The sequence below is a fragment of the Zeugodacus cucurbitae genome, chromosome 4, assembly GCF_028554725.1.
Source record: "Zeugodacus cucurbitae isolate PBARC_wt_2022May chromosome 4, idZeuCucr1.2, whole genome shotgun sequence".
NCBI lineage: Eukaryota > Metazoa > Arthropoda > Insecta > Diptera > Tephritidae > Zeugodacus > Zeugodacus cucurbitae.
Window position 1 is genome coordinate 61,286,478 of NC_071669.1, and position 576,716 is coordinate 61,863,193.

General features: G+C 35.3%; 35 protein-coding genes and 3 non-coding genes across 57 annotated transcripts; 22 read left to right on the forward strand and 16 right to left on the reverse strand.

Annotated features, from left to right (window-relative positions):
- Nucleotides 1–22,330: 22,330 nt before the first annotated feature.
- LOC105212517 (major royal jelly protein 1) lies at nucleotides 22,331–23,923 on the reverse strand. Its single transcript, XM_011184526.3, has 2 exons — nucleotides 22,845–23,923; nucleotides 22,331–22,774 (listed from the first exon to the last, which is right to left on the reverse strand). Exons 1-2 carry the CDS (start codon nucleotides 23,704–23,706, stop codon nucleotides 22,479–22,481), a joined length of 1,158 nt encoding a protein of 385 aa, XP_011182828.2. The 5' UTR covers nucleotides 23,707–23,923; the 3' UTR covers nucleotides 22,331–22,478.
- Nucleotides 23,924–37,740: 13,817 nt separating this feature from the next.
- LOC105212518 (major royal jelly protein 1) lies at nucleotides 37,741–45,811 on the forward strand. Its single transcript, XM_011184527.3, has 3 exons — nucleotides 37,741–38,466; nucleotides 44,373–44,984; nucleotides 45,059–45,811. Exons 1-3 carry the CDS (start codon nucleotides 37,942–37,944, stop codon nucleotides 45,185–45,187), a joined length of 1,266 nt encoding a protein of 421 aa, XP_011182829.2. The 5' UTR covers nucleotides 37,741–37,941; the 3' UTR covers nucleotides 45,188–45,811.
- Nucleotides 45,391–50,281, reverse strand: LOC105212460 (uncharacterized). Its single transcript, XM_054229820.1, has 5 exons — nucleotides 50,145–50,281; nucleotides 49,201–50,051; nucleotides 46,922–46,928; nucleotides 46,560–46,847; nucleotides 45,391–45,810 (listed from the first exon to the last, which is right to left on the reverse strand). Exons 1-5 carry the CDS (start codon nucleotides 50,172–50,174, stop codon nucleotides 45,391–45,393), a joined length of 1,596 nt encoding a protein of 531 aa, XP_054085795.1. The 5' UTR covers nucleotides 50,175–50,281.
- On the reverse strand, nucleotides 46,385–46,994 carry LOC105212461 (uncharacterized). Its single transcript, XM_011184450.3, has 2 exons — nucleotides 46,922–46,994; nucleotides 46,385–46,847 (listed from the first exon to the last, which is right to left on the reverse strand). The coding sequence occupies exons 1-2, from the start codon at nucleotides 46,949–46,951 to the stop codon at nucleotides 46,434–46,436; spliced, it is 444 nt and encodes a 147-aa protein (XP_011182752.2). The 5' UTR covers nucleotides 46,952–46,994; the 3' UTR covers nucleotides 46,385–46,433.
- Nucleotides 50,282–51,667: 1,386 nt separating the features above from the next.
- Nucleotides 51,668–52,627, reverse strand: LOC105212462 (uncharacterized). Its single transcript, XM_011184452.3, has 2 exons — nucleotides 52,517–52,627; nucleotides 51,668–52,437 (listed from the first exon to the last, which is right to left on the reverse strand). The coding sequence occupies exons 1-2, from the start codon at nucleotides 52,544–52,546 to the stop codon at nucleotides 51,832–51,834; spliced, it is 636 nt and encodes a 211-aa protein (XP_011182754.2). The 5' UTR covers nucleotides 52,547–52,627; the 3' UTR covers nucleotides 51,668–51,831.
- A 296-nt stretch (nucleotides 52,628–52,923) lies between these two features.
- LOC105212463 (uncharacterized) lies at nucleotides 52,924–54,607 on the reverse strand. The gene is made up of 2 exons (XM_011184454.3): nucleotides 54,438–54,607; nucleotides 52,924–53,769 (listed from the first exon to the last, which is right to left on the reverse strand). The coding sequence occupies exons 1-2, from the start codon at nucleotides 54,468–54,470 to the stop codon at nucleotides 52,966–52,968; spliced, it is 837 nt and encodes a 278-aa protein (XP_011182756.2). The 5' UTR covers nucleotides 54,471–54,607; the 3' UTR covers nucleotides 52,924–52,965.
- A 1,035-nt stretch (nucleotides 54,608–55,642) lies between these two features.
- LOC105212464 (peritrophin-48) lies at nucleotides 55,643–57,180 on the reverse strand. The gene is made up of 2 exons (XM_011184455.3): nucleotides 56,917–57,180; nucleotides 55,643–56,545 (listed from the first exon to the last, which is right to left on the reverse strand). Exons 1-2 carry the CDS (start codon nucleotides 56,947–56,949, stop codon nucleotides 55,712–55,714), a joined length of 867 nt encoding a protein of 288 aa, XP_011182757.1. The 5' UTR covers nucleotides 56,950–57,180; the 3' UTR covers nucleotides 55,643–55,711.
- A 1,061-nt stretch (nucleotides 57,181–58,241) lies between these two features.
- Nucleotides 58,242–59,756, forward strand: LOC105212466 (mitochondrial E3 ubiquitin protein ligase 1). The gene is made up of 5 exons (XM_011184457.3): nucleotides 58,242–58,466; nucleotides 58,548–58,717; nucleotides 58,776–59,189; nucleotides 59,262–59,469; nucleotides 59,623–59,756. The coding sequence occupies exons 1-5, from the start codon at nucleotides 58,362–58,364 to the stop codon at nucleotides 59,740–59,742; spliced, it is 1,017 nt and encodes a 338-aa protein (XP_011182759.1). The 5' UTR covers nucleotides 58,242–58,361; the 3' UTR covers nucleotides 59,743–59,756.
- Nucleotides 59,757–59,868: 112 nt separating this feature from the next.
- LOC105212465 (FGGY carbohydrate kinase domain-containing protein) lies at nucleotides 59,869–62,610 on the reverse strand. The gene is made up of 7 exons (XM_011184456.3): nucleotides 62,279–62,610; nucleotides 61,390–61,897; nucleotides 60,942–61,320; nucleotides 60,730–60,880; nucleotides 60,551–60,625; nucleotides 60,257–60,478; nucleotides 59,869–60,197 (listed from the first exon to the last, which is right to left on the reverse strand). The coding sequence occupies exons 1-7, from the start codon at nucleotides 62,459–62,461 to the stop codon at nucleotides 60,057–60,059; spliced, it is 1,659 nt and encodes a 552-aa protein (XP_011182758.1). The 5' UTR covers nucleotides 62,462–62,610; the 3' UTR covers nucleotides 59,869–60,056.
- A 981-nt stretch (nucleotides 62,611–63,591) lies between these two features.
- On the forward strand, nucleotides 63,592–64,297 carry Papst2 (ribonuclease P/MRP protein subunit POP5). The gene is made up of 3 exons (XM_011184458.2): nucleotides 63,592–63,699; nucleotides 63,763–64,000; nucleotides 64,063–64,297. Exons 1-3 carry the CDS (start codon nucleotides 63,680–63,682, stop codon nucleotides 64,240–64,242), a joined length of 438 nt encoding a protein of 145 aa, XP_011182760.1. The 5' UTR covers nucleotides 63,592–63,679; the 3' UTR covers nucleotides 64,243–64,297.
- Nucleotides 64,290–66,073, reverse strand: LOC105212468 (adenosine 3'-phospho 5'-phosphosulfate transporter 2). Its single transcript, XM_011184459.3, has 3 exons — nucleotides 65,143–66,073; nucleotides 64,891–65,072; nucleotides 64,290–64,825 (listed from the first exon to the last, which is right to left on the reverse strand). Exons 1-3 carry the CDS (start codon nucleotides 65,926–65,928, stop codon nucleotides 64,660–64,662), a joined length of 1,134 nt encoding a protein of 377 aa, XP_011182761.1. The 5' UTR covers nucleotides 65,929–66,073; the 3' UTR covers nucleotides 64,290–64,659.
- A 298-nt stretch (nucleotides 66,074–66,371) lies between these two features.
- Nucleotides 66,372–104,078, forward strand: LOC105212471 (protein draper). 9 transcript variants are annotated; one of them, XM_054229976.1, is made up of 13 exons: nucleotides 66,372–66,455; nucleotides 91,415–91,850; nucleotides 91,921–92,084; nucleotides 93,294–93,425; nucleotides 95,511–95,757; nucleotides 95,936–96,975; nucleotides 97,462–97,668; nucleotides 97,733–98,065; nucleotides 98,392–98,559; nucleotides 98,629–98,916; nucleotides 98,984–99,139; nucleotides 99,279–99,350; nucleotides 101,231–104,078. In XM_054229976.1, the coding sequence occupies exons 2-13, from the start codon at nucleotides 91,705–91,707 to the stop codon at nucleotides 101,566–101,568; spliced, it is 3,291 nt and encodes a 1,096-aa protein (XP_054085951.1). In that variant the 5' UTR covers nucleotides 66,372–66,455; nucleotides 91,415–91,704; the 3' UTR covers nucleotides 101,569–104,078. The 9 variants fall into 9 exon arrangements, with proteins under 9 accessions (XP_054085951.1, XP_054085950.1, XP_011182768.2 ...); XM_054229975.1 differs by lacking the exon at nucleotides 66,372–66,455 and adding an exon at nucleotides 66,462–67,035; XM_011184466.3 differs by lacking the exon at nucleotides 66,372–66,455 and adding an exon at nucleotides 66,462–67,035 and having other exon boundaries at nucleotides 99,279–99,311.
- On the reverse strand, nucleotides 87,517–88,755 carry LOC105212469 (uncharacterized). The gene is made up of 2 exons (XM_011184460.3): nucleotides 88,486–88,755; nucleotides 87,517–88,408 (listed from the first exon to the last, which is right to left on the reverse strand). The coding sequence occupies exons 1-2, from the start codon at nucleotides 88,593–88,595 to the stop codon at nucleotides 87,769–87,771; spliced, it is 750 nt and encodes a 249-aa protein (XP_011182762.2). The 5' UTR covers nucleotides 88,596–88,755; the 3' UTR covers nucleotides 87,517–87,768.
- A 2,450-nt stretch (nucleotides 104,079–106,528) lies between the features above and the next one.
- On the reverse strand, nucleotides 106,529–230,674 carry LOC105212472 (uncharacterized). The gene is made up of 3 exons (XM_011184471.3): nucleotides 230,449–230,674; nucleotides 110,823–111,752; nucleotides 106,529–109,371 (listed from the first exon to the last, which is right to left on the reverse strand). Exons 1-3 carry the CDS (start codon nucleotides 230,495–230,497, stop codon nucleotides 106,994–106,996), a joined length of 3,357 nt encoding a protein of 1,118 aa, XP_011182773.3. The 5' UTR covers nucleotides 230,498–230,674; the 3' UTR covers nucleotides 106,529–106,993.
- Nucleotides 159,927–162,729, reverse strand: LOC128921428 (mucin-2-like). Its single transcript, XM_054229120.1, has 2 exons — nucleotides 162,628–162,729; nucleotides 159,927–162,563 (listed from the first exon to the last, which is right to left on the reverse strand). Exons 1-2 carry the CDS (start codon nucleotides 162,628–162,630, stop codon nucleotides 160,209–160,211), a joined length of 2,358 nt encoding a protein of 785 aa, XP_054085095.1. The 5' UTR covers nucleotides 162,631–162,729; the 3' UTR covers nucleotides 159,927–160,208.
- On the forward strand, nucleotides 204,888–207,737 carry LOC105212521 (P protein-like). The gene has a single exon (XM_011184530.3). The coding sequence runs from the start codon at nucleotides 205,028–205,030 to the stop codon at nucleotides 207,215–207,217; it is 2,190 nt and encodes a 729-aa protein (XP_011182832.2). The 5' UTR covers nucleotides 204,888–205,027; the 3' UTR covers nucleotides 207,218–207,737.
- A 10,164-nt stretch (nucleotides 230,675–240,838) lies between the features above and the next one.
- Nucleotides 240,839–243,107, forward strand: LOC105212522 (dynein axonemal intermediate chain 4). Its single transcript, XM_011184531.3, has 4 exons — nucleotides 240,839–240,910; nucleotides 240,999–242,404; nucleotides 242,551–242,763; nucleotides 242,834–243,107. The coding sequence occupies exons 1-4, from the start codon at nucleotides 240,839–240,841 to the stop codon at nucleotides 243,105–243,107; spliced, it is 1,965 nt and encodes a 654-aa protein (XP_011182833.2).
- Nucleotides 243,108–245,055: 1,948 nt separating this feature from the next.
- LOC105212523 (ras-related protein Rab-34) lies at nucleotides 245,056–247,095 on the forward strand. The gene is made up of 6 exons (XM_011184532.3): nucleotides 245,056–245,627; nucleotides 245,698–245,799; nucleotides 245,877–245,941; nucleotides 246,009–246,142; nucleotides 246,292–246,517; nucleotides 246,638–247,095. Exons 1-6 carry the CDS (start codon nucleotides 245,404–245,406, stop codon nucleotides 246,706–246,708), a joined length of 822 nt encoding a protein of 273 aa, XP_011182834.2. The 5' UTR covers nucleotides 245,056–245,403; the 3' UTR covers nucleotides 246,709–247,095.
- Nucleotides 247,096–247,828: 733 nt separating this feature from the next.
- LOC105212473 (60S ribosomal protein L23a) lies at nucleotides 247,829–249,379 on the forward strand. Its single transcript, XM_011184472.3, has 4 exons — nucleotides 247,829–247,979; nucleotides 248,394–248,776; nucleotides 248,840–248,967; nucleotides 249,040–249,379. Exons 1-4 carry the CDS (start codon nucleotides 247,949–247,951, stop codon nucleotides 249,299–249,301), a joined length of 804 nt encoding a protein of 267 aa, XP_011182774.2. The 5' UTR covers nucleotides 247,829–247,948; the 3' UTR covers nucleotides 249,302–249,379.
- A 483-nt stretch (nucleotides 249,380–249,862) lies between these two features.
- On the forward strand, nucleotides 249,863–249,954 carry LOC114804026 (small nucleolar RNA Me28S-Am2634). The gene has a single exon (XR_003752324.2). It is a non-coding gene; the product is annotated as a small nucleolar RNA Me28S-Am2634 (small nucleolar RNA).
- Nucleotides 249,955–250,090: 136 nt separating this feature from the next.
- LOC114804027 (small nucleolar RNA Me28S-Am2634) lies at nucleotides 250,091–250,186 on the forward strand. Its single transcript, XR_003752325.2, has one exon. It is a non-coding gene; the product is annotated as a small nucleolar RNA Me28S-Am2634 (small nucleolar RNA).
- A 1,033-nt stretch (nucleotides 250,187–251,219) lies between these two features.
- Nucleotides 251,220–268,340, forward strand: LOC105212475 (serine/arginine repetitive matrix protein 2). 7 transcript variants are annotated; one of them, XM_029040342.2, is made up of 11 exons: nucleotides 251,220–251,844; nucleotides 252,578–252,679; nucleotides 255,628–255,993; nucleotides 256,408–256,470; nucleotides 259,734–259,878; nucleotides 262,214–262,275; nucleotides 262,346–264,641; nucleotides 266,004–266,236; nucleotides 266,316–266,450; nucleotides 266,560–266,658; nucleotides 267,692–268,340. In XM_029040342.2, the coding sequence occupies exons 1-11, from the start codon at nucleotides 251,603–251,605 to the stop codon at nucleotides 267,837–267,839; spliced, it is 3,891 nt and encodes a 1,296-aa protein (XP_028896175.2). In that variant the 5' UTR covers nucleotides 251,220–251,602; the 3' UTR covers nucleotides 267,840–268,340. The 7 variants fall into 7 exon arrangements, with proteins under 7 accessions (XP_028896175.2, XP_054085351.1, XP_054085346.1 ...); XM_054229376.1 differs by lacking the exon at nucleotides 251,220–251,844 and adding an exon at nucleotides 252,404–252,427; XM_054229371.1 differs by lacking the exons at nucleotides 251,220–251,844; nucleotides 252,578–252,679 and adding an exon at nucleotides 254,608–255,500.
- A 1,265-nt stretch (nucleotides 268,341–269,605) lies between these two features.
- On the forward strand, nucleotides 269,606–271,075 carry LOC105212477 (uncharacterized). The gene has a single exon (XM_011184474.3). The coding sequence runs from the start codon at nucleotides 269,735–269,737 to the stop codon at nucleotides 270,338–270,340; it is 606 nt and encodes a 201-aa protein (XP_011182776.2). The 5' UTR covers nucleotides 269,606–269,734; the 3' UTR covers nucleotides 270,341–271,075.
- Nucleotides 270,867–271,873, reverse strand: LOC114804024 (bladder cancer-associated protein). The gene is made up of 2 exons (XM_029040319.2): nucleotides 271,550–271,873; nucleotides 270,867–271,483 (listed from the first exon to the last, which is right to left on the reverse strand). Exon 2 carries the CDS (start codon nucleotides 271,446–271,448, stop codon nucleotides 271,209–271,211), a length of 240 nt encoding a protein of 79 aa, XP_028896152.1. The 5' UTR covers nucleotides 271,449–271,483; nucleotides 271,550–271,873; the 3' UTR covers nucleotides 270,867–271,208.
- A 598-nt stretch (nucleotides 271,874–272,471) lies between these two features.
- Nucleotides 272,472–275,729, forward strand: LOC105212478 (peroxisomal membrane protein 2). Of its 2 annotated transcripts, none has more exons than XM_011184475.3 (6): nucleotides 272,472–272,630; nucleotides 272,836–272,977; nucleotides 273,079–273,174; nucleotides 273,421–273,583; nucleotides 273,653–273,772; nucleotides 273,837–275,729. In XM_011184475.3, the coding sequence occupies exons 2-6, from the start codon at nucleotides 272,889–272,891 to the stop codon at nucleotides 273,942–273,944; spliced, it is 576 nt and encodes a 191-aa protein (XP_011182777.1). In that variant the 5' UTR covers nucleotides 272,472–272,630; nucleotides 272,836–272,888; the 3' UTR covers nucleotides 273,945–275,729. The 2 variants fall into 2 exon arrangements, with proteins under 2 accessions (XP_011182777.1, XP_028896176.1); XM_029040343.2 differs by lacking the exon at nucleotides 272,472–272,630 and adding an exon at nucleotides 272,655–272,778.
- LOC105212479 (putative mediator of RNA polymerase II transcription subunit 26) lies at nucleotides 275,550–311,356 on the reverse strand. Of its 2 annotated transcripts, XM_011184476.3 has the most exons (7): nucleotides 311,103–311,356; nucleotides 309,387–309,550; nucleotides 297,034–297,060; nucleotides 291,875–292,072; nucleotides 277,149–277,429; nucleotides 275,887–277,073; nucleotides 275,550–275,803 (listed from the first exon to the last, which is right to left on the reverse strand). In XM_011184476.3, the coding sequence occupies exons 2-7, from the start codon at nucleotides 309,480–309,482 to the stop codon at nucleotides 275,781–275,783; spliced, it is 1,812 nt and encodes a 603-aa protein (XP_011182778.1). In that variant the 5' UTR covers nucleotides 309,483–309,550; nucleotides 311,103–311,356; the 3' UTR covers nucleotides 275,550–275,780. The 2 variants fall into 2 exon arrangements, with proteins under 2 accessions (XP_011182778.1, XP_011182780.1); XM_011184478.3 differs by lacking the exon at nucleotides 297,034–297,060.
- Nucleotides 311,357–344,837: 33,481 nt separating this feature from the next.
- LOC105212480 (peroxisomal membrane protein PMP34) lies at nucleotides 344,838–346,762 on the forward strand. The gene is made up of 4 exons (XM_011184479.3): nucleotides 344,838–345,410; nucleotides 345,478–345,538; nucleotides 345,686–345,842; nucleotides 345,903–346,762. Exons 1-4 carry the CDS (start codon nucleotides 345,339–345,341, stop codon nucleotides 346,573–346,575), a joined length of 963 nt encoding a protein of 320 aa, XP_011182781.1. The 5' UTR covers nucleotides 344,838–345,338; the 3' UTR covers nucleotides 346,576–346,762.
- Nucleotides 346,763–346,950: 188 nt separating this feature from the next.
- Nucleotides 346,951–348,231, reverse strand: LOC105212481 (THUMP domain-containing protein 1 homolog). The gene has a single exon (XM_011184481.3). The coding sequence runs from the start codon at nucleotides 347,969–347,971 to the stop codon at nucleotides 347,006–347,008; it is 966 nt and encodes a 321-aa protein (XP_011182783.1). The 5' UTR covers nucleotides 347,972–348,231; the 3' UTR covers nucleotides 346,951–347,005.
- A 145-nt stretch (nucleotides 348,232–348,376) lies between these two features.
- On the forward strand, nucleotides 348,377–355,453 carry LOC105212482 (splicing factor 3B subunit 3). 2 transcript variants are annotated; one of them, XM_029040298.2, is made up of 11 exons: nucleotides 348,377–348,548; nucleotides 348,836–349,076; nucleotides 349,323–349,688; nucleotides 350,128–350,602; nucleotides 350,667–351,001; nucleotides 351,794–352,101; nucleotides 352,280–354,257; nucleotides 354,454–354,512; nucleotides 354,730–354,787; nucleotides 354,979–355,033; nucleotides 355,223–355,453. In XM_029040298.2, the coding sequence occupies exons 2-7, from the start codon at nucleotides 348,851–348,853 to the stop codon at nucleotides 354,251–354,253; spliced, it is 3,684 nt and encodes a 1,227-aa protein (XP_028896131.1). In that variant the 5' UTR covers nucleotides 348,377–348,548; nucleotides 348,836–348,850; the 3' UTR covers nucleotides 354,254–354,257; nucleotides 354,454–354,512; nucleotides 354,730–354,787; nucleotides 354,979–355,033; nucleotides 355,223–355,453. The 2 variants fall into 2 exon arrangements, with proteins under 2 accessions (XP_028896131.1, XP_011182784.1); XM_011184482.3 differs by having other exon boundaries at nucleotides 352,280–354,254; nucleotides 354,451–354,512.
- LOC114804025 (small nucleolar RNA Me28S-Gm3113) lies at nucleotides 354,819–354,898 on the forward strand. Its single transcript, XR_003752323.1, has one exon. It is a non-coding gene; the product is annotated as a small nucleolar RNA Me28S-Gm3113 (small nucleolar RNA).
- A 584-nt stretch (nucleotides 355,454–356,037) lies between the features above and the next one.
- LOC105212483 (uncharacterized) lies at nucleotides 356,038–357,010 on the forward strand. Its single transcript, XM_011184483.3, has 2 exons — nucleotides 356,038–356,197; nucleotides 356,258–357,010. Exons 1-2 carry the CDS (start codon nucleotides 356,174–356,176, stop codon nucleotides 356,873–356,875), a joined length of 642 nt encoding a protein of 213 aa, XP_011182785.1. The 5' UTR covers nucleotides 356,038–356,173; the 3' UTR covers nucleotides 356,876–357,010.
- Nucleotides 356,938–357,818, reverse strand: LOC105212484 (protein DPCD). Its single transcript, XM_011184484.3, has one exon. It carries the CDS (start codon nucleotides 357,677–357,679, stop codon nucleotides 357,023–357,025), a length of 657 nt encoding a protein of 218 aa, XP_011182786.1. The 5' UTR covers nucleotides 357,680–357,818; the 3' UTR covers nucleotides 356,938–357,022.
- Nucleotides 357,819–358,078: 260 nt separating this feature from the next.
- Nucleotides 358,079–360,222, forward strand: LOC105212486 (B-cell receptor-associated protein 31). Of its 2 annotated transcripts, XM_011184485.3 has the most exons (3): nucleotides 358,079–358,237; nucleotides 358,367–358,925; nucleotides 359,596–360,222. In XM_011184485.3, exons 2-3 carry the CDS (start codon nucleotides 358,422–358,424, stop codon nucleotides 359,782–359,784), a joined length of 693 nt encoding a protein of 230 aa, XP_011182787.1. In that variant the 5' UTR covers nucleotides 358,079–358,237; nucleotides 358,367–358,421; the 3' UTR covers nucleotides 359,785–360,222. The 2 variants fall into 2 exon arrangements, with proteins under 2 accessions (XP_011182787.1, XP_028896132.1); XM_029040299.2 differs by lacking the exon at nucleotides 358,079–358,237 and having other exon boundaries at nucleotides 358,314–358,925.
- Nucleotides 359,800–362,258, reverse strand: LOC105212487 (bifunctional peptidase and arginyl-hydroxylase JMJD5). The gene is made up of 3 exons (XM_011184487.3): nucleotides 361,926–362,258; nucleotides 361,720–361,876; nucleotides 359,800–361,659 (listed from the first exon to the last, which is right to left on the reverse strand). The coding sequence occupies exons 1-3, from the start codon at nucleotides 362,193–362,195 to the stop codon at nucleotides 360,884–360,886; spliced, it is 1,203 nt and encodes a 400-aa protein (XP_011182789.2). The 5' UTR covers nucleotides 362,196–362,258; the 3' UTR covers nucleotides 359,800–360,883.
- Nucleotides 362,259–415,903: 53,645 nt separating this feature from the next.
- LOC128921594 (uncharacterized) lies at nucleotides 415,904–416,943 on the forward strand. Its single transcript, XM_054229658.1, has 2 exons — nucleotides 415,904–416,412; nucleotides 416,567–416,943. The coding sequence occupies exons 1-2, from the start codon at nucleotides 416,173–416,175 to the stop codon at nucleotides 416,924–416,926; spliced, it is 600 nt and encodes a 199-aa protein (XP_054085633.1). The 5' UTR covers nucleotides 415,904–416,172; the 3' UTR covers nucleotides 416,927–416,943.
- A 71-nt stretch (nucleotides 416,944–417,014) lies between these two features.
- On the forward strand, nucleotides 417,015–418,099 carry LOC128921661 (uncharacterized). Its single transcript, XM_054229821.1, has 4 exons — nucleotides 417,015–417,126; nucleotides 417,170–417,372; nucleotides 417,430–417,595; nucleotides 417,657–418,099. Exons 1-4 carry the CDS (start codon nucleotides 417,015–417,017, stop codon nucleotides 418,097–418,099), a joined length of 924 nt encoding a protein of 307 aa, XP_054085796.1.
- A 118,291-nt stretch (nucleotides 418,100–536,390) lies between these two features.
- Nucleotides 536,391–537,042, forward strand: LOC114804022 (uncharacterized). Its single transcript, XM_029040312.2, has 3 exons — nucleotides 536,391–536,564; nucleotides 536,670–536,837; nucleotides 536,890–537,042. Exons 1-3 carry the CDS (start codon nucleotides 536,391–536,393, stop codon nucleotides 537,040–537,042), a joined length of 495 nt encoding a protein of 164 aa, XP_028896145.2.
- A 1,819-nt stretch (nucleotides 537,043–538,861) lies between these two features.
- Nucleotides 538,862–541,061, forward strand: LOC105212525 (uncharacterized). 2 transcript variants are annotated; one of them, XM_011184535.3, is made up of 3 exons: nucleotides 538,862–539,532; nucleotides 540,274–540,441; nucleotides 540,496–541,061. In XM_011184535.3, the coding sequence occupies exons 1-3, from the start codon at nucleotides 539,314–539,316 to the stop codon at nucleotides 540,658–540,660; spliced, it is 552 nt and encodes a 183-aa protein (XP_011182837.2). In that variant the 5' UTR covers nucleotides 538,862–539,313; the 3' UTR covers nucleotides 540,661–541,061. The 2 variants fall into 2 exon arrangements, with proteins under 2 accessions (XP_011182837.2, XP_054085370.1); XM_054229395.1 differs by lacking the exon at nucleotides 538,862–539,532 and adding an exon at nucleotides 539,573–540,003.
- The last annotated feature ends 35,655 nt before the right edge of the window (nucleotides 541,062–576,716 follow it).

Here is a 576,716-nt window from a genome sequence, read left to right on the forward strand (position 1 = left end):
CTTCGTTGCTTGTTCTAGAACTAGAAAAGAAAGAGTCTAAGGCTATTCCCTCAATCGAGTTTGAAAAGTGTTTCAACGATTGAAGGAAGCTCTGTCCTAAATGCTTAATATGGATTGGAGATTATTTTAACGGCGACAACATTAATCTGAACGAATGAATAAATTTTAATTTTCAAAAAACGAAAATTTCCGATATATTTTGAACACACCCTCCCATTAATTAAATAATGAATGGAAATAAAAGGCTTTATAAAATTGATATAAAATGCTTTAGTAAATTTTCTCCATGCCTGAATTAATAGCATTAAGATGCAGAAGGGTGTGAGTAACCCTTAGTTTGCTCGGAACCCAATAATTGGAAACGGAATAATAATTGGAAACTCAGAAGCAAGACTACAAAGTCAGCAAAAATCTTAAAGAAAGCATAGATTTGCATTTGCATTTTCTTAATTTGCATGCTCTCGCAACAAAGTTGCCAAAGAGAGTATTATAGTTATGTTCACATAACGGTTGTTTGTAACACCTAAAACTAAAAGAGTTAGATATGGGGTTATATATATATAAATGATTAGCATGACGAGTGGAGTTCCGAATCCGGATGTCTATCCGTCCGTCTGTCCGTGCAAGCGATAACTTGAATAAAAATTGAGATATCTTAATGAAACTTGGTACACATATTCCTAGCACTCTGAGGAGGTTGGTATTGAAAATGCGCGATATCGGACCATTGCCACACCCTATGCCATAACTAAGTCATAAATAAAGCTATAAAAGTAATATTTCATACAAAGGCTCACACTAGGAAGGGGCAAGTCCTGATGTAATTTTTTTTGGAATTTTTATGGGTCAAAAACCCATACTGCAACTACTCGGCCAATATGAAATTCGGTTTGTAATATTTTCCTTGCTTCCCAATGATATATTGTGAAAATAGGCCAAATCGGTTCACAACCACTGCTTCTCCTATATACCAGAACTTTGAAGTCGACCCGAATCGTTTACTCCACAAAATATAAAGTAAGCACAAAGATGAAGATATCGGAACAGAACTTTGCATAAATACTGCATTTATAGTGTGGCAGCCCCTTTCTAAAAATCGGACCAAAGATTTTCAAGGCGCCATATATCGAACATGAGAACCTCAGTGCTTCTTATTATTTTTTTCCGAAAATATAGGTACGTCCTTAGATATTTTGAAGAAATTTGTGGGGAATATTTTTCTTCTAATAATATGTCTCCCTGAAAAAAATGGGTGAAATCGCGTCATAATTTCTCCTAGCTCCCATATAGCTAATATTAGGGTTGCCAACTCTCAATGGATTTTATACCATATATATGTATGTAATTGTGTACTATATTAATAAAATTATAATTGCGAAAGTATAAAATGTTCGGTCACTACCGAACTTAGCTCTTCCTTACTTGTTATACTTCTATTTGTCAATAAATTACATAATTTTCTGAATATTTCAATTTTTAAGATTATAAATATGAGGTTAGATCAGCTAAGAAAGATGTATGAGATTATTGGCATCTAATTATTTCACCCAAATCCGTTCAGATATTCTAACACATCTTATGTCAATCCAAACCAAAGAATTCAGTAATTTCACAATCACTTTGTCCGTCAAATGGACGGTGAATCCATCAAATGAAGCGAAGCATCTCATTCGTGTGAAGCTTCACACATACAATTTTTCCCTCTCATTTCATTGCCAACAACATTATCGAAATCAAGGTAACTAAGTGTAGTTTATACAAATTTATTGCATGACTTTTATATTCCTCAAAATAAATCCATGCCGACAACAATTAAAAGCCACACGGAAGCTATAAAAAGTCGCCAGTCATGGAAGATATAATTCGCGCATATTTCCGCTTTTCAGCAGCTATTAATAAAAAAAAAAGAAATACGGAGTATAGTAGAAAACTATTGTAAGTGTAGGCTTCAGCCTTGCGGCAGCTGGAGAAAAAAGTTGTGAAAAAATGCATTTCAGCTAAAGTTTGCTGTCAACTTCCGCACACAAATGGCAATGAACCTCTTTCTGTCTGTGTGTGGTTATGTGTTTCTGTGTGCAGGGAGCATGACTATTAGCTGTGCGCATTTAAGGTCGCAGCCACCCCTTTCTATCCACTTCCGCCAAAGGTCAACCGGAAAATAGAGTGAAACCAGCAAAGAAAGCCGCAATGAAAGCTCAACGCCGCAAAGTATGCCACATTGTTTGTATTGCCGTTACGCGCTATCATTTTTCTTCGCAAGTTCTGCCACACTTTTTTTCCTGCAAACTCATGAAAGTTTAGCTTAGTGCCGTTAATGCCTGTTAGTTGTCGGTTTTTGCGCTGTTCTCGTGTTCTTGTGTGGGGTTAAGTAGTCAGGCGTGCGTTGTTCGTTGTGGGTTGGCTTGTGGCTGCTGTTACGCAAAATACTATTTACACTCGTTGTCGTGGCATATGTGTTTGTTCCCATCTATGATCTTCAGCGTTTACTGTGTCTCTCTAATTTTCTTCAACTCCTTTTGTTTTTGTTATAAATATACTGTTATATGTAAAGTACATATGTATAAGTATATCCTGTGTAATGAGCTTTTCCGCACCGTGAATATGTGTCTGCTAATTATATCAAAAGACACAGCTGAGTTAGAAAAGTTGGTAGGAGAAGCCATTGGAAATTGTTCAATAAGTTGAACCACATAGCGGTTTCTCTTTCAAAGTATGTTCTTTTTTTCACTGAAATTCTTTAAAATCAGTGTCATATTTCCGAGACACTTCATGAAGATTTTTTCGAAAATTTTTTACATTAAATTATCTAAGAGATTTACCAATATTTTCGGTTAAAATTTACCCTTAGGCGCTGAGTTCAACATGTCCGATATCTGGGGTCTTGAAAAGTTATAGTCCGTTTTCGACAATTTTTTCTCACGTGAAGCCAGAGATGATATGTACTATTTGTGTAAAGTTTTATTCCGCCATCTTCATTGGTTCCTTATGTATACATTATAAAGTAAAGGAATCAGATGGAATTCAAAATTGAGTTATATGGGAAGTTGTCGTGGTTATGAACCGATTTTATCCATTTTTCACATGTGTCATCAGGGTGTCAAGAAAGTATTATATACCGAATTTCATTGAAATCGGTCGAGTAGTTCCTGAGATATGGTTTTTGACCCATAAGTGGGAGATGCCACGCCCATTTTTAATTTTGTAAAAAAATCTGAGTGCAGCTTCCTTCTGCTATTTCTTATGTAAAGTTTAGTGTTTCTGACGTTTCTCGTTAGTGAGTTAACCCACTTTTAGTCATCTTCATCCTAACCTTTGTATGGGAGGTGGGCGTGGTTATTATCCGATTTCTTTCATTTTTGGACTGTAAAAGTAAACGGCTGAAAGACACGACTGCAGAAAGTTTGGTTTATATAGCTTTATTGGTTTGCGAGTTATATATAAAAAACCTATTTGAGGGCGGGGTCACGCCCCACTTTTCCAAAAAAAATTACATCCAAATGTTCCCCTGCCCTAATACGATCTTATGTTTCAAATTTTATTTTCATAACTTTATTTATGGCTTAGTTATGACACTTTATAAGTTTTTGGTTTTCGCCATTTTGTGGGCGTGGCAATGCCCATTTTCGAAAGCAACCTCCTCAGGGTGCCAAGGAATACGTGTTCCAAGTTTCGTTAAGATATCTCAATTTTTACTCAAGTTATCCGTTGCACGGACGGACGGACAGACGGACAGACAGACATTCGAATTTTGACTCGTCTCGTCACCCTGATCATTTTAATATATATAACCCTATATCTAACTCGTTTAGTTTTATGACTTACAAACAACCGTTAGGTTAACAAAACTTTTGTTCTTCTTCTCTTTAGCAACTTTTGTCGCGAGAGTATAAAAACTTCAAAAATCTTAAAGAAAAATCTTCTAAAAAAATAGCTCAAAACTGAACACTTACTTTACTAAAAAATCTCTCTTTCTCACTTTTTTGCTTTCACTTTATATTATTCAAGCTTTAAAATATGTCATTATGTACCCATCTTACCCCACCGGGTTTCCGTTTCACGCCTCAGCTGCAATTGAATTACTTTAGCTTTATTAAATCGTTTATATTTTCAATAGAAAAAATTATCTCTCTCTTATACACACGCACACTCATACACATATATATGCGTGAAATATTCTAGTAAATCCGGCAGAAATACTGCAAGTACATAAGACTAAGCATAAATATGTCAGCAGTAGACGCGACTCTATCGTATGAGCATAAAATTTTAACTAAATAGGCGCGTCGCGTACTCTTATCTCACTTTCCAGCTGAACGCTCGAAATGCTAAGCGAAAAATTCATTTTTTTCCGTTTTTTTTTTTTTTTAATTTTTTGCCGCTTTGTTTTAACATGGATGTGAGTTTTATGCAAATTTCGCCATGCGTGTTTTAAATGTGCATGTAGGTTGCTTCTCCAGCAAACAGAGGTCATTGTTTCGACAATGAACGTACAACGTGTGTGTGTAACTTGAATTTGCTAAAAAAAAATATCAAAAAGTGTTACTGCCCTTGAAATGACTTTGATGGCTGCAATCGCATTAGTACTAAAGTATTTTAGATTCATTTTCAACGACAGAGATTTTCTAGTGAGGATTGAAATTTCAGAGCTAAAAATTTTTAAAGCGACTCTGAGGGTTCCTGTCACTACGAGGACAGTTAAATAACATTTTTCAATGCAATTTTTGTTGAAAAGAAATATATTTTTCTTAAATATTATAAATATATGTACGTGATATGAGTGTTGGAGCCTGAAAGAGTATGTTAGTATTCGGATCTCTTTTTAGACTAAGCTCTTTGTAAAGCTTTTGGAACTTTGTGAGTCTATTGTAGACGTCTTATTTGATTATAGAATCTTAAATTAAAACAATGTGGAACTGTTACATTAAGAATGAATCAATAATATCGATAGTATTCTGGTTCGAGATCTTAAAATTAAAAAATTAATTATAGCCTCCTTTAGGGGCTATACCATTGTGACATTTTCATTTTTTATTTTTTGCTTTTTCGATACCTTCAAAAATAACCTCTAAAAGCGTATCTTGAATAGTTTATGAATGACAGCGTTCTAAAGAGCCACCGCTCGCTATAGTCGAAACTTTAAATTTTTAAACTGAGTATTCTTGAATAGATTTACTATACAATGACCTTCAATCGTTTTGATTTGTTGAAAACTAACATTCTTTTCAGAACTACGCCATTTTGTCATTTTTTAATATTTTTCAAAACTCGTAGGTCATTGTATAGGAAATACCCTCAACTTTAAACACCTTTTTGAATTTTTTTGTTTAAGCTACTCGTTTCAGCGTAAAAAAAAACACTTTTTCTGTGATTTTTTATCTCAAATATCGATTAATGAATTTTATTCAAACTTTCTATACATTATTGAGCATAGTTTTGACTATGTTCTGTAAACTATGTTCCAAGACTAATTAAACAATAACTTTAAGAATATTGCTTAAATCGGATTAAAATTTTGAGGACATATTCTTGAAATGTTAAACAGTAAGATAAAACAAAAAAAAATCGATTTTTCAAAAGTGAAAACCCTTACCCCTCCCTTAAGTTCCTAATTCAGTGAACTCTAGCCAAGACAAGCACCATCGACAGCCATGCATCTAACATCAACAAAACTCTCCTATGCATTTTTTTGCATTTCTCCTAGCACACATCACTCCTTTGCCCCGCATTTCATCATGTTTTCCATCTCCATTAAACTCGATATTCCCTATCAGAGCATATTTAAGATAATTGCAGCGAAATCGCACAGTTGCAGCGGATAACTGCAGCTTCAACAACTGCACTTGCCCCTGCTCACTGCAATTTCAAAAACTTTTCTCCAACAAAACACCCAAAAATACAAAACAAAAACAACAATAGCTGATCAATAACACTCTGCTTCACCAACTTTGCTAGCATTAGAATGGTATTTGATGCGCGGGCGGACAGTATATTACGACGATGTCAAGTTCCCTTGGCAATGCCATCTGTCTTTATTTCCATTATTTGGTGAAAATGTCAACAAACAACAACAACTAGAAGAAAACAATAAATTGTGGTACACTGTTCCTGCGTGTGGCTGCAAATATTTCGCACACACATGTATGTACACCCACGAGCACATACACCTCCTTTCGAAATTCTGCTCTACATCTGCATTACCATTTGAATTCTCCAATTTTGCGTTTTTATTTTCGTTGTTCGATTTCTTTTCGTTTTATATACCCACACACACATTTCCACCTTTTCGAATAGATAGCCACTCTGGCGTAATTAACACACACACACACATATCGGGCATGATGCTTCACTGTTTTGTCGCAATTGCAATCGTTTTCAGCTAACGCTTCAATAGTTTGGAAAATTACACCATATTTGAATTTGAATTCTCTTTTGCATGGTTGAAAATGGTGGGCTGATCACCTTCAATTCTTAAAGTGCTGTTATAGAGTTGTATGATATTCTTTTTTAAATAAAATTATAATGAAATCCTGATGGGTGATTCCAAGAGACTATAGTAATTCAGATATTTAAATATTATTAGCGATTATGGCTTTGTTCCCTAATCCAAAATGAATGGAAGATTTCCGGTTACCTTTTATTGTATATCTCTCCCTCTCTCTCTTTCACTTTAAATCTTTCCCTCTCTCTTTTCATGTCTTTATTTTTCCATTTGTCTCCCTCTCTTTTCTATCTCTTTCTCTCTCTCTAACTTAGTAACTCTCTAGGACTTGTTTCCGTGAATATGGTAAGTTACATGTTTATATGATCCGTGCACTCGTCAAACACAATATTAGCTCTGCATGATGAACTTAATAAAAAAAGAAAAAAATCTATGAGTACAAAAATTAGCGCTCAATTATCTATATCTATATACTTATACTAGCAGACCGCTCTCCATCACGGAGTCTTTTTGATACCCTCACCTGGGAACTATTTCCAAAAAGTTAAGATTCGAGCAATAAATATAGCCTATGTTACTCAGGGTGAACGTAGCTTTCCCATGGCCTCTCCTCTTACATGGGAGAGTATGTCAAAACTTATAACTTTTGAAATATTTGTTTAAACCCGTGCGAAGCTGGAGCGGTCTTGTAGTATATTATAAGACCATAGACCAACTTTATACATAAAATTATTCTGTACGTGCGTAAGTCACTGCCCATATCCTAAACGGCTGGATAGATTTTAATGAAATATTCTGTGTGTTTTCAGGTGGATTTGAGAATAGTTTGTAGTAACCATTTGGTTCAATTTAAAAAAGCATTTAATTAAATTTTAAATTTATAATTCTTTTGATGTTTCATATTCCCCAAAAATAGATGACGCCATTGTAACATTGTTGAATGTCGAGACGGCGCAAATGATGGCTAAGAAATGATGGACAGTAAGGAAGGTTTAACTATGTGTTTGGTGGATTTGGCAGAGGATACTTAATTATGAGCTACAAACCTAGGGCCAAACATAATTCGAACCTGTACTGTCAACAAGCAAGCGGTCAGCTAATAGGAAAAGAGTTGTGTTCCAACAGGATAATGACAGGCCACAGATATTGATAGAAATAGGACCATTTACTTCAATTTGATGCAAAAATAACGAATTTCTTCAGACTAGTGTTTATTTTATTATCGCAAATCAAACTGCGTTTGATAAGGTGAACACAAAAATTCATATTTTAAGCTTTAAAGGAACCCAAATAGGAAAAAAACAAAACATGGATTTAAGTGACATTTGAAAGAAGTAAAAAGAATCGGCTAAAAATCAGTTAAATATGTCCGATGCCGATGCTAAAAATTTTGGGCGATACTAGCCGCTGCCGATGCTAAGCTCAATCAAACGGTCGGACTCTAATATTTATGTATGGCAGGGGCGTATACGTAACTAATTTGAGTAACTATTATTGCTAAGTAAATTAAAATAATTTTCCGCGAAACTGTCAACAATTGAACCATTAGGGCATATGTTATTTTTTCATATTCAGTTTATTCTCACTTCATCAGATTTTCATATATGTATGTCCATATGTCTTATATTAGGTGAGGTGAAATAAAATCATTTAAAAGTGATTTGTTGTGTGAATAGTTAGGAGAGGTATGTTCAAATGTGATGTGAACATCTAGCGTGATTTTAATCACCGAAGCTAGTCTGAAGAAAAATAAGGGGAACACTCTACAACTGATATAAATAGGATTACGGAGGAGAAGCTATTAAGTATTTAACTCACGACAAACACTGAAAGGGTGATGAAAGCAAATTTCTATTGCAATACCAGCTAAATTATCTGAATCAATATTTGTGATTTTCAAGGCTATTTTAATTCTACGAATTTTTATACTCTCGCAACAAATGTTGCTAAAGAGAGTATTATAGTTTTGTTCACATAACGGTTGCTTGTAACACCCAAAACTAAACGAGTTAGATATAGGGTTATATATACCAAAGTGATCAGGGTGAAGAGTGGAGTTCAAATCCGAATGTCTGTCTGTCCGTGCGTCCGTCCGTCCGTCTGTGCAAGCTGTAACTTGAGTAAAAATTAAGATATCTCGATGAAACTTGGCACACTTATTTCTTGGCACCATAGGAAGGTTGCTTTCGAAAATGAGCAAAATCGGACCACTGCCACGCCCACAAAATGGCGAAAACCGAAAACACATCAAGTGCCATAACTAAGCCATAAATAAAGCTATGGAAATAAAATTTGGTATGAAGGATCGCACTATGAAGGGGCATATTTGGATGCAATTTTTTTGGGGAAGTGGGCGTGGCCCCGCCCCCTACTAAGTTTTTTGTTCGTATCTCGCAAACCAATAGAGCTATATAAACCAAACTTTCCGCAGTCGTTTTTTTTTAGCCACTTCCTAATACAGTCCAAAAATTAAAGAAATCGGTTCATAACCACGCCCACCTCCCATACAAAAGTTAGGTTGAAAATTACTAAAAGTGGGTTAACTCACTAACGAAAAACGTCAGAAACACTAAATTCCACATAAGAAATGACAGATGAAAGCTGCACTCAGATTTTTTTACAAAATGGAAAATGGGCGTGGCGTCGCCCACTTATGGGTCAAAAACCATATCTCAGGAACTACTCGACCGATTCCAATGAAACTTCTAATAGTTTCCTTACATCCCAATGATATGTTGTGAAAATAGGCCAAATCGCTTCACAACCACGCCTACTTCCTATGTACCAGAACTTTGAAGACAATCTGAATCGTTTACTTTACAATATATAAAGTAAGTACTAGTGAAGATATCGGTGTAGAACTTTGCACAAATACTATGTTTATAGTGTGGCAGCCCCATTCTAAAAATCGCCAAAATAGACCACAAGTTTTCAAGGAACCATATATCGAACATAAGGACCTCGGTGCTTCTAACCTAATATTATGGTTTCCAACTTTCAATGGACTTTATACAGTATATATGTCGAATATGTGGGTCAAATTGTGTAATATATAATATTAATTAAGTTATATAAATAAATTGCGAGAGTATAAAATGTTCGGTTACACCCGAACTTAGCCCTTCCTTACTTGTTTATAATACTACAATTCTCAGTTGGCAGTTATTACTTCATTAGAGAGAGTTTTTATTCCACTCACTAAAATTTAATTTCTCTTTTCATATGTTGCCTTTGGCCACTGCTGAAATTGATTTTGATTTGATATAGTATAAAATCATTTATAATTACATTAAATGTGAATCAATTACTAAACATTTAAGTGTGATTTAAAATGAATTTGTATTTGAAAAACAAACTTACATAAAACTTTAATCAAAAAGTTTAAACCACTAAAAACATTATACGTTTAAAACTGCAATTTAATTTCATGCATGCAACAGGTCTTCAGCGCTCCAAATTGAATTTTCAGCTTCATTTGCCACAAGTTGCAATCTATATGCACATACATATATGCAAGTGTTCGTATAATAAATTTGAAGTTTTCCATTTAAATTGCCATTTGTGGAGTGGTGAAAAAGTGTAAAATAACCATTTATGCAAATTAACGGTACAGTCCATTGCAGCGAGCGAGCGGACACGTACGCGCACATCCGACACACGCCAGGCATTTGATGACCGCGACACGTGCGCTGCGCTCCACCTCGTGCGCACATATTCTCTGCCCTTGCGGTATTCGTGTGAAATTTGTATAAAATTTAATTCTCTCTTCGTTTAAGTTTTTTTTTTGTTTTTTTTCGCAATTTTCCGACTCGCATTCCACTTGATGTGGCGCGGCTCGGTGCAAGGACTTATTGGCGGGACGACGCTAAAAATAAAATAATCATCGGTACGTGCTGCCGCAAACGTTGTGCAGCCATAAAGGGGTAAAATGTCAGCGCGTTGCATGACGCTCGGCGAGTCAAGTTAGTGAGTGAGTAATCAAGCGTGAGTATGTGAGGAATGCGCGTGGAACAGTAATGTGTGCGTAAACAAAAATGGAGGCGAAGCGCAGCAATTTTGCGGACTTTGTAATTTGCAGACACTCATATTTGTGATGCCTGTCAGATTAAAGTGGGAATTTCGGCGCTCTTCTTTTGATTTTTTCGACTCTAGGTAACCCTTCTAAGCTCGTTGGAGTACTAGCAGACTGACCTGAGGGTAAATTACTTGCGCTCGTACTGGCTAATACTATACGCGCTTCATATTTATTGCCGAACTTTTAACGCTTTGAAAACAAATTCATTGTTTTAACTGTGTGCCTTAACCTCGTGTGCGTGTTGCAAGTTTTGGGATTATTTCCCACTAACTTTAAATTTAGTGTCATTTGGTGGATTTCAATGGCGGTTGAAAAACTTTTGCTCAATTTGTTTTTGTTGTCACACTTTGTTGCAACTATTAGTTTGGTCGTGGTGATTTCACGCATTTTAATTTTTTTTTTTTTTCATTTGAAACCTACGTAGCTTAGAGCATTGCATTCGTGACTACAATGAGGAGAGTATAGTGTGAAAAAGTGAGAATAGGTGTAAAAGATAGCAATAGAAGCATCTAAGAATTATAAAAGATAATCTTTATTCCATTAACTATAACTTAAATTGATACGTTTTAATGAGGGTTCCCTAACGAGGTTGGGATATTGGTCATATGTAATACTACTACTCTCTAGAGCGTCATTAACGAAATCATGAAATCGAGTTTCGAATCCAAATTCAATTTTTTACTTATTTTCGATTTGTCAAATCTTACAAAAGTGATTTTAAAATAACAGTTTTGAGAAATTATTATGAGTTCGCAGAAGATTTATCCAAAGAGGACTATCTCTTTCAAGCGGAAGTGGCTACTATTAAAGCAACGACGGATATATTGCTTCGGAGCGCAACAACCTTTAGGGAGCCCTGAGTTCATTGACCATGCGCTCAGAGTTGGTTAAGGAATGCCTATCCTCACTGTCGGTGGCATCGTTATACTTTTCAATTAGATTAGTCTGGGTTTCTGGCCACTGCGGAATCGCGGGAAATTGTAAGGCTGATGAGCTTGCAAGGTCAGGAACGACGGACCCACTATTAGAAGCATGGTATCATGTAGGAACTCCATTGTGCTACTGCGGTCTGCTATTTGACAGAGGGGCTTCGGCTGAGCTGGGTAAGCGCTGGTCAGTTACCAACACATGCTTAGTCGCAGGATCCTTCTGGCCTAAGTTAAACCGCGGTAGGTCTACTGAACTTTTCGCCCTCAGTAAACCTTACCTCTCCTTAGTCGTATGGGTTCTTACTGGTCATTGCTCTATTGGGATTGGAATCCACGCTTTTTTATTTTGAAGTCTACGTGTGTTTTCCCTTTGGGAACAGCCTTACAACCTAACCTAACCTAACCTAACTATCTCTTTCTCTCTATCTCTCTCTCTATCTTTCTCTCTCTCTCTTTCTCTTTCTCTCTCCGTTTGGAATTACTCGTTATATTTACGACTGGAAGCTTTCCAAAACTGTATTACCCTCAATATATATTTTGAACTATAAGCTTTCTTAAGACTCCTCAGTTTGATACCCATATCGTAATATAATTTTTTATCAAATTATTTATCTAAATATTTTGAATAGGTGGCAGCCCTCCTGAAATCACGGTGCATAAATTTTCCTTTTATTTGCTTATAATAATACGGATACTTTAATGTTTAATATACTTACTATTTTAAAGAATTTTAATATAATTAAAAATTTCAAACCGGTGGCAACCCCAGAAAACAAATTCGTCTTGAACTAGATCCTTTCAAACAATTTAATTTGTCGTCTGTTTTATTAATATTATTATAAACAGTTTTTAAAAAAATATGGCAACCCCGTTAAAATATATTTTGAACTGTCATCCTTCCTAACCTTAAAGGTAATAGAAATTATTGAATATAAAATTCTTTCTATAGAAACTTATTACCACATCTATTAGATTGAATCACTAAACAGTTAATATCCTTCCAAAAAGCCTCACAAAAAGCTACACTCAATTCACTATGGCAACTCTACCAACAAAACAAAAAAACAAATTAAGTTGACAGCATTTGTTTACACGATTTTCAGAATAATACTTTCAATTTTCCATATACACGCTTGTATTAGTGCACGTTAACACTCATTGTCGTTAACAATAACGGCAAATGAACAACATTAACACTGACAGGCATCATCGTCCTTTATGCACGCTCTTAAACCGATTGCGTTGTAGTAAGCGTGTATTTGTCGGCGTCGCGTTGAGAGCCATTTGAAATAAATTTAATCAACACATTCTGAAACTGCGCCCTTTATGACAAGCGGATTGAAAGCACTGCTGCCATTCAACCATTCAGCCGTTCAGCCACTGCTGACAGACCGGAAGTGCTGAAAAATTTTAGTGTTAAGCAGGTCTATGTGCGATTTTGTGTAGTCAGACGGATTGATATAGGAGGCAGTAGTAACACAGTGAGTTAAAATGTGTGGTCTGTTGAAAATTGTAGTGAAAATATAAAATTGAGAATCTTATTTTTTACGGTATCATCTCTATCTCAATGAATGTTGTGGTGGAAGGAATATATCTTTCAAACATCTAATGAATCCTTAAGGCTGCGGGAATTAGCTCTTTAATATGAGTTGGACCTGGACGCATATATCAAGAAGACGAATAAGAATTATTATCCTAGGTCTCAGGAGGTTTTACTTTAATGTGTTCTTAGCTAATCAAAACGGATTCTCTTCCTTTACCATATGGATGGTAATATAAAATAGAAAACTGTGATCTCATGCTGATACTGTGATCTCAATGCGAAAACCCAAGACGAGATCTAGAACCAAACAATTAATGTTTGTAAAACAAAATTTTCCTTACACTCTCTTTCTTTCTCTCAAAACAATTGTATTCACTGGGTTAACCCGCTGTCACGTCTGCTTTTATTGTTGTTTGCTGGTTTCGGTGGGCGTTTAAATCCTTGTATGCCAGTTCGGATAGGAAATGGCACTTCATTGACAATTTTCGTAATGTCAAAATGGCGAATCCGGTAGACGCCCGTTTGTCACAGCAGGCATTCACTTTGTTAATTCACTTTAACTGTTTGCACAAAAACCGCTATGCTTCTGTGCATCTGCGTTTGGATCCATAGGCGTATATGAAACCACAATACTAGTTTCGTATTTCTTTTTGAAACTTTTGTTGTCACGCATTCAATGTCACTGGCGCTTACTGAGCGTGTCATTTACTTACGTTTGACATAAAAGAGGGCTCATGAGGGCGTGTATGAAGGAGGAAGAGCTAGACAATGCGAACTATTTTTGTACAAATGCATAAAGAGAGTAACAGAATACATGCCGCCTACTGAAATAATGAATTGAATTTGTGATTGGAATGGATTGCTGAAGTCGTAAAGTCTAAGTATTTCGGAAAGTAATTCAATCTTAAATGAAAAATGTTGGTTTAGTAACCTGGACGAGTTTTTAGAGAACAATATTTTTGTATACAATGTAAAGTACATCGACTCAGTTACACTAATAGTGTGGAATAAAGGATATAATGTTGAAAAAAATCGAGTAAGGGTAGTAAGGGGGGTACATAATAAATGTATATGTATAACGATTTTTTAAATTTTTGGTGGCGTTTTATAGGCTAAGTATCTACAGTTTCCAGAAAATGAGTTCGAAAAGATCTCAATAGATCTCAGAGAACCAATGAATGTTTCGTGAAAACCTTAAAAACGTCCTGATAACCAGTCAGATCATTGACAAGATCTCCAATTCATGGACTAACATATACATCCGTTTTTACGAAACAAATTGAAAGAGTACAGCTAGGTTCACCAAGCCCTTACAGCACTCAATTTAAGTTCAAAACAAACCCCATCGGCCTTCAAAGGTATGTATGTCTATAAATGAATACTTAACATTTTCATTAATGTTATGAGGTTTATCAATAAAGACCAGCTGGTCATAAATCTGAGAGATTTTTGCAACTCTTTCAATTGTTAAAGAGCAAAACGGCTTCCGAAAGAAATTCACACTAAAAAAAAATATCTTGCTTAAGTCTGCTTAAAGCACACTTTTCTAAATACATATTTACACTTGCATATAACGGTATAATATTATACTTCCCCCAAGTTATAATTTTCCATTCATCTCCCACTTAAAATTCATGGAAAACACATTGCGCCAACTCAAGCGCATTCGCAATTCCTTAATGAACTGCAAAAAGTGTCATTAACAGCACGAGTACGATCATTATAACTGTGATACAGCTGAAGACATTGCAATTGCGGGTTGAGCAGCGCTCAGTGTCAGCGTTTTGACGTGCATTTGTAAAATATTGAGATTAAAATTATCGCGAAGAAATGTGAAATGTTGCGAATGTGCCGCAGGAATAGTAAGGAATCAGCGATGAGCTGAACCGAAGCAACAATTGCAACGCTGTAGCGCAAAAAAAAATAGAAGGATGAAAGCAAAACAGAACCGCGAATGCAATTGCACACTCATCCGACAACAATTGCAACTGCATGCCTCACCGCGTTCTCATTCGCATTGCCATTTAACTTTAATTGCCCTTTTGCGCTCTTATTTCTTTTCATTTCTGGCTGCAGGACAAGCAGCGCTAAATTTATGGTATGACTTATCTCGCTCGATGTGCGGAATTTGCATGGTAAATTGCTTAATAGTTTCAATTTTAAAGTTAGCACCCGGAATTGATTGCCCGAATCCATAGGATGATAAGGTACGAAGTTGATGTAACGTTGTGGAAAATGTAATTTATTGCCAGCAGGTTTTTCATTTTAACAGTAATTATAATGTTATTTTGATATCCGAAACATTGAACCACTCGCAGATGAGCTATGATGAGGCTTATCACTATAGCTCTCTTCGATTTTTTTTCTGCTGAGCTTTGAAGTCATCGGTATAGATATTTCCTTCAGTTACTTATTCCTAAAAATCCAGTATTGATTCACCATCCAACATCTAGTGATTTTTTTCAGACCATGCTGCTACCACTGAACCGTTCTCTGATCTCTCTACAACTTCAGCGTAAGAATGAACTCGAAGAACTAGTAGCTCTCATTGTTTCGTTCGCTCATCAGCATAAACTGGTAGTTCTCAAACAGTTAATGTATTAATTATTTAAATATAAGTACAAAATGTAGAAGATTTCATTGTAAAATAGATTTTCGACCACTACCAAATAAAATGTATAATTTCTTGCGCTAAGGTTCAAAAACATCACATGAGATCTTAAACTTTTCCGTTCTTGTTATTTAATTTATCTAAAAACTTCTATTTTAAACCATAAGCCCCATTCCCATTCCTTCTAAAGCAGTCAAATCTACTCGACCTATTGAATATCGTCAATTTTAAATTTTACACAATTTAATTTTGCCCCACTCGAACTGCAAAAACAGTCGAACTGCATGTCATTCGCCATAGTGCACTTGTGGAATCAGCAATCACGTTGGGTACATTACCCTTCCAATCGATTGCGCCATTGATAATTGGCAATTAAAAATGAACTTGTAGGTTAGCACTATAGTATTTATGTTGACAAGTTGTTGTTTTCACTTTTAATTTGAAATCTAATTAAATGTTTAATTGTCAGGGTAAATTGGAAAATTGGTTTCAATTAACAATGATCGCAATTGAAGTGTTGCAAGCAATTTCATACAAGTAGTACATGTCATGAGTCATAGCGTGTTACGAGCATGAAGAATGGGAATAATATTTATGATTTTACGTTAAGTGTGTTGAAGGTTTATCTTTAAAATTTGATTTAATATTTCAAGGTAATATCTAACGAAGAATTTGATCTGGTATTATGTTTGGCATTCATTTAATGAACCTGTTTAGGGTTATCGAGAACTCTCTTTTATATTGTTTAAAGGTTATAGTATTGATGTAGTATCTTCAAATAAAATCACAAATCAGTGTTTATAAACAGCTGTCAAGTGTGTTTAAGAAACTCTGAGTTTAGTTTAAAATTTTCAAATTTGATAAACTCAGTGTTAAATAAGTGATTTAAAAATCTTAGAGTTTTTTTTTTACATTTTTTCATTTGTATACTGGGTTCGTGTTTGATAAACTTCGTGTTAAATAAGTATGTTTAAGAAATTCTGAGTTTATTTTGATTTTTTTTTTTTCATTTATATACTTTGTTTGATAAACTAGGTGTTAAATAAACTCTGAGTTTAATTGGTAATCTTTTTAGACAATGAATTCTTGTGTGCGATAGTAAACTAGGTTTTTGTATAATGAACTTATTGAATAATATTTATGAATAGTGTTTAATGATAAACACAAAAATTTTCAAGTTTGATAAACTCAGTGTTAAATAAGTGAGTTAAAAATCTCTGAGTTTTTTAAATAAGTGTGTTTAAGAAACTCTGATTTCATTTCGAAATTGGATTTTAATTTGTATACTATTTCCGAGTTTGATAAACTCGGTGTTAAATAAACTCTGAGTTTAATTGAAAATCTTTTCAGGCAATGAATTCTTATATGCGTTGGTAAACTGAGTTTTTGTATAATGAACTCCTTATTTATGAGTAGTATTTAATGCTAAACACCAAATTTGTCATTTAACTCGAGTTTACCAGTCTTTCAAATAGTTTTTGACAATATATTTGCTTACAAATATTTGGATTAAAATTAAAATTCTCAGACACCCAGATCATTTCTTAAAAAAATAGCAATCAAATTTCATCAATAACCATATATTATCTAAAATAATAACAACGAATTAACTTAACCCGCAGGTGTTCGAAATAAGAACATATATGTATATGATGAATGTGTGTATATATTTACACACATTCATCCCATGCACTGATGCACTGGAGGAATATCGAATATTAACCAATGATCCACCAAAAATTCGCATTGCTCCCATAAATCATATTTATTTATCGACTTGCTTTATCTGGTGAGATATTTTATTGGAGTGCCAAAAAATGCAACATATTGTTAACACGTTTTTTATATAAAAAGTACAAAAAACAACAACAAATTCAAGGTGATAAAAAATATTTCGACAAACACTTGGCCAATTTTCGCAACCAACCAACAGTCAAACGCACACCCACACAAAGTCACACAGTCACATGTCTGCGAAACATATGTACGCAGGAGATAAATAATTTTATCTGCGACAAGTGTAACTTAACATACCGAATTTTTATCGCCCGAAATAAAAGTGATATTTTCATTTTTGATACTTTTTTTTTTGTTTTTTTTTTTGTTTTTTTTTTTTTGTTTTTATTGTTGTTGTTTGTCGCTTCAAGTGCTTCGCCGTTTGCGTGGGCCGTGCCATCGAATTGGTTTGTCAAAAAAAAATTGGCAGATGTGCATGTTAATCGATTTATTTTTATATTAACGACACTGTTGCGGTGAATGAGGTTTCGGCGCGGAAACGTTGGTAGAACAAATAAATAGAAATATGAATTACTTATATAGTCACTAAGTTCTTGAGAATTCTTGGCAGCAATCCGAGTCCGTTCCCGTTACGTAGACCCGACTGTCATGATATCGGTCAAAATAACAATAATCTCCAAAGATCGTAGCGAAGTATTAGTATCCGAAGTATTATCTCTCCACAGTCTTCACCAATTTATCTTAAAAGCCTTCTTCGTGTCATTCTCTCATTTAGAAGGTGTTCAGTAACTTCCCAATACCGATTTAACAGATTTTTAGGGTGTCGGCAGAATTTGAAAAATATTCATATACGAGTATTATAGATGGAGCGATTGTAAGATTTTCTCTACGATCTATAGTCTAATATTCCCACCTTTTACATAGAATAGTAGTATTATACTTTGAGGAATGATGGAACATCTACATCTGGAGAAAGCTACCTAATTGAAAAGTATGGGTTCTGAAATTTCTGCCATGAACTCACTGAAAAGATGATATTTCGATTAGAATATGTCCATATGTCACCTCGGACTGTTATAGGAGATATATACTGTACTTTATTACTTATTACGATGATTTCTGGTTAACAATAGGAAACTACTTACTGGAACTGGTCAGTAGTTTGAAGTCAATTATCAATAATATTTTTTGACTTCAAGTTTATACTCTACAGTTGCATAAATCTTCACAGAAGTGCTTTCATTTCAAAAATCCCTTTAAAAACTTGTGCTTTCATGGACAATAATTTTTACTGCTAAATTTACCCACAAAAACCCATAAATTTAACCAAAAATTCAATATTGAACACTAAAATCCCAGACGCCAGATAATCCATCGAAATTCATTGTAGTGATGGGTACAAATATGAAAGCTATTATATGTATGTATGCCCACATGGCTTAAAGTGTTCATGAATAGATGAAAGTGTGATGACCCATAAATCAAAAGTGAATAGCTCAAACATTCATCAACTTATCAAACATATATTTTTGGCCATATGTGGGCAGACACCCACATACATATATACATTTACATACTCACACATATACAATATGGACTACAGAAATGTGTATGTAACTGTATAAACAAATAAGCACTTACCCAAATGGAAGTGGTCTGGCTACTAAATAAATAGAAATAGATAACAGTTTTGACATTTAAATATAAATATTAGAATTTTACGGTTACATAACTATGGAATTGATACTTAGAGTTTGAGTAAACAATTTTAAAGCTTTCTTTTGGCTTAATTCTTCAAGTTAAAAGAATTTCATTTTTTTGTTTGTCAAATGCAAAAAGATATATCGAAGTGACTGGCTGGCAGAAAAGATCTCCTCTTAATTATTGTAAAAGCGGTTCTTAAACTATACAACATGAGTGTTTCCTCAAGTACTTTTAAAGGTCTACTGAATATCAAACAGGTATATTTTGTAGGCTAGAAGAACTGAAAAAAACATGTGAAAGAATTATGAAATATTTCTCCCTCAAAATTTTTAGAAGTCGAACGAGATTTAATCGAATAATACTTGTATTGAGTAAAGAGATATATTAAGTATTACATCTATAAATACTGTTCTTTCAAGAGATAATAAAAAACTAGATATGTCTGATTAAAAATCTCCAACAAGGTAGTAACGGCAACTTTCTGGATGATGATAAAATGTCTAGGAATGTCGCGTTGACATTTACAACCGACTAGAACGTGGTAACCAACCCATAATAGGGTTTGGAAATAGGGTTGACCATTCCAAAGAACTTGTTTTTGATCTTACTTTCAGTTCCTTAAAAGCTGAGAGATTCAACTGTCGAATTATTTCTAGTTTCAAACCCTAAAGAAGAGGCTTGATAGCGTCCAACAAATTATAACCATCGGGTTTCAATACTGTAATTTAGAGAACTAACGACTCTAGAGATTTTTTCTTTTTAAACCACTTTATTGGTGATTACTAAGCAGAGCTTACTGATCTTATGTCAGTATTGAAATTGGTTTAAAAATAAAATATCAGTCGACAAGAATATATCACAGGGTAGTTCTGTGTTGAAAAGATGGAAGCTTTTATTCGACTAAGAACTATAGAGTTCACATAACCTAATAAAATTTGGGCCCATCATCTTCCAAAAGTTCATGTCACATATTTAAGCTCCACCACAAACCTATAAGTTTATTGTGAACCTGAATATGAAAAGATAAATTAATAAAAATATTTTCGAAAAAATAATTCTTTGCAACTTTCGCAATGGATTGGAGACACGCAGATTTTAATTTATTCATGGAAAAAATCTAAAATCAACATTCCAATTAACACAGACAACAAAAAGTTTACCGCAACTTGAGGAAAAAAATTCCCATTGGGTATAAACCACTATATGAAAATGTGTGCAGATATCTTTTATGCAAATGTAAATGTACGCCAACCAAAGTATTCATAAATTTTTCACTTTTTTCGGGCATGAAATTTTATTACTACCCAAAAATGCATACATATATGATATATGAGCATGCAACTAAATGAAAATGTGCATATAATGTATGTACATATTATTAAGCACCGTTATCGTGAATGCAAAAACCTGTTGCTGACATTTTTATGATGACTGAAACACTAACGAATATATATTTTATGCGACACAAATAAATGTTTCATATGCATACAATAAAATATATGATAAATGCATATTTTCTATACAAATCCACATATTAACCTTTACTTTGGATTTTCTTTGAATTAGTCTCGCAAAAAAGCGAATTTTTATTATTATTTTTTTTTTGTATACATGCTCATCTGAACTTTGACCCAATGACTTTTCGCCGCTTTACTCATATTTTAAGCCATTATTGTTATTGGGCTTTGTAGATCGTTGCTCGCTTTCATAAATAAATATTTCCATATCTTTATTGGCACATTTACTTTTTATTGCCATAAAATATATTTGTGTTCACTTTTTGTGCTCTTTTTACACACTTACCTACATATCCCCAGTCAGAGGGCTTAAAGCGATAGAAAGTCATACGTTGAAATACATTTTTTCATTCATAATTTATTGATCCTGTCATATATAATTTCCTTTGTTATACGCAAATTTTCGGGTTCGCATATCGCAAGCGAAGTTTGACATTAGCTGAACAATAGAGAAAAATAAATATCATCGCCACAAATTAAGTTAACAATACGCTTATCATCAAAGTACACAAATACAATAAATGCGTTAAACAAATTTATGAGCAACTCCTGGTCACACGCAACTACATATATACTAATGCACAAATAGTCGAAGGTTCAAGTATGAATATAGATACGGTGTACTCGTATATAAGTATTCAAATATGTTTCGAAAAGTCATTAAATTTTATTACTCGAAATTATGGCAATTTCTTATTATCCGCGAAGAGAATGCAACCCTCTTTTCAGTTTAAAAACTTATTTTCTTTCAGATAATTTCCAAATACACAATACCCGGCTAAGCATTGGTATATGACAATCAGAAGCTATATCTATACCTTCCTCCTTTCTTTATGTTTCTCAATATCTCTTCTGTCTCCGGTCTCTCATCCTTTCTATTTCTCTCTTTCTCTCTCTCTTAGTATGTGACGTTTGAAAGATCCACTGACCACTAGTTTTGGAACCTGGAAATTGTCCGGTGAAAACTAGATCAGCAAATTATAAAAGAACTTCTCAGCACAGTCCATCCAGAGAGAAGTCTATACTTTCCAGATCTAAAGCGAAATAATATATTCACGTTATTTTATATTATATCCGTACTGGTTAGGAGAAGTATGTTGTATTAATATATTTATCAACGATATTTCCGGGAATGAGAAAATTATTTCACAATAGTATTTATTTTCAAACCTTCCGGATTTTTTAGTTACATTATGATTACATTATTATGTTCCTGGTACATTCGATCGAACGACTGTCGAAAATTTTGCTCGAATAGTCAATAAAATGTATCTAAAAAAAAGAATCTTGCATAAGTGGGTCTATTTATTATATGCAATTTATTATAAAGTAAATTTAGGTTCCTTAGCTCTTCCAGCTATTTTCTCAAGGACATAAATTAAACTAAAATTGGAAATATTTTGATTCCTGAACCCTATTGAACCTATGAAATCTACTAAGGCATCAAAAAGTCACATTAAGTTGAATATATTGTTTTCACATTATATAAAAAATAATTTTATTGAGGTAACACTGTACAATATTGTTATCTTTCTTAAATAAAAATAAAAAATAGTTATGATATTAATTTTAATAACGTTAATGAGAAACACATTTCCAGTTCAGTTTTAAATACTTAAAGATTAAAAGCTTAAATACTACGACTACCCAACACCAATATAAAACAAATATAAAGATTAAGCTAATCTATTTTACCGAACAGTCTAAATTTTAATTATTATTAACAAGTGAAACTCTGCATCTGAACACTTCAAACTCATTTCACTTCACTCTTTTCCTTAAGCCGGATATTTCTTAAACGGAGATTTCTTCATAAACTCAAGCTTTTAACATTATCCGACACTACCACTCTCAACCTCATCAACTAATTGCAGTAATTTAAATATAATTTTTAATTTCCTACTCTTTCTGCAGAAAGCTGCCTTACCAACAACCTTGCATAACGGATAATTGCTGTATTGCACCGCAACCCACACGATTCTGCATATAATCCGGGAAATTGCTCTGCAGCACACGCATCGTATTGCGCTTGTAGTCGGGCACAGCATGCGTTGCCAGTTGACAGGTGTCACTACGGTAGACAGGCTTAAAGTTCGTCTCCGTAAATGCAGTGGATGTGTCCCAGCGATAGACCTCTGCGTCGCCTTCATTGCGGAAGAAAATTGCCGAGCCGTTATCAGTGCCGATAATAACCATGCGCGAAGGCTTCTTGCCCAAATCTGTAAATTTAATGTTGAAATAAAGAATTATAAAGGCGATCAGCAAGTCATGCCTTTAACCACAACTTACCCAGTATGCGACCATCGGCCACGCCACTGCGCAAATACTCCGATTGTAGCGAGAAGAGTCGGTTCGTGCTCAAGTAGGTGAAGTACAGCTCCGTTGTGCCACAATGTTTGCGTATTAGCGCAATATAGAGCACATCACGCGCTCTGCAACCAGAAGCTACCGCCTTCGGCAGCACCACACGGAAGCCACGATCGGCTTGTAGATTATAAACGATGATGGCACGATTCGCTGCATCACTGACATAGACGAAGCAGCTGCCGTCAGGTGCATAGTCCACCACGACATATTGTAAACGCGAGTTCGGTGATGTTAGACCCTCCAATGAAATGGATTTCAACACTTTGCCCGTCTTCACTGAGAGCGCCACCACTTTGGCGGTACATTTGCGTTCCGGCGTCTCGAGTGTATTCACAATGCCGGTGTCTAACACCCAGAGCACCTCATTTTGGTCCACCACCAAGTCAACTACTGACTGGAAACCTTTGCAAGTACTATCATCCTGCATATCCCAGCAAGGAAATGGTGAAAAAGTGGCTTGACATGCGCCCGGTTTAAGTGTGGTTTTCACAAGCGTCGCCGGTACACCGTGTTTGTAACGTGGTAATGCCAAAAACACCGTGTCACCCACTATTTGCGCACGAGTCGCAATCACATTCTTCGAGATGTACTTGCCCGAACTGCGGAAAAGCGAACGTGAGGAGCCGGGAAACTCGAACTGTCCACCGGTCCATTGTAGCGAGGTGACGGCAGGCGGTGCGGCAACCGCTTCAGCGCTGCTGTACGCATTGTCGTATTTGACCGCAGCCACGTTGGACCACAAACACTGTGCGAAGACTGTAAGCAGCAGGCAGCGCGTCCACATTTTTTTATTTTTGGTGAATATTTAGCGAGGAATTCACGCAAGTATTAAGTAAGCTTGTTTAATTTAATTTATTGAACTCTTTATGTGTAATTTGTTTGCACTTCGTCGCACTCTTCGCATGTGCCTGCTTATTTGCAACTTCAGCAATAATATTTATTTCATATGAATTTATTGCTATTTTATATGGTTTTACATTTTGCTGGCTTCGCAATTTGCGGGCAACAGACGTGACGCGCGTCAATGCGCATTGCGGATTTCCATTACAATTTCACTGTCAAGGTCGGCCGCCGCCGTTAGCAGTGTCGACACAGCGTGTCTGTCGGCGTTTATTATGTATTTAGTTGCTTGTTGTTATGATGGTTTGTTGTTGTAATTTCACCAGTTGACATATGTCTGTATGTCTGCACGTAAGAGGTTGGCAATATGAAGGTCTTTCTTGCGGCACGAGCTTTTCGCGGCATCGACTTCTGGTACATGTTGCATCGCTTCCACTTCCACTTCCCATATGTACTTAAAGAAATTGTAAGCAATTTCTTCTTGTTTGAAGAAAATTTCCGGATTCTCCAGAAGTTTTCAGAAATTTACCCATTCTCTATATGAGGAAGTACTCGGAAACATCAAAGTTCAAGAGGAGGGAACGGTGTTTCCTGGATATACGTAAATATTTTGAGGGATTTCCAAAATATCCACTTCTTATTTTAGGAAAGTTTTCTAAAATCTCCACTCTTTACTTTTGAAAAGATTCCAAAAACTCTCAACATGTGGAGAGATTTTGAAAATCTCCATTACCCATTTCTCTATAATTTTTTCTAGTTTATTGAAAAGTGAACTCACCTCCTCACCTTTATACAGCAGAAAGCTTTAAGATAAAGGTATTTCCATTTTTCTTCTTTCCTATATAGTAATATGCGATTTTTGTATTTGCAGCTTCGTCATGACTTCTCGTATTTGCTTGTTCGTTGACTCAGCCATGACAAATGCGAAATTCTCACTCTCTTACAATAAAATCCAATTTTGAAGTTCAAAAATCAATTTAATCAAAGGTCGTAACCCCAAACAGCTGGTTCATTAGCTCGCCTTAACACTTTGACAATTGTATTTAAGGTTTAGTGGTTTTCTACGAAATTATTTACGCAATTTCGTTTGAGATTTGTCTAGAAAGCAATCTCTGCAGTTAACAGTACATTTGTATATATTTATTTAAGCAATTAATTTCTCACCATTTTCACCTTGTCCAAAGTGCTCTGGTTTCAATTTCGCCTCAAATCAACGACGGTATTAAAACAATAATGAAAATGCTAGAATTTATGAAGGTTATTGTGGAAATTGATATTCATCGGTAATTGTAGAAGGGGTCAACTGCCGCAAACAGTTATACAAATATTACCCGAATTCGCCGAATAAACGCCATTATACAGGCTCAGACATGCCCTAAGCATAGATAGATATATAGATATATTTACATAGAATAATACTGACTACGCAAAATTGCATAAATTAATGTAGAAAAAATAAATACATCACTTGTTGTTGTTTGTCGACTCTTTGCATTAATTTAATTTTAATGCCACTTTTGCATCAAATGAAATCATGCCCACTTAATGCGAGTGCGCGCAACCTCCGCAAGATGGAGCGCCTTCTGGGAAAAGCGCATGAAGGGGTAGCGGCGCAATTGTATTGGACAGCATAAAATTATTATGGTACCGCGTTACAACGCACAGATTTTATGACCCTTGATGTGGGTGTATAAAAGTTGAGATTTAAATGCCAATAAAAACGCTTTATTTTTAAAACGCCAGAAATTATGCTACATTATTGCGTGATTTTGTTTACTGTAGCAAATGAATGAAAATGCCAATGGAAATGGAAAACCCTGCAGGGAAAATTTGTGAAAAAAATTGGAAATTTTAAAGGGTAATTTTTCCTCAAATCATGGAATTCGACTACATAATTGACAAGAAATATGCAGCTTGTTGAAATGCCCGTTTTTGAAATTGTTTTTTCGAAAGATGCAAATTGGAAAATTAATACAAATAGGGTTGCCATATTCCTACAAAACTACATGTCACTAAATGATGTAATAATTTGTAAAAATTTAACTAAAAATATCAAGGTAGTATTTAGTCAAAGAAAACAATATTTAAAATAGGGTTGCCATCATTAAAGTATTAAATTAAATTAAAAATTACAGTATTTGGCATCCTAATTTGGAACAGACAAATTTATGTGCTTTAACCACAAAAAACAGGTTCCCCAACCGCCGACAAATAGTTATGAGCTCAAATAAAAACGTTATCTAAATTTTATTATCGAAATACGTTTTTTTTTTTAAATACGATTGCCACCATTGAAATTTTTTTCCAAAATTGATTAACATCAAGCATTTTTTCAAATTTAATCAAAGCCTTTAAGTGACTTTGTAGCAAAATGAAAAGGAGAGCCCCTTTTGGAAAAACAATTTACACAGAGTTGTATTTAAAAAAAATATATGTATTATAGAATAATTGGAAAATTACCAGTTAAAAAATTATAAGATCTAAAATATTTAAACAATTTTAGTCGACAATCTCAACCTATTTTTTCCTAAATATTAAAGCATTTCGAGAACCTTTAAGATCGACACATGTTGAGTAGATTTTAATAGTAGTGTTGAAGAAAAAATGAGACAGGGAGCACTTAGAATAAAATTCAACGAGCTCTATAATAGATCTTTGTATCTACTTTAAATCCCTAAACTAGTAAGGAAAGGCTAAGTTCGGGTGCAACCGAACATTTTATACTCTCATTTGCTATATTTTTATTAAGATTTATTAAGATCGGCACAAAGTCCAATAGAAAAACGAAAATCATCATATATGATGTATAGGCTGAGGTAATTCCTGAGCCGATTAAACTTATTTTCATCACCAACATACATTATATCTTAGATTAGATGCTCATTTAATTTGGCTAAGAAATTTCATATATTAGCCGATTTAAATGCTATTAAGCCCATCGTATTTTTGAAAATCCTATAATTAGCTATATGAGAGCTCGGGGAAGTTATGACCCGATTTTAACCATTTCTGGTACAGAGTCACACTATTAGAAAAAAAAGATTTCCTCTGAATTAAATTAAGATATCTGAGAGATTTACCGATATTTTCGGTGAAAAGTTACCATAAGGCACTGGTTTCTTCAAATTCGATATCCGGGGCCTTGAAAAGTTATAGTTCGATTTCGACAATTTTTTTCACAATTGATGCCACATATCATATACAATATTTATGTAAACTTTTATTTCGCTATCTTCATTGGTTCCTAATGTATATCTTATAAAGTGAAGGAATCAGATGGTATTCAAAATTGAGTTATATGGGAAGTTGTCGTGGTTGTGAACCGATTTCGTTCATTTTCCACACGTGTCATCAGAGTGTCAAGAAAATATTATATACCGAATTTCATTGAAATCTGTCGAGTACTTCCTATTTAGGGGCGGGGCCACACTCACTTCCCCAAAGAAATTACAACCAAATATGCCTCCTCCTAGTGCGATCCTTTATTCCAAATTTTACTTTTATAACTTTATTTATGGCTTAGTTATGACACTTTATTTGTTTTTGGTTTTCGCCATTTTGTGGGCGTGGCAGTGGTCCGATTTTGCCCGAAAGTAACCCTCTTACTATCCCAAGGAACATGTATGCCAAGTTTCGCCAAGATATCTAAATTTTTACCCAAGTTATCCGTTGCACGGGCGGACGGACGGACAGACATTTTTGACTCGTCTCGTCACCCTGATCATTTTGTTATATAGTATATAACCCTATATCTAACTCGTTTAGTTTTATAACTTACAAGCAACCGTTTTGTGAACAAAACTATAATACTCTCTTAGCAACTCTTGTTGCGAGAGTATAATAACCAAAATCACTCCTTGAAAGCTTCGCTATAATTATTTCATACTGACTACTTATTTAAAGATTATTCTTGATGCAACTGATTCTCAACTTCCCTACAGGGGTTCTCCCACTCACCGGATTTCCTTACAGGCTAAATATGCTCACAACGCATAAGACTACGACCACATATACATATATTCCATAAGTCCACATTGACGAGTGCTTTAAATATAATCACAAATCGCAAATGCAATGCTGAGCAAAGTAAAAAAGGAAGACAATAGAACAATAGCGCAGGAATGCAAGAAAGTGAAAGGCGAATGCTATAATTATAGGCATTCACATAAATTACGATCTATCTATCTTATTGTTTGCAATATCTTTTCTCCAATATTAGCTGCTTTTTGTAGGTCAATCACAAATGATTGGCACGATTAATGTCGATATTAAAGGCATGGATGATGCTACACTTCAATGAGCGCGCATTTCGCATTTTCCGCACAAGCAACAATAGCAACAATGGCAACAGTGGCAATATTGCTTGTCTCATTTATTATGGCCGCAATGAAAGGGCACTCAATAGCTGCTGCCTGCGCTTGTAAACAAACAAATAATCAGTGCGTTATTTTAATCGTCAAGCATATTGTATTTAACGAGCGATGCCTAAAAAGCATAAATTCACTTACGCTTTGGTATTTTGTATATTTCTATCTTTTTGCTGACCTTTTTTTGCCGTTTATTTAAACAATTCTAGGCGAGTTGGTGATTTTTTTGCCTTACCGACTTTTACCTTTCGATGAGTAATGTCTTAGGTACATATATTAAAAATTACAAGAACAAAGACAACAATAATAAAATCACGAGCTAGCGAAAATTAATATGCTGCGTAGACAATTTCAACGAAGTAATAATTTAATGGCACACTCCATATTTGTTGTTGTTTTTTGCTCATTTTTGTTGTAATGAAATTACACTTAGCAAAAATTTAAATATAATTTTGATATCAGACAGGGTCTCCAGACACCTAAGTAGTACCTATCGAGATGACTTGCTCTGATATTTTGGACCGAAGATTAGACCAATAATTGCCACAATCCCCAGAAAGGGACTTGGCAATGATAATACTCTACAAAAAATGCTCAACTTCCACATTTATTTAGAGTCAGTCTCCAGCGAATCCACTTTCAATAGGTCACTTTAAACTTAAACAATTGCGAGTTCATATTTTTGTAAACTTTTTGTTCATTTTCTTTTGTAATTCTCAACACGTTTATACAATGAATATATAATCCAATAATTATTGGTTTTAGTAGTGCTCAAGGCTCAATGTCCAACTTGGCGTAAATACCAACACTTGCACATAAATTCTGCCATTGTCAACGCCAATAAGCATTTTGCCATGGCTTTTATGCATTTTAAATGAAAATTACTGTAAACAAGTGCAATGATTTCACCGACAATTGCATATCCTGCAATCGAAGATAAACAATATGGAAAGTGCACACTGAGTGCACATAAATTTCTTTGAATCCACACAAGCATTCATGAGTCACTATAAACAATGATGATTTGCTGAATGAATAAACGGCAGCAGGAGAAGCGTTGGAAAGTGGAGAGTGTGTAAAATGTATTGTGGCTATAAAGCTGCTGAGAGCGCGAGAACAACTAGTTCCTTAAGTCATCATTTTATTTAAAGTACAGGAAACTTACTTTTGTTCATAAGAGATAAATAAGTGAATCCAACTTATGTCAACCAACTAGTTATGAACTAGTCTTAAAGTAACTAGTTACATATTAACCTCAAAATAACTAGTTCAGTTTAAGAAAAATTTAAGAAAAAAATAAATACATGAGTTGATAAAAGAAAAAAATATTAAAAATAAAATACTAAAGACTTTATAACAGACTAGTAGCCACTGACTGCGGTTTCCACCACTGGGTTCAAGCACCTTACGGTACATGGCTATTAACTATATATGCTGAAGTCTGTATATTCACGCCCTGAGCGCACTCACAATATGTTTCCGCCGTGCGACTTTCACCACCGGTAAACCGCTGTCGCCCCGCTATCAATAATTCTTAAAGTCAGCAGCTCAAGCAATTGGAACAAGCAACAAGAAGTTGAATTTAAAGTATTTTTTCTGCGAAATTCTCAGCAGAATGCAAATGTCTCAATGCTTAGTTGTATGCATGTCAGCGAATTTGTGTCAAAGGAAATTACAAATTCATTTATAATGCTTTCGTTTTGTTCTTGTATTTGCAATCAAACACCTTTGGTGCAACTTTAAACACCTATTTCCCGTTAGCTTGCTTTGCATGCTTCTTTTACTCGCCATTTGTTTGCATTTTGCATATTTTCGCAACAATTGAAATGTAAACAAATTGCTGAGTTGGCGTGCATTGAAGCAAAAGCGAGCTGAAGGAAGAAATGTATTGTAATGCAACATAGCAGTATAGCTGTGAATATATAGGGTGACTTTTTGGTGAATATATAAATTTCCTTGGAGGATTAGCTGGAATATATTCAAATAATAAAATACAAAAAATCTGCCAAGAAATAATTTGATATGTTGGCCTCTTGTTTCTGTGTCCCATACTAATTATATTCCTAAAAAAAAAAACACCCTATATTTATATGTGTTAAATATTTTTTTTTTTTAATTTTTTTAACGAATAAAAAATTTAATTCTAGTATGAACAAGTAAGGAAAGGCTAAGTTCGGGAGCAACCGAACATTTTATACTCTCGCAATTTATTGATATATTTTTATTAAGATAACACACAATTTTATCCAATTTCAAAATCTTATAATTAGGTATATGAGAGCTAGGGGAAGTTAAGACCCGATTTTAACCATTTCTGGTACAGAGTCACACTATTAGAAGAAAAATATTGCCTCTGAATTCAATTCAGATATCTGAGAGATTTACCAATATTTTCGGTAAAAAATTACCATAAGGCACTGAATTCTTCGTATTCGATATTCGGAGCTCCGAAAATTTATAGTCCGATTTCGACAATTTTTTCACAAGTGCTGCCACAGATCATATACAGTATTTGTGTAAAGTTTTATTTCGCTACCTTCATTGGTTTCTTATGTATATATTATAAAGTGAAGGAATAAGATGGAATTCAAAATTGAGTTATATGGGAAGTTGTCGTGGTTGTGAACCGATTTCATCTATTTTCCACACGTGTCATCAGGGTGTCAAGAAAATATTATATACCGAATTTCATTCGAATCGGTCGAGTAGTTCTTGAGATATGTTTTTGACCCATAAGTGAGCGATGCCACGCCCATTTTCCATTTTGTAAAAAAATCTGAGTGCAGCTTCCTTCTGCAATTTCTTCTGTAAAATTTAGTGTTTCTGACGTTTTTCGTTAATGAGATAACCCACTTTGTAATTTTCAACCTAACCTTTGCATGATTGTTTTTTTCAGAGGAATATATAAAAAATATGTCATCTATCAATAGCACTGTACTCGGCTGGGTATTGGAACAAACTAATTTTTTCCAGGAGATTGAGTCATAAGAAAAAACTGAAGTCGAAGTTGGCCTTCAAAATCGAAATATTTGGATTCGAAGTTCGAAAAATATTCCATTAAGTACAGGATATAGCTAGTAAAAAATCTAAAATATAGATTTTATATAATCTAAATTTTCTTCTTAAGTCCAGAAATTCGAATACAAAAATTTCGATTTTTGAGGTTAACTTCTAAAATCGGAGAAGGCAATTTTTTTAAATACATTCATATGTCTCAATCTCCTGGAAAAAATTAGTTTGGTTCAATATCCCGACAAAAAGCGGTTTTTTCGTATAGTGTAATAATTTTCTCCCATTTATAGGTAGAATGTCAAATCGATTTATTATTGTATAATACAAGTAATAATAAAAAATAAATAAGTAAAAAACGCTGATTTTCTAGTTGTCACCGGAAGCTCAACAATTGTTTATCAATCGCTGTCATTTTGTGTACATTTTTGCATTGAAACATTTTGTGAAATATATTTCTATTAACGCCAGCCTCCTCTAAATGCAAAAATGTATGCAAAATCCATGCGTTTAACATAAGTAAATAATTTTCTGTTTATTTATTTCCGACGAATGAAGACATACATATCTCTCGCTGCTTGCATAAATTGTCGATTTGAAATGGTTGGTGGCAGTCAGTGGGGAAGCTTCAATGCTGCTTTGTTTATATAAATATTTAGATAATATATACATATGTTACATAGATATATTTGAGATTGAGCGTTTGTCGTCATAGAAAAAAATAGATTGGACTAGACTTCAGCATGTTCTGTCCAATTTTTTGAAAATTTGAACAATCAACTTTTCAGGTTCAAGTTGAAATGTTTCCAGAATTATCACCACACTAGTTTACTCTTTCACATATTTCAATTCTAATTTAAATTAATTAAAAATTTATATTTTAATACTTCTTGTTTTGCTTAGTACGACTCTACTTTACGTCACCCTAGTAAATCAGAGTATATTTAAAAGTCGTCCATACTTACTATCCAGCCATTAACCATCAAAATGGAAGAACTCATCCAAACGGCACTAACACAAATCACTTCCGCACACATATAAGTAGATTTAGGCAATACAATTTCAGACTTATTTACATACACACATACATACATATATCTCAAATAAATAAATCGACAACAGAAATGCCTGTGGTCATTTGCTCTCAAATAAAAAGTCTAATAGGAAGCGAATAATAGCTGGATATCGCTGCTGAGTTTTTGCATAAAAAATCACAAAAATATAGTATTATATATATGTATGTATGTATATCGTAATATTGGATATTTTATTTTATGCATATTACTGCTTTTTGTTTCTTATTCTTATTATTCCATCGGTTATTTACCCCATACTCTCCACTTTTCACAAACATGCTTTTCTGATGAGGACTTTATAGCTCATATCTCGTTTTCAATGGATGCTTATTACACACAAACATACATATACTATATGATTCTATGTGAGTATGCCATTTATTTTTTAAATTCATGTTTCATTCATTCTTTATTCATTTCATTCATTTTTTAAATTCGGCAAACAATTGCGCTGACCCTTTCCATTTTTGATAGCCGTAATAATAGCGGTTTGAGTTGGCATCAAAATATGCAGTAATTTTACTCACAATGCGCTAGAAAGGGATCTACTCATACCAGACGAAACAACAATTGATTTCTGATGACATAAAATATACTCATTATTATTTGTCAAATATCCACAGTCTTCATGGACCCTGAAAATATTCAGAAAATAACTGCGTATGCAAAAAACGGTTGGAGAGAGGGGATGAGTTATGTAAAGCGAAGCAAGAAATTTATTTATGTTAAAATACGTAAATTGCCGTCTATTTGATAAAATCATAAATTCTATGTTCAATCTGCGAGTTATAAATTTTGCTAAATATATAAAGCTATACTTCTTTCTGTTTGATTTGTGGAAAATTATTTATTTGGCATTAAATAAACTGCAATTTTTTTACCTAAAAAAGGAGACTTTTTCAGAACTGCGCCATTTTGTTAATTGTTGATATTATCGAAAATCGGTGGTCATTTTTTGGTACCTCCGAAGACAGCACATAACTTCGTTATTTTTCAATATTTTTGTAAAGAAAAAAAATCGTATAATATAGCTGAAAATGTAACTTATTATGTAAATGTAAACTTCGAAACATTCGATCGAGTACTTTCTTCATAGGTTACACTTGTATAGCTCCTTAAAAGCTACTAAAAGAGCTACATGTGCTATAATAAGAATAAACGATTTAAGGCATTGATGTCTTGCTCATATCCTATGAACAGCTTTTATTGAGTCAGGTTTTTTTGTCCCATATCCAAGTACTTGATCCATCTGAAGCTAATATAAAGGTCTCACTCACTGTTAGAAATGATTCGATACCAAATTCAGTTTTTCGATACCTTACTGAAGGTCAACTTGAGTCAGCTCTTGGTATCATGAAATATGTGTTTAAGTTCCAAAGCTGGTCTGATAGAATATGAAGTTCGGATTGCGCTATGATCTTGCGCTTTAAATAATTTTCAGAAATAAATAATTGACAAAATTTGAAACATCCATTAAATCAACTGAAGTAAGGAAATCTTATAAAAATTGCTCGGCAAATCAGAATTCAGCTATATGTAGTATTTCAAAAATATTAATAAAATATTTAAACTTTTTAATTAAGTATTTGATTTTAGTCTATAACTGTGCTGCTATAACTGTTTCTGTATTTCTAACTAATATTACAGTTATAATGCTATACACATACCGTGAATTTCAAATTCGATCATAACCACTTAAATCAAAATCATTTCTTACCAAATCAGGCCAATTGGCTTGAGTGATAAGCATAGTTGAAATCATGTTAAAGTCAATGACATAAACAAAAAAACCCAAAAAAAAAATAAAGCACAAAAACAAAAATACAAAAACAAAAAATGAAAATCATATCAGTTTACGCATAGCAGGTGACTCAATGGATGTCTGGCGTAATTTGATAGCTGCTGGATTGCTTGATTGCTATGTACTGGCTGACAATGCAGAGACAAACAGACAAGAATTTACAAACTAACAAATGTACTTGCATACACACACATATGAATGTTCATACATAAACATACACTCGTTCTCTATATATATGTCTGCACCACACAGCGCGGGTATTTGTTTGGCAACAGTGGGTGTTCCATATATTTTTTGACTTTTTTACCTTTTCCATACGTCGCTTCTCTATGTGATGTTATGTTTTTATTAAATTTGCTTCAACGTGAGTTATTGTCATACATACATACATTCATGTTGCTTAAAGCATAAATAAGGCTGTCGAATTTCCAATCATCAAGCGAAATTTCAGTGCATTTGAGTATTGATGAAAGAAAAATTTAAAATTTTGGAAGTGAAGCCACTCATATCACTTCCCACTTTCGTTGATATGTATTTCTCTTATCTCAAACACAGGCCGCCAACATTCGTTGAAATGAGAACTCAACCCGCGCCTGGCAAATAAATAAAATAAACAAAATGCGAGAATGCGCTTTTCAACCTGTGTGTGTGTGTAAGCGCCTCAATGTATGCTATGATCCAGCTAATGCAGACATTTCCGTACGCATGTGTGTATGTGCGCTTGCATATTGCAATCCCTATATATGACCGGAAGGTAAACAGCATGTCAAACACACAAACACACTCAAATTGCACCTCCGCCATGGCCGGTGTGCTGGGTCAATGGCAGCCATACGACACGTACCGGGGTCATGTGCAACGTTTGGCGTGACTGTGCTGCTGCTGCAGCGTGTGCTAAACGTTGTTTTTGTATTTTATCTGCAACAACACACATATGTACGCTATCCATTGCCGACATGCTCTGCGTGATGCTACGCAATATGTGCGCTGATGTTGATGTAAAGGGGTCTCGTATAGCAGTTGTGATATGTGTTATTTGCGAAAAATAAATCTGTGCTCAACGACATTTTGTACCGTAGTTGGATTTGTGCAAAACGCGTGCAAAATTTTATTCGATTTGTCGTGCACTTAGTTAAGCCCATAAATTATATTTGTCATCAGCAATGGCCACTCGAGTGTACTTAAGTGCATAGAGCGCGAATAAGCGATTGTTTATAACTTTAGAGCATCTATGCGGTGTATGAAGCTTGTTAATTTTAAGTATAATACAGAAATAATATTTAAAGACTCACACGTTTAACCATTGGGGTAACAGTGTTAAGTAACAGAATATGAAAAAGTTAGCTTATGTGAGGCACTATACAAACTATTACTAGTCTTAAGCTATCCGAAAAACTTGCAGAGTTTATGATATCATATCAATATTCTGTAAAAGGAGACCTTATTCAAGATCTTGTTCATTATTAAAGGAAGCCCCGTTCATGTTCTTGTTCTTTATAAAAAGAAACCTTCTGTTCATTATTAGAGGAAACATCGTTCAAGTTCTTGTTCTTTATTAAAGGCAACCTTGTTCAACTTCTTGTCCTTTAAAGGAAACCTCGTTCAAGTTCTTTTTCATTTTTAGAGGAAACCTCTTGTTCATTATGAAAAGAAACCTCGTTCAAGTTCTTGTTCATTATAGAGAAAATTAAGTTCTTGTTCAGTTTTAGATGAAACCTCTTGTTTATTATGAAAAGAAACCTCGTTCAAGTTCTTGTTCACTATTAGATGAAATCTCGTTCTTGTTCTTGTTCATTATGAAAAGAAACCTCGTTCAAGTTCTTGTTCACTATTAGATGAAATCTCGTTCTTGTTCTTGTTCATTATGAAAAGAAACCTCGTTCAAGTTCTTGTTCACTATTAGATGAAATCTCGTTGATGTTCTTGTTCATTATGAAGAGAAACCTCGTTCAAGTTCTTGTTCATTATAGAGAAAATTAAGTTCTTGTTCAGTTTTAGATGAAACCTCTTGTTCATTATGAAAAGAAACCTCGTTCAAGTTCTTGTTCATTATAGAGAAAATTAAGTTCTTGTTCAGTTTTAGATGAAACCTCTTGTTTATTATGAAAAGAAACCTCGTTCAAGTTCTTGTTCACTATTAGATGAAATCTCGTTCTTGTTCTTGTTCATTATGAAAAGAAACCTCGTTCAAGTTCTTGTTCACTATTAGATGAAATCTCGTTCTTGTTCTTGTTCATTATGAAAAGAAACCTCGTTCAAGTTCTTGTTCACTGTTAGATGAAATCTCGTTCTTGTTCTTGTTCATTATGAAAAGAAACCTCGTTCAAGTTCTTGTTCACTATTAGATGAAATCTCGTTGATGTTCTTGTTCATTATGAAAAGAAACCTCGTTCCTGTTCTGTTCATTATGAAAAGAAACCTCGTTCAAGTTCTTGTTCATTATGGAAAGAAACCTCGTTCAAGTTCTTGTTTATTATTAGATGAAACCTCGTTCAAGCTCTTGTTCACTATTAGATGAAACCTCGTTCAAGTTATTTTTCATTTTTTGAGGAAACATCATTCAAGTTTTTGTTTATTATTAAAGGAAACCTCCTTCAAGTTCTAGGTTCACTCAAGTTTGATTCCTAATAGAAACCTATTGGCACCATTTTTTAACTTATAAGTCGAGCATTTCTTTTAATATATCATTTTCAACGATTGATCCCACTAATCTCGGCATATTTTTTTACCATGAAGACAGTATATAACATCGGAAATGTATTCAGTATTCAATAGGAAGAGCTAGGAGATGATATATATAATATTTTATGGCAATCCTAAAATAAGGGAGTGAGTTTTTCAATGATGAACTAATCACGAAATTTATCGTTATTCTTTAAGAAAAGCTGTCGGTTTCAACGATTTGGTTAGAGCTTAGAAAATTCTTTCTCTCTCTCTCTTCAAAATTTATTTAGACTTTATCATATACTACTTTGTATTAACAAAGATCTCTCGATTTCATAGATACATAGATTATGATCTCCTCTGAAAGAAGCTTTAACCGTGGTCAAACTTGAATACAAATTTTCCTGAAGCGTTATACTCAAATTGTTACTGTTCGAATGCTATATGCAACCCTGCTAAGAGACTAAAACAATGAGATTGAAGATTCAAGTTGTTCTGGCGAAAGAGAAAAAAGAGCGGAAGTGAAAAAGAGAAACGTGCAAATGATTTTGATGAGCATAAAACATTTTCCTCTGGAATTGTCATTCGAAACTGTTAGTAGTCCTTAAATTATTTACTTCTGCTTATTTATTACTACATCAATGACAACTCTGCTCATCCTCATAATAATATAAGCTGACCTAACCTCAAAAATTGTATGAATATTATTTTGAAACATTTAGCTTAGTTTGATTACGCTATAAAATTGATAAAACATTCACTTAAAATTAACTACTGTGCAAAACAAAATAAAGTCACATATCAGAGAACTTTAAATCGAACAAAACCCCGTAAAAAAAATAACAACAAATAAAAGAAAGCACAAGAAGAAAATAAATTAAATAAACATTTGTGGAAAATACGTGCAGCCAACGTGCAGAATGCTATCACTTTTTAATATTATTATGATTTTATTTCACTTTTTTATATATTTTTATTATTATTATTTTATTCTTGTTGCACGAACGCGCGCAATAACAAATATACTCTAAGCATGAACACTATAAATGCAGCACTCTAGCTGGCGCTGCTGGCAGTTACACTCAATAAATAAGGCGAAGCTGCAAATACAAGCAAATAGTCTAAGTGAAGTGTTCATAAAAATCGGCGATAAACAAGCATTTAAGCCACGCGAAGTACGAATAAAATCACTGCAACAAGCAAGTGGAACAACAACAACAACAACTTAGAATACATAATACCCTTAGAAGCCAGCACACAAAATGCAACTGCAGCTGCACACCAACGCACAACAACAACAACTGGCGCTTATACTCTTTGCCACCACACTTGCCACCCTACTCCGATTCACACCCACACACGCCGCCACCTACTCGGACGACCATGCTGCTGACGACACCGGCGCCGCTGACCATGACAGCTACGGCTACGGTCACAGCAACAAGTATGTCAGCAAGTGTGACAGCAAAAATCCATTGGCTGCACTCACCTTCCAGCTGAGCGGCAACAACCTGCGCTGGCCTTGCGAGTCGACCAAAAGCATTTACGTCCAATCCGGCCGGTATGTGCCGCGCAATGTGATCGTGACGCGCGCCCAGTTGCGACGTGATGACGCCTTCGTCGCGTTGCCTCGCTACAAACAGGGTGTGCCATTCACATTGGGACGCGTGCAGTTGAAGAAGGGTCAGTGTGTGGCCAAGATTGCGCCATATCCGTGCTGGGCCATACAGGAGGAGGGCAATTGTCAGGCATTGCAGTCTGTGGTCGACATCGCTGTGGATCCCAATGTAAGTGCATGAAGAGCTCACTAAGTTCACTGTGTCCGGTGTATTAACGCCGGCGCTGCGATACACTGGAGTTTAAGCTAAGAGACCCTTTGGGGTAATAAATCTAGTTAGTTATCTTATCTGCCATATTTAGTGAATATTTAATGTATAGCAAATAACTAGCATATGTGTGTATTTGTGTGTGTGGCGCTGGCCACCAATATTAAATTATGTGTTGTCGCCTTGACGTTGCAGACAAGGTCACAGGCCGCAGGGCGTTGCGGTGAGCGGGGTCAGTCCGCATGTCACACACAATGCGGCGATAGCATCTGACATTACAATTGCAAAGTTTTTGTTTTTTTTTTTGTGCGCAGCTTAAAACCATTGCGTAAACCGACGGCCACTAACTAACTAGCGGTGGAAGTCAAAAAAGCAAGAAACGAAAAAAAAAATCTGTGCAAAAGTTGTGCGTGAATTTGTTTAATGCAAAAAGGTCTGATGCGCCTGTCACTGGGATATGCTCTTATCGCTGTCGTGTAACTATTCGTGTATGTTCGTTTGAGTGTATGTGTTTGTATGTCTGCAGCTAGTGGCCGAGAGGCATATGCTCTGCTATCACAGACGAGGCCGCTTTGCATAGAAAAAGTAAAAACTTTCACATTATCACTATTTACATAAATCAACTTATTTTTGTATACAATAGAGATATGTAAAAATGTGTGTAAAAATTTATAAATTATTGAGCGTACGCTTTTTAAGAGTTTCTCACTCAGTATTTGATTTCAACATCGTGATTAGTGGTTTTCATACCTTTTTTAATATTATTCTTTCATTTTTAACTAAATAATTTTAGTTTATGAAAGAAACTTCCACTTAAAATATTTTATTTTCTTTAATAAGTAAAAGATTGCACTATTTTCGTATATCTTCGGCAACATAGCATTAATTTAAAATTTAATTAGACTTCATGAGCTCGTTTATTTTAGCTAAACTAAAATTGTAAAATAATTTCGAAGCGTTTTTGTGAACTTTAGAAAAAAGTAAAAGCTCAGATATTTAATTTAATTTAATTTTATTTTATTTAATTAAATTTAATTTAATTTTATTTTATTTTATTTTATTTTATTTTATTTTATTTTATTTTATTTTATTTTATTTTATTTTATTTTATTTTATTTTATTTTATTTTATTTTATTTTATTTTATTTTAATTTTATTTTGTTTAATTTTATTTATTTTATTTTATTTTATTTTATTTTATTTTATTTTATTTTATTTTATTTTATTTTATTTTATTTTATTTTATTTTATTTTATTTTATTTTATTTTAGTTTATTTTATTTTATTTTATTTCATTTTATTTTATTTTATTTTATTTTATTTTATTTTATTTTATTTTATTTTATTTTATTTTATTCTATTTTGTTTTATTTTATTTTATTTTCTAAATTCTTTCTAATTTTTTTTATTTATTTTGAAACTGTTTCCAAACATGATGATATCTTCAACTTAACGCTTCTTCGAAATAATAAAAGGTTAACGGTAAATACACCGCCATTATTTATATTCTAGTTCATGTCTTTAACTTTTATTTAACAAATACGTGCTTTTTTACAATGAATTTTGTGAAATCAAAACAATTTGGCTGTAACTGACACAGCAAATTTAACGGTAAACAAGCAGCCAGTACCAAGTATCACTAAAATCAATAAGAGCTACGCAGCATACTTTTACACACACACAACCGCAACATATTACTATTTGTTTTTTACTTAGTTACATATTTACTCTGTTTTACTTTGCTTTTTGCTTCTGTTTCCTTAGACATTTTTCTCAGTATAACGCACTTCATATTGAACTTTATTGAATTATTTGCTTCGACATTTTTTTATTCAATTCTCTCTAGTTTAGTCACCCAAATGCACTGCAGATATTACCCATCTACATGTTACAGTTAGGTAAATGACAGTGAAAAGTTGTAACAAATTTTAAAGCTTCGAATTTCATTCACTTCGCCGGTCTGTCACTTTTCAGTGTCACTAAGTAGATTTCACAGTCATTGACAGATTTGGTGAAATCAAAAGCGAAAGTTTATTTTACAGTGAAATATTTGTATTGGATATATTTACATTTACTATACTTTTAGATGCAATTAGCTTGTGCTCTTGTACATTTATAATTTAATGTATTTGAAAGGTCATTTGCTTCTGATATTTAAATATTTGCTTTAAAAGAATATTTCGCACTGTCCATTGGTTGAAGCTGGTACTAGAAATAAAATGGTATACAGTGAAACTTTTCTCACCTCTCCGCCTAAGAGAGGGTCATTTGTTCTAAAAGTTTACCTTGACGCATACATTTTTTTTTTAATTTTTATTTGACCATATCAGTAGAAACATTTTCAGATTTCTTTCCAGTAACCAATCTCCTGAGCTATGTGGAAAGGAAAAATTCTGTGTCGCTCAATTATAAAGAAACATTTGAAAGCACGATCGTTTTCATCGATCTGTGACACAATGAGTAGATCGTGTACCAACTAGAGTTGAACTGACTAAGCACAAAGTTTTCGCATACCCAAATATTCACGAACCATATTACCAACAAGTCATTCCAACAACTTCATTTTGAGTTCATCCAAAATTATTTGGCTGTTTTGTCATTTGCGTCCGTAAATTTTATTGGGTACTTCGCCTTCGGTCCGATATGGTCACTACGTGATTGAGTAAACTACTTAGGAAGGGTTGTTTCGAAGGCAATATTTCCATATAATATAAATTCAATATTCTCCCTTAATATTCGATATTTGTGGCATAAATTAACTAGAGGCACATAAACAATCGTATATGAGGGTCTCGCCAAAAGTATAAATGGCGGCCGTGCTTAAAATTTCCCATCAATTTATTAAGGTGTTAGATATTCTAACTGATATTTACGGTATTACAGATATATTCAAATAATAACAGGAAAAGTCCAATTGTTATTTTTTATTATGTTGATATGCATGCCCCAAAAGTACGAGTATTCATTGCTTACTTTTTCTGTAGCAGCCGCTAAGGTTAGACGTGTTTTATGAGTTCGGCGATTTTCTTTTGGTTAAAGCTCACGCTTTTTTGCCTGTTCCTGAAATTTTGATCAAAAGCGGTACTGTCCGATGTCCCAACCTCCATATTCGGCAGACATGTCTCCGTGTGATTTTTTCCTATTTCCCAAAAACTTTCCAAAAAAAAAAACACCTTAGAGTGGCGTCGTTTTACATGAATATGAGGAAGGAATCGCTAAAGGAGCAAAAGGCGATCCCAAAAATCGAGTTTGACAAGTCGAAAAAAGCGTTGTAATAAGCGCATAATATCGAATTGAGACTATTCTGAAGGCGACAGCATTAATGTAGACGAATGCAAAAAAAAAAAATTTTAACAAAAATTCCCAATATTTTTTGAACACACCTCATAGATTTCATTATTGTTTCAAAACATTAAAACCTTATATGTACATCTTTATTATAAGCTCCAATATATCTTCGTACAAAATCGATTTGCACTCTTATATAATATAATAATAATTATATATCGTATAATGGTCCGATTTTGATAACTATTTGTACCAGCAATTATTGTTGAAAAATATTCTGAAATATTTCCCACTATCCCGCCGAAATAAGCGCAATCCAACGAGTTTCGCGTTTTGTGCTAATTTAAAATAGTTCCAACTACGCTGACAATTACGTAAAATATTCATAATGCTGACAACGAAATTGCCGAGGCAAAAATTTTGAATTCAATTAAAAGTTATTTCGGTGCATAATATTCAATATAATATTTGCATGCATAAACAAGTGAATATGTAAGTATGTCTGTTTGTATGTCAGCTTGCAGCAATATTTCGACACACTGCATAACCGTAAATCAGCGCTTATTGCGTGGGTGTGTGCGTCCGTACATAATTTGCTGCTCGTTAACTGTATGCAGCCATTTGGCCGCAGCAGCGCCACTGACAATGGCAGGCGGAATTAAAACGGACTGACATTCGACCAAATGTCGGTGTGCGGTGTGTGAAATGTAAAAATATTATTTATGAAATGAGTGCGGAAAATTCACACAAATATTATAATATAGCAGAATATGCATGAATGCGAGTAATTGTGGGTTACACAAACATCTCTGTAATATAAATTTGTATTTGTGCGCGTTTAAGGCATTACGGCGAAATTTATAACTTTAAATATTTAAAAAATTATAAGGTAAATATTTTCGCCGATTTTGACTGTGGCGATGTAATCATTTGATTAGAAAGTGAATGGGATATTTTAGGTTGATAGTATTGTAAATAAAAACAAGAAAAAACGTTAACTTCGGCTGTACCGAAGCTAATATACCATTCAAAGGTGCATTTCTTTTAGTAACTTCTTTAGTGTTTAAGCAAATCTAAAGACGTAAGAAAAAGTAAGTAAAAAAAAAGAAAACATTTTACTAATTCTTTTTAGCCGGGTTGTTTGCTAGAAACCTTAAGATTATATAGTTAACCGATCTGAACAATTTCATCGGAGATTATATTATTACCTTAAGCAGTAATCCATGTCAAATTTCGTGAAGATACCACGTCAAATGCGAAAATTTTCCATACAAGCCATTGATTCCGATCGTTCGGTTTGTATGGCAGCTATATGCTATAGTGCACCGATCTGAACAATTTTTTCGGAGATTAAATTATTTCTAAGAACAATAACTCACACCAAATTTCGTGAAGATATGTAGTACAATGCGAAAATTTTCCATACAAGCCATTGATTTCGATCGTTCGGTTTGTATGGCAGCTATGTGTTATAGTGAACCGATCTGAATAATTTTTTCGGAGATTAAATTATTTCCATGAACAATAACTCACACGAAATTTCGTGAAAATATGTAGTAAAATGCGAAAATTTTCCATACAAGCCATTGATTCCGATCTTTCGGTTTGTATGGCAGCTATATGCTATAGTGAACCGATCTGAACAATATTTTCGGAGATTAAATTATTTCTATGAACAATAACTCCCACCAATTTTCGTGAAGATATGCAGTAAAATGCGGAAGTTTTCCATACAAGCCCTTGATTCCGATCGTTCAATTTGTGTGGCAGCTATATGATATAGTGGTCCGATATCGGCAGTTGCGACCAATGAGCAGCTTCTTGAAGAGAAAATAACATCTGCAAAATTTCAGAACGATATCTTAAAAACTGAAGGACTTCTGGGTGTTACAAACTTCGTGACAAACTTAATATACCCTGTTCAGGGTATAAAAATATATTAATCAGTAGGTGTTAGATAAAAGCATCGATTTCAGCAACCATCTACAATGACATATCACATACTGAACTCTGGAAAGAATATTTATATTCATCATCCGAACTCAACCTAATACAACTTTCGGACATAATTTATAGCTGAGTCAGTATTATATACTCTGAGAGGCTGATATTGAAGCATTAGTCAATCGTATTCCAGTCATCTGTAGGGTTCTTAGCATATATAGCCTGCTCTAACCAACCAAATATGTATAACCTCCCTTAACTTTGAAAATGTTCTGTGAAAATCTAAAAGTTTCGTTCAATTATACGCGGTAAGAGGCTCTTGGAAACCCCTAATATTTAATTATATTCTCAAATACGATTAATTTGTATAAAAAATAGAATTTAGACTCAGCTGACCTTCCTAAAACATGAGATATTCTTCAATCTTTTGAAAAGAGTCAAACGTTGATAACTCTCTAATCAAGCGTCAATATTTAAAAAGATTGAACCATTTCAGGACTGAACTCATAAACTCGACGGCAAGGCAACCTTAATGAGATGAGCGATATATAATTCTGTTGAGCTAGATATAAAATTCTTCCGATCTAGCCCAGTTTAGTAATCAATTAATTTTTTCTCTTTTATGTTTATTGCAGGGCCTCCTCTGGGCCTTGGACGTAGGTCTGGTGAACACCTTGGAACAGCCGATACGCCGTTGTGGTCCCAAAATCGTAGCCATCAACACCGCTGACAACAAAGTAGTGAAGAGTATCGACTTGAGTGATCTTGTGACGTCTGAGTCCCGTTTGCAGTTCATAGTGGTGGACTACTCGAAGGATAACAAGCCGTTCGTGTATGTTGCCGATGCGGGTGCACGCAGCATACTCGTCTACGATATTGCATACGGCAAATCGTATCGCATCGTTTTACCCAAGGCCACTGCACCTACCACCGATGTGCTTTATATGGCGCTCACCGCCGCACCGGACGGCACTTCGACACTCTACTTCACATATTTGAGCTCGCCACACCTCTACTCCATACGTGGCCAGTATTTGCGTGTTGGCCAGGGTGCCGGTTCAATTGTGGATGTGGGCGCCAAGCCTTATGGCAAGCAAATGGTGTTGCTCGGCGCCGATGGTGGCACAAATCTGTTCTTCCGTTACAAGGGTGAGAACGATATATACATGTGGAATTCGGAGACTTGCTTTAAGGCAGCCAATTTACAAGATGTGCAACATGGCGGTGATTGTCGACTGTCGACGCAGGTTGGTAGTACTTACAGCAGTTGTTTCTGGCTCGGTGTGTTAAAGTTTACCGTTTCTTCTTCTTAAAACTACAGGTGCTGCCGGGTCACAAACGTTTCATGTGGGCTTTGGAGAGCAACTTTCATGATTTCATCTCGGAGCGAACGGGTTGCAATGGCGCGTCAATTGTGCTGCATCCCGTCGTGCGCGAATGTGAAGACTGAGGGTCGAAATGTAGAAGTAGATTTAAGTGAATTGTTCGAAAATAAATTTCACAGATGTTTTTTTTAATATAAGGTCCGTTTATTTCATCTTATTTTTATTTAATCAATAAACCATTCTTCTAAATGAATAAACCATGTTTAATTAGTTGAAGTTCACGAATTCGCAACAAAAACCGACAGAAGAGAGTACTATGTTCACTAAATCACAAGCAAACTGCGCCACTGAAAATCGATCCTTCAGGGCATTTAAATAGTAATGGTATTAATTTTCCACTAGTGCCACTCACTTCACAGACATAGAATATACGTGTGTCACCGGGCCATGCGCCCTTATCACCGGCAGTTGTGCATCTAAAAGCCGGATTATAGCAAACTACATTGGAGGCGAATGCACACGACTGCAGATTAACCGAATATCGTTTACGTGGACCACATCTATAACGGGTATATGTACCGCTACTATTGCAATCATAGAAGTTTCGACAATCATATGGATCGGGAAAGCGACCGACCGTTTGACATTTGAATTCGGTTGTTGTGCTAGCGGCAAAACCATTTGAGCCATGGTTAGGTCGTAGAAACCACGCCTGTGTCAAAGTGGTTGTGCATGCGGTAAACAGGAGCTGTTAAAAATTATAAATTTATGTGTCCTTAACATTGCTTGATAGTGGATAGAGAGAGTGTCCTACCAAAATCCAAAATTTCGCGAAGTAAATGTTAGCCATCTGAAGCGATTCCAACTGTCGTGCGTACTCAAGCTATTAAAGTCGTCAATTAAAGGGTTGTAGATTACTTATTTTGCTTTTATGACGAATAATATGAAATTAATAATTGTTAGTATTGCCAAATTTATCTCAACACATGTTCAGATTAGGAAGTTCACAAATTGTTGCGATTAAAAAATTAATTAATTTTCAAATTACTCAGTTGGTGCTCAGGTTTACAGGGTTCGTGGAGTCAATTTCACGACGTTTGAACAGTTCGGTTGTCAGTAAAATATTAGGGTTAGTTTAAGTACTTGCAGAACAAAGAGAGTTGAGAGTAGATCCAGACTGCCTTCACACACCTTATCAATAAACAAAATCTTCAGTTTTTTCAACTTATTGGAATTTTCGCGTAAACTCTCTTGCGAGTAGTTATTTTTCTAAATTATTTCATAATGGCAAAATGTCAAAAAAAAAAACTTATTCATCTTTTATGTCTTCAAATATATATATATTATTATTTCATTAACCACAACAAACATTTAATTTGAGTAATATCCTCCTCCTACACATATGCCGTTGTCGCATTTTCCTGGAACACAAGCATATCTATCCGCATCAAAGCAAGTATTTTTAGGACAATGGAGTATTTTCAATAGACCATTTACACATTTGCCATATGAGGCGCAATCCACCAAGTGTATGTCTATTAATTGATGATTTACACAAGTGCCAACGTTGTTGGATGATGGCGAAGGCGATGGCGATGGCGATGGCAATGATGTGTCACGTTGACAACCCAGATATGGTAATAGTGGAAGGCAACGTGAACCAGACGCACATTTTATTATTACTTGTTCGACTAGTCCTTTGCAAACACCCACATTACCATCGGCAGTGCAAAACATAAAAGATTTACCATTACAGGACTGAGCATCAGTAGCAAATACACAGCACTGCGAGTGAAGAAAGTTTATAATAAATTGTATAGCACTTTTGTCAAATTTGGAAATTTTATTTGTATACTCACCAGAAAGCTTAAAACAATATACGACTTCATGTTCGTGGGATCACTAAGTACTTATTGAACGGCTCACTAATAGTTAACTAAAAAGGTTGCGAATTAAATGCATTTATATACTTTATATCTCAAGTTCGCTGGGTTCTGACCTAGATTGGATATTGATTAAACATATTTTACAATTTGTTATTAAGATAAAAAGAGTTCAGTGTGTATTTTATATTTTTATATCCCAGTGCAAACTTTTGTCGGGAATTATTATAAATTTTTCCAACTAACGACAGTTTATAATACTCCCGACTAGAGTAATTTTCGTAAACTTAAAGTATTCTTATATAATGTCACTGCTCCTAAACCGAAATAACTACATGTTCACATAATGGTTGGGTGTAACACCTATAACTAAGTTAGATTAATGTTATAGCTATTAAAATGATCCGGATGTCGATCTGTTCGGAACCTAAGTAATCTTGAGATATATAATATCTTTCTATGGAAGGAGTGCCTCAGCTCAGGAATTACTGCACTCCAGTTTCAATCAAATTTGATCAACACCACGCTTTTTTTTTGATACAACACTCGCTAAGAGAAAATAATTGTGGCCTTACTACAGTTTGACTAGCGTTCATAGAGTAAGGAAGCCTTTTAGACACCAACAAGTAATTCTAATCACAAGGGTTCCAAATGCACAATGCACAAGGATGAGGAAAATTCTGACAAATATTATAATATAGATATAATTAATTCAGACTCAGCTGGCCATTCTAAAACCTTAAGAGTTGTGAACTCTTTATGGATAGAGCCTTTCTCATTCTTAACCTTTTAATTTACCATCCTCAAAACCTCCACCAACACTTTACAACAGCTGGATCACCACGTTGAAACCCATATAACAGTATATTAAATTCTACATATAGATATTCTTCTTTTTCGGTTGATATGTAAGAACAGTTCAAGAACCCTCAGCCCTCTTATATTATATGAAATGATTTTCGTTTGTCTAGTAGAATTTATGCCAAATTTATCGGTCAAATTATATCTGAACTTAATAAAAGTAAACAAATAAGCTGCGAGTGTAAAGAATGTACGGTAGCACCCGAATTTTTATTTTTTTATTTTACTATTCCAAATTTCATAAAAATTATATAAAAACAGTTTTAAAAATGATTTCGTGATGGTAAAGTGTTCAATTATTTTCTGAACCCCAAAAATCGCTTAACATATCTTCATAAATCCTAACAGTGGTAAGGAACACTTTGGACTAAGCAGTGTTTAAAGCGCCATTAGAGACTTAAACTCGCTAAGAGAAAATAATTGTGGCCTTACTACAGTTTGACTAGCGTTCATAGAGTAAGGAAGCCTTTTAGACACCAACAAGTAATTCTAATCACAAGGGTTCCAAATGCACAATGCACAAGGATGAGGAAAATTCTGACAAATATTATAATATAGACATAATTAATTCAGACTCAGCTGGCCATTCTAAAACCTTAAGAGTTGTGAACTCTTTATGGATAGAGCCTTTCTCATTCTTAACCTTTTAATCTACCATCCTCAAAACCTCCACCAACACTTTACAACAGCTGGATCACCACGTTGAAACCTTTGGATAACATTTTTGTTGGTCTCGGGAAGATTTTGCGTTTGCATCGTTTTGCTTCAACTTCTTCAACAGTGAAAATTTGTTTATCTGTAATAAGGATACTTTCGCGGCTTTTCATTTCTTTCAAGCGCATTCCCAGTGGATGACGAGTTGTCCGATGATCTCCATCTCGTATAAGTCTCGACATTGATCTGTTCGAGGATATATTCATTTCTCCCTTAACATTATTTCCTGTTTTCCATGGAGATTTCTGCGAATAGGTTCGCGAATATATGGCTAAATTGGTACGAGCCCTGCGGGAAATACAATTTATCTTTCTATCATCTACTGTAGACAAACATTCTCGAAATATATTTTTTTAAGCTCGACCATAATCCCATTTTTTAGCCCCCCATCAATTGTTATAAGCGAAAGTAAACACTGAAATGATTATTTTAAATAACGAATCTGAAACATATCGGAAATAAGTGAATCTGAAAATATGACATAACTCTGAATATTTTTCTGTTCCATCCGAATGTTAACTGATAGATACACAATATATTATCATTCTAATTCCGTATTTGTGAAAGGTGTAGCATTTATTTTTATTTGTATTTAAATAATAGATTTTCGAAATGTGTATACTATAATAATGGTCTCTTGATTGCAGTCAAAGAATTTGCAATATTTTTCACTAAATCACAAGCAAACGTTGCCACTGAATATCGATCCTTCAGGGCATTTAAATAGTAATGGCATTAATTTGCCACTAGTGCCACTCACTTCACAGACGTAGAATATACGTGGATCAGTGGGCCATGCGCCCTTATCACCGGCAGTTGTGCATTTAAAAGCCGGATTATAGCAAACTACATTGGAGTCTAATGCACACGTTTGCATAACAACCGAATATCGTTCACGAGGACCACATCCTTCCCGGGTATATGTACCGCTACTATTACAATCATAGAAGTATTGGCAATCATATGGATCAGGAAATCGACCGGCCATTTGACATTTGAATTCTGTTGTTGTGCCAACGGCTAATTCAGAAGATGGAGGTGGTCTCGGTGTAGGAATTGCTGGGGTAGATGTAGACGCTGGAGGTGGCCTCGGTGTAGGAATTGTCGGGGAGGATGTAGACATTGGATGTGGCCGGGGTGTAGGAATTGCCGGTGAGGATGTAAGCGGAGGTGATCTGGGTGTAAGAAACTTCAATGAAGGTGGCGTAGTTAGAAGTATCAGAGGATATCTTGGTGTAGGGAATGCTGTTGAGGATGGCGGTGATGTATATGTTGCAGGAGGTTCCGGTTGTGGTTGCGGTTGCGGTTGTGGTTGGGGTTGGGGTTTCGGTTGCGTTGATGTCTTTGGAGGAACTTGCGGTTGCGGTTGATTTGATGACTTCGGAGGAGGTTTCGGTATACGATTTGTTGATGAGGGTGGTTTCGGTGGAGGTTTCGGTGCACGAAATGTTGGTAAGGCTGGTGTCTTTAATAGAGGCGACGATGGAGTGGGTAAGACCGCTGAAGAAGATAACGCTGCAAATACACAGCACTGCGTGTGGAAAGAATTTAGAATGAAGAATTTGTGTACCAAAATTATAAAATTTGAACACTTTTGTTAAATTTAGGAATTGTATATACTCACCAGAAAGCTTAAAACAATATACGTCTTCATGTTCGTGGGATCACTTAGTACTTATTGAACGACTCACTTATGGTTAACTAAAAATTGAGCGAATCAAATGCATTTATATAATTTCTTTCTCAAGGTCGCTGGGTTATGGCTTTCTAATAATTTTGCTTTATACTTTTATCATTCATATAATATATACCTGATAGCTTGGATTTTGATGAAACACTAATTACAATTTGTTATTAAGATAAAAAGAGTTCAGTGTGTATTTTATATTTGTATATCCCAGTGCCAAATTTTGACGGGTATCATTTTCAAGCTTTAGCATTGTGGTGTTAAAAAATGTTATGAATCGAATTTCGTTCAAATTGGTCGAATATTTTCTGAGATATGACATTTGACCAATAAGTAGGCTGGGTCACGCGGTCAGTTTACATGATTCGTATGGCTAAATAAAAAGCAGGCAGCTTTGAAAACGATTTTCTATTAAAATCTAAAAATTCCGACTAAATCCTAACCGATATTGAACTCTCTGAATAACGTTTAATCAATCTAGCTTCAGCTGACCGTCTTTATTGACAGAGCAATTATGTAATAACTACCATCCTCATAACTCTCAATGAATCAGGTTTCAGAGTTGAAATGTTGAAGATCGTTGATGCTGATATTAAAGGGAGAATAAATAGAATTGTCTGATGATTAACTCAACTTCCTTTGAGATGATATCACCACGGATCGGTGTATGAGTTGCAAAGTCACCATCCTCTGAGATGATACCACAAAACGCCACCACAAATGATGCAACTCAACACAATCGGGAACTACCGTTACAGAACATAACGAAGAAACCTAGAAAGAGTGACGCAGTGACGAGCACGAGTCAGTCGATCTTTGAACAGCAAATAGGACTGTGGTTGAAATATCGGTACTCGCGCACCGCCACACCGGACGCCCCTTCGACACTCCACTTAACGTATCATAGCTCGCCACGCCTCTACTCCATACCTGGCCAGTATTTACGTGTTGGACAAGGTACCGGTTCAGTTGTAGGTGTTGACCTTATGTCAAGCAAAATCCAAAATTTTTAGAAGAAAGCATTAATGTATTTTCAATTAAAGGGTTGTAGACTACTTTTTTTTGCTTTTATGACGAATAAAATGAAATTAATAATTGTTAGCATTGCCACATTTATCTCAACACAAGTTCAGATTAAAAATTGCACATTCTGTTCTGATTAACAAATTAATTAATTTTCAATTACTCAGATGGTGCTCGGGTCTACAAGGTCCGTTGTGATATTATTCAGCTGTCAGTGAAATACTAAGCTTAATTTAACTACTTGTAGAACAAAGCGTGTTGAGAGTCTGGATCTAGACTGCCTTCACACATCTTATCAGTAAACAAAATCTTAAGCTTTTCAAGCTTTTCAGCCTTTTGGAATTTTTGCGTAAGCTCTATTGCGAGTAGTTGTTTTTCTAAATTACTATTTCATAAAGATAAAATCCCAAAAAAATTCTCGAAATGAAATACTTAAAACTTATTCGTCTTTAATGGCTTCAAATATAATATTATTTCAATAGCTACAACAAACATTTATTTAAAGTAATATCCTGCTCCAACATATTTGTTCTCATTGTCGCAATTTTCTGGAATACTACATCTGTATCAAATCAATATCCTTTAGGACAAAGTTTCTCTATCATGACGATGGCGATTGAATAGACGAAGGCGATGATGTAGGCGTCGGAGGAGAACTCAGTCTAGTAAGTGCCCGTAAGGATAGTAATTCAGAAGATGGAGGTGGTCTCGGTGTAGGAATTGCTGGGGAGGATTTAGGCGCTGGAGGTGGCCTCGGTGTAGGAATTGCCGGTGTGGATGTAGGCGTTGGATGTGGCCTCGGTGTAGGAATTGCCGGTGAGGATGTAAGCGGAGGTGGTCTGGGTGTAAGAAACTTCAATGAAGGTGGCGATGTTAGAAGTATCAGAGGATATCTCGGTGTAGGGAATGCTGTTGAGGATGGCGGTGATGTATGTGTTGCAGGAGATTCCGGTTGTGGTTGTGGTTGGGGTTGTGGTTTCGGTTGCGTTGATGTCTTAGGAGGAAGTTGCGGTTGTGGTTGTGGTTTCGATGGCGGTTCCGGTTGCGTTGATTTCTTTGGAGGAGGTTTCGGTATACGATTTGTTGATGAGGATGGTTTCGGTGGAGGTTTCGGTGCACGAAATGATGGTAAGGCTGGTGTCTTTAAAAGAGGCGGCGATGGAGTGGGTAAGACCTCTGAAGAAGATAATACTGCAAATGCACAGCACTGTGAGTGGAAAAAAGTTATAACCCAAATTTGAAATATTTATACACTTTTGATAAATCTGAAAATTTTATTTACTCACCAGAAAGCTTAAAACAATATACGACTTCATATTTGTGGAATCACTAAATTCTTATTGAACGACTTAGTAATGGTTAACTATAAATGTGGCGAATCAAATGCATTTATATACTTAATATCCCAAGGTCGTTAGGTTATGGCTTTCTAATAATTTTGCTTTATACCTTTATCATTCATATTATATATACATGTGTACCTGATAGCTTGGATATTGATGAAGCATTAATTACAATTTGTTATTAAGATAAAAAGAGTTCAGTGTGTATTTTATATTTTTATATCCCAGTACAGACTTCTGACGGAAATTCCAACTAACTGCAGTTTATAATATCTATATTCGCAGTAATTTTCGTAAACTTCAAGTACCCTTAAATAACCTATATAAATAATAAGCCCTTGTTTTAGAGTAATCCCATTATTTTATTTATTATTGAAACTTTACAATTTTTTTCACTTTCTGCATGTACCGTAAACACAAGTTAAATACCCAGTACTGAAATGACTACCCGATGGACATTTGTAGTGACGCTTCACACCATTCACCCCCCAACAGTAGTAGTAGCTGGTACAATCGTCTGGATCGGCTGATAAACCAGCCATCGAACATTTGTTGTCGAAAGGTGGCGGCGTAGTGGAGCCCTTTTGGCATTGTTTGGTATCATCATTAAAAACTTCATCATCAGGACAAAGATAAAGCGATGGATAGAGTATACTCCCATCCTTATTTGAAAGTGCGTTACAAATGTAGTAAAATTTCGGACTATTTGGCCACGGATGGATCTCACCAGCATTGGCGCATTGGAATTGCTGAGTCTTGCAGGCATTATCCTGCAAGTTTGAAGTACATTGACCAGTCGCTACATTGAATGCCGTATCTCCGTAACACTCCACTGGCTCCGACTGAAGTGTGTCATCCTTAATGTAGCACAGGTGATATTTTTGGCAATTGTACGGATCTGGGAAAATGCCTTGTGAATTGCAAGGGAAATCACCATCAATTGCGAAAGGATGACATGGTCCCAATGCGTTGCTGCACATACCGAGCAGTGAATTGCAGTATATGCCTCTGCTAGTGTCACATGAGTTAACGGGAATCTTCGTCCAACCGCTGGGATTACGCATGCATGTGGACAACTGTTCACACGACTCACAAATATTTCCGGTAGTATTGCGTCCTTCACAGGTATTTATGTTACGCTGTTGATTCTGTGAGATAGTTAAGTCAAAGACGATCAGCAATAGGAGGCTACCCAACTGCGAATAAAAATATATAGAATTACATAATTAATAATTTGTTTTAGACATATTTAGCACCGGTTCTAAGGACTAAGGTCAAAAAACAAACAAATTGTGTATATAATATTACAATAAGAATTTCAAAATAACAAACTTAAATTTTTTCTCTCAGTATACTCCTCAGATGGACTAAAGGACCTCGAAGGGGACTAAAGTTCGGTTAACTCTCCTCAGAAATGGCTTCATAAAGAGTGACAAGGATTTGAAAAAACTTTAGACTGGTAAGTGCTTATTGCGACGGTTTTCACTCGCACTCTCTATGAAAAGGATTTATGGTCTGACTACAGTTTGCCGGCCTTCATGGCATATAGAGTGCCTTGATTTCCGTGACAAAATCTTCAGGTAATCCTTATCGCCAGAGTTCTCAAACTTCATTTCTCTCATCAGAAATTGTTTTAGCTCTACGTTTCCATTCAACACTGACTTCATTTATTGATAAATGGTATTTTTGGTTTAATAGCCTTGAATCACTTTACAAATTTTGCAGATATATGTAAACTGCCACAAAACTTTCAAAATATTTAGATTACAATTATTCGCAGAATCCATAATAGAAAAATGTTTGTTAAAAATAAACGTCTGTCGAATGATGCTCGGATACAATTTAGGCCACGAATGCATCTTACCACCATTACTGAATATGTAGTAGAAAATGTCATTTTCCCGACCAACCCAAACAAAATTTAAAATTTCGACGATAAAATAAACACTTTTCGAATTTTAATTTCCTTCAAAGCGATCTATCTGCGACGAAGTTTTTTACCAATCTGCAGCAACTTCTAGCAAGCATCCCATCTAAAAGCTTGATGAAATACTTATAGGCCATCTTATTCGTGTTGCTGATAGATATACATATGTACATATGCGTATATGCGACTCACTATGCACTTTGCTTGTTAACATCTGAAATGCTATCAGTGTTGTCCGGAGAAATCTTCGAAAATTGGCGTAAATATGTATATTGCAAAAATGTTTCGGGGTACCTCTAATGAGGGCTCATATACTGTAATTAGGAATTACTCAAGTTTATTTGGCAAAATATATTTTCGCTTTGGTGATGATGACGATGTTGTATACCTTGGAGGTGGTCTCGTTGTAGGAAATACCAAAGATAATGACGATGGAGAAGACGATGACGATTGACGATAATATTGCGTCGGAAGGAGTCTCGATGCAGGAAATCCGGTGAGGATGGCGATGTTGTAGATCTTGGAGGGGGTCTCGATGTAGAAAATACCAGAGGGGATTGCGATGGAGAAGATGATATTGGTGTCGGAAGCGGTTTAGGTGTAGGGAATGCAGGTGAGGATGGCGATGTAGTACATCTTGGAGGGGGTCTCGATGTAGGAAATACTAGGGAGGACGGCGATGGGTCTCGTTATAGGAAATAACAGAGAGGATTTCGACGTGGGAAATACCAAAGAGGATGGCAATGGAGAAGACGGTAGCGATGATATTGGCGTCGGAAGGGGTCTCGTTGTAGGAAATAACAGAGAGGGTCTCGATGTGGGAAATATCGGAGAGAATCGCGAAGGAGAAGACGATGACGATGATGTTGGTTTGGGGGTCGGTGGTGTACTAAGTAAGATCGAAACAACAGATAATCCTACAAATACACAGCACTATGGGTAAAATAGAAGAAATATGTACAATAATATAATAAATATTTACATAATATTGCCAAGGCGATAGACATAGCTTGTTCCAACTAACTTCAATACATAATATCTATACTCCCATAGATCGACAGTTTAGTTTTGAACTTTTACTTACGACTACAACACATAATGAATAATAAGCGCATGCCAACAAAATTGTATACAGTTACCTGTTAAACTCGTTATTTTATTTTATTCTCAAAAAATTTCACATTTGAAAATTAATACAAGTATAAAGACAATCACTTTCTGCATGCACCGATCACACAAGACACGTACTGAGTACTGAAATGAGTACCCAATGGGCATGTGTGGTGACGCTTCACACCATTCACCCCCGAACAGTAGTAGTAGCTGGTGCAATCGTCTGGATCAGCTGATAAACCAGCTACCGCGCATATACTATTGGTAGGCGATGGCGTAGTTAGAGCCTTTGTTGTTGATGATTCGAATTGTGCGCCGCCGCCCTGTTGACATGCATGGCCATTAAAAACTTCACCATCAGGACAACGATAAAGCGATGGATAGAGTATACGATCATTTTGCTGCGAAAGTGCACGACAAATGTAGAAAACATTCGGATTATTTGGCCATGGATGCGCATCACCAACATTGGCGCATTGGAATTGCTGCGTCTTGCAGGCATTATCCTGCAAGTTTGAAGTACATTGACCAGTCGCTGCATTGAATGCCTTATTGCCGAAACACTCCAGTGTCACCGACACAAGTGTAACGCCCGCAAAGTAACACATGTGATATTTCTGGCAATCGTATGGGTCTGGGAAAATGCCTTGTGAAGTGCAAGGGAAATTACCATCCATTGCGAATGGATGACACGGTCCGGTCTTATTGCTGCACACGCCCTCCCGTGAGTTACAGTAGAATCCATTAGAGATGTCACATATTTCAATGGGAATTATCATCCAACCGCTGGAATTCCGCACGCATGTGGACAACAGTTCACACGACTCACAAATATTTCCGGTAGTTTGTCGTCCCTCGCAGGTATTCGCCTCACGCGGTTGAATCTGCGAGATAGTTAAGGCGAACCACGTCGTCAACAGAAGGCTGCCGAACTGTTGGCAAGTTAAAAAATTAAATAAAATTTGCAGTTATAAAGTGTGGCAATTAATGATTTCGGTTATTTTTCATGTAATTCTAATCGTAAGAGTTCACAAATTTTGATTTCAATGATCTGAAAGAGTTTTAGCACTACTTTTTCATTCAACACTGACTTCATTTATTGATAGACGGTAGTTTTGGCTAAATTGTCTCGAATCACTATACAAATTTTCTGATAAACTTTCACAAAATATTTGTATTACAATTATTCGAAGAATCCGCAATAATAAAAATATTTGTAAAAAAATGGATGACGAATGATGCTTAGATACTTTTAAAATAAATTTACACATATAATACAATTTAGGCCACGTATGCATCTTACCACTATAACTGTAGATGTTTTAGAAAATGTCATTTTAAGGATTTTTTTTAAATCGAAGTACTTTTCTTAATTTTAACTATACAGTTAAAACTGTTTTATAGAAATTCTTAACACACACAATATTAATTTTCACAAATTGAGAATTTTGACGATAAAAAACACTTTTCGAACTTCAATTTCAATCAAAACGATCTATCTGCGACGAAGTTTTTTACCAATCTGAAGCAACTTCTTGTGAGTATCCCAACTAAAAGCTTGATAAAATACTTATATGCCATCTTATACGTATTGCTGATAGATATACATATATACACATGCATATGTATAATGACTCATTATGCTATCTGCTTGTTTGCTTTTCAAACGCTATCAGTAAATTGAAAGCAGTTCAAAGCAGAGCTGGCGTGTGAAATCTTAGAAAGTTGGAGTAAATATTGATATTGCCGAAATGCTTCGAGATGGCTCCAATGACGGCTCAGGTACTGTAACGAATAGTTATCAAAGTTTGTTTGTTAAAACATTTCTTCACTTTGCTAAGCAAATACCAGACCATTTAACTGTTTTTTTTAATGGAAATAAGCGAACGTTGTTACATAAGTTAATATTTACACTATATAAATAAGAAATAAGTTGTGTGTATGTATGTTGCTTATTCTCCAAAAATCAATAATCTGTTAACTCATTAGACTCCAGATCTGCCTTGTAGATTACAAAGTACCGAAGGCATTTAACCTTACCTCTTAATATTTCTAACACCAGCTTTATATTAATGTATAAAACAATGCGCAAATCATTTCTATGAGAACAAACGGACGCGAGCAGCTAACTTGTTACTTTCCTTCTGGAGTCATCCCTTTACATTTTCGATTACCTTTAACAGCAAAAGCAGTACGTTGTTTATTTTTTATAGGATGGCGTTGATATGATCCCATTAACATAGAAGTATTTATCAACGGGTTAAATGTAGTAGTTTTTCAGTATTATCATGTAAACTGGATCCAAACGTGCAAAATATCTGGAATAGTGGTTGTCATAAACGGTGGCTGATATCGCTAGTCTTCTTTCACTTACTTTCTTATATTGCTGTTATATATAGGTATAATAGGGATCGTGCAATATTCGCTAATATCAAAATCTATTTATTAAATAATCCATAAAATTAATAACCAACACACACATTTCGCGTAATAAAAATCAAATAAATTAAAACGAAACTCTAAGCAAAAGGAAATAAATGGCGGAAACAGAAACAAACATTTGATTCTTTTGCTTATGAAACTTGGCAGCACTTACGAAGTTGTCATTTATTTTGACAATTTCTACTTCAACTCATTTATCACTTATTGCAACGTTCTTCCACATTCGTATCAGATTTGTCAACTCTCAAGGAAAAATGTAAATATAACCCGAAGCCTCTTAAAAATCAAACAATATCTGCAGTAATTATGGAATTCCTGCACGAATCAATCGCGCTTGGTGTTGATTTATTAATATTAGGACTGTGTGTAAAGGAATATGTTAGCTACAAGAAAAACGTAAACTGTCTCAAGGTTAGTGCAATGAACAACAGCTGATAGCAAGCTTCACATTTCTTCAACACAAGTTATGTACATGTGCTCTATGCTTTCCAGGCTGCGCCACAACTAGCTATTGATGGTGATCTCAAGAAATATGTGGGTGCACAAAAGGATAAAAAGATACCCTATGCGGTGGTGCGCGGCACGGTCACACCAATCGGTGTGCCCATGCGCAGTGTTATGTCGCCATCTGTAACTGGTGTGTTGCAAGTAATCAAACTGAGGTGATTATAAATAATTGAAAAACGATTGCTTGGAATGCAATAAATTTAATAATTTTAGTGAACACCGCGTAACGCGCGGTTTTGCTGGTTTCTGGACCGAGCAACGCAAACTAATACATGTGTCGTCGAATGAAATGCCCTTTGAGTTGCGCAACAACGAGAGTAGCGTCGAAATCATTGATGCGCTCAGCGCTGCCGTACTAGATTTGGATGTTGTGTATGACAATTATGAGCCATCGTCACTTTCGTTTTTCGATCATGTTTTCGGCTTCTTCTCTGGTGTTAGACAAAAAGGTTTGCAGACAACGGAAGAAGTGCTGCGCGATGGTAGTTTCATTACAGCTATCGGTGAATTGGAGTTAGATGGTAAAACATTACGTTTGCAACCATCGCCGGTGGGTCCACTCTTTTTAACTACAGCGACCAAATCGACATTGATTAAGAAATTCGAAGAGGCTAAATCATCCATGCTGTAAGTGTTAATCATTGTATTTTAAGTAAAATAATTTTATTTCTTAATTTTAAATAATTCTTCTTCTTTTAGCGTTAAAATCTTCGTCTGTGGCACAGTCTCAGCTATTTTAATTGGCTACATAGTTCGTAAGCTGTACAATAAAAAGAAGCAAGAACGTGATGAACGAAAAATCAAAGAAACGCTAGAAAAGGAGCGACGTGAGCGGCGCGCACGCACGCGTCCACTTAATCTTACCACCGAACAATTGTGTGTGGTCTGCTCAACGAATCCCAAAGAGGTGAGTGTATGCAAACGAATTTGTTGTGTAACTGTTAACGGTTAAGGGCGGACATTCTAACTATTTTTTTTTTTTTTTTTTTGATTTTTTTATAAAACTATGGACTCCAAAATAATGCGTTTTTATATGAATATTTTTTTATTTTTTTTACAGGTCATAATATTGCCATGTGGACATGTGTGCATCTGTGAAGACTGCTCCGAGAAGATACGTGTTACTTGCCCTGTGTGCCGTGGTAAAATCGCGACAAAGGCAGCAGCTTTTATCGCTTAATATGACAAATCAAGTTGCATACACGTGTATGCACATCACAAAATCTGCATTGCAATTGGTGCAATAAAGTGATTAGTAGTTACATTAAGTGCGGGCACAACGATTGGTTAGTTGCAAAACAAAAACTTAAAACAAAACTTAATTTATTTAATAATTAAACAATTAATGGCTTAGTAACAATTTATAAAAATCTTTGGAAGACATTAAGGTACAGACAAGTGTAAACGTAATGTACCGTTAGATAAATACAATTTCGAAAAAACAACGGTACAATAAATGCATAAAGAATGTACAACAAAATTCTTAAATCGGTTTCAATTTTCCATTATTTGTTGGTATTTGCGCTGATCTTCAAGCATTTGCAAAAATACACGATATTTGCGATTGTGATAGTCCGTAGTGGATGTTTTCGGCTTCAACAGTACACCAGTGCCGCCCATTTCCTTCGATGTGGCCTGTAAAGAAATAAATGTGGTATTAATTGCAATTAAGTTGAAAATAATCTATAGTTCACCTCTAAATTTCCATAAGTGTTTGCCGCACATGCGCCCAACATTGCGGCGCCGACCAATACCATTTCCTGTTCGTTTGGTATCACAGCCGGTAATTGACAGATATCAGCATGAGCTTGCACATACACGTTATTCTTTGCTAGGCCACCACAAAAGAGCATACTACTGTAGGCCACACGTTTGTATTTCTCAACAAGGTTATCAATAATGTGACGGGTGCCATACTTTTGATAAAAACGAAAATAGAGTTCAAGTGCTTTGTTTAATGTTTATCAATAAATCATGTTGTTACTCACAGCTAATGCTTGTACAAAAGCCAAATACAAGAGTGCCAACGATTGCTCGTCAGCGTTCATATTGAGGCCCGATATCTGAATTGTATTAAATACAGGTAATTAATGTAATGTAAGTTATATGAATATTTATGAGCACTTCCAGCACATAATAACATAAATATTATACATTTAATGCTTACCATTCCCTTCAAATTGGGATCAGCGATAGGCGAACGATTGCCATGAAAATCTGGCCAAACATGCAGTTCCTTTGTGAGAAAGCAAATATCATCGTAACCACGTTCCGCACGCATCTTCTCCAATAGATTATTTAAATATGTGTAAATGTGCCTGTGTGTTAAAAAAATTACATAACAAATTTTAACAAAAATTCAATTTCATGTAAACTCACTCATTTTTGCCTAGTTTAGCTTGTATGCTGGCATATTGTGTATGCGATTTTACAATAAAATCCAATAGAATACCAGCAGCGCTCTGACCACCTTCGTTGAGATAGTAATTCGGCAGTATGGCACCGCGGTAAGGACCCCACACACCATGCGCCAAACATGGTTCGCGTGTTAGACTCATGTGACAGGTGGATGTGCCGCATATAAGCGCCAACTTGCCTTGTAGATTTTCCAGCGACGCTTCGAGTTGCTTATCATTCGGCTCCAAAGCGGCACGACAGCCAAACATACCCAATGCGCCGGCGTGTGCGTCAATTAGCGAGGTGCCAACAATTGTGCCTGGTAGTAGTGACAGCTCTTTAGCTGCTTGCGCCGTTAAGCCTGTTATGCATGCATAAATTACCGTTATTTTATTTTCTTAATTTTAAAATTCAGTATTTATTTACATACCTTCACCCACAGCCGAACCCGGCTCACAGATACGCTGTCCAATTATTTCAAAATCATTCCGACATAAATCATCTAAACCGATCTGATTTAAGAAATCGGCACTCCAACGCATATTCATTGCATCGTAATTCCATTTGCAAACGACCGAACAAAGCGAACGCGTATCAACGCCTGTGCTGCGCCATGTTAGGAAATCGGGCAGATCAAAAGCGCGCCACACTTTATCCCATGTACTTTGTAGATTCTTTTTCAACCACAACAATTTCGGTATTTCCATTTCCAATGATACCTGTCCACCGACATACTGCAACAGCTCATGTTTGGTCGCATTAATAAGCGTGGCTTCCGCATGTGCACGATGATCCATCCACAGTATGATATTCTGTTCGCTTTTGCCAGTGCGACTAACTGTGAGGGATTCACCATTTTCACCCAAAACCACCAAGGAGCAGGTGGCATCAAAAGAGATCGCTTTTATGTTTTCCTTCTTGGTGTCTTTTGTGACGTCCTAGCGAAAAATAGAAATGAAAATTTAGTTTTTTTCAACTGTTTCCATATATTAAAGTTTTCTTTGATTAAACTCAAATTGTCTCTTATTAAACTAAACTGAATGCAAAACTACTCTACTGTATTTGTAAACAATTGTTTATGACGTCCTATAATCACTTTGTAATCGGCTTAATCAAAAATTAAAGGTTATGCACGAAGGTCAAACTCATTCCTTATCGGCAAAACAATGTTGTTGATCGATTATCATATGCGCCCTGGATTTCAAAATTTAAATTAGGGATTCTCCAACAAATATCCAACATCGATCTTATCTTTGTTTTTTTTTAACGTTTTTTTTTTACTACGTGCAACAACCACAGAACACTTAATTTAATCTCACCTTCACACAATGACACACTGCACTCCAAATATCCTGCGATGATTGCTCATAGTAATCGCGTTCGGGATTCCATGTTTGTATCGTCTTCACACACTGCTTCAACACCTTTCCCTTCAAATCGACGAGCGCAGCACGGGCACTGCCCGTGCCTACATCAACACCTACAAAGAACGTTTCGGTCATCGCGCGCTAAGTGAACTGATATCGGTAATCTTCCGACAACGCAAAGCACAGCGAACGTTAAAAAACCGGTCTAAGTTTTTTTTAAAAGCAAACTAATCAAGCTATTACTCGCTCACGCTTATGCTACTTAACCGCGCGACTGGCGTTAGCTATCTGAAACTGCTGAGCGCTTCCAGTTTTCGATTGATCTGCTTTACGCTGTTTGTCGTGTGTTCTTTTTTTAAGTATTATCAGCAAAAAATTTGCGTCAAATTAATAAAGCTAAAATACTGATAATGAAGATCGACACACTAGTTTATTAAGTTAATTCTCACAAACTAGCTAAGGTTTTCACTTGAAGAGAATAATTGAAATGTTGTCACAATGTAATTGGTCTCAGTAAGTACTCAATCAGCTCAAAGTTTATTCAAGCGCAGTACAGGTAGCAACTGCTCTACGTAGGAGGGCTATCATTTAAGTGTATACAAGAGCGTAAGTAAATTGAAATTATTAAGCTTATAAGCTGCTCTCCATGCAAGTGATATGGACGTATGTGCAAGTGTCTATTTGTACACTGCATTAACAATCTAAAATACAAGGTCTGAGATTAATTATAATTATTCCGACACTTGTATGTACCTACACTGAACCACAATGTTCTCTGGAATGTGTAAAGCATATTGAGAGGTTTTATTTCAATATGTGAATAATAAAGATATAGCTTACATGCACAAATTACCAATTTCTTCTAGCAAATGGAGAGCTGCTTTCAATGGAGGAATCAATTCTAGATGAAGCTCCGCACATATGTGCATACAAATTGTGATCAAGGCAATTCACTTTTCAAACGTAACGTAAAAGTAAATTGCATGGGATTCTTTGTGTTACCTCCAATTTAGTTTAGCGGGTAGTCTTCGAGACCACTGCAGTGTTTTAACCCATTGTTTTGAGCTCATTGTGCACATTTTAATAACTATAGGAACTAATTTCAAATATTTTAATTTTATTGTTGAACCGTGTTGTATTATATATAGACTACCCAGCAAACACAAATTATTCTACAGTCCAGAAGCTAATATTTTTCAATGTATTAGTAAGTGCGGCATTTTTTAAATTCACATTCCATTTTACGCAAGCTACTTTTATTTTAGCATCTGGCAACCCGCACTACCTAACTACGAACAGCTGTTTTATGTTTATGTTCGAAAATCAACAAAGCAGCGTGATACGCCAACAAAAATGGTGCGAATTAAAAATCGGTAAATAATTAAAGACTAAATAATAAATAAATTACAAACCTTTTAATAATTATAAATTTTCAGTTATATAGTTGTGCGTATAGTGCCTCAAGCAGCTACGAATGTATTGAAAATCGACGATGCCGTGCTGGCTAAATGCGTACTACAGAATGTGAAAAAGTACTACGGTGATTATGGACGTGGTACTATGGAGCATGGTTTTCGTGTAAAATATTGTAATGAACGCACGAAAATTGCCATAATACGTTGTCTACACCGTTCACATCGCACGGTGACGAGCACGCTTCCATTAATAACGATGGTATGTGAAAGAACTAACTTAAAATTGTAGCAATTCAAAACGAATACTTAACTTAATTACAGATCGGTGATGTGCGTGCGAAATTCCATACACTCTACGTCGGTGCTACCATCATACATTGCAACAAATTTATAATAAGGCATCAGCAAAGTTTTCTAAATGAAATGGTGGGTCAAATCGCGTCCGCGAAGGAACGTAAGGACTTCATCAAACGTGTTATGGAATTTGATCTGGAGCAATAGCAATACTGATGGCATTTCATTTTTATCATAGAATAAATAGATTTAAATTTTTAAATTTATTTTTGTTTTTATTTTTACACACTGTAGTCTACATCTATAAGAAAAATGGTACATTCATACATAATTAGGATTTATATCAATTCAATAAACCACCAAAATAAAATAAGGTGATTAGTCGTTGCTAATTCACACATACATATACATATGGCTACATCAATTAAATTCATTATATTATTTTACTTCACAAAATGTGTTAGCATTACTCACTACGCGCTATAGTCAAACTACAACTAAAAAGTGATTGTTGTCAAATCGAGCTACTCTAATTTTGGTATCATAATAGTAACGAACATTTACAAATTTACTAAATTCAAGTACTTTTTGAAGTACAAGATATATATGTAAATTTTCATACGTTTAAACTTCTACTAAGAACTTGCGGCTTGTAGAACGCTCGAAAATACGGAAGGCGTTAAGCGCATACTTGAATTTCTGTTGAAAATCACGCATAGTCATTTTGTTCTTTTTGCTGTAGACATTTAAATATATGCCCAGCACCACAATTAAGCCCGACCACAGATATCTGCAAGTAGAATAACGTTTGTAAGAAAATTGCAATTGTTTGAAATTAAAAATTGTATAACTTACTGCCAAGTAAATGGTTTGCTGAAGAAAACAAACGATAATGCAATCGTGACTGCCTTCCTTGCTGTCGTTACGGTGGCAGCCACTGGCGCACCACTGCTACGCACTAAAGCCAACACAAACTGTATGCCCAGATAACCTGATAAACTGAAGAAGAAGCCATAGCCGAAAGTTTCCAACATGTGCTGCAATAAAAAAGGATTAAATTGTATTTTATAAATATACATATGTAGAGTAAATAACACTGAAACTCACTTCAAGACAAAAGGCGAAACCGCTAAAGAAATTACCGGTCACCATCAGTATAACGAATAGGTAAATAAAACCCAAACCATACGAATAGAGCACAACTTCGCTTGATGGCGCATGATGTTCACGCATAGCCTTCTCCTGTACATTTCCTATAGCGGCATCACAAAGCAGTGCTGCTGATATCATAGCGACACCAGTGAGATCGAAATTCGGTGAGACTTGCGAATCGGCTAGTGTAAACCAAGCCAATCCAATGCACATAGCGAAGGCGGCAGCAAAATCAAGTGGTCCATAACGTTTGCCTTGTATCAAAATGCTGCCCACCAAGACGGGTATCAATTTGCAACACTTAAATATAACCTGTGTGGGATAGTTCAGATAGCCCAGACTAGAATTAGACAGTCCCATGGTGCCGAGTGTTAGCGCGGCAAGCAGAAAATAAGTACGCATTGGTATACGACGCTCTGAAGTTTCAACAGTACCTCCTGGCAGTAGTTTAATTCTGCGTCTAGTCTCTAAATCACGTTCGATTACACCGAAACATATGTAATAGCCGAATTGTACAAGCGTGAGAAACCATCCATACGGTTTAAAGCCTTCCACCGTAAAAATCAGTTCCTGCAGATACCCATATATAAGGTAAAGCACAAAAACGCCTGCACAGCTCAACAGAAATTGCGTGGTCCGGTTATAGTAGGTAAGATCAAAGCAAAGAATTCGCAATTCGGGAGGATTATCAGAATCCGTTGATGATTTGCTGCCGTTACTACTTAGTTTAACGGACGCCATTTCTAATATTAACTATATTTCGTAAGACTTTATCACTGCACTTTACATCACCGGCAAAGTGCTTACTTGGCTTTATTATATGAAAATTGTTTCTAAGCCAAATCTTTGTTTACCTCTCAGCCGCCACATTTACATTCTTTCTAACTTCGAAATTCGAAGTGAAGATGTTCTATTAAGGGTGGTATACACGACGGTATAAGTCGTGTTGTCGACACATAGTTAAAACAAGTTATTTAAAATTAATTTTAGTAAATAAAAAGTGAAAGTTTATTATTTCTTGTGTAAAATAGCATAAATGTTAAACTAAATAATATTTATTTATTTTTATTTGCATGCAAACCATTGTTTGAATTAAACTTTTGATATTTTCCGTAACAAAATTAAATATGGCATCACTTACGAAGTTGGGAAAAGGAAACCAAAAAGTAAAATTGACAGTGATGTCAAATAGGACAATTCAATGTAATTTCAGTTTATTCTTTGGTCGGTTGAGTAAATGTTGTTAAATATTTCGCATTGCTCAAAAGGTAAAAAAATGCAAATAATTTATTTAATTTCAATTTGAGTGCGCGAAGTAACACAACTATACTTGTAATTGTGCGAAAACAACGATAAAATAAATACAAAAGATTGGTAAATTCCGTTGCCCAAATTAATCATTAATTAATTGCGTATTGAGCAGTGATTGTGGCTTCATGTTAATATACATAGTTACTAATAGCTAAAATGTGTTGTGAAAAAATATGTATAGTTATAATACGATTTAATTGAATTGGTTTGTGTTTATTCCTTTTTTCTGGTTGGAATTCTATAAAAGAAATAAAAAACTATTGTAAACCGGTTTAGTGTCTGTTGCATCGTCTTATTTGCTTTTTTAACCGCAGAAGAAATCTGCGTTGATGCTGTAATGTATAAAAATAATGCGAAATTACTAATAGTTCAATAAAAAGATTGGTGAAAAGTGGTTAAAAGTTACAAAGAGAAAGCAGAAAAAAAAGAAGAAAAAGTTTAATACAAATTACAAAAGATATTTTTATATAAACAATTAAAGCAGTGCTAAGTGTATTCAATATTTTGCACAATAATTTCTTGTGCTATGCAGTGACGGTAAGTATCTTGTTTATAACGATAAGTAGTTACTTATCTTTGTTAAAAGCGAAAAAGAATTTGCAATTCTCAGTCTCCTTGCTCAACTACGAACAACAATCAAGTTATTTGTTTCGCAAAAGAGTTATCCAGCGCTCCACCGTTTGCGCTTTAGGTAGTTGCTAGCTCATTCAATTAAAAAAATCGCTTTCGCCATTCCACTTTTTCCATACGTTAACAAAATATTTTCTCCATTTTGCTTCTTCGTTTTATTCTATTTGGATTTCTTTAGTTAGTGTTTTTCTTTGCTTTTATTTGTTAAATTACGTTGTTCATTTGTGTGTCTGTGTGTTTATCTGGTACAAGCGGTTTTATCATGTGTTTGTTGGTCTGTGCTATATCTTTTGCTTTTCGCTTAGAAGCACGACAATAATAAACGTATACACATGCATTTACATTACATATGTATTATCATATATATGAAATTACCACATATGTATATACATGTATATGTGTATGTAATGACCTTAAAATAGGGCAAATTATCAAGGGGACCGAGACGTAATTACAGTGAGTGTGGTACGTGCGGTTATCTATACGTTTTGAATGCATTCTATGTCATGGTGCTGTCAAAATTAAGCCTATAAGGGATCTAAAAAGAATATTGTCTTCAAATAACTGAAAGATTAGTTCTGTGCGCGTTTTTTTTTTTCTTTTTTCGAGTGAAGTGTAAAATGCACATATTTATTTAGTTTTTGTTTGAAATAATTTATTGTTTTTGGTGAATATGTAAAGCAAGACTATGAAAAAAAGCAATTATCCTTCAAAAATTAAAAATGTATGTTATTGATGAATTATCTATAATTTATATGTTCATAATTTTTCAAAATTACCTCATCTTAAAAAAAATTTCCAAATATCATTATTTTTAATATATTTTCATAAACATTCCTAATACTAAACACATGTGAGTTTTTCCTTGTTTTTCTCATGCCAGCAAGAAACCAACACAATAAATTCTACAATAAAGATGCTGTATGCCGTAGCCACAAGTTGGTACGTAAACACGTATGTTGATATGTCGGTGTATTGTACATACAATTAAATAAACAAACACCCCTCCCAAACCGCCCATGCGGCCGCTGCTTTTAATTGATTGTGTCTGCCCGCATAGTTTTTATTTAAAAGAACATTTCCATCAAGCGCTTAGGGAGTGTTCAAATGCTTGCGGCATTGAGGAGAGAAGGACGAGTGTCTATACAAATGTATGTATGTATGTTTATGTGATTTTATAATGCATTGAGAACTGGAAATACTAGTTTATCATTTAAGAGTGGTGCCCGCAGTCGGCAGCTCGTCTGCTACATGACGCTGACTTTCAATCTTGTCTGCAACAATCGTCTGCCACAGTAAGTGACTGCCACTGTGCTCACTTCCTTGAATCAATTCTATGTACTAGATAGATACTTGTGTTTATTTACTAATGATAATGGAAACTGCAGTGTTGTGCACTGAATTAAGTTACATGTTGTATGTGCGGTATATACAGTTGTGAGCAAAAGTTAAGCAAAATTTTGTATAAGTGTTAAAAAAAAGTTATATACGTCCACTTGAATTATTTTATTGAAATTTTTGTATTTCAAAAAAGTGCAATAAAGTGCAGTGAAAATATTAAATTATCATATTATTGCCAGTTCCATTTTCCATGGCATTATAAAACTGACAGTTCTCAGCTACATACAGTCGCTTAGAACATGTGCATTGCCGGCAAAGTGCATTGTGCCTGATTTCTAGTGTTTTAATATGGAAATAGTCTATTTTTGTGCTTCTAAACATTGTAATTGTGTGCATATGATGGCAGAAGACAAAGTTTCTTGCTGACGCTGCGAAATACAATGCAAATTACATGCAATGTCATGCATAAGCTCCACAATGCATTCTTGTCTCTTTCTCATAATACACATAGCCTGTGCTCTACATGAAACTGACACTTTGGAAAATCCTGACATTGAGAAAAATTAATATTCACAATTCTGTTTATAACAGCAGTAGTGCGTCGGCAAGTGTATATTACACATTATAAATGCAATAGTGCTTATGTATAAGTATTTGTGTATTAGTGCATTAGAAATTCTTTAAATGATTAAATTCATTTTTAGAATTGCTGATTTTAATTTTAGTCACACTGCATGCGCTTAAATATAGATTTAGTTAAGTTGCTTCTTATACACACTCGGACTTGTTTGAAATTCGCAATATACATACTTACTTCATATATATAATATGTGTCCACATACGTATGGATTATCATTAGCGCACAAAACACACTCCCGGCACACTTCAAATTGTGATTAGTTCTATTTCAAAAAACGTAATTATTTTATTAACCGCAATCTGCTAAGTTCTGCGGTGGCGGTTGCGATTACACACAATGTTATATAAAATATATATGTATATATATTTGCAATATTTATCACAAGCTTGTTAATCATATTTGTTTTATTTGAGGCGGCTTCATAAAAAAAATATTTTTTTATGAGAAGTTATATATTTTTTTAATTTTTTGTTAAAAATTTGTTGCAATTGTTGTTAATTTTTTTCTGCGATACAACATCGCGTAGAGAATTATACAGTTAAGCTCTTTTATCTCGCACAATTAAATATATAATTGTATACAGTTGAAATTAAATACAGTTGCACTTCCATAACTCGAAGCTCTCCATAACTCGAACTCTTGAATTGACAATAGATGTCAAATTTCATACAAATTATCTGCCGTAACTTGGAAGTCTCTAAAACTCGAGGTTTTTTTGTGGATTATGGTAATTTGAGTTATGGAAGTTCAACTGTATTTCTTTATTTTCAATTCATGTTCCATAATATTTATAAAAAAATATAATTTCGAGTCATGCAAACTTTAAATTCTAATATTTTCATATATCTGTATTTTTACAACTCTGCACAGTACTCTAGTCTGCAATTAGTCGCTGCAGTTCAACATACATTGGAAAATCCAGCAAGCCGCAGATGTTGACATAAATGTCATGCATTTACCGCGGGCGACGCTCAATGTTACATGTGCTTGTCATATGTTTATTTAGATATGTTTTGACATTAGAACTAGCTGGAAAAGATACACAGCAGGCAGGTCTGTTTTGGATGGTCTGTTGGAATTTCATGTGCAAAATTACTTTTTCGTTTTAAATCGCACGATACTTTTTTCATATTGTATATTTGTGAAAAAGTTAAAAAAAAGTAAAATTTAATACTCACCATCCCGTGACAATGGCACATTACTCTTTCGTGACTACTTACGTATATGTACATACATACATATGTACACGTTAATATCCATCTGTTATCGTTCTTTGTTGCACAAATAATTACTTGTGCTGTTGTTGTCATGCTCAGCATTATTTTGAAATCTTTATTTGCATAACAAAAGCTCGTGATTACCAACCCAACTAAAAGCGCAGCGGAGAACTTGAATCAGCACCTTCTCATTTTACTGATGTCCATGCGGTGCATATACTGGGTATTTTATTTGTAGGAGTGTATATATGTCTTTAGGTGTATATGTATATGCATATGAGTGTATATATGTAAATATATATTTATTTGAATATCACTCGTCATATCCACAACAAGTGATAACATTTACTATGTATGTACATTTCAACATGTGCATGTGGTAAACAAGCGGATTAATATGACAATCACACTCACTGTGGCATCTCATTATCTGTTTATCCTGCGGACATTCACATGCAGCTTAAATAAATGAATGAGAGGTGTGTACCAGATTTATGAAAATAAATCTTAAGTTATGAAATTAAATTAAACTCAAAAGTAATAAAATGTATAAAAGGAAAACAACAAACAATAATCATAATGATATTAAATAAAATAATGATATCAAAAATTAAATAATAAAAAAATAATAATATAAAAAAAAATAATAATAAAAACCAAAATTTAAAAATACAATAACTTTTTTTTTGCATTAATTTCAATTATATGAATCATCAATATATTTATAATTTATATGAATCATTAATATGTTTAAAAAATTATAATAAAAAACAAAAAAACAAAAACAATTATATGAATAAATTATATTAAAAAAAAATTATCGTATTTTTTGCTACAAGTGTTTCAGTTGTTTTGTTTATATTCTTTCATATAATTTGACATTTTATGACTAATAATATTTGATAGAAACATGTTGAATTAGCTTTAATACAATTTTTTTTATAGAATTTCAGTGGTTACGGTGTACAATAATACTTTCCAGATTTAACCAAGAGAGGCTGTATCGCCAGAAAATTATTTTTTTCTTATTGTAAAAAAAAAACCCAAATAATTTTAGAAAATGCGGCCAGGTAGACAATATATGGTCGATTGTAAAGTAATCTGTTGATCTCTATAAATTAGGGGGTCCTTTGTTTTATTTTCAAATTTTTTTAAATTATTTATTATTATATTTTATATTACTTTTATGTAATTAAAATAAAAATTATATTTTATTATAATTTTATATTACTTTTAACGCAATATTAGGTGTAAACCTTAGCTAAATTACTCGTTTTGCATTATGCGCCTAATTGTAGGCAAGCATTTTAGTATTTGGGCGCTATAGTGTTTAAAAAAATTGATTTTGAAGTCCTTAACAAGAGTATATGGACAGTGCGCAATGAGAAAAGTATGTTTATCAAATCTTTTTCACTGCCATTTCACACAGAGATTCAATACTTTATCGGTGTTATTAATAAGTTGTAGCATTTCAAGTGTTAAGTTTGAAAAAATCCTTTCCTTCTGCAATCAATCTTGCATCTACTTCTTTATATACTTTTATACATATTTATATTGACATTAAACTTTTTTTATCAGTCATTAAGAACCGTAACCTGACACCGTCGTCGCACTAATGTACTCAGACTCGCCGTTACGTGCATTGTGTATGCATTATTTATTTATTTTTTATTTATTGTGTATATTTGTCTAGATAAAAATATGTGTTTTTTAATCCAGCATTTCATTGGCTGCTTTCTGCAGGCATTTTGTCACTACTCCCGCTGCTGACTGTCTGACTTGTTCATTGTGTTTACAAGAATTCATTACACTTTGTCTGTTTTCTCCTGCAGCACAGTGTGCTGAGATAAGCGAAAGTAGAGTAAATAAATAGGCATGCCTTTGGTATGATATAATCAGTGAGTTAATGTTTACAGATTTATAAAGCAAATATAGTGAGTCCATTCATATATTTTTTAGATGAAAATGCCATAGCTGATCAAATGATTAAATGCATGCTAGTTAAAAAAAGTGAAGAAATTTTATTTAGTTTATAACGAACCAGAACACGTAGAACTGATACGTTAGACGCCGGTTATGAAACACGACTGCAAACGACAAATACTTTCCAATGTCAGGCTGTTCGAGTAGTTCAGATAAGTTGAGTCATAAAATTAAAAAAAAATATATATATTTCAGTTTTAAATACTTTAATATCATGTAGACTAGGTAGGTTTGATACGTCATTAAATCAAATACTCTTCGCATCATATCGATCTAATTATGTTCTCATCTTGAGTTCTGATGTCTCGATCATGCGTTATCCTGAGAACAGTTCTTGAAGTTCGGAATCATTTTCATCTGGAAGAAAGCGAAAAATTTATCAAATTTTTTTAGTGCTGTACAATAATCATAATTAGAACTTTAACGATTGGCAATCGTGTTCGATATTTATTGTTATCGGTCATCTTTTATTGATGACATAACCTTATTTATAATAAAAATTAGCTAATATTAATATTGAAATTTTATAAAAACACAGAAAAAAGAAAAGATGTGCATAAAAATCCTAATAAAACTCAACAAAGACTAGAGTATAGAACGATAAAAATAGAAGCATACAAAAAATCCCACAACCGTTTATAATGGTGGTGAAGCCCCAATATACATACATTTTTCAGCAAAGATTAGATAAACAATTTGTTCGGTATAGTGACGATTATGACACTTTATTAGACACAAAAGAACCATAATACTTGTACTCACATTTTAAATTAAAGCAAGACATAGTTTCAAAAATTTGATTTTAATCAAAGTTTTTTTTGAGAAACATTTAAAAAATCCTGTGAAATTTCAGTGCTTTCTTTTTTTTTTGCGTCTAATATGATATATTGTATGGACTAGACCAGAGAAAAGGAGATTATTTCGGACTTAAATTATGCAATTCGTGTATTTAAAACATCTTAAATCTTTATTTACTATATTTTACCTATGATTTGCCAGTTTCCAATTTCTAAATAGTTTTTTTTTTTCAATAATTTTGAACAAAAATCTGGTTGGCAGTAAAGCGATCCACGAAGAAACAGTGGAATTATTTATAAATATGAAGTGCACATAATCAGGCAGGTTCTGCAACCGAGTGAAAGTGAAAATTAAAAAAAAATGTGAAAATTGAAAAGTAAAATCGAAATTCAGTACACAAAATATCGGATTGAAAGTAAATTTGCTTGAATTTCACTTCAAGAATTTCACTAGGAAGAATTTAAATTTTTAATGGATCCGGATTTCAGAATTTTTTTTTTTTAATTTTACGTATCTAAATTAAGTCTGCTTTAGAAGCCGAAAAAGAGCGTTTTTTTAGCATTTTTTTTTTTGAAATCATCTGAAACAGTCGAACCAAATTTTTTTTAATATTTATAAGTTTCTTTTCTTCTGCTCTAGCTTCGAAAATATATCGAATTGGCCTCTGGAATTTTAAAGACATATTCTTGGATAGTTTTGAAAGAGATTTAAAACAAAACAAAAAATTCCATTTTTTGAAACCTGTAAAGCAGACTACTGCCTTAAGGTAAATAATTTTCATGAATTTAAATTTTTTTTTTTTTTTCAAAATCTCTACAATAGAATTATTTCAATAATAATTTTTATTACCACTAATTTTCAACGCAATATTCTGTTCACAAGCAACACCATGAAATTAATACTTTGATCACGTTTATGAGGCAATATAATGAGTGAAAGAGTGCTGTATAAGCAGTCATACACCCAAATATTCAAATGTATAAGTATATATGTATATGTACATATGTATACAGAATATCGGCTGATTAAATGCACACTCAGCTGGTCAAGAGTACGTGTTGTTATTTACACATTACATATATGCTTATGTATGTATGTGGTTTTATTTATAAATGGACAGACATGCGTTTGTACCGACATTACAACCTTACCAAATATGAATTGCACTACACACACACACACACACAAACACATTTGCAGCGATACACTTACATACATATGTATAAATATATTTATGAATAAGAAAAATTGAATTGCATTTGCAAATTAAAATGAGTGCAAATGTTGCTTTGTTGTTGTACGCATGACTAATATAATTTAGTGGGTTTGTTTGGGAAAATCTTGAATCAATTTGAAATAATAATTTTTATAGAATTTTTGTGGTTAAAATATTGAACCATAATTTCCGGCTTACCCCAAAGAGAGGCTGTGGTACTGGAAAATGTTATAGCTGTTGTTGTTGTTGTTGTAATGGCGGAAAAACATTTTCCAAATATTTTGAACATTTTTACAATTCCCGTTATTTTTTTAACACGCCTCGTATGGCCGATTATATATAGAGCCGGTTGTGTATCGATTGCATATTACCGACACTCGTGGGAACAGTGCTACCATTAAACGATATTACACGATAAGGGTATTACGAGCATGATTTTAGACGAAATGAATTCACATTTCAAATATATAAAACAAAATTTTTGGATAATGTTAGGCTCTCGATGGGTCTAAATTTATATATTTTTATTCATTTGGGCATTAAATGACAGTGTTTTAACACATACACTTATATATACATACATTGTATAGTAGAATGTGAATTTATTTTCTATTTCCTCTTAGACTTTAAATTGTGTTTTGAATACTAATGTCTACACCGATATCTCTATTACTATTCACCATTTAAGTACAATTCGCTATGCATTTATTGCCATAGCTATGAATAAATACGCCGTGGAGAATTGAGAATGAAAATTTCAAGTTTGACGTAAAAGTACATATGTGAGTACTCACCTACATACATATGCACAAATGTGACCATATGAAATCCCTCAATTTGTTATCGTTTATTAAATTTAACCGCAATAAATTTAATCAAAAAGCTTTATTGTTTGAATGAATAAACATATATACACACTCAACATTCGAATTTATTGCAAACCAACTTTTGCTGAAAAAAAACTAAAAAAACATTCCTAGAATATTTGAAATTGATTGTTCACACATACCAGGTACTGAAAATTTTGAAAAAGTTTTGGATATTGTAGAATAATGACTTCAATTTGTGGATAAGTAAAGTACAAAGGTTGAGTCTAACATTTAAAAGATTTGGAAAAAGTCAATTTCAAAAAGAAAATTATTAAGTCGCCTACATTAATGTTGTCGCATTTGAAATAGTCCCAATTCGATATTATGGACTTAGGCCAACATTTCTTACAATCGTCGAAACATGTATCTACATACATATGTATATCTTCTTCTTCTTGGAAATCCTAAGTGTTGCTAGGTCCTTCTCTACCTGGTCTTTCCAACGGAGTTTTCTTGAGTATTCCATCAAATACTTTCAAAGCTGGAGCACCTTCATCCATTCAAACAACATAACCTAGCCAGCGTAGCCGCTGTCTTTTAATTCGCTGAACTATGTCAATATCGACGAATAACTCATACAGCTCATCGTTCCATCGTCTGCGGTTTTCGCCGTTGCCAATGTTTAAGGGACCATAAACCTTGCGCAAAACCTTTCTCTCGAAAATTCCCAGTGCCGTCTTATCGGATGTTAACACCGTCTTCTGCACCATAAAGCAGGACGGGAATGATAAGCGACTTGTAGGGTTTGATTTTGGTTCGCCGAGAAAGGACTGAGGAGAGGATTGCCTACTCAGTCCATAGTAGCACCTGTTGGCAAGAGTGATTCTGCGTTGGATTTCAAGGCTGACATTATTATCGGTGTTGATGCTGGTTCCTAGGTATACGAAATTATCTACAACTTCAAAGTTATGACTGTCAACAGTGACGTGGGAGCCAAGACGCGAAGTCGCTGACTGTTTGTTTGATGATAGGAGTTACTTCGTCTTGTACTCATTGACCACCACACCCATACGCTTCGCTTTCTTCTTCAGTCTGGAAAAAGTAGAACTAAAGGCGTGGTTGTTGGTTCCAATGCTATCGATTTAATTGGCGTACGCCAGCATTTGTACACTTTTATGGAAGATTTACATTTTCGGTTCCAATTGTAAGTTACATGATAGTGAGTCACCTTGTCTGAAACCTCGTTTGGTATCGAACGGCTCGGAGAGGTCCTTCCTCTGATGCATGTATATCAGATCCCATGAAATTTAAAATTTTACAATTCCCGTTATTTTTTGAACACATCGTCAATGTACTTACATACTATATCACAGAGACATGCCAAAACGGGTATCCAATTGAGAAAAACTTTTTAGCATTGTTGCCACCTTTTTATAAATAATACTTCAATTATATTTCTAAAAAAATAGTATTAAATCAAACTAAAAATGTTTATGATCGTACAGGTTAATAATTAACAATTTCACTGGAAATACTTGTCCAGCTATTATTATTTACAATATTGGCTTCAAATTAAAAAAAAATTAAGAAAATAATTTAATATATTTTTAAAACACTTCACAATTTGCTGGCCTGCTCTTAAATTTAAAACATTTTTATTTCATTTTCTCTTTATTGGATGCCGTTTATTCCGAATAAATGCTGGAAATAACTTACAAAGTATATACCAATTATTTTTAGCTATTAATGTCCAATGTATATGACTCAGCATTTTTTTCTATTTCTTTCGAAAGTTGAATGACCATGTAAGTGCAACTAATGTGGAAAGAATGAAAATCTTCTCATTAATTAAAACAAGATTTTTTCCTATTTTCCATAAATACCTATAAAATATGTTAATATACCTATGCGAGGCTTTTAAAAAATATTTTTGAAGTGATTTGGCGTTGGATTAATTGTTCGGCAATACTTATTACTAATACCTCAGCTACTTTTACTACTCGTTATATGACTAATTGCAATAAATCTGCAACATTCATAAGCCTAATATATACTACATATGCACTTATAGCCAACTAGAATGCAATCTCAAACTATTTACTGCTGCATTTTCTTGGAAAAGTTTTGTGTATATAAGAGATGATGGCATGACAAAATTATCTGTTTCACTGCACAAAGATATGCTCTATATATAAATACTTACATATGTACATGTAGATGTACATGCCCACCTATCTGAGCGGACATCCTGGGGTATACGTTATTTATAGTATTTTGCCGGAATCTTTTCCTCACATGCTCTGAGATTTTCTTGCATATGTAAATAAGCTTATGTATGTGTTTACATATATATAATGTGCGCTGATGTGCCAAGCACTATATTATTAACAATCTGTGGTATATTCATTTTGTTTTCATATAGGAACTATTTGCGTTTATATGCCGGTGTATATATGTACATATTTACTAAATGCTGTAATTATGGTATGACTAATCGATGAATCGTATGTGCCAGCTGTTTGCTTGTGTTATAGTTGCTTGTCTCTTCATAAATATTTGTTTAAAATCGCATCTGTGTAGTAAATAATAAATGTTGATAATTGATTTGTGTGCAAATGCTAATTAAACAGTGTAGTAGATTTCATTCATAGAATCTTCTAATACACAGCTTTTTTAAGCCTTTTGAACTTATTTTTTGCTTTTCTATTTTTTTTTTTTTTGATTTTAAAAACTACTTTGTGTTAGTTATTCAATGTATACGTATGTACTATTACTGTGGTGAAATTATGAGTGTCAAAGTTCATCATTGTTCGTATGGGATTAATGAATATTAAGTGTATTATCAGTAGATTATTTCTAAAAATATGTTTACAATTATTATATTATATTTTTTGCATTAAATAACGGTGTTATTTAGCATTTCTGAGTAATTTTATAATTTCAATAACATAGAAATACTCTTCCATATTGGCAAAAAACTTGGACAGTTGATTTTCACAAGCTTCTTTTGAGTTGTATTTTTTACCAGCAAAATCATTCGTCACAGAGAACTAGTGAGTTTGATTTACGTGAGTACCTGCCTGCGAAGGCCTAACCTCACGGTGCTCAAAAACACATCGGATCAATACAATGCGTTGATCAGCGCCCTGAGTTTGTTATGCACCTTCAGTACCAATTGGCGTGTGGTAGAGCCGAGGCCCATCCAAAACCTCTGCCGTGCTTTGGGCCCGGCACACGGTTAACCATGTTACTCCACACCGAGAAACCAAAGGCCATCTGCCTGCATTTATGTTTTGAAACCACAGCCACCACGAAACTCCTCGAAGGGCCAACCCAATGAGCAGGTTAGAAGCGAAGCTCCCTGGGCTTGAACACAACTGCCCTTCTTGATAGGAATAGCCAGTTCCTTAGAAATGCCATATCAAAAAGGTAATATAATTCTAGCTCAAGCCAAGAAATATATAGGACGAATAGATGAGAGACTTTGTACCAGCTATTACAAAGTCTAATCATTCGCCTTATGCATGTTTGGATTTTAGTCGCCTCTTACGACACGCATACCTTACCACGAATTATATGAATTATATGGTAGATCCATTCCATTCCGAAACTCCCAAGCAAGCTCCCAGAGCTTCTAGCGAATCACCTGGATTGGTGCTGCTTCCTTCAGGTCCAACTGTATAGTATATGTCCGAAAGTTTACCCGTAAGAGAACATCATATTGTAGTTGATTTCCTGCCTTGCTGAGCCTCATTCCTGCTTTGGCTACCGTTTGCGCCGGCTCACCGCGATTCGGCCACGACCATTTTCGTTTGATGTTGTCACCCACTTGTCCTCAGCAGTAACCATCCGATTGTTAGTTGGCAGCTCAGTGCATGAGGTTTTTTGGCGTTAACTCGCGTAGAACCCATAAGTTGAGCCTCTTTTTGTACCCAATAATTTTTTATACTCTCGCAACCTGTTGCACAGAGTATAATAGTTTTGTTCACATAACGGTTGTTTGTGTCACCAAGAAATATAAGAGTTAGATATGGGGTTATATATACATAAATGATCAGGATGACGAGTGGATTTGAAATCCGGATGTCTGTCCGTCCGTCTGTCCGTGCAAGCGATAACTTGAGTAAAAATTAAGATATCTTAATGAAACTTGGAACACATGTTCCTTGGCACCCTGAGGAAATGGGCAAAATCGGTCCACTGCCACGCCCACAAAATGGTGGAAACCGAAAACCTATACAGTGTCATAACTAAGCCATAAATAAAGTTATGAAATTTGGAACATAGGATCCCATTAGGGAGGGGCACATTTGGATGTAATTTTTTTGGAAAAGTGGGCGTGACCCCGCCCCCAAATAGGTTTTTTGTATATAACTCGCAAACCAATAAAGCTATATAAACCAAAATTTTTGCAGTCGTTTATTCTATTTTCCTTATACAGTCCAAAAATTAAAGAAATCGGATCATAACCACGCCCACCTCCCATGCAAAGGTTAGGTTGAAAACAACTAAAAGTGCGTTAACTCACTAACGAATAACGTCAGAAACATAAGAAATGGCAGAAGGAAGCTGCACTGAGATTTTTTTTACAAAATGAAAAATGGGCGTGGCGTCGCCCACTTATGGGTCAAAAACCATATCTTAAGAACTACTCAATAGATTTCAATGAAATCGGTATATAACACTTTCTTGACACCCTGATTACACGGGTGGAATATGTGCGAAATCGGTTCACAACTACGTCTACTTCCCATATAACTCAATTTTGAATTCTTTTGATTCGTTCACTTTGTAATACATATATACATTAGGAACAAATGAAGATAGCGGAATAAAACATTACACAAATATTGTATTTGAGCTGTGACATCACATGTGGAAAAATTGTCAAAATCGAACCATGACTTTTCAAGGCCCCTGATATCGAACATGAAGAACTCAGTGCCTAAGGGTAATTTTTCACCGAAAATATAGGTAAATCCCTCCGATATTTTTATGTAATTCATTCCCTCTGAATTTTTTTCTTATAACAGTTTCTCTCTGTACCTGAAATGGTAAAAATCGGATCATAACTTCCCCCAGATCCCATATACCTAATTATAAGTAATATTAAATTTAGGGAGCGTATAGTCTTCGATACATTGTATCTTGGTGGTGAAAACGAGTGGAATTGGTTTAGGAATTACCTCAGTCCCCATATACTATTTATGATGATTTTCGTTATTCTATTGAACTTTATACCGAATATATGGGTCGAATTGTGTTATCTTTATAAAATTACATCAATAAATTGCGAGAGTATAAAATGTTCGGTTACACCCGAACTTAGCCCTTCCTTACTTGTTTTTACTAGTCCTTATATAACAATTTTTTTGTGCGATTATTAAATATATTTGCTTCATCAGTTACGGCCCTTCATACATATCTTTTCATTATGTTGTAATATACTTTCCGCGTTCGTTAACTTTACAAAGCTTCATGTCTTCACTCACTTTTTTATGGTCGATCAGTTCAATAATATATACTTAAGCAACAATACCATGCTAAAATATAAATGGGTTTTCACAAAAACAAATCGTTGTTACGCTCCAACTCATTCGCCAGCCGCAACCACTTTCCAATGAACTCACACATCGCGCAATCACAAAGCAAACCACCGACTGTTAAGATCACACATACATATATACAAGTACTCTTACTATATATGAGTATCCTCTGCAACAACTGATTATTATTTGCAATCGTTTATATAAGGTTGCAATCACTCAACTGTGCGATAACAAATTGCTTGTTAATTGTCAATTTATTTATTAGCGAATAGTCATTAAAGTGATAACCGAAGCCCAGAAGTATTTGTATTTAGTTCATTGAAGTCATTTGTATTATTTATTAACATGCAGAAATGATTTGCTCTACATATGTTTGTATTTACTCATATACGCTTGGAGGTTTGAAAGAAAACTTCATTTATATTATGAATGATCGCTTTTAATTTCCAAGTTAAAGAGGAAATCGCTTGATCAGACATATAAACAGCAGTAAAAATAAACCGGAACATCTACATTTAAACTGTTCTCTGACTCTTTGACATTTGGGTGATTTTTGACGTAGATATGACAGCTGTTTGACAGTTATTTGGCAGCTGTCATCATTGCTTACGTCACAAAGTTATTTTTAGCAATTTTTACTACGAAGAAAGTTGTCTCTTTGAAATTTATTGCCTCGAATGGAATATTAACTAACTCCTCCGACAATAGTAAAGAAAAGTCTGTTCAAAAAGTGTCGTATTAGCATTAGAGAGTTAACGAATACTTTAAATTTCGTACATGAATAAAATGTTGGATTTTGGGACTACATTTTTCTCGTATATCTCTGTTCATATGTATATCTGAATCTCATACATCTGTCAAAGCTTTATCTATAAATAACTTTCATGTCAAACTGACCCAGTGTCATCATCGTCGGGTTAACAGGAGTGCATTTACGCATGTTTACAGTACGTCATTTACACTTCGTCGAAAGTTCAACACGAAATGTCCAAATATTTACTTAATTTCACAGTCGACCTTGACAATGAATTAACAACATTACACTGAGTCCATATTATGCATTTATATTGTCAGTCTATATACCATACATATATTCCTGTTATACAAATCTCACATTAAAACACGCAAATATTTACACGTGCCCCATAATTACGAACAGACCAGATTTGTACTCTATTAAACAAAGTGTATATAGACACAAATATATTATATACGAGTATATTTGCCTGCCTTTGTATTAATACTTTAATTTGTCAGACATTAATAGTTACAGGTCAGCCTTAATAGCAGGTTACCACTCCACTTACTAGCGTTGCACGAATTTGGAATTTTTAATTTCCAAGCGGTTATTTTTTCCATTATATGAAAGTGAATGTTACAGTTTGTTTATTGTTTTTTTTTTTTTGGAACATTCGTGCGGTTAATGAGCATTTAAATACAGATTGTCGTCACTCAAAATACAATTATTAAAATTAAAAAAATGGCGCATAAGGGAATTTATAATATATATATGTCTGCTCTCTTGGAAGTTTTCACTGATCAACTTTAAGAAAGTTCCTTTTGGATTTGCCTCAATTTTGATATCAGCCTCACTATAATTTTAGTAAAATTTAGTTTCTAAATCTGCTTACTAATACACATTTCAAGAGTCTTATCGGAATGAAGATACACTTGTTGCATCATTTCGACCACAGCGCCACCTCTTGTATATTCGAAATTCATTACACTGATTTAATGATAATGATAATATTTTCTGGATTTTCTGAGATTTTTTTTATAAGAGTAATTAATCCGATTGTGAAACTCCGTATTTAGACTGTTACTTTCATGGTTCTGTCTTTATAAATTTAATAAATATGGTTCGAATTAAGAATTTTTTTGAATATTCATTACTGTTAATATTGTTCCAATTTCAAAACAGATGTTGCATTCCACAGTCATTGGTAATTATATTTGAGTATATATACTTTCTATTTATATAGTAATATGTACGTACATACTAGAGTATTATGTATCATTTTTTCATGAGTGTGCAGTCGCTTGGAAAATATTTAAATAATGTGAAAAAAAAATTAAATGTGTTTTGTTTTTTTTTATAAATGTTTTAACAAAAGACATTTTTTTCATTATCAACTTCAAAATAAGCAAATTTTTAAACTCTTTGGCAGGGATGGCCTTAATGATCTCAATCAATATATAATTTATAAAGTCGAGCGAGGTCTTTAAGTTTCGAAAACAGGAAGTCTTCAGAGGGATCCAAATTGCGCCCATAAGCTAGCTGAGTGATGACTTTCTTTCTTTGTGTTTCATTGGAAATCATCTTTATCACAGGCTATTGTCCAAATATTTTTCATATACATAATATAAAGGTAGAGAAGATGAGTGATCCCACAAGAGATGTTGAGATCCTCTACTGTCTCTATCTGTAGTGATAAAATTGTCGATGATTGCCGAATGAAAATTCATTAAACATCTGTCAACTCTGTTCTCAGATATTTTCACTAATTTTGGAACAGTGATTTCATTAAAAGCATAACGTTTCTTGAAAATTTACATATTACAATTTACGGTTGGAAATAAATGACGACCTCATACTATACATAAAACTTCGAACAACTGCTTTACAGAACCAACCATAAAAGTTCTAACCACTACTGACAGATAAATAGGTTATAAAGCGATAATTATTTTTTTGAAAAATTAAGAACGGAGTGGTAAGCATAATTCATAAGTTGATCTAAACATTAGAAGATCATGATCAAAGATCAGCCGTGGCTCTTATTGAGTCATGTATCGACAATCGCCTGTTCGATACCTGAAATAGTAGTTTTTGGTTTTTTCAAAATGAGCCCTACAAAAGGTTATTTAAATGAAACAAAAATGTGATATCATTGAATTTCTTTATTCCTGTGAAACTGTATGGAATTCAATTTCCTTTCCATGGCCACCTCGGGCACGCTTGCAGCAGTCCAGACGCTAAACCCAATTTTCGTGAGATAACATGTTCACCAAACTTGATTTTCAATAAATCGATTGTGACATTCGCAATGAGACTTGTGGGCCGGCGCCCTGTTCCTGTTCGAATCATTTATTGTCCAAGTCCATATCATCCAATTTGGGCCTGACTTTGAATTTCGGTAGTAAATTTTAATAATTTCGACTCGGTGTTAGTTCGCATATCTTTCAATGAAATGGCAAACCGTACTGAAGAGAAATGTCAAAAGTGCGGAAAAGGAATGGCGTCTTTTGCACTCTCTATAAGTCTGATTTTTTATCATTCCTTTTGAAAAACCTTTATTACCATTCAATGTAGATCAATAATGTTTTACAATTGTAAAAAAATGATGTTTAAATATACTCTTAAGAATCTGCAAGTTGCTAAAGTTTTCCATTGAAATTTCAGACTGAAATTTTCATAAATTTTTTTCAATTCAGATTTCTAAATTCGATTTTGTGAAATACCTTTGAGTACAGAGTCCGCCATCATTGCCACATTCTGCAGAGTCAATAAAGTATTGACCCACTTTAGCACCTGTTAATAAAACTACACACTGTAAGCAAACTCATGAAAAGTACGTGATACACAAGCTTTCTAGACTTTTCAATGTGTAATTGCAATTCAGAATAACCACAAATGCACCATTAGCTATCCGATGACAACTTATGGACATCCGAGCGCCTAATGGGATTACGTAACGCAATGTCGGCGTCATACAAAATGACAATCGATACGAAAGTGCAACATTTTTATTGAGTTGAGCAACGGATGGCATTTTATTGAGATTTATACATATGTGCATGAACAGGGTGGGAAAGAGAAGTTTTTTTTATTAACAGGGTGGTAAACAGGTTAATACAAATTCATTAGCATACTCACATATCATTTGTTTACAGTCTACATTCACTTGGCTTATTACTAATTTTTTTTTTATTTATTTTTTGTACCGTTATATTTTGTAACACTATATCAGCTACGCATATAAAGAATTTTTCGCTACCCCGTATGCGCTATTATGTATGACTTTGCTATACACATGTGGAATTCTAAACACAGCATTTTGATATCAGCATTTTTTATGCTCGAATTTCATTTCAATGCCACTTGGGTGAGAATTACATTTCCATTTCTAATTGCAAACAACTTTATAATTTTAATCTTGCAGTTATCAGCCTTTTAGCACTTTATTACGCATAAACATTTATTTTTGATTTTTTCTACAAATGTGAATTTCGCTTTGTTTGCTTTACGTTCGAAGTGTGCGAATAACACCGAAGTCGATAAGCTAAAATTGTTTTATATTTTTATTTTATTATTATTAGTAAACTACCTAAACGCATTTTATTGGCGTGGTTTAATGCGTAATTCGTAAAAAACTGTGTAGAATAATGTTGTAACAAAGCCTTACTTGGCACTTCTGGTTTGATAACAAAGCGTCGAGTCGTACTCAAGCGACAATTTTTTATTTTTTTTTGTGCTTGACTTTGTTACGCTTTCTGCTGTAGCTAATATTTTTAAAATATGACTAACACGCAAATTCTTGCAATATTCTTTCAAATGTTGAAAGAACTTCTTAACTGAGATAAAATAATCGAAACCACTGCGCTTTGTTATTTTTTTCCAGTGAAATCATTGCAATTAATTCTGCATTTTACTTTCTACTCGAGTTTATCTCATGAGTTTACTTACTTGCAGCATATAATGCGCTCACACAAATATTTCTCTTTTATTACACTCAAATCTAGCAGAGAGAAACATATAAAACTGGCTATTAGACACCACTATACTTCTATGAAAAGGAGAAAAACAGTACAGCAGAATTAATGTAATAATTCTTCCACTTCAAGCGAGTCTGCATAAGCAGAACGTAGTAGCTTACTTTATAGATGTTCCAAGATTGTCGCTTATCAGCATTATCACAAGATTATTTTTCGATTAATTTATGGATTTACTAAAATTATTGAATGTTACTTTTACTTAATCTCAAACAGTACTGTAGATTGCTGAGATCCCAGCAACCAGTTCTAAGTCCTTAAGAAAATGCTCGATGAAAAAAACTTAACATGAACGAAGTGCAAATCGCCGAGAGTGAGGCTTCTTTTGAAGTAAATTGCCTTTTCTTAGTACATTTGTTAATGCCATATAAAGTTGGAAATTCGCTATAGTCGTTGGATCGCTTTGATGAAACGATTTTATTGTTGTGGCTTAAGAAATCATATATGAAATGAGCCTAATCATTGAATCCGTTTCGATTGAAAAATTTTATGTCGTAAACATTGAAACCGTATCGAAAATAAAATTTTCCATCGTAGTGAACTCACTTACCGACTTCATAAAATACATTCCGCGACTAATACATAACTAGATGTCGCTAATTTCGTTCATAAAATCATTGAATCCACAAAATCGAAAATTTTGGTCGAAATCTATACGTTGGTGAGTGAGTTGCGGAAATGTAAAATAATGAAACATTTGGAAGTTTTTATGTTAACAAATAGTGCTGACGGACTAATTTATATTTTAAATAGGTATTTTAGAGACAAGAGACAAAAAGAAAATACATAGCGAACGAATTTTCTCTAAGAGTCTCAGGCAAATTAAATACTTTTTTTGAAAGAAATTTCACAATACGTAAACGGTGTAGGCTTTCCAATCCAAGACAAAACAAGATGAAAGAAAATGTGTAAAGGCATCAAGGCATCATTATGGTTTGTTAAAGTATTCTATTTGCAGTTTGAAACTGATTTTAAGTTTGAAATCAAAAAAAAAATAATATACAAAAACGTATAACGCATATCTAAAACAGGGGGTGGTAAGTTCATTCGAGGAAGAGAACAGTTTTAAACTTTTTTTAAAACGAAATAAAAATCACAAACCAATTCATTTATCAAATTTGTGGACAAAGGTCACTTTGTGGTAAAGCAGTTTATCGACGCAATCAATGATTGCATGACAATTTTCGAGCGATAATTCTTATCGTATCGAAATCTAATTCGGATATAATGATTAGTCCCAATATAATTTGAAGAATGCTACCGGATTGACCCTCCTTGCCCTGCAAAAATGCTCTTTTAGGTTAGAACTGTTTGTCGGAACGGTCTTCAGCGCTCGCGACTGAATATGAGAATCTCATTTCCGGTTGACTGCTTACAGTGTACATTAGACAATATATGAAATCTCTAAGATGTATTATGTACACTAGTGTCTTGTATCTCAGCATGGATCGGCAACAAAATTTGATAATAACAGTCTGTATCTTCCCAGATCTTCCATACAGTGAATACAATGATTTTCGTTGATTATTACTTTTAGAATTGATACATATATCGGTTCAGTATTTCCGTTTTAACAAACACTCATGAAAATATGCAAAATTTTTATAACAAAATTTCGAAAAAATTTCGAAGTATTTCACACACCTTTAATACTTCGAAATCATCCAGAATTAGACTGACCATCCTACCTTTTTATGTACTTTTGGTATATTTTTGATTTGATATTGATGTCATTTTTTATTTATATTTATTTTATTCTAAATACCACTCCCTGGATCGGAGCTTAATATCAATAATGACACATATCTAACTATCAAAGACTCAAAACAGTGTCCCACGCCAAGTATTCTTTATCATAACTGTCATAAATATCGCATAGCGGGTTTTGTAAGCACACACTGTACATATGTACATATATTACTTGTTTTATACATATGTATATTTACAATATGATAAGCACCCATACAAGCCGACTTGTGTCAACGATCATTTACACGCCACAGTCACACGCTAATTGAAAACGGAAATACTCGTCACTGAATCAGAGGAAAAATATTAATAATCCGAGGCAAATGGTATAAAATTTATTTGCGGTACTAAATTTATGTAAAATAAATTTAATAATAGTGGAGAAAATGCTAAAAAAATATATAGAAATCTAGCTTAGTTTTGTAGTGTGCGCTTTATAAAAGTGGCACATGGAATTTCGCGCGTCAATAAACAATATCCGTGCTTACAAGTTTACATTGAATAAGTCTCAAAAATATATCTGTTTATCTATATGTATGTGTGGGTGTGTGTGCATTTGTTTGATTCAAGTGACACGAAATCGTCGAAGGAAATTTGCATTACCACAATATTCTCGCAGCGCACAATAGATGGAGAGCAGCAAACCCACTGCAGCCAGCACGAATACGAGCGGTGTGCCGAGCAGTATCATCATGAAGAGCTTCACATCGCCACATTTGGCCAGCGTCATCCACCAGAGCACACGGCGCGCTGTATTACGCATTAGTATACAACTACGCCAGCAACCATAACTGCTGTTGGTGAAGCGTAACAGGGTGAAGAGCAGCAGCCGCAACAGCCACAGCATCCATGCGCAGGCTCTGTACAGTAATTCGATTATACGCTGATAAAGTGAACTCTTGTAGATTCTGCTCGTGAATGCTGTGGCTTGTTGACGTCGCTTGGGACTCAGCACACGATCGCCATAGTAGATGAGCAGTCGTCGCAATTGGCGCTCAATGCCACTACTACTACGATTAACGCTAGTCCGTTGTGGCGGTTGATAAGCTTCCAATTCGCGTCTGTACTCGGTGTCCGAATCGGTCTCCACCAGCTCCAAGCGTCGCTGATGTGGCAGTGGTTTGCTGCCGAACATGCTGAGATCGCCCTCATAGTTGCCATTGTAACAGATGACGCTGCCCGTCGGTGACAGCGCTCTAGTGGTTCTACATAAATAGAAGCGAAAAAAAAATTGTTGAAAAGTGAAATCGGTTCTTTTTTTGTTGTGGTTTGTTCTTATCACCGTCGCGCTGTATTGAAGCAGACTCCGCCACCGCCGTTGCCCATATGTGTTGCGTCGCTTTGTGCCGCTAGCAGTGGCACGTAATTTAAACCTTCATTGTATGTGTGCATCTTCTCAATTTTAGCTGATTTCTCGTAAAGCTAAATAAAGGAATCAGCTTCTTGGTTTTATTCAGAAAAACTTTTTTAGTTTGTTTGTTTTCAAATATCCGAATTATTTTTGTTATGAAATATTGTGTGTGTATTTTTAATTGTAATCTCAAAGCCTTGTTGAATGTTTTTTTTTTTCATTCATCGAATAAACAGAGTTTCCATACATCTTTATTTCTTTATTCTGCTTCAAGTTTATACATTTTTAACATTTAATGCGTAATTTAAATTAAGTCTGAATGTAACATGTTCGTTTCGTCACAGCTCTATTCGGTTTGTGCTTTATGTCAAAAAAAATTGTATGTGATTACAGAAATAATTGTATACATATAGTTGGATATTGGATACTTCAGAATATTGCTTCTCTATGTCGATTTATCAATTCTTTGAAGTATGCGAATTGTTTGTACGATTCGCCACTCTTTGAGCAGTGTCGGGAGGCCACAGAATCGTCCTGTTTCGATGTGATCGGACCAAAGAAAATGTGGATGGGTGGAGTTAAATAGACGTGCAAAGAGGTGATTAGTCTCATGAGAGACATATGTTGTGTATGTCGGGGTCCAGACTCGATAAGTATGAGTTAAATCCACTTCAGTATTCAAAACGGATCACTCTAGTTTCGCGAGTTAACTCGAGTTCGGTGTCTGCAATAGGTCACCACCCAAAAGGACGTCATTCACTGGGAGGGAATCGACGAAGGTGTTAATAGCTCCACTGTGGATGGCGTAATGATGATCTGAAGTCAGTTACGTCCGAAGTCTGGTCGGTATAGTGCTTTATGTCGTCAACATATTTCAGGAAGGTATTCTTTAGGGTCTGGGTAGTGGCCCGTCCTCTGACAAGTGACTGCAATGATGGTTTCTATGAAAGAATAGAAACAGAAATGACTACAGAAATCGCTTGAAGAGCATTTTTTTATGCTACATAACAGGAACATACGGACCTCGCTGTGCGTTCGAACACCTGAACGGAGTCATCAAGAGACAACCGGTGGGCGTTGTACTGACAAGTCTTAAGCTTCCTTATTTGCGTCCTACTGCCTCCAGGCGACCATAGTGGGGCGGTGTAGTTTATGACGCCTCCACACATATTGTTTGGGTATGAAGTCCGTCGCAAACACTACGTATAGTTCCTGAAATAAAGTTTCGTGATCGAAAAAAACTTCAGCACATCGCTTGTTTGGCTTTATTTGCCCAACTTTGATTGCCTGTGGTTCTTTTGTTCTCCCGAAACTCAAATATCTACTAAGAATTGTTAAATTGTTTATAAAAAAGTGGCAATATTAACAAACAAGTAAGAAAGGGCTAAGTTCGGGTGTAAACGAACATTTTATACTTTCGCAATTTATTTATTTAACTTAATTAATATTATATAAATACTCAATTTGACCCACATATTCGTCATATATATTGTATAAAGTCCATTGAAAGTTGGAAACCATAATATTAGACTAGAAGCACCGAGGTTCGATATATGGGGCCTTAAAAACCTATGGTCCGATTTCGGCGATTTTTAGAATGGGGCTACCACACTATAAATATTGTATTTGTGCAAAGTTCTGCACTGATATCTTCACTAGTGCTTACTTTATATATTGTAATGTAAACGATTCAGATCCACTTCAAAGTTCTGGTATATAGGAAGTAGGCGTGGTTGTGAACCGATTTGGTCTATTTTCACAACATATCATTGAGATGTAAGGAAACTATTACAAACCAAGTTTCATTGAAATCGGTCGAGTAGTTCCTGAGATATGGTTTTTGACCCATAAATGGGCGACGCCAAGCCCATTTTCCATTTTGTAAAAAAATCTGCCGTATTGGTTTCCGAGATATGTACAAAAAACCAATTTGAGGGCGGGACCACGCCCACCTCCCCAAAAAATTACATCCAAATGTGCCCCTCCCTAATGGGATCCCATGTTCCACATTTCATTTTCATAACTTTATTTATGGCTTAGTTATGACACTGTATAGGTTTTCGGTTTTCGCCATTTTGTGGGCGTGGCAGTGGACCGATTTTGCCCATTTTCGGAAGCAACCTCCTCAGGGTGCCAAGGTACATGTGTTCCAAGTTTCATTAAGATATTTTAATTTTTACTCAAGTTATCGCTTGCACGGACAGACGGACAGACGGACGGACGGACATCCGGATTTCAAATCTACTCGTCATCCTGATCATTTATGTATATATAACCCCATATCTAACTCTTATATTTCTTGGTGACACAAACAACCGTTATGTGAACAAAACTATTATACTCCGTGCAACAGGTTGCGAGAGTATAAAAATCTTACATAGTTTACGAGATAACATTACTGTGAAATTCAATTCAAAATTCTAGTTGATACGTGCTTGGAGTACGAGCGACGTTAAATTTCGACAAAAATTCATTTAAAGTCTTGAAGCTGTCTGGTACTAACTGCAGGGGATTGAATAGGAAAACAGTTTTTTCCAAATGCAAATTGATATTAAGGCAATAAAATATATTTCAAAAATCCTAGACTGACCTAACAAATGTTTCTAATTTGAAGCGCAAACTAAATCTTCGTCATGCTCTAAAATTAAAATGTTACACGTTTGAACGTCTTTGATTTGTTGACCAAATATTTACATTAAACGGGAAAGTACCAGTTTACAAATTTAGTACTCGCTGTTATCTACAAACACCTTTTTTTTTAATATAATCAAACTTTTTTACGCGCATACATATATGTAAATGCATACAATGGTGAAATAAATTAATTTATATGCATGTTATTTTCACTTTTTTTTTGCAGTTGCATGCTTGGCCTGTGTCTGCGTGCTTGTGTGTGTGCCGGACGACTCATTGAATCATCAACGCGTTTCTAAAGCCAGATAAAAGCCACAACTATGCAGCAAATAATTTAATCATCGAGAGCAATTGCGACTTTATCACTGCACTGCTAATTTAATATACATACATACATACATATGTACGCGTACGCGTATATGGTATACATATAATATTTATTTAGCATCAGTCAGTCTACTTTACGTATTCTCTAACAAAACATTGGCGGCGCATCCGCTAAACACTCAAAGCAAAATGTCAGCAGCAGCAGTAACTTATTGCAAATTATTCACGCAACTCGCCATAGTTTTGTGCATAATCAACGCGGTCTATTCAATTGATTTGCTAGTCAGTCTAACTGATGGGCTGGATGGACCTAATGTCTGTAAGAAACGTGAAAAGTGAGTATACAATTGCATTTAATTTATTATTGATAATTTACTAATATTTATTGTATTTCACTTGTTACAGTTATCCCGTCGAAGTGACAACCACCGAATTGCAGTCATATCAGGAGCGTCAAACAGTTTGGTGTCTAAGTGTGCCACCGCGTTGCTCCTCGTATCAAATAAAACATCGTACTGTTAATAAAACGCGTACGCTTATGAAAACGCGCATTGTGCGCGCCTGTTGTGGTGCGTATGCTAGGCTAAGGGTGCTATAAACTTTATGGAAAATATAAATCAAAATCATAAAATTTCGTTAGCAAATCATAGGTAGCTTTTAACTGGTGGCAAACTTAATATGTAGTTTTTGATTTAGTCTCAATAATATCAGAGTATTGAGGGAGCTATCTACCCGAAAATGGAGAGTAAATTATGAGAAACTCTTCAAAACTTTAACTTAATATTTTGCCCTTAGTTATTATCGGTTATTGACAAATGTGAATTGAATCTAATACAAATTGCTATTCAAATAATTACTTTTCCATAAAATTACACAAAAGGGTAGGAAAAACCTAGTTACAGTTATTACAAATCTGAATATAATAGTTCTTTTGAAGTTTGTATTGACGTAGATCCATTCCGGGGAATTCCTCTAAAATCATGTGACAAAGGACAATTATTTTTATTATAACTATTGCTTTATAATTTAGATCAATTGAATAATTTAATCACTTGCTAATAGATTTGCTGAGTAATTTCAGTTTTACGTTGGGATCACTAGAGTTTTCGAAACTATCGATAGTACATATATTATCGTTGTTTGACAATAGAAAAGTCTACCAATACCATTAAGTTAATAGAGTTTTCTTATTCTCTGTTTTTGAATTTACTAATCATGAAAATGAATTAATATTATTGATCGGTATTATGAAGTAGGTATTAAGGCAGTAGTTTGCTTTAGAAGCCGAAAAAAACGTTTGTTTAGCAATTTTTTTGAAAGGGAAGGAAATGATTGCGGTAAACGGAATTTTAAGACGATAGTGTACTATATTTAAAGCTTAAAAAACAATATTTATTATTAAAAAATATTGAAATTTTTTCAAAGTTGTAAGTATTTTTCTGGAGCGCCTGGAGTCTGCACTTGTAAATCGGTGCCGGTGATGGAGGTCATGCAATGCATCTGAAACAGTCGAACCAAATTTTTTTTAATTTTTATAAGTTTCATTTCTTTATGAACTAAAAAAATACCGAAGAAGTTATAAAATTTCAAATTTTTTCGAAGTTTGAAAAAAAAAATGCACTTTTTTAAGAAAAAATTGACATTAAGTTATACGACAGATTTAAGGGTCCAGTATTTTTCGCTATATAAAATTTATATTTTTATCGAAGATCTAATTTTATTATTTATTTATTATTATTTCCAATATTATTATTTATTAATAATTTTCACACTTCCAGATGGTTACACCGAAAATCCGGATGGCGATGGCTGTATTCCGAAGTGTTCTCAAAACTGCGAACATGGCAAATGCATTGCGCCGGAGAAGTGCAAATGCGAAAAGGGCTGGGGTGGTGATACGTGCGATTTGAGTACGTTAAATTCCTATTTTAATAATATAACTAAATTTATGTATACGTTGCATACGCTGATAAGTACACCAGAGACACTTTTTTAATTTATTTTTTAGTAAAAAAAAAAATTAAAAAATAATAATAATTTTGCAAATAAAAAAATATTAAAAATATAAAAATTATCAACTCAAAGCATTAGCTACCAAATTTTTACGAACAAACATGTTTGATTAAATTTTATTAATAATATTCGGCTATAAACTTTTGAATTGAATTATGACTGATTAAATATTTTGCATATTTTAATAGCTCAGTAAAAAAAAATAATAATGTATATAATTAAATGCGTCTACAGCGATTTCGTGTAGCTTCAGCGTATGTGCATAAACATAGCCGTTGCTGCGTCATTGTTAATTAAGTGCCAATTCTTTGTTTTTTTTAAGACATTCCTGAATAAAAGTTCAGTGACACAACACAATATCTAAAACACATTTGGATGAAGAAATGCTCGCCAAATATTTTCAAAATTAATTTGATGCTAATAAATATATAAATAACTTGCACTAAATTGCCATGACGTAGCAGTGGCGTTAAAAATAAGTTTATTTTAAAAATATTATGTTTTTGTGCATTTGTGTTTTTATTGTTGCTTTTGTAGCTTTGGTTGTTTTTCGCTTTTTTCATGTGTGTTGTTTTTAGTATTTGTTTTTGCTTCGAATGTTCACAGCACGTGCTTTTCGTTTAATATTTTTTTTATTTCTTCTGTATATGTATATTTTTCATAGTGAAATTCGAACAAGTTGTTTGGGCTATTTTACTTCAGATAAAGAAATGATATTTAAAATTTGATTATTTTAATTAATTATAATAATATTTAATAGACACACTTGATTATATACATATTAGTCATCGAGGTAAAACAAAAATGAAGTAATTATGAGAACGGAGAATTTATATTTCTTTACAAATAATTTGAAAATTAGAAATTTTGGCTCCAAGTTATGTACAGTTGCACTTTCCTAACTCGAATCACAATAATCCACAAAAAAACTCTGAGATATAGAAATTTTCATTAAAACATATACTTTTTCATAAAGTTAAAATTTTATCTCGATAATAAATTTTTTAATTTTGTATTATGCCCTGGTCGAAAAGTTCGATTTATGGAACGAAATTTGTATGAAATTTGACTTCTATTGCCAATTCAAGAGTTTGAGTTATGTAGAACTTCGAGTTAAGAAAGTTGGAGTTATGGAAGGAAATTTGTATGAAATTTGACTCCTAAACGCTATTGCCAATTCAAGAGTTCGAGTTATGGAGATCTTCGAGTTATAGAAGTTCGAGTTATGAAGTTCAACTGTATTTTCGAAAAGTAGAAAATTTAAATATCATAATTTTGATTTTTTATTTAATAATCCATTTTTTTTTTACTTAATTAATCAATAATTTGTAATACACGTTTTTAAAAGTCAAAAACTTATAATTAACGTTATCTCAAAAACAACGTGACAAAAAAAAATTACACACATTTTTATACTCAGCGACCAATTTTTATTAGTTATGGTGTGATCCACTTCTTGGAAAATAATAATTTTTATGCCAAACTCTTATGCATAATATACGTGCGCTCATTAAGGAAAAATATCCAAACCTCTTCAACATTGCAAAACATGTTTCTATCATCGCAAACGTGCCAAAAATTGCTTTAAAATATTGTCTTGTTCAAAGCTTTTGCTTATCTGCCCATTTATTTATTTATTTCACTTTTAATTATACTTTTGGCATTTGATACAGTTAAATCAGTTTATCAAAAGCATAGCACACCTCCCACTCACTTAACTCTACTCACAACAGACCCATAGAAACCACTAATGTTATACTCTCCTTATATACAAACCTTTTTCCCCGCTAATACCCCAAGCTACGCGCTAAGTGTGTAAATATAAAAATGTAACTGTGTGGCAACATTAAAAGCAATGAATCCCTGCAATCAAATAGCACCGCGCTTCATGTTGATATTAAAGCCAAAAGCAACGAAAGCAAATAAAGCAAAATGTTTGTTTGTAAGCACATAAATAATCGAACGATAATTCCAATACACAGATTGTCCAGCGGGTTACTGGGGACGTGATTGCAGCAAGCAGTGCGATTGCTTGAATAATGCCACCTGTGACCCGGCCAGCGGGGAATGCGAGTGCGCCAAAGGATATCAGGGTGAGAAGTGTGGCGACACATGTTCGCCGGATCATTACGGTGCCAAGTGTATGGAGGAGTGTCGCTGTGAGAATGGCGGCAGCTGCCATCACATCTCGGGCGAATGCAGTTGTGCGCCCGGTTATACGGGGCCATTGTAAGTTGTAGGGTTTATTAGGCTTACTACTACTCATGCATATGTATGTCCTTTATACATATGTACATACCAACACTATTTTATGGCTAGCTGTTGTCCACGCAACTGGTTTTATATACAACTTTTTGTTTTTCGTTTTTTGTTTTTTGTTTTTGTTGTGTCTTCATACTACGCAAAGATGTGAGAGTTTATGCCCCGACGGCAAACATGGCGTGCAGTGCAAGCAGGATTGTCGCTGTCAGAATGACGGCACATGCGACCCGCGCAGTGGCGCTTGTCTGTGTCCACCCGGCTGGACGGGTGACGTCTGCGCCAACAAATGTCCGGTTGGCTTCTTCGGCGTACAATGCAAGGAGCAATGCGAATGCTTCAAAGGTGGACCATGTCATCATATCACCGGCCAATGTGAATGTCCGCCCGGCTATTTGGGTGAGCTCTGCTACGATGAGTGTCCACTGAACACCTACGGCTTGAACTGTACGGAGAAGTGCAAGTGTCAGAATGATGCCAGCTGCGACAAGGCGACCGGCGCTTGTCAGTGCGCGCCCGGCTGGAAAGGCGATGACTGCAGCGAACGCATCTGCACGTTCGACAAGTACGGCGACGATTGTAATAAGACGTGTGATTGTGATGCGCTCAACACGCACTACTGCCACCCGGAGACGGGCAAGTGTTATTGCCAGAATGGCTGGAGTGGCGCACAGTGTAATCGGCCGTGTCCGTTCCTCAAGTACGGTCCGAATTGTGAATTGAATTGTGAGTGTGCGAATTCGGCGCGTTGTTCGCCGATAAATGGCACGTGTATATGCGCGCCGGGCTATCAAGGTGAGCGCTGTGATGAGCGCTGTCCGGAGGGACGTTATGGACAGGATTGCGCACAGAAATGCGATTGTCAGAATGGCGCGGTTTGCTCACATGAGACTGGTCAATGCAGCTGCACCGCCGGTTGGCGTAACATCAAATGCGATCGGCCGTGCGATCTGAATTACTATGGTGAAAATTGCAAATTCAAGTGTAAATGCTACAATAATGCCGGTTGTAATCCACAAAATGGCACATGCGCATGCGCGCCCGGCTGGATGGGTGAGAAGTGCGATCAGAAGTGTGATCCGTTCACCTTTGGACTCGGCTGTGAGTTGCAATGTGAATGTGACGCGAATAATACGATCGCCTGTGATTCTGCGACCGGGAAGTGTATCTGCAAGCAGGGTTGGGGAGGTAGGTTTATACCGGCAGTGGGTGGGTGGGTTTTCACATACATACACTCATACATTTCTTTCATATTTGTCATAAGTCCATATACGCCCTCATCAGTAGACACTCCTTCATACTACTACAAACGCATCGTAATAAAAATTATATAAAGTGTGGTCATTGGTTAAAAATTTAAGGGGATATTATATCTAATTTGTGATACCATTAAACTAACCTCACTTTCATCATAGCACATTTTCTGTCAAAAGCATGAACATTCCTACACAATTCCTCTCCCATCTACAAATTTACACATAAACATACAACAACCTTAATAAAACAAGAAAATATTTTTATAACTGTTAATTTCAATTATTTCTTCTTTTTTTACCCTAAACTTTGGTTCCATTACGTTGCTGTATTTATTGTTCGTACATTTGCGTTACGTTACGTTACGTTGTTTACGTTAACTTTGTTATTGTAATGCGTATAAAACGCCTGCATAAAAAGGTGTACATTGCGAGACAAATTGCCCAGCTGGCTATTATGGTGAGAATTGTGATCAAGTTTGCAGATGCCTGAACAACTCTTCCTGCGATCCCGATACTGGACATTGTATTTGTGCTGCTGGCTGGACTGGCGTTGACTGTTCGGAGCCGTGTTCGCAAGGCTTCTTCGGCGTTGGCTGCAAGGAACGTTGCCCCGATTCGGCGCAAAGTAAGTGCGAACATTTATTTTTCCGATAATTCATATTTCATAAGCTCTTTTTTTCACTTGCCAGATAATACCAGCTGCGATCACATTACTGGCGAGATTGTCTGTCGTCCCGGCTACATTGGTTTGACCTGCAAGCATCCCTGTCCGAACGGTTACTATGGTCCTGGCTGCAAGAATAAATGTCATTGTGAAAATGGCGGCGAGTGCAATCATATCTCCGGTCAGTGCTTGTGCTTACCGGGTTGGACGGGCGCCAATTGTAACATCTCTTGTCCGGATGAATATTATGGTCCGAATTGTGCGCAACACTGTCGTTGCCAAAATGGTGGCACCTGTCGCAAGAATGATGGTTTCTGTGTTTGTCCAGCCGGCTGGATGGGTACACGTTGTGAAGAAGGTAAGACGTATTAGTAACGGAAAGGATTCTATATCTATATTCAGATATCTCTTCTGATTATCGGAGATAAAAAAAAACACATTCCGAGAAGTCTACAAGGTTGAAAGAGGCTTTGTAGAACGTTATATTATATTAAATTGTGATAAATAGCATTAGAAAACACAATGAACCGATTATCCGTTTTATCCGGATTTTATCCGGGTTAACGGATAATGCATATGGAATGCTAGATATTGCAATATAACATGTTCAACTCAGATTTTTCCCAATTTAAATGAAAATCTTCAATTTCTAACTAACACTTGCTCTTCCATTCCACTCTACAGTCTGTCCCGAAGGTTTCTACGGCAAACACTGCATCACTCAATGCGAATGCCCCTCACAGAACTTCGTCTGCCACATTGCTGTCGGTTGTGTTTGCCGCAAGGGTTACACCGGTGACAATTGTGATAGACTACTGGCAGAGGAACGCATACAAGAGGCGGATACGGGCTGTAAGTATTTCTACTTATATAAATTTTATTTCTGTTAAATACTAATTTACACACATTTCAATTCAATAGCCAATCGTGCAGCCGTCGTTTGGGGTACATTCATATTCCTCATATTGTGCGGCATTATTGTGGCACTCGTCTTCTACTATCGCCGACGCGTCTCCAATTTGAAAACTGAAATACAACATGTGCAGTATATAAGCGATCCCAGTCAGAGTTGGGCAGATCGCCATAATTTCGATAATCCCGTTTATGGTTTTCCAGAGCAACAACAACAACGTTTACTCAACAATATGCGTCCGAACAATTTGGGGCGTAGTGATCTCTACACGGATAACTCAAATGCCAGCACTGGTTGTGAGTCCCATTTGCATACCTTCCTATATTCCTATTTTCATACGTTTTTTCTCTATCCACGTTGCAGCTGCTTCGTATTCTGTCAACTTCACGCATGACATGTTCACCAAGAATTTAAATGCTGATCTCACCAATCCGAATGTTTACAATCCGTATGAAGATCCCTTGAAGGTGGAGCATGTCTACGATGAAATTAAGCAGAAAGAGGGTTACAATAATCCCGGTATGTATATTGTTGTTGTTGTTCGATTTTAAGCACTTATTTAAATGCATTTGTAATTTCATCAATTTTAACACGCAAAAAACGCAAACGCCAATTTAATGCATATGAAACATGCATACATATGTGTACGCTTACATAGTCAAAGTCTATTGCAAGCAACTATTTCCTGAGGGTAAGAAAACGAATTCAAGCCAACAATATGTGATCTGGTGTGCGTATTTACATATCTATTGTCAATTTTTCCGCTACATTTTTTGTATATTTTATAAAAGTTGTTGTTGTACATTAGTAATTTTAATGTTTACTCGTTATCACTTGCTAGTAGTTTGAGTTAACACATTTCAATCGTATAAAGTTGTAAAAATTATATAACACTGTACAAAATTTGGCTGGGTATTGAACCAAACTGTTTTTTTTTCGAGAAATTGAGACACGAGTAAACAAGTGCATTCTCCGATTTTCGAAGTTAACCTCCAAAATCGAATTTAAAATATATATATTATCAGTTAAATGATATATTTACTGAAAATTCTGAAGTAAGGATACAGTCTATATTTTTTTCTTATTTCAATGGTGTATGACACTTTGCGGCCAAGCTTATATAACTATGTATGTTATAAGGGGGTCCAGTATTTTTCGAAAAATATATTCTTTATTTTTTTCGAAGATCTAACTTTAACCCTTGGTGGCATCTGTAATATATACTTGACCGAAAAGTTTTATAATCCATTAAATTAATAGCAAAATGTAGGGTATTCCATTTTTTAGATTTTATAGTAACTTATCCTGCAATTAATAATTTTTTTTTTTTAGAATTATTTTTTTTTTTACTTTCGAAATTAAATATTTCGATTTTTGGAAATCGGAGTATACAATTTTTTTTACACATGGCTCAAGCTACCCAAAAAATTTAGTTTGGTCAAATTCCCAGAAAAAAGTCGATTTTGTCGTATAGTGTAATTGATCATAGAAGTCTAGGCTTCATATTCACTTGACACGGTTTATCGTCTCAAAACTAATGATAACAGCACACAATAACTAAAAGTTCCCGATCAATTTTTGGAAAACTTAGGACATCGAAAGGAATATAAATAATTCAGTATAGATAATATAGCCTTAGATTGAGATTATTGTTGATGAAATATCAGGGGCTAAATTCTGAAACGTTACATATTAGTTGGACGTCAGTTGTACGTTAACTCATGCGGTTGCTTGCCTCCATACTCAGATATATGTTTAGATGTTTTTCGGCTTTCTCCTCCAATTTGTAATTTTCTATTTGATGCTCTCTTCTAGTAACACATATCTTCCGAAAGGCTCATTCACTTTATTAGACGTTTTTTCAAGTTAGAATAGGGATTTTTATCAGATTATATACTTACTGTAAGGAAAAATTGTATATGGCTGACAAAAATTTCTATCCTCAGGCCTAAAAGAGCTTTTGGATCTAGCCTATTGGTTTATAGAAAAAATAAATTTTAAAACAGGTGACCTTGAATAGTTGCCGACTTCTTCTAAATCGTATCCAAGTTATATTCTTGTTCCAAAAAATGATATGAAAATTTTAAACTTAATTTATGTTAGGGTCAAATGTCTTAAAATTAGAGCGACTTCGATTAATAATGTGGCTTAGTAAAGCCCGATTTTGTGCAGTGTTGCCATAGAAAATTATTGAGTTTGATTAAAAAAGATTTACAAATATTTTATAATCAAATATTGCACTGTTTGTTTTTCTTTTTGTGGGTGTGGCATTCGGTTCTTCGATCTTGTATCGAATTTTATAGCAGCGAGTAATGCTAAAATCGCACAAATAAAATTTTATATAGAATTTACACAGCTCACTACTGCCTCTAACTCCCGTGGTTATTATGAATTTAATTAGTTGTATAAAAACACGTCACATCAGCACTTTTTAGCAACAATTACAATGCTTTATATAGCACCGCTTATTCGCTCGTTTATACAATTTCACGCATTGTTCTTTAAATACAAATCAAATAACTGCGTTTTGTTAATTGTTTACTGTTTTCTTCACTTCACTTTTTTGAGAAAATAATAATAAATACTATACGTATAAACTCACTTCCCCAGATGAGTACGATCACTTGGACTACTCGCGACCGAGCACATCGCAAAAGCCGCATTATCATCGCATGAACGACACAACGCTCAATATAAACCGTGACGAAGAGAAGCCGAGCAACTTGAAGGCGATGAATCAACTGTTGGAGAAACCAACCGCCGCCGCTAATGGCAAAGCGGTAACAGCATTCGAGGAGGCGCACGAAGAAGAAGCTGAAGCAGCCTCTACGTCCCTAGCAGCACTTACTAAGCAATTTACCGCAAGTGCTGAAGACACGACAAGTGATAGCATTTGCGATAATGCATCGACTGCCTCGCCCAGTTCCAATACAAGTCAAGCGATATAAATGCGTGCTTTAAGAGCAACATACATATATATATTTTTTAATTGCTTTAATAATTTTGTGTAAATGCGTTCAATTATATTTTCTAAGAAGTTTTGTAGAGATATGCAATTTATGCAGCGTGAAAGCAATATTTGTATATGCAAAAGCTAGAAGTAACTTTTGTTAAATTTTTTTTTAAATTTTTTATTTGTTTAGCGCTTTTGTTGTTATTTTAATAACAAATAGTCTCTTTTGCCAATTTTTAGAGTTCACGCTTAGAATGTGCAAGTTTCGCGCTCTCATATTTATATGCTTTTGTAAGCAGCACCAATCGCTTTCTCAAGCGCAGGTGTGAATTATATAGCATATCATACATATTTATATATATGTATTGTAGATATATTTTTTTTAATTTGCATATAATTTATTCACTTATAAATTTATGTATTTGGAACTGCTCAGCATAATTGTACACCTACACTATATTTGTATATTTCTACGCTCGAATAATTTGTATATTTTTTATAGCTTTTATTTATAATATAAAATCATTAAAAGCAGCGTGCGAAAAATTTAAAATTTATATATTTTTTATTATTATATTTTTTTTTTAATTTTTTTTGTAATTATTTTTTTATATTTTTTTTATAATTTTTTTTTTATTTTTTTATCGTTTCTAATTATTTTATTTTAATTTCATTTTTTTATATTATTATATTTTTCCGATTTGCTCATTCTATATAATGCACTAATTCTTAGTAATTAAATTTATTATTATAATTTTAATTTAGGAAAAACAGACTTATGCATGTTTCAAAGTAAAGGCGTGTTTTAGCTCACTTCGATATATTTTGTGTGTTTGATATTATCTATAGTAAATAGTGATACTGTGTTTTTTTATACAATATAAAGAGATACATATATATTTAGTATATAAATGCCCAAAAAAAATTATGAATTCTACACTAAAATAATTGCAATTAATTTCTTAAAGAAAACGTAAAATCAAGTAATTAGAAAAGTTAAAATTTTGGAAATGAAAAAATTAAAACCAAAATTTTAAGAAAATTAAAAAAAAATAAATTTAAAAAAATTAAAAAAAGTATATTTGTTTGCAAATTAAGAAACAATTTATAATAAAAATAAAACAAATATAGCAGACATTAAAAACGAATTAAAAAATGTATGCAGCAGCTCAAATTGTGTTAATATTGAAAATTACATTCCTAGAACATATATTGCAAAAACTGCAAAAATTATTATTGAAAATAATTCAGAAACTAAAAATAATGAGTACACAATTGGGAAATATATTTGAAATCTTCAAGCACTTAAATATAAAAATCAAAGAAAATTAAAAATTTTGTGACTTAAAAATCTTTAATAAAAAACATAATTTTCAAAAAAAAAAAAACAAAATTCAAAATTAGAATAAATTAAAAAAATTCTGAAATCAGTCAAAATTAAATAAAAAATTATATCAGATTAATTGTGAGTAATTTTCAAAAACTGCCTGCTAAAACAATTCGAAACAATTTGCTCAAGACACGAGACACAATAATTATAAATATTAATATAATATTATATCATATATATAAATGTGTGTTGTTTAATACCGTGTTATCAGTTATATAACGAGTACCTCTTCCCAAAAAATAAAAAAAAAGTATAACAAATTATATAGTGTAAGGTTTACATACAATTTTGGAAAGAAAAATTAAATGCGCATATCCGCCATATGTAAACAATATATACAAGAAAGCATACATATACAAATACATATATACATTAATGAGTGAGAAGCAGCAATAAACAAAACTAGAATTTCAACAATTTTCGAAAAAAAATTTAGACAAAAAAAATTCAAATTTTAATAAAATAAAAAAAAATTGCAAAAAAAAAATATTTCAAAATTTTAATTAACTAAAATCGACAAGAATTGATTAAAAAATAAATAAATTAAAATATAATAAAATTCAAAATTAATTGAAAAGCAACAAAAACGAACAAATCGAATATTAAACAACAATTATTCGGATCAAAACAAATCATAAAACCCATGCAATCAATTAGTAGATTACTAAAAAATGTTGTTAAAATTTCAAAGTTAACGTGTGAAGTAAAAAATATATATATTTTATTAATATTAAAATTTATAGAACCCATACATATATAAAGCATTTCAAAAATATTTTAATATTTGAAAAAAAAAATACGGGCAATAATTTGTAAAAATTTTAAACCCTTTAGTATAAGATTTACAAAGTAAAAATGAAATCATAATTATTATCATGCGCCAAATTTTAAAATAATCATATATTTAGTGTTTTTTAAGTAAGTTATATACTTCTACATATAAAGAATTAAGCTATTTCATAGCAATAAATATAATTTAGAAAAAAAAAACAAAATACATTCGAGTGAGAGCAATAAGAGAATGCAAAGCATATTAAGTAATTTACGATTTGTAAGAAGCAGAAGTTGAAAGTTAAACTTGCAAACAGCACTTTGGTGTGCATTTTAAACAACATTTAGCAGCCATATTGCTGCATTTTCAAATTTAGGGCGTGTGGCTCCCACTATATTTTCGATTTATATAGAAATTTGTGTGCGAAAAAATTGTGTTTACTGCGAATTAATAGTCGTAGATACATATTGTATAGTAGTGCCTATGTTTATTGTAAATTATTAAATAAATAAATATTTTTAAACAAATTCACAATTTGCATAACTTTTTTGTGATTACTACTACGTTGACTATTTTTTTTTGAATTCGAAAAAAATTATATTTTTTTTTGCATTTTTGTAGTTTTGTATAATCGACACTTTTAGCGTTGTATTTTAGTTCGTGGTTCAATTTCGAAAATAATTTACAGAATATTATCTTACATGAAATTGTATCTTATTTGGCCCTAATTAGGTAATTAAGGTCTTTATGATAATACAAATTATCTATAATATAATTCTGATAGAATTTTTTATTACAATGGACCTAATCACTGAATCCCTTTCGATCGAAAAATCGATACTATCGAAAAAATATTACGTTGAAATCATTGAAACCGTATCGAAAATAAAATGTTCGATTTAAGTGAGCTCACTTAGTTGATAAAATACTTTCCGCCGATCATAGATGTCGCTAATTTGAAATCAATGAATCCACAAAATCGAAAATTTTTGTCGAAATCGATCCGTTGGTGAGTAAGTTGCAGAAATTTCAAAGGAATAGAACCTTTGTTAGTATTTATGTAAACAATCGTATTTAATAATTAATAATACAACAGTATTTAACAAAAATAATTTTGCAACTTAAAAAGGAGGTCAAGAAAGTAGAACACATCCTTGTTATATAACAAGGGATGGACGCTCAACGAAGTAGCTTTAAGTACAATCGAGGAGGAGGTCCTCTATATATCAGTCCTGGATTTCAAAGACTTTCCAAGTTTTGAATGCTCACCAATAACTGCAACAGAAAATATTCAGGATGAGATCCCGATAACAAGTAAGAGACTAATAAGATACCAGTTGGTGTAATTTTCCCCAACACTAAGTTTCAGTCTAACTATCACAATCACTTAAGTGTAACGCGATTGTATCGGAATAACGCGGTTGAGAGAATCAATGAAATGAAATTTTTAGATGGAAAAACCTTTTCGTATCGAAATCGATTTCGCTACGTAATGATTTATTTGACTTACTCGGTAACAATAGACGGTTTTTATTTCTTCATCCGTAACAACTTGTAAAGTTAAGTCCTCCATAAGGTCTAAGCTGTTTAATGACTTTCCATCGTCGTATGACAAACCTTTGTCGATCTCTCTCGTCATTGAACATTATATTCTTGACAAAAAATATCCACAGACTTTTCACTTATATAAAAAATCATCTTATGTTGATGTTTTTAGGTAAAAAGACAATGTTTCATTATTTTATTAACAAATTTAAGTCTAATCTTCTTTTATTTTGGGCCATAACATTTAAAATCTCTTCCTCCGTCACGTCTATATCTCTATGGATATTCAAGAGAGCCATTCCGTTCAGCGTGCTTCTCCAGTTTTATTTCTTAAATATGTTTTAAGCCTGCGAAGTGAGGAAAACGAGCGTTCACTTGAAGCGACAGATACAGGGATTGTTGCTCCAATCTTTAAAAAACGATGCACTGTTTTGTAAATTTTTGCATCGCAACAATTCAACGCGTCCAAAAGAGTTTTGGATCTCTTTGTTTGATTTAACCAGTTCCTGAAAATATATTCAAAATTTTAGTTAGAAAATATAATATGAAGAAAAGATTTTTAACCTTTTCCACATTCTAAATTCAGCAACGAAATCATCGGGATCGTCTACATCAGCGGACCACTGCTTTTCTAAAACACGAACAGTCTCCTGCATCTCAAAATTTTATTTGGCAAAATGTTTTCAATTTTGGAAAGCAGCTCTCGATGTTTTAAGTCCATTTTCGACTCACAATTCCCCTTAAATCTAAAAAAATTCAGTTCAGCAGCCACAGAGTTATAAGGCAAACTCATTACTTTGAAGCAAATTAAAAAAATGTCTCTGTCCAGTTTATATTTTTCTGGGTTTTTTAATTGGCCTACATTCCCACAACTTTATAATACTATCCAGATACAATAGGTTTGATTTTAGTTAAACATTTTCATAATTTCAAAAAATTAAATTCTATCAGCAGAAAAGTATCAAAATAGGCCGTTTGTGAACAAAAAAGTATCAAATCACAAAATTTAGAAAAAAAGTATCAAAAAGATACAATTGTATCAAAACGGCAATGCTGTGAGTGACTAATGTATTCATTTATTTTACATATTCATACATCGTCGGCAGAAAGATTGCTTTGAAAATAACAAATTACAATTTTTCAAATGACTATGTAGAATTAAATTCTATTATTTAAAAATTCAATTATTTTGGGGGGGGGGGGGGATTTGGGCGTTCGCACCTGGCCTCATACCGAGACTATTAGAAACATTCACTGGAGTTTTCCTTTTTCTTTGGTGGTCTTCAAGTCCAAATCGTATAATGAAACAATCGTCGTATATTGTTTTTTTAATTGTTATGATGATGGAGTGATAATTTATTTAATTTTTGTAAACAGCTTTCATTGCAATTAATCTTAAGTTCATACACATACATACAAACAACGTTTTCTATACTTAAAGTACATAAGAGTATAACACTTTTTAAGCATAATTAAATGTATTTCATAAACATAGCACACCCAGTGCTACAGACAAATATCTTTTTTCATTTTCAATTTTAATTTTAATTTTATAGATTATTTATAATATATTATATTTAATATGTATGTATGTATGTAGCTGCTACAGACTAAGCGACTGGAATGAGTGTATGTGTGGGTGCAACTTACAACTAGAAGAATCAAGTTTAACTTTTCGTTATTGATTAGTAGTTATGCAAAAAAGTAACGGATCTACAGATAGCCATGACCGGCCACCTCGGCGGGTATGTAACCCTCGCGTCCGTCACGCGTGCGCACATAGAACCATTGTCGGTGATCTTTGGACTCACGACACTCACAGAGTGTCACAATTTCACCTTTGTGCAACACAATGCTCTCGGTGGAGTAGTCGGTGTTGATAGCGACCAGCGTCTGACGCAAGCCATGCTGCTTCCGGCTGGCCATGTGCAGCACGCTGGCGTGTTGTTGTAATTTGGCGTTCTTCACGCTGCCATTTGTGGTGGAGTTCGCCGCAAAGCTGGCGCTGTGCGACATGCTGGTAACGCTGGGCGTGGCATTGGGTGTCACACTTGCCAGCGTTGCATTGTTGGTATTCTTTGGATGAAGGTGTTGGCCGTTATGACCGTTCGTAATGTACGAGCCATTGATGAGCGGCTTGTTGTTGAATTGTTGCAGCTGTTGCTGTTGTTGTTGCATATGCTTCTGCACGTGTAACTTTGACTTATGCTGCTGCTGTTGTTGTTGTTGCAGCGTGACGTATTCATCATTGCCGGCGTTCTGCTGCGCCAACGCTTGCTTTGTGGATCTAAGTTGCGCGTAAGCTTTCTCGACTAGACGCGGCTGCGAGGCTGCACGCAAATAAAGCCGATCCACCTGATGTTCACCGCAAGTGGAGGCGGTTGTGGAAATGATGGGCGTGGCATTGCCATTTGTCGCATCCACATCGGTGCCGACGGCATCACCGCGCTTGCCACGTGGCGTGCGTGCACCATCGGAGCGCGTGCCACCACGCAGACGTATCTCCTTTTCGGAGTCGGTCATATTGCCGCCAGGGCGTGGAAATATATCACCGTTGGACTCCCAGCAGGGCGCTGGTTTGTTGTTTACCGCAGCGCCACTACGCACATTCGGTGGCAGTATGCCGAGCGGCAGACAACACGAGTAGACGACATAGCCCTCCTCGGCATGTGGCGTTTGTACATAAAGCCAGTTTTGATTTTTGAACACCGCATTCACGACCATACCAAGCGGCAGTGGAATTTCAATCTGCTGTTGTCCCGGACGCGTTTGGTACAGTGTGCTGGCGGCAGAGAGCACGACAGGTATATTGCCGGGCGCCGCTAGTGAACACTTCGAGAGAAACTCATCCACATTACTTATCTCGTAGCCGAACTTTGGGCCACGATTACGTTCGCGTCGTTTGCGATGCCGATGACGGCGGTGTTGGCCCTCCGAAGCAGCGATCAAGCTCGGCTCGGAGTAAGTGCCTTTCAGCGACTTTAGTTCCTCCTTTTCAAGCACAATACCATTCGGGGTGAGCACCGCGCCTGCTGCTACCGCTGTGCCACAGCCATTTTTGGCCAACTGACTTGCCTCAGCACCGTCCGCATTGGCTCTGCCATTGCCTTGCAGCGTTGCCATCTTGGCTGCAAGTCGTTTACGTATCTCATTGCGCTTTTTGGCCAACGAAAGCGCTTCGCTGTTGTCATAACTCTTCGGCAAACGTTGTGGGGTACAGACGAAGAGCAGCTCACGTGAGGGTGCACGAGTTTTATCTCTATATTCCAATAAGTTCTGATTGCTGAAGAATTTCTGTGGTGTCAATGCGTTGGCTGGCATATGTGCGGTGGGTGTGGTGGCATAGCCATTGAGTGGATCAGTGCTGCCAGGCAGCTGTTTGAGGCGATAACGTTTCGTTGTCGTTGTTATTGTGGTAGTAGCCGTATTCGTCGTCGAAGTGGTGGTCAACTGTGTTGGTACCACTTCGGTGCGTTGCTTAGTTGCTAGCAAACCGTTTACACAACCGTTATTATTATTTGGTGTCTCTAATGTGCCGTTGCCAAGTTCCTTGCAATTCGTTGTGCTCGGCTCCTCATCGCCATTCAAGGGTGTATGTAGTTCGTTTTGTGGCTCCTGTTGCTGTTGTTGTTGTTGTTGCTGTTCTCTTAATACCCAAGTTAGTGAGATACGCGGCCGGCGTAAACTTAAATTCTGACCCATGTCCCGTTGAGTTGAGTTCGTTGCTAATCTTTGGTACTCGACGTCTCTTCTGTTCTCAGTGTCTTCCACGTTTAATTGTGCACCAACATCTCGGCCATTATAGACACATCGTCGGAGTTCGGGTGTGCTAATAGCATGTTCCACTTGCGGCTGCCAATTGTTGGGTTGTAGATCTCTAAATCGTTCGACCTCTCGATCGCGTGCCACTGGACGGATTTCATCTATTTCCACATAATCTGTGGAGCAGCGACTGTGGGTGCGACGTGGTGGTGTTGCTGTAAAATTGCTCACAGAGCTGTCGTTGCTAGTGTCATTGGGTTCGAGGGTTTGTTCTTGCTGCTGGTTTAGAATTAAGGAGCAAGCGTGTAGCAAATCAGGGCAATACGCATCTGAAAAATAAATAGGAGTTTATCGAGCACAATCGTTATGAATAGTTGGTATAGTGAATTTTATTTAAATAGGGGGATGGGGTCATGTGTACAAGGTCACGTAAGTGAGGGAAATTTCTGACACGAACGAATATTTTGCACATGGCCCAAGCAGCTCACGACTTCCGGTCTTAGACCAAGTATCGTCTGGGTAGCTAACAGACATTCGTTTATATGCGAGCTAAAGTAAGAATGCGAAGCTCGCTTACGCGTTTGTGTATAGGGTTTGGGACCCACCACATAGAAAACTTGTCCCAATCAAAAATCAAACAAAGCTCGGACCCCTATTTTGTTGACGACTCCTGCTAACATTTTTCGACTATAATTGCATAAGTGGTCTTCATGATATTCAAATTCAAACGTTAAATGCTTAGAAAATGATTTAATAAGAACAAGTGCATTATTACACACTCTTTAAAACCTTGTCGACTTACAGATCGAAACTGTTTTAGAGTTCCTAACCTTACTTTGTGTCTCTATAAAACATATTAATGTTATGAGGGGAATTTTCCATTAAATATTGGCTATATACTTGACTTTGATCGTGGTGTTATTTCACAAATGAAGGGGTCTGCAAGTATGAGGCCTTTTAGAGACTTGAAACGATATCTCAAGAAAGACACGGAGTAGAGCAAAACTTGTTTCGTTTCGTAGTAAGAGGTTGTTGGGATATCCAAAAATCAGATCTCAATTTGGGTCAACATTCTTCTTCATGACTGGCGTAGTCAAAGGCTCAACATTAGTTATGGAAATTAAGGGCTTAACCCAATTGAAGTTATATTTAGACCAAACAACATAATAACTTTGGCTTATCAAATCTACTGGTTAAGTCTCTATTTTTGATGTAGGAACAAATCCTATATTCGTTGTATGTTTTATTTAGATATCAAATACACTGAGTCCCTATAAAATACACGGCTCTTAGAACTTCAAAAATGGTATATGAAAATCGTTATCTCTAAGCTTCTGAAGTTGGAAGAAGCTTAGGAATCTACGCATGTCATTTTAAAAATTGTTTAATATACCTTAGCGAAGCTTGTTACGAAAGATTGTATTTGTAACTGAAGTAATCTGGATTAGCTGGATAAATTAGTAAACTAAACTTTAGGGCTTCGTTAGTAGATCGGCAAGTTACAGTCGTGTTGATGGGTAGATGAAGGTTTACATAGTATGTTTAAGAGCAAATAAGAGGAAGTCGATAAATCTGGAAACTCGGGTAATAGGAACTGGCTATTTAAACGCCAATGCCCCAAAACTTCACATACTTGAGGATTGAAGTTCAAAATGAATATCTTTTTCTCTCTGTTCAGCAAAGCTTAAGTGGACCTCTCAGTTTTAGTAAAAAAATATATATAATATTTTCAGGGTTGGGCCAAAACTTCTCTTGCAATTAAATGTAGTGTTGTACATACCCCTTAAGCCACGACCAATACGCTGCTGGCGGCGTTGACGTCGTCGTTCACTACCGATTGGCAAGCGAGCGTAAGCTTCGCTGTCACCGCTGCTACCGCCGCCTCCACCGCCAGAGGCACTGACACCAACAAGCTGATTGTGGTTGTTGAAATTAAAATTGTTGTTGTTATTATTATTGTTTCTATTACTAAGGCTGCAATTGCTGCCGCTGCTCGTGCTGTCTGTGCTTGTCGCGTTAATATTCGATAAACGTTGTTGCTGCAGCAAATGCAAACGTCGACGGCGACGCAAGTGTTGTTGATGTTGTTGCAGCTGCTGTAGCTGTTGATGTCGCTGTTGCTGCTCTCCCACTTGTACGTGTGCTTCAAATGCCGGCGCTGGCTGTTGCTCTTGCTGTTGGCCAACTGTTGGCGCCACATTCTCGCCCAGTTGCACTAATTGCTGCTGCGCTCGCTGCTGCTGCTGCTGATATCCAGCGCTGCACGCGGGAAGTAAAACTTCAACATAATCGGCGACATTACTGCCACATTGAGGGACGTTGAAAGCTTGGCATTGTGCTTGCGCTGCCGGCTCGTATGGCTGCCAGACTTCCGCACTATGGGCTACGTCCGCGCCAACAACACCCGCTGCCACACTGCCAGTGTGCGGTGTGTACGAGGGCGGTGGTGTAGCTGGCAGTGAGTCGTAAACCGGCGGCGGCGTTCGACACAACACACGATTAGCAAACTGATGCCGCCCACTCACGTTGTCCTCACGCGGGCGAATTCGGCGCGTCGTCGAGTTGTCTAAAGGATTTGCCACTCGAAGCGTAACAGCGTCACAACTGGTGGGTGAGGCGGCCGGCGATTGTTGACTCTGCTGTCCTTGCCCTTGCTCGGCGCTCTGACTGTGTGTGCGTGTACGCCGGTGTTGTTGTTGCTGTTGGCGTTCTGCGAATTAAATGAAAAAGAGGGATAAGATAACAATGAGACCTTGTGCTAGCAGTTAGAAATGGCAGTAAATTGCAAATATATTTAGGGTTGCTGCATGAGACGGTATGGGTTATAAGGATTTGTGTAGATTTTGTTTTTAATTCTTCCGCTTTACAAGCAATTCAAAGGCAAATACGCAAATTAGTGCAGCGAAATATTTTAATAACTCTGCAGAACCCTTTTTTCGAGTTTTTTTCCTTTTTTCAAAGCTTTTACTGACATTTAGCTTTACATATGTATATGCGAGGGCAGTTGAATATATCGGTGACTACATTTAAGAGTTCTGTAATGCTTGAAAGCTAAATATATAATAAATAAAGCTCTTTTCCGAAGAAAGAGAACACGAGTTTAGTCAATAAAAATCCGCTCTGAAACTAAGACCATAATATTTTTCGAAACTAATATTTAATTTTAAATTTTTTTTTCAAGATGTTTTCGACTTATCACACTGCCCTTGTATAATCGTTGTGTATATAAATATGTAATTTTTTTGTCAGCTGCGCTTTCGCTTCTAATTGCGAAATTTGAGGCCTCTCTTGATGACATTGAAATCTTTTACTTAAATATACATTTTTATTTGTTCCTCTGCCATTCTTTTGGAGTGTACTTTATGCAATTTTCTGCTGGTAAATTCGCACTTGAATTTACATTTAATACATAAAATTATGATGTGCCCCAAAATTATCTCGATGTGATATTTTAATTTTTAAAAGAATTTTTGAACTAAAATTGTCTTCAAGCCTTGCGAACAACATTTTGATGGTGAAAGTGTTCCCATCCAAAAAATGTTGCAGATACCAGATACAAGTAATAGTGCCAAGTCTGAAGAATATGATGGGTTTGGTAGCACATCCCATTCAAGCTACAAAAGCATTTGGCGATCCTTCAAGCTTGTATGAGGTCTCGTATTATCCTAGTGGAACACTACGCCTTTTCTATTAATCAATTCTGGAATCTTATATTTCACTCAAACGATCACTTTGAAATCCCGCCAAACAGAGAACATAATTTTGTTTTGTGACTATCGGCCTTCAAAGTGGTTTGAGCTGGTACATGCGTTTTAGATTACGATCTCTTGCGCTTTACATTCTAGTAAACAACCCACTTTTCGTCGCCAGTGGCAATGCGCTTCAAAAAACTGTTTTTTTCTTCAATATTTCTTTATTTATTGAATCTGCTCTTTGAAGTCTTACAATAAGTTATTAAATCTAAGTAAAACTGGACAAGCTCCACCAATGCTTGAGTTGTTTTGGGGAAATGTTGATCTTTAGTATGCAGACATATCTCTTCGTTTTAGACGTGATTCAAAAATGGATCACATTTGATAAGTAAATCACAGTGTTTAATGTGAAGAAGCAAATGTCTTTCTGTAAGAGCATGACGCACGCATATGTCAAGCTTCTAATTACGCTCTTAGACGTGCTTGAGAGGAACTTGAGGCTAGAGATAAGACTAGCGAGATCCATGAGACTAATTTCAAAACGGCTGGGATGGACTGACCATGGAAGGCCTCGTTGCTAGCTACTACTTTTGACCATCTTTCTGGCAGCATGCGTATTCCGTGACGAAAGAACTCCTCATCTTTCGAGTCCATCCAAGTATCAATCCAATTTTTGACTTCTTCATAAGAACTGAAGTGCTCGTTATCTAGACCGTGTGCCATCGATTGGAACAAGTTGTAGTCAGATGGAGCAACTTCTGGAGAATACGGCGGGTGGAGTAAAATCTCCCATTTCAGCGTTTCCCAATATTTTTTGACCACCTTTGCGACGTGATGCCGAGCATTGTCATGCTGCAGAATCACTTTATCGTGTCTTTCCTCGGCCGTTTTTCTTTTAGTGCTCGGCTCAAACGCATCAATTGCCTTCGGTATCGATCTCCTGTGATGGTTTCACTTGGCTTTAGCAGCTCATAATATATCATCCCCTGCTGGTCCCATCAAATGCAATGACCTTCGCGCCGTGAATGTTCGGTTTTGCCGTCGTCATGGAAGCATGTGCAGGTTTTCCCCATGACTTTCTTCGCTTAGGATTATCGTAGTGGACCCATTTTTCGTCGCCAGTTACAACGCGAAGTAAAAATCCCTTCCGGTTGTGCCTTTGAAGCAGCTGTTCACATGGTTTCAAGTCGTTAGAAACCTAGTTTCCTTGTTTCTGAATTATACCCAGGGCTTTGAGGCGTTTTGATACGGCTTGCTGTGTCACTCGCAACGATTTGGCCAATTCCTCTTGGGTTTGAAACGCATTTTGGTCGAATAATGCTTCCAATTCAGCATCTTCGAAAATCTTCTTGACAACCATTCGCGACATGTTCTTTCACTTACAACAGCCTCACCGTACGTAGCCGAAAGCATTCGATGAGCCTCAGATGCACTTTTCTTGGAATTAAAAGAGAAAAGCAAAATTTCCCGCAAATGTCGAGAATTCGGCTCAAAAAGTGACATTTTCAGTTGAGAATAAGTTTGGGATGCAAACAGATTTCTACAAATATTTTGTTGAGTTAATGTTGATACAAATGTCCAAGATCGATATGAAACATTTAATCGACCAGTGCTTGACCCTAGAGACATCTATTGGAAAACGGCGGAAGCAAAGTTGTAGACCTAATAACCAAAAACAACAACAACAAGTAATATTGGTGAAATCTTGTCTCTTTTGCAGTGATTTTCATTATTGCTCAGACAATTTGTCACCAAAGCATACAGCAAATCGATACATAAATACTATACAGACATGCAACTGTATGAGCAAGCAACCAAGTAGTGTTGTTGTTATTGTTATCGTAATGTAGTCAATTATGTTGCACACTTGTTGGCTGTCAACTATTTATGTCTCTATTTGCAACATTTATTGCCGTGGTGATTGGTGATTGCCACGCTTTTGATGACGCTTGCTTGTACATACATTTATACTATTTTGTTAGTCACAAGCACACATAGACATACATTTGTATATACACATGTTGCTAAGCAATATTGCTGGCTGCTGGTCTTACGAACAGTTGACATGGTTAGTTACAAGCCGCGCTGATCGTGAAACCAGTCTGCAACATACAAACAGGTGAATTAGGAAATGTGCAAAGCTTAATTAGGTTGCATACATACAACAACAACAACGAGGTACTTTCATTTTTTGCCATAACAACAGCAATTGAAAGCGATTGGACAGTAAAGTGTTTAGTCCAGCGGGGCAACACGCTGACAATTTGCTGTCAAAAAATCACGCGTATATTGCTGCAGTGGAGGCGTTATAATATAATTGTGTTGCTAGTGCTTGTTGTTGCTGTTGTTGTTGTTCCGCATTAGTTCCGCGAAAACCGCTCACAAGTCATCATCTAAATCACGTAAACTCCATTAAAACCACTTGGAGGAGCAGAACGAATTCGCATGATTATCATTAATAGTCGCTGTAGCAGCGACAACAACAACAACAACAATAACAACTGAAAATAATAATAACAAAAAAAAAACGATTTGCGATTTAAAAGCGTCAGCGCACGAGTAACGCAAAATAAAAGCTAAACGAGACAGTGCAATTTCACTAGCGTCAAACAGACAAACCTATATGCCACACATCACATACCATATGTATGAGTGTGTGTGTAGTTGTTGCAGCATGTGCATTCCAATCGCATTAATGTGAAACGCATGCGCGCCAAAAACTACGACGTGCAACCAACAGACAACCGCCAACAACCAACAACAACAACTGGAAACAATACTTAACATCATTGACGGCATTGGCAAATTGTTGTTGTTGTTGTTGTGATGGTCGTCAATATGCCTGGCACGACTGTTGACACGCCCTCAAGGGCACACTTTCATTACCCGCGCCAAGGCGAAATCAACAGCCAGCAACAACAACAACTTAGGATTCTTTTATGAAAAGCAACAACAAAAATGCAACAACAAATAATAATAATATAATAAAAACTAAACAACTGCAATTGCACACATGCAACGAACAACATAAGGCGAAACACGTCAATGAGCTTACAACAACAATAGCAACAAAGCATCAGGGAGGAATAACCATGGCATTAACACGATTCTTGCACGATCCGCGTAAACCATAGTGCACCGATCGCGGTTTACAACAAAAGCAAAAGCAAACGAGTCACCTATCACGTTGGCAGCAAAAATAATTCGATGTATGAGGCTGCTGCGCACAGTGACTTCGAAGGTACTGATATGTGATCAAAATTAGTTTTATAGTATTATATAATTAGTATTATAGTTCAAATCCGAATGTCTGTCTGTCCGTCCGTCCGTCCGTCCGTCCGTCTGTGCAAGCTGTAACTTGAGTAAAAATTAAGATATCTTGATGAAACTTGGCACACTTATTTCTTGGCACCATAGGAAGGCTTTCGAAAATGAGCAAAATCGGACCACTGTCTCGCCCACAAAATGGCGAGGTATGAAGGATCGCACTATGAGGGGCATATTTGGATGTAATTTTTTTGTGGAAGTGGGCGTGGCCCCGCCCCCTACTAAGTTTTTTGTACATATCTCGCAAACCCATAGAGCTATATAAACCAAACTTTCTGCAGTCATTTTTTTTAGCCACTTCCTAATACAGTCCAAAAATGAAAGAAATCGGATCATAGCCACGCCCACCTCTCATACAAAAGTTAGGTTGAAAATTACTAAAAGTGGGTTAACTCATTAACGAAAAACATCAGAAACACAAAATTTCACATAAGAAATGGCAGATGAAAGCTGCACTCAGATTTTTTTACAAAATGGAAAATGGGCGTGGCGTCGCCCACTTATGGGTCAAAAACCATATCTCAGGAACTACTCAACCGATTTCAATGAAACTTGGTTTGTAATAGTTTCCTTACATCCAAATGATATGTTGTGAAAATAGGCCAAATCGCTTCACAACCACGGCTACTTCATATATACCAGAACTTTGAAGACAATCTGAATCGTTAACTTTACAATATATAAAGTAAGTACTAGTGAAGATATCGGTGCAGAACTGTGCACAAATACTATGTTAATAGTGTGGCAGCCCCATTCTAAAAATCACCGAAATCGGTTCATAGGTTTTTAAGGCCCCATATATCGAACACGAGGACCTCGGTGCTTCTAACCTAATATTATGGTTTCCAACTTTCAATGGACTTTATACACTATATATGACGAATATGTGGGTCAAATTGTGTATTATATAATATAAATGAAGTTAAATAAATAAATTGCGAGAGTATAAAATGTTCGGTTACACCCGAACTTAGCCCTTCCTTACTTGTTTAATAATAAATATTGTTTTTTAATCCTTAAATATAGTACACTATCGTCTTAAAGTTCCGTTTACCACAATCATTTCCTTCCCTTTAAAAAAAAAAGTTTTTTTCGGCTTCTAAAGCAGACTACTGCCTTAAGTTCACTGATGATTGTGATCTCTGGTGATCCCTCTTTGTTGAAAATAATAATAATATTCAACCACTGAGTTATAGGTTATGTAGTATGTTATACATAACCCTACCATCAGTTCTGGAATAATTTTCTATATAAGAAATCGAGTAGCACATCTTTCACTCAGTAAACTAATCCTCTGATCCTTTTATCCTTTGAACCTTTGAACACTGATGATGATCTGATCAAATTCTCTGAATAGTCCGAAATGTACTGGTGATCGTTTTGGTAATGAGCAAATGGGTCAGGTGGAAAAATTTCTTGCCTTCATAGCCGTGAAGTTTTAGAGATTTTTTTCTATTTTGAGATCTGTATAGCACCACCCTTCCTGGAAGGTAATACTTTGTATTGGGTAAATAATTGACTTAATGAATAAACAATTAAAATAAATAGCAATTTATAAGCCACCTGTCACATTTGTCCTAACAAATTGTATGGAAGAATGATCGATAACAACATCCTATGAGATCATTGAGGTCATTGGATTATTCGTGAGGTTAGTGGTTATTTACTTGTATGGAATAATGAACTGTATGATTTAGCCTAGAAACGTAATTCACAGGATCATCTTCGAAGTAAATATGGACTGTGTAGCTCTGATATATGTTGATGTCATATTACGAAGCAATAAAATAAAACCAGCGAATATTGGTTATAGAAAAAATATAAATTTAGTTTAGTTCTAAGACGATAATCAAACATTTCATGGAATGAAGGTTATCTGCGTCATTTCAGTGCAGTAGATTGTCCTGGACGGGCATTTTAAACATTTTTAAAGTGAAAAGGCAACTCATAAAATCTGTCAGAGCTTCATAAGCGATTTGCTTTGAGCTAAAAAGAAAGTCTCGCTAAAAATATTCTCTTAAAATTAATTTAAAAATGTTTCAGCCTCTCAGCTGTATTTCTAACACCCCTGGAAGCAAGATAGAAAATATTTACAATAATTAAGATGTCAAGATTTTGCGATAAATATACATCAGATAATTCTTATAGGCACCCGGACAATTGTTTCAATGGCTTTAAAACTTAATACCAATTGGTTATTCGTTTGTAGGTTAATTTAGGTTAATAGGTCATTTGACGAAAGCTCGCTGGAAAATCCGAAAACTCTGGCGATCTTAGCTTAATCATGATAAAATAAAAACAAAACTTCTTTGAAAAAAAAAAACAAAATTTTCCATATTCCAAAAGCATAACAACAAACTATTCCAAAATTAAACACTGTGCAGTCAGCAGTTAGCTTTGTTGGTCTGTTGGCAGCCAGCATATGATGAGTTCCAATGAAACCATTATGCACGGCATTACCCCTTCGACAGCATCGTGCTCCCTGTATAATATTCAATGTCCTGCCAAAGTGGTGAAGTGTTGTGACCAAGTTGCTCAAGCGCATACATATAATCGTATATATATATATGTTTGGGTGTCTGGACCTGCATGCGGGCCCTTTACCTATAGCTTACGAGACATGCCATTGACTGAGCCACACTATGATTAGCCAGCGCATTGGCGTTGATCATGTAAAGGTCGTTAAATTACGACATGATATATGCGAATTTAGCGAAAATCGGTATATCGGCATAGTACAACAACAACAGCAACTATTTTGCTCTCATAGCATTAAACCACGTTTGGAGCGGATTATATACTACATATTCACATTGAGTTGTATGTATATAAAGGAGCATATAGCATGAGCAATTTCATACAAGCATAATTTCAATTTTAATTTTATGAATATTTTTAGCAAGCTTACAACACTACGTCCCCACCATCAACTCCACTCCATCTGATTGTGCCAACGATTGGCGTGCCAATGTCACCAATTGCCGCCGAGCAGCGGGAAAGCCATATTGCGCTGCTGGCATTTATGTTCGGCTTGCAACATTGTAGCATTTCCACTAAAGTATAGTCCACAAGTTATTGCCAATTGGCACACCATGCCGCCAACGAGCCACGAGCGTTGCCACCGCTGCCATCGACGCCACCGTTGCGGCAGAAATAATTGCATCGCGATACGTTGCTTCCGCCGACGTTTCGCGTACTCGCTTGACTGACGTTTGTCCACTGAGATCTTTAATGCACTGCCATGCCAAACTAGTGTATATACTGTATACATCATATATATATTTATATGTTTGTGTGTAGTTGTGCTAGTGATCTCACAGCGCTTTATAGTTTGCGATAACCACCCAATATTTTCAAATATACATATGTATATACCGACAACGATTTTTCGTCACGTTTTTTACAACCCAGTGATGTTTGAATTTTTATTGACCACGAGCCCATTGAAATATTTTGAACCGCTTTGAAGTCGTTGTAAATATGATCGAATTGTAGATAAAAATACTTTTATATTATTTTAGAAAGTACATCAAAAAGTTCGCAGGGGAGAGCTTATATCTTTATACATCTACATATGCAGTGTACTGCGACTATAATGGATGCTTACATCTCTGTTAAAGGTATGGCTGAGTTTTTCTAAATTTTTGTGATTGCATTATATTTACAACAAATTTAGAGATCTACAAGTTTTTAGTTGACTCCGAAGCCTTTCATTCATATACATTTGAAGTAATCCATTGCTTACCCAGGAGAAAACGCTGTTAAAAGGAACAATTCGATATAAGTCGGGTCCGAAATTGAAGATAGTTTTTGGAAAACGTAGTTAGGAATCACCTACTTAATCGAAATCGAGTTCCACATATAAATAACTAGTATAGTAATAGTTCACCTACATAATTTCATAACCATTTTAGAAGAACTTGAAAACTTTGCCGAGAATTTAATGAACGAATTGAATTTATACATCTTACTGACTGTTGAAATGTTTTTCATGTTAAAGATATCTTCATTTGCTCAGCTGAATGCCATTTTTAGCTTCTCCGGCAGATATATATTTTCTTAGAGCCGATTTTATTTATTATATTTATTAATTGAATAGTTGGGTTCGATTTTTAAGATGCTCTCTCTGACGAAAGATCACTCATCTGGGTGCCAAAAACTCTACCGAACATTTTTTTATAGTTGCTTGCCTAGTATATGAATATTACGGTAAGGTTTTTGAAAAGCTATCTGTGATTAAGGCAGTAGTCTGCTTTAGAAGCCGAAAAAACGTTTTTTTTTTAATTTTTTTGAAAGGGAAGGAAATGATTGCGGTAAACGGAATTTTAAGACGATAGTGTACTATATTTAAGGCTTAAAAAACAATATTTATTATTAAAAAATATTGAAATTTTTTCAAATTTGTAAGTATTTTTCTGTAGCGCCTGGATTCTGCACTTGTAAATCGGTGCCGGTGATGGAGGTCGTGCGATACATCTGAAACAGTCGAAACAAACTTTTTTTAACTTTCATGAGTTTCCTTTCTTTATGAACTAAAAAATACCGAAGAAGTTAAAAAATTCCAAATTTTTTCGAAGTTTAAAAAAAAAAAATCACTTTTTTAGGAAAAAAAAATTGACTTTAAATAATACTTTTGTCCAACTTTTTTAGTTCAAATAGAAGATAATTTAATACTGAAGCTAGATCACTTTGGTTTTTTTTCGATCGGACATATATTCATTTTGCTATCGCCGGCACCGTTTTCTAACACTTGTGAAAATGAAACTCGAGAAAACGCTCTTTAAAGTCTGCCTGAGCATTCGCACCTGCTCGACGCTCGGCCACTAAAACTGTTCTAGCTTCGAAAATATGTCGAATTGGCCTCTGGAATTTTAAAGACATATTCTTGGATAGTTTTGGAAGAGATTTAAAACAAAACAAAAAAATCGATTTTTTTAAACCTGTAAAGCCGACTACTAACTTAAGATCAATATCAATCACCTCGGGACAGTTGAAACACTTGTTGGGATGCTAAAAACTCCAAGATATTAACCTCATTTATAGATGAAACGCTTTGAATCGACTACCAATCGGTAGATTCAACTATTATCGATTCCAGCCAATTCGCCCGGATGTTGGAATTCATGTATCCCAGATGTTTCATCCTTAGTCTATCGAAAGCTGAACAGTCATGGAGAAAGTATTGAGATGTTTGTATCTTCTCTTCTTCTGTACGTTGAAATTTTAGCTTCAATTTCTATTGCGCAATACTTGTACGGGTAGTTTGCGAATAAGTTGTTCCCCCGTCCTCTTGTGTTTTATTCTGAATATTACAGTCGCGCAAGAGATGAAGCCTAGACTTCTAGATCGCAAGAGATCTAACTGAACTCTGATCTGTTCCCAGTAAGATAATATTAGGAAAGAAGTGGTCTTTAAACGCTCATTGTTATACGAGTTAATTATTGATGGTCAGATAATCTACTTCGTAATATTCTATACTCTTTGCTGAATACAACAAATAAGGATCAAACATTATTATACTCCAACTTCAATGTGAGTATTTTTCAAATGAATTAACTCTACATAGATTTTCCGCATCTAACTGATTTACCCTAATGTTAACATTCATACTTGCATACATATCTATAGCACATTTCTTATAAGTACGTATGCATGTAACTGATTAACCTGCCACCTGTGCGCGCAATTAGTACCTGGGGTGGCGCTGATGGCGTTGCTAGAGCTCCTATAACAACACCAATGACAGTGCGGACGCAGCCGCCTTATAGTTTATCACCCAAGGCAGGTCGCTGGAAGAATCTGTAGTAGAGGTAACGCCAACCAAACGACGACAATTAAATGCGCAAATTTATGCACAAAATTATTGCAAACAGAAATATACATATGTATAAGCATACAGCAGTATAAGTACATATATACAAAGGAAGATTTTCGTTACCGAAACTTGTGCGGCGCACTGGCAGTCTTTACGGAATCACTTGGTGCCGTAGCAGCACTGCTACACACTGCCCGTGAACGAGTTGTAGTACGAGCGCATAGTAGTTTAAATGAATGGATGTGACTGCGGATGCGGAATGGTCACATAAACTTGTACTTATGCACTACTTAACTAGAACTTTATGGCAAATTAAAGTTTTTGCACGGCTTGGTAAGCCAAGCGTATGAATTTATGTGAACTTTAATGGCTTGCATTAAGATTGTGAATGGTGTTTGTGTTTGTGTGTGTTATATTTTTTTATTATTTTTGGACTACGTAGTCCTTGTGCATATGTCAAGCTGTGGAGTTCGCGCTTTGGTCAAACATTTAATTTCTCGCGTCAACATTTAAATGCGCTGTGACTATATATATACATATATATATATATATATATATATATACATATATATACAGATATATATGTACATATGTTCAACTCCGATGCTCCGTCCACATACGTGGCTGCCCATATTTGCGGTTATAAAATACACCAAATGACATTAATGTGGCCAATTGGACTGGCCGTGTCCGCGGCCATTCATTTAGGCTTAACAACTTTGGTTTTGGCTTAAATGCCTGTGTGTGTGTGCCATTGTCGGCTTTTAATATAAATTATTATATTTTATTACCATACACTCTCTACACTCTCTACGCTTTTATCAGCATACCTACATTCATACACATGTGTGTAAAATATTTTAGTTTATTTTTTGAAATGCCACGAAAAGGCGAAATAAATTTTTAATTTAGTTAAAAGCCGATATGTAAACATTTTTATAATCAAATTTACTTAATGATTTTACGAGCATGAGTTATTCATTCATTAATACATTTATTGCGCAATATTTTATGCAGCTCATTTTATCGCTTACGAGTGGTTTGTTTGAGTACCTGCTCGCACTTACAATATTTACTTTTCCACTATTAGCTAATAAAAAGTTACTTATTCATTGGTTGTAATCGTTGAGGCGTGAATTGGTTTTCACAACTTGCTTTTAGAGCGAGTTATTTATGCTTGAAGCAAGTGCTTTCATTCTAATTTAGTAGACAGGTGATTTGGCAGGGAATATGGATGGGAGAATTTAGGCTAGAAATTTAGTTTTGATAGTCTAACTGGAGTATTAATATTCAACAAATTGAGGTTAGGGATTTTCAGATGGTTCCCATTCTAAAAATAATTTTCAAAATCTATCAAAACACTGGAATTCAAAAATATTACTCGTCTCAACATTTTATCTAGCCAGTGCCTGTCAACTAGGAAGCACACCTCAAAATTAGTTTGGGAATGTTTTCTAACTCTACAACAACAACAATTAGCAGATAAAATATTTTCGTTACCAAGCCGATAGAGAGCAGAGTGGACCGAGTAGATGATCTGTTGTCTCACAGAATTGACATTAATCTGACGAATAGATTCCTAGTTTGTGCAGAGGGCTCCTTGATCTGCTGTGATCAGTATAAAGTGCCACTATTTGTCTTAGTTTGCTTCTTAGGATCGCGATCAATTGTTTAAGGGGTTAGCGGTAGTCAAGATTTTCAAAAAATCAATTTATTTTTTGCATTTTCGTTATGTGTAATATCTTAAAAAGAGACTCTGAAAATTTGAAGTTTATCCGATAATTGCTTCTAGAGTTATTTGACAAATAACAATGAGCGCTCGGGCACTCCAACACGCTAGTGTGAAATTTTAAATGCTTTTTCTCTCAAAACTATGTTTTTTGAACCGCTAACAACTGCAACTCGAAAACCGCTCGGTAGATTTTAATTAAATTTCTACAGCTTTTAGAATGTATAATAAACTCGGGCTTAAACTAATTTTTAATTTTTTTCCAAAATTTCGATTTTTTAAGACCAATTAAGTGTTGATTTTTTCCCGAAAATCTAGAAAAAAAATCCTGTGGCCGCCATTTTGTTAATTTAAAAAAAAATTTGGTTCAAGCCGAGGATTACCTATTTATAAAATTAATTTATTTATCCGATTGATTTCAGATGAATCTCCTAGGACTTATGATTGTCACCGCAAGGACCTTTTTTTGAAACTGGGTCAACACAGACAGCTATAACTTTGGAAATTATTTTTTTTTTTTTTTCAAATGTTCGTGACTTTAAGTCAAAACATTTTACAATAATGCCATATTATTACTTTTGTAAATCAACATGATTTAATAGCAAAAAAATTACTGAAAATTATCATTTTTTCGTGTCTCTGACTACCCCTAAACCCTTACACATTTTCATGGAGGCTAAACCAATAATCAATTTGGACTGGCGAAGTCCCTGCAATTGCAGCCAGTAGCGGTCCCAACTTTGTCGTTCCTCTTTTTGTAGGCGATCAACCTTTTTTGCTAGGTCAGTAGTTCGTTACCTTGTATGCATTTGTACCCAGAGATCCAGTTATATTATTGTTGCTACAAACCTGTTGAGCTTTTCTTTCAAGTCCAGAACAAGTCCCGAATTTATTTCGAATGATAATATTGCCTGTAGAGCCGCTTGACTATCACTGATTATGACGATGCATTTACTGTGGTAGTTCCTGTCTAGTACGACCTCAGCACACTTGCTATAAGGCATAGACCCTTGCTTGAAAGACTCTGAGGAACTATCTCATGGGCACAGATAACCATTTGCTGTCCTTGATCCGTTCGTATACCATTGCTGGGTGCTTCTACTTATGTATTCCTTGAGCGTAAAATCCTCAATCAATTTCCATGGAACATGTATCCCCAGTTTCTTTAGTGTATTTGTTGTTGTTATTTTCCAAGTAAGTAAATTTCTTACAGTCTTCAATTTTTCTTGCTCTTTACTACTCAAATTAAGAATGAAACTATTTTATTTTTGTATTCATTATTAGATTTGTTGTAAACTTCAAAAACTTAAAGCACCCAAACTTACATACATACATATATAGATACATTCATACATAACTCAACCATCCTCCCGACGTAATACTTGACGGTGGTACCGGGGGGAACGGTACAAGACGGTAGGAGGTTTAGTTCGGATTAAAGTTCCACACTGACTTGGGGTTCAGGCTTTCGATGCTTCCTCCTCGTAAAAAAAAAATAAAAAATAAAAAAAAAAAAAAAAAAAAAAAAAACATTCATACATATATACATATGTACACACTTAAGTATTCTGGTTGCAATGTGTGCAACTTTAATTTGTTTTAGCACTTTTATTTGAGTTATAGGCGTTGGCTCGTATAACTTACGTATGTATATTTGTATTGCGAATACCTCCCCAGATTGGTGTTAGGCTCATACCTTCACTGACATTGTTCGTAATTGAGAAAATTTACGAGCCTTAAATTATGTTATACCAGAACGTGGCAAATGTAACCGTAATACCCTCAAGCACCGCAATGATTGTGTAGGTTGTAATTCTTGAAGAAATATATATAAGCTTGGTAGTAGGGTGGTATATATTTTAGACGGAATTTTTTTTGTTTTATTTTTTAATTTATAAATGTTAAAATGTTAGGCTATAGGCAATGTTTCAGTAAGAATGATAATAACATACATTTTTCACCATTTTCCTTAGTACTTTTATGCAAAATTTAAAAAAAAACTTTTTTTTCGCATAAAGCATTGAAGATAGACGTTTTTTTTACATAATTCTTGTATTTTTAAGCTATAATAGGTTGATTATTTTCTGGGTTAAAACTAAAATCGGACCAAAAATACCAACTCTTCAGCCTATACATTAGACCTTTTTGATATTTTTGAAAGAATGTGTAAGCTTTCATAAAATTTGGTTTCATCAAGTTTGAATATTTTGGAACTATTTTTATTTTATTATCGTCTTAGAAAAGGAAAAGTAGTGCGGTCTTATTGTATTGATTGTAATCTGAAATTTTTATGAAATATTAAGGGGTTATATACAGTTAGGATTTTCAAAAAATCGATTTTGCGTTTTCTTAATATGTGACCTGGTCTACGGAAAGGGGGCTTAGGTGTCAAAAAATCAATTTTCACTTTTTAGTTGATTCGGATGGAAGATGAGAGTTGTTTATTTTTAACAGCTGTTTCCCAGAAAACTAGTTTTCGCACGTTAGCTCCCTTTTCGTAGACCAGGACACATATATGTATATTTATATATAACTTTAAACTCGTTTTTCTCGAAACGGTGTTTTCAAAGTCGGTGAGCAAGATTTCTCAGAAACGGCTGAACCGATCGGTCTGAAATTTTTACACAAGCTTCTTAACTATATTTTTTAGTAATTAATCGAAGGATTTGACCATCCGATGAAAATTTCTTATTTTTATAAACAATTAACACCCGAATTTTACCATATTCTTTCGATCAATCCATAGATTATTTATTATATTAATGAAATTTATTTGGTTTTTGCATTTTAGATGATTCAGTTCAGAGATATCGTGCACACCGCAAGAGGCCTTTTTTTTGCGGACCTCTGCAAATATCAATGTACCCGATAATAATATTTGCAATAAAAAATATGTGAATATAGTTTAAGGTTGTCATAATATACCTGCCAAGTTTCAAATCAATAAACCAAATAGTTTGCTTAGAAAAAATTATCTTGAATCTTTTTCGACCTCCAAACTGTATAAATAAATAAAAAATTAAATTAAATAAAAAATATAAAATTCTGATTTTCTTAAGTTTCAGCACACCGTAATGCAGATGTATCTGAGTACATATAAACTTAATATGTACAGCATTACGGTATTATGAACAGCGGAGAAACAATAAAATAATAAAAATATATACCGCACTACATTATATACGCAGTCATTGCCACTTCCGCTTCCTTGGACTTGGTGAACAGTAACACAGGGCTACGCAGCAGGTCTAATTTGCTTTATATACACACACTTCTGTAGATGTATGTATATTATATATAGCATATGACCACTACATGCACTCACTTATTTTTGCATTCGTTGTAGTTGCGAACTTTTTAGTTATGGTCCACCTTTTTTATAGCAGTTAAGGACCATAGGGATTATTTGGTGGACCACTACCTGTTAGTACAAGGTAATGCAATTCAGTTTAACAGCAACAAAAGTTATAAAAGCCCGGTAGTAAAAGTCTGCCAATGAATTTGAGATTTGAGCATAAATGAGTACATACTCATAAATAAATATACTTCTATATAGTATAAGTTTGTGTTAAGTTACCTTAACAGTGCAGTAGTTTTGGGTGAAGCATGAGTAGTGGCACAGGTAGCTTCTTTACAACTTTTCGCTTTATACGGATTAAGTTTACACGCCTTGCGCTTGCAATATCTCTCCAACGCACGCACACTTGCCCCTTGAGCATCATTCATTCATAAATATTTGCATCATCTGTGCGCACTCATACTGTTAACATATGCTATGCTATGTTCTAAAGCTGTTCGTGTGTATGTGTGTGTGTGCGAATTTAGGTTTCCTCTTCATTTTGTTTACTCAAATGCTCTCTATTTTGTAGTTTTATTAGAAATATTATTTTTTGCGCAAATTGAAAACTTTATCTCAGTAAAAGTAGTTATGGCAATTATACTCGCACATGAATTGTATGGTTTCCACAGCAGCATTCAACATTCATACGAATTTTCATTTCTGTCTTTTATTATGGCAATTACTTAGCATTGCAATGAATTCTATCCATTTTAATTCACATTTATGTATGTGTATAATATAAAGCAAATAAAAGTTTATTAAAACCTTAGTTATGAGCTTATAAATTACTTAAATAGTATTGTATGCAATATTTTTGAATTAAATCGAATAACAAATACCAACAATTCTGTGCGTGTTGTTGTTAAATAAAAGTTCATACACACATTGAATTTCAGTAAGGAATTAGCTTATTGTATAGAAAATGAAAAACGATTTTCTTGCCAATTGTTCTCACATATTCTGGGAAAATTTCAACCCAGCGGACGATCTGAAATCTTTAACTCGTCTAAAAAATACCTTTCTGGAGGTGTGCAAAGTAAAATAATACAGTGGATGGAGCAAGACTTGTAGCCTAGTACAACCAAAATAGTATAAATCTATCAAATCAGGCTGTTTTTTCTGAAATTCGGTATAAAATTTACTAAGAATTCGGCATAGTAGAACCCTGTAACCGTTTTCCAGTAATCTCAGAAAACCATGGTCATTATCTTTCCGGCCAATGGGACAGCATTCAGATTAAAGGTAGCAGGTTCATCGATAGTCACAAAGCGATCAAGAAACGCTTCGTATTGTATAAGGGGCTATTATTGCATATTTTGAAAAAAAAGTTTAGACTTTCAAAAATATGACCTTATCTTCGGAGATACAGCCGATTTTGTGACGTGGCGTCCGAGCCGGCCGAGAGGTCTCCTAAACTTTAAACGCGTTTTTCTCGAAACTACTTTTTTTGAAGTGGTTGACATGATATCTCAAGTTCTACTGAACCGAAATTTGGTATATATCTTCTTTATACAATGCTCTCTGCCTTGGATTTCCAAAAATTTTGATTTGAAGTACATATTTTTAAAAAATTCGAAAAGTTCGAAAAAGACGTGCCAAAATTTTTTTTTTTCATGTCGACGCCATTTTGTTATGTAATTTTTTTTTTTTTGAAAATGGTCAACCCAATAACGACATCCTTACTAATGAAGAATCTTCTTGTTTTTTTGTGTTTTAGATCTCTACAAGGGTTGAAATAGCGTCAACCAGGACGCACCATTTTTTTGAAGCACCACTCCACCGGCCCGTATCTCGACGAATTTAGGTTTTTTTCTTGCATTTTTTTTATATTATTAACATGTCAATCAAAAAACATATAAAAAATGGATAGTAACAATGTTTTTCATTTTTTTTTATCTTAGTTTAAAAATGCCTAAAATTCATGCGTCTAGACCAGCAGCCCCTTAAACAGCTGTTATGTGGTCGCACGTTTGAATTTGTTTCGATCTTTCAAGAGTTTAGTGCTAACCAATACGATTTACCAATACGCGATCGTGGACTTTCTTCTCCATATTATTCGCGGTAGCACTTTCAAGGCATCTGGGTGTGGCTTATTAATAGCCAATGTGGTTCACATTGAACTCATTAAACAAAATTGTATCCGTCATTTTTGAAGGAGTAGAGTGAATATATGCGAGTACAGCATCAAAACACTCTTTCATTCGATATTGCGATTTTCAGTCTAAAAACTAAAGTCAAGAATCGGTAAAAATTGCTCTTTTTTTCGATTTTTCTAAAATTGAACCAACCAAAACTACGAGTACGATTCGGCTTGACCTGGCAACCGCCCTCCAAAAATATACTACACGATGGCACATTTATCTTACAATAATAGGGTCATCGGTCGGTGAAATTGGTAACTTAACGAACCACCCTACCAGTATGTATATTTATTTTAATTGGAAGACACTTCATCCATACGTAATTTAAAACTACATTTCATAATTTAATGATCACTTTTTACCTATTCATCTTCACTTAATAAACACTAATTACAGCGCAGTTACCTGAATAATATGATTTAAGCCCCGCTATTTGTAATAAACTTTGCAATTTAACGCACTAAAATAAGGTGCGAACATTAGCAGACCCTCTCGTCTGCTAAAGAATATGACATAAAAACCAATTACAACAAAAAATGCTGCGAAGAACACCCTGCAATAAAGCTCAGCTTCCTTTCAGCGACGCGCTATGCTATTTCTTTCATGAAATAAGCACCGAAATGACTTCATAACAGAAATAAATTATTTTAATATTCAGCCATTGAGATGCGAATCTTATTTTAATTACCCCGCTTTTATTGCGCACGCATACAATTCTATGCACACCCTTTCATTATGAATATTATAGCGAGAGATGTTATGGCTTCTGTATTAAAGGAGAAGTTTTGTATGAGGGTGTGTTAGTTAAGCGGGTAATGGAAGTAATTAAAATTTAATAAAACTGCAATTTAGCGCCAAACTAGAAATAAACATAATTTTTAACATAAACATATATTTATATGAATTACACTTACTCGCGTGTTTGGCATTTAAAATTCCTTCGTTGCGTCTTAAAAAATTTTAATCTACATAATGTGTATTTGTAATTAATTTTCCAGCGAAGTGCTGTTGACAGTTTTAGTGCGTGACTTGAGGGTAAATAAATAATTGTAGACATAAGTAGGTGCATATGGTATATACTAGCTTGTATCTATATGAATACATAATGGCACGTTTAATCTGCCAGCAGAAAATGGTATGTATATCAATTTTAAAATTAAATATGAGTAATATTAAAAGTCTCCAGTTTGAAATATGCACAGCAATATGTATGTATTTATGCATTAAATTGCCTAAAACATAATTTAAATGCCACACATGCTTTGTTTTATTCATATTTGCTCTTTCGTGCTTCAAAAAATTCAACTGTAATAAATGGTTTCATGTGTAACAATTTTTTTGAATGTGTAGGTACCCTGTAGGAAATTTTTTAAAATATTTCATTTTTTTTGGATTTATGAATTTTATGAAGTGATTATTTTTGTATTTAATTTCATTTGCATTTACTCCTGAATATATATGCGTCAGTTGGAGATCCCCTGTCTAACCAGGTCGCTCTCAACTTGGTCTTTCCAACGGAGTGGAGGCCTTCCTCTTCGCCTGCTTCCACGGCGGGTACTCCATCGAACACTTTCAAATCTGAAGCATGACTAACCAGCATAGCTGCTGCCTTTTTATTCACTGAACTATGCCTATGTCGTATAATAACTCAGCTCATCGTTCCATCGTCTGCGGTATTGGCCGTTGGCAATTTTCAGAGAACCATAAATCGTGCGCAAAATGTTTCTCTCGAAAACTCCTAGTATCGTCTCATCGGATGTTGATATCGTCCACGCTTCTGCAACATAGATTTCGGTTCGTCGAGAGAGTACTTTACTTTTCAATTGTCTACTAAGTCCAAAGTAGCACCTATTGGCAAGAGTGATACTGCGTTGGATTTCGAGAGTTTGAAATTGTATACCCTTCAATATTAAGGTACCTATAACAGACTGATTATAGTCGCTGACAGGCTACCCTAGACCAAAAATTGCAACACGAGAGACTATCTGCGAATATAGACTACTGAGTCGTCAGTCGCCAGACGATGACAGGGTACTGACCGCCAACGCAAATACATTGGTGACTAATGCTAGTAAAACTAGTAGCCTTAACAAATTGGGGTGTCAATTATTTTAAAATTCCAAGCAAAATGAAGAGACATACTGAAGACCTTGCGAATTCCACCAGAGAGGAGAAAAATTGTCCTTCAGTAAATAACCCCAGAATCATTTCTTTGGATAATTGTCAAAATATTGAAATAAAAATTAAAATGGAACAACGCCTCGAAGCTTCTAAGTCGAATATGGTTTTATTTCTTATCAAGTTTAGAACTGAGGCCTCTATGTAAAGTATTTCAGTCAACAATCTGTTCCACAGAACTCTCCAAAACGAAACCCTTAATTGTGTAAAAGCTATCACATCTTTCAAATAGTCAGAATTTATCTACAGGGCTTTAAATACAAAACAATCATACATACACACATCTATTTAAAAAATTACATATATGTACTCGTAGGCATGCATGTGGTTGAATTATGACAATGTGCCCTAAGGACCTTTTGTTTCAACACAAGAGAAATAACAAGCATGTTATTGAAATATTACACATTTGAGCTTTAAATCTACACGCTTATGTGCATATATTTGAAATATGCCGGAGTCAAAATTCTGCATAATACAACAATGTTGGCAGAATTTATATGCGAAAAATAACAAACCCAATTGTTTATCGGTTTATTAAAATATTTTGTTAGACTGTTATATATTATTTATATATAAATAAATTCAAAATTAAGAGTTAAGTTACAAGTTACTTTATATTTAATTTTTAATTTTTTTCCACAGGAAAAAAGATCACCAAGTTTGGGCTACGATTTGCAGAGATTTATGCATTGAAGCGATCAATTTTCTAGTGTTCAGATACGTTATTCTCTATATATCCAACTTCTCAACCGATTTACATCATCCAGCTTTGTGAATGAGTCCTTTGTGGAAAATAGAAAAGGAATTGCACAGATAGAACTGCACACGCTCCATACTCGACCCACATGCGCGTACTTTGGGAGGTTTTGAAATTTTGTTCAGCAAGCAGCTGCGAGCGCTCGTTACTCGACTATCTGGCGCGCGATTGCGATGCGAAGATAATGATTTGAAAGACGATTTTCAGTTTCAGATTAAGATTCTCCATCACGGAGTCTTTTTGAAGATTATTTCCTGAAATTTGAGATTCTAGCAATAAGTCCAATGTTATTGGGAGTGAATGTAGCTTTCCAATAGTGAAAGAATTTTTGAAAACGGCACAGTAGTTATTGAGTTTATTCATTACAAACATACATACAACTCTTTCCTCTTTATAATAGTAGTATATATATAAAGTTCTCTGTATTTTGTATATTTATCTAATGACCAGCATTGAACTATCAATATGCGACTCATAATGGGAACTCATTCCAGCTTGTAGTATATTATCCATTCCATGTAGATATACATATAGTTACTATATATGAATATAAGCAATTCTAACCAAAGTGATCAGTATTTAATTTTCCACAACAAAAAACGGAATGCAAACTTCCTCAAAACCAACAACAATAATATTCATACAACTTTTGAGGAGTACATCAATAAATTTTAACAAATTCAAGCGATGACACGCACTATCTACGCTAAGGATATATGAATCGAAGCAGAAGAGGGCTCTTGCATGCTATTGGCAATGTCGTCAACACCGCCGCTTCGTGCCGAAGATGTAGACCAGATAACAAATGTAAGATATCGCCACAGTTCACAGCAATTGAATACAGCTGCTTGCCTGCGAATCCTTGACTTTGAATATATAAGCAAAGCAAAAAAACTTCAAAGCAGGAAGAAATGGGGGAAATATTACAAGGAAGAATATAAATTTAATAAAAGAAAAATGAAGTTCGCCTGGGAGTCTCTAAAACAAACACACACATACACATAAATATGAGGACATACTCGCATTACACATTTCACTTCCGTTAGCTTGCTTGCGTTGTAGCGACGGAAGAAGAAGAAGAAAAAGAAAAAGAAGGAGAGCAGCTAAAGAGCAATTCACATGCTTTATTACTCTCATCGCGCTGCGAGAATGTGTGGATGTGTGTGTGTCAGCATTTTCATTGCCCTCCAGGCAATACTCGTATTCGCTTTGAAGTGATTTTTATTTCATTTTTATATGCCATTTGCATGCCAGAGTAGTGCGAGTAAACGAGAAATGTCGGATAAATATATGATAAGGGAATGCGATGAACCTTTGAGATTTACGTAAACCAATACTTTGAAATGAAAGCTTTAAAAATAAGTTACGAAAATGAAGCTTAAAGTCGAAAGGATTACTTAACATTGAATGTGGTGTAAAAGGAGTGACAGTTAAAATACGTATTTGTCAAAATCGTTAAACGACTGAGTAGTGGTTATTTATGCAAATGTAGGACTTTGGTTGGTCAGCAAAAATATGCTCGTGCATTTTAGAATCTTTATAAAGGGATTTTCAAAAGGAACACTACTAAAGTAGACCATTAGGACACCAAAATTTTTGACATTTCTCTTCAGTAAGATTTGCCATTTCTTCATGGAAAGGTATACGATCCAACAACGAGTCGGAATTATTAAAATTTACTGCCGAAATTCGGAGTCAGTGGCTCCAACTTGAAGAGCGCTTGGTTCTACGTAGCGATGAGGCTCATTTCTGGCTGAATGTTTTCGTAAATAAGCAAAATGTGGGTTATTGATTAGGCAGCAATCCACACGTACTCCATGAGTTACCATGGCATCATGAAAAAATAACGGTTTGGTGCGGTTTATGGGTAGGCAGCGTCATTGGGTCATACTTCTTCCATGATGATCAAGATCGGTGAATGGGGAATCGCTACCCGTCAATGATAACCGAATATTTTTGGACTGAATTGGATGATATGGACTTGGACAATATGTGATTCCAACAGGATAGAGCCATACAGCGAAAGTTTGGTGAACGTGTTATCTCACGAAATGGCCCAGTCTGTTGGGGACCTCGGTCGTGCGATTTCACCCCTTTAGACTATTTCCTGTGGGGCTACATAAAGTCTATGATCTCTGCCAACAAGCCAGCGACGATTGATGAACTTCGTATGAATATCGAACGTGAAATTGCAGCAGTACCGGCCGATTTATGCTTGAAAACCGTCGAAAACTGGGTTCATCGTCTGGACTTCTGCAAGCGTGCCCATGTTATAATATATTCAAAGATAGCAGGAATTTTCTTAGATCTTCTGGATTTAAGTGCTTTATAAAACCCAACTCATTTGGAGGGGCATCTGACCAAGGCACGGATGTTAATTATCTTTGAAATATTGATTACAATATTACGTTTATGGATAATTAAACAATTTTTAATGGCCGATGACGATCTTACCCACTCGTAGTTAAATCGCTATGGATTCACGACATCCAACTTTCAAACTATTCAAAAGGGTTAACTCCAAATAAAAAGTTGGCTTAAGTATTATAAGGGCACGAGTCTTTTAGTATTAATTTCTTAACAATTTCGGTACCTGGATGTAGCTATATTAATCATCACGGTGCCCTGTGGTATTTTACAGACATACGCTGATTAGTGAAAATATATAATTTCTTTGAGACAATTTTAAATAAATAAAATAGTTTAGTAATGCTTATTTAACTCACATTTGATTCTCAAATTCAAGTCTATTTATTATTCAAAGATTTCTCTATACATAAACATATATGTAGGTAAACAGTTAAACATATTTGGCTCTAAATTTATTAATTTGCATTACAAACTTCTTCGCAGTCAATATACATACATATGTATGTACAACTATCTCAGCAAAACCTCCTTAAGCCTTTGCTTAGTAGAAGCATTGTAAAGGATATTGTGTGTCAAAATTGCAACTAAAGAAAATTAAGTATCCACTCAGACATATATAGTACTAGTACGTACAAACTTATATCTTATCAAAAGCTTAATATTATTTAACCCAATCGTTTATAAAAGACCAACTCATATATCACAAGTGTTTAGATACACATCAGTAGAATTCAATTAAGTCTATTTATGAGCTCACAAATTCCGACTTAACCAAAAAGTGCTGCATTAAATTACGAAGTACTTTAAAAGTTGTTACACACACACTTACATACAGATACGTCTGCCCAGAAGTACCGAAAATTCCAAGATTACAAAGGAATTGCTGCCACGCTGCCACTGACCACACACAAGCAGTTTCCAGCAAATCTTATAAAAACATACTTACACACACATACATACATATGTATCTACAAATAGTACTTATAAGCCTTTGAGTATTTGTATAAGAAAGTATTTGCACTTTGTAAACTCAAGCGTCCGTTTGTGTCTACATAGGATAGTAGATAGATAAATTTGTGCATATGTATGTATGTAAGCTTTTAAATAGCCAAAGCACAAAGCGATCAATGTCTGCTTCCTTTGGAATTCAACTCAAGGAACTGTGAACCTATGTAAACTAAATTGTTCAGGCAGGAATATTTTTCTATTTAAATTCGGAATTTCTTTGGGGAATTGCAAAGCGAAAGAATAACAAGCGTTTATCAAGTGGTGTGTTGTGTTTTAACGGGCATATAACAAAAGGATATTATGTATGGAGCATAAATGTTTGCACTTAAAATGTTGTTGTTATTGCGGAAGGTTATTAAGAGCATGCAGCGAGGTCATCTGACAGTAATTTTTAGTGTTTTTCGAAAACGTCGGGTGCGAAGAATAAGGAATTGGAACGATTGTGTTAAATAACGCATGTGAAGAGGTGATTATTGATAGCTTTGGAATCGTACTTAGTCATATATCTCTCACTATCGAATGTATAAAACATAAGACTAGCTAAAAAACCGGTTGTTCTGACAGAGAGAACAAGTTTCTACGTCTACAAATTCCAGCTGCTTTATTTCAATATTGGTTTTCATAGTTAAAGGAAGTCAAGATCAAGATGATCATATTTTTTGTATTTTTTTGTATGTATTTTGATTCCAGGAACTTCTTTAAAAGTTGGTTGCTTTGAAATTAAGTCAGCAAAAATAATTTTAAAAGTAATTTTTGTCTTCAACTAAGAAAGCTCTCGCTCAAGCCTATTAACCTTACAAGTGCATTTTGCATTATTTAAGTCTTTTTATGTATCATCTACACAAAATAAACGCATGAATATTTTTCGATCGGTTAATTGGAACCAGTAAGGAAATGAGAAGTTGCTTTAGAAGAGAATTTAAAGGTTTTCAGTTTTTCCTTGAGACAAATATAATTGTGTCTTGGCAAAATATAGGCTGAAAACCTAGTGGGGAGATTATAAAGTCGTTAGGATATTGATTTCATTGGCAAGCAGCACATAGAAATTTTCTAAACTCAGAATGGTTATTTGGTTTGGTTGAAGTTTAGCGTGGGATTAAGATATAACCTACATATACAAATTGAAATAGATACATATATTTATCGATATTTTCGAAACTGATTCTAGATGTACTTCTGATTATTGAACTTAGTTCGAAAATATATTTATCAATGCTTAAAGCAGTCAAATTTCTTAGAGACCTTATTGTAAATAGATATAAAGGTGGACTTTATCTCTAACCAGATGGATACTTTGGTATGAAATATATGACATATTTACTAAAGAACACCTTGACTGTGTGTTTTCTTATTCAAACATTAGAGCTCTAACTGCCTTCCCTAAATAAAAGCGTCAGCGGCAAATGACTGTAAAAAAATTCTCATATCCATATAATTTGTATGGCGCATACCGAAATAACGCAACAGCACCGCTGAGCGGTTGAAAAATTCGATTTTGACAGAGCGTTCCGAAGTAAAGTTGGCTGCGAAAAATGAAGTTTCTCTGTACAATAAAATTTCACAACAACAATTCAAGTAAAAATCTTGATATTTGAGGTAAAGTTGCTGCTTTCATTTAGGGATGGAGCATCGAGATTAACGCTAAGCGGTAAAAAACGTTCCGCCAACGCTTTTATTTAGGGAAGGCAGTAAGCTGGTGAACCGGGCCCAAAGACGTGGGAAAAATTTAAATTGTGCTCTGTAATACCCGAAGTGTGTTCAGAAAATAACGGGAGTTTTTTTACTATTTATTCATTCTTCCCCTTTAAAATAGTTCCCATTCGACATTTTTCACTTATCCTAGCGTTTCTTCCAATCGATGAAACACTTCTCAAACTCGATTTTTGGGATTGCCCTTTAATTTTTGGAAATAAGAAAAACTCACGCGTAGTCATGTCTGGCGAATATTGAGGCTGGGGCATTGCAACAGTATTATTTTTGACCAAAAATTCACGCAACGATGTATACGTTTTTAACAAACGAAGCTAATAAAAACGCGTCTAACATTAGCGGCTGCTCAAGACAAAGTAAGCAATGAAAACAGTTGAAAATTTTATCGTACATGGTAGAAAATTCTTGGCATCAACAATATCGTAGAATTATAATTAATAAAGGTCTACCAATACATATACACATGTACATACAATTTACCTTAAAATTCAATAATTTTAATGCAAAACAATAAAAGTAATATCCACATAATTTTAGAAAATTTTGTTTAAAGGTTTTTAAGGCTTAAAATGCCTCCACGAATATAATAAACTAGAACGATTTACATATACAGATGTTTATACATATATACGATTTTCTTAAAGACAAACGCCGTTCTATACATTACATATTCTACGATATATGTACATATACACACATCTTTATATGCACTACAGTACGTCTAATTGTATGTGCGTTTGTACTATCTCGATAATAAATTTCAATTGCATAATTGGCATATTGTTATAGCTCGTTGTAATAACCATGAAAATCTTGGTGAAAATCTACTGCACAACGCGCACAAATACACGCATGAGAGTATATATACCAAAGCTATACAACCACAAAAGCTGCAATAATACAAGTCTCATCGACAATTTGTGTAACAGTAGAAGCAACAGCACGCCGTTCTGCACCGCACCTCACACTCCGCCATTTCAGTTAAGTTAAACATCTGCTGGACCTTGACTTTCTTTCATTCTGCGCGGCGTGCGCTGTGCGCGCTGTCTTTGCAGCGCCTAATAACACTTCAGTATTGTACTTAATGCTTCATAAACTTTTATTATGTAAAAAGCTAACAGCAATGAACCAACCGAAAATCAACAACAGTTGTTGCGCCAGGCAAAACGCTTTACCAATGCGCGCACCGCCGACTCCAGCTTCTGTATATATGTACACAGCGCACGGCTGCTCTCAATAGGCAGTCATGGCAGCAGCGGCACGGGCATCTATAGTAACAGCTTCGGTATGAGCATCAGTAGCTGCCGCCGCGGCAAATCACTGACATTGGTTGTTCACAACGCGCTTCCTGCTTGGGTGGCCTATGGGTGGTGGCGGTAATGATGGTGTTTACTGCTCGAACGAACGGTTAGTTACCGTCGCTTGTTTTGCTCCTGCTATTTTGTTACGCTTCAGTCATGGCAACACGAGCGTCAACATCATCAATGCCACGGGCCACGGGCCACGAGCACACACACAAGCACACAGTTATTCCCGTTGTAAATGCAGACAATCTCAACTGCCACTTCGACCATATACATACTTACACACACCAAATCATAAATATATCTAGATATGTACTCGTACATATATAACATTATGGAAGTAATATGTGTATGTGTGTCTGTGATTGCAGGAAAGCGCTTTGAAATGTGTTGCTCACCTGGAATGCCGACAAATCAGAAATTCCAGTTCGCAAATCGCGATTCTTAATTTTGATGTGGTGGGCTTAACATTTTCATGCATATTAACCGCAGCCATTTAGGAAAATCGAAATGCCTCTACTGAGTAGGAAGTGAAAATGCGCAGAAGTTTGTGAAAAAAATGAAAATTAAACACAAAAATATTCTGGAGAATTTCTTATGTAATTTGCTGTAATATACCAATAATAATTTTGGGTGCTTTTAAGAAGGTGAGAGTAGCTTTATTTTATTGTTGTATCTTATGGTTCAAAGGAATATTAACAGACCACCAACAGCTCTACTTTTGATAATATGTATGTATGTATAAAGAGGAGTAATGGAAGACCTGTTTTTGACTACTGTTATGAACATCACCAAAAATATGTCTAATATGCTTTGGCCAACGGCATTCAACTACAATCGATTCGTCTATATCTGCCTTAGAAAAGCTTCTTATAAAATCAGCTGTTCGGAGAAGGTTTGAGTGCAATCGACCATCAATAAAACAATGCTGTAAGACGTTTCAAGCAGTGAATGTTCTTAATTGTAATTCCATTGCTTTACACTACAGTTCATGTGTCAATTTTTAGATGTTCTAACATGGATTGATTAAAACCTGATCAGAATGTTAATTGGATTCATGTAATGTTTTATAAGATTCGTGGATATATCTAAACCATAATACCAGATATTCATTTTAAGTTTGAGAGGATAGTCGGAAGTAATTTCCTTCAACGGTATGGCGGTTCGATGAAGTTAGAAGCTTAGTTTCATTCAAATAACAGGAGGACTGAAGAATTTCAAGGAAATTCACATTTTCTTCTGAAATTTCAATTCTATTATTCGTTGTACTTTATATTCATTAATCGATTTTTCGTTATCATGTTACAAAAACTACATATTTTCTTGAAAATAGGCCCAGTTTCAACGATTACTTTTTAAAATTTGCTAAATTTCTTTCCAGAAGGGGCTTTCTTGAACTCCGATAAACGGAATATTTCTATGAGAGCCATTTTCATAGACAATGGAGAATACTAATGGCCTTTTCGCACCCCCAAATTAATTTAATGCATTAAGATTATAATTGAGAAACCAGTTATTGCCTTTCGCACAGCCGACTACTCGATTAACGATCAGCTGTTACTTATTTTTGTTTTTGTTGTTCATAAGAAGTTGGTAAGTTTCATTAGTTGAATGCTACTTTATCAATACACTCAACCAAATTTGCAGCGTAGACAACAACACGCAGAACTACATTTCAGTTTCATCTCGATTTAGATTCGATTAATAATTAATGTAGATTAATTAATAAGATTTTTATATTGTATGGTACATCGCTTTAATCGAGCAAAGGTCGGTTAATTGAGCAATTAACTCTTGTGCGAAAAGGCTATCAGCGATTCGAAGGAAATTTGTCATCGTTTTCATTGAATTGAGCAATACTACATTAGCTCGACAGCTAGGTCACGTGACCTTCACAGACTTTCATATACCATAATTTTTATTTGAACGGCACAATTCTTTAAAAACTTTAGTCAGTTAGCTCGATTGACTTTACTTGACGGTCATCTGACTTATTTGATTGTTTTCTGATGTATTCACTAGATACAGTTTTTTGACATCCATTGGATTGATCGTCGTTCGCGGGATATAAACTTTCGTTACCCAAAATGTTGTGTTTTGAGGGTTAGGTTTTACTTTCTATCCCTATTTAATAATCAATACGAATTTTCTAGTTTGCCAGGTACCTCACTGACTGTTTAGAATCTCTTGTAAAGAGACTCATTTCTAGCCATTAGATGCATTACCACAGTTATTACTCTCTCTTTCAGTTTCATAAAAACAAACAACTCGATAACTGCAAAAGTAAGAAATTAATTCGTAAGTTACATCGGCGGACACATTAAGATATCTTCTGGCACAAAGACAATTTTCCATTAGAAATAAATAAACTTCTATGAAATGAACGCAAATTGGTTTGCGAAAATTGACACTTTGTGTCCAACAGTTTTCATAGAACATTGCATAAATGTATACATAATATATACAAATAACCATACCTATACCTTCCGTCCACATATTTGTATAAGAACGCAAAGAAAACTGCCGAAAATTTACCACTTTTCCTAGGTAACTTTGCCGCAACTCAAATAACAAACGAAACTTGTTAACAACTATTCGAACTTCTTTTCATTTTCATTTTCATTATAACTATTTTTCGTTATTCTATTTTTTGTTGGTTTTCTCTTGGTTTTTACCTAACTTCTTTTTATGACAATGTTCAGAAGTTTCACGTTGTCATTTTATTACGTAGTTTTGACACAGTTAAGACAAGGCGAGCGGCCATATTACCATGTTCAAGTGTGCGCGTTTGAATGAATACTTGCATTTTATGGCTTTTTTTTGTTGGAATTGTATTACATTTTACGACCGGGAGAAAGAAACTACATACTATGAAAAGAATGTCAACAACGGCAAAAAGGCAAAAACAAAAGTGCAAATATAAATAATAATAAAAGTTTGGAGTTAAATTGTCAGCCTTTGCTGTGCCACTGAAGTGGTGTCAAAGTTCGTGCGCCTTTAAGTATGCCTCAAACATAAATACATATGTATGAATATTTGTATATGAGGACACTGCCGCGTGGATTGCATATGAAATTAGTGTTCAGAGGAAGGGTGAGTGTTAACATAGTATGCATATTTATTCGATTTCTTGGTAGGTTTGTGTTTTTAGCGGCGAAATAACAAGAATTGCTGATAAAGATCTGAAAATTATTAGCATAATTAAGAGCGAACAACGTCACACCTAAAATATGATGTTATTCTCTTGAAAATACAATAAGTTTTATTTAATAATAAAAGATTACCCTCTTTGAAATTATACTAACCGTTTAGTTCTGACTTTCAGCGAATCTTCTCTTAAAATTATTTTAAATAGAAAGCTGAACTAATGGACTTCACTTTACAAATTAAATTCTCATCATTACCAACTGTGGATATCTCAATCAACGCGTATATGGAGTTTTACTCTGCAAGACGAAGCTTACGAGCTTTAAGGGACTTTTCTCATGTGATGGGGTCAACAATTTTTTTACACGTCTTGAATACGGTAGTAAAGTGATTTTTAGAAATTCGAAGTCGATTTAAGCTGTTCGAAGCGATCCAACGTATCTCAATGTGATCTTAATGCGTTCAATGCATTTAAGTTTACAGATTTCGAGCTTTTTTGGTGCCGATAAGCCAATGAGATGGAATCATGGAGGAAGTGCGAGCCCATTTTTTCCAAGCGGGGGGTTCCGAACCTTGTATGTTCTACACAATATTTTTAGCTTCAAATTTTTATTTATATTGTCGAAATATATGTTAATAAATGGTAATAAACCTAAGGGTGTATTTAAAAAAAATCTGAAAGATCACTAAAAACCAGGAGAAATCGCTAAAAGCCGTCACATGGGATGACCCCCTATGATGCTGATAACATAGAATGGAAATATTAAATGAGATACAGCGAAAGGAAAGAGAAAAGTCAGGATTCTTTGCTATTTCGGAAAAAAAATTAGAGGTTATACGAAGACGATGACATATTTTATACGGATTATGGTGCAATGGATCAGCTTTGAGTCATACACCCTCCTTACCCTCCTTATCTTATTGAGTATGGTTACAAGAATGGACGATCCAGTAGTTCAAATTGGATCCCTTTGACTCAACTGGATTTCTTCAAAATATATGTTATTTTTGGGAAAAGCTATATTACAAATGAACTCTATAGGCTTCAACTAGTACTGACATTAGTTGACTCGCATTCGATTATTCGCAAGTAAAGGTGAAACCCGGTAAGTACCTTATACACTACGCTATGCTCAAAGCCTTGGCTTAAAGCGCAACGCTGTCAACTCAAAACAATTCCAATCATTTTACATTTCACAAAAAAAGTTCTTTTCACTTTTTACGATTATTAAAAATACAGTAAATTCGCAGCCATAAAAATAACAGCGCTCAGCTGAAACCTATGACAAGCGAAACAGTGTTGTGGAGAACATATAACAACAGTTACAAGCTATGCGAGTGCGCTTTTATACCGAGCATAACACGCCGAATGTGAGACTCATTGTAGTTTTTTATGCGAGTTTTATTTGTTGACAGTTTTTCAACTTATTGTTTTTTTTTTTTTGTATTTTTACAGCTTCTCTCCCAGCGATTGTTGCGCTCAACTGGCTGCATGGTTGCCACCTGCTACCTGCCCGCTGCCGTTAGGCTTGTTGACCAAAACGAAATCAATTTCATGGGAGATTAAATAAGTTTTGCATTTTTCAATTTTAAGTTTAAAAATTACTTTTTTACCGTTTTATTTTACGACACGCAAATGACTCAAAAGCGCAGTTGTGAAAATAAATACCTTGGCAAAGCGTGTAAATTTTTGAGCGTTAGGATTTTCATATCACTATGATCTCACTTATAAGCTGAGTTAAGGTGTGTGTGTGTGTATGCAAATAAATAATGCTTTGCTACAACCTGTAATGCATAGAGTCTCCGGTACTGTTGCGCATCATCAATCCTGACCGATTCAATCTGCAAAGCGCCTTGAGCCAAATGCGAAAGCTAAGAATTCACACATTATTGGAACCTACTCCGCTTCATGTGTGTATGTGTGTGTGTATATGTTTTGTAGCGATATAGTAGTGTGCTTGTATATAAATATTCATAGATTTTATCCACCCACCCAACGAAGCGATGCAAGGCCTCGCGGTTATGAAATTTGCTGTTATTTTAATATGCGTAGAAAATTGCTCAAAGACCAACATATTTGGATGTGTGTTGTAATACGTATGTACGTATGTATATAGCATAGCATACCAACTTTAACATTTATTCATAGTTTTTGCCCAAGGGAGCATGCGAAATGCAACTATTTTTTCTACACCTTGTGGTTTGCGTTTGTTTATTCTCAGTGTTTCGTCTAAAATATTTTATATTACATATCGATTTATGTCTCCTTTTTGTTTTTGTTATTTTTCCAATTTTTAAATGGAATATTTTTCATAATGGATCAGCTATTTTTCATAAATGATCATGTATGCCATTGACTGTGGTTTCTCTTATATATTTATCTGAATGGTATATGGTATATCTAAAATATTATGCAAACAATTTTAAGTTCTAGATAATTAAATAATATGTTTTAAAGCATTTAAACAATGTTGGGCTGATCTACCGACAATCACTGATTTTCCCACATTTTTGCTTTCGTAATTGAAAATATTATAACTAACTTCAAAAATCTATATAAATAAAATAAAGTTGGTTAAGGTACATTACTTATAATTCAAGAACTTTTGGATCGATTAAAATATCGGAAAAATTCAATAAACTATATATATACTATAAATATATCCCAATGCAGAGAAAATACTTGAATCGAAATGTAAACGGTATAAAGAAGTCAGAATCAGATTGAATCATTCCCACTACTTTATTGTAAAAGAAAGTAAGAAAGTGATATTTTCGGCTGTAACCAAATATTTTGTACTCTATACAATTTATTTATTTAATTTTATTAAGATAACACACAATTCATCCCGTATATTCGACATAAAGTCATAATTCGTCACTAGAATAACGAAAATAAGTCTATATTGCATATGGGAGCTAAGGTAATTCCTGCATTATATTCAAGATTTTACGTTCATTTCATTTTGCTACGTACGCACGTATGTATGTGATTGGCTTGCAACCATTTAGCCGGTTATAGCCGAGTCCACAACAGCGCGTCACGCATCTCTCCTTTTGGCAGTTTGGCGCCAGTTGGAGATCCCAAGTGTAACCAGGTCGTTCTCCACCTTGTCCCTCCAACGGAGTTGAGGCCTTCTCCTTCCTCGGCTTCCTCCGGCGGGTTCTGCATCGAACACTTTCAGAGCTAGAGTGTTTTCGTCCATTCGGACAACATGACCTAGCCAGCGTAGCCGCTGTCTTTTTATTCGCTGAACTATGTCTATGTCGTCGAACAACACATACAGCTCATTGTTCCAGCGTTCCAATGTTCTGAGGACCATAAATCTTACCCAAAATTTTCCTCTTGAAAACTCCTAGTGTCGTCTCATCTGATGTTGACATCGTCCAAGCTTCTGCACCATAAAACAGGAATGATAAGCGACTTGTATAATTTGAATTTGGTTCGTCGCTAATATATCTCACATATTAACCATATATACGGAATAAAGTCCACCGGAAGTGAAAAATTGAAAATCCGTATATGAGGTACATGGGTGCTAGAGGAAGTATTGACCTGTTTTTGTCCATTTTTGACAGAGAGGCACACTATTATAAGGAACACATCTCCATTGAATTACTTTAGAATATCTGGGAGATTTACCGATATATTCGGTAAGAGATTAGCCCAAAACATCGAGTTCCTCATGTTCGATAACGAGAACATTGAAAAGTTATAGTCTAATTTCAGCGATTTTTAGACGGGCGATACCACACTAGAAATGCAGTATTTGTGTATTTGGTTTTAGATCCATAAGTGAGCGACGCCATGCCCATCGTCCTTTTTTTCTGTCACTCTTAGCGCCTTTTCTTTCTCGATACTGTCTCTTTATATTTCAAAATTATGCTGATCAAATCTCACGCACAATTTGAAAACCCGAGTACAGGGCAGAATAAATGTAAATTTTTTTGAGAAAACGCTATTAGCACGGATTCTCTGTAACATCTTTGCCATAAAATTTGGGTTTCTGGTGTTTTTCCAAACTGAATTAAAGCACTTTTAGTAGTTTTCTACATAACCTTTGTATGGGATGTAGGCGTAGTTCTATTCCGATGTCAAGTAGTGTAAGTGTACATAAATTGCGTACTTGAATAGCTAACAGAGCTAGAATCAAGATACTCAGCAAGTTAAAAAAATCGCCACAGTTCTATGATTGATTTGAGACTTAAGAGTTATAACACAGTTTCCTAAGTGTTCATATAAACCGAAGCCATACGAATACGGACACTTTAAGTTCCGAAATAGTGTGGAAAACCCCCACTAGGTATGCAAAAGTATAAAATCTCACACGCGATGCTAATAATCATCTAGTGACTAATCTTAAATACCTTTCTTTACGAGCGTTGCTTTCAACAACTACGAAAAACATACTCCAAATTGGCGTGCCGCATGCAAATCACACCGTTATCTTTATATACTTTTTCACACAACATAATGCGATAAGCGTGTTCAGCGCAGCAAATGGAAAAAATAAGATATGCAAATACTTGTAATTGTTGCACACAATGTATGTAAAAGCGCAAAGGCATTTGGTGCAAACTTTTTTAAACTTTTCAAGCAAAGTTCGGCGGAAAAAAGTTTCCAACTACATAAGTGAAGATTCCATTATGCTGCGGTGTAAACGAAATGTGGCTGACTCGTCGACTAATGAGCGCATTGTTTCAGCAACGTAAGTTAGTTGGTATACAAATGTAACGAGATAAAATATATTGTTAAAATGTGGTTATGGTTACTAAAAATGGCCATAATCATTATGTGCAACATTGAACATTTGAGAGATGTGCATGTCTCTATGCAAATGGAAGTTAGGGTGGTCGATTTTGTAGTTTAATTTCTGCCGTGAATGATGCTATAAGGTGTTATTGTTTTTTATACAGTTCTTCTTCTTCTTCTTCTTGACTGGCGTAGACACCGCTTACGCAGTTATAGCCGAGTCCACAACAGCGCGCCACGCATCTCTCCTTCTGGCAGTTTTGCGCCAATTGGTAATACCATGCTGGCTTCGCTCTCTCTTCCTCTCCACCTGGTCCTTCCATCGGAGTGGAGGTCTCCCTCTTCCTCGGCTTAGGACGGGAATGATGAGGGACTTATAGAATTTGGTTTTTGTTCATCGAGAAAGGACTTTTTCTTTTCAATTGCCTACTCAGTCCATAGTAGCACTTGTTGGCAAGAGTGATTCTGCGTTGGATTTCCAAGCTGACATTGTTATTGCTGTTATTGCTGGTTCCCAGGTAGACGAAATTATCTACAACTTCAAAGTTATGACTGTAAACAGTGACGTGGGAGCTAAGACGCGAATGCGCTGACTGTTTGTTTGAGATATTTCGGTTGGGTTCGCTATCTCCTGGTGTTGTAGTTTCACTGCCATTCAGCAGGCTGGAGAAGTGTTCCCTCCGCAAACTCAGTATACTTTGGTCATCAACAACTAGATCACCTCTGGGGGTCCTACAAGGGGTTATACAGTTACAACGTTCCAATTCCGAAAGCTTTCGGATCCTTATCAGGATCACGTTAATACAGCTTCATTACTTAATTCTAGGTATAGGGAATAAGAAAGATCAAGACCATAAAACTATGATATGAGCTATTGAATACGATGAGGTGCTCATAAGATGGCTAAAATTTCTTGGGAGTCTAACGTGATTATTACTCTATACCACAATCAAGTCTCTAGAATAAGATTTTATAAATCTAAGAAATGTTTTTATGAAATCATGGATCTCTTTCAAAATTCACATTGAATATCCAACCTTTAACAACTGTTTTTTTTTAATACCTGCCACCCTAATGGATACTGAATATATAATTTGGTGCGTCTATATGCAGATATAGGTATGTTTGTCCATCGGCTGCATCGCAATTAACGACTCAAAATTAAATCATAAAAGTTACCGCTAACGGCCGCTGAACTTGAGAGCTGTAATCAAAACTTTATACACCAAAAACTCCGCTTTGTGGGATGAGTTTCAAATATAAAATGGGCAAGATATGCAAAATATTTCAACAGTTCAACGGCAGATGAGCCAGTGATGAGTGAAAGAAACATGATGAGTCGAGTCGAATAAGTTGTAAAGCACACACATGCAAGTGAACTGAAAGTGAGCGCCTACCCGATATCCTTTTCGTAAAAACGCCATCAGCAGAAACTTAGTTAAAAGCTGTGTGATTATTTTCCAAACAAAAAAGGAGCTTAAAAGTGAAATTTTAATTCCAGCGGAATTTCTTATTTCAACGAAGCATACTTCAGTATTCTCTAGCCGCATACGTACAACGTGCATAACGAGGTATTCACCGTCCCACCTATCATCACTATAGCTGCTGCCATTCATCAACCATGGTTCTGGCGCTCACTCTGATCCTGCTGCTGTCACTCGCCAATGCGCCACAAGCGCGTCGTGCGCAAAAGCGTCTCATCATACATGTACCGTTCAGGATTAAGACACACCATCACACACACACCGTGTACGCGCACATACGTAGCGCCGCCAGTGGCAGCAGCGGCCATAAGGCGGGTGGCGCAAAACAACAGACAATCTATAAAATCCTTAGCTTTGCCATGCAAGGCAATGGCTACGGAGGCCCTACAGGACATGGTGGACACAGTGGACATGGGCAGGTCGTGCATAAGAGCGTTCGTGGTGGCGGTCATGATAGTGGTGGTGATGGTGGCTATGAGCATGAAATTGCGCCTGCCGCCCATGAGCACCACAGTCCAAGCGCCGTTATGTACGATGATTTTCATGGTGGCGCTGGTGACCACGGTGAACGCAGTGAACGCGCCGGCAGATGTACGGATGGTCCGCATGGCTATGGCGATATGCTGTTCAATCATTTTTCGCGCAGCAGCGATGAAAGCAATATAAGCGGCGAATTTCCGGAAGTGGAGGAATATGTTGATGAGGACGAGCAGGGCTTTGAATGGGAATGAGTTCGCTATTTTTTGTCATTTGACTTATAACTTTATGCATAGTTTTTGTGGTTTTGTGTGTGTTCTTCTATGTATTTGTAATAAGCTATTTTAATGATGCTTTGGTATTATTCATGGGATTGTAAGAGAAGGAAATCGCTTTTGGAGACTATTAAAAGTGACATTTATACAGAAATATAATAATAAAGAAACTGTAGAAGAATAAGCAACGAAGGTGAAAGCCCTTATGTAGTCAGCTTCAAACACGAAAAGTTCTTCAGCTAGTTTAATGCCTCTTACAAAACCTATGCATTTAAGTCTAGATCTGCCAAAATGTAGGGTTTGAGAAAAACCCATTTACTATAAATGGATTAGAATCGTTTAGTTAGCATACTATGATGAAACATGGATAATGAGAAACCGAGATGAGAAGTTAATTGGATCATTCGCGAGAACTGTTCTATGCAAGATCTTGGGCGGCCGTCCGCATGAGCTAGTAGTACCAAAGAAGATGGAACCCTGAACTGTATGAGATCTTAGGCGACGTGGGTATAAAAATCCAACGAATCCACTGGTTGTGCTTTGTCATATGCATGGAAGACGATGATCCAACGAAAAGTTCCCTCGATTCGAGACCCATGGGTGGACAACGGGAGCAAGCCCACTCATCCAATGGAAAGACTAAGTGCATACTGACCTATCTGCAGTTGAGATGTACTAACGGCGTGACTTCGCAAAGGATAGAGACAAATGGCGAAGTTTTGTGTTCTCGACCCAAATCGAACCACGGTTGTAGTGCCAAAGAAGAAGAAAAAGTTAACATATTATAACTTACATATGGCAGTAATTTCGTTATACGAAATACGTTATACGTGATCAATCGACTGAATGCGAATTATATGTTTCCCTTTTATATATTAAACTCGATTCTTTTATATATTAAACTAGCAGACCGCTCCGGCTTCGGGTTCAAACAAACATTTCAAAAGTTATAAGTCTTTACACATATAAGTTTCCCATACATTTGTAGGTACTCTCTCGTTTCTTGCGTAAGAACTTGATTACGACCTTTAGTCTTTGATGTCCGTTGTCTTTCTGTCTGATTATGCAGGCGTTGGGAAAGCTCAGCGTTCTTCAGCAAACAGCTGCGAGCGCTCGTTACTCGACTCTCTGGCACACGATTGCGATGCGAAGAGAATGACTTGCAAGACGATTTTCATTTTCAGATTAAGATTCTTCATCACGTAGTCTTTTTATACCCTCACCTGAGATGTATTTCCAAAAATTTAGATTCTAGCAATAAGTAGAGCCTATGTTACTCACGGTGAATGTAGCTTTCAAATGGTGAAAGAGTTTTTTGAAATCGGCACAGTAGTTTTTGAGTTTATTCATTACAAACATACATACATACAAATCTTTCCTCTTTATAATAGTAGTATAGATATACGTGTATTATAAAGATTATTTAAGTAAGATTGCGGTCGAATTAGTTTATTAGAAAGTTATAACTTCATTCTTATCAACTTACAGTCCATTCTGAATAAAGAAGTACTTTCACCTCCAACATTCTGGAAGCCCTTAGACACTTGAATTACCATTGTAAATTTCTCAATGTAACTAATTGCACATAATTTAAGATAATAGCGTGCAACTGTCAGCAATAAAAGTAATAACATTTGCATTTTTTTCCAGCAACAAAGTTAAGCAAACAACCTTTATTATCCTTGCGTAAGAGAAACAAGCATAAATTGTGTACTCTACAAACATACATATATATGTACAGTATGTTTGCGCACTTTTTTCGCATTACATAAGCACAATAACCCTTTATGATAGCATACATATGACCGACATAAATCTTGAGCAATCAAACCATTCAAGGCGCACGCGTATGCGGCGCACAGAAGCAGCGTCCGGCAGATTAACAACAAACACAATACTACTAGATATATCACTAGCAGTCCTTTTTTTATTCTTTTATTTGTTGCCTTATTCGAGCGTAAAGCGTTTAAGTTAAGCATGAAGCTGACGCAAGAGTTTGCTCGGAGAGATTGCCCGGTCGCCTTGCCTCTTAGCAGCGTTTGAGTGTGTGTACAGCATGTGGCATTAACGCAACGGAATGGACCTAGCGCGCAGTGAGGCTGATATGAATAATCACCGCGTATAATCATTTATGGCGTAACGAATGTCCATAAACACACACACACAGACATACCATACATACATACACGTGTATATTTATTGTGTGCAGTGGTATTTATGGGCACATTGGTAAACGAGTTTGGTGCGTACGAGTGTGTACGTGTGTGCGTGGAGGCGCACTTTTATGGCGTGAACGCAAATGACTGGGCCAACCTGACCAATTTTTTATTGTCATAAATACGAGTGGTGCAAAAAAAAATCGAAACGCCTTAGTTTGCCTTAGAAAAGTCAAATGCTTTCACTTGCAACACACAAATGCGTCGCATACAATTAGTATGAGGCATGTTGCACTTAAATTTTTATGCTGCAACACTTTGTTGTGCACTCTGCGCCTCCACATCAATTGCAACTACAACTGATATAGCAACAATAACAACAAGTACATCAACAACATTTATGACTTTGCCTTGGAAATGGCGCGTTGCACGTAACTTCTAGCTATTGCACCACTTTTGACCACCTGTTGCATGTGGAAGTACCTCAATCTATATGTGGTTTTTCATCCATTCATTCAATTCTATTATTGGCTTCATCTGTCCACCACTATCCATTCCATTTGCATTTTATCTTGTTCAAAATGACATTATGTCGTGGTAAATTATAATCAATTACTGCTCGCAAGGAGCAAAAGAAGAATATGCTGTATGTAGAAAGAAATAATGTGGAGCTCGCAGTTGTAGATATAGTTGTAGATGTTAGGTTATGTTGAATAGAATAGTTAATGACATTACGCTCGTGTAGAACAGTATTCGTACACAGAAAAGCTAAAATTAGTTCCAAACAGAATCAGCCTTTTAATTTTGAAGATATGGTAACTAACCTACAAAATTTCAAAATTCTGATGAAAATTTTATTGACTGAATTTGCAGGATCGTTTCGCGAATACTTATCGAATAGATTAATTTAATTTTAAATTTAAAGAAGTAAGGTCTGGTCTTGTTAGGAAGCATTGGGCAAACAATACAAATACATATACAAGGTGTGTTCAAAAAATAACGGGACTTTTCGTTTTTTTCAACATCATTTAACTACATTAATGTTGTCGCTTTTAAAAATAGTCCTCCCCCAGTATTATCGACAGACTTATCAAACTTGATTTTTCGGATAGCCTTTAGCTCTTCCATCGATCTATCGTATCTATTATGGATGCTGGGCATATTTACAGTGTTGTTTTTGACCAAGAATCAAAGAACAAGCAACGAATGTGAGCTTTTAACAAATGAAAATCCCGATATTTATAAAATCACGTCTAACGCAATTCTTCAGCACCTTTACGTGCTCTCTGCCAATAAATGTCTTTCTTAAATTCATAACTTTCTCGTCTATCATCAACATTCGTTGAATCGTTTTCGGTAATTCCATCAAGTTTATAATCAAACTTGTAAAAAGTATTGTTTCATGATATGTTATGTTGAGTCAGTTTTCGATCTGGTCCCCACGTCGGAGTTCCACATAGACAGACCCACATGGACAGACGACACACTGATTCTTTGTGATACCATAAAAGCTCGTAACTATCAAACCACACTCAGGTATTGACTATATGCTTTAAGTCTATAACAAATTTGTTCAAGCAGATTTCAAAAAATTCGTCAATTCTTCTAAAGTATTACTTGCAAGAGGTTTTATCCAATGAAGGTTGGAGTTCGAGAGGAAGCTTTCTTTCAGACAACTGGCGTCTGTCACCGTCACCAGTTGTATGCAAAATGGATAATGTCCGATGAAACCCCTGACAACAGTAGCGAGATGAACCTTGATGAGAGCAAGAGGTTCTATTGCCTCTAGAAAAGAAAAACTGTAGAAAAGTATGTTGTGAATATGACCACGAAGCTATATATGAAGGAAGATATTTCAGATTGTATAGCGGTCTGGCTGAAGTGACACAAATGGGAATTTTTTATGAATCAATTGCAGTTTTCAAGCTCGCAACTTTAAGGCAGTAGTCTGCTTTACAGGCTTCAAAAAATCGATTTTTTTGTTTTGTTTTAAATCTCTTCCAAAACTATCCAATGTCTTTAAAATTCCAGAGGCCATTACGACATATTTTGGAAGCTAGAGCAGTTTTAGTGGCCGAGCGGCGAGCAGGTGCGAATGCTCTCCGAAAACTTTAAAGCGCGTTTTCTCGAGTTTTCATTTTCACAAGTGTTTGAAAACGGTGCCGGCGATAGCAAAAATAATATATGTCCGATCGAAAAAAAAACCAAAGTGATCTAGCTTCAGTATTAAATTATCTTCTATTTGAACTAAAAAAGTTGGACAAAAGTATTATTTAAACTACTTGTTTTGCAACTTAAAGTCAATTTTTTTCTTAAAAAAGTGAATTTTTTTTTTTAAACTTCTAAAAACTTTCTTCGGTATTTTTTTAGTTCATAAACAAAAGAAACTTATAAAAAAAAATTAGTTGACAGTTTCGGATGCATCGCACGACCTCCATCACCGGCAGCGGCACGATTTACAAGTGCATACTCCAGGCGGTCCAGAAAAATACTTACAACTTTGAAAAATTTTCAATATTTTTTAATAATAAATATTGTTTTTTTTTAAGATTTAAATATAGTACACTATCGTCTTAAAATTCCGTTTACCGAAATCATTTCTTTCCCTTTCAAAAAAAATTGCTAAAAAACGTTTTTTTTTTTCGGCTTCTAAAGCAGACTACTGCCTTAAGAAGAAGATTTCAAACTTTTACCTAATGTTTATAAAATCTACCATCGCTTAACTATCTCATAAATAGTTACTCAAAAGTTTTCTCTCGCTATGAATAACGCACTACAAAACGATTTATTTCCAATTGTAAGTATAAGTTTCTAAATCCACAATTATTTGCTCGTTTTCCACATACAGCGCTGAGCACACACTTGGAGCCACAGTTTGTGAAACCCCATAGTCACAAAGTAAACGCATATTTTGTAGTTTCTTAACTGGAAGAATTTAACGAGTGCCATTCACGTGCCCTTTCGCCTATTGTACAGCCAATACGCCGCACACCCGCTCGTTGGGCGTGTTGCCGCACCGCCTTCGCTATTGCCCAGCTTAAAGCCCACAATCAGGCGCAAACTTTCACTGCTCAAATATTCCGATTGAAAAAAAACGCATGCGGAAGAAGTTGGCAAAAAATATATAGAAAAGAGGAATAATAAAATCGTTACAAGTAGCTTTGGATCCACGCAGGAGATGAGTGGGAATGAGTAGTTCACGTTGCGCTCAAGTATCTAAACGCTCTCAAGTATCTGCAATGCTGCTTTCAACAAGGAGATATTATTACATCGAAATGCCAACTAAACTTTGCTTGTTACTGTTATTATTATTGTTGTTGTTGCTGTTGCTGTAGCCGCACACATTCCTGGAAAGCGAATAGTCAAAACGACAGGCGCGTGCATATCAAAAGCTTACGAGCCGCGCTCGCCTTAACCAACCTTCGTCAGCGCCACGCCGGGTCACACCGCACCAACGCTAACGTTGCTGTGAGCTATGAGCGCATCAAAGTCATTCAGCTGAAAATCGCATGACAACTCAGCGATTTTGAAGAGGTAAACATGAATGCAATATAACTGCCAAGGCATTTCTCTTTTTTTTTTGCTTTGCTTTTTCGCATTTCGCAGTTACTTCAAGGCGTGCGCGCCAGCTCCAAAGTATGCATGTAACAGCGAAGGGAATGCGGTTGTTGGCAGCGTACATGCTTGCCTAGATTCCTGCGCTATTTGCCAGCTATATATGTATGTAAGTAGATATGTATGTATGCTTAGTTCGCCGCTTGTTACATTGCAACGCGTACCGGGGCCATATTATTAACTCAATGAAGTGTGGCGCGAGCGCAGCGCATGAGGTACTGCTAATTCAATTGATTGAAGCGCGTGCGTGCGTGCGTTTGCGCGCCACCGTAATCCATTGCAATGGGCTTCACCTGAAAATACAGAACCGTCGCCGGCGGGGCTGGCTTACAATTGCTAGCCACGCTAGCGCGGGTAATACACTTGTAAAGAATGTCCGCATGCCCACTTTGGTTGCTAGAATTAGCCAATAGAAAAATTAAGTGTTGCTAGCTAAGCGAGTATCTAGTTGCTTTGAGACCACAACTCTCAATGGTTTCTAAAAATCCTTCTTACAAAAATGGTTCCACAAGTTTCTCCAGGTTCGAAAAAGCCTCAAACTTGCACTCGTTATATCATTATCTGTTTCAACTCTCCACGAACTATTAGATCGCCAGATTTAAAGAAATCGAGACCTTTCTAATTTCGCTATAAACCAGAACGATACCTACTTCTCTTCATCTAAAGGTCACTCAGAGTACAGTATGTAAGGAGATGAACAAAAATAACCTGAGACTTACTTAAAAGGATTTCCTATATATCATACTTCCGATTTTGGTTATATAGAGGTCTACCGATTTACTGCGCAGAGGCTTTTTATACCCTGAACAGGGTATATTAAGTTTGTCACGAAGTTTGTAACACCCAGAAGGAAGCGTCGGAGGCCCTATAAAGTATATATATAAATGATCAGTATGTTGAACTGAGTCGATTTAGCCATGTCCATGTTTTGAAATTTTGCAGATGTTATTTTCTCTTCAAGAAGCTGCTCATTTGTCGGAACTACCGATATCGGACCCCTATATCATATAGCTGCCATACAAACTGAACGATCGGAATCAATGACTTGTATGGAAAACTTTTCTTTTTTTTACTTACTTTTTCTTACGTCTTTAGATTTGCTTATACACATAGTCACTAAAAGAAATGCACCTGTGAAGGATATATTAGCTTCGGTACAGCCGAAGTTAACGTTTTTTCTTGTTTCATATATCTAATAGAAGTTTTTTGGAATCGAACTTTTCAAAATCTAATATCCTCAAATCTCCAAGAGACTTTTGGGAATATTTTAGTGCAACGGAGCACCCAAGTACCATTCAACTCAGTTGCTTCTCAATTCCATAAAATCTAAAAGGACTTTATCAAATGAATTAAGGAAAGTTTATAGAACACAGTTCTTATACTTTGTAATAAGTAAACAGCACTAGTCCCTCTGCAAGTGACACCTCAGTTGTTCGCAACGCCACACACTACTAATACCGCGCTACCACTATACGCATCTCATCTTTGACTACTCACGATTCCAATAATGCCACTTGTTGGTTGATTATTGCTTTTTGTTGTTGCTTATTATAGTACATACATATGTACGTACCACACGCTTGGTCGGCATGTCGATCGCTTGTAACGACAGCGGTATTATGATGTAACTATTGAATAGGCTTAGAAGCTTAATCAAAAGATTAGCTTTTCTACTACATAAACTCATTGCTTTTGTAAGGCAATTTTTATGCGAGACTACGTAGGAAGACCTTCGGGATAGAATACGAGTATTTGTAGATGATGGAATGCCAGCAGAAAACTTATTAACTAGCAATTGTGAAATGCGAAATTATTTGCAGAGAAATCAATTTGTTACACTATTTGTTTCGGAGTGCGGGCTGTGGAAAAGCAATTCCAATAATCTAGGGAAATTAGTAGCTGTACATATATCATATCACGTTATCCAGCTTAGATGCCTATTTGATTTCGATAAGGAATGAGAAATGGTAGTGAAAATCAAATATAAAGTTTGTTTCGCTTTTAAAATTCATATTAACAAACTAACCAGTTCAAGAACCCTAACCAGTTACAAAAGGGAAAATATTCAAAATCTGAGGTTTGTTCAAAAAATAACGGGAATTCTAAAAATTCCATTTGTTAAATTTTTTATTTTTTATTTTGTTGATATATTTACATGCCCCTGAAGTAACATTTGAATATACACAGGCAGGTTCTATAATTCACTTCCGCGTGAAATTCAAGCAAACTCACATTCAATCCGATATTTGGTATATTTGGTGTACTGAATTTCGATTTTACTTTTCAAATTCCACATTTTTTTAATTTTCACTCGGATTGCAGAACCTGACTGATATTTATTGATTAATTTTTCTGTTGCATCCGCTAAGGATGGATTCTTATTTCCTTTTTTAAAAGCTCACACTTTATTCTTTGTTCGTGAATTCTTGACCAAAAACAAAACTCAAACTTTTTTCTGTCTTATAAATACATATTTAAAGAATAATTTTCAAAAAAAAAAGTAAAACTCCTCCATTGCGACGCTATTTACGGTGACCCCTCGGGAAAAAGGTGCTTCCGCGTTGTCAGCATAACTCCTGACAGGATCATCCAAAATGAAAAAACAAAAATAATTGTTTAAGTAAGACCATAATCTCGTGCTTAAACGAAGGAAAGACAAAAAAAGTGAAAATTGGAATTTTGGCAGACATTTTTCCAAAAAAACAAAAATTTCGGTAAAATTTACTTGACATTTTATTTTTTTTTTATTAAATAGTTGTAATTGCAAAAAAAAAAATAAAATAAAATCCTTCTTTCAAGCACGAGTAAATGGTATCTCGAAGACCAGTTCAAAATTTCATCAAGATCGGTTGAGTAGTTTTTGAGAAAACCGACTTTGAAAACACGGTTCCGAGAAAATCGCGCACACTTTCCAAAGGCAGTATCTCCGAAACTATTATTCGGATCGACTTGAAAATTTTGGACAATATTCTTGAGATGTTGTTAAAAATGAATAAGCCAAAAAACAAAAAAAACGATTTTTTGAATTCAAGAAACCCATGTAACCCCTAAGGCTATTCCAAATATCGTTCGAGAAGAGTTTCGAGGAAGAAGCGCTGGCTTAAGTACATGATATAGAATGGGGATTTTTTAAAGACGATTATTGTAAATGAATGAAAAAATATTTTTTTCAAAAAACGAAAATTCCAAAACTCCAAATTTTTAATACCAACCAACAATCCTGGAAGACAACCAATAATCCGATCCCACGACAATAGTGTCAACCTAATTCGAGCGAAGCCGTGTTTTTATTCGTCTAAGGACTCAACAGCATTGTTTAAAATTAATTGGAGAATTTTTTCAGCAACACTTTAATGAAACATAAAGAGAACACTGGAAGATCATCAGCCGCCAATTCCCTATTTGTGAGATTTATATCAGATACAATATTTGAAACACGTATTCTTGGATGTATTGCAAGAATGGAAGAGCCCACAAGAAGGTTTTGGACGCGAAAGCATTCATCGACAGAGCAAGAGGAAGGCCAAGATCAAGATGGAAAGACGAATTAAACAAATATCTGAAGAAACTCAGACTGGAAAACTGGAGAGAGACCGCAGGAGACCGAGTAGCTTGGAGGTATATTGTTCAGCAGGCCAAAGCTAACAGAGAGCCAAATGATGATGATTCTTGGACCAACTAGTAAGCAAACGGATATGTTTTCCAGAACTTTATGTTTTTGAAATTTGGTTATAAATAATTTTGACTATTGCTTGATCTCTGTTATAGTGAAATATATTCGGACTTCTTCTTTGAAAACGAAACTCATGAACTCTTTTCTTTGTACGCTGAGCTCTTTCCCTAATCCAAGAAATCTTGTCATATTTTAAGTAAACCATTATATATAATTTTTGTATGGAAACATAAACGTATTATTTTCACACCTACACAACGACTGCTGCAAAAGGACATATGCTTGTTAAACAAAGAAATAAGCGAAAATTTAATCCTGTCGTTTACGAAAAGGACGCCCTAAAACTAAGCTGAAAATGAAATTTGCGAAAAGCTGAAAATTGGTTTTACACGTGTTGCATGAAGTGGCATAATAAAATATCTGAGCACGAATAAGCACCGCAGCGCACCGAGACTAGCAATGACTAAGTCGTTTTACAACCATTATTGAGTGGCGCTGACTGCGAAAAGACATAAAGTTTTCGTAAAGTAAAGCGATTTTAAGCAGAAAAAGGCAGCAAATAAAAGAGCAACGGTACGGAAGTGCTTAGATATCTTACGCTGTAGCTTCTTTTATTCTCCTTATATTTTCCACTTTCCACTCATGCTACTACCCAGCAATAATTCAATTGCCATTAATTTAAAAGCGACAAAATGCGATGCGAAGTGAAAAGTGAGAGAATGAGAGCGGATGGCAGCCACACTCTGTTTAGCTGCAAGTGTTTGTGGTGATTCAGCAGGCGGACAGTAAGGATGCTTGTGGAAGGATAAGCGAATTGAAAATTAAATGTACACCAATATAATTCGATTGCCTTTGACAAACTGCTAAAAGGACAGTAAACATAGTGGAGCTAATAAACTTTAAAGAAGTTGCAAAGTTCAGCAGAGTTTCAAACTTGCCAAGAAGCAGCCACACACCGACTCAGGCAGGCATACGGATAAGCAGTGCTACGAGAGTGCACTAACTAGCCTCCTCCAAGCATATGTGCGTATTTGTCACATAAGTGGCAAACCAGCAACAAAACGGTAACATAAACTTCCGGCAAAGTCGCACACACACACCACCGACAGCAGCAGCGACCTCAACGAGAGATCATGAATGAAGTGAAGCATGCCATCTGGCAGCCTACACGTAGGAAGGTGAAAGAAATATGGATTCAGTAACCGAGCGTGGCGAGTGCCGTTAAATTTTCACGCAAGGTTAGTTTGCCGCATAACTCTGGCAACAAGCAGTAAATTCAATCGATGTGCCGGAGGTCGTCGTGGCGGGCGTAAGGCCGACAGCTGAAACGCCCAGTGGTTATCCTTGGTGAGCGCGCATTTGGATTGGGCTGGGCGTTTTGTTTTCACTTTACTTTTTGTGTTCTTGCTTTTGTTGTTCCTTTTCTACTATTTATTTGGACTTGTGTAAAGTTTTTGATTTCATGAGAGATTTATAGTGGTCCCATAGAGTACGCGGAAACTTTCACATTCCGAAAACGGAAATAAAATATCCAAGAAAATTCAAAGCGTCACACAAATAAATGCACACACACACACAAACATGCATATTGGTTTGTGGGAAAAGTTTTTCTTACGGCGCTCAAGTTGGAGAACGGCACTTCAAAAGGAAAGAGGTATGCAGGAAAGTAAAGTCTTAGCTCTTGAAGTCATTGAGGAATGTCAGAGCACTGAGACAAATTTTTCATAACCAAGAAATCAACGTAGTTCAATATTAAAGTAAAAATTTCGTTTAACTCTTTAGACTCATGACATTGGAACCTCAAGGTCACTTAGTTACTAACTGTAGAGTAAGTTTTCTAAAGTATGTAGTATGAATATCCGAAATCTGAACGTTTTATAGAACAGAGATCAGAATATTGTATCAAAGTAGTTTGGAATTGAAGCATTAATCTATGAAGTTCCCTTATAAGTCTGGGTTGGTGCTGAGTACGGCGAAGATCTCAGCTTTCTTAGAATGTCTTAAATGATAATATTTCGAGAAAATCGTTAATTAAAAAAAACACTTCGGATTTTAATTTTCGTTTTTATTCTAAAATTTTTCTCAGTGCTTAAAAGTTACAAAGAAACTTTGAACTCAAAACCACGAATATTGGCTGTGATGGTGAGCATGTTATATAATTAATTATGCTGCGGTTATACTCAATTTAATTAAACATTTAATGAGCAAACACCTAATTATTAGGCATAAAAAGATTGTAAATACTTTTCATGAATTTATAAATTGGATTTGGCACCTCCACCTCCAGCATTAGAGATGTCGTAGCTCCCGTCTTTGGCGTGTCCTCTGCCGGTTGCAATGCTGTTGCATTCAACTGTTTGCTGCGATAATAATATTCCACTTCGCCATCATCTATGTCTATAATTGGTTCGATATAGGTTAGGTCCATGGGTGAACTTTCATATGAGATAGGTCCGGATTGTACCCTAACATCTGTTTTTACTGGTTGATGGTAGTAGGAGTGTTGCTCCACTTGATAAGGACGTTCAATATTGTAGGGCCGCTCGTGATAAAATGGCTGCTGCCGATAATTAGATGTAGGGCGTTTTTTTAGTTTTGGTCTTTCGCGATAATACTGTGGCTGCGCGATTCGATAGGGTTCACCACGTTCGACATACGTAATGACCGGTGTAAGCAATGGTTGACCTTGATTGCGATAACGCACAACAGGCGTTAGAAACGGCACACCTTCCGAACGTTCCAAATTATCACTGACTAACGGTGTACTATACCATTGGCGACGCACAAACAAAGAACCATCGTCATCGTCGTCGTTGTCTTGATCGGTTTGCCTCTGTTGGAATTTGGCGTGTTTATGTTGGAGGAGTGCATTCAACACAGCACTTATATTCGTCGCCGTTTCCGTTTGCGTATTTGTTGCAAATTTGGTTTTATTGAAATGATTTGTGGCATTGAAAAGGTTGAACAAAGGAAAGAAATGAAATTTGGTTATATTCGATTGGCTTTGTCGAAAGAAACCGTGACGCGCCGTTGGTGTAACTTCCGGGAGTAGAATTTTGCTTAGCATGTTTGTGAAATTGACTGTGGTTGGGCTCAATAATGTGGTGTAGTTCCAAGTGGTCGGTAGTGAGCTGGGACCAGAACGTGTCTGATTAGTTGCATTGTAGAAGTAGTTGAAAGGATTTAACATATAAGACGGATATATCGGTATGAGATTCGTATACCAAGCCAAGGGCAGCAGTGTCTGCTTTGGTCTGCTGGAACTATGGGAAGGAAGCTTTGTCGATACAGTTGTACTACGATTGTTCAGCTCTGTTGATCTAAATGTTGTTGTTTGAAGCAAATTTATCTCTGTTTCATTATCTTTTTTCCTTTCGGAAACCAAACTTTCGTTTGAATTTGATGCTGGATTTTCAGGTTCTGTTTTATTCTCTACTGTCGTGTTCACAATAGGCACTCGAATTTCGGATGTGTCTAAAATTGTGGAGCTGCGTGTAGAGCTTATTTCCGAAGTTTTGGTCAACTGAATTGATTCAGTAGTTGGTTCGATTGGTGTATAAGCAGTAGTTTCCGTTTTTGAAGATTGTGAAATTGTAATGTCTGTAATTGAATCTACGACTGGAGCAGAAGTAACATTCTGTGAAGGAGATTGTGTTGACTGAGATATTAGGATCTCTTGATCTGAAGTTCCTCCAGCTTCGACGATAGCGATATCTGTATTAACATCTTGATTGCTTATGATATCGATGTCTGATCGATCTATCAAGAATTCTGTTGTCGCAAGCTCATCTGATCTATCAGTTGGGTCCACAGTAGAGCTAAATACATCACCGTTTGGCTTATTTGTACCCAGTGTCTTTACTGCTTCTGTTGTTATTCTCAACATATCTACCATATCACTCGATTGAAAAGCATTTGCTTCGTCGGAATTTAAATTAATAGTATATGGACCCTCGCTAGCAATCTCAGTTGATTTTATATCACTTTCAGTTGTTACATCTGTAGTTATGTATTGTTCATTATCATTTGACAGCTGTTGAGTGAACTCTCTAGTTAAAGTTAGGTTGAAGGCATCATTCAGAGGCGTTAAAGGTTCGATATAATCGACTGAAGCTTTCGAAACGGTTTCTTCGGAAGACATATTTGCAATAGCTGCCTCGATAACTTCCGTGGTAATATCCTTCCACAGATTATTTGCGATGGAATCAGTAGTTGTACTGTCCGCTGTATTATCTTCACCACTAGAATTCGTCACAATATTTTTACTTTCTTCTGTATCCTCTTTAGTTCCATTCAACAAATTGCTGTGAGCTTTCGGCAGCTTCTCTTTAATAACGCCAGAGCTTTCATTTTCGAAAATGAGATCCTTATTTTCAAAATATTTTATAGCTTCTGCTTCAGTATCATTCAATATTATTCCTGCTCCATCTAATTGTGATATTTTATCAGATAAGACTTCGTTGTTAGCCAACATTTTCGTTTCATCTTCCAATAAAAGCTCTTCACTACTACCCGTAGCGAGGTAAACAAGTAGACTTAATGTCAAATATAGTAAAATTTTACGAAACTGAAAACAAGAATCGGGACTTTATGGTTTGCACAAATTATAGTTATATTTCTTGTGTACTCACCATTTTGCTTTCTTAAGCAGAACTAAATAATTTTCTGAAAACACTCGTCTTTTATACTTCAAGGAAGTTTCATGAAATTAAATTCGTTGTATAAGTATAGAGAGTAGACATGAAGAAAATTAACTAGTGATGACCAAAAAAAGTCGACAACTAAGTAATCGATAATTTAAGGTGGTTTTATCGATAACATAATGGATTCTTATAAATGCAACTGGGTTGAGCGAATGACAATACCATTTAATCCAGTAGCTTGACGGCTAAATTGAAAATTAATACTTTGAAATACCAAGTTGCTGCCTCTCAATAATATTTGGATTGCAATTCGAAGTTGTGCTGATTGTGTAATCGATAAATTAAATTATCGACGAATGAAATCATATACCTAAACCCACCTTTTGTCACACTCATAAACCACTTCGGTGGCTTCAAAAGTGGCCCTACCGACCGTTGTTATCACTATTGAGTACCAATAGTGATATTGAGTACCACAAATTTGTAAATCATCGGTAATTTATCACACTACACAGTATTGCCTTAATTGTTTCGTGACATGTGTACTAGATAAATTGCAAATTCCTTGGCTCTTTAAAATATTAATGCAATTAAAGTATAGAATTTGAAACTGACAGTCCTTATCAAATTTAGTAAAGGTCATTGTACATTAACCGCAATTAATTCTCTCATTACGAAGACAAACGAAAACTTCAGCACCAGTTGTATTCCATTATAGTTGTAGTTGTTGTTTTGGAATCTATCGATTTGTGGTGCATAAGACAAATTTGATTTCGGACAAATGGCGAAATGCGTATATTATTCAACATGTCATGTGGCAAGGCGAATGTGCAATAGCTTATCAATAATGAGTGCATGTGCGTTAGATATACATACATATATATACATATTGAAACATATAGTTGTACATACATATGTATGTAATGTATGGTTGATAAATAATTCAATTGCACAAATCCATGTGCTAATACGCATTTAGAATATAGATTTTCTTATATATAATGTACTCTGATATACATATGCTTACATAGGCATGGGTATAAGATGTGAAGCAAGAGTAGTAGTTGGAGGTGCGTACTATCCCTCTACAGTATCTGAGCTCGAACTTAGTTCAACTCCTAATTTATTTTCATGACAATTTTTTTATACTCTCGCAACATGTTGCACATGAGTCACGATGGTCCAAAGCCATATCTCAAAAACTACTTAATCAATTTCAAAGAAATTTGGTTCGTGATATTTCTTTGTCATCCCAATGTTATAGTTTGAAAATGGCCAAAATCGATTTACAACCACGTCTACGGACTATAACCCCGGATTATAGCCCCGGACTATAAATTTTCAAGGCCCAGCTATCGAACACGAGTATGAAGTATGCGGCTATTTTTTTATTAAAAATATCGGTAAATCTCTCGGGTATTCTAAAGTAATTCAAAGAAAATGTGCTCCATCTAAAAGTGTGCGTCTGTCTCAAAAATGGGCAAAATCAGGTTAATGTTATCCATATACCGCCTATACGGATTTTCATACTTCCGGTGGTCTTGTTCGGAATTTAGCCCTTCCTTACTTGTTTCTAATAGCAGTCGTTTCTTGGCTGGTAATTGAGAGCCTCGCCGTGTACTTCTATCTTAAGAAACCGTTCTTATATGCTTCAAATCCTCGACCAAAACATAATAATGGTATGACTCTCTACTTTTCGGATAAAAATCAAAGTACTTAGCATAAATAGTAGAAGAATATTGACAAAACATCTAAAAAAATGAAGAGGTTTGCCTAGACATATAGTGATAATCCAGGCTATTCGAATCAATTATATTATAATATATTTTATCTATTTTACCTCAAACTGAACTATCTATATTTGAACTCTTAAGCTTCTAAAAGAAAAAAGATAAAAACTTATTGACAATGAAATTGTAGCACTGTCTCAACCAACTGATTTTATGAAGTGGCTTTATTAGGAAATCGGTTGACAATGGGCAACAGAACTCTGAAGACCTTTCAATTTATTGTGACAGGCGCGGTAATTTCAAAGTTTTCTTACAAATTCGCTGCTTCTAGAAGTATGAATGTGAAATCAATAATCCTATCCGAGTTGGAGAACAATCAAAGATCACAGATTCCTATTCAAACCAATATGTGGCTAAAGAACTTAAAATGTCTTTTCGTAAGATAACTGTTATTCTTTAATACGTCAATATGTAATTTCGAAGAATTCATATTTTAGAAACTTTAATACTCTCCAGTTATTCAATTGTACCACTTCCCATGGTCATGATTTTATTATTTCACACATTAAATTGCCATTTCACAAATTTTATTATCTCTGTTCACGGTCCCTTGCATAATTTATGCCCATTCATATGAAATAACTGCTGAGATGCAATCGTACAGCATATAAATATACATATATATTTTATATATTCATATATATATATTCGAACGAGATAAGAAATCGTATGAATCCATTCATTTAAAGTCATGGGGAAGAGAGTGAGTGAAACTAAATAACTAATTACATATTCATTAAAAACGAACGAATCGAACGAAAGCGATTGCGATTTCGATTGAGTAAATACTGACAAAACCTACAACAACAACAACAATAATCCAATCGACAACTGCAACTACAATAACAAGTTGGTTGATGGAAGGCGAATTGACACTGCAAATGAAAATGGCAACATATGCACGAGCGCAAGTACAAATGACCGGCTTGGATCAATGAGTAGCAGAGAAAGCTTGAACAGGACCATTTGCCACACACACACATTACACATATGTACATACATACAAATACGGCATATAAATTCGTTAATGTAAAAATCAGCAAAGCTTTTGTGCAAAGTACAAAGTCAATACATTGGTGAGTGAAAGGACCTCCTCCGCACCAGCACAACAGTTCAACTGAGACTGGATGTGGAAGTGGCATGTTATCGTTGATGAGCGGGGTTTGTTGCATGGTTGGCAGACCATTTGTTCTCTTCATTAGTACACATACACTGGTATTATTTACAAACATGCAGTCAAATATAGTGCTTAATCGGCTTTACTGTACATTTGTATATGTGTGTACAAAGTACATTGTTGATGTTAATCGAATGTAGCATATGTGTTTATTGACTACTAAACCTGAATGGAAAATTAATTTTCCTTAAATAAATATAAATTGCATTTTTATGTTTTCATTACTTCATTAGCTGGCGAAATGATGTCGATGAGAGTACATAAAATATTTACGTACATATATACATATGTATATGCTCATACATATATTTGTGTTCGTTAGTACTTTGTAAAATATTATTGCAATACAACAGAAACGTTTATTTAAACATATCATATTATATAAAAAAACTATGGAGAACCGATACGTACATAACCGTCCAATGGCGCCGTTATTCTAATGAAAGCTATCAATAGGGTGTCTCTTCGGATTTAAAAAAAAAATTAGCATTATCGGTTAATGATTTGGCTCTTTTTTTGTAGGAAAAAATCACACAGAGAAATTAAAGTCATATCAAACAGTACTTGTCATACATATATGATACAGAAGAGTTTCTTCTTCAATGGCGATCGTCAAACAATTAATTTACGTTTTCTAACATCGGTTTCTGACGAGCCACAACCATGTGATTTGAAAATGGCAGAGGATAACGTGGTAAAAGTCAACGATCTCGATATATTGTTAGACCGTGAATCGAACGTGTGCAAGATAGCTGAAACAAATCTCAAAATCTTACTTCGGACAACAAGCCCAACAGTTAGACCACTTGACAGTAGTCTTTGAGGCTGATTTAATACAATATTTTATGACAGTCGATGGAAAATTAATCTCCCGGAAACGAAGGAACATTAGAAATAGTGAATTTCACTCTCAAACCTGCCGAAACCGGGGAAGATCAAGTCTGTTTCATCGAAAGGCTTACCCCACCCACAAAATTCTACAGATTTGACCATATTTTGTTCACAATTTTGAAAAGTTCCCTCATCGGCCGGAAATGTAAGTTGAATGAGGAGGTTATCAAGAAAATTTTAATGCGTTACGTGCTTTTAGAACGCTAGCGATTGGGCTTGTCTTCGGATTTAAAAAAAAAATGCTCTTTTTTAGTGGGAAAAAATCGCACAGAGAAATTTAATTCAAATCATACAGTACTTGGATGCCATACAAATATGATGCAGAAGTGTTTCTTCTTCAATGGCGATTGTCAAACAATTATTTAACGTGTTTTAACATCGGTTTCTGACGAGCCACAACCAGAGGATAGAGGCAGAGGATAACGTGGTAAAAGTCAACGATCTCGATCTATTGTTAGACCGTGAATCGAAGTTCTGCGAGGTAGCTGAAACAAATCTCAAAACCTCATTTCAGACAACAAGCCCAACAGTTAGACCACTTGACAGTAGTCTTTAAGGCTGATTTTATGCAATATTTCTCGACCGTCAAGGAAAGATGAATCCACTGGAAACGAAGGAACATTAGAAACAGCGAATTTCACCCTCAAACCTGCTGAAACCGGGAAAGATCAAGTCTGTCTCATCGAACTGTTTACCTAACCCACAAAATTCTTCAGATTTGACCACATTTTGTTCACAAATTTGAAAAGTTCCCCCATCGGCCGGAAATGTAAGTTGAATGAGGAGGTTATCACCGCCACGGTATGCACTCCGCAGATCTTGAGAAATTGTGTTCTTCAGACATTTTGAAGAAGTTGGTGATTTGCTGATGCAGCGATTTGAGCTAAATGAAAACTGTGTTGAGATATAAACTGACATTTTTTCCAAAAAAAAATCGTTTATGGACTGAGTACTTTTCGAACCATCCTAATATTTGTACAATAAATAAAATGCTAAGACACTAAGCTCGTTGAAGAATCTGAAGTAATCTGAGGTATGTATGTCCTTCCAACACTTACTATAAGAAAGCCACGATGCACCTTGCACGACAGTCGTAACTAACATTTTCTAGCAGTAGATGCTATAATATTGCTTCCGCCGTTTTTCAATAGATGTCTCTAGGGTCAAGCACTGGTCGATTAAATCGTTTTATATCGATCTTGGACATTTGTGTCAACATTAACCCAACAAAATATTTGGAGAAACTTATTCTCAACTGTCAAATTTTCACTTTTTGAGCCGAATTCTCGACATTTGCACGAAATACGCATGCTACCAGAAAGATGGTCAAAAGTAGTAGCTAGCGACGGCTAATATTTTGAATAACATTTTTGTAAGCGTTTTTATACAAAAAAAAACCTTAAATTTACAAAAAAAAACGGCGGAAGCTAAGTTGTAGACCTAATACATTTAGTTCCCAATTTCTTTTCTTTAAAGGCAATAGTTGAACTGACGTAACATTAAATTTTGTACTGAAGTTTCATTTCATAGGATTCACAAAATTTTATATATACCGCCCTCTACATGGCAACTTCAGCCAATTGCAGAAACAATGCAGTTATTTAACCCCAAGTTGCTTATCCGCAATGCAACCCTCTGTTCAGTTTTTCATTACATGATAAACTGTATCTCCTTATGCTACGACTTCACTCTTTCTGAATTTCTAACAAGAAAATAGGATTTCTTTGCTGCCAGCAGAAAGCATATGTTCAAGTGAAGGGTGTACAATGCCGAAAGAAAAATGGAAGAAAAAAAAAATTGCAAATTCTATTAGGTCTAAAGAACGAAATTACTTATATCTCGTAGAAAATCCACAAAAGCAAGAGTTTAAAGACATTGAAGCATAGTGTAGGAAAAGTGTTCAGAAATTGAGATAAAACATATGCTTGCAGTAAGAATGAGCGGCATGCGACAAGGCAATGCCGTTGCGTTAATGAAATGCCGCAAATGCTTGTTAGCAGAAAAGTAACGAAAAAAGTGCTGAAATAAGTAGGTACATGTGCTTTTTTTTCTTTATATAACCAAAATTGAATGCCAAATGGCAGCTAAAAGACTGAGAGAATTGATTTTGTCCTTTTTGAATAGGAATTTCTTTCTTCTCTGTTAGTTGAGCGCCAAAGCGACTTTGCAAATGTAGTTATCTGCCAGCTAAAGTGCACAATCAACTCCGTATTCTACTTTTCTTCGTCGCAACTCTTTTTGCTGCGACCTTTACTTTGTCTTTTTCAACTGATTTGATAAGCCTGACAAAGTGGAAAATTGCCTGGCTAGTCAGTCAGTCAGTCATCCAGTCAGCTAGTCAAGCAGTGAGTTAGCTAGCTGCACACATATTGTTGCTATTGTTGCCATTCGTGTTACAATGCCATTTACTTTGGCTCAATTGACTCCAGTCACGGGAGATGCAATGTAAGAGCGTGTGCTGCAGCAGAGATAGTGTTGCAAAAGCGCTAAAAATCGTTAATGTACTGAGGTATATACATATATATGAACATATTTTGACTGCAGCATCTGCTTGTTTTATCTTTATACTTTCTTTCTTTGCGATCAGCTTATGGTCTCTTTCCAAGAGGATTTTCGCTAGAAAATATGAGAAACCAGAAATGTTTAGCCATTTTGACCGATTAGTGACTGTATTAAGAATATAATCATCACGACACGGATCTGAGAAGTTTGAAGAAGTTATAACCCAAATATTTGATCGAACGAATTCCAAAAGAAGCTGTTACTTGAAAAAATCCACAAAATTATTTTGGATTAACGCAAAATGAAGTTGATCGAGTTAGCTGACATTCTAAAGATAGGTAACACTCTAAGGGTGCGTAAGGTTCATATAAATTTGGATATAGAAAAGTTCTGAACGAAGTAGGTACCGTCCGAGCTCACACTAGATCGATACGCCGTATCGAATACCAATAAAACTATATTAAAATAGCATTAATTGCTTCGAATATGATAGATATTCTCCGCATCTGGCAGCCAATGATTTTTTTCTAACCTCAGGCCTCAGTAAATGGTTACTGAAAGTAAATAAAAGGCAACTCCCGAGACTAATTTTGGAACGTTGCGAATTAGAACCAAAGCATTTGAGGCTTCCGCGAAATCTAACCCCATCTTTGTCGAAAAGTATGTTGATCTCTAACTTTTCTAGCATTGAAACAAATATTAGCTTAAAATGGCTATTTCAATCGTTGAATCTACGTGGTTGAAGGTAAAAAATTATCGATAAGCAGCCCATGTAAATAGAAAACGATCCTGGAAATACGAGTGATCGTGTAATACTATATAAATGATGCTAGGAGTGTATTACCTTCAATCAGTTTTAAAAGCATCTCAAGAAGCCGAGATTAGGACAGAGAAAAACGTTTTTGTAAAAACTCTTCGCATCTGAGAAGATCTCAAATATTTAGCAACCATGGAGGTTTAGAACTCACTTCACTTTTTGACGGCAAATGAGGTTCTCTAGAACGATTTGAGCAACACAACAAGAACTCCCTCAATAAAATGCAGTATGCACTAAATTTTTCATACAACTCCAGCGATAACGAGCGAAAAGCACTTACACTATACACTACACAGACAAATAAGTAGGGTCAGTTAAAACAAATGCAAGCAAAAAACTTTCAAAACCCCAAAAAGTTTAAACACTAAATGTTAAAAAGGGTAAATAGAGCGCATTTGCGAACAACCTGGAAAAAAACAACAAAAGCACGAACAGCGCAACAAACTTAGCGGGCAGTTACCTAACCGGGCAAAAGGACGGAGGGGAATACGCCCGCAACAAAACAAGCAAACTGCCCACAACTCACCAAACGAAAGTTTAGCGACTAGCCAAAGCAGCCAGCTAAACTTCGAATTACCAACAGCTGTGGCAGCTGGAAGTTGCAAGTTGCACATACAAGCATACATATGTGGATACAGCCTCATACAGCCCAAGGACAAAATATGAGACACGGCAGACAGGCAGGCGAGCGAGCGAGTTTGGCAAAAAATGAGGAACACAAATATTTTTCGTAAAGCAAAATAGGAAATCTACTGAACAAAGAAGCAGTTGCCAAGCATCGGTCTTTCCCGACACAGACATACTCTTACACATGCCAACGATGAGTAAATATTTCACGAGGCAGCAACATTGTGATAATAATCAGATTTTCAATGTTGCCGCTGTTGCACTTTGTGGCTGTTTTGTTGGCATAAGCGTACAATATGTTGCAAGGCGCGCACTAATGGCAGCTGGTCACACACGCCGCAGAAGCGTTCTGTCCTACGCCGCTTGCAAGCAGGTGTTTTACGCTGGACTTTAACACAAAATTCGGTTTACAGCAAAACGGTCGTTCACATACGCTGAGAGAGTACAACGGATAACTGAAATGTCATAAGTAGCATGACAACAATTGATATTGTTGAAATATTTAATGAATTAATGGGTGATCCATGTAGAGGTACTTATTTCAATAACAGATCACATGTCATGTCATGTTATTTTATCATCATGAATAGATTTACGCCTGAACAACGTTTACAAATTGTATTTCGCGCGCTTCGCTCAACTTATTATCAACATAATCGGCCTACTGACTATACTATTCGCAACACTATCACCCATCTTGAGACCCAACATTCATTGTTGGATAATATTCGACTGAATAGACCAGCTCCTGCACGCAGGGAAGAAAATATAGCAGCCGTAGCTGAGAGTGTACACGAAAACCGTGGGGAGTCGATTCGGCGCCGTTCGCAACAACTCGGACTGATAACTTGGTACATTTTACGTCGAGATCTTAAGCTTGTGCAAGAACTGAAGCCACTCGCTCCGACCTTTTCGAGCCAAATTATATTCAGCGATGAGGCCCATTTCTGGCACAATATGTATCTAAATAAGCAAAATTTTCGCATTTGGGACGAAGAGGTTAAAGCGCTGTCATTTCATCAAGAAAAAAAAGGTTTGGTGTGATTTGTGGGCCGGTGGAAACATCGGTTCATATTTCTTCAAAAATTATGCAGGTGAGAACATAGCGACCATTCAATAGCGACCGTTATCGCGCCATGATAACCGACTATTTGATGATTGAAATTGAAGCTCGTAATCTCGGTGACATTTGTTTTTAACAAGACGGCGCCACTTCCCACACATCGCATCAATTAATGTATTTATTGAGAGAACACATCGGTGAGCAGATAATTTCACGTTTATGGTCGGTCAATTGGTCACCAAGATCGTATGTTATCACACTGCTGGAATAATTGATTGAATTTTCTGTGTTTTTTCTTTAAAACAGTAGGGATCGTCGCATAGTTCAAAAAAAGCACCACAACAGCTCAATAAATGTATCATTTGAACTATAGAACTATAGAGAATAGACAATAGAAGCTTTCAAATGCGAATAATGATACTTAAATGTCCAAAAATATAGCTTTGTGATGTTCATGCAAGTTTTGATGACGCGATGTGAATTGATTTGGTAAACATTATTTGGACTTAACTTATATGTATATAGATGTAAAATTTTTAATTTGTCACATGGTTATATGACATGATGTAATTTAATATTATGTCAAATGGTGGCGATGACATCACTAAAATGCCATGAGTTGCATACTCGTATGATGTAATTGACGGTGCGATGTGATTTTAAGTCACACGATATCAATTACATCACATGATGAAGTGTGATTGAAGTGTGATAAAATTCGAAGAGCATTTTTTGAACTGCCTCAACATTTATAGTATGTGGATAGAACCAATTTTGTAGATAATATTCTGACTTGATGATATGATGTGATTTATTATCACATCAACAGAAGTGATTCGAATCAATAATTAGGTAATGAATAAATTATGTAAATAATGTTTTTAAATCATATGATTTTCATATGAAATTGCTTTTTTAACAAGGATATCCAAGATTTTGTAATATAATGTTCTATGATGATATGATGTGGTGATGTGATCATATGTCATGTGATCAAATTTATAAAAATTTATAAAAATCAATTCAATGCAAGAGTATATGATTTTTATTTTGGTATTTAATATAAATAAGTGTTCTTATATTTATGATGATTTAGTATAGAATTGTATTACATGATATGATATGATGCAATTTTCTACTAAAACGCTTGCAAAGCGGGAAAGAAAACTTGAAATATATTGAATTATGATCCTTCAGACACTCGCGTCCAACGTTTAAGCGCCATTTTAAAGTGCTTACTGCCAAGTTAGACGTAGTTTCACAACGCTATGCTATTGACACAGAATACTTGGCGTCTTTCAGCTGCACTTAAGCTCTGCCAGCGGCATATTGTTATGAAAACTGTCACGCCACTACCACAAATAGCTGAAATAATTTCTATTCTCATAACTTTTTTAAACTTTTTTGTTATTTCTTTATAATTTGCCGTACTTATGTGCTCACAAATACAGATGTACATACCCATGCAAGTAAGTTTGTATTACAGCGAAGGATTATTATTTTTTCAGTTATTGCATTTTTCCCCATATGATTGCGTCAACAAGTCTGCCAGTGCTTATGTGAAGCTTCCGCACCTAGCACGAGTATAAAGTGCTTGAACCCTTTCGTGTGAGTGTGTAACTGTTTTTTGATTTTTTTTTTCTTTTTTCTGCAATTTCAGCTGATGATCCGTGCGAAAGCATGCATTTTTAGTTTCTTTTTCTGTTTATTTTCACTACACGGTTTCGTTAACCTCGCTTCCGCTTCCGTTGCTGCCATGCTTTTGTTGTTGTTTTTGTTATCTGCTAACAGCACGGTTTTATCAACACTAACCGTTTCATATGTGTATGTGTAATGCCCATTTTCGCGCCCCCATTGAAAAGTGTTTGCTTCCTGGCTTCTCGGTGTCTCTCTCTCTCGCCGTTTTTGTTTCGTTTTAATTGCGCTTTCGTTTATTCTAATTTTTTCTCGGTGTGTTACACTGGTGTAGTTTTTCATTTCATTTTTTGGTTGCTTTTGTTTCTGCTTTTTTTTCTTGTTTGTTGGTTTAGTGTTTTCCTCGGTATTTCATCTCACTTATGCCACTGATGGTGTGTGCAACAGCAATCGAAAAGAGTTCCCATGAATGATTTAGAAGTAAACACTATTAACAACACCCACACGACGTCCCTAAAAACCCTAAGGCACCATGCAAATTGCATACAAAGACATAACGGTACATACAACACATATACGAGTACGAATTGGTGTAACCACACGTGCGAAGTACAACACCACGCCATACATACATATGTATATGAATAGTTGCGTGTATGTGTCTATTTGTTCACCTGCATTTGTCTATCCAGTTGAGTCCTGAAACCCTTTCATGTCGCTAACGCACACATTTTTTGTCATATACATATAGTCAGCATTAGCTGCAGGCGATTGCGCATTCATCACACGCAACACATTGACTTAGCGATTTAAATGCGGGAGTATATATATTGCATATGTTCAAGCGAGTATATGGCTGTATATGTATATACATACATATATACATATCGTACTAGATGAATATATATTCGTTTTTAAAAGCAAAATGGAACCGGATAAAGTTCGTTAAGTTCGCTAATTTCTTGCAAGCCGATGTTTTGAGTCCTTTTAAGTCAATTCAAATTGAGTTAAAAACTAATTAAGTTAAAAATTATATAAGTTACGTTATGTTAAGTTAAGTTATGTTAAGTTAAGTAAAGTTAATTTAAGTTAAGTTATGTTAAGTTAAGTAAAGTTAATTTAAGTTAAGTTATGTTATGTTAAATTTTGTTAAGTTAAGTTATGTTATGTTAAGTTAAGTTAAGTTAAGTTAAGTTAAGTAAAGTTAAGTTAAGTTAAGTTATGTTAAGTTATGTTATGTTAAGTTAAGTTATGTTAAGTAAAGTTAAGTATAAGGAAACTATTATTATTAGATATAATACAAAAAATTTAGTTAAAAATTTGTCGATCGTTTTTAATTTATTTTATCTTAAGTTAAGTTGTCTGTCTGAAGGCCTGAACCGAAACGCTTTCGTCCGCATAGACTTTAGACTTTACATATCCTCACAGGAAAAAATCTAGTGATAACGGTCGCCATTGACGGTTACATTATCACCGCCAACATTTTTGTAGAAATATGGACCGATGATTCCACCGACCCACAAACCACACCATGCATGCTGGACGTGGTCTATTTGATCGAATATTATCCACTGTTGGATCTCAAGATGGGTGATGTTGTTGCGAATACTAGTATGCTCTGTATGATTGATTATGTTGATCATAAGTTGAGCGAAGCGAGCGAAACGAAACCCAGCACCGACCATACCAGTACTTTCTCTATGGTCCACCCTGTTTTAATAGCACGCCTTCCCTCTTAATGTCACTTAAAATCAGACTCGAATACCCATTATTAATTGGCTCAATATGATCATTATAGGCTCTGTAAAAACAACACTAAAACTGAAATAATGAATCCGTACATAATTACACTTAATTTATATTGAAAACGTTTAAATAGTGATATATCCATTAATATCCATTAATGGGTATAAAATTGCGTAAACTTTTACAAAAGCTTTAACATAAGTGTAAGTATTTCGCCAATAACGTTTCATTTCGTTTCATATTTCATTAGCAGCTGGTTGACTTAAATATAACAAACAAAATTTGTGGAAACATGTTGGACTACGGCAATAAATTTCTTTTGGTGGTTTTCATATTGCCACTGCTGTATAAGCTCAATAACTGCGAGGTAAAAATAGTCATATTAAAATATTTTCTGATAAAAATATTGTGATTTTGTGCTTGATTTCAGCGTAACTTTGGCATTGGCATATATTATATGAATTACACCGCCGGTCAAACGTCTAACTTCAGTGTATTCAATTATAAATATTACAACGTGAAGAATAAAATAGTGATTTATGTTGATTTTAAAACGCACGAAAATATGCCGAGTTTATCTGCACATGTCAAACTGGATATATTACGCGCCAACAATAACAAAATGAATATACTAAATACAGTACAGGATATATGCAAATTGATAAATGGCGTGCATAATGTTAGATTAATGAAAGTTATAGCGGAGCAAATTATGCGAACAACCAACATGGAGTGCCCCTTTTTAGCAGTGAGTGTATTGGAGATTATTATTATTATTAGATTATGCTAATTATTTTATTTTTTTTGTTTAATTTTTCTTTTACTTTTTTCAACTAGAACAAAAAATATGTTGTCAATAATTACACCTTGGAACCGGAAGTGCTTCCAGCATTCTCCCCACCACTACACTGGGTTATACAAACACAATTTAAATTTGGCAACAAATCTTTGGGATATATGACTCTTCATGGTAATATTTACAAACTTAAAACTTAATAAAGCGAAGATTCAACATTATATATACATATATAACGGAAGTTATCAGTATAAAAAATACATAACTGCTTTTAAGAATGACATATACTTTAATTTCTTCAAATAATTATGTACTTCAAATACACCAATTCAAGCAAATCAAACGTGAGTGTAGCTCTATTCTTTTTTTTAGTTGAAGTGACGTTATGTTAAGTTTAATATACTTAACTCAGTTAATCATGTGATTTGTAATCAATATGCAGCTAACTTCGTTGTTAGAATCTATATTAGTTTTCCTAACAAAGCTCGTTGCTGGAGTGAAAGCGTTTTATGTGACTGTGCAAAGAAATGTCTGGCACTTTAAAAATTTGAAATCGGCGCACAGTAAAATATTTACAATAATAATACATATACTTTCTCATTATAGATTATCCCATAAAAGCAGTTTTCACGGACCATGGTTTTACATATCCGAGACTGAAGTCACTAGAAAGTAAAATGGTGAATTATGTACGACAATATAATTTTTGTTAGAATTAACTAAACCCAAAAACAAACACACTGTACTAACGTCAATTTCACGCCTCATTGACCGTTATTAATATTGGAATAATTAATAGCTTTATTAGTACATAAAAACTAAATATCTGACATATAAGATCTAACAAAATAAATACATTATATTTCCATTAAATTGGAGGTTTCATTTAGCATTGTTACATTGATGATGTGATTTAGCAGATAGGTATAAATGTATATCCATCGCCTTTATCACCGGTCAAAGTATAATATTTTTATTGGGGAATATAAGTAATTATACACTTTCACAATCCATAAACATTGAATGTACAAGTTTCCGCTGAGTTGTAATAGTTTTAAGTTTCGTCTATGGTTCGAGAAACCGAAATATTTCACGATATACAGATACATATGTGTAGATTTAAAGCCTTAAACCAACAGGAGAAATAGCCGAAATTTCATCCAAACCCCTACCAACCAACTAGGGAAGATATTCTCGCTGTCGCTGTGTAGGCAAATTCCTCCCAGTTCGTTAGCAATTTTCGAAGCTTTCGATACGGTCAATAACAAATCGTATTCAAAGACATAGGTGGAGTTACACTCCCGCCTAAAAAATGAAAGTGAAATTTTTGATCAGTCATAACAACGAAGTAATTAAGGGGCTCAACAAGTTGGGGACCAAAGTGAATCTTTGTTATCATAAATAGTGAACGCTGAGCGAGAATTGTCTCATGGAACACAAATAACCACTTTCTTTATGTTCCGAACTGTCGAAATATCATGTCTACCTTAGATTATATTGATAATGATGGTTTTTAATACTCATCATTACATTAACAACAATAAATGCTATATGCCATTAATGTGTATATAAATAAATTTTGTCAACAACAATCAATTCCTTTAAAAATTTGAGCAGAAGCTGGTTGACTTAAATATTACAACCAAGATTTGTGGAAACATGTTCGACTTCGGCAATAAATTTCTTTTGGTGCTCCTCATTTTTCCACTACTATCTGAGCTCAATAATTGCAAGGTAACTAAATTAATTTCATTAAAATATGATCTTATAAAAATATTCTGTTTTTGCTCCTGTTTTCAGCGCAACTTTGGCATTGGTATTTATTACATGAATTACACCGCCGGTCAACAGTACAACTTCAGCGTATTCAATTACAAATATTACAACGTAGACAATAAAATAGTATTTTATGCTAATATTAAATCACACGAAAATATGCCAAGTTTCTCAGCACATGTCAAACTCGCGCTAATAATAACAAAATGAATATACTAAATACATTAATGAAAGTTATAACGGAGCAAATTATGCGAAAAACCAATGCGAAGAAGTGCCCCTTTTTAGCAGTGAGTATGTTGCCGTTAAATTTAATGCTAATTATTTCCTTGTTTTATTCAATTTATTGTTTCGTTTTTTTTTTCAACTAGAATAAAACATATGTGGTCAATAATTACACCTTCGACCCGGAAATGCTTCCAGCATTCACTCCACCACTACACTGGGTTATACAAACACAATTTACATTTGGTAAAAAATCTTTGGGATTTATGATTCTTCAGGGTAGTATTTAAAAAATATTTTAAGTATTAATAAAGCTCAATTTCTGTATAACATAACGAACAAGAAGTTATCACTATAAGACAGTTATTCATGTGAACTACTTTAAGGTGCACACCTAGTGTAATGGCCTAAAAAAAGGTGATTTTTGGGAATTTTATCAATTATTCCAAAATTTTAAGAATATACATATTTATACATGTTTCAAGAACATATAGTGAATTTTTTGAAAAAAAGAAATTAAATATTTTTTAAGTTATAGTCGATCTCCAACGGCGCGAAAAAAAAGGTCCTTCACTGCTGCAGTGATTCCGGCCTTCTCCGTGGATGAAATCTAAAAAAAAAAATTCTCCTTAAACTAGATAATATTGTCTGTACAATGACCTACGAAAAAATCAAAAATTGATAATATGGCGGCTTTTAAAAAAAATAGTCGAATTTTACCCAAAATCTTTTTTGATCAGATCAAAAATCAATAGGTCATTGTACGGAGAACTATATATAGAACATGTAAAAAAAACTCGATAGTGATCGGATCATTTGTTTTTGAGTAATCACTGCAGCAAATTCGGAAAATGATGTTTCGAGAAAAACGCGTTTAAAGATAAAATGATCGTATTCACTGTTACCGAGCGGCTGCTTTTTAAATTGCTATAACTCAAAAACTATTTGAGATATCGATTTGAATTTTTTTTTTTTTTTTTTTTTTCAATATTTCTTTATTTATTGAATCTGCTTTGTTTAAAGCCTAACAATAAGTATTAAAATCTTAAATCTATTTACAACTAAGTAAGCTCAAGAATGTGTTTGAGCTTTTTGGCAGAACGTTGCTCTTTAGTAGGCAGGTAGATCTCTTCTTTTTAAACGAGTTTGATTGGAATGTACCAAGGCGTTTGCCAATGGGTTTGGATGTTCACGAAGTTTAGAAATATATTTCTTTCTGCTGTCCTCTATTTCCTTCTTTACCATAGGAATATCAAGATCCTTATGGATATTTTCATTACGCATGTACCATGGTGAACCCGTTATTGTTCTAAGCATTTTAGATTGGAATCTCTGAATTTTATCAATGTTGGTTGCACAGGTCGTACCCCACAGTTGAATACCATACATCCAAATCGGTTTTATGATTGCATTGTATAACAGGACTTTGTTGTCTAGGCTAAGTTTAGAATTTTTGTTTAGAAGCCAATTTAAATTTGCTGCTCTTAACTTCATGCAAGTTACTTTACTCGCTATATGTTTCCGCCACATAAGCCTTCGATCCAGGTGAATCCCAAGATAAGTTACTTCATTCGCTTGGGGTACTAATACATTGTTTATTTTAATTGTCCGACATGTTTCTGGCCATAGAGAAAATGTAACATGCTTGCATTTTTGCTCATTAATTTTTATACGCCAGTTGGCTAGCCATTCTTCGACACAAGTTAAGTGCTCCTCTAATACTCTTGATGCTCTAATGGGGCATTTGTTTCGGCTTACTATGGCTGTGTCATCCGCAAAAGTGGATGTCAATACGTTGTTAGCTATTGGAAGGTCTGCTGTATATATTATGTACAGAGTGGGGCCTAATACACTGCCCTGAGGTACACCGGCCCTTATTGCTCGTTCTTCTGATATAAAATCTGCTACTTTAACCGTAAATTTCCTATTTCTTAAATAAGACTCCAATGTTTTATGCAATTCGTAAGGTAAAACGTTTTTGATTTTCCATAAAAGGCCTTCATGCCAGACCTTATCGAACGCCTGAGCTACATCGAGAAAAATAGCTGAACAGTACTCTCTGTGCTCGAATGCTTTCCTGATTTCGTTTGTAATTCTATTCACTTGCTCTACTGTATTTGAAATTTTAATATGTTATTTTTAAAGGTGTAATCTACCGAAATATGAACCAAAAAATTATTAAATTATTTTTTTTTTTGAAATTTCACATAAATTTCACTTAATCTCTTTAGCAAACACGAGTGTAATTGAATCTTTAGAGTAAGTTAAAGTAACGGTATGTTATGTTTTGTTTAATATTACTACGAGAGAAATTTAAACAGTAACCATTTTTTAGACTCATCCAAAACCAAATATGCTGTACTAACGGCGTTTCACTTTCAATAATTGTACAGCTCATTGACCGATATAAACATTGGAATAATTAATAGCTTCATTAGTATATACGAGTATGTAACAAATAATATCGAATATATAAAGTCCAGTAAAACAAAATCCATTATATTTCGATTAAATTGAAGGCTTCATTAGTACATCAATACAAATTATCTGATATAAATGATATGCAAAATACATTTAAATAACTTAAATTTACCCGATGCTCAAAATTAGATAAAGGTTAGACCTTTACAATCTATAAAAGCTAAGTGTATACGTTTCAATTGAGCTTTAATGGGTTTATGCTTCGTCTATGGTTCGACAAACCGACGATATTCATGGATTATATCTGCTGGATGCTGGAAAAATAGCTGGCTAAACATACTTCCACTAGTAAACGAATCGAAACGTACCACTATAGGAACGACATAACTGTGGTGACCAAGGAGGAGCTCTCTTACCGTAAATTGCGTGGGCAGATCTAGTGTTACTTGATGAAATTCATGTAACTTCACATCGATATTATCTGTGTTTCGAAAATCACATCTAAATTCCTATCATTAATTGCATCTGCGTGATTATTATGAACGCCACAATGACAACACTAAAACTGAAATTAGTTATTAGAATATAAAACGAGCAACTCTTATATAGTTTTCTAATAAACATGTAATGAGTATAAAATTATTCAAATTTTACAAAAGTTTGAACAAAGAACTTATATATTTGTCGACATTAGTCAATTCATTTTATATTTCACTACAAGCTGGTTTACTTGAATATTGAATCCAAAATTTGCGGAAATATGTTAGACTTCGACAATAAACTGATTTTAGTGCTTTTCATATTGCCACTGCTGTGTGCGCTCCACAATTGTGAAGTAAAAATATTCATATTAAAATATTTTCTTCTAAAAACATTTTGTTTTGCTTGATTTCAGCGTAACTTTGGCATTGGCGTTTACTATATGAACTACACCGCCGGCCAAACGTACAACTTCAGTGTATTCAATTACAAATATTACAATTGGAAGAATAAAATAGTGGTTTATGTTGAATTTAAACTACACGACAATTTGCCGCATGTAAATGGACATGTCAAACTGGATATTTTACGTGCTAATAATAACAAAATAAATCTACTAAATACAGTGCAAGATATATGTAAAATGTTACACGGCATACATAACGGTAGATTATTGAAAGTTATATCGGAGAATATTATTCAAGTATCAAACCTGCCAAAAAAGTGTCCGTTTTTCGCAGTGAGTAGCAAATAGCAGAGCAGCTATACATTGAATGCTTATTATTTTCTTCTTTTCATTTTATTTATTGTTTTTTTTTCAACTAGAACAAAAAATATGTCGTCAATAATTACACCATGTAACCAGAAATGCTTCCAGCATTCACTCCACCACTACATTGGGTTATACAAACACAATTTATATTTGGCAACAAATCTTTGGGATTTATGACTCTTCATGGTAATATTTACAAACTTAAAACTTAATAAAGCGAAGATTCAACATTATATATACATATATAACGGAAGTTATCAGTATAAAAAATACATAACTGCTTTTAAGAATGACATATACTTTAATTAATTTCTTCAAATAATTATGTACTTCAAATACACCAATTCCAGCAAAACCTAACACGAGTGTAACAGAATTTTTTTGAGTAAGTTAAAGTAACGGTATGTTATGTTAAGTTTAATATACTTAGCTCGGTTAAGTCATAATTTCTCCGCAATTAGTTGATATTGAAAATTAAATAGGTTCTCATTCATCTTATCACAAGTAGTTTCTGGTAGTATGGTACAAGGCAATCGAACTATTATACAATAACGATAATTACAAATTCAAGACACTTCCATAAATGGGAACCGATACCCAGTACAATATTTGGAGTAAGTTTCCCGTTTATAGTTCTACCAATAATATATAAATATATTTCCCGTGGAAAACAATATTGCAAACAGTTCATTCACTATATCGAAATAAGTAGCCATTTATTTTTCAATGCTCATGCGGCCAGAAAAGTAAATTCTGAAAAATTGTATAATGATTATATAGTCATAAATAACTAATGAAAAAAAAACTAATAGCTTCATTAGTATTTCAATGCTAATTATTTGATAGATGGGGTATTTCAAATACAGTTGGTTGGTTGGTTGAAAAGGGAGGCGAAGAGAGTCTGACCGCAAGCGGCCGCACTTAGGCCATTATTAGGCCCATTGTGCTCCCCGAAGGTACCCTGGTAAGCGTCACCTGAACAACTCGGTCGATTTCACGAAGTTTTTGAGTTTATTCCAACCCTGCTGCCCAATTTCTCTCAGATTAGAGTAATGGGAGCCTTGGAAGGTATCCCTTCGTAAACGACAGAAGGCCGGGCATTCGCAGAGATAATGCTCTAGTGTTTCATCATCTTCCGCGCACGACCTGCATTCCGCCGATTCTACTATGCCAAGTCTCTGCAGGTGGCCTCTTAGAGGCAGGTGCCCCGTGATGACCCCTGTGATACAGCTTAGTTCTCTTTTGCTTAAAGTAAGAAGTTTTTTGGTCTGTCCAGTGTCAACACTACCCCTAGTAGCTTTGTGGTGCGACTCGTGTTGCACATGTTCCAGGACCTGAGATGTTCCCCTAGCATCCATTGCTTTAGGCAGCGCTTGAGGGAACTGCAAGGTCTGGGGCAGTTTAAGGGAACTGTATTCCCAGCTGCTCCTGAGCGAGCCAACTCATCTGCCTTTTCGTTTCCTTCTATACCTATATGACAGGGTACCCAGATAATGCTAACTGACTTTTCTCCCGCTAGTCTATTAATTGCCTCTTTGCATGATCTGACGCATTGAGACTTTGTATTGGCGCAGCGAATAGCCTTAATCGCGGCTTGACTATCCACAAGAAAGTACAAATACAGTTAATTAACTTATTTTACCCGATAATCAAAATTAGATATTTTTACATCATTACGATCTATGAAAGCTTAAGCGGTTAACGATAGTCATGATTTAAAAAAAAATCCTTTTTTTTTGCTTTCGTTTAGTGTAATATCTTAAAAATATTCTTTGAAAAGTTGATGTTGATCCGATAATTACTTTTCGAGTTATTCGACAAATAACAATGAGCGCTCGGGCACTCCAACGCGCTAGTGTGAAACTTTAAATGTCTTTATCTCAAAACTATGTTTTTTGAACTGGTGACAACTGTAACTCGAAAGCCGCTCAGTAGATTTTAATGAAGTTCATACAGCTTTTAGAATACAGAATTATCCAGCACCGGATCGAGGCCTTTTCTTTTTTTTCAAAATTTCAATTTTTTATGACCAATTAGCTGTCGGTTTTTTCCCGAAAATAGAGAAAAAAAAATTCCTGATGCCACCATTATGTTAATTTTTTAAAACTCCAACAACGAGTCGAAATTATTTAAATTTACTTCAGAAATTCGGAGTGAGGGGTATCAACTTCAAGAGCGCTATTCCAAATCATGGCCGTCATGATCTTACTGTCAGATCAACAATTGAGCAAACAGTGGAAAAATTTGAATTCACAGGTACAGTACAAAATGTTCCCGTGAGACAAAGAAGTGCCCGTAATGTCGATAATATTGCTGCCGCATCAATTCAGGAAGACCCAAAACGTCATTTTCAAGCTTTGCGCATCTCTGTGGCGTCGTTGTGGCGAATTTTGCGAAAAGATTTTGACCTGTAGGCCTTACCAGATCAAATTCACGCAAGAACTGAAGCCGCTTGACCACCATGTTAGTGAATTAGGCTGAGCAACAACTTGAAAATGATCTGGATTTTCATCGAAAAATCATCTTCAACGATGAGGCACATTTCTGGCTGAATGGCTTCGTCAAAAAGCAAAATATTCGTTATTGGTCAGGCAGCAATCCACACATACTGTAGGTTAATTGCATCAGCGTAATTATTATAAATGCTACAATAACAACACTAAAACTAAAATTAGTATAAAATGAGTATAAAATGATCCAAATTTTACAAAAGTTTGAACAAAGAACTTATATATTTGTCGACATTAGTCAATTCATTTTATATTTCACTACAAGCTGGTTTACTTGAATATTGAATCCAAAATTTGCGGAAATATGTTAGACTTCGACAATAAACTGATTTTAGTGCTTTTCATATTGCCACTGCTGTGTGAGCTCCACAATTGTGAAGTAAAAATATTCATATTAAAATATTTTCTTATAAAAACATTTTCTTTTGCTTGATTTCAGCGTAATTTTGGCATTGGCGTTTACTATATGAACTACACCGCCGGCCAAACGTACAACTTCAGTGTATTCAATTACAAATATTACAATTGGAAGAATAAAATAATGGTTGATGTTGAATTTAAACTACACGAGAATGTGCCGCATGCAAATGCACATGTCAAACTGGATATTTTACGTGCTAATAATAACAAAATAAATATACTAAATACAGTGCAAGATATATGTAAAATGTTACATGGCATACATAAAAGTAGATTATTGAAAGTTGTATCGGAGAATATTATTCAAGTATCCAACCTGCCAAAAAAGTGTCCGTTTTTCGCAGTGAGTAGCAAATAGCAGAGCAGCTATACATTTTATGCTTATTTTTTTATATTTTTTTTCATTTAATTTATTGTTTCTTTTGTTAACTAGAATAAAACATACATCGTCAATAACTACACCTTAGAACCAGAAATGCTTCCACCATTCTTTCCACCACTACACTGGGTTATACAAACACAATTTCTATTTGGCAACAAATCTTTGGGATTTATGACTCTTCATGGTAATGTTTATAAACTTAAGAATTGATAATGCTTAAATTCTGTTTAGTATAACGAATTGAATGTTATCACTCCCGGAACTATGTACATAATTGTTAAATTTCTGTAGATTGTGTATCTCTCTTTGTCTTTCGGGGATGCGAAAATAAATGTATCTATTAATACTGAGCCACTTCAACAAGGCTATATATATTCAATGTTATCCACATCCGTTAGGTGAACTAAACATTTTAGTGTGAATGAGTTTTGGACTGCCGTGAGCATGAACTTGCATAATTCGAAAATATTTTCGTCCTGGGGATGTGTGTGCTTTCTAGAGTAACCAAAACAGATTTCGCAGACTTTAAAAATCTTAAGCTTGTCAACTCAAAATAAAGTCTTAACTAAATTTTTTTTATTGGTTTCCAAGAAAGTTATAATTCAGTATTTTCATATCAAATACAACATATTTGCAATATTAAAACCTGTATAGGAATAGGTCTGTGATATTCATATGCTTTAGTTGGGAACGATTTTTGTAATTTTAATTACTTAAAGAATCATACAGTGTGGTCAAACACGTTAAGAAATCAGACAACAAAATGAAATCAGTAATGGAATATATAAACAAACAACAATGCAACAAATAAGTTACTAAGAGTATCATTATATATAGTAACAGTGCAACAACAACATCAGTTCATCGAAACAATGCCACAAGGTTCAATGGTGTCGACCAGTCACCCAGTCATAGCTGCAGCATACTCCTTAGCACATTCACAACTATGAGTTTGTACATACATACATGTGTATATAGAATAATGAGTTACTCCAGCTCTACCGCAGCTACTGTTATATAGCTGTGCAAATGCACGCTCACCTCCTCGCAACGCGCTGAAAATGCTTTATGTTGTTTTACTTTCATACGTTGCTTTACTATCGGCGCTGCTGTCATTACGTGTTTACGCAAAATTAGCGTTAGCATTCAGATAGCACGAGTTAATAACTGGCAGTCGTACAAAAATACACCACATACATATGTATGTATGTACATGCGACTTTATGAAAATCTGATGAGTAATGAAGATATTATTTACTGATGGCAGTGCAGTGGCTACAAAGTATGAATTGCCTGCGTTGCCTGAGTGTCGATGTGGCGGAGTTGTTGTCACTTGGAGAAATTTTAGAAATTTTCAATTTTAAAATTCCCGTTATTTTTTGAACACACCTTGTATATGGAAAGACACCAATTCTACTTGTTGCCAGGTCACAGGGACATCGAGCGTAACGAGGTAGTGGACGAAATTGCCAAGAGAGGCGCAAAACTTTCATCTGAAAGCGTGATCGACATAGATAAACCCATGCACTGTATATGTGATGATATAGACAGGAACTTATTAAGAAAGTCCAAAGTCTACACCAAAGTATTGTGTAAAGCGGTAGACCAGAAATACACAAAGTTTACTGACGCTCAATAGAAGGAAATGTAGGAACATGGTCGGCATACTCACAGGTCACAGTCTGGTGGCGGCGAACGCCTACAAGATGGGGCTGACAGATAGCGAAGAATGCAGGAAATGTCAAGAGCAAGGTACAGGTGAAACAATGGAACAATCTAGGCAATCAAGAATTCAGCACTTGGAGACTTCTCTATACTATAATCTGGAAGAGATATCGTAGGTGAATCCACAAACCCTTTTAAAATTCGCCCGCATCCTTAAGGCAGTAGTCTGCTATAGAATGCGAAAAAAGCGTTTTTTTAGCATTTTTTTTTGAAAGGGAAGGAAATGAATGCGGTAAACGGAATTTTGAGACGATAGTGTACTACATTTAAAGCTTAAAAAATAATATTTATTATTAAAAAATATTGAAATTTTTTCAAAGTTGTAAGTATTTTTCTGGAGCGCCTGGAGTCTGCACTTGTAAATCGGTGCCGGTGATGGAGGTCGTGCGATGCATCTGAAACAGTCGAACCAAATTTTTTTTTTAATTTTTTTAAGTTTCTTTTCTTTATGAACTAAAAAAATACCAAAGAAGTTATAAAATTCAAAATTTTTTCGAAGTTTGAAAAAAATTCTCTTTTTTAAGAAAAAAAATTGACTTTAAGTTGCAAAACAAGTAGTTTAAATAATACTTTTGTCCAACTTTTTTAGTTCAAATAGAAGATAATTTAATACTGAAGCTATATGACTCTGGCTTTTTTCGATCGGACATATATTCTTTTTGCTATCGCCGGCACCGTTTTCTAACACTTGTAAAAATGAAAACTCGAGAAAATGCGCTTTAAAGTCTGCCTGAGCATTCGCACCTGCTCGACGCTCGGCCACTAAAACTGCTCTAGCTTCGAAAATATGTCGAATTGGCCTGTGGAATTTTAAAGACATATTCTTGGATAGTTTTGGAAGAGATTTAAAACAAAACAAAAAAATCAATTTTTTGAAGCCTGTAAAGCAGACACCTGCCTTAAGGATGACTACTTCTCATTGACTACTTGACGGCACTACATCTGGTATCGCAAAGGAACAAAATCGGTCTGTGTGTGGTTCATTGGCCTACCAGATGAACCTAACCTAACCGAAATATAAATATGTTCTTAACTATTAATTAAATATTTTTTATAAATTTTTTTCTATATAATACTAGAATATTTAATAAAAACAAATGTAAGTAGCAATTTCTATTTATTTTAGAATAAATAGTCACAAAAGAAACTAAATAACGAAAATAAACATTTATTTTTATTTTTAATAAATATTTTTTTTAATAAATATTTTCTTTGATATTAATATATAAAAAAAATATTTAAATAATAAAAAAAAATTAAATAATAAATATTTCTGACAGTGTTTTCTAGTATTATTGCTGACTTTCCATTCAACACATAAAACATTTCCATTCAACACACACACACATAAAAGTCACACAAATGCCTGCATATGTTGGCTGTTGACTGTTGGCGTTGGCTTAGAGATGCAACCAATGTTGTTAGTACGAATGACCCATTTTTTATTCGCAAATGTGCAACAGCAATGGCGCCTAAGTGCCCTCACACCCACCTAGCAGCATCCATACAGCTGGGCATAAACAACATATTATGTCGTCTATTTATGCCTGTCTGTTTGTATGTATGTGTGTGTCAGCGGTTTGTGCGCATGTTTGCGGCAATTATTAACACCAACTCCAGGCAAAGTGTGCGTAAATGAGTTGTTCTATTCTACTCCACACACACCCCCTTTTCCCCAACCACTTTACGCCGCGCTGTCACTAAGCAGCATGAATGGCTTGTACATAGACTGGCTGCTGCTGTGTACTCAACGCCTGCGTGTGTGTGTGCGTGGCTTGCTGTAGGCGGTAAAATACCTGTAAAATGCGATAAAGTGTTGGCAGTTAGGCTTATTTGGCAACACAAAATACCATATAAACGCACACCTGCGCGACTTAAGCGAGCATAAAATGCGGCAATTTACCAGCGTATTTTATGACATTTGAACGCATTCGTTTTAATATTGGCTCAGTTATTTTGGTGAATTCATTACGGTTACTTATATGCATGCGATGACAGTGTGTTTGAATATTGATCATAAATTTGTGATATGACGACATGAAATGGTGGATACTTTACATGCGAGAATATCGAAAAATTTAAGTGTAGACAACAAATTTTTAACGGTATATTCTATAAATTTATTATTTTTCAACTGCGAGAATCAAGATGACGCAGCTACTAAATTAAATTAGTATATTATTAAGTGTGTGAATATTGAATATTATTTAATAAAAAATTTCTGAATTAAGGTTGCCATTTAAATTGCAAAAGTTATAATAATTTGAAATAAAAAAGCTGAGATCTCGGTGTTTTGAAAATATATATGAATCTTTTTGATTAACTCCAATTTAATATAAAAATATTTGAATAAGCTTCGATTTTGCAAATAAGGTTGCCACTTTTGTAAAATAAATTTGTTAATAGTAATAATCATATTTTCTCATATATAATAATATATTTTACTGCATGAAAGACAAAAATTATTTAAATAGAAATGTTCATGGTTACCTCCTTACTTCAATATTAATATTTGTTTGAAGATATGTATTAAAATATAGTCGAAAGCGTTTAACTGAATATAACAATAAATAATTATTAATTCAGAAAAATTAAGAAATTTTTGTAATAGAGTTGCCAACTTAAAAAAAATAATTATATCAAATGACCTGCCATATAGTATCCCTTTATGATATATGATTATTATTTTAATATCAAATATTAGAAAATTTGTATTTATAAATTTTACAGAACAGGGTTGCCACTATATTTTCACTTTATTTATTAAATAATTGTAGAACTATTAAGCAATTTAAAACTAACTTTTTATACAATGTAGTTGATATACCGACATTACACTAACTTGTCATCTTTAATGCCAAATTACGGCAATAGAGTTGCCATTTATAACATTAAAAAATTATAACTTATTTAGAAGTCAAATAAATAAAATATGCGAATACTGTAGTACAGAAATAATTTAAAATATAGTTACAACTAAACTGAAGGGACTATACCAGTGTGACACTTTCAAAAAATCGATATTTTTTGCTTATTCGATAGTTTATACTTTCAAAAATGTCCTGCGGTAAGGTCGTATCTTGAATAGTTTCTGAATGCCAGTGTTCTAAAGAGCGACCGCTCACGGGTAGTCGATACTTCATAACTCAACGAGAAATTTACCGACTGACTTGAAATTGAAACCGAGTATTCTTGAATATATTAACTATACAATGATCCTACGATCTTTTCGATTTGTTGAAAATTGTCATTTTGGCATTAAAAAAACGACAATTTTTAGCAAAAAAAAACATTTATTTTAGAACTACACCCGTTTATTAATGTTTGAGATTTCATTGTATAGAAAATAACTTCAACTTTAATAACCTTTTTGAATTTTTTTGTTTCAGCTACTCATTCGGCCGGAATCATGTCAGCAGATGGGAAACTTTTTTTACCTCCGAAGACAGCATTTAACTCCGTAGTTTTTCAATATTTTTGTAAAACAAAATTGTATCATGCTGAAAATATACCTTATTATGTGCAAAAAAACTTCGAAACAATTGATCGAGTACTTTCTTAAAAAAAATTAACGAAAATTGCTTAATTTTTCATGGGTTACACTGGTATAGCTCTTTAAACCAGGATTTTTGATTTAGCAAAAACATTTTGGAATCAACTATTATCTCGATATTAATTTGTTTTTAATTTAACCTAATTCGAACCAAGATATTATATTATAGACTAAAAGGTTCTGGTTTCTGTGCTAAAATAACGGTGCACAAATTCTTCTAGAGATTATTACTATTTCAAAGAAATATCTGCTTGCAATTCAAGAACAAAACTGATGGTGAATACAAAGCACTTCCAAATCCTCATAATCTGTGTTAAACTCTGATTGAATTACAATAACAATATTGTGTCTTTGAAGTATCAAATGTTACTTGACGTAGGCTTTATATTTTTACTGAAGAACTAAGAGCTGGGTCTTCGAAAACCTTATAAAATGAACATTTTCAATTCACTGGGGTGATATTTGTGTGCATTAATTTATACGGATTTCATCAACAAAGATCAAATGAAAGTTCTACGAAAATAACATGTGAATAACAACAACTGCATTTAGCAATAAATATGATGAAACTTCACATCATCCAACACACACACCCACACAATCGCACTTTACAAACCAACAACCACCAACCACCTTAATAAAAGCAACTCCTTATTCGCACCGTGCTTTCTGCTTTACTCACACTCTCACAGCGACACGACCATTTTGCCGATTGTTTGCCGTTACCCGGTTTTCTCATTTTCATTTCGATTGTATTTTGCTTTCATTTATTTTTGATTTTTTTCAATTAAGCAAAAATTAAATATGTATGATTTCCTTTACCCGCAGGGAGCGCACAGAGCAGTGGCAGCGTAGCAGAAAACGTAAAAAAAATACAAAGAAAAGCAAACATTATGCGCCAAACCACTGAAGAATCAAAAATGTAGCAAGGAAAGAAGCGGGTTTAAGAGTGTAACACTCATAGCGAGCACTGAAATATAAATATTTGCTTTAATGTGGGTTTAAAACTCCGCTAAGTCGCGTTTAGAATGTTTGTGGGTAAATCATGGGTATTAAACTAGAGTTTTGATAAAAATTTAATATTTCTCCATATATAAAAATATTATTTACTTAAAGATTTGTTTTGTGAATCTAATGTTCTTGCAATTCTCAAACGTTTAAATATTTTCACAAATTTCCCTATAAATACAATCGTCTCCAATAGCATTGCCAAGCTAATTTAGCTCGTAAAAGGCATCAAGCATCATTGAATTCGCCAAATTACACGCCTACAATTACATTAAAAATTTTTGCTTCTCTCTGTTTTTTGTTCTATTTAATGAGCTCATTTCATTTTTATATTTTTTTTGTTGACGACTTTCTTTGGTTCATGCAGTGAGAAGCCACATTTAATGTAATGAGCGGCAATTTGGTGTCATTAGTTGTTGTCAAGGAGGCGGAGACATATTTGATTTTTATTTCTCCGCACCGCTTGCTTGTAATGAGCGCATGTAAATGAGTATTTAATTAATTGATCAAAGTAATGTGCAAACATTACTTCTTTTTTTGTTAGGGATAGAAAAGCAGGATTTTCTTATTCTGAAAAAATTACAATTTTTTAACGTTAAAAATATGGAAAATTTAACAGTGTTGAAATTGTATGAAATGTTTAATGCAGACGTTTTCGAAAAAAATATAAATTTTTTGAATAAAAAGAATTCACATTTAAGACCATATGAAGTAGTAACTTAATTAACCCATGAAAAATTAGGCGATTTTCGTGATTTTTTTTTAAGAAAGTACTCGATCGAATGCTTCTAAGTTTTTTGCACCTAATAAGGTATATTTTTAGCAATATTTTAAGATTTTTTTACAAAAATATTGAAAAATGACGGTGTTATGGGCTGTCTTGGGAGGTCCAAAAAAAAAAAGTTCTTCAACTGCTGACATGATTACGGTCAAATGAATAGCTGAAACCAAAAAATTAAAAAAAGGTTGTAAAGTTGAAGGTATTTCCTATAGAATGACCAACGATTATTGAAAAATATCAAAAATTAACAAAATGGCGTAGTTCTGAAAAAATGTCGTTTTTGGGTAAAAAATTGAGCGGTCGCTCTTTAGAACGATGTCATTTCACAGGATATTTTTGAAAGTATAAACTATCGTATAAGCAAAAAAAAAGAAATATATTTTTGCAAATGTCACACTGATATAGCCCCTTAGGTCAGCAATAACTTAAATCCAGTTAAACGAGTATATTGAAGTAAAAAAAAGTCTGATTCAATTTCATTCAACAGTGGTGTCATTAAGGTGTCAGATCTTCAAATTTATTTTCGTAGCACGTTTGGTCTTTCGCCTCAAAATATGCCTCACAATTGCAAATTTCTTTCCAGCAAACAATCTCTTGAGAAGAAGAAAATTTTGCAGGTGACATTTTTCATCAACAAATCTATCCGAAGAAAACCGAAAATACTTAAACAACGAATTCTCGAAGCAATAACTCACATATTAATGATCCATTAGAAGTGATTATAAGATTAAGTTACTTATAACTGAGGAATTTTTTTGGAGAGTTCATATCGATAAAAATAAATTGCGACCTTGATGTTGGATTAAGACATAATTTTAGGCGTAGCCGCTTAAGTGTTAATTCATGTAAATTTAAGACCATTATCATTGGTTTTGTCTTTTTATCTAACTAAAAAATCTTATAGAAAATAAGTTAATATTTTTGATGAATAATTTGTAATGATAAATAAAGGTTTTTTATCATTTCAGATTTCTTCTCTATCAATACACCTCTTATAAATCGCAGAAATTTACTTCAAATTGGTTGTTTCATCAAATATAATGTTTCACCGCCTAAAAGTATGCTATACAAATTTACAAAAATTGCTTAATAGACCTAGGAGAGTTTTAATTTTGCTTTTAAAATCAACTGAATGGGAGATCGAAAATCATTTTATGGTTATAACATACTTAAAATTGAAATTTTTATGAGTAAGTAACTGAAATAATCCTTAAAAAAATTTAAAAATACGTCAGTTTTTAAATTTGTATGCGAACCCTGACCTTCAAATACAATTCCGTGGACGTTATACGAAATTTAGCTCGAAATTCTAAGTATGTTCATGTTGATGGAACCATTCACACATCGGCGATTAAAAATTAGACCTGAGTTTAAAGATTATCAAAAGAATATTTTTATACTCTCGCAACAAAAGTTGCTAAAGAGAGTATTATAGTTTTGTTCACATAACGGTTGTTTGTAACACTTAAAACTAAAAGAGATAGATATAGAGTCATATATACCAAAGTGATCAGGGTGACGAGTCGATTTGAAATCCGGATGTCTGTCCGTCCGTCCGTCTGTCCGTCTATCTGTCTTTGCAAGCTGTAACTTGAGTAAAAATTAAGATATCTTGACGAAACTTGGCACAAATATTCCTTGGCATAAGAACATCAAGTTCGAAAATGGGCAGAATCGTACCATTGCCACGCCCACGAAATGGCGAAAACCAAAAACACATAAAGTGTCATAACTAAGCCATAAATGAAGATATAAAAGTAAAATTTGGAATAAAGGATCGGGCATATTTGGATGTAATTTTTTTGGGGAAGTGGGCGTGGCCCCGCCCACAAATCGGTTATTTGTATTTAACTCGCAAACTAATAAAGCTATATAAACCAAACATTCTGCAGTCGGTTCTCTTACATACCCTACCACACACCATGAAAATAGTTAAAATCGGATAATAACCACGCCCACCTCCCATACAAAGGTTAGGTTGAAAATTACTAAAAGTGGGTTATCTAACTAACGAAAAACGTCAGAAACACTAAATTTTGCAGAAGAAATATCAGAAGGGAGCAGTACTCAGATTTTTTTACAAAATGGAAAATGGGCGTGGCACCGCCCACTTATGGCTCAAAAACCATATCTCAGGAAATACTCGACCGACTCGAATGAAATTCGGTATATAATATTTTCTTGACACCCTGATAACACGGACAAAAAACGCGTAAACGGTTCAGAACCACTACTACTTTCCTTATAACTCAATTTTGAAATCCATCTTATTCCTTCACTTTATAATGTAAACATAAGGAACCAATGAAGATAACGGAATAAAACTTTACACAAATACAGTATATGATCTGTGGCATCACTTGTGAAAAAATTGTCGAAAACGGACCATAACTTTTCAAGGCCCCAGATATCGGACATGTTGAACTCAGCGCCTAAGGATAAATTTTAACCGAAAATATGGGTAAATCTCTCAGATATCTCAATTTAATTCAGAGGAAATTGTTTTCTTCTAATAGTGTGTCTCTGTTCCAAAAATTATTAAAATTGGGTCATAACATTTCCATATACCTAATTATAGGTTTTTCAAAAATACGGTGAGCTTTATTCCACATATATGTATTGGTTAAATTTCTTCAATAAATTGCGAGAGTATAAAATGTTCGGTTGCACCCTAACTTAGCCTTTCCTTACTTCTTTCTCTTATTATTGTAATTTTTTATGAAAAATTTACTGCTCCATTTTTTACGAAAAATTTACAATTTTTTTACAAACACTTTGAAGCGTACTTGCAAGTCTTATTTAATGCTATCTTTAGAGCCCATTATGTTTCTTTTCCTAATGTATGAATATCTAGAATCAACGTCGCCCGTTGAGGTCTCTTGTGATTCAGAAGATTGTCCGAATAATAAATTCTAATTTAAAATTCCAAAAGAATTTTTTTTTTTAACAAATCAAATACGTTCTTATTAAAGCCTGAAAGAAAGAAATAAAATTTTTTCGCTTACTTACAGGTTTAAGTGACAAAATTAGGCCTTTATTGTAGGAGACAGACCTAACCGCTTGAAATAACAGCGAAATAACCACCCATGAATTGAAATAATTGATTTATTTTACTTAATTATTCAAATATTTAATACAAAAATTACCTGCTTTTCCTTTAAATCGCCAAATTATTTATTATTTTACAGCTCAAAATAAACAAGTTTAACCTTTCAATGGGATAATCACTCAATGAATTAATTCAATGCGCGCAATCAAATTAAATGACACGAACACACATACATATTCACGTAATTACAATTGTAATACACTTCCTTAACAGCGTAATAACTCACGTTTTATTGTACGATGTATTGCAGACACTTTTACGTTCACGTTCACACTAATTATAATTATCAATTGTATTTCCGTTCACGAAAAACTACGCTCGTCGGCTTGTCGGCGATAAACACCCACACACACACAACGGCAAAAGGCAGTACAATTAAAAACAAACTCGTGTGTAAGAGAAGAAATTGCAACAATTTTTACTTCCGCCACTTGAACGGTGCACCAACACCGTTATGCGCTGCGAGACAAACACTTGATCGTACAGTGGCGCTTCACCAACACAATCACACACACACACTCGGCGTTGCAATGGCGCGCCGTTAGTTAAGACCGAAAAAGATGAAAGTTGTCTCGCAATGACACTTCAAGTCCGAAAACAAATCAACTGAGGATTTTTCATTCACTCACTCACTCAGCACATAGCGCACAGACGTCGTTTGCAAGCAAAGCGCAACGCAGTCAAACCGAACCACCCGCAACACTCGGCGAACGAAGACTGAATGCAACTTTCGCAAATGGTTTCGCGTAAACATTGAAATTTTCGCAACAGAAGGTGAAATGAAAACAAAAGCGCCAAAAAGCAACAACAACAACAGCAGCAGCATCATGAGCAAATCATAATAACCAGAGCGCACAGCAGCCAAAGCCGGCTTGATTTGTTGTTGTCAAGTTGTAGTAAGACACGTAGTATGTATGTACGTATGTATGTTTGTTGGCTAGCAGCTGTAGATGGCAAGTCCACATTGCTGTCGTAGAGGCGCGTCGTTTGAATGGTTTGCAGCAGCAAGCAGCAAGGCAAATTGCCTGTGCTTCGTGCCGATTAAGTTGCGAGCGCGGCGAATAGCTTGCGTCCAAAGGAATAGAAATAGCAAAAGCAAAAGCGTTGATATGCCGCTGCCGGCTGGTTGAATGTCTTCTATAAAGCGCTATGCTGTGCGCAACATGCCGCGCGTGCCACATACAACATTCTACATAGCACATGCAACAAATGCTGCCGCCTCTTAAGTATGGTCAATAAAGCCTTTGTTGGCAAAGGAGACATGCACAGAGAGATACAGAGAGAGAGAGACTAAAAAAAGTACGAGCGCGGTATTGAGAGAGTAAGCGCTGCTTATTTGATTGCGCGTGATTTTGGCTAACAACATTTTGTTGCTTAGAAAAGTCTCGCCGGTATCAGAAGATAGGCCTTTTGTTGCGGCTTATTAGTTAAGTTGCTATACTAGTAAGTTACTTTTGGCGCTGAGCACATGTTGCAGCATAAATGTTGTTAAGCATATGTTGCAAGTAACATGTTGTTAAGCGTATGTTGCAGCGATATTGATGTCGTTTGAAAATTTTTAGAAGAAATTGTGTTTTTTTCTTGAAACATGGTTCTTCAAAAATATATTTTTCAGAACTATACCCAACACTAAGTATTGGAAAATCTTATTTAATATTTAGATATTCATTAAACATTTTTAAACACAGAGTGTGGGACTTCCCTATAATATGTACCTTCAGCGCCTGGATGTATGCAACATTTTTCATATTATAAAAACCCGATGCGCCTAGATGTAGGCAACATTTTTGTTTTATTGTTTCGTAAGTAATAGAATGAAAATTGTTTAAGGTCAGTCATTAAATTTAAATTATTAAATCGTCTACAGATTCTCATTTAAAGAAATATAGACCTTTCCAATTCCTTGACCAATAATTTTCTATGAATCTTGTGAGAATATTTTTTTTATAAATTGTCGACGAATTTCGTTCGATGCTATTATAGAAAAGTTTTATATGACCCGTTTCACAAGTTCACTTCTACAGGATTTACAAGAAAAAATATCTATTAATAAGACCTTATACTGACAAAATTTATATATCGAAAGGTTCTAACATTTTTAGTATATGGTATGTTCAAAAAGTAACGGGAATTGTTAGCAATCCTATTTCCAAACATGAATAGAATTTAAAAGTGCAATCGTTTTACAAATATTCGAGGAATTGTTGAAAGAACTTAAGTCTATCCAAAAATCGAGTTTGAGGAGTGTTTCGACGGTTGGAAAAAGCGCTGGCAGAAGTGCATAATACCGAATGGGGACTATAATGAAGGCGACAACATCAACGTAGACTAATGAATAAATATTTTTTTGAAAAAAAATAAACCAAAATTGCCGTTATTTTTTAACACACTTTGTACGACTTCAAGTTATGTCTCAAATAACCAACCATACTGATAAACCAAAGAATTTAATCTTGGATATATATATGTATACATATGTATATAAGAGAACTGAACAGACGCTCAGATTTTTTTTTTTCAAATACGAAGGCTGCTATATATATTTCTGGCCTAGGCAACACTAAGTGTTGCCAGGTGCAATCTGACATTTCCATTGGAAAGTTTGACATCACTCAGAACGTTTTGTCATTTAATCGTGAATTGTTTTATTTACAGGGAAATACAAAATTCATCTCGGCCAAAAAATGGAATTAACTCATGAACATTTTCGTGCGATCATTTTTCACAACATTCGACGTGGATTATGGCGACAAGAGTGCATCGATGAACTAAAATCTTTGTATGGCTATGAAGCACCATCCTATAGCACTGTGAAAAACTGGTACAACGAATTCAATCGTGGCCGACGCTCGCTCAAAGACGAATTCCGTGAAGGTCGTCCAAAAACAGCCGTTGTGCCAGAAAACATCGATGCCGTACGTGAACTGATATTGCAAGACCGTCATGTAACATACCTTCAGATAGAGGCATGCCTATGCATTTCTCCCACCAGCATACATTCGATATTGCATGAACACCTGGCCGTAAAAAAGGTTTGTTCTCGTTGGATCCCGCACAATTGACAATCGCTCAAAAAAAGGCTCAAAAAAAGTGCTTCGAAAATTGGTTTGAGCGCATGCAATAGAGAATATTTTGAAAAACAATAAAACCATTTTCGTTGATAAATATTCCTATTTTCATTATTAGGCCAGAAATATATATAAGAGCCCTCGTAAAATAAGTCATACGTTTTAAGCAAACTTCAAAGAATTGATAAAAATTTTCAGGAAAACGGACAGTTTTGACAGTAACTGCTCAGAACTTTTGTGCTTTTCTTTAGAATTTGCGTAACACCGAATACTGACTAGACGTGATTAATTTATGGCTAAAATATTAGTAATTTTCGAATTATTTTTGAGATTTTTTTTTTATCTAACGGTAATAATTATTTGAACCTTGAAAATTCTGGTTTAAAAATGTCAGATATTCGTCTTTAAATAGCTTCTAAGCAACGGTTTGAACTTCTTCGAAAAGTTACTCTCTTTTATGTTGCTGAAACATGTTGCGCAACATTTCACATGTTGCTGCGAATTGCGCAAGCGTCAAACTCAAACTCATTCGAACTGTAGTAACATATTACTTACTCCAAAAATTCGAAATTATTTATAAAATGATGGAAAAGAAATTGTGTTTGCGCGAGAAACCCGTACCTTCCGCAAAAACCACCAAAACATGCACATATAGTACAATGTATGTGTGCAACATCTTTATTTTATTTTCGGCAAACAAAACGGAGATGAAAATAAAGTGAAGGAAATTAAGGCCCGCATCAGCGCGAATGCAAACAACAGCGGCAAGCAGGCTGAGTGCCACTAGAAAAAGCGAAGCTACGGTAGCGGCTACAAGTGGCAACACAACACATACACATTTCATGGCATAGCAGAGCGTAGCATACACACTTGCATGTGTTTGTAAGTGCATGCGGGCTTTGCAGATTGCGGTCGGCAATCACAAGGTGGGTGGGTGGTTGGTGGTTGAGTAATATACATGTACATCTGTATGTGTGTGTGTGTGTGTGTTGAAGCGCAAAGACGACGTATACGTCGTTGATGATTTTGTCAATTGTTGAGTATGGCCCAACGCATTTTCTTTGTTAACTGCAATAACAACAACAAAAGCTTATGATTGAGTGCTGAAGTGCATTGAAGAATGGAAGACAAAGAAATGTGGAGTAAAATGACTACTTTCATATGTATGTGTTTGAAATATGGTCATATTGGCTTTGCTAAGAACTGTTTTTATTTGATTCTTTTTTAATCTGAAGGGTTGCATTTTATGGCAAATAATATACTTCAGTATATTCCCTTTCCGTGCTTTGATAGCTTATTGTGTGATTTAGAGATATATTTGCAAGTGTAGGATAACAAAAGTGAGAGAATAAATACAAAAATACAGGGTGGTCATACAATTTAGTTTACAATTAAAAAATGAATTTTTCGATTCAAAAACTATACTGAAGACTAATAATATTATTAATTTATTAGATACAATTCTCTCGGTGTGGCAATTATGTATCTGGTATTATACGAGATGTGTTCAAAAAATAGCGGGAATATTATTTTCAATTGTCGACAAGTCTTAGTTTCAATTTATTTTTAATTGTCAATTGGGCATTAAAAAAATACCTATTTTTACCTAAAAAACGATTTTTTTCAGAACTACGCCAATTTGTCAATTTTTGGAACTTTTCAAAAATCATTGGTCATTATATAGGAAATATATTTAACTTTAGTAACCTTTTTGAATTTTTTTTGTTTCAGCAACTCATTCGGCCGGAATCATGTCAGCAGCTTGGGAACTTTTTTTTTGGTACCTCCGAGGGCAGCATATAACTCCGTTATTTTTTCAATATTTTTTCAAAGAAAAAATTTTGAAAGGTAGCTGAAAATATACCTTATTATGGCAAAAAAAAACTTCGAAACAATCGATGGAGTACTTTCTTTAAAAAAATTCACTAAAATCGCCTAATGTTTCATGGGTTACACTGGTATAGCCGCTTTCGTTTTTTAGCATACCTCTTAAATATACTTCAAGGCATTCCATTACTCTTTTTATTTTCCAGACATTTAACTCAGATTTAACTCAAAAATTATAAAAATCAAAATAAAATTTGTCAGAAAAAGCGCCAATTTAATCACCCTGTATTACATGAATATATACATTAAAGATTGTTAAAGTGTATAGTAAATATATTATTTTACTCCACTTTTCGTCAAATGTTTTACTTTCACCAATACCTCTATTTACCTTTCTAGGCAAGAGGTACTCTTTCATTTCACTAGTAGCTCTTATGAAAACCTACAAATCTGCTTTTGCGATGACAAATAACGTTATAAAAAACATACGAGAAACATAACATACAGTCATGTGAAAAATAATAGGGATACTTGCTTGAAAATAGGTAAAAAATAAATTATAATAAGATTTAAAAAAAATTATCAAAAATGTAACATGCAGTTGTTTGCTGGGATGTCAATGAAGTAAAGAACCGTTATTAAAGAAAAAATGTTGATCATTTTGTGAAGTAAGATCGTTTTTGAGTGTGCGAAATAATAGGGACATGTGTCATGTGTCCCTATTATTTTTCACATGACTGTATATACGAGTATATGCCTATACATAATAACGAAAGTAAAGCTCCAGTTACCGATGCTTGACTTGACCTAGAGAGACTTGAGAACTGTCACATAAAAGATCCGTTTAATGGGCCTTGCATGTATTTGATTACCGAACGCATGACTTGACTTGAAAGTCTGTTGAATTTAGAACTCTAAGTTACGTTGACATTTGAATTGCTCTCCCTCTCTCACTGCTTCTCTTTTCATTCTCATTATGACACTATTCCAGTGTTGCCTGAATGTTTTCGGTTAAAATTAAATATGTTAAAATTCTAATCTTTAATATTTATAAATCTTCAAATAAAGAAAAAATAAGATAATTCAGAGGAAAATACCTTTTTCACAACAATTATTTTTTAATGTGTTTAATAAAAAAATCGTTTATTTTATTTATAACGCAAATACTTGTTTAACTTTAAGTGCAATAAACAAATAAAATCAAATAGGTACGATATGAGGGTAATTTTTACAACAGAAACATAACTATTGCGAATCTCTGCAAGAATTTGTGGTGATCTGCTCAGAAAAAAATATTTTGCGAATTTATTGTAAATGTTCAAATACAATTTGAATAAATTATTTATTCGCCTATCATATATACGCTTGGCTGGCTCCAATTTATTACATATTGTAACAATTCCAAATATCGAAAAACTGAACTACGTGTGCACGTTTCTTTTGTGGTATTCTGCTCAAAGCTATATTCATATATTTATTAAAGAGTTTTCTTTCAAACATAAAATCTTCACGTGTTCACAGATTTCCTAATAGTGAAGATTTTTTTGTATACTAGTTTTAAAATCTTCAATCTTGGTGATATTTTAATTTAAAAAACTTAATTTTAAAGCTAAATATTCACATCTGGCAACTCTACCCAGAAACTATAATAATAACAGCTGAAGTTGAAGTTGTGTGAAGTATAACTGCATCTAAGTTTTCCAAGCCAAATTTTTCGAAGCTGAGTCAAGTCAAGCATCGGTAACTGGAGCTTAAGAGTACTTAAGTACCAGTGATTTTATATGAATGTGATTTACTTTTGTATAAGCTTTCTCCGATTGCTTATAATATGATAAGTAGCGACTTTTAATTTATACCAGTTTTTTTTTACCTACCTCAAGTTCAAAAATGCAAATTTTAACACATTCTCACGAATTTCTCCTAATATTACCTACATTCAGTGTTTTCCATTGTTTTTTATACTAAACACACAGTGTATGTCTCTGCTAAAATACAGTTTGTGAATAAATGCCTACATTTCGGCGCAAAAGAAATGGTAGAGAGGGAGTTAGAGTGAAAATGCTCTATTTTTGAATAAAAACAAACATATACAAAATATTATGAAGTACTAGTATATCCAATTTGACTTTACTAGCAGTGAGATGGATTTAAATATGAATCAAGTGTAGTACTATTACGTAGCTGTTTCCCAGATCACTGCCGAAAAAAAGGATCGCATGAGGGAAGGACCAGCAGCAACTTGAATATTCACTAAACCGTTTGAGTAATGAATTTGAGGTGAATATTCATTACAATTGTATAGGCCTAATTGTTTGTTATAATATTCTGATTCCATAGTCGCAATTGTTTAGCAACTTGGTATCGCATTTTCCTTTCTACGACTTTATTACTAGACTCAATGTTAGGCCCACGGTAATTAATAATCTATAAAGAACTTATGCAAAATATTTATGGAAATGAGATTTGACGAGTTTAGTTGAATGAATAATGACGAGCTATAATGTATATCATCACACAAATTATGAAGTTGCGACGCTGTCTACTGTCACCTCGGTATACATATATCAGCACGATGAAGTATCTGAAGATAGTGACCCAAGTTATAAACCGTCAACTTCGAAAGAACCACACTTATTGACACAAAGTGATTTGATCGAATGCTAGCAGTTTTTTGTTGGAAAATGGAAAAAATGAAATGAAATCATAAGTATTTTTCAATATTAAACAATAATTTATCTAAAATTAGCTGATGTTTGTACTTCTTAACAAAATATAGTTTTGATGTCATATATGAATGCATATCTGTGTTTACATAGCACACGTTTCCACAGATTTAATTTCATTATTACCAAAATATATAAATACACATGTAATACGAATTCATTTATAATCAAGCTCTGCTAATTTTAAGAGGCTTATACACACACCAATACGCTTATGAGTTGATGAATGAATAAATACAAATCAGTATGTATATACAGGTATAATTTATGTTCATGAACTTGTAAATAGAATACTCTACTAACACATCTCATGTGCTCATTTACAGGTTTTCATAAGTCCATAGATGTAAACATTCATATTTTCATAGATATATGCATACAAACATATGCATAAAGGAGTTTATTTTATAAATTTACCCTGGCATTCGAACTTGAAAAGGATTTCCTCCAAACTCCAACAACGAAGCGCATAAATTATACATATATAGTATATGCATTAGTGTTAACTAACTAAGCTATAATGAACTGCTATTTTAATAGGGAGTTAGGAGTATAAACACATAATTTTATGCTTTTCATGAAAGCATATTTGCTATGCGCATGCACTTTTATGTACATTTCTAAAGCAAATAGTCTTTAGAGATTACACATACGTAGGTATAGTAATTAGAAATGTGGGTATTTAGTACACTACTAATGCTAAATGTGGGAATGTTACGTATACGCCACCGACACTTTGAATGCTCAACTTTCTATGCTGGAGGTGCTTTGATTTTTCTGGTACTAGTGATGACTATATATTTATTTAGACATATATTTGTTTAAAATTACATATTCATTTGCATTTCTATAGAAATTGCTTCATACTCGTCGACTCGCTTAAAATCAGTAATTTAGTATTGTATAATAAAGAAATAAATTGTTTGAGATTTAGTAAAATAAACTACTAAATCAAAAAAAGAGATAATAATATCAAATGATAATTAGTAATAAAAATATGGTGCTAAAAAATTATAAAATTTATTCTAATACCAAAGTCAAGGTCAAGTTCATACTCTTCGCTACCAAGGACATAATGGTTCTATGATTTACGGTAATTTTTTGTTAAACAGTCAGAATTATTTTCAATGAAGTCATCGTTCTACATGCCCTTAACCTTAGGAAGGGATTTCTTATTCTTTTATTCACATTGTAACCCAGCTTTTAGTTAGCGCGCTGAAATGTAGGCAATATTTTTCACATATAAACCAGAATTATGATAAAGCATGTGACTAATAGCAAAACTGGTCAAAAACATTGTTCTCTGAGTAATTGTGGTATTTTTTAAATTTTTCACATTTTATTATTATATTAATTTTCAATTTATAAAAAAATGTTTCAAGAAAAAATATAATTTTTATTTATTTAAATACTATAATAGACTGATTATTTTAAAACTGTTAACAACAACTTTTTAAAAAAGTATTTAAAAAAATTAAACTTTTCAAAAAATGATTTAAAAAATTATTTAAAAAAATTAAACCTTTTAAAAACCGATTTAAAAACATTAAAATTTTTAAAAAATTATTTAAACAAATTTATGAAAAAAAATTAAATATAAAAAAAAATTAAAATAAAAAAAAATTAAAAAATTATTTTATCAAATTAAACGTTTTAAAAAATTATTTAAAAATAATATGAAAAAAAATTTAACTTTTTAAAAAATTATTTAAAAATAATTAAACCTTTTAAAACACGATTTAAAAACATTAAAATTTTTAAAAAATTATTTAAACAAATTTATGAAAAACAATTAAATTTAAAAAAGAAATATTTTAAATAAATTAAATAAAAAAAAAATATTTAAAAAAAAAATAAAAAAATTATTTTAACAAATTAAACGTTTTAAAAAATTATTGAAAAATAATATGAAAAAATATTAAACTTTTTAAAAAATTATTTTAAAAAATTAAACTTTTCAAAAAATGATTTAAAAAAATGATGAAAAAAAATTAAACTTTAAAAAATTATTTGATAAAAATTAAACCTTTTAAAACATTATTTACAAAAAATTAAAATTTTAAATAAATTATAAAAAAAAAATTATTTTTAAAAAATGTAAACCTTTAAAAAATTATTTTAAAAAATTATGAAAAAAATTAAACTTTTTAAAAAAATATTTAAAAAAATTAAACTTTTAAACAATTATTTAAAAAAAATACACTTATTAAAAAAATTAAATCTTTTAAAAAATTATTTAAAAAAATTAAAATTAATTAATTTTTTAAAATAATGAAAAAAATATTAAACTTTTTCAAAAATTATTTTAAAAAAATTTTAACTTTTAAAAAATTAAAATTAAAAAATATATATTTTGTATGCACAAGTTTAACAATTTTTCTCGCACCAACAACACTAAATATTAAATATCTCCAAACCTTGAAAAGTATAAAAAATGTCAAAGCTTTCAATTCATTTGCCATTTCAGAAATTCAAACACTTTTCTAAAAATATATCAACATATTTTGTTTTAATATAGAAAAGTCATTACAAGTGTAAGATTTTAGTGAGAACTAATCGAAAGAATGGCCAACAAACGCGAGGAAGATGACAAAAGTGATGAAGATAATTTGGACGATGAAGAATTGCCGGCAGCAAGGAAAAAAAAGATAACAATAAATGCACCCGAAGAAGACGAAGAAGTGTCAGCCTCACCCAAAACTAGACTACAACTGGTTTTTTATTACACAAAACTTGTATTTCTATGTAGCATTTGGCTTATAATAGCAGTGTTACTGCCAACGATGCCCTCTGAAAAGAACGACGGTTGTCTAACAACGATTTTCCCGAAACAAACAAAAACCATAATTATCGATCCGAAGTTTACCACACGCGATTCGCTAGGCATAAGGGTGTACGGTCCCTTTCTTGTTAGTGCGCATGCGACGAGTGTCGATCAAGGTGCAAATAAGCATATGAAAGTTACGCTGGAGAAAGTGCTTTACGCTGCGGATGGCGAGAGTATAACCAATGTCATAGTTGTTGCGAAAATACAACACTTTTTGCTCAGCATCAGCGAGCAAACAGCCCCTACCGCGCCAGTGAAGATGTACGGCTATTTTGGCTTAACGAATTTCTCCGTGGCAGAAACAAAAAACAAAGTGCAACTGCGTTTACGGTTGGAAACGAACATCGATACAGAATTGACGATAAAATATTTTGTGGAACGCGCCTTGGATTCGAACACTTGCATTGTACTCGGTGCCCTGGTATTGGCATTCCTATATGTATCGATAGTTTGGGAGCTGGTGAATCGCACCTTCGTCTCGGTGATAGCGGCCACGTTAGCCATTGCGATACTTGGTTTTATGCGGGCATGGCCCGATCTCACCAAAATCATAACCTGGATGGACACAGAAACATTATTGCTACTCTTTGGCATGATGATATTGGTTGGCGTACTTGCGGAATCGGGCATTTTCGATTATTTCGCCGTGCAAGCATATCGTATGTCGCGCGGTCACATTTGGCCGATGGTGAACACTTTGTGCTTCTTTACCGCCACGCTGTCGGCGTTTGTGGACAGTGTCACCATGATGTTGCTCATAACACCGCTCATTGTGAAGCTGTGCGAAGTGATGCAGGCCGATCCGGTTTTGGTGTTAATGTTCCTGGTCATCTATGCCAACATAGGCGCTGCTTCGACGCCAGTCGGCGATCCGCCGAACATCATCATCACAACGAATTCGTTCATTGCCTCGCATAATGTGCATTTCGGCAACTTCATGCTGCACACTTTGCCGTGCGTGCTGCTAGCATTGGTGCAAACTTACATACAGATACGTTTGACATTTCGGAAATTGGGTGTACCGTATATGGCGGACGCACAGAGCGAAATGCGCATGGGTACGCATGCGTGGGAGCGTGCCGCTGCCGCCATACAGCCCTACAATACGGACACGAGACAGCTGCGAGATGTGCTTATACAGAAAGCGCACCGCGTTAAGCGACACATAAGAAGAATAGGTAGACGCCGAACCACGACGGCCGATTATCATGAGACGCTCGACAATCTGCGTTCCTCCTATGGCATACGCAATAAAATGCTGCTCATCAAGTCGGTTATTGCATTTGCTTTTGTTATGACGCTGTTCTTCTTGCACTCCGTGCATGGCCTACATCAGTTAACGCTCGGTGAGTGCGCACTAATGGGCGCGATATTACTGCTGATCCTTGCCGATGTGAACGATATGGAGGCGATTTTAGGACGTGTCGAATGGTCGACGCTCATATTTTTCGGCTCTTTATTCGTGCTTATGGAGGCGCTCACCGAGATCGGCATCATAGCTGTGCTGGGGAATATGGTAGAGGATTTAGTGCGTTCGGTGGATGAGAAGCAACGCTTGTTTGTCGCCTTACAGCTGTTGCTTTGGGTCTCGGCAATTGCTTCGGCATTCCTCGATAATATACCGGTGACGACAATGATGATACGCATTGTGATATCGTTGTCACAGAATAAGGAACTCCATTTGCCGCTGCATCCATTGGTTTGGGCGCTGGCATTGGGCGCATGCTTTGGCGGCAATGGCACCTTAATTGGCGGCTCTGCCAACGTGGTGACAGCTGGTGTTGCCGAACAACATGGTTACACATTCACTTTTAAACGGTTTTTCATCGTAGGCTTTCCTATCATGATTGGTAATGTGATCATCACATCTATATACCTTTATGTGTGTCACATCGTGTATGAATGGCATGATCCACCTATAAGCTAATTTCATTAATTTTAACTTAAGCATGGTTAAGTTAGCAGCTAATATGTATTTCGTTTTATTTATTAATATTTTAAATACATAAGTTAAACCAAAAATTCACTCAGTTAATAAGTTTTTTTTTTAAATAAAGGCTTAATGTCATCAACACCAAGGCTTATTCATTTTGCATAGTATTAGCCGGTTGAAAGAACAAGTGAAGCATTGTTCTTCTTCGATTGGGTTTTACTTCAGAGAGAAGTTCTCCACCAGATAGTACCGCATTGAACAATTTCAACATTAGTAGTTCTGAATTCTTAAAGATCCTCAATTTTTTTCAGCTTCCTCTAACAAGTCCTTAAAAAGCGTTCTTATCAGATTTTATAACTTCGTTCGTCTAGAAAAATCTTAACTTAGCAAGACTGATCCTTCATTAGATTTCAGAACTGTCAATATTTTCGGTTTATGGCGGTTTTGAGGAAGAAGAAAATATCTAATACTTTAAGGGGTTACATGTGTTTTGTCGGGTAAAAGATGGCATATTTTCAATGTTTTTTTTTTCATATAAAAAATCATTTACTTAATTCAAACTTTTTTCTGTCTTATAGATACATATTTAAAGAATAATTTCTGAAATTTTCAAAAAAAAAGTAAAACTCCTCCATTGTGACATCATTTTCGGTGACCCCTCGGACGTGACCCCTCTGACGAGCGTCCGCGTTGTCAGCATAACTCCTGATAGGATCATCCAAAATGAAAAAACAAAAATAGGTGTTTTAGGTAAGACCATAATCTCGTGCTTGAACGAAGGAAATATAAAAAAGTGAAAATTGGAATTTTGGCAGACATTTTTCCAAAAAAATAAAAATTTCGGTCAAACTTGCTTGACATTTTATTTTTGTTAAATAGTTGTAATGAAAAATAAATAAAATTCTTCGTTCAAGCACCAAATTTTATCAAGATCGGTTGAGTAGTTTTCGAGTAAATTTGACAACCGACTTTGAAAACACGGTTCCGAGAAAAACGCGCACACCTTCCAAAGGCTGTATCTCCGAAACTATTATTCGGATCGACTTGAAAATTTAAGACAATATTCTTGAGATGTTGTAGAAATTAATAAGCCAAAAAAACAAAAAATCGATTTTTTGAATCCACGAAACCCATGTAACCCCTTAAAATAGTGTCTACCGACATTGACGTGTGGAACTTAGTCTTTGAAATTGTAAAATTAATCATTAATTTCGGCCAACTTGGTATTAAAGGTCAATTGTAAACTTCCTGGCTATAAAGCTACACTAAGGTCTTACCAGTTCGTTGAAGACGGGCACTAGTTATTCATACAACATATGTCCTATAATCTTCCGTTGATCTCATGATATTTAGATCAGCTCTTTTGTGGATTTCAATCAGCAGAAATAACTCCTCTTAATCCGAATTAAATTGAAAAAGGTCAGGGCTAACCGAACTTACTTTTCGTCTAAATTTACACCCTGTTTTGACTCATTGGAGCGATATTTGTTATAGTACTTTGAACGGATCACGATCTTTAATCACTTTTCACGAAGAGTGAAGATCATGTATGTTCCAATATGTTTCCAGCTGTTCATACATCGTTCATATATATCCGTGTAACCTCTGGAAGTTTTACTAAAACTAACTTATGTTCATCATCGGAAAAATAGCTTCGCGACAGCTATTTCCCTCTGGAAAATAGGCAATATATCTAGGAGTAGTGGAGTCTTTAAACGTGAGACTAAAATCGTATAGGTCTAAGTATTTACTGAAGTTACGTGGAGTAATATCCGAAGTAGTAAATAATTGGTTAAATGATTTTACAAAACTAAAAAAGATTGATTCGTCATCTAAGAACGATCTTGAAAACATTACTAGAACTGTGACGTCTGCCTATGCTTCTAAGCTATACCAGCGAGCGTCATATGAATTCTAAGACTAATGAAACGCCAGCTTGCCAGTCCAGTAGAAAGATTGTAAGGGACATTAGCAGCTCTCAACGATACTTTGAGTAGGAAGAGGGCTAGATGAGCGATAGATACTTGCAATCCATTCTAAAATTCGCTCTATATTTCTTACAGCTCATCAATGAGCCGATTTCGCGCGCGTGAATATCAAATGCAATTAAGCGCTCACCACATACATGGTATATGTACATATATATCATTATATGTATAAGTATATAAATTGAGGTGGGAATATCTTTGGCCGCATGGCATCAGCATAGCATCGGCAATAATAGTTCGATCGTGAGATGCGTGACTTGCTGCCGTACTGTGTATCATGATTTTGCTCATTGATGGCCCGGTGATGTGCCGTTGATGCAAGGAATTTAATAGGAACGGACGGTGCGATGCGCGCCGCTTTGCGCGGCACAAACCGAAGCAAAACAAATATTGCAGGCTACAGTTCTTTGAATGCTTTCCATTTTCGAAAATTAAATGTTTGCCAACTGCAACAGCCGCAGCAGCAAAATGCAAATTGCAAAATCAACAACAACAGCAACGAAATTTGCAACAGTTTTTGTGCCGCGTGTTTACCGCTTAGTGGGATTTGGTAACGCGGCGCATCTGCATTTCTCGTTTTATTTGATTCCGTTTTCTGTTTTTTTCACTTTTTTTTACTGTTCTCAGCCATCAACTCGCTTTGTGTGGGAACAAATATAGACGGCCGAAAGTTGGCGCGTTATTGAAACAGCAGTAAGGCAACATTTTAAAATTGCTACGCCTTCCTGCCACCCCACCTTCTCACCGTACATATACACATACGCCTTTATAGACGCCGTTAGAGACGCACGCGGCGTGAGCGACTCTTTGCTTGTGACCGCAACGCATTCTCGCAATGCACTTGTTTGTTGCGGTTTTCCGCAACTTCTTCAATGTCGATCTGTTGTGTGGTTTTAAATTTCCCAGACGCATGCGAAATTCCTGCTGACGGTAGTAGGAGGCGTGGCCTGTGAAATAACATGCTTGCGTATTTGCCGAACAAAAAAATAAAAACAGAGTGCGAAATTGAAAAGATGATGCTGATGAAAGAATTCGAAAAAAATACTTAGTGGGAAGGTAAAGCACCGTGCATTTCTTCGAAGCTCAGGCAATCAACAACAATATGTTGGTTGCGGAGACCGGAGCGCGAAACTTTTGCTAAATTTATAAAATTTAAACTTGAAGAAAAAAATATAAATGTATTTAAGAGAGAATAACGAAAAGTAAGACGTGTATAGGGAGATGTCTTAGAAACTATATATTTGATTCATTCCGAACGTTAAGTTAGCACCAAAGTTTAGTCCTGACGAATATTATCGTTCAAAATCAAACCTAAAAAAGGCGTAGACTTCGTATTTCCAAATGTTGAGATTTATAGGTATTTTCACAAGAACATGAATATCGCATTTGAAGACTTGGGATCATATAACCATTCCAGGAATCTGCAGATGTTCATCGGTTATCAAAATGAGGCTAATTTATAACTTTTGGAAAGAGTTTTAAAGTGAAAAACTGTCTCTCAAATTTTATAGGTTTTTATATCTGTAAAATCGCCTAACATCCACGACTTATGTATATAAGCTTGAAGCTTCTGATTCTAGCTTAGCCAAAAATTAAATATATGTATGTATGTAAATATATAGTATTCTGTCTCCGCGGGAGAGCAAAGGGTCACAATAAGATTCCTCCATTTATTATGATTTTGTTTTGAATCCAACTTTATTGGATTTTCCCATGTCCAAATTTCTTCTCCAGGTTAGAGGTCAGGGTCGGCCTTTTCTTCGGCTACCTTATGGATTCCAATCGATAGCGTTCCGGAACAATACATCTGGATCCCGTCTCAGAACATGCCCGAACCAGTCCCATTTTTATTTTGAACCATTAACTGATTCACCAAATAAGTGAAAAGCTGCGTTCTAAACCAATTATATGCCTAGGTGTAGCCTACTTTTTTGACATTGTCTCTATCTTTTCCTCTTCTAAAAATGTAATTCTGCATGAATTTGGACGAGAGTTTAATGCGCTTTTTAAGAGATATTTGAGAACAAATTGCAAATAAAGTTGTTTCAGAGAAGTCATAGTAATAGATAAGCGTGGTTTGGTTTTTGGGACTTTGACATTTAAAATAAATAAAAATAATGTGGCCCCGAAACATAATCAGCATAAAGAAACTCGGCAACCTTCGTTCGATTCTTAAAAGAAACGATTATTAACAATGACGATGCCATCTACTTTGTCAAATAGCATACAGTCGAAAATCTCCAAAAGTTTCGGAGCTTCTGTCTATCAGTAAGTCAAAATGTTACATTCCAGAAACGGTAACAAAAGATCATTTACATCAGACAAGTTCTTTGTTTCAATATTAATTGAATTTAATCTGCAACTGTTGCGTAACATTTATTCTGGCCACATTTAATGGCAGACAATTAGCTGCCATTTGTCGAAACATGTTTACAACAAAAACAAAAAGTTTTGCAAATTATCCACACCTCTTTAAACAGCTGGGAGCGTCTATATATACAAAAGAACATACAACAACAATTAGTAGAACACAACAATAACAACAAACAAATTTTAAAACATTTTTAATTAACGAATGTAAAAGTTTTTGTAAGGTTGAGTGAATTGAGTTGAAATGTTGAATGCGGTCGCAGAACGCGGTTTCCGCGAGCCGTGGAGAAAAGGATAATCGCGGAAGTAATACGACGAGAGGAAGGATATTCCAGTGGAATGGTTAAAGTACGCTGCATTGCAGTTGCCACACTTTGTTGATTTACACGAATTGTTTGTTGTTGTGCTTGAAAATGGTATAACAATAAGTTTAATTTGGCAAAATCGTGATTTTTTTTTTTTAATTTTTAGAGGTAAAATATAAAGGATGAACAAGATAAGAAAGAGCAGATTTATTTAAAATTTAATCGAAACTAAAGTTCCTGTTAAGACCCCAAATTCTCCCAAAGAGTTAATTATTTTATATAAAATACCTGTTTACACAGGGTGGTCCACATAATGAATTATTTTCGGAATGAAGCTAAGCTTTCAAGAATGTGGCGACGGTCCCATAAACTTCTTCCAAATGATTTTCTTTATATTCACATTAGGCACTGTTTTCATACTCTCGCAACAAAGTTGCTACGAGAGTATAATAGTTTTGTTCACATAACGGTTGTTTGTAACACCTAAAACTAGACGAGCTAGATATAGAGTCATATATACCAAAGTGATCAGGGTGACGAGTAGATTTGAAATCCGGATGTCTGTCCGTCCGTCCGTCTGTCCGTCTGTGCAAGCTGTAACATGAGTAAAAATTAAGATATCTTAATGAAACTTGGAACACATGTTCCTTGGAGCAGTGAGAGGATTGAAATGGGCGAAATCGGACCATTATCACGCCCACAAAATGACGAAAACCAAAAACACATAAAGTGTCATAACTAAGCCATAAATAAAGTTATAAAAGTAAAGTTTTTTTGGAGAAGTGAGCGTGACCCCGCCCACAAATCGATTATTTATATATAACTCGTAAACCAATAAAGCTATATAAACCAAACTTTCTGCGGTCGGTTCTCTTACGTACCCCACCACACACCATGAAAATAGTTGAAATCGGATAATAACCACGCCCACCTCCCATACAAATGTTAGGATGAAAATTACTAAATGTGGGTTAACTCACTAACGAAAAGCGGCAGAAGCACTAAATTTCACAGAAATAATAGTAGAAGGAAGCTGCACTTAGATTTTTTTACAAAATGAAAAATGGGCGTGGCATCGCCCACTTATGGGTCAAAAACCATATCTCAGGAACTACTCGACAGATTTCAATGAAATTCGGTATATACTATTTTCTTTACACCCTGATAACACTGATAAAAAATGAGCGGAATCGGTTCACAACCACGACTACTTTCCTTATAACTCAAATTTGAATTCCACCTGATTCCTTCGCTTTATCATGTATACATAAGGAACCAATGAAGATAGTGGAATAAAACTTTTCACAAATAGTACATATCATCTCTGACTTCAATTGTGAAAATATTGTCGAAAACGGACTATAACTTTTTAAGGCCCCAGATATCGATCATGTTGAACTCAGCGCCTAAGGGCAAATTTTAACCGAAAGTTTGGGTAAATCTCTCAGATATCTCAATTTAATTCAGAAGAAATTGTTTTCATCTAATAATGTGTCTCTATTCCAAAAATTATTAAAATCGGGTCATAACATCTCCTAGCTCCCATATACCTAATTATAGGTTTTTCAAAAATACGGTGGGCTTTATTCCGCATATATGTATCGGTTAATATGTGAGATATCTTAGCAAAATTAAGTGAGCGTATCGTCTTGGATATAGTGTACCTTGCTGATGAAAATGAATGAAATCGGTTCAGAAATTACCTCAGCCCTCATATACTATATATGACGATTTTCGCTAGTGACCTTTTATGAATAGTTTCCGTAGTAAGTCTGTGTATATCATAAATTTTGTAAGGACCACCCTATATGACAGGCGTTCGTACCCACGACCAACCAAAAGATAGGCATTCAAACCACTTTTAATGATTTCCTTCATTAAATACAATACAATTTTAATATTCATTCATTCATAACAAGCGACAAATATGGCTTAATATTTATTTAAGCATGTCCCATTAGTCGATTATGCCATGTTCAAGCCTACAGCGCAGCAATCGCACCCACGAGAGTGTTTATATGTATGAATACGCCCACATATTCAAATTGTACACATTCGTAACTGCACATTTCTAGTGTTATTCAATTAAAAGTGCTGCGCATTAGGCACCGAGGTCAGGTTTAACCCTACAACAACAGCCCCCATGTCGATATAGATAACACACATACATACACATATACTCACATGAAAGCTCTATTAACCAATAATGCCATGAATTTGCTCGGAAATAAATTTCCAGTGTCTCCTGCAGGATGTTGCCAACATGAGCCTTTACATTTGTAAATACATATGTCGCACATAAAGTACGCAGGGGAGCCTACAGTGTAAATTCATTGACACAAGACAACCCTTCCAGCACTTAAATGCACCTGCTTTCAGTGTGAAAATAAATAATTTTGCCAGTTTGCTACGTTGGCTCGAAGGACCTTATTTACTGTTTAGTGTCGTAAATTCATGTTACAACAACAACAACAACAAATAGTTGTAACGCACCACGGTAACGACAACACCAGATTATATGACCAGAATTAATTGCATTGCAAGAAAACAGACAATACAACAACAACACTAATAAGTATATATACATATATACTAGCACAGCAACTGCTTGCGTAACAACGCTTTGGCCTGCTCTGTTATGGACAGCACACTTTTACACTAACAACAAGTGTTGGCATCAGGGTTGATGATAATTCAATCAGCGGTGCGGGCAGCACGTGCCAAAGTCGATATTTCGTCTCAAGTTTATGCAAAGGATTTTACCTGATTCGCTTAATTGAAAGTCGATACATTGTACTAAGTAAATGCCAAAGAGGCTTTAAGTGCCAGTCTTGAATATTGATTTTGTCATACCTAAGTTTTTTAACGTCGACTGAGTTAATGTGTCTAAGGAATATCGTGGAATAGAATAAAACATACAGTATTTAGCGAGGACAAACAGTTCAAGAAGGTGTAAGAAGATACTAATGAAGAGTAAGTACATAGCAAGACCAATGGAGAGGAGTAAGAAAAGGTGGAGGGAAAGCTAAATGATAATGTATACCGTTCTTGGACAACTTCGATTCTCTATTTGAAAGTGTTTAAGCGTCTAAAATATGCCTAGAAAAGAATACCAGAAATTCAAACTGTGTTCGAAAAATAACGGAGAATTCATTCATCTACATTAATGTAGTCCCCTGTTGATATTAGGCACTTATGCCAACGGTTCTTCCAATCGTCGAAACATTTCTCAAACTAGATTTTTGAGGTAATTTTTGGTTCTTTCAGCGATTTCGCGTATACTGGTAAAACAGCAGTCCTCTCTTTATTTTTGAAAAAGGGAAATAGCCTCACAAAACCATCCCTGGCGAATATGGAGGCTGGAGCATCATTACAGTATTGTTTTTGGACAAGACGTTACGTTATATTTGAACATATCTGAACAAAAATAGCCCAGGTCCATAATTTTTCTTAGACACACAAATAGGAAAAATTACATTATCGAGTTATACTTTTATGAAGATAAGAAAAAACAAGAGCATTGATACTACAATATAATATCGTCGTCTAACGAGTACAGTTCCCGAAAATTTTGGTAAAAATGCAAGAGTGATATTAACTGATCATCACTGGCATATACCTAAATTTCTCTAAATATTAGAAACATATATATGATCCGAAAACGAAGCACTGGATCTAATTAATTACGAAGAAGGAATACTTTTTTGGTAAAAGAAAATTTTTTTGCGGAATTAAGAAATTTAAAAGCCTAACTCTTACAGAAAGGTTTACACCATTCAGTATATTGACAAGATACTTTTATTGGTCATAAGCTACAGAAATTGAAACATATAGAATTGCTCAATAAAATACAATAATTTTATTTGCCGCAATATTTAATTACTTTTCCCAGCTAAACAAAAAATAAAAAAATACCTATAAACCAAAGCAGCAGCGGATAAGTCACGACTCACTCTTCGGCGCGGCTGAAGTGCAGCATACGGACCGCCCTTCCTTTACCTACGTTCCCTTGAAAACAAACATACATGTATAACAGCGTATATCTATCTACTTTATAGAGTAGGAACAACTTTTTCGTAACTTAGCCATTCAGCTGCGCTTGGTTGAATTTGACATGCCCGCATATTTGCACGCCAACCGATAATTATCGCTCGCGTCGTAAATGCGGTCAGAGGTTGCGCGCAGCAAACTTTTAGCCAGGCCAACACACTGCGGCAACTAAATAAATACAAAAACAAAAGGAAACGCTTTTACTCTTTGGTTTTTCGTTTGTGTTTTTATACACTCGCAACAAAGTTGCTATGAGAGTATAATAGATTAATTCGTATAACAGTTGTTTGTAAGTCCTAAAACTAAACGAGTTAGAGCCCTATTATAGGTTATTAAAAATAAAATCGAAAAATTCGAAACTAAACCTGACCAACACCTTTCATATAAATTAAAACAATATACTCGATTTTTCGAGAATTTTTATGAAACTTTCATTGTGAGAAAGCCTATCGCTTATAGTTTTAAAAACTTTAAATTTAGGCAACTGTCTCCGTACAAGAAACTTGTCAAAAATGCAAAAATATGGAAATTAAAGAAAATCAATCTCAGCGCTTTGAGGCCCATAAGTATTTCAAAAATTAAAGCTTTGGGACTTGTATTATGTGCAAATAATAACTGAGAGATTTTACTATAGATATAGACAATGTTTTATTTTTAATGAACTTGTGTAAAATTTTATGACTCCAAATCCAAATAGAGCTGAACTCAAGTGACTCCTTAAAAGTTTAACAAACCTGCACTCACGTAACCACAACATGACATAATCTCTCTTGTCCTGAAGAAAAATCTATAACCTTACACTTTACCTTAAAATAGAAACCAAGCTTGCCTTATCGTAACCCCACTTACTTCACTCCTAACCTCACATAGCATTTGAAAATTTAAACAAACTGAGTCTCACCTGATCCTTCAAAATTTTAAAAACTTGATCTCATGTGAATCCTAAACTATTCCCCAGCCTGACTCAAGGCTCCCTTCCAAATGTAAACAAATCTGACTTCACTTGAATCCTCAAAATATAAACAAACTGTAGCGACCAAAGTCGTTGAACATTTAACTTCATTAATTAAATATATAATCACGTCCAGGAACCCTTCAACATGTAAACAAACCCGTGCCAAAAATCAATGACCTCAGCCAAATGTTAACAAACCCTGACCAAAGGGCAATGACCTCGACCAAAATGTAAACAAACCTTTGCCTGAGGTCATCGACCTTTGGTCAGGGTTTGTTTACCTTTTGGCCGAGGTCATTGACCTTTGGCCAGGGTTTGTTTACCTTTTGACTGAGGTCATTGACCTCGTTTGTTTACGTTTTGGCTGAGGTCATTGAACTTTGACATGGGTTTGTTTACATTTAGAGATGTCACTGACGTCAAATTGATTTAAATTTTGAGGAGACACTTGTGGTAAAGTTTGTTTTAGTTTTTAAGGGTAACGTGTAGGGCGGGTTTATCACATATCGAAGGGTAATATGAGGTCAGGTTTGTTTAAATTTTGAGAGGCCATGTGAGGTCAATTTTTTTGTTTTTTAACAGTGACTTGAGGATAGGTGTAAAGTCAAGTAAAAGACCACAGGAGTAAAATTTGTTTACGTTTTACAAGAGGTCTGGTGAAGCCAAGTGCAAGAAACTTCCTAAATTTTTGTAAAACCATGAAATTTTTCTCAAAAATTTAATAAAATTAAAACTTCGTTTATATCTATAGTGAATTCTTGCAGCTATAATTTGCATAAAATTCAAATACGGTAGCCTTATTTTTTACATAGTTACTGGCAATAACACGTTTTAATTGAATTTTTTAATTTCCATATTACTGCATTTTTGGCCACTTTCTTGACCAGGAACAGATGCTTAAATTTAAAGTTCTAAAAACTACAAACGATAAGCTTTCCAACACTGGAAATTTCATAAAAATTTTCCGAAAATTTGGTGTATTGTTGTAAGTTGTATGGAAGGTGTCGGTCAAGCTTGGTTTCGAATTTTTCGCGTTTTCTCCAAATATTGATTTCTGGGGAGGTCAAGTTTGTTTTTTTTTTTTTTTGCATATTTTAGGAGATTATGAGATCACGCTAGGGTTTACGTGGAGTGAACTATGGAACATATGAGGCAAAGGTGTTAATCTTTTAGGAGGTCAAGTAAGATCAATGTAGTGGTTGCGTGTGGTCAAGTGTGGGTCAGTTGAAAATATTTGCCATAAAGGCAATCTATCATATGTTTTACACTCTCAATATATACTAAATTGAATGTTTGTGCCTCAATTAAAACATTTATGGAGTAAATTAAAACCTTAGTTGACTTAATTAAAAAGAGGGCAGTTGAAAGCCAGATGTCTATCCGACCGTGCAAGCGAGATATCTTAAAAAAACTTGGTACACATATTCCTTGGCATCATGAGAAGGTTGGTATTGCAAATTGTCGAAATAGGACCGTTGACACGTCTACAAAATGGCGAAAACCGAAAACCTATAAAGAGCCACAACTAAGCCATACAATAATCCAAACCAAGCAAAATTAGGTCGATATTTCCTTAAAAGCCCAATATCCTCATATTCGGATTTTCAAACTTCGGGTGGAATTTAGACCGTATGTATCGGTTAATATGAAAAATATCATAATAAAATTAATTGAACATATATTCTTAGATGTATTGTAGGTTGGTGGTAAAAATAGAACGATATGAACTCGATCCAGGAATTACCCCAGATCCCATATAAGGATTTTCGTTATTCTCCTGGACTATATCCCGAATAAATGTATTAGTAAAATTGTATGTTATTTTAATAAGATTAAATAAATAAATTGCTAAAGTATATAATGTGCGGTTACACCCGAACTTTGCCCGCCCTTTCTTGTTTGCTTTTTTTTTGTTCACGCATTCTTCAACGCATTTGTTGTCTGAAGTTGTGCCTTTGATTTTGCATGGAGTTAAGTTTGTAGAGCTTGTGTTTTCGGTGCCGAGTAGTTGGGATCTCTGTAGTTAATTTGGCGTAACCACCTTATTTTTGCACCAGAAATAGAAATTCTTACCGCCAACACACAAATGGCTGTATGGATGTGCAATAAGAACATATATATATGAAGAATTAATGGACAACATTTGGTGTTGTTGTTTTTAAAATAAGCTGACTGTATATTCGTTCCTTTTCCATTCTTTTCTTTTTGTTGTTGTTGTTTGCCGTATCTCTTTACTCATTTCATTTAAGTTGCGCTTTTGTTTTATTGTCGGCTTGCGCATCTGAAACTGATATGTTGCGAAAGGAAGCGTTTCAAGGCGCTGCCGGCGGGCCGTACGGGCTATGTAAATGAAACACCTGATAGCGAGCAGGTGGACTTTTCGACTTTTCGGTATTGCACATGCGCAGGCGCACAGCGTATTCAAAGGAATGCACTTGGCAGTAATGTGTACGATTTAGAGTTTGTGGTTGAATACGGGTAACGTTTGGCTTTTTTGTTTTTCAAATAAAACACTTTTCGAAATAATTCCCATTGAATAATGCCCATTTGCCTACAATAATGTTATGAAAGAGTTTGTGAGATCTCAGTTTTTGGTTTTTGGATATTCTTCATTCAAAAGTAAATAATTTTCAAAAATATTAAAGTAATTTCAATGGACTTATGTAATATACAGCTCTGGTTCTGTGAATATTAATGCGATTTAAAGAAACATACGAGGTCGGTCGATAAGTACTTAGTCTACAAAGAGAAACAGGCGATTAATTTCTTAGACACTTACCCCAGCAATACATATATAGTACTTCAAGGTATACCTCCATTACGCCAATGACAACCTCATTCGACTCATATTCCTATCCTCCGTCTAACTACTCGAACTACTTGAAAACAAAAAGAAGTGTGACGCCAAATCTGGAGAATACAATGGATGAGGACCGTATTTTCTGCAATTCGATGTCGAATCGGGTTAATTGAACACTGTACCCGCTTTGCCTTTCCCCAAGTAGTTGATTTGGATCACACGTTGAGGCCCCAAGCCTGTCCGCCTGATGAGACAGTATTCTCCTTCTTCGGAGAAGGTTGTCTTTGTGAAATCCATTGGTAGGACTAATCATTGGTCTCTGCTGTGTACCAGAGAATCCATGTTTCGCAGACGATCACGAAATGACACAACAACTTCTTCAGATTACGCTTAAACAACACTCCCTCTTACAAATGGGTCTGTGATATCTAATTGCTATCATAAATCATACGGAAGGACTAAACGTTGTCACTGCGAGTTCTTACGGCCTCTATGGTATGAATTAGGTAAAAAAATGAAATATGTTTGTATCCATCGTTTTCTATAGATCTGACCTCAGTTCTCAAGAGTAAGCCCACTGGAGAAAATTTTATTGACTCTGAAGAAATATTAATCGAAAAGTAAGCCTTTTTTTCAAGCAAAAAGACCATTCGTGCATCAAAATATCTCAGCTTGCAGCAACTGGATATCACATTCCAAACTTAAAAAGGTAAAAATAATAAAAATATGCGGAAAGCCTGGTCAAGCATGTTGTCACATTGGCTTTGCTTACACCCACAGACGCTTACAACGCAGTGTGGGTCAAACACAAGCGCTGAAGGAACAAAGGAACTGCTTTGATATTTTCACATTTTTATATTTTTTTTATATTTTTCACTTGTAGTTGCATCATCTGTGCGAATACCACATTTCAACCGCCCGCTTAACATTTCGACATGCTCGCCTTTGATGGAGATTAAGTAGAGTATAATTACAGTGTAGAAGACCTGAAATTATCTGCTTTACCAGCAATTACAGTAATTGACTTTTAATATTATCATTGAGCGTATATCGACGTGCATGACGTGAGTCGCGCCGTGCGGGAACCATTTGTGCAGCGTTGAGATTATGTTGTTATGACAGGTCATACAAATGGATCAAGCGCGATGATCGATGGATGGAGAGTGACTGGTGTCGAACAGAGTAATGCTATCGATGTACAATCAAAAAGCGATACTTATATACAGACATACAAATTGTTATTGTATATAAATATGTGAGTGTAGCAAAAAGCCCAAACCAGCAGTGAATTGGCACACAGTTCAACCAACGACTTTGTGTGCCCTCCAAAGTTTAGCCAGCACACAATGCTACTATAGGCAGGCAACCCATTTATTTTCTTTTTTTCGCTATTTGGCTTGGGTTTTAAGCCCAAAAAGCGCGCACAAAAAGACACCTATGCAAACATCAGTTCACGCCAACAGAACTGCACTCAATTGAGTCAATTGCGAACGCGCAAATTTCACCCATAACGCACATAAATAAAGTGTTTGGCACATTTCCAGCGACGCGATACAAATAATCCGCACAAATATTGCCCGAAAAATAAAAAAAAATGTAACAAAAACAAAAGTTTATACAACAAATTGGTCATAAATTTCCGTGCAATTTGCCGTTTTCCAAATGTAATTTATGTGGCCAAAAATCATTTGGGACTTTGACGTTTATTGGCGGTTTGATTTTGCAACAGCTTCAAGCTCGAGTTCGCTCTCTCACTTACCGCTTCGACCGTGCTTCCCGCCAACAGGCGATCGCACTTAGTCGCTTGCCTATCCTTTGCATCGATATGAGCTTAGCGCCACAGTTTTTGTCTGTCTGTCTGTCTGTCCGGCACTCGATGCCACACAATCACCGTACAATCATCATTTGTGACGTTTATTTTGACTGTGCATTTATTGGTCGGCCGTCGTGGAATGTTGACGTTCAAATTTGACTTCAGTCACATGATTGGCGGTTTAAAAACGTAATTTTGAAAGTACAATAACTTGAGGTATGAAGTGTTCTCAAATGTTTCCGTCAATTAAAATTGAGTTTGAGTTTTGAGCTTTTTATTTTCACATTTTAGTGTCGAAAAGTTATTACAGTTCGAAAGTCATGACATTCAGAGTTCATTCCACTGTAAACGGTCTTATAGAAGTATCTTTCCTATGAAGCAATAAGAAAATTTTAGCACTAATAAGCTTTTGAATGTTATGTGTTATAAAACTTTTTCCAGCTATATCCAATAGATTTATTTATTTATTTATTTTAACCAAAGCTTTACTTTAGTGAAAGCCTTTTTTTACGAAAACTTTAATGAAAGCTTTATATTAGCGAAAGCTTTATTTTAGCAAAAGCTTTTCGTGAAAGCTTTATTTTAGCAAAAGCTTTACTATGAAAGCTTTTTTTAGAAACTTTCACTCAACTGAATGCTTTATTTTAGCGAAAGCTTAACTGTAGTGAAAACTTTCTTTTAGCGAAAGCTTTACCATAAAAATTTTTTATAAACTTTCATTCAACTTATTATTGTTAGAGGTTTCAGGCAATACGGATCTAATTAAGCAACCTAATCAGAGTAGTCAACATGGCTTCGAAGCAACTAAATTGCACCTTTTTATAAAATAATTCCAAGTAGTCCTATAACCGAATCCGAAACCCCAGGATATATCATTTTTAACAGGCAAATCAAGGAGGTTTAATGCAAGTATGTATATCCATTTTAATAATTATCGACCAATTACAATTGTGCCAAGAAGCGAGTACATGGATCTAAACAATTACATAACAACGCATAGCAGAAATTAATACAAATAAATCCAAGCAATACAAGAGCTCATTTTAAAATCGCCCAATACACGAATGTATATTTTCTTATTACTGATTCCTACAGTCTTCACAGTTATTTACTCGTAATAAGATTGTTTATGCCACTTGCAATTGCTAAGGAATGTGAAATATTTTTCACTCCTTCCGCCTCATCCTCCACAAAGGCATCTGCTCTACTCTGAAAACTGCTGTGCTATGCACCTGGACAGTTGTAGTTCGAGGCTGCGAAGACAAAATGCGATTTACGCACAATTGCCAAGCATTCTTTATGGCACCTCCCCCTCTATCTCTCACACACTCTCGCCTTGCCTGTGTTGTCTTTGGCATCGCAAAGTTGAATTATTATCTGGATAACTGCCGTGTGGGTCACGTTTATCTGCATGTTAAATAAACCATCCTTGACCATCAACATCAAGACAGCACCATCGCCATCATCAGCGACAGCAGCAACAGCAACATCAACATACTCGTATTTTCTCGGCACAACAATTGGCCGACAACAATTTTTAACTCGCCGCATTTATATAATAAACCAATTTTTATCATCGATTGACGGGTCGAACGAGTTCGCAAGCCGCCTACCGCCTTTATTGCTGCATGCAATGGCGTCCGGTGGAGGAGTAAATAACTTTGTTGGCTTGTTGACTGTTGATATTGTTGTTGTTGTGCTCATTATACATTGTAGTAGTTGTTGCCAAGTCGAATGAATGTTAATGTTTATGTTTGAATGTAAATAAGCACCTACTGGGAATGGCTGTTGTGATTGTTGTTATTGTTTGCTGGTCACCGATGAGCTTTATTGACTGCACTGATGGACTGACGGACTTTTGTGCATATGTTAAATTTATTTATGCTTATGTATGCATATGTATGTATGTATGTTTGTAGAGTAAGTGGTGCGCATAGTTTGTCGAATTTTATGAACAATTTGTCGATCCGTAAACTCATAAATAAACGAAATGACTATTATTGTTGTTGTCGCTGATGCCAGTGCTCTTCTGTTATTAGGTGAGCTTATAACACTTGCAAGCTTATGGAAAATGATTTTCGAGAAAGAGAAGAAAACTTTTACACTTATCAAGTTCCATGTATTTTTTTAATAGATTTGGAGACCTAACAACAATAAGAATACATACTTTATTCCATCAAAATCTGAAAATCTTATTATTACTCTTTAATATATTGCAGGGTCTATCTAACAAAATTTGTTGGCCCCGCACCATTTCAAACCAAAATTTGCATAAGTTGATGAATGAACTTCCCATCTAGACGACAATTCAACGAAGACGATGTTGACGAAATTTGTCGAAGTGCTCTATGGTGGAATCCGCAAGGGGCGAAAAGCTGCGGGAGGCGGTTGAAACAGAAATGATATAATTTAAAGTTACAACTGTAATAAAGAAAGATTAAAGATACTAGATCTTTGAAATTAATATATAATCGCAAAGAGTTGTTATCCGACATACGAAGGGTTCTACCGTTTCTAAACCACATCCCATGGACTTTATGAGAAGTTTTTTCAAGATAGAAGCTTCAAGAGCTTTATTAGCTCAAAAACTGAAACCGACACAGCCTATGTCCTAACAATTAATAGTTCTTCTACTCACTACATCAGGTAGCATAGAATCGTTTAAAAACTCGATATTACTAAACTTCAGAGCACCGCAGAATAGTTGCTCCATTATATCTGAAATTAGTATCATTCCATATGTCAATGAAGACTATCACTCACGTGATTAAAATTAAATAATAATAATAAAATTAATAATGACTACCTCGAGCCAAAAAAATATCCTAAAAACTTCAAACCTAACACTTGTTTTCAGTTATAAAATAAATAAATTTCTTCCTTGGCAGAATACCTTTTACTCGAAAACTAAAACCATTTATAAATAGATCATCTGATAAGAAGAAGATTTGTGACCTCCTCTGACCCATAATTGTGATTAATGACATAATAAAGAACAACCTTAGAAATATAGTTTTAGGAGTTTTGGCTGACAGTTAATAAAAACTCAAAAATTTGTTCGAATGATCCTGAGCACGTTATTTCCATAATTATTATATTTCTCCAACGTACGAACTCTTCAATTGAGAATTATTTGACTCTGCTTAATATTTCAACTTAGCGCCGGTTGTAATGCCAATAAATACGAAAAATTAAAAACCCAGATATGCAATGGCGTATATTATAGTAAACTATATTAGAACTTGAGTAGTGGCATACCATTTCGAAATTAACAACGACATAGCTCTTATGCTAAAGAGAATAATAATCTTCCAAATGGTATGTTGTGTCATATGTATATGTATGTATGAGCATATAAATTCAACACATTAATATCTGAATGCCTACTAAAGTGATAATTTAATGTGACACCTCGGTTGCACTAAAAGGTGCACCGATGGATGAGCACAGACATGCTGGAGATTAGAGTCCCGAAAAGATGGTAATTGCGGGATTAAAAGAAGCAATTTTAAGATAGAGATAGAGATAGAGATAGAGATAGAGATAGAGATAGAGATAGAGATGGAGAAAAAGATCGAGACTGGATTGAAATAGATTATAATTCGAAAGGAAGGCGAGATTCGCATTTTTGAGAATAACTTTTCATGTAGACTCTCACAATTATGAAATAATAATAACTAAGAGACTTCATAATCCCGAAATCTCCAAGAATCGATTCTCTACACATGTATAACTCCAATTAACAATATTCCCATCGCTAATATGCATAAATACAAGTTTATTGTGGCCAGCTGGCTATAAATGTCACCAACTATATTACAAGCGTGCGTACAATCGAACACAAGCATACACACTCGACTACATTCTTAAAGTACACATACAGCATATTGTCCTCGACTGATGGTCGGACCTACCTGTTTTCTGTAACACCGGCAAACACTTATGCTTGCTTTGGCCATAATGTTCAAGAAAAATCAAAATCAATTTTTAAATGCTCATAAATATGTCGTAAAAATGTGACAGAACCTATGTTCCATGTTTTACGATTAATATGCGCCAGCAATAATAAACGGATGAAGATGATGCAACAACAACAACGCCAACAACAACAAAAAGAAACATGAAAATAATGCTGCTACTCATGTGCGTGAGCATACTTTTATGTTTATGTTTATGCAAAGTGGCAAGCGGACAAGCGATTAAATTGGTCGAAAGCGTGGTGCACAGTGGGCGTCTTCGCATAAGTGGGCGACTAATTTAACAATTAATGAATTATGGAAGATAATTTTTTTATTTTACAAATAGATTGAGCATTTATTGTCTATTTGCTACTTTGAGATGTAATCAAATTAATGAAGCTTAAAAATGATATGAAAATTGTTTTTTTTTCGAACATAATTGCTTTGCGCAATAGTGTAAATTTAACTATGAATATATTTATGTTGCAATTATGTAAATTTAATAGTTAATTTTGTGTAATTTAATAACTTTTTAGTTATCTTAAATTGATCATAATTTTCAAATTCATATATTCGAAATTATCGGAACTCTTTAAGTTAAAATATGATATTTTCTACTTAGTAAGTAATTCAGTTTGGCTCACAAGAGCGATCTATAAAGCAATTGACGTATTTTTCTGCCAGATTTAAAAAAATTGCAACCTAATTTTGAAAAAAAATCTTAAAAGTCAATATGTATTGTTTTTGAAATTCTGAATGAACTTAGCTGGAAAGTGTCATCGTTGAACAGAGTACAACGAAAAATAATGGATTTAGAATGGATTACCAATATAATTTATCGACATGATTCTTGTGCTCCAACCTTTGATTATATTTTATAGTTATTAATCCCTCGGCAAACCAGAGTTTCAATAAATGTTTACAATTGAATTTAATATTGTTTTACCAAATCATTAAACTCTTCACAAATCTAATCAATGATACTAAAACCTTTCAAACTTTCAAAATGCATATAATGTCCCCGATAGATAATCTACTTTAGTTCTATATTGTGTTCACAATGTGATTCCTTTAACACACATCAAACTACTTATATTGAGATTTCTTTAGATATTTCTAGAAATTTCTTAAAATCTTACGGTTGAGATCCATTGACTTCAACAAAAGAATCTGAAGAAGAATATCCACATATCTAATTTTAAACCACTCTTTTTTGTGAACTGTATTCTAATTTCTGTTATATTTACTGGAAAAACATATTCACCAAATGATTACGAGTAGTTTCCGAGTTCACAGTCCTTGAAAATATCAACCTAAACTTATTGGCAGAGTGTACATAACATCCCTATCATCTCCTGTGTCTCATCAGCAACTCCTCTTCATAAATTGCTAAGCGACATAAAAACCTCTCAAGTAGTCACAAGTCCTCGCAAATTGCAAAGCTTTATTTCTAAATTGGAATCGGTCGAACTGCCATAAGACTCTTAAAGTTTTCCTTCAAATGTCATTCTTCCGATATTTTAGTCAAAAACCAATCCTAAAGGTATCGTTCTTCAGAGAGAGAGGTTAGGCTTCAAATCAGCTATATTTTCAAAAATATTACGAGTGAAATAAAATAAAGATATTCAGTATAAGAGAGTGGGAGAGCGGTGGATACCTCAATAAAGTATTATCAGCCCGCTTTCTACTTCTATTTTAATAAACGCTTGTATTGGGTTTATAATCGGAGTTTGTTCGATTGGTCACTATCTTACGTTTACCGAACGAATTCAGATAGGAAATGGCGGTTGCACCACAAACTATTAAGGGGTTAGGGGTAGTCAGAAACACGAAAAAATTAGAATTTTCATACATTTTTTTTGCTATTAAATCATGTTGTTTTACAAAAGTAATAATATGGCATTATTATACAATGTTTTGACTTAAAGTTACGAAAATTTGAAAAAAAAAATTATTATTTCCAAAGTTATAGCTGTCTGTGTTGACCCAGACAATCGGATAAAAAAAAATAGTTTTATAAATACGTAGATAATCCTGGGCCTGATCGAATTTTTTTTTTTCAAAAATTAAAAAAATGGCGGCCTTAGGAAATTTTTTTCTAGATTTTCGTGAAAAAATCAACGGTTAATTGGTCTTAAAAAATCGAAATTTTAAAAAAAAAAAATCCTTCGATCATGCCTGAGTTTTTTATGTATTCTAAAAGCTGTATGAATTTCATTAAAATCTACTGAGCGGTTATCGAGTTAGAGTTTCACCAGTTCAAAAAACATAGTTTTGAGAAAAGCGCATTTAAAGTTTCACCCGAGCGTTTTGGAGTCATCGAGCGATCTTTGTTATTTGTCGAATAGTTCGAAAAGTTATTATCGGATCAAATTTTCAGAGAATATTTTTTAAGATATTATACTTAACGAAAATACAAAAAAAATTGATTTTTGAAAATCCTGACGGCCCCTAACCCCTTAACACAAAATAATGTTATGAAAATTAATAAACAAAAAATATACAAAAAAGTTAAAAAACAAATTAATTTAACAAAAATAATAGTTGATATTCTAATTTAAATATTAAACATAAATATACTTCCTAATGATGCGACATGTCGTCTAGACGACAAAAAGTGAAATAAATATGTAAATAAGCGACGTGAAACAAAACAAAAAAACAATAAACGAACACTGAGCAAAACAAAACACGAAAAGCACAACAATGCCCACTCGAACAATTTAAGCCGATTATCGGTAATAAAATATCGAAAGAGGGTGACAAAAACACGCGAAGAACCCAAACGAAATAAACGACATGATAATGAAAACAGCAACAACAACAACGACAAACGCTGTAAAGCCAGTCTTAAAATCATTTAGTGAGTGTAATTTGTATTAACGCCGGCTTGTTGGCTGTTGGTCTGCGGCCGCAGCATCAACCTGCCGGCCACCTGACCAAAACAAACACTCACAATAAATTAGGCAGACAAATGCAGCACAAAATTGTGGGCAACAATCAGCACGAATACCTTTAAGCCGCAGCAGCAATGCAAACAGCATCGCCTTAGTTTATAAATGTCATCTGCGGTTTGAATGTTGATACGCGCTCACGTATGCATGCATGCCATAGAATGTGTATGGGTACCCTGTAGGAAATATTAGTATGTGAGGTGGGTAAATAATGTTAATTCTAGGGTTATGTTGAAGGGCTAGGGTTTGTAATTGTATTAATTTTTTTACTAATAATTTATTATGAGAATATACATTGTGACCCACATATTCGGCATATAGCCCAATAGAAAAACAAAAATAATTATATATAATATACGAGGACTGGTTTGTACCGATTTGAACTAGTTTTGCGACCAAGCAACATTATATCCAAGATTTAACGTTCACTTAATTTTGCCAACTAAGCTAAGCTAGGAGAAATTATGACCCGATTTCACCCATTTTTGGCACAGAGATGCATTATTATATTTATCTTAAAAAATATCAGAGAGATTTACCGGTATTTTCGGTAAAAAATTATCGATTGGCACTGAGGTTTTCAAGTTCATTAACTGGAGCCTTTCAGGGCACACCTAGTGTGAAAAAATCGATTTTTTGTGTTTTTCACATTTCAGTAGATTACACCTTTAAAAATAACATATTAAAATTTCAAATCGATATCTCAAATAGATTTTGAGTTATAGCAATTTAAAGAGCAGCCGCTCGGTAACAGTGAAAACGATCATTTTATCTTTAAACGCGTTTTTCTCGAAACAGTTTTTTCCGATTTTGCTGCAGTGATTACTCAAAAACAAATGATCCTATCATTATCGATTTTTTTTTACATGTTCAATATATAGTTCTCCGTACAATGACCTATCGTTTTTGTTCAGATCAAAAAATCGAATTTTGACAGGCCAAAAACGAACAAAATTTTGGGTAAAACTAGACTATTTTTTTTTAAAGCCGCCATATTGTCAATTTTTGATTTTTTTTTTATCGTAGGTCATTATACAGACAATATTATCTAGTTTAACGAGAATTTTTTTTTAGATTTCATCCACGGAGAAGACCGGAATCACTGCAGCAGTGAAGGAGATCGACAATAACTTAAAAAATATTTAATTTTTTTCTTCAAAAATTTCACTGTATATTCTTGAAACATGTATAAATATATTCTTAAAATTTTGAAATAATTGATAAAGTATTTTTTTTAATAAAAATTCATAAAAATCACCTTTTTTTAGGCCATTACACTACGTGTGCCCCTTAAAATTTATAGTCAGAGTCAGCTTCAGTTTTTTTAGATTGTTGGCAAAACTTCTAGAAAACTGTTTCTTAAATATATATTTTGTAGAGAAATAATTCCATAAACTTGCAATATAAATTTAAATATTTTTATGTTCTGCAAAATTTTTTCTCATGAAAAAGTTTGAAGAAAGGTAAAATTTTCCTACAGGGTATTAAAAAAAAATTTTAGTTTGTGCGTTTGTCTACTAAAATATCCATAACAAGCATAGAAATGCAGCATAACTTACGCATATGTCATTTAAACAAGTATTTGATGCATTCCATGCTTTTATCGATTTCGAGAGGGTTACAAATTAAAACGTAAATATTGATAAGGTTTCTGCGATATGAAATCAAGCTGAAATATTTTATAGAAATTAAGTATTTTGCGTATTTATTAATAATAATGCTTATTAATTAATAATTAAATTAATATAATTAATTTGAAATCATGCGCATTTACGGAGAAGATCTTTTGAAAATCGAGTACACAACGAAAGCGAAGAAGAAGCACCAGAGAAAAGAAAACCAAGATCAATTAACACTTTCATGGCAAAAATCATTTGCTTTAAAAATACTTTCGTTTGTTAGTAGAGATAAAAAGTCGTATTATTTGTCACTGATAAGAATTTGAATTTCAGCTCGTCTAAACACATTTAAAAATTGCAAATCACAAATAAACCACTCATGTATGATATATTATAAAATGTAAAGACTCACCATTACTGTTACTAGTTGTTTTACGGCATAATTTCTTGAAGAGCAACATGTTTTTAGTTTCAATATACAAGCTTTGTTGATAATTAGCACCAATTGAGTTGATTAAATTCAGTTAAGAAAAACTAGCACATCTTCAATATTTTGTTTATAAATATTTTTGAAGTGATTAACGTGGAAAATAATATGCACCAGCTTGATAAGATTATTGTAATTTAATATTTATATTTTTCACTGTATTTATTTAAGCTAATTTTTTGCAGCACCACTTAAAAATATAAAATATATTGTAAGTTGGACTTAAAAATATATTTCTAAGTAAATATTAAAAAAAAAATATTCTTTTTGAACTGTAAATTTTTTTTTTTTTAATTATTATTTTATATTTATTTCATTTATTTTTTATTTATATATTGAAAATAATACAACTTTTTCAATATTTTTTTCTGATCAATTTATTTAATTCTTACACCAAAAGTTCCGCTGTTTAATTATTAATTAATTTTTATATAAGGAAAAATTTAATTATTTTGTAATATTTTTTATTTAATTGTCACTTTTTATATATGTATTTTGTGGTATATTATTTTTTTTTATTATTTTCGTTCACTTTTTTTCCTGTATCATTACTGTTTATCATTAAATAATTGTATATTTCTTTAGAGTTTATTTATTTAATTTTATTTTATTTAATTGTCATTTTTAAATTTTTTGTTTTATAATTTTATCATTATTTTTATTACGTTTTTCTTCATAAAAATATACTGTTATTAAATATTTGTATGCTATATTGCTTCAAAATTTGTTTATTTAAATATTATTGATTTAATATTTTTTAAAAATAGTTTTAGAAATTTATAAAAATTTAAAAATTATGTATTTAACATTTTACGAATTATTTTTCTTTTTTAAATATTTTAGTTGTAATTTTTTCTAATAAAAATTTAAATTTATGTTGTTGTCTTTTATAATATTTATATTTTTTATTAATTTATTTTATAATGTTTTGTATAGTTTTTAATTTATTTGAGCACTTTATTAATTATTTTTACATAATTATTACTTCATTTTTGTTTATATTAATAACTCTCATAACACTATTTTTCCTTTTGCTTTGCCTTCGCTTTCTTCAAAACTTCAAAATAAAATTTTGCACAATACTATTTTCAACCACCACTGTGTATGCATAACAGTAAATTTTCACATGCGCCACTAACTCAAACAATATGTTGTTAAAAATTCACTTCCTTACTCACAAGTGGGCAAAACAAAAAAACCAAACACAACTTGATTTACAATTCATAATTATAGTCAGCACCAGCGGTGAATACTCGGTGGGATTTAATAATTTTAACACCGCAGCGTTGCATACGCTTCCGCCAGCTGAGCGCGCACAACGACACAGACGAACTTGTCAACTCAAGCTGATATGCGAACAGCAGCAAGGCAGTCAGCCAGTTAGCCAGTTAGTTAGTTGGTCAAACGCTTCGACAGTCGCTTAATCGGTTAGTCACTCAGCTTTGGTAAGTCACTAGCGTTTGCAGCGCATGCGCTTACTCACGCTTCAATTTATGCTTTCACACGCTGCTCGGACAATATATCGCTTGATAAGCGTTGACGACGTTGCAACGGCCGGCACGTGCCACACGTACGATTGTATAGCAACAACTGTGGCAATAGCAGTGGCGGTGGTGGTGTTGCTGCTGCTGTTGGTTGCTGGTGGCGCAATGACAACACAGCTGGTGCACACAGCGCGCTGGCTCTGGTCAACTGCTGGCCGCTGAGAACTTTACTTTACTTTACAGACGTTGTCAAAAGAAATCGAAGCAACGGCGCTCGCTTAGAATGTGTTCTCTTTTCTGTTTGTTATGGTTTTTATGTTATTTTTTTTAGGAAAGCTATGACTAAAACGAAACTATGAAAATGACACTTTTTACACGCTGCGGTTTTTTAGCTTTGGCTTTAACACTGAGTTTCTTTATTATTGTTTTTGTATAGTTAACTGCTTGTGCCTTATGTCAGCAATCAGTTCTTTGGCTCGATATGCTTCTGTGCCACAAAATTTTTTTTATAAATTATTTATTTTTTTTAATTTTATTTTTTTTAATTCTATTTTTTTTTTAATTTTTTTTTATTATTTTCTTTTTTTGTTATTACTCTTTATTTTCATTCGCTCACACTTCCGTTAAGTACATTTAATTTTCTTTGATTTCGACATTTTTCATAAGTTCTTGCTGCAACAGCGTAAAATCGTCAACGAACAACCGTTGGAGCTGACTTCTGAGCCATACCACGACTAATTAACGAATAAAAGGTAAATTTCAGCAAAAATGCCCCCAACGTTATTGACTTGTATGTAGCATGTACATATGTAAGTACATATATGCGTATGTAAGGCCAAACAATGGAACACAGAATGCGTTACGAGTGAGTACTGTGCAAGTAACTGGGCTAAAATGTACATAAAACTCGAGAAACATACAGACATAAATACATACATATGTACATATGTACATAAGCAACATGCCAATATGAAGTTGTAGAAACGTATGAGGGAAAGCGCAAATACATGTAGTATGTCTGTAGACATATGGTTTATGCTCAGAGAAAACGCTTGGCAGTTGGCGCTTCAGTGATTTTTGAAGCTACAGTTTTAAGACATTTCTACATATATACTAGTATATTTACTTTACTTAGCTACTCTTCCACTTGGTGGCAAGACAGTTGCTATACAAAATGTGGTAGCCCTCTTCGAAAGCACTGTAACGATCTCAGTGCGTATCTGGAACTGAACTTACCGCGCTTTGAGTGCGAATAGTAACAAAAACAAATGCAATAAGCACTCGGAAGTGTCTAAAAATATGATGTTATTTAATTAATATGTTAGGCGAAAATTACATTTCATGTTACAGTATGGATATGGATAAATTAACGCACATAATGCACGCTCAACCATAATGTAATGCACCGTTTCATGATTTTATGTACAGATAAATATCTAACTACATATGGTTTGTATATATGAAAGCTTTCTACATTAACTGCATTTAATACAATGAAACATCCGCATAACACATAGTTGAATACTTACATATACACACATGTAGTGCTATGCACAACAACCCCAACATAAGGTTCATATCTAAGTACTCATTATGTTTCGACATCGCAACTTTACGCTTTGTTGATTCTAATGTTTTCAAATTCATATTATCATCTGAAAACACACAAACATATAGCATGCATATGTTGTACCTTTGTTTTCAAACAGAAAGCGCCCAGTGCGGCATCCGTCTTACATACTAATGACTTTGTATAAAGTTTATACTGACTAAACCATAGTTCAGTTAATAAAACTCTCATTGTTATAGATTAACATCTTTTAAGAATATTATTTATTTCTGGAACTGGAACTGAAAGCTAATTCTTCTAAGGAAATCGACTTCATACCGTTAACCCGACTCCTATGGAACTACCTATGTAACTACATTCGATCTAGCATCCATTTAAATATCTTTCCTCTCTCAGAAAGATAAATCATAATTATGTCAACGGAGTTAGACGATTCAGATTAAATGAGTCAGTTAAGAAAGGTTACAAATCTTTGGGAATACCTTTATCTCAAAAAGTACTAAAATAACCTAAGTGACTCCTTAACCTCAATATCTCACTAAATATTAAACCAATTGCAGCAGTTGTTTTGAAATCGATTTTAAGCTGAACTATTTATCAAATTTCTTCAATTTAATTATTTATTTATTATAAAATTAATTTATTTATAAAATTACGTATATTAATATTGAAATATTTGTAATCACAAAAACGAACGGTGTATTATTTGATTTTCTTCTCCGAATATAGAAAAACATTTGTTCCCTCAAACAATGTATTCCAAATATAGCCCAGGAGCAACATAAAATTGAATTAGCTCCTGGCTAACCATAGAAAGAATTTCCCCAGCTTCTACTATCCTTATCAGGACACATCCGTGAATTATCAGTCGCTATTTTCAGCATAACCCATTTCTAATCAGTTTATTTACCAATTAAACAACAAAAGCCATGATCACTACAGATATTTCCATTTTATGGAAACTTTCACCTCAACTGAAAAAAATCAAATTTGACCTCATCAGAAATCAATATTTGGAGAAAACGCGAAATATTCGAAACCAAGCTTGACCGACACCTTCCATACAAATTACAACAACATACTAAATTTTTGGACAAATTTTATGAAACTTTCGGTATTGGAAAGCTTATCGTTTGTAGTTTTTAGAACTTTAAATTTAAGTATCTGTCCCTGGTCAAGAAACTGGCCAAAATTACAGTAATTAGGAAATTAAAGAAATTTAATTCCAACGTCTTATTGTCCGTAACTATGTAAAAAATGAGGCTACGGTATTTGTATTTTGTGCAAATGATAGCTGAAAGAATCCACTATAGATATAAACGAAGTTTTAATTTTAAAAAATTTTTTAGAAAATTTTCATAGTTTTACGAAATTTTAGGAAGTTCCTAAAATTTTCGATTTTTCATTGCACTTGGCCTCACCAGACCTCTTGTAAAACGTAAGCAAATTTTACTCTCGTGGTCCGTTACTTGACTTTACACCTACCTTCAAGTCACTGTTAAAAAATAAAAAAATGTCCAGACATGACCACTCAAAATGTAACTAAACCTAACCTCATATTACTCTTCGATATATAATAAACCCACCCGTTAACACACGTTACCCTTAAAAACTTAAACAAACTTGACCTCAAATGTCTCCTCAAAATTTAAATCAATTTGACGGCATGTGACATCTCTCAATGTAAACAAACCCCTGTCAAAGATCAATGACCTCACACCAAAATGTAAACAAACCCCCGCCAAAAGTCAATGATCTCAGCCAACATGTGAACAAACCCATACCAAAGGTCAATGACCTCACACCAAAATGTAAACAAACCCATGCGAAAGGTCAATGACCTCTCACCAAAATGTAAACAACCCCCACCAAAGGTCAATGACCTCAGCCAAATGTAAACAAACCATTGGTGGAGTCATTGACCATTGGCCAGGGTTTGTTTACCTTTTGACTGAGGTCATTGACATTTGGTCTGAATTTGTTTACCTTTTATTCGAGGTCATTGACCTTTGGTCAGGGTTTGTTTACCTTTTGACTGAGGTGATTGACCTTTGGTCAGAGATTGTTTACCTTTTATCCGAGATCATTGACCTTTGGTCAGGGTTTGTTTAAATTTTGGCTGAGTTCATTGATTTTTGGCACGGGTTTGCTTACATTTTGAGGTTAGGTAATTTACTTTTGGCAGGGGTTTGGTTACATTTTGAAGGGTCATGTGACATCAGAATTGTTTACATTTTGCAGGGTTCCTGGACGTGATTATAATATATAATAGTAATCCATTTAAAGTTTTATATATTTAATTAATGAAGTTAAATGTTCAACGACTGTGGTCGCTACAGTTTGTTAAATTTTGAGGAGTCAAGTGAAGTCAGATTTGTTTACATTTTGAGCTTTGAGTCACGCTGGGGAATAGTTTAGTATTCACATGTGATCAGGTTTGTTTACATTTTGAGCGATTAAATGAGCTTCAGTTAGTTTAAATTTTCAAATTCCATAAGAGTGAAGTAAGTGGGATCACGATAAGGCAGGCTTGGTTTCTATTTTAAGGTTAAGTGTAAGGTGATACATTTTTCTTCGGGACAAGAGAGATCAGGTTTGGGGTCCCGTGAGCGCAGGTTTGTTAACCTTTTCAGGTTTCACGTAAGTTCAGCTCTATTCAGATTTGGAGTCAAATTTTTACAAAAATTCATTAAAATTAAAACATAGTCTATATCTATAGTAAAATCTCTCAGCTATTATTTGCACATATTACAAGTCCCAAAGCTTTAATTTATGAAATACTTATAGGCCCTAAAGCACTGAGATTGATTTTCTTTAATTTCCTTATTCATACATTTTTGACACATTTCTTGAACGGAGACAATTGCTTAAATTTAAAGTTTTAAAAACTACAAGCGGTAAGCTTTCTCACACTGAAAACTTCATAAAATTTCTCGAAAAATTTAGTAAATTGTTGTAATTTATATGAAAGGTGTTGGTCGGTTTTAGTTTAGAATTTTTCGCATTTTCTGCAAATTTTGATTTCAAGTGAGGTTAGTTATTATTGTTTAAATTTTTCAGAAGGTCAAGTGCGATTAAGTTAAGAGTCACACGAGCTGAATGTGCAGCAAATGTCATATCAAGCTAATTGTTTACATTAAGCAGGAAGTCATGTAAGTTTGCAATTTTGTATTGTCAAGGTAGGAAATATTTCCTCTAAATTTCTTTAAAATATCTGAGATACTTGGGTATATTTTCCGTAAAAAGTTCATTAGAAACACTGAGGTCCTCATCTTCGATATATAGGGCCTTGAAAACTTATGATCCGATTTTATAAGGGCGATGCCACACTATAAATGAAGTTATTGTGCAAAGTTCTGTTGGGATATCTCAACTACTACTTACTTCATATATTGTGCAGTAAACGATTCAGATCGACTTCTGGTATATGGGAAATAGCCTGGTTGTGAACCTATTTGACCTATTTTCATAACATATTGTGGGGTTGCCAGAAAACTACTATGAACCGATTTCTGGTATTTTTCCTAACAGGATTAAAGCATCATAACCTTTGTATGGAAGGTAAGCGTGGTTATCATCCGATTTCCTTTATTTTTAGACGGTATAAGGAAGTTCTGTGAACAAAACTATATACTCTCTTAGCAACTTTGCTGGGAGAGTATAAAAACATTATTTATATTATTTATTTATGTTTAAGTTAATATTATTTTCCATTTGGGTTGCACATTGTTTTGTTAACAATAAAAATTATAATAATCATATAACTATTATTAAATTGCAAGTTCGGTCTGCAAGCTTAACTTATGATACCACAGATTTACATATGTTATATAGTCATTATAGCTCAAAACAAACATAAAAGTAATTTTCTACAAAATTTAACCAACTCAAGACCACCAATTACCAATGCAAGTCATTTATGTCATGGTGTGTATATGTGTGTGTATGTGTGCGTAGTATTTTTCTTCAATAAATAGTAGATATCTAAGTAATTTCACATTCGAGTAAATATTCTTTGTAATGCTATGTACTCATTAAGTCGCGCAAGAAGCCATTACAATCAACAAATTTACCTGTTGCAAATGCTTTATAGCCACAACAACAACAGCGCATACACAATGCGGACATGCTAAGTTGAGCAGCAGACAAATGAACATTTGCACAGTTAAGTTTTTGTGTTGTTTTTGTATTTATTTTTGTATTTTTTATTTCTTAGTTAGTGAGTGGCGTTGTTGTGAAACGCTATCAAATTCTACCACTGTGACTATTTTCTACCAACCGACCAAATTCTGGCGCGGATACGGCACCATTAACACTACAGCTGTCAATGCAGGCCGCCGTCGTCATCAGCCAACAACCGCCAGCATGAACTATATTGCACGGGTATAATCGCTTGATGTATGAGAGAGTGTGTATGTGTGTGACGCGGTGCTATCTGAACCTGAACGCAATTCTTCTTCAACTCGTTTCCTGCTGGCATTCATCAACGCTCACCGCTGATATGGCACTTAATGTGCATACACGCTTCACTGCCAGCGAAGAAAGTAAGGTACGCGGAGCAGAGAGACGAGCAGAGCAATGCATGAGAACATAGAAGGCATTAGTGTTCTAATAATAAAACAAAAGTGTCCATAGCTCACGCTTTGCGCCAACAATGAACAAATTTTAATTTTGAAGCTTATAAATTTCCAAATGACGCACATACAAACATACATACATATAGTAGTATAGTATAGCCATTGAGTGTGTAAAGCATTATGCCATATGCTTTAAATATTCTCGCCTTTTACTGTTCGAGCGAAGCTAAGCAAGCGTATCGAATGCAATAGCTGCAATGTAATGAGTTGCATTGCATAAACAAAACTCGCGAATTATCGAAGCGCAAAGCTTCCTAACAACAGCAACAACAACTATCTACATTTATTAATAATGAAGCGAAATTTGAAGCGGCGGCATGTAATAGAAGTATTAACTACTTACAGCCTAACTCGTTTTTTATCGTTTTGTAACCGAATGTGAACTGGTCCGAAAATAACTAGTTACGGTTTAGTAATAAAAGTAACTAGTTTTGAGGTAAATAATAGAAAAAATCGAAAAATTTAAATATTTTAAAAAAAGAGAGAAGATGAATGAAAAAAATTATATACAGTTGAACTTCTATAGCTCGAACTTCTATGACTCAAACTTTTGAATTGGTAATAAAAGTAAAATTTCATACAAACTAACTTCCCTAACTCGACCCACTTAAGCTTCCGAATATATTTTTGGCTTGAAGTAAAAAAAAATAATAAAAAAACATTAAACTTTCGGAAGCCATTTAAACCTTAACTCGAACATTTCTCTATAGAAATCAATATCAGTCAGATATTGTAGAAGAACTACGCTTCAATGAAGACTTCATTTAGAAAGTGGGAGAAAGGAATATAAGAGGCACATCAAAAATAAACCGACTTATCCAATCACCCTTGTATTTACATATGTATTCACTATATGTTTATGGTATTACATGCATAACAACGCAATAATAAAATCACAGGTGAACTATACTTGCATAAGTTGCATAAATTTAGAAAAAAATTGTTTATGAATGTGAATATTGTTCGCGTGCTGCTTGGAAATGGATTCGTCTGGGGTGTGCAAATTATAATTTTTAATTAAGGCAGATGCACTATAGTGTGCATATACCTTAACGTAATGAATACCACTACGCGAGGCATTAATTAAGGCAGAATTAAAAGTGGAAACTTATTACTGAAATAATTTTAAATAAATATAGAGAGCTCGAAAAGAAAAATTGATAAAATCACGGCGAAATATTTGGAAAATAGTTTTCAAAATATTTTTTACATATTTATAGCGCAAGTTCAGAAACTAAATAATACTTGGAATCAGAATTAAAGAGCTTCAAAACAACCTGGTTTTAATAAAAAGATTCCATATTAACTTCAATTAGATTATTTATCTAATCCAATGTTAATAAAAATATTAGCATTACAGGGTGAACCAAAAGCCAATTTATGTTTTAAAATACCTGCAAGAGTAATCTATGAAGAATAAAAACACAGTTTCATGAGATTTACGAGGTGTGTTCAAAAAATAACGGCAATTTTAAAATTTCCAAATTGTCCAAAAGTCCAAAGTTGTTGAAATTGTTATATTATTCGTTGATATTTTAGGGGAATCTTCACCAATAACGATGCCCGGCCTACATAGTCGCAAGACATGACACCGCGTATTACAAGCATACGAGAAATCGCTGAATGAACCAAAAATCGGGTTTCAAAAGTGTTTCGACGTTTGGAAGAAGTGCTGGTAATCATATATAGTATCGAATGAGGACTATTTTGAAGGCGACAACATTAATGTAGACAAATAAATACAAGTTTTTTTTTCAATAACCGAAAATTCCCGTTATTTTTTGAACACACCTGCTATTTCTAGGGGAAAAATTTTTTTTTGGGTAAGACTTCGCAATAACATGACCTTGATATTTATCTCCTTTATATTTTTTAGACCTAAAAAATTTTGGAACTATCCCAGAGAATCGAACTGTCGAAGTGTGGCAATTTGCCGTAGAGTGGTGGAACCACGATCTTTATTCGAAACCATTGAAATTATTTAATGCGGGAGTCAAAAGTACTACAGATCGCTTTTTTCACTTTGGTCAACACTATATTAAACTCGGGACATTCAGGTACGAATATCGACAATGTACTTCGGAACATATTCAGGCAGATCAAGGCATCGATAGTATTCAGTAGCATACCACTGGCTACTTCTCTACATCTAGGTTATGTATCATTTTTTCTTTTAAAGCAAGACCTTAAAAGTAGTATAATTTACCAAAGGGGCAAAGACCGTCATGATTAATAAATGTAATGAAAGATCAACTGCAACTAAGATCTTCTAAAGATAACCTTAATATTTATTTAATTTTTTTTTAACTTTCAGAAATTAATAATTTTTTTATGGTTTAACAGAAAACCATATTGAATTAAAACTCACTTAGCTTGAAAATGTATCTTTTAGTTCATATGTTAAAGTAAAAATAACGGTGTGCGCTTACCCCAAACCACTGTTGGAAATCACCTTAATGTTGTTATTCCATCGCCCAGCAACCACCAATTGTTGTTATAATATTTTATTGCACTCACTTGTAAGCCAACTTCGTGGTTTCTCAAACGCTGCAAATATAAAAAATAAGAATTAAATAAATAAAAATTAAATATACGAAAAGTTATAACAATAATCCGATATTAAAATGGCCAAAACTACGAGCGCAACAATAAAAATGGATCCAATGCGTGTAACATTGGCGGATATTCAAAGAGGTGTAGGTTTAGTTAATAATAAAAAACGGTTATTAATTGCAAGCATATAAACACGAGTTTTATTTGTAAAATAAATATTTTACTACGCAGATTACATTAAGTAAGCAGCTGGACGACTTCAAAGCCTTTCCGACAACGCTACAATGCGGTCGCTCCTTGATGGGCTCGGCCAAACATCAACCGAAACACATTAAAGTAACACTTATGAAGACTAATGAAATACTGCTCTACGAACAGCGCAGTCTGACCGTCTTGGTCGACACAGAGGAGGGTCAGGTCGTTGCAGCGGACAATGAGCAGTACGAGTATTTAACCTCCGCGCAGGGTAGACGACGGCGCACCATCAGCGCTGAGGCACAAACGACGGCTGTGCTCTCAAAAAGCCGCGATGTGAATACCGAACACATACGCACAGACAATATTGCCTCTTATGTGTCGAACTTCGAGATGTTCGACACGTACAAGGATCTGCAGACTACAACAAAAAGTGTCGCCATCGATGAACATAAGCAAATGGAGATCACCACTTACAAAGTCGAAGGTAAAGATACATTCATTGAAATTAATCAACAACCAAGCTTTCGTTTGGCGCTGATGTTGACCATGCGCACCTTGGCCGGGAATGTTTTCGAACAACAACAAAGGCGTTTTCGTAATATGCGCCTACCAGATCCGCTGGCAGCGGAGGTGCGCTACTGTTATCGCGCAGAGTTACTTTGGCGCTTTCAATTGCCACAGTCACTGGCCGGCGATACGAAGAAGGCTGTTGCTGATCTCAGCTGGTGTCCACGCAATGGCGATATACTCGCTGTGGCATATGGTGTCTATAATTTTCGTGATGACAATGCCAATGCAGATGGTTGTATTTGTATTTGGTCCATAAAAAATCCCGTCAATCCGGAGAGATACTACAAGTATCAAATGCCCGTAATGACTGTAGAGTTCTCACCGCACAATCCACAATTATTGGCCATCGGTTTATCGGATGGCACCATTGAAGTACTGGACATAACGAAACTCCAGTCCGCTGCCATCGCAGTGACGGATCGTCGCACATTGCAGAATTGTGAACCGATTGTGGCTATAAAATGGATCTCACGCTGCGAATTGGTTGGCGCCAGACACACCATCGAACCATTTTTAGCGCTGTCACGTGATGGTTCCGTAACCAAGTATAGCATTATTAAGAGTCCACAATTGCTGGCGAATAAGTTGCTTTCGTTGCATCGCATTGAAGCGCAACCTGAGGGCTTACAAGTGGAACGCAACTATGCGCTGCTGCAGGCCAATCGTCATCCGCAAGGTTTAAATCTCTGTTTGAGCCCTACACAGGAGGATCTGTATTATGTGCTCACAGAGGAGGGCTGTTTATACAAATGCTCCACGCATTATCCACAACAGTATTTGACGGTGCTGCAAGTTCAGGAAGCGGGTGCAAATGCCATGGATTTTTCACCATGGTCGCCGGAGCTCTTTTTAACCTGCGGCAATGATTGGTAAGTGATTAATTTCTGGAAGATTTCGGTTTGATAATCACTAAATAGGTTCCCAGTAGGTATCACCATTCGGCAGGCAATATTAAGCACTCGACTTTAATTCTGTTATGAACAAGTTTCTAATTTCTTTACGTACACATTTGCAGGTCCGTAAATATTTGGCTGGATGGCATTTTCCAACCGATAATCACACTGAAACATCATGAGGGCCCCATACACTGCGCCTACTGGAGTCGCACACATTCTACAATAATTATTTCATTGAGTCGAAATTCGGTGGATATTTGGGATATCAAACAAAGCGTCTTGAAGCCCATGTCATCGACAAGCATAAATGGCGAACATTATACGAGTTGCAGGTGAGCGAATAATCGCACGATCTTATGTGATTTTCACGATTTTAAATTTTCACCTCAACTATTTCCACAGATTATCACTTTGCGGCCGCTCGTTAGCTGTTGGCAATGAAGCTGGTAATGTTTTAATGCTCGCCTTCGAAGACATGCCATTTCCAGCCTACTATCAGTATGATCAATTGGAGAAAGCAATTTACAACCTGATTTCCAATGATATGGCAATGGCGCATAAAGTGAAGAGTCTCGGTTTCTTTGGTTATGCAGAGCATGTGAGATATCAGCCGAAAAAACGTCTTAAAAGGCGGAAGAAAGTACAAAAGGATGTAAAATTAAGTGACGAAAATTAATTTTAACAAATTTATAGGTATGCAAATAAAAAAATATATGGAAATACATAAAAAATAAATTAATGATTACTATTATTAATATTTATATAGGGTTATATATACCAAAGTGATCAGGGTGAAGAGGGGAGTTCAAATCCGAATGTCCGTCCGTCCGTCTTTGCAAGCTGTAACTTGAGTAAAAATTAAGATATCTTAATGAAACTTGACACACTTATTTCTTGGCACCATAGGAAGGTCGGACCACTGTCACGCCCACAAAAACACATAAAGTGCCATAACTAAGCCATAAATAAAGCTATGGAAATAAAATTTTGTATGAAGGATCGCACTATGAAGGGGCATATTTGGATGTAATTTTTTTGGGGAGGTGGACGTGGCCCCGCCCTCAAATTGGTTTTTTGTACATATCTCGGAAACCAATAGAGCTATATAAACCAAACTTTCTGCAGTCGTTTTGTTTAGCCACTTCTTCGTACAGTCCCAAAGAAATCGGATAATAACCACGCCCACCTCCCATACAAAGGTTAGGTTGAAAATTACTAAAAGTGGGTGAACTCACACTAAATTTCTGCCGTTTTTCGTTAGTGAGTTCACCCACTTTTAGTAATTTTCAACCTAACCTTTGTATGGGAAATGGCAGATGGAAGCTGCACTCAGATTTTTTTACAAAATGGAAAATGGGCGTGGCGTCGCCCACTTAAGGGTCAAAAACCATATCTCAGGAACTACTCGACCGATTTCAATGAAACTTGGTTTGTAATAGTTCCTTATATCCCAATGATATGTTGTGAAAATAGGCAAAATCGCTTCACAATCACGCCTACTTCCTATATACCAGAACTTTGAAGACAATCTGAATCGTTTACTTTACAATGTATAAAGTAAGCACTAGTGAAGATATCGATGCAGAACTTTGCACAAATACTACGTTTATAGTGTGGCAGCCCCATTCTAAAAATCACCGAAATCGGACCATAGGTTGTCAAGGCCCCATATAGCGAACATGAGGACCTCGGTACTTCTAACCTAATATTAGGGTTTCCAACTTTCAATGAACTCTATACAATATATATGACGAATATGTAGCTCAAATTGTGTATTATATTGTATAAATAAAGTTAAATAAATAAATTGCGAGAGTATAAAATGTTCGGTTACACCCGAACTTAGCCCTTCCTTACTTGTTTTAACTAAATTTTGTAAAACCATGTTGAAATATATTTTTTAAATTGATCATTAGCTCTTATTTTATGTGATCTTCTGACAGCAGATTGCGTTAGATATATTTTTCTTAATTTTTAACATTTATTCGTTCACAAAAGTTGTTAATTTAAATGTTTTACTTTACGATGCCAGATAAAGACTAAGTTTTTATAGATGAAGATATAAAATATATTATATAAATGCAAATAATTTAATAAAGTTAGCATAACCATATTTTATGTTTAAATACATTTTTTTAAGTCACTAAAATTTTAACCTTTAAAATATTCTCTTTAGTATACATATATATTATTTCAGACTTTTCACTTTATTTTCTTTTCACAAACCATTGCCACCTTTAGTACGCTGTCTTTTAAAGCCTTGATTTTATGTGAACACAAGTATAGTAATTTCACTGACAAATACAAAAAATAAGTTTAACGGTATACTGCTGGTTCTATTAAATTTATGCACGATTATACGATTTTTAGTGATTTTTTTATTCAACAAACTTTCGACACGGCCATTTTGTTAGTTTGATTAAGGCTTTTAGGCCACTCGTTACACACAACACACTAACCTTGTTGTTGGTTTTATATTGTTATCGCTAAGCCTTATCACGCTGCGACGAAACGAAGGTATAAGTATTTCAGTACAATTATTTACACATTTTACAACTTTTAAACCACAATTTCTTTAATTTAAATTCACTTCTAGTTCTATTTCAAATTTTTTGGCACACATTAAGAAGTTAACTGTAGAACGGTGCGCACAACTGTAGCACTTAAACTGTATTAAAAATCAGCTAGATCAGCAACAATTACTTGTATTTACACATAATAAACAATTGCAAATACTCAACTTCATCTAAATCATTTCGATTTGTTTACATCTAACACAGCTGATGCTGTGCGGTTTGGTATTCCATAACGCTCAAGTTCAAACAATTACCTTATTTGCGGTTTACTAACGTTTAATGAGACGCTCATGGCATAGCTGTAGTCTCTCCGAACACACATTCGATTCATAACGTTACTTGTAATTCATAAATTCTAATTGCTGGCAGTTGCAATTGTGCATTAAGTTAAATAAAATGACACAAACGCATTTCGTATTGCCGCTTTTGATGCCCGAAAGACAGTTGGTGCGCACCTTTCCAGCGCCCTACAACGAGGCCGTTTCGCCCTTTGCCGAGGTGAAGGATTTTTCCAAAGCCGTACGCTTCGAATCGCAATGGCAACCGAAGTTGAAGCTGCGACCACGTAAAGTCATACTCATCGGCGATGTGGCAGTGGGCAAGACGACATTGGTTAACAGGTGGGCTGAAATTTAGATTTAGGAATTTTAATAAATTAATACAAAATTTATTTGTTATATTCCCGCACAGATTTTGCTTTGATAAATTTGCGGAGAAATACAAGGCGACTATTGGCGTGGACTTCGAAATTGAGAGCTTCAATGTTTTGGGACAGAGCTTTACGCTGGAAATGTGAGTGATGTGTAATTATTTATTATTCTTTACATTTTTTTAATATTTTATAATTAATTTTGTCTCAATATTTTCAGGTGGGACACTGCCGGTCAGGAGCGTTTCAAATGCATAGCACAAGCTTATTATCGAAATGCAAATGGTAATTACTACACTTAAAACATAATATTTATTTACAAACAAAATTAACGAAAGCTTTATCATTACAGTTATTATTGTCGTTTTTGATATGTCCAAACCGGAAACACTGAATTCAGCAACTAAATGGCTCAAAAGCGCGCTGGCTGTCAACACAATACAAATGCCGCTGACATTTTTGGTTGGTACCCAGTCGGATAGATTGGTAAGAAGACGCTAACAAAGCAATTTTTCGAATTTTTAAAGTATTAAATTACACTTTAACTTTTTTAACGTTTCAAAAAGTCCCGGCATATCTTCTCAATAACTCTTATTAATTATGTCCGCTTTTTAACTTTATTGTAATTTCTGCAGAGCCGAGAAGAATTTGTACGTGTTGAACGTTTGGCCGCAGAAGTTGCGGATGGCATTAAAGCGGAATATTGGTCAGTTTCCGCGCGAACCGGTTATAAAGTAGTCGATTTCTTTCAACGTGTCGCGGCGCTATCCTATGAGACCGCATGCAAAGAAGCGATTATTGAACGTCATTTTATGGAAAAATCCGTTGCGGTGCGTTTACAACGGAAGTCAAAACAATGCGGTTAGTTACATAAATGTGAAAATTATAGAAAGTTTTAATTAACACACTTTATTTCGCACTAAGAAGCGTCACTCTTAGTTTGGACTATTAGTTTAAACAGCTATATATTCCTTTCTGCAGATTTTCGTAACAACAATGTAGGCAACAGTGGAGCGAAGACTAAGGAAAGGAGCTTGTGCTTTTGTTCGTAATTCCTAAATAATTGTAGATATTAATTTAAATAATAAAAATATTTCACGAATTAAATACAGTGGAACTTCTCTAACTCGAATCACCATAATCCACAGAAAAACTTCGAGTTAGAGAGACTTTCGAGTTCCAGAATGTAATTTGTATCAATTTTGACTTCTATTGCCAATTCAATTATGGAGAACTTCGAGTTGGAGCAGTTCGAGTTATGGAAATTCAACTGTATGTTATACTTACTTTTTTAACTGCGTTATATGAAGTTCGCGACAATTCACTGGTAAAAGTATAATCCCGAAACTACACTACTACACATACACAAGCAGCAGCCATTTAAATTTGGCAAGTGAAAATTTTTGCAAACTCATTATTGAAGAAATCACTAGCAAATATTTAATGGCTTCATAAACATTGCACTGATATATGAAAGTGGAAAAAGCTAAATTGTCCTTACTGCTTCACTCATTAACATTACTTAATAGTATTAATAACACTTCTAATTGGAAATAATAGCTATAATGCTGCTTGCATTGGCAGCTTCACTTCTATATAGCTTTGGTATAGCTATAAATGCTCCCTTGATTTATCACTTCACTCATGCACTTAATAGCCAGACATTCACCATTAAAAAACACTAAACAAATTATATTTTACTTTGTTAAATTCACTGATTTTTTAAAGTTCCTCTTCAAAGTGTAACTTCGACAAGCTATTTCCTGGTTTTAGATTTTACAACGACTGCAGAGTTGCATTTTCAAACTTCGAATGTTGTTTGCGAAATGATTTTCTTTCGCTTCACATTAATTTTTGATATTTGTTAAAATTATATAAGAATTTAATAAAAAATATTTAATAAAAATCGTAAAAATTAGAAAAATATTCAAAATTTACTACAAGCATTTTTTTTGGAAGCTAAATTATTGTAATTACCGAACTTCACAGTTCACTATTAACTTAATAAATTATAATATAATATTATTATTTAACTCAAAATTTACTATATAAAAATTGTTATGTACACTTAATAATTAAAATAAAAATTATTTTATAATTAAAATTATGTTTACTTCCGGCACATTCTACTATCGAACCACAGTGTTGCATTTAAGAAAGAACTTCGAACTTTCGGAACGCAACCAAAAAAATGACATTTGCTGACATTCGACATCGAAATTCGAAATTGGGAACTTCCGCCGTTTTGACAAAGACAGAAGATTTTCCTTTCCATTCCTTTTTTTCGTAGTAATGGCACCCAAAAAGCCTGCCGAGAAATCCGGTAAGGAAAATTCTAACTTTTTAATGCAATTTATGCACCAAATGTTGTTAAAAATGTGTCTTAAACAACGGAGTATCGATTACAAATGAATTTAAGTAGATTTTTTCCAAAATTGTGCGTAAATTTGTTGAAAAAATGTTGAGTGTGTTTGGCCACGCGGTCCATGTTGCAGTAACAGCTAAATGTGTTTAATTATAGACTTCCATATAAATTTACAGTGTGTTGATGTATTAAAAGCCATAAAATGTGCAACTCGTGGGATTTCGTGAAAGTAATTTTTAAATAATTGCTCTCCAATTAGAAATTCATTTTTTGTTTATCAACCAAGTGTTTAAGACATAACCTCATTTTTGCATATAACTGATCAGTGTTCTATTTACGATGTCGTTCAATTGAATATTGTTGGTTTTACAGCTAAACCAGGCGACAAGAAGCCTGAGAAGAAGGCTTCGGCCACTTCAGCCGCTTCTGGTTCCAGCGCTAAGCCCGCTGCAGCTAAGAAGGCCGCCCCCGCCAAGAAACCCGCTACCGCAGCTGGTGGTGTGAAGAAACCAGTCGCAAAGAAGCCTGCCGCTGCCAAGAAGGTTGCCACCAAGACCAAGCCCAAGGCTAATGTTGCCAAGAAGGCTGCCGCTGCTGGCAAGAAGCCACAATCTTTGTTGGCTAAATTGTCCGCCAAGGCTCGTGCTGCCGCTAAGGGCAAGAAAGTTGCTGCCAAACCAGGCGCTAAATTGCAAAAGGGTACCGCAAAGGCTAAGGCTGTTGCTTTGTTGAAAGCAAAGAAAGTGCAAACTAAGGTAAAAAAAATTGTTAAAATCATGTGCGAATGATTTACAATTAACATTTGTGATTGTTTACAGATTGTCAAGGGTGCTTTTGGTACACGCACACGCAAGGTACGCACCAGTGTACACTTCCGTCGTCCAAAGACTTTGGTTTTGCCCCGTCGTCCTAAATACCCAAGGAAGTCGGTGCCAACCAGAAATCGGTATGTAAAAAAAATCGCTGCTGAAATGTTGAATCACAAAATTCTAATATGTAAATTTTATTATTTACACAGCATGGATGCTTACAATATCATCAAATACCCATTGACCACTGAAGCCGCCATGAAGAAGATTGAAGACAACAACACATTGGTGTTCTTGACTCACTTGCGTGCGAATAAGAATCACGTACGTGCCGCTGTACGTAAATTGTACGACATTAAGGTAGCCAAGGTCAACATCCTGGTCAGACCAGACGGTCAGAAGAAGGCTTACGTGCGATTGGCTCGTGATTATGATGCGCTAGATATTGCCAACAAGATCGGCATCATATAAACGTTACGCGTTATTCGTTTCTTTTATATATAGAAATTTTCAGAGAAAACAGACATTAAAAAAACGGATAAAAACTAATTTTATCTAAAATAAAAAACAAAAAAAATATTTCCTTCTATTTAACTACATTTTTGAAATGTGACGGACTAAAATTAAAGACATAACTTTGTGACTGGCTATCTTAGCTTTGTTAGTAGGAGGGAAGGTATTTTTCTCTTTCTTTTCAGGTTCAAGTATTCCGTTAAATGCATTTCTACTGGAACGTCAACTATTCTGCTATAATAAGGTGAGTTGTTATTTCGACATTATTTTATAGATTTTTTCTTGACATATGTGATGATTTTTTAGTAGGAATCTCATTGAATAACTTTGTATTATGAAAAAAATATTTTGTAACTGATTACTTTTTAAATCAGTAAATATAATAGTACCAAAAAATATTTACTAAAACATAAAAATCTCTTATTAGTTTCAGCTCATTACGAATTGTAAGTACGGTATATAGTGCATCGGCAGGATCACTCAATTAAAGGTAATAATAATACATATCAAACTATATTATACAATTTTCTTAGTGATGATATATTAGTAGGAATCTCATTGAATTTCGTCATGCGTTATTGTGAAAACAATTTCAAATAACTGATTTTGCATTAGTACTTTAAAGAGTTTTTAATTCTTTCACATATTAAAATTGACATTCCTAATGTTGTCATTACAGTATTACAACAAAAAATGGTTGGAAGTTCCAGAATAAATAAGGTAATTTATAAAGAAAAATAATTATGTTAATATTAATTGTGATGATATTTTTGTAGGAATCTCATTGAATTCCGTTTAACGTTATAGTGAAATCAATTTAATTACTGAAATAACTAGATAGACTAGTTAATCTGCTATTATTTATAATCTTTACTAACGAATTGTTATCTATATTTCAGGTAGTATATCCAAAGGAATTATGCGCATTCTGATGATGAGACCCGTGTATTATTAATTTTTACTGTAAAATATATATTTACTACAAAATGAAAATAAAGAATAAATAAATTAAAAATGTTAATTTTGTATTATTGTGGCATAAACTAGAAGATGTACCGTTACTTCTATTGGTTAGAAATGAAAATGGGATCTTTCCAGTTGCTGTTGGAACAAAAAAATATTCCTAAATTTGAGGATATAACAGTATGTATTTGTCCGAATAACAATCCAGGTCCCATCCGGTTTCGTAAACCCTACTGTCATAGAAGCCAGAATTGTATACTCAGCTATTGTAGCAAGATTTAAATTTAAGCCTGTTTTCTGACGGAAATATATGTAATATTGTACAAATCTATGATTCTACACTGAACTGGGTGCTACAAAAATAACAACAAAAAATCTGAAGATGAATATATAAGCAAAAAAAGAAACAACAAAATGAAATGTAAATGAAGATGAATATAAAAGCAAAAAAAAGAAATGTAAATGCCGTCGATTTCAATCAACAGCGTTGTATTAAATTTATTGAGTAAATTAACTTATCAAAAAGTTTAAATATAATTTATAATAAATAGGTCTTCCTCAATTGATGCGTTAACGGCAGTTATATTCACTAGACGCTCATTTGCTGGATGTATCGCTTCCAAAGTTGAGACCACTGACTCCGAATTTAAGTAGTAAATTTTAATAATTTCGACTCGTTGTTCGCTCGTATATCCAGGGATATATATCTGGTATATCTTTCAATGATAAAATCAGGGATATCATGAAATGACAAACCTTACTGCAGGAAAAAATATGGTGTCGTTTGTTGTCCCTACAGAGAACGTTTAATAAAATAAGTTCCTATGCGCTCTTATTGAAATACCCTTTATTTATATTACACCCTTTTTCTAACGCATTTTCTAACTTAGCAACTTGGCCGCACTGGCCGTCTAATGTCATGGCGGCTATATACATGGCTGTCAAACAGAAAAACTTATTAAACGCGATTATCGCTAAATTTGCAAATCTATTTTTCTGAATTTTTGCAAAGGAAAGTTTAGAAACAACATTTAAAGTTTTATTAATATTAAAATATATGGTGTATATCATTTGTATTGAAAGAGTTATACATAAAGCAAACTTTACGATGCAGTGATTTACCAATTCAATCGATTGTTTCAGCCAACCACACCTCCCGACCGTGCAGCTTCCAAAGGGTAGGGAAGGTTGGAGTTATTTCAGGACAAGCAAAATCAAAGTGTTTTGCTTTAGCGACTTTGTCGCAAATAAATTTATTTGATTGAATTTGGATTCACTGTTTACCAAAACACCGAAATGTACAACGGAATTGGTTTAACAACGCCACGCGGCTCCGGTACTAATGGCCATGTACAACGGAATTGGGCATTTGTGAGACCGGGCAAAAAAGACAATTCAAACTATCGTTCTGAAGAGGATATTAAAAAGCTAGATGCCACTTTAAATCGTCCACCAAACAAGGACATTTTGGATCATGATCGCAAACGTAAAATTGAAGTAAAGTGTATAGAATTTGAGGAAATACTAGAAAAACAAGGGTGAGTTATAAATAAATATACTTGTATTTACGGGTGTATTTTTGAAGTACTGCAGAAAGAAATAACACATCTATGGCTTTAGTTAAAGATTATATATTGCAACTAAATAATTGACTCCTAATATGACGTTGCTTTTAGGTTGAAAATCATGCCAACAGGAATACTTTACATATATTTTGTTCATGCTCTCCACCCAAACTAACCCATTGTGTTGTTACTGTATGGTTTACTTTACCCGCTCTCGGCCTAGAAATATATGCTGTATCACTGACATGTTTCGCTACTGTTCGACTACATTTATTATTTTTAGTCAAATGGGGGTGGCAAGTGAACAATAATGATGGTTTTTCGCCTGTTTCGTACATAATTGTCACGCTTGCTGAGCGAACAAGGTGAAAACCGCTAGTTTGTGCACTCAATCCGCTTAGAAGTGTTAAACCCATAAAAAAGAAATTGGTATTGAGTTGAAAAAAAAGTTTCATAAAAACTGAATAAAACCAATTTCAAGTGTAGCTGAAAAGTGGCATTTCTAAATAAAATTTTTAAATTGCAAACGTTTGCAAAAGCTGACAAAATTGAGCAAGTAGGATAATTGTGGAATTTATCGATCTTTCACCAAGTTCTATTTTTACCTTTTGAGAATTATTTAATTTAAGTAGAGCTTACTTGATGTTATATTTATATTTTAAAATCATTTATTTTCATGCTGTTTTTACAATTTTAATATTCACAGGCGTACACCGGAGGAAATAAAGACCAAAGTTGATTCGTATCGCCAAAAATTAATGGGACTAGGTAAAAGTGATTTACCAAAGGATGAATTTGGAAGAATAGCGTAAGTAAACTCTCTTGTAATATATAAGTAGTGTTTTTCGTAGTATATATTGGTGGAATTTGTCAAGTGTTCATAAGTGGGGAAGTAATTTATACGGATAAAAAAAGCGAAAGTTATCGTATATTATTTTCCTGAAAAATTGCTAATGCATGCTATAACTTGTGCTCAACTTGAGCTCAACATTATTTAACAGACTTGAGTGCGTTATCAGAGAAAATCATAAAGCTCTTACTTCAAGTATTACATAATTCTGAAATGCATTATTCATGGAATTTGTATTACACGTAACTTTCAACCCTTACAGCTTCTGTATTAGTAATTTTAAGATGGAGCAAATTTATAGAGAGATGTGCTCTCAATTTCATAATATTCGTGTATTTATTCAACACCCACCACCACCCTCGTTGGGGGCTGCATTTTCAGGACAAATCATCTATACAGTTTGCATGAAAGTTTAGTTAAATCAAGTCTTCCAACTGCGATACAACTTAAACGACGGACAAAATTTTATAAAATCCTTATAATAATTCATAAAAAATAAATACTAATATTAGATAAATAATCTGTGAATGGCAATTAGTATATCTACAAATGACTTCGCTTAATTTACAAAAGCGCAACCCAAAACAACGATCGGCAAATAATTTTCAAATTTTGTGAAAAATCAATAATCAACACAATCAAATTTGCAGCTCAAACATAAAAACGTTTCCTTAATAAGAAAAAGAAATATTTGTAAAGAATGTGATTTTATTGGCGGCGGTGGCAAGCATACGAAATAAATTGTGAATTTCAAATTAAAAAAATATATAAAACTAATATTATTACAACTACGAACAACTACTACAAATCTTAGTCGCAACCCCCCCAACTACCCTAAACGCACGTAAGGTGGTGTGTCTGCTCAAGCGGTCTAAGCACGTCGTTCAACTTACAACAATGTATGTTTTTGGGAGTATGTGCTGGTGCTGCGTTGTAGGAAATGAATGCGGTTTTTCTTGTGCTAAGTGGATTAGTGGATTAACATGAGTTGAAATGAAGTAAAATGTGGTTTGAAAGTGTGGAGCAAATTAAAATCGAAAACACAAATTTCAAAATGCGCTAAACTTCGTAGTAAGGCAACAAATCACTCAACACTGAGTCTTCCATTTAGTATTTAAGTTAATTAGTTCTAAAATAAGTAGCAACGGAGTTGGAATGTTGAAAGTGAATCTAACGGAAAATATAAGAATATTAAGTTAAATATAACAAATAAATGTTTGAAAAGTGCTTTATAAGTTTTTTGAAATATTTATGTGAATACATTGGAACATTTATAACTTACAACAAAGATATAAAATAATACAAAACAAATGCATAATCGATCGTCTTCCGTAATTGTAATGCAAATGAAAATTATTATATCAATGAGGTTCTTAAAATAAATTTATAGTTATAATAAAATCCCTGACAATAAGTAAGTAGTATGTAAATTCAAAAAAGAAAAAAAAAACAAATACAAATATGAGAATGTGAAAGTATATTTATATATGAAAATCCAATGTCTTCCTGCACGTTTGTATATGCATTATAAAATTAAAAGTAGTTATAAAAAATATTTATATATATTTGAGAGTGTCATATTTATATACATAAATAAAATTATGTCTTCCAACTGATGTGTGTATAGAAAAAGTTATAAACTTATAAAAATTAAAAAAAACTAAATTGAAAATAAATAAATCATTGAATTGAAAACATTTTCCAATTTATATCCCAATGTCCTCCATTAATAATGTTAATTGGCAAATATATTTTAATACAATATTGCTATTAATGTAATAAATGAATTAACAAAAAATAAGAATATTAAAATTAGCGAATGCTTTTACAATATCCAGATATATGAAATAAATAATTATATTAGTTTTAAAACAATATTTAAGTATTTAAAACCATACATAATGCTCTCATCACCCATATACGCAGCGCCGGTGGCAGACGAGCTAACTGCAGATGTTACTTTCACAATGCCAAAACCAACGAAAAAGCGACGAAAGCGGCGAAAGCGTTGCGCCACCACAGTACCCACAATTTCCACTACAACATCCACTATAACAACAAGAGAAACCGATAATACACTCTCCGTGGCCACAGTTTCCAGCAGCACCAGCCCCTGTAAAAGCAAAGCCACACGTCGCCGTGCTACCAATAAAGCGCGACGTTACTTCCAACATGACACACGTGAAATTTGCAAAACGATAACAGAGAGTGAACTCAATTATGCCGCTGTAGCGAAAAAATTTAAACCACTTACAAATGCAACGAATAAGAATCAAACACAAAAACAACTGTGCCAAAAACAAATTGTGCCAAAACAGCAATGGCATAAACAACAGTTGAAAATCGCGAAACGTCAAGAGCAAAAGCCGAAAATGCTCACAAAATATATGCGAAAATCCTCTCCACACTTTTGTACAATCACAACGGCGAATAGAACGCACTCGCATTGTAAATGCGCATGTGCTTTTGCCACCGCCGCCACCAAATATAAACAACAAAGAGGCAACAAATGTGATAACAAACCAAAAGTAATGGAACAACAACAAGCTGCAGTTGTTGATTCAGCAATGATTGTGGAAGAGTTATTGCGAAAATTACTCAATGCACAGCACAACAATGCAAATGGTGTCAACTCCCAATCAACTATGTTGAATTTATTGCAAAATTATGGCTTAACTTCTTCCACAGCGCCACGCATATCACTGCTAGACACGCTGATAGGCGAGCAATTTCAGCAAACGACAAGTCTGTGCCAACAGCAGCTTAGGCATGTCGTTAGGTACATATATGCTGACTTACTTATGAACATAAACACCGATATATATATTATTAATTTATTTAAAATCTTTTTTTATCAAAACACTATTTAACTTTTAATTAATTTCTACTTCTCCTTACTCTTACAGTGTCCGTGAGACGCATCAAATTGCTGAAGCGCAACAGGAGAAAAACGCCAAATTGCGTGAAGCCTTTAACATTTCCGAGTATTTTGTTGAGGGCTCCAGTTTCGATTCGGATCGTAAAGCTAAAGAAGATTTGGCTAAAAGTCTGGCGCTACAAAAGGAATTAGATGCGCAACGCGAGAGCGCTGCCGCAAGTCGCGATAAGGAGAAGGAGCGCGAGGATAAGCGTCGTTATGCCTTAGTGCGTACGCCATCGCGTGAAAAAGATATTGCCGGCAGTGGTGGCAGCAAAGATGATAGTGATAATGAAGCACATGAGCATGCTTCCAAGTCGGAGAAGAAGAAAAAGAAGAAGCGCACGCGTGAGAGGTGAGTTTGCGGGGGTGGAGCAGGTCACTATAAGAAGGCAATTGTTGCTTTAACGCTTTGATGCGCTATCTTAAAATGAATGTGTAGTTTGTTTGACTTGAACTTGAAGTTAGTGATTGTAATAACAGTATATAAACAAGAGCTGTTATATGTTCAATTTCAATTGTTTACTGCTTAACATGAAATGTAAGAGTGATACAAAATTATTTGTTTTAATGTGAAAATTTTAAGAATTCAGTATTTTTTTTCAACATTTTTTATGCTTCAAAAACCACTGAAGTTTAATAATTCGTAACAGTTTATGCTTCTAAAAGCTTTCTTCATGTTCCCATTCAAAGCTTACTCCTTTAATCCATTCAAACTTATTCAGGTTTTCGACACAACTTTCTAAGTTTAACAAAATTTTATTTGCAGTTCTGCCAGCCCCGAGCGCAAAAAGGACAAGAAGAAAAAGTCTAAAAAGCATAAAAAAGAAAGGTGAGCTTGCTTATACACCCCGCAGCAATGTGTATTATCGACTATATATATTTATTTTCGTGAACCTGAGTGTCACAAACACATTCAGTTGCACTCAGTACTTTTGCGTTCTACGAATTTAATATTTTTAATTTTTTTTTTTTATTATTTATTTAGTATTTTTTTATTATTTTTGTGTTTTTCCTTTTCGTTACAAGTAGTCGTTTCCATTTAGTGGTGCATTTAAAACAAATTTTTAGTTTTCACAAAAAGTATTTACTTTATTAAAAAAACAAAAAAATTGTTTCTTATAAGTAACCTAATTTTCTTTGATAAACAAAATGTTAAACAAAATCTTCTTCTTCCTCTCAATTGCTCAACATTTTTTATCTCTCCTTTCTTTATGCATTTTTGAAATATAATATATATATATATAAATTCACAATGGTTAACAAATAACACATACTAAAGGAATTATAACAAAAAAGAAAGAAAAAAGAAAATAAAAGACCACACAAATAAATAATAGAATAATAACACCCTAAATAATGAATTACACCTAAGCTGTATGAATGAACTTAACTGAACGTAACAACTAAAACCATTTAAAAGTGTAGAAAATCAAAAACAAAAACAAAAATACGGCAACTTCAACTTTTTTATATATACTAATATGTACAAGCGAAAAGAAGAGATAAAGCGAAAAATTGCTTAAAAAAATTTGAAAAAAAAACGCGCAAATGTATTGTTTTTGTTTTCTCAAGTGCACAAAACGCAACAACAATTGTCTACATGTGTACTCTATTTTTTTTTTTTTTTTAATTTGAAAACTTAAAGTTTACCGTCAAACACTGACAATACCAGAATATACTAACTAGCATCGTGCATCATCATTTTATCATTTTGAACACAAAATCATCAGCAGCACCGTTAACCATACAAAACTTTAATTATAAAAAAATCAAAAGTGTTTCAAAACAAAAAGTGGACTATATTCACAAATACGTACGTGTTTTGCCGATTCACAATCCACATTAACAAAGAAAAATGAGAGAGAGTAACGGAATATACAAGTACTATATGGTAAACACTTAAGTTCGTTTACAATGTTTCTAATACATAATTCTGCTTTTTGGGCAAAACGCAAATATTTTGTTCTCAATTAATATGAATTTAATTTTCAATCACAACGGCAAAATGTAAACGTGGGTAAGTAAAAAAATAAGTTGTTGATTATCTTTTTTCATTTTTTTTTTTGTCTTTAGTACCTAACTAGTTAGCAATTACAAACAAAAAGCGTAAATTTATAAAAAAAAAATGCAAAACATAATCTAAAAATTGTATTTGATTTTCCAATAACATTATGTGTTAACATTCTCATTTTAAGTTATTATTACTAATAATATTTGAAATACAATGGTCGTTTGCGCGCCGAAGTCAGTTTGCAAAGTTGGTTTATAACTACTTATACATACACACATCAAAAGATAATTTTTATTAAAACAAATCTTAACACCAATATTTTTTCTATTTTATTTAACAACAAACTAAATCAGAGTATCATCTTTATTATAAATATATCATTAACATCATACACACACATATAAATACAAAGAAAACAAGATTTTAATTCATATTGACACACACGCAAATGTTGTACTAACACCAAAATACAAAACTGAATAATCTACATAGTCTACTGAGTTTAAATTAATTATTAACAGTTAACAATTAATAATTAAAATGTTGAAAGCGCTGCGCTCAATATTTTTCATTTTTTCTGTAAAGACAATTGTTCAAGAATTTAAACGAAATTATTTTCTCATTTTTCTTTTCCTTAAGACAAACCAATTACGAAGATTTTATAATAAGGTAAACCATTATCGAGATCATCACTCAAGCGTAAAAACAAAATGAATTTATTAACGATACGAATTGTAATTAAGTGAAATTTGTGTAGAAGAGTGCAAAAGAACACTTTTTTTAATTTTTTTTTAATATTTCAAAATGTGTAAATTATTAAAAGGTAAATTTACTGAAATTTTTTTAACTGTCTGCGGTGTAATGGTTAATACAAAAACCCTCTCAAAACTCTATATAAAAACCAAGATATGGAAAGATTCATACATAACCTCATTTCGTACATAACCTTATATTTACATATAATTATATGAAAATATAATACTTAAGTGTGCTGTACTATGTTATTATAAATATAAAAAAAAATCGGTTATTTGATACGTGTAAGTTCCTACCTGAATTTTCAGCCTTTTGGATTTAGAAAATTTAGGCTATGAGAATTATAGCTGTATAAAGTGCTGAAATTTCTGGTAAGAAGTTATACTTTTTACGATATAAATCGGTATACATTGTGTTGTTGTAAAACAAAAAAGTAAAGTAACAAAAGTTATTCTTGGGATATATTAGGTCTACATCTTTGCTTCCGCCGTTTTCCAATAGATGTCTCTAGGGTGAAGCACTGGTCGATTAAATCGTTTTATAACGATCTTGGACATTTGTGTCAACATTAATCCAAACAAATATTTGTAGAGATCTGTTTGCATCCCAAACTTATTCTCAAAACTGAAAATGTCACTTTTTGAGCCGAATTCTCGACATTTGCACGGAATACGCATGCTGCCAGAAAGATGGTCAAAAGTAGTAGCTAGCGACGGCCAGTATTTTGAATAAGATTTTTGTAACCGTTTTTATACAAAAATAGCCTTAAATTTACAAAAAAAAACGGCGGAAGCAAAGTTGTAGACCTAATATATTAATAGAAATTATATAAATTCTATTATGTTCTATTGAAGGTCGTGACCTCAAACTGTAGAAGAACAAATTCAGAGAATAATCCTCCAATATCAATTTCACCAGAAAAAAGGAAATTTGATACCGCCTCATTAATTCTTCATTGTAGACGTACTTTCATTTTAACGCGACAAGAAACCGGTGCGTCTTGCTTGTCTATTTTACCACTTTCTCATCAGCAATGGATGTTCTGTATATCATATGCAGTTATTTCATATATATATTTTTTTTTACAAAAGTTATACGAAAAAGTTCACAATATACCAATATTCTTTGAAAGAAATTGAAATTAAAGGTTGAAAGAAATGTGTTTTCAACGTACATAATTACCCAAAAAAATGCTTGGTCCCACAAAAAATATAAATATATACTTATTTCAATTCCGAAAATAAAAATAAAAAAATATGATTTTATACATGAAAATTTAATATATTTATTTCAACTAATGTGTACCCCGCAATTCTCCATTGCAGTAAGTCGAAGAAGAAGAAGTCGCGCAAACGTAAAGCCAGCGAATCCGATAGTGGCGATTCCGATCATGGTTCTGACAATGAGAAAGCCAGCAGCGATTCGGAGTACGAGCAGAAGAAACAACGCAAACGCGCCAAAAAGGACAAGGTAAATAGTGAAATTTGAAAACAGATTAGTGAAGAAAAAAAAAACAAAAACCAATATTATAAACATATTTAATCGCCAATCGACACTTTTAAATAGTATTTGCGAAGACAAGAGTGGATAATAATTGTTACTAAACGTATATAAAGTTTCTTTTATAAATAATATTTGAAAATTACATTTATATATGTATATGAATTGTATATTTATATATATATGTATATCTATTTATAATGTATCGCATGCACTTACTGAAATTCTATGTTTCTAATTCACTTGAATTTTTTTAAAAATTTCCATTCTTCCAAACTACAAACAATTAAACGTACGCCATTTTTCTCTTGCTTATTTTTTCCTACGATATATACAATAACTACAAAAACATACATAATTACGTTTTAAAAAAAAATACGAAAAGCTATAATCAAAAAAAATTTACTCTTATTATAATCAAAAATCTAAAATCTAGAAAAAAACAAGTACAAGAAACAAAATCTAAATCTAAAAACTTGCGAATAAAAAAGGTAACCGTTTGTCATTGCTTCATATCCATTTGCTTTATTCATCTGTAATTTTATTTTTTATTTTGAAACTATTTTTGTTGTTGTAGATAAATTTTTAATACAGTATATATATTATTTGAGTCGCACATCCAAACATTTGTAATTAGCACAATCTAAAAATATTTGTAGACTAAATAATGAAATTTCATTTGTAGCGATTTTTTTTTTGTACAGTTTGGAAGGATTTAAGTTAATTTTTGTGTTATGTTTTAAAAATCGATCTAAGTCAGCTTTATGAATGACTCGTTCTTGAGTCTATTAGGTATTGCATCAAAGTGATTTCACTATATTCCTCAATACAAAGGATAGACAGAGATATTTGTTGTAAAATTTTTCAAAAATATTTTTGGGCTTATGTTGAGATATTAAAAGTTCTTCTACGTACGCGTAATTTTGTATATCTTTACGAAATTTTGAATCTTCCCTGATTTGTAGACTACATTTTCGCCGTTTTTGAATACAATGCAACTTCCATAACTCGAAGATCTCCATAACTCGAACTTCTATAACTCGAAGTTCTCCATAACTCGAACTTTTGAAGTGGCAATAGAAGGCAACTTCATACATATTTCCTTCCATAAATCGAACAAACTGCAACACAAAAAAATCCAGAATACATGTTTTAACGTATGAACATAAAACATTTTGCGAATTAAATAAATAAAACTGAAAAATTTTTGAAAAATTATATTTTTTAAAGAAAATTCCATAACTCGAAGTCTCTCTAACTCGAATTTTTTTAGTGGATTATGGAGATTCGAGTTTGAGAAGTTCCACTGTAATTTTAGAAGGTCTTCATCTTCAATACTTTTAACATTGAAGTGTTGCATACATTTTGGCGCACAACTTTTAAACCGAAAAAATCGATATAAAAAAAAGAGTAAAAATAATATTTTTAAACGTTATTTCTGAAGAAATTCGACTTTTATATTATAAATAATCAATAATTAAAATTGGAAAGTAAAAATTATAAATATTTTGAATAATAATTTTTTTTGTAATTTTTTTATTTATTTCTTTTAAATTTTGTTATTTCAGTAGTAAATTTAGTGATTAAGGAATATTTTTATTTTTTTTTTTTGTTTACATAGTAATATAGCTCATCATTAACCCACTTTTATGTTGTGTCCTTTAGTTGTTGTCTAAAAAATTATAAAACCCATGTAAATACGATAAATATAAAATCTGCATTTCCTCCTTTCTAGTTTTGTACATACAAACACACACACTTGAACATAAAGAACTTATTATTATTAAGAAGAGAAAAAAAGAAATTTAAAATTTTTGTTTATTAAAAACCCTTGGCGCTTCATTGAATAGGATAGCTTTCGCAAGGCTCTCTTGTAGTTTTGTAAGTACTTTTATTTAGAACGTTTTGTTGTCCTATTAAAAAAAAAAAAAACAAATAGAACTTAGAAAACTAAATATATTTACAAATAAATGCTAATAAGCCTAAATATAATTACCAAAAAACGAACGGAACAAGCAAGTCCAAATACATGCTTAAATATCCAAATACTAAATTACCAATGCACATCAACGAAAAAAAACAACAAACAAATGTTCTGCGACTTTTCAAAAAAAAAAAATAATAATAATATTTTTAAGAAAGAATTTTGAATAATTTAGTTTTAAGTTTACTAGTTGCATACTAATAAATATATAGCGGCATATTCGTCTCAAAAATAAAAGCTGCGTAACACTAGAGCAAATATTTTGAAACTACTGCAGCAATTAACACAACTAACGGTTATTTTGTATTCTCATTTATGCAGAAAAAACGCGATAAGAAGAAGAAAAAGGAACGCAGCAGTTCAGTGGAGAAGTCGCGCTCAAGGTAAGCACATTTCTAATTTCGATTCAAAAAAATATTTGTTGAAAAATACCTAATTCCCTTGCGCTTACAGATCTCGTGAACGTAACGGCCGTAATGAGCGTAAGCGTTCGGAAGAGAGATCATCAAAGCGCGGCGGTGATCGTAGTACAACGCGACATAGATCAAAATCGATCACAAAAAATACACACGAACGTCATTCAGCCGAAAGAAATGTACGGAATGAGCGAAAACGTTCCGAAGAACGATCAAGAAAGAGAAGCGAGCGGAAATCACCGCGTAATGACTCTAAATCGTCGACCAGAAATCCGTTCCGTAGTCGTTCACGTGAACGTGCCGCAGCTGCACCACAAAAAAACACGCAGCGACGCAATTCGTCAGCGGAAAGTCAAAGCCGGGAGCATTCCAGAGAACCAAAACGACATTGCGATAATGAACGACGCAGTCGACGTGAACGCGAAGGCAATTCGCGTGAGCGACGTAAGGAAGTTTCCGTCGAACGTAATGCACGTTCCAGCAAGCGTGATGTCTCACGTTCGGTGTCACGTGATAGGCGCGATGTACCATCACGCTCACGTAAGGAGAATGCCTCAAGATCGGCATGTACGCGCTCTCGTTCGCGTTCACGTTCAAAATCGCAATCACAACGTCATAACCGTCGGCGCTCTAATTCCTCCACAGCGGCAGATAAATTGCGCAAGCGTACCATAACACCAACGGTGCCACCACCAAAGGGTGCTGCCGCTGCTGCTTCTGTGTCCCCCACACGTTCCGATTCAAGCACACGAAAGAATCCCTTCAATCCATTTAAAATTGATGTGCCGCAATTAGCTGGGCCTGCGTCCGCTAGTGAGGCGCGACCCGTGGCGAATCCATTTAAGAACGCTAGCGAGCCCGTAAAACTATCGAAGATGCCAAGTCGCACCCGCTCACCGTCTGCAACAAGCAGCGGTCCCAACCGTACTGCTGATGGACGGTCACGTTCGAAGAAAGATGCGACACGCAGTAGTCGTGGTCGGTCTCCCATTAAAGAGGAGCGCGCATCTTCGGTGCGTTCTACGCATTCAAGTCGGGATGCTCGTGTAGTTGAAAAAGAAATAGCAATTAAACGAGAACGTTCTCGTGAACGCAAAAGAACACCTGAGCTACGACGTTCACCGCCACGGCGTGACCGTGAAATGAAAAGGGAAAGAGATCATTCACGTGATCAGCGTTCGCGTTCACATAATATGCAGGTAACTAAACGACGCGACCGTTCGCATACTCGTGAAAAATCATCTTTGACACGACGATCTGAATCTCGTGCCGACCACGAGACCGACAGACGTAGACGGTCTTCACGCGAGCGTCGTAGAACGCCCGATTCGCGATCGGTGGAACAACGTCCCCGACGTGATTTGAAAGAAAGAGAGAGATCACGCTCACGTCGTGTATCACGTGAAAAACGAGCTGAACAACGAAGATCTGAGGAACGACGTGAGCGCCCTACACGCACGCCTACTAAGAAAATATCACCACACCGACGTCGTCGTACAAGATCACGTTCCCCTGTAGCAGCGTCAAGAAATCGGAATGCTGCGTCTCCCTCGAACATGAAATCACGTTCATCACGTGAACGGAGTTCAAAAGACGCAACTTCTCCGTCATCGAGAAGGCGAGCAGAAGTCGAAAAGACAAGAGGACGACGCTCCCAATCGCGTAATTCCTCAGAACTCAGCTACTCGCCGGCACGACGTAATCCGGAACGTTATCGGGACATTCTCGAAACAGCAGATAAGCAAAAGGTAAAAGAAAAACCGTTATCAGCAGAACGCGAAACAAAGAAACGCTTTGGCGACACTGAAACAGCATCGCATGACACGCGTAAAACTCGCAAAATTCCCGAGGAGAGAACATCCAATGAGCGGGATGAACGCGATCGTACTGGCCGTGTCAGAGAGCATGGAAACAGTGACAGCAGCCGCGCACGGGCTGCTGAACGTGATCGTGATCTAGAACGCGAACGGGAACGTGAACGTGATGCTCAACGCAACATGGATCGAAATGAGCGGCCGCGTAGCAAAGAAAAACGCAGCAGGGAACGTAAACGCGAACGTGAAACTCGCGACACTTCAAGCACTAAGCGCGGCAAACCCTTGACGGGTCCAGTAGTGCGCTTGCAAGGTCAGAGCGAGGATGAAAACGAAACGGATGAGCGTCCAGAAAAGGTAGCTGCCGCGCTCGATGAATTCCAAGAAACCAAACGTGGACGAGAACTGAAAGACTTGGAAATGCTGGAGCAGCTTAAAACAGGCATAGCCGCTAAAGCAAAGGAGAAATTGAAGACAATTGAGAAATTGGCCATTGGAGGTGGAAACATGAGTAACGAAGTAAGTGAAAAGAATAACAATGAACAGCAACGCTACAAGCGCGGTGGCATGCGAAATTCGTTGAACGAGTTTCTGGCGGCCAACAATGTAGCGGCCGCCGTTGTTGCTGTAGCATCGAACTCTAACAGAAATAACAACAGTAATAGTAATCATACAAATACAACTAGCAACAATAACAGTAGCAATAACAGTACTAACAGTAGCAATAACGTAACACAAGTAACGAAGGAGGCTGAGGGCAGTGGCAATACAACGCCTCCATTGGCGGCGATTTATCCCCAACCATTGGAAGTGCAAATGGCAAATGATAATCAAGTTAAAAACGAAATACCAAATAAAACGATATTAGAAAGTGATAAGGAAAGAGAGACAGTAAAACTACAAACGCAAGAGCAGCAAAAGGACAATACGCCGCAGGCTGATTGCAAGGCCCCCAATGCAGCAAATGGTCATGCGGCAAAGAGTCCAATATTAGCAAATCGCGAAAATACGAATATGGTAAATGTGCGAAATACGAATGCGGCACCCATTGGCCGTCAACAAATGCCATTGCGGCGTGGCGCACGTCGTACTACGCCGCCACCATTGATCTTACATCAGCGTAAATCGCATCACAGGGTAAAAATCAATACACCCAGCGGTGGCGTCGCGCTCATTAGTACGCCTCCCATCACTGGTGGGCCGCCCTCTAATTACACGCATTACGGCGGCGGCGGAGGACCCAACAATCCAGCTAATGCCGCCGCTGCCGGTGTCTATGCACGTCAAATGTCTGGCGGTCGTGTTAATCATCATCACCACCACAATAATCCGCCATTAATAGCCCACGCACCGCACGCGTTCAATCCGTTATTGAGTAAACATTATAACAGCGGCATCAACAGCTTAAATAATAATACAATGCTAATTAGTCGTCGCGAACATCATCATCGCTGTGCGTTGGGTTTAAATGCCAATGTAAATGCTCAACTCACTTCAATTAATTATTCTAATAACAGCTTACTACTAACACCAAATAACAGTCATCACGCACACCACCACGCGCATGCGCACCAACATCCGCACGGTCCCAACACTGCAACGGTGCTGAGCGATCAACTGTTGATCGCCGCCTCGTTGGCCGCCGTGACGGGCAGCAGCGGTGGTGGTGGTGGAGGTAGCGGTGTTGGCGGTGGTCATCATGCACGTGGCCATCACCATGAAATGGTTGGTGTGAACGCGAACCATCATCACGGCTATAATACGGCGGCAGCAGCCGCTGCTGCTGTTTCTAGTTTAAGTTATCATCACCACCATCATCACCACCAACATTCGAATAAACCGAAAATTATAATAAAGCCTTTTAAAATTAACGATTCACAGCCTCTGGTAGCGGCGCTAGCCGACAGTACGCTCGTCGATACGATTGTCTCGAAAGTGTCGACAGCCACCGTGGCCGCAGCTGAGAGTGCCGCACGCCGTAGTCGCAGTCGTTCGAGGCGCAGTCGCAGCCGCAGTCGTAGCCGACCACGACGAGATGGAGGCGGTGGCGGTGGCGGTGAGAGAAGCGGCGGAGGAACCAGCCGTCGGCGTTCCACTAGCCGATCACGTTCATCGTAAGTAGAGAATTGTGCGAATGCCGTATTTAGATATGCGATTACTAATTTTTAATTTGAATTGTGTCCTTTTTGTTAGACATTATTCGTCGTCGAGCAGTCGCAGCCATAGCCGTTCACGCAGTCGTAGCCATCGCAGTTCACGTTCTCGCTCACATTCACACTCTTCGCATTCGAGCTGTTCGACACGTAGCAGTTCACGCAGCTCATCAAGGTATGCGACACATGCAATTAAAGCCTTATTTGTATTTTACCAAAATTATGTTAATTTTAAATTTATTCGTTTGAGCTCAAAAATCATATAAAAATCTATGTGTTTCCAGCTCTGGCAGTTCCGGTTCCTCTCGCACTGGCTCACGTTCACCATCAATTCCCCGAAGGCGTGGATCTCCCAGTTTTCTCGACCGCCGTCGCATAACAAGGTGCTTAACCTCAAAAACACGTCTTTGATTTTACTTTTTATTATAGCTCTTCCTTTTGTCTTGCATATTCATTTATCTTATTATTCTTATAATTGTTATTATCATTATTATTACTTATACATTTTATTTTATTACTATATTTTGTATAAAATTTTGTTTTTATTTTCATTTGTAGCAGAGGACGCGAACCATCGCGCGAACGCCGCAGGCGTTAGGCTTGGCTGCATATACATAAATATATAAATAAACATACATATATTTAAACTATTGAATTATTATTTCACCTAATTTTTCATTATTTTAATTAGTTCAGTTAAATTCGTTTCAATTTCTGTTTAGATATTGATTGCCTGAGTTTGCTGTTGAATATTGAATAATGGAAGCCAGAGAGAACAGTGCATTTGCAAATAATGTCAAAACCGTAGCAATTTCCAATCAAGTTATGAACATTTAAGTTATTCCATCGATATGTTGACTTTTTATTTACATATTTACTTATAATATTTAGTAGTTTTGCACATTAATTTGAATTTGTACGCCATAACTATCGTATCTATATGTACATCTGCATATGCATATTGTTTTGTACTATCACGCAATATTACTTAATGGAATTTAAATTCATTTAGTTTTCTTCGTCTAACTATGCTTTCACAACTATGCTATTCATAAATAAAGATTATGTAATTTCAAATTTTATTGTGTAAATGCAATGTGTTCATTAAAGCGAAACCTTTTCATTTGGCAAACAAATATTTTTCATCCAATAAATGTAAGTTCGTTATTTTATTATTGTTTTTAGCGTTTTATTTGGTAAGTTTTTTCCCCGATATGTTTGTGATTTAATTTTTGTAATTTTATGCTTTTCAATTTAATAAACAGTTATTTTCTTTAGATAATTGAACCTTAAGCCCCTAAATTATTACATTTGATTTTGGTAAGTTTATTTTCATTAAATTTTTTTTTATTATTGTTATTTACTAATTTTAATATTGTTATTTACTAACGCCTTGCTCTCTTAAAATTTCTTCAGTGCACGCAAACGTCCGATTCCGTATCATCGGAAAACACCATCGGATGCCTCCAGCTACTGTTCGAGTTGCTACAGTCGTGACAGTTCACCACATTCGCCCTCACGTTCGCCCACGCGCAGCAGCCGTAGTCCATCGACGGCATTTTGAGGTTTAAAGAAGAAACTTTTTAAAGTTTTACAAAATATTACATAAGAGTGCGACGTTCACGGTGCGCAGCAGAAAACCGAAAACACAATTATGTGTTTTTAGTTGAAAAGAAAACAAGAGAAAAAGTGCAAGGCTCTAAGCATGAGTATTATTTCTAGTCCTATGCAATCATTCTAGTCCTGTTAATTTTTAAGCTTTAGTGCATATAGTACACACGTTAATAGTAATGAAAACGCTACTAGTCAAGTATTTGAATAAAACAAAAACGCTTTGTTATTTTATGCTAAAGATTTTTTTGTTCCATTCATATTACAAGCGCTTACAATAATACTCATTATTATACTAATTCCAATTACTTAAATAAAAATGTATACAAAAATTAAGTTTTAAAAATTGTAAGTTAATTTTAATTTAGCAATAAGTCCATCTAATGTATATGATGTAAGAAAAAATAATAAATATATTATTGAAACATGCATACATATTTGTTGCGAAATGTGATTTGTGAGTTATTATTGTTGCATGAAGTGTGCGAGCAATTTTTATATCTTAGAAGCAATTATCTACATAGTTATTTGTATATTTGAAACAACAACACCTCCAGCCAAATTAGAATTGGAAGATAAGACTGCGGTCTTAATTAGTTTCGCTTGAGATTAAGCAAAGAAGCACAACGATTGGATCTCACCAATAGATTGTTGGACAAAATTAAATGACTTTGAAGAGGTAGTCTAGTCGGAACCAGTGCGATATAATGTGGGGCTTTAAAACCCATGCAAAACAGTAATACGAGATAAAACTATTACTTTGTTTTCAAAGTTCAAAAATCCCAATGTTTGAACCGAGTAAGTGATTAAGAAGCGCAAACCACTCTAAGCAAACAAAAACCAATATTGTAGAAGTATCCAGAGCCAACTGGAATAGTTAATTATCTAAACAACGCATTTGAATTATGTTTTTATTAATTGATATATGTACATTCCAACTATTTTTTTTTAAATTACGACTATAAATAAAGTTTTCAAATTCAACGGCAAACATGAAGAGAACGATATTGATAATCAAATAATATCGATTTTCAATACGATATCGGTCATAATCGAAGTTGAGTAAATTTCTGGATTGATGCTTTCAGTATATCTACTAAAAAGTTTCGAGTTGAAAATAGGGTATTATAAAAAATAAATTATAAAATCCGTTTTCACTGCAAGAAATATCTATGAACAGCAACATGCAGCCGTGTAAAGTATCGAGTGACGAAAATACCAAATAGGAACGACGGACGAAAGAAAGAGATAGATGTCTTCTGCATCCAGAGCACATATTTCCAATGTTAATTATCGATAAATACTCAATTAGAACATACTAGAAATGTGAGGTAAAGGTGTTGGGGGTATATAAACGCGTGCACTGCCACAAGCTGAATTTAAAATGTTGAAAACAACAGTGAAAATATTTAAAATAAGTAAATATGTTGGAAGTAAGTGAAGCACTAGGGATTGAGTGCCAAGTAAATTTTCAGCTATCTAATTTCCAATAAAAGAGTGGTTTGTTTGTTGATAAAATTGTGTAATTTTTTATTTAAGAATATTCGTGTTGTGATTATAAAAATTTTATTTACAGTATTAAACATTATTTTAAGAAACTTATAAACTTTACGCATTTGAATTAAATTTTCATAAATTCAATATGAACAAATGGCAACTATCGAAACGAATGAAAAATCTGGTGGCACACAAAAGCAACTCTGATTTTGACATAAGCAAAGCAAAAACAATTTCATTCGAATAACTGCGTTTAAAAAGCAAATAAATTGAATTCGCGCCAGTTCGATTATTTATTTAATTAGAAACACTTAAATATTTAAAAGAGAACATATAAAGCATTTCTTAAAAATGGCAAATATTTGGCATGATAAGCGCACCTTTGTGGACGAGAACAAATTTGCATCAGCAAAAATGCAGCAGGCGCATCTAAGGGTACATTCTGTAAAAAAGAAGCAAGTTTTTGGCGAACTAAAAAATGTAATTCATAATCAATTCGGAATTACTCCGTTAAAAGGTGGCTTAAAAGAAAACCAGTTGGATACACACAAAGACAATATTGCCAAGAAACGTATATGTGTACAAAATGAAGTTAAGAAAATGTCGTTAGACCCTATTGAACTATTCGATCTTTTTGATTTCCCAAAATCTTGCTGTACAAACAGTTGCAGCAAAAGTGCGGCAGAGATATGGTCAGAATATAATGGTATTGATGAAGTTGCTTTATTGAAGGCAATGGAGAAAGTAAGAAACGGCGGACCCATTAGAGATCTTGATGAAGAGTCGAATAGCGATGCCGAGGATTTTTATGAGTCTGAAGAGGATCTCGACAAATCGCTTGCGAAGTACGATAAACCTTACTTGTATGTGGAAGATTATGGCAATGATGATTTCACCTCGTGCGCTGTAGAACTTCCAAAATTTGATTTTTGTAATGATTTACTTTTACAATGTTAATTTATTAATATATTTGATGACAAATCAATAATTCAGCATATATTTCTAATGTATTTTATTCGTTATATGTATTCATGTAAACTAGTGGTTAAAATAAATTATTTGTAGTTCTGTAAATAAATAAATACCAACATATAGCAAATGTGCGTTAATATATAATATTTGTAGTTTTGGTTTTGATAAGTTACTGATTGTAAAAGATTCAATATAAGGAAGAAAATAAGTTTATGAACTGTTTATAAATTTCCAAATCTAGCTACCTATTATTACGAATAAAATATACAATTTATTTTTAGGTGTTGTAGTGATTAATTTCAAATGTGATTCGTTAATGTTTACTATTACTTTAAGTTCTGTGAAATGTTGTGTTTTTCAATTGTCTTTCATACACCCACATTGAACCAATAGAGATAAGCTAACGTCTTATCAAGCAAATTTATGTTGTATGCTTGTATTAATTCAATACTACTAACATTTGAAGAAAATTTACATAAGAAGTTGTTTTGAAAATATTGAAGCGTAAATATTCGTGGTTTTACGTATGCGCTAGTTTTTATTAGACAAAAAATTGGTATGTAATATAAAGTGTTATCTCGACATAATCCCGCTTATTACGACTGTTATGGTTTTATAGACTTTTTCGTTAAAAGTACGATATTATTGAAATTATTTTAAGAGCGTTAAAACACAGCAACATTTAAAACAGCAAACCAATACAAGTTAACTAATGAAAAATATATATATATATTTTAATAATCATTAACTAAGGGGATACCCAAAGTTGTATATAGCACGATAGCATTTAATAATGCTAAATTTATTATGCATTGAGTATCCATTTAGCGTAGCATGACAGCTTCGTATTTTTCTATCCATTTTCACATTGGTGTCCCTCGCAGTTGCCCCAAAATATACAATTTCCCACACCACTGTAACAGATAAGGAATACGGCTGTCAAAAATATTAAACTACAGATAGTGCACGGTTTTCGCTCTAGAAAGAAGCCGATCAGGTAGAGTACGATGAACATAACATGCGTTTCCATAAGCGCAGGATTTGTTGGCTTAGGTATAAGCAGCACTGGCAGCAGACATTGCAGGCAATACATTTTGAAATTGAAAAGTATCGGTATATTCCAAATATCTGAAAATGTTGATATGAAAAAAGGTATTAGTAATGCAAACAGAGTACTAATATATCTAAATTTACCTGATGTAGATTACCGTATCCAGAGAAAGTACTAATAACAAAGCGAACACCTGACGACCTCCTTGGCCTTCTCTTTCAAGTCCACGAAATCGGCCAACAAATTCAAAAGGCGTTGGATGACTGAATTAGTCTACAACGCACAGCTGGAACTCTGCATAGTTTCGATATTAGAAAACTTTTTGCATAAAGTTTTTTGTATGCTTTAGAAGATTGTATTTCTATTTTTTGACTACGTACAAATTATGCGAGGAACACTTAATTCTGTCAGTAGAATGTGTTAATAAAAAACAATAGCCATATAAATAACTACAAGCCAATGTGTCAGTGTCATTTTGTCAATTTCAATACCTGATATTTTTCTGCACCCAGGGTTGCACTTTGCAACTTTTGTTATAATTCTAAATTATTAAGTAAATCTTTATATTAAATTATCTGTATTTAAATTTTGTTTATAAATTATTTACACATTTTTATATAATTTATTGCACATTTCAGAATTTCCATTATTATTAGGTCTACAACTTTGCTTCCGCCGATTTCCAACAGATGTCTCTAAGGTCAAGCTATATATATAGATTAACAACAATAAAATAAATTATCTATAGATTAACTCTATTTAATCGTTTTATATCGGTCTTGGACAATTGTATCAACATTAACCCAACAAAATATTTGTAGAAACTAATTCTCAACTGTCAAAATGTCACTTTTTGAGCCGAATTCTCGATATTTGTACGGAATACACATGCTGCCAGAAAGCTGCTCAAAAATAGTAGCTAGCGACGGCCAATATTTTGAATAACATTTTTGTAACCGTTTTTATATAAAAAAAAAGCCTTAAATTTTCAAAAAAAAATGGCGGAAGCACAGTTGTAGACCTAATATAATAATAAAAGAATTAATGCGAATAATTTATTTTGAAATGCAACGCTGCAACTTTCTTATTGGACTCAATGTATATTAACTTGACTATAAAGTCAAGTATAAACTTGAATTCCGATAAGACTGTATGGGCTAATAATTGCACCAGTTAATTGTTGTCTAATCGTAGTTTGCTTTTCCATTTCAACTTAAAGTGCAAGTAAGTGCGGTTTTATTTGTAGAAATACGAGCAGAATAGTTAAGATAAGAAAAGCAAAGAAAGTGAAATGCCTTCTATTTATTCGATTCTATCTAACACGGCCTTTGCTCTTTGAACGTTTGGAAGAATCTTTTAAAGAGTTTTCACCGTAACTGGTTATTTACTTAACAAATTAGAACTAATGAAACATTTTTTTTGTTTTCAGATACAATTACAAATATTTAAGCATAATTAAACAAATATTTACGAAAAGTCACAATGTCGCTGTCAAAGCCTATTTATTCGCTGCTCGGCGTCTATTTGGAACAGCTATTCAATCACCCAGTGCGCACTAAATCCATAACCAGGTAATTATAGTTATTTTCATCTTAGCACGTAGCTAAAGTGTTAATATTGTATATAATTTATTAGTTGAATGTTTATTTTAATTAACGGTTATTATTTTTAGCTCTATACTAGCTGCATCGGCGAATTACACATCCCAAAGAATTGCTGGCCAAAAGAAGGTCAATCAAGAAAGTGTCATAGCCTACGGTCTCTTTGGGTAAGTCGCCATTTAAAGCACACGCCTTTTAATACAAACGAAAGTCATACAATTCTGTTTTTTTATCGTTTTGTCTTAAATCTTATCTCTTTATATAATACCTTAAAGTTATCTTGATAATACGTAGAATAACTTCAGCTTGTATACATTTATATATACTTATATATTTTGTTGTGTTTTTTGTTTACCCACAACTACGTACATATGTTTAATATATTTATATAATGCATTATTTGTTGCTTTTAGGCTAATATTTGGTGGCACAGTGCCGCATTACTTCTATCAAACGGTTGAGCGACTCTTCAAACATGACATGAAATTTCGTCGTTTCTTTCAGTTTCTATCGGAACGTCTAGTTTTTGCACCATTCTATCAATTGGTCTCACTATATTTTCTCTCCATATTCGAGGTAATTTACAATAATAATAATAATAATAGATTCATATTAATATTTGCATTATCATTCAATTTCCAACAGATGAATACACATGAGGTAGCTGTAGCTAATCTAAAGAAACTATATTGGCCTCTACTACGCGCCAATTGGCAATACTTATCGATACCAGTGTTCCTTAATATGGCATACGTGCCACCAATGGTATGTATTTTTGTAAACATTTACAGTTAAGCTTAATGACAATAAAATATATTCTTATATTTAGTTACGCACAGTCACAATGAGTATTGTGTCCTTCCTTTGGGTTGTCTACATTGCACGTCGACGACGCCGTCTACAGGATAAACAAGCTGGCGAAAGTAAAGACAAATGATGATTTAAGTTGATCATGTGTACATAACTTAGCTCAATTATGTTTTTGATACATATCTATCTACATTCTGTTTTTTATAAATGGTTATATGGTGTGTCTTTGTATGTGATTTACAAAAATTTATAAATATTTTTAATACTGGGTGAAAATGAATGTAAAAGCGAATTGGAGACAATAAAATAATATTTTTGCATTTATATAGTATAATGAAGAAGTAATGACTTTAAAGTAATAATCCTTCTATTTTATTTAGTCGATCCAAACAGAGTTCGATCGTAAATTACCATCACCTCTTCTTTTCTCGTTTCTGGAAGTTTTATTGAATTTTTACAAATTGCCACGCCCCAGGTTACACATGAAAGTACAAAATAGATTCTCCATCAGTAAGAGAATTTTAACTACACTCGCTTCGTTCGCCCCGTGATCCCCGTGTTCCTGGCGAACTCTGTTCTGACCTGTCAGAATACGACAATCTGGACAATGGCAAAATAACTCTTGATGTCCTCGGGCCCTCTCCAAGTAGTTAATGCTAGGATGGTTCCGCGGAAATGGTATAGTCTCCCCGGAACGCAATGAGGTCTTTCCTCTTAAATTAATCATTTAAATTCTTTCCGTTAATAATGTCTAGAGTAGTCGCGACACTAGTTTGAGCCTGGATCAGCTTAGACCCGTATATAAATATGTATACTGCTACTCATCAAGTCTAGACTCGCCCTAAAGTACTCAACATGAAGAGTTCCCGTTTGACACCATATTCACTGTGAAACCTACTTATCTATCACCGATACCGATACCGTTAAAAAATTCGATACCTGTATATACCGTTAGATGACTTCGAAGACTATTACTTTCTTCTGCTTAAAGATTAGATGATCACTAAAACAAAAACATCTTAATATCAATTATTTATTTTATTTTTAAGGAACACTATAGAGTTGATAAGTCATGGTCGGACAAAAGTGAGGTCAGTCCGGGTTATATATTTCTTTTTGTTGTTGTAACGGTTTCCTAATTTTTTACACCCTTTTCTTTCGCCTACACTCGTTTTCAATTTTCTGTATTTTTCGTTTGAGTATTTGTTTTTGCTTCAAGGCTTCATTCTTTGCTCACTATGAGCTTAACCTTATTTTTTCCAGCAAAAAATTAATAAAAAAAGCTCATTTTAAAAATAGTTACAATTTATTTACAAATTTTCGATTTCATTTCTTAAAATGTTTATCAAATGTCTAATTTTAAAATAATTAAAACAATAAAATAATAAAAGGCTGCTGACATATTACATATTACAGATCGGAAGTAACACAAATGCGGCTTCTTTTATATTTAAACAATACAATACAATACATATGTACATTGAGTTATACGTGTGTATATATATATATATGTATGTGTCAAGTACATGCAGCTGTTGGTGTGCGTACATACATATATCGTTGTACACAACAAATTATACAAATACAAGATCAGATCAGTATATAGTATATATAGATAAAATAGAATCGGAAAATATAAAATATATAGAACCAAAGATGTTAAGATTTTCGTACTTTCTGTAATTAGTCTGTGTGTGTGTGTGTTTATCCCAATATAACCGTTAACCATAGATTATTTTTGTTTTTTTTTTCATATTAAATGGATCAGCTGTTTATGTTGTTGTTGTTGTGCAGAAAAGAAACGAGAATGTAATTAACATTTTTTGGCGTTTAGCTGCTTCCGGTTGCTTGCACAGACGGTGTGACGGACACATATGTATAGAGACTTCAAAGCAAGTGTGGGATTGGCACTTCTAAACCTTTGATCGACGACCGAAAGCAGCAGCAATCACAGGCTGAATATTTAAACGGAACGTGGCTGAACAACTGTGGCGCGAGAAGGAAAGCAAGAATGCAAATTAATATAAATATGAATCTCTAGTGAATTCCAAGCATAAGAAGAAACTTACAGTGCGGCCTCTCCGACTCGACGGAAGAGCCCATCTCGCCCTCGTTATGTGGCTGTAGAATGGGAACTGGAATGCGGACGGGCTGTGCCAGACTGCGACCGAAGTTGGCGCGTCCGTATTGCATCATTTGTGGCTGATCGGGCATGGGTGGGGTCATGGTGTCGCGTGGCTGCTCGGGCAAGGGTTGCAAGATCAGACGCTGTGGTGGAACTTGTTGCATGCGCATCGACTCTTCGGGCGCAATGGCGGGCTGTTGTGGATGCGCCAACTGTGGCAGTTGTTGCTGTTGTCTTTGCTGCTGTTGCTGTTGTTGTTGTTGGCGAATAATATGTTCCTGCTCGCTGGACATTTGTGCATCGGCCGATGAGTCATCAGCTTCCTCACTATCCCGGTTGTTGCTGCTGTTGTTGTTGCTCTCAGCTGACTCAGCCGCTTCTTCGGCAGCAAGACGACGCAACTCATCGGTGATGCGATCCTCAGCCATGCGTTGAATGTTGCGCAAATCCTCGGCGGTTATACCGGCACGTTGCAGTGCAACACCAAGTGGCAAACGTTGGATTTGCAAATGTGGCAATTCCTGTTGTTGCGATGGGATCTGCACGGGCATATCGTCGGCCATGTGAATTTCACGAATCGGTATCTGTTGCACATGAATGCGTACGGTTTGTGGCACATACATATTCTGTTGCGATTGCTGTGAGTCGGGGTGCGGTGCTTGCATCACTTGTGGTGGCATTGGTGGACGCATGGGCAAGTGTTGGAATGGTGGTGGCATCTGACGGATGTACGACTGTTGTGGTGGTGCCTGGGATTCTTGCGACATGGCGGACATCGGTGGCATGGGTGGCATCATGCGTTGTGGCATGTGTGTGAGTGGGAAACGTTGTGGGATCTGACCGAATGGGATGGGTATGCGTTGGTATGGAATGAACATGGGACGATTCGATTCGATCTCCTCATCGTTATCCTCTTCCTCTTCGCGGTTATTGTTGCGCGATGATTCGTTATTTTCTTGATCCTTATTCTCGTTGCCACCCTCACAGTAGATGGAGATGCGTTCGCCGGTGATGCGCGCCTTCTTGGGATCGGTGGTGAGATTGACGCCGAAAGGTAAAGCCACAGTCTTGGAGGGTGAGTCCACGATCTCTTCGGCATGTTTACGTTCAACGACACAGTTCATGCGCGATCTGTTGGACGCAATGAGATACCATTTATGTATATTTTTAGTAATAGATTTTAATGAACGGTATGTTTGTACTCACCTTTTGTTGTTTTGCAACAAAGCAGCAGCCAAATCGCTCAAGTCCAATTCGAGTGGTACTTTACCGGGGTATTTGATCTCCTCGGCGTCATCAACATCGGAGTAGGAGTTGTCACTATCGCTAGAGTCACTGTCATCTGAGGCAGTGGCGGCGACTTGATTGGGTGTGGCATGTTGTTTCTTGATTTCCACCTTCTTCACGGTGACATCCTTGTCCAGATTTTGCAGATCAGCGTCCTCGTTGTTTTCGCGACCCAAAAGTGCTTCGGCGCGTGGAAGTTCCTGAAGATGAGATAAAAATAAAAAATTCATTGAAATATTTTATAAAAATATATAAAAATGAAAAAAAAAATTAAACGATTTTTATTCCAAAAAAGAAAAGTAATTGCAACAAAGGCTACGAACAGCAACAACTTCAACAACCCACCCTTTAAGTGGTGTTGTTACGCCCCAAACACCATTAGTTTTACGTAACACAATTGTATGGCAGATCCACCCACAAACATCTCAAGCATTGCATAAACATGTTACCATAACCTAATCACACTCTTAAACATATGTAAGCGTAAAAAAAATCTGTTACACAACAACATTTCTTTTTTCAGGCTTCAATGATTTTCTTCGCAATTTTATTTCTTGCTTTTCTTCTCGTGCATTTTTCCGCTATGCAATGCGCATATGATAGGCCGCGAGTTTATTGACTTCTGTCGTGAACCATTCACCTAAGCGCGCCACCATTTTTGGCTGAGCTGAGTTCGTATTCGTAGCCGTGTGCGCTTATTACGGTACCTCGGAGTCATAAGAGTGCGGTAAAAGGCTTTCGCAAACACAACAATTTTATTTTTGTTTACATTACTACCGTTACTCAGCTACCAATGCAATTCCCTTCCGTGTATAGCGTGCCCAAATATTGAATTAGTGGCTAATAGTATTTGTGCTTTCTTCTTTCTTTTTTCCGTACTTCATGTTAGGTAATTGCATTATAATTTTTTTTATTTTGAGTGTGTTTTTGTAATGAGGTGGTGAGCAATGTTATAATGAAAAAAATATAAATACTGGTAGCAAAAAATGATTACCTAACCTAAAATATTACATTGAAGTACCAAAAATGCTTGAAGAAAGTGTGTAATTCAATATTTGGGCACGCAACACAAGGAAGGAAATTGTTTTACCTTACGCATGTACTTCCGCTTGCACCTATGAATATTAGGTATTATTAGTTTCCAAGAAAAACTCTGTCTTATAGGGGGTAACGTGGGAATCTAAACTTTATTTTACGACTTTAGTGTGAATAATATGGAATTAAGTGAATAATGTTATAGCAAATGTCATGACTTGAGCAAATTTGATGCCTCATACTCAGTATTTAACACGAAAAAGCTATACTCAGTCCTTCCTACTCTCTCAAGTAAGAATCCGAAGATCTTGCCTTATAAATATAATAAAATTTCAATAAAATTTTTAAATTTGTCTCCAGCGAAATAGAACTCGACTCAAAATAATCTCTTGTCTCTCATTACTCTCAAATACCGTTTAAAATTCAAAGAGCGCGAGAGAGTGATAATTGTTGTTTTTTTCTGAGATCTTCACAATGCTTAAACACTTAGCATCCAAGCTAATCCGTACACTGCAATTTTTTTGAAATTGTTAGTAAATTGTTTTAGCATAACCCTTATCTAATTATCTTTAATTACATACTCATGTTTGTACTAATATTTACTCAAATGACATTGCTAAAAAATGGAAATTACGCTTCGCTAACTATTACATATGCTTAAATTCTCTCTGTGTCATGGTAATATGGACATAAAAATCGCTGACCTAATTATGTGCAGGAAAAAAATATGTTACCTCAAGCAGAAAACTTAAAATGAGAGTATTAGTATATAGAGAGAAGAGGCCTAAGCAAAATATTAGTTTAAAAAAATATAAAAAAATAAAATAGTCTGAAAATAGTACGAAAATATTAGTTTACAACAAAAATTTCCGGAATGATAATTAACAAGGCTGAAAAAGACTATTTTGTAACTAATATAACTGAAATGAAATTAATGATACCGATACTTAGTATGTATACATATATAGAGAATTTTAAAAAGTTCAGACTGAAATTGAAAAAAGTTTGGAACGAAAATTTCTGGTTTGAAAAGGAACTAGTCCGAAAAAGACTACTTTGTAACTAGTCAAGGCAGTAGTTTGCTTTACAGGCTTCAAAAAATCGATTTTTTTGTTTTGTTTTAAATCTCTTCCAAAACTATCCAAGAATATGTCTTTAAAATTTCAGAGGCCAATTCGACATATTTTCGAAGCTAGAGCAGTTTTAATATACATATGTCCGATCGAAAAAAACCAAAGTGATCTAGCTTCAGTGTTAAATTATCTTCTATTTGAACTAAAAAAGTTGGACAAAAGTATTAACTACTATTAAGTAACTACTTGTTGTGCAACTTAAAGTCAAATTTTTTTCTTAAAAAAGTGAATTTTTTTTTTCAAACTTCGAAAAAATTTGGAATTTTATAACTTTATAAAAAAATTGGTTCGACTGTTTCAGATGCATCGCACGACCTCCATCACCGGCACCGATTTACAAGTGCATACTCCAGGCGCTACAGAAAAATACTTACAACTTTGAAAAAATTTCAATATTTTTTAATAATAAATATTGTGTTTTAAGCCTTAAATATAGTACACTATCGTCGTAAAATTCCGTTTACCGCAATCATTTCCTTCCCTTTCAAAAAAAAAATTGCTTAAAATACGCTTTTTTCGGCTTCTAAAGCAGACTACTGCCTTAATCGGAAATGAAAATTATTTTATTCGATGAAAGAAGATGATGAAAAATGTTATTTTCTATTCTATCTCAAATTGATTATCCAAGTCTTTCAATTTATCGAAGTTAATTGTTCGATTCACAACTCTCCAATCACTGATGCATCGAAAGCAGCTACTCTCACATAAAAGTATAAACAATCGAACAGATAATTCTAGTAACAAAAATGCCAGCCACTGCGCAATAAAAAACTTATATCACATATAAAAACTAAAAAAACAAGATAAATTAATTTAATACAGAGAAATGTGTCTTGTGTCATTGACAAAGTTTTGCAATTTGCGAGCATTTATTTATGACCTATTAAAATGTATAGAGGAAGTATTTAAGTTATGCATTATACTCATAAATTAAAGAGTTAATTAAAGCAATGCATAGAAATGAATAGAAGTACAGTGTATATATGTATGTATGTATGACACAACAAAACAAATCATAAAATTCCATATTTTATTAACAACAATAACAATAAATGTTGCTAACAAGCAAAAAAGTTGAAAAGCTATAAACACAAAGTTGTTTATGGCGCAAAGTCATAAAGCAGAAGATGCAACTTATGTAACACATGGAGCGTAAAACAAAATTGTCCAAAAGCAATAATCAGGAAATGTCATAATATGCAACGGTATGCCTATCTACATTAATATGAATATTTATCTCATATGGAATGAAAAGAGAAAGGCATGTTGCATAAGCGCTACGCATTTTATTATAAAATATTTGAGCTTTAATGTCATTGATTAACTCGCTAAAGAGAGGCTAGTAAATATTTATGAAATATTTGAGTAAAAGGGAAGGTAGAGAGCAATGAATGATGTGTTTTAATCGAATTTCAACAAACTATTAGGTCTACAACTTTCGCCGTTTTTTTGTAAATTTAAGTTTTTTTTGTATAAAAACGATTAAAAATGCCGATGAGCCTCAGCCGCACTTTTATAAAAAAATAAAAATAATAAATAATAATAATAAATTCCCCGCAAATGTCGAGAATTCGGCTCAAAAAGTGACATTTTCATCTGAGAATAAGTTTGGGATGCAAACAGATCTCTACATAAATTTTGTTGGGTTAATGTTGACACAAATGTTCAATATCGATATAAAACGATTTAATCGATTTAATCGACCAGTGCTTGACCCAAGAGACATCTATTGGAAAACGGCGGAAGCAAAGTTGTAGAGATAATAAATAAACAAAGAGTGTTTTTATAGTTAGAGAATTTTCTAGAAAAATATCGCTCAAAGCAATAAATTTTTTTTTGACATTTACATGCAGTATACTTTGAAAAATTATCAATCAAAAACACGTATATTTTATATACAAATCAAGTATAAGTCCAAGTAGTAGTGTTGACTCTATTTAATTGACATGGAAGTAGTTGAAAATCAGCACAAAAACTGAGCTTGGCTGTCTCTACTCAGTGCAAACAAAAGACTTAAGCAAAGAACTTCAACAAAACAGAACAGCTAATGGTAACGAAACCAGTTAATCAGCTGTGAGTTTCTAAACAAAAAGAAGAAATAAGATAAAAATAAAAAAACAAGAAAAAAATCAACGAAACTAGTTTAAATAAATATTTAACCCTTGCACTACAAACACAAAATAAGTGTATAAAAAAAGCTATTAAAATTAAACCAAAGCGCTACATTTAGCTTTCGGGCATAAATGACAGCAGAAAAAAAAAACAAAAAAAAATAAAAAATAAAACTAAAAAAATACAAGAAAAAATATATAAAGCAGACTGTAAAATAAAAAAATAGTAAAAAACGATAAAAAATTAAAAAAAAATAATAAAAAAATGAATAAAGCAGACTGTAAAATAAAAAAAAATAATAAAAAACGATACAAAAAATAAAGCAAACTTTAAAATAAAGAAAAAAATAATGAAAAATAAATAGAAAATAAAACTAAAATAACACAAAAATAAAAATTAAAAAAAATAAATAAAGCAGACTGTAAAATAAAGAAAAAAAAACAATAAAAAACCACAAAAAAACAAATAAAGAAGAATAAAAGCACAAATAAAAAAAATTACGTTCGAATAAAAAAAACGAGCGCACTCGATGGTAGATTAACCCTAACCCACTTAACTACTCATTGCAATTAAAAAAAAGAACAACAACAATAAGTTACACAAAATAACGTGATTGTAATTAATGATTAAAACAAAAGCCAACAAAGTGCAGGTTAATGTGCAAGACAATTATAAAAATGACCAAAACAAAAACAAAAATAAAAAAGCAATACAAATGAGACAAGAAAGTTTACTTTAATAAAAAAACAACAACAGCAAACAACTCTGAGCTGATATTGCGATAAGTACAGTCGAATGAGCACTTAGGTTTTTTATAAAGAATCATGTGAGCTTAGAAAAAATCATCGAAATCGATTTGGCATGCAAAACAACAATAGCAACGTTTATTAAGAACAGTTGTTTTCTAAACGTGCGCTCTTCACAGATTGAACAGATAGCTTTAATACACGCACACACGTACAAACCGTAAGTACGTGTGTGTTTTATAAAAGCACAATTATTCTTAATTACAAAAATTACTGAGTGCCATTAAAAGTTGTCGGTAATTATGGCAGTAACTACACGCAGGCCATTTAGAGGCGAATTTGACAAAAAAAATTATAGTTTTTTATTTTCTTTTTTATAAATAAGTTAACAAAAAAATTATTTTTTTTTTTATAAAAAAGTTAACAAAAAAAATTATTTTTTTTTTATAAAAAAGTTAACAAAACTTTTTTTTTAGAAATATTATAAAACTATATTTCAAATACAAAATAATACACAAACAACCATAATTTTCGTAATTTTCGTACAAAAAAATGTAATTGCCAACTTTTTGTTTACATTTATTTGGGGTTAATCACGTAGTATTTGGTTCATTACCCGCAACAACAAAGCGGCGTGTACGCATTAGAGCCGCTGCGGTAATGATATCAGCGCAAAGATCGTGTTGCAGCTAATAGTTGTTACTGTTGTTTTTAGTTTTTTGTTTTTTTTTTGTTTTTGGCGATTAGCTCAGAGATTAACAGTTTAGTAATGCGTGTTTTGCAAGTTGTTTACACGTCTTTGGTTTACATACACACTAGAGCTTGCTGAAATGAAGGTGAACGCTGACCTGCTTGTTGCAAGAGTTCAAGATCACCACAAATTGATACAGAGTGATTAAAACTACGCAGCAAAGAGAAATTAAGTAATAATAGTGATTAAAAACAGCAATAGTAAAAAACAGTTAGTTAGATAGGCAGTTAGACGGTCTACTACTGAGTGACTGCTTTAAAGTTTAAGCCAAAAAAGCTTCATCTGTATTATAATATTTCTTAAGAATTGGAAAAAATATATCCTACACTCTCTTTTCAACCATATCTTCAACCATATCACTAAAATCAGTACTTCTAACTGAAAGCTTTTAAGCTTTTAAGCACAGAGCTCTTTAATATCTTTAATTAGGCACTCCGCGTGCTCAAATTTACTCTAAGAAAGTAAGCAGAGCAGAGCTTTTCTGGCGGTTTTGCTTGCTGCGCTGAAAAAGCTTTTGAGGTTGAAAGCGTTAGCTCTCTTATACCTCCATCAAAACTATCTGCCTCTTCAAACTTACTCTAAGAAAGTAATTATAGCAAGTTTTTCAGGCAATTTGACTTTCAGTGCTTAAAAAGCTTTTTTGGATGAAAGCTTCATAAGGCGGTGAAAGCTTTGTAGAAAAATTAAACTAAAAATTAAATACTTTTACGTCATTACATTGTATAATCTCTGTCTTTATATTAACTGTAATAAGAAAAAAATTAAGAAAGCTTAACTTGGCTTCGTTCATTTACGTAATATCACAACTCCATCTTCAATGTTAGTCATTACAAAAAGCGTCGTTTATGCATAATGCCCAACTCATATAAACAATAATAGTATGCCACCTCATTTAACACCGTTTCAACACAATTTCTTTGCGACCTTTTCTCTACCTTAAAAGCAGCTTCACTAAAAAATATTTTTTTTTTTCACACACTAAATATGCAAATAAACATTTTGTTATGAGCAATGTGATTCATTTTGCAATTCCGGGAAGTCGAAAATGTTTAAGCAACACAAAAGCAATGAAAATTTGTTAATGTGAAAAAAGCCACAAAAGTTAAACAAGTATGTAAATAAGTCAAAAGCTACAAAGCACAAGACATTTTCACTGTTTTTGTGCTTTAAAAGTGCCAGCATCTTCCGAGTTCACTGGGACGCATAAATTATAAACGAAAGACGTGTGTATACTTCAATTTCGACATGTGAACGCTTTTAGTCGAGAGCAAAATTTTCGCTTTAATTAGTATATGACTGTTAATGTGCTCGAACTGCTATATTTCGTTTAAGCTTTATGATTTAAAGTGCAAATATGAATAACATATGCAAAATTATTATTATTTATTTTTTTGTAAATAAAAATTAAAATACAAGGGTATTGCACTAAGTATTGCTAAGGTCATGAGAGTAGTTTGGAATATTCGCTGGTTTATTGACAATTATAATTTCGAATATCTCAATATATTGCTTGGAGAAAATGAGCTTTGAATCAGGAACTGTAATTTAGAAATATTTTTTGCTAATAGAAGACACCATTTGATAAGGCTCTGAATATATTTTTTGTTATAAAATAAATCTAAATAAAATTCTTCAGACTTTCAAAAGAGTCTAATAACGTTTTTAGACAGGAGCTAATTGATCAGTTAACCGGTCTCTGCTCGATTAAAATGCTTATTACGATCGATTTACCATACAAATTAAAAACCTACATTCATTTTTTTTTTTTAATTTTAATCTGATATAACTTTCCTTGTCTGCGATTGGTTGAATTTTGTGATAAAAAAGCTTCGGCAGATGTCGCTGCTAAAATATATTAATCAGCTGATTAAACTTACCAACTACTTATGAAAAGCAAAAACAAAAATGTATAACAGCTGAGCGGTTATCGAGTAGCCGGCAGTACAAAAGGCAAAAAAGGCTTTCTCAATAAAAATTTTATTTGTTCAATTTATTTGGCTGGTTAAAAACGCTATAAAAATCGAATTTTTTGAATAACTTCAAGTTCTCAACAATACAATTTAAGAAAAATGTATGACTCTCAGCACGAAAACTCTATAGCTTTAGCAAAAAAACTTATTGAGCCTTCTCATTTTCGTTTAAAATTAAAAAAAAACATTCAGAATCAACTAAAAGATCTGTATTCGTTCTTACGTGATTTCAGCGCGCATTACGTCAAGTTAAATAATAAAATATTTTTTGTTTTACATGAACAAAAAGCACTGTTTATTGTTATTTGTTTGTACACATTGATTACTGTTTCTACACAGTGCTCAAAATGCTTTAATATACACCAATATATGTAGGTATGTGCTTGAGATTTAATAGAATGTGCTATTCAGTGAAGCATTCAACCTTGAATATTTCTGTTTCAAGGGCAAAGAATTGATGGATAAACATATATGAAATTATTATAATTATTTTGTTGAAGGTAGAAGCAGGAAATTGGGCGTGTATGAAGGAGAGGCAAAAAGGCGAAAATAATTATATATTTTTTAATAATTTTTTTTATTACTATCTTTTAAATTATTTTTAATTATTCTTTTTTAATTTTTGCATACATGTTGATTTGGTTCTAGGAATTTTTTATTTAATGAAAAAATAATTTCATATACCGATTTTAACGAATTACACAAGAAATACATGTTAAATGTTATGTAAAATAAAAAAAAAAAAACAAAAAGAAATATTAAAATAATTAAACATAATTTTATTACATTCAGAATGTACATATATTGCGAAAAAAGAATTTAAAGTGCTTCTTCTCAGCCAGCATTATATCCGCTTGAGCATTGAATATTTTCTTATATCAATTTCAGTTATAAATTTCATATTTTTTTTTGTTAAAAAGAGAGATAATTTACTGAAAAAGAATTCATAAAAATTATTAAAATCCAAATTATCGAAACATCTGACGACTAGATAGATAAAATTAATTGTAAATTAGCCGAAGGGTTTTGTATTTTTATTCAATCAAGGACTGTCAACTCGGTCAACATTTCTCGAATAATTTTTGAGGAATGTCTTTGTCACTCTAGCAAATGTGTTTGCTTGTGAAAAAATTCTACAGCAGTAATTTGTTTACGTGACAGAGTTACTCAAGCAATTCACCAAGAATAAATGTCCATATAATCGGGTTCTTTCCGAAAAAAAATTATCTTAGGGACAGTTCTGCAATAAGCAAGAAAAATCTTCAACACTTATTTTTAAGGGTTATAATTGTGGTTTACGAAGTAACAAAAAGTATGAATATAGTGGCTATAGAAAAAATATATAAAAGCTTCGAGGCAATTCTTCATTGCAAACTTATATATACACTACTGGAAAAAATTAAGGGATAAAAAAAAAATTCCAAATTTTTGGGCAAATTTAACTTCGAAAGAAATGGTCGTACAAGAAATCGATAAAGAAAAAAATTATAGCTCCAAGTGTCTAGTTTTTTGATTAGAACTTTAAAAATGTTTAACCTCTGCGGGTTTTGAGTAATCGTAAGCAACAAAAAAATTTTCCAAATTTTTTTAGTTTTTTTTTTGAGTAATCGTAAGCAACAAAAAAATTTTCCAAATTTTTTTAGTTTTTTTTTTTTTTTGGTCTATGGGCGTGAAAAACGGTTGGCTGGATTTTTTTTACGGTTTTTGTGGACATATTGAACCGTAAAAGGCACACTTAACATTAACTTTCTAACCTTTAACCTTTAACTTTCTGTGCGATCATTGGTTGCTGAGATATCGATAATCAAAGACAAAAGGATCCTTTTCCATTTGAAGACCGATATCTCGGCGAGATGTGGACGTATCGAGGTGTTCAAAAAACCAAATTAAAGCTAAATGAACAAAGTATCCGATCCTTATAGTGGTTAAGCTAAAAAAAAATTGTCCACGCCCGTAAAACAAAAAAAAAAAAAAAAAAGTTCTAATCCAAAAACTAGACGCTTGGAGCTATAATTTTCTTCTTTATCGATTTCTTGTACGACCATTTAAATTTGCCCAAAAATTTGGAATTTTTTTTGATCCCTTAATTTTTTCCAGTAGTGTATATAATTTTTTTAAATTATATATATATCTATTTTTTATTAAAAAGAAGTATTTTGTAATTGATTTGATAAAATCTGAAAAATAGCCAGCTTAAATCAATCATAAAATAACTGCTCAAGCAACAACAAATGCTTTTTAACGCTTTAGAGAATAAAAATCATGCTTTAAAATTTCAGCGCCAGCCAGTATGGCACGCTTCCCATATACTTTACTATAAATTTATATAAAAACATTTGCGTCATCGGTCCCATATAAGTACAAGCAAATATATATAAATAAATATATATATATACATATATATATATTATATTGTTTATGCGTAATACGCGGCTGGCCACACGTATGCCCATATGTGCGAAAAATCTGTATGCTAAACACAAGAGACATGCGAATTTTGCGAAATTACTTTATCATTGTTGTGCATCAAAAAAATGTATAATTATTATGGCAAATGTAGTCTAATGTCCATCAAAAATATATGGCTAAACCGACGCATCACTACAAGTGCTCATTAGTGGCAGGCAGTTAAAAAACGGTCAACAATTGAATTTCATACCCGTACGTGTACGTGATCATTAAATATTCTAGTGATGCGTGAAATTTGCAAGTTGAATTTGAAAATTTGTATAATCAAAAATCAGCCGTAATTATATGCAAATGTTTACAGGTCTGCTTGTGTGCGCTGTGATTACGTGTATGAAGCTACTGTTTTTGATTTATTTTTTTTTTTTAATTTTTCTTTCTACCGATATTGGCAAGGTATACGAAAAGCTTACATAACAACAGCATGGTAGCTAAGCGGAAAAAATATAAAAGTATATTGATGCAAAGAAGTACATATATAAACTTAGTACATATTTATATGTATTTGTAATATAGGTAGCCTTATAAGTGCATATATGTCTGTAAACAAGATTTTCTGCCACGCTTTGTGGAGATTTTAACCTCACACAAGCATAACAGTAGCTTATACACAGACAAATATTGTTGTTGTTGTTGCATATACACATTTCTTTGCAAGCTCAATCAAAAGACTTAAGCGCGCAACTCGCGCCACGAATGCAAGCGAACAGCTGTTTGAGCAACATTTTCTACATTTATATGCTTATGTTGTTGTTGTTGGTTATTGCACACATTTCTACACGCTTTTTTGTTGTAAAAAACATGCAGCTTTATCTTGCATCTGCTATTATTAGCTGTGAGTTGTTTGGTAGCGCCATACAAATGCATTTCAAAAGACATACATACATATATAAGTATGTATGTATGTATGTATGTATGTAGGCATTGTTGCATATACTTAACCACAAGTTGTGGTTCAGTGCAGCTGACTGACTGTCGCAAGCTTAATTTATGCTGATCTCTGGCATTTGTGGTTGTTGCTTTGGCATTTGCGCACGGGCTTGCTTTCATGCATGTAAGCATGTACATATGTAAGTACATAGAAACATACATACTTACATACATATGTACATATATAATATTGATCATTTCTACATTTTCAAAAGCTGTGTCGTCGTTTCTGGCCAGCATATGTCACATAGCACAGCTCAACATAACATAGCACAACATAGCTTACCATCACATCGCATAGTACAGCACAGCTAACATAGCACAGCCGTACCATTATCTACGCAGCACCTAAACATAACTCATTGCAAATTGCAATTGCGTAGTATTACAAGTCGTTTGCTTTTATTTGCGCTCTCTGCCATTTTCGGTGGCGTTTGCATTATTGCAACATTTCACTTTAAATTGCTTTCACTTCAACATGCCACAAGCAATGAATGCTGTATTTATTTTAAGACCGCGCAAAAGCAAAAAAAACTCGCCATGTCTGTCTAATTTTACTCAATTACTAAAATGTGCGGTTCGAACGTGTGGACATGTGGCAATTGCTGCTGTCACAAAGGTGCATCAATGCCGTTAGCTGAGATTTACACAAGCACACACATACATACACGCAAATGCCATTATCGTCATCATCAACTTAATAGGCTGTCATATGTACATATCTGCTCGCCACAACTAACAAACAAGCAAGTAAAAAAGCAACAACAACAATAGATTGTGTGGCTTGCGTGCACGGACATTTACCTGGTTGGTGCTTTGGTGCCCGATACCCGGTGCCTGGTGCCGCTTGCACCATTATTTATACGATATTATGGGAATATTTTTTCTACAGATTGCAATTTATTTCGCTTTCGTTTTCATCGTTTTCATCATTTTCATTATTTTTTACATTTTCCACTTAAAACGCAATGCATTTCATTTGATAGCTTGGCAGCCTGCTGTTTGTGTTTGCAAAATAAATACATATTTACATACAATACATATATACATTCTAGTTTAACTAGGTTTTGTTGTTTTTATTGTGTTTATTATTGCGCAGTAGTTTTGAGTGGGCGCATTTCACAAAGCATTGTAGCTTTGCCGAGGTGAGATGAAGAAATTTCGTTAAGTGTTAATTAAATGAAATTAGTTGATGCCAGTGGTTATTAATTTAATTTAGTGGATATCAAATGAGTTTAAAATTTTAAAAATATTGCTGACAGGGTTAATAAAGTGCTTTTCGAAATGTTTAAAGATTTGAAGCTTCAGGCTTCATACTTTTTGTAGTTATCAATAAAAATTTATTTATAGCCTTATATAACTGTAACTCTTGATATAATTCAGTACAGTATCTCTTCTCAGAGAGAGAGAGAGAGAGCGCAAGAGATATATTCTGTATTTACTCAAAGGGATAAGCTGAATGAAAATGATTTCTTAATAATTTTTAGATTCCACTATAAATAGAATCAGAAGAAGTAAGCTTAATCTAGAATTAGTTTAATATTCTATGTTTTATTACTATCATAGACTCAGAAAAAAATTTTGGAGGTGAGAATGAAACTACAGAGGCTGTGTAAAATTCTACTTTAAGGGGTTACATGGGTTTCGTGGATTCAAAAAATCGATTTTTTGTTTTTTGGCTTATTAATTTCTACAACACCTCAAGAATATTGTCCTAAATTTTCAAGTCGATCCGAATAATAGTTTCGGAGATACAGCTTTTGGAAGGTGTGCGCTCCAAGTCATGTTACTCAAAACTTTAAACGCGTTTTTCTCGGTTGTCAAATTTTTTCGAAAACTACTCAACCGATCTTGATAAAATTTTGCACAGGTGTTCGAGTTACAATTTACTCGTGCTTGAACGAAGGATTTTATTTTTTTTTTTTCAATTAAAACTATTTAAAAAAAATAACATGTCAAGCAAATTTTGACCAAATGTTGGTTATTTTTTTGGAAAAATGTCTGCCAAAATTCCAATTTTCACTTATTTGTCTATCCTTCTTTCAAGCACGAGATTATGGTCTTACCTAAAACAATTATTTTTGTTTTTTTCATTTTCGATGATTCTGTCAGGAGTTATGCTGACAACGCGGACGCAACTTTTTTTCGAGGGGTCAACAGATATGACCTCACAATGGAGGACTGTAATTTTTTTTTTTTTATTTCAGAAATTATTTAATTATGTATCTATAAGACAGAAAAAAGTTTGAATTAAATAAATAATTTGTACATGAAAAAAATATTGAAAATAGGCCATTTTTTATGCGACAAAACCCATGTAACCCCTTAAAGAAGAGGAAAAGTGATTATCTTTTTATTACAGTATGAAAATTGAGTCTGTTTTTAAAAACTCGTACAAATTAGTTTTTTTTTTGCATGAAGAATTGCTTTAAAAAATAATAAAATTCGCAAAAAACGATTGAAAATTCAAATTTATTTTGTATATATTGTTTTATTAAGAAAAACTAAAGAGCAGAGCCTCTTTCAAATATGGAAAATATAATTAAGCAATCTGCTATAGCATTCCATACCATTAAAAAATAGAGACCAAATGTTCCATTGCATGCGGTAAATTGCTTTTACTATAACACATAACAAAAGCGTGAAATTGAAATTTCGCAGTTGGCATGAAGTTAGCTCACAAAGAATTTCTTTTTAATTAGAGTTTACTATTTAACATGTTTTTCAATATTTTTTTATATATTTTTTATATTTTTATTTATTTATAAGTTGACTTTTTGAGGTTTTTTTGTAAAAATGCAGTTAAAATTAACAAATGTTTTAGTAAATTTAATTTCAGCAATTTTATTATTTTTTTCTTTTGTGTAAAAATATTCCATTCTTGTCAAATAGTTTTCTGAGAAACAATTATTCAATTAACTTAATTTTTTATGCACAGCTATGGCTTATGAATATTTAATTGTTAGAAGAGAATAATAAGTGAAACTTTTCACAATTCATCAGCGCAAAATAATTGATTTTAATAGTTGCGCAAATTAAATTAATTTATATAATATGAGCCTAATTGCAAATGCCAGAGACGTGCTGTGGAAAATTTCTAATTAGTAGAACAATTAAATTTGCATAAATAATGAACGATCATTTAAGGAAAGTTTTATATTGTACAGAATACTAAATGGTTTAATAAATTCATTTTAGAATTACTGTTATAATTGCATGAGTATGTAGAATAGATCACGATCTAAGAAATATTATTAATTTTACTGAGTTGTTAAGCATTGCTTTGCAATAGATAATTTTATCTAAAAATTTTATTGATTACTGTTTATATATCTTATATTCGCTTTAAGAGACTACAACGTTTTTTTTTTTAATTTTTCCAAACATATACCGATATTTATATAGAAGTGCAATAAATTTTTTATCGATAACAAATATCGATAGTAAACATTTTATATAAATTTTTTTTAGCAAATTTCAATAATTTAAAAATTCTACTCACTTTGTTCACCTGTTGCAGCGTCTCCAACATCAATTCCTTCTCTAGAACAGAGTCAAGCGCTTGGACTTGATCGCACGAGGCCTTGGCTTGCAGATATGATGAGGCCAAAATGAAGGTGCCCAAAATGAATGAAGACACAATAATTGTGAATGCAGTTATTTTGGCTATTTTCACCGAATTCGATTGGCGTTTGTAAGCCTGTAAAATGAGAAATAGAAAATAGGTGAAATTATAGTACTACAGTGTGACAGAAAAATATATAATTTTTTATCTAAAATAAGGTGAATTTAATAATCAAAGCAAAGGTGAAATTTTTAATGATAGAATATTATGATTTATAAATAAAAAAAGATAGTACGAAGAACATGCAAGCAAAATGAAGAATGCATTGAGAAGATCTCAGAAAAATAGTAGAAGAGCACTTAAAAATGAGAAAGTAGAATCAAATATATTTTGGATTTTGTTGCCATAAAAGTAATTAACTTTCAAATTGCAAAAATAACTATAACGAATATTTAACCCTCACTGGAGTGCCATAGACCCACACTTATGCATATCAAGTGTAGGCCACTCCCATACTTTCGTAAGAAGTGTAATGTTGACACTTATTTCAAGATCAATTTTACACAAAACACATTGAAGTGCAAATTTTTTTTTCATTTAAATATATATGTATTTGTATATATGTGAGCATATGCTTTCTCAATTCATTTGCCGTCACGCTGGCGTCTATATGCAATTTGAAACCGTAACATTGCGACCGGCGTATAAAACAAAAGCAGAGAAAACCAAGTCAAAAGCCATACAAAAGTAGAAGACGTGAAACAAAAGCGATGACAAGCGCGAAATAAGTGCAAAAAAAGTGAGTAAACATAATTAAGTGTAATTATAAAAGCAAAAAAAAAAAATACTATAATAAAAACAACAAAAAACAGCATGTAAACAAAAAACAAAAGATCGTTTCAAATGCAGTCGGTAGGTGCTGCATGTTGAAGGTTTCAAGTTCAAAAGTGAAATTTTTTAGAAAGCTCATGTCGCATTTCTTTTTTCCAACGACATTGAAGGTGTGACTGAGCTCAGCATTGTTTTTTGCTCTGTTTTTGTTTTTATTGTTGTTTCATTGCAATAGTAATAAATAAAGATAATAAATGTAGTGCAGTTGCCATTACTTTAGTCTGAAATTTATAATTATACTTTTATACTATTTGCTATTGTTTTGATTTCATTCGCAATCTGACACAGTAAACTTGTAGTCGAGGTTATGTGAAATGTGAGATTTTTAAGGTGATAGCTTGCTTACAAGTTTTTTCTCTGTTTTTTTTTTTTGCAATTAAAGTGAAGAGATTTATCATGGCATTCTTTGTTTTTATAGTTTTTAGAAATTTACTGCATGATTTTATTGAAATTGGAAATTTTTGTATTTGAGAATTTCAAGAAAGATCACAATTAAAAAACAAAAACAACAACAACAAAATAATAGAAAAATAATCGCCACGTTGAGATAAAAATGTACTACCCATACAATCTTTGGAGTCAATCTCTGCATAAACCACCTAAAAACCAGTTATAAAATTATTTTAAGGGCTTTAGAGAAGGCTCAGTGATAAGTTTATGTTAAATGTCAATCGTAAGGGGCATTTCAGGATATTGGTGAACCTCTCTATCTCTCAGGTTTTAGAAAACAAATATTTACAAAAAATAATATTTTATAAAGAAATCAAGATATGCTACTACTAAAAATTTTGTTGTGCCAGTTGCAAATATTTCACAAAGAATATATATTTTTATCTTATCTGCAGCTGAATTTTGACGATAAACTTAACATCTTATATGAGACAACATACAAATTGCGTCAATGAAAATATGTTGTTCAGCTTATTATTATTTTTTTTTTGAACATACAACAATAAATTCCGCTTTCGGCAAACGCCGCCAGCAGCAAGATTATCTAACAACTTGCAACATTTGAAAACAACAACAACAAAACATTAATGTTACTATCATTTCCAACGCATTTACAATCATTTGTTGCTTTCCGAAAAAAAAATCATGTTCCTCAATAAGACTGTGGTGGCAATCGCTTTTTCGGCACCACTGCGCAATTGCCCAACTGAAAATGTAAACACATTAGCACATTCACATTCACACACGTAATCGGTTGCGTTCGCCATTAGCGGCACCTTTTCTTACACACTGCCTGCAAAGCCAAGCGTTCGATGAGCCGGCTAATGCTTATTTCATAACACCTTCTAGGCAGGCAGCGCCAGTCAATATATGCTGGCTAAAAGCATACATATTTGCACATGAACATATGTATGTATGTATATTTAAACGCACCTTACCGCACAGGCAGCGTCAAACAACAACAAGCCATAAACTATGTTGTCTGTGTTCTACCATTTGCCTCTATCCATCTATGCATCAATTTGGCTTTCTTAAATACATACATACAAATAGTGTATCTAAAAATATGTAATTACGCAACACATTTGTCATAGCATCGCAAAACAGCCAGCTAGAAGTCATTGGAGGCGCATAAAAACATGAATGTCTGTAATTTTATAGCCAATATAAAGTGAATGGCATGCAGCTGTCGCTTGTCTGGCTGTCTGGCTGCGCATCCTCTCAATTGCGCATTTGTGACAACTCACGTGTCGCAGCAGCAGCAGGCGCAGAAGTCAAGCGATTACACAACACTCGTTGATATTGTTGTTGCGTTATTTTGAGACTTTGTCAGACACTCCTCTGTACTACACTTCTACTATGCGTATAAGCGTTAAATTAACATGCCGCACATTAAATTGGCGTTTCGCAAAAATCACTTTATTGCCACTACTGCTACGCTTAAATGGGTGTGGAATGCTAATAATTATCGGAAAATATCTGCAATAATATTTCAACACATTTATCTCGGTATATACATATGTACATATATGCAATCATATACAAAAATGGTTAACTATTTATTTTTAAGAATTTTATTGCAGTTATTGCATAAAATTACGCTTAATGAGCGATAAAAATGGTAAGTGCATTAAAAATGTAAATTAAAGGAATTAAAAAATTATGGGTGAGGAGTGGTTTTGCTACATTAATGTTTCGAATTTATATATTTTTTGAAAAAGAAAATATATTTTTATTAGTTGATAATAAAAAAATAAATGAAAGAAATATATTTAAAATATCCACAAATGCTACACAATTTAAAATTGCAGAAATATAATCAAATCACCAAAAAACGATTTATAAAATATAATTTAAACCTTAAATTTGATAATACAATATTAAAATGATTTTTTTTACATGCAAAAAATATCACCTCAGGCAGAAAAATTAATCAGATTAAATTATTTAAATAAATTTTTACATAGTATTAAGTCTTGAGTGAGATACTGAGAATGCTACTTAAGATTTATTTTCAACCAAGCGCTTGGAAAACTTGTCAATATTTCAAAATATTATACATTCACAAAGTTGTTTTTAAATATCAAATATTAGATTCTGTAATTCACTTCCGAGTGAAATTCAAGCAAATTCACTTTCAATCTGATATTTGGAATAATTTGGTCTACTGAATTTCGATTTTACTTTTCAAATTCCACTTTTTTTTTATTTTTCACATTCAGTCGGATTGCAGAACCTGCCTAATAATAATATTTAAATATTCTAATTTTCCATTGTTTCAACAATACGCTACTGGAGTTTAAACAGATCTTTCTATAAATATTATAATTAGATGAATGTGTTAAGTTTCCGAGGATACTTTAAAGTATTAGTTTGAGAAGCGAACTTAAACTTTGGACCATTTTGGTCAGTACTGTCACTGTCAGTTTGTCAGAAGATATTAAACAAGTCTATAACTAGCTTTAAACACCAATTATTTATTGAAAATCTTATTTTGTTCTACTAACACGAGTTTATTAACTATTTTGGTAAACACAAACAGAAAATTTACTGCAAACGGAAATCCTTAAACACGCCTTAAACACCATTTATTAAAAATTCAAATTCAAGTAGTGGCATAAACTCGAGTTTATTGAATATTTTGGGTTTTACTAATAAACTAGTGACAAACTTGAATATTTCAATATACAAAAAAAAAAAATAAACTCTCTTTGAAACGCACTTTTTGGTGTTTGTGGAGATGCAACTCTATTTTATAATAAAATTTGGCGTCAGTCTCAAAAATAGAGGTTTAATTTTTGTGTGAAAATCAGAGTTAAGTCTTTCGAAAACCATACAAGATAGTTACTCATAAATATGTATAAAACCTTAAACTCGTGTTTGAGCCGTTACAAGAATATATTTTAAGGTAATACTGAATAAAATGACATTGTAAGAAAAGAAGTTGGTACTAAATTATTTAATATGGGTCCTCAAAAGTTGATTTTACTTAAAAATTATATAATATGCGGAGCTAGAATTTTATTGAATTATTAATGTAATAATACTGTCGAGTAAAAATAATTATAACTGCAAAATACAACTCTGTGACTTTAAGCTCCAAAAAAAAATTAAATACAAAAACAGTAAACAACATGAATTATTGCGGCTTGACTTAAAATAAATTTCTTTTCCAAAAAATTAAAAAATAAATAAAATCACTACACCTTTAAGGTGCCGCCGCAACAAGAAATATGTATATTTACATATGCCGAAATTGGTTAGCGGTGAAAAAGTGCGAATTTGCTAAAATAAACATCGGACTAAGCACGACAAACCAAAACGAAAAATGGCGAAAAAGGTGTGTGAACTGCACCTCAATTTCGGAGAAAACCGCCGCAAAAGAGAGTTATGAGTGCAGCGAAAGGTGACAGAGACAGAGAAATTAAAGCAAGAAAATGGCACATTTTTAGTGCGGCGCGTTAAAAATATACAGATATACAGTGCAGTGAAAAATAAGTGCAGCATGAGTAAATACGTATGTACATGGGTGAGTGAGTGCAAATAATTAGTTGTGCTTTTTCTTTTACTTTTCGCTTTGCTGTTATTTGTTGTTGCGAAAGCGCGAATGCAAATTGCGTTGGCACTGCGAACAGCTGTTCGTTCGCTTTTCTGTTTGTTTGTTTGTGCAGCTGATGGCGATGAGTGCTTTATGGGTGCGGTCGGTGCGTAGCGGTGCAAGATACGTTATGATACGAAAGATTTAAGCAACAAACCTGTGGATTAAAGCTAAACAATCCGAGCTGTTGTATGGCGCCGCATTACAAACGTTACAATGCGCAACCGCAATTTTCAATTTACACAATAGTACGTACAATCAAGGGATTAATTTGCAAGTAGTAACCGTTGTTGTTGTTGTTGTCGGTAATAAACAGCCATAAATGCAGTACATATACATTTTTGTATGTATGATTGCATTTTGATTGGGGATTTTTCAATTACAATTGAACGTTGTAGACAATTGACGTTGGTGATTATGTCGGTGGTTGTGATGGTGGTGGTTGAGGTGTTTTGTAATGGTATTGGTTGTTGGTTTTATGGTTTGTTGGTTTATAGGTAGACAAATGCATAATAAAACACACGCACACATAGACACCAAAAACAACACAGGGAAGAGAAAAAACATAAAAAACAAAAATGAATTAACAAAACGCTGAGGAAAAAAAAAACATTAACAGTGGAAAATTTTTACAAAAAATAATTAATTCGGAAAGCCAGACATTAGCTAACAAATTATGGTTCGTAATTAGACAGTTTATGTTGTTGTTGAGCGCTGTTAATAAAAGTGTATATATGTAAGTAGAAGAGCGGTATTAAGAAAGTAGTGGCGGTTAAAGTTGTGTGCAGCGGAAAGTGTGCGGCAAAAGTAAAAGTTCATCGAAATGTTGAATTTGCATATCATGGTGAAATTATAAAATAAACAGCTAATTTGCGTTGTATACAAAGGTCAAGTGAATGCTTAATTAGTGGCATGATAAATCTGAAATGACTTAATTGCTGGCTTATCAAGCGCTATAATTGACAGTCGCTGTTAATTGATGGTTGTGCATGTGTGTTAGGTAAATGTTGAAATATTTGAAAAAAAAAATAAATGAGTTTTTATAAAATATTTTTATTTTTTTTAATAAAAATAATTTTTTTTTATTTTTTTTTTAATAAAATAATTGTTTTTATTTATAACCAATGAAATTAGGACTCAGTTTAGGATGAAAACACAGCGAATGATATGACAGCGAAATATTGTTTGAAAGCGCCGAGAAGAGCACATTTAAACCACTCTAATTTATTTGTACATATTCTAATTATCATACAACATGATTTAGAATATTTTTTTACTTTCATGTTAACTTTTTCATTTACTGCACTATTTTATGAAACATTACTCTAAATAAAACTGGGAGTTACTTCCTTTTATATATAGATACTTATTTACTACGAGCGGCATTATTGCGTGGATTTTGGGTGCCTTTATCATTTAAAAAAATGGAAATTTATTGCTTCAAACACGGCAAAATGTAAAATGTTTTAAGAAAGCACAGTTTTTAATATCAATCTCACTTGTTTTCTCACTTCAATAGGCAATACTACTGTCTACTCGATTTCTGCATTGAAAAAAATTCTGAAAAATTAAATTCGACACATTTTTTCACTCTAAATTTTTGGGATTGAGGGGCTTGGATGAAATATTAGGTCTTCAACTTTGCTTCCGCTGTTTTCCAATAGATGTCTCTAGGGTCAAGCGCTGGTCGATTAAATCGTTTTCTATCGATCTTGGACATTTGTGTCAACATTAACCCAACAAAATATTTGTAGAGATCTGTTTGCATCCCAAACTTATTCTCAATTGAAAATGTCACTTTTTGAGCCGAATTCTCGACATTTTCGAGAAATTTTGCTCTTCTGTTTTAATTCCAAGAAAAGTGCGGCTGAGGCTCATCGACATTTGCAATCGTTTTTATACAAAAAAAAAACGGCGAAAGCAATGTTGTAGACCTAATATAATTCTACAGTGAGGAAATATATCACAGTTTTCCGATATTTTTTATGACTCATTTCCAAAAAATATTGTATTTTCTTTTAATTAAGTATTTCAAACTTTTTAAATTAATTTCGAATTTATTTTTTTATTGCAATTAAAAATAAGGAAAAGAAAAACCCCAAACAGAAGACTACATTTTATACGGTGGAACTTCTCTAACTCGAATCACCATAATCCACAAAAAAATTTCGAGTTAGAGAGACTTCGAGTTATAGAATTTTCATTAAAACATATAAATTTTCAAAAAGCTGTAAAATATAGATTTATACAATGTTTTATTTATTGACATCGCATTAAGTTTTATGTACATACGTTAAAACATGCCCATGCCTTTTTTACATGATTTATGCAAATCATTTGTGTAATATTATATTTTTTGTTTGCCTCCGTACAATATAGCGGCACTCTTTTAAAATTCTGCCTCGATAGTAAAATTTTAAATTTTGTATTATAGCCTGACCAAAAAGTTCGATTTATGGAAGGAAATTTGCATGAAAGTTGCACTCTATTGCCTCTTCAAGTGTTCGAGTTATGGAGATCTTCGAGTTATAGAAGTTCGAGTTATGGAAGTTCCACTGTAATTTAAATACTTCTTTATACTAAATTAGATAAATTTGCAAAAAAACTTCACCTTGATTATAGGTTTTACGCAAGAAAATAACAAATCACACAAACCAGTTCTCAAAAACGTATACGTATGTATACAAATATAAAGTACATATGCATATATACAAGTATTTAGCACACCTTTGCGTGGGAGCTTTCAATGTGAAATGAGTTTATTTCTTTCCATTTCAGCACTGACATTAAAGTTATCGCTTCCGTCTGAAATAAGCATTTTTTTACCGCATAACGATTTCTAGCGTTTAACACGCAAGTGGGCTGATATTAGGGATATGTCAGTGTATATCGACATAGTATGTACTGCATTATTATACATTTTCCTCATTATTGGCATTCGTTTAATGCATGAGCAAAATGGAAAGGAACTACATGCAGTAACTGGGTAAACGCGTGGTACTGCAAATAACGGTGCAAATCGTGCGAGCGCTTTGCTCTGCTATTTGTTGTAATTATTTAGTTAATGCTTGGTGCATTCACTTCACACAGTGTTGCATTCACCATTCAGCATTGCAATGCTAAAAAAGTTATGCTTTGCTTAGCAATGGAATCAGTAAACTGTGTGATTTTAGCAAAAGGTGACGGTTAACAAACAACAATAAACAATTAACTGAAAATATAATATGTTGTTGTGCGGAAAACTAAAACAAATATGCTCGCATGTTGTCTATATGGCAGAACTAATACTCTAAAAAACCTATGTATATATAAAGAAACATAAATACATTACTTTTGTAGAGTGGAAATTGTGTTTAGAATGGAATTAGTTAAATTATTTTTTTTTTTTTACAATTTTATTTTTTTCACAATTCTTGCGCTCAACAATTAAATATGGCACAATTTTTTCAACAAATAACAAATTTTGGTTTTACATGAGGAAAAAGTAGAGTAAACGTGAAAATGGAGTATTAACATTAAGGCAAACAGCGTGACTCTGGTATTAGCATGCGAACAAATACACCATACATATGTATATATGTTTCTTTACATATATGTATATTTAGTTAGCGCTAAATAATACGTTTAGTAAATAGAAATGTCAAATAAAAAATGAAAAAATAGAAATGCCATAGAAAAAGAGACATACATACATTATAATAAATGCTTCATTTAATATGTAAACAGGTATGCAGGTGACAAAAAGTGTGGCCTCAGCTTAACAATTGCCATAAGAAATGTGCTTAAAATTTTATTTTCATAAAAACATAGAGGTATGTATGTATGTATGTGTATAGAATAATTTACACTGAGTCGAAAATTGCTGTCTGCTATTAGAAATCATATATCAATTGACATGACTGTAATTGGTGACGGAGAAATTAAGAAAGATGCATGATTTTTCAATTAGCTGTAGAGAAATTTAACAATTTATTATTTAAATCCAATGAAATTGTATTAATAATAATTGATATGCCAGTTGGAAGTGTTACGAGTTAATAGAAATATGTTTTACTTTTTTTCATTCCCGGTTATTTGTTGACGAAACTTCTCATCTGGTTTATGATAGCTGTCATCGATTGGCTAATAGCCTAGACAGACGGCGTCGTTAATTCGGGTTAACTGCTTTAATCGGGGTTAATTCGAGAGTTATCTCAGTTAACTCGGTTTACTAACTCCCATTTAATCCTCAAAATTTTAGAGAGTTAGTGGGAGTTCGTGTAATTTTCGTTGGCAACATTGTTAAACATGGCCGCTTTTTATCTATTGTGAATGAAAATATGCAATACTGACAGCTGTTTTTCAATTAAATGTAAACAAAAACATACGCATGCTAATTTTTTCTAAAATGGAAGTTTTAATAATAACGTATTTATGTATATTTTTTTTTTAATAATTAGTGATTTTGTACGAGTTGTGCGGCTAACAACCGCAATATTTCCTTTCTATCCAATTTTATTTCACCAAAATGCAAATATTATTGCCAATCAGCTGTTATGGGAGTTTATAACTCGCTTTGCTGCCGTCTGTCACCCACAAAATTGGAACTTTAATCCGTTATAGGGAAGCCAAAAGAACGCACTATCATTTTATTCAAACAGACAGGCAGCACTTATGGTTCAAGCCTGCGCTAAAATGTTCTCTTAATCGTGTGCAATAGTGCTGAACCATTTTCTTAGGTGGAGAAATACTTAAATCTGCACAAAAATATTTTTGTATCCCTTTGTTTCGAGCTGCGTCTATGTTTTAGGTGTTATTTAATAAATTAAAATGTATTTCAAAGTAAAAACAAACATATATATTTTTATTGTAATTTTTGTTTCAAATGTGTCCTTTGAGTCGTTTTTACCATTGTGAATAAAACAAAATTTGGCAGCACCCAGCAAGCGGCGATAGCATTTTTAATGGGGTATCCGCATACTCTCCTGTACCAATTCAACTAGATAACTTTGTTGTTGCTTTCACATGTAAATTTTTTGACAGCGCCCAAAGATAGCGAGCAGAGAAGTGATCAATCGATGACAGCTGATAACAGCTTGGAGTTGTTTTGAGTTTTTTTAGTTAAGTCATTTGAGATTTTTTAAAGGAAGGCATTTGAAAACAATGAGCTCTAGGTTCACATACAAACGTCAATCTTTTATATACAATAGAAACCTTAATAAGTATATTTCGTAGAATTTTTTAAAATAATTATTTTTCTTTAAAATATAATTTATCTTAAGCTGGTAAGTAAGTAGATATCATAAAATTTCTTTGACATTTAGTACTGTTATTTTGAATGTTTTGTTTTTATGACTTGTTGAAGACATTCGTATTCCCTATTTTTGTTCTGATTTCTACCACAAATAATAATTCCGCTAAACTTCCGTATCTCGAACTGCTATAACTAAAAGTTCACCATAACTCGAACTATTGCATTGGCAACAGAAGTACAATCTCATACAAATTACTTTCCGTAACTCGAAAGTTTTTTTGTGAATTATGGTAATTCGAGTTAGATAATTTCAACTGTATTTCGAAATATTGAATCCCGATATTAAAAAATATTTAGCTGTATATTTTAAGGTTATTAAGATTTGTGTTGACTAAGCTCCATTTAACTGATTGACTGACTGATAAATTTAATTGCGTTCAACATGAAAGTATCGAAGCACATTTATTTAAATCAAGCTAAATTAGTTAATTTTATAATATTAATAAAAATTTTGTTTAAAAAATAATATTGGTTCGTTATTCTCACGGAACCCACATGACAAGACTTGCGCAACATATTTACATACAACAATTTATTTCATTTTTCTAAATGAGCTGACAGACTTGGCACTTTGCCGGGTTTAATTAAGCAGGTACATACAAACATATTTCATAAATTCAAATAAATGAATGAACGAGCGTTGAGTACGTGTTCACGCAATGTTTACTTGGGCGCGCACGCCCTCAACCAGCTTGTTGGGTGCTTGTCAAACGCATTGAGATTGCGCATATTTACAAACAATTTATGGAGACACATCCATAAATATATGTATATACATTAGGTACATAGTACGTTTGATTCTAATTTGCATAATTCATGCACATTTGGACAGCCATTCTGTCTGTTGCCTGTATTCGGTGTCGGCGTCGAGCGATTTGCATAGCACTTGTGTCGGCACTTGTGACTCCCAGTAATAAATTATAAACTCACCGATATACAGACAGACATACATATAATTTCTATTTTTATATACTTACGTACTTGCGTACATATGTACTGGGGTTGGTGGAAAAAAAATTGTATGAAAATGTGTTGATCGCGCACCGCTGATCACTTGTATGTTATTGTTGTTCTACTGTTATGTTATTGCACTTGTGCGCCTCTAAAGTGGTACATCAATTTGCATGTCATGTCAGCGTTCATAAACCAAATTGCGCTGAGTGACAGGTTGCCTGCTCATCTATTAATTCGCCTGTCCCGGCTACCTATACAGTAGTTAGTCAGTTGCAGCGTGGTTTTAATTCGCAAATCACGCGTCTCCAAAGCTACGGGTGCCCGGCTATTCTTTGGCATTTAATTTTTTCATTAACGCCTTTTTTGTCGTTTATTTCACTTTTGTTTTGTCTGCAATTTCTTTTTGTGTTTGAAGCTTTAAAATATTTGCACATTCGCTGCGCTGCTGCATGCCGAATGCCCATTAGTTCCGGCTTCGAGTGGTAAACAAACATAAAAGACACTGCTTTGAACAAAAAATGTATATATTTAGCAGGTTTTAGCTCATTGTTTTTACTAACCGGTATATTTTTTGGAGCGTTAATTTTCGGCATTAGATAATATGCAAGATTTTTTAAAGATATGTCTGTGATGAAAGTGTACTTTTGGTCTAAAGATTAAGAATTTAATACATATTTTTTTCAAGTATTTTTAAAGCAAGTTCATTTGATATTTTATATTTTGGAATCTTATATTTATCGCTATCTATGAAAAAAAGCAGCTCTTATAGACATAGAGTTAACTGCGAGGTCAAATCAGATTGGTCTAAGAATAGAGCTAATAATTATCGATCGAGTGAAATTGAAGTTTCTGGATAAAGGTATTACAAGTAACTAATTATCATAAAGTAAATTCTGTAATTTTTTTCTAGTTAGAAAGATATTGAAATATATAGCTGGTACTGTACCAGAATATATAGTTATCGATACACATCGACTATAATGTAGCTTAAGAAAAATATATTGGTCTACAACTATGCTTCCGCCGTTTTCCAATAAATGTCTCTAGGGTCAAACACTGGTCGGTTAAATCGATTTTTTTTTATCGATCTTGGACATTTGTGTCAACATTAATCCAACAAAATTTTGTAGAGATCTGTTTGCATCCCAAACTTATTCTCAACTGAAAATGCTACTTTTTGAGCCGAATTCTCGACATTTGCGGGAAATTTTGCTTTTCTTTTTTAATTTCAAGAAAAGTGCGGCTGAGGCTAATCGATTGCTTTTGGATACGTACGGTGAGTCTGTCCTAAGTGAAAAAAGCCTTACATTTACAAAAAAAGGCGGAAGCAAAGTTGAAGACCTAATTAAGAATTTTTTAATAATCATTAGTACATGATAATTACATTTGTTGATATTTTTGTCCCAAAAATAAGAGTTTCTGAGCCTGTCAAACGACTTAATATAATATAATGAATTATTATATAAAACAACTACTAACCCTTTTTTATGTTAAGAAGAGTTTTGAGATTATTTTACTTTTATTTGTTGTTTTTGCGGGTGTTTTGTATGAGGAAATTAGTTAAAATTGGCTTTTATTGACAATATCTGACCCTTAAAGAGCTTTCAGTGCTTGTGCTAGATAAGATCAATCGATCACTATTAGATCGTGAACAGATCGTATAAAAACGGAATCTGGAAAATTGAGATCCAAAAAATTTACAAATTTTACAAGTTTTTACAGAGTAAATTTCAAAGATTATAATATACATTAAAAAAAAAAATTGTTTACTAAACAATATTCAAAAAGAGTTATCGATACTCACTCTTATATGATTGATTCATGAAATGATAAGTTTGCGGCTTAATCAATTTGTATGAAATACTATTCCAGTACATTCTGTTCCATTAATTAATATGCGATAACTATATAAAAAATGCGGCAACAACACGAAGCAATCAATGAATAGTGGAAAATTCTTGAATTCAAGCCAATTTCGATTGCATTCCATCTGTCAGCTGTTTTCTATTTACGGCACTTACAAATGTGCCGATCAGCGCATTTAAATATCCATAAATCTACAAACATATGCTCATAAATTAAATTTCTTTCTGTGCATACGTTGATTAAGCGTTCGATGAATCGTAAATTAAATGCACTAGACTTGGGTATCCGCTACTGATGACGCACTCTTTTTTACAGTCACAAGTAGGTATGTATGTCTGCATGTAGAACTGTACATATCAACCACATCTATGAAATTGCTACTGCAGCGCACGTTCAACGAAACGACGCTTCACCATTCACTCGTATATGCCGATATTGCGCTTTTTTATCGCTAACACTACATACTATGCATTTTAATTCTAACTTTTGTATGCAACGCTTATGCCGCGCTTGCTGAAAACTGCCAATTTCTGCAATCGCAGTCGGCTTTAAGTTATTGCAATTGCTGTTTGCATGCAATGCATTTTTAGTTTGGTGGTGGAAAGGCTTAAAAGTGGGCTTAAGTGCCGCTTTGCATGCCTAAATGTTGGCCCAAATGGCAATTTACGTGCGGTTTTACGGATTTCGGTTGAACAATAGGCTGTTGTTTTGCTATTACTCACAGTTTTGGAGAGTATTTATCCACTGGTAGGTGTATTTATTTACACTCATTGACTCTTACTCATATTGATGTAGGAGTATTTATTCATACTCTAAAGTATTTTTTTATTTATTAAAATAGTAGTTCAAAGTGCGAAATTCTATGTTTCGGTTGTCCCAAATGGTGCTTTATGTTTCCATTATCTGAAACAATAGCTATTTCAAGGGTCATCAATAAATCTGTTGTTCGAAGCTCAAAGCTTTCTAGCACAAAAGCTCTAAAAGCTCGAAAGCTTTCAGTTCTATTTAAAAAAGCAACCATTTTTATATCAAAAACATAATTACTGTGTTATTGAAAAATTTCAGCGCCGAAGAGCTTCAATAGCAATAGCCTTGTGCCAACAAACAACATACAGATGGGCTATCTGCTTGGCTGAATAGCCCATAACTTTAACCATGGTCACCTTGAACATTCGATTTCCAAATGAATGACATCAGTTCAAATATGGACACAGTCGAGACGAACATTCTCTCTCAAGTATTTGAAGCGCAACAAATGCCATACCAATGCAGTGTCATCTCGATTATAATTTAATAAATGTTGATTATAGGTTTAAATAGTTGACACACACACACACACACACATGCAATTGCAAACAACTTTTAGTGAGTGTACAAGAAGTGGCTTCGATGCGCAACAAGTTTGGTCTAAGCGCATAACAAAAGATTGCACAGCACAACATTTCCGACACTGTTGCAATATGGAAATGAATTAAGACATGACACGACCATGGCATTTTCGAAATAGTCTTCGCCTTCTTTGTATTTAAGAAAAATGTATTTTTTTTTTCAGAGTTTAACGCAAGAAGCGGCATGTAAATCTTGTTACACACTTCTATGATTATTTGCTTACAAATTAACGACTCTTTGAATAGTCCATGCGGCCGCCAACAAGAAGTTTTACGCGCCGCCTATTCTCAATTGCATTGGAGATGATTGCAAAAGACCTTCAATGCTGCAAACGCACACATATACACACATACTTATACAAATATATGTATGTTTGAAGGCAGTGGTTTTTATTGGGCAACAATTTGTCGGTTTAAATGAAGTCATGTACTACCTTGATTATATATTTATCTCTATATACATAAATACTTGTATGAGAGTGTGTGTGTGAATGCCGCGTGCAACCAAAAGCCGCCAAGAAGCACAGTAACCCAGATTTATGTGTGCTGGCAGCCATTTAAAGTTGTTGGTGCGCCGGCGCAACACAGGCAATAAACTGAAGTAGCGACTGCAAGCCAACTTGACTTGGTAGAATTACGAAAACAATGAGAAATAAGTAAGAAACAAGATTTAATTGCAAAAAAGTGCGCTTGCATACACACACGCAAGGGAATAACTATATGTATATTTATACTCTTTAGTGTTGGTAAATAAATGAAGAAATAAACAGTTGAGGCTGCATTTGCAATCAAGAGACGGCAGAAAAATTAAATAAATATATACTACATCATATATATATATCTTATATTTTGTATATTGTATATATGTAGATATATCTATCATGCATTAGAGCGGTTTGTTAGCAACAATAGCAAACTGATTACTTAGTTGTTGCGTTTTTATTGCGTAGCTGCAGAGAATTTATTGTATATTCAGCAGAACTTATAAGCAATTTTATTAAAATAAAAGTACATATGCACCCACTAGGAAATGTTTAGCAATGAAAATGTGTGACCTTTGCTTCTTACATCAATAAAATTTGCTTTGATTAAAAATTATTTGGAAGTGACAGTTTTTGTTGTCTACAACTTTCTAGGGCAAAATAATGGTAAATTATTAATTGCAAAAAATAAAAAAATTGAATTTGAAGTTTAATATTGCTGAAGTTTTGTTATTATTATTTGAATACGAAGTAACCTTAAGCTGAGCACATAGTGAATCAATTAGAAAACTGTATAGATGAATGCGAAAAAATTTAATTTTTCCCACCTCTAGCACTATAAATTTGTTTATAACTAGCAGACCACTCCGGCTTCACACGGGCTTAAACAAACATTTCAAAAGTTAACACACTTGTAGTCCACTTAGTCTTTTGTGTCCGTTGTCTTTCTCTCTGATTATGAAGGCATTGGGAACGCTCAGAGTTCGAGTTCTTCAAGCCGCAGCACAAGTTCCGTTTTTGACTCTCAAGCGCTTACTTGGGAGGTTTTGAAATTTTGTTCAGCCAGCAGTTGCGAGCACTCCTTACTCGACTCTCTGGCACGCGATTGTGATGTAAGACGATTTTCAGTTTCAGATTAAGATTCTCCATGACGGGGTCTTTATGATACTCTCACCTGGGAACTATTTCCAGAAGGTTGAGATTCTAGCAATAAATATTACTCGGGGGTGAGAGTAGCTTTCAAATTGTGAAAGAATTTTTGAATTCGGCACAGTCGTTTTTGATTTTATTCATTACAAACATACATACAAATCTTTCCTCTTTATAATAGTAGTATAGATTATCTCGTGTGGCATTTCTACTCTTTGTCAACAATATAGAGTTTCTCTTCATTTCCCTATATGTTCAACCTAAGCATTATGAAGCGAATATAATATATTAAAACTTAGTAGGAAATGTTGCAAACGAAATTAGAATATTTGAGAGAGTATTTCTAAATCTACTCTATAATTTTGGGCTTATCTAATATTTTAGTTGCTTGGAAACCCTTAAGTTGATAATGAACTATCGATGATTGTGGTTAGAGAGCTACTACGGAGTCTCGAAAACTTTCAAATCAGACTGTCTCGCTTTTCATAGCATCAAGTATAGGCATCAAGTCTTTTGATACCTTTCAAATATGAAGAAGAAATCCATGGAAATTGACATAAGCCTAGGACCTCATGGAATTTTTATAAAACACTGAGAAAGCATTAGAACAAGTCCTTGTCACTTGGGGAAAACCTTCACCCAGCACTTTGAATTTCTTGCAGTGCTAGTTGACTAACTACTTACAGCATACCCAAACTACAGTATTCTTTAATGGTACTGCTAATGGTACCTTGGAAGCTGTGACTGTCACTCTCACCACAACTGCTGTCTGATGAACAGCTCAACTGCTTTAAAATCGGTGCCACTGTAGTAATGACTGACCGTCTAACAGGCTTGATCTCTAAGACTTTATGACAGTCGGTAAGTGCATGGGTGAGTGGGGCACGCGCTCAATTAAAACGTAATTAACTCAACATCAAAGTGAGCAACGATTTAATGGCGTGCAGCTCTCAATATGTGTGTATAATCAACAATGCATTTAAGCGCATAAAAAGTGTAAGCTAAGGACCACAGTTGGCACTGGCACAAGTCTGCACAAACACACAACTCCAGCTGCTAAAGTCAAGCGAGTCAGAGACAATTAAGAAAAACTAGTTGACCGACTTGTTTCCATTATACACGCGCAGGTGCAGTTGAATTGCAGTTCGGTTTTTATTCGATCGCCTGACACAGAAAGTGTTATAGTACAGAAAAAGTGAGCGTTTCTTTATGTCAGTTAGAGAAAATGTGTGACTAAAGAAGTGTTAATATGAATATGCTGCATTTAAGTTGTTTACTCTTGTGCGGTTAGTAAGAATTGCTAAATAGTTGTGTGTATATGTATGTGTGTGTGAGTGTGTTATATTTATGAGTTGTAATAATTAAAAGTCGTATTTACCGGTGGCGCCTCGCTAGCCGTGCTGTAGACTTCGCTGGCCGCATAGTCGGGCTTGATTTGCACAGTCGCCATTGAGTCCGTATCCTTGCCGGTCATCTACGCTACGCAAATATTAATCCACAAGGTAAATGAAAGAGAGCGTGAGTGTTGGTTGTGCTAATTATCTGCGGAGGAGAAATAGAGATAATGATAATTTGGTTTTCATATTTATTTTATTTATTTAAAATATTATAATTTTTATTTTTCCATACTTAATTTTATTTTTTATTTTATTTATGTTTCTTCATAATTATTGAAATATTTATAATATTTATATATATTTATTATATTATATATTTTTATTCAACAAAAAGTTTTAAATTTTAGTGTGTTAAAATTAAAAAAAAAATAAGATTTAAAAATTATTAAATTACTAAAACCGTCTTAAATAATTAAGAACAGTAAAGTATGGTATTTTTGAATTAGCAATGAAATTTAAATTTTTGATTTTTGCATGTTATTAACGTATTTTAACAAATTTCAACCGGTTTCATTAGTGTTTATATTTTTCTTTTTTTTTAATATAATAGTATATCTTAGAACGATTTTTGAACCACATCTGTAGTTGTCATATGGATCACCTCGGAAAAAAATAATATAATAAATAAATATAAATATTATTATATACCAAGAAATAAAAATTTCTTAACAAAAACATGTAAATCTGAGTGTTTAGACCTAGAAAAAAATTATCAATATCCCAAAAATTTTTCAGAGATCACTTGGAATCTGTTCTTCCAATTCACTATATTTTGAATTATATCGCAGAATATATTGTCTTTCTGCACAGTGCTGCTCTAAACTATTTATATTATTCATCTGGGAGCGAGATATAACGGTACTAGTACAGTTTGACGTTAGTAAGAACTTAAAAGCGTAATAATGGGATTAAGGCAGTTTAAGACGTTACGCAAAATTTAACTGCTGTTAGGCAGAAAACCTTTTCTATATCGTCACAATGTGGTTTTGTGATAAAATAATGGTAAAACCAATATGTGTACCACAAAATGTGAAAAAATAAAATAATTTTTTTTTTAAATATTTTAAAACAATACTAGAGCTAAGTTGCTCATAGAGGCGAAAATATTTATTGAGAAACATGTAAACAATAACAAAATAAGCTACAATACCACAAATGAATTTGCCATAAAAATGAGTAATATACATTTTCTATAAAAATTTAAGCAACACTTTTGTTTTTATTTCAAGAAATTTAAATTTTTTTTCAATAGTTTAACCACTAGATTAACTATAAATTGAATAACATTTTTTTTGTAATTTATAACATTTAATATATTATTTAATTTTATTTAATTATTACAAAGTACTTAATTAATTATATTTTATTCAATGCTAAACACTTTTCAAAGGCCGAATATCCTTTGCCGGTAACAATATCCTAGTTGTTTATTAGATAATTAATTAAAAAAACACTATTCATCTCTCATTTAATTTATTTCAAAAATATCAATTTTTATTTTGGCACTTTTTATGAAAAATTAAATTTTTTCAGGTTTCATAAATTAGATTTTCAAACAAAATCCGTGTTTTGAGTGTCCTTTTCATATAAATTTACATTTTTTCCATAAAAAAAAATTCGAAAATATTTTTCTCATTTTAATTTCTTCAAAAAATTAAGCACATTTATTAGAGCCTTAAAGGCCAAAGCACACTTACAGCAATTTCTTGCGCGTACGCTGTTATTGCAGCAGTTTACTTGAGAAAAAGGAGTAAATTCACTTTTCACTTATCACACACACAAAAGCACAATCACAATTATGAAATTGAAATGTGAAAATCTAGTTGTTTAATAGTTTTGTAGAAGGTAACGTCAGTAGTTGGTAAAGCTTTATACGGTTTGAGCCAAAAGCACGTCTTAACAGATCGACTGCCACTCGAGGTCTGAAGTTCGGCAAGCGTTGGCTTTGAGATTTTTCTACCAGATTTGAAATGAGTTTTTTTCCAATTCGCCTTTTTTATTTTTCCATTCTATTTATTTTCTTTTCTGGTTTCGCAGTGTGTTAATTTTTTCAGTCAGTTACACACCAACACAAGCGCAAGCTTAAAAAAGCACACTTTAAAGCGCGTTTCATATGGTACCACGCGGCCGTGTGTGTGTGTGTGTGCGAGTGAGCTTGTATTTGAGCGTAGTAAAAAGCGAAAAACACATATGAAAAAGGTAAATATAAAAACACAAGCAAAAGGAAATAGGCAAAATTTTGTACAATAATAAAAACAAACACATGTTGTAAAACCACTTTTACGAAAATTGTGCACAAAACGTAAAGCAGAAAACGGTGGAAAAATGCACAAAAAGTTGTAATAATTGTTTATATGTAAGCTGATATTTAGATATGTATAAGTATGTATGTGAGGCGTATATTTGTGTGCTGATCGCAGCAATTCACGCATACATTCACACAAATATATTGTAAATGTATTTGTGCCTACAAACATACACACATACACGACACTGTGTCAGTTTAGCTGTACTAAGGTACGAGCGCTCCGCTAGTCACAAAGCCGCTTGGAACCGCTTCAAGCGGCGACTTTTGCATTTTGCCGATCTCATCGAATTGCGGCGGTGTCAGTGTTGTTGCGTTCATATTGCAATGCTTGGCTAACTGGCTGGATTTTGTACACGCACACACACACATACACATACACTTTATTATTATTATTATTATCATTATTATGGTGCTGGATGGCTGGGTTTGCTAGTTTGTTTGGATATCTGCTTGATTGGGCGGCTTAGTAGTTTCGCACACAAACACACACACATATATACTTATAACATACACATATAAATAGCATATTAAGTGTATTTGCGGCGACTGGTGGCGACGCTTTTTGTTGCTCCCCAGCTCATCCGCTTTTGCCATTAATAACGGGTGATTTTTTTGAGGTTAGGATTTTCATGCATTAGTATTTGACATATCACGTGGGATTTCAGACATGGTGTCAAAGAGAAAGATGCTCAGTATGCTTTGACATTTCATCATGAATAGACTTACTAACGAGCAACGCTTGCAAATCATTGAATTTTATTACCAAAATCAGTGTTCGGTTCGAAATGTGAAATCCGCTTTTTTATCGACAAATTTTGTTCAGCGATGAGGCTCATTTCTGGTTGAATGGCTACGTAAATAAGCAAAATTGCCGCATTTGGGGTGAAGAGCAACCAGAAGCCGTTCAAGAACTGCCCATGCATCCCGAAAAATGCACTGTTTGGTGTGGTTTGTACGCTGGTGGAATCATTGGACCGTATTTTTTCAAAGATGCTGTTGGACGCAACGTTACGGTGAATGGCGATCGCTATCGTTCGATGCTAACAAACTTTTTGTTGCCAAAAATGGAAGAACTGAACTTGGTTGACATGTGGTTTCAACAAGATGGCGCTACATGCCACACAGCTCGCGATTCTATGGCCATTTTGAGGGAAAACTTCGGAGAACAATTCATCTCAAGAAATGGACCCGTAAGTTGGCCACCAAGATCATGCGATTTAACGCCTTTAGACTATTTTTTGTGGGGCTACGTCAAGTCTAAAGTCTACAGAAATAAGCCAGCAACTATTCCAGCTTTGGAAGACAACATTTCCGAAGAAATTCGGGCTATTCCGGCCGAAATGCTCGAAAAAGTTGCCCAAAATTGGACTTTCCGAATGGACCACCTAAGACGCAGCCGCGGTCAACATTTAAATGAAATTATCTTCAAAAAGTAAATGTCATGAACCAATCTAACGTTTCAAATAAAGAACCGATGAGATTTTGCAAATTTTATGCGTTTTTTTTTTTTAAAAAGTTATCAAGCTCTTAAAAAATCACCCTTTACTTCATACTTGTGCGAGTATATTAAATTTGCTTTTCTTGTTTTATTTATTTATTTTTATATAGTATATACAATTTTATTTTTTTTTTTTATAATTTGCTGTTATTGTATTGTAATTACGTTTTGTTTTGTCGCGCGTTTTGTGTTTGTAGGCGGCTGTAAAATCTGCAAAAATTCGATACATCGGCTTACAACGACTTATTTCTGATTAAAGTGCTATTAGAGAAATTATTGTTGTTATAGTGGTGTTATTTAACTAAAAAATATATATTTATGAGTTTAGAGACTGCTAAATGTTCTGCAGATTGTCCCATTAATGACAATTAATTAGTGTAAAATATTTGTTGTGCTCTTTTATTATAACTTGGCTTTAGCAGCTCATAATATATCACCCCCAGCTGGTCCCACCAAATGCAGAGCATGACCTTGGCGCCGTGAATGTTCGGTTTTACCGTCAACGTGGAGGCATGTCCCGGCTTTCCCCATGACTTTCTTCGCTTAGGATTATCGTAGTGGACCCATTTTTAGTCGCCAGTTAAAATGCGATGTAAAAATCCCTTTCGGTTGTGCCTTTGAAGCAGCTGTTAACATGCAAAGAAGCGTCGTTCGACATCTCTTGGTTTCAAGTCGTAAGGAACCCAGTTTCCTTGTTTCTGAATCATCCCCATGGCTTTGAGGCGTTTTGATATGGCTTGCTGTGTCACTTGCAACGATTCGGCCAATTCCTCTTGGGTTTGAAACGCATCTTGGTCGAGTAATGCTTCCAATTCAGCATCTTCGAAAATCTTCTCCCTTCCACCGCCATGCCGGTCTTCGACTTCATAATCACCATTCTTAAAACGTTAAAACCATTCGCAACATGTTCTTACACTTACAGGACAGCCTCACCGTACGTATCCGAAAGCATTCGATGAGCCTCAGCCGCACTTTTCTTGCAAATTTCCCGCAAATGTCGAGAATTCGGCTCAAAAAGTTACATTTTCACTTGAGAATAAGTTTGAGATGCAAACAGATCTCCACAAATATTTTGTTGGGTTAATGTTGACACAAATGTCCAAGATCGATATAAAACGATTTAATCGATTTAATCGACCAGTGCTTGACCCTAGAGACATCTATTGGAAAACAGCGAAAGCAACGTTGTAGACCAATATAAATCGCATAAAAAATAATAACAGAAGAAATGCTTGTATTCACACCAATCCTAATAAGTGCACCAGTGTTGGTATTTTCCAGGGTTTCAGAGCAAAAAAATACTTTGATCCAAAAATATATTTTGGTACAAAAATTACAAAAAATATATATATTTTTATACATATATCGGGATGATTGTTTGTGTAATCTATAACCTCTAGATCTACTTAGTACACTGTTTTTAAGTTTGGACACAATAATTATCTTTGAAGGGTGAGATGTTATTGGTTATACCTTACTTTAGAAGCTCGTATCTATGAATCGATCTAATTATTTCAATGGAGAAAATAAGTAAATATTTTCGAACAAACCAAGGAAAAAATAATAATAAACTATTTGATTTTTATCATATAAGAGTTGCAAACTATGAAAAAATTTAAAAAAATATAAAAAATTAAAAAAAATTGTGGAAAAGGAAATTCGTTAATTAATCGTTAGAAAGGAAATTATTCCACAATTTAGAAGCTCTTGGAAGTAAACTGGAAGTGTAAAAATATTAGTATAATAAGTGTCCAACATTTTTGAAGAGGCTTTAATCGAAACATATTTTCTAATGGAATAGTGTTAACACCTATCGAAATAAAAAAATGGCGAGGAGTTAGGTGGGTTTCAGAGGCTAAAAACAAGTATATATATATTTTTTTATTTTTTTATAATTTCCATAAAATAATATATTTCATTTAAACCATTCAGCATATCAAATATACTTAATTAAACAGTATTTTGTAAAATTATCATTTACAAATTCCGAAAACTCAGGCGTTGCAACCTCATCTCCCATGACGTGTTAAAAAAATTTCTTGCCGTGGATATAATAACTCATTTTTGGTTCATCAAAATTCAATAAATCAAAAATATTTCAATGGTAAATGAATAAAACTTATTAATGAACGAAGGAAAAAAGAAAATATTGAAATTTTAATTTTTGATAGAATTTTGGTCAAATTTTCGCCATATATTGGCTCGAAAAAAATAGTTGTAATAAAGTTCCAAAAATCCTTCGTTCATTAACTCTATTATGTTATTTCAAAGATGTGTGCGAAATTTTAACAAAATCGCTTCATAACTTTACGAGAAATCGTGTCCACTTGAAAAAATGAGTTTTGAGATAATCGCGTTTAAAGTTTTCCATTCATACTGACGTGGTCTGATAAGCGGAACTTCCAAAGGATTATTATATATCATAGAATATTACACGGATGGACTTCATATTTTTGGATTTTTTTTTTAACATATTGCCCTATTTAATAAGGCAAACATTTTTTTTTTTTTTCAAATTTTGATACCCATCAAACCCTTTAATTTAAGCATATTTGCTTGTGTTTTCAGAAATTTCCAAATTTTAGTGGTACCGGTGCTGAAGAAATTATCAAGTATTAGTATTATAAGTAAATTAAGCAAATAGCTGTCTCCTTTAAAGAGTGAAAATTTATAAAGCAAAAAAGTACCATAAAATAATAATTTGAGGTACAAAAAATACAATCATTTTTTTCACGCAAAAGAAATAGCATAACACCATAAAAAAGGAAAAATCTCGCGAAAAATAATTATTATTAATTTATAAATATATTTTATGAGCTGAAAGTTTTAATAACTTTTGGTTTTTTTTAATTTTTTTCCCTTAAACATGCATACACATTGGTATTACTATTTAGCAACTATTAAAATGAAAAGTCTTTCTTTTCATTTTGCACACCCATTATGTTATCACACATGTCTTTCGTTTGCTTACACCGGTATTTCCATAATCAATTTGCTGCAGGTGATGAATCGCAATTTTCCGTGTATCTTTTTATAGTCTGTAGCATCTCATTAAATCCTCAGCTTTTTAGAGAGATTTTCCTTTTTTCGGTGTGAATGAAATATAAATTTAAATGCACATACAAACATCAATATATGGACAGGCAAATGTACATTTTGGCAAGTGTATGTTTATCAAAAAAAAAGTGATGAAAAAAGTTTGAAATTGCATATCTGTTATGCTCGTAAACATGAAAGTTGAATGGCTTACAGAAATCGATTATGCATTCAACTGTAAACGCCAGAAGCCAGCCATTTTTTGATGGTAGTCATCAGTACCATTGTATTTACGTCTAATCATCAACTTTTAGTGGCAATGGCCGCTAATAACATTGGGGGAAAACATAAGTTTAAGATAATATACACCTCCAGCAGTATGAATGGAACTTAGTACTTATTTAACCAATGCACCTACAAAATGTAATACTGTCACAGACAAGTTCATATTTATTATTATTGTTTGTATTTATATTTCAATGGTTTAGACGCTTTATTAGTATTATATGTGATATATTATGCGATTTTTTTTGTTTTTTGGCTCTATTGGGAACGTAAAAAGAGTCTAATTTTTTTTATTTCTGATAGGCTAAATATGGAAATAGCAAAAATAAATTGATTTCATACATTAAAGATGTCAAATGCCATGAGACCGAAGCATCTTTGTCTAAAAATATATTTCTATTCAATGGTGTAAGAAGTGGCTAAACAAAATTATAATCGACCAAGAATAATGGATTTATGCAAACCGAATGACAATCGACGCTTTACGAGTCTCCAAATCAGTCTTATCCCACAGAAGTTCTACTCTCACGAAGCATTTTGAATAGTCTGCCGATTAGAATATTGGTCGACAAATTATTGAAATTTGAATTAAGGATTCGTTCGTTGAAATTCGGCAGGATAAAATGGGTTTCAAGGAATGCTGAACCATACTGTATTATCATATATAATTTAGAAGTGAAATACAGTTAAAATTCCATAACTCGAACACTTATAACTCGAAGTTCTCCATAACTTGAACTCTTGAATTGGCAATAGAAGTCAAATTCCATACAAATTACCTTCCATAACACGGTACTCTCTCTAACTCGGAGTTTTTTTGTGAATTATGGTGATTCGAGTTAGGGAAGTTCAATTGTATATTGTATTGTATTGTATTGTATAACAAAAACAATTTTTAATGTCCTATCAATTTACCAAAAAGTATACCTAGTCTAGCGTTATACTCTCTTCCTGGAAATTATTGATTCTAGTATTTGTTAAAAATATATTTTGTTCTTTATTTTTTTTTAAGATCTGTCTTAGACCTCTAGGTATCTATCATATTAGCTTGAACGAAAAAAGTTACCCGATGTTACACCCATGAATTTTGAGAAAAAGTGGAAGTTACCCGCTTTTCCTTTTTCAGTAATTTGCAATACAATAAGCTCAATTTCGAAATTTGAAATCACATATTTAGATTTTTATACCCTGAACAGACAGGGTATATTAAGTTTATCACGAAGTTTGTAACACCCAGAAGGAAGCGTCGGAGGCCCTAAAAAGTATATATAAATGATCAGTATGATTCGATTTAGCCATGTCCGTCTGTCTGTCCGTCCGTCTGTCTGTATATATACGAACTAGTCCTTCGGTTTTTAAGATATTTTAAATTTTGCAGATGTTATTTTCTCTTCAAGAAGCTGCTCATTTGTCGGAACTGCCGATATCGGACCACTATATCACATAGCTGCCATACAAACTGAACGATCGGAATCAAGGGCTTGTATGGAAAACTTCCGCATTTTACTACATATCTTCACGAAATTTGGTGTGAGTTATTGTTCATAGAAATAATTTAATCTCCGAAAAATTGATCAGATCGGTTCACTATAGCATATAGCTGCCATACAAACCGAACGATCGGAATCAATGGCTTGTATGGAAAATTTTCGCATTTGACGTGGTATCTTCACGAAATTTGACATGGATTACTGCTTAAGCTAATAATATAATCTTCGAAGAAATTGTTCAGATCGGTTAACTATATAACCTTAATGTTGCTAGCAAACAACCCGGCTAAAAAGAATTAGTAAAATGTTTTCTTTTCTTTTTACTTACTTTTAATTACGTTTTTTGATTTGCTTAAACACATAGTTACTAAAAGAAATGCACCTGTGAAGGGTATATTAGCTTCGGTACAGCCGAAGTTAACGTTTTTTCTTGTTTAAGCTAACTTCGAAAAATGGTAGTTAATTATAGCTCAATGTCTAGAAAAAAACTGTTTTGATTCAGTACAGACTGGGTTTGAAAAGTATAAGTAATTGATCAGAACTCTAAAATTTCAAAAATTGTTTCTAATACAACTACAGTGGAACTTCTATAAGTCGAAAATCTCCATAACTCGAACTTTTGAATTGGCAATAGCGTTTAAAAATACAATTTCATACAAATTTCCTTCCCTAAATCGAACTTTTCGACCAGGGCATAATACAAAATTTAAAATTTGACTATCGAGGGATATTTTAAAGGAGCCTCTCTATATCTATATAAGGAGGCGAACAAAAACTATGATATTATACTTTTTGATTGCATAAATCATGTATCAAAGGCATACAGACACCAAGAGCCAAACAATAGCAAAGTGCAACCAACAAAATTACAAAATAGATGTTTTATCGTATGAACATAAAACTTTATGCGAAGTAATTAATAAAAACTGTATTTAAATCTATATTTTACAACTTTTTGAAAAATTGTATATTTCAATGAAAATTCTATAACTCGAAGTTTTTCAGTGGATTATGGTGATTGGAGTTAGAGAAGTTTCACTATATATTCATATATTTTGACAATATACTGATCTCTTAAGACCCGTAACATGAAAATCGAAAAATATATATTTTTTTTTCAAATATGTATATTAAATAGAAATTTTTTGGTAAGGAAACTTCGTAGATAATTAATAAATAGAAACAAAAAACTTCATACAAAAACCCCTATAAAACATTAATTATATATATTATATAACAATTTAATGTTACAACTAACATTATATAACGACTAATAGCGCTTAATTAATTAATATCCTCATAAACAGCAATTTCTTTATTAAGTCTTCCTACTATTTCATGCATCTATGCTTTTTAAGCGTTGAAATAAACCTGTAAATTACCAAAATTCACCTAAAAATATTAATAAAGCTATTAATATAAATAAATATAATATGAAAGATGCGCTTGCGCTCACAAATTACCGCTTCGATGAGGTACCTGTTTGAACGTGGCACCGGTAGACAACTACTACAACAGCGACTACATGCGCTGACAAGCAAATGTTGAAAAAATCACAACGCTTACGTGTTGAACATATATGTAGACAGATAATCGGGATGGTTATCGCATGTGAACTCTAACGACATGAACGACAATGAAGTGATGTGCGCCGAGGGTGGAAGTCGCAAGTATTGCGGTAAATAATGTGGATATACTGTATATATATGTGACTTTATATGTTTGTATTTAAACCTGTATATGTGTGTGTCTGCATGAGATTTTGTAGATTTGTATGTCTGTGCTTGCTACGAAACTTGTTAGCGTGTCGCGTATTCAACGCATGTATGGCACGAATGCTGATGATTTCAGACTTGTTAAGAAAATTAACGCAAATACTGATCTTAACTAGTACGAGTGTAAACAAAAATAATAACAAAAGCTTAAAAGCAAAACTAATAGAAATCAAGGCAGTCTTCGACACACACATACACACACACTCGCATAATGCAAAAATCGACGGAAGAGCAGAGGTAAACAAAAATAACTCATGTGTTATATTTCGCACTTAAACACGCATATTTACATATAAACATACACACATACGCCCACACATACTTGTAAGCGCGTCATAAGTGAGGCGAAAACAACGGATGCCATAGAAACTTGCAAGATCGGATTTGAGCTGACAAGCCGTGTTGTGCGCTCTGTGCAGTTGTGTGTATATATTGAAGTGAATGTGTGTGTATTCAAGTAGCTCCCCACTGTTATGGCTAAGGCCGCTGAAGTAGTTTGTTTCCCTCATTTCGTGTTGCAATTATGTAATTATTAACATAATTATTTGCCATACACTAAAAAAAAAACGCTCAAGTGAACAAATCAAATAGCGCACAAATTATAATTTATATACACACACACTACTGTATATACATACATACAGATATATATACATACATACATATATTTATTTACATATATAGTATATGTAAATCTTCCCAGCCATTAAAAGTCGCATTGTCTTGTATTGTTTGCAACAATTTGTCGCAACAAAGTTGTTGTAGCCAATGTTGCCATACGTCACGCAATCGTCTTGTAGAAACCGCTCTTTTGTCTCGCCAAAGCGCCTGTTGCAATGCAATGTGTTTGCGATTTCAATTTTCATGAAAAGCAGAAAATCCGCTTGCAATTGCCAGCCACAAACCGTGCACGGCGGAGCTATCGGCCAGCGCATATCTCTGCGCAGCGCAACACAGTTGGCAACAGCTGTTCGTCAACGGTCGGCCACATAGCTTATAATTTCAGCTTTTCAGCTGGCCTGGAAGTTGCAGGCAAAAGTAGCAAAATTTTTGCACAACTTGCTTATCATTTCCAAATTTCAAATAGCATCTCAGCTGCTGTGGCGGTGGCTTGTAGCAAAATCGTAGCGACTGCATTGTTTGGCTTGCGCTACAATTTGAATACGTATACGCCCCGGTGTCCGTCGTCTACAAAATGCATCGTTGCTTTCATAAATTAATTGCCATTGCTGTTTTCGATGTCGAGTAATAATTCAAATACATATACACGGCATCTGGTTACACAAGTGTTTTTGTTGCTATTTCATTTTTATTATTTTTTTCGTTTTTACGTTCGTTTTGTTTTGTAGCTCTGCATGAATGCTTTGATTGTCTACATTTTATTACCAACTGTTTAATGCATTCATTTAATAGCTCTGTAGCCGTGCATCTTCGTTTTATTACTCATTTATATTGAAAAATTTGCCGATGTGAATTTGTATAAATATTTTGTTAAGCGCATTTCAGTGAAGTTGTAATAAAACGCCATCGCAGAGGCATATGAAAATATATACAGGTTTGTATGAGTACATATATGTGTAGCTTATACATATAATATATGTGTATATGTATTTATATACAATGGCTTCTGTTGTTTGATCGAACAAATTGTCTATTTACACAAATAAATATTACACAGTGTTATATTTTGTAGTATATATTTTTTTTTTTTTCAACCAAAAAATATATTTTCAAGGGGGTCATCCCATGTGGCGGCCTGTTTTTAAGTAGTTTTTTAGAATTTTTTTCAACGACCAGTAAATAGAGAGAACCATAAGTTTATTATCATTTATTAACATATATTTCGACAGTATAAATATGCATTTTAAGCTAAAAATATTGTGTAGAACATGAGTTACAGCGTTCTAAACAACCCCGCCTTCCCCCACGATTCCGGCTGATTGGCTTATCGGAAACGAAAAAAGTTAGTGTCGTTTTAATCCGTAAGCTTAAATGCATGGAACGCACTACGATTAAGTGAATATACCAAAAATAGGACTTTTGATAGACATTTGAAAAAAGAAATTGCGAATTTTGTATTTTTTTGGTTTTTTGTTATAAAAATGAAGATTTTGGAATTTTAAAATAATAATAAGAGTTGTAGATAATTTCGTATAACTAGGAGCCTGCATCAACACCGGTAATAATGTCAGCTTTGAAATCCAACGCAGAATCACTCTTGCCAACAGGTGCTACTATGGACTGAGTAGGCAATTGAAAAGTAAACTCCTCTCTCGACGAACCAAAATCAAACTCTACAAGTCTCTCATCATTCCCGTCCTACTTTATGGTGCAGAAGCGTGGACGGTGCCAACATCCGATGACACGGCACTAGGAGTTTTCGACATTGGCAACGGCGAACACCGCAGAAGATGGAATGATGAGCTGTATGTGTTGTTCGACGACATAGACATAGTCCAGCGAATAAAAAGACAGCGGCTATGCTGGCTGGGTCATGTAGTTCGAATGAACGATAGTGCCCCAGCTCTGAAAATTTTCGATGCAGTACCCGCTGGTGGAAGCCGAGGAAGAGGGAGACCTCCACTCCGATGGAAGGACCAGGTGGAAAAGGACCTGTCTTCACTAGGTGTTACCAATTGGCGAAAAACTGCCAAAAGGAGAGATGCGTGGCGCTCTGTTGAAGAAGAATAGAGCGTTCCATGCGTTTACCTATGCTGAATGTACCTTATAAATTTCGAGTCATTCCAAGCCGTTTTTGAGATACGATGGAGAAAAGTTTGAAAACACGGAAAAAAGCGTTCAAAGTTTCGAGCTGTCAACTGAGCGTTTCGGACAGCTCCGAATTCTAACCGCTGTACTTCGAATTTCTGAAAATCACTTTTCTACCGTATTCTAGACATGTGAAGTAAGCAATTTATGATACAAAATTGTTTTGAACCCATCTCATGGGATGATGATTATATATCAATTATAAATCAAAGGAACATATAAAAATGGATAAAATGTTTTTTGTAAAATAATACAATTGTAACTGTATCACAAATTTGTTTAAGGTTGTAATGACATTATTTCTTTTAGGATGTACATATACGAATAAGCAGAGAAATGAGAATATAGACAAATGAAAAGGGTATTTTTACATTGAAAACTGAGTTCATATTTTTCAAAAAATACTCTGGTGATTAAATCTCAATTTTTGCTGAAGTTATCGCTTACACAGACGGATGGACAGACAGACAGATATCTGGATTTCAACTTCTCTCGCCACCCTGATCACTTTGGTATACATGGTATTTAAAAAAAAAAAAGCAATTTTTAAAATTTCATTGACTTGGAGAGTTCATTTGTCAGCTGTATTCATTGCTTACATTGCCAGTAGCACGGCTAGTGGTGTTTTTATGAGCTTGGCGATCTTCGTTTGTTATTAGCTCATAATTCGTTGCTTGTTCGTGAATTCTTGGCCCAAAATAAAATTGTATTGATGCCCTAACCTCCATATTCGCCAGACATGACTTCGTGTGACCATTTCCTACTTCCAAAATTAAAGACAACCTTAAAGGTCTGTCATTTTACCAGTATTCGCTGAAAGAACTAAAGGGTTTCCCTTAAAATCAAGTCCATAAGAAGCCTACGCAAAAACTCTGTGAGCTTTTCTAAACTTAGCCGTTGCAAAAAATAGATAAATTGTGAACAAAATATAATGTTATGTAATGTACAGTTGTAACCTTAAAAAAATATGACTTCATTGCTATTTCCATATACACTTATGTGGAGTTCCCGCAATATGTGCAAGTGGTTACGGTAATTTACTTAAGTATTACACTTAATTTAACGGGCGCATATTGTGTTTTTCTTTTCCAATTTCGCAGTAAACTCATTGCAGCGTTGCAATTTTTTTTTTATTTAATTTTTTTATACTCATTTGGAATGAGACGAAATGATTGCGTGACAAATTTAGAAAATTTCCGCTCAATTTTCAAATGTAGGTAATACAGTTAGCATTTAGTACACAACTATATGCTTGATGGCACAGACGTTTCTATGTCAATCTCCTAGATTTTGAATTACTTACTAACTACAGGGTGGTGAGTATAAGAATATTTATTTATTTTATCATTCAAATTTTCATTACAACAACTATACATCGCTTAATATTCTTCAACAAATTTTATAGACACTTTATTCTAAAAATCTCTAGAACCAGATTTAACTTAAGATATGACCAAACAGTCTTCTATCCCTTAAATATGAGGTTGCTATAGATTTTGTGTTAACAAAACAAAATTTTGAGATCGAACTATGTAGTAAAGAATTGACTTAATATTATTAAAAGCGTTTTAATTTCTAAATATCGAGTTTCGCAGTATTTCCTAGGGGTCGCAGAGTTTTTATCAAGCCATCAATACAGTCTCTTTGGAGAATTAATGTGGGTGGAGGAAAAAATTTAAGTGCAACAATCAACTTGTGACAGTATTTCTCATTGTCAATAGCTTCAATTGAGGATTTAATAAGTTTTGCTTACGTGCCTAGTAGGAAAAAGCAAGCACCAACAAATGTATCTATTGACTTTTCACTAGACTCTTTATTACATTTGGATATACATATCTCGAATAGATGCTCTAATACACTTCTCTTCAGATAGTCATGACTTCTCTTTGTATTGGCTATACGTATAAAGCCTCGTCTTTTGGGAACATATAGTATTTAGCTGTTATCTGGATGTATCTGGATGATAATCAAATATTACAATGGTCGCAGTTTTAGTTCTCATCAATAATGATGAACTAGGAATTAATATCATCTAAAAAATGAAAAAAAAAATACCAAACAGTCAAATTTTTCCTACAGGGTATCAACAGATATCAACAAAAAGCAAAACTCCCTTAAACCATCAAAAATCATGAAATCTAATGAAAATAATAATATTATTAGTATTATATAAGCTTTGACGGATGCAATGATGACAACTCATTAAATTTGATAGTCAGTCAACTAATTTGGACTGAGTTTTTCTTGATAATTTCGCACGATTGTGCTGCTGTTAAAATTAAAGATGAAGCGGAAGTCAGTAAGCTGGTAAGTATTTCACAAAGACACAAAAGACGGAAGAAGGAAGAAAGAGGGTTTACTGCGGTAGACGGTGTCTTGTCTTTATAGGTCGTTCGACAGCCGATGAAAAACTGGACAAACTACTTGGAGATTTGTATGTATGTATATATTATATAATCTTCACCGCGGGAAATTCCTATAATGTATATTTAAGTAGTCAGTGGTAATTCGCTGTGCCCGTCTATTGCATAATGGTGAGCAGTTTAAAAACGATGATGCACTGGCGCTCATGGTTATCTTTAATTTTTTTATAATCTGAAATCATAAAACGAACTCACACACACCAAACTTGTGGGTGTACAATGACAATTATGCCCAACAATGAAAAAGTTGTTTTCAACAGTTTTAACTCAATGCGGAACTCTTGGTTAACATTACCAAAGCTACTTAGAGTGCGCCTAACGGTGTAAGCGTGTGAAAGTTGCATGGATTTTGGATGTTTGAATGCATTTTGTAGGTGTTTGAAGTATGCAATAAAGGAAAAGTGAAGAAAATTTATGTAAAAATTAATGCATAAATTATTAAAGCACAATTTAATCCACTGTGGTGAAAAAATGTAGCAGTAGATTATATAATATATGTAAATAGAAGTAGCGATTAGCTCTATGAAAGATTTTCAGCTGTCCACCAAAAATGTGTGGTTTGTAGAACTAAAAGTTGCTGACTGATGACTCTCTTAGTCAAATTAGACTGTAAAAATAACAAATATTACAATTGATGGTGGTTCTTTTCTTTTGAAAAGAAAAACACCTTCAATACTTTTTACTCAGATTTTGACTTTTTTTGAAAGTCAAACTATGATATGCAAGTAAAGGGTCTTTCAATAAGAGCGCTACAAAAGTTTGAAATTCTTTATTCCTGAGGATTCGATTTCTTTTTCATGGACCCCACGGGCACGCTTGCAACCCAATTTTCGACGATTTCAAGCATAAATCGACCGGTACTACCGCAATTTTGATATTCGTACGAAGTTCATCAATCGTCGCTGGCTTGTTGGCATAGACCATAGACTTGACTTAGCCCCGCAGGAAACTGATGAATAACACATATTTTGCTTATTGATGAAGTCATTCAATCAGAAATGAGCCTCATCGCTAAAATAGATTTGTCGATGAAAATCTGGATCATTTTCAAGTTGTTGCTCAGCCCAAATCACGAACATACGACCATTCTGGTTGTCAGGCGGCTTCAGTTCATGCGTCAATTTGATCTTGTAAGGATTTAGGCCAAGATCTTTTCGCAAAATTCGCCACAACGACGTCACAGAAATGTCCAACGCTTGAGATTGACGTGTGAGAGGTTGATTTAGGTTTTCCTCAATTAATGCGCTATCGGCAGCAATAATCTCGACACTACTACGGGCACTTTTTTGTCTCACTCCGACTGACTCCGAATTTCGTTAGTACATTTTAATAATTTCGACTCGTTGGAACGTATATCTTTCCAAGATGGAATGGCAAAGCTTACTGTCAAGAAATGTCAAAAGAGCGTTGGAAAATATGACGTCGTTTTCTGTCCCTATCGGTCTACTTTTGTAGCATCCCTACTGAAAAATCCTTTATATTCAAACCGAACAAATCCTTTCGTCAGTCAAATACTTGGGGATTATCTAAAGTCTATACTTCGATCTAGTATATCGTTGATGATAGATGACCTTCACGAAATAGTATACAGGAGCGATCTCGTTGGGTGTCTATAAAACTGCAAAATCCGTTTCTTTGGGCAGATGGCTATTCGCCAAAAAGTCCAACAGACGGGATGAGCACACTCGGCATTGGATACAGGAAATCTTTCGATAGTATTCATTACTTAATTAAAAAAAACTGATTTTTTTTATATTTCTTCACTGAAATATATCAACACTTAATAGAATAATTATGTCACAAATTTTATATGGACCTCGAAATTTTTGACAAAATTACAAAAATATTTTTGGATTTTAATCCTCCAGATGTACATATAGTGTTCTGGAACTCATAAATCTCAATTAGTTCCAAAAATTTCATATAGAAGAGGTCTCTTTTAGATATTACACTTCCTCTAGATTTGTGAACTTCGTCTGTTTGGAATAAGCGATGATGTTATCGAAAAAATAGAGAGCTATAAACGTACCCTAGTTGTTGCATCAGAACAACGTCTTAGGTTTGACATTTCCTTCCAAGAGAAAACCATCCTATGACAGCGATATTCTTCCAAATTTTTAAACAACTTTTTCTTAATGAAGACTTCTACTATATAACATATATATTATCCGGAGAGTAAATTTTTCGATACTTCGCAGTATTTCCCATAAATAATGATCCAACACCATTGATTATTCTGAATTCATCTCTTGACAATCTCAAATGACCTTGCCACACAATATGACGTTGTTCCAATAGCTTTATGCCCAGCTTTATGACCTTGAATTATTTGATAACGCCTTCATCCATGACGGCACAGATATGAAGTGAGTAGTTATGACTGTCAAAATTTATTTAGAAGTCAAGCATCAAAAGCACTGAGTGCATATTTAATTACAACAGCTAATTTGTTGCGTTCTCAGTGACCACAAGACACATCCATCTCGTTGCTTTATGCAGCAATATATTACGTTGTCAATAACTGTCAACACGAAATTAGCGTTGCAAGAAATTTATAATATTTTCTTAAAACTGCGCAAATATTTCAGCATTATAACACGCCTATATGTGTGTAAATAAGTCAACATAAATAAATATTTACTGCATAACCTCGACCAGAAGTCTTAAATTAAATAAATGTTGGCATTAAGTACATATACATATAAGCAGTATACACAAGTGTTTTACACAATATTTACAATATTTAGCAGTGTTTGAGGTGTCAATTTGTTATTGGCATTGAAATAATTTGCATAAGACATTTCAGAATTAGTTATTAAAACTTAAGTGTACGCGCAGATTTTGCACACAACAAATCAACACACTTAATAACTTAGCACGAAAGTGCCGCTGTGTCAATGCCTTTTCGTTCCAGCACAACAACGGCCACTGTTCGACGGACAATAAAGTAAATAATGATTACTTCATTTACATAAACGACGTGCTGACGTGCGAAAAGCTTGGAAGGGCTATATACAGTAAATAGTAGTGTAAAAATAATATTTCACTGCATTCAAATAATAAATTTGCGCAGGCAGCCAAAAGGGCTTTATGCGGCATTCACGTGTCCAATAAAACTTCAACACTTCCAACAATACAGGAATCAATAGGCGCGCTGCAAATAGCTATTGCAATAAATAAAGACGTGCTAAATGCAATGGCAATCAAGTGACGCAAAACGGAGAGTATGGTAGTTATGGAATTCACACGTCACACCACTTCATTGATGAACCTTTAAAAGGCGCACAAATTGTTTATGAGTCGGGATAAACAAAAACAATAACAACAAAAAATCACAATTTTAATGTATTTGCGCACATGAGCCATATTTGAGTTGGCTTAAGTATTTCAAAGAAGTTATAATGGCTCTTTTCATTGCTTATTATGAAAAAGTAAGACAACAAACAAAAGACTCAAGCAACGAACTTGCTTTGGGGTAGGTGAATTGCGCTGGCCCAATGATTTGGCAATTTCATTTTTTATTTACGCATTTCATTTAAGGTGATGTGCTAAAACATTAATAGAAAATGCAAAAAATATATATATACTGTATGTAATATTTTCGTATATAAGTATGTATATATTGGAAAATAAAATATTTTTTTACTATTATTTAAAAAATCTATTTTAGAATATGTATATGAGATCATAAATCACAAAAAGTAATATTTCAATGAAATATTAACGAACTAAGAACATCATCTGAGCTTAGGTAGGTACAGTGGATGTCTGACGACGCATCTATCACTAGCTGAGCTTTAGATGGTACTAAAATGGCACACTGAATAAGATTTTGGCTTTAATATATTAAATACCACATGCCGGGCCGCTACAGAAGTAATTTATACTTAGAAAAGTGAATCGACTCATAAGACTATTTTTAAGACGAGACAAGACAAAATCGATATGTGAATTGATATCAAAAAAATATTGTGAAATCATTCCAAAATTGAGTCCAGAAACCTACTGGATTAAAAGTAAAAATAGTTTCAATTCCATTAAGGCAGTAGTCTGCTTTACAGGCTTCAAAAAATCGATTTTTTTATTTTGTTTTAAATCTCTTCCAAAACTATCCAAGAATACTATGTGTCTTTAAAATTCCAGAGGCCAATTCGACATATTTTCGAAGCTAGAGCAGTTTTAGTCGCCGAGCGTCGAGCAGGTGCGAATGCTCAGGCAGACTTTAAAGCGCGTTTTCTCGAGTTTTCATTTTCACAAGTGTTAGAAAACGGTGCCGGCGATAGCAAAAAGAATATATGTCCGATCGAAACAAACCAAAGTGATCTAGCTTCAGTATTAAATTATCTTCTAATTGAACTAAAAAAGTTGGACAAAAGTATTATTTAAACAACTTGTTTTACAACTTAAAGTACATTTTTTTCTTACAAAAGTGAATTTTTTTTCAAACTTCGAAAAAATTTGGAATTTTATAACTTCTTCGGCATTTTTTTAGTTCATAAAGAAAAGAAACTTATAAAAATTCAAAAAAAATTTGGTTCGACTGTTTCAGATGCATCGCACGACCTCCATCACCGGCACCGATTTACAAATGCAGACTCCAGGCGCTCCAGAAAAATACTTACAACTTTGAAAAAATTTCAATATTTTTTTAATAATAAATATTGTTTTTTAAGCCTTAAATATAGTACACTAACGTCTTAAAATTCCGTTTACCGCAATACTTTCCTTCCCTTTCAAAAAAATTGCTAAAAAACGCTTTTTTTCGGCTTCTTAAGCAGACTACTGCCTTAAAGCATCACTTGAATATGAAAAGCACAAATTGAGCAACCCCTGTAATTTTTTTTAGTTTTCATTATTATTTATTATTATCTTTAAACATCTTTTGCTTCCATTTGTATACTGCTTTCGTTGACGTCTATTATCTTATTGTTCTATCATTATTCCACACGCATACAGTAGCAATCCAGTTTTGTTTTAATAGTTCTTTTTATACATTTGCTAAAGGGGTTTCCCTATACACAGCGAGCACCACTTATATTACAAAACAAAACACAAAAATTACAAAAAGAAAACTGCAAAAAATATAAATAAATAAAAAGAGAGATAGATGATAAGTGACAAAAAATCCGAACAGGTTCTTACTAGACTTTTGCGCAGCAATTTTCAGTTTTTTATGCTTTTAGTTGGAGTGTGATCATCACTTATATTGTTTGTTTTCGGGAAGAAGGAGCTTTGTAGTTATTGAAACGAAATTGAATGGGTTGCAAAATTACTTTTTACAATTTTATTACTGTAGCAGACATCTTCATAAATACTGAACACTGAAATCACATATGAAGCAAATAAGTTAATTAATTATTTTATTAAGAAGAATAATAGCGTTTTTAGACAGCCAAATGAATTGATCAATTAAAATTTTTATTGAGAAACCCTTTTTTGCCTTTTATACCGAGCAGAGGCCGGTTAATTGATCAATTAGCTTCTGTCTAAAAACGCTATAACAGCTGATGAAGCCTAATGGAGGCGGGACCCGGACCCTTCAAGTTAAGTAGATATTATTTAGACCGATATATACGAGATACCTCGTATATGGTGTGTTCCAAAAACAACGGTAATTTTTGATTTTTGAAAAAAATATATATTTCTTCGTTTACATTAATGATGCCGCCTTCGGCTCTTTCAGCGATTTCTCGTATGCTTATAAAATGACGACCCTTTAATGTTCTCTTTATTTTTGGAAATAGAAAGAAGTCACACGGAGTCGTGTCTGGCAAATATGGAGGCTGGGGCACCGTTACAGTATTGTTGTTGACCAAGAATTCAAGAAGTTGCGAACAATCAACGAATCAATTAGCACTGACTAGCCGGTTGCGGTACTCAATCATTGAGCTAGAAATTACATACATTAATGCTCTTGTAAAAACGCCACATAGTATATAGCCATTAAGCTCAAAAAGATATTTTCTTGCTGTAACAACACGGCTACTAATTAGTATCCAAGACGTAATCCCGTTCCTGATATACCGGACGTTCAGTCACCAGAGCATTTAAGAAGCTATGATGAAAGTCTAATCTGCTTGCTATCCTCAGGCACTGCTCACAAGCTTATACATTTATTGTTATAACTATATGCGAAACTGAAATTGCTTAATTCATCCCATTGAACTTTAACACAGCAATAATATCATTCAAAATGCATTTAAGTATCCATACAGATACTCGTACACACATTACCGGTGTATCATCTTAACGAAATAATCACCGTATTTGCGGCAACGGCTCATGTTACTTACGGCCGCGGTTTCAGCATCAACAAAAGACATTTGAAGAGGCAAAAAAGGAAAAAAAAGCCAACAACAACAGAGAGCGTAGACTATGAGCAAAACAAAAGCATCTAACCGGCGATAAGAGCCCACACAGTGAAATAACAAAAGTGTCTTAAAGTGCCCACTTCGGCACGGCGGCGGCGGTGAAAGTTTCGCATGCAAATCGCAAAAAGGAAGACAATAATAAAAGCAAATTGCAATATCTGTTCGCACAGTTTCTACTTCTTTTTTTCTGCGCAATTTCTTTGCTTTTGCTGCAGTTTGTTTTGCGCGTTGCGCGGATGAATGATGATTTTTTAGCCACATACACACTCACAGTTAGATACATATTTGCAAGTGCCGGCACAGCAGCTCATCTTTCCTCATTTTACCTTAGCTGTGCGCACAGTTTGTTGATTTATAAAGACTACAAGTTGCTCGACGGAATGCAATGACATGGCACGATCTCGCAGCACCTGATGCTCTGAACTTTCATGAAATTTCGTGCAATAGAAAAACAAGCAAGCGACAAACAAACGCGCGTACAAAGCGACAAAGCGTGGTCTGGCAAAAACATTTTTATCGCAATCTGTTGTGTTTTCATTTGTTGTTATTTTTATAATATAATTGCAGTTGCTCGGTTTTTATGCGACACCCGACAATGTGATGTGCAACGTGATGCTTTTTAAGTACGCTCTTACTTGAGTTGGGAGATTGCGAGACAGTGTGAATTGTTCGCTTGTTAGTCAGTGCAAGGCACGTTCGAAACAAAAAAAAAGCAAATAATGATGAAGCGAAAATATTTGACGACTTTTAAAATGCACTTTGAAGGTGCATGGAGATGGGTCCATAGAAAATATTCAATGGAAGTACGATTTTTGTATATTTATTGGCTGTCTGTGCTAACTCGCTCAAATTATTTATTAAAAGAGTGTACGGCGGTAGATTTTTATTCGATTCAGAGAGCAAGCATAAGTGTTGAGGGGCTAGATTTTTTCTCGGATTATAAAAATCGACTTTTGATTCGGTGCTAATACAAATAACTTTAGATGATATAAACCAGAATTGTTTTTATACTCTCGCAACAAAAGTTGCTAAGAGAGTATTATAGTTTTGTTCACATAACGGTTGTTTGTAAGTCATAAAACTAAACGAGTTAGGGTTATATATATCAAAATGATCAGGGTGACGAGACGAGTCAAAATCCGAATGTCTGTCCGTCCGTCAGTCTGTCCGTGCAACGGATAACTTGAGTAAAAATTGAGATATCTTGACGAAATTTGGAACACGTATTCCTTGGCACCTTGAGGAGGTTGCTTTCGAAAATGGGCAAAGTCGGACCATTGCCACGCATACAAAAATGACGAAAACCAAAAACCTATAAAGTGTTATAACTAAGCCATAAATAAAGTTAAAAAGTAAAATAAAGGATCGCGCTAGGAAGGGGCATATTCGGATGTAATTTTTTTGGGGAAGTGGGCGTGGCCCCGACCCCAAATCGGTTATTTGTATATATCTCGCAAACCAACGAAGCTATATAAACCAAACTTTCTGCAGTCGGTTCTCCTACGTACCCCACCACACACCATGAAAATAGTTGAAATCGGATAATAACCACGCCCACCTCCCATACAAAGGTTAGGTCAAAAATTACTAAAAGTGGGTTATCTAACTAACGAAAAACGTCAGAAACACTAAAGTTCACAGAAATAATAGCAGAAGGAAGCTTCACTGAGATTTTTTTACAAAATGGAAAACTATATTTTTGGCTCGAGATAAAATAATGGATTTTATCTTACACTTTAACGATTATTTTATGTAAAATATTATAATAATTTTTTATTGTTTCTTAAAAGTTCGGATCACGATTGGGAGTTTATAGTTCAATTATTATCCAGAGTTCCTATAGCTTCCAGGTTCACTATTTAGTATCTTGGTTCGTTGTTGGATTGAAATATGTATAAATATAAATTTCAGAAAGTGGTGAACATAAAAAGTATTCGAAAAAAAAAATAAATTCCGATACTTTTCGAGGATGTCGTTCTAGTAGCATTGATGAGGTGCTTATGTTCTATTTTAGAGATTAAAGGCTCTATCAAGATGATGTTGAAACGCATTTGAGTTCACAAATCAACAATTTTGAAAGAGAGAAAGTAGCTCTTTAGCTTAGTTAAGCCACCATCTCAAGATGATATGATTATATTCATGAGAAACTTTTGGAAGAGAACAATGCTGGAAGAGAGAGATTTTATTTTTCTCTATTGAGAAAAATAAACAGCAAATAGGTAGCTTTAGACTGTGTAGACTCTTATGGAAAAGGTTTAGAATATTAAATTTCGAATGAAAAATGTTGTACAAGAAAAGAAGACAGAAAAAAATGATTTCCCTATTGATTGGAAACTTAAAAGTGTCTACTGGCGTAATACATAACAACTTTTTAATTCACGTGTGGCATGCCACAAAAGAGGAAATTAATATTTAAATATAAGACATGAGCATGTATAATAAATACGCTACCGTTAAACGACATGTATGACTTTAAATTACTTTTTAATATACTTTCAGTATATAACATTACTTTAGAAATTATGTATCTACCACTTTCAACACGCTTTACCTTATTTACTCCTGCAACCAAGCATACATTTCATCAACCAACGCCTCAATTATCCGGAAGCGGAAATATGCATAACTATTATAATTATTAATACATTACTTCCACTTTCCTACACTTTCCACTCTTCGCCGGTTTGCACGCTCAACTACGAGCATAATCAACCTCCATTGTTTATATATTTATCGAGGTAATTAGCGTGTTGGTGCTTTATGGTAAATTTAGCCGTAGCCTGCTGCCGTTATTTGAGCACTTACACATGTTAAGTGTTTGTTGCATTGTTGTTAATGGCTTTCAGATATTTTTGAGTACTTTCTTAAGTGAGTAAATAGTAAGTATGTTGGGTAATTTTGTATTACATAATAAAAAATAACCGAAAAATTTTGAAATTTTAATGTTCAAATATTGTAATTCCGCAATTTCGTAATTCCGTAAAATTTACCGTTAACTCAAATTTTGTTATTTTCTATTTTCTTGTAAACATCGAAAAGATCTCTAAAAAAGCTTTTCTAATAAATGTAATGGTATTTAAAACTATTTTCAAATGGTGATTTTACTCATTTTATTCAGTTTCTATTTTTAAAGTTCAAACTACAATAAAAATAGCGAGATACTACAATCCCGAAATTTCGGGATCCCGAAAAATTTATTGTTAACTAAAATTTTGTTATCTTCGCATAAACATCCAAATGATTCTGAGAAAGCTTTTCAAACAAAATTTTATTGAATTCAAAACATTTTTTGTTTATAATTTAACTAATTTTATTAATTTAAACATTTTCAAGTGACATTTAAAATTTCAACAAACGAAATGCATATACTAAAATCCCGAAATTTCGGGATCCCGAAAAAGAATTACTGTTAACTCAAAGTATATCAACTCCAAGAAACCGTTTCTTATAAATCTAAGTGAATTTGAACCATATTTTTTAATTATAATTTAACTTATTTTATTCTCTTTCAATATTTATAGTTAATACTTCAATATAAAATCGATGTTCTGAATTTCGAAGTCCCAAATTTACTATTAACTAAAATTTTCTTTTCTAATAATTTATTTAAAATAAAATTGCACCAGACCTTTAATTCCGAAAATATTTTGTTTACGTTTAAGAATAGTCCAAAAGTTATGTGCTCTGTCTCTCGGAGAATCGTTTAATTGTATTAAAAAATCTGGTTCTTATATATATTTTTATATATCATATAAAAACTTTTAATAATTTTCATTTGATTTAAAATATAAACATGAAACCCCACAATAGAATTTCAGTAAATTCCGTATTCACGAATACGTAGTTACATGTAACTAAAAAAGAAAACGGTTTTTAGAGCCAGATGCCCGGCAGTGGAATGGAATTAATAATTCTAATAATTAAACATCGAAACTACGATGTGGAATAACCCAAATGTGTCTGCCCGGCAAGCTGCGGCGTTATTTTCGTTTTGTATCTATTTTCATTAGCGTATACATCAATCATTTTAATTAATACAACGGAGATAATAAAACGAATTAAAACTGTTAAATGACTTAGGTAAACAATATAATTGAAAATTGTGCAAACTTGTTTAGCATCTTCAATTAAGCTCTGTCGTAAGCAATCACTTACACTCGTGCCAATAAATGTGCTGATTTTATTTTAATTTTTTTGATTTTTTATAAAAAAAAGTTTACATGTTTAAGTGTTATTTTTGAATGTGTGTTTGTGTATTTTTTATAATTTAAAGTGGCATATAAATTAAATGTTAATAATAAATTAAGTGAATTTAAAGTATTTTATAAATTATTAAATTAATAGTCTTCCAAGAAATATTTGAATAATTTTTCATTAATAGTAGTTTTATTTTATTTCCTTAATAATGATTATTTATTGAGGTTAGGTTATGTATACAACAAATCATTCAAGTGTCAAGTGCCTCCCCTTCATCGTCTCTAACTTCCTTTCCTACGAGATTATTTTTAGATCCAAGAACAGGAAAAAGTCACAAGAGATAAAATTCGATTTTTTGATCGGATCAAAAATCGATAGGAGAATTTTGATCATTGTACGGAGAACTATATAAAGAACATGTAAAAAAAATTCGATAGTGATCGAATTATTTGTTTTTGAGTAATCACTGCAGCAAATTTGGAAAATGCTGTTTCGAGAAAAGCACGTTTAAAGATAAAATGATCGTTTTCACTGTTACCGAGCGGCTGCTATTTAAATTGCTGTAACTCAAAAACTATTTGAGATATCGATTTGAAATTTTAATGTTATTTTTAAACGTGTAATCTACCGAAATATGAAAAAACAAAAATCGATTTTTTGGAAATTTCACACTAGGTGTGCCCCTTAACAATCGTTCAGCATAGTTCATGACACGGAATCATCTTTCGAGTGAGCTTTCGTCGCATTCACTTAGTACCAAAGTCCCAATAACACTCAGAAAGCAAATTTTCTATATCATTCATTCATTTCAAAATCGATCTCAAATATACATAGATCACATCTTATCTGCGTTGAAAATAATTTTCAGCTGAGAGATGACCACAATTTCTAAAAAATATTCCGTATTAAGGATTTTCAAAACCTACATAAGAAGTTTCATTGAGCACATAACGGAACTACGCATATAATATACTCATGTGCAGAGCATTTAAAGTGCAACCTACATAATCTCAACCCTTTAAAATATAATAAAAAAAAACGAAATAAACGTGGAAAAACACTTAACTTCTGTAGAGTATAGAAATTATACACTTGCATGGTGTGACAGACATTTTTCTTTTATTACAAAGAAATTGAAAATAAAGCGGAGATACTAAGAAATACTGACGTGAATAACATTTTGAGTTGTGAATTTTTCATAACCGTTGGTTTTGCATATAAATTCGTGTGAATAACTGTGAGTTTGTATGCACAATGGCATTTCACTCACCTTTATGACAGCTGACAGTTCAAAAAAAGGCAACCAAAAAGCATGGATTGCCAAATATATTAATGCAATTTTTAATTATGTTTATTACGTTGAAATAAGTCATTTTTGGAGGTCTTTTAGCCTACGGTATGCCTGAGAGCTTTTATATGAATGTAATTTGAGGTTACATTGAATTGTCATGACAAGAGAATTGTGACAAAACAAAAATTATAGCACTTGATGAGTTCTCTATTTGGGATGTAGGCTCCTAGGGTATACTTTATATTTGAGATACTCGCTGTAATCAACCCAAAACCGTTCGTAGTCTTTCTAATCATTATATAGAATTAGTTGAGATTTTTTTAATTCTTTATTAGGAGTAGGATGCCTGCGCTTTACGCGAATTTTAAAAGCTTTTGTGGCTTCACTTTCGATACCTCTTCCAGATTCTCATATTGTGAGCCCCCAAGTAGCGATGTCGTTGCCTTGACAATGCAGGGCAGGTGCACAGAAGATGCTTCATTGTTTCTATTGCACCTTGCTCTTGACATTTCCTGCAGTCATCTCGATCTGTAAGTCCCATTTTGTAGGCATGTGCCGCCTGTGAGTATTCCCACCAAACTCCTACAGTCCTTTCTATCGAGTGATAGAATGAGTTTGGTGTACTACTGGGCTACGGTTTTACACATGGCTTTAGCGGTTTTACACCCCGGTATTTCTGTCCAACGTGTTAGGATTTATCTTTTCATGCCCCTGTCCAGATCATCGGACAGACAGTGCATGGGTTTGCCAATGTCGTTCGCATTTCCGGAAGACAGTTTTACACCATTCTTGGCAATTTCGTCCACAATCTCGTTGCCTTCAATGCCTTAATGTCCTGGCACCCAGTAGAAGTGAAGACATGTGTTCCTTGGAACTCTCTCCACTGCCATCCTGGTATCCAAAACACTTTTGGCCGAAATGCAAACCGAGGTTGTTGCCTTGATTGCTGCTTGACTGTCTACGTAGATATTGACTATGGAGTATTGAGGGCTGTATTGAGGACTAGCTCTGTGGCTTACCAATAGCAAACACCTCCGCTTGAGAAATACTGCAGTGGTTCGGAAGTTTAAAAGGTTGCCTTACACCTAACTCCTGACAGTATATTCCAGCACCTACCCCGTCCTCCATTTTCGAGTCATCCGTGTATATATTCAATGTTCATTCCCTTACGCCAGCCGTCTGTTTCCAGGTTTACTCGGAATCTTCTTTCCCAGTTCATGAGTGGGGTCAAGTAGTCGGTACTTGCCAAACCGCCCCTACCCATCGAGCTGTGCCCAAAAGTTCTATACGTAAATTCTCCTCCCGCCAGTAGTCGCCCCGCATATTTTGCCGCATAGGTTTCGGCAAAGAGATCTATCGGCGGCAGGTTAAGTATCCATTCAAGAGCTGCCGTAGGGGTGGTTCTTAGAGCTCCCTATATATTTTATGGTCGTAGAAAAAAAATTCTAAAAAATCACTAAAAAAACAGGTCGTCCTTAAGTCTTATTTGCTAAAATGACGTCATTCTACACAATTTAACATTTTGTATATTCTATATTTATTATTTGTTTTAAATATGTGGATCTCATTTTAATGAAATTGAAAATCTATACCGGTGATCTCTTCATAACTAAGCCACACTTTTTTCTGTGAATCTAATAAGGATTTCTTCCCCCTTCAATATACGTTAAAAATATTTGTATAACTCCTTTACATACATATTTATCGAGCATTTAAAATAATTAAGCGGTAAACAATAAACTCACACACACATACAAACGAACATACACATGTACCCCGCGCTGTAACGTGATGACTCGAGCCATTTTTCTTGTGTTTACGTCATCGAAGAAAGCGAAAGTTGTGCGAACATATGCTACCTTGGCGCACGAGTGCGCACATAAGCGCTGTCAAGTGGTTGGTGTCTACGTCGCGGCTCGGTGTCTGTCTCCAAGTCTCCATTGCAATTACGCTGCGCTCCATGCGCTAACCTCAATGGCGGCATTTATCGTACGCTTACTTAAATCCACACAATAGCGGCGACTGTTCATTTGTTGTATTTGGCTGGCATTATGCCGTTTGGTTTATATGTATATGATTTTTGTGCACTTCAGTGTCATAAAGCCTCTTTGAAATCACGGGTTTTGGAGATCTGGCTGCAGCCGTGGCGTTTGCACCTCAAACGGGTATATGGCGGGTATTGTGACAGAGGTGTATCTCGCCTTTTTTGTTTTATGCATTTGACTCATACTCATGCACATTGGTATGTGTATGTGTGTGTGTGCGCATGTGCAATTCATGTCGTAAGTGTTAACAAAGCGCACAAGAGACATGGCGACCCATTAGGCAGCGGTTAATGTGAAATGTAAAATCAAAAGTAATTAACTTTGGCGAGTTCATCGTACTCAATGCGTTGAATATAATTAGGCTGGCGTTTACGCCCTACGCTCTTAACCCATTAACACTCGCATGTGTGGGCTCCCTACACTTTTCTTTATATGATAGGGTGGTTAATTTTTCTTCAGAACTGAATTACTTTTAAAAATTTTCGGTAAGTTCTTGGGTTATCGCCTTGAATTGGAAGTATTCCACACCTAATTTACTTTCTTGGCCTTGCAACTTTGGTCTTCCAATAACCTTCGGATTAATACTGGTGTGTTGAGTTTTAAAAGTTATTGAATATTATAAATTTATAATTTTTCTGATATATCTGGATTTAAACTTTAAATAGTCTACAAAAATTCCGAAATTTTAATAAATCATACAAAAGTACACTCCAAGTTAAATAAATGTTAAATTGGAAATTTTTTGTTTATTAAAAATCAATAAACATATAATTTTATACATAAAGGTGAAATGAAGGTGAAAGCACACTAAACTAAAATCCGCGCACTCAACATTATTTTTACGTTAAAAAAATTAAAGATTCATAAAAAATATTCTAAATTAAAGGAACTATTTGTGGATATACATATGTATATAGTTTACTTTAAAAAGTCGAAAATCGTTAAATTGGTTATTAAATCAAAATTTCAAATGCTAAACTGGTATTTGCAGCTTTTAGAACTCTCACTTTTTCACAAATTAAACTGTTTTAGTCTGATTCGACAGATCCATACAATTTCTTCCTCTCAATCACACTACTAATTATAATATGAAAGAATTCTACTGGTCTTATGGGCGAAATCGGACCATTGCCACGCCCACAAAATAAATAAGTTTTTGTGAATATCTCGCAAACCAATAAAGCTGCATAAACCAAATTTTCTGTAAATAATTTAAATCAACACGCCCACCTCCCATACAAAGGTTAGGTTGAAAATTACTAACACTCTAACGTAAAATGTCAGAAACACTAAATTTTTCAAAAGAAATGGCAACACTTATAGGTCAAAAACCATATCTCAAAAACTACTCCACCGACTTCAATGAAATTCGGTACATAAAACTTTCTTGATACCCTGATAACAGGGATGGAAAATGGGCGAAAGCAGTTTACAGCCACGACTACTTTGCTTATAACTCAATTACGAATTCCATCTGATTCCTTCACAATATAATGTATACATAAGGAACCGATTAAGATAGCGGAATAAAATTGTATACAAATACTGTATATCATCTATGGCTTCATTTATGGAAATACTGTCGAAATCGGGCTATAACTTTTCAAGGCCCCGGATATCGAACTCAGTGCCTAAGGGAAATTTTTCACCGAAAATATCGCTAAATCTCTCAAATATTTTAATGTAAATCAAAAGAAATTTTTTATTTCTAAGTGTGTCCCTGTTCCAAAAATTATTAAAATCGGGACATAACTTCCCTTAGCTCCCCCCATATACCTAATATGTGAGATATCTTAGCAATATTAAGTGAGCGTATAGTTTTGGATATAGTGTATCTTGGTGGGGAAAATGAGTTAAATCGGTTCAGGAATTTCCGCAGTTTTTATGGCTTATTTTTAAACCAATTGCAGACACATTATGTTTTTTATAAAATACATTCAATACATTTTTTTATTCATTTCGATATTTTACTAAAATCTCATAGTTTAATAAAGTTTGACTTAAATTTTCACAGCTATCATAGTTGGGCAGCAAAAATTATTTATTACTAATTTATACAGCAGCATCACGTACATCTTCAAATTAATATATTGTATATATATTATCGGACCATTATCTGGTCGCAGCGAAGATACGCACCCGCCTCTGTGCAGCAAAGAATGCCCGTCAACAAACACAAGGAAGGTTCGACGTCGAAAAGCTGCAATCGCAACAGACAGCCACGAAATACTCTACTCGACTTGCACTCCTGCTCTCTGAGAGCACTCATCAGCATCTCGGTATAAGGGAACTGTGGAACGGCATCTCAAACTCACTGCGTACCGCTGCAGCCGAAACAATTGGTTTTCGGCAACGACAAAAAACAAGCTGGTACGATGAGGAGTGCCGTCTCGCAGCGGAGAGAAAACAGACTGCCTACCTCGCAACATTGCAAACGACCACAACACGTGCGGGATGGGATAGATACCGAGAGCTGAAGAGGGAAGCGAGACGCATTTGTAGACAAAAAAAGAAAGAGGCCGAAATGCGTGAGTACGAAGAGCTTGAGAAGCTGGCAGACAGAGGGAATGCTCGAAAATTTTATGAAAAAATGAAGCGACTTAACGAAGGTTTCAAGACCGGAGCATCCTCATGTAGAGACCAAGGTGGTAATCTGGTAACCGATGTCCAGGGCATACTGGGATTATGGAGGGAACACTTCTCCGACCTGCTGAATGGCAGTGAGAGTACAACACCAGGAGATGGCGAACCCGATCCCCCAATCGATGACGATGGAACAGATGTTCCATTACCCGACCATGAAGAAATTCGAATAGCAATTACCCGCTTGAAGAACAACAAAGCAGCGGGGGCCGATAGATTACCGGCAGAACTATTCAAATACGGCGGCGAAGAACTGATAAGGTGCATGCATCAGCTTCTTTGCAGAATATGGTCGGAAGAAAGCATGCCTGACGATTGGAATCTCAGTGTGCTCTGCCCAATCCATAAAAAGGGAGATCCCACAATCTGCGCCAATTACCGTGGGATCAGCCTCCTAAATATCGCATACAAGGTTCTATCGAGCGTATTGTGTGAAAGACTAAAGCCCACCGTCAACAAACTGATTGGACCTTATCAGTGTGGCTTTAGACCTGGAAAATCGACAACTGACCAGATATTCACCATGCGCCAAATCTTGGAAAAGACCCGAGAAAAGAGGATCGACACACACCACCTTTTTGTCGATTTTAAAGCTGCTTTCGACAGCACGAAAAGGAGTTGCCTTTACGCCGCGATGTCTGAATTTGGTATCCCCGCAAAACTAATACGGCTGTGTAAATTGACGTTGAGCAACACCAAAAGCTCCGTCATGATTGGGAAGGACCTCTCCGAGCCGTTCGATACCAAACGAGGTTTCAGACAAGGTGACTCACTATCGTGCGACTTCTTTAACCTGATGCTGGAAAAAATTATAAGAGCTGCAGAGCTAAACCGAGAAGGTACAATCTTCTACAAGAGTGTACAGCTCCTGGCGTACGCCGATGATATTGATATCATCGGAAGCAACAACCGCGCCGTTTGTTCTGCTTTTTCCCGCATGGATAAGGAGGCGAAGCGAATGGGTCTGGAGGTGAATGAGGACAAGACGAAATATCTCCTGTCATCAAACAAACAGTCGGCGCATTCGCGTCTTGGCTCCCACGTCACTGTTGACAGTCATAACTTCGAGGTCGTAGATAATTTCGTATACCTGGGAACCAGCATCAACAACACGAACAATGTCAGCCTCGAAATCCAGCGCAGAATAACTCTTGCCAACAGCTGCTACTTTGGACTGAGTAGGCAATTGAACAGTAAAGTCCTCTCTCGACGAACCAAAATCAAGCTCTACAAGTCGCTTATCATTCCCGTCCTGCTTTACGGTGCAGAAGCTTGGACGATGTCAACATCAGATGAGACGACACTAGGAGTTTTCGAGAGGAAAATTTTGCGCAAGATTTATGGTCCTCAGAACATTGGCAACGGCGAATACCGCAGACGATGGAACGATGAGCTGTACGAGTTATACGACGACATTGACATAGTTCAGCGAATAAAAAGACAGCGGCTACGCTGGCTAGGTCATGTTGTCCGAATGGACGAAAACACTCCAGCCCTGAAAGTGTTCGATGCAGTACCCGCCGGAGGAAGCCGAGGAAGGGGAAGGCCTCCACTCCGTTGGAGGGACCAGGTGGAGAGCGACCTGGTTACACTTGGGATCTCCAACTGGCGCCGAACTGCAAAGGAGAGAGACAGGTGGCGCACTATCGTCGATTCGGCTATAACCGGCTAAACGGTTGCAACGCCAATCACATACATACATATATATTTTATTTATTTTTTTATTTACACATTTACTAACACTTTAATTAAGTCTAAGTTTTTCATTTCTGCTAACCCTCTCTCTCACTCTTAATCCATTGTTTATCTCAAAAACTAAAAAAAAAAAAAAAACAAAAAAATTTAATATGATTTTCGTTTTGTTTTGCTTTTGTTTTAGCATTAATTCAATTTGGTTGAATATCCGTTTCGCATAAATTACGATATATTTATTGTTACATGCGCATGGATGAATGGCTGTTTGCATCTTTTTCCCATTTCAATTTGCGATAATACAATATTCGTGTATGTATGTATGTATGCATGTAAGCTTGTAGTCAAATTAGAAATAAAGCATAATAACATTATTACAATAAAGTCCGCAAGATGAGAGCTTAATTAGCATTATTCATGCGACGCCAAGGCGATTGGGAAGCGCTACTTAGAGATGCGAGCTTTAATATGTAATCAACTATATATTTATGTTACATAGCTAACTGTATTGTAGTTGTTGCATTTGATTAGTTTGCATGTTGGCCTCTCGAGAGGACAGTGACTGATGGGTTCGCAAGCACCTTGTTATTTAATATGTTTGTAAATAAAAAAATAAATAATGTGAAATGCAGTTGAGTTGGAAATTATAGCAAAAGTCATAGGTAACTGGCAGCAAAAAAACAACCGTTAACTTGATAGTGATGTCAAAAAATATCACAATGATTTTGTAGATTTTAATATTGGAGCTTAAAATCACTTTTGGGGAGAGATTCCCTATTTTTTCCCTACATTAATATTTATGAGAGTTCCAGTCGTAAAAAGGCTGAACTTGAGTACCGTTCAGTGAGGGAAATGCAAATTCCAGACTCAAACAATGACAACACCCTATACTAGCGTAGATACCGTTTCTACTACAGTCAAATGTACGAGAATGGAACGGAACCGGGTTTTTAGCCAAGGAAGAAGTGTCAACTCGACTACATACTTAAATTTTCTCCAAATATATGAGAGTTAACTCACAGAGAACACCAAATTTTTCGAAAGCCTTAATAACGTCATTCGGCAACATATTGTTGATAGTCCCCCTTGATATCAATGTAGGTCCCTCCCGCAAAGACGCCAACTTACAAGGGCGAAAACGCAGTATAAATCTTTTACAATATTCAAGGGAGATTTCTTCCATGAGAAGTATTGGAAAGAATGTAAGTACGCAGAAGAAAGTTGGAAAAAAATCTGGCTTTGTTTAACATAATCCCCGAAATCGAAGTTCAATATTCAACATAGTTTTACATAGGAATTCTACTAGTTTACAAGATACCACAAAACAATAAATTCATTTTTTTCTCTTCCATGTGGCTACAATATAAATTTATATTTATATAATAATTTTAATATTTTCTTTCATTATTTCGCTAAATTTTATCATTCGTGGTTATACGTTTTTCTTATAACAATTTATAATAAATATATTAAAAAAAAATTTTAACTTTTAAAACTATCAAATATTATCATCCAGTCATTTTACACATTGGACACAAGCCTTTATAGCGATTCCGACGTTAAACTGTTGCAACCCTGTCTACTCTAAACGAACAGCTGTTTTTTAAACGACCGGCGACGCTGAAAACTAATTATTTATTCTTTTGTTGTTATATGAAATGTAAATGTGTAAATCAAAAACAAACATTTCTAATTCCAAAGATACCAACCGGTGATGACTAATAAATAAAGTTTTAATTTGATTCAGAGTGGCAGAATTTGAATTACAAATAAAAACCAACATAAAGTCATTCCAAAGTGGTAATCAAGAATTTTCACCCCTAATCTAAATGTAATCAAAACAATATCACGCGATTAAGCGGCGTACATTGATACTACTACAAGATAAACACGATGCTTGCATTTTTTAAATAGCGCTTGTCGCGAAATATACAATTGCAGCTACGTAATCCATTGTGTTGACCACTGTCACTCTAGCTGGACGTATTTGTACTGTATTCTATTAGATTGTGTTCTACATTCCTCTTCCGGTGTGCATAATAATACGGAATACTTTGAACATATCCCGTCTAAAGTTCAATTAGAGAAAAAAAATTACTTTTGGAACAAAATGGTTGCACAATCAAAGCTGAGTCAAGTCTTTAGTTATGAATCTTGGATACATGCCGTATCTGGAGCAGCGGTAAGTGTGTTGCTAACTTTTTTTATAAAAAAATATATTTATAAAATTATATTTGTTTAATTCTCAGGGTGGTTGCATTGCTATGAGCACTTTCTATCCACTCGACACAGTGCGCTCACGTTTACAACGTAAGTTAAATATGGAAATTAGTTGAACTTTGCACCACTATCCATGCATGTGTATGTTTGACATATATTTGAAATAAGTATGCGGTAGTTACTAGCGAATAAAAAGTGAGCTTTAGAAAGATGTATTTATTTTGTAAAATTTTGCAGTTGAAGATCCAGATAAAAATGGCGAGGCTCGAAGTACCATACAAGTCATTAAAGAAATTATGACTGGCGAAGGCTTTCAGGCATTGTATCGCGGTTTGGGACCGGTACTACAAAGCCTTTGCATTTCAAATTTTGTATATTTTTACACATTCCACAGGTTTGTTTGCTTCTGTTATTTACTGTTCGTCTACGTATAATAATATATTTATCTTTACAGTTTAAAAGCTTTAAGCGCAAATGGCAAGCAACAGTCTGCTTTAAAGGATCTATTCCTCGGTACAATCGCCGGTGTTATTAATGTATTAGCAACCACGCCGTTTTGGGTGGTAAACACGCGTGTGCGAATGCGTAATGTGGCTGGCACTTCAGATGATGTTAATAAGCACTACAACAATTTGATTAGCGGGCTTTTATATGTTGCTAAAACTGAGGGCATACGTGGTCTCTGGTCTGGCACTATACCATCGCTGATGCTCGTCTCTAATCCAGCATTGCAGTTTATGATGTATGAGCTATTAAAACGTAATCTGACGAAGTTTACAGGCACTGAGATATCTAGTTTAGGGTTTTTCACAATTGGTGCACTTGCTAAAGCATTTGCCACCATACTAACATATCCTTTACAACTAGTCCAGACGAAACAACGTCATCGCACAAAAGCAACGCACGAAAACAATTCGACTGCAACAAAGAATGCCTCAAATGACGCGAGCATGATGACAATTATGTTGAATATACTGCAAAATCAAGGTTTTAAGGGACTCTTCCGTGGTTTGGAAGCCAAAATATTACAAACCGTCTTGACTGCAGCGCTTATGTTCATGATTTATGAGAACATTTCATCCACTGTGAGAGCTTTGTTAAACAGGGCGCCTCCAGTGCTTAAATAGGTATAAAGAATATTCACCTGGTGGATATTCATTCAATTTATTTCATAATTATTATTTATTGTTTTTTTTTTTTTTTTTTGGTGTGATCATTACATATACTGAACTGAATGGGCTATAAGTATCAATTTTTGTTTGCATAATATGCAAAAAATTAATTTTATTAAATATAAGGGGTTTGTTGAGTTTTTATTTTTTTTATTTATTAAGAAATGTTTTGTTATGTATGTTTGTTTTCATGTACCAACACACATAAATAAAAAATTGAAAAATTTTGCCATTGAGGGATATATATGTATATCAAGTCACAACGTTACTTTTGTAAATTTGTTATACGCACTTACCTTGTTGGACCACAAAAAATATGTCTTGACAAAATAGTGTTAATTGAACTTTAATGATACATCGCTACAAATCAGTTAGATATGCTATGTCATTCTGCATTTGTCGCCACATCCTTTTCATTTGTATCAGCGTCAACGCTTTGCTCATTTTTGTTGTCAATTGGTTTCTCATCACCCTTTGGCTCTCTCGCCAATTGGGAATCTTTAGCAAGTTCCACGGAACTCACTTCACTTTGTTGCTCAACCTTTACTTCATTTGCGCCCTTATCTTTGTTATTCGCCAACTCCACCAAATTATATTTCTTATATTTTAAATAACCATCCAGGACGGATAAGCAGCATAACCCCTTAATCACCTCTACTACTATGGTTTTTTCAGCTTGTTTAAGATCTACACGATTTTTTATATTCTTGGATTGAACCAGCGCAGCTAGATCATGTATGACATCGTCACGTTTGACATCATTGTTATAGCGCTTGTTGAAAATAATCGCAAATGTGGTGCCTTCTTTCAGAAAATATTTATCAAAAAGTACACCACCGGCGCTAGTAATGTCTGCCAAATTGGCACGGCATACCACTTCAACGGGTACTAGGCGCAGTAAGAAACGTGACTTCTGCTCGCGTGTCTCTGCAACATCGCTAACAATCCGTGTACCCAGTTCCACTGGATCAGCTAAGGTAGTACGAATGAATACGCAATTGGTTGCGCCTGTGTCCACCACTTGAAAACGTTGCTTAACCGTATTTTTATTTTGTTTAGTTGCCTTTGTAGCATCAATTTCCTTTTGTAAGTCATCTGCTATATCACCCACATCTTCCGGTTCTGCTTCTGCGTCCAATGTTATTTCATCTTTATCCTTTGGACCATACAATTCATCGGCGTAGTGGTTAAGTACGTTATAAGCTTCTCGTACACAATCTTTTTCACGGAAGTTACAGGTGGCCAGGAAACCGCGTTGACCCGCTTCCAGGAACTGGCGCTTATTACTTTTGAAGTAATTTTTCTGCTTATAATGTGAAAACTTTTGCTTTTTTGCAGCTGGTCCACTCATTTTAGTTATATATTTTCTTTAAAATTGTATTTGACCAAAATGAGAAGCGAATATTTGTTATTGTTTTGAGAAAAGGCGGCATGTGTTTCAGACGCTGGAGCGGTTAAATGCGCCGCATAGTTGCATTTATGGTAATTTTCGATCAAATTCAATTTAAGAACAAAAATAACTCGTATTCTGTAGATAAAAAAAATTTCTTTATTTAAAATGGAGTTATTAAATGATATGATATTTAATTAGTAAAATAAATTTAAATTTAGTACACTAAAAACTTTTACTTAAAGAAATTTAACAATTTTGTTAAAATACATTAAAATTTCTACAGACTTGACAACTCTACGAATCACAGCCAACTTCACAATCATCCCTTTTCATGTTCCACTTTCTCCGGCTTTTCGCCGACTTCGTTCATTTCAATTTCGTTCGCCGATGGGAGAGGTTCATTTCTTTGAGAAATACTTCGCTTTTGGTGTAAAATGTTTCCGGTGAAGTTTTAACAAAATGGCGGATGTACGCCAATTAAATCTGCTCACATCCAATAGTAAATGAACTAATTTGTTGGATATAAGAACGAAAGGTATTTGTTTATTGCATAAACTAATTGAAAAAATAGTTATTTTAGAAAATTTATAAATTTTTGCACGATGTATCTCCAGAGACACAGAAATGTCTGTGCTATGGTCGCAATTTGAACGTGCTAAAGAAACAAAATTTTGCTACTCATTTGCATCGTTAGGTTACACCGAAATTCATTACTGTAACCATGGTATTCGAGGGTAGGACATTTCAAAGTCGAATTAGTTTAATTTAGGAAATCTTTTAAGGAGGCGAATACTAATCTTGCCTTTTTCTCTCTTGTTTTAGTGAAATTGTTGCAAGATGTATTTATACAATTTGACATTACAAAAGGGTACCGGTGTTACCCACGCCGTTCATGGCAACTTCTCTGGTGGTAAACATCAAGAGGTTATACTTTCCCGTGGCAAATCTCTTGAATTGGTACGTCCAGATTCGAATACGGGCAAAGTACACACCGTCTTATCGGTGGAGGTGTTCGGTTGCATACGTGCGTTAATGTCATTCAGATTGACGGGTGGAACAAAAGGTGAGTGATTGGATATTATATTTAAGAAATATTTTTGGCACGAATCCCTATTGAAATTTCAAATACAATTGAATACTTCAATAAGACTTATATAACCGTCTAAGTGCAATAGAAAATAACTTGGCGTCGCATTTGATATGGTTTTGTGCCATATTGAACTGAAACTCTGAGAAACATATTAAACGCAAAAATTTCAACACCAATATATACTGTTTTTAAAAACAAATAATTTGTATTTTTTTTTAGATTATATTGTCGTTGGTTCAGACTCTGGTCGAATTGTCATACTTGAGTATAATCCAACTAAGAATTCTCTAGATAAAGTACATCAAGAGACTTTTGGAAAATCTGGTTGTCGGCGCATTGTGCCCGGCCAGTATTTTGCCATTGACCCTAAAGGTCGTGCGGTCATGATTGGCGCTGTAGAAAAGCAAAAGTTGGCTTACATACTTAATCGTGACACACAAGCACGTCTTACGATTTCATCGCCTTTGGAAGCACATAAGTCAAATACGCTCACCTATCATATGGTGGGTGTGGATGTTGGTTTCGATAACCCTTTGTTCGCATGTTTGGAGATCGATTACGAAGAGGCCGACAATGATCCAACAGGTTTGTTAAGAAACATTTCATTTATATATTTATAGTCGCACTTTATAGACATGCTGGTTATGTAGATCAAACACTACTCAATTGGCTTGGCAAAGTGCCAGAGAAAATGGCTACTGAACCATTGGTACTTGTATTTAACTATCTGCAAATACTTCACTGATATGTCGCCAACATGTTAACTATCATAATATATAAATGTTGAGATTTTTTTCGCAATTAATAAATCTTGTGCACTTTTTAGACATGCCAGTTAGGTGACTTTACAACCTAATTGGCTTGGCAAAGTGCTATAAAAAACATTAGCCTCTGAACCATTGGTATTTGTAGCAAAATTATCCGCAAATACTTCACTGATTAGATGTTAACAATGAACTTGAATTTAAATATGAACATTTGGTCATAATACAGTCATTCTAAAGTTATTCTCTTAACATTGCAGGTGAAGCAGCACAACGCACACAACAAACACTGACATTCTACGAATTGGATCTTGGTCTTAACCACGTTGTGCGCAAGTACTCGGAACCATTGGAGGAACACGCCAACTTTCTTATATCTGTCCCTGGTGGCAATGATGGTCCTTCCGGTGTACTAATTTGCTCAGAAAATTATCTCACATATAAGAATTTGGGTGATCAGCATGACATACGTTGTCCTATACCACGTCGTCGCAATGATTTGGATGATCCTGACCGTGGCATGATATTCATATGTTCGGCAACACATCGCACCAAGAGCATGTACTTCTTTTTGGTGCAAACCGAACAGGGTGATATCTTTAAAGTCACACTCGAAACCGATGACGATGTTGTATCAGAGATTAAGCTCAAATATTTCGATACTGTACCGCCGGCAATTGCTATGTGCGTATTGAAAACCGGTTTCCTCTTTGTAGCTTGTGAATTTGGCAACCAGTAAGTTTAAAAAAAATAGTAGTTAAAAGAAAATGTTGTATAACTTGTATTATATTATTTTTAGCTATCTATATCAAATTGCGCATCTTGGCGACGATGATGATGAGCCAGAATTCAGCTCAGCTATGCCACTTGAAGAGGGTGAAACATTCTTCTTTGCACCACGTCCACTGAAAAATCTAGTTATGGTAGATGAAATACCTTCATTTGCGCCAATAATTTCATCACAAGTAGCCGATTTGGCCAACGAAGACACCCCGCAATTGTATGTGTTGTGCGGTCGTGGACCACGTTCCACCATGCGTGTGCTGCGTCATGGCTTAGAAGTCAGCGAAATGGCTGTGTCGGAACTGCCAGGCAACCCTAACGCTGTATGGACGGTTAAGAAACGTGTTGACGGTTAGTGTTAATGCATAATTTAAATGTCATTCATTCTATAGTTTAAGAAATGAGAGTCGAAAATGCAAGTTAAATACGTGTACAACTTACGCATTGCTTGCATTTTACCTATATTTGTACAATATTTTTAATGTAAACTGGTGTATTTGATGCTTATGTATACGTAATCCTCCTCATCTCCTCACCCAAAGCTACCAAACATCCATGTTCCTCATATTTAACATTTGTACACATAAGGTTTTAATAGTCCTACATGCAAAAGCACCTAATTAGAAGAACATAAAAATCAAACACCAGTTCTCTTCTATTTCAGGCGGTTAACTCTTGCATTGTGTTGTGCCGGTCGGCGTGACTATCGAGTTACTTGTGCATAAAATTATTATGAAATGATTTAATGATATACACATGACGCTTAATTAACTGTGCGTGTGTACAATTAGTTAAATTGTCTTAAATAACATCACAAATATAGGTAAGGCAACATTTCTTGAAATCGCTGATTTTTTGATCAGTGTAATGTTTAAGCTGTTTTTACATATGATACAGATACTAAACAAAGCGATAAACAAAAAAGTGTGTGTGTGTTTGTGTGTGTTGGCAATGAATATACAATGATGTTACTTTTCCGTGTTTCAACTGATTTTCTTTGATTAAAACTAAGGTTATCTGATTATTCATTGTCAACAGATATATGTATATATATCACATTATTTGAAAAAGATACTATAAATTGAAGACAAAGCAAAGTGTACTAACCCCGCATTTTGCGTATATTTTGATCTTCTCTTGTAGATGAATTCGACGCTTATATAATAGTGTCTTTCGTGAATGCTACGCTGGTTTTAAGTATCGGCGAGACCGTTGAAGAGGTAACGGATAGCGGTTTCTTAGGCACAACGCCTACACTGAGTTGTTCCTCATTGGGCGACGATGCGCTGGTTCAAGTATATCCCGATGGTATACGTCATATACGCTCCGATAAGCGTGTGAACGAGTGGAAAGCGCCTGGCAAGAAATCGATCACAAAATGTGCCGTAAATCAACGTCAAGTGGTCATAACACTCTCGGGAAGAGAGCTAGTTTACTTCGAAATGGATGCGGTAAGCAAATACGTAGAAATATTTAGAAAACTTTCATTATGATGACAAAAACACGTTAAAGAACAATCGTGTTGAGACACTCTTGTGTCCTGCAGTGCTGACCAAATACTAAAAATATGATTAATTTTTAACTAAAAACTATATAAGTCATACTAACGTTAACTTTCTCCATTTACAGACTGGCGAGCTTAATGAATATACCGAGCGTTCTGAAATGCCCAATGAAATTATGTGCATGGCACTGGGTCAAGTACCGGAGGGTGAGCAGCGTTCATGGTTTTTGGCCGTCGGCTTAGCTGATAACACCGTGCGCATAATCTCATTGGATCCAAATAATTGTCTATCGCCATGCTCCATGCAAGCTCTACCATCACCCGCCGAGTCGCTTTGCATTGTGGAAATGGGTCATACGGAGAATACTACGAGTGGTGCAAATGATGAGCCCACTGAACGCAGCGCCAACACTTCTACAAAGGGCACAATTTACTTGAATATTGGTCTAAGCAACGGTGTACTGTTACGTACAGTACTCGATCCAGTGTCGGGTGATTTAGCTGATACACGTACGCGTTATTTGGGCTCACGTCCAGTGAAGCTCTTCCGCATACGCATGCAAGGCTCTGAGGCTGTTCTTGCCATGTCCAGTCGTACTTGGCTTTCGTACTATCATCAGAATCGTTTCCATTTGACACCATTATCGTATGAAACATTGGAGTACGCTTCGGGTTTCTCCAGTGAACAATGTAGCGAAGGTATTGTTGCCATTTCAACGAATACTTTGCGTATTTTGGCTTTGGAAAAGTTGGGCGCAGTATTCAATCAGGTCTCATTTCCACTCGAATACACGCCACGCGCCTTTGCCATACATCCCGACACTGGGCGCATGATTATTGCCGAGACCGATCACAATGCGTACACGGATGAGACGAAGAATGCGCGTAAACAGCAAATGGCGGAAGAAATGCGCATGGCTGCCGGCGATGAGGAACGCGAGTTGGCCAACGAAATGGCGAATGCATTTATCAATGAAATTTTGCCCGAAGAAACATTCTCATCACCGAAAGCCGGTTTGGGTTTGTGGGCATCACAGATACGCGGCTTGGATCCTATACATGGTCATACGTTATTTAAAATACCGCTTGTGCAAAACGAGGCTATCATGGCAATGTGCGTACTCAAGTTCAATATCGCGGCTGACGGACGTTATTATCTGGCAGTTGGTGTGGCCAAAGAATTGCAGTTAAATCCGCGCATAACAAACGGTGGCTGCATTGACATCTACAAAATTGATCCGACCTGTTCGAATATAGAGTTTATGCATCGCACTGAAATCGAGGAAGTACCTGGTGCGTTGGCTGGTTTCCAGGGACGTCTATTGGCTGGTTGTGGTCGTATATTGCGCATTTATGATTTGGGCAAGAAGAAGCTGCTCAGAAAATGCGAGAACAAACACATTCCATATCAGATTGTCAATATACAAGCGATGGGACATCGTGTCTACGTCTCAGATGTGCAAGAATCGGTGTTCTTTATACGCTATAAACGCGCCGAAAATCAGCTTATAATATTCGCTGACGATACACATCCACGTTGGGTAACGGCCACAACACTGCTGGATTATGACACAATTGCCATTGCCGATAAATTCGGCAATATGAGCGTACAGCGGCTGCCACATTCGGTTACCGATGATGTGGACGAAGATCCAACTGGCACTAAATCGTTGTGGGATCGCGGTCTGCTATCTGGCGCTTCGCAAAAGTCGGAGAACATTTCTTCTTTCCATGTGGGCGAAATCATCATGTCATTGCAGAAGGCTACCTTAATACCCGGTGGCTCTGAGGCAATGATCTATGCCACACTCAGCGGTACAGTCGGTGCATTTGTGCCGTTTACTAGTCGTGAAGATTTCGATTTCTTCCAACACTTGGAAATGCATATGCGCAATGAGAATCCACCGCTATGCGGCCGGGATCATCTCAGCTACCGCAGTTCTTACTACACCGTGAAGAATGTGTTAGATGGTGATTTGTGCGAACAATATTTGTCTATTGATCCGGCCAAGCAAAAGAGCATTGCCAGCGATATGTTCCGCACGCCGAATCAGATTTGTAAAAAGCTGGAGGACATACGCACACGTTATGCCTTCTAAGGTGAGTTGTTGTGAAGAATTTAGCTTTACGTTATTTATTTACGTGATGATCATTGTTCAAAAGACACATATGTTAGAAACTGAAATCTTATGATTGCAACAATCCGGACTTACAGCTGATTTTTTTATTTATAAATACTTTTATTTTAAAAGTGTTTTTTCGAGGATACTTATTGCTATCTTCTTTCTATTTACAGTTATTTATGGAGTTTGTACTGGAATGTGGTACTAAAGGATTGCTTAATTATATTATATAGAGGTAAGAATTGCAAAAAAAAAAGCAAATAAATTTAATTTTATAAGTGAATTGTAAGAATTATCTGATGATTAGAGATTTACCTTGGGACACCTATGAAAACTGTGATTAGCGTAAATTTATATAACTGATTTTTTCAAAACTCATACATAATAGAAAAAAAATATTCTAAGCAGTATTTTATTTTTCAGTATTTTAATTTTCCTCTTTCTTTTTTCAGATAAGTGGCGTAATATTAAGATGCATCATTCATACGACATGCAATTGGCGTTTATTAGGTTAGTACGTTAAATATTCATATGAAATATTAAAAATTTAATGATGAGCAACGATTTACCTTGGGACACCTATGAAAACATTTGATTAGTGTAAATTATTAACTGATTTTGTTAATTATTTTTAAAAATCATTGCGTTTTCACATAAAATTGTTGAAAAACTATAAAAACATTTTTATTTTTCTTTTGCAGTTTAATTGGCTCTAATGTATACTACATATAAGGACACTGCTGAGATTGTTCAAAGGTTAGTATTTATTTAATATTACTTTCTTCTTTCTTTCTAAAATTGTTTATGATGATCCAAATATGTTAGACTTATGATTTTAGTTGATTAAAAATTTATTACTGAAATTTAATTTCAATATAATTAATTTGTTTATTGTTTGTGCTTACAAAATTATTAATGAATTTTTCTTCTCGTTTCTCATTGCAGATCTCAGCAGTATTTTGTAAATTCTTATTGAAAAACAACCACTCATGACTGCCCATTTCAAGATGAAAAAATATTAGTATAATACATAATTTAGAGGCTAAGTTCGCTTGCTTATTCTAGTAGAGCATTTATGTTTAGTATGTAAAAGCTTGTGTGTTAGAGTGACTGAACAAACAATTAACTTATTATCTCAATTATAAATAAAATAAAATTAAATTTAAAATGTAGAAATTGTGTTTTAATGAACGTGAAAACGTTGAAGATGGCAACTTGTTATCTTGGGTAACAGCAATCAAACACTTCGCATTTTTGTGGAGAGCTTTGAGAGATACTATTGATCTGAATCTGGTTACGTTATATCGGAAGGGACCGGGAGTTCTTGCTTACCTTTTATTATATTGAAGTAACAGCCGGAAATGCGTAGTTTAGCTCGAGAACTTATTGAAATATCATTTAAAAGGTCGATGTAATTTGCACAAAGCGGAATTTATATGCTGGCGAGGACTAAACTTGGTAACATTTCTCGAAACTATTTGAGGAGTGCTTTCTGCTCATACAACAACAGTTATTACATTCCATTTCCCAAATTTTTATTGAGGGTCTAAAGGGTATATGAACGATTTACAATATAGATACCCTCTGGATAAAGCAAAATTTCGAAGCGATATTTTATTTAAATATGTAATCGCTTTGACATTGGTCATATATATATCAAACACAACAATTTAAAATGTCTGCTTTTCCTCCTAGATAATTATCTCAATCCTACTCCTAATATTCGGAGTAGATTTATCTAGCTATTATACCAGCACTTGTTGAAAATGCAAAGCAACCCTGCCATTAAACAGCTGATTTTATAAACTTTGTGCACTGCGTAAATAAACGCTCTTATCACAACAATTTTGCGTATTAGCCAAAATTTTCTATAACTATAACTAAGGATACAAAATAATGGATTACGCACCTTTAAATTTGGTAAGAATAATACATAAAATTACTAAAAGCCATACATTTAATTTAATATTGTATTTTCAGGCACATTTCCACGAGCGACGCGCTAATCGCTTTCTAAATCGCCATCGCTATGACGACGCCTATAAGGCAATAGAAACCTCTTTGATATATCTACAAGATGCATTTAAAACGGCACTGATGCCAAAATCTGTGGAATTGCTGAATACACAAAAATGGGAATACCAGAGAAAGTTATCACAAATACAAATGCATAAGCAAGAGCATGAAAGTTTGAAGCACAAAGAAATTGTGCCACTATCGGCCACAACAACAAACACACCAGTATTATTGTTTAGAACAGACAGCAATTTGACTGCACAGTCCGTCGCCAAGTCCATTGATCGTACAGTGCGTGAGTTTGACATTAAACTTAACATATCACCAATGAAACGTACCAGCAGCAGAGAAAACAAAGATTTTCGTATTGCGAATACTATTGCTGAGGGACTTGTGAAAGCAAGTGCACCAATTACACAGCCAACGAATGAACGGGATGAAGAGAGACCAGCTTTCTACATAACCGACAGCGATGAGATACCATCGTTAACGCCGCTCGAATTACCTTCTTTCGAATATCATTCCTACAATGCTTCAACTCCTTCATTGACTGATTTAACCGCGAATTTCCATAAAGAATAATAGTGTATATAGATTTCGAATATTTGACGATCTCTTGCGTATGGCAATGCATAGACAACATATGTATTATGTATATCAAACAAATATACAATAAGTATAAGTTTAATTCATTAAAGTATTACAATAAAATCATAACGGTACATATTTTTATTTCGCTAGCAAACCCTGTAGTAAGGCTTCCATGTCGGTTTCTGTTTCGACATCCTTTAATAACAACAACACCTGTGCTTCCATTTCATTCAACAACGGTGGCTTACTGTATGTTATAATCAGTGTGTTGTACTGATGGTGTGTGCTAATATTTGCTTGCGCTGGCAGCAGATTACAACGGTCCAATTCAGGTATTGAGATTACTTTGTAATACTTTTTATTTGTGGTACGCACAACAATAGCACGTTTATCGGGATCTGCTGTAACTTGGTACACATCAATTGGATATGGTAAATTACGTATACGCCATTCTATGTTTTTCTTGGTGACACGTTTGGTAAGCGCTGGCGAGGTGTTACTCTCCAACAGCGTAAAATCATTGTTCATATTAGAGTTGTCTGCATCACCACCACCGCCAAGCGCCTGATTAATTTGGCGTGGCGTTTCACCCAATTCGACGTCCCACTCGGGTTCTCCCATCAGTTGTTTGCATTTGCGCCACGCTCTATGCTGCACTATGCCTGTTTCCAGGCTATACTCCTCAGCCATTTGCTGACCATCTGGGAATTTGTAATGTATTTTGCGGCAACGGCCACTGATCATTGAATGTTTTTCAGCACTACGTAAGTAGTTAAGCCAATTTTCGTATGTCATTTTTTTATTTAATTTAATTAAAGAACTTTTAGAATTATGAGTAGAAAAAATTAATGAACTTGACAATTTATGTGCTATTTGTTATTTTCAAATTGTTTGATCGAAGTAAATAAGTTGCTATCAGCGCACGTTTTGTTTTGAAGCTACTTCTAGTGCTGCCACATTAATAACAAATTTTGAAGATTAAAAATCTATTCGCCTACTTGCTTAACTATAAATGTACATATATAAACTATTCATAAATAAACTAACTATAAATATATAATTATAATTTTATGCTAGCTTATTATGCATAATAAATATTATTTATTTAGTAATAAAAAATGCAATTGTGTGCAACTCTGCTATAAATAAAGAAGTAATACAAATATTTGCCGGTAATTTTTAATTGTCCCGCTCGCACTTATGAAATTGCTATTTTAATTTGTTGTTAAAAGAAGTGCACTAATATAACTGTGGAAAATACACATCATCGCCTGAAACTGACTGAACTTCAATCAAAGCAGCGCAATTAGCAGCAGCGCAGTACTAAATTTTCGCAAAATTTAATCTATAAAAGTAAGAAATTCAAATTACTAGGGTAATAATCTAAAAATAGTACAAAAGACAAGGCACGAAGTATTAAGCATAGAGAAGATATAAAAATATATATTGTTTTGTTTTTAATTTTCGCCGAAATTTTTACAGCTCGCCAAGAAGAAAAGTTGTTCCAGAAACCTAAATTTTTGTGAAAAGCAGCAAAATGAGTCTTGTCTGGACTTTGATTGCCTCATTTCTGTACGCAGAAATTGTGGTTGTACTTCTCCTGGTATTGCCTATAGCCAGTCCTTACAAATGGAATCGTTTCTTCAAATCGAAGTTTTTAGCGATGCTGGCACAGCAGGCGCATTTATACTTCTTCCTCATAATGGGTGTATTAATTTTATTCCTATTGGATGCAATTCGTGAAATGAGAAAGTATTCGACGCACGAAGCTGGCGGTCACGAACATCTGAATGTCGAAATGCAGCATAGCATGCGTCTCTTCCGTGCACAACGTAACTTTTATATTTCGGGTTTTGCAATCTTTCTGGTGTTAGTCATACGTCGTCTGATTACACTGATCTCTGCGCAGGCAAACTTGTTAGCTCAAAGTGAAGCTTCAATGAAACAGGCACAAAGTGCCACAGCAGCTGCACGTACATTGATGGCCGAGAAGAGTACCGAGAAAGCAAAGGAAGCCACTGAGGATACCACACTTAATGAGGTAAGCCACGTATTACCAAATTGTTTGTCGTTCTTTTGGTTGAATTTGTTATTGGTTTTGGCTTGGGCTGTACAAAAATGAGTTCTTGTACCGAAAAGTGTGCAACGAAACAATGTTTTGGATTTTTTTTACTGAGTAATATATATTTTTCACACACATATATACTCAGTTTAGTTTTTAGTTATAACCTGGAACAAGCTTGCACAAATCTTTTTTTTGTTTACTAATCTACGGCTCTAATTAGGAAAATATGTCAACCGCTGCTCTGTATAACTTTAATTTAGACGTTTTTGTCGATAGAATGAAATACTCTGTATGGATGTATAGTAAAAAAAAAAAATAGTTTTCTAACGCTTCCGATGCTTGTATAAAAAATGCCTTGGCTGTTATATTACTATCCACTTCAAGAATATAATTCTTTCGTCTATTCCTTTCGTCGTTTACTCCTACCGGGTAACTTGCACAGATATTAAAATTGCGGAGACGTGTACAAGGACTCAGTGCCAGCCTCAGTTAAAAATAAAATTAAAAAAAAACAAGTTTGCTCGCCTAAACCACATATTACAGTAGATTTAAAGGAACATTATAAATTCTAAGACACGCACACATAGTGTGGAGTTTAGCTTTTAGTAGAACAGAACAAAGATGTTAAAAATTATATCACTTTCAGCTCAATGAAATGCGTAAGAAAGTACAAGAGCTCACCGCCGACTTGAATCGTGAGAAGAAGGATAAGGAGGCTTTAAAATCGCAAGCAGAAAGCTTGAACAAGGAGTACGACAGACTTACCGACGAATATAGCAAATTGCGAAAGAAGATTACAATCAGCGACAATAGCGGCGGTAAGAAGGACGATTAAGCGAAGAAAGTAGTCAGTACTCAATGGAAAAATATACGATTTAATCACTTCAAACATATTTTTGCTACTGAGTTACATATGCAGCTGCAGCTGAAACGGTTTATGGACTGTCGTTTACATCTCAAAGAGACTTGAAGAATTTTAAAATGAAAAGTGATGTGTTTATTTAAATTGAAAGAAATTCTCTGAAATGTTATGGAAAGCGATTTATATTAGTAGTAGTATATATAAATATATGTATGAACGTTAAAAATAACAAATAATTAATATTTATACAGATCAAAATCTTTCTTCTAATTGCTTTGTAGTTCTCTTAAGAATTTATCTTTAGCGTGTTGGTTAATATTTTCTCACATATTTAAACGTATTATTTCTTTTTTTATATACAGAAAACTTGAATTATTAATAAATAGCTGTATGCTTGAATTGACATGCAAATACTCTTATTTATTTATTTAATTATCTTACTTCGCCATGTGTCTGCTGACATTTATGCTACTTCAAAATTTTTTATGTGAATGTCATGGCATGCTCAGCTAGTGCTAGTGTATAATTAACTATGCGAAATAAAAATGTCAATATACACAAACATACCCACAAGACAACTGTTGAATTGGTGATGATGATTCATCCATTAGTACACATCAGCGAATTGTTGTGCGCATTTAAAGCATGCGTGTACATTAAATATTTCGGTAGCGGCTTTAGACAGCTTAACCAGTTTTTAATACCTACATATATGTATTTGTTTGATTAAAAATAGAATTTCATTTAGCATTTACTATCACAAACATTTCGTCATTATTAAACAATTTGTGCTTTCCATATAGTTTGGTTAGTAAAATTGAAATGTTTAACTATAAATTCAACTGATAAGCAAAGTACACGAAAACGCAAATAATAAAATTTGCTATCAAATGCAATCATACTCTTTGTGTACTTTGATAAAGTCAACAATAATTGTTGTTTTGTGCTTAGAACATTGGACACCATTATTTATTGGTTTCAGTCATAAATATTTATTAAGTGTATAATGATACTTAAAGCGATTTACATGCGGGTATTATTTTATTTTCTGCTTAAAGCATACATACTTAATTCATGACCACCAAAAACTGACCGAAAAGCTTTCGCTTTCAGCGCGCACATAATGCCACCATTTTGGTGGTATATAAAGACAATCGCTCGCTTGCAATGTAACATTGTAAAATGTTGCTTTTGCTGCCAACGGAAACCTTTCAAAGTCCAATTGCGCCGCATCCAATTGCGAGGTATTACAAAGCATTTCCGAATCATGTGCATACAGATTTGCCGTGTCCGCTGGTGCAGCCAATATTATGTGCTTTCTACCAAACACCTGACACAATAAATTATGCTCGGGATCATAATGTAACGGCGATATTGTATTCTTAGGACCCAACCATGCTTTTATAGAAACGTGTGTCGAGTTTTCACAATCACTCGCACGTAAAGTGCAATAGTCCGGTATGCGTATATCGGCTTTAAGCGCAGGTATTTGATCGAATAACTCATGTTGTGCTAAGTATTCGATTTCATTGTCGTAGCTTGTGAATTGGCGTTGTAGAAAGTCGCGTATTTTCACTAACTGCTGCGACCATTCCTCGGTGGTGTAATTGGCGCCAATCTCAATGGGTACTGTACGATTACCCGCCAGTTTGTGTATATAATTAAGATCACGCCACTTTTGTAGTGCTGGCCAATGCTTTATTGTGTTGAGTAGCAATGCGGGATGTTCGCTTGTGAAGCATTTTCCGCGAAAATCCTCTATTGAAGGGCAATCCAGCACTGGTATGTCACTTTTAACTTGTTGACGCTTGAGTTCCTCAATAATTGGCAGCTGTGACTGCGCACTGTCTTCAATAGAGCAACAAAATATCATTTAATTGTACTATTTTAGGCAATATTAAAACTTACCTAACGCTTTGTTAATATAACTTGTCAATTGTGTTTGGAACTCATCACTGCCTTCATATAACTCTTGTGTACAACCAATCAGTATAGCCTCATCGAGCACTTCGGAACAGCGTATTAACTGCTGTTTAGCAACACCTTCGCAAAGCAAATAAAATATCTTAAAAGCATAATTTCAGCAAAGCTGCTACTGAAGCTATAACACCTACTTTGAAATAATTGGATAAGGCATAAATCTTGCGCACCTCAAGTGGCACTGCACTGAAGTGTCCAGTGTGTATGCGTTCCCAGCATTTGTCCGCTAAACTGCTGACCAAGTAGTACACTTCTTCGTTGTATTCATATACCTTTGAGTTAGCCTTTTCAACGTTCGCTGTTGCCAAGCGTAGTATGTAATTTGCTTCAGCCTCATTTTCCAATATGTTTTCAATTTCTTTGTATTTTGGTAAATATTTATATATTTCTAAATTATCTGCCATTTGTTATTATTTTTGTTTAAGCGTTCTCCAAAGTTTTCTCTCCAAAATTTTATTTATTTTATAGTGGAGAAACAGCTGATGTCTTTTTAGTGTTGCCGGACCATTTATTTTATAACAAAACTGTTCAATCATACCACACTAAGCAGAATTAATTGATGAAAATAAATTTTTATTAAAATAAAATCTAAATTTTATTAAATGTGATTAACATTTAGTTACTCTAACTAGTTTGCTGTGAGAAATTGAGCATTTATTTAAAATATTGTTTAAAAGCATATTTCATAATTTGAATACTTAATCCAGGAGCCGGGATAACAGACCGGCTCCGTCCCGGTTACGTATATTCTTCTACTGTGGGAACGGGGATAAGCTCACTCTCTTTATAATTGTTAGCCTTTAGACAATATGATTTTGAGGAGTCCGGAAGTTTATTGAATTCCTAAAGTAGAGATAACTGTGCTGGAACTTGGGGAAACGCCAACTTAATATCATACACAGACTTATTATACATCAACCCGTTTCCCGTGAGAGGCGTCTGGTTGTCAAAACCCCAACTATTGCTAGGATGCAGGATTCAAATTGCCTCGTGTAACCACTTCCACCAATTCTCGATATTTTTCACACCCACTGTAACAAGAATTACCGATGCCACGTCGCAGAAGTTTAACGGTACTAACGAGTAAGCGATTTATTAACTGCAATTGTGGATCATTAGATCGGATTATACAAACAATGATTAATCAGCGTAACGATTCGACAACTAGGTGAGTGAGATTTTGTTGCATGCAACGTGATGAGATCTCGTATTAGCCAGCCAGCCGTGCTTTCCAAAGAGACGAGGCCGATCAGGTGTGTCTGAACTGATTGAAGGTAAACTCATCCCTTTTGCTACTCCAGCATTGTAGTACTTACCGTACTATTCTTTCAGCACTGAGCATTCATCAGCCACATTGAATTCCACGCTAGTTGTCTGACGTCTAATGACTCTCGATCCTGCCACACGCCTCAACTAATCAGCACGCAAGTGAAGCGTGCACTGTCTAGTTGCAAGGCACACGTGCAGATATTGCAACAACAACAATAGCCTTGCAACCATTTACAACAGTATACCATGTGGCGTACATGTCCTAGGCTGCTGGAGCCACATGAGAGCTGCTGCATTGTCTCCGGCATGCCAAACATTCAAACCAATCAAACGAGCAACTTAAAATAGAGCAACAACACGCATTCAATATATGTATAGACACTGCGTCGTGCACTCGTACTTCGTGTTCACTTGCGTTGAGTCGGTGGGTCTGTTCCTGCCGTTGGCGGTCGCTGGCGAGCCGCAGATCACGATCGCGTTGGGAAGATAAGCGCAATCAACGCGTTCTGCCACTTGGCACTTTTCGTACGCTTGTGTCGCCTTTGTTGTGGTTTGTTGTTTCTATTTCTCTCGTCTCGTATTTTTGGCTTGGTTTGCTGCTGTCAGAGCTACTTGCAACACGAGGAATGGCTTATTGGCAACAAGCCTGACGTAGCACATGACGCAAATGGCGCGTTAACTGCTGCAAATATGCCGACGACAGTGCGAACGGCGACGAACGCCACAATAATTGTAGCAACATGCAGCCATGTTGCCAGCAGCTGTTGCTGTTACTGCCCATGTGTTGTTGTCTTGTTTACTGCGTGTTGCTGTGCGTGCGCACTTCATTGTCTTCCACGAATGTCAGCAGATCTCCGCGATCGATAAGCGGGTGTGTTTTGCTGTTGGTATTGCTGCAGATTTGTTGGCGGACCCACAGCGCATCGTGGAAAGGGGTGTCAGATTAGTGGGTATACAAAAATTAAAAGAATTTCTTGGAAGAGACTTACTTGGGATACCGCCTTTTCATTTCGTTAGAAAGGATGCCTGGTCTACTTTTCTTCTTCATCTTTTGGAACATCGAACGGAATATATCGAAGGGAGTTGAGACGATTTTAATATTAACGATTCATTATATTGGGTTTAAGAGTTAGCTTAGCTTCCGTATGGAATTGACTGCGGTCATCATTGACTCCGAAGGAATGCCAGTTATAGTAGGTCTTAAGGAAGCTTAATGAATATCTACTATGGATAGATATTTTATGCAAGTCTTCTATCCTTTTTGATGCTGACTGGGATGTAGATTCTCTGATGCAGAAAGGAAGGAAATGTGTGGGACATCTGTAAATTCTTTGAAGCAATATGATTCTTCCAATACTTTCTAGTAAGTATACCCTTTGGACCTCTCGCGTCGTTCTTTCAGAGTAAGGACGAGCTACTATCGCAATCTCTAAAAAGATCCTCTTCATTATACAAGAACACAGTGAGATCTCATATCTTTCACGCAGACTACGATTAAACGCTTTGAATGCCTTTGTACTGAGCAACAGAATGCAGTGAAGCCTAATGCACAGACACACATTTACCCCACAACCCGCCGAGGCAATATTAAAGCGTTGGTGAATGAAACCCGCCAACCAACCGATCGGGTCACATAAACAACGCTTCAAGCATGCAAGCACATCTCGTGCACCGGTGGTGTGGCATTCGTAACTGCGTTGCGGCTAATTTGTGGTAAGGGAGAGCCAAGCTCAAATGCCGCGAATACGCACGAATCACAAAGTACCTACACTCACACGCCTACTTAGCGAGCACCATATGGTGCATGAGGGAGGCGTGCATGATCGTCGCAAGATCGCACAGCTGATATGGTCACGATCGCGAATGACGTGCATGACTGTAACTTTCGACGGAACGCTGATCACTGCGCTCACATCTTCGTGCTGCGCGCCGCTGTGCGATCGGTGCTGCTGATTGCGGGACTGAAGATGCTTATCGCAAGCGTTTGGCTTGCATGATAATGCGTACGCTCGTACTGTGCAGCGCGATCGGTCATTCGATATCGCCACTTGCGTGCAAGAATTCATGCACGCAGCAGCGAATTCAAAGTGTCCAGCTCCCATTGGATCCGCGTGAGCTATTTATCGATTGCAATCAATTGCGTTTACGGCTGCCTGCTGTGGTGAATGTGATGTGATTTGCGCGCGTGTTATCATGTGCACCGATCGTTAAGCATTGCTAAAGCCCAAAAAACGAAACAAACCGCAACGAACGACAACAATCACAAGTCAGTCGCAGTCCAAATGAGTCGCATGTTGCTGTCTGTCGCGTTTTGTCGCGAAATTGGAGCAGCGCGCATGCGAAGTGCTTTCACCTGAGCTGTGTGGTTCTGGCACACAGACAAACAACAACAACAACAAGCGTTCCGCGGTGACTGTCATTAGCCTTGTTGGTCTTTAATGGTTGGCAATTTATGTAGCAACATTTTTTCCGCTGCTGCCTGTTGCGGCGCATCAAGTTGAGTTCACACGCCGCGTTGCTCTCGATTTTTCCGCAAGTTTCTTGGAAAGCGGGTAACACCTTCACAGAATTCTCGGCACAGTTGTCATTCTTGTTGTCTTCATGTTGTGACATTTGCGTGCGGTTCTTCACCGACAACAATCAATTTGCTTTCGCTGACCAGGTGTTAACTTGATATTGACTTTTAACGAGTTTGACGTTTCTTTTACTTTAGTCATAGTCAGTAATCTTAGAGGTTAAGAATTTGATTCTGAATGATATGGATATGTAATCAGGTGTCAAGTTTCAAATGGCTTTCACATAATCTCTATCTTGAAAACATCTAGAACTGTCTCTCGGAGTTCACAAATCTGCTCCATGAATATGGACGAGTTCGTCGAGAGACTATAAAGCAGAAAGACGAGTCTTTAGTATTATTAAAGTATAAAACTACTTAATTTTTAATTTACAAAAAACCGTTACAACCTCTGAGCAGCTTTCCGAATTCGTTGAACTTTGACGACTCCGCGTAGATATGACTCTGTCGCCACTTAAACGCCGCTTTCAAATTAAACTAGTAACTTGCTTGACTTCCAATATCCATTTGCAGCCGGATGCGTCCAATCAGCGATATCATCAACAACAAAAACAACAACGAGTCTATTATTATTATGCCTCCTCATAATTATTATTCACTTCTTTATTATAATTTTTCTTACCGACCGATCAATTGACAATTGTCGTTGATCTTGTCTTGCAACAAATATTTTAACGCGACTGTGCTGGCAAATTACCCAGAGTTAAGCATCTGTATAAATTTATAGGTGCAACAGCACACAATAGTGGGGAGGCCACTGACGCCCTCCAGATCATGTGATATGAGCTACAATGTGTGTTTGTTCCAGCTGCGGCCACGCGAGTTTGACAAGCGACTATCTTCAGCGACTTCACGCTTTCTGCCTATCCAGTTATTAGTTTGCTAAGTGCGATTGAGTTGCTCGCTTTAATCGTCAGTTGCATCCGTGTTGCAAAAACAATGCTCTCTAGTCCCGTGAAGATGCCCGCGATACTCTTGATTTGATTGCTGCGCGATCTCGTTTTTGATGCGTTACGGAAGTTGTCACTGCGAACTCAGATATGCAGTGGCTTTTATTCATTTATCTACTAGTTTGTTCTTCTATTTTCCTTTACTTAAATGGTACCTTCAATTAAACCTATTTGTTATTTCAGATGCGGTTGAACTACAAGTTAAAGAAGCTTTTGGTAAATTGACACTTCGCGTGCATTGCTGCAGTTTTCTGTGGCTGATGAACTTCCGGGAAGCTTGTGGCATGCAACGGAAGCCCATTCAGACATTTCATGACTTCAATACAGGGCAAGACTATTGCTTCTTCTATTTGTTAAATAAATTTTTGTTATTTGTATATAGTCTAAATTTGTATTTAGTCTAAATTCGGCGTCTTGTGAGCTTTTGCAACGATTATAGCTAAATGGAAATATTAGAAAGATATTTTACTATTATGTAGAGTAAGACTTATATTCTGAATAGTTAAGTGAAGATCCTAACTTCAAATAAATGTCGAAATTATCCTACAAAAACACAAAAAAGCTTCATGTAAGAACTTTTTTAGTATAATTCATGGAAAATGCACAAATTGAAGTTTCAAAATTCTGGAAACCATTTTTTAATATTTGAATCTAATTCTCGGAGAATGCAGAAAATCTTATAAAAATATTACAAGTTTTAGACACGTTTTGATAATGAGCTTTCACTCAAAGATTTCTTAATTCGTATTATTTAAGAAAATTTATATACATTGGTACTAAAGTTGATTAAACTATTGCTTATCACAATTAAAGAACTCGACATGTTCTTTTGGAATCAATTATTAACACTTGAGTTCTCGATAAAAAAAAGTTGAGCTTTCACCGAAAGTTTTTTATATTTTATTCACAAACCATTTTTTACAATATTTTATTCTTTACAATAATTTGTCTTTGAATAAAAAAACGCATACTTTATAAGTGCTGACATCAAATAGCAACAACAAGATTTAATATCAAGAATAACGGCATATTACTATGCGCTTTGATGAATGCTTTATCGACATCAGCTGTGCAACACCTGAAGATCATTTGCGCCATTCAGCGGAATATATGTACATCTACATAGCTATAAACACGTCCATATATACAAACGAATGTCTGAATGCCAAATGATATTAACGAATGTATTTACATACATACATACACATGTATAGAGGTTTATAATCGCATGTGTTCAATGGAGAAGAATTTTATTGGCTTCCGACGTTAGCATTTATAAAGACTTATGCATATGTGAATGATACACTGCGCGTCATAAGCTTAGCACTTCCCTTCAATTTCAACAAGAAAACACGTTAACTTCGGCTGTACCGAAGCTAATATACCCTTCACAGGTGCATTTCTTTTAGTAACTATGTGTTTAAGCAAATCTAAAGACGTAAGAAAAAGTAAGTAAAAAAAAAGAAAACATTTTACTAATTCTTTTTAGCCGGGTTGTTTGCTAGAAACATTAAGGTTATAGTTAAGTTATAGTTAAGTTTTCCATACAAGCCCTTGATTCCGATCGTTCAGTTTGTATGACAGCTATATGATAAAGTGGTCCGATATCGGCAGTCCCGACAAATGAGCAGCTTCTTGAAGAGAAAATAACATCTGCAAAATTAACAAACGATGTCTTAAAAACTGAAGGACTAGTTCGTATATATACAGACAGACGCACGGACGGACAGATGGGCTTGGCTAAATCGACTCAGTTCAACGTACTGATCATTTATATATATACTTTATAGGGCCTCCGACGCTTCCTTCTGGGTGTTACAAACTTCGTGACAGGGTATAAATATAATCGTATTAAGAGTGGGCCAAACATTCCGAATTCCTTTCAAACAAATCTCTCCTATATTTAGTATTGGTTCTTCTGAATTATATCAAATTCCGCATGTTCCTGGTACATATTTCCCAAAAATAATCCTTGGCTATTGGCCTTATTAAATAAAAAAACAAGATCCCAATCAACGATTTTGTGTCTCGCAATAAAGTACAATAAAGTACCGCGAGTCTCGAATTAATACTAAATATTTTTATCCAGCCACTTGTTCCAAAACAATAACTTTGGCCTTATTAAATAAAAAAACAAGATCCCAATCAACGATTTTGTGTCTCGCAATAAAGTACAATAAAGTACCGCGAGTCTCGAATTAATACTAAATATTTTTATTCCGCCTCATGGTAAGATAACCGGACCTATTGGACTTTTAGACTTTTAGGCAACAGTGGATCCTTAATTGAGTACTGAGAAATACTAAAGAAATCCTGGTCATTAACCTCGACCAAAAATGTAAGCGATTCGGTGAAAGGTCATTGACCTCGTCAAAAAATGTAAACAAACCCCGTTAAAAGGTCATTGTATGTATGTATGTGATTGGCGTTGCAACCGTTTAGCCGGTTATAGCCGAATCGACGATAGTGCGCCACCTGTCTCTCTCCTTCGCAGTTCGGCGCCAGTTGGAGATCCCAAGTGTAACCAGGTCGCTCTCCACCTGGTCCCTCCAACGGAGTGGAGGCCTTCCCCTTCCTCGGCTTCCTCCGGCGGGTACTGCATCGAACACTTTCAGGGCTGGAGTGTTTTCGTCCATTCGGACAACATGACCTAGCCAGCGTAGCCGCTGTCTTTTTATTCGCTGAACTATGTCAATGTCGTCGTATAACTCGTACAGCTCATCGTTCCATCGTCTGCGGTATTCGCCGTTGCCAATGTTCTGAGGACCATAAATCTTGCGCAAAATTTTCCTCTCGAAAACTCCTAGTGTCGTCTCATCTGATGTTGACATCGTCCAAGCTTCTGCACCGTAAAGCAGGACGGGAATGATAAGCGACTTGTAGAGCTTGATTTTGGTTCGTCGAGAGAGGACTTTACTGTTCAATTGCCTACTCAGTCCAAAGTAGCACCTGTTGGCAAGAGTTATTCTGCGCTGGATTTCGAGGCTGACATTGTTCGTGTTGTTGATGCTGGTTCCCAGGTATACGAAATTATCTACGACCTCGAAGTTATGACTGTCAACAGTGACGTGGGAGCCAAGACGCGAATGCGCCGACTGTTTGTTTGATGACAGGAGATATTTCGTCTTGTCCTCATTCACCTCCAGACCCATTCGCTTCGCCTCCTTATCCATGCGGGAAAAAGCAGAACAAACGGCGCGGTTGTTGCTTCCGATGATATCAATATCATCGGCGTACGCCAGGAGCTGTACACTCTTGTAGAAGATTGTACCTTCTCGGTTTAGCTCTGCAGCTCTTATAATTTTTTCCAGCATCAGGTTAAAGAAGTCGCACGATAGTGAGTCACCTTGTCTGAAACCTCGTTTGGTATCGAACGGCTCGGAGAGGTCCTTCCCAATCATGACGGAGCTTTTGGTGTTGCTCAACGTCAATTTACACAGCCGTATTAGTTTTGCGGGGATACCAAATTCAGACATCGCGGCGTAAAGGCAACTCCTTTTCGTGCTGTCGAAAGCAGCTTTAAAATCGACAAAAAGGTGGTGTGTGTCGATCCTCTTTTCTCGGGTCTTTTCCAAGATTTGGCGCATGGTGAATATCTGGTCAGTTGTCGATTTTCCAGGTCTAAAGCCACACTGATAAGGTCCAATCAGTTTGTTGACGGTGGGCTTTAGTCTTTCACACAATACGCTCGATAGAGCCTTGTATGCGATATTTAGGAGGCTGATCCCACGGTAATTGGCGCAGATTGTGGGATCTCCCTTTTTATGGATTGGGCAGAGCACACTGAGATTCCAATCGTCAGGCATGCTTTCTTCCGACCATATTCTGCAAAGAAGCTGATGCATGCACCTTATCAGTTCTTCGCCGCCGTATTTGAATAGTTCTGCCGATAATCTATCGGCCCCCGCTGCTTTGTTGTTCTTCAAGCGGGTAATTGCTATTCGAATTTCTTCATGGTCGGGTAATGGAACATCTGTTCCATCGTCATCGATTGGGGGATCGGGTTCGCCATCTCCTGGTGTTGTACTCTCACTGCCATTCAGCAGGTCGGAGAAGTGTTCCCTCCATAATCCCAGTATGCCCTGGACATCGGTTACCAGATTACCACCTTGGTCTCTACATGAGGATGCTCCGGTCTTGAAACCTTCGTTAAGTCGCTTCATTTTTTCATAAAATTTTCGAGCATTCCCTCTGTCTGCCAGCTTCTCAAGCTCTTCGTACTCACGCATTTCGGCCTCTTTCTTTTTTTGTCTGCAAATGCGTCTCGCTTCCCTCTTCAGCTCTCGGTATCTATCCCATCCCGCACGTGTTGTGGTCGTTTGCAATGTTGCGAGGTAGGCAGTCTGTTTTCTCTCCGCTGCGAGACGGCACTCCTCATCGTACCAGCTTGTTTTTTGTCGTTGCCGAAAACCAATTGTTTCGGCTGCAGCGGTACGCAGTGAGTTTGAGATGCCGTTCCACAGTTCCCTTATACCGAGATGCTGATGAGTGCTCTCAGAGAGCAGGAGTGCAAGTCGAGTAGAGTATTTCGTGGCTGTCTGTTGCGATTGCAGCTTTTCGACGTCGAACCTTCCTTGTGTTTGTTGACGGGCATTCTTTGCTGCACAGAGGCGGGTGCGTATCTTCGCTGCGACCAGATAATGGTCCGAGTCTATATTTGGTCCTCGGAGCGTACGCACGTCTAAAACACAGGAGACATGTCTTCCGTCTATCACAACGTGATCGATTTGGTTCCGCGTGTTTCGATCAGGAGACAGCCAAGTAGCTTGATGTATTTTCTTATGCTGGAATCTGGTACTACAGACGACCATATTTCGGACCCCAGCGAAGTCGATCAGCCTCAGGCCGAGGTCATTGACCCCGACCAAAATGTAAAGAAACCACGGTCAAAGGTCACTGACCGCAACCAAAAATGATCTTTTATTTTAAAAGGGAACTCATCATTTACTTTCGTGGAATAAAATGTCTTTTCAACCTATCAAGATAGCCTGCCTAAGGGCGCACAGTGTACGAAAGTAAGAATGCCATCCGCCAAAGAATTGTTTGCAACTTTTATAGGAAATTTGTTTCAATTTAATGCTCGAGGTGTCTTCGTTGCACTGCATCGGCAGCGACTGCTCGGTGGCAGCGCGGCAGCGGCGATACGCAAATGTGCACATCAGCTGTTGCATCAGCCTTAGCTTTTCCTGTGGCACGCGGTGCAGCACGCCGCACGCTGCCATACACTTAACACGTGTGTGCAATCTAAAAATATGTTTACTATAGGCGAGTGCATAAATGCATATACTAATATCAAGAAAGTATAATACGTTTGAATCTATAAATGTATGTTTGTCTGTTTGCATATTTCTACGATTGATATGCGGATATATGTGAGTTCTAATAAGAAATTGTTTCTTAATTGAAAACAGCTGAGCGGCAGATGCATGAGATCGCGCGGAACATATGTAGGCAGCTGCAAAACTTAGTGTCTACAAATGTCGGCATACAGTAGCTAGCAGCTTCAATGAACCGTCAATCAATTAAAATTGCAAGTGATCATGATTTCTTGGAAATAATAGAGTACAATTTACATGACCTAAAATTGACAATAAGATCCCAATTTCCTTTTCTATCATAATCTTTAATGGTTAAAGGAGCCTACGTTCCATTGCAAATGATTCCAGGTGTCGGCAAAACTATTATATAACTTCTGTATCTAAAATAAAAAGTCATTCTTAGATAAAATTGCGAATAATGTGGTTCTCATACATTGTTGTCACCAAACCACATTATATCCAAAATAAAACATTCGTAACCTCCAAAATATAAGTAAACCTTACTTTACGTAACCCTCGTATACGTAAAAACCATATGATCTCACATGACCCTCAATATATAAAAACACTTAACCTAACTGGAATCTCATCCCATCCCCTCAAAATTTAAACAAATCATACCTCGAGTGGGCTTTAACATGTAAACAAACTTGATCTCTGGTGACCTCCCCCACGTGACCACAAAAAAAAAACATCCAAACCTAACCTCATTAGATCACTATCAATTAAAACAGCCCGGCCTCACATGACCCTTCAAAATATCAACCCCACCTAACTTCGAAAATTAAAGCAAACTTAACCTTATGAGAAGAACCCCCCCACCATAAAAGACCTGACCTAATATACAAAAATGACCTAACTTAACCCTCAAAATGTTAGATTGTTCAAACAAACTTACCTCACGCGGCCTTCAACGTATAAGCAGACCAAACCACACGTGAGTCCCCATATTGTTAAAAAACTTAACCTCGTGAGATCCCTAACATATAAATAATGACCTCACGTGAATCTTCGAAAAATAATTACCAATGACCTCACGTAAATATAAGCAACTTTCACGTGATTCTCCAAAATGTTAAAAAAAATCTGACCTCGCATGATATTATAAATATGTATATTATCAAACAATATCTAACGTGAACCTCAACACGTAATCAAACTTTACCTCTCGATAACCTCGGCCAAAATGTAAACAAATCCCGCCCAAAGGTCATTGACCTCGGCAAAAATGTAAACAAACCCCTGTCAAAGGTCATTGACCTCGGCAAACATGTAAACAAACCCCTGTCAAAGGTCATCCTCGATCCAAAATGTAAACAAACCCTGGTCACGTGATTTCAGGTTTGTTAGAAAAAATTGAAAATACGTGACGTGAAATTTGTTTACATATAATAGTTGTCATTATTCTAGATGTTTTTTGTCGAATATATCGGTTAATATGAGAGATATTGTCATAAAATGGATTAAAAATATTTTCGAAATTCCAACTATATGAATTTATTAATGGTTTTGTTCTTCTGCTTCTTGACGAGATTTTTTTTATCGAGATCAGAATATCGAATTATGTAATAAGGGTCCCTTATAAGGTAAAAAGTTCAAATTGCAACAAAGAGCAAAGCATAAAGTGTACAATGATGCGCTGCAACAGTAGCAACAATTACAACAATAGAAATGTGTGAAGCGTGAAATTTCTTTCCGGTGACCACCATAGCCCAAAGCGGCGCAGCTGCGTGACTGCCAGGGCGCTTCGCTAATTTAGTTGCCAATGAGCTCGCATGGAGGCCAATAGTCGATGTAAGGCAAAAAACGAGCGTTGCAAAATTGGCGGCGTTTCGGTTGTGATTTTGCATTGCGTCCGGCGGCACACGCGCTCAACATTCCAGCCACTCGATCGGTGGGTGGTTGCTTGCTTTTGCGCTACATTTTCTGCTACTTTCGCGCTTCGCTGAACTTGCCACACATGCAACGGATATAAATCGTAAAACTGGAAATATTTAAATGCTTTTAATTTTGAAAATGAAAATGAGTCCAAGACAACGCGGTAAAATGTTGCAAACATGCAAAATATAGTTAGCTAAAGCGTGTGGCAATGCGCGCATGCGAACAATGCGGCGTTGATATATGAACTCCGTGGCATACAACATATACTCGCTTTGAAGCCATGAATGAATGAATGCCCTCGCTTGCGTTTGCTGTTGAATGTGGCATGAATGAAATTCTTTGTTGTTGCATCAACGGGTGCTGCAGCAACGAGTTTGTTGTAGACAACGACGCAGTTGTGAATGGTTGAAGAATTTTATGACTCGCCGTAGAACACAGACAAAGTGTAGACACGATTGCAATTAAGGTCTATGCAACTGAAATGCAGTGTAGAGCGGTGGCGCATGCGTGGTGAATCTAATTTGTCTTAAAATGCGTGCGTCTAAGAGATAGAAGTATTTTCTGTAAGTAGATTTTTTTTATGGCTAACAGGCTTAGAAGCTGTAATGTACTGTACTGTACAAATGAAATATCAAAAAGTTTTGGAATAAATATGTTTATGGTTGTGTCAGGTATTATAACTAAAATCATAATTTTGAGGAGCTCTAACGATTAGAATCAAAAGCTCTCGAGGAACTTGAGAGCACCTGACGCAATTTGGAAGAGTGTTGGTGTCTAAAATATATCTTTGGGCCCTAAAAGCTTTCAGAGAGCTTTTTACTCCGACCGTCGATTTCGTAAAAACAGGTCTAACAAATACGAGTATAATGTTTTCACAGATCTCTTAGGAAAAAGTGTGGTTTTTCGAAAGATTTTTGATATCAGGAATATAGTATCAAAAGCTCTCGAGGAACGTGAGAGCACTTTAACCAGTATGGAGTTTTATAGAACTCTTGAGGCAATTTGGAAGAATATTGATGTCTAAAATATATCTTTGGCTCCTAAAAGCTTTCTGAGAGCTTTTTTCTCCGGCCGTCGATTTCGTAAAAACAGGTCTTACAAATACGAGTATAATGTTTTCACAGATCTCTTAGGAAAAAGTGTGGTTTTTGTGAAGCTTTTTTATATCATGAATATACGGGAACCTTTGTCATTGACAATAGAGAGCCGACTCTCGACCTTTATTTTAATTGAGGAGACATTTTCTGTTAGTTATATGGGATAGTATATTATTAAGATGTTCTAAGAAACGGCTGGAAGATTTTATAAGAATAATTTCTTGTGAGAAGTTAATTCTTCATTTTTTTTACAATAAAGGGTTCAAATTTTTTCTATGTTCTAGTAGACTAGGTTTCCTTTACAGATTATGAGTGCTTGATTTTTTTTCAGGAGATTGTTGAAACTATTGTTTTCTTCAAAAGCTACGGTTTGAACCTCAGCAAAGTACTCGTAAGAACTTCTCAACTGTAGTCTCTTCAATGTAATACAAATATATACTATAGTTTCAAGCAATTTTTGTTTCGAAATTAAAAAGCAATTGCAAGTACATATTTAAATAAGTAAATAAGAATATTGGACGGAAGTCGTTTAAGTAGCGAGTGTTCAGATTTCGTATTCTCAAATGTTTACATATGAATGTGGCACGCTACATCCCACAACATGGCTAGCCCTTTTCTACATCAACACTATTACACAATTTGTTTAAGAGAGCTGTTGTTGTTGTTGTTTTTTGTTTTTATACTTTTCTTCGACAAACGAAGGCATATCTTTCTTTGGGGTCCGTTGGTTGCCCCAAACCGGACGCACGTGTTCATTTTCATTAAAAGTGCCATGGAACGGCCAGTAAACAAAAACAAAAAGCAAACAACGATAAATGCAAACAACGGTGCACATGAACTTAAGCACACACAGCTACATATATAAGCGCGCGTGTGTGTGTGTGTGCAATAAAACAGTTCATATGAGTTTATATTAAAAAGTAGCAACAATTGCATGAGTTTGGAGCACCGAGTGATTGCAGCGTATCCAATCCCAGCAAAAAAGCACTAAACATGTGTGCATTGTTGTTGTTGCTTTTGCTGGGCAGCTGCGGAAATTGCAGCTGAGCAGATGAACTGCGTGCAGTCAAATATGATTTGTATGTGGTCACGCTGCCCATCCGTCAGTTGGTCGGTGGTCGGCGCTATTTTGTTGTTTTTGATTCACTTTTTTGTTGTTGTTGTTTTGAGTTCAGTAAAAAAAATCGCCAAATGCGGGCGTAAGCGTTTTGTGGCTACTGTGCGCTTGCTGCGATTGCAGCCATGGCACTGGCATTCGCATTGGCGGTCGGACGTCGCGGTCCAACAAGTAGTCAGCGCTTTTAGCTATTATAAACCCCTTATTATTATTATTGTTGTGCTTTATTATTTTAAAATAAAATTAATCAATTTAACAAGTGTTTTATTTATTTATATCAGCGCTTGATTTGCGGTTGAGTTTTATTTGTATTCTCGATTTGTGGTTTATTTTATTATATTCCCAGATATTTAATTTTTATATAATATTTTTTCTGCTCTTATGTGTTATTGAACTATTTATATCAAGGTTTTGCGCTTTATCTTTTAAAGAAATAATATCCCATTTTTAAGGAGAAAGAAATTGTGCTCTTTCTCTCTAAAAATATCGGGTACGTCCGACCCCTTTGCCATTTTTCCAATAAGAATGTTCCTAATTTTTTAAGCACCCTTTCAACACAACAAAGAGGTTTGGAATAACAATATTTGAATGTAAAGTTCGTCGAAAAATGAGTCAAGGTCAAAGTGTAAAAAACCCATTATTTGTTATTATTGTTAATTTTGGTTAAGTTGAGGAACATTTCTCTGTTCTGTTTTCATCTAGACGGTAACTTCATAATACCCCCTCGTAGAAACTCCTCTCCTTATTTGCAAAGAACTCGCACAGCCATTTTTCACAAGACTCTTTTGCGTTCAACTTTACACCACCAAGGGCGTTCGCCATGGACAGGAACAGGTGGTAATCACTTGGCTTCACTATGTCCGAGCTATATGGTGGATGCGATAAAACTTCCCATCCGAGCTCCCGTAGCTTCTGATGAGTCATGAACGAATTGTGTGGTCTGGCGTTGTCGCACAGCCATTTTTCACAAGACTCTTTTGCGTTCAACTTTACACCACCAAGGGCGTTCGCCATGGACAGGAACAGGTGGTAATCACTTGGCTTCACTATGTCCGGGTTATATGGTGGATGCGATAAAACTTCCCATCCGAGCTCCCGTAGCTTCTGACGAGTCATGAACGAAGTGTATGGTCTGGCGTTGTCCTGGTGGAACACTAGACCCTTCCTGTTGGCCTATTCTGGACGATTCTGGTCTTAATATTACTGCAGATGAACTTGAAATGCTGACTGGAATAGTGAAAGAGTGAGTGAAAGTGAGACTTGGTGACTGTTATCCGCAACAAGCTTAATTCCAAGCTGCTATGTACATATGTATATACTGTAAAATATGTGGAAAATGTGAGTCCCCAATTCATTTCGATGGAATTGTCGTCTATTAACCGAATATGAGGAAACTTCGTATAACAGCAAAAAATCATATCAAATCAAGGTTTACTGGCAAGTAATTTCATGCTCAAGAAGTTAATAGATATTGTGCATCAAGTCTTATCCAAAATATCGTTGGATAAAAAATCCTACTTAAGTAAACTTCAACTTAGATTATGGGAATTTTTGAGGCATTATTGTTACAGACATCCATAGAAGATTTCATTAACCCATTCCCTGCGATTGTACTCGCTTGGGTACAGAAAAAAATGTTACAGAAAACCTATTCGAACCCATTGTACTCACTTGGTTAAAAAAAAACATGATTTTTTCCTGTACCCAAGCGAGTACAATGGCAGCGAATGGGTTAAATCTAATCAGTATGATTTTAGACCCGGAAAATCTACTTGGTAGTAATCCTAGTTATCATTAAGTCGCTATGGTTAAGTATTCATTTTCTTCGCGATTCTTATATTCAAAAAACGTTGCTAAGAAGAGAAACTAGAAGATCGAACAAAATTTTGAAAAAGACGCTTGAAATCGTACAATAATAGTAAAATTACTCCTGTTGTCTAGCACTTTATAAGCCTCTCATAATATCTGTAATAAGAGCTGGGTGTCTCTTGGAGATGTATGTATGTACATAGAATCTACTAAGGGCACTTTCGCGTAGTTGGCAGCGTATCATACATTCCCTCGCCACACTTGTGCCACGGTCAATTGTCTAACGTAAAGAGCGTAAAGTAACGAATAGGCAGATATGAATCACGAGATCCTAATCATTTGTATTTAGTGAGCGTTGAGCAGTGCAAAATTCGCATGCGAACGATAGCGTAGAGCTTGTAGAGCTATATAATATAATGCATACTTAGCGCATTGCATATGAATGTACATACATATATGTTTATAGACATTCTCTGTCAGTTCTCTGATGTTCTGCTGCATGGTCAATTGTTCGCATTTTTGTACCCTTTAGTGAATGGCACTGTATGTTCAAGCAGCGCTTTGACCTTGTTTCGCTTTTGTTTCCACTCTAAAAGTTTAATAGCCTCTTAATGCAGTTTGTTATGTGTTTCTCTGCAATTTATACAAAAATTAATATTGTTATGCTTGCATAAATTCGTAACATCGTAAATTTTTACATACATACATACATACATATATATCCAGTAGTAACATCAGTTCATTAGTAACTAATTTGTAACTAGTAGGAACCATGAATCCAACTAGTCGAAAATAACAGACTAAAAGCTGTGTTTTCCGGTCGGTAATATTCTAATACCTGGGAACCAGCATCAACAACACGAGCAATGTCAGCCTCGAAATCCAGCGCAGAATAACTCTTGCCAACAGGTGCTACTTTGGACTGAGTAGGCAATTGAACAGTAAAGTCCTCTCTCGACGAACCAAAATCAAGCTCTATAAGTCGCTTATCATTCCCGTCCTGCTTTATGGTGCAGAAGCTTGGACGATGTCAACATCAGATGAGACGACACTAGAAGTTTTCGAGAGGAAAATTTTGCGCAAGATTTATGGTCCTCAGAACATTGGCAACGGCGAATACCGCAAGCATACTTAGATCCATAATAAAGGATTTTTCAATAAGAGCCCTAAAAAAGTTTTTTTTTTTAAGAACGGTTTGGGATATCAATGAAGTTCCTTATTTCTGTGAAAGTACATTCGCTACCATCACGGGCACGCTTGCAGGAGTCCAGACGCTGAACCCAAAATGCTTTAGATAACACGTTCACCGAACTTGGTTTTCAATAAACCGATTTTGACATTCTCTGTGTGGCTTGTGGCACTGTACTTTTGAAACCACTTATTCTCGAAGTCATCTCATTTAGAACAAAAATATTCGGTTATCATTGAGTGATCCGATAAGACGATTATGACGACTATAAATTGGACGTAGAAGTTGAGGCCACTGACCCCGAATTTCGATAGTAATTTTTAATAATTCTTTGTATATCTTTCAATGATGGCAAATCTTACTGGAAAGAAATGTCAAAAGAGCGGGAAAAATATTGCATCGTTTGCTGTCCCTATCGGTCTACTTGTGTAGCGTTCCTTTTAAAAAAATCGTTTAGTAAGGCATGAGTCTGCAGGAAAGCTTATGGTATATTTTAGGATGCAAGTTTTTGGATTTCTTCGTGAATATGTGTGTTCCAAAAGTCTGGGTTAGGGCAAACTTTCAGTTCCATTTACTCTTTGACTATTTGTGGCCGTTTAAGAGAACATCTTTTGAATGTTATTGCTATTGTAGCGGCAGAAAATATCATCGAAGTTTCCTAGTCTTTGGTCCAATATCAATTCAGGTAAATTTCGGTTAAAGAGAAGGGTGTATACTGAGCGATACTCGACTGTCATATGAGCGGTAAGCTGATGAAGCAGCTCTGAAAGCTTTCGAGTTGGTACTGCTTATTACTATATTATTAGAGTATTGTATGTGAAAAAATCGAGTGTGGAATTCCTTTTTCTAACTATAATATTAATTTAGGTGTGTTCATTTTCCTCATGGAAAATTCTTATATCAAGTGAGTCTTTATAATTCTTCTTTTTTAGTTTATCGGACCCTATATATACATATATTGTACGCGCTAATTCGTTTACTATGAAATTTAGATCGTGGGATAAAACCACATTTGATTAATAACACACTTTCAAACCAATGCGCATACATACACACATCCATCATATAACCTAGAAAACCTAATGAGGGAGTCTGGTGCGAACAACAAAGCACATCACCTCAAACAATGCCAATTGACTATTCTTCTTCTAGGAGAAGAAACGCGCTGCGGCTTAACGTGAATGAAGAAGTGTGTAAATTAACCGAATGATGAACTGTTGAAAAGTGTGAAAGACGACAGAGGACAGAGGCAACTAGAGATGCCAGTGAATAGCAGTTAGCTTTTGAAAAGCAAGACACGCAATGAAAGGAAAATGTTCCCACACACAGCTGTGCGGCAGATGCACGGTCTACCAGTGAGCTTTGAAACGTTGATGGGCCGCATTACGCATGCGCGTCGACGCGTTGCCTTTAAATAACTAGTATGTAGACACTTACTCATAACTTTGGTATGTTGTTGTTGTTATTGTTGTTGGCACATCTGTTTGTCTAAATTTTGTTTTGTTTTTCAATTTTTATTTAATTTCATTTGCTTTGTGGCAATAAGCGATGCGGCTTTTGTGTTGTGAGTGGCCAGCAACAAATAACCTGTTGATCTGTACTGCGGTCGGGCACGTCATTTGCTTTTCACGCATAGATATGTATATTTATGTTTGCGAGTGTGTTTGTGCGCCGGCGTTTGCTTTAAAGGTTTATATTTATTTAGGTTTTTTGTGCTTTTATTTTATTTCTAGAATTCAAAAGCTTCCCAGCAGCTATTGTAAGCCTTGCTTTCGCGGTCATATATCTGTATGTATGTATGTATGTATTTACAACAAAACATTCATATTTTTAGTTGTGGCTTTTGTGTAAACGCCAACGCACAGCTGCGTCCAGCTGAACAATTGAAGCGTTTATGCTTTTGTCTGTTAAATTGGAATGGAATGGGATGCTGACACGCATGTGCGTAGCACCTGAGATTCAAACAATCAGCTATATGTATAAATAAAAAAATACAATAAAAAAAAAAAAAAATTAAATTAATAAAAAACAAGTAAGGAAAGGCTAAGTTCCGAACATTGTATACTCTCGCAATTTTATTGCAATATTTTTATTAAGATAACACACAATTCGACCTACATACATATATATTCGGTATAAAGTCCAATAGAAAAACGAGAATCATCATATATGGTATATATGTAGGCTGAGGTAATTCCTCAGCTGATTAAACTCATTTTCATCACCAACATTCATTATATCTAACATTATATGCTCATTTAATTTGGCTAAGAAATTTCATATATTACCCAATTTATAAGCTATTAAGCCCATCGTATTTTTGAAAATCCTGTAATTAGCTATATAAGAGCTAGAGGAAGTTATGACCTGATTTTAACAATTTCTGATACAGAGACACACTATTAGAAGAAAAATTAAATGAATTAAATTAAGATATCTGAGAGATTTACCGATATTTTCGGTGAAAAGTTACCATAAGGCACTGAGTTCTTCAAATTCTATATCGGGGGCCTTGAAAAGTTATAGTCCGATTTCGACAATTGATGCCACGGATCATATACAGTATTTTTGTAAACTTGTATTTCGCTATCCTCATTGGTTCCTTATGTATATATTATAAAGTGAAGGAATCAGATGGAGTTCGAAATGGAGTTGTGAACCGATTTCATCCATTTTCCACACGTGTCACCAGGCTGTCAAGAAAATATTATGTACCGAATTTCATTGAAATCTGTCTAGTAGTTCCTGAGATATGGTTTTTGACACATAAGTGGGCGATGCCTCGCCCATTTTCCATTTTGTAAAAAAATCTCAGTGAAGCTTCTTTCTGGTATTACTTATGTAAAATTTCGTGCTTCTGACGTATTTCGTTAGTGAGTTAACGCACTTTTAGTAATTTTCAACCTAACCTTTGTATGGGAGGTGGGCGTGGTTATTATCCGATTTCTTTCATTTTTGGACTGTATGAAGAAGTGGCTAAAAAAAACGACTGCAGAAAGTTTGGTTTATATAGCTCTATTGGTTTGCGAGATATGTACAAAAAAACCTATTTGGGGCGCGGCCACGCCCACTTAAAATTTTTTTTCACCCTGGCAACACTAACACGTTACTACAACAACAAATGGCAATGAATTTTTGCCTCAATACGCAGCTGATTACCGCATACATAATACATACGAACATTACTGCTATTACCAACTTCATTGTGAATTTCCTTAGTTGTAGCATTTGTTGTCGTTGTTGTTGTTATTGTTGGGACCAACTGGTCTCCCATACAGGCAATGACCATTTTGGGCAACTGGCGCGCCACCAGCGCCTCATACATATGCGCCAGTCGGCGGCGAATATTTAACAAAGCGCCTCCCCAATATGGCAGACAAAGCAAACAACTGCAATAACAACTACAACAACGGCTCCAACAATAACAACAACACGGCACACCATTAGTACGCATTCTTCAGTTAATTAGTTGCTGCGCGTTTTGTGACAGTGAACACCTGCAAAAGTGAAGCAGAGCCGTCACCGCTGCCGCGTCACACAGTCCAATGGCCGTTAACAACAACGACCAAGCAACAACATTAATGAATATAAGTATAACAACAACAACAATAACAACTTAAGGTACATATGACTGTTGCTTTAGTTGGAGGCGCTATTTGATTGACGCGCGTGAAAAGCCCATAACTGAATTGTAGGGCCTCGTTAAAGTGTAAAGAGTGTCCCCCCACACACAGGCGTACTTTAAAGCCGAGTATGAATTCCATAACGAACATTTCGAATATAAATTGTGAGCGCATGAAGCCGTGCGGCGCGTCGCAGCTGCTTGGCATATTAAGCAGTTTCGTGGTTTTGCATTTCTTCGCTGCTGCTTCTGCTTCTTCTACTTCTTCGACTTCTTCGTTTGTGTTTTAAGATCGTTGTGGTTGTTGAGTTTTATTTTTCTTCAAGTTTTGTAGCTTTTAATTGACGCGCCAACAATTGCGGCGGGTAACGCTAACGAGTTTATTGCCGCAATGGCTTTGATTTTCAGCTGGCTGCTTGAGCGTGCGGGTGTGAGCGGGTGTGCTTTCGAACATTCGAACAAGTGTTTCGAGCGTTGAGTTGGGCTTTGATTTTAATTGGAATTAGCATATGAATGTCATTCCAATGCGCAGAGTACACTAATGTATGTGTGTTTCTATGCCTGAGTATTTGCGAGTATGTGTACTTATGCGCGCTTATGCTTTGCGAGTACACGTGTTATTGTATTCTAGGCACATAAATGCAAATATACTTTTGTATGTACACTACAAATGCGTGATTAGCACAGCTGTTAAAGCGGTTAAAATCAAAGTGAAAAGTTGCCTATTTTGAATGGGGGTCACGCTCTAAATACTAGAAGCTCCATTTCGCATAGTTATATGCCTGTCCCACACATGTATGGCATTTAATCATCAATTTGGAAATAAAATGTGTTAATGATTTGTAAAAATTTTTCGAAAAAAAGATTATAAAACATTTTATAAAAATATGGCGCGATTTAGTTTTTTTGGGTATTGGATCACATTATTCAAATTTTAAATTTAGTAGATCTCCCATTAATCGATATTTTTTTATGAAATCTGGAAATATGTAAAAAATAACAGGGATCACGGAAAGGTTTAAACTGATGATTCTAGTTAAACCCCAAAAGTAGATATTCTAGTTAAACCCCAAAAGTAGATATTGGGGTTTAACTAGAATCTTTCCTAGAAAATATATTAATTCATAGAGGCGTGGCTGTAAAGCTATTCATGTTTGTTACTAACCAGATTTGGTCGAATGGTTTTTGAGATATGATATTTGTCCTAGAAATAGACAGTATTGCACTCCAAAAGTTCAAAAACAGAAAATAAATACAGTGGAACTTCTCTACCTCGCATCACCATAATCCACAAAATATCGCATAAAGTTTTATTTAAAGAGTTTAAAACTTGTATTCTGAATTTTGTTTGTTGCAGTTTGCTATTATTGGCTCTTGACGTCTATATCTCATGCCTTTGTTAGAATATTTATGTAATCCATAACTGTAATATTATATTTTTTGTTCGCCTCCGTACAATATAGAGGGACTCTTTTAAAATTCTGCCTTGATGGTAAAATTTTAAATTTTGTCTTATGTCGATTTATGGAAAGAAATTTGTGTGAAAGTTGCCTTCTATTGCCTCTTCAAAAGTTCGAGTTATGCAGAACTTCGAGATATAGAAATTCGAGTTAGGGAAGGAAATTTGAATGAAATTTAGCTTCTAAATGCTATTGCCAATTCAAGTGTTCGAGTTAAGGAGATCTTCGAGTTATAGAAGTTCGAGTTATGGAAGTTTCACTGTATTAATCAAAATGATCTAAAATGAGGACCTATGTTCCATCTAGAAACTATGGGAACATATATAAAGGGTGATCCTTTTTGAGGTACCAAAATTTTTTAAAGAAAAAATCACAAAAAATTCAAATTTAATGGGGAATGTCTATTATCATTCGAAAGAACATTCTTTGGCATTTACTTTTTAAAGATTATCTCTTTCAAATGTTGGCGGCGGCTACGTCCCAGATGGTCCATCCGTGGAGTCCAAGCATTTCGACTGGCGAATGATACGCGTGATGTTTTGCTCCAAGGTCTGAATCGAAGCGGGATTGTCCGCATAGACATTAGACTTTACATTTACTGGAAAAAGTTTAACGGTGTGATATCACACGATGTTGATGCGACGATGGCCAAGCGACCGGCCACCGGAATTTATCTCCTCAACGAAGTGTTCTCTCAATAAATCCATTATTTGATGCGATGTGTGGGAAGTGGCGCCGTTTTGTTGGAACCAAATATCGCCGAGATCACAAGCTTCAATTTCAGGCAACAAATAGTCGGTTATCATGGCGCGATAACTGTCGCCATTGACGGTTACCTTCTCACCGCGAATCATATTCTTGCTGAGGAAACAATTTGTAGCATGATGGTGACCTTGTTTGAACTGTAATTTATTCTTTGGTCTTCATACCTACATATGTATGTAGGCTTCCCCAAAAATAAACAGATTCGACTTTAGATTTTTTCTTTTGAGTAAAGTCTCCAGAGTTTTGAGATCTAAACCATCTAACCGATATATAGGGTTGGGTTAAGAGTAAATTTGTATGAGAATTAAAACATAAATTCTATTGAGATTGACTGAATTAGGAAAAACCATGTTAAAAGTGTTTTCTCAAGAGTTATTTGAAAAAGTCAAAGTCTTTGCACTATTTCCATCTTAATTAAGAATTTATATAATTTTTTTTTTTTAATTTAAACATTCTATTCATTCAAATCTCTTTGTGTTGATTGGTGGAGCTTCGGACTTTTTCTAATAAAAAAAATTGTGTTAAAAAAATGTAACAATAAAATCAAATTTGCTTCCTCTAGACTGAAGGCTATACGAGAAAAGTTCATACAGTTCTACTCATTACATATTTTAATGTAAACTCAACGATTTTTTTCATGACAGTAAAGTTTAACCTTTCCAAAAAACACTGACAAACTGTGATATTTTCACCATTTGATTAAATGAAATCAAAACATATGAACGATGAACCGCAAATTCATAAATCCGAACAATAAAAGAATGTAGCACCCAATATAGTTGTACACAAATATACATTGCTGATGAATTGAAGAAATGCCATGTGAAAGTCATAAATGGAGTGAGATGGTAAAAAGATTACAAAAATTCCCCACTACAACACCAAAAACAACAAACAATAGCAATGCGGAGAACCACACACCGGTCGAGCAGTCAACGCCACCAACGCAAACCACAACAATTTATTGCTAACAGCATTTTCGAGAGTCGGCAATGAAAGCAACTACAACAACAACAGCAGCAACAACAAAACGACTTAAATAACGAAATTAACGAAGGCATCAGCATTTTTCTTACGTTTCAACTACAAATTAAAGCTTCGACTTGAGGCACCTTCAGCGCGCGCGCGAGACAACGAACCTTTAAAACCTCACAGGTGTGCGCAATCAATCAATGCGATCGTATAAAAACACACAAATCAAAAACTACAACAACAACACATTAAACTTTTGCGCCGCGCTTGGCGTAAAACAACAAAACAGCAATGAAGATGGAGACTATAAAAAATTACAACAAACAATTTGAGGAAGCTAAGCGCTCGTTTGAAGCCAAGGCAACAGTTTACTGCTGTGGAGGCGCTCGCTCACAAGAGAAGCCTCGAGGAATTAAAAGTTTTTTAGTTGTAAACAAATTGTTTATTGATTAATGCCTAGTAAAAACTGACTTATTGTAGTCGGGTGTGAAGAGCGACAATAAAATGTGATTTGTTTTTGTAAATTAAAAATATGAAATTTTTAAAAGTTGACTATGACAAATAATGAATTTTGAAAAAAAAAATCGTTTTCAACATCTTAAATTTGATTAACTTTATAGTGGAAGTACTTTTTAAAGGAGTCTAATTTTTCCGAAGACCCTGAAAAAGATCTCTCTAGCATTATTAGAAAAGTATTTTTCGAATGTATTTGGAAACTTTACATGTTTAACTTCAGATTATAAAGATGACAGTGAAAGAGGAATAATTCTATGAATATGAAGAGGCTTCTGGGACCATTCACACCCTTCCGGTATTTGAAGATGATGGCATGTTGATGGTTTGAGAAAGTCTTCTGAAATTTTGAGATTGAGTCCATTTCAGAAGCGCATTTAATATTATTGTAAAACGAAGCAGCAAATTATAGTATTATGAATGAATCTCAAATTTCGAGTTCTCACTTTGTCGCTTGTTCGTGAATTCTTAGCCAAAACCATAATGTAACGATACCAAAGCCTCCACATTCGCCAAACAGGACTTCGTGGGATTCTGTCTTGTTTTCAAAGGTAAAGAGAACCTTAAAGGTCAGTCGGTTTACAAGAATATGAGAAATCACTGACAGAGCTAAAGATAATCCGAAAAATCGAGTTTGAGCAGTGTTTCGATGAGTAGAAGAAGCGCTGCCATAAGTGCATAGTATCGAAAGAGCACTACTTTGAAGACGACAGCATTATTGTAGACGAATGAATAGATTTTTTTTCAAAAACGAAAATTCCCGTTATTTTTTGAACACACCAATAATTCTTTTCAGATTTATATTCTTCGTTCAAGTTCTAACTTTCTCTTATATTTGTTATTATTTTATATCTTGTTCTATAGAATTAGGCTTGATATTCCCGACTAACAACCGATAACTTAAGGTATATCTAATTATTGTTTGAAGAGCCTATGGGCTAAACTTTTTCTGGTATACAGCTTTAAGAGTTTTCATATCTTTTTCAGAATTTTACCCTGACTGTCAATTACTTGTTTATTTACTCAAAAGGATTCCATATTAAAGAGGAGAGGAGAAAAAAAATGTAAAGAGAACATGAAAAAATCCTAAAAACTTCTCATTTAATGGACTTTTGATTGAAAACATGATATGTAGCTATGGGAAAGAGGTAACAATTACTGTAAAAAGAGGCATTTAAACGACAATAAATCCTTTTACAAATATACAAATACATGTTTCTCAAATCTCATTAATGTCTTGTTGTAAATCATTTTCAGCTTGCTTTGCAAAAAAAAACATATTTCCATTTTACAAGCAATAAAATAAAAAAAAAATAATTATGCTGAATATCTTTCCATACTTTGTTGGCTAAAGCATGATCTACGATCTAGCTCTACTACATCACAGTTCTATGAGCCACTTGGGAGGTAAGTAATTTCATGTATTCACTTGTGTCTTTTCTGTATTTTTTTCAGCACTTAGTTGTGGCGTTCCGAAGGTTCTTGCAGCCCAAAAAGGATTTCTGTACGCGCCCATCGTGTTAAAATGAAAATTTCATTATCCACGGCGCTTAAGTTTGACTTGCCACGACAGCGCGGTGTAACCGACCCGGCCCGATCCGGCCATAAACGGCTAAGAAATGTTGCAGTTGCCATTGCCATTTAGGCTAGACAAAACATACACATAAATACCGACAACAAGCACAGCTAAGTCACTTACTCCCCGCTACAATGGTGCGCATGCGCCTCGCTGCCTTTCCTGTTAATTGTAGCCGCCTGCGTCAGTCGGCGTTCGTCAGTCAACCGTTGGCTGTCTCGTTCTATGCTGCTTGATGTGGCGCGACGCGCATTCAAATATGGCATTGTCGACATTGGCTCCATCGCATGCTCTTTAAGGGCCTTCGCCTTCAACGGCGGACATCCCAAGCATGCAACATTAAAACGTACAATACTCGTAAACTTGCGAAAATCAATAACAGCCATGAGATTCGAGAATTCGAGAGGTTCGCTGTTTACTTGGTTTGAATTACAAACACACACACCTGTGTTTGTATGTAAATATGCTTGACACGTGAAGTGAACAACGGTTAGATCTAGTATAAATGGATTGGGTGTGGAGCAATTAAGTCTTCATTCTTCTGTAAAGCCGCAGATTTTATATTGAGGGTTGGCCCAGTGTATTTCGATAGGTACTTATTTTCTTCTCCAAAATATAATTTATTATATTGAAGCTTCAAGAAAATGTTGTCAACCAAACTTTATTTCACTCTTATTTAACAGTATCTGAAAAGAAGACGGCCGATTTTAAACTGAAGTCAATGAAGATCTCTTATTCTTAAAAATGGTTTGGTTTAGATTTAGTGGTTATCGATCGACGCACCGTCATAGGCCTTTTGAGGCCCATTGTGAAAGTTCCAAATTGTAGTAGCATAGTTAATCTGCGAGAACGGTTTTAAAGAACATCACTATGGTAGCAGTCCTTGTTCGGATATCTTTAAATAAGGATCCGTTTAGTGAGATCCGACTTTTTGTGCTGAGTTTTTGCTTCCTTCGTAAAGCTATCTAAAAGCTCCCCATACTAAATGTCCTTACATAGTAAATATTTCATTCGAATTCAGAAGATGTTTTTCCTGCCGACTTTAAATCATTTCAAAAAACTCCATAGTCCCTTCACGGTGCTTAATTTTCTTGACTACGACGACTATTCTACCATAGAAGTTCCCAATAAGAAATATTTCTTCAATTGTCCTACTCACGTTTGACTTTGCTTCAAAGCGACCATCATCGGACTCAAGAGCCAATATTTATTATACTTTGTAAAATTATTGCATCCGTAAACCCAGAAGAAATTAAAGTTAGGTTGTGACAGGGTATTGAAAATTTGTGAAAGGTTTTACTTATTTAGATTCGGTATGTCTATTTTGGATCTAGAGATTATTTTATCAATCGTATAATTCATATTAGTAGTTCGTTGTACTCATGTTTTCTTCGAGAATACAAATACAAAGCCCTCGAACATCCCATTCATATCCATCATTCCTTTTGGATATTATTGGAATATGCCGATCCAGCTCAAGTTTATTCGTTTTAATCGTATAAGTCTATGAGTAATCGCAGTAATTTTCAAGAAGATGGATTGAAATCAATGTTAGAAACAGTTTTAATAATCGAAGTCAAATGAATGAATGAAATGAATGAAGTAAATTATAATTTGTTCTTGGCATTTTCCAGCACTATGCTTTAGAGAGAGTGTTCCACTGGGAGACACCTTTAAAGTGTTAGGTCCTTAATCAATGCACCTTTAGAAATAAATCCCTTAGAGTATGATGAGTAGATGGGATCGTTTACTGATTCGTATACCCAGATATTGCTAGAGATCTAGAGATTTTCAAGCTCCTGGACGGATTTTGATGGACTCAGCACCAGATTCCCAATCTTTGAAATTTAGCAAACATCACTACTTTTAACATCATACAGAAATAAAAAAGTTTGGTCCTTGTAAAACATAAGACGCTTTAAAAAAAATTAATTAGAAAACTTTATTTGCGTAACGAAATTACCAATGAAATGTGGAGCACAGTTTGTCTTTGCCAAAAATTCATTCCAATCAGACCGCAAATCGATTCGCCACAAAGGCAGAATAATTACAAATTTTATTTGCAATAAAAGACGTTTTCAAAGAAATTAGAATTTTTAATTTGCCAGCAACGCTGCGGCGGCACGGACGGCAAACTTGAAACGCAAAAATCTTGGAATTAAAAGGAAACATTTGAAATAAGCCAACTGTTTTATGGACTCCGACGGATGCAGCACTCAATAACACGCAAAGAGTGAGAGTGAGTTAGGTGAATAACGGAGTGGGTGAGTGAGTGAGTGCAGCCGGTGGAGATTCGGATGTACTCGCAAGCGATCGTGAGATTCACATGATCAATGCGGCTAAAGCAGCTACAAATGTTTAGTGATTATTATTAAATTCGATAGTGTTGGCTCTTGTTGTTGGTGTTCATATGGTTTTTACTGCCAGCGCCAGCAGCCCATTTCCGATTTCGATTGCAATCTGGTTGGCATATGGAACGTGTTAATAAATACACGAGAAACTACAAATATCCGAGGGCAAAAAGCGTATACAGCGGTGTGTGTGTGTGTTTGTGTGTGCGGAAAATTAGGTGCCGTGGACGCAATTATGACGCATGAGTATGTAAATTTCTCACTCGAGTAGCAACTATAAATATGAAATTCGTAAAGCAATGACACGTCCAGATGCGCGCAATGCGTGCACGCTGTCAAAAGTCAACCCGTTTGTCCTCCGCCCCCTTTTGTTTTTCTGCAATACGGACAGACAGACAGAGAGATAGACAGACAAATGTACATATTATATGTAATGGGTATAAGCTGCTGGCCGCATTTTTTATGTGGCGCAGCGCCATATTCCGAACATGTTGACAGTGCTTACGGAAACTACGAGGGTAGGTGAATAATTCGGGGGATTTTGAAGAAGTCTCGAAGAATCGTTTTATGAATATTTCTTCATAGCCACCATATCTATTTCTTTGACGAATTTAATTTGAGCACAAATTTTTATCAAACTTTATAAATTGTTGGGGTTTGGTTAGGGGAAAATGTTACGGGGCTCTATTTCATATAGGGATTTCATTTCCATAGGGACTTAACCTCAAACCCAAAAACGTCTAAGAATTACATAAGAAGCATAAAAAAGGATAGGTGGGATCAAATGTATCATATTATAAGAGAATAATTTCAATATTAAAGTTTATCCAAATAAACCTAACCTCAAAATTCGTCGAAATTTTTTAAAAGAAGTTGGAGAAGATTATATAGATCTGACTAGGGAAGTTCAAATAATAATTATGTACAGTTGAACTTCTATAACTCGAAGTTCTTCATAACTCTAACTCTTGAATTGGCAATGGAAGTAAAATTCCATACAAATTAGCTTCCATAATTCGATGTCTCTCTAACTCGAAGTTTGTTTTGTGGATTATGGTGATTGGAGTTAGGAAATTTCAACTGTACTTATGTAATATGAAAGTTGTCATATCTAGTTGGAATACTCTTGGGAGCTTTTCTTGATAAATTTTATTTCAACAAGTAAGGAAGGGCTAAGTTCGGGTGTAACCGAACATCTTATACTCTCGCAATTTATTTATTTAACTTTATTTATATTATATAATACACAATTTGACCCACATATTCGTCATATATATTGAAAGTTGGAAACCATAATATTAGGTTAGAAGCACCGAGGTCCTCATGTTCGATGTATGGGGCCTTGAAAACCTATGGTCCGAGTTCGGCGATTTTTAGAATGGGGCCGCCACACTATAAACATAGTATTTGTGCAAATTTCTGCACCGATATCTTCACTAGTGCTTACTTTATATATTGTAAAGTAAACGATTCAGATCGTCTTCAAAGTTCTGGTATATAGGAAGTAGGCGTGGTTGTGAAGCGATTTGGCCTATTTTCACAACATATCATTGGGATGCAAGGAAACTATTACAAACCAAGTTTCATTGAAATCGGTCAAGTAGTTCCTGAATTATAGTTTTTGACCCATAAGTGGGCGACGCCACGCCCATTTTCCATTTTGTAAAAAACTCTGAGTGCAGCTACCATCTGCCATTTCATATGTGAAATTTAGTGTTTCTGACGTTTTTCATTAGTGAGATAACCGACTTTTAGTAATTTGCAACTTAACTTTTGTATGGGAGGTGGGCGTGGTTTTTATCCGATTTCTTTCATTTTTGGACTGTATTAAGAAGTGGCTAAAAAAATACTGCAGAAAGTTTGGTTTATATATCTCTATTGGTTTGCGAGATATGTACAAAAAACCTAGTTGGGGGCGGGGCCACGCCCACTTCCCCAAAAAAAATACATCCAAATATGCACCTTCATAGTGTGATCCTTCATACCTAATTTTATTTCCATATCTTTATGGCTTAGTTATGGCACCTTATGTGGTTCGGTTTTCGCCATTTTGTGGGCGTGGCAATGGTCCGAATTTGCTCATTTTCGAAAGCAACCTTCCTATGGTGGCAAGAAATAAGTGTGTCAGGTCTCATCAAGATATCTTAATTTTTACTCAAGTTACAGCTTGCACAGACGGACAGACAGACATTCGGATTTGAACTCCACTCTTCACCCTGATCACTTTGGTATATATAACCCTATATCTAACTTTGTTGAGAGAGTATCAAAATTCAAAGAATAGTCAATTTATTAAATTTTGATATACTCGTACGAGCCGTTTGCCTCATGGAATCGGATTTGCTTTAAAGAGAGATCCTTCAAAATTCCTAGAAGTCTTCTTATTGTAGCGTTATGCTAAAATAGTTCCGCAGTGTGGATAACTATTTTATAGTCAAATATTATGGACCATATTGAAAAAAGGGTCTTCTCGACAACTCGAACCTTCGGCGCTTCTAGAACGGAACTGATACTTTACAAAATTGAAGCGAACGAAGTTTTATCTATAGCATGCTTGATACCGATTTGGGATCTTAAGCCTCCATCTACAAAAGAATTTCAGTAGTGCTGAAGGTCCTTTGGGAAAACCTCTACTCGACTTATCCAACCGCCCTCGTAAGAGCACATCTTAGAATTGGATTTTAAAAATGATTGCAAACATATTTCGTTTTAAGTAGATTTACGGCATATATATGTGAGTATGTTTGTAATTATATTTACGATTGCCAAAGCGTTCCACGTGTGCTCCAACTGTGCAACAACTTCTACAAAGCAAATAAAGAGCTAAATCGGAAGTAGTGTTCTGGCTTGCCACACTAACGGTACATATGCAATCACAAAAAGCAGCAGGAAATTGTGGAGCGGCAGACAGTGGCGAAGACAAAGGGGTTAGCACCGCCTCCATAGTCAGCATTTTTCTCAGACGTCTGCTACACAGCGCTGGGGTGGCGGCATGCGTGTGTTCCCGAACTCTACATTCTATACTCCATATGCGCTCATTTAACACGTCTGCGATTATCACACTATTTCTGTCACATTTACCGCTGTCAGCTGTTGCCACAAAACAAGCGCACATAAATACCATACATACAACAAATACAACAACAACAACAACGATTCGACATGCCGTATAGGCCAAGCAGCAGCATTTGTTGTGTCTCACATGTCTCCGGTTGAATGGGTTGCAGTTGCTGTAAGCCCATTGTCAGCGGATCTTGCCTCACCTTAGCTTCTGGCTACGCCAAGCGGATCGCTATTGATCGTCATTTATGCGTTCTTGCTGCCATCATTGCCACTTTTCGGTTGGGTTAAAAATCTGTACTAACACCGGCATTACATGCGACTAAATTTAGAGTGTGTGTTGAGTTATTTATGAGCGGATTGGCCTTTTTGTGCCTTTTTAGTAAGTCCATTGCCATTATTAAGTTTTTTTTTTTCTATTCTACAGAGTTGCATTGTACATTTTTGTACGCCGTCTTTTGGGGATTTTAGCGCTTAATTTAGTATTCTTTTTTTATTATTTAGTGGTACTGAATGGGTAATTTTATGCTAATGCCCAAATGCTGTGCCATTCACATTTGACTCGACTCATTCTATGGGTGAGTGCTTATTAGATGTGATGGTTATAAATAAAAAATAATAATTTGTATGGAATTGAAAAAAAATATTATTAAAAGAATAATGCAATTTAAAAGAAGACTCTTCTTAGCGGTTCTCACATAAGTATAATTTTTTTATAAATAGATTTTTGATTATTTAACTCAAAAACACAGTTTTCAATTTCATTGTATAAACTTCTTCTTTTCATTGACATTTATTCATAGTTTTCTTTCATAAACGATACGTTGATTGTAGTGAATGATCTCTTTGAGTTTTGAGTTTGAATTTTGAGCATAACTGTAGAGTAATCTTCAAGCTGCTATTCCCATAAACTTTTTCTTTTTCTAAGGCATTTTATGACAAATAGTTAATCTGTTGGGGAAAATTAACACCAACAATTTATAAAGTATTAATGTCCGGAAGAGAATGCCTCTGAAGATCATAAATGTTATGAGTTTTTGAGTTAATAAACTGTTACTTTATTAATGTATGAACTGAAACGTTTTTTTTTTATTCTATTCATCGACATCAAATGCAATTTTCACACTCTATCACAATGGTGGAGGCATCGCACAACATAGCCATTATGAGAACATAGAGTTTAAGACTAAAATATAGTCAAGGTTCCAAGTAAGAATAGTGAAGAATGTTTTTTTGTTCCGGCACCAGTCGGTTCTACGTAACTGGAATGGTCCTATATACTTATTCGGCAGCATTCCTGAGAATTATTTGAGAAATGTTTGATGGTGCTACAACAACAAGAAGAAGGGGATCTTTCAGACGGCGAATCGTCAAGTTCGAAATTCTGATATCTCCAATATATAGATTATGCAGAGAAAGACCTCAAAGTCGATTTTTTTTAACATTCTATTTACTTATTTGGACTGTAAATCGTCTGATCAAAGTAATCATCTCTGGTCTTAAATTCTGATTCTTAATTTTTAGGACTTGACACCTAGAAGAGAGGTTCTATATCTTTGATTCAAAATATGGCCGATGGAAAAATAACACAGGCCCAGAAAAAATAATGTTATGACCTGGACGTCTTACCATGTAAACCCAACTTTTTGGGGTCGCTGAATCCAAATCCGAACCCTTGAAAACCATTATGGCGGAAAGCGTTTTTTTAATTCATTGGATACGCTTGAAACTCGCTAGCCGGGGTTTTTGTGTTCACGGATTACGAATAATGTGTCGGTTTTTATACTCTCGCAACAAATGTTGCTAAAGAGAGTATTATAGTTTTGTTCACATAACGGTTGTTTGTAACACCCAAAACTAAGCGAGTTAGATATAGGGTTATATATACCAAAGTGATCAGGGTGAAGAGTGGAGTTCAAATCCGAATGTCTGTCTGTCCGTCCGTCTGTGCAAGTTGTAACTTGAGTAAAAATTATCAATTACTTGATGAAACTTGGCACACTTATTTCTTGGCATCATAGGAAAGTTGCTTTAGAAAATGAGCAAAATCGGCCCATGCCACGCCCACAAAATGGCGAAAACCAAAAACACATAAAGTGCCATAACTAAGCCATAAATAAAGCTATAGAAATAAAAGTTGGTATAAAGGATCGCACTATGAAGGGGCATATTTGGATGTAATTTTTTTGGGGAAGTGGGCGTGGCCCCGCCCCCTACTAAGTTTTTTGTACATATCTCGCAAACCTATGGAGCTATATAAACCAAACTTTCTGCAGTAATTTTTTTTAGCCACTTCCTAATACAGTCCAAAAATGAAAGAAATCGGATCATAACCACGCCCACCTCCCATACAAAAGTTAGGTTGAAAATTACAAAAAGTGGGTTAACTCAGTAACGAAAAACGCCAGAAACACTAAATTTCACATAAGAAATGGCAGATGGAAACTGCACTCAGATTTTTTTACAAAATGGAAAATGGGCGTGGCGTCGCCCACTTATGGGTCAAAAACCATATCTCAGGAACTACTCCACCGATTTCAATGAAACTTGGTTTGTAATAGTTTCCTTACATCCCAATGATATGTCGTGAAAATAGGCCAAATCGCTTCACAACCACGCCTACTTCCTATATACCAGAACTGTGAAGACAATCTGAATCGTTTACTTTACAATATATAAAGCAAGTACTAGTGAAGATATCGGTGCAGAACTTTGCACAAATACTATGTTAATAGTGTGGCAGCCCCATTCTAAAAATCGCCGAAATCGGACAATAGGTTTTTAAGGCCCCATATATCGAACTTCGGTGCTTCTAACCTAATATTAGGGTTTCCAACTTTCAATGGACTTTATACAATATATATGACGAATATGTGGGTCAAATTCTGTATTATATAATATAAATAAAGTTAAATAAATAAATTGCGAGAGTATAAAATGTTCGGTTACACCCGAACTTAGCCCTTCCTTACTTGTTTTAAATTCAAAATGACGGATCCAATATGGCGAACCCTTTTTGAAAAATCCATCGGAATCGTTCGAAACTCGTTACTCGAGGGTTTTTAGGGTCGCTGATTACGAATCCGGTTTTTTAAAATTCACAATAGCGGATGCAATATGGCGATTTTTATAAAGAGTCCGCCATATTGGTTCGCCATTTTGAATTTTTGAAAAGTAATGTCAAATTGGTAATCAGCAATCACGAGGACCCTCGAATAACGATTTCCATGAAATTTTCAAAAAAGGCTCCGCCATATTGGATCTTCCATCAGAATCAGGTCCATAATAGTAATAGTAAAGTTTTGACAAGTCCAGTGTTGAACTTTAATCGATTACCGGATAATGTATTGCAAAACCATAACAGATCTTCTTAAATGCATATTACCTAATAAATCCTCCCTCATATTTGCAAACTACAGATGTAAATGCAAGTTCTTAATGCAAATAATAATCAACACTTCAACGCACCTCACCGCTATGCGTCATTTACACGCGCTCCACCCACTCAATCAGCCCGTCATCGACGCCACCTTAATCATCATAAATATCATCAACATAATACTAATAATCGGCAGCAGTAGCAGCAGCAGCAGCGGTGGCAGTGCCGGTGAATATTTACAAATCGATTTCCTCATAGTTAATTATAAACATCGATTTTTATTGCATTCGCTCGGCTAGACGACTTCTGTGTGTGGAATTTCAATTGCGATTTATTAAAATTAATTAGCGAGAGAATTAACGCTTTCCAAGCAGGTGCGCATCATTACAACGCATTCGCATTGCTTAACTTACATATAACGTATGCAATGACAACAACAACAACAGCAGCAACAACATATTGGCATTTTTGTATTTTTAACGCAAATTGGAAAATCACTGTGGCGTTTACAGACACACAGACGTTCCGTTTAGCGGAAAGAAGGCAAAAAGTGCAAATGTACAACAACAACAAATAAATAAATAAATCGATTGCATTGCATTGCATTGCGGGTGTGGAGCGATTGTGGTGCATCTTTGCAATTTGCGAAATTAAATGCAAATGTTTGTTGTTTGTTGCCAATGGAAAAAGCAAAAATGATATGGGTATATATGGTATATATGCATTATTTAAATTACGAGCCACTCCTTAAGCGGCATATTTTAGCGTTTAGTAAAGCCTAGCTTACAGCTGGGCAGGGGTGCAAACATAGCAGCTAGAAGAGCTTTGAAGGTCTGAACATAATCACTCACATATAAGATTTTCAAACCGACAACTTTTAAGCTCAAAATATAATTCATTCCGATACCAGACCACCAAATCGAAACCAAATAGTATTACAACAGATCTCCTTATCTAAGAGCTCTCTTTCGTGGATCCTTTGAAAGAAAAGGAGCACTGTTTTTAGAGGAAGTACGACTGATTGCGGTCCGATATTTCTCAAAAGAATATCGTAAGTACATTATTTTCCGAATTTAGATCAGTCAAGTGGTTAGGGGACCCGGCGATTTCTTGAACGGTGGAGAATTTTTATGGAACTTATACGGGCTGTGTATTCCATCTTATAATGACATAAAGCTTACTTTCCGAAAATTTTCATTACACAAATTTCCTTTCATCGCGTCATTCCTTAGACCATGTGGGATATACTTGTAAATACTTGAGTTTTATACGATTACATAATTTTGATTCGAGGTTGTATCTTTAAGAAAACTGTTCATATCCATCTTAAATTTTTACTCATTCCTCAGGTCAACTGGTTCACAATTCTTTTTTGTTTCTAATTTCGTATATCATAGAGATATATTCCAACACAGACACCAGTTTTCACCAGCTGCTTCCAGAGCATCTAAATAGTAGACATAATATCTCCGAATAACTACTTTCATATTGAACTGAAATTGTAGAGCATTCCCATAATCTCTATTGAGTTCATATTTCACAGATTACAGATAATTAAAAATCATCCTATCCAGTTAGGTAGATCGGACCGTGCCTAGCCTAAGCCTAAGATTGTCGAAAGAAACCTGTATCGAACTGGCAATGAAGCGATCTATATCATTATCGTTTGGATTTCAAAATATAAATTACTTACATAATATAGCTTATTCTTGCGATCTTTTTAATTGTGGGTATTGGTACAGCTGGTATAGTTCAAGGAAAAAGAAACTTCATAGTACTAGTTTTATACAATTTCGTAATTCCAGTATCACAAGTTCTTATGATAGTTTAAAAACAATCACTCGAAACTGTAGAAGTACAATAAACAAGGAAATCGGCATTGGAACCTCAGTGACCAACCAATCTGATATCTTAAATCTTTACTCATTACCCAGGTCGAATGATCCACAAATCTTCATCTGTACGTTCGTATATCACAGAGGTATATTCCAACACGGATGTCTATTGCTACCAGCTGGTTCCAGAGCATCCAAATAACATCCTTACTATCTCTAAACAATTACTTTTATAACGAACTGAAATTGTATGGCATCCCCATAATCCCTACTGAGGAGTATAGTCTACTTTCATCTATTGAGTTGATATTTCATAGATTACAGATAACCAAAAATTCTACTATCCAATTAAGTACATCACAGTAGATGGCTTAAGATTGTCGAAAGACACCTGTATTGAACTGGCTATAAAGCCACTGACATAATTACCGTTTGGATTTCTTTAATGGAGATTATTCTTGCGATCTCATTAATTTTGGGTATTAGTACAGCTGATCGACATATAGTTCAAAGAAAAAGAAACTTCATAGCACAAGCCTCATTCAATTTTGTTATTCCAGTACCGCAAGCTTTTAGGATAGTGTAACAAATAACCACTCTAGACTGTAGAAGTACAATAAAAAAAGAAATCGTTGTTGGAACCTCAGTGACTAAAGAGAGCTCGAAATATATGCCGCACTTATAATAAATTTCATTATTTCTCCGGTATTTTTAGTAAGATATCCAATGGACAAAAAGAAAGAAAGTATCCGAAAAACAATCTTATTAGTGAACTAGGGTATTCACAATGTACTATTATACCAAAATGGTAATCGAAGTTTATTCTAAGCTGTCTTTAATATATTATTTTCAGATGATTTATCGGAGTATCAGGTATATTCTTCAGGAAATTTACGTGTCTTCAAAGTGCCAGTTCAATGTCTCCATATTGGGAACTGTAGAGACCAAGACAGCTAAGTGACTTCCTTTTCGCAGCTCCAGCTACAGTTTTTTCCTTAAATAATCTGAATATTCGTTAAATTCACTAAGTCCATGTTTCTCGAGATTATAGGAATATCTTTCTGGCATAAAAATGCAATCCTCAGCATTGCCAAAAAAAATTAAACTTAAAAGAAGGCGACACACTGTCATAAGCCACTTATTTGCCTTGTTTGGTGCGCCGACAGCAAAATCACATGAATCATGATTGCTGTTGCTGCTGTTGCTGCAACAATTTACGATGATGCCATAGCGAAGATATGTGGGCTGAATGTGGCTGGCAGCTGGCGACGGCTGCTGGCAACATTGCCGCCATATGACGGCAATAAATGCACAAAAATGCTGCGAAATGCATAAACCAAAATGGAAAGCCACAGCGAAACATGCATGTATGTGTGGCAAAAAACTACAAAGCCAACAACAACAACATAGTGGCCACAACAGAGGCGCAACAATGAGGTGACAAATCTGGTAAAGACACCTGCAACAGTTGCATTTATCAACGTGCACTTGGATCTTAGAGAATTTGTGGCACGAAGGTGTGCTGCAACACGTCGTGTGAAGCTCTGCGAGTGTGTGTGTGTTTGTACGAGGGGTAGCATATTCGATTACATGATCATCACATCATCATAAATACAATAGGAAATATACATATGCACTGCAAGGCAACGAGAAGATTTTTGTGTTGCACGTACATATGTGTTGTTGTATGTTTGCATGCATGCAACATACGCTTGCTTATGGCCCGTAATAAGTAGTAGGCGATCAGCCGAACTGCCGATTGCTGCCATCTGGCGTTTATTGGCCGTGACTATGTTTCCTTTCCTCTTTTGCTGATCCACTGCCAACGAACGAGCGGCGACAAGCTGGACATGTGGCAGCATCCATAGCAACAGCCGTTGTCGCAGCTTCTCTACTGCAGCTAAGTAAGGTGCCCAATCTGTTGTACAGTGTGTGTGTGTTTATCAGTGAGTTGACGCCAGCAACGCTTTGGCAACATTATGCTTAAATACGCAACATATTGCTGCCATTGCCATTTATGTGCATGCAACACAAACACATACACCTCTGTAGGCCGCACTGGCGAACGTGGCAAATATCGGTCACATTTCAAATTGTTGTTATAATCATTAATGTTGTTGTTGTTGTTGTTGTTGTTTTTTATTTGTTGTTCCGAGATGTAATCGCCTACATATGGTGTGTGGCTCAAATGCGAATTGCTGCTTTACAGCCGAGCAACATTCCAAACAACCACTTATGGCAGGGGTGCGTACAGCCTGGCAACCTGGCTGTTGCAAGTTGAGCCTATGCGTTGTTATGATGATGACGACAGCAGCATTGCAACTGTTGTTGCTAGCAACAAGTTACCGTTAATGGTCAGGTGACATTTTTTCTCCACTCAATTGCTGTTGCCGTTGTTGTTGTTCAGTCACTGTTGTCGTTGTTGTTACTCTTGTTGTTGTTGTTGTTTTTTGTAATGTCCACCAACCGCACGTCGCTCCACTTCCTTTTCCTCGCACTGTTTGACTAACTGCTGCCAGTGCCCATTACCGAATCACTGTAACTGTCGGTCGTGTGTGCAACCAACTGCTGTCGACAGTTGTCGGCTGCCACCAGCGGCGCGTACTGCCCATTGCCCAATTTTGGGTCCTTCATTGACAGCAGTCGGGCGCGTTGTGGAGTCTGCTGTGCGCCATTTCGTTCCTATTGTTGTTGTTGTTGTCTTACTGGGCGGCTGTACAACATGTGGCAGCGTCGCCAACTGATACACTCGACGACGGGCGGACCAACTATGGACACGAGACACACACACACCTTACTATTGATACTTGAATTAGTATGACAGCGCGTTTTTTGCCCAGCAAATATTGGTTCCTTTTATTATTATTATTACTGCTCCTAGGCGGCATTGCTTAGCGGCTGCACCTACCATATGCAATATTATTTTCGTTTTTTTCGCATTTGATTCTCGCCTGTTTCGCGCATATTTTGGTAGCCAAGTTTGTAAAACGTCAATTTCGTGTCAATTCGATGCGTCGATTTTCAGCCAACAAAAGTGTTTTTTGTCACTCCATGCAACATATTTGGTGTTGTTGCTGAAGTGGCAATTTGTGTTAGCAACATCGTTGACATGTTGCCGCTGCCGCTTACGGTAATTTTTCATATTTTTTATATGATTATCTAATATTATTTATGTGGAGAGTTACTTAATGAGCAGTCAACTAATTTTCGTGATGCCTTTGAGACTGCTGTGATACCTTACATATAATATTTATACAAAGGGTTTTTCAAAGGAACGCTACAAAAGTAGACCGATAGGGACGCCATATTTTTTCCGCCTTTCGACATTCTTCTTCATTGGTCAGGCATCAATCCACACGTACTCCATGAGTCACCATTGCATCCCGAAAGAATTACGGTTTGGTGCGGTTTATACGCCGCCGGAGTCATTGTGCCGTACTTCTTCCGTGATGATTAAGACCGACACGTTACTGTGAATGGGAATCGCTTCCGCTCAATGCTAACCTAATATTTTTTGCGCGATAACCTAACATTTAATCATAATCTTGCCTTATCGTGACCCCACTTACTTCACTCCTAACCTTACATGACGTTTGAAAATGTAAGCCAACTGCGGCTCACCTGATGCCTCAAAATGTAAACAAACTTGATCTCATGTGAATCCTAAACTATTCCCCAGCCTGACTCAAAGCTCCCTTCAAAATGTAAACAAATCTGACTTGACACCTCAAAATATAAACAAACTTTACAACGCTACAAAAGTAGACCGATAGGGACGCCACATTCTTCCCGCTCTTTTGATATCCTCCATCCTAACCTCACATGAAATTTGAAAATTTAAACTAACTGAGGCTCACCTGATGCCTCAAAATGTAAACAAACCTGATCTCATGTGAATCCTAAACTATTCCCCAGCCTGACTCAAAGCTCCCTTCAAAATGTAAACAAATTTGACTTGACACCTCAAAATATAAAACTATAAACAAACTTTACGTCCAGGAACACTTGAAAATACAGTAGTATTTTGTAAACAATTCTGAAGACACAGGGCCCTTCAAAATGTAAACAAACCCCTGCCAAAGATCAATGACCTTATCCCAAAATGTAAACAAACCCATGCCAAAGGTCAATGACCTCAGTTAAAATGCGAACAAACCTTTGAAGGGGCCATTGACCTTTGACAGCGATTGTACGGCAATATAGTTTGAAGTAGACACCGAGTAGGGAAACATTGTTTGGATAACGGTTTAAAAATGGACTGGTATTTGCGGCAATCAGTCTCGGGAGTATACACCTATAAGAAATGGCTGGCGGGCTAATATCGTAACTGCCTCCGTTCCGTTAAAACCATGCCAGCCAACTCATCAAAATCGACTACCTTCCGGGGGAAATCGGGGATCCATTTAGAATGAGAGATGACCACAAAAATTAGGATAAGAACGACAGGAAGATGAAGGGAGGAGGTGCAGGAAGCTCGGAACTGAAACCCAGATTTAACCAGTTCCCGTGTGGGAGAATAATACTCAGGCCAACGGAATCTTCCCACTTCAAGGGCGCTAAAAGTACGTTCAGGCTTTTGTTGGAGGTATGCACGAACGGAAGGACGGGAAAATCGGCAGAAGCCTTCAGGTTAGTAACTACAGCAGGGTAGCCATACGCGGTGAAATCGTTAGCACCAGCACCAGAGACACACATGTGTTACATTTATGGAAGAAACCAGGGGCAATAAAAACATAAAAAGAAATCGAGTTGGACCGGCTAGAAAACTGACATCGCATCGACGCTTGACAGCCAAATTTAGAATTTTTGTCAAAAAGCTACTAGGCAAGGGATGTGACTAAATGTCGACACGACAGGACGTAGCCGCATGAGTCAAGTGATAAAGGTCGCAGGAGAAAAATTACTGCCTTTCTATAATTGCTCTTAACATGTTATCATACATACAGATATGTAGAGTACGACTGAAGGTCATGTGATGTTTTTATCAACATGAAGATCATTTGAGAAATATAAACTATTTACATTTTTAACGCACTAGTTATGAGCTAGAGGAAATAAATTATTGCTCAATAAACATAACTGCCTATTGGATTTTTTTAATTAACTAAATTTCGAAAGATGGTAATAGAAACCATGTTTTTTCAATGTATCAAAAAGGCAATTTAAATTTTTTAAAATCTCTCATTTCCAGATTCTATAATAGAAACCACTGATAATTGTTAACGGTCCTCCCTCTAACCCTATACAACTGCTACTAGTTAAATGTGTGGGTATATTTAAATACTTATAAGCTTTAGTTCCTTCCACAACCAAATTTGGTATTTCAATCAAAAGAAATTAATAAAAAACATAAAGTCCATTGAAAATGTGGCACAAACTTCCTGCCACATGCGTGACATTTAAAAATAGATTTAATTACAAACAAACAAACCACTTTTTTGCTGCATTTGATATAAAGTGCGGTAAAGAAATTCTATTTTCATATAAACAAATAGAGGAATACAAACATACATACCAAAATCCAAACATACAAACACATATATGCATGTATGTATGTGCTTATGGGAGGCACATACGCGAACCCAAACAAGTGACAACAACATGCAACTAATAATAAATAACAACAACGCCAATAATAAATAAAGCAACCATATTCGATTGATTGGTTGACTAAAAATAAATGTGAGCACGCACACACACATACAAAAGAATATGAATACATACATACACACATTTGAAAATTGTATTGATATTCAAATTCAACAGCATACATATACTTATACATATGTATATCGCTATAAATACAAATTCTAATTCAAATTCAATTCAACGGTCACTTTGCCAATCAAATTGCAGCAACAATAACAACACACAATCAAATTCAATGCCTCCATATACATACATATGTATGTAGATATGCTGAGCAATAAAAATAACAACAGCGGCGACAACACATATCCGGTGCCAACTTGCGCATGCCAATTAGATATACTAGCAACAACAACAAAACAAAACAACAACCATAAGCCGCAATAGCCGCGACAATTATAGAAAACAAGCAACAATACTTTTTGCTTTTACAACATTAGACGCGCTGCTAAGCCAAACCCCGTCGATTGAATGCTGATTTCCCGTTTATGTATTTGTAGTGATTGTTGTTGTTGTTGCTGTTGCTGCTTTGAAATACCATTGAAACTGTCAGGCGAATGCGCAAACAAATTAGCCACTGCTGGGGTCGCTTGGAAATTTTCACTTTGTATGTGGCGCATGCGTGCCAGACATCCTCCGGTACAAAAAGGTGAGCCTAACAACAACAACATATGTGTACAATATGCGCGTTTAGCGCTTCAAATGCTACCAATTTGTATTTGCCTCTGTCGTTAGTGCCAACAACACAAAACCAAAATAATCTGACAACAACAATAATAGCACCAACAACAACAGCAACAAGTTGGCCCACAGTAGCCAAAGTCACCATAAACACGCTGACAACAAGCATAAAACATGCGTTTAGGTTATGTCGCTTTAATTAGCCAGCAATCGGCCACACACACGACAGTGAAGTAGGGGAGCGGGAAATTGAAATGAAGGTAGAGGAGGTGCGCATGCGTGCTTCGGCTGACTGCAGAAGACTGAGACAAGTAAATACTTTGTATGCCTCGAGTGTGACTGCTACTCACTGAACATCAATGGTGTGTGTGTGTGTGTGTGTGCCACAAACAATAATAACAACAACATAGCGTTTGACTAATGCAACAAGTGGTGTGGAGTGTTGCACATGCGCAGTGGGGCCAATAGACAACAACAACAACAACAACTTTACATGTTGCCTTGTTGTATTGTGCATTACGCGCATGTGCAACACACGCAGTCTTACGCTGTGGCACGCACACTCACACACTCCGGCAACTGCGGCTTATGTGGTTTTTGTTTACATTTCGGGTTTTATCTAATCGTTGATAGTTTGTCAAATTCTATTTTTATAACTCACTCAGTTGTTGCTGGTCGCGCTGGCGCACTGCAAGTGGTCGTCTTGCCACACAGTTGAGGCACACTGCACAGACATACACACGCATCGTTATGTGTTTCTAAATATGCATTTGTGCCGCCTTGGTTGGCATTTTCAATTTTCAGCTTTTATTTCTTAATTTCATTTGTATGCACCACCACCGCTGTTGTTGTGGTTGTTGTTGTTATTGCCTTTTGTTTTTGTCTGCACTTTGGTTGTCGTACAATATTTTTCACGCCAACCCTGGGGAGTCGGCCGGCCGAGGCGACCATCTAGTCAGACGCCTGATTAGATTGTGCAAGTAGGTAGTCGCTACTTGCTGCTATTTGTTGTTATTGTTGTTGTTGCTATGGCTAACTGCAGTTTGGACAATTCATATGTGTTTTATTGGCACTTATCACCATTTTGCATTGTATTTGTTGTTGTTGTTCTTTTTTTGCAGCCAGACAATTGCGACTGGTCAACAACAATGTGTGAATTTGTCGCTAATATTAACAGTTATTTGCTGCTATTGTTGTTGTTGCTTATTTTGGTTATGCAGACAGCATATAGTTTCATATGTGAACAATCATGTCTTTATAAATATATGCGCTCATTTGCACTTGTGTTGTGTCTCCATCGCCTGTGTGTGGCACGTCTATTTAATTTGGGCGTTGGGTGTTGCCACTGCCATTTTTTGTTGTTGTGTTGTTGTCGCAAATTATTTAACAAATTGCCGACATTCAACAATGACATTGACAACTGATAATAACTGCATTGGATGACAGCGTAAACTAGCTACTTATCAGCTCTCCGCTGGGTTTTCTGCTTGGGTTAAGTGAGTCTTACAGTCAAATTACTTAATTTAGTTGCAACAGCGGTAGCGGTTAATTGCATGTGGCATGTGTACATGTGAGGATGGAGTGTTGAAAGAGATAAATTATATATATACGGAAGGTAATAAAAAATTTGTAAAATACATAATTTTTGAGGTTAGGAAGAATAATGAATTAGACTGTGAAGAGGTGCAAGTCTTGGCTAATCATAAAAAGCTTAAATTGTTGTTTTTGAGGTCAATCTTCTCTATATTCCGCAGATTATATAAGTTATTTCAGATAATATTAAAGACTATAGTATATGTATGTACATAGATGAGAGGTCCTCTGCTCGAGTATTAATAAATGGTTTTTCAAAAGGGACGCTACAAAAGTAGACCGATAGGGACACCTTTTTTCCCGCTCTTTTGACATTTCTCTTCAGTAAAATTTACTACCGAAATTCGGAGTCAGTGCCCTCAACTTTGAGAGCGCTACGTCCAAATTATGGTCGGCTCATTTCTGGCTGAATGGCTACGTCAATAAGCAAAATATGCGTTGCATCCCATACCTCTTCCGTGATGATAAAGACCGGTACTGTGCATGGGAATTGCTACCGCTCAATGATAAACGAATATTTTTTGGCCCGAATTGGATGATATGGACTTAGACAATATGTGGCTTGCTAAACGGGTTATCTCACGAAATGGCACAGTAAATTGGCCCACTGGGTTTTGCGATTTAACGCCTTTAAACTATTTCCTGTGTCAAGTCTATGGTCTATGCCAACAAGCCAACGACGGTTGATAAACTACGTACGAATATCGAACGTGAATAATTGCAGCAATATCGGCCGATTTATGCTTGAAAACCGGCGAATATTGTGTTCAGCGTCAGGACTTCTGCAAGCGTACCCGTGGTGGCCATGAGAAAAAATAAATCGATAAATTTTCATAGGAATAAGAATTTCATTGATATACCAAACCGCTCTTATTGAAAAACCCTCTATTTGGCAAAAAATGTTAGGTTCGTGTCTAGGCTAAGTAAGAGAAAGCTGTAAAGAAGTCTTTTTCCTTAATATGCCTTGAAAGGACGTAGGTTGTAAATCTTCCGCAAATCTATTTATGTGAAGAAAGTGGTTAAAGGTTAATCGAGGAAAGTGTTTACTAAATATGTTAGGTTAATAACATGGCTGAACAAACGAAACGTTTAAAAACTCTTTACTACTAAAGTTTTCCATTTGCGGGCCTCATTCAGGAAGAGATATCGATAGTATAGGCCCCATTTAAAATTCGCGTCAATCGCGTGCATTCCTTAAGGGTGACTACTACTCATCGACTGTGTGACGGCACTCCATCTGATTTCAGGCCTAAATAACCTAATCTAAAGGTCCCCGAAGGTTTCTAAGTTGTAGCCAGTTTTGAGATGATAAGGGTTCTAAGTTCTTACATGAAGAAAGAATACGCCTTCTGTCGTTCTCATTAAAATATTATTTAATTTATAGAGTCTCCTTCTAGAAAATAATTACCATTAATCGCTTGGATATTCATCATTAATATCATCCGCTTAAGCGATAATGTCTAAGCCATGCTCAGTTCTATTTGAAATTCATGATTTATCCATCACATAAATTTAGCTTGAACTTTCATCAACGTCGTCTTCCAAAAGCTGACGCAAGAATGTCATAAATATTATTATGGTAGAAGTAATTGGGCTTTCTAAGAGAGAATTAAGCAAGAATCTTTAGGTCTATGTTCGCAACTTCTGACTGATTTTCTATTTCTATTTCTAATTAGGGGCCATCCATAAATTACGTCACACCTTGAAGGGGAGGGAGGGTATCATTCAGAAGTGACATTGTGTGACAAGGGGCAGGGGGGGTCAAAAGCTTTGTGACATCACATTTCAAAATTTAGGGCAATATCGTTTCCCGCTCTGCTGCGATCCTGGGTGCTAGACGACTGGCTGCTCTGTACCACGCCGATCACGCGCGGCTACTTCTGCCGGCGGTGGCGTGGTTTTACCGCTGCGTATGCATGCTTGTTGTTGTTTGCAAGACTGACTGTCGCACATGCTTCGCGCCGGCGCAGTGACTTCTATTCGAACCCATTGTTTACTTGACAATTGTCTTCTGCCGTGTAACAGTCATAAATTTCAAAGTCGTAGTATTCTGAAGTATTTTTAATTAGCATAATTAAGTATCTAATTATTTCTTGACTAGTCATTCGTTGTCTTTGAACTTTAATATTTAACTAAATGTTGATTTTATTAAAGATTATTCATTAAATATAAGATTAATTAGAATAACCTGTTTTTTATTTTATGATAAATCCATAAAATTGGAAAATGGGTGACGTCACGTCAGGGGGGTGAGTTCAAAATGTGACAACTTGTGACAAGGAGGGGGAGGGGTTAAAAAGTCCTTAAATTCGTGTGACGTAATTTATGGATGGATCAAACCTTGGTCTTGGGGAGTGATAGTATGTACTCTGATATCTCTTAATTACGATTTAGTTCGCCCCAATTTGGTTCTATGACCGTAGAGACGTCATAAGGTATAATTTTAGAATATTTTGTAATAAAACTCGTCACATTATATCGAAACAGTTCATTAAGCACATATTTAATCGAAGTTAAGAAATCCAAAATCAAATCAAAACAAAATCTAAAAAAGACGCAGGTACCACTACAACGCGGTTGCGTATTTTCCGTCTAATAAGTCACTTTACGACATTTGAAAAGTTTATTAAAAATTAAAGCCACAAAAAAACGAACACTTAGTCGTGCAATCAGTGGCAATTGAGTCTGCTGTTCGGTGGCTGCCTTGCATTATTAATCAGCGCTGATGCTCCCCCGTTGGTTCTCGACTGCAGCCAAACTGAGGCACTTGTCTGGCTGAACTCGTTTTATAGTTGCGACTGTCTGAAATACATATGTACATCAGCGATGGAATATTTTATGCGAATGTTGATGAGGTAAGTGTGAAATTGCGAAGTTTGGTGTCAGCAGCCACCAGACACCAAGTTGAGTGCTGGTGAATTATATGCGCTTAGATGCAGACATAGATTGCGTAAATTCATCAGCCATAGAGGGGGGGGAGAGGGCCCAAGTAGCTAATCTAACTGTCACTTATGATTGTCACTCATAATTTAATGTTTACAATTTAGTTCATACTATGTGTGAGTGGATATTTCATAGATGTATATATGTATGTAAGTACTTAGCTATACAGGGTTCCTCGGTGTTATCAATTCTTTAAGGGTTCTCGTACGGTCAAAATAGGTAGTTCCTTTTTTCACACTCTACAATGGATCCAAATTTCCGTCCGTCGAGTGTTTTTTTCTGGTTTGGAAATCAGAATATGTCGCGTGCCATCACCTTTCCGGCCGACATGACAGTCTTCGCTTTCTTTGGAACATGATGCGTTGTTTCGACGGATTCTTGGTCTGTGCTGTGTACCATGTTTCATAGAGGGTCATACAACTGCTCAAAAGGTTCTTCGGATTGCCTTGTTGTGTTTTCAAGGCTGAGCTTGCTTTTGCTGAGTGAGTAAATGCGGCATACATTACAGCGTCCGCTTTCCTATACTCGGTAAAAACGGAACTATGAGTTCGTTTCGTATAATGCCAGCGGTCGTCTACGATAGTGCCACTATTAGGCGTATATATTAAATATTTATCGGGCCGACTCCGTTCCAACATCCGTTACATTAGAAATGTTTCATCCAAATCCCATTATTTCAAATTCGCGGTCGGTGATACCTTGGTTCGATCCCAGTTTCAAACTAAAATAAAAGTTATGGAATCCAACTTCGCTGAGACGTCTTAATCCCCCTTGTTCGACTTTTAGTCAAAGCGAAAACTCAAATGGGATGGAAAGCTGGACCAAACAAACAGTAAGACTTTCATATTTGATAGTCCCAGAATATTTTAAAAAGATTTCCGGAAGGTTGATCAAATATGGTACTAACTTGTTTCATTCTTCAAACTAACCAAACTCGTGCTCTCTCGCGAATGAATTCATACTGGCGGTTTTTTTAAAGACTTCCGGTACTATTCAGAAAGAAACACCCTTTATAAACTCACAGTTCTAAGTACTTTTCATTTATTTCCAAAAAACACAACTGGAATCCAATACTGTTCTCCACGTTTGACGAAAGCAGAACTTTTACTAATAGACCACGAGGAGGAGTGCTCGCCTCCTGGCTGAGCGTATGGAATGCAGATGTGAATGCGGCCCACTTGATGTGCCGTGCAAGGCATGTGCGATGCTTTGATATCAACGGAGAATAAGTAAAAATAAAAGCTAAATAGAACTGTGCTGTACTGGCCTAAGCACATGCAACATGCAGCTGCATGCCACTTGTGTAGCACACACACACACACAAAGCTGAACTGTATTAGCTGCTTACTTGAAGGCTAATTAAATTTGAATTTGAATTTAAATCAAACGGAGGAGCGCACAGCCAACGGAATGTGACTGCTCGCATGTGGCGCACTGCTGTGGCAGTTGCATTCAGTTGCAGTTGCAGCTGTTTGCAAGCGGCTGATGAGTGTCGTTTGCCATTTGCCGTTTGCCGTTTGTGGCATGTGGTGGTCCAACTCATTTCCACTGTGTTGTTGCTGTTGTTGTTGCTGCTGCTTATTTTCCATGGCCGCATTGCTGTTGGAGTCACTGCCACCGCTGAGCGTGTCTGTTTGCTGAAAGACACATTTAGCAAAGGCGTCGCCGCATGTTGCACGCATTACTTAGCGGCCACTTTCGCCACCTCCACCGAGCGAGCCACAGAAATGACGCACACCGCATTGTTGCAATGTGGAAATTTAGAAAAATATTTTCTGTTTACTTTTCTATTGCCGTTCTTAATTAATCCGTCATTCGCAGCTGAGCTACGCTTCATAACGGACATGCTGACTCTAATTCTGGGTTGTTGTTGTTGTTGTGATAATTGAGGTTCCATGTACAGATATTGTTGTTGTTATGCTTATTTTTATACTAATTGTTGTTGTTGTTATTGTAAATTTTGTAATATTGTTTGTTGTTGTTTGTAGCTCCTGCAATTGGTGTTGCTGTTGTGGCATTTTGACAGCAACATTGCACACTCACTGACACATGGCGCGGGCGTGTAACTGCAGCTCGTTTGCCTGTCATCCAGGCAATGAGGTGGTCTGCCTGTAGATTTACAATCTACTCGCTGCCAACACAACGCGCCGACACAAGTTCTAGCTGGCAATTGTGGCAACATTTGTGTAAGTGGGCGTTATAATTTTGACACTTCGGTGACACTTTAAGTGGGAGATGTAAACAAATATTGCATTTGACTCGAGTACTTCTTGCGCGCTTTGAAAATGAAGTGCAGAAGAATTGTTTATGTCGCCGGAGTGAAATGTTGTTGTAAAGACGTGAGTGATGCAGCTGAAGCTTCTAAGGGTTATGATGTGTCTTGGCAGAGATCCACTGCAGTCATAACGGGATTAGGGAAGATTAATTTTTAAAGCCCTTTCACTCTTATTTACATATGTATATATATTCCCCATAATCATTGGCTGAAGTAAGTAAAGGACCTGGAAGATATTTATGAATAACGCCCTAGGGGTTATACGATCGATTAGCTAGATATACACTTAACTTATCACGCATGTTCGATTTGGTGGTTTTCAAGAACTTTTACTACTTATGTTCTCATATCCATTCTAACAATAATATTATCTGATCTATTGTCCTTTTCAGCAGTCGTTACATCGGACGCTGTAGTCATTTGAAGCACCCATACATTTATAGCCTGCATAGAACGGGACTTAAGAGGCTCCTATATCTCTGGAATAACTTGAAAAAGCTGGGGAGGTGAGGGATGGTCTTCCCTGAAAATTAAAGCAAGATTTTCCTTTTCAATTTAATTGGAATGTCAACCGTTTGAAGTAAGCGGTGTAGGAGATAATTGGTTTACCTGATGATGGGTTCGAAGACAAATATTGATTTCCTTTCGGATTATAGTAGAAAATTTGTTTGTATGATCTCTTACGAAACCAGTATTTTCTGAGGCCTAAGAGATCGGACAATTTTTTGGTGAAAGAAAACACTTTTTTATTTTGTAAACTCGCAGGAAGAAGATCTCCTATACCAAGAATAAAAGTGAACAGCTTCTAAATTGTTTTAAGATAGAAAGAGGGCTTCAAAATTCTATTATAGGTTAGGTCCTTGTGAGTTTCCACTTAATAAAAGTTATTTGTCTATATTCTAGGGAAGAAGCTCTGGTTTAATCCTTATATCAACTAGCATAGAGAGTATCCCAGAAGCCGACATTTCCAATTAGTCTAATGTTTTGAAGCTGTTGCACCATTATTCTTCCCTTTGCCGTAAATAGTTGGGAAAAATGAGGAATTTATCACATTACTTCCGATTCTTGGTAAATATTCTATATTTATGTCGAAACCTAAGTATAAATATTCACCAATATTTTTTAAGATAAGCCTCTTTCCACTCATTGCACTCATATCAAAAAAATATAAAGGTTAAAATACCATTCAGCACAACGAAACCAATGACTTTGACTAACACACTCTGAAAAATTCACCAAAAAGCAACAAATCGATAAATTTGCATTCCCATGAGAAGACAATAATCAACCTAATTGCTGTGGAGAACTTCTCTTAAAGCATCGAGCTGGGAATACAACCAATTAAACGGAATATAAGACCAACGACCGTCGTGTGGCACGCGTCAGCCGAACGAACAACCGCATGACATGGCAAACTGTCAATTAGTGTTGGCATGGAGAAGGAACTAAAAAAAGAGACATAAAAAATGAAACGTGCACTATTGTGCATTAGAAGTTGGAAGCACAGCAACAACAATAAACGCTGAGAATTTAAGTGAAAAAAATTGAAAATAATTCAAATGTGGGAGTAAAGGAACGCGCCTACAAATTCCTTTAAAACCCGGACTTTTTTCAGGCAAACACAGCTAAAAATATGTCAGGGTCTCCCATTTCTTGGATCACATCACTTTTGAGCTAAAGCCTATTAATACGATATAAATCTGCCAGTAGCTTTGTATTGATATATGGAGAGTTTCATTTTCAAGGCTTGGTATAAGAATTTTAGGCTTCCGAAAAAAAGGAGATCAGTCAACAAAATATTTTGTGCAATAGGTCTTCACAACCTTCTATAGTAACTCTAAAATTTTAGTCGGGTGACTAGTATTATTAGGCTTAGTCTAGATTGACATACTGACTGATTTATTTCTAACGTAAAGCTCAATTTATACAGTGTCTCTCGCGTCCCAGACTTTTTGAAGAACTCCACCAGCTTAAACGTCGTCTTTATATCCATTTTTATCTTATAGATGGTTTATTTTTGAAAAATTATCGCGAATTACGAGATATCAAGTTTCATTTTTGGTAGAATTTCAAATATTGCCAACCAAATTGAGGTTAGAAATCTACTGAGGATCGGTTATTCTCTTTATTTTAAGGGATACAGTGTTGTCCAAGTTTGAAGCTCAAACCATATTGACTACTTTACTTTTTCTCTCTCTCTCTCTGGAAGAGAGGTTTTCCACAGGCATTTTCCAACATTCGCTGGTCTGAGTGTACGTATATATTCGGTCCTCTGTAATGTTTTCGTCGACACGCTCCACACTTTTTTGAATCGAAAGACTACTGTTGGAGAATTCTGCACATAGCTCGCCTCATATATACATACATACTAACAATTTGTGGCATATGTAAATCAGCTGCTCGATTGCAACCCTTTCGCAGTTGACTTACGCTCAGCTCATGCTTCGCAGCGCGGGTGCAGTTCACTGGCATTAACAGCTGGCGGACGCGTTGCAACGGCGCGGCGGCGTGATTTCGCTGAGGCAAAGCAATAAATTTTATAAAAATATTTTCCACATTTGGTGCAAAGGTAAGTGAGGCGGACCGCTGACCGCGTGCTATTATACATACTTTCGATTTCTATGCTAATGTTTTCCTGTATTTGCTTGTATGTTTGTGTTTGTGTGTGTGCGGTATGTGCGGGGTAATAATCGTGATCGGCAGCCACGTGTCGTCAACGCCGTCACCGCTGTTTGTCGAACGCTTGTTGTTGGCGGCACCGCAGAATGTCAACCTTTTGTGGCTTCATTATGCAGCGCACACCGTTGGACTTTGGCGCAGCGGTGGGTCGCCACACTTTCATGCCGCTATAACTGTATTTATATACATATAATACATATATGTTTTGAACTCTACTAGGCGTTGTTTACGTCTGTAGAATTTACGAGTCGCCAAGACTGACAGCGCTCCGTACTCCCGGTTGGTTGGGGGTCACCGCCGCTAAGCACCAGCCCAGTCATCGCCAACGCGTCAACGCGTTCCACGTACGAAAGTAGCTTTAGCTGCAAACGGTAAAATAATAGGAATAACAAGAACAAAAAGCATTCCACATTCGACAGCTGCACGAGTGACACCAGCTGCAGCCTAAAGTCTGTTGACAATCCATCGAATAATCGGCGAATGTTTTACTGCGCGTAGGGCCACCATTGATTTCCACTGATTCACGGCAGCTTTTTTCGGTTTTTTTGACATTTTGTTTTTGTTGTGGTACTGTGCGCTGCGCCTACAAGTCGTGCCATCGACAGCAACCCACAAGCCTTTGTCACCCCAAAATATCAACGCTCACACACACATTCATACATATTTATATATTCACATACTGTTGTTTGTCGTCATTGTCACCGCTGTTGTCGTCAATGTCCAAGTCGTGAGCTACGATTTGATTTCGGTTTGAATTTGATTTGTGCCACTTATTCGTGCTGTTGCACGTGGCTTTCTACGAGCGAGCCCAATTTGAGGGTTTTCGGTATAAAGTATGTACATAATTAGGTGTTTATATAAATATGTAATTGTTTTTCATTATAGGTGTATATTTTTTATTTTCAAAACCACACAATGAAATTTGTCTGGTTCTCAAATTCGGCAAATAATAAATATCTTTTTTTTTCAACTAGACTCGAAATTAAATTCCTTCGGAAGATTAATTATAATTTTTTGGACATTTTTCTGAATAAACAAATCTTGAAAGTCACCCATTGTACTAGCTTGTAAGTCCCGTGGATTGGGTTGCGGACCCATGAGAATTAAATAATAGTTTCATATACATACACAGAGCCAAAAACTTCACCTATAATCAATAAGATTGACTTCTAAAAAAGCTTTTAGGGCGAGGAGAGCTAGGGGGGAAAAAATTGAAGAAAATTTTACTAGAATGTCTTCTTAATTTTAGCTTAAATTTCTTCTAAAATCTATTGAAAAGAAAACCGGCTGAAAATAAAAAGATAACTTCTTATTTATTAATTTGTTTTTGTAATTTTGTCAAAAAATTCAATGGTAAGAAGAAATCTACTTGTTTTTATGAGAAAACTATTAAAGAGCAAATCAATAAGGACATCCACTTATTTTTACTAGAACCTTATTAAATTTATTAAAAAGAAAAACCTTTTATTTTAAAAAGAGTTCTTATTAATTTAAAATTTGCTATTAACGTCTCAAAATGCGTACATACATACATATTAATGTTTGTATATTGCATCAGCCAATTTAAAAAAAAAAAAAAATTGGCGACAGTGATATTCTTTTTATCCCGTTGCTTTGTTGTGCGTACATACGTACAAATTAATGTATGTATGTACATATATTGCATCAGCTAACTTAGAAAAATTTTACTTGGCGACAGTGATTTTCTTTTTATCCCGTTGCTTTTTTGTGAAGTTGTGAAGTGTCACATTTCAGTTGCTCTTGTGTTGTATTGCGTGCTAGTTGTGTTATTATATTAGTTGTATTATTATATTATATTCAAAATGTGCGATATATATGGTGAACCAAGCCAAGGAAACGATGAATTCTTGGAATTATTAAAATCTTGGGGCTTGCTAAATGAAATAATTGATACCCTGATTGAACGGGGGGTTAATTCCTTTCTCATTCTTGAGAAAATGCAAATTGACGACGTTGACGCTTTTTTCAATAGATGTGACGCAAAATATTTCGGAGAACGCATAAAATTTAAAGCCGGTTTGAGGGAGTGGCGAACAAAAAAGGTAAGATGATTCCTTTATTTTTAAATTATCAATTCTGTTTATAGAGCTATGCACAACGCAAGTAATCGCCCAAGAAAAAACTTTAATTTTGCTCTAAAAGCCAAATTTTAAGTAATTTTAATTTGAAAGTTAGTGTGTGGATTCTGTTTTTAAGGGTATTCCATTTATTTGTGACCAAGAGACACAAACTGCAAACACCGAAGTCTTAGATTGGCTGAAAAAAATATCCAGTGATTTGTCTTCCGTCAATTCGGGAGAATGTAGTATGCTACCTTGTTCGCCTCAAACAAAGAATTTCAATCTACGCGAGCTTTTAAAAACATCAGTAAAGGGACAACTTGCTTTAAGTTATCAAGAAAAGCATGGCTACTTGGACAGTAAAAACCAAAAAAATTTAACACATTGCATCGTTGACAACTATATTGGTTTAGGACGCAAAATGCAATACTCAGATATGAGGGAATGGGCGAATGAAATTGTTGCGGTATTTCCTAAAGAAAAGAAGGTAAGGTAATTGCACGAATTCGATTACAACTACTAAAAACTTACAACATTTTTTTGTTACTCTTATATATTAGGAATTTTACTTTTTGGAAAGAAAAATGGGGAAAAAGAATCCGAGTGGTAAATTGTTCTCGCGTTGGGCTAATGCTATAAAGTTGGAAAACAAATCCAATTCTGTTACCCAGGAAGCTTATGAAGATGTTTTTGACGGTGTGCAATACTTTTTACTCCTACTTTATAAAATAATTTGTAGTTTTAACAATATTTAATTTAACTTCTTGCACTGCAGATAACGTTTTGGAAAAAAAGTGTTGGTTGGCACATAACTGCACACCTTGGGAAAAAGTTAAAAAGTTTTGGTTAGATACATGCACGTTTAGAAATAAATGTAAGGGATCTCTATCGGATTTGCTAGCAGACTGCCCGCGTTACAATGACTTTAACGGTTACGAATTGGTAAGAAAAAAACACAAAGTATTTATTTTCAAATTAAACATTATTCAATTATAACAGGTTGATATTGATTTTAATGACATGCATCCAGATATTGGAAACGAGTTATTCTTAAAACTTGACAAGTTTTATAAAGTAATCCTTCCTGTCTTAAATGCGGAAGTAAAAGACCAAGCCAGCCGAGAGTTACTACTTTCGAAACTCCTTTACAAAGATTTATCAAATGGTAAAAAAACATGAAAAACAATATTAAAATATTTATATATTGGATTAATTTATAATTCCAGATTCTAAATATTGCATTGTGTTGTTACTGCTCCATGCGGTTCTTCAACCACAGCGTCGGAGTAAAACCCACAAACCAACGATTGGTGACGCTCAATCAGAGTTTATAATACTAGCAACTACACCAAATGATATATTACCAAAGATTTCGTCCAAAATTGAGCAATACGCGATTGAAAAACAGCATTTGCAGCCTTACATCATTGCAGTAGGTGAGGACTATACAAGTATATCAGAATTCTTTATATTTTGCGACGGGCTTAAGTGGAAGTGCCCCACTTTAATGAAATGCGTCGACTGTATTATTAAGTTAAGTTATGTATTCCAAATTGAATATTCCCATAATAGCAAGCAAGTTTGGGTATTTTTAGAACAATACTTTTTTGGGCTTAAGTCTGAAGATTTTCCTTCAGTTTCAAATTTACTCAGCAAGTTAGATAACTAATTTTTTATTTTCTTTCTTTTCTTTTTAATTGTTAAAAATGTTCAAATTTGCTTGCTATTTATGTCACAAACCCCACTTAACTTCATGTTTACTTATAAATCATTTAAAGGAAGATCATGGGCTTCAGTCCATAGCAAAATATGTTTGCAAAGAGGAAAATTGCAATCAAATATTTCACAATGTGTATAGGTTTCGAAAGCACTTAGAAAAGCATAAAACTGTGAGTTTTTCCTCGGTAAATAATGATTTAGGTCAATCTTTAGTTTCTCAAGAGCCACTTACACAATTACAGTATCGTGATGAGTATCCCCTTCCAAGTCTTGCAAACTTCAAGCATTCAGTTCTTGAATTTACTCTTGAACTGCACAATCATCCACATTTTTCGAGAAAAGACGTTCTTAGTATTCAAAAATCTATAAAAGAACGTATTATGGCTCCAATAGTAGAAATGGTTAACCCGTTGATTCAAAATTTTGAAAATAAAGTCCTATCTAATGAAATATTGAGAAATTTATCTGAACCATTTAAAAATGTGGATTCTGAGTATAAGTTTCTTAAAGAATTGGAAAACTTGAAGCATTTTAAACATCCGCAAAAATATGTAATAAGCAATGAATTGTCTGGAATTATTTTAAATAATAATCCGACTTTAACTAGCGCTAAAGCAGAAATAGTATTGAATGACATACCTTTTCAAATAAAACAATTTTTTGAAAGTGAAGGGGTATGGGAATCAATTATTGCCAATGTTGAAATCATTTCAAAATTTGCTTCATATTGTAATTTTATAAATGGAGATCTTTGGAAAACTGCGAAATTCGATGAAGGCAAGTTGAAAATACCACTTTTCTTATACATGGACGATTTTGAGATCAATGATCCCCTAGGCTCGAAATCCTGCCAACAGAAAATATGTGGAATTTATTACACTTTTCCAACAATCCCTAATTATCAAGCTGGTAGGCTCATGAATGTATTTGTATGCGGATTTATGAAAAGTTCAGATATATGTGAATATGGTTTTAATATTGCCTTCACTCCACTTATAGATATTTTAAAGAAATTATATGTCGATGGTTTGAGTATTGACATAGGTGGTCAACATATCCAAGTTTACATTCGGCTTGCTCAAATATTAGGTGATAACCTTGGTCTAAACACAGCTTTAGGATACAATAGTTCATTTTCATCAAATTCATTTTGTAGAGTATGCAAACGCAACAAAAACGAAACACGCATTGATTGTATCGAATATTCCGATTCTTTAAGAAACAATACCAATTATGAACTTGATATTACATTAAATGACCCAGCTTTAAATGGTATAAAATATAACTCTGTATTCAATTCTCTTTCGTTTTTTCACGTCACCGATAACATTTCATGTGATATTATGCATGATTTATTCAGTGGTGTATGCAAATATAATTTTAGTAAAATATTACATTACTTTATATACGAAAAAAAAATGTTCACTTTGGAAACTTTTAATTCCCGGAAGCAAATGTTCCAATATGGGCAAACAGAAATCGGTAATGTTTCTCCTCCTGTAAAAAAAGAGCACATAAAGAACGCTAATTTTAAAATGAACGCGAAGCAAATGCAAACTTTTTCCCACTTAGTATTACTTATGATTGGCGACCTTATCCCACCGAATGATTCTGTTTACAAATTTTTAGTTCCTTTCATTAAACTAATTGACTATGTGTTATTGCCAAATTTCGACGACGATCTCTTAATTAAACTTCAAGTGTTGATTGAAGAACACAACAGGTTATATCAATGTATGTTTAAGGATACTTTAAAACCCAAACACCACAACCTTGTACATTACCCCACTATTATTAAAAAACTAGGCCCCCTAAAATACCTATGGTCATTTAGATTTGAGGCTGAACACCAAATTCATAAAAAATATGCCAGAAGTATAACATCCAGAATAAATATTCCTTTATCTCTGGGAATCAAATCAGCTATAAGATTTGCGAATTCAGTTATAACTAATAACTTTTTTCAAGCCGAAATTGTTTGTAAAGAACAATGTCCTATTACAAAAGAAATTTACATTTCATCATTAAATTTATCCGATTTGAATTCATATAAAAAAACAGATTCCGTTATTTTCCGAGGAAAAACGTTCAAAATTGGACACATTGTTTCAGTTACTAAAGACAGTTTTCTTATTTACGAAATATGCGATTTCTTAATAAGCGAAAATAATATTAGTATTGTAGTGAAAAGTCATAGTTGTCTAAATTTTTCTGAGAGATTTCAATCATATTTGGTCATACACTCTCATCAAATTTGATTCTTTAGATGGTCCGCCAATAGATTTTTATGTTTTAAATAATGGTCTTAAAGTTCTAAGAGCCAAAAAATATTGGTAAAAATACCTTTCATACAATTACAAGTTTGTCAATTATTTATGTTATAAAAATTACCAGGAAGTATGTAAAGTCAATTTTAATTATATATACATAAGTATTTAAACTAGCTATAGTTATGCTAATGCTGAATTAAAAAATAAAAAAAGTTATAAAAAAACTCGTGTTATATTTATTTTCAGAAAGTATTAATTTCAATTTAGGGGAAAATAACATCAAATTGATAAGATCATCGGCTTGTTAAAATTAAGATGATGTTCCAATAATAATTAAGACTTCCCATCTTATTTATGTTAAGGAGAGTTTCTGCTTAGTTTTACGGGTTATCTACTTGATTTTATTAAGAAGCGTTTCCTCTTAATTCTAAGGGTCACCTTCTTAATAATATTGAAAAGGTTTTCACCTTAGTTTCATAGGTTATCTATTAAATTTCACTGAAAAGGATATCATCTAAATTCTAAGCGTCATCTCCTAAATTATATTGAAAAGGTTTTCACCTTAGTTTAACGTTTTATCTTCACATTTTTATTAAGAAGTGATATCCAGTAATAATAAGATGGGCATCTTATTGGAGAGAAATTTAAGAGGAATCTTCTAAACTTTGTTCTAATTTACAGGGCATTTTAGGTGGCCATTTCGCTCTGTGTAGCTTTGTAATTCCGGAACTGTGTTCAGTGAGGGTTAGTGTATAATATATAGTTGATATAATCTAAAAGCTCTCAGAAAATGTGGGCATATTGATTAAAGAGCGAGGAATGGAGTTAAGTGTGGCATGTGAAACGTACTCATGAAAAAATGTGCCTTAATATTCAGTACTTTGATGACACTGGATAACTCATATATAATCTGGAATATTTGGCCCTTAGTTTTTTATATCTATGTGTTCTGTATCTATATTTGTATTCACGCCCAATATTATCTTACGGAGAGTTTATCATCTCTACTAGGAATACATCAAAGTATATCGTCCATGTTTATGCCCATTAAAGCGATCTGTCAAATATTTGTTCAAAAAGAGCCGAGCAGTGACGTCTCACATCTTTCGTACAACTTTTGTGCTAGTGCTGACTTATAGTATGTCACTGAAGTTACTTTTGGCTTTCGAGAACAAAAAATTCAATAAGCCTTCAGTTCAGAGTCGTTTTTATCGAAAATAAAGAACAATGTGTTCAGAGAATAATATTTTCGATAAACAATTTGTGGGACTTGCCTTAAATAATGCTTTCAAATAGATTGGGAAGTCCCATTGGATATTATTTATTTATTTATTTACAAGAATATTGAAACTATCCATTGGATATTAGTTTGGTTATGTTAGAACGGGCATGAGATAGGTAAGTTTTTCCAGCGAAAGGCGAAAGGCGAATAACACTGTATCGCCTACTCCCCAAATTACCTACTCTTCAGTCTAGAGCCGACCACGTTACGTTTTATTAATTAAGTTCATTATCTACTCTCTTATTTCTTTATATCTCAAGTTATGAACAGTTATGTTAACCAGAATTGGAAAATTATCGATTGATGAATTAATATTTCTTTCCACTCGAATGAGAAAGTTATTAAAATTTCGAAAATGCGTTGTAGCTGTATTAGGTCATAAGGAGAGTAGGTTAGTGTTGTAGAATAACCTTAAGAGGCTATACAGTGTGGGACTTTCAAAAAAATCATTTTTTTTTTTTGCTGATTCGATAGTTAATACTTTCAAAAATATTCTGAGAAAGCGGTAAGGTCGTATCTTGAAAAGTTTTTGAATGGCAGCGTTCTGAAGAGCGACCGCTCGCAGGCTTATACCCATAGTCGAAACTTTACTCAAAACTGCTGACATCATAACTCAACCAAAGATTGGCCGATCGACTGACATTTCGATCGACAAATTTAAACTGAATGTTCTTGAATATATTTACTATACAATGATCTTTTTGATTTAGAATTGATTGATAAAAAATTGTCAATTTGGCCTTAAAAAAGCTACCATTTTATTACCTAAAAAAACGACATTTTTTTCAGAACTACGTTATTTTTTTAATTTTTGATAGTTTTTGTACCTCTTAAGACAGCACATAACTCCTTTAATTTTCAATATTTTTGTAAAAAAAAATCTTAAAATATAGCTGGAAATATAACTTATTACTTCGAAACATTCGATCGAGTACTTTCTTAAAAAAAAAAAATCACGAGAATCGCCTAATTTTTCATGGCTTACACTGGTATAGCCCCTTAAGAAGATGCTTTAAAATCATGGATAAATAATCGATTGCATATTGTAATATTATCGATAGTACCAATAATCGATATTTTTGTAGTTCTAATTTCCATATAATTTAATCCAAAATCTCAACATATATGGCGAATCGCTTCAATAGAGTTATTCCACCACTAATCGACGCCATGCCCATTTACAAAGCCCTTATCTGCCTCAATTATTAATTCACTTTTCGATTTGATACCATTTTTTTGGTATTTCTCGTGTAACAAATTATGCAAACAACGCGTCGACAGAAATCAATTTCGATTTTGTACATTTTCATCAAAAAGGCATACGATGTTCGAGCGATTTTTAAGGCGTTTCTCGCTGACTTTTTTAGGAATTGCTCACTTGCAATGGGCATAAATATGTATTAGTGTGTGTATGTGTGTGTGTGTTGCCGAATTTGCATATCAAATTGGACACTCGTTCATTCCAAAATTTGCATAGAAATCAAAATCTGTCAACGCTTTTGATTGTTTCGACTTTAAAGTATTTGTTAAGCAATCAAATGGTTAATTCATTTTATTCCTTTTTTCCCCGCAAATCACGAATATATTATGAACAAAAACATTTTTTCGTGCAAATCGCATGCTTGTCGACATAAAAAGGTGTTTAGAATTTGAGATAGGGGAATTGAGATTTTTTGGTATACATATTTGGTTTGTTTTGCATGTACTTATACGTTTTGAAAACAAATCAAATATGGTGATATAACGGTTAAAGTTCGATTGAATGCATTGATGTTAGGAATTTAGGAGTTTTTCCTCAATTTAAATTTTAAATAGAAGACGTTCGTGGTTTTATCGAAAGATATTGGAAAAAAATATTAAAAATATTTAAAGGGACTTACCGGCATATTTCTTGGGAGGCTTACACCTGAAAATACAAAAAAAAATAAGGTTAGAAAATGAAATGAATGAATGAAAAATTTAGCATGAGATCCGGTGAATCCGGTGAGTCCTAGCAGGTCTGCTACTCTCTATGAAATTTGATTTTCTTATTTATCATTTTTTAAAGTTCCAATTACGCAATAAAAACCCTTAAAACTTCATCATAGACTAAAATTTAAAGCATTCATTGTGATACAATAGAAATGAAATCTTTTGTGTATTCAAGGGAGCTAAGAAAAAATCAATATCGTCAACGCCGTTATAGTTTTTTCTGCAACAAAACCGATGAGTACTGGTAATTAGCATATTCAAAATGGCCGACACGAAGGAATACATAGAATATAGCAACAAAATTTTGCTGCAAACTCAAACTTATATATATGGACTCACGAATACGAACACAACTTCATTGGATAAATGCTCCCCAAAGTAAAAATACCGTTAAAACAGGTGCGGCTGCAGTTGACGAGCGCCATATTGCCATAGCAACCGTACTAACTATTACATGTTGGGGAGCTTTGCTGTCTTAATGAGAGCTTGTTTTTGCGCAGGACACTATACGAAGAGAGACAAGGAGAGTACGCGAACTTTGAGCGCCAGCGTGCGAGAGAGAGGGCGTGATTGTTGGAGGCAAATGTATGGTAAGTTTTAGTGCGTTGGGGAGTACAACCTTTCTGTATTTCATGCGACAATAAAATCCCTCTGTAACTTAACAACAAACAGCGCTGTAACATTATGCAGTTATGGGAAAATCTTTACCGGGCACCAGATGCAAGGTCTGCCGTTGGTTGTTTCGACGGGTCACAGATGTAAGCTTTCTGTTTGGCTGATATAGACGCGGCTTATGCGAGTTTTTACATTTATAACAGCAAAATAGGGTTACTCCACGGTGTGCAGCAAATGAAAGTTCGGAAATTTTTGGGTTCATTAAAATAGATTTATATCTAGTAACCCCTGTAAGCGCTATAACGACGTCTATTGGTTGTCAGATTTTGGTGTATATTTTTGCAATTTATATGACTTGCATATGTATTTCGTTGCTGACAAACTAATCAGTGCACGTGCCCCGCACGCGCTTGCTGATAATTGTAACGGTATAATGTTGCAAGCGAGCGCGTCATTTATGCGATAAAAATCACGGTTTATTGCATATAAACAGGCGTTTGGCATTAGTAACTCATTTTCTGCTGTGTTTTAAATTACAATGCGTATAGAAATCAACCCTGCAGAAGAGAAGAAAGCAACAAAATGTGGTAGTAGCAAATTGTGGCAAGGAGAAGGAGAAGCTACACGCTACCGTTTGACAAAATTTCGATTAAATGTAAAAAAATAAATCCTTGCTGATTGTAGCAATAAATAAAAGTATTTTCAGCTACCAACAAAGCCCCGTTAAGCATACCACAAAGTAAAGCGCTTAATGTTGCATGCAACAAAAGACTTACTACTTGCATTTGTTAAGCTGTGTGGCATGTAAAAGCTGTAAATTTTCAACTAAAGCATCTTACATGTGTCTGGCGTGATTTAAAGCTGCTGAAAAAAGCAACAACAAATTTAAACCACAACAAAAACATAAAATTACAACAACATTTTTTTTTAATAAAAGTAACAAATCCAGCAAAAAAAAAATAAAAATAATAACAACAACCATTTTTGTTGCAACTACATTGTTGTTGTCACGCGCAAAAAAATTCCACGTAACCATGTTGCGACATTCATTGACATGACATTTCCCAGCAAAGCGATTAATATCACAGCACACGATTTAAACCCCGCTTGTCAAGCACCACTTGCAGGCGCAGCCACCAGAAGCCAGACAATCAAGCCAAAACATTGACTCGACTTAAATTTTTTTCGGCGCTCCATTGCGCGCCTTACCTTTTAGAGCGCGCGCTTTGCAGCATGGCCAGAGAGCTTAAGCGCTAAAAGCCACTTGGCTAAGTCAAGATTGCATTGTCAATTGGTATTTCATTTTCTGGAATGGTTGGGGAGTTAATACTTTCTGCCATGCACACATACACACACATTCATACAAGTGTTGGTAAACGCTTTGTCATTGAGCTCCCCATATAAATTTCCGTCTGCGAGTATATTTGGTGTGCGTATGTCAACCATGGAAATGACTTAATGCCGCGACGTAGCTCATAAATTTGCGAATTTGCATAACGCCGTTTTCATTTAGTTTCGTTTAATCGAACTGTCTCGCAGACTGTCTTAAACACTCACATATACTGTATAAATTCTTATAAGTGCAGCCTTTACCGCCGCCTTCTTCGACCTATGTCTCATTCGCTGACTTCGGCAATCCGCCTTGACGGCCTGTCCGCCTGTCTGACCCGTTATACATATGTCGGTGTATGTGAGTCGCTGGCTTTATGCATTTTTGTCATGCCCGCTGGCGCTTTGTGACTCAGTTTCGATTTGCACATCGCTGGGCTGGAATAAGAAATTGCAGAAAGCGCATGATTTAAAGCTTGGCTTCGCGTTCGCTGGGAAGTGGAGTAGAGCATGAAATTGGAAAATTTCACATTAAAGGCAAATTAAAATTTTATGTGCACTCTGTTTGGGTGAATTGGAATGGAATCGGATTTTATTTATTACTTCAATATGACAAAATTATATCTCTTGTCAATACCTAAAACTATACGGGAGTATTAATCTAGAGGCAATCTTGAACCAACTATCTCTATTAACATCATTTAATCGCAAACCAAATCGATGATCTCCAGGTTTGATTTGATATATTTTTCAACACTCTCTCTAAATTTTCGTCGGAAGGTGTATACATATAATTTTGGTGGTTAGCCTTGTCAAGGATTTTATTTCACAGAAAGAATTCTAAAAAAGTTATGTCAGATAGCCTTGTGACTTGATAATTTAGGGATTTTAGGACGTTCAGTAGTCGTCATTGCTCTATAAGTACTTGTGAAGTCCGATTTTCTCCAATCACAATTTATTCAAATAAATCTATAGAAATTCATTATGAAGGCTTTTTCGAAATAATAAGACTCCGTGGGATATTCATTGTAATAACTTTGAGTGGAAGTAATTACTCTTTCTAGATTTCACGAATCCGAAGTTCTTTGCAATAGCTTTAGTCATAGCAGTAGTTTTCTCAAAAGCTTCATACCTTAGTACTTATCTATATGGCATTTGAGGTACTCTATATGGTACCATCTTCATATCTAAAATCGAGTTTCTAGAAGCCATTTGACAGTTTCAGGTACAAGGAGATGATGTCCGAATATCAAAGCTGTACTAAGATTTGTCTTTTGGTCTCCACTTCTATCAAAATGTTGTGGACGAAAACGCTCCAGCTCTGAAAGTGTTCAATGCAGTAACCCCTGGTGAAAGTCGAGGAAGAGGAAAACCTCCACTCAGTTGGAAAGACCAGTTGGAAAAGAGAATGAACGGATGAATGGCGCGCTGTTGTTGATACGGCTAAAACCGCGTAAGTGATGCCTGCGCCAATAAAGAAGAAGGAGAATATAGCTGGAATGTCTCCAAATTTCAAATTGGACTATTTCAATTAAGCTAAACTTTCCCTGACTTTGGAGTATATCTGATACAACTTGATATCGACGAGTTTATATCGATCCCATGCTTTTCAGAATATCATCGTCATGTTAGGTTAGGTTAAGTGGTAGATCTCCACAGACGCAGAGAATCTCACTTAGACAGATTCGACTGTCCATTGTGACACCCGGAAAACTCCTAACGGATCACTAAGACACTTCTGATGCGACAAAGCGCTTGGACTTATTTGAACTTTATTATAATGTTCTTACGTCGGTTAATGTCAATTCCAGTCGCTTCGCTAGGTTCGCCGAAAATATGCCAACCGGGGTACTTTAACTTAAGTGTGGCGAATGCCGGACATTGAAGGAGGAATTGCTCGCCATGTCACTGAGAACTGAAATTCTTCAAAATTATGGTTAATAACAGAAGTGTCTTAATGACGTCATTATAGCAGGAAATCGTTCATAGTTGGTGTAAAATCATGATTCCGGTCTAATTCTACTCGAATAATGTCTAATGTCTAATGAAAATATCAAAAATGCGATTCTTCAATTCCTTTCAATTTCAGTGAACAAATAATTCACCAAACTTAAATTAAATTAGATGAACAATAAGCGCTAAGGTACATTAAGCTTATTCAGCTAAAAATTTTTATTACTAAATTATAAATATCTTCAAATAATGGCTGCACAGAGTCCATGAACTGCGATTCAAAAGAGAGAAAAAATTATGAAAACCTCTGACCTGAGTCACCCACAAAAAGTACCAAAAATCTGTACACACATATTTCCTCATTGCCCAAGCTGGCCTGTCGTGCAACTTGGAGAAATGCAATCTCGCCCGCTATATATGCTTAGGCCAGCTTAATAGCCACATTTAATGTCATGATAACTTTTTAAATTATTTCATTTCAATTCGGAATGATAAAATCGCAAATCACGCGCTGCCAACACGACAGAGACTCAATGAAGAATAAAGCAAAAAAAATGGAATGAAGAAACAGAAAAGCGCAGGAATGAAACGCCTCAGGACGGCTTTGTCTAGAGATGCCTGTGAATTTGGACAACTAGCAAACGGGGCAAGTAAGGCAAGCAGCTAACGAACTAGCCTAGACATTGTTGTGCCCAAGCAGCCGTAAGACTTAGCGCCTAGTTGCTAGGCATTTGCTGCCAAAGTTAGTCAGCAGCTGCCAGCATTGATTGTGGCGTGTGCAGACGAAAGTCGGTGGGAGTGTAGAGAGCGCGCGCGAAGGGAGGCAGTGAGTGAGGTTAGTTGGTATAGGATGCATGGGAAGCTGATAGCCTTCGTGGTTATGCGGTGAAAATATTAAGTCAAAATGTTTCCCTAAACTGAAGCGACGCGACACGCCGGCTGCATTGGACACACACACACATACATACAGTCAAGTCTCGTTTGTTGTTGTTGCATTTAGCAGTTGCAGTTGGCAGTTGTAGCAATATTTCTTTGCAGCTGTGCAGCTTGTAACTACAAAGGAATAAAAAAAGGAAATGCATGCAACAACAACAACAACAACAACAAATATCACAGACTTTGTTGCATTTGTGCAATTATTGCACATGCAACTATCGCCGGCATTCGCATAGTTCGGCTAGTTACATTGGGTATGTAGTGTACGAGTATGTCTCAACTGTAATCAGGATGCAAGTATCTCATCTTCGTACGGCCAGCGATCAGCGCTGTGGCCCAACTACCAACTGTGGCAACTTACAACTTGCAACAGACAACTGGATGGGGCTAACAAAGCCGTCCTGTGCGCCGGCAATTTCGGTATGGCATGAATGTTGCAAATACTACAACAACAACAACACAAATTTACAACAACAATAAAAATTTGCAAAAAAAAATAACGAAAATCAGTACAACAACAAAAATTACAAAAACAACTGCATTTGCTATGCAAGCTGTAGGAATTCTGCTCGAAACCTCAACTACACGCCGCAACAACACCTCGACAGCTGCTGCTGTTGCAGCTCCCACACTGCCCCTTTTTTAAGGCAACAAGCTGCCTTGTTCTAGCTACAGTTGTGTTAGTTCACCTTTTTCCACCTTAATTCCCGGAAAGAGTTGCCACATTGTTTTTGTGTTTTACAACACAACTTCCAGATTTGATCTTTTGATCCTGCAATGGGTGTCACTTGTATATGATTGTTTGCTTGCTGCAAACTCCCCCCCACGAAACCAAAACTTTAACTGGCGTTTAACTAACAAAGACCACAGTTAAGAAGCTGGTATATGCAACAACAATTGACGGAGGAGTTCTTCAAACACACACATAGTATACTCGTATACAAAGGAATTGTGAACATGTCCAGTTGCAACATTGTTTTATACTTACTAACTTCGTACACCGTCCCTCACCTACTAGTCTCCACTTTCCATGGAATCGCATGAAGGATTGTCACTGCGACTAAAATAATTTGCATATTCTCAGCTGTGCTGCGCACAGGAATATCGTACACAGTATTGTTTCGTCTCGTTTGCTTCGTGGCAGGAACATGCAACATTGTACACGTCGTCGACATTCCGAAGTAAAGATTTGAGCGGTGGATAGTGTATAGCATAAATTGCAAAAACAATGGTAGACAACAACAACAACAACAACAACCGCGTACTTTTGTCTACTCAAAATATTGACCAGCGCGTTAAATGGAGTTCAGGAGCTCAGCATGTGGCCAGCTGTAGACAGTCGGGACATTTGCATGCCTTTCCAGTCCGGAGAGATGTTGTCGCTTATGACGAGTGTTGGAGGTGTAATGCTGGCGCATAACTGTTATGGGTGATTGCGCGATTGTAACTATGTTATGTGTTCGGGTATGAGTCCACTGTGGGTAGAATATAAGCAATAAATGAGTCTAAGGATTTTTCAATTGTTGTCTGGGAAGCAGTGGAGGACCGTGGACATAAATAACCGTCGTCAAGGTATTTAATTTATGTGTGGATAAGATTCAAGATCTCTGTCCCGTATTGGAGACCGTTTACGGGTTGAGGAATAGACAGTTCCATAGACAGTTTCCATAACAGCCGTGTCTACTTAACCATAAAAAACACTGGATCCTTAAAAATATAGGAATAAATCCTGCCGACACCGGAACTGTCAAGCGTCTAAATATGCTATTTTTGTTGAGAACTGCCCTTTAAGGAGTAATCACCGAAATTAAAAGATTTGGCTGTCACGTTATATATAAATAAACTCTATAACAGCGATCTTCGGAGGAATCAAAATCATTCAGGTGTAAAAAAGAACCAACACGTAGTATCAGGTTACAATTTTGGGATCTACTCATAGTGAAGACCCAAACTCTCATCCATTCATAAATCGAGGATTCAAAATCCATACTATTACAAAATTCGGAACCTAAGTGTCGAGATCTTTAGATCTTTTTTTTGTAGATCTTTTTTTGATAGAAGGTATAAATTTTTTTCAAAGTTCTAATTCAGGACTAAGTCCTTTAATTGAGTTAAGGCTATCTAGAGGAATTCCGTATATAGCATCTTTAATTTATGGCATTTGGGAGATTTCAAGACTAATAGAAGAGAACCCAGACGTGGAAGTTGGACAGTGAAACCAATGATTTTGTGTAAAATATCGTTCGGCATTCAAGGACTTGAGAACTAATAATTTCTCAGGTTAAAATAATATGTTCTTAAAGCTTTCAGTTCAAGTGTAAGTTGTCGAAAATGCAGAAAACGTTAACTTCAATTGCTTTCTGAAACACTGTATACTGCCTTTAGCAATTTTTTTACTTGCAACGCAGTTGCAGGAAGTCTGTACGGACTCGTGAACTTAGATGGCATCGCGATTTGGACAACAGCGTAAGCAACACGTGCTACATATTTGCATGAGCTGTACACTGCCGCATGTTGCGGGATATTTTACATGGCTTGTTAGACGCCATAGTGATTTGTGGCATGTTGCATGTCCACACGTATTTATGTTTATTACATATGATGGAATATGTAGTATGATTGATAGCAATCTTGGGGAAAAATACACCAAACAGAAAATATGGAGATACAATAAAGTAAAGTAAAGTCTCCAAAAGTACCGTTATGGTGCGCAGTAACAGAAAGCAGTTAGAGAACGACTACCAGAGTTTAAGGAAATTGAATTTTTAGCACCTCTCTACAGTTCACGCGCAGCAATGGCTGCCATGGAGCCGAATGTGGCGCACCGAAGCACCTCCTCAAGGCAGTTAAAGCAGCGTTGCCGCGAAAACAAAATGGTCGTGTGTACTGCGCATGCGGGAGTTTTATATATGATTTTGTGTAGTACATGAAAAATGTCTGGTATAATGGTGTTGTTACAACTGTACGAAGGGTCGTTGCTGCCTCAATCGATTTTTACAACTTGATAAGGCTTCTCGCGCCGTCACCACCCTCCTCCTTCGCCTGGCTTGTCGCACAGAGCATTCGCATTTTAATGGCTGCACACTTCCGTTGCAAGTTCCGGCATTTCATTTGCGTCTACATTCTTGTTTTTTTTCGGCAATTTCGCATACGTAAGCAGCCACAGGGCGGTAAGGAAGGCTGCAGGAAGCCGGAAGCCCCGTATCCTTTGTACAGCTGCAGCACGTGCATGCATTAAATCCGCTGTTATTGGTTACGCTGTCAAAGGATATTAGGCGAGCAAGTGAGCGAGAGAGCGTCGTTCCTTTCAGTGGGGGATAACACGACACGTGACAGAAATCAAATAAATGAGGCGAGCACACACATACACATATATTGTAGACATTCAAAGCAAATTTAATATAGAAGCCCTACAAAGCTTCTTGCGATGCCTTAGAGGTTTGGGAAAATTTTAATGAAAGCAAATATTCATTCATTTGGCAGGACAATGCGAGTGTGCCAGTAGTGTTATACGCTTCTATAAATATATGTATTTGTATATAAGCCGACATCCGCTGGGATAATGCACGACTTCATGGCCGTCGCCTTTTGTTGTCACAGTGAAAAGCACAATCAATTTTGGCATTGTCTTAATGGAGGCTTTTGTTGTTGCATTATTCTAGCCTTTGCTAATGGGCGCTGTCACTGCACTCACTGGCGTCTGACATGGCGCTAAGAAGGTGTCGTAATTACCTGGGACCGTTTTTTGAGACGATTTACCAGATGGATTTGAGTGAGATTACATATTCAAAAGAGTTAAAAAGGTATCTTTTTTCACCCACTTGCTTTGAAGTTCTGTTATTTTATACTTTTCTGAGCTGCCGCCGTTGTTTGTGCTCTTTGATGAAGATAATATTTGTGCACGTGCATGAGGACATTTATTAGATTTTTGACTGTTTGCTTACAATTTCAGCTTCATATCTATTCTTGTTATGAACATGATTTGCAAAAAGTTTATATTTGTTGAAGGGGAAGGTACTTGAAAAGTTTAGATGATGAGTCGAAATCCATATCGACGTCTTCTACCGACTCCGACTTCTCCTTTTTGGCATCTTCTCTCTTTGAAAAATCTTCTGTCGTGAGCTCTCTATCTCATTAGTTTCAGGTTACAGGATTGAGCTATGTATGTATGTATGTAATTGGCGTTGAACCGTTTAGCCGGTTATAGCCGAATCGATGAGAGCGCGCCACTCCTCTCTTTCCTTCGCAGTTCGGCCTTAGTTGGAGATTCCAAGTGTAACCAGGTCGCTCTCCACCTGGTTCCTTCAACGGAGTGGAGGCCTTCCTCTTCCTCGGCTTCCTCCGGCGGGTACTGCATCGAACACTTTCAGAGCTGGAGTGTTTTCGTCCATTCGGACAGCATGACCAAGCCAGCGTATAACTCGTACAGCTCATCGTTCCATCGTCTACGGTATTCGCCGTTGCCAATGTTCTGAGGACCATAAATCTTGCGCAAAATTTTCCTCTCGAACACACCTAGTGTCGTCTCATCTGATGTTGACATCGTCCAAGTTTCTGCAAATTAGGCCGACTGGAAGTTAACTTCTCTTCTCGCTTTAGAATCTGGGTTCCACGAAAGCTCAAAAAGAATGGAATGTGCTTCTCTTGGTTCAGGATGAATCATAAGAAGAAGATATGGTCCTTATACAGAAGATTAGGGATGTGTTAGCAAGATTTGTGATGCAACCCAATTTGTTCCCAGAGTCGATAGAAATGTGTAACTAATGTCGTCCAGAATTATCGGAAGCTATAACACTCTAAGCTGGTACTAAGTGAAAGGCCTGCGAGGAAACTGTAAAATTTTTATTGGGCCACAAACATTCATTCAGAGTATAGTATTAAATGGAGATCCTTGAGGGTTATAATATGAGAGCTTCTGGGAAAGATTTAAGAAAACGATCGACCAAGGAAATAGCAAAATATTTATGCAAATTAAGGATGTGTGTTCAGGTGAACCGGAACTCCGCAACCCCAGGTTTTTTTAGTAAGCTATCGACTAATGGTGAGTAAAAAAGAAGAGTTATGCAAATGTCTATCGAACTTGAAATAGAGTTATCGATACATTATATATATTAAAATTTTGTTGGATCGCAACGCTACAATCTCGAGCGTTCTTTGATGATTTATTTGATGCTGGGAAAGAAAGAGGTAGTCGTCTAAAGACTCTGGAAGGTATATGTATATACTTCAACAAATTAAGGTCATATTGTCAGAGTATATAGGAACGTTCCAGTTTCGATAGATTTTCGATGAGTTTACGACTAGTGACTCGGAACGAAGATAGTGTTTTTCCAAGATTCGATGAATTTGGGTTCTAAACACTCATTCCGTACAAAATTTGATATAATAAGTGTTATAGATTTCATATCCTTTAAATATCAATATAGGCAATAGACCCGTGTATACTGCATATATATCGATATTTTTACATACATATACAGTTTAAACAAGGCCATAGAACAAATTAATTCCTTCCATTCATTCTAACTTCATTACATTGGTGATTCATTTGAATTGCTTGGTAAACATTCACTCCCGCTGGTCAATAAATGTATTACAGGACGATGATGAACGAAACTCATAAAAGCTGTAATCATGTTCCAAACGACATATTTACACACAAACAAGTGTATGTGAGTATGAGCGAAGCGTGGCGCGACGTGGGATTACGCTTGTAATCAGAGTAAATACGGACACATGGCGCAAAAAGCGAATTTATTCGTATCGCCACATACTCTTCTGTATGTATATTCGTGTATTTATATGGCCACATAAAGTTTGCAATAGCTCTCTAGGTGATAATGGTAAGGGAACGACGCTCACACAAAATCGAATATAATTAAGCCAAGACGACGGCGAGCCCAACGATCGAGCGTCGCACCGACGCATGTCCTTATTTATATTTGCTGACTCAGCGGCGGCGGCGACGGCGACGGCAAATGAACACGTGCAAGCCTGCGGGGGATAACGCTCTCACGCACGTACTCACTAACGCGTTGCGAGGTTGTGTCGAGTGCGTTGGAGCACTTACGCAAGTGGAGTTACAGGCGGTTGTCGTGTGTTGCAAGGGCGTTGGCTGTGTGGCGCTGGCTGCTAAAGTGCCATAAAGTGGGTTTGGCAGGAGCTGTATGTGGATCTCATTTTGTTGGGCATATTTTTATGATATTTGTTGGCAGCAGTTATATTTATTGTGTACATCCCAGGGCGAATTTTCGAATTCCTTTGCCAACGCAATACGTTATGAGTTGCTAAGAATATACCTTTGGCCAATATGACAGACACCTGGTTGGATTGCGGCGACAATGGATGTAGTTTATTGTTTATTATTATGCGTTTTCGCTTGTTTATTTGCTCCCAGAAGTTATTTTTTATTTGAAAATCCTTTTTTATGCTGGATTAAATGAATTTTGAAGTCAAGAAATTGTCGATTTAGTTTTAAGATTCATTAAAACTTGAATATTAGTAAAGAGCTTAGCTTATCCTCAGTGGTTTTTAATTGATTTATGGGTCTCATTCATAAACTGTAGCAAAATCCTTCACATACTACTTATAGAGGTATCATTCAGGTATCCAAGATACCTGAGATTCCTCATTAATGTAGAGAACATCTTTTCAACTTCCAATAATAGAACTCGGTCGCATCATCAATTCTAAAACGCACAAAGAGTTCGTTGAGGCTTATTTTTTAGAGAATCTCTATGGTCTAGCTTTGAGAAAATCTCTTAGGACTCTTTTTGTTGAGGTTGGATTTACTCGATTGTCAATTTATGCTCGAATAAATGCTTTAATGATATTGAGAACTATGGAAGATACCATGGATCCATATGTACTTTATAAATTTATAGTTCCAATACCTCAAAGCCGCACATAACCTATACAATGATTTTACCTCAGTTTTTTCGACAACCCTAACACTTGAAGACATGCAAATTTTTTTCCAAGACACCAAAAGTATGTGGCACACTTGCTGTGCCGAAAATCTGCTGCGTGACCCACAGTCTGATCTTCGCCGCTCACTCTGTACGCATCTTCAGTTGGACACGCAATATATTTGGTGGCATGCAACGCCGCATACTGCGTTCAAGTATTTGCATGTAATTTATTTCACGTGCAATTATCATTTTCGATTATGCTCCTTTGGACCGCTTGCATTTTCCTCCTTTACACACTCTCTACATGTTTCAAAAGTCTTTTTTTTTATTCTTCGCGCCTGCCAACTCATACCAAAATTTATTTCGGCTTTCAGCGTTGCAAATGTTTATTGCCCCAATTTTGTGTGTCTGATTTAATGTGGCACGCTGTTGTTGCAAGCAGTAGTAGTAGTTGTTGTTATTGTTGTTGGTGCCGTTGGCAAATTGCAATCGATTGCCGCAATTGACTTTTAATTTGACAAATTTAGGGCCACTCAATTGTTTGCCGGCAACAAGCCGTAGGCTCTGCTGTTATTGTCGTTGTTGTTGCCTCATGCTGTTGCCATTCATTAATTGTTTCCTCGTTCGCAGGCACAAAATATTGAAATTCGAATTTCTTCAGTGTGACTCATTAATTTTGCATAAATTGTGTGATATTTTGGTGCAATTTAGTTGCCACATAAATATCTGTTGCAGCAATGTTGCTTAAGAGCGGCCAAATCACAAAATTGTGTGGAGATGTTGCCACAGTTTTGCTTAATGCGCTAACAACGGATGTTTCTGATAGGAGATTAATTCAATTTTAATTGACAAATGCAATACGAATTTACTTTGTGATATTTGTGGCAGATACATGAAGAAATTTTTAATTAGTGGACGTGAGAGGGGAAATGTATGAAATTTGGTTGGCCAAATTATTGCTAAAGATAATTATATGTTTAGATAGTATTCTATAAATTAATAATTGAAAATTTCACAGGGAGATCAAATTGCTTTATCAAAAATCCGCTTATGAACTATTGCTTGAGGAAATCTAATGTGTTAGATATGACACTCATTCAATAAACAACTGCGACTGTATCTTTAAGCGTCTGTTTGAGCCGAGAGACCAATTGTTTAATTGGATGTCCTTTGAAACTTTAGTTCCGTGAGATTAATGGTGTTTTGGGGGATGACACTCTGACACGGCACCATGGATAAGCCAGCCGGCGGAAGATCTGTGACGACAAAAACCAATTAAAATCATGGAAAACATCGAGTTAGACCGACATGTGGCATCTCGTGACATCGGCCAGGAGGATGGAGTTAGTCATCCAACCATTTATACTATCTGCAGTAGGCTGGATACACAAAAAAGCTTGATGTTTGGGCGCCGCATGATTTGACGCAAAAAAACCTTCTAGACCGAATCAACGTCTGCGATATGCTGCTGAAGCGAAACAAACTCGACCCATTTTTGAAGCGGATGGTGACTAGCGACGAAAAATGGATCACATATGACAATATCAAACGAAAACGCTCGTGGTCGAAGGCCGGTAAATCGTCCCAAACAGTGACCAAGCCGGGTTGCTATGTGTGTTTGGTGGAAATGGAAGGAAATCATCCACTATGATTCTCCTATATAGCCAGACACTTAATTCCACCATCTATTGCGAACAACTGGACCGCAGGCGAAGCAGGCGATCGACCAGAAACGTCCAGAATTGGCCAACAGAAAATGTGTAGTGTTCCACCAGAACAACGGCAGACCACACACTTCGTTGATGACTCGTCAGAAGCTACGGGAGCTCGGATGGGAGGTTTTATCGCATCCACCATATAGCCCGGACATAGCACCAAGTGATTGCCACCTGTTCCTGTTCATGACGAACGCCCTTGGTAGTGTAAAGTTGAACCCAAAAGAGGCTTCTGAAAAGTGGCTGTCCAAGTTCTTCGCAAAAAAGGAGGGGGGCTTCTACGAGAGGGGTATTATGAAGTTGCCGTCTAGATGGAAACAGATTATCGAACGAAACGGAAATTTTTGAACTAAATTCGATCACTGTAACACTTTTTATAAAGCACTGAATAAAGAGTCAAAAAGCGGGAGGGGGATATTTGCCAAACTAAAATTAATTTGAAGCCTCTGCTTTAGAAATATTTGTCTGAGACTTGGTGTTTGGAATTAAGCAGAATTATCAAAACTCTCAAAATAGACTAAGTTGTTCGAATGGGTTCTTACTCAATTTTTAAGGAGGAAATATCTAGTACAACTACTAATTTCAAGGGTTGACAAATTTCAATTGCTTAGACATGATGTGTCCTGAACTTGATGAGAAATATTGCTTACTTAGAAATCCTGAAGTTCCCTGATATCACGGAACTTAATCCATATAGGGAAGTAATTTCCAAAGACAATTACTTTTCGAAATTCAATAGGAAGTATTTTTTAATCGAAAGAGCGTTCCTGGATTTAAAAACTTGTTTTGAAATGCATTTATGGAACCATCATCTATTACATAGAGACCCAATTATTGTGGTTCAGTGGATTATATTGAGTCTTCGGCATTTCAAAAAAATGTTAGCCTTCTGCAAGTTTTTGTTTGAACTATAGGGTGATTTTTTAAGAGCTTGATAACTTTTAAAAAAAAAAAAAACGCATAAAATTTGCAAAATCTCATCGGTTCTTTATTTGAAACGTTAGATGGGTTCATGACATTTACTTTTTGAAGATAATTTTATTTAAATGTTGACCGCGGCTGCGTCTTAGGTGGTCCATTCGGAAAGTCCAATTTTGGGCAACTTTTTCGAGCATTTCGGCCGGAATAGCCCGAATTTCTTCGGAAATGTTGTCTTCCAAAGCTGGAATAGTTGCTGGCTTATTTCTGTAGACTTTAGACTTGACGTAGCCCCACAAAAAATAGTCTAAAGGCGTTAAATCGCATGATCTTGGTGGCCAACTTACGGGTCCATTTCTTGAGATGAATTGTTCTCCGAAGTTTTCCCTCAAAATGGCCATAGAATCGCGAGCTGTGTGGCATGTAGCGCCATCTTGTTGAAACCACATGTCAACCAAGTTCAGTTCTTCCATTTTTGGCAACAAAAAGTTTGTTAGCATCGAACGATAGCGATCGCCATTCACCGTAACGTTGCGTCCAACAGCATCTTTGAAAAAATACGGTCCAATGATTCCACCAGCGTACAAACCACACCAAACAGTGCATTTTTCGGGATGCATGGGCAGTTCTTGAACGGCTTCTGGTTGCTCTTCACCCCAAATGCGGCAATTTTGCTTATTTACGTAGCCATTCAACCAGAAATGAGCCTCATCGCTGAACAAAATTTGTCGATAAAAAAGCGGATTTCACATTTCGAACCGAACACTGATTTTGGTAATAAAATTCAATGATTTGCAAGCGTTGCTCGTTAGTAAGTCTATTCATGATGAAATGTCAAAGCATACTGAGCATCTTTCTCTTTGACACCATGTCTGAAATCCCACGTGATCTGTCAAATACTAATGCATGAAAATCCTAACCTCAAAAAAATCACCCGTTACATACGTAAATCGAGCTCTTGATTAATCGATTTAACGGGATGAGAGTCTGAACATATCTTTTAATTCGGTCTTTTCATTAGGATACTAGATGAAGTATCTTGGAAGAAATCGTGATATTATATTAGAACGGTATTTTGATAAAGCAGGTCTTCTGGTTAGAAATAAAGTCGGAAAATGACGATATCATCAACCAATCCCATAAAAGCGAAAAGTCATAATAATCCATTGGCGTATATTCAACACTTTGTAGCTCGTAAAAAGTCGATGAATAAATATGACGAAAATTACATCGCAAGCATTACTCGGGTATTTGCAATAAATCACATACGAAGCATTTTTATTTTAATGAACAAAGCAATTTCTTTATTGCCAAACTCCTTTCGAATCAATTGAGACTTAAAGGCATACACACACATGCACACTGAAAAATAAATACGCGCTCGTAACAAAAGGCACCGTTATATTGCAGCCAAGCGCCGGCTGCTTCCGGAACACGTGTACAATATCGCGATGCTAAAGTGTGGCGGCTGGAACAATCAACAAACCGACGGACACTTGAGCACGTTCATACACACACATCCAAACAAATATTTTTGTATAGCTTAAGATATGTGTATTGTTGTTGCTGCTTGCGTTGCGCGACAATGCAATGCTTTATGCATGTGTTCCTTGTGGCAAGGATTGTGGCAGCTGTGTAAGAAGCGAGTGAGCGAGCGAGAATTCGTGAAAGGAAGTGTTTGGGGGGAAATGCTTTGAAATAAGTTGTGGGAATTCGAAAATGTGGAAGTAGTAAGTGATTGATAGCGCTGCCGCTATGCTATGTGCAGAGGGGGAAATAGAGATAAGTAAAAACTCTATAAAATATTAACACGTGTTTTATTTATGCGTGGCACCTTGTCGAAATCTTTTATGCGACTAAAAAAGTTGAAGATCACACAGGCGGTTCACAATTATGTATTAATCAACATAAAAAGTAAAAAAGTTTTTAATTATGAAAGAATTACAGATTTGTAGTTGTATTGAGGGGGAGATTGAAGAAGAATGTGAGACGAGTGATTAATACTTTCGTGCATACATATGTTCTTGTCTGTTGAGGTTAGGGTTTTGAACGGTATTCTGACTCTTAAATCCTTCTGATATTTGTACTGTTATATTTACAGAATGTAAACATACTCATTCTCTGCATTGCCCAACAATAGTAATTCTTGCATCGATGTTGGAAATAATAATTATGGTGCTTACAGGTTCACAAAGGGGTCAAAATTATCGACCTCAAATTTAGATTACTTAAAATTCTCGAATGGAATAGAAAATAAGCTTAATACTTTGCAATTAAGATACGGTTGAACTTCTATACCACGAACTCTCTCTTGATTATGTTCTTTGTTTGTGGATTAAGGTGATTCTAGTTAGGGAAGTACAACTGTAGTTGATGACAGACGCTTGAGCTATTAACTCATATGCCGATTTTTTACTTTTTATTCAATGCTTTATATAAAGTGTTACAGTGATCGGATTTAGTTCAAATATGCCCCGTTTTGCTCCATCTAGTTTCCATTTAGACGACAACTTCATAATACCCCCATCGTAGAAGCCCGCTCCTTATTTGCGAGGAACTCGGACAGCCACTTTTCACAAGCCTCTTTTGAGTTCAACACCAACACCACCAAGGGCGTTCGCCATGGACAGGAACAGGTGGTAATCACTTGGCACTATGTCCGGGCTATATGGTGGATGCGATAAAAACTCCTATTTGAGCTCCCGTAGCTTCTGACGAGTCATCAACGAAGTGTGTGGTCTGGTGGAACACTACACCTTCCTGTTGGCGAATTTTGGACGCTTCTGGTCGATCACCTGCTTCAAGCGGTCCAGTTGTTCGCAGTAGATGGTAGAATTAAGCCATTTGGGGACAGCTCATAGTGGGCTCCAATCCAAACACACAGCAAAACCTTCCTGGTCGTCAATCCCGGCTTGGCCACTGTTTTCCACCGTTTTCCCTTGATATTGTCGTATGTGATCCATTTTTCGTTGCCAGTCACTATACGCTTCAAAAATGGGTCGAGTTCGTTCCGTTTCAGCAGCATATCGCAGGCGTTGAGTCGGTCCAGAAGGTTTTTTTGCGCCAAATCATGCGACACCCAAACTCCCATCTCCTGGGCGATGTCATGAGATGCCACATGCCGATCTAAATCAATGTTTTCCATGATTTTATCGGTATTCGTCGTCACCCGCTCTGGATCGTCGAAACCATTCCTCCGCAGTTCGAAGTGATAGAGTACCATCCCCCAAAACACCATTAAGTTGAGCAGTTAAGAAAATGTTTTCAGATCAGTTGAAATTAACAACTTTTTCGTTCGAAATATTTTAACGGTACATTTTTCAACAGAACTGTTTTGGAAAATTTAAGGATACCTGTACTCGAGCATATGCAAAACTTTTCAAGAAACACTTTCGGAAGAGTTTTTTGGATCATATATGATCTGTTAGCTGGATAAGAGGAGTGAATCATTATATAATAGTTCCCCTTTGCTATGAACTCCAAAGGTATGTAGTCTAGGATGCATTGACTTATTTGATATATTTCTGAGTCGAATATATACGAAAATGCTCCAGCTCTGAAAGTGTTCGATGCAGTACGCGCTGGTGGAAGCCGAGGAAGAGAAAGACCTCCACTCCGTTGGAAGGACCAAGTGAAGAAGTAGCCTGGCTTCACTTGGCATTACCAATTGGCGCCAAACTGTCAAAAGAAGAAACGAATGAATGTGTCTACCCCAGTCAAGAAGATATACATAGTACTTGGTTTAAGAATCCTATAATTTTTTTTCAAAAAAATTAATAAAAGAAGAAATATTTTTCTTGGACCAAATGTCAAATTTCTGTCACTAATGCCAGTTGTTTATACCATAAGGTGTATAATTTCATAAACACACAGTGTATTCTTAAAGAAATCACATGCCACAGCGACAGTCTCAACATATATCTTCATAGCCGTCTTATGAATCACGCAGACTAACTAAGACACATCTTCCCCTAAGCACTGCATGCAGCAAGACGTTTTTTTCCTTACAACTTACATAGTTGCATTCATTTTAGTCTGCCCGCCCACAAATCGTTCGCCACCGCCGCAGAGTACATGTGTTGCGGCTCTTCAGCGGCGCTGCGTCGATGCGCTGACTGGCGGCTTTTTATTAATTGCGCTCAACTGCACGCCGTGCAACAAACATATATATTTACATATAAATATATATATGTACATATGTATGTCTGTCTCAATGGCTATCAAGCCCATTGTATGTGTCTGCTGATGAGCTTGTGCGCCACTTGGCTAATTGCTGAAAAATTGGCAGTTGTCGTTTATTTTAGCATTTGGAATTTATAACTTAGCCACGCCGCCACATACTCGTACGAGATTAGAGTATTTTAGGTAAATTTCAAAAATTAATACGAATCATTAATCTGTCGCAGCGCAGACATTTGAACAGTTGCAGACAGACAGTTGAGTCAGACGGAACAGCTGAGTGAAAAGTCAGCTAACAAATAAATTTGAGAGGTGCTTACAAATCCATACGCAGACATATGCATATACTCGTACATATAAGATTATAATGTGACTGCAAGCTTAGGAGCTGCACTGGTTGTAAATCACACATTTTTAGAGACAAATTTTAAATGAAAATTTTGACCATGAGCTTTTAAATATAGCTCTGGGTATTTGAAGTACAATTTTTGAGTTTTATATGAACTTTTATTGAATATCTACTCTAGACTGCTTTATTGAAACTTATATTTCAGAATGCGCCAAAATGTAGGCAATGTTTTATGAAAAGTATAATTTTCGGCGTATATTATTTAATATAATCATGTAAGCCGTTTGTAAATTAGATATTTGTATCTTATTTCGAACGATGCGGTTTTCATAATTGGAATCTACATTAATTCAAGGGTTAAACCAATTATTTATATTATTTTTACCATCGCGCCAGCTAACAGTATGCTTATATATGATCGATTTCGATGGTGTATTGAATCATATTAAAAATGTTGAGTTATTTTTCTGAAGTTTGTTGGAAGCCTTCGGTGAAAAAAACCGTCCATTTTACCATTTCTGAACTTTTGGTATATCTAGTGTCTTCTAATTTCATATACATATATATCGTTTGAAAAACTTTTTTTTACAAATTTTCCTCATTTTGTCGTCTCTACTAAATGACCTAGAAAGGTCTTCCCGATCTATTTTAAAATTAAGAAAAAATACTGGCACCTAGAAGCTTTAAAGTTCTGGTATTTGCTACAATATTCCAATAATTTTGTCAATCAATTCTATAGCCTGCACCACTGTGCATCTGTGCGGGAATTATGAGCAAACAGTTGGGCGTTTATTTGATTAATGTCCGAGTGACATAAATTTAGCCAATTTAGCTCAATGATGACTTTTGGCACTTATCCGTTGTCTTGTCATCTGCATGAATATTTAAGTGAAAATAAATAGTTTATGATTTATGCAAAATTTAAATCTTAATTAGATGCGTTTTCGGAAATTATGCAAAAATGCAAGAGGATAATATGTGTGAAATTGCCTATGATTTAATTGCTGCAGATAATTCACAGCTTTCATATGATTTTTGGTTTCTGGGATGTTTTGAATAATAAAATAGGTTATTTCTAGGATTATTATGTTTTTTGAAAAGTTTTAAGGGGCTATACCAGAGTAATTTATACAAAATTAGGCGACTTTCGTGACTTTTTTTTTTAAGTACTCGATCGTATGTTTCGAAGTTTTTTTGTACAAAAATATTGAAAAACAAGTAAGGAAGGGCTAAGTTCGGGTGTAACCGAACATTTTATTCTCTCGCAATATATTTATTTAACTTTATTAATAACGGGTGATTTTTTTGAGGTTAGGATTTTCATGCATTAGTATTTGACAGATCACGTGGGATTTCAGACATGGTGTCAAAGAGAAAGATGCTCAGTATGCTTTGACATTTCATCATGAATAGACTTACTAACGAGCAACGCTTGCAAATCATTGAATTTTATTACCAAAATCAGTGTTCGGTTCGAAATGTTTTTATCGACAAATTTTGTTCAGCGATGAGGCTCATTTCTGGTTGAATGGCTACGTAAATAAGCAAAATTGCCGCATTTGGGGTGAAGAGCAACCAGAAGCCGTTCAAGAACTGCCCATGCATCCCGAAAAATGCACTGTTTGGTGTGGTTTGTACGCTGGTGGAATCATTGGACCGTATTTTTTCAAAGATGCTGTTGGACGCAACGTTACGGTGAATGGCGATCGCTATCGTTCGATGCTAACAAACTTTTTGTTGCCAAAAATGGAAGAACTGAACTTGGTTGACATGTGGTTTCAACAAGATGGCGCTACATGCCACACAGCTCGCGATTCTATGGCCATTTTGAGGGAAAACTTCGGAGAACAATTCATCTCAAGAAATGGACCCGTAAGTTGGCCACCAAGATCATGCGATTTAACGCCTTTAGACTATTTTTTGTGGGGCTACGTCAAGTCTAAAGTCTACAGAAATAAGCCAGCAACTATTCCAGCTTTGGAAGACAACATTTCCGAAGAAATTCGGGCTATTCCGGCCGAAATGCTCGAAAAAGTTGCCCAAAATTGGACTTTCCGAATGGACCACCTAAAACGCAGCCGCGGTCAACATTTAAATGAAATTATCTTCAAAAAGTAAATGTCATGAATGAAACTAACGTTTCAAATAAAGAACCGATGAGATTTTGCAAATTTTATGCATTTTTTTTTTAAAAAAAGTTATCAAGCTCTTAAAAAATCACCCTTTATTATATAATACACAATTTGACCCACATATTCGTCATATATATTGTATAAAGTATATTGAAAGTTGTAAACCCTAATATTAGGTTAGAAGCACCGAGGTCCTCATGTTCGATGTATGGGGCCTTAAAAACCTATGGTCCGATTTCGGCGATTTTTAGATTGGGGCTGCCACACTATTAACATAGTATTTGTGCAAAGTTCTGCACCGATATCTTCACTAGTGCTTACTTTATATATTGTAAAGTAAACGATTCAGATCGTCTTCAAAGTTCTGGTATATAGGAAGTAGGCATGGTTGTGAAGCTATTTGGCCAATTTTCACAACATATTATTGGGATGTAAGGAAACTATTACAAACCAAGTTTCATTGAAATCGTTCGAGTAGTTCCTGAGATATGGTATTTGATCCATATGTGGGCAACGCCACGCCCATTTTCCATTTTGTAAAAAAATCTGAGTGCAGTTTCCATCTGCCATTTCTTATGTCAAATTTAGTGTTTCTTACGTTTTTCGTTAGTGAGTTAACCCTCTTTTAGTAGTTTTCAGCATAACCTTTGTATGGGAGGTGGGCGTGGTTACAATCCGATTTCCTCCATTTTTGGACTGTATAAGGTAGTACCTAAAATAAACGACTCTAGAAAGTTTCCTTGATATAGCTTTAGTAGTTTGCGAGATATGTACAAAAAACTTAGTAGGGGGAGGGGCCACGCTCTTAATGTGTTTTTGGTTTTCGTCATTTTGTGGGCGTGGCAGTGGTCCGATTTTGCATTTCGAAAGCCACCTTCCTATGGTGCGAAGAAATAAGTGTGCCAAGTTTCATCAAGATATCTTAATTTTTACTCAAGTTACAGCTTGCACAGACATTCGGATGTGAACTCCACTCTTCACCCTGATCACTTTGGTATATATTACCCTATATCTAACTCGTTTAGTATTGGGTGTTACAAACAACAGTTATGTGAACAAAAATATAATACTCTCTTTAGCAACTTTTGTTGCGAGAGTATAATAACGGAGTTAATGATGAAATAAAAGACTCAAAACGGCTATTCAAGTTGAAATTATTTCAGATACAATGACCTACTATCGAATAAGCAAAAAATAAAAAAATCGATTTTTTGAAAGTGTTACACTGGTATAGCCCCTTAGATTTAACCATGAATAATGGTTTCTATGCTTAATTTCTAAAAATATCCTAACGAAAATTTTTGCTGGAAAAAAGTTATGAAATGCTTGATACACAATCAAGGAAACACTTTTGAAATATTGATCATGATTATATATCATGAGCGTCTTTTAGAGACTAGAGAGATCCTCCTGACCTAAAAAAACAAGTTTCGATATATGACGCGGTAGGTGACAGTGATATGTGAATACTGAAGCAATATTCTCTCAGTCCTCAGTATCTGGGCTTTAGACGTCATTAGAAGAAGAATTTGTGTTCCAGCTATGACAAGCAAAGCATAAAAGATCTTACTATTTTCAAGGGAACAAGTGTCTGACCCTTTCTCTAGATAGTATATAACTTCAACATTAATGTGATATCTTTTTCTATATACTCTATTTTTATTTGCAAGGGCTTTTATTTAAGCGAGTTGCATGTTCGATTCGACATTTTTAAGTTTTTTTATTTTCAAAATTGAAAGCTGTCAATATGGGCAATCTGTGTAAAACTCTTTATGCTAATTATGAAATATTTAATTGTCTTATCAATTTTCAATTAACTAAAATCACCTAATCAAAAATCCCATATTCGAGTATAACCACCCATTATACAGCAGCCGCAAATGTATATGGGCGCCACATGGAATTATGAATACACTACAAATTATAATTATTACAGCTGTTGCACATGTGTTAGGATTCAAGCAGCACATACATATGTATGTGTGAGAGAGACATAGAGAGATAGGGATTTTATTAAAATATCTATTTGAACAAGTGGCAACATAAATTCGATAAGATTAACTAACATGACCGTGAACATGAGTGCTTGAGCCGGGTGAAAATGTTTTATTCTTTGCCACTGTTGTTGAGCTGATTGTTGTTGTTGATGAAAATTTCTAAACAAATCGAAATGTTGACGACGACGGAAAGAAAACAGCGCCAACAGCCCAGCCATAACAATTGTTGGCCATAAAAATGAATGAGTTTGAGTTATTTGTAGGAAAAATATGCCAATTGTGTTGCAAAATAAGCAGAAAAAATAGCGGCAAACAAACAAACAAACAAATGGACAACCAGACAGACAGACAGACAGACATATTTGTTAAAAAAATAGCGCGTTGTTGGGGGAAAACGCAGGAATATGCAAATTATGAGCGCAAATTTATTTGCTACTCAATTTTTGAGGTTTTCCATTTTTTTCCTTTTATTTCTATTGTTGTTGTTCTATTTTATTTTCTCTTTGCGTACGGCATGTGCAACTTTGCGCAAAATTCCTCATACGCCATGCTTGACCGACCAACCGCTTGGCAATGACGCAAAGCGAATGAATTACGATCGAATTACGTACTAATAGCGTATAATTTAACGGTGTGCTTTAAAAAAAATCGAAATTTTTTACTTGCGTTATTTACAGTTGCAGACGCCAATCATGCCACAATAGAAGTGGCAACAGTTTCGTAGCAACAGATAGCTCAAAATATTAGAAAAATAAATTTGTATTTGATAAAAAGCAGATATGATGTGCGAAAAAAAATATTTACAAATAAAAATTTGTTGAAAAATAATAAAATTTTCTTCATTTTCGCGCACATACAGGGTGTGAATTGCAATTATTCGGTTTTAAGTGTGTTTTTATTTCACTTGTAGTACACTCACATCTCAACCTCGAATACCATGTGAGCGACTGCCTACAGCGCACCTAGCAACACATAACCTCACACCTCAACCCCGGCTGAAATGACGTTTGTGTTGCACATCAGCAGTCTTTAAAATACGAAATTGATGGCGATGAGCGGCGAAAACGCTCAACAGCTACAATTCAATTAGCTTGCAAATGGTCATTCTATCAACTCGCTCATCCAGCCATACACACAGCCACAGGGATACACACGTACTGACAACACGTATACGCCATGGGGGGTGTGACAAATATTTTTGCTAGAAAGTTTACGAGCGATTTATACTTCATTCGGCGGTTAGTTAGGTGATGGTTTAATATTCTTCAAAATATAATAAACACGCGTGAGTTTAGATAGCCATACACTCCCCTTTATATATACGTATATAGGTATCTACAGATGTTTTAATGTCGGAAATAATATTTTTGTCCATAAACACCTTATTAATTGCTCGATTGTGTGCCATATCCGCTGTGTGTTTGCGCAAATATTAACTTGCTGTGCGATTTTTCGCAGAAGTTTCAGATTTTATCACTTAAAATCTTTTTTAAACTATTTTTCGCATTTCGAAAATTTTCGATTTCCACAATTTTGAAGTATAGTAAATAACAAAATGATATTTTTATGGCAACTAAATACTTATTTTATGGTGCGCTGGTTTTACTCAAATTTATTTTAAATTTTACGGTGATAGCTTATAGCTTATTTTCTATATATACGCGTACAGTAATACATAATTTGGTAGTGTTTCTGTTGAAAATTATTTGGAAATTAATATTCCAGATAATAATTAGAAAAATCATAAAATTGCAAATCTTAATTTTATTTATCGAAATATTTTATATCTTAGACAGTCTTTATTCAGACAAGCAACGATATAGAGTTACCAGTAAGTTAAAGTAAAGACAGTTCATCTCATTTAATTTTTTCCATTTATTTTAGAGACAAATAGATTTTAAGTGATGAACCGTATGTAATATCAATATAACTTTGAGATTCGGGATTTGTTTCGTATATGTAAAATATGCTGAAACTCTTTTATTCTGGTCTATATGGGTTTAGGGAGCCCATGATTGTATTCAGGCCCGTAATCACTCAAAGCATTGCCAGATATTATATTTATGTATTTTAAGATGAGAAATGTTTATTTAAGGTATTTAATGGTTACTTACCCCAAGATATTGCAGAGGAACTCAAAAGTCTTCATTGATGTAATGTTGAGCTGAAATAACAATGTAAAACTTTTAGATACAATAAAATAGTGAAAGTAAATTTTTTCGAAAAATATAAATTTTTTTTAATTGAGGTAAATGTGATTCCGTTTCGGGAAGAGAATATCTGTAAGCCATTTCTCTATCGTGCCTCAAAGTAAATATAACATCTCCCTCCATTTATGGATGACGTTAAGTCATGATAAACACACCTAAGAATTTGGACTTGTATGTTTCAACTCAAGCGAAGCATCGGTCACAAAGAATGGCGATTTGTTGTAGGTATAGTAAATGCTGTGAATTCAAACAGTAGACTTCTCAACTGATCTTCTGATTGAACCTTAACAGTATGATTTTAAAGTTGTCAAAGTTCAAGATAGTCTATAGTTGAGAAGAGTAATTGTCGATTTGAAAGTTAATTTTTATAGCTAAAACAGCATCCTCAGACGTAAAATCAACAGACTTTATGTAGTCCATTGAGAAATCAAATTATCTCTCAACGGAAAGACTAACGAGGCAAAATTATGACAGTTCTAACGAATGACTTAGATGCATTAACGGCGGTGACCTCAAATGAGACTGTCTCCATCAAAACGGCAACTTCATAATATTTCCCTGGTAAAAGCCCCCTCCTTATTTGCGAAGAACTCGGACAGCCACTTTTCACAATCCTCTTTTGAGTTCAACTTTGCAGTAGATGGTAGAATTAAGCGTCTGGCCATATGGGAGGAGCTCATAGTGGAAGGGAGGAGCTTCCAATCCCACCAAATACACAGCAAAACCTTCCTGGCTGTCAATCCCGTCTTGGCCACTGTTTGGGACGATTCACTGGCCTTCGACCACGACCGTTTGCGCTTGATATTGTCGTATGTGATCCATTTTTCGTCGCCAGTCACCATCCGCTTCAAAAATGGGTCGAGTCCGTTCCGTTTCAGCAGCATATCGCAGGCGTTGATTCGGTCCAGAAGGTTTTTTGCGTCAAATCATGCGGCATCCGAGGTACATCCACATATCGGTCTAACTCCATGCTTTCCATGATTTGAACGGTATTCGTCGTCACAGGTCTTCCGCCGGCTGGTTTATCCATGGTGTCGTGTTCTCCCGCTCTGAATCGTCGAAACCATTTCTCCGCAGTTCGAAGTGATAGAGTGCCATCCTCCAAAATACCATTAATCTCACGGAACGTTTTTGGATTTGCATTTAACGAAGGAAAACTTCAAAAAGCGCGTTAGTAAACTCCATGTTTACACGCCTATAACTGTTGAACACAATATTCAAACTAATCAAGCATAGCGTCGTTTTGTAAGTTATGTCAAGACCTTTGCAAAATGTATTGTATTGCCAGATACGAGATCTGTAGCTCTTTAAACATAGCCGCGAAATTCAAGAAAGATATTTGCCAGCCTAATTATGTGAAACGTTTGAGTTTGTGGAAGAATAGTGTATGCTCTGAAATGATCAAGTGGAGAAGGTATTTTGAGTTGTCATGAACTTGGCACGGAAGACAGGACAGTTAGATAGTGTGACGTATTGGGCTTCTGAAACGTTTTATTTTTTAGAGTATCTATTCAATACTCTTTCTAGATATCACATCGAATCCTTATTTCTTCCTTAAATTGTATTAAAGCACTTAGAAAAAGTACGCCGTCTCTTTCATAAACTCATAACTTTAAATTCCATCTAATTAGATACCCCAACTTGCTCTCAACTCAACTTTATATACAGTCAGGATTTTCAAAAAATCGATTTTTTTTGCGTTTTCTTAAGTCGCTTCGACGAATATTTTCGAAGTTATAGACACATTAGTGAAGGCGCACCGACTACATGTAAAGTGCTTTCAAAATTTTAAACTCGTTTTTCTCGAAACGGTGTTTTCAAAGTCGGTGAGCAAGATTTTTCAGAAATGATCGGTCTGAAATTTTTACACAAGCTTCTTAACTAAATTTTTATGTAATTAATCGAAAGATTTCCCCATCTGATGAAAATTTCTTATTTTTTAAACAATTAAAGACCCGAATTTTTTGCTTGATTGCATTTGAAAAAATCCTAATAAATAAACACTTCAAAAAGGGTACGTCGAATACCAACTTTTGGGCTCCACATAAATAATCGCTGAACACCTGCAAAACCATTTCGAACATATGTAGGCAAATTCAAATTCATCAGCAGCGAATAACAACCAACCAACCAACTTTTACCCCAATCCACATTCTACACTTCTATATGCAAATGGCCAAAAGCTAAGCGACAGCCGGGCCGAATGAATATAAAGTAGATAGGTTGTACAAATGTCTAATGTATATCCTTGACGCTTAGCCGGCGGTTATGTGCATAAAACCGAATCCGACAACCGACGGCAAATGTGCGTGCAAAACAACAACCATAAAGCTTTCAAGAAAACAACAAAAATAACTTTTTACGCCCAACTCCCACACACAGCTGTTGGCTTATTTGTAGAAACATATACTATATTCGCTATATATAGCTATTTGAACACACTGACTTTCAACCCTCATGGCAGCGAGGTAGCGCCAAATAACTCCACGCACGACTGACTGACTGGCTGCCTGCCAAGGACCATAGCGGTTGTACAGACTCATTGTTGTTGTTGTTGCTGCTTATTTTATTACTGTTATTTGTGCTGGTGTTTCGCACAAGCTCATGAATACATGCGAGCTCGTTAACTTTGGCGCACCCCAACGGTGTCAAGTCCGTACAGACACATACACGCACTAACACTTATACAGTTTCCATTGCAGCGTGTGTAGTCTGTATGTGTGTGTAGCATACTTTGTGGGGTTGTTAGGCGGCTTCCTGCCGCTCAACTCCAATGCGCACACACCCATATCTCTGTTTACAGCTATTTTTACCAGTGGCGTTACATTTTCATTGGTTTCCTTCAAAGTTACTATGAATCTCCGATGCAACGCCAGTGCTTTAACTTTGCACGTGCAACATTTTTGAGATCATCAAACGGAATGGCATGCCTTATCTGCGCGTCTCTCGTTTCTTGCGTGCTGTCGCAAAACGAAAGGAAGGAAGTGTGTCCGTCGCTGCTCCCTTCTGGGGGTCCTTCCTATGCTCCACAATCAGTTGATTGTATATCAACTACTACGACTACTTTTGTGGCAATTTCGACATTTATTAGGATTCCTATTCAGCTTCGGTCGCAACACACACCCGAACACTTTCTACTTGTTGTTGTATATCCTGTCTGCCTTTTTGTTGAGTATTGTGCCGTTGTCGGCATTGGAGAAAGTTTTTTTGTCGTATTTCGTGCGGAGTTGCAAGCTTTGCACTTGTGTTGGGGGTGAAGGGGTGCGTGTGTAATAAATTACTTGACTTTTAAGAGGTTTCACGTAACAATTTAAAGTAGTTCTGCAGTAATTTTGCCATTTTTTATTTCGTATATACATTCTATCTTATGTACTTCGTGAGTGACACACATTTATAACTGCTTGTTGACAGTTTTATGGGTTAGTTTTGCGGTGTTAGGCACTCACAATTTTGAAAATTATAGTTTTATTGAGTGGATCGTTCAATACTAAAAGTTCATATTTCTCTTTAAAGGAAAACACGAGAACTGTGGAAGCCATAGCGATGGAATTTTGTATTTGGTGTAAGAAAAGCTTTCTAAAATGGTTAAAATTTACTAAACTAGCCTTATAACTCAAGCTCTATGGAACGTATAGAGAAAAGGAATACTTTAGTTGGGTTTCCTTAAAGTATGTTGTTCCGTTCGTCTATTATGTGTTTGGGTTATCTTCATTGAGGCTGTATTATCTGAGACCCGATTTTGTAGGAGATCCAATCATTTAGCTGCCTCTTTCCAATGTTACATAGTTCAGTCGGTTGACCGAGTGTCTGGTTTGATGACAAAAACTTTTCCCTGTGCTTTCCTACTTTTTTAATGACTATCGATTTGAGGTTTCTTTTGCATAGTTAAGTACTATTAATTAAAAAAAAAATCTCGAAAATTGGAAGGCTATATATAACTTGGAGGATGGGATCAGGTGAGTTCAAAAGTGAGGAAAGTTTTTGATTGCCATTCACTTGGGAGTGGCCAGAATCGATTCTTCTCCATATGGTCCAAGCAGCTCACGACTTCCGGTTTTAAACCAAGTATCCTCTGGTAACCGTTTGGAGGCGAGCTAAAGTGAGAAGGCGAACCCCGCTTTTGCGGTACCACATAAAAATAAATCACTCAATGAAAAATCGATTGATGGCTCGGATGAGAAACATACATATAACTTGGTTTCTAGGAGATCATTCCGTTACCTTTCTCTTCCTACGAATCTCAAAGATATTGATCGCTTTGTAAGCCACACTAGAGCCTGCTCTAAACTGAGTCGTTAATCAACACACAAATGAAACCCCGCTAAAGCCAAATGAAACATTGAATAATTTATCGCCAAGAGCTTCCCTTTCTTCGACTGGTTGGTTAGCTGCAATTTTATTAGAATTTATTCAGCAATTAAATGAAAGGAGTTCTATTTGCCTACAAATGACAATTTGTTTACGTAATGTCAGGCGACATTTGTTGACAATCCTTCAGACGACACGACTTGCAGTGCTCAAGGGTATTTACATACACGAATGGTGAGAGAAGGCGCGGGGTAAAGGGAGATATATGAGTGCGATTATTTGTTTACGTGGCGGTACTCTTAACAACAACTGCATGTAAGGTTTGGTATGTGTGTCTATTTACGTTGCCGCCCTCGACATTTGTTTGCATAGTTTGATGAGTTTCGACTCGCGTACAAATTGCATGCACGACAAGTTCTATCACTCACACTTCAATGCTTTTATTTATTTATTGCTTAGTTGATTAGTAAAGTGAGTAGAGGGGAAAGGGGTGCATACAGTACATACTCGTGTGCTGGGTATTCCGTATTTACCGTTGGTCTGAACACTTGTTATTCCATTTTAATTAAGTTAATTGGTAAGATTTTCTATTGCTGGTTGATTTATTGTGCTAAACACTAGTGTGGAAAATTATAGTAGTGTCGCGGACTCTGTTGTGTTGTTGGTAGTTATGTTTAATTGCAGGGACCGACCTTAGATTAAGAGTCACACTTGGGTCGAGTTGAAAACCCATTAAATTCCGCATGTTTTTTCCGAGTTCATTGAATGTCAGCTTTCCGTGAGACCCCATAAAGCGAAGTAAGAATTTCGTGTTACAAATGAAATCTTCAGATTAAGTTTCCAGCTATTACTATCTCTTTCGGAGATACTATGTTTTGATAATGGTTGTGATGGTTGTGATAAAAGTTGTAATCAGTAAGGAACACCATCTCTTTAGCACAGAACCATCACATATTGCTTCTTCTTGGTTGGGTGACCTTAGATATCTATTAGTTGGTACTAGTAATAGACGTTTTCTAGGTCAAATTCGAGGTATATTTTATTAAGTCCTTCGAACCCGGTCTTCACCTCATCGCTTGTTTTATAAAATATCACTGAATCTTCTTATTAGGCTTCCGGAAAATGATTAACGCATGTTTCTCATGTCCATTAGCAGGGTGAAGTTGTCCGTGGAGTACCTGATTGTGGTTTCAGGCAGTATCGGCAATGTTGTAGAAGGTTCAGATGGTAAATAACTTGTCGGGAAGAAAATATAATTTCGGTCTACTCATAAATGGTGCCAAAACTGGAGCCTCTGAGCCATTATGATTTTTCAAAAGTGTTTACAGTTGAGGTGGTTAGAAATATGAGCTTACCACTACCGACTAGGAGTCTCTACAGCTCTCGTTTACGTTATAAGTTACCCCATTAATAGAAAGAGGTATCTTAACAATTTCTAACCCCTTTCCTTTACTTCAGTAGTACAAATTCATTTCCTACTAATAATTATCATCAATTTGTCAAACCTTGAAAAATGTGAATCGAACACTCAACTGGTATAATTCACTTAAACTGGTATAATCAAATAGGGCTAGAATAATGAATGGTTATAAGCAAATAATTAAAATATAGAGCTGTTCTCGTAAGAAGTTACATGGGTTTCGTGGATTCAAAAAATAGATTTTTTGTTTTTTGGCTTATTAATTTCTACAATATCTCAAGAATGTTGTCCTAAATCCAAGTCGATCCGAATCCGATTAGCCTTTGCAATGTGTGCGCTCCAAGTCAAGTGCTATTGTTACTCAAAACTTTAAAACTTTTTCTCGGAACCGTGTTTTCAAAGTCGGTTGTCAAATTTTCTCGAAAACTACTCAACCGATCTTGATGAAATTTTGAACAGGTGTTCGAGATACAATTTACTCGTGCTTGAACGAAGGATTATACTTTTTTTCAATTACCACTATTTAAAAAAAAAAACAAAATGTCAATCAAATTTGACCAAAATTTTTATTTTTTGGAAAAATATCTGCCAAAATGCCAATTTTTACTTTTTTTGTCTTTCCTTCGTTCAAGCACGAGTTTATGGTCTTACCTAAAACACTTATTTTTGTTTTTTTTTTTTTTTAATTTTGGATGATCCTGTCAGGAGTTATGCGGACAACGCGGAAGTACCTTTTTTCCGAGTGGTCACCGTAATTTACGTCGCAATGGAGGAGTTTTACTTTTTATACCCTGAACGGGGTATATTAAGTTTGTGACGAGGTTTGTAATACCCAGAAGGAAGCGTCGGAGACCCTATAAAGTATATATGTATATAAATGATCAGTATGTTGAACTGAGTCGATTTAGTCATGTCCGTCTGTCTGTCTGTCTGTATATATACGAACTCGTCCTTCAGTTTTTAAGATATCGTTTTTCTCTTCAAGAAGCTGCTCATTTGTCGGAACTGCCGATATCGGACCACTATATCATATAGCTGCCATACAACCTGAACGATCGGAATCAAGGGCTTGTAGGGAGAACTTCCGCATTTTACTACATATCTTCACGAAATTTGGTGTGAGTTATTGTTCATGGAAATAATTTAATCTCCGAAAAAATTGTTCAGATCGGTTCACTATAGCATATAGCTGCCATACAAACTGAACGATCGGAATCAAGGGCTTGCATGGAAAACTTCCGCATTTTACTACATATCTTCACGAAATATGGTGTGAGTTATTGTTCATGGAAATAATTTAATCTCCGAAAAAATTGTTCAGATCGGTTCACTATAGCATATAGCTGCCATATAAACTGAACGATCGGAATCAAGGGCTTGTATGGAAAACTTCCGCATTTTACTACATATCTTCACGAAATTTGGTGTGAGTTATTGTTCATAGAAATAATTTAATCTTCGAAAAAATTGTTCAGATCGGTTCACTATTGCATATAGCTGCCATACAAACCGAACGATCGGAATCAATGACTTGTATGGAAAATTTTCGCATTTGACGTGGTATCTTCACGAAATTTGGCATGGACTACTGCTTAAGGTAACAATATAATCTCCGAAGAAATTTCAGAAATTATTCTTTAAATATGTATCTATAAGACAGAAAAAAGTTTGAATTAAATAAATAATTGTTTACATGAAAAAAAATAATGAAATAGGCCGTTTTTACGCGACAAAACCCATGTAACCCCTTAAGTCTAAGAAGAATTCTGGATCCGTTTCTGAAGACGAGTCTCAAACGTTTAGTCACTTCTTTTGGGCAATCTGTTGCTTTCACGTTATCACATTTCTTCCCACACAGCTGTGCCTACACCAACTAATCGCTGATTACCTATGCACTTGTTGTGCGACAAAAACGCTGCAAATATGCGACAGCCGCACTTAGTGGCGAGCATTTCGAACAGTTGTGCGCCAAGCGGCTGTGCACACAAAACTCAACAACGCGGTGTTTACTAATTTACTTTTACTTTGCACACACACACACACACACAATGAGCACTTTAAATTGCATAGCTTGTGTGTTTAATGTTGTTGTTGTAATTGGCAAATATTTTATGCGATTTTATTGTAATTGTGCGCTCAAACGCAAAAATATCAATTATTGAGCAGGCTGGCAGGCGGCGGTGACACCCTTCCGAAAAAAATCGTAAATAAATAACAACAACAATAATGAGTAGTTGTTGTAATTGTGCATATATCATTGCAAACAGTTGGTCGGCGTAACATTTGTGCGCTATTTACACGCTTACCAGCGGGTTTGTTTTAGTGCACTTGAGTATTTTGCAATTATTAAACCACGGTGAGACGCTACGGTGGATGCACAAACATACATACATATGTACCTGTGGTGATGAATACACCTCGGCATCCCTTTCGTTTGTGATTGAACGGTTATTGTGCCGTTATGTTAGCACTTTGATTCCAAATCATCCCTTTAGAGTCACTTTTCTAAAGCAAAGCCGCTCAAATCGTCGATTGCCGCCTCTAATTCACTGCAAATAGCTCACAAATGTTCTGTGTAAATTCAACAGATTTCTCATCAAACTGTCGAAATATTTTCCGCACATTTGTTGCATGAAGTTTTTTGGCGCAAATTCGCAATGAGGCGATCTCAACCATTGGATGTTGCGGCGCTACAACGTCTGTGGCAATAATTATATTGCTCTTCTTGTTGTTGTTGCTATTATTTTTGTTGTTGCACTTGCATTATGTCGTTTTTACACTGCCAGCTGCATTGTTTTGCCTTCAGTCGCCTTGTTTGCTTCGAATTTCGCCTGCCCGCTCAGCACCACAGCCGGCCCTCAAGGTGTCCTCAGTCTCTTACGGTTTCGGCGCTCGGCTCGACGCCAATTCATGCCACACAATGGCAAATATTTACTATTTTAATGAAGAATTTGCATTGAAATTCTTTCGTGAATGTGAGCACTCAGCAAGCAGGCTGACACGCACACACATCTCCGATACACACAAACAAACTTCTCTATATTGCCGCACAATTGGCGAAATACGCACAGTTGTACTTACTTGTTGTAAGCGTAATTATGCACATACACACTTACAATAATTATGCATGTAAACTCACATACACACATGTAAGCTTGTAGGCAGACATATGCAATCGTGTTTGAATATTTCAATTTCAATTTCAATTTCTGTGCCTTTCAACATTCGTGCATTTTTTCTGACAGCTGTTTGATGGTTTACAAGCTGTGAAACACTGCAATAACAACTACAACTACAATGGGGCACAATGAAATCGTACATTTGTAGGTATGTAGGTACAGGCATTACGCGCTGTCCAAAGACAAGAGGTTATGTTCCAATTAAAAAACAACAACAAATGGGAGTTTCATTTGTAATCCAACACAACCGACACCTATTGGTTATAAAGTCAAGTATAACAGCTTCTCAATACTACAGTTAACGTTGATTCATAAAAAAAATTAAAAGATTGGCGAATCGAACAAGCAACTGGTATAAATCCAATAAACTGGTATAATACATATTTGGAAGAATCTTACTTGTGGTACTTAAAGTCGTACAAGTTAATATATATGAGGATTAGATTCAAGTACGTAATAATTTTAAATAAAAAACAAAAACCAAAAAAACAAAAAAAATTAAAAATTTGAAAAATAAAAAAAAAATATTAAAAAATAAAAAAAAAAAACAAAAAGGGATTAAATGTCTGCTACGTCCACGTCGTTAATCCTGGGTTACGCTAATTGCAGATAATAATAGTGCATAAATCAATGATTTTTCATCATGTTCTGAGTTGGTTTTTTATTTGTGGCTCATACAAATATTGCTGTCCCAAAATTTCATTTGGGGGATAAAAAGGTGATAAAATAAGGAACATTTAAAGATATTTTCGAAAAAAATCGAAAAGGGTTAAAAATTACAAAATTTTTTTTTTTATTTTTTGCTATGAAATATTGATTTTAAAAATTTTTACGATATACAGTTTTTAAGTTTGAGAAATTCTGTACAAAAAAATCACATGGTGTTTTAAAATCTGTTCATTAGTTTTAAAGTTATGGCGGTTCGAAAATTTTTTACAAAAAACTTTGGCCCCTTACAGTATGGCAACCCCGCGTTACACATACCTAACAGCATATGTTTTATTTTAGGTTTTACATATACTATAAGATATATCATTGCCAAAGAAAATAAAGAACTTTTTTTCAAGTGGCTTTTTTTCCAGAGAATGCCTCATATTTAAGAACTAATCGAAAGAACTTAAGAATAAACTAACGGTCTTGATTTGCTTGCTTGATCTTAAGAACTGGTATAATAGTGTTGAAATTTATAAAATTTTATAAATGATGAATAGTGAGAACTCCTTCTCAGTTGTTAGTAACACTTGAAAGTTGTGAATAATCCTGGGGGCCATTTAACTTGGCTTATGACACTTTATTTCTGATTGCAATTGAAGATTTATTGAAGGTTCCATTGCTTAGATCCATTACTTGGTAAATATGTTTTCTGATCAAGGTTGAATATGTTCTAGTACTGACTTGGCACTTGAAAATTCGAAGACAGAGTGTGTCTACAGTTTCAAAGACATCTTTAAATCCATATCCTTTCAGTATTAGTTAGGTATTGCAACACACTGGAAGAGTCTTCAAAAATTAGAGGTTAATAATGATTTTAGGACTCAACGCGTATATGTGGAGATTATGAACCTATCATACTTGTAACGAAATTCGCTTCAAACCATTTCCTTGAAATCCCAATCCCATAGTTTGAAAATGAGCGAAATTGCCTTACAACTACGCCTACTTTCCTTATACCACAATTTTGAAGTTCATCTGACTCGTTCACTTAGCAATCAATAAATTAAGCTCTAGTGAAGATATCGGATCAAAAGTTTGCATAAATATTGCGTTTTTTGTGTGACATCCCCCATCTCAAAATCACCGAACTCGGACTATAACACTTCAAAGCCCCAGATACCGAAAATAAGGACCTCAGTGCTTGTGACATTTTTTTACCAAAAATATACTCAAATCTGTCAGATATTCTAAGGAAATGCAAAGGAGATATGTTTTTTTTACTAGTGTGCCTCTGAGCCAAAATTGGGCCATATACCAGACATATGGATTTTCAAACTTCCGGTGCACTTTATGCCATATGGTGAGGATATATTCTTGGATAGAATGTAGCTAGGTGGCAAAAATAGTTGAAATCGGTACAGGAATTATCCCAGCCCCCATATACTATATACAGTGATTCTCGTCATTATAGCCGACTGTATCCCGAATATGTGGGTCGAATTGCGTGTCGAATTTTCATAAAATCTTCTGTTAAATCCAAACTTAGCCTTTCCTCAGTTTTTTAAGCTTATGGAGACACGTCATAGAATATTTTTAGACTTAAATCTGGTATATCGCACCTAAAGAGAAGGCTTTCTGCAACTCTTATTTCTTGGAAGACACATGCGTCAAAAATGAAAGCTCTCGATTTGCTTTCGATTTGATTTTTATACTCTCGCAACAAATGTTGCTAAAGAGAGTATTATAGTTTTGTTCACATAACGGTTGTTTGTAACACCCCAAACTAAACGAGTTAGATATAGGGTTATATATACCAAAGTGATCAGGGTGAAGAGTGGAGTTCAAATCCGAATGTCTGTCTGTCCGTCCGTCCGTTTGTGCAAGCTGTAACTTGAGTAAAATTAAGATATTTTGATGAAACTTGGCACACTTATTTCTTGGCACCATAGGAAGGTTGCTTTCGAAAATGAGCAAAATCGGACCACTGCCACGCCCACAAAATGGCGAAAACCGAAAACACATAAAGTGCCATAACTAAGCCATAAATAAAGCTATGGAAATAAAATTTGGTATAAAGGATCGCACTATGAAGGGGCATATTTTGATGTAATTTTTTTGGGGAAGTGGGCGTGGCCACGCCCCCTACTAAGTTTTTTGTACATATCTCGCAAACCAATAGAGCTATATAAACCAAACTTTCTGCAGTCGTTTTTTAGCCACTTCCTAATACAGTCCAAAAATGAAAGAAATCGGATCATAACCACGCCCACCTCCTATACAAAAGTTAGGTTGAAAATTACTAAAAGTGGGTTAACTCACTAACGAAAAACGTCAGAAACACTAAATTTCACATAAGAAATGGCAGATGGAAGCTGCACTCAAAATTTTTTACAAAATGGAAAATAGGCGTGGTGTCGCCCACTTATGGGTCAAAAACCATATCTCAGGAACTAATCTACCGATTTCAATGAAACTTCGTTTGTGGTAGTTTCCTTGCATCCCAAAGATATGTTGTGAAAATAGGTCAAATCACTTCATAACCACTTCCTATATACCAGAACTTTAAAGACAAGATGAATTGTTTACTTTACAATATATATAGTAAGCACTAGTGAAGATATCGGTGCAGAACTTTGCACAAATACTACGTTTATAGTGTGGCAGTCCCATTCTAAAAGTCGCCAAAATCGGACCATAGGTTTTTAAGGCCCCATTAATCGAACATGAGGACCGCGGTGCTTCTAACCTAATATTAGGGTTTCCAACTTTCAATGGACTTTATACAATATATTTGATGAGTATGTGTGTCAAATTCTATATTATGTAATATAAATAAAGTTAAATAAATTGCGAGAGTATAAAATGTTCGGTTACACCCGAACTTATCCCTTCCTTACTTGTTTATTTTATTTTTTCTGGAATTAATGTCAAAATTATCCAGTCGAAATAAATACAACAAAATATATGGATGGCTCATTCAATTTGTAAATATAAAGGTGTCTACTAATATTAAATATTACACGGTCTGCAATTTTGTTAAATTATGCCAGTTTTTTATTTATTTATACCAGTTGTTTGTTCGATTCGACACTCTATAGTTTTTAGCGATTCAAAGAGAGTTATGAGGTCTTTTGTAGCTGGGTCGACTATAGCAAGTACACATATATTCTATTAAACACACCAACCAAATTGAAGCTGAAATGGGTGATTTTTACTATTTTGCATCGTGCTTACAACTTTATGCTCTTTAACACCGACCGAATTTGCGGCCAACTTTAAGTGCAACAAAACATTAGCAACTCTCTACGACACTACATAAGATTTTTTTGCGCAATAAACAAAATAAAGCAAGTCAAGAGAAACAGCAAAAGTCAAAATATTGCCACACACGAACAAAGGGAAGGGTCGTGACTGCAACAACAATGCTGAAGAACAACTAATGAAAGGAGGAAATCTCTGGAAGAAGCAGAAGAAGCGGAGAAAAAAACATTAATGGGCGTTGAATGTTGGTCAAAATGATGAAGTAATACCATTAAATTTTGTAAACACCCACAAAATGAAATGACAGAGGGTAGCATAAAGCGGCATTAAGCGGTGGTATGTAGTTGTTGCATGCATCTGTGTGTGCTGTTGTTGTGTTTTATGCGCGCAAATTACGTTACGCACTATCAATCTTGATTAGAATGTTGTGATTTTCGGTGATTTTTGCTTTTAACTAAAATTAAAAGGGGGTGGCGACATATACTGCCTGCAATGGACCACGCGGGAGGCTGTCGCTTCAGCAGTTGGGTGTTGCATCCCCTTCAATGTTGCAATCTCGTACGTTGCTCATTTGTGAACACGTGTCCATTGTGCGCAAGTGGCAGCAATTTCCGAGCGAAGTTTAGGGTGGCAGTCCGCCACGGTGTCCTTGAGTTGAGTGGGTGTATGGCTCGTTGTATGCTCGGGCGAGCGCTTGGGTCAGAAGCTTTGGCTTTTTGGCAAAGTGCTGCTGACTTTTATGCGTAACTGTGCGGAGCGTGGGTGAGAGTAAGTTGCAGGGGGGAGTTTAATGCTTTGTGTCGTGCTTTTGCAGGTTGTTGCGAACATCTGCTTTGATAGCCTATACAACGGTTGTGGCATATTACTGCAGCTGTGTAATTTTGCTGGGTTTTAATAACTACCTTAAATTATTTTTAATTAAATATTTTATTAAAACTTATGGAAAAAATTTTATTGAAATTTATGAAAAAAAAGTTATTAAAATTTATGAAAAAAAATTTTTAATAAAAAATATATAAAAAAAATTTTATTGAAATTTATGAAAAAAAAATGTTTATTAAAATTTTTGAAAAATTGACAAATTAACAAAAATTTTCATAAAATTAATAAAAAAAATTATTAAAATTTTTAATTTAATAAATTAATTTAATTTTTTTTTAAATTACTATTTTTATTTTTTACTATTTATTTTTGCTTTTTAAGTTCCTTTTTAACTATAAAAAAAAATATTTATACTTTCATTTTGTTAAAATTTTTTTCAAATATTTTTTTTTATTTTTTTAAATTTAAATTTTTTTTTAATAAAAAAATTTCTTAATTTTTGAATTTTTTTGTGTGGCAAGCTCCGATTAATACCGTTGCTTTGCGTCAGAATACTTTCAAAATACAATTCAATGTAGGAATTTATTTGCTTGCCACAATTTATGGTGAAAATAAAACGTAAATTTTTACTGCCGCTCCGATTTCACCAACACGTTGGCTAACTAACCGCTTGAGTCATAAATATTTCACTTTTGCCCAAAACGAGTGATTGCCACAAAAAAAAAAAAGAATTAAAAAAAAAATTTCAAAAAACATTTTTTTTTTTATTTTACCGTTGCTTTGTTTTTGCAGCCAATCAGTTGTACAAGCAAAAACCAAAACGTTAAATATTTTGGCCAACAGCAAAAAGTTATAAACTTCAAACATTTTTAAAAGCAAAAAAAAAAAATAATAAAAATTTCGGCAACGAGTATGTGGCATGTATGTATGTACATATGTATGTATGTGTGTGCATGTTAAATCCACAAACATAAAAACTCAACAGACATGAATGAAAACATAAAAATGTCGACTTGCCCCTTCATAATTTCGTGTTACTTTGCACCGTTTTGTGGCAATTTCAATAAACAATAAATCCCTCCAAACATGCGCACAACAACAACAACAACAATAACAACAGAAAAGTGTTGTGGAAATGCATATACTATATACTACAAAGAAACCAAAATACTTGACGGTGGCAATGCAGGCAGCTTGAAACCGCTTGAAATTGACAGCAAGCACAGCGCATGTGCAACATGCAACATAGCAATTTTCTTAAATGAACACACATAAAACTGTATATACTTGTATGTGTGTAGCAATTTTCCACAATAAAAAAGAAAAAGGAAACAACAACAACAACAAACAACAACAACACCAACTGCCTGCCATGAAAATTTATAATAATTTTCACTTGAAATGAATGGGAAAACTAAACCTGCGGCGCCTGCGCACAAACTAACGCCCAGCAACACCACCAACAACAACAATAATAATAATAAATGTTTAAAAAAATTGCACGCAACGCGCTCAAACATTACCTCCACATCCACACACATGCACACAGCCATGCAGTCGGGTGTTTGTTAAACAAGGCTCAACGCGCCACTCAAGTTGTCATTATCGCTGTCAAATTGTGGCCAGCGCGTGCTGTTAGCCGCAGCTCGCTGGCAGCACATTGGCCCGAAATTCATGTGATGCTGTCGGCTGTTGAACATAATCGTAAACAAATAAAAATGCTGTTGCTAATAAAATATATTGAGACGGTACTTTATGGTTAAACACCCGAAGCGTGTTGTGGTTTCGTTGCACTTCGTTTTGCTTCGGTTTTGCTTTTGTTGTGCAGACAGTGTGGCGTTTACGGCTGCGGTAGAGTATATGGATAAAGGAAGTTATTTTAGAATACGAAAACTTTTTATAAAAAGCAAGTAAGGAAAGGTTAAGTTCGGGTGCGACCGAACATTTTATACTCTCGCAATTTATTGATATAATTTTATTAAGAAAACACACAATTAGACTATAATGTTTACTATATACTATATCTTCTTTTTGACGCTAATTGGTAATACCAAGCGAAGACAGGTCCTTCTCCACCTGGTCCTTCCATCGGAGTGGAGGTCTCCTTCTTCCTCGGCTTCCACCAGCGGGTACTACATCGAAAACTTTCAGAGCTGGGGCACTTTCGTCCATTCGAATAAAATGACCCAGCCAGCGTAGCCGCTGTCTTTTTATTCGCTAGACTATGTCGTATAAATCGTACAGCTCATCATTCCATCTTCTGCGGTATTCGCCGTTGCCAATGTTTATGGGACCATAAATCTTCCGCAAAACCTTTCTCTCGAAAACTCCTAGTGCCGTCTCATCGGATGTTGACACCGTCCACGCTTCTGCACCGTAAAGTAGGACGGGAATGATTAGGGACTTGTAGAGTTTAGTTTTTGTTCGTCGAGAGAGGACTTTACTTTTCAATTGTCTACTCCGTCCATAGTAGCACCTGTTGGCAAGAGTGATTCTGCGTTGGATGTCAAGGCTGACATTATTATCGGTGTTGATGCTACGAAATTATCTACAACTTCAAAGTTATGACTGTCAACAGTGACGTGGGAGCCAAGACGCGAATGCGCTGACTGTTTGTTTGATGACAGGATATATTTCATCTTATCCTCGTTCACTACCACTATATACTATATACGGAAATCAATAACTCCTGGACCGATTTCACTAATTTTCGTCACCAAAATTTATTTTATTCAATATTATATATTAACCATTATATACGGTCCGACTAAAATTTGAAAATCCTTATATTAGGTAGATGGGAGGTAGGTGAAGTTTTCAGCCGATTTTACCCATTTTTGGCACATTTTTACAAAGAAAAAGATTACTTATGAATTTTTATAGAATGTTTTCGATAAAAAAATTAGCCACAGGCGCTGAAGTCCACTTATCCGATATCTGGGACTATTATAGTCCAATTTCGCAAACTTTTAGGTGAGCGAAACCACATCTCCAATGTCAAGGGTTTTTCAATAGGGAGCTACAAAAGCCAAATTTTTTCCATTTATTGCCATTTCATCATGGAAAGATATACGATACAACGAGTCGAAATTATCAAAATTTAATACCGAAATTCGCTGTCAGTGGCTTCAACTTTAAGAGCGCTACTTCAAATTTATGATGAGGACAATATGTGGTTCCAACAGGACGGCGCCACAGGCCACACAGCGAATGTCACAATCGATTTATTGAAAACTAAGTTTGGTAAACGTGTTATCTCATGAAATGGTACAGTCAGGCGGCCAGTTGACTGGGTCGTGCGATTTGACGCCGTTAGACTATTTCCTGTGGGGCTACGTCAAGTCTATGCCAACAAGTTAGCGACGATAGATGAACTTCGTAGGTATATCGAACGTGAAATCGCAGCAGTATCGGCCGATTTATACTTGAAAACCGTCGAAAATTGGGTTCTGCGTCTGGACTTCTGCAAGCGTACCCGTCGTGGCCATGCAAAAGAAATAAATATATAATGGCATCGAAAGTACTTTCACCGTTTTTGTTTTATTAAAAAAACTTTTCTATTGCTCTTATTGAAAACCCCTTCACTATGATTGCAAATTTTTACTCCAATATCTTAATTGGTGCCTGATTATCATATTGTAAAGTGAAAGAATTAAATAGAAACCAAAATTGTGTTGAGTGGGAAGTAGGCGTGTTTTAAGTTTGCCAAATAAAACGCTTAAGAAAGTGTGCTCTCAGTACATTATACTAACATCTGTATTAATATTTTATAATACAGCGACAACTCTACCAAATTCCAGTAGCCTACCAGCAGCTAGACGAGCAGATACTTAAGTATTTGAGACCATCTTAAGATACTAACTAACAACAACAACGCTAAAAGCACAGGTGATTTTAACACTTGGCGACCAACAACGCTAGTTTTGCTCTGATAATTTCGTTAGCAAAGCAGATGCAGAAGCAACTGGAGTGAGCACATATGTACAAGTGACCTTTTTTCCACAGCTACTGTTGCTGTTGTTGGTAATATGAGCAGCGCTACAATGTTGCAATATTACATTATTTTTTCTTCTTCTTTTTTTTTATTACTTTAGCAACGCACAGTGTTGTTGCATGTAGCCAAGGTAACTGAGATTTCAGATTCAGCTTTAATTAAGACTTAATCATGTTGCAGATAAGCATCGCACATGTGTTGCAAACATGAGCATTAGTTACTGGCTGGCACTACAGTAGCTGTGAACAACAATAAAAACAACAAGAATAATAGCAACAACACCACAGCAACAACAGCGAAAGTCACACTACAGCAAGCAGTGATAGGGTTGACTATACTATATGTAGAAGCTAAGCTAACGAATTGTAGTTGTAATATGGATATGTACATATGTCGAACTTAATTAGGTTTATTTGTTTGCGAGAAGTCTTATAACTACTTAAAAGGCTTTTAGGTAATGAACAGTTTAAGGATATGCTTACAGCATAAATACTTTATTTAATTATCGTGAAGACGGTTCTACGTGTAAATTAATGTTAATGATATAGTCGTGTTTTAGTCTACTCCGGACTCTTAATAGATTTTATCAAAAGCTTTGAATAGTAGCAACTCTGAAGTTGAAAGAAAGACGAGTGATCTTGTGATCGACAGATCTTAAGCGAAGATCTTTCTATCTTAAAGATAGAGGATCCCGATTTCAAAAGAATGGATCAATGGTCCGGTTTCCACTTTGAGAGTTGAGACCACCGTAAGAGCTAAAAATAATGTTATAATATAAAATGTTTATGAAGAGAAGTACTCGTGTTTTTACAAACGGTTGGTACAGTTTCGAAAGAAGAGATCAAGAATTCTAGTACAAATAGAAAATCTAAGATAATATCAAAGTCCAACTTTTACGCGACGTTCTGTGATGATAATCGCCTGTAAAGGCTACTTTAAAGAATTGATCATAACCTCAAAGCAGCTAAACCGCCAAACTTTGACAAAAAAAACCTTAAACGTACTACAGAAAACGCAAAAATATCTTAGTCGTTTCCTTGGAAAAGTGACTCCTGCCATGTGAGAGGGTAGACATCAACCCAAGACACTTACAAGGTCGATCCGATAAATATATGTTTAGCGGAAAAAGGACAATATTGGACTCCTCGAGCAATAAAACTCCATATATTCTGCTCCTTTTATAAGCTGTGTACATACCAGACCGACCTAATATATTCCCCAAAGTGCTTCCACACTAAAAAAAAATTTTAATTATACACAATAGTCATATTTCCTACAAAACATATACATAATAAATACATTTATCATATTTTTTACGCACTTTCCCTTCCACTAACGCCTCGTATCCTGTTCATCCAGTGTTCCCTATTGGCCTAATTAGTCCACTACAATGGCACGCTTTCAACCAATTAATTGTCTACGGAGCAACAACATAAGGTTTCAATTTACCAACGCACATGCCCGCTTAGCTCATCGCTCTCAGCTCGCCAGCTTTGCCTACAACAATACACAATAGCTCGTCTTCAATATGTCCATATGTCAGCGACGTCAACTACACCTTCGCCTCAGCTAACACCACGCACCACGCGAGTGTATTCATTTTTTTACACAATCCTTCCATTAATAACGGCAAGGCTCAGCCTCAATAACCGCCGAAGTGACTTACTGACAACACCAAACAAATGAGCTGATAACTATATACTACATACATTACGACAAACAAACAAACTGACACTCACAAAAATCCCTCATCATTTGAACAGTTGTTTCGCGCTGCCACCAGCCAACAGCTGGTAATATTGTAAATGCGAAAGGAGAAACCTACACACACCTCCGCTACTGTCTACGCACGCTTATCACTTGGCTTCTACGCACGAAGCCGCATCGAGAAAAACCTTCAACTCTCTCATGAATCGGCTTGTCTCTAGTAATTTGCTCATATTTCCCAGGGGTTTGACTGACTTGCAGTCGAGGGGTGTTTTGTTGTTGCACGAGTGTAAGCGCACCCCTTTCTACGGCGCTTCCATGCTACGCTAGCATTTTGCTCGCTGGCTCATCACCCTCTTCGCGTGCTTCTTGCAGTCTTCCGCTTCGTCTTGCTCCGTCGCAATGCCGATTAGGGTGTCAGTTCGAATATTTGTTTTGAGGCCTGAACTCTGTATCACTTCTTGCTTTTGTTATACCCATGCACAACTAACTGTTAAACTATTCTCAAATAACGGTTTCTAGTAAGGAAGTAAAATAGCTTGAAGTATTTAATAGAGAGGCTAACAACAGAAAATAGAGGCGAAAACGAATATTGAACCAGAAGATTTGTAAAACAATTTCAAGGTTTTCAGGTCATTTCAAATAGAGGTATTATTAGTATCTGTACTTGTTTACCACGATGAAGACTAACACTAGAACTGATTCCAATTTTGGGGTCTTATAGTTATTTGGGGTTAGATCTACATCTCTAGACTTTTGTCATCTGAGCGCCATCTACGTGGTGTTAACGCTTCATTTGTATTTGAGTTCTCACTAGGTTTACGAAATCTGATATTGCTATGGTTGTACTCATATCCACTATGGACTCTCAATAGTGCCGAAGACTTTAGTTGGCCGACCATTATCAAGTCACGTGAGTGAGTTTATCAGAATATTGTTTTAAATTCACTTGATCTTATGTGGAGATCATGGAAGCCACGTATTTCCAGCCATTCTTAGTCAGAGCTTTACTATTGGCTATTCGCATATGCATATATTTTTTTAAAATGGCGGTAATTACGACTATCAGAACGCTAGGGCTTACTGGTCAATATCAGAAACTAGCGCATTTAACCTCTTTAACCGATTAGGATAAAGATATAATAAAATGATGTTACTCCCTCTATTTCTGAGATCCTTTATATCTGTGATGTGATTTTTATTAGAATCAATATTGATCTTTATAATTCTAAGCTATGATTTTTTCAGGGAAGAAGTAAATTTAGTGCTCCCTTCGGCTCCGAACTGTATCATTACTCGTTTAGTCGAGCAGTCACTAGAGCGCCGCCCGTAAACCATTCCACCCTTATTTTTAACGCTTGTAAGCCACCGTGTTTCTGTCCATCTGTTCAAGTTGTACGCGCCGCTACATAGCCATTAGAGCCAAGTGCATTGCGGAAAGCTACCAGCCAAAGCCGCTTTACGCTCACTCGCTGCCGTGCGCTGCATTCATTTTCTAATGCTTTATTCATATTGGCTTTTCGCTTTTAGTGAAATTAAACGACACATGCCGCAAAATGCATTTCTATGGATTTGATGCCAGCCACATTATTGCATTTTGACCCACAGCAATGAGACCAAAGCCACCCACCCACACACATACACTCACGCGCAGTAACTGTTTAGTGGCAGTTTATGGCGCTCAACGCTTTACACGATTTCCATATGTTCCATAGCGTCCACATGGCGAACGCATTTGGTCCTTATGTTCACACTGCGTTCGGATTAAAACGTCGTCTGCTCGCATTCTGCCATTCTGGCAGCGCCGTGTGTGTGTGTTGGTGGGTGAAGTGCTATTAGCACTCGGCTGTAACCCGATGCGCCATAAGGTGGCATTTGGTTTGCTTTTGTGCCTCACAAATGGCTCTACCAAATTAATGCAAATGAGCTTCCACTTCCAGTTGGCACCACTTCGCATTTAAATGATTCACGCTGCAATATACGATAAATAATGCAGGCCGGCACTCACTCATGAAGCATGAAGTTACTAATTTACATTTAGCCCGCTGTAATATGCACTTTGTAGGGCTTTCAAGTAGATCGCACTCTCTCTCATTTATTTATGTGTTTGTGTGTGGGTGTGCGTATAATTATGTTTCGTAATAAGTGCATAAGTCGACATTAAAAGCTGTCGAAATATTTATGAAATACGGCGTGTTGAAATCTAAGCGACACATTTCTTTTTTTTCAGCCGTCAAATGCAATTATGATTTTAATCAGTTTCAAGTGTTTGTTGCATTGTAGTTGAGATACTCGCCTGGATCGTATTTAATTTCATAATATTTTATATGCAAATGTGAGTAAATGGATTTTTAAAGTGCTCTTATTTGATGCTCAATATTTTTTGACTTCACAAAGTGCCTTTTAACCCTTGTAGATGCATAAATGATAAATGCTGGATGCTAAAACTATGTTTCTTTGATCATAATGATGACTAATTAAATTATGTCATAGGTCATACTTTTAAAGTTTATATATTAAACCAGCTGGACTAATTGATGTCAGTATATTCATCGGAATAGGGTTAGATGAAGGTATGCACCTACATTTTTCATTGTTTTGATTTAAAGGTTTTCCAAAAATAGCGCTACAATATTTTTTTTTTGTAGTATAACAAAAACGCTGTGGGAAATTATGCATTTTTTTATTCCTGAAAGTACATTCGTTGCCATTATGTATGGAACTCGATTTCTTTAGCATGCTCACCACGGGCACGCTTGCAGAAGTCGAGACGTTGAACCCAATTTTTGACGGTTTTCAAGCATAAATCGGCCGATACTGCTGCAATTTTACGTTCGATATTTGTACGAAGTTCATCAATCGTCTCTAACTTGTTGGCATAGACCATACACTTGACGTAGCCCCACAGCAAACAGTAAAAACAGTAACGCGCCGGTCTTGTTCAACGCGGAAGAAGGTCGGCCCAATGAAGCTGCATAACGCATATTTTGCATACTGTCGAAGCCATTCTGGCAAAAATTAGCCTCATCATAAATTAAACGTAGCGCTCTTAAAGTTGAGGCCACTGACTCCGAATTTCGGTGGTAAATTTTAATAATTTCGAGTCGTTGTGGGGTCGTATATCCCTACATGATGAAAAGGTAAACCTTACTAAATAGAAATGGCAAAAGAACCGTAAAAAATATGGCAGCGTTCCTATTGAAAATCCGATGCCCCTGAAGTACGAAAAAATTTAAATTTTTTTATTGCTTATTTGCTTTTGTCTATCTTTTTTGACGTAGACGAATGAATAAATGTTAAAAAAAAGAAAATCCCCGCTATTTTTTTAACAGAGTCGTATATATACATATATACTAATTGAATCACAATTCGAAAATAATACTTAAATCGTAATTGTCATACAATTTATTATTAATTGCACAATTATGATTTTAAATTTTGTGAGGTTCTTTAGATTTCAAATTGGCAACAATTTATTTATAATATGCCAATATAAATGTAACATTTTACCCATTAAGCAAATTAAAGGGTTGCTAGAAATACAGCTCATTGGTAAAGGGCCCTAAATAGCTAATTCATTTGTCAGTCCGAAGGAAATATTCCCTTATTTTCTGCGTGGATTGAACGATTTTTTTTATCAAATGTTACTAATTATAGTATTTCTTATTATTAGATCTTGAAAAAATTATTTGAAAATATGAATCCAAATGAGTAAGTAGTTATGGTTCATGGAATATATAAAATAAATTTAATCGTCTATTAAGCTCATGCCACATACAATAAACTTCACATTCTCCAACTACAACGATCACTGCACGATCAATGTGTTGACATTTAATATCTTTATAGATCACCTTTTATCGTTACTCATTTGTAAGTGAGCGATACCATTTCATAATCTGGCTTTCAGCTGGAGCGCCAATGAAGGAACTATCTGAACCAAAGCGCACGTACGGCAAATTAAAATTTCATTGAATTTTTGTTATTATTATTTATGTTCGTGCATTGTGACACATGCCACATGGCAGCGAATAAAGCTTCAAAACAAATGCGCGCAACAAATCCCTTAATACGCTGCTGCAACTTCTACTACTATATTTACATGCAACAAAACAATAACAATAACAATAATTTAGTATCATAAAATGTCAAAGATGACAAGCGAACGCCGAGCGCCGAGCACTGAGCGCAAATGAGCCGCCAAGCAAAGAGCAAACAGTTAGCAAGAAATTTTTGACACTTAACAAGCGAACACACATGCGTGAGTGCAGCCACCGTGGCTAAGATGGCGCAATGCCGCTAGGGCGATGACGATGGAGCGGCTGCTGATGGCCGGGCGCACATGTGACATGTCAATTTTCCAAAATATGTTGCATGAATGTGCGTGCGCGTCTGTGTTGCGCAGACACAAAGAAAGCGCTAATTTTTAGAAGCCACACACACTCACGCACGCATGAACTCACGCAGATCGACAGCAGACAGCCGGTGTGAAGAGATGCTCGCTCGCGCTGCCAAAATAGGAGTCGAGACATTAAAATCCAATCAGAAATTAAGTGAAATGTACGCATGGCTGGCTGAGCTGACTGCCTGACTGCCAGAGTGGCGCGCTGCCATTTGTGGCATGTGGCATGCAATAGTTGGCGCTGCAGTGGCTGCTGTGCTCAAGCTTTCCACATCCATACATACCAATAATGGTGCATAAATAGAAATAGATTTAGTGGCGGAATGTCAAAATTGCTGTTTGCATTCGATATTTCCATTTTTCTCTCTTTCAACAATTTTGAAAAATGGGCTCAATGACAGCGTCACAACAGCGGCTGTATTGTTATTGCTGTTGCTTTGACATTTTTTGTTATTGGTAAGGTGTGCTATACGTGGCTCGACGAGTTGACTAGCGGGCCATCAGTGGCAGGCACATATATACATAAATACATATATTTTAGGTTTGTATGTTTATATATGCTCGTTGGTGACGTCTGACATTCGTAAAGTTGAAGAATTCAAAGTTGAACGCAGAAAAAATGCCACAATTGCAGTTGGCAATGACTTGAGCAGCAACAACATTTGTTGCCATAAATCATGGTTGGCGTGCGCGCGTGCAGGGCGCACTGTGGGATTAACAATATGATGGCGATTTACACTAAAAATTATCTTTAACAAACTTATGCGGCAATATGCTATTTTTTGTACAAAAAATAGCCTAGAAAAATCCAATCATATTAACTAACTGAGGAATAAAAGTCAATCCTAACCGGTGTCTGCTCTAACCTCTTCAACGGTTTCGTCAGAGTCCACTACAACGATGAGGAGATAACTACTCTCTAGTACTGGTCGAAAATCTTTGAGATCTCATCTCATCGATGACCTCATTAGATTTTGAATAAATATGATATTTTTAAGTCTTCGAAAGAAGTCTGTTTGTGATAACCGTGGTTTTAAGGTATTTTCCAACATTTTTGGAATTCGTATTCTTGGACGATCCCTTCCTATTGAAGGGTTAGCTCGATTCGAGGATCTTTAAGAAGCTTGTAGTATTTTTAATATACATATTTCCATCAAACAATTCAAAAATTAAAATGGAACGGAGTTAAATGGGGAAAGAAAAGGTTTCCCGGCTGTGTGGAGGTTTTGTCTGATTTAAGGGGTTATATACAGTTAGACGGCCGAAAAAAAGTGAATTTTCCAGAATTTTTTCTGAGAAAACTTTTTAATTTATTGATCCAAAAATTTATACACATATTATGGTATCTTTTAAGCGTATTTTAAGACTTAGTACTAGTAAAAATATGTATTTGAAAAAGAGCTACAGCTGATCTCCAGGAGATCCTCTCAAAAAAGACGTTTTGCGGTGAGCACTATATCTCGGAACTGGATCATTTGAAATTAAAAAACCAAACAGATTTCGTTAAAATTATGTTAAATCTAGTAATTAATCGAAGGAATAAGCAAAATAAAATTTTTTGACAAAAAGGCGGTTTCTCAAAAAAAAAAAAAAAATCGATTCTTCACCGAATTTTCGGCCTTAAATTGTTTATAAAAAAAAATATTTATCGGAGAGAAAAAATCTTCGATTAATTACTAAAAAATATATTTAAGAATGTCGTGTTAAAATTTGAGACTAATCGCTCTAGCCGTTTTCGAGTAAGGTTGGTCACCGACTTTGAAAAGACCATTTTGAGAAAAACGCGTTTAAAGTTTGGACCTTGTACTTAAAAGCACTCTGAAATGCCTTTTCAAATTTTTCATTTGCTTGTAACTTTGAAAATATTCACCGGAACGATATGAAATTTTCTGTGTGTATTCTTAAATATATGTACATTAAGAAAATGAAATAAAAAAAATCGATTTTTTGAAAATTCTTACTGTATATAACCCCTTAATGAAATATCGGATATACTCAGAACAAAAATTTTGGAATTCATGGCCCGAAAATTTGGGAAACAAAAGTAGAGTAGTTGGGTTGAAACCAATGGATGGGATTGGCTTAGGTTTCCATGCGGAACTAGCCGGAATTTAAATTAATGTTCTAATCAGATTTGTGATGAGTTCAAGACACTTTATCTCTGATCTAGAAGCATCTTGATATGTTTCATATGTCACAAATGAATTGTCTTTAACTGCCCAAATTAGATCTTAGTCTCAAGTACCAATCCTGAGGTCTATCCTAAACTCATTTAAAACCAAAATATAATATAAACATTCTTAAAATTAAAGTTAGCATTGTCTAAAATGAGAACACTGTGCGTAGTGCAAAATCACGAGCAAACCTAAGTAACTACAAATGCACAGAGCTGTCAGCAACAGCGACAAAAGCAATGCCAACATAAATGTTAACAATTCTCTCGATGCCTAATTTAAGGCAAAAATTCAAATTCAATTTCAACGCGTAAAAGCGAAAAATCACGCTACAACAACAGCAACAAAATTATTTTAAATAAAATTGAAAATTGTGCGCTTGCAACAAAGTAGCATACAACGCACACAACAAAGTAAAAATCGTAAAAAGCGCCAACACAAAACGTCATTCAACTGATTGCCGCGCAATTGAGCCGTCAATCAATTTGTTGTTGCCACTTGCGTATTGATGTTGCTGTCGCAAGCGCTTTGCCGGGCTACAACAATATAGCGGCCGGCGACGAACTGTCGATCGATCTTCAATCGCGATCGCCAAGCGTCGAACGACACGCCGATTGCCAACAATCAATTATGTTGTTGCCTTTTGGTTGCGCCTTGATTGGGCTTTTGTTTCGATTGCGTCGCTGCTGTTGCCGCTACTGTCGGCGATTGTTGTAATTGTTGCTTTGCTTGTTGTTTGTTGTTGTTGTCAACAACATATGGGCGCACGTGCACGAGTGGCAAGCCGCGCATGTCGACAACTCATTAGTTTGGCAACGCTGTTTGATTTTTGGATATGTCACCGCTGCTGCTGCTGCTCTTGTTGTTGTTGCCTAGTTTACAACGCGGCGGCAAAAATGGCAATGCGCCGCATACCGAACGCTGGCGCGCGGCACTAAGGCAGCGAAGCAAGCAAATTGCATGCACATATGTTGCACATGTTGCAACGAAATGCCGCCGCCGCCACCGTACAACAAAAAAAAAAAGAAAACACTATTGTTGCCATTTGCAATTGTTGTCGCTTTTGTTGTTACTTTTGTTGTACTGGCAGTCACTATTGATGCACTGGCAGTCAACAATATGTATTTTGGCTAAGCCCCCTTCTGTTATTAATAGACTTCTGTCAGGCGGCGGCTGTTGGCGGCTGGCGTACAATGCCACAACCGGCCGACAGCTGCGACAGCCGGCAATTGTTGCTGTCGCGACTGTCGACTGTCGCTGTTACACTTAAAATCGCTTCATTTATTTGGCGCGCTGGGGCTTAACTAAGTACGAGAGTATTCCAAATTTCGCCGGACTGTCTATGTCAAAGATTTAGCGCTCGTTCGTCTAGCGGATTGTCTATGAGTTAGCATGCCAGCTAGTCATTTAGGCAGCCAGTCAATGGCCTATCCATTTGCATACCAAAGAGTCTGCACTTGACGGTTTTTTTCTTGTTTGCTGTTGTTGCCTTTTGTTGTCACCATAATGCCACATAGAAAAACGTTGCATCCTCGTGCCATACAGCCAAACTATTAATACCCTTTGCACTAATCTTAGTTTGTGTGTATGTGTTGGTACGTAAATTTGTCGCGACAACCAGCTGCACTTAATTATTCATAAAATTCACTAACAATAGCAACAACAACAACAACTGCTGTATATAGCCAGCGGCTAAAGACAACAAAAGTTCATTAAGTTGCACAAATCCATGGCGGTTGCACAGTTCGAATTGAAGAATTCGCAAGACTTTCGGTTCGCAGAGACCATAAAATTATCTAAAGAATTTATAATTTCTTTTGACTTTTCGGTGTGGTCAGATGACTGGTAGTTTAATTTCTTGGTAACAATAATGAATCACCGGAAAAATGATATGAGCAGAAACATTTTAAATCTGGCCCATGTTTTTGTTGTCTAGTCCTGAAAGCTCTAAATATTTACTATAATTGTCTCATAGATTTCTTAATATCTCATCAATGAAATATTAAACAGACCTAAAGGGACCATAAGGTCTAAGTGAGTATATTTCGACTTTCAAGGTAAATATAGTGAAGATGAGGTAGTTTAGATAGGAATATAATATTACGCCTTGATTGATATAATTATAATTAAATACTACAACTATAGTCTATTTTTAATAAAATAATTAACCGATCCGCAAGCCGAATTACGTCAACTTGGAAATTTTTTGGTTTCAACAATTATTTAGCATATAGCTTTAATTATCTAAACATGATAAAAAAGGTCTTGCAAGAGTTCTTAAATGCATCATCTCATGCAACTCAGAAACTGCTGGATTAATATAAACCAATTGTGGTGCGGCATAATTCCATGAGAATAGGTTCAGTATGAGGTAAATCCGATCACAAGTATGCCTATCTAAAATGGAACAATATTTACAGATTCACAGTCGATCACTTCTCATAGAATAGAAGAAAAATATAGGATGTGATTAATAAAGTTTTAGCCAGTTATAAAACGCCTTCAGAAATTCCATGTTTTCATTGTTTAATTAATACTTAATTTAATTGCAATAAAAGTCTAATTACATTAGATTTTTTTTATATTTTTTTATAGTATTAAAATGCACCCAGCAATCGCCGATTTAATGAAAGAAAAAATAATCTCGGCCCTCTATTTGTAATATAGAATAACTTTATGGTAAGAGTAATACGATCATCTCATAATAATTCAAATGGTATATGAGGTGTGTTCAAAAAATAACGGTAATTTTTTTTTCGAAAAAAACTCATATTATTCATTCATATACATTCGTACGTATAAAAATAGAGGAAAAAGTTGCTAATTAACTGAGTTATGTGGATTCAAATATCACAAATATAAATTAAAGTGCAATTTTCAAACATTTAGGCAATACCTTAATGAGGAATATTGTTGATGCGATGTACGTTTGAAGAGAAGTGTTATATGATATGTTAAATTAATGTTAACGTTTAATGTTTCAGCAAACTTATGAATTACAGAAAATTATCTAGAAGTAAGTTGAGCATGGAAAATTACTGTAGGCATATTTAAAGCTAAAGGTATGCACTCACCTCTGTGATCTCCACTTTAATGGCTGAGAGCTTTAGAGCCTATTTTCCAACACTTCCGGTTTCGGAGTAAGTTATATAAGCATACATACCAAATATATATAGTATTGTACATTAGGGTTTGTTGACTTTTAAAGAAACAGTTTTCATACTAAATTAAAGGAAATAATTTCCATATAGGCATCAGTGACTTTACTCCAGAAATAAGTAATATTCTCGTTTATGGCTTATGAAAATACACCAGTGGAACGTTGCAGTACATGAATAATTTGAATAAGTAGACCAATATAAGTTACAATTAGTGTGGTAGAATATGTCCTGATTTAAAATATGATTTATTATAGGTCTACAATTTTGCTTCTCTAGGGTCAAGCACTGGTCGATTAAATCGATTTTTTTTATATCAATCTTGGACATTTGTGTCAACATTAACCCAACAAAATATTTGTAGAGATCTGTTAGCATCCCAAACTTATTCTCAACTGTCAAAATGTAACTTTTTAAGCCGAATTCTCGACATTTGCACGGAATACGCATGCTGCCAGAAAGATGGTCTACTTTTGAGTAGCTAGCGACGGCCAATATTTTGAATAACATTTGCTTCTGACAACTGGATTCCGAAGAAAAATCCCAAAATTCCATTTCATAAGTCATTCGCTTTCATAAGTCTCTTATCCTTTCGTCTTTGAAAATAATCGGAGTAGGAAGTAGTGACTTATCTATGTACATTAGAGGTGTTCTACGTTATATGGAGATTTTTGAATTAGTGTTTTAAGTTAACAGAATGGGCTAATTTCTTTCCTTTTTATGTAAAAATGTTTAAAAAAAAATTTGGGGACAATCGGATGATGGGAAGACGGCGCGGAAACGTTTTTAAATTAAAAATTGCCTTCCTATAGGAAAAAACAAGTTTTATGTATTCAAGAATCAATTTTTCTTTTAGTGTATTTATTAAATGAATATGTATGCTTTAATATGTCTCAACTAGCACGATATAAAGAATAATTTTAATAATATTTTGTTCTTATTTCGAGTGAAAAAACGGTAAATATTATTTTTTTATCGCACCATCGTCGTAACTGGGCCATTGCACTAGCGACTTGGTAGTCAATCGTTCTACTCTCCATAGACTGAGGGAAGAGCATCGCAGAAAAGAATCACAGAGGATTCAAGAGAGTTTTATTGACAAAGTATACCATGATTGAAAATATACGTATAGTTTATTTAAATACTAATAATATCCTATTCTAGCTAAGTGATACACAAGCAATGGTCGTCCACTGGGATGGTAAAGTATTGCCAGATCTAATTGAAAAAATAAAAGTTGAGCGAATTGCAGTGCTTGTTAGTTATAATGGCGAATCCAAATTTCTAGGCGCTCCAAAACTTATATCTGCCACTGGTGAAGATATAGCTACAGCCGTTTTTGATACACTTAGTAAATGGAATATTTTAGATCGCATAGTAGGCATGTCTTTTGACACCACGTCCACTAATACTGGTCCAATAAATGGAGCATGCGCTCAATTGCAACGCATGTTAGGAAGAAATTTGTTGACGTTACCATGCCGTCACCACATTCTAGAAATATACTTGCGTAGTGTATTCGACCTGCATTTCAAAGTGACTCAAGCACCAGAAGTCTAAATTTTCGAGAGATTTGCCAAAGCCTGGCCAAATATTGACACTTCATCATTTAAGGGTGGGCTCGACTGTGAAGATATAAAATCTCATATAAGTGATGGCATCTGCAATGACATCAAACAATTTTGTCATTCACAATTACAAAAAACGTTTGTTCGTGCTGACCACGAAGAATTTTTACGTCTAGTACTTACATTTCTTGGTGACAATGGTGGTAAATTTAAAACTCCCGGAGTTACAAGTCATGCACGTTGGATGTCAAAGGGAATATATTCCTTGAAAATATTTCTGTTTCGTGATCAATTTCACTTGAGTAAAGCTGAATTAAAAGGTTTAAGTCACATTTGCGTTTTTTTAGTGCGTTTATATATAAAAGTACAAATGCTCCAATGCAATTACCTCTCCCCTGCAGGATTTAAGCTTTGTAAAAGAATGTATTAATTATGAAAAAGTGAACCCAAGTATTTCTTCGGAATTGCTGAGAAAAATGCAACAACACATGTGGTATTTGTCAGAGGAAAACGTCGCAATGGCTTTCTTTGATTTCAATGTTTCAGTAGATGTTAAGAAAAAAATGGTAAAAAATTTAAAATCAGAAGAGCCAACTTATAAACAACAAAACAATCGCAAAATAAAAAAATTAAGTGACTTAGGCAATTCGGATTTAAGCGAATTTGTATCCAAAAGAACTTTAACATTTTTTACGAAGTACAAGTTGTCAACCAACTTTTTGTATTTGGATCCAGAGTCTTGGGAAACAAACGAGGAATTCCAAAATGGTCGCACAATATGCCACAAATTGCTTGTTACTAATGATACAGCGGAAAGAGGTATTAAATTTATAAAGGATTTCAATACTATTCTTACAAATAAAGAAGAAGAAAAACAGTTCCTCCTTCAAGTTGTTGAAGAATACAAAAAAAATATAAGTCCTATAAAAAATCAGAATTAATTTAAGTTTTAATATTTCTAGATGTATTAAATAAATTGATATGAACAAAAATATTTCCTTGAAGTAGTAGTTTTAAGTTAATATAATGAAAAAAATTGGAGAAAAATAATACACTAAAAGAAAAATTCATTCTTGAATACATAAAACTTGTTTTTTCCTATAGGAAGGCAATTTTTAATTTAAAAACGTTTCCGCGCCGTCTTCCCATCATCCGATTGTCCCCAAATTTTTTTTTAAACATTTTTACATAAAAAGGAAAAAAAATAACCCATTCTGTAAACATAGAATACATTTTGAATTTTAAGGACAGGTCTAATGTACATATGTATATACAGTGGAACTGCCATAACTCGAACTTTTGTATTGGCACTAGCGTTTAGAAATTAAATTTCACACAAATTTTCTTCCATAACTCCACTTCCATAAATCGAACCTCTATAACTCGAACACTTGAATAGGCAATAGAAGTCAAATTTCATGTAAATCTCCTTCCATAAATCGAACTGGGCATAATAAAAAATTGAAAATTGAACCAATTTGAAAAATTTATGTTGTAATGAATATTTCTATAACTCGAAGTTTTTTGGTGCATTATGGTGATTCGAATTAGAGAAGTTCCACTGTATTTTCTAGGCAAGTTTTTAAAAAATGTTTTTTTTTTTGCCCACCCTAATGTGCTTAATCGAAAACAAAGCGCACTCACAACAATCAACTGTAGCGCCACTTGTGATTTAAGACACCTGAGTGACTTCACTTTCAAGACATTGTTTGTGCCAGTTGCAACATCCTCTATGTAACTAGTGTATGTGTGTATGTATGTATGTAAGCATTCACAGTTTTTTTTTCAATTGCGGAAATTAAACTTTCTAAATAGACTAGAGGCAAAAAGCACTTAACACTACTCTACTTTACGCTGTTTTAATGAAATAACTATGCGCACACACATACACCGTTAGAGTAGCTACATACATATGTATTGAAAAATTATATTTGTATGTATGTGTGTGTGTGCGCAATGCGCTTGATTTAGGAGATGCATCGTCACTTAGTCACTTCATGATGCTTAATGGCATTAATTTCAACATTCGTCTTGAGTGGTTGTTGTTGTTGTATTTTTTTTCAATTTTTGTTGTTATTTTTCTTTTCAACTCTTAGTTGTTGTTGTTTTTTTTCAAGTCTTAGTTGTTGTTATTTTTAACACATCAGTTAGACAGTTCATCAAACGACTGTTAGTTGCATCTTCGTTGCATTATTGTTGTTGTAAAATTATATCGTTTTGTTGTTGTAAAATGCTGCTTGTGTGTTGTGGCATAAACGCGTCACGCTTGCGCGAAACAAAGTGAGAAAAATAACACGAACCAAAGGGGCAAATGTACGAGTACTTACCTATATACATCCATATCGGTGTTGCATACAAGCAATTGCAACAATCAACTTTACTGTTGCAACAATGTGCAAAACAGTTGCAGCAATTCAGTTACAATGGAGTTGTTGTTGCTTATTGTTTTTTTTTCTAGTTTTTTCTTAATGTTTATAGCGTATGTGTTGTTGTTGTTTTTGCTTTTTTTACACCGTCTGGCAGCTACTGCAACAGGTGTTAGCCGGTCGTTTGCTGACTGGCTGGCTGGGCCGCTGCAGGAATGGCGTACAGACACACACACTAAGAGTATAAATAAAGTATTTGTTGTTGTTGTTTTTACTTAGATACATATATATATGCATGCATTTGCGCTTGCCTTATATGATTGTTATGTTTATTTCCATTAATTGTTGTTGCCGCTAATTTTTATTATTCTCCGCTACCTTACTACAATTGTGGCTGCTGTATGCTATGCGCTGTTGTAATAAACCGTTTTGTTTTACTTTTGTTTCCTCATACTCAGCTGCAGTTCAGTTTCAGTTGTCTATGCAATGGCAAACACACACACACACACATATACATTTCAACTTGCATAAGTACGCCTCTAAGCATATGTTGTTAGCTGTTGCTATTATTGTTGTTGTTGTTGTACGCTGATTTTCTGCCTCTCATCGACAGGTGGATTTTTAATTACCATTGTATTGCCTGTACACCGGAGTTTTCAAGCTTTCAAGCGACCGCTTGTATTTTACTATTTTGCGCTTGGCTTCACACACACACACGGCAATATGAATAGACACACACATACAAACAAATAAAACATTTTCCATGGCTACTCATATTACCACTTCTATTTTTATTTCTACTTCTTCTTCTTCTTCTTCATGCACATTAAGCTTCAAGTGTTTTTGTGCGCTTTTTTACTGTTACTTGACATTTGACCTCGTTTCGCCGCCGTTTCTTCGCTAAGGTGTTACGCTTGGCGTTTCATTTCCAACCAATGTTAAATTAGATTTGTTTATTGCTGTTGTAAAAATAAAAATTATACATGATTATTGCCAGCTTGCTGTATACGAACGGCACAAATTTTACCGTTTGAAATGCCGCTCGCTAAATTGCGAATGAGGCGTGGCAAGTTCGTAGCTGAATGAAGGTAATGCGAAGTTTCTTTTCTGAAAATTTTTATTTTTGTTTTGTGATTTTTCGCTTGAATGATGTTTGGATTTCACTAAAGGCTTGCTTTATAGTAATATTATATTATATAATAACTGTGTTATTGACTGTTAATAGCAGTTAGCGCCGTCGGCAGCAGAACTATGATTCAGACTCTTCAAAAATGAACTTGATTCATTGAAACAGAAGTAGAATTGTTGAATTAATGACTCTACTGGGTCGAGATTTTAGTCTTTGAATGAAATCCTAAATTCTCCTTTGAATAAAAACGGTTACAAATTTCCATGAGCCTCAGCCGCACTTTTCTGGGAATTAAAAAAGAAAAGCAAAATTTCCCGCAAATGTCGAGAATTTGGGTCAAAAAGTAACATTTTCAGTTGAGAATAAGTTTGGGATGCAAACAGATCTCTACAAATATTTTGTTGGGTTAATGTTGACACAAATGTTCAAGATCGATATAAAACGATTTAATCGATTTGATCGACCTGTGCTTGATCCTAGAGACATCTATTGGAAAACGGCGGAAGCAAAGTTGTAGACCTAATAAATCCGTAGAAACCTCACCTTTCTTTTTATTTTTATTTATATTATCTTATTTATTTTTTTCTGAGATTATTTCTTCAATTTAAGATCAAAAAGCAGTTCTTCATAGTCCTAGAACTTCCGAAACCTCACATGAGAGGTAATAGAGTCATATATCGTAGGTATTTGATTGATTCTTTTCACCTCTAAATGAGCTAATTAACTGTCCAATCGGTTACCAACAATCTCTGTTATCTGATATGTGTTGAAAGTAATTGCTTTATCAATCTATTATTCGAAGAATCAATGACCAGACTAGATATGAAAAAATTTGCATGAAATGATTGTAGGACCTCAGGTCAAAGGTTTTCTTGCAATTACAAGAGGATAAAATAATACTAAAGTAAACATCTGAAGTACTAAACTACCCATTAAGCTACATTGATTGGAACTAATTTGGCGTTTCCACTCATATATTAACCGTCCATGATTTTACATCTCAGAGTCTAATTATTAGTCAAGTCAATAGTTTATAATGAGGTCGTTAGTCTTAAAGTTGAGCATGAGCGCCATGGTAGTATAATAAGTTTGGTCAAAGGTAATCATTCCCACGAAGTACAGCTTCGGAACGAACCTGGAAATTTATGAGGCCAAGGAGTGTCGACAGCATTCCCTCGAAATTTAGCTAATTAATTGAGAACTGCAAATATGGTCTTTCTAACAATGCTTGGATTTCGTTTTAAAAGTAATTCAAATTATTTGTAACCGATTTTCTACACAAGCCCTACATTCTATTCATGGTTCCAAAGTCCTGTATAAAGAGGTTTTCAAAAGGGACGCTACATTCCTTTTCAGTAAGGTTTGCCATTTCATCATTGTCAGATATACGCTCCAACATCGAGTATAAATTATTAAAATATATTACCGAAATGCGGAGTCAATGGCCTCAACCTAAAGAGCGCTACGTCCAATGTATGAGCGTCCTGTCTGACCGCTCAATGATAACCGAATATTTTTGGTCCGAATTGAATGTTATGGACTTGGACAATATGTGGTTCCAAATGGACGGCGCCACAAGCCACACAGCGTCACAATCGATTTATTGAAACCCAAGTTTGGTGAACGTGTTATCTCATGAAATGTACCAGTCAATTGGCCACCTCGGTCGTGCGATTTGACGCCGTTATACTATTTTCTGTGGGGCTACGTCAAGTCTATGGTCAACAAGCCAACGACTATAGATGAACTTCGTACGAATATTGAACGGGAAATCGCAGCAGTATCGGCCAATTTATGCTTAACCGTCGAAAATTGTGTTCAGCGTCTGGACTTCTGCAAGCGTGCCCGTGGTGGCCATTGAAAAGAAATCGAGTTCAATACGTAATGGCATCGAATGTACTTTCAATAAAGAATTTCATGGATATCCCGACCTTTTCTCTTGACCCGCAGATCTCAAAAAAAAAAAAATACTTCGAAACAAATTTCACCTATAAAAGTGTATTTTTTGACACGGTGCGAACTTTTTCGTCTAAAAAAATTATTATTATTTATTATTATTTAAAATTTAAATTATTTGTGCTTTACTTGTACAAGAATATATACTAAGGTACCTAAAAAGCAATAAAATATATAAATGTAAAAAATGCCAAAAAAAAAATGTTTTAAATAAAAGAATCGGACGAAATTTACCGCATGTGCGTGCAATTAAAACCTTTAGCAACATCGCACAACCCACATCATCCGAGTGCTGCTGTGCTGTCGCGGGCGCACCTGCACATCGTAAAATTTACACAAATTAGTAGGAATTTATTGTTTTCGCCACACACATGAGCGGCCAAGCGACCAAGTGCCCGAGCGCCCAAAAACGGCAAGAAACATAAAAAGCAAGAAAGCGATGAATTAAAAAAAATCATAAATAAGACAGGGGAAAAGGCACTATAATTAAAGAAAATAGAAAGTGTGGCACTTGGCAAGCCAATGGTTGAGAAACAATAAATATATTTTTACTATTCATTTATAAATATACGTATATAAATATGCATGAGTGTACTACGTTACACATACACACTTAATGGCCATTATAACATGCACGAGCGCGTATTTATATTCATAAATTTATTTATGAAGTGTATGGAAATCAGTGAGAAGTTAGAAATGGGTCTATGAATATGAACAGTGGTTATAATCACGGTCTATTTTAATTCCAATTCTTCTTCTTCCTTGAAAACTAAAATATACTATTTTCATTCATCACTTGACTATTACTGAGGTGGTCTCCACTTTCAGCGTTATCAACTGACTGTGCTGCACAGAATAACATTTCTGGAATTATGATATCATCGTTCAAACTTACTGTACATTTGTATGCACATTTAATCCATATTTATTGGGTATTTAATCCACTCCAGCTCTATCAAATATTGTCATCACTAAGGCTTCTGCACTTTTTCTGCACATCAATAAGGCGGCGGGGGCCGATGGATTACCGGCCGAGCTATTCAAATGCGGCGGCGAAGAGCTGATAAGGTGCTTGCATCAGTTTCTTTGCAGAATATGGTCGGAAGAAAGCATGCCTGACGATAGGAATCTCAGTGTACTCTGCCCAATACACAAAAAGGGAGACCCCACAATTTGCGCCAATTACCGTGGGATAAGCCTCCTCAACATCGCGTATAAGGTTCTGTCGAGCGTATTGTGTGAAAGACTAAAGCCCACCGTCAACAAACTGATTGGACCTTATCAGTGTGGCTTTAGACCTGGAAAATCGACAACTGACCAGATATTCACAATGCGCCAAATCTTGGAAAAGACCCGAGAGAGAAGAATCGATACTCACCATCTTTTTATCGATTTTAAAGCTGCCTTCGATAGCACGAAAAGGAGCTGCCTTTATGCCGCGATGTCTGAATTTGGTATCCCTGCAAAACTAATACGGCTATGTAAGCTGACGTTGAGCAACACCAAAAGCTCCGTCAGGATCGGGAAGGACCTCTCCGAGCCGTTCGATACCAGACGAGGTTTCAGACAAGGTGACTCACTATCGTGCGACTTCTTTAACTTGATGCTGGAAAAAAATTATAAGAGCTGCAGAGCTAAATAGAGAAGGTACAATCTTCTACAAGAGTGTACAGCTACTGGCGTACGCCGATGATATTGATATCATTGGAAACAACACCCGCGCCGTTAGTTCTGTTTTTTCCAGACTGGATAAGGAGGCGAAGCGTATGGGTCTGGTGATGAATGAGGACAAGACGAAATATCTCCTGTCATCAAACAAACAGTCAGCGCATTCGCGTCTTGGCTCCCACGTCACTGCTGACAGTCATAACTTTGAAGTTGTAGATAATTTCGTCTACCTGGGAACTAGCATTAACAGCAACAACAATGTCAGCCTGGAAATCCAACGCAGAATCACTCTTGCCAACAGGTGCTACTATGGACTAAGTAGGCAATTGAAAAGTAAAGTCCTCTCTCGACGAACAAAAACCAAACTCTACAAGTCCCTCATCATTCCCGTCCTACTTTACGGTGCAGAAGCGTGGACGATGTCAACATCCGATGAGACGGCACTAGGAGTTTTCGAGAGAAAGGTTTTGCGGAAGATTTATGGTCCCTTAAGAATTGGCAACGGCGAACACCGCAGACGATGGAACGATGAGCTGTATGTGTTATTCGACGACATAGACATAGTTCAGCGAATAAAAACAGCGGCTACGCTGGCTAGGTCATGTTGTTCGAATGGATGAAAGTGCTCCAGCTCTGAAAGTATTCGATGCAGTACCCGCTGGTGGAAGCCGAGGAAGAGGGAGACCTCCACTCCGATGGAAGGACCAGGTGGAGAGGGACCTGGCTTCGCTTGGTATAACCAATTGGCGCCAAACTGCCAGAAGGAGGGATACGTGGCGCGCTGTTTTGGACTCGGCTATAACCGCGTAAGCGGTGTCTACGCCAGTCAAGAAGAAGAAGAATCTACAAGGACTTCTGATTGTCACCGCAAGGACCTTTTATTGGATCTGGCTCAACACAAACAGCTATAACTTTGGAAATTATAATGTTTTTTTGTAAAATTTTCGTGTCTTCCAGTCAAAACATTGTTTAATAAAAAATACTGAAAATTGTAATTTTTTCGTGTCTCTGACTACCTCTAACCTCTCAAAGTTATATTTCGCGTCTAAAAAATATGTGCTAGACGTAAGTTCGTTGTCGGTCTCTTTAATTATAAACATTCGACTTAGATCATCAGAAAATTTATTCGCCTCACTGTATTTTCCAATTTAGAAAAATGGAGCTGGTTTAGTCCGACGATATCAATATATTGACTACCAAGCAAAGGCTCGTCTGTTCAGTTAGTGACCCCAAACAATATTATTTTTTCTGAAACCTTGTGTAGTGGCTTAAATGGTTCGGAGAACTTCTGTCGTTGTTCAGGCATTGCTTTCTTTCAACAGATTTAAATGAAAACTTGAAACGTTTTCGAGTAACGAGCAATTTTCGGTCACTTTTTCTGTTTACCAGAAAACCATTTCACATACTTTGGCAGTTATGTATTTTGATCTCTCTCTATTTATGAGGTATATAGAATCGATCGACTTGACATTATGAACCATTCGAAATGCGTTATTTGCTATTAGCAGACATTTGGTTCTGTGTGTATCGTAGCTTCGGTACTCTTCTTATATTGACATTGGTGCTGAAAATAATAATGCTTCGGGACTCGCTAAAGTCACTCGGCGGATGTTTAAGACAAGTGTCGTCTGAGAGTGTGTTAAAAAGATTTCAACTTTGTGTGCCTCGCAAGACCAAAATTGCCAAAAAAATTTGTGATGAAGGCGAAACTCTTTCGATATCGACTTTTAGTCATAAATCGGCTTTCTACTGAAGATTATGGTTTTTTATGAATTTTTGGTAAGGTTTTCATATGGTGAGAGCGAGGTTAAAGCAACATCAAGGTTAAAATGGATCAGCACTTTGTTGTGCCCGTTATTATGAATTATAAAGCAATGGAATGAAATTATTAAAGACCGAAGTGATGATTCACCTGAATCAAAATTAAAAAAAAAATCTTTAATTATCTATGTAACTGAATAGTATTTTCTGCGATAAAGGAGTATGAATAACAAACACATATATTAATACTTCATCAATATATCACATAAATCCTGTGACACTTGTTTCCCCGACGGGCTGAAAGCAATTGCAAGCATTTCAAGATAATTAAAAGCGAATAAATTATTCACCACCTCGACGAATTAAAACGGCGTTTCGCCTACGTTGACAGATACATTACGCAGTGATGTCATAAAAAATCATAACAAATGTGTGGCAACATTTGTCTAGCCAACGGCATACACAAACAACAATACAACAACATGCGCGAATCATTAAGTCTCTCGAAGAGACAATCTGCGCGAATCCAAACAACTGACAACATTTTTAACGCGTTGCAAGCAAAGCAGCAACAACAAACACAGTAACATAAAGTACAAATGTAACAACAAATGAGTTTATGGCGTTAAGCAGAGGGTGGGCCACGCATAACTGTAATATTTAAGCAACATTAAGCAAACAAAATGATGACATAAAATTTGCTTTCAAAACATTAAAGTGCAGCAGAGAGAACTTTGGTAATCTACTATATGTATGTACAGAGAAAACCACCGCTGTGACACTCTGTATGGGTGTGTTAACAAATTAAGCTGGCAGTTTACCCCAGGCATTGACCGGATGATGTGATATACCATTTATATAATAAATGCCTCTGTGTTTGTATGTGTTTGTGTGCCTGTGTGTCATTGCATTAGAAAAAAAAAAACGGAACAGTTGTCATACGCGTACAACAAAATAATGTTATCATAAGTGCCAGCCGGATAACAACAAGCACAACAACAGCAACGCCAACAATGCTGCTCGCAAAAAGAGTCATATTGCTTTATAACTTGTGAAAATGGTAAATTTATTCAAAGCCTCTTGACTTTGTTATGCTTTAGAGCGCCCTTTAATAGCAGACAACAACAACCAAAGCCAAACCAGTCACTCTTCAACCCTCTTTAGTCAATAGCAGCAAAACAAAGGCAACAACAACGACAGGATTTGTAGCATGACATGAAAGGGATGCACAAAAGTCATTGAGTTTTTGTTGGTTGTCATTGTTGTGAAGGTCCGTGGCCACGACTAGACACACAGACACACCCTTTTTAGAGCAATTTCACGCGCCCCTCCACATTTGAAGCGCATGTTTTAATGGTTCTCACTTTAAGATTGTTGTTGTAAATGTGGATATGTGCATTTGTAGTTCAATGTTATTTAGCCCTTCTTGCTATTGAACTATTTGCCATAGATGCGAATATCAATATTTCCATGACATATTATATATTCCCACAGCTTGACTAGCGATATGCCATTTAACTCATAATCTTGTGTCAAAAGGTTTGATAAATCGGTGACTTCGTATTTGTAATGTCACTTCAGTCTTCCATGTTACTATCATCAAATATAATGCCTCTCAATTAACTCTTATATCATAGACAACTTCTTTTAGTTGATAGATTATTTTAAAGTCTGTGACATCTTCAGGTTGGGGAACGAGTTTGATTATTTTCTGAAATCATCATCATTATCATCAGAAATTAGATGAAAGAATAAAACGTTAATATTTTTTGTTATATATCCCTACTTTTTCTCCTCTCTGTGACTTTCCATCTTCTCCCACTTCTCCCAACGTCGCTATCCAATAAACGGTCGCCATTCACAGTTCTCATCGGCATGTTCTCATGAAATGGCAGCTCTTGAATATCTTCAGGTTGCTCTTCGTTCCAAATGCGGCAATTTTGTTCATCGCTGGACTTCTCGAAAACGTCGAATCTTCTTGGAACTTTTCAAGAGCCTATAGAGTGAAGCAATGTCGCTTGGGAAGGTTGAGTGGCTTCAGTTCTTGCACAAGCTGTATTTTGTATGCTTTCAATTTAAGATCTCGACTTAAAATACGCCAAGTCGTTCTATACGTCAGTTCAAGTCCATGGCCTTCATGTATATTCTCAGCTACGGTTGCTATATTTTCTACTATCGATCTTATCCAGTAATGAATGATGGGTCTTAAGATGGGTGATGGTGTTACGAATAGTATGCTCAGTAGACCGATTATGTTGACCATAAGTTGAGCGAAGTGCGCGAAACACATTCTTTACAGAACGTGAATATTCGCGATAAAGTTGAAAAATTTGTAAATGTTGTTCTGGAGTAAGATGAAATGCCAAACAATACTGAACAAAAATAACATGACAGCTTAACACGAATCGCGCGTGAGGTGTCAAAAAAAGCTACCCCTACTTGGATCAACCGATATTTGAGGTTCTAGATAACTACAACTGGTCTGGTCTAGGTCTGGGACGGTCAGCTGAGTTATTTTGTTCACAATTGACAAGAATATAAAGTTGATTGCAAAAGTCTTTAAATAAATTGGTATCCAATAAGTTGTTAATATCTTCCGTAAAACTCCCTTTGATTTTATGGACCCCTTAAAAGCACGGATCGGTTAAATTTTTTTGGTGCTACAAAATTTTTGGATGAAAGCTCGTATTAATTACCTTGAAGATTATGAAACACCCACCATCTAATAATACTCGTATTTTCAGCTTAAGCGATTCTCGATATATTTTTTTGGAGAAAAAATATAAACAAGTTTTAATAAGACTTTCAGTCTCCAATGGGTCTCCAAAGATGAGTTTTCTTGTTTATTATAGTTCACTATAGTTGAAAACTGTTACTAATCTCAGAATAATTCGTTTCTACAAAGTTTTGATGCCACTGATACAACTTATGTGTTATAGGATCGCTGTCTCCCAATATACCATCGGAATACCCAAAGCCTCATATTCTCACTTCTCTCTTCACTTAGTGAGGGATATTCAACTTAAAGTGCCATTTTTAGACTATTGATAGTTACGGATAATTTAAATGTCTACACATACAATATATTCATACATATATCAATTAAAGTATTTTGTCGTGTCAATGTCTCCGTATTGTCAGCCTGTCAATCAATACTGAAGGCGCATGCGTGCAAATTTATTTACGATTATTTTCGATTAATTTGAAGCATGTCTAGTCAATCAGGGGAGCCATACGTGAAACGTGTTTGTTGTTTTGTATAACAATTTAATTAAATTAAGCATACAACTTAATATAAATGGTGCTTTAACTTACACATACATATGTACATACTCTTATATATATACATATTATTTAGAATGTAAATGCCTTATATATAAGAGTCTATATGTCTATATTGTAGGTAGAACTGCATTATCGCTAGTAGATCAGCAAAAAATAGCGGCACAGCAACATTCACAAATTTAGAAAATTCACCGGTTGTGTTCGACTAAGAAGAACCCTGTGGGAAAATTTAATGGTTGCAAAATTAAGAGATTTTCAGTGAATTCAATATACTGATATTCCTAAATAGTTTCAAAAATGATAATAATATATATTGTAACTTAAAGTCCTAGGTGCGAAGTCTGATCCTATAGGAGTCAAAGGAACTCAGAGTAAAATAGGTCAATCTCAAGATAAGCCCTTTCTCATGTACTGATCTAAAAATCCCCAAGTAGTGATCCCGAGGTGATCTTAGGACCGGAAAGATCTATTGATCCTAAAAAAAAGAAACTATAAATCTGTAGCCTGGATTGAATGAATTGAATAGCGATATAAATGATTTAATGAAAATACTTAATTTGGACCCCTAAGGTGAATCTGTCATTATTCATTCTTCTCTCAAAGTCTGCATGTCGATATAAGAATAATTCGCGGCGTGTTCTAGGAGAAAAGGAAAATAAATCAATCTCAAGACAAGCCCTTTCTCAAGTACTGATCCGAAAATTATAAGTCCCGAGGTAATCTTAGGACTGGAAAAGTCTTTTGAGCAGACTGAAATTTTGGATCAATTGTTGCAGACTTTAGAGGGAAGTTCAGATGTATGAACCATAATTTATTGAAGACGATCTCAAAATGGATGTAAGTTTTGGGAACCCGAATTTACTATAATAATAATATGGAGAGGCACAGATTGTTGGATGATGGAGTTTACAGTAGAGGTTGAACTGGAACGACCAGCTGAGGTCCCTACCCCGATAATAAGTTTATTCTTCTTATTTTTCCTGCAGACGCACCAAGCATTCAAAGCAATTATAACCGAATAAAACAATAATAATAAAAACAATTACAACAACAACAACAACAAACACAGCAGTCAAGCAACACAACATGCAATTTATCAAATGCAAGTGGAAAATTTGAATTTCAATCAATTCGATCATTTTTGGGTGATTGGCAACTGGCGAGCGACTAAGCGAGCAATCGACGATGGCAGCTGTGCTGGCGAGTGGCCGGTGGTGATTGGCCATCGAGATCAGCAACATTTTAGCTGATTGCCGAACGGAGCAGGTGCAGCACATGCGCCTCATTGACAACAACAAATCACCGCATAGCGGTTCGATGCAAAGCTAATCGAACTAACAAACACACGTATGTATATACATATGCACATACAGTTGTGTGCCGGCACATGTGCATATTGAAAAATAAAAGTAAGTCAAGTCAAAACACTTTTAAGTGCGTGCCACGCAGTGTGGCAGCTGCCATGCCGGCCGACTTTCCATTTTCGCTTCAAAGCGACTAATAAATTAGAAACGAAAATAGCTAACACACTCACAAACACATATATTTAAGTAAAAAAGCTAGAATTGCTACAGAAATGGTTGTAGAAACGCATTTTGTTGGGCCTTTGCTGGTGGGTGGCATGCCACATACAGTTTGGCGTAAAATGATGACTTGCAGCTGCAGCAAGCTTGCAGAGAAGTCGCCAAACACGAGCGGAACATACGGGCTAACTGTTTATGGGGAGAGAGGTGGGTGAGGTGAGGGGAGGGGAGTGAACTTTTTGTGTGGCATGCAAGTGGGAATGCAATGAGGCGGGCCTAGCAAACAGACATGAGTGACTACTCAGTCAGTCATACTGATAGATAGGAGGCATGACAAATACGGGTGTGTAAATATGTATTTATCTATATATATACTGGCTGCCAAGCAACCGGACATTTTCCCATTTAAATGCTGATGAGCCGAGTGAAAGATTACCTTTTGAAGCTGAAAGCAAAACAACAACAACAAAGTCAAACCTGCACAGCATTCAAACACTCATTGAGTCTCTAACCGCCTTAATGGACATTCAGTATTCGCACAGCGAGTCAATTGAAGAGCGCACAGCAGGTGTGTCTATGTGTGTGCAGCAAACGGGAATTGCAGCTGTGTGTCGTCGTCGTCGTCGTGAACGGAAGTAGCTACAAATTGACAAACGTAATGACAAATTCACTTTAATCTCTGGCTAAATAGCTCTATGTGCCATGCACTTAACTATGCAAATTAAACTAAAAATTTCACTTAAGATAAAATGCCAATGGCGTTGAGCACACACAGTGAGCAGCATATGTCGATATATATTTTATCTGACTTCTAAGCCATATATTTGCATATTCACATGCATAAGTGTGCATTTTGCATTTATAATTTGCTGATATCACACCACCTGCTGCACTGAGGGTTCATAGAAAATCACAACAGACTGTGAATAAGGTTTTCTTGTGTTTCACAAGTTCATAATTACGTTGGCAATTCAGAGCAGTAAATAATTCGATTAAAGATTGATTTTTTAACCCTTTGTTGCAATGAGTTGAGGATTTTTGATTATATTTATTACGTAATCCTTATACCTGATACTCGTACAAGAGCTGTTAGCTTGATAAAGTCATCCCATTAGCTGAAAAAATAATCTGAATTTATCTGATCAAATATAATATTCCTGAAACAATCTGTTTGCATTAAAAATTTCGATTCCTCGACGATCGACATACAGTAGAATTTCGCTAACGCGAATCAGCATAATCCACATACAATTTTGAGTTAGAGAGACTTCGAGTTATAGCATTTTTCATTAAAACATTTTACTAATTCTTTTTAGCCGGGTTGTTTCCTAGAAACATTGAGGTTAGATAGTTAACCGATCTGAACAATTTCTTCGGAGATTATATTATTACCTTAAGCAGTAATCCATGTCAAATTTCGTGAAGATACCACGTCAAATGCGAAAATTTTCCATACAAGCCATTGATTCCGATCGTTCAGTTTGTATGGCAACTCGATATCGGCAGTTCCGACAAATGAGCAATAAGAGAAAATAACATCTGCAAAATTTCAAAACGATATCTTAGAAACTGAAGGTCTAGCTCGTATATATACAGACAGACGGACGGACGGACAGACAGACGGACATGGCTAAATCGACTCAGTTCAACATACTGATCATTTATATATATACTTTATAGGACCTCCAACGCTTCCTTCTGGGTGTTACAAACTTCGTGACAAACTTAATATACCCTGTCCAGGGTATAAAAAACTGTAAAGCCCTGATTGTTGTTGTTGTTGTAGCGATTATCTATCCCTGCCGGAACGGAAAGCATAAGTCTAGTTGTCGTCGACGTCATCTAACGGTAGGCCCAGGAAACATGCTGTATCGAAGGGGTCGGACCAAAAGGAAAGGGGTGTTAGATGAGTAGGGTTCGTTGGGCATGCAAAAAAGTGATTAGTATCATGCGAGGACTCGTTGCATGCAGGGCATGTATTTTGTATGTCGGGCTCTTCGTCTGCTAAAGGTCGAAAAATTCGATTTATGGAAGGAAATTTGTATAAAATTTTACTCTTAATTAAACGCTGTTGCCCATTCAAGAGTTCGAATTATGAAGAACTTCGAGTTATAAAAGTTGAAGTTTTGCAAGTTCAACTGTATTTCGTCTCCTAGTGTTCTCAAGTTATACCTGAACCAAGTTGATGTCCTCACAAAGTTGGAAAACGCTAATGGATCGAGTGTGTAGCTTATTACAACGACTACTTGAAACAGATTAAGGTCGAAATATTACTAGATGCCTGTGCTACAAAATCTGCCGGAAAATGTAGTGGAGGCAACATGTCTAAGCATTCGGCACTATTTAATCAGTATATCAAAGCAGTTTCCCGAAGAGTTTATTTGATTCGGTGCTAAGGGCTCGGTGACACCCTTATTAATGGTAATCACATCCAATCTATAGTTGTCAAGTGTGCTCTTAGCATCTAATAAAGATATTTAAAATTTAATGCTGATGGATAAGACTGCTTTGTAAGACTTGGTTCATTCGAAATTGTCAGATGAAAAATGTATGTAAATGTAAATGTATGTAAAGTCAACAGTCTGAGACTAAAGAACTTATTTTGACAGCCGACGAAGTTTTTGTTTTGAATTGTTGTAGAGTTTGACAATCTAATATTGCGAACAATCCTGGTCCGCTCCGTTAAGTAAGCTCGATCGTCTTGGGGATAAACAGTTGTCAAAATGCAACCCTGCTGGAAAAAAATTAATTCGCTTCTATTAGTATCCGAACCTAAGTAAAATAAACAAATTGTAGCTCCAATTTAACTCTTGACCTGAAATACTAATATGAAATTATTAGTTTTCTAAAACGTTTGGAATGTATTTGAATATCAGTGGATCAAAAATGAGATATCTGTCAAAATAACACATAAAAAGCAGAAAGCAGTAAATAATAGTTGTAAATGGTAAAACCCAAGAGTCATACCACGAAATCATCAGGTGAAATATATGGCGACCACCTGTGAGTTAGACATCAAAGCATAAAGAGTGCAAAGCGCAACACATAATTATACACAAATAAAAACAGAAAAAGCAACAATAAATATTGGAAAGAGAAATATTTAAGTATTTGAATGAAAACAAAAAATTATTATTAATATCCAACGTGTGAATGGCAAACTAGGCGAATTAATAACAACAACAACATGCTATATTTAAGCGTTTAGCTGATGAACAACACAATTATGCTAGCGAGAGAGAGCAAACAGCAAAAACAACAATATATTAGATTAGAATAAACGATCTAAATATTTTTAAAAGATTTCTACGAAAGCCTCCACACACACGCACATACATTTGTGGATCATATGGTTGACGTTTCACCCTATGGCGCACATCAATCTTACCGCTGATGGCTGGCACACCAACACGCCTCGACTCGCTGAACTAAAACATCGCCTACAAATCTACATCTACATACAAAATGACAACTGTGTAGTGCTGCGCGTCTAACTAATGCGTAGTGCCGCGTCGCGTTTTCAGCTGTTGACCAGACTAAAAATGTTGGTTTAAATCATTGACACATAATTTTCGAAAAATAACAGGTGTTAAGCGTTTTAATTGAACGTGCTAGCTGTCGTTTGTCGTGGCGGATGTGAATGGCCGGTAGGAAAAATTTTAAATATTTTTATTTTTGTTTCATTGAAGAATTGCTAATATGTGACAGAAGTCTACAACGAATAGATCAAAATACTCTGCTTTAGAAAGAAAAGAAAAAAATCAATAATCAAGAAAATTTAAACAAATTCGACTACTACTTTCGAATTCGAAAACTAATATTTGCCACTTTTCAGCTTATATTCCATTGCACTTTTATTTTTGCTTGGAGTTTTTTGGCACAACTAATTAATTCTGATTTGTAAACAATATATTAGACATTTAGGCGCAATTTTGTTTACTGGATATTGTCATTGTTGATTTTTTCCTACAGGGTATGTATGCATTTAGTGAATAATAATGTTTACTAAGTATAGGAAAGTATTTTGTTATTGAATTTAATTACATTCTTTGTTTAAAAAAATATAAAATTTGTATAATGAAAATTAAGTTAAATGAAATAATGAAAATAAAATTTTTCGAATATATTCAATGGACTCCACTTATTTTAAATATTTAAAGAAAATTACTATTTTTTTCAAGTTTTCTCCTCATGAAATATTTACAGTGGCGAGCAAAACCGTGCTGTAAATTTTTTAACAACAGCTCAAATATTATAACATTTTCAGGATAAGTTTATTAGTTATTACATATTAAAATAAGAATCAAAATTCTAATTCATTAAGTAACACAAAAGAGAAATACAACAAAAACTAAACAAACTCACTCAGTACAGTTTTGCCCTTAAAGAGCAAATGGGTTCAAATTAATTTTTCTAATATTTGGTCTAAAGGCATTTGGTTTTAATTAAGTTTTCTAGACGTCTAGTCTTATTTTCAACTAAATTTTCTTAAATTTCATATGGTATGCTTCTCTATACGGCTTGTATTCTGCTCCATAGCTCCTCAATTTTGGTCGGCTCTGTTCGGTACTTGCACAGTCTCCTCTTTAAGACAGCGCAAAAATTCTCAATCGGATTAGGGTCAGGACTTTAAGCTGAACATTGGATGAGTTTAAATCGTAGATATGGGAATCAGCATGTACCAATTCTGGCAGTGTCCTTCGAATCGGAATACTTTTGGAAAATGATCTTTTCCTTTGGATGAGACAATTGTCATAAAATCTGATAAATTTGACAGTAAAATAGCCAAGTAGTTTTCTTTTTTCATAGTTCCAGAGATTTTGACCAACGGACCAATGCTCAATCAAGTGAAGAATCACCATACCATTATACAGCTTTCATCATGTTATGCAATGTATCGCACATGATGTCGTAGAAAGTATGGTTTACCATCCGATTGGAAACGATTAATTTTTGATTTCTTATTTATTTTATTCGAACAGATAACTTTTTCCAGTCTTCCGCGAACTCATTTTTATGTTTCTAAATAAACCTTAGACACGCCTTAATATTTTGATTTGATAGATCAATTTTCATCTGTTTAACGGCGATCTCAAAATCAATTTTTTGTAGAGCACTCAGAGTGGTCCATTCGTTGGCATGTTTTTTATGGTATTTGTAGCATCCTTCGGTATTTTATTATCTGTTTTAGTGAGTATTGTGACTATTTGCCTAGCATCCATGCTTGTTATCATCCTTGGGCATTTAGTGCTTGAAAAAACATTTTTTGTCACATAGAAACAACATTCGGTGTTTTTTTTTGAAATTTCAAAATTTTTCGAATCCTAAAAATCTCACTAAACAATTTTGAAAACTCATACTTAAAAGGTGTATTATTTAAAAAACTTATAAAAAAAGTCTACCTATCACCTAGAAAATATGAAAAGTCCAAATTATGAAGTTTGATTTCTATGAACTTTTGAAAATAATTTAGTTTGAAAAGAATCAAGAACAATATTTTCTAACTGTATACAAAAAGAGAGTAAGTGGATAGCTAACTAATTATTCTAATCCTCTACAATTATGCCAGTTTACTGCATTTATACCAGTTGCTTGTTCGATTCGCCAAATCTTGAAGACATACAGTTGAACTTCCATAACACGAACGTCTCGAAGTTCTCCATAACTGGAACTCTTGAATTGGCAATAGAAGTCAAATTTGACTACTACTACTTTCCGTAATTAGGAAGTCTCTACAACTTGAAATTTTTTGTCGATTAAGATGATTCGAGTTAGGGAAGTTCAACTGTATATTATGAGGCATATTTAGCTTCACAGGCAGCAACTTTAGAAAAATTGCAATAAGTTTTCGCATACAAACTTATGAACTTTTCTAAAAATTATGGAGATAATGGCCTCATGGCCTTTGGAAAGGGAAAGCGAACTTTACAGATAAATTGATAACACTTTTTGTCTGTTATTTGTGATGGTGCTGTAATTTTGCTCCAAATTCCAAAATTTTACCATCGAATTCACCATCTTCAAAATCATTTTTACACAAAAATTTAAGAATTTCGATTGACTGGAAATTTTTTGGGATAGTTTTGAATAGAAAAAAATTAAATTTATATTTTTTTATAAAAGTAAAAAAGTAAAGTCTTTAATATAATACCGAATATCAACAGAAATACACAATTTGAAAAAAGGATATTTAAAAAAGAAATTAAAATTTGAATCGGAAAATTTGAGTTTTTGGGTTGATTTTAGAAGTTTTATTAGAATTCGAAAGTATGGAATTTACTTTTTAAATACAAAAAGCTTGAAATATTGGTTTAAGAATTTTTTCAATATTTTTTTTGCGGTCAAATAATTACAATTTTATTAGAAAATTATATAAACATTTAAGAGTAAACAAATACAATTCCAAGACTTGTTAATAAGTTAAAACGAAGAAAACTACTATAAAACAACAAGAACTATTAACTTTGTTGCACGTCCTCTTATCACGCTACTAGTTAGTTGCATTCATTTACATTTTCCATAGAAACATATACTAATATGAAATATTAGCGGTAAATTTCATCATTAATTCTTAAATAACAACCGATAGCCACCTGTGCGTATACGTAACCAACACATGGTAGGTAGAAATGTATTTAAATTTATTTTAATTGCTAAATTTGCTGCAGCTGTGCGGTGTGCATTGGCACACGCAGTCGCAGCGACAGGAAATGCACCTGCCGCCAAAGAGGTTGTGCGCGTGGCGGCGACAACTGCGACAAGCAAATAATTAAGTAACTGTACAAGCATATGAGCTAGACAAATGTTGAATGCCGGGTGACATGTTTAGCGAGTTGTAAAGGATTTTTTTGGCGAAACTGAGATCAAGCTGAGAAACTTTAGCTGAGCATGTGAGTATTACATATGTATATATACATACACATGCGATCGATACCCGCATGAGAAGCGTGGCAACGCCGAGGGACTGTGTGACCAATTTGGCTTGATTTGCTGCGGAGACATTTGTCGCCAAACTACTTTGCATACGACACGCTATATATATGTAAATACACCGACATTCAAACATATATCACAGCAGCACAGTGAGAACACTGCCGTCAAATGCATTTGCAATCAAAAAGCGACACAGGAAATGTGTTGTTGGTGTTGTTGCACGAATGCTTGTGGCAGCGTCATTGCCGCTTTGCATGGCAAATGGAGGAGAAAAAATCGAAAATAAATTGAATTCCAATGAAAACGTGCTAATTCTCCAATTCCATTCCACAAGTGATGACAGTAGCAGCGACACTGTACTATTAAGTAATAAATTACTACAACAACAACAACAAAAGCAAAAAAGCTGTGAGCATCAAGCGTTTAATTGGCAGCAGCAGCCAGTGGCAATCATTATGTAATAATTACATAACTATGTAGAATGTGTGTGTTGACGCAAATTACTAAATAAACTTTGGACTCAGTGTTACAGAGCAAAAGAGGGTATTCAAATACCGTTATAATGTTACGAACAAGCTTTTTCAAAGAGTTGTCAAATGACTTTATTGAAAAATGTTAGTTTTGAATTTCGAAAAAATTGAAAAAATATTGATTTCGGGATCCCGAAATTTTTCGGGATTATTAATTTAGGGAGAGATGATTCAGTTCAGAACTAAAATTTTTAAAAACAAAATTGTTGTAATTTAAACTCTGCCAAAAATCATTAAAGATAATTTTTTTAAAAGCTTAGGATTAGGTAAAAGTCAATTCGGGATTCCGAAAATTTTTATGAGTTATCAGTACAGAATTATAAATTTTATAAATTCAAAATGGTTTTAATTGTAACTAGGTCACAAATCACTAACGAGTTTTTTTTTTAATTTCGGGATTACATGTAACTCATTTCGGGATCCCGAAAATTTTCAGGCGAGTTATCAGTACAGAATTATAAATTTTATACATTCAACATTGTTGTAATTGTAACTACGTCCAAATCATTAACGAGTTTTTTTTTTAATTTCGGGATTACATGTAACTCATTTCGGGACCCCGAAAATTTTTAAGTGAGTTATCAGTACAGAATTATAAATTTTATACATTCAAAATGGTTTTAATTGTAACTAGGTCACAAATCATTAATAGTTTTTTTTTAAGCTCGGGATTACAATTTATTCATTTCGGGATCCCGAAAAAATTTCAAGTATGAGTATGAAATAATTTAATAGCTACATATTAAAAATTAAACAGAGAGCTACAAATTACAATATTAAAAAAAAGATATTCCAGCGTGTCCCGAAATTTTTAGAAGTTGCAAAAATCTCAGTAAATTTAGTTTTTTTCCAAAAATCCAACTAATTGCAATTTTTGACATTTTTTAAACATTTCATTGCTTGGGACTCAAAATCTTACAACCAAAGAACTTTGCAATTTGTAATTTTCTGCATTCTGATAAATTAATTTGTTCATTGCTGACTAAATATCGCGTTTGTTGCCATTCAATAGACGATATGATCTGCCATCTAACTGCTCAGCTGGCTAGCATCTAACTGACTGCCGAGCACCAGTCTCTTCGGCGCTCATCCAGCAACGTCTGTTGGCCGCCAGTGCAGACATTGCCAGCGCGACAACAGCAATTGTCATTTAGTTGTTAATGGTAATTAATTTGTGCAATTTTCCAATAATTATTTTTATTGTCGTGAGGTTAGCGATCGTTTTTCTTCGCTTTTAAACGCTGCTTAGCTAATAGCTTAGCTAACTCTTTGCACTTGCGCTTGCGCAGGTGGTATTGTGTTATGTATTATCGGTGCTTTTTGCGGTATTTTAATGGTAGTTTTAGCCAAAATGAGTGAAAAAAAAAACAATTGTGAGTTTGCTAATGAGATGGAATGTGTGTGTGTGTGAAACAAAAGCCACTCACAAAGCACATGCTTCCATACACTTATATGGTAAATGCAGTTATGTATGTATACAGTTATGGCTAATAAAAAGTCATTTAAGCAATTAAATACTGTTTACTGTTATTTTAATTCATTTGACAATTAAACAACACCTGGGCGTTGGGAAAGTTAGCTATGACTACTTGAAAATATTACCTTTGCATTATTTTTATTCCGTCATTTGAAGGCGATATTGCTGCAGGTGGCGGAGTTTAATGGATGTGTTTTTGCATATTTGTTGAAGTTTTATCTGCGAAGAAATTGAAAAAAATATTCACTACATATTTTCCAACAATAATTATATCCAGTAATCAAAAAATAATAATAATAAGCTATTTGAATATAAATTTTCTAAAAATTAGGAAATTTTTGTGATTTTTATACCCTGAACAGGGTATATTAAGTTTGTCACGAAGTTTGTAGCACCCAGAAGGAAGCGTCGGAGGCCCTATAAAGTATATATATAAATGATCAGTATGTTGAACTGAGTCGATTTACCATTGTCCGTCTGTCTGTATATATACGAACTAGTCCTTCAGTTTTTAAGATATCGTTTTGAGATGATAATTTGCAGATGCTATTTTCTCTTCAAGAAGCTGCTCATTTGTCGGAACTGCCGATATCGGACCACTATATCATATAGCTTCCATACAAACTGAACGATCGGAATCAATGGCTTGTATGGAAAACTTCCGCATTTGACGTGGTATCTTCACGAAATTTGACATGGAATACTGCTTAAGGTAATAATATAATCTCCGAAGAAATTGTTCAGATCGGGTAACTATATAACCTTAATGTTTCTAGCAAACAATCCGGCTAAAAATAATTAGTAAAATGTTTTCTTTTTTTTACTTATTTTTTCTTTAGATTTGCTTAAACACATAGTTACTAAAAGAAATGCACCTGTGAAGGGTATATTAGCTTCGGTACAGCTGAAGTTAACGTTTTTTCTTGTTTAAGAAAGTACTCGATCGAGTGTGTCGAAGTTTTTTGGACTTAATAAGGGGTATTTTCAGCTTTATTTTAAGATTTTTTTGCAAAAATATTGAAAAATAACGGAATTATGTGCTGTCTTCGGAGTTGCAAAAAAAAAGTTCCCCAACTGCTGACATGATTCCAACCGAATGAGTAACTGAAACTAAAAAAAAATTTCCTATACGATAACCTACGATTTTTGAAAAATATCATAAATTAACAAAATGGTGTTTTAGGTAAAAAATCCGTTCTCGAATCGTTTTCGTTTTTTTAATGCCAAATTGAGAATTTTGACCAATCAAATTAGGTCATGGTATAGTAATTATATTCTGTTTCCACTTGATGTCGATCGGTCAATTTCTCGTTGAGTTGTGATGTCAGCAATTTTGAGAAATGTCGTTTCGAAAATAACACGTTTAAAGTTTCCACTATAGCGGCTTCTGCCTGCGAGTGGTCGCTCTTTAGAACGCTGTCATTTAAAAGCTATTCAAGATACGACTTTGGCAGGATTTTTTTTGAAAGTATAAACTATCGAATAGCAAAAAATAAAAAAAATCGATTTTTTGAAATCGTCACACTGATAAAGTCCTTTAATACCGCTTGGGCTTGTTGGTATTATTTATGAAAAATAATGATTGGGATGCAAATAGATTTTTTAAAGAAATTCTAGGGAAGTTTTATACATTTTTATGTTCACATTTCTATTCAGTAAATAGAACCGAAATTATGATAAAAAATGTGATTATATCCTTTTGTTCATAATATTTCTTATACAAAATATTATAAGGCCACTTTTCTGTACATTTTTCTCACATGGAAATACCTATCAACTAGGGTTAGGGTTAAAATACTTATAAGAACAAACAATTATCAAACTATTTAGACGACATTTGCATCTCATATTATTATGGCAAACCCAACTGAGCATAAGTGACAGCTGTGAAATAGACCAACTCCGAAAAAAGTATTGTCTCATTCAAATTCTAAAAACAGTCTAAACAAAACACCCGTTATTCCATCGTAAAATTCTTCAAACTACTTATGTTAATGTATTTAAAAATTTTATATTATTTTATTAATTCGTATGCCTCATTACTTGAATCATTCCCGTTATTCTACGAAATCAAGTACAAAATACTTTGAAAGCACTCAATCTAAAAGTGTCAACGCTATATTTAAAGTATTACTCACAAAATCGAAGTCAAGTGCAGTGTACTCAATACAAATAAGTGCAAATTGAGCGCAATTAAAAAGTAATAATTCCACAAAAAAAACCCAAAACAAGTACTATATCTACGATTGATCCACTTTGTGGCCATAATTACGCGTAAACAGTGCGCCACTTGTCAAAGCGATAACACGCGGCCAAAGAATATACAGAGCAATAAATAACGCAAACGGCAATCAAAGCAGCATATTTCAATCAATAACCATTATCAGCACTCGTCAAATTAAGCAAGAAGCCGAGTGCATTTAAACGCCCACAAAATGGGCGGTACAAATGTACCCAAGCGTGGCGGTAGAAATAGCTCGACACACAGGTATAAAAATAGTTCAAAAAAAAAATAATAATTAAATGCAGATAAGATGATAAAATGGTATACAGTAAGAAAAAGCAACAACAATAGCAATAACTTAAGTAGGCAACGCAAGCGATAAGGTGACGACAGTAACGGTGCGCGTATCAAAAGTCAAATATGTACACTTGCCAATGTGTGCGTGTGTGTGTGTTTGTATGAACGCTTATACATTCAAGAATCAGGTGCAAAACACCTGTGCAAACCATAACGGAAACCACTTTACTACGCAGCTCCAATTTACTCATACGCCCTGACAAACCGCTGCGCGATATATGCCTCAGCTGTGACGCTTTGTTGTTTCTGCTTACATACATATAAAGCAATTTAATTCATTTAGTTTATCACTAAACAAACACACACACATAGGCACACATAACGGCGGCGCTGTTGGCGTATGTTGCAATGCGGCGAACGTAAACGTAGCAAATTGGTGCCGCTTATCGTGCGCCGCAAAGATTACTGAGCTCACACGAGTGTGACAGACACAAACGCGCGGTGGCGAACCACAATCTCGGCAACAGGTGTGTGCACTGAATATTACAACAAACAGCAAAAACTAAAACTATAACAACAACAACAACAGAAGCAACGTTAATGTGAGCATATAGTGAAATGCTAGGCTCCACCAACTAGCAACTGGCCAGTCATCGAGCCATTGAACTGCCAGCGCCAGTCAGCAATGTTATCTGTTGTGAAAACGCCCGTCGCCCGTCGCCCGTCGCCCGCTAACGGCCTGCCTCTAATGCTGATAAAGTCGATAAACGCTGCTTTGGGTTTATGTAAACAAATGTTAATGCCAGCAGCGACGGTGACGTCGGCAGCGCTTTACGTTTGCTTGCACTTACAAGCACCTGCTGTTATCGCTGTTAATTTGTGGTGCAAATATTGGAGCCACGACTGTTATGCTTTTTGGCGCAATTTCATTGCAATGATTTATATTCAGTTCGGTTTAAAATTTCATAATGCAATTTTACATATATATATTTACTTCAGTCCAACGTTTATTGCCGACACACGGCCAAAATTGCTGCAAAAAGTGATAGCAAATTGGGCCTCTCGACTGGAATTTAGCCAGCCGTGGCGGTCACTTCGACGAAATCGTTTTAAAAACAGAATGATAAACCTCTAAGCTAGCTAAATTCTTGGCCACAAAATTAAATTATACGGATTATATTCTTTCCTGAAAACCATATTTAACACCCTTTATAATGCCCAGTACCAGCTACACAAAGAAGTTCACATCTTTAACTCTTCTTTCTTGTAAAATAAGTAAATCGGCTAATAATGAAAAATATTGATGTTAAGTCAACGTTGAAAATTCAAAGAGAGGAAAAGGGACTAAAATTGAAGTGGGTTAGGTTAAGTTAGGTTTGCCTGGTGGGCCAGCAGACCCCGCATATATCAGTTATGGTACTTAGCGATACCAGTTGGAGTCCAGTTAAGTATTCCCTTCGTAGTAGTCATCGGTCAGGATGCCAGCGCTTGATGCCAATTTTCATAGATTATTAGCCGCACTGAAAATATCTTCCTGCATTCCTCCCGAACTGCGTGCCCATCTTAAAGGTGTGTGCCGCTACTAGGCTGAGACCAGTAAGTATGCCAACCATGGTCCTACAGCCCTTTCTATCGAGTCCTAGTAGGAAACTTATGTATTTCCGGTCTACCGCTTTGCACATGACTTTTGCGGTTTCGCAATCCGGTAGATTCTTTTCGTTATGCATCTGTCTGCCCACGATGCCTTTATGACCTAAAACTGAAGTAATTTCACAGATATATTTTTGAAAAAAATCTGGTCTAAGTGCTGATTTAAACTCGAACCTTATTATTTTGATATTTTTGTACTTTGTTTCGAGGGTCTTATAAAGTATTGTTTTCATATTTGATTCTAAAATATTTAGTTCTTTCCTTTGGTTTTTGATAAAATCAAGAGTTCACATGACAAATAAACAACTTCCGAATTTGTCATGGATAACATAAAATTACAAACCCCATAAATTCACGGCAATACCTCATAATCTCACCAAAAAAAAAAAACAACAACAAAACAATAGTCACATAAATTGCGCGCGTAATCACTAATCCAACGCCACTGACTAATTATTTATCCAATTCTTCTTGTTCTTACAACATTTCCAACTACATTGCTATTTGCCATACAATAACACCCTCGATAAGGTGACGCCGTTGGCGGTCAGTCATACATTGTTGCCGAGTTTTACTTAGTTGCACTCACGTTGCAGGCAACAATGTATCAAATTACGGCTCTATTGTTGCTACGATGAATTTCCCAGCGCTTGCAACATGTGGTGGCAGTGGCTTGCGGTGAGATAAGCGTACGATTTACTATATATGTAAGTATACATAAATAAGTAATGTGTGAATCAAACTTAAGTCGGGCATGTTAGTACCTAAAAATGTGCATTGTTGTTGTTATTATTTGTTAATTTCATATATTTTCGTCGTACATGGTGACAGTAATCGCTGACTTATGTGTCAGTAATGGTGAGCACGGTTGCATTGCTATTAGATTTATTGTCAAATTTTATTGTTGTTGTAGTTAGCGGGAAAATCGACCATATATATTTTCTTACCTTTCTAGATTTATTCAAAAATACAAAAACAACAATAATGGATTTAGGGTCAAAAGGTCAATATTTAGGATGTGAAGTTATTCCCATATAAGGTGTCTCTGAGCTAAGCATTTTTAGTTGAGCAAGGATTTATTGTATCTCTCCTTGGTAAATTATATAAGGATAAAAGATTTTTGAAAGACTTTCCGAATTATCGGAATCCTGAAGATGGAATGTGTATGTACCGCTTAGAATACCGTAGGTTGAAATCACAACTCGAAAAAAAAATCGTTTTTTAAATGTCAATCTCTTTTTTTAACAGTCAAAGTCTAGAGAGAGATTCTAAAAAGCGGTCATAGAACATATACTTTGTTAGTTCAAACTTAGAGAAACTCCATTGACGAATTCACTTTGAAGTAGGTACTTCTGAAACAGGGATTCCAAAGCTCTCAACGACTTTTTCAGATCTTGAAGAGACACTAGAGACACTTAGGATATAAATCGACAATATAGTTGCTTTTGTGCCTTCGTTTCTTACAAGATGCGCCAAAAATTGTGGTAATCGCTCAAATCGAACGATATTTAATTGTTTTCAGATAATTGATCAAGAAGCTGAAAATTGGAGAAAGTCTTGAAGAAAGTAAAACCCTACTACAGTGACATTCAAAGTTTCATTTGCGAAAGAAAAACATGAGTCATAAAGCAATCATTAGCCCATCTAATGAACCGATATCGCGGATATTATCAACACTGTTACCGTCATCAAACGAACTCCAACACACCGAATGTGCCGTACGCCGCATGTCTGCCACATGTGCCACAAAGACATTTCGCGCGTTTAAGTAGACGTAACGCGGTCGTTACGGAATGTGCACCGACAACTCAGCAGACGAAAAATCCGCCGCCTAATGCTTACGAGTAGACAGATAGTGTCGTAGAGACACCTGTTGTTATGGCAAGCCGCCGCTAATCAAGCAACCAAACAACCAAACAACTGAGCAACTAACTAACGGATCTAGTGCATACAACTAGATCTAGTGAGTCGTTGTTGCATTGCTGGTGGCAATTGGCGGCGTGACGGCAGCTAAGACACATTTTACAAAGTCGTAATGGGCCGAGGTGCAGCAGTGGCAACATTGGCCACCACAGCTGACTGTTACAGTTATAGGCCAAAATTGTTGAAAGTTGGACTACCTGTTGGCTATTGCATCGTTCGTTCGTTAGTTAGTTAGTTAGTTGGTGTTGCAAGTATGCGTATGTGTGTTTTGTTGTTGTTGCCAGAGCGTTGTATGGAATGATCGATGAATTGCCTGCTGCCGCATATGTTGCACGGTAATAGCATTTCTTGTACATATTTGCAGCAGCTTGCAGCTGTATTCACTGGTCCCTGTTGTTGTTGGCAAGCTGTAAGTGGCGGCAAGTGCCACATGATGCCTCGCTCTTGCTACGTCGCCTTAGCTGCAGCTTAGTGACTAGTTAGCCGCTGGCTGGCCAGTAGTTGGCGTTTTTTCGCTTGTCAACTGTGTGGCATGCGTGTTTCTGGTGCATACACTGCAATTGCGGCACTTGCCACATTTGTACTTGTACATGCGAGTACATCGAAAAGCGACGAATTTCCAGCTGCAACGAGTGGCATATGTTGCATACTTATTTTTCGTGATTTTTTCGGTACATTTCCTGCTACTGACAAGAAGTTTTTTTTTTTTTTTGGTTTCGCCGACAACATTGCATGCAACATTATGCGGAAGTTTTACTTGCAACAATGTTGTTGGCGATGCGTGAACTGGAGTAGCGTAATGTGAGTGAGTTTAAAGTCGTGATTTGGACTTTTTTGTTTACTTTTTAGTATTTAGAGTGTTATTGCAGAAGTATGGGCCATTAGTAGCTGATACAACCGTTAGAAAGTCTGAAATTATGCGGAAAGATAACAGTTCTGCTTAAAATAGGCACTATCTCGGTTTAAAGTAGCGTTATGTGAAACTGTTCTTCAAAAGTTCATCAGCTAAGACTTGCCCATCCTTTCACAAGCCTCTCCAATCAACCGTAGGGACTTTTAATCTAGATTTGGAACATCTTCATAGACTTCCTACTAACAACTTTCTTCTTCGTTATCGATGCCTCTATTCAAAACTCCGATTTCGAAATTATAAATAAGAGTAATCTCCTTTCTTCTACTAACACTACACAAAACTCTTACAGAGAGCTCGGTTCGTAGTCTTCGGAAGTAATCGGCTAAATGAGTTATTTTAGTTGAAGAGTAATTATGTCGCGGAGTTCCATTCTATCTCATCACCTTCTTTTTTTAAAAATCTCTTCCCTGGACATTCCTTCACGAAATTGTGAAAATATGGGTGGATGGATCCGTTCTGAGACAAGGAGATCGTTAGAAAACAACGTCGTCATATGTCTGATTCCCCGATTTCCACCAAAACATCATTTTGAGAGAACTTGGAATCATGTGTGGATAATATACCGATTTCATGTTAGACGTCTTCTTTCTAGCTAAATTTAAGTTTTGTTCTCTTTAAACAAAATTACTCTTGAAGCAACAACAAAAGAGTGATTCGTCATTTAAGTGGTTCCACCATTTGCTATTAGCTCTTTATTTGGATTAGATAGGATTATACCAGTATGATGATTGATTCCCCATATCTCAAGGCCGGCCCCTTGCAATACTTTCCACTTTAAGCTGCACAGTTCATAAAGAGTCTGTCGTAGATCTTGATAAAGTTCCACGCTTTAAATTTGAAATAATTTTCTTAGTGACGTCATACTAGCAATGCAACATTCAGATAAAGTGTATCAATTTCTGCGTGATAAGAACTGTCGTACCTCTCTTTCGTGTTAGTATTCGCTAGTGTGACGTCAGTAAAGCAACTTATCCTCTCAATTTATTAGTGAAGTTGCATCAATATAGATAGAATGAATATATAGACGAGAATGGACTTTCCAGTCAAAAAGTGTTTCACATAGAGGCCAGTAAAAAATTCTATATTTTAATTTATTGAATGGCTAAGCCGAACATTTATTAATAAAGCGAAAGAGAGAAATATTAATAGTAGTTTTAATTTATAAATACAATTTTGAACACATTTCAAATAATTTATTTTCCTTTTATTTTTAAAGCATAGAATAAAGCAGCCGCTATCAATTGACCACTCAAGTGGTGGTGAGACGCTTAACAGGCACTTGAATCAGTGCAGACCACCTGTGTAACGATTTATCAAAAGTCAACAACAACAATGAGAAATTGATAAGAAAACAACAACCATATGAAATGCACCTAAATGTGAAGAAATACAACAAATTACGTTTAAGTACGGAAATGCCTAATAACCAGATGCCTGATGGGGCTTATTTCAAGTACTCAATGATTACAAGGCGTAGTAGTAGAGCAATAATTAAAAAAATATATATTTTTGTTTCAAACAAACAACAATGCTTATCACAAACCAAGAACACACAAAATGAAGGAAAAAAGTTAAAAATATTTTCAAACTTCAACTGCGAGTTCACGACGTCAACATAAACAACTGTGGCGTTTATCACGAAAAACACATTCTGGTAAAATAAAGTCACCGCCACCTGCATGCACGCATCAATGCCAAATGGTGACGCCACATTTTGGATGAGGGACTTTGCTCTTAATTTGACCGAGTACATTGGGTGAAGGAAACAAAAACATTTTGTTTTTTACTATGAACACCTGTAACTTAACTAAATTACTTAGAAAATACGTGATTTATGGTAAAACCAAAATGGCAGAAGCGGGAAATTCTTTAGTCATACAAATCAATAATTTGCAAATATTTTCAAAAAAGTGGGTGAGAACGATTTTGAGAGATAATTGGGGATTTTTTAAAGCTTATATATTGAAACAATAAAATAATATTTTTTGAAATTTTCTATAGATTTATTTAAAACTTTAGAGAATTTAGCCGAATATTATTTAAATAAACAATATAATTATAATTAGAACTAAAAAGAAAATCAAATAAATTCATAAGAATCCACTTAAAAGTATTTCCAAATAAATTAAGTGTTTTATATAAATCAACATAATTTACGCCAACGTGTAAACGCCGCTTAATACTTCAAATTAATTGCTTCATATCACAATTGTTCCAATTTATCTAATAACAAAAACAATAAATTCTATGATAAGAAGTAGTTAACAGACAACAACAAGTGACTACAACAACCATATGAAATGTACTTAAATGGAAGTGAGAATGACAAGCACTTTTTCGAAACGAATAAATACTTTGGAAAGGAAACTGCTTGGTGATATCACTTGAAGTTGCATAATTATTATAAAGTTATTAAGGTTTTAAATTTTATATATGAAGATAAGAGAAGAAGCTGAAAGTGTGAATGGTTAAAAATAATTTTGTTTTTTAATTTAGAGCTTGGTAGTGAAAAGGAGTAGTACAAAGGTCATGAGTATTTGTTAAGTATTAGAGAAGAATGCCTAAATTAACATTTTTCAGCACTAAAAGTTACTTAAACAACTAAAATAACTTCAACTTCTGCTCAATATCAAAATGATAAAACTTGGAAGTCTATTTCTCGAACATAATTTGGCTTCATCTGAGTCGTTTCTGAGCTCGATATAGGCGGGTATTTTCTGTGAAGAATATTAGTAAGAAAAATATTCCAAAAAGTCCTTGAAATATATTGGGTGCTGACAGTGAAAGAAATGAGCTCATTTTGTATTTAATTACCTCAGTATAAAATTTGAAAGTGGATCAGATGTAACGTAAAAAGTTAGAACCGTTTGTTGATATGATGTAGAAACGGTGAATTTGTGGATTGGTTTTATTTAGTAATGAAATATTTATGGAACTGTTAATTTAACGTCAGGATTTATTTCCTGAAAAAAAAAGAGTTCTATATAGCCCCCAAATATGAATAAAAGGTTTCAGTAAAAAGAGATAATCTTCTCAATCACTACTTCACCACAGAAGAGTTGTTTTTGGGAATAATATTTTCGTGATTGATATATTTTGAAATGAGAACTAGTAATAAATGAGAAATTAACTAGATAGGTTAGGTTCGGTTAAACTGGTTGGTCAGAAAGCCATGCATACTTAGACCAGTTTTGGTTCTTTGCGATACCAGATGGAGTGTCGTCACGTAGTTCATAAGGAGTAATCATCCTTTAGAATGCCTGCGCTTGACGCGAATTTCAAAAGTTTATGTGGCTTCACTAACGAAATCACTTCCATATTATCGTAATGTGAAGACGCCAAATGCTGAAGCCGTTGCCTTGACAATCACACAAGGGATGATCCATTGTTTCTCTGATAGCTTGCTCTTGACATTTTCTGCAGTCTTCGCAACCTACAGCCCCATCTTGTAGGCGTGCGCCGCCACAAGCCAGTGGCTAGTGAGTATGCCGACAATGACTAATAAATGAATAACTAGATAGCTGGATAGAAAAAATTACAGAATAAAATATTTCGAATTTTCATTATAAGAACGGGGTAATGCAGTTGAATATTCAGTAACCCCGATACGGCTTGACATTTCGCTATTTATGGATTTATATTCATACCAGTGAACTATAAAAGCAAGGGACCATCTCAAGTGAGTTTACAAAAAAAAAAAAAAAATAGTAAGGATAGGTTTTGGGATTAAAATTCGGGTGTCGATAGTTTTTCCTAAAATATATTCAAAATTCAAAGCGGAAACCTCTAAAACATGAAATATATGACTTGATATTGTTTATATAATGTTATATTTCTTGGAATAAACTTTATATCTTGGATTTTCGGTAATTCTTGGAAGATATTTGAAAAAAAGTTAGAAAACTTTGAACGAAATGTGCTAATAAGTTCTCAAAAAAGTCGATGATAGTTAGATTTCAGAGATGCTAGCGAAAAAAAAATTACAAACATAATTTTGGATCAACTACAAGGATCATTATATTTAAGGATATCTAAATATTATCTATTGGTTAGAGAATTTTTGATATTTTGATATGAAAATACAGGTGTCTTTCTCTCGAGAGAAAGGTTTTGCGGAAGATTTATGGTCCCATAAACATTGGCAATCGGTGAATACCGCAGAAGATGGAACGATGAGCTGTATGTGTTATTCGACGACATGGACATAGTCCAGCGAATAAAAATACAGCGGCTACGCTGGCTAGGTCATGTTGTTCGAATGGATGAAAGTGCTCCAGCTCTGAAAGTATTCGATGCAGTACCCGCTGGTGGAAGCCGAGGAAGAGGGAGACCTCCACTCCGATGGAAGGACCAGGTGGAGAGGGACCTGGCTTCGCTTGGTATAACCAATTGGCGCCAAACTGCCAGAAGGAGGGATACGTGGCGCGCTGTTTTGGACTCGGCTATAACCGCGTAAGCGTTGTCGACGCCAGTCAAGAAGAAGAAGACAATGTATATATATAACATAGCATTTCCTTTCAAGTACAAAATACTCCAAATAGTAGTAAGCTTATCAGAGCTTCATACAGGTGCTACGAAAAATAAAATCAAGTACATAAGTACATATAACATGTGCGAAGAACCCAGTGCTATTCCGTGATGGCAAGCAGTTTTCCCCAAGCACACAACTATTTGCCTTGGCCTACGAAACGCGTGTACGCTTATCAGACACGAGCACAGTAAGAATTGAATGCCAAAAGCATTATGGATCCACATACATATACTCGTATATGGGTACTCGTACGGAATTACCAAAATAGCTGATTTGTCTTCTTCACTTCGCCACTGAGACAGGCGTTAGAGAATGCTCGGTGCAAACATTTGTTAGTTTTGACGTATGTATTTAAATTTACCATGTTGTTGTTGTTGTACTCGCGCTTATCACTAAATTATGTATGTGTGTGTGCTTGTGTTTGTATGCTGATTTCGTAATTGAGGCTCGTTTTGTTTCAACAGGTGGTTGCACCGAGAATGGCGGTTCTTATCTCGTCAACAAGCGTGGCGACTTGTTGACTCCATTTGTCGGTTCAAGCAATTTGTTGTTGTTGTAGTTTTTTTCAAAGTTTGTACTACTCTATTTTAAATAGTATGTCATATATGAATGTTGTTGTTGTTGTTTGAGAATTTTACTAAGTGCAAAGATATAAAACTTCACAATTTAAACACGAGTATACTACCCTACACTATAGTACGAGTATATGTTTTTGTAGTAACATAACGGTACTTTTATGCATATGTATGTATCTCACTGACTTCTTGAGATAACACTTTCCTTCCTATTTAGATTATTGGGTGCAAATTCGTCACTTGTTTCAATTACAGTTCGGGTTGCCAATAATAGCGGCAATTGTCATAACTGTTCTTTACTGATATACTCGTATGTATGTATGTATACAAATTTATATGTTTGTAGTAAATATTAAAAAAAAACCAACAACAAGGTCACTGTACAAAGTTTTTTGGTTTTTTGGGTGCGTTCTCATAAATTACCAGTTAAACACACCTGTCATTAAGTGCAGAAATCTGTACGAAATTACTTTAAATTAATATTGCTAAGTGATTAAGTGATTGTTATGTGCGCATATGGTATACCATTTGCAATGAAGCGAAAGTGCCGCCTGAAGCGTTTTATGAGCGGCAATAATTAGTAGATTTTTTAGCGATATTTGGCAATATAAGCGTAAATATTAACAGCGTTGATTAGTCGAATAGGTAGGAAATTTGCGTTTCATATGCTATGCTAATTGAAATACCGTTATAATGACTATAATACTTTAAACTCAATTTAGAAATGTACATATAACGGAGTACCTACTCATTATTGAGAATTTTCACAGCTTATGTTTTTTTCTAATTAAATCAATTTAGTTTTTCTTTTTTTTTAATTAAGTCATTAAGTTATGTTAAGTTAAATCAAGTTATGCTATGTTAAGTTATATTTTACTTGCTTATTTTGAGTGAAGACATTAAGTTATGTTAAGTTACGTAACGTAATGCAATGTTAAGTTATGCCTATGTTATGTCATTATGTTATGTTAAGTTAAATCAATTTAAGCTATGTTAAGTTATTTTTTGCTTGTTTATTTTGAGTGAAAACATGAAGTTGAGTTAAGTTAAGTTACGTTAAATTAAGTTATGTCATTAAGCTATGTTAAGTTAAGTTAACTTAAGCAATGCTTAGTTATGTTTTACTTGCTTATTTTGTGTTAACATATTAAATTATATTAAGTTAAGTTATGTCTATGTTATGTTGTGTTATACCATAAAAAGTTACTAATTTAAGAATTTAATTTACTAAATATAAGAATTTATTTGTCTACCTACGATTAGAAAAGTTTATGTTACGTCAAGTATTCTTATGTTTTGATTTTACGTGTACTACTTCATTTAATATGAAATGGTTTTGCTATTAAATTTGGTTTGTCGTCAGTGAGAGAACCTTACATGGCTTCCAATACTCAAACCTAAGGGAAATTTGGCAGATGGCATGGAAAAACTTAGAAGCTTCGTCAAATCGACCGAGTTGTTTAGGTTACGCTTATCAGGGTACCATTGGAGAGCACAATGGACCTAATGATGGCCAAAGTGCGGCCGCTTTCGGTCAAGCTCTATTTGTCTCCCTTTTCAATGAACCAACCAACCAGTGAAAGAATCTAACTCGAACAGTTCGGAGGTGATGCTCTCACCGCGCACCCGAAAGATAAAGGTTTTGACTTCTTACTGGAAGGTTTTAACTTAGAAGAGTTTGAATGTATGTATAATGAAAAAGAAGTCTACATTGAACTGTTATTTTTATGAACAACAGATCGAAAGTGATGAGATCGCGAAGTCCATGGATAGCTGCATTCGCAAATTGATAAAAATTTCTTACCTGTCTCAAGCACTCTCTTGAAATTCATAAATGTACTATGCTTGGATGAAGTATTGTAGAGAAAGAGAGAGCGAAAGAATGTTGATATTCATAGTTGACACCTTGCTTTATATCAAAACTAAACTGAAGGTGGCGATTCTATAAATTATATAATTCGAATTTAAAACTATATAGCAAGGCTTTTCCTTCAAGCGCTTGCCTCTCCACTGTTTTACCGCTACTCTGGAACTCATAAATTGAGTCAGCGTCATATAAAAGTGATTTCAATATAAAAACAATAAAGCGATCGCAGAATTTAATTTAAATTCATTTGTTAAGGCGAAAAATAATTGGAATTGTGATTTCCTGAAGCTATAAATCAAAAAAATAATATGCCATAACAATATCCAGTGACCAGTCAGCACTCACCACCCGGCAAGTTGCGCAATATTTCTGAAACTACTAAAGCAATCATATTTATATGTTCAACTCTAGACGACGTCTCCACCCACCCAAAAGCATGGCGGAGCGCCGGACTGCTCTATACGGCCGCCTATAGCATATGTACGAGTGTGCTGTGGACGACCTTTGAACTTGACGCCAATAAAGCATTCCAAACAAAACTAATTCCAACACTTATTTGTGGAAAAGTAAAAAATAAATACAAAATAACAACAACAATCATAAAACTAAAGTAAAGCGCTGATGAATGTGCGAGTCGCTACGTCGCCTGCGAGCGAGATTTTTTAACGAATCTGTCAACCAGGCCGGGACTGGCAAAGCTCATGAGCGTAAGATTTATGCGACAGCGCGCAAAGTGCAACACGGCGCATGCGCACGCGGAATAATTGACAGCAGCTGCAACGCGGCGTCGAACACACATACACCCGTACTGGGGCATTAGCTCAGTGTTGCTTGGGAGTGACTAAGTGCACTCATATCAGCGCGTTGTTGGCCAGGGAGCGCAGAAGTCGCGGAGCTTGAGTGCTGAGGCGGTTTGGCTGGCATGTGCGCACATTTCAGAACAATTTAGAGATTTATTTGCACGCCCGGTAAATATGGGTAGGTGCGTGACGCCCGTTAGCGGCCCATCGGATACTGCAAATTACTGTGCAGTAATTTAAGACAACTCATTACAGCTGCAAGTGTGTGAGAGGGAACGAACGGCGCTGCAGATTTGACTTCGACAAGTTGGAGCTTAAGGAGACTTGGACGGCTAACGCAATAATTAGGATCGATCGAATCGGTAACTGAAGTCAAGAAAGCGTAAGGAATATGAAAATCTCGTAAATTCTGTAGTTTGTCGAGAAATACACTATATCTGAAAGGTAGCCAAAATTAGGTGAAAATAGCATCAAAATGATCAACCGACTTATGTATATTTTATCAGGTTTCAGGGCATGGTAACACAATTTTCAATATGATCCGTCATCCCAACTAATGACACTCGTATTCCAATCCTGACGGAATGTTAACCCGACATAAGACGAAGTCATCGTCGCTCCTGTCCGAAGTTGAGTTTAAAGCAACCAAAAGTCTGTTCTAAACAACGGGTTTCAGATTTACCTGATTGGTATAATCGGTTTATCAAACGAGCACTTACAATACTTTAGAACGCTGGTCCTGAAAGAAGTCCTATACAGTCATTATATTAGGTTGTCAAATATTTCCGTCTTTATTCAATGCTTTATAAAAAGCGCTAGAATGTTCGTATTAGTTCAAATATGCGCCGTAGAAGCCCCACTCCTTATTTGCGAAGAACTTGGACAGCCACTTTTCACAAGCCTCTTTTGAGTTCAAGTTTTCACCACTAAGGACGTTCGCCATGGGCAGAAACAGGTGGTAGTCACTTGGCGCTATGTACGGACTATATGATGGATGCGAAAAAACCTCAAATCCGAGCTCCTGTAGCTTCTGGCGAATTACCAACGAAGTGTGTGGTCAGGTGTTGTCCTGGTGGAACACTACACCCTTGCTGTTAGCCAATTCTGGTCGATCGTCTGCTTCAAGCGGTCCAGTTGTTCGCAGTAGATGGTAGAATTAAGCGTCTGGCCATATGGGAGCAGCTCATAGTGGATGATTCCCTTCCACTCCCACCAAACATACAGAAAACCCTTCCTGGAAGTTTCAACAACAGGCGGATGAGACTCGAATAGTATTACTATTATTTGTATGTAGATGAGAGTTTCAACTGAGAATTTTATCGAGCGCTTAGTAATTTTTTCGGAGTATTCGAGGTCAACTCTATTATAGCATGTCTTGAGAAAATTTTAAGGTGACTTGCCAATAACTCTTCTACTAGAGTTTACTGAAAATATTTGTTGGTCCCCTCAATAAGGCACACGTGAGTAATTTGAGATATATACGTGTCTCAGATATCAGCTTCATTGACTATCTACAGCGTCTGTCGTGGTGTATGCCACGGCAATCAAAATTAACCACACATGCACATTGCCACAGCGGATGCCGCCCAACGGGGTGTGGAGGTACCAACGACTGTCGTTGGCACTAAATCTTATAAAATAAATATAACAGCTTTTACTAAGAACACGCATACATATGCACAAGCGCCTGCGTGTGTGTGTGTGTGTGTGTGTGCGTAATTTGTGCGGCGTGGCAATTAAAAGCCGCAAGTTAGAGCTTGAAATTGCCACCGCGCCGTCATGACGTGGGCAGCACACCTATGATCGCTTGGTCCACACCTGTCGATCGGCATTAACCTCTTTCGCGGTGGTCGGTCTTCGCCGGCATACCAGGCTAATGTGTTCGCGCTTGTGTCCGTGGCAGTTGGCAACAAAAAAAAAGCGCGCTACTTAATGCTGCCACAGCCGCATGCAGTGATTGTTGTTAGGTGTATGTACGTACGCTTTCGAAACACGCTTGCTGCATAATTAATCAAGAAAACGTGTTTAATGCGTCGCCTAATCGCAGCCATCTGCTTGCAACGACCCGCCTGCCACAAGCACTCACACTTCAAGTCAAGTGTGGCAAAGTCATATTGTTGTTGTTGCTTGCTGTTTTTGCTGCTACTAATTCCACAAACTGGCATGGTGGGTATGTGCAACTTCCTTTTTCCATATTTACTCATAAAGCTGCACTCGGCTGCTGGATCGTGCAACGCTTTACATAGTGTTGTTATTAAAAATTAGCGTCTAATTTAGATTTTTATCGCGCGTATTTAAACAGATGGTCGACAACGGCATGAGGTTGGCAGTACAACTGCTACAACAACAACAACGAGAATAACATCAGAGTTGAGTTGCTCTAACAAAGCGAAAGACTGCAATGGTTGCAACAGCAATGGTAATGACAACAACAACAACACCCAGTTTAACAACAACATCATCTTCTTCTTCTAACTAGCTGTCAGCCCATCAAATGGGCCGTGCACTCACTCACTTGTTGCACGCAAGCCACGTTGCATGCAACAACTCATTCACAAATGCCAGCCAACAATAAACAACAGCAGCAGCAGCAGCTAAACACTATAATTTTGTTTAATTAATTCTTATGCGGAAAATGTTGATTGTTGTTGCCTGCAATTGTATATAGGAATGTGTGTTTGTTGTTGTTCAAATGCAACACTGCTTGCCATCTTGTTACTCTTATTGCAATTTGTGGCATTGCTATCCTGTGGCTGTGGCTAGCAGCTGTTGCAGCTTAGATATTCATAGAGCCATTATTACTAATGGCTGTCAGCGCCAGAACAGCTTTTGATCGCAACATACCGCTGACGAACTCATGTTGCAAGGTGGCACGGAAATATTTTTTTTGTTTTCCATGACTTACAGTGTATTATGGGGCACGCACGAATTTAAATATACATATCCGAAGACAGCTCATTTTCATTATGAACCAGGTATTGACATCCAGCTTAAGAGCGATCTACTTTGGGCTCTGAGGATACCGACGTCGGCAGTGTTGATTTTTGAACATTTTGATGAAACAGTGAAATCTTATCGTGTCCGGTCTTTCTAATTTTAAAGGATCCGTTATTAGATCCGACCAAGTGGCGTCGCATCTGCCGCAGTCTTCAAAAGTATCGAAAGTTTTCTACATGTATGTATGTATGTAATTGGCGTTGAACCGTTTTGCCGGTTATAGCCGAATCGATGAGAGCGCGCCACTCCTGCTGTTCGGCGCCAGTTGGAGATTCCAAGTGTAACCAGGTCGCTCTCCACCTGGTCCCTTCAACGGAGTGGAGGCTTTCCCCTTCCTCGGCTTCCTTCGGCGGGTACTGCATCGAACACTTTCAGAGCTGGAGTGTTTTCGTCCATTCGAACACCATGACCTAGCCAGCGTAGCCGCTGTCTTTTTATTCGCTGAACTATGTCAATGTCGTCGTATAACTCGTACAGCTCTTCGTTCCATCGTCTGCGGTATTCGCCGTTGCCAATGTTCTGAGGACCATAAATCTTGCGCAAAATTTTCCTCTCGAAAACTCCTAGTGTCGTCTCATCTGATGTTGACATCGTACAAGCATCTGCACCCATCTTTCTACACACATCGGCGAATTGTCTGTTAGATACCTCTGAACCAATGCTTTCGCAACGATTTCGATCATATAACCAGGGCTCACAAAGGTTAACTTCGTACTATTGTATTGAGCTCTTTAACTATAAAGGTAATAAATAAACGAGGTCTCCGCATATGGGTTGGTCGCTTCGAATTGGTTGTAGTAACTTCTTCTTATTCTTATCTTAAGATATATATGAGGAGAGCTGGTATATAGCTATCTATTTTTTGTGGAGAACTTTTCAACTCAAGGATGGTACTTTGTTAAAAAGGGTTGTAAGATTATTAGTAAAGACTATCTCTTCACAAAAACATTTACTGACTTCTGGTAAAAGCCACTTGACTTCTGTCACTCTCTTCTGTATTGATGACTTTATTAACGGCTTCAAGTTGGTTGTGACAGTGAATGTCAACATTTCGAACTTTAAATGTATTTTATTTGTTTAATTTTTAAAATATCAGCATGTAAACGCCCTCCCTAAAGTATTCCTTTTTAAATTTCATTCACAAGAAAATTTGATTACGACACGATTTGGCTTTTCCTCCCCCTCACAAAGTGACTCCGTGGGGAAATCAAATACTTTCCTAAACATTAGGGGTGACTTTTCATGAAAGGGCCACTGTGGAGTGCAAAATTACTGTTACAAATACGAATGAGTGGCGTAGTAATGGAATCACTCACACCGCTGTAGGTGTCATATTTTATTCATAACTTTTTGATATGAAATCGGAAAAAAAGGAAAAAAGTCTGAAATAAATAATAAGAAAAACTCTCGAATTGCACATATGACACGAACTCACGTAGCCGGCCGGCAATTGTGGTGGTGTGTGGCATGTGGCAATAGCTCGCCAGTGCATAGCATACGGTCAGTTGCACGACCAACGCGAGCGCCAGTAGCAGTCACTTGTAATTCTAGTCACCGCATATGGCGAATGAACGAGCGTAGCGGCAAGCTGTCAGTGCGGCAACACGATGCTGCTGACGATGATGGCGACGGCGTTGAAGGCGATGATGTCTTCAGTGGCTGAGACGTGCACTAATTGAGTTGGCAATTTTCTGGCCTGAAATCGTTTTTTTTTTCTCATGCCATATTTATTACACGAGCCACCAGCGTCGCCCCGGTTAGACGTTAGCTGTGAGCTCTTATTGCTTGTAAAGCACATATGGATGTGTATGGAAGTTGGCTGTAAGTGCAGCTCAAGTAGTTACTTAGACTTCGGGGAATTCTGCTTAAGTCAGTGCTGTGGCGGCCATCCCTTTTCACCTTGCAATTTTATTTCTCCAAGCACTCATCGGCCCTCAGTTTCATATCGATTATGACAGATGTTTAAGAAAGGTCAATTGGATTATGTCTGCTGCCACATACGCGTTATAAAAGGCAATATTCTTCCAGCAAAAATTGTGAATAATGTATACGGCTAAGTGCTTGTGGCATGTAACTAACCGTTTTTTGGTGTGTTGGTGGTGGTTTAAATGTAGCTAATGGTTTTGGCACATGTTATGATTGAGCTGGTAAATTAGGCCGAGAGTGTGAGTGAGAGCTTTTAATAAATATTTAAGAGATTTGAGGTTAATCTATTTTTAAGGAAATTGGGATTAAGGCATATACTATATGTGACCTTAGTAAGTCACTTATTTCATTGTAATCTTCTTTTTCATATTCCCAGTCTTGATCACAGATTTTATTTTTGAAACTATATTTGAAAACTGTTTTGAACTTCTGGAACGTCATATAAGGTCAGTCCATTGAAAGCAGGCTATCATGGCTCAGAAGAAACGTCAGAGACAAGATGTCGGCTTCACTGGTCTGATTAGTGGTACAACGATTGAATATTGGACCACAAAAATACATATATTTGAGCGATTTCAAAGTTGTGGGCTGAATTCGTCGATAAAGAAAGTTAGGATACACTACCAAGGTCTGTGATAACAATCCAAGTATTTTTAAATATTAAGTGATGAGTACGGTTTCTAAAATTCGAATGTAGTTCCAGCCAAAGTTGAACTGTCCCTCAAGATTAAATTGACGAGCTTGTAAGATCGGCGGATTTTCCATTTCGATGAAATCAAAGTCTAACTTCTAGTATTGCAGGTTCTAAGTAAATTAAGGGAACTTATTGGGTTTATCATCTCAGTTGGAATTCCGAATATTGCAGGTCCATCAATTTTTGGTCTGAACGATCTGCTTCCAAGCGTTCTACTCCATTTTCTTGCTTTAAGTATTCCTCCCCTCAAATCTATGGTACCATGAAGAGTTTTAATGTAATGTCTGAGAGATCGCTGGTGTTTTTTCCCGGCTAACTTTCATTAGTAAATCAGACGACAAAAATGTATTACTCTCCGCTCCACTATGCACTTAGCCTATGCAAAACTCTCCAGCTTATTTGCTTTACTTTTGTTGAGTTAAGCTAAATTTTTGAGCAAGCGATTACTAAGAGATCTTTGTTAATAAATCATTTCCAATGAAAGATCGGTTATTAAAAAAATAAACAGACACACATTGCTCATTCTACACACATCCATATGTTGGCGCTCATAACATTCAATGCAAATATACCAAAAATATTTCACGAAATGAGAAAGTCAAATAAAAGCAGCCGAAAAACGTGAGAAAAGATGACAAGAAGATGAAATAGTCAATGCGGCGAAAAGCGCAAATAAATTACACAAAAATATGGATCGATAGTGGTTAAGAGGGTGGTTCAAAATGTTAATGAAAACATAAAAAGCCGTTTTGAGGTCGAGAACTAATAAATAATATGGATCGATTGTGATTACTAGAATCGATGAGTGAAAGCTGAAGATTAGAAGACTTAGAATACTTGTATCAAAAGCTTTTCTTTTGAGACCTTAAAAGAGCCTTCCGATGTTCGGAACTAATAAATAATGATTCAACAAATAAAATGGTTCGATTATATTTGCAAGGGTGGTTCAGGAACTTAATTAGAATCATAGTTTAGAAGACAGATCTCGAGAATTTATCTTCTAAGACCCCGAAAAATATTTTTCAAGTCCGGAACTAACAATCAAATATAAAATATTTTACTTAATATTTCTACAAAGTGAAGACCACTGCAGGTAAATTTGAGCTTTTCAGTACCACCCTAATACCTCAAAATTAAAAAAAAAGCACCGACTAGGGGCGAGATTTTCGTTGAATTAACGGCTACTTGGTTATTTTTACAATTTTTGGCGCAATGTTTTCACAGATGTTACCCATTTGAGAATCTACGATCAGCGACACAGCTACTAGCTGAGTCCGATGACGGGCGTTCTTCTACATTTAGCCATTTAATGGGTAACAAATGATGAGTCGTCGCTATGGCACAGTTCATTAATAATAATAAAAATAACAACAACAAGAAAAATAATGCAAAGAGAATGTGATTGCGGTCGCTGCTGGCGTTTGGCGGCATTACCTGAGCGACACACAGCTGTGTGCACTTAAGTGCGGCTAATTAAGCTAAGCGATGGCAGTTCTAGATCAGTAAAAGCTGCAAAGGTTGCAGGTAGGCGGGTTTAAGCCGAAGCTATAACCTTTCGGTGCTTGTAAGAGGTATGTGGCGCGGCGGAATAGCTTTAGCTACTGCCGAAGACGGACCAAGGTTTCGCCAGGTGGCCGTTTATGTTTGCTGATTTTGAATTTTTATTTTATTTTTAGACATTTTTTTCATTTATATCAGAGCAGCGTGGTGATCTGCATTCATTCAGACAAATGTTCATCGCACCACAAAGGCATTTTGGCATTTTGCTGAAAGTCCACGCTTACTCATTCGTATACTCACATACACGAACCTACAAAGTCATGCCTCTAAATATGTATATATTTATTTCTCTGTATATTTGCCACACTGCATCGGAATGCAATTTTGGAGGTCTCGCTCGCCTCGCCGTTTGTCGTTTGATGGCAGCGATTTGTTTATTATTTTAAGAATATTTGCTTTAATTTTATTGCTCGCCGGTTGCAGCTGGTGGTCACCGCATATTACATATACACATGCAAATACACATATGTATATGCTTGTGTCTGTATGTTTATGTTACAAAAAGCACAATTTTTCGCCTTTGATCCATTCATATGCGTTAAATTGGGGCTGTAAGTCATTATTGGCTGTGACGCTATTGGCGCGACTGGATTATGCTTTTAATTACTTTTTTTCCGCTCTTTTATGGGCCTGTCGAATTACGGCGCAATTTTTATTTTTCTATTGTATATTCAATAGGTTAATAGGTTGCAATTTTGTAAGCATATATGTATGTAGTTAGAAAATGAAATTAAACAATTATAATTATATCGATTGGCTTATGATTAATTTATTACTATAAAATATTTTTAAACATGTGGCAACGCTTCTAAAAATAGCTACCATCAAAATATTTCATAAATCGCCTTAGTTTGTCACCCAATTTGTAATAAATCATTTATATTGCCAATTTTAATCATCTGAAAATTTTCAACAGTTGGCAACCCCACTCAAAAATATTTCGAATTTAAATATTACTAATAACTTTTCAAGTTAATATGCATTTTATCATGTTTTCTGCGCTTTTATTTTTTTGTTGACAAAAAAATCAAAACAGGTGGCAACCCTACTCAAAATGCATCCAACTAAAATATTTAATAAATCTTTTCAGTATAACATTCTTATGCAAGTTTTTCCTTACACTATAATTTTATAATTCGAAACAGGTGGCAACGTTCCAAATTTTTTTGTTAGGAAACCAAATCTTTTGGAAATCGATTCACTTCAATTATAAGTTTGTTGCATAATGTCCCGGAAATCGATCGGTTTTATCACATGATAGTTTAATTCATAATAGTCGTAGGATGTATCGTGGTTCCCTGATAAAATATCTGTAGTACCTTCGATAGATGCCTGTTCGAGAATAATATCAAATAAGTCTTCTTGAAATTATAGTCGGTTCTCGGCAGGCATCTCAACTGATAAACTTCTTATGAACAACAGTCATTAAATTCGAGGACTTTAAGTGGGTATTCTGGTCTAGGATTTTGAAAAAGTCGTTTTTTTGCATATTTTGAAAGTTTAGACTTTCAAAAATATGACCTTGGAAGGATTTTTCAAAATTCGAATTATTTTCGGAGATACATCCGATTTTGTGACGTGGCGTCCGAGCCGACCGATCGGTCCCCTAAACTTTAAACGCGTTTTTCTCAAAACTACTTTTTTTGAGGTGGTTGATATCTCAAGTTCTACTGAACCGATTCCCTTGAAATTTGGTATATATCTTCTTTATACAATGCTCTATCATGACTGCCTTAGATTTCCAAAAATTTTGATTTTAAGTATTTTTAAAAAATTCGAAAAAGTCGAAAAGTTTTTTTTAAGTCGACGCCATTTTGTTATTTTTTTTTGTTTGAAAATGATCAACCCGATAACGACATCCTTACTAATGAAGAATCTTCTTGTTTTTAGTGTTTTAGATCTCTACAATGGGTTGAAATCACGTCAACCAGGACGCACCGTTTTTTTGAAGCCCCCACTCCACCGGCCCATATCTCGACGAATTTTGGTTTATTTCTTGCAATTTTTTTATATTATTAAATGTCAATACAAAACATTAAAAAAAATGGATAGTAAAAATGTATTCCGTTTTTTTTATCTTAGTTTAAAAAATGCAAAAAATTCATGCGTCTAGACCAGAATACCCCCTTAAATTGTAAACCCCGCTAAAATTCAAAACAAAAACAACAAAAATTAAAATAAGAATATAGAAAAATTGAAGTAAAGTGTGCTACTAGTCACCCATATCCCCATGGCCTGTTCCGATGATCTCAAGTTATTTGGCGCAGGATTGTTTGAAGGCGCGAAAATTTCAATTCGTGGGTAATTCTCAGCTGCGTCTAAGATAGTGTGCTTAGTGAGGAATTAGCGAAAAAATATCTCTCCATCAGTATTTCTCATAGTCAAATCTAATAATTTCTCTAACGATCTAATAAAAACAAACGAATCTCCGCAATCTTTTACAAAAATATACATAAATGTTGCAACGAAAAAAGACACTGGACTTCTGTTTCTTATTCATTTGCAGATCAAACGAAAATCATATCATTCGCACAAAGCATTTATTGTTGTTATACTTGCTGTTGTTGTTGCTGCACTCATGAAATGATTTTTGATCCTGTCCACATGACCCATACAAATAAAAATAAATACAATACATATAAATGTGTGAGTAAATGGACAGCTGTTGTTGTGCAACAACAATAAGACAAAACATAGGCCACCAGCACAACCACTTGAACTTAGACGCTGCGGCAAACTGGAAGCGAAAGATGGAAGTTCTACAAAGTGGCAGCCAACAATTGGCGTTAAAAGACATGCTGCTGAAGAAAACGGATGGACACACATACTCATATATGAAATCTAACCGCAAGTGTATATCAACTCATCGGTGGCGCAGCAGCCAAAGCAAACAACCAGTGATGTTGTGCAGACCAGCTGCAAGAAAAGCACGAAGAGAGGAAGTTCTTATGCCGCTCTGTATGTGTGCATGTCTATATCCAGATAATTGGCCTAATTTTCACATTAACCCGAAAACAAAAAAAAAATCGGTAGAAAATTAAAATGTTTCCCCAATGAATTTATAATAATAATAAATAAATAAAATTGTGGCAAACGCCTGCGGCATAGAACTGTGTGTGGCTTCGCGTTAAATACAGCACTCAGTGCAGCTGCCGACAGTACCTGCTAATTTGTTCTGGCTTGTATGTAAAAAGCTAACAATATATGATGGCTCAATGTCTTCGGGACATCGAGCTTTGTTTCTTCACGCTATGTGTTTGTGTGTGTATCATGGCGCCAAAGCGTGCAAAATGCCAAAAATCGCAACTTGTGTGGCAAGCGTCAAGAAACCGCGAACTTTTTGAGCAACATCAACACCATCAAAAACTGAGCCAAAGTGCACCACAGAGAGAAGGAAGGCAAACAAATTTAATGACATACTATTTGTGTGTAAATTTTGGAGCCCACAAGAGATCCCAGCAATTATTTACTCAATGGCAGGCAATGCTGGTGGTCCGTAGCTGTGTTGTTGGTCTTCAATGTGTTTTTCGGACTTCAAATGTCAATAGATGATTGTTCGCGAGCATTTAGCACTAATTGTATGGCGGCGATACGAGAGTTGCTCTTTAAATCAGATTATAATGCAAAACTGTGGTTTGTGGACCTCACGTATAACTCTAAGTTCATGTTAACCAGAAGCGGTCCCCAGCGTATTGAATGGTCATCGATTTCGAAGGACGAAAGTTCATGAGACAAATAGGGCTTGGGCTGATCTATACTAAGCGAGTGTTGCTAAGGTCGTTTACATTCGAAGACCTAGTGGGGTATAAACTCTTTAACTAAATCTCGTCGAATTGAGTCGAAGGAAAGTTTCTTAGGTCAATTTGTCCGAACTGTGTAGAGTCATCGAGCGAAGGATCTTGTCAAAGATTTTGTGAACAGTTTCGCCATCTCTGAGAAGATAATTTATTAGCTCTGAAAGCATTGGATGTACGAAATGGCGGTCGTGTCTCTCGTAAGATTTAGAAAGACTTCGGGTCTTGTGGCATTTAGAATAGAGGTGAATGTGGTGAACCTAGATAGGTTTAACGGTTCTGGTAGACTTACAAACTTGACGGATATCGTTATAGCTCCCAAACAAAACACAAGATCTCCTCTAATTGATATCCAGAAGATGGAGTAACTTAAGAAAAGCTGATACTATCTTATATGATTATATGATGGCATGTTATCTTATCTAACCGGCCCCATTCTACTGGAAGAAAACATCTCACCAAATTCAATGGCACCTCCGAAACATCTCTGCGGCGTTCCGCTAAAATTTGGACATCATCATTTTAAGTTTTCTTGAGACTTCATAAAAATAAACAAAGCTTTAAACAAAACGCCGAAACGTGTCAGCAGAGCACAAAAACAAAAAAAAAAATGAAAAGTAAAAAATCAACAACTAAACTGAATCAAGCTGCGTGTGTGTTCGCGATCATGTTCCGGCGTACGTGTCGGCCATGAGAGAAGCAGCAACAGACACAGCACCGTACAGCATATAACATAGCACAGAACAGTACTCACACAGTAAGTGAGCCGAAATGTTGGTGGTCTGCAACCAATCAATTATCCATACCAACCGCCAACTACACGCGAGTGATCGACAGACGCTTTTGGACCGTACGATCGGCAAGATTTTGATTGGGCGCACTGCAGCATAACGGCACGTTTAGCCCGTGGTTGGAAGCGGTGCAATGCAGAACGTTTGTTTGTTTTGCATACGCATATGTTGGCCCAAATATTGAAGCAACCGGGCGTAACGAGCGTGCAACAACACGTTCCATCGGCTGGGAGGCGGGAGGTGGCAGCGGCGGTAGTCATGTTGCACGTTATGCTGCAGCATACACATTGACTTGTACACTTGTAGTGAAGTGTGTTTTAGCCGAGTTAATATTTACCAAGATCATGCGGCCTGGATCCGTTCGAGCATCGCTGGCGCTGTCTGTGCGCCTTGAGCGCTTTTGTAAATAAATATTTGTTTAACATTGCGTCAGTGCCGAAAGCGGCGTGAACAGCTGCTGATGCTATGGAAATTATGCGCCCACAATCTCCAACCATCCAGTGCGTTGTGTATGTTGCATAGCAATCGCGAGTTGCCCAATCAGCGAAATTGTGTTGAAGGAAATGCAGCGCCGGAAAGAAGGTGCCAGTGAGTTGGCTGACGTGCGTCCATTTCACTGCTCTGTGTGTGTGTTGGCTGCGAAGTCTATGTTTTTGTATTCCACACTGGCTTTACCGGAGCTTTGGGAGTAAAGAATGGTCCAAAGATAGAATTATTTAAAGAAGAAAGAAATTTAGAGAATGTGAGCTTCAAAAATGTTGTTAGGACCCGAAATCAGCTTCCATTGAAATCCACATCCCCGAAATTAGGTTCGATTCTGCATTTAGCTCCATGGTGTTAGACTATCGGAGGACCCTTCGGACCTAGTGAGATCCTGAACTAGCACTTAATTTTGGATAAGTTCTTGCAGATATCTTCAGAAGAGGTTTCCTTTCAGAAGGTTTGGATGAGACTTTCAGAGGGTAAGATTGGTCCTCAATCCGTGCAGATGAGTCGAAAATTATCTCGATTGGAGCTTTGGAAGTAAAGACAGGACCTCATTCCATATGGATGAGTCCAAAATCAATATTCGTCTATTCAACTTTACACGACCTACCATGAGTAATTCACGGATTGAAAGAACCTATGAAACGTTTCTGAACAACGATGGACCTAAATGTAGTAAAGCTTGCAGAGAGTCAGACAGCGCCTCAGGAGCTCTTTCTCGTAGAAAAGCAATGAAAATAAAGGACTACGAAAAATACATATTGATAAGACAAATTGTAGTATCTGTTCTGAGCTCTGAGCAAGATATGTATATTATATGTAGGGAGAAGTCCATTCAGCTAATACCAAAAATGGGCAAAAAGGGTTGGTGATGCGAAAACATAGTATATCCCCAAACGTCAACCCCATCTTCGCGCGGTACCCCCTCATCACTACGAACGAGGCTCTGACGACCGAGTAAAGGCGGTATAACCTTGGCACCTGTGAAGAGGAAACTGCTATTCCACTGCCCGCCCAGAGGCGAAACCGGCAGCCCTAGAACCAGGCTCGGATGCATAAGGCTACTCATCTTAAACCCTCTGATTACCGAAACCGAAGTAAACAAAGTTAAGATTAAGCACGATAAATGGATGACGACCTTCAGCATGAAAAATTGATAAAATATGTATATGGGTCCACCTCTATACTTATTTTTTTTTTTAATAAATACTTGGTTTTCAGTGGATATCCGTTAGAGAATACACAACAACAAGTATTTTTGGACACTTTGAGGAACTCCTCGAACAGAAATTATGTTAAAAGCCGAACTAACAAGTTTTGATGGAAAATCGTGTGAGAGAAACCAATATCTCAAGAGGATTTTCCGAGAGTATGAAATGCTTGAAAATGTTTACTTCCTGAAAGAACATGCTTTTGCAGCACCCTGTATCTATTTAGACAATTCAAAATCGACATTTTCCCATGAGGTATGTGGACTTATTGGTTATTTTGCTGATGTGCTCGTAAATCTACGTACTTGTTGCTATTGTTGTTGTAACGTAGCATAAATATCTATGTATGTAAATGTGCTAAGTGGCTGGGGAAGTAAATGAAAACTCAAGGCATTTCTTTATAGCACACACACACACATACACATACAATTGTGTTAAAAGTAATGCAAGACACCTCTCCTCGGCATTTATGCTGCCACGCGCACATATGGACACACTCTTCGCCACCCACTTCAACAGGGCAATAATTTTATGAACTCTCCCGGCAATATGTTTCATTTTATTTGTTATGCTATGCAGCGCGCTGAAGCGATCAACAAGTCAACAAATAAAGTACATTCGAATATGGCTGATGAACACGCACACACAGACATATGTATGTATATGTAATCATTTGAAGACGCTTATGCGCCCCATCAGCGCTGGCCACTTGTCTGCTGCGCGCAGAAATTTAATATACTCCAGCCTTCCCACAAGCAATAACAACAACTCACGGCATTATGAACACCCTTCCTTCGCTTGCTGCATTTGCCAATATTTATTTGGATATTTCGATTATTAATTTCATTTGTTTGTTTATAATTTGTTTGTGTTATTTTTTTTATTTTTTTCAATTTCAATTTTGAATTTTGAGCAGCAAAAAAGCTGTCGATTCAAGCATTTTTCTAACCTCCTTCAGCTTTCGCCAATTGATGGGCTTTCTTGTTGTTGTTGCTGGTTGTTTATCATTCGTTGAAAACGGAAATCACTTGATGAATGCTCGGCGCGTATTCGCAGTCTATGAAAAGTGATGAAATTTAAACAAATTGTTGATTTGTTTGAAAGCTCACTAGTACCCTCGAGCACATGCCGACAATCATATACTCGTATATGTTGATATACTTCGATGCCAGAGCCATATTGTTCATAATTAATATTTGCTAATTTATTTGGGGTATGAATCGAAGAATTTTAGTGTAAACAAGCGCTCGTTTGCTAGAAGTTGTTTAAAGGATCAATATTTGCGCGAGATACTGACTAATTTCTAGGTTATAGGGAGAACACAAATAATTTTTATAAATTATACACTTTTTTAATAAAAAGTTTTAGGGAACCTAAGGGTTGTAGATAGAGATAAAGATATAGGTGGTGATAGATAGAGATTGAGATAGAGGTAGAGGTAGAGATAGAGATAGAGATAGAGATAGAGATAGAGATAGAGATAGAGATAGAGATAGAGATAGAGATAGAGATAGAGATAGAGATAGAGATTGAGATTGAGATAGAGGTAGAGGTAGAGATAGAGATAGAGATAGAGATAGAGATAGAGATAGAGATAGAGATAGAGATAGAGATAGAGATAGAGATAGAGATAGAGATAAAAATAGAGATAGAGATAGAGATAGAGTTAGAGATAGAGTTAGAGTTAGAGTTAGAGTTAGAGTTAGAGTTAGAGTTAGAGTTAGAGTTAGAGTTAGAGTTAGAGTTAGAGTTAGAGTTAGAGATAGAGAATATGTGGTTAGACCCATAAATATAATTGAGCTACAAAGTCTAAATTCTTTGAAAAATGGTCGAATAAAGACATTACCATATACTGAATATGGCGACCTCCACTACTATGGCTAAAAATGTATATAATACAGTGGAACTTCTCTAACTCAAATCACCATAATCCACAAACAAAATTCGTGTTAGAGAGATTGACACTGTTTGTTTCGCTTAGCACCAAATCATGTACTCATATGTTGCTGTAAGTGATTCTGATTGGAGCGATGCGCCACTCGGAGCTTTCCAATCGTTGTTAACACCAGAATCTCGCAATCATCCTTAACGACTATTACGAATATGAGATACTATATAATTGACCTATTATTGGTAGTATTTAGTTTTTAAATGATTCAATTATTTTTAACACAAAACGGTTAATAATTCATAATTGCTAACTAATTGCATTCATTTGTTATAAAATCGCAATTAAATAAATTGGTATGCATGAATAATATATTTTGACGTTATAGTTTTGTGGCAAATGTTACAACAGTTTAGAGCAATATATACAGTGATGAGGGCAAAACGTAAAGCTTGTTACTTCAAGCTAATGGCTTTCTTAGTAATATGTGAAACGGTCGTTGCAACTTCAAGATTCACCAATGTTGTTTGCAAATCTTTCGATAAAAGTTTTGCTGTCTTTCAAAATTGTCGTCTAACGGTACCGAAACGGGCTACAATTGCATTATCACTTTATGTGAAACTGTTGCAGACACCGATTAGTAATGTGACGGTGCGTATTTAGGCAATTATTATTAATTTGCATATTTCACCTTCTGCTTTAGATAAATCTGAGCTTTTTCAAAAAGGTCAATGGTTATCGCCCATTTCTCAGTAATATCACAGTCGATTTCTGTGCTTTCATGGCGAATCAAAAACGTGTTCCCTTCTTGAAAATATATTTTGATGCTTTCGCGAAATTTTCGAATTTCAACCACACTTGTCCATACGATGTGAGTATTTTGAGTGGAAGATTCATCTTTAATAAACTGTCTAAATACATTTATTTCTATTTAGCATGACATTATATTCAAAAATCTCGTGCTACGTGACGATATGTTTGCCCTATTTCCGATTCCAAGAGGAGAGTATATGTTTAGGGCAGTATATGCGGTGTATAATGAATGGAAGGCCGAAGTGAGCGTATATTTTTTGGTTAATATAATGAAGATTTAGGATATAATGTTCATATAGCAATGTATACTAGTATCCAATAAATATGAAATTAGACTGGAACAATTTCCAAATAAAAATAATTCTTCTAACACAAGATTACCTTGATCCAAATATAGTATATAATTGCCCCTATGCTTGATATGAAAATCACCGACCTATCGGAGGTTTTGAATATCCTTTCTATCGAAATGTTTATGAAATTAGAGAATCTTCTCGATAAAGTGTTCAAAATCAAACAGATCTAGGCCTATCTGAGGGAAGCACCTTCAAGAAGATGTTGGAAGAGTCTGATACACATGAACGGACCAAATGAACTTTTTTTTGCAGCTACTGTCGCGATCTACATATATATGATGAGCTTTTATACTCTCGCAACATGTTGTACAGAGAGTATAATAGTTTTTTCACATAAAACTAAAGGTGTTAGATATAGAGTTAGATATACCATAGTGATCATGCTGAAGAGTAGATTTGAAATCTTACTTGAGTGAAAATTGAGATATCTTGATGAAATCACCGTAATCGGACTATAAATTTTCAAGGCAGATATTCAGTATAAGGACCTCGAAGTTTGCGGCAAATTTTTTATAGAAAATATCGGTAAATCTCTAAGATATTCTTAAGAAAGAGATGTGACTTTTACCAGTGTGCGTCTGTACCAAAAATAGACAAAGCCAATATTTTCTCTAGCCCCCAATGTATCTCATATACGGATTTTCAAACTTCCGGTGGATTTTAAACCATATATATCAGTTAGTATGTGAGATATCTTATCGGGACTTAAATTATTGGATGTAATGTAGCTTAGTAGCAAAAACTGTTGAAATCGGTCTAGGAATTAGCACATTCCCCATATGCTATATATAATGATTTTTGGTTTCTGGTGGACTTTTCTTCCGATTTGTGGGTCAAATTGTGTGTTTTCTTTATAAATTTAAATAAATAAATTGCGAGCGTATGTAATCTTTGTAATCATATGTAAGTACTACAGTAAAAGCTCCGGTAGGGATGTTGTGAACCCGAGCTTACTTCAACAGAGATTACTTTTGATACTGGCGCCATTGGAAATTATGTTGTGTAAAATATGTGAATTCTGAGTCGAGTTTAACCTTTCCAACAATTTGTACTTACTCCGAAAACCCTATTAGGCCTTCGGAAGTTCGGAAACTCGGGAATTAACGGTGCCAAAAGCTTTTTGATAATTCTTCTGAAAACCGCACCCACAAAAGTTTTATGCCGTTTAACCATGATCAAATAATCATGATATTTGAGCGTTTTGAGATCTCTACGGTACAAAGAACGTGTGACTGAGTGTGATTATTGATGAAAATTGTTGATTGAGCTGCTTTAGATAATCGTGTGGCATGAAATACCAAATTTAATCCATTACTAACCAAAAATTTCTGATTTCAAACAAGCTCTTACCGGTTTTCCAGCTTTACTCAGCCATGACTTGCGTGCGGAACAACTGTCGAATTTGAAAACAATATACTTATCACTACAATTAAGCAATCTTCGTCATATTTAGTATATTACGAAATGTTCAGCAGCAATAGACTCTGGTTCCGGTACGCACTAATGTGTTTGAATTATATTTAACAAAGTCTCGTACAACGAAATGCGGTTCACAAGCAAATTTTTTTGGCTCGCCTTCATACAATTTGTGATTCGATCGAATCTTAATCACACCTGTCCCTATGGTGTATGTAATCTACTTAAAGTATTAAGTTCCTCTAACTATTTCACTCTCTCTCTTTTCTCTCTCTCTCTGTCTCTCATATTAGCATGATGTCATTGTGAAGAATCTTGTACTACATGATGATCAGTTCCAAAGATTTCCTTTGCCAGCTGGTGACTATGTATATAGATTTGTTCTAGGCGCATATAATGTCTGGCGTGCTGAAATCAAAACTTTCTTCCAAGTGAAGCTCAATTGAGTGACCTCCTACACACAGTGTTGCATTTATGTGGTATATGCTACTGTAATATACTATAAATGTTTATGTTTTAACATATTTCAAAATATTTAGTAAATCAAAATTCAACAAGAATTAATAAATTTGATGGAAGATTTCAAAAAAATTAGAAAAAGAGTTTTCTATTTAAGTAAGTATAATGTGAATTTTATATAATCCATCAGCTGAGGATCGGCATTGACCAAAAATATTGCTTGGAAACGAAACGTTTTGAGAATTGAGTGGAATTTGATTTGAGTGTTCTAGTCTATAAAAGCGTTATGTTAATTTATCCACATAAATCAGTCATCATTACCCATATTATATCTGTATTAGCGCAATTATATTAATTATAGGCAATTCTTTCGGAATTTTAAATTGCTTATCCAATGAGCTGAATTAAATAACGCAGCGGTTCCCAAACCATGAATTGTTGCTATAGTTATAGTAGTGGTAGAAAATATTTCTCACATAGTTTTGAGAAATGCTGCCCAGTTTAAAATCCTTAACCGGATGAAAATTCAAGTATATTTCGATTATACAAACCCCACAATTGTGGAATCGCCCAAAATTCTGGGTTTTAGTTTCTAAAAGCTTCATAAAAGAATGAAAAATAAAAATTATCCTTAGTAAATGTTTTATTTAATAGTGTATAGTATATGGCACAATCAAACTGAATGACTATAAAGTCAACAGTTCAAATAGTCGACTTTAATTTTAACAAATTGTGAATTTATCGAATATCCGGTTCGGTTCGAAAGTAACACTGCCTCAATTGCTTATTTTTAAAACGCGTTACAATTAAAATAAAAATATCAAAAATAGCCCACTTTCACAGTTCACTTACATCCATAATTTACTTTTCATATCTTTTAAAGTGGGCAATTATTTTTAATTTCTCTGAAATTATTGATTTGTTCAACGCAATCGAGTGTCAATAGTATGGAAAAATGTACATCGAAACCTGTTGCAATGGGTATCTCTTGGAAATTTTGTGGACTCGCGTTAATAATACATCTAATGTTCTCAAGTCCTTTTGTACATACGTTTACGAAATTCACAAATATCGACTGTAAAGCGTTCGACAAACCATTCGCCGATTTCAAAAGTTGCCGTCTTCGTGTGCCAAAACGTGGTGAGATCGCATTATCGGTGCATGTGCGGTTATTTCAGATACCGGTTAACAATGTCAGTGTAAGTGACAGGATATTATTTGGAGTGTTTTAAAAGAAAGTCTCGCGAGTTTGTATTTTCTAATGAAACTATCGAAAGATATAATATTCTCTTCTCTCTTTATAGATAAATCTCTCATTTTTCAAGAAAGCTAGTGGTTACCGTCCTTTTTTGTATAATGTTTCGGCCGATTTTTGTGCTTTTATGGCGAATAAAAAGCGTTTTCCTTTTATAAACATAGTCTTGGACGCTCTTCTGAAGGATTCCAACATTAATCACACTTGTCCCTACAACGTACGTATGATCACAGTTTTAATGAAATCAGCATTTATTTTTTCTCTTGCAGCATGATATAATCGTCAACAATTTAGTATTACGTGACGAGATGTTCGGTCGAATTCCGGTGCCAGCGGGTGAATATATGTTCAAATTAATGGTGGGCGCCTACAATGAATGGAAAGCGGATATAAAGGTCTACTTCTCAATTAGGCTCAATTAAGATTATAGCAGTTTCTGATTTCATAGCATAACTTTGTCTTTATTAATTTAATTAAAATTTCAAATTTTTGGCGTTAGTAATCTTCTAACTTTTGTTCTCTTAAACTATTCGACTATTTAAAAAAAAAAAAATCAAATCAATTTAGCCTAATAGATGTGTTTCAGTCATCTGTTTTCTTCATGGAGACGATAAGGTATTGTTTCTTGAGGCTTTCAATTTTTATAGAAAACTAGCAGACCCGGCCACACGTTGTTGTGGCTAAGGTATACATTAAATTAAGTTGGTCCTATCTTGGCTTCGGCGACGATATTGATTACTCGAGGTCGATTTATGTTACGCAGCATGATGACAACTCACACTACTTTTAATTGCAAAGTGAGTGGAGATAGTACAGGCAATTTTAAATAGTTTGGGATAATTGACTACGTCATCCTGGTTTGTAGCTGTGTCAACTCTCCTGGACCGAAATTCTAAATTGTCGCATTAAGATCATCGATATCTTTGTTTTTTTACCACCAATATAGGTCATTCAATCAGTCATTTATGGTTATCATATTGAGGTTTCATGTCAGGAAAACTTCTCTTTCAAGTCAATGAAGTGACAGCAATCTGTTGGAATCTACAATCGCAATTTGATATTGTTGCAAAAACACTCATATTTTAGTTGTTAATTGGCGATACTTTATGTGTCGCCACAAATTAAATGACTTTAGTCATGCGATTAGCCCGTCAGTAACAGTTGATCCAGGAATAATTAGAAGAGTCTGGCGTAAATCACCTGTTAACAGAATCCTGGCTCCACCAAAAACATTTATCGACAATCAAGATCTTTTAAAGTCCTGTGCAGTACCTCCAGCGACTTCTTGAATATTAAGAAAATCTTCGTTATAGCGCTATTTTTGGCGATTTTGCCGACTGGTATTTCGTTCATTTGCAATTTAGGAGTAATTTCAAGGCCGAATGTGCCGTTTGTTTGCCTACTAACAGGTGCCAAGTTACCCCTATTCCCGTTAACCTTCGTGGTGAAAATGAGTGAAATTGGTTCTGGAATCACATCAGCCCTTATATACTATATGTTATGATTTTCTATGGGACTCTATGCCGAATATATATGTAGGTCATATTGTGTGTTATCTTAATAAAATTACATCAATAATTGCGAGAGTGTAAAATGTTCGGTTGGACCCGAACTTAGCCTTTCCTTATTTGTTACAAATTGCTATCGACACAACCTTATACAATTGAACAATAACAAAAATATTTTAACAAAGCAACAATGACAACCTTCAAAATATTATTTTTTTGTTTTCTCTTTTTATATTTTTCTTGTCAACTCGAATACAATTCTCTTATTGATATCTTCCTCGCAATTTTTCCATATTTACTCACTTTCTAATATTTTTCTGGCCTTCCACGAATATTTCAAGACTAAAATTAGCCAGATCGGTTTGAACTTCAACATCCAATAACTTCCCGATTTTAGAAAATTTTTAATTTTCTTCGCGGAAAGTTAAAAAATTTAGGGTTGGACCACCCTTAACATTTAGTAGGATGAAAAATAGATGTTGTCCGATTCTTCACCCTAGCCGATATGCACGCTAAGATTCACGAAAATCGGTCGAGCGGTTTCAGAGGAGTTCAATAACGTACACCGTGACACGAGAATTTTATATATTAGATATCAAGTTCAATTCACATTTAATATAAAAATGTCGTTTTGAAAACCAAAAACAAGTATTGTTTCTTAAATTCTTCAACTCTGAGCCCCCGTACAACAGATAGCAGGCTTACTTTAAGCAGTATATATTGATTTAAGAAAGATATACAATTATTTTACAGATAAGAATGGTGTGATTCTCGATAATTCTGGTTGGCATAATTCCTTATATATCGATCAGAGTGTGATATATGTATTCCTATGTAATTTAGAACTCTTGAAACTCTTGCTGTGAATTATGCTTTATAGTAGACAGTTCAAATGGCCGGCTTTAATTTTAAATAAATATTATAAAAATTTTAAATTTAACAAATTGTGACAGTAACCAATATCCGATTCCGTCCGAAAGTAGTACACACTCAATTGCTCATTTTTAAATCGATTTATAATTAAACTAAAAAATATTCAAAATAGACAACATTAACAGTTCGTTCAACTATAATTTACTTTACATTTGTTCGAATTTAGACAATTATTTTTAATTTCACTTTTTGATTTGTTCAACGCAAGCGAATTTCAATAGAAGCGAAAAATTCTCATCGAAACTTGTTGAAATGGAGATCTCTTGGAAATTCTGTGGACTCGCGTTAATATATCTAATGTGCTCAAGCCGTTTGGTAGATACATTTACAAGACTGACAAATATCGACTGCAAAGCGTTCGATAAACCTTTCGCCGATTTCAAAAGTTGCCGTCTGCATGTGCCAAAACGTGGAGAAATCGCATTATCTTTGCATGTGCGACTCTTTCAGGTACCGGTTAATAATGTCAGTGTAAGTGATAATTTTTTTTTGAGTGTTATGAAATGAAGTGACGTTGTTTTTTTTAGTAAAACTATACAAAGCCGAACAATTAATCGAACTTAAAAAATATATAATTTTTCAATATATTTAATAGATCTGATAAAGCAATTTTGTTTTTAATCATTTACGAAAGTGTCACACCTGAATAGTTTTGCGTTGGCGAAATGGTGATAAAACTGAATATTCTTTATGATTTGACGAATGTATCATATATACTTCGAAATGCAGGTCGCTCTTCAATTTTATTGCCTCGTGATAATAAATTCGGTACTTTTACTTAGACCAGTTAATTCGTTTACAAAAATTACCAATATTCAGTGCAGTTCTTTGGACAAGAATTTTTCTGATTTTGGAAAATGTCGACTAAGTGTTCCGGAACGTGGCGTGATCGCCATGGGTGTACATGTGAAACTTTTTCAAATGCCAGTGAATAATATCAGTGTGAGTGATTTTTTGTTTAAATTTTATATAATTTAAAATTTTTAGGTAATATTGGTAACTTTGTGTAGAAATAGTGGAAATTGTTTCGAATAAATATTTACTTTACAGGAAATATTATTTATTCAACAATGAAGCCTTTGTATAAAATAACTACAGACCTAAAATACTATTAAGGCCAACAACGCTTCAATAAAAAGAAACTTCTATTATATTTCAGCATTCCACAACTAATAATTCTTTCACACTCTTATTCTTCTCCTATCTTTACAGATAAATCTCTCGTTTTTCAAGAAAGCCAGTGGCTACCGTTCATTTCTGTATAATGTTTCGGCCGATTTTTGCGCTTTTATGGCGAACAAGAAGCGTTATCCCTTTCTAAATATATTCTTTGACATTCTTCTGAAAGAATCGAACATTAATCACACCTGTCCCTATAGCGTACGTATTAAATGGATTTATTGGAAACAAAATGTGTAATTTTTTACCTTATAGCATGACATAATTGTGAAAAATCTGATATTGCGGGACGAAATGTTTGGTCGAATACCGGTGCCAGCGGGCGAATACATGTTCAAATTAATGGTGGGCGCCTATAATGAATGGAAAGCCGATGTGAAGGCTTACTTCTCAATACGCCTCAATAAAAGAGAACGTTAAAGTGGCAGTTCACTTAATTTCATTATACAAAAATAAATATATTGTTATTCTACAATATAGAGTTGTGCATTAAGAGCAACTAAAGAGTATTCTTTAGAAAATTCTGTCTAAAATTGTCTAAGATTGGTTTAGAGTAAGTATGTGTCAAGCAATACGACCTGTGCTCTATTATACTCTTCCATCATATCATGTCACTTCACCTAACCGAATCTGGATATTTGCAGACCGTAACGATACCTACTTGTTTTTTCTGCTTTCAGGTGGTTCTTCCTATTGGTGTGTGTTTACAGAAAAGCAAAGTTTCCATCTTTTCGACTTCCTTGGCTAGGTGCATATATTTTCCTCTTTTTTGAGAGTAATAGATAGAGGTCTAGTAATTCATTTTCTTCGTACCGAAATTACGCAGCACTCAAATGAGAGTAGAATACAGATAATTTTACAAATACTGTGTTCTAAATATTACATTTCCATAATCAAATTGTAATTAGAAGTTTTAATGAATAAATCTGATATTGGCAATTATTTTGCGATTAACTGATTCCAAATTTTGTTATGGTGAAAAATATTACAACTGTAAAGCCGAAAGTTTTAACAAATAGTGTACTTCGATATGAAGGTCGCTTTTATACATTTTTGCTTCGCAATACTAAATTGTGTACTATTCTGTCGTCCCGTGATATCGTATACAAAATTCACCAATATTCAGTGTAGTTCTTTGGACAAGAATTTTGCGGATTTTGGGAAATGTCGACTAACTGTACCAAATCGTGGCGTAATCGCTCTAACGATACAAGTAAAACTTTTAAAATTACCAGTGACCAATATTAGTGTGAGTAGTATTGTTTCATTCAAAATGATTTCGTTGGCCTAATATTAAGCATTTCACGTTTGTGTTTTAATAAAATGGATATACTATATATCATTTTCCTCTTTTTTCAGATGAATCTCTCTCTTTACAAAAAGGTCAATGGATATCGTTCATTTTTGTATAATGTTTCGGCTGATTTTTGTGATTATATGGCGAACAAGAAGCGTTATCCTTTTATTAATATATTCATGCACATTATTCTGAAGGAATCAAACATAAATCACACTTGTCCCTACAACGTACGTAATGATAGTATTTTTAATGGAAACATAGTTTACATTTTTGATTTTCACACAGAATGACTTAATCGTGAAAGATCTTATATTACGCGACGAAATGTTTGATCGAATGCCGGTGCCAGCGGGCGATTACATGTTCAAATTAATGGTTGGAGCCTACAATGAATGGAAAGCTGAAGTGAAAGTCAACTTTTTTATAAGGCTCAACAAAGAAGAGCGTTAAAATTGTAACTTTCAATGCAAATGTCTAAAATACAATTGTATACATGTAAATTAATATTTTGTGCGTGTAGAATATGAGGTAAAAGCAAAAAAATTGTTTCAGTTCCACTTTGTTTTACCTCCAAATGTACACGCAATATAGAGGTTAGTTCTCCGATTTACTTTTCTTACTTTAGTAAACTACTCTACTACTGCACTACTGCTTTGTACGATAATAGTAGTGAGCTTGTAAAACGTTGGATTTGTCATATATATAATATATGTGGCAACTCCAGTAAGATATCTGTTTCGGCTTCATCCTTAAAACCTAATCCAACTTAAAGCCTTTTGCATCGTTGACATTACGTCATTGTCGTGACTATGTAGAATAGATATTAACATTTCAGTAATTACTGCAATTGTTTACGGTTTAATTACAGCTATTAATTATTGGAGCGAGTCAAGCGGAAAATGTAAAAAAATATTATGAATCAATAAAAATAAAGAAATTATTCAAAATTGGATATTATTAAGAAGAAATTATTCAACAATTAAAGTAATAACACGACGGGGCCTGTAGTTTGTTTAAACACAAAATTACTTTAAACATCACCCTAAATGTAGGCAGTACATTATAAAATCTAAAACATAGCATACATTTAGGTTCAGAACATAAATAGATGTATGTATATTTAGGTTAAAAGTATACTTGATTTACACAGTATTTACATAAATACATATATCAACTAAGCCCCCTTGTACTGTGATCCCATGTTTATTGTTGTCTTTTTTGGGTTAGTTACAGCACAGCTTGTTGCGAGCGTATAATAATCTATTAAAATTTTTATTATATAATATATCCGTATTTAAAGAATTAAAATAATAATATAATATGAAATAAGTGATTATTATTCAATGACATACTAGTCATATCTGATTAATATTGGATTTAGGAAGAGATTCTGAAATCGAAAACTCCAAGTACAGTACTCTATCGTATACACTTCGAAATGCAGGTCGCTTTTAAATTGTATATCTTCGCGTTAATAAATTGTGTACTGTTCTCGCGCACAGTTAATCCGTATACAAAATTCACCAATATCCAATGCAGTACTTTGGACAAGAACTTTTCAGATTTCGGAAAATTTCGACTAAATGTACCGAATCGTGGCGTAATCGCTCTGTCGATCCATGTAAAACTTTTTCAAATACCGGTGAATAATGTCAGCGTGAGTAATGCTATTTCATTCAAAATAAATGATTTCATTTGCGCTACGCTAAACGCTTTCGTATATTTTACAGATAAATCTTTCGTTTTTTAAGAAAGCTAGTGGTTATCGTCCATTTTTGTATAATATTACTGCTGATTTTTGTGCTTTTTTGGCCAACAAGAAGCGTTATCCTTTTATAAATATAATCTTGGACTGTTTTCTGAAGGAATCGAACATAAATCACACTTGTCCCTACAACGTACGTTTGACAGTTTCTTTTAATGAAAACAAAGTTTACATTTTTGATTTTCACACAGCATGACATAATCGTGAAAAATGCAATTTTGCGCGATGAAATGTTTGATCGAATGCCGGTGCCAGCGGGTGAATACATGTTTAAGTTACTGGTAGGCGCCTATAATGAATGGAAAGCTGAAGAGAAGGCTTTTGTCGCAATAAGACTCAACAAATACGATCCTTAAAACGAATTAAATATTATATAAAGAATATATGAAGCACAAGTAAAAAATGTATAAATTTGTTCTAATTTATTTTTCACCTCAAACTGTTTTCGCATTTTCGAGTTAGTTGTAGGTGTTCTAATTCAGTATGTCCAGAAAGTGTTTTGACAAGAGAAATTAAGATTGGAACACCATCGTCCTCATTCTACGAACCAATTGGAAGGAAAATCAATTAATTGATTTTTGATGAGGTCACAGTAGTCACAAAGGTCTCAGTTCTCTGTCTCGAGTTCTGGGTACCTAATCCTACCTAATTTAAGGCCTTTACGGTAATGTCATTGTAATCCCACACAAAAAATAATTTGATTCTGACCTAGAATCTTACTATTTGTGCCTTATGTTTTTGGGGACGAACGCGAACGCTTTTTTGCAAAATCCCTTGAAACTCGCTACTTGGGGGTTTTCACGGTCACGGATTACGAATCTGGTGTCGGTTTTTTTTTTTTCAAAATTCAAAGTGGTGAATGCAATATGGACAAATTTTAAATGTATGCGGAATATTGGTTCGTCATTTTCACATTTTGAATAAGTCTGTCCGTCCGTTCTATGGCTAACTTGGGTAAAAATTAGAATATCTTGATAAAACTAAACATGTTACACATATTCCTTAGGACCGTAGGGTAGTTGCTATTGAAAATGGTCGAAATCAGACCATTGCCACGCCTACATATGGCGAAAAACGAAAGCCTATAAAGTGTCATATCTAAGCATAAATTAAGCTATAAAAGTAAAATTTGGTACAAAGGATCGCACTAGGAAATTACGTATCTGGATGTGGGCGTGACCCTGCCCCTAAATAAGTTTTTTGTGAATATCTCGCAAGCCAATAAAGCTATATAAACTAAACGTTCTGCAGTAGTGTCCCTTACGTAACCCATTATACACCATAAAAATACGTGTAATCGGATAATAACCACGCCATTATCCCATACAATTTGACTCACATATTTGGCATATATATGGTATAAAGTCCATTGAAAGTTTGAAAACCCTAATATTAGGTATATGGAAGCTAGGGGAAGTTATGACCCCATTTCACTAATTTTTGGCACGAAGACATATTATTAGAAGAAACATATCCCCTCTGAATTTGTTCAAAATATCTGAGAGACTTACCTATATTTTCGGTAAAAAATTTGTTAGAAGCACTAAGGTCCTCATATTCGATATATAGGGTCTTGAAAACTTATTGACCGATTTCGACGATTTTTAGAAGGGCGATGCCACTCTTTAAATTCAGTATTCTTGCAAAGTTCTGTTCCGATATCTTCACTAGTGCTTACTTTACACATATATTGTAAAATAAACGATTCAGACCGACTTCAAAGTTCTGGTATATAGGAATTAGGCGTGGTTGTGAACCGATTTGGACTATTTTCACAACATATCATTGGGAAGCTAGGAAAATATTATGAATCGAATTTCATTGAAATTGGTCGAGTAACTTAGTAGGTGGCATGGCCACGACCACTTCCCCCAAAAAAAAAATACATCCATAAAAACTACTCGACCGATTACAATGAAATTCTGTACAAATGGACAAAATCGGTTCACAACACGAATTCCATCAGCTTCCTTCACTTTATAATATATAAATAAGGAACCGATAAAGATAGCGGAATACAAAAGTACTGTATTTCACTTGTAGAGAAATTGTCGAAATCGGACTATAACTTTTCAATCCCCCGGATATCGAATGTGAAAAACTCAGTGCCTTAGGGTAATTTTTCACCGAAAATATCGGTAAATCTGTCAGACATTTTAATGTAATTCAGAGGACTTTTTCCAAAAATTATTAAAATTGGGTCATAACTACCCCAAGCTCTCATATACCCTATATTCGGATTATCAAACTTCCGGTGGACTTTATACCGCATATATCGGTTAATATGTGAAATATCTTTGCCAAATTAAGTGAGCGTATAGTCATGGATATAGTGTACTTTGGTGGAGAAAATTAGTGAAATCGGATATATGGGTCAAATTGTGTGTTATCTTAATAAAACTATATCAATAAATTGCGAGAGTATAAAATGTTCGGTTGCACCCGAACTTAACCCTTCCTTACTGGTTTGGGTTAGTTACAGCACATCATGTTGCGTGAGTATAATAATCTATAAAACATTTTGTTACATAATATATCCGTAATTAAAGAATTATGAATATATCGTGGTAATCACTTCTTTCATAATAATGTAATATGAAATAAGTGATTATTATTCAATGACATACTAGTCATATCTGATTAATATTGGATTTAGGAAGAGATTCTGAAATCGAAAACTCCAAGTACAGTACTCTATCGTATACACTTCGAAATGCAGGTCGCTTTTAAATTTTATATCTTCGCGTTAATAAATTGTGTACTGTTCTCGCGCACAGTTAATCCGTATGCAAAATTCACCAATATCCAATGCAGTACTTTGGACAAGAACTTTTCAGATTTCGGAGAATGTCGACTAAGTGTACCGAATCGTGGCGTAATCGCTCTGTCGATCCATGTAAAACTTTTTCAATTACCAGTGACCAATATCAGTGTGAGTAATGTTGTTTCCTTCAAATGATTTCGTTTGCATTATGCTAAATGTTCAACATTCGTGCTTCTATGTTATTCTCTTCTGTTTACAGCTGAATCTCTCAATTTTCAAAAAGGTCAGTGGTTATCGTCCATTTCTGTATAATGTTTCCGCAAATTTTTGTACTTATATGGCTAACAAGAAGCGTTATCCTTTTATAAATATAATCTTGGACTGTTTTCTGAAGGAATCGAACATAAATCACACTTGTCCCTACAACGTACGTTTGACAGTTTCTTTTAATGAAAACAAAGTTTACATTTTTGATTTTCACACAGCATGACATAATCGTGAAAAATGCAATTTTGCGCGACGAAATGTTTGATCGAATGCCAATGCCAGCGGGTGAATACATGTTAAAGTTTCTGGTAGGCGCCTATAATCAATGGAAAGTTGAAGTGAAGACTTATGTCTCAATAAGACTCAACAAATACGATCCTTAAAACGAATTAAATATTATATAAAGAATACATGAAGCACAAGTAAAAATATTTAATTTTATTCTAATTTATTTTTCTTAGCAGTAGGGGTTCCAAGTCGTCATTGTTTAAATGTTGTCCATGTTGTGAGTTATACATATGTATATGGACGAAAATGAATTGAACTAAGATTGAAACACCATCGTCCTCATTCCACGAACTAGCTGCCATCAAAAATAATACCACTAGTACTACAAACCTAAGCGTTTTCGAACAGCTCACAGTTGAAAGTATTTTTCTTTACATGCTGGCAACTGTTTCAAAAATCAAAGCGGTGGAAGAAAGTTTGCAGTTTAAAACATTTCTAGAACGAGTTGTCGAGTTATTCGAAAAAGAAACAAAATTATGCTTTTGTATTAATTAAAAGTCTAACATTATAAAAATAGTTTGTGAAACTATTAAAGTGAGGAAAACATTAGTTTTTAGTTAATTAATTTGATGGATTTTTGAAGTTTTCCAAGTTCGGTTTCTTCAATTTCGTATTTTTTACAATTTAAATTTTTTAGAATTTCGAACATAAAATTGGGTAAGTATGAATTTTAAGTTCTCAGCACTAAAAACCACTAATACTTTATTTGAAAATCGTTTTCGAAAAAATTTCGATTTCGAATTTTTGTAAATTCGAATTTCGAATTTTCCATTTCGATTTTTTTTTTTCATTTTTCGAATTTTTGTAGTTTTCGTTATAATTATTTTTTACTATACAAAAACAATTTTACTGTGGAAATATGTATATCTAAATATATTTGATATTTCTCATAATTTTCGAGTACCAATGTGCATATATGTGTATGTATATACATATTTTCGATGCATCACTGTATTATGTAAACAAACCGTGATTAGCTGCACTCAATGAAAACTCGATGCAATAAGCACGTAAACAAAAGGGGCAATTATTGCAAGCTATTGCCAATGCGCTGCAATAAAATGCAATATTTGTAAATATGTTTGTGTGTATGTATGTATATATGTATTGCAAATCTATGTGCAATAGCCAATATGTAACAGGCGCCAACAATAGCAAAATATCAATAGAGATGCACGTTTGTTTGCATATTTGTATGTATGTAACGGGTGATTTTTTTGAGGTTAGGATTTTCATGCATTAGTATTTGACAGATCACGTGGGATTTCAGACATGGTGTCAAAGAGAAAGATGCTCAGTATGCTTTGACATTTCATCATGAATAGACTTACTAACGAGCAACGCTTGCAAATCATTGAATTTTATTACCAAAATCAGTGTTCGGTTCGAAATGTGAAATCCGCTTTTTTATCGACAAATTTTGTTCAGCGATGAGGCTCATTTCTGGTTGAATGGCTACGTAAATAAGCAAAATTGCCGCATTTGGGGTGAAGAGCAACCAGAAGCCGTTCAAGAACTGCCCATGCATCCCGAAAAATGCACTGTTTGGTGTGGTTTGTACGCTGGTGGAATCATTGGACCGTATTTTTTCAAAGATGCTGTTGAACGCAACGTTACGGTGAATGGCGATCGCTATCGTTCGATGCTAACAAACTTTTTGTTGCCAAAAATGGAAGAACTGAACTTGGTTGACATGTGGTTTCAACAAGATGGCGCTACATGCCACACAGCTCGCGATTCTATGGCCATTTTGAGGGAAAACTTCGGAGAACAATTCATCTCAAGAAATGGACCCGTAAGTTGGCCACCAAGATCATGCGATTTAACGCCTTTAGACTATTTTTTGTGGGGCTACGTCAAGTCTAAAGTCTACAGAAATAAGCCAGCAACTATTCCAGCTTTGGAAGACAACATTTCCGAAGAAATTCGGGCTATTCCGGCCGAAATGCTCGAAAAAGTTGCCCAAAATTGGACTTTCCGAATGGACCACCTAAGACGCAGCCGCGGTCAACATTTAAATGAAATTATCTTCAAAAAGTAAATGTCATGAACCAATCTAACGTTTCAAATAAAGAACCGATGAGATTTTATGCGTTTTTTTTTTTTAAAAAGTTATCAAGCTCTTAAAAAATCACCCTTTATATATTTATAATTGTGTGGCGCTGCAAATGGGGGCCAACGGCTAATGTGATCGCATAATATTGAGGCGCCAGCTGCACATCATGCATTGAAGTAGTGAAATGCGCTTATCAGCGCTAAGCGCACTTGCACTTTTAATCAGTGACTTGCTATTGTTGCTGCTGTTGTTATAGTTATGTCTAATGCAATTTGTTGCAAAAAAAATTAAATTAAAAAAAATTTAAATAAATTTAAAAAAAAATAAAAATAAAAATAAAAAAATATTAAAATTAAAAAAAAATAAAAATTAAATTAAAATTAAAATAGAAAAAAATAAAAATAAAAAAAATAAAAATTAAAATAAAAAAATTTAAATTTAAATAAATTAAATTAAAAAAAAAATATTAAAATAATAATTCCTTTTTTATTTTTATTGACAGCACTGACTCATGCGTCGTCATAACGGCGGATGTTTGTGTTGTGCCGGTTGTTGATTTGTTGAATTTTTTGCAGTCACTCGAGAGTTTGCGGTCAAGCCTCAGCGATAATAAAGCATTTTAGTCATTTGTTGGTTGCTTTATTTTATTTATTGTTGTTGTTGTTGCCTTAGTTTCTTAGTGACTTCAGCGGCCAGCTGCATGCTTTTGATTTCAGTTCACAACAGTTGTTGCTAGTTTGCAGCAAATTCAAATGCGGTATTTATAAAAAGTGTCTCTGTGTGTGTGCGTGTGTGTGTGAAGAAATGCTCTGATGTATTTACATGCGAAAAACAAGTGCGTAACAACAATGCACGCAGCTGTTCGACCGCATTTTCTTGGCACTTGCAGACAAGCGCTCACACACACACATATATATGCAAATTCACATAAATTTTATAATTTTTCGCAAGCAATCGCTACTTTTGCTAAAATGAATGTTCTTTATGTTTTGCTTTTATTTGCCACACATTTGACTTATATTCGATTTCAATTCATATTAAGTAGTTAGTGTTTGCTTGTGCGCATGTGTGTGTGTGTGTGTGTGCAATCGTTATTTGCTTGCGATCGCGTCATGAATGAAATCAACATTGAAAGCAAGTTGAGCTTAAGCAACAACAATAACAAACACATGGTATGCATTATATAAATACATGCACACATATTTATATATACATATTTACTTATCAAAGTCGAGTTCCATTTGCGTTTGCGCACCTGATCAAACTTTACTCAGCCGGTTGGTCAAGCGAGCGTGAAAAGTATTTTTATTTATTTGTCAAATAACAATAAGCGTATTCATTACTTAGCTATACATAAGTGCTTACTTATAGACATATTTACGCAAGCATTATTGCGGCTTTACGCTTAGTTGCACTCTTTTGTAGTTGTTGTTGTTACTGATTTTGATTTCTATATTTAGTCCATTTTATTTGCGCTGACCGATTGCTGAAATTCTTCATTTTCATCATACTACAAACCCATACATACATACAGCACTCCACTTGAGCTCCTATACATATATGTATGTACATATGTACCAACGTACATATCTATATATATAAAAATATAAAATATATGTTTGTAATTACTTCTTAAAAATTCCAAAATAATAGAACTGAGTTTTCCGAAACTTTCAAAATTTCAAGATTTTGGAAAATTCGATAGATGGCGCTCGCGTCAAACTCTTACCAAAAACCAAAACAGTCATAAAGGCAATGCAAAGCAGGTAAGGAAATGCTAAGGTCGGGTACAACCGAACCGAAAAAAAATTCTCTGAATTACAATAAAATATCTGAGAGATTTACCGATATTTTCAATGAAATATTAGCCTTAGGCATTGATATCCGATATCCGGGACTTTAAAAAGTTATAGTCCGATTTCGACATTTTTATTAATTTCGGTAATTTATTTGAATTCTCCGATACGAAAAATAAAGCATTTGATGTTTAAACGATATCCAAAGACCGATTATGCTCTGCAGAGCTCGATTAACATTATCACAGATAATATTTCCATCTAAGTATTACTTTCTAGTTATGAACTTAATCGAAAACATCCATCGAAATGCTACAAAATATATAAAAGTTTCTTCAAAATGTTGTGATTTGGACATCACTTAATCAGACTTTTCAACTATCAAACTTTTCTTGAAGTAAATTTTTCGAAGATCGGCCAATTTATGCTTGAAAGCCGTCGAAAATTGGGTTCATCGTTTGAAGTTCTGCAAGCATGCCCATGGTATTATTGTAAAAAAAACTTCGTTTTTCTCTAGAACTGATTTGTAGTACAATTAAAAGTGAACCCAAAATCCCAAAGATATTTCTAATTGAATTTTTAATACAGCGATCAATTACCTACGATCATCCATAAGGCGATTAAAATGTTGACAAAACCCTTACGACTCAGAATTAATCCTACGATAAAATCAACAATGAAATTTTTCACTCGCAAGTGACTTACTTTGTGCGTGAGCAGTGAATTAAGCTTAAAACAACAACAAAAACATGCAAATTTTACAACAACAACTAATGAGACACTGTTGAAATTTCCAATTATTGAGTTGTCAACTTAAAAATATTAAATTTGACCGCGGCATTTGTGTAATGAAATTCAAAAATAAAATAAAAATAAACCGCTAAGCATAAGCCTTTATTTAAATAAGCACGCACTCGAGAGCATAAGGCCAACAAAGTGTTGAGATCAGGTTGGCAGTGCCCGAAGCGGATACGTAAAGCAAATAGATTTTAACCATGCAAAGTAGACACGTTGACTTAAGTGAATGTATGTATGTGTGTATATATGTAACTATCTCTGCATCTTCTAAAGCCAAGTCAATATGTGGCTAATATTTTCTATCAATCCATTTAACACCACTGGCGCATGCTGTCTGTTGTCTGCACTCACACATGTGCAACACACACACACACTTGTTGCGTTCGTAAGCGTGCTGATGTTGGTCAGAGCCACGGCGGCTCCTCGTTAAGATGCACAAAAATTGCAATTTATGATGACAGCAATGAGCCTCAGCGCCGCTGCGGCAAGTACCTCTGCATATACATATGGGTCTGTATGTGTACGTGTTAATGAGCTTTTGCAGATTTTTATTTTTAATAGCTGATTTTTTTCTTCTCCTTTTTTATATACAATTTTATTATTGCAATTTTCTTGAATTTGGCGCGTTGAAGCATTTAAAAGCGTATAAATATTCCTTAATTTTATTGCTTGTTGTTAGCTGGTGGCAGTACGCTTGCAGCACCGGAAACTTTGCCGCGCTACGTTTCGCATTCGCTATTTACTACAACTACTGTTTGTTGTTATTATTATTATTGTATTTACATTATTTTTATTATGATTATGATTGTGCATTTTTATTGCTGCCTAATTACATAGTCAATGGAAACATACATACATACATACATACTCATATAAGTGCACGTGTTGGCGCATTCCATCCCTGCAGGGAAGGAGAGAGAGGTCGTGAGGAGTATTTTACTGAGTTTGAAAGAAAAGCTCTTTTGACTTTGATTGGTTAGTTCTTGCTTAAGTGTTATTTATTGTTCTCTAGAGACGAATTGATGCCTTGAATGCCTTAAAAGCTCCTAAGAAAGCTTTCTGATCCTGCCTTAAAAGCTTGAATGCTTTAAAAGCTTCTGAGAAAGCTTTCTGGCATATTCTCGGTTGAAGCATCGCTCATTGTGAAACCTACCACAGCGTGACACGCCTCGAAAGTTAGTTGAACACAGTCTAAAGGCTATTATTCAAGATTTATATTGTATTAAGGGCACACATAGTGTGAAATTTCAAAAAAATCAATTTTGTTTTGGTTCATATTTCGGTAGATTATACCTTTAAAAATAACATATTAAAATTTCAAATCGATATCTCAAATAGTTTTTGAGTTATAGCAATTTAAAGAGCAGCCGCTCGGTAATAGTGAATTCGATCATTTTATCTTTAAACGCGTTTTTCTCGAAACATCTTTTTCCGAATTTGCTGCAGTGATTACTCAAAAACAAATGATCCGATCACTATCGAGTTTTTTTTTACATGTTCTTTATATAGTTCTCCGTACAATGACCTATCAATTTTTGGTCTGATCAAAAAATCGAATTTTGGCAGGCCAAAAACGACCACAATTTTGGGTAAAATTCGACTATTTTTTTTAAAAGCCGCCAAATTGTCAATTTTTGATTTTTTTTTATCATAGGTCATTGTACAGAAAATATTATCTAGCAGCAGTGAAGGACCTTCTTTTCGGGCCGTTTAAGATCGACTATAACTTAAAAAATATTTAATTTTTTTTTTACAAAAATTTCACTGTTTATTCTTGAAACATGTATAAATATATTCTTAAAATTTTGAAATAATTGATAAAGTAGTTTTTTTTTAATAAAAATTCCCAAAAATCACCTTTTTTTAGGCCATTACACTAGGTGTGCCCCTTAACGGTGTTAAATATCCCACTGTCTAATTCTCGTATAATATTTCGAAACATCCATTCCCAAACTTTGTATTAACAGTGTTGAATATCCTGGCTAATTCTCGAATAATATTTTGAAAGCTTCGTTCCCAAACTCTGGACCTGCCTAAATGAAACAAGTCCGAGCTTTTTCTGTCAAAGGACTCCCAACTGAGCATCTTTCAAAATGTACTGAAAGTCGTAAACTACGTTAAGACATTCCTAAAGTTCTCGTGCTTTCATATCCATGATCCATTAACCATTACTTTGTGCATAGAAGACTTTCCCATTAATTGCCTTTCGAAATATTTTTAGCTCACTATAATTTATTATTCATGTGGAAGTTCGGATGAAAAATGGAAAGATGTTGAATATTTGTCCAGAATTATCTCAAAAGTAATTCACATATGAAAGAAGCTCCATTTTAATCTCTCCAGAAATAACCCCGATTTGGAGATTAGATGATTTTGAGGTTTTCCGTCGGGCATTCGCAGGGAAATTCAGTGGTTTTATGTTGTGTGGAAGGCTCACTGATCTTATGAAGACAATTTTTAGATATAAACAACTTGTTAAATTCGAAAAACCCTTCCAATCTCCCACAATTTTGTAGTCTAGCTGATATGTATTTGCGATGGAAAATATGGAATATCGCTTTATGAAACAACTAAGACTTTTATTACTATATATAGGTCTATTTCGGCTATTTTTGTGTTGTTTGGCTGAACTATTCTTGAATACAAAAGCCTTTTTTTTAGATTTCTTTAAGGTTTCTAGTTTCTTGAAGACAAAAGCTTTTTTAGATTTCATTGTTGGTGTTAGTATAGTTTTCTTTAGGCAAACTCTCTACGATTTAGAGTAAAATTATCAATAATATACTACTTATTCCTTCAAGAAATAATGCTGGACTTGAGGGACCGTTAGTCGTAAGTGTCTCAATTTGTTCCTATCGATATATTTCTACAGTCTAAAAACATATTTTAGACTGGCTAACTTCGTAAATATAATCACACAATTATATATGTTTATCAGAAATTTCCTGCAGGGTATGCATGATGGCTCACACCAGAATCTACTTAACATTAATGTTCATATAATATATTTATGACTATGCTTAACTAAATACAGACAAATATGTACATAGACACTATACTATGCTCATACACATATCATTATGAATGGCGATAAATATCGGTTAGCCGGCTCGTGTTCAGCTGTTGCTGTTGTCGACGTTATGGTCTGACGCTGAGGCGAGATTTTAACTCATGTAAAAATCGCTTGCAAACACCAAATGAAATTTGCCAGCCAAACAACAAAAGCCAAATCACACATCAACTAACAACAACAACAACTAGAAAATGGTTAAAAAAATTAAAAAAAAGTACAATATATAATAAATATAAATGTTCTGTATAAATAAATGTGGCAGCAGAAAAGCGTAGCACAATTTATTGACAGCAGTTTGAGCACGCTTGGCGGTAGCAATGCGCAAACGGCAGCCGTGCATTATGAAAATTTGTTTGCAATAAATTTTTCAAAATTCCCAAAAACAACAACATATATGCAACTACTGTGTTTTTGTTGTTGTCTGCTAGGTGCAACACGCATAGTGTAGGCATGTGGCACTTACATACATACATACGTATGTGTGTGCAAAATATTGGAGCAATAGTGTTGCTTGAGAATCATTATTGCTGCTGTTGTTGTTGCTGTTGTTCTCATAGAATTTATAGCCGAAAATTTTGTTATGATCGCCTGCCATACGCTGCCGCCGTGGTTTATTGGTCAGCAGCCGTCCACTACCGGCCGCTGTGGCAGGTTATGCACGAAACACCGCAACACACATTGTGGCAACAATTGCCGCCGCCTGGTTGCATGTGTGTGTGTGTGTGTGTGTGCTCAGTGCTCGCCTATTGCTACCACACATATGGCTCATAATAAATAAATATTTGACTTAAAATAGTGTGAATTAATATTTTTATGGATTTTACTTGTTTATTTTTACAAGTTTGTAAACACATGCAATTTTTATTTGCATTTTTATTGTTGTAACATGTTTACTTACATACAAACAACACATCTGCATGTGCATTTGCCATAAACATATAAATTTGCTTGTCTTGCGATTTTAATTAGCCTTAGCCATAGTCATAGCCGTAACCCACGGCCGGTGACGCACTGTCCAGTTCGGTGGCAGCGAACGCCCACTAACGTTTAACGCATGCAACGGCCGTCGACTGGAAACAACAACTCAATTTGACAATACATCAACGAGCCGCCGCCGCCGCAGCAGCAGCAGCAGCAATCATATGCAAAAGCAATCAATCAAATTTCTGAAGAAAATGTGTCACGTGCACAGTGGGGCGTTTTGTTGAAAGTAGGTGGGTAAATTTTTTTTAATTTAATTTTGGGAGAGTTGTGCTTTTAAATAGAAAACAACCTAATATTAGTCGTCAGTTAGCTTTATGATCCCGAAATTTGTGTATGAGAATCGAATTTCGGACCTGACCTTGATTCCGATTTAGACCTTTTTCAGTCGCGTTAGTCCTTCGATAGCGGTGGGTTTACTAATTTCTGACCTAATAAGAATCTAATATCATTTGCCAATTATCTTCAGTATACCGAAACTCGTGGTTGAGACTTGGAATCTCGGATTTCGTTCTGACCTTGATTTTATTTAACTTTAGTACTTTTTTAGTCGAGATTCGAAATTCGGATTTCGATCTGGCCGTGATTTAATTTTGGACCTCTTTCAGTCGGGGACTAACCTCAACTGCTTGGGTCGTAAATACCGTTAACTTATTTTAGACCTCATTGACGTTGATCTTATTTCGACTATAAAGGTCTGAACCACAGAAAATCTAACGGTATCTAATATCAACGTTGATAACGGAATTACCGACATAGGAAAAGAGGAAAGGTCTTGTATTGAATGTGTCTCATTAAGCGGCATTCTTCACAGCCCTAAGCTTATCCAAAGCTGATAAAACGTAGTTTATAACCCAAACAGTCCAATAATACCAAAATCCATGTCATCACTCTTTGAAAGGCTTTCCAAGTTTAGATGGTTAAGAAGGGCGCTGAAAGAAATATAACGAACGACGATAAAATCTGTAATATTCCCTAAGAGTCAATATCAGCTTTCTCTTTCTCGTTAACTGTTCAATAATCTAGAAGGAAGTCCAAGTTGAATGTGAATCTTCTAACCCTGATCGAAAGTTCCAGTTGTTGAAGTATTTTGTTTTTGTGGGTCAGGCTGTTTAGAGTTATGAATTCCCATGATATAAGGAAAAAGTCTAGATGCATTTCAATCTAACATTCTTAAAGGTTGCCCAAATTTTTTGTCTAGGTCTGGAAGCCAACATAATTCGATACAAATGAGAAAATTTTCTACGAGAAAACAATCTTCCGCACAGTTAACAGCACACTGTACCTCACTATACATAGATCCACATAATAGTATTGTCTTACTCACCAGTTTCGTCCGTCAGTTAGCGTTATAACCGAACTTGGCTGGCTGACTGTTAGCAGTCAGTCATTCGAGTGGCACATAAATCATCGATTAAATGGCCAAAAGTCCAAATAAATTATATTCTGCATCACGCCAAGTCAAATCAAGCACACATTAGAACATACGACCGATCTGCACTCGTACACTCAAAAGGCTGAAGTATAAGTATATACTCATATGTACACATGTGGCATGCAACCTTAGAACGCCCACACACACACTTATGGCACTTATCTGAAATCTGAGCTATTGAATAAGTCTGCAACGAATTAAACGATGACTGCAGCTTCGGCTGAACCGGCTGGTCGGTCACACCCTTTATTGACCCAAGCAGCGAAGCAAAAAACTGGCAACAGTTGACTGACTGCTGACTGACTGACTGTACGGCTGATTGGCGACGGCGGCAACAGCGGCGCAGCTTTTCGGCTTTTCAAGGTGCGCATGCGCACAATGCAAATCGGATTGAGCTGTGTGCAGAAATTAAAACGCCCACATGTTGGTTGAATAAAAAGTATACAGGGTGAGTGTATAAAATGAGCAGACTTAATAAATATTATTAAAATTAGAAGAAGTATATCGGGAACGTTTTAGACCTCATTGAATATATCTTAAGTAAACAAGTTGTTCCTTAGCCTATATATCGAACATGATGAAATCATTTTGACAGAGATGGAGAACTTTTTTTGTGAAATTTATTGCCGAAATAGTAAAAATAATTAAAGGACTGGCCGCGATGAGCTCGAGCTTTTTAATTTTTTCGGATCCAATATCAAAAATGTCACTAAGAATAGGAGATTCCAGAAAGCTCGAGAGGTCCACTGAAAGTGAGGTAACGTGGTAATTGTTGAATCCGGATATGGTTTAGAAAAAAGTTCTCCGTTAGTTTCCAAGTAGTTCGATCTATCGTACTATTCATAAGCATTCCTGACATATGTAGCTCAGCTCATATTCAAGAAATCGTTTGTAATATCGATACTAGTAGTGCCACATCATAGGGTACTGGACTTAAAATGACCTCTTTGGTCGCAAGGATTGTCACTTGAGTATAGGCCCAGGATAAGACTGTATGATAGCCCAAATCTTTCAACATCTGGTTCAACGTTTTCAAAATTGGCCCAGATAATTCGGTAAAGAACTGTCTTTCCAGGGATTTAACCTAATTTGGGTCGATTCTATAAAAAGTAAGTTAGAAACTGAAAGGTCCCAGTACTGAAGACACTTCTTATGAATCATTACTTTGGAAGCCAATTAAAATTGAAAGACTTCACATATGTAGATTTGCTGTTATTGCAAATGTAGCATTTTAAGCACCCTGTATAACAAAATACGCATTACATTACATATCGCTCTTGCTGATCTCGGGCAATTATGCGACACTACTATTCGTACTCGTAATCTGTTGCCGGTACTGTACACAATGATTGCAGTCTGTCGCCGCGCTCGTTAGGGTGCCACACGGTGATTTGCTAGCTGACTTAACTTGACAATTGACGAAATTCCTTCGAAATGGTTGGTGGCAGTGGTAACAACATTGAGTTCGCTCTGTTGCCCATTTGTTGTGCCCCAACTGTCGCATTGTTGTTGTTGTTGCTATATGCCACGTGTGGCCGCGGCTGGACGAGATTTATTTGCTTGGGCCAAATTCTCTTTTTGTGGCAGCTGCGCCCTAAACGCGTCAACGCCCAAATTTTGTCACATTTATTTGCATTTTCTTGCACTTATGTTGCTTGTTGTTGTTATATTTTAGATTTTAATACAAAAGTGTAGTGCTCAATTACGATTTCTTCAAATCTTTCCCACCTTAGTCTTGCTCTCGACGGTATTTAGACTTTCTCGACGCGCTTTGGGCTTCCTTTCAACTTGATTGGCGATTAAATTGTCGTTCGCAGTGCGCAGTGTGTGGCAATTGCAGGCGTGTACGCTCGGTCGCCCTCCAAACGTTTGCGGGAACTTTGCCTTTGGCTTGCCTTCACTGCAGTTGACACACTTTTATCACTTTACCGTTGTGTTGTCGGCGTTTGTTGTTGTTGTTGATAATGTTGTTGCTGACGTTTTTATTGTTGTTGCTGTTGCTATTATGTTGACATTCACTATGCGTCGCGCTGCATTGCTCATGCAATTTGTTTAATGTTTCTCGCAAATGTCGTGTCTTCTTTTACTCGTGCCCCTCTACTCTACTCCCCTTCTACACACTCACTCTCGCTTTAATGTCTATTTATTTGTATTTGCCTTTATGTTTCACGTGGATTTCAGTCGAATTTAATTATTGAGACATTTGCCGCGACCCATCGGCCGTTCCGTCCGTCCAATGCAATGGCGCACGACGCAGGTAAACGCGACGCGTTAATTCCCGACACTTGCGGTTGTTGTCTGTCATTTGTCTTTGCATTTACATAATGTTACCGTTACACACCGAGGCATGCAAAGGCACATAATGTACAGATTTACAGACCTATTCACATTCCCCCAATGTGACTAACGCCACCGCGCCTCTTTTTTACCGCAATCGATTTGACAGTTGAGTGCAGACACCTGCATTTTGTCGCCGTATTTTTTATGTTTTTATTGTTGTTGCTTTCGTATAGCACTTGCGAAACGAAATGCGCCGAAATTGCGTTGCGCTAAAAAACGTTAATTTTCACGTAGAAAGTGTTGAAGCATTCGATTTTTATTTAGCTTTTTGCGAATTGCGAATTTTCTCTCTGCTTCTTTCTGCTAAAATTAACAGCGTACTATATTTTTCTGAACTTGTGAAACACTTGTTTATTTCACTTTAGTTTTGTTGTGATTAAGATGAAAACACTTTCTCTATTTTCAAAATACTCTATATATTTTGGGTACTTAAGAAATCCTACCCAATCTAGTAAGGCTTGACTCTAGAATTTAAAAGACAGCGAACATGAAATATTATAACCTTTGTCATTACTTCATTTTGCTAACACCCGGAAACAGGATTTCAAAACTCGCTAACCCCGTTGAACGTTTCGTGGTTTCAATAAGAGATATTTCTGAAGAAAAGTTAAACAAGAATATGGAGAATAGGGAATTGTTGTTGTAATCTCCCAAACAAAAATCAATTAGATTTCATCGTACTGATATTTCTGGTCTTTTCAATAAGAGCGCTACAAAAAGTTTTTTGTTTTTAAATAAGCAAAAATGGTGTGGGATATCAATGAAATTTTTTATTCTCGTGAAGCCATCATGTATAGAACTCAATTTCTTTTACATAGCCACCACGCTTGCAGAAGTCCAGACGATGACGAACCCAATTTTTGAAGGTTTTTAACCGATTTCATGTTCGATATTCATACGAAGTTCATCATTCGTCACATAGACCATAGATTTGACGTAGCCCCCACAGGAAATAGTCTAACGGCCGAACATGGCGGCCATTTCGTGAGATAACACGTTCATCAAACTTGGTTTTCAATAAATCGATCGTGACATTCGCTGTGAGGCTTGTGGCGCCGTCCAGTTGGAACCACATATTGTCCAAGTCCATATCATCCAATTCGGGTCAAAACTATTCGGTTATCATTGAGCGATAGCGATTCCCATTCACATTAACGTGCCGGTCTGGATCATCCCCGATCATAAGGCATCATAAGGCATATTTTGCTTATTGACGAAGCCATTCATCCAGAAATGACCCTCATCGCTGAAGATGATTTTTCGATGAAAATCCAGATTAATTTCAAATTATTGTTCAGACTTATTCACGAACATACGACGATTCCGGTGGCTAAGCGGCTTCAGTTCTTGCGTCAATTTGATCTTGTAAAGATGTAGGTCAAGATCTTTTCGTAAAATTCGCACAACGACGTCACAGAGATGCACAACGCTTCTTCAATTGATAAGCTAGCGACAACAACATTCTCGACACTACGGCCACTTCTTTGCCTCACTGTCACGGGAACGTTTTGTACTGTGCCTGTGGATTCAACTTTTTCCGCTAGACGCTCAATTTTTGAACTGGCAGGACGAATATGACTACCATAAATTGGTCGTAGCGCTCTTCAGCCCACTGACTCCGGATTTCGTCAGTAAATTTTAAGAATTTCGACTCGTTGTTGGATCGCGAAAATCTCGAAATCGATAAAGACAAGAGTAACTCTGTGGAGTACTAGCTCTTCCGCTATTACCGCCACATCGTATCGTATAAAATACTTCCAGAGCTGGAGCAATTGATTCTATTCCGACACCATATTCTAGACAAATGTCTTATGACCTACCCCTAATACTAAACTGAAAACTTAGGATTATGAAAGTTTCGGTTAATCCAGGATTTAAGGAAATCAAATCAGGCTTATTGTCAGTATAACCTGCTATGAAAATTTTGTGCTTTCTTCAATCTCAAGTCCAGGTTTGTACAATTATTGGATAATCTAAGTGTTTCATCATTCAATACATTGATCTCCGATCTCATCCTATTGAGGTGGTAAACTGATTAGGCATAATTTGCTTTGCTTGCTAAAGGTAGTATGAATAACAACATAACTTGATGAATCATGTGACATAAGCTTCAGCAGGGCAAAAATATTTAGATTTAAACTCAGAGTTATACAAAATTAGCTTGAGTATCTCTAACAAAAGGCCATACTCTTTCAGTAAATTTGACAAAGTTCCAACAGAACTTGCTTAAAAGAATATGTAAAAATAAAACTGCATTACTAACTTAATCTTTGTTCCAAGATTTTATATAAAAAACATTAGTTGACTAAAATTTCTAAGAGAACACGCTTTTCAGCCGTTCCACAAGTTCAGTGATGTGAAAATCCAAATGATCGCGCTTAGCATTAGGGTCCAATTTCCAAATAGTAAATATATTTCCCTCATTTGAAACCCTAAGTTGCTGCTGGGAACCTGGTAATTGAAGAAGCTATCTAAAATCATTTAACACTTCACATAAATTGCTTGCTTTCATTGATTGAATTTACGATGAAAGGATGCACATAAAAATGTAGTATTTTACGGAAATGTCATACATCAAAACTGTCACTTTTATTACAAGTGGATTAATATTTAAGACACACGCCACAAATGTGAGGATAATGTGCGACACAAACGGTTAATAAGCTATAAAAATACACAACAACCGATCAATGCGCGGATCAACAGACCTCTCTATACAGTTTAACACACAAGATCACGCCACCCACATGAGACGTAAATACATATGTACATACATGTATATATATGTACATATCTATCTATGGGAGAAAAGATGCCTGTAGACACGCGATGTCTTTAAATGTCTGTATGTATGTATGTTTGTGAAAATAAACTGATTTATGCAAATATTAAATTTCCAAGCAACTCGTTGAGAATTATGAATTTTCAAGTTTATTGCGAAAAAAAGCGAAAAATGTGGAAATTGCAATTGGCCAATATGAAGATGACGAAGACCGCGTCATTTGCATTGCAAATCCGCAAGTACATAAGATATAAGTTATTACGAATGTTGGCGGTTATATGGCTTCTGCCGGCACGCAAACCAGCTGAGCAACCGCAGATGCGGCCAGCATGTTGCAGTTGCAAGTTTTGTTGCAACATTTGTATTGAAATGAAATGTATGCGAGTTACTTGAATTACCATAAAAAGGAAAATTTGTGCGCACTTCATAAGTGTATGTCTATGTTTGTTGTATGATTGGTTGTTTGTTTGCATTGTTGTTGTTGTTGTGCTAGCTTGCTTACTTGCAGCTGCGCCGGAAAATTTGACGTAATAATTGTCAAGCTGACGTTTCTAACCGTACAAGCTGACAACTGAGCGCTAATGCAACAACAACAACAACAAAAATAACAACAACAACAACAATAGCGCTGAGCAATGAGGTGACGAACTTGCTGTGCCGCTGTCTGTCTAGCTGACTTGCCCGCCAACCGACCGACCGGTTGTTTGACTTGAACGCCAACAACTTTAACAACGGCCGGACGCAATTCCACAACAACACACACAGTCATACATATGTATGTTTAAAATATGAAATGTATTAATGAATGAAGCTAACTGGCTAGCACACACAGCTCGCCTTGCTGGTGTCCCAGGTGGCGGGTCAATCGCTTGGCGAACTGGTTAACACCATCGATGAATGCTGTCAATGTAAACGCAACCATGGCGCGTCTGTCACGTCACATCACCGCATGACAACGGCAGCAAGTGCAATACCAAGTTGCACTTGTCCGATGGCGTGTTGCGTTGAACGCGTGCGGGGGAGCAGGGAGAGGTTGACACTTACTTTGAACGCCTTATAATGCGCGTTAATTTGTACTGCCACGGCACAGTACAGGAGTGTGAAGTGGTGAAGAAAATAATATAAAATATGATATTTATAAAAACTACACTTAATTGTGATTTTCACACGAATCGCCTACAATGGCTAGCGAACAGCTGTGAATGCGCCGCACACATAATATTAGGCGTACGGCGAACATTGCATGAATATGCATATGTTCAAGGTTTTAGTTACGAACAATTTTGTGCATCCCGAAATTTCGGGGTCGACAATTTTAATTTCGGGATCCCGAAAATTTTCAGAGCGAAGTTTCACGATCTATGTACGTATATTTATCAAGAGGAAAAAGAAAACTAAATAATGTCCCGAAATCTTCACGGCAAGCCTATAGTGTACGCTTCCCGAATCCTGAAGGTTCAAGTCAGTTCAATGACATCATGAAATCATTACACCATTAAGGGATAAGCCATGTTTACATCCGGCATTCAGAAAGTTTAATTCAGCTCATGAGGTCCCGAAATCTATATGTATGTTGAAATCGGACTTCAATTTAAGCCAATAAAGTCCCGAGATCCATATATAAGCCAATATTGTATATTTTCGGGATTCCAAAAATTGTTTTTGGTTACATAAGATTTCGAAATCTCTAATATAAGTCGATAAGAATCGTATAAGAAGCCTTTCTGGGATCCCGAAAGATTAATAAAGTCGATTGAGATCCCGAAATCTCTACTACAAGCCTATAAGACGCACTTCCGGTGTCCGGAAAGTTCTGTTTAGTCCAATAAGATCCTGAAATCCATATTATGGAACGATTGCGGAATCCCGAAAGTTTATTTTAAGTCGAGGAAGCCCCGAAATCCTTACTATAAGCCAATATTATACATTCCGTGATGGTAGCTAACTGTTGATCCATGATCCCGAAAACTTTTTTTGGTTACATAAGATCCCGAAATCTATACTATAAGCCTATATTGGACACTTTTGGAATCCTGAAAGTTTAATACTGTTCAATAAAATCCCAAAGTCTCTCATAAGATCCCATAAGATGGACTTCCGGAATCCTAAAAGTTTAATACCGTTCAATGAAATCCAGAAGTCTCTACTACAATCCCATAAGATGGAATTCCGGAATGCCGAAAGTCCGTACTTTAGTTTAACGGAATCCCGAAATCCCTCTACAGACCATAATAGGCATGAATGGTGCCGTGTTTACTTGTACCATGTGAAAAATTTCAACCAGCCACCAGTTATTGCATTAGTGGCTAAATTGTTTACATTGTTGTAATTGTTGTTGTTGCTGCTTAGTTCGCTGCTTTTGTCATTGCAAACACCTGCAAAGGCAACGCACCTGTACGACACACCAACGCCACCAGCACCGCAAATGCTAGTTTGCGCAGCTAATTGTGGTTGTTGTTGGTATACGTATTGTTGTTGTTGTTGTTGCATTTAGCGGTGTTGTCTGAATCGCACAATTAAGTGGAAAAAAGTGACTATGTATGTAAAGCAACAAAACTGGAAAGCGTAACAGTTATGGGTTGCTGTTGTTGTTGGTTGCCGACTAGTCATATTGGAAATTATCCGTCACCGGTAACACCGTTAAACCAGCTGCAAAACTGCTAACTTCAATTCACGGCGTTTTATTAGCGCACAGCTGGTCATTGTCGGTTTCATTTCTTGTTATTGTTGCTATTGTTGTCCTCGCGCGCTCTCTCTCTATAAGTATATGGTCATTAAGTATTGGTAATCGGAGCAGTTTGGGCGGAAATGCATTGTAAGCTGCAAAAGTCACTCGCTCGCTTTTCTTGTGGCAAACACGAGCACTTGTTGTGCGCCGGCGAGTAGTTGTTGTTGCTGCTGTTGTTTTATTGCTAATAAGGAAGCGTTTATTTAATTTATGCACTAAACATCTTGGTTATGTAGCAATTTGTGAGCGTCTAGCGGCAGCAAGGAAGCGGTGGTGGTGGTGATGGGAATATGGTTTGCTCATAAAATTTTAATTACTTTCATATCTCATGGCATGTGGAGAACTCTCACAGAGAAATGGCAAAATCGATGAAATTCAATTAACAGTGTTTTATTAGCTGAATTATCAATGGGGCGGACGGCATAGCGGATGCACTTGCAATTATTGATCACCTGAGGATGCAGAGGAAAGATGCCAATGAACCGCGCTGGAAGAAAATATCTGATCTTCTGAAAGGAATGTTCTCGCAGAATGCCACTATCAGCAAACGAATATTCGGCCTAATTATCCATTTAAGTCATAAAATAACCCATTGCTTTCAGAGTCAAAATGAGATGAAACATTAAGAGTGCCACTACTGACCCTGGACCCTAGAGAACCCCCTCTGATATTATGTAAACTCTTTTCACGTTGATATGAAACCTATCTAGAAAACCTTGCTTTGAACCTACTCAGTCTTCCATCTTAATTTCGATCGAATGCTCCTTGATCTTGTTATTGATCCGGGTCTTAATTGAATTGCTACTTCTTGGGGCTTCTATGTAAATGAAGACTATAGATGGGATAGGGAACAGAGTGTACATATTGAATCACTTGAGGAGGAGATTATATCATTACTTTATTTAAGAACGATGCTTCAGAGAGAAAATCTTCCATCTTACAAAGATAAAAATTCCGCTTTTGCATTTTCGATAAATATTTTATTGAAAACCTTGACTCCAAGGCAAAATGAGCCGTCGAAAGCTCCAAAATATTAGTCACTAGCTCGTTAGAGAGTTGATGCCTCGGAATAATAAAGCAAATTTAGTTTGCAACACATAATACTCGTATATCTTTAAAGATCTACCGTTTCAGCAGAAGATCGATAAACATATATTCATAAGACTGAAAATATGGCAGACAGCTAGGTTTCGGTGTGCGACAGAGGTTTTCGGGGATCACACTTAGAAGGTAGAAGAAACATGTCGCTTTTGTGATGCCAAAACTCCAAAGTGTGGACCAAAAAACCCTCATATATGGACGAATTGCTTTGATGCTATCATTTTCAAAATAAAGAAATCTTGCAATGGCTTGATCGGTGGTCTTTTAATCTCAATACTGTCCCCATGTCTGTAGCCAAGGTCGCTGTACAGTTTCAATTTAAGTTCAGCTACAAGTAAGTAATTGAAAAACTGAAATTTTCTTAGACATATTGTAGATTGATAAAAAATTTAAAGGTGCTTAGGGTATCTTCACCTAAATAATAGGAGGTAAAAAAAGGATGCGAAGAAATCTTAAGTTAGGTTTTCTATTCTACCTACTATCTCATTCCATTTAAAAGTCAACAGGTTTGGCAAAACGAGCTATAGGTCAAATCAAAGTCTCCTTGAAAGAACGCTTTAGCGGAAATAGAGCAGAAATACATCAAAAGCTTTACGTCTATTGCTTTTTCTAAGCTCCAAATCGTCTACATAAGTCCATAGGTATATTTTCACCTATAAATACACAAATCGTCACTCGAAACCACGCAGCTGCTTAATGCGGAAGTCAGTCCACCGCTTCCGCTCCACACCAACAACAAAGAGATTTTCCTATAAATCGTTAAGACCCACGAAAGGCATACAGCGGAGTTTTTCTTAGCGCACACTCGCTGTTTGTGACCGTAATGATGATTCCTGCTTTGTAAGGTAAAGAAACTCATTTGTCGTCATTATTTGACTCTTTTGAGTTGTAAATGCGAAGCGCTGCTCACCCACACCGCGGCAATAAATGAAAACAATTACATACCAACAAGGCGGAGGCATTTATAATGGACTTATTGCAGCGATCGGGCGACACATTTGGGTGAAGTGGAAGAAAAGAAAACACAAACAACAACAATGAAAGCAAAAAGTGCAGCGAACACGTGTGCCGCTGAGGTTGGTCTGGCTGGCTGATCTGGCGCTGAAGACCAGCAAAAGATGCTTTCAACAAGAAAAAGTCGTCGCTGCGCCCGTTGTGTGGGCAGCAATACGGTAGCGGCGGTGATTTTTCGTGATATAGTAGCACTAAATAAAATCTGTGTGTGTGTGTGTGTGCAATGAAATGCAGCTGATGAATAAAAAATAAGGCGCGTTACGACGTCGTCACCGCCACGGAAATACGCGCAGCACTACTTGCAACACATGTAAGACAATCTTGCGACGCTGCTTGGCAGCAAGCAATCACTGCCGGTTACTCATCGCTGTCGCTGGCACTGTCGTTGATTTTATTGCTGACACTGTTATTGCATATTTAATCCGCTCAGCTGCACCTTTTGGCGCTGATGTGGTTGTTGTTGTTATTCTGTTTGTTGTGAAAGAAAAATCTAAAGTAGTGCAGCTGAGTTGAAGCAAAAAAAACAACAAAAGCAAAAAAGAAAAAGCAAGAAAAAGTATAAAAGAAAAGCAAAAATCAAGAGCAAAAAGTGCCGTGAAAATACATATTTAAACAGCGGCAGTAGAAGCAGCAGAAAGAGGTCAGTCCACCGTGAGCTGTGCTTATGCAGCTGAGACCAAGGCGCAGTGAAAGAAATCAGAAGCCACCAAGAATGTGCACACCTGAAAGGAAATGCGTAACGCTCGTTTGCTTCTTGTAAACGCTCGTATGTATGAGTGGAGAATTGTTTGCTCTGGCAACAACAAAAACAACAAGCAATGTTGTTACCTTCACCTTCATGCCGCTTGCCACCAAACAGCTACGTAATATTGTTATTGTTGTTGTACCACTTCGTTTTACGTACGCTTGGGAACCCGAAAAAATGCGAAATACCAGCAAAAAGAGATTATGCGTATAAATATAGGCAAAAAACGGGTGAATGAAGATGTGCCGCAAAAATTCCACGAAATCAGCGCAGCGCCCAAAAACGTTCCATGCAACATTATTCTTTTTTCACAAATCTTCGAAGACACCACTTATTGTTGTTGTTGCTTGTGTGCCACCAGCTTAAGTGTTTCACACAGCAGCGCGGCGGTTTTGGGACAATTTCCTGCCACTTCAGCTGGGCATTTTTCACTATGATTTGTTGTTGTTGTTTTTACTTTTGTTGCGTTTTTCTTACAGCAATAGCGCACATGTTGTTGTTTTCTATAATTTTTTTGTTGTTATTATTATTATTTGAATGCCCCATTGTTGTTGTTTTCTATTCTTTTTTACTTTTTTGTTGTTTTTATTTTTTATATTTTTTATTTGTTATTGCAACGTGCAACATTGTCGGTGGTCGTTCGGTCAACAGTTATGGAATTTATCAATGACTACGCTCCCACACACAAACATACAACAACAACAACACACATAAGCATTAAATGATAATAAAAAGGAAAACAACTGCAACAAATAACAACAACAACAACAACTAACAGGAATGCATGCCACCTCAATAGCAATAATATCAACCACCAATTTATTTGTATGCAGTTGTTGCTTGTGGCATATTAAGGAAGTGCAACTCGAAAGAATTTCTATTGTCTCGCATTCAAATAATGTTTTTAGCGAAATTTGTTGCATATTGCTAGAGCACTTAGTAGTGTTGTTGTTGTTTGCATGCATGCTTATTGCTGTTATTCTTGTTTTTGTTGTTTTTTTCCTCATTCTTCAGTCTTCACTGGCATAATGCAGTTGTAAGCCTCGTATGCATGCCTTGTCTTGTCTTGCCACACAAAGGTGTCCATTGTTTTGCGGCGAGTGTTTTTGTTGTTGTTTTTTTTTTCTGTGTGCCAAAAGTGTTGTGTTGCGGGTGCGGCCAATTGAAGTGGAATTCCTTTTAAGGTGGCGTCGCACTCGCTGATATTACAAGATTAATGTGGGAAATATTTGTTAAGGATGCACCAATTTCAGTTTCGATTTTTACCTTTTCTTTAGAGTTCATAGTGTTTTGTGAGCGCATTGACGGTTGTGAGATTAATTTATTTGGTGTTCTTGCACTTCCACAGTTTTTTTTGGTTAGCTGTAGGCAGCTGGAGATAGAGGTATTCTTTATTGCTTTATGAGTTGCGAATATTTTGATTTTTGTGTGAAAAAATACTCAATTTAGATAAAATTGATGAATTGGTTGTGAAAAAGGATGCCGAATTGCTGAATTGATGTTCTTGTTGTACTAGAAAATGGCATTGTTCCCCCAAAAGTAGCTTTGTTGCATGTGAAAGTCTTATATCATACTCCGAAAGATCAAGATTAGTCATCATATTAGTAAAAATATGACGTCCGGTGATTACATTGAAGAACAAATTTACACTTAAGAAAAATATTTTAAGGAATCTAATAGAAGTCTAATGAAACTTTCCGTACTAACCTTTCTTAGTAGCGAAATATACCAAAATTTTTGAAAATGTCAATCGAACCAATAGAAGCTATCATAGAGTACAGGGGCGAACGCAGGGGGGGGTTTTGGGGTGTTAAACCCCCCCCCCCCCCCCCCCAAATGATTGAATTTTTAAATAATAGAATTTAATTCTACATAGTCATTTGAAAAATTGTAATTTGTTGTTTTCAAAGCAATCTTTGTGCCGACGATGTATAAATATGTAAAATAAATGAATACATTAGTCACTAACAGCGTTGCCGTTTTGATACAATTGTATCTTTTTTGATATCTTTTTGTTCACAAACGGCCTATTTTGATACTTTTCTGCTGATAGAATTTAATTTTCTGAAACTATGGAAATGTTAAAGTAAAAACAAACCTATTGTATCTCGATAGTATTAAAAAGTTGAGGGAATGTAGGCCAATTAAAAAACCCAGAAAAATATAAACTGGACAGAGACATTTTTTTAATTTGCTTCAAAGTAATGAGTTTGCCTTATAACTCTGTGGCTGCTTGTTAGTCGAAAATGGACTTCTTTTGGAAATTAGTTCTGAACTGAAAAGTCACCAATAAGGTTTCTATTATTTTTTTTAGAGTTTATTGTTAATCATAACACATGAAAACTAAAAACTCATTTATTATGACTTTCAGTTTTCGTTCCATGAGCAAACTGTTGTGAAATAAATTTAAATTAAAAAAAATTATGCTATTTGCCAAAAAATACTTGAGTGCCTTAACTAAAATGTCTATATTTTTAATAAAAACAATCAGAAAAAACTGGTCTGAATTAGATACACAACTTTACTTATTATTTGTTTTTCAAATGAAAATTTTCAAAACAGTACATCGTTTTGTAAAGATTGGAGCAACAATCCCTATATCTGTCGCTTCAAGTGAACGCTCGTTTTCCTTACTTCGCAGGCTTAAAACATATTTAAGAAATAAAACTGGAGAAGCACGCCTGAACGGAATGGTTCCCTTGAATATCTATAGATATAGATATAGACGTGACGGAGGAAGAGATTTAAAATGTTATGGCCTAAAATAAAAGAAGATTAGACTTCAATTTGTAAATAAAATAGTGAAACATTGTCTTTTCACCTAAAATCCCCCCCGCCCCCCCACCATTTTTTCCTGCGTTCGCCACTGATAGAGTATTACCCAGAATCCACAAGAACAGCATTTTTGATTCAGCGGAACCCTTTTTGGTATATATTGAAGAATATTTCAAATTTATTATCCATTTAATTTAAAATTAACTCAAAAAATACTTCCGATCGACCATCCCAGTCGCATTGAATACCGACGCCGCTGGAATGGCTTACACTGAACCTGATTTTGTGGAAGAGATTTAACTTCCACCACTTCTTGATGAGTTATTTAATAAGCAAAGTGTGCGCCATCAATTCGCGTACCATTAATGAGATCAAAATAAATTCTCCATAAAGAGTTAATTTGATTGATTTTGAAATCAAAAAACAATTACAATAAAATATAGAGAATTGAATTAAACACAAAATGTCTCAAATATAAAATGCATTTTTACAAAATTTTCGAAATTTCATTTAGAATTTTTTATATTTATAAATACATGCCAGTGTGCTTTCTTAATAAGCACGAAACTGAAATCCGATGAACCTAAACTTCAAACAGTTTCTACATGGCACCAGTAAAAATTGTCCTTTTTATAAAGGATTCCTTTATGTGGATGATACATTTTTATAAAAAATTTAAAATAATTTCTTGTATATGTATTTTTTATTAAAAAAAATAAAAAAAAAAATATATTTCAATTTATTAAACTGTTGCATAATAATTTTTATAGAATAATTTTTTTGAATATAGCTTTGTAAAAAGAAATACAATTTGTAGTAATTTAAAATAAAGTATGTAAATCCAAATATATGGTGTGAAGTTAAGCGATTTTGAGTTCCTTTGTTGAAACTTAGAACCCTATTACCTCTAAAATGTTCGTAGCATATTTGATTCTAATTCTTTGCTTGTATTCCGACAGGCCAAACTCGTGTACTCTTCATCTGTACTATGCTCTTAATTTTAATGTATTCTTGTTTGTAACATTTTTAGAAGCGGAAATACACTTACAAAATAAACTATTACCTACTACTCACCAAATATTCCGAAGCCACTGAACTTATGCGAAGTTACAGGTTCCAATATCTCTCTTTCTCTCTCTCTCTCTCTCTTCCATATACTCTTCCAAAAGCGGATATAGATACGCAAGTTCCGCTACAAATTACTAAATTCGCTTTTTCCACTCATCCAGTATCACTTCAACTTTTATAGAAATGCGCGCAAAACTTATTTCCATTTACTGCGCATTCTCTCTCTCGTTCTCTCCTTAATTTTTTTCATGTTGTCGCCAAATAATTTGTATATCTAACATAACTCTCATTGAAATAGATTTACAAGAATGTATGTGTGCCTTATACATTAATTTTCTTGGATTTATTTTGGTATAAATAATAATTAAGGATTTTTGAAAGAAGTTTTAGTGGATTTCATTTAATCAAATTGTCTAAATATATAATAACCATTTCCACTATTAACATGTTTTTGTAATAAAAAAATATTTATTTTAAAAAAATAAATTAAAAATTTAATTTTAATAAGTAATATATATTTTAGTAATATAATAAACAAAAAAAGTAGAAAAGTTATAGAAAAGACTTACCAACATTATTTACAGTACCTCTTATTGCTTCGTTTTATTTATTAGCGCGAGTAACCGAACCGTACCGAACCGAACCGAACCCAGGACAAAAGCGCGCAGACGTAGTACTAATTTTATATTTCAGTCTACTTAAAAATAGATACCATAGAACCTACAGAGGATAAACTGAATGAACACCAACTAGCTAATAATTATCTTTTTCATTTTTCTTCGCATTTAAATGCTACTTTCTTTCACAACTTTTAGAAACATTCGAACGCTACCGATGCAAATAGGAACTGAAGCTAATCCGAGATATATCTCCTTCCAGCGCTGGGGAATTGAGAACTTAATTATATATATTTTAACTCTTAATTATTTGCAACATTTACTATTCCATTACTCTCGCTTATTTCCTAAGGCTCAAGCTTAATTTCATTTCCGTTTCTCATATACTCGCTCTCTTCGCACTGCGCTCTCATATTATTCTTTATGTAATATAAAATGTTACTGTGGAAACGGGAACGCATATCCAATGCATAGTACAATACTAACACCTACAATAATATTTGTACTCTTGATCTTAGAAATATTTTGAAGTCACTGTGATTAATTGAAATAACTCTCTTTTATTTTAAAAGAGCTATGAGTAGAATAATCCACTAAATTTTAAAATCAAAAAAAAAATATAAAGATAACATGTTCAATAACCAAAGCACGAAAATATATGTAAATGTATTAGAGCCTAATAAATATTAATTGGCCTTATGATATGATCTCTTAATACTTTCGCAACACATGTCTACATTACTCGCTCACTTTGATATTTGGTTGTTAGGCTAATTATAATTTCCGCTTCCTATACACTCTTAATCTACTCTTTTTACTGCGCTCTAATTTCTTGCTATTATATAATCATCTATTGCTAATGGGAAACGGAACTTTACTCACTACCACAATTACAGTTCCGCTAGTATTACTATACCGTTGTTTAAGAGCCTTGCTCTCTTCAGAGTGCTTCATAAAACATTTCGGAAGCCAATGTATTGTTTTTTTTCAAGGCTGAGAGTTGAGCAGAAATTGCTAGCAAACTCCCGTGTACATAAATATGTAGTCATATACACATGTACATCCCTGCATTGATACACAAACACATATAAATCCGTTACGCATTTTCTGGAACCTTCTTATTTCCAAAATGTCCAAAAGTGTCTAAGTATGTACATATGCTTGTTGAGAAAAGCAGCAAAGCAGCTTCTGAAAAAAAAATACACCGATATAAATATATGTATGTACAGATTTGTCTAGAAATATCTGAACCAAATCAAGTACAATGTATACATATATCGTTACCTTTCGCTTAACGCCTTGTCCTTTTTTGATGAAATTTTTAGAGAATGTTGTTAAAGAATATAAAATTTATTAATTAAAATTATATAATACTTTAATTTACATTACAACTAAATATATTTTTCGACAATTACGAGCGAAATTTAAAACAACCGTACACTTCCGTTGCCAGCACCGACTGATACCGGCTACTCTTTCCTTCAATGACCCTTTGACTTTTGGAATAACGAACAGTTAGATAATTTAATCTCACTCATGATCACTTGATTTTTTCCAATATCTCCTCTTTCTCCTAATTGTGTACCGTAAATAAAGCAAATTATCATTTCCGCCTCCTAAGCGGTATTCGCTCACTTTTATTTTCCAGATAATTACGTTAGGGGAAACGGAAATACAGTTAGATTATATAATCATGTAACATGTGCAATTAGCGAGTTGCTAACTCGCGCTAAAGTTTCTCTCACTCTCTCCCTTTCAATGTCTTACTTCTATTTGGAAGCCACTGGTATGAGTTACTTGGCAAATAACTTTTTTTCCCCAATTATTACGGGATACTCTAATAAAAGCTAGAAAGCACTCATATTAATATGGAATGGTACTTGTGTATTACTGATGTACCAAAGATGATGCAATATTCTCTCAAGCATCTACTCATTTACGTATATGCAATTATATGCTTATATTCTCTCTGGAATATGGTTAGATAAAATTGTGGAATTTTGCCAGAATATTCTAGACATTTCAAAAAATATTTGGGAAGGAGTATTGAATAACTGCGGTTAGTCCGTATTTTCATCCGGGGCGTGCAGTTTGAATTTGAAAGTCGCTTGTAAAATAATTGTAGAAAGTGCATATACATACAAACGTATGTGTGATGAAGTGTTTTAAATAAACAATTTAAGTAAATTAAAGCTTTGTGATATGGACAATTAAATGAAATAGACAATACAATCGAGTTATAGGCATTTGGCGAATATATAATATAAAGAAGTCGATCGTCATTATGCATTGGAGTTTTCTGCACACATGCGTTTCTATATCTATTGGTATAGTGTTCGGCTTTTAAGCAAGTCCGCTGATAAGTACTCCCAAGTCTTCATTTTATGGCCAAATAAGTAAGCAACTACTCTTACATAAATACATATGTATGAAGCAGGGAATAATTGAAGCCAAAGATGACGAAATATATAGGTAAGATTTCTCTAATACTGATCTAATATATGTATGTACTTATACACATTGGCTCCTACTAAGCAAAAACATTTGTATATATATTTATGAATATGCATATTTATATAACCTACAGAATTGACAACCCAATATTCTAGTAAATTTTAAATATGTACTTACGCATATACTGACAACGATCCGAGTTAAGCCGAACATGACGAGGCTATGTTCGTAAAATATATACATATACACTTGTTTGTACATACATATGTACGTATGACGATACGTACGAGTATATTCAATAGCCATATTAACTAATTCTCAGTTTCTTATTTAGCAACCTCTTATTTTTTTAACTTCACTGCTTTCTTTCTCATTTTGTACAATCTTATGTTGAAAGTATCAAAGTTCCGGCAACTAAGTGCTCTTCTTCCGCTCTTATTTGTTAGAAACTTCAGGGGAAACGGAAATGCCGTTAATAAGTATATATGTATTATATAGCTAGTTATTGCTATGCTCTGTACATACGAGTAACGCACTCTCACTACTTCAAGTTGACTAGTGTAACTGTTTGGATGCTGCTGGATGGAGCGCACTACCACACGAACTCAAACTTACCTATTTTTTCATTATCCAATTTGATTTAGTATTTTAAAGCTAGTTACCGTTTTCTCTCATTAATCGATCTCTTCATTTTTAGCAAAGTCCGCTCTCTACTCTCTTCTCTTGATTTCCGTTTCCTCTACGCTCTCTTCCGTTTTGGATAGGGAAGCGGTAATACATATGTATCGTAATAAATAAAACTCTCTCTCTTCAATTTAAGCTCTCTACTTCCTGTGCTCCTGTAAATGTTTGGAAGCCACTGTATTGAAGCGCATGTAAAGGAATTGAAATTCATGATGCTGATTGTGATCACTTATACTAAATGGAAATATTTTTTTCCAACTTAGTGGGTATTAGCTAAAAAGAGAGAAGAGAGCATAAGAGCGGAAATAGTTTTCAGCTGACCAGTAATTTGTTAGATTTCACATGCTAATATGATATATAATAAATTTCGCTCTTCCTACAGATGCTTTTAAGGCTTGGAAAAAATATATACATACATGCGTATAAAAAAATATGGGAATTAGCAGAAACAGTTCTGAACTTATCAAAATTGAAAGAGAGTATTTGATTTCTCCACTCATTCTGCATTTTCATTGGAAATGTGAAGTTCTAATCGAGAGTCGCTGCTGAAATATTGGAGTAAAAAGTAAGTAAAATAATTTCTTATAACGGTAAAAGAAATTATAAATTATTAAAATTATTTTCGATCAGGTTTCCACTGAAGGATTATGTGTATATACTAAGGCCAAAGTAAAAGGCCTCGGACTATACTCGCGTCGGGTTCGTTTTTCGTCGGTTAGGTTTACATACATAAATATTTGATATATAGTCTCGCCTGCGCCGTTATATTAATTTTCATTAAATTCGTTTGAACTCGTTTTAATTCGGTTAATAGCTGGTAAAGGAGGTAATAAATGTAAGACTACCAGGAATAATGTTCAACATGGCGGATTCTGCATATATATTATTAAGGGTAAGTTTCGAAATTTTTTTTTATTATTTACTTTGCTATTCATATGTCTATTATATGCTATTTATTATATATATAATTGTTAATTTTGTGTGATAAAACTTTTTTTTTGCAGTAAGACTATGATATGAAGAGGTTTAAGAAAGCTCAAGGTTTGAAATATTATTTATTATATAATACTATAATATTAGAATAGGGTTGCCACAAATTTATTTTTTTTTCAATAATCAAAAAATCATTATTTGCAACTTTGTATGAAAACATTTTGTTATATCAATCTACTATTTTATATTATATTATATTTTATATTTCATAATACAATTTTTCAATACAATTTACGAAATTTATTACAATAATTAACAATTTTTCATAACATTATACTTATATTGCAACACTCTACAAGTTGCTGCAAAGCAATTAATAATTTCATATATTTGAAAAATGTATAGAGCACGCCTGCAACATAATTGATTTTGCGCAATATGCGGTCACTTTAATTTACGTTGAACACGCAGAGTTGCAATTTCTCAAGAAAATTGCTCATCCTTTGCGTTTCAACGTTGGCGCTGCACTCAGGTGTGAATTAATTGTAATTTTTATGCTATCAGTTCGAAGAATATGAAACACAATAATTATTAAGCACAGGGCGTTCAATCGCATATAAAAAAATCGGGGCGTTAATCGACAGAAAATTGACTTCAATTCAACACCTGGCTGACATTTCTCAATATGCGCATGCAGAAAGCACAGAAAACCGTT

Bases quoted from the DNA above. Each gene is read 5' to 3' on its own strand.
- LOC105212480 (XM_011184479.3), top strand. From the start codon at position 345,339: ATGGTTGCACAATCAAAGCTGAGTCAAGTCTTTAGTTATGAATCTTGG. The intron at 345,539-345,685 runs GTAAGTTAAATA...AAAATTTTGCAG, and splicing joins AGTGCGCTCACGTTTACAAC to TTGAAGATCCAGATAAAAAT. The intron at 345,843-345,902 runs GTTTGTTTGCTT...TTATCTTTACAG, and splicing joins TATTTTTACACATTCCACAG to TTTAAAAGCTTTAAGCGCAA.
- LOC128921661 (XM_054229821.1), top strand. From the start codon at position 417,015: ATGGGGAAAAAGAATCCGAGTGGTAAATTGTTCTCGCGTTGGGCTAAT. The intron at 417,127-417,169 runs GTGTGCAATACT...AATAATTTGTAG, and splicing joins TTATGAAGATGTTTTTGACG to TTTTAACAATATTTAATTTA. The intron at 417,373-417,429 runs GTAAGAAAAAAA...CAATTATAACAG, and splicing joins ACTTTAACGGTTACGAATTG to GTTGATATTGATTTTAATGA.
- LOC105212484 (XM_011184484.3), bottom strand. From the start codon at position 357,679: ATGACATACGAAAATTGGCTTAACTACTTACGTAGTGCTGAAAAACAT.
- LOC105212523 (XM_011184532.3), top strand. From the start codon at position 245,404: ATGACACAAACGCATTTCGTATTGCCGCTTTTGATGCCCGAAAGACAG. The intron at 245,628-245,697 runs GTGGGCTGAAAT...ATTCCCGCACAG, and splicing joins AAGACGACATTGGTTAACAG to ATTTTGCTTTGATAAATTTG. The intron at 245,942-246,008 runs GTAATTACTACA...TTATCATTACAG, and splicing joins TTATTATCGAAATGCAAATG to TTATTATTGTCGTTTTTGAT.
- LOC105212521 (XM_011184530.3), top strand. From the start codon at position 205,028: ATGGCCAACAAACGCGAGGAAGATGACAAAAGTGATGAAGATAATTTG.
- LOC105212466 (XM_011184457.3), top strand. From the start codon at position 58,362: ATGGAATTCCTGCACGAATCAATCGCGCTTGGTGTTGATTTATTAATA. The intron at 58,467-58,547 runs GTTAGTGCAATG...TATGCTTTCCAG, and splicing joins AAAACGTAAACTGTCTCAAG to GCTGCGCCACAACTAGCTAT. The intron at 59,190-59,261 runs GTAAGTGTTAAT...TTCTTCTTTTAG, and splicing joins GAGGCTAAATCATCCATGCT to CGTTAAAATCTTCGTCTGTG.
- LOC105212462 (XM_011184452.3), bottom strand. From the start codon at position 52,546: ATGAAGTCGTATATTGTTTTAAGCTTTCTG. The intron at 52,438-52,516 runs GTGAGTAAATAA...TTCCACTCACAG, and splicing joins ATATTGTTTTAAGCTTTCTG to TGCTGTGCATTTGCAGTATT.
- LOC105212477 (XM_011184474.3), top strand. From the start codon at position 269,735: ATGGCAAATATTTGGCATGATAAGCGCACCTTTGTGGACGAGAACAAA.
- LOC105212522 (XM_011184531.3), top strand. From the start codon at position 240,839: ATGGCCAAAACTACGAGCGCAACAATAAAAATGGATCCAATGCGTGTA. The intron at 240,911-240,998 runs GTAGGTTTAGTT...TTTACTACGCAG, and splicing joins TGGCGGATATTCAAAGAGGT to ATTACATTAAGTAAGCAGCT. The intron at 242,764-242,833 runs GTGAGCGAATAA...CTATTTCCACAG, and splicing joins GAACATTATACGAGTTGCAG to ATTATCACTTTGCGGCCGCT.
- LOC105212472 (XM_011184471.3), bottom strand. From the start codon at position 230,497: ATGTTGCTCTTCAAGAAATTATGCCGTAAAACAACTAGTAACAGTAAT. The intron at 111,753-230,448 runs GTGAGTCTTTAC...TTTAATTCGCAG, and splicing joins AACAACTAGTAACAGTAATG to AACGCCAACAGCAACAACAA. The intron at 109,372-110,822 runs GTATGTACAACA...TTTATTTTTCAG, and splicing joins TATTGGTCGTGGCTTAAGGG to ATGCGTATTGCCCTGATTTG.
- LOC128921594 (XM_054229658.1), top strand. From the start codon at position 416,173: ATGTGCGATATATATGGTGAACCAAGCCAAGGAAACGATGAATTCTTG. The intron at 416,413-416,566 runs GTAAGATGATTC...TCTGTTTTTAAG, and splicing joins GGGAGTGGCGAACAAAAAAG to GGTATTCCATTTATTTGTGA.
- LOC105212463 (XM_011184454.3), bottom strand. From the start codon at position 54,470: ATGACATTTTCTACTACATATTCAGTAATGGTG. The intron at 53,770-54,437 runs GTAAGATGCATT...TTTTATTCGCAG, and splicing joins CTACATATTCAGTAATGGTG to TTGGGTAGCCTCCTATTGCT.
- Papst2 (XM_011184458.2), top strand. From the start codon at position 63,680: ATGGTGCGAATTAAAAATCG. The intron at 63,700-63,762 runs GTAAATAATTAA...ATAAATTTTCAG, and splicing joins ATGGTGCGAATTAAAAATCG to TTATATAGTTGTGCGTATAG. The intron at 64,001-64,062 runs GTATGTGAAAGA...ACTTAATTACAG, and splicing joins CGCTTCCATTAATAACGATG to ATCGGTGATGTGCGTGCGAA.
- LOC105212461 (XM_011184450.3), bottom strand. From the start codon at position 46,951: ATGAAGTCGTATATTGTTTTAAGCTTTCTG. The intron at 46,848-46,921 runs GTGAGTATACAA...CTTCACTCGCAG, and splicing joins ATATTGTTTTAAGCTTTCTG to TGCTGTGTATTTGCTACTGA.
- LOC105212481 (XM_011184481.3), bottom strand. From the start codon at position 347,971: ATGAGTGGACCAGCTGCAAAAAAGCAAAAGTTTTCACATTATAAGCAG.
- LOC105212475 (XM_054229371.1), top strand. From the start codon at position 254,623: ATGCTCTCATCACCCATATACGCAGCGCCGGTGGCAGACGAGCTAACT. The intron at 256,471-259,733 runs GTGAGCTTGCTT...TCTCCATTGCAG, and splicing joins AAAAAGCATAAAAAAGAAAG to TAAGTCGAAGAAGAAGAAGT. The intron at 259,879-262,213 runs GTAAATAGTGAA...TCATTTATGCAG, and splicing joins AACGCGCCAAAAAGGACAAG to AAAAAACGCGATAAGAAGAA.
- LOC114804022 (XM_029040312.2), top strand. From the start codon at position 536,391: ATGTTCTCAAGTCCTTTTGTACATACGTTTACGAAATTCACAAATATC. The intron at 536,565-536,669 runs GTAAGTGACAGG...CTCTCTTTATAG, and splicing joins TACCGGTTAACAATGTCAGT to ATAAATCTCTCATTTTTCAA. The intron at 536,838-536,889 runs GTACGTATGATC...TTTCTCTTGCAG, and splicing joins ATCACACTTGTCCCTACAAC to CATGATATAATCGTCAACAA.
- LOC105212525 (XM_054229395.1), top strand. From the start codon at position 539,764: ATGTATCATATATACTTCGAAATGCAGGTCGCTCTTCAATTTTATTGC. The intron at 540,004-540,273 runs GTGAGTGATTTT...CTATCTTTACAG, and splicing joins TGCCAGTGAATAATATCAGT to ATAAATCTCTCGTTTTTCAA. The intron at 540,442-540,495 runs GTACGTATTAAA...TTTACCTTATAG, and splicing joins ATCACACCTGTCCCTATAGC to CATGACATAATTGTGAAAAA.
- LOC105212460 (XM_054229820.1), bottom strand. From the start codon at position 50,174: ATGAAGACGTATATTGTTTTAAGCTTTCTG. The intron at 50,052-50,144 runs GTGAGTATATAC...TTCCACACGCAG, and splicing joins ATATTGTTTTAAGCTTTCTG to TGCTGTGTATTTGCAGCGTT. The intron at 45,811-46,559 runs GTAAATGGTCTA...AATTTTTAACAG, and splicing joins GCGCCTCATATGGCAAATGT to CTCCTGTTTACCGCATGCAC.
- LOC105212517 (XM_011184526.3), bottom strand. From the start codon at position 23,706: ATGTGGACGCGCTGCCTGCTGCTTACAGTCTTCGCACAGTGTTTGTGG. The intron at 22,775-22,844 runs GTAAGTTGTGGT...TTAAATTTACAG, and splicing joins GGCCGATGGTCGCATACTGG to ATTTGGGCAAGAAGCCTTCG.
- LOC105212464 (XM_011184455.3), bottom strand. From the start codon at position 56,949: ATGACATTTTCTAAAACATCTACAGTTATAGTG. The intron at 56,546-56,916 runs GTAAGATGCATA...ACTTGCCAACAG, and splicing joins AAACATCTACAGTTATAGTG to TTCGGCAGCCTTCTGTTGAC.
- LOC105212478 (XM_011184475.3), top strand. From the start codon at position 272,889: ATGTCGCTGTCAAAGCCTATTTATTCGCTGCTCGGCGTCTATTTGGAA. The intron at 273,584-273,652 runs GTAATTTACAAT...AATTTCCAACAG, and splicing joins ATTTTCTCTCCATATTCGAG to ATGAATACACATGAGGTAGC. The intron at 273,773-273,836 runs GTATGTATTTTT...TCTTATATTTAG, and splicing joins TGGCATACGTGCCACCAATG to TTACGCACAGTCACAATGAG.
- LOC105212473 (XM_011184472.3), top strand. From the start codon at position 247,949: ATGGCACCCAAAAAGCCTGCCGAGAAATCCG. The intron at 247,980-248,393 runs GTAAGGAAAATT...TTGGTTTTACAG, and splicing joins AAAGCCTGCCGAGAAATCCG to CTAAACCAGGCGACAAGAAG. The intron at 248,968-249,039 runs GTATGTAAAAAA...TTATTTACACAG, and splicing joins TCGGTGCCAACCAGAAATCG to CATGGATGCTTACAATATCA.
- LOC105212469 (XM_011184460.3), bottom strand. From the start codon at position 88,595: ATGCACACATACAATGAAGGTTTAAATTACGTGCCACTGCTAGCGGCA. The intron at 88,409-88,485 runs GTGATAAGAACA...CTATTTATGTAG, and splicing joins TGCTTCAATACAGCGCGACG to AACCACTAGAGCGCTGTCAC.
- LOC105212471 (XM_054229976.1), top strand. From the start codon at position 91,705: ATGTCAGCAGCAGCAGTAACTTATTGCAAATTATTCACGCAACTCGCC. The intron at 93,426-95,510 runs GTACGTTAAATT...TCCAATACACAG, and splicing joins TGGTGATACGTGCGATTTGA to ATTGTCCAGCGGGTTACTGG. The intron at 98,066-98,391 runs GTAAGACGTATT...TCCACTCTACAG, and splicing joins GGGTACACGTTGTGAAGAAG to TCTGTCCCGAAGGTTTCTAC.
- LOC105212518 (XM_011184527.3), top strand. From the start codon at position 37,942: ATGCAACTGCAGCTGCACACCAACGCACAACAACAACAACTGGCGCTT. The intron at 38,467-44,372 runs GTAAGTGCATGA...TGTTTATTGCAG, and splicing joins ACATCGCTGTGGATCCCAAT to GGCCTCCTCTGGGCCTTGGA. The intron at 44,985-45,058 runs GTTGGTAGTACT...TTAAAACTACAG, and splicing joins ATTGTCGACTGTCGACGCAG to GTGCTGCCGGGTCACAAACG.
- LOC105212468 (XM_011184459.3), bottom strand. From the start codon at position 65,928: ATGGCGTCCGTTAAACTAAGTAGTAACGGCAGCAAATCATCAACGGAT. The intron at 65,073-65,142 runs GTGAGTTTCAGT...TTTTTATTGCAG, and splicing joins GTTTCGCCTTTTGTCTTGAA to CACATGTTGGAAACTTTCGG. The intron at 64,826-64,890 runs GTAAGTTATACA...TTCTACTTGCAG, and splicing joins AGCAAACCATTTACTTGGCA to ATATCTGTGGTCGGGCTTAA.
- LOC114804024 (XM_029040319.2), bottom strand. From the start codon at position 271,448: ATGTATTGCCTGCAATGTCTGCTGCCAGTGCTGCTTATACCTAAGCCA.
- LOC105212482 (XM_029040298.2), top strand. From the start codon at position 348,851: ATGTATTTATACAATTTGACATTACAAAAGGGTACCGGTGTTACCCAC. The intron at 349,077-349,322 runs GTGAGTGATTGG...ATTTTTTTTTAG, and splicing joins ATTGACGGGTGGAACAAAAG to ATTATATTGTCGTTGGTTCA. The intron at 349,689-350,127 runs GTTTGTTAAGAA...TTAACATTGCAG, and splicing joins GGCCGACAATGATCCAACAG to GTGAAGCAGCACAACGCACA.
- LOC105212465 (XM_011184456.3), bottom strand. From the start codon at position 62,461: ATGACCGAAACGTTCTTTGTAGGTGTTGATGTAGGCACGGGCAGTGCC. The intron at 61,898-62,278 runs GTGAGATTAAAT...ATTTTTCGCTAG, and splicing joins CAGTGTGTCATTGTGTGAAG to GACGTCACAAAAGACACCAA. The intron at 60,626-60,729 runs GTAAGCATTAAA...AATACAATTCAG, and splicing joins ATCCCAATTTGAAGGGAATG to ATATCGGGCCTCAATATGAA.
- LOC105212486 (XM_011184485.3), top strand. From the start codon at position 358,422: ATGAGTCTTGTCTGGACTTTGATTGCCTCATTTCTGTACGCAGAAATT. The intron at 358,926-359,595 runs GTAAGCCACGTA...TATCACTTTCAG, and splicing joins AGGATACCACACTTAATGAG to CTCAATGAAATGCGTAAGAA.
- LOC105212479 (XM_011184476.3), bottom strand. From the start codon at position 309,482: ATGACCGGCAAGGATACGGACTCAATGGCGACTGTGCAAATCAAGCCC. The intron at 297,061-309,386 runs GTAAATACGACT...GCCATACAACAG, and splicing joins CGGCTAGCGAGGCGCCACCG to CTCGGATTGTTTAGCTTTAA. The intron at 277,430-291,874 runs GTGAGTAGAATT...TCTCATCTTCAG, and splicing joins CGCTGCAACAGGTGAACAAA to GAACTTCCACGCGCCGAAGC.
- LOC105212483 (XM_011184483.3), top strand. From the start codon at position 356,174: ATGGATTACGCACCTTTAAATTTG. The intron at 356,198-356,257 runs GTAAGAATAATA...TTGTATTTTCAG, and splicing joins ATTACGCACCTTTAAATTTG to GCACATTTCCACGAGCGACG.
- LOC105212487 (XM_011184487.3), bottom strand. From the start codon at position 362,195: ATGGCAGATAATTTAGAAATATATAAATATTTACCAAAATACAAAGAA. The intron at 361,877-361,925 runs GTAGGTGTTATA...TATGCTTTTAAG, and splicing joins CCTTATCCAATTATTTCAAA to ATATTTTATTTGCTTTGCGA. The intron at 361,660-361,719 runs GTAAGTTTTAAT...GCTCTATTGAAG, and splicing joins TTATATTAACAAAGCGTTAG to ACAGTGCGCAGTCACAGCTG.